Source organism: Lithobates pipiens, unplaced genomic scaffold (genome assembly GCF_037356315.1).
Source record: "Lithobates pipiens isolate NorthernLeopardFrog02 unplaced genomic scaffold, aLitPip1_a1.2 Scaffold_22, whole genome shotgun sequence".
Lineage (NCBI taxonomy): Eukaryota > Metazoa > Chordata > Amphibia > Anura > Ranidae > Lithobates > Lithobates pipiens.
The window spans coordinates 236,609,842-237,186,557 of NW_027507784.1; positions in this window are offsets into that span (position 1 = coordinate 236,609,842).

Genomic DNA, 576,716 nt, shown 5'->3' on the forward strand with positions numbered 1-576,716 from the left:
TCTTTTCTTGGTTTGGCAGAGCCTCGATCGTCAAGATGAATATTTTACCCAGATTACTTTACTTGCTACAAACGATCCCCATTAGGCTCCCCGTGGCCTTTTTTAACTCATACAAATCGATTTGCACTCATTTCCTGTGGAACGGAAAAAGGCCCAGATTAAGCCACGACAGACTAACAATACCTAAAGCAAAAGGTGGTATAGGCTTACCAGATATGAGAAAATATTATTGGGCTTGTCATCTATCCAGAATTGTAGATTGGAAAGTACATAGCACTACTAAAGCTTGGGTACATCTGGAGAATACACTTGCACCTATTCCGACGAGATATCTACCCTGGCTGGACCAGAAACACATCCCCACGATCTGCAAACAGCACCCGCTAGTTGCACCTACCTTACATGTGTTTCGCTTAGTGTGCCAAACACAGCGTATCTCGTCCCACCGCAGCCCCCTAACACCTATCAGACATAATCCAGACTTTCCGATTGGTCAGTCTGAGTCCTTTCTCCGTTACATATGGCCACACCCAGAGATACTAGCACAGCACTTTTTCACCAATGGGAATCTTTTACCGCGTGCATCTGTACTGTGTTTAGACTCCAGACGACCTATTCCTCAATGGGTATACTTCCAAATTAGACACTTCCTAATATCACACCAGCATCAACCAGACTTTGTTAGATCACTCACTCCTTTTGAATCTCTCTGCGACACGATAGAACCTCAAAGACACCTCATATCTAAAATCTACACCCTCTTCTTCACGGAATGTAATCCCAAATCTCTTAAATCCTCCAGCAGTTGGGAATCAGACCTGGACCTGCATTGGTCAGAAGAAGAGTGGGAAACCATATTCTCCCATATACACAAGGGATCTGTCAATGTGTCAGTTTAAGAAAATGGTTTCAAAATTGCTGCTAAATGGTATAAAACTCCTTCCCAGTTACACAAATTTTTCCCCCAAGTACCCTCTACATGCTGGAGATGCTCCCAGGAAGAGGGAACTCTTCTCCACATTTGGTGGTCATGTCCCCGTATCCAACCCTTCTGGACGGAGGTACACCGTCTCATCTGTAAGATCACTACCCTACCCGTTGATTTTACTCCTGCACAACTCCTTCTTCACCATTCCTCGATCTCGAGATCAAAATATCGAGGATCACTGGCGCAACACCTCATTAATGCCGCGAGAATGTGCATCCCAGTCCTATGGAAATCCAGTACCCCACCTTCCATCTCAGATTGGTTCCATCGCATTTCTAAGGTGGCTGAGATGGAAGAACTAATACACCAATCGAAAGATTCTCCACTAAGTTTCTGGAAAATTTGGGCTTGCTGGCAGCATTTCCGAAATTCATCGGAATATTCCTCATTACTCTCCTAGGGCCTTGCACTTATATATTACCTTATAACCTTCTTTAGGGCATATCCCTAATTCATTCTCCCCTGTCTAATAACTTGTCTATTGGTGTCCTTTTGTTAAGAAAATATTTGAGAATGTGAACACCTATTGTCATCATTATTGGGTTACACTGCTGTTCCACTCCTTGGGGTCTATATTTCTGTAGAACCTTTTAAGAATCTAAAGCTAGTCAAGTTGTTTTAATGTATTGTACCATTTTAGGGTATTTACCCTCCTCATAGATCTGTCACGTTTGAATGACTTATTGAGTACCTGCGGTACTTTATGTCGGCTCTTCATGCTGTAACTGTTCATACCTTTTGTCAATAAAACTTTTTTTTGAAAAAAAAAAAAAAAGAGCAATATAGCTAGCTATATAGGTGGATATAGCGGTGTATACTGCGGTCAGGGCACGCAGACAACAACCAGTACAAAAGAGCAAGAACGCAAAATCAGCCGATAACGAACGGTGCATACTGTGTTGAAGGTACACAGAACACCCACTAACTCCTACAGACACCAACACACTACACAAGGCCGCCGCGCTGGCGGGCTTATATAGTGTGGGGCGTGTACTACACAGCCTGAGCTATGATTAGCCACAGGCATCCTGCCTGTGGCCAATCATGGCTCTCCTCGCTGCCGGCACTCTGATTGGCCAAGCATGCGGGGTCACAGTGCATGCTTGGCCAATCATGAGCCAGGAATGCTCTGCGATGGCGCAGTGCATTGTGGGCCGTGAGCACTACACGAATTTGGCGCGAACGGCCCATAACGTTCGGTATTCGCCAAACAGGCGAACAGCCGATGTTCGAGACGAACGTTTGTTCGACTCGAACACGAAGCTCATCCCTACTGATCTCCCTATCTCAACTCCGATTCCTGCTGTTACCAACAGATTAACTGCTTTACAGGAGATCGAGGATAAATTGATCGAGACTTTGAGGGAAGCTCAGGAAAGTTACAAAAAGGCTCCCGTGCTACCTGTCCTCTCTACCAGGGGCTGCGAGTCGTATACGTAAGGGAGACCACCCTCTGCCAAGGGTGTAACGTCCTTACAGGATGTCTCCAATTTACAAGCCGACCTCAATACACTGTCTAATTGGGCGACTATGTGGCAGATGAGGTTTAATGTTGATAAATGTAAAGTTATGCACTTGGAGCCTAAGAATATGCATGCATCATACATGCTAGGGGGAGTACAACTGGGGGAATCCATAGTGGAGAAGGATCTGGGGGTTTTGGTAGACCAAAAGCTCGATAATAACATGCAATGCCAAGCTGCTGTTTCCAAAGCGAGCAAAGTCCTTTCTTGTATTAAGAGAGGTATGGACTCCAGAGAGAGAGATATAATTTTGCCCCTGTTCAAATCATTAGTAAGACCTCACCTGGAATATGCCGTTCAGTTTTGGGCACCAGTTCTCAAAAAGGATATTGGGGAACTGGAGAAAGTGCAGAAAAGGGCAACCAAACTGATAAGAGGCATGGAGGAACTCAGCTATGAGGAGAGATTAGAGGAACTAAATTTATTCACTCTTGAGAAGAGGAGATTAAGGGGGGATATGATCAACATGTTCAAATACATTAGGGGTCCATATAGTGAACTTGGTGTTGAGTTGTTCTCTGTACGGTCAACCCAGAGGACACGGGGGCACTCTTTACGTCTAGAGGAAAAGAGATTTCATCTTCAAGTACGGAAAGGTTTCTTCACAGTTAGAGCTGTGAAAATGTGGAATAGACTCTCGCCAGAGGTGGTTCTGGCCAGTTCAGTAGATTGCTTTAAGAAAGGCCTGGATACTTTCCTGATGGTACATAATATAACTAGGTACTAACATAGGTAAAGTTGATCCAGGGAAAATCCGATCGCCTCTTGGGGGGGATCAGGAAGGAATTTTTTTCCCCTGCTGTAGCAAATTGGAGTATGCTCTGCTGGGTTTTTTTTTCCGCCTTCCTCTGGATCAATTGTGGGCATAAAATTAGGTATCTGGATTGTACGATTATTTTTTATTTTATTTATTTGTTTTTAAGGTTGAACTGGATGGACTTGTGTCTTTTTTCAACCTGACTAACTATGTAACTATGACTCACCGGCCAGGTACATAGCAGTCTGATAGGAGCTGAGTCCTGTTTAAGCGATTTGATTACGTCCATTAACTCTTCTGTGGAGCTCTCTATGGTTTTCAATAAGGTTAGGGATGGGGTGGTCTCTGAGGAAGGCATCTATTTTAAAGGGTGAGGGTGGGGAGATATCTGTATATAGTTTTTGGCAGAAGTTTTGAAAGGTCTTCATGATGTGAACAGGGTTTTTGGATAGATCCCCTGCTACTGTTTGGATTTTGGGGATAGATATGGTCCGTGTTATAGGGCTCAATTTTGTCGCTAGTTTGGCCCCTATTTTGTTCGATTGGTAGTAGAATCTGGCACCCTTCCAACAGAGATGTTCTTCGGCAGATGTGGTCAGGGCTATGTTAAGTTGGACCCGGGATTCTTCTAGTTTAGAAAGGAACTCCTTTGTAGGGGTTGCATTTGTGTGATTTGCTTGAGGCAAGGAATTCTTCCGTGAGTTTTGGATATGGCCTTTTTCTCCCGCTTCAGTTTAGAGGCTAACTGAATCAGTCTCCCCCTCAACACCAACTTATGCGCTGCCCAAAGCATCGAGGGTGAGACCGCTCCAGTGTCATTGTCTTGAAAATATTCCTGGAGGGAATTCTCTAGTACAGTGCAGTGTACTGGGTTCCTTAATATTGATTCATTGAGACTCCATGTCTGGTCTACCCCCTATGGTCACTCCATTGTCAAGGACATTATAGAGTGATCTGAAAGATGTATCCCTAATTTGGGACTTCATAGCAAGTGGAACTGCAGTGGTTGGTAAGAAGATGTGATCTATCCTGGCATAGGTGGGGTGTGGGGCTAAATAGTGGGTGTAGCCTTTTGCCCGTGGATTGAGTTTTCTCTATATATCTACCATCCCTAGAGCGTTTAATTGTTGAGATATCTTGAGGCTCTGTTGTTGGGGGCATAGTATGAGAGAAAATTATAGGACCCCCCCCTCTATTGTGCCTGTGGTCATCAGGTATCGGCCCTCTGGATCCCTGACCATCTCAGACATTTAGTAGTTTACCCTTTTGGAGAAACCTATCGCTACCCCTCTAGTTTTGTTTTCGGCTTCAGCCAAGTAGAAGTGTGGAAAATTTTGGTGGAGAAAAGATGGGTTATATGAGGAGGGGAAATGTGTCTCTTTTATGAAGAGGACATCCGCCTTTAGACTGTTATATTGATGGAATAATTTCCTCAGTTTGATTGGGGAGTTTAGGCCCTGGGCATTATGAGAGAGAATCACTAACTTACATCGTACATTACTGTCCCCAGTCATGAATCATCGAGGTAAAAGCACTATAAGTAAAACAGAAGCTTACCCCAGGTGGATAGGCTGTGTGAACTGTCAGTGTGTTTTCAACTGTTTTCAATGTCTAGAGCCTGCAAGTCGTTGCCGGAGCCTCACCTGGATGGCCTTGGATCTGATGTGACCTGGATAATGGGAGAGAGATAGGTTGTGAAAGAAAGGGGGAGAAAGGATAGAGAAAAAAGAGTAGGTGTAAGTAAGTAAGTAAATCTTATACATTACATTTGATCATGTAGAACTTGGGTAGAAAGGGTTGTCGCCCTCATCCCCTAAGTCCAGGGAGGGGAGTTAATTCCTCCACTCTGGAAAATTGAGATTGTCTCTGAAAGGCTTGCAGCTTCCTCTTAAAAACAGCATGAAGCTCATGGCAGCTGTTCCGCCCGGAAAAGCTGCCATGGGAACTGGACAAAGTAGACATTGATCGGACCATTAAGGGGGTCATGAGTTCTTGGAACTCTTGGGTTGTAGTTTCTGCCAGACAGACATCAGTGAACTAGGCGGGGAAGGTCGCTTGATTGAAGAGGATCCTTTGCTTGTGGTCTGGGATGGCATCTCCTTAGAAATAAGGACCAGATGGATCAGCAGCCGCTCACCTTCAGCGATGGAGGAAAATCCATAGGGGTTATTGTGGTAGGGAAAGTTTAGGCAAAAGGGGAATGCCCATCTATATGTGATTTATTTTTGTGTTAGTATCAATAGTAGAGGTCTTAGTGAACGCCACTTCTGGACCGTGAAGGGGGAAATGTCAGCAAATATCTGGTCATGCTTTATTCTGGTTTTCTGCTCAATGTGTTCAATTTTCATGCCTAAGTGCTGGAGGTCAGACTGTATGGCAGTAGTAATTTGTGTTGCCAGCAAGGCCTCTGGCTAACATTGTGGAAAAAGCCTCCATCAATGCTGGCAGATCTGTAGGGGATTGGGGAGGTGCGTACCTCTCAGTGGCAGAGTTATCAGGGGTGCTCAGCATATCCTTCAAGGGGGTGAGGTGGAAGTCTCCCATGTATCTGCCTATCAGGGATGCCATAGAGCCCAGTGTTAGAGGGGGCAAGTAGGTAGCACTCTCTGTGTTCCTCCCCTGTACAGGGGTTGAATCTGGGCCCTCATCTTGGTCCGCTATGGACTCCTCTGTCTCCTGGTGCATTCCTTGTATGCTCAAGGCCGCCATCTTGGACCGGCCTGGCTGATGCTATGTCTCCTCCAATTGCCTTGTAAGGTCTCTCCTAGTGAGACACCCGGTCATCAGGGTATGCCCGGGGATGTCCCCGAGCGATCCACAGTGGAGATGGTCTGGTCGGGGGGCTCTGTCGGCTGCAGCGGGACTCAGGGGACCAGAATGGTGTAGAGCTCAATGGCTAAGCGCCCATCTTAGGAGGCTCTGTGCATGTGCATGCTGTTTTCTTTTCAAACGTTTTTATTGAGATTTTTAGCAGAGTTAGTTACAACAAGGGTTACAAAACAAAAAAAAATAATATATAGTAATAAAAGTAACATAACACAGTATAATGTAGTGACAGGGTTTTCTCAGCACAATATAGCATATAAACAAATAATCCACAATAAAGAATAAAGTAGTATTCCCAAGTATCTAATATTCATAGTCATAAAGGGACTCGAACAAGAGTAAGTCTCTTAGAATTTGTATAATAAAGTCCGTAATATAATTATTGTAAGATTTATAAATAGCGATATGGATAATGACCACTTCTGGACCCCAAGACCCCCCTCACAGGGATCTATCTGTGTCTTGGAGTACCTAGTCCAACATCCTAAAGGAAATTCAAACACAGTAGTTATCTTTTATGAAGGAAAATAAAGATCTATTCTTACTCCGCAGCTCAATTCAGATAAACAAACATGTGATATATTTGTCACTTTGTTATGAAATTATTTTTAAAGCCATCCAAAAAAAAAATATTAAAACGCACAGGAGTACTTTCTTCTATATGATTAAAGAATCAGCATTATCTAAATTGTGGAAGTATAATTTTTGTACCATGTACTCCAAGGTTCCCATAGTTGTTGTTCCTTAATATATAGGGATTTGTCATTAGGAAATAACAATTCGTAGGAGTGGTGGAGTTGGGTTAATTCTATAACTTCTGTCATAGTAGGAAGAGAGTCAGTTTTCCATTTTCTAGTTATGGATAGTCTCGCAGCTAAAAGTATATGTGTTACTACTTTACGATATTGTTTGGGAATCGTATGTAAATTCATATTCAGAATGACTAGTTCTGGTGAAAGTTGAAGGACAATACCTGTTACGGAAGTGAGTAAATGGGAGATTGCCTGCCAGTAGTTATGTAAGCTTGGGCAGTCCCACATAATATGAAATAGGGTCCCCAATTGGGTACAATTTCTCCAGCAATTAGGTGACGAGTTCCCCTTGAATTTTGCTAGGATATGTGGAGTCAGGTATTGTCTTTGAACAATTATTTGTGCCAGTTCCCATAGTGTAACACATGCAGTGGCCCTATATATGCTTCGTAGGGAGGCCATCCATTGTTTAATTGAAAAGTCTTGCCCCAAATCTTGTTCCCATTTAAGGAAGGAAGGTAGTTTGCTGGGTATGTTTTTTCCCCCTAGAATTGGGTATATTGTAGCTACTCCTTTCTGTGAGGTGGCATGGTTATTGAGGAAAGACCATATTTTAACCGGGATTGAAGCTCTGAGTTGTGGATTGTGTAGCAGACACTTTTCTATTTGAATATATGTAGATCGCTCAGAATTCGGAAGCTGTAATTTATTAACTGAGAAAAAGACTTTAATGAGCCCTGTTGGAAGACGGAACCAAGTTTGATATCCCGACCCAAATTCCAGTCGTGTATTTGTACGCCAGGAATTAATGTTGGTATAATTGTTAGAGGAGGGTTTAACACCGTTATTGGAGTTTTATCCCATTTGTATGTGATGATTCTCTGCCAAGAGTGTAGCGCCGCTTTCACCGTTGGTGGGTATTGAGCTGTAATTGTGGACTTAATTTTCCTACTAAGTAACCAGAATTGCATATTAGGCTGTCGTGTGATGTCTTTCTCAATTTGTCCCCATAAAGTTTTAGGAGTAGGCAAGAACCATTCTTGCAATTGGGTCAAAAGAGTTGCGTCATAATAATCCTGTAGATCAGGTACGGTCACACCACCTATATTTCTATGTTTAATTAGTATATGGTATGCGCAACGGGATTTTTTGCCATTCCATAGATATTTTCCCAAACTGCTTTGTAAGGATTTAAAGTAGTATTTAGGGATACATATTGGAAGGGACCTGAGTTGATATAATAATTTTGGTAAGGTCATCATTTTGAAAGCTGCCAGGCGACCAGCCCATGTAAATTCGAATTTACTAAGTGTTGTCAGATCTGTTTCAAAATGTTTCTTAAATGGTAAAAAGTTTGTTTTAAATAACTGTTTTGTTTTGTTAGTGAGAGTGATTCCTAAGTAAGAAATCCCCTCGTCTTTCCAGTGGTAGGGGTATTTATTAGACAATAACTGCCTGGTTGTGTTATCTAATCCTAGGTCTAAAATATTGGACTTAGTTTCATTGATTTTATAATATGATGCTGCTCCAAATGTCGTTAGTATATTTTGGAGATTCGGGAGAGATGAAATAGGATCAGACACTATAAGCACTATGTCATCTGTGAACAGACTTATTTTATTATCTATTTGCCCAATTTTTATACCAGATAGTTTTGTGTCAGATCGTATACGTTCTGCTAGAGGTTCGATGGCTAAATTAAATATTAAAGGAGATAAGGGGCAACCTTGTCGTGTTCCATTCGAGATGCCAAAGGGCCTAGACATCATATCATTTGTGTATACTCTCGCTGAGGGGCCCTTATTCAGTGCAAAAATTGCCGATAAAATATTTCCATGAAAGCCGAATTTTAAAAGCACTGACTGTAAATAGCCCCAATGGACCCTATCAAACGCCTTCTCTGCATCCAAAGAAAGGAGCAGAGAAGGCGTTTGATGTCTCTCAGTGAAGTGTATAATATCAATCAGACGTCTTGTTGCATCTGAAGATTGTCGACCTTTAGTAAAGCCAGATTGATCTTTGTGACTGAGGTCTGGTATGTAGTTCATCAGTCGATTCGCTATTGCTTTGGCGTATATTTTGATGTCAATGTTCAATAATGAAATCGGTCTGAAATTTTGGGGAGCATTGGAATCTTTGCCTGGTTTCGGCAGTGTTATGATCAAGGCCTGAAGCATCTCAGCCGGAAATTCTGATTTGGATGCCACTTCGTTAAAAAGTGAGCATAAGTGGGGAGCCAGTATATCTCGAAGTAATTTATAGTATTCCCCTATCATTCCGAGATTTATCGTTGGGCAGGGAGTCTATAGTTCTAGCAATTTCTTCCACTGAAAATGGGATGTTAAGATCAGAGATTTGATCAGTAGTTAATGATGGGAGACTAATAGTATCTAAGAAATCACTTATTATCTTTGGGGTAGGTGTGGGAGTTTGAGAATCATCTTTAAGATTGTAAAGGGAGCTATAATAACAGCTAAATGCATTCGCTATGTCTTGGGGGTCTTGCAATTTTTCTCTAGTAATAGGGTGGTATAGATATGGAATCTTTGATTTGGAATATCTGCCTTTGATCCGAAGTGCCATGTTTTTTCCTGCTTTATTGCTAGTATTGTAATATTTAGCTTTAAGTTTTCTAGTATGTTTTTCAAATGTATCCAATAAAGTCGTTCTGAGTTCCTGTCGTAATATTTGTAGTTTAGTTTTCAGTTGTTGTGATGGGTGAGATTGGTTTTGGGAATCTAATGTTTTAATGTCAGCAGTAAGTTTCTCAATGAGTTTCGTTTTATTTTTCCTGAATTGAGCATTCAGTTGCATTAGGATTCCCCTACTAAATGCTTTATGAGCACCCCATAGGGTGGCGGAGTCTGACACCGATCCCACATTATATTTAAAGAATTCAGTTATCTGGTTTTGTATAGCTGTAGCATAGGTAGGCATTTTGATAAGATATGCATTTGTTCTCCATAGAAAATGGGTCGTTTGAGAGTGTTTAGGTAGAATAGTCATACTAATTGGGGCATGATCAGTCCAAGTGATGGGTGCAATGTCAGACTCCCTCACCCGCTGCAATAACCACTTATCCGTAAAAATATAATCGATACGAGTATAGGTATTATGTACCAGGGAATGATATGTGTATTCACGATCTCCAGGATGATGGCATCTCCATACATCATAGAGATCGCTTTTATTCAAAACATTTTTAAGTGCACAGTTGGTTCTGGTTTTGGGATTAGAAGTGTCTAGTTCTTGTTCATGTATTGTGTTGAAGTCTCCACAAATTATTAAGGCACCTTTTCGGCATTTACCTATTTTTCTCATCAGGCCATTCAGAAAATGGGATTGCCTTTTATTAGGCGCATACACATTTACCAATGTAGTAAGTGTATTATCAATGGTACATATTAATATGAGGTATCGTCCATTGGTATCTACAATAGATTCATGCAATTGAAAATTAACTGAATGATGTATGGCAATAAGTACTCCTCTTTTTTTCTGTTGGCCTGATGCTGTAAATATGTGAGGAAAGTTGTGCATATTGTTTTCAATCCATGTACTCACCCTATGGTCCATGCCAACTGACCTTACTATGTACAGTAATGGAGAACTATATCAAATGCTTTTGCAAAATCCATATACACCACGTCTACGGGCCTTCCTTTATCTAGATGGTAGTTCATTTCCTCACAGAAGGTTAATAGATTGGTTTGGCAAGAATGATTCTTCATGAATCCAGGCTGATTACTACTAATGATACAGTTGTCATTGCTAAAATCTTTTATATAGTCCCTTATCATCCCCTCCAAGAGCTTGCATACAATTTATGTTAGGCTAACTGGTCTGTAATTCCCAGGGATGTATCTTGGTCCTTTTTTAAATATTGGTACTACATTGGCTTTTCTCCAATTAGCTGGTATCATTCCAGTCAGTAGACTGTTTGTAAAAATTAGGTACAATGGTCTGGCAATTGCTTGACTGAGTTCCTTAAAGGGGTTGTAAAGTAAAAAAAAATTTTTTTTTTAAATAACAAACATGTTATACTTACCTCCCCTGTGCAGCTCGTTTTGCTCGAACCTGCTCTTCTGGGGTCTCTCGGCGGCTGACTCGGCTTCCTACCACAGGTACTTCTCATGTTAATGCGAGCTCCCTCGCATGGTGAGAAGCACCTGCGGGCGCGTTCCCGTGATACAGCCGGCGGCTATAGCCACTCGCTGTATCACACGGCCCCACCCCCCGGCGCTCCACGTCAGTGGATGTGATTGACAGCAACGCGAGCCAATGGCTGCGCTGCTTTCCATCCATCCACTCCAGCCAATCAGCGGCCAGGCTGAATGGTGAAGAGGACGGCGGGGGCGAGCGTGGGATTTTCGAGGGGTGTGGTAAGTAAAACAGGGGGGCTGGGGGCGCAGGCAGTGTCAGATGTTTTTTCACCTTAATGCATAGAATGCATTAAGGTGAAAAAACATTTACCTTTACAACCCCTTTAACCACTTGCTTACTGGGCACTTAAACACCCTTCTTGCCCAGACCAATTTTCAGCTTTCGGTGCTCTCACACTTTGAATGACAATTACTCAGTCATGCAACACTGTACCCAAATGAATTGTTTGTCCTTTTTTTCCCACAAATAGAGCTTTCTTTTGGTGGTATTTGATCACCTCTGTGGTTTTTAGTTTTTGCGCTATAAATGAAAAAAGGCCGACATATTTCTTTGTTTCTGTGACAAAATTATGCAAATTACTAATTTTTCTTCATAAATTTTGGCCACAATTTATACTGCTACATATCTTTGGTAAAAATAACCCAAATTAGTGGATATTATTTGGTCTTTGAAGAAAGTTAGAGAGTCTACAAGCTGTGGTGCGAATCGCACAAAATTGATCACATCTGATGTACTGGTGGCTTATCTCGCTTCTTGTGACCCGAACAAGCCAGGAAAGTACAAATACCCCCCAAATGACCCCTTTTTGGAAAGTGGACATTCCAAGGTATTTAGTAAGAGGCATGGTGAGCTTTTTGATGTTGTCATTTTTTCCCACAATTCTTTGCAAAATTAAGATTTTTTTAAATTTTTTTCCACAAAATTGTCATTGTAATATGTTATTTCTCTCACATGGCATGTGTATACCACAAATGACACCCCCAAAAGAATTCTGCTACTCCTCCTGAGTATTACAATACCACATGTGTTGGACTTTTTCACAGCCTGGCCACATAGAGAGGCCCAACATGCAGGGGGCGCCATCAGGTGTTCTAGGAGCATAAATTACACATCTAATTTGTTGACTACCTATTACACTTTTGAAGGCCCTGGAGCACCAGGACAATGACACGTGACACTGATGACAGATGGCACTGATACGTGGCAATGATGACACTTATACGTGGCACTGATGACAGATGGCAATTATACGTGGCACTGATGACACGTGGCACTAATACATGGCACTGATGACAGATGGCACTAATACGTGCCACCGATGACAGATGGCACTAATACGTGGCACCGATGACGCGGGACACTGATGACAGATGGCATTGATGACATGTGACACTGACAACAGATGGCACGTGACACTGACAGGTGGCACTGATGACAAATGGCACTAATATGTGGCACTGATGACAGATGGCACTATGTGGCACTGATGACACGTGGCACTGACAGATGGCACTTATACGTGGCACTGATGACAGGTGGCACTGGGGACAAATGGCACTGACAACAGGTGGCACTGGGGACAGATAGCACTAACAGGTGGCACTGGGGACAGATAGCACTAACAGGTGGCACTGGGGCGGATGGCACTGGGGGAGGATGGCACTGGGGCGGATGGCACTTTTTTAAACTTTTTTTAACTTTTTTTTTTCCACTTACGGCCGCTGCAGCCGTTCATCTCTCCCCTCTCACACGCTGTCTGTGTGAGGAGGGAGAGTGGCGCTGAGAGATGATCTCATATGTTTACATATGAGATCATCTCACATTGGACACGCCGATCTCGCTGTAAACGGCCGCTGTGATTGGCCGTTTACAGCGATCTGTGTTTGCCTGTCTCCGGGGGACACGGCAAACACAAAACTTCCCCGATGCGCGCCCGCGGCGGCACGCATTGCGGAAGTAAACACCAGGACGTCCAGGGACGGCCTCCCGGACGAAAGCGCCTGCTCTATAGCTGTCATTCGGCTATAGGGTGGGCGGGAAGAGGTTAAGGACCCCCGGGGGCAACCCACCTGGTCCCTGTGACCTATTAATGTTACATTTTCAAGTCTATTTCTAATTCTGTCCTCTGTTTGCCATGAGGGTGCTTTCTGTGATACGTCATGAGGATAAACATTGCAGTTTTGGTTACTGAAGCCCCCAGATTCCCTCGTGAAGAAGAATAAATTTAATACCTTTCGCCATCTCTCCATCCTTAATAATCAGATTCCCTTCATCATTCTTTATGGGATCAATATGATCTGACCTCCTTTTCTTACTATTTATGTACTGTAATAATGAGAGTCCCTGGAAATGGAGCAAAAATGGACACAGAGTTTGCATATCAGCGGACTGCAGAGCTACAGAGTGTAGATTTGAAACAGAGAAAACTGCTCTGGCAGCTTTCTCTGGATCTTGCTATTTCCAGATGGGGCTTTGTAGTTTGGAGATCCCTCAGAGTCTTGGGTGGGACGGGACAGGATCTCTAACCTTGTGTCCTGGTGTTGTGGACAGCCAGCAGGTTGTATGCCCAGGTGCATATAACGAAGAGCTGGTGAGGGCAGTAAGTGAAGGAAGGTGGAGTGTGAGCAGCTTGCTACTACTGTTGCTGTGTGAAGACAGGCCTGTGTTTGGAAAGTGGTCTGCCCTGTGGGATTCTTTGCCCAAGGACTGGGAAAGGCTGGAGACTTGAGAGTTGGGAAGACTACAGAAGCCAGTGAGCCCAGGGGGCTGGAAAGAATCAAGTCTGTTGAGAGCAAGCAGAGGAACTGCTGACAAGGGAGCCACGTGGCTCGGTATATTTTTGTTATTCATGAGTACTTAATGAAGCTTGAACCCCTGCATGGGAATCCTGAATAGACTTTTGCGTTTCCACTTAATAAACTGGCTACTAGGCCCTCAACTATTTACACCTGTCTGATGTGAACTCATTGCACAAAAAGAGCATCTATCACTTGAGCTAAACACCCCCCAATGTCACAGTACTTTTTCTTACTCTTCTCCGCTATGTGCCTTTTGTGTTCTAGATAAGCCGCCCTGATTAAACCCTTACATTTCTTGTTGCATTCTTTGTAAAGTTGGAATGCTGATGATGATCCCTCAGGCCGCGTACACACGGGCGGACTGTTCGCCCAACTTTGTCCGCTGAACAGTGTTTCAGCGGACAGTCCGCTCGTGTGTGGGCTTTCAGCGGACAGTTTCAGCGGACAGTCTGACGAACAAAGTTTTTCGGAATTTCCGTAAAACTGTCCGCTGAAACTTGGTTTGAGCGGACAGTCCGCTCGTGTGTAGGCTTGTTCGTCAAACTAAGTTCCGCGCATACTCAGAAAGAATTAACAGGGCGGAAGCGCTCGGTCTTGTAAAACTAGTGTTCGTATTGAAGCTAGCATATTCGTCATGCTGCTAATTTTGTGTTTTTTTTTTTAATATAGCCCGTTCTTTTCTTCTTCGTAATGCAAGAAAAGTGAAGTAGCTTTGCTGCTTATATTCACACAGAGTTATACTACATGTTTTTATTCATCCTCATCCTATGATTAATCTTCCAATTATAGCAAAAATATATTCCCAATTTATATAAAAAAAAAAAAAAAAAAACCAACCCAAAAAAATAAAAAAAAATAAAAATAAATATATATATATATATTTATTTATTTATTTATTTCAGAAAAAAAAAAATCTATTACTATATATTTTTGGAACTACTATTGTTTTTTTTTTTTTTTTGTTTTTTTTTGGGTGGGGGGTTTGAAACAAGATGGACTTGCATTTTTTTGGGCCAAGCAGGACTATGCAAGTAGAGATAGATAGATAGATAGATAGATAGATAGATAGATAGATAGATAGATAGATAGATAGATAGATAGATAGATAGATAGATAGATAGATACCCAAACCATCATTTTAGCCTACACATGATTGCATGTTCAAAATCAGCAGAGCTTCCCCTCATTTCAAATGTTAAGCCTCAAATTTACAGCGAATGCACTTCCAAGTGCACTTGCAGTGCTTTAAAAATTGCACTTGAAGTTAGCATATTTACATGAACATGTGTTTTGTAAATAACCCCCAGAGTCTTTTGACATGTATCTGCCTACTCACAAATAAACTTTGTTTTTTTTAACCCAAAATTATACAAAAATATTGATAAAAAAAAAAAAAAAAAAAGAAACCATACAAGATTTTTTTGAAATCAAAAATTTTTATTTTTCCTCAGAACCAAAATAAATCAAGAGGGAGGCAACACTGGAGACAATTTTGACGTTTGTGAAGCCTTTTGTCCCCCAGGCACACATCAAGTGAGTGGACACCAAAATTCCGAACCTGCGTAGCATGTACACAGGGAGCACAACCAGGTCCTAGAATCCCAAAGACCAGGAACAGCAGCAGATGAGATCTATGTCCCCAGACTGTGGTACTACAACAGCCTGCGTCTTCTTTCAGAGCAGACTGAAGCCAGGCAGTCACTTGCGACTCTTCCGTCTAGCCTTCCCTCCACGCTTCGCTGGAGGCTGTGCCTCTGGCGGTGGAGTTGTGGTAGGAGGAGGAGGAGGAGGAGGAGGAGGAGGAGGAGCAGTAGGGTCTGTTTTGTAGAGCTTTGTGGTGGGTGTGAGCTCACCCTTCAGACCCCGTTGTATGGCATCAAAGAAGATTGCCTCACACATGTTTCTTTGGGGTTTGTCCATTTCTTGGAGCTTGCTAGCCAGATAAGTGGCATAGGCCTCCTGCGGATTGGGGGGTTTGGACAAAATCTGGGTGGCTCGCTGTATCAGCACCAAGGACTCCTCCTCTGTACGGCCCATCCTCCTGGGCCTTTTGCTGGCTAGGCGGAGGGGAGGGACCTGGCTCTCAGTCCTACTCCTGCTGGGCCCAGCTAGCTCCTGCGTGTGGCTGGTCCCGGCCTCCTCCTCCATACCATTGGTCCCGGCCTCCTCCTGGGTGAGCTCATCCTGTGTAAAAAAACAAAGCAATCAATAACTAAAATATGTCTATATTTAGAAATCATCAATCACTAACAATTTTACAGTTCTCACTTGCAAATACATTTGTCTTGAAATACAAAAGGCTATCATTTTGACACCATCATTTTTCCATCAGTTCATTAAGATTTGAGCCACATTTGTGTAAACTACTGTATCCTTCTATCTAATTTAATTTGTGATGAAATCCTAGATTTGGAAGCAATTCAAACATTGAACTTGACATCATTAATATTTGAGCAATCCAAACGTTAGAAACTAAAATATACCTGGCTCCAGCTGGGCGCATCAACTTCGTCCAGCAAGGAAGGGTCTGGGTCTTCCAGGGATGGCTCACCAGAGGCGGAGGGAAGGGTGGAGGGACGGGTAGACGGAAGAGTCGAAAGTGACGGCCTGGCTTCTGACGTGTCATCCAGAAAACGCAGCCTGTCATAATACCACAGCCTAGGTACATAGACCTGACCTGCTGCTGCTCCTGATGTTTGGGACTCTAGGATCTTTCTTTGCTCCCGCCTATACGCGCTACGCAGGTTCTGAATTTTGGCATTCACAAAGGCAGTGTCTGCCTGGGGGACTCGGGTTTTCACAAACGCCAAAACTGTCTCCAGTGTCTTCTTCCGGGCAGCACGGATTGGGTATTGGGGGTGTTTTGTATCCCACAGATTGCTGTGGGACTCCACTAGATCTATAAAGGTGGAGAGGAAGGCCTCCTCTTTAAAGGGGTCTGCAGTATACTTTTGCATTTTCTGAAAAGAAAAAAACAAAAAAACAAAAAAAAAACAAAAAAAACAACAAAAAAAAAAAAGTCAGACCAAATGCACACTATATTGTGACAATGTAGGCGAGACACACACTACTACACACGCTACCCCCCCCCCCCCACACACACACACACACTAGCCCCACCCCCTATACACCCACCCCCACACTACCACACAAAACACCAAGCCCACTCAACCACCAACCCACATAGAAATCAATTAAACATCAATAAGAATAAAATTCAATATGGATATCCCTAACGCAGGCTTTAAATTAACCGAAAATAAAATGATAACTATCTTACCGTCGCGTGTAGCACTCGCTGCTCCCGTTCGGACAAGCGTACGGCCTCGTGGTACCGCTTTATATACGGCGCATGCGCTCAGGCTCCGCCTGCGTCGCCGCCCCTGACGTTCCTTGCGACCGTGTTTCCCCGCCCCTTTTACCCTCCTTCCGCTGTGGGTGTATGAGAGTGGAAAATGGCGGATGCAAGTTCAATTAGCAGCGTGAGCAGCGCGGAGGAAAGCCATGGGCCCCAAGCAAGGAGGAGATATAAGGCCACCAATATGGCGTTCGAAGAGATGGTGGAGATGGTAGCTATCCTTAAAAGGGAGGATTATGATGGGGAACATGGCCTTACCCAAAACCAAATATAAGGAAAAGCGCCATCTTGGACGAGGTGGTCACAGCCTTGGAGTCAAAATTCGGGGTATGGAGAGGAAAGGACCAGCTGCGGAAAAGATGGTCGGACATCAAGTCCAGGGAGCCGGAGCAATATCATCGGATCATGAAGGCCCTGAAAAAAAGTGAGTAAACTGCGCTTTTTCCGTGACTGTCGGACATAATCGTTCGTGTACATACCGTATCTGAATCCGGCGGATTTGATCCTAATCATTCGTGTAGGTACCTTATGTGAATCCGGCGGGTTTTATCCTAATCGTTCGTGATCATACCATAGGTGAATCTGGCGGATTTGATCTCAATCGTTCGTGTAGGTACCGTTTGTGAAACTGGCGGATTTGATCCTAATCGTTCGTGTACATACCGTATGTGAATCTGGCGGATTTGATCCTAATCTTTCGTGTAGGTACCGTATGTGAATCCGGCGGATTTTATCGTTCGTGTAGTTAATAGTTCATGTAATGAGCTCATATGGTTGTTCGTATATGTGGGCGTAAATAGCATGAATTTGTATATGGTGTAAATGTATCTGGTGTTGGATTAGATTTTAATTAGTTATTATTTTTTTGGTATTGTTCATGATAAACTGAATTGTCACGCTCAGTTTATAGGAAATGAATTTTTACTAAAGTTTCCTAAATTTATTCAGTGCAATGTAGACTCAATCAAAAAAAAAAAAAAAAAGATAGATGATAGATAGATAGATAGATAGATAGATAGATAGATAGATATAATGCTGGTTCAACATCTGGACTGGGAAACATTTAAGTGTAGTTTGGGACATCATAGAACATTTTTTGACATAATCACACACAGGTACTCCAGGGGATGATTCGAGTGTGTCCGTCTGTGAAACTTGGACAAAAGATATAAAGTAGCACAGTTTGGTTAAAGGCTAGGTTCACATTGCTGCAATGTACGAGATCGAATGTGATTTGCACTGCACTGCAGTGCAAATCACATGTGATCTCTGTGTGATGCGATTTCAGCCATACATATAGTATGGCTGAATTTGCATCGCATCCGGCCCAAACTTGTACATGGCCCTTTTTTTAGTGCACAGCCGAATCGGATCACATGGGTGTTCACACCATGTGGTCCGATTCCTGTCCGAGCTTAAAGATTGCACTGTGAAATGAGAACTAATTTGGAGGTGTCAATAAAACTTTACACTGATACTCCCAGCAGGTCACATAGGGCAGTCGAACTGCACATGCGATGCGTGAAACCACAGTAGATTTGCTGCGTTCGCACATCGCACCAGTCTGAACACAGCCTAACTAAAAAAAAAGTCATTTTAAGGATGTATTAAACTAGGATCTTGTAATAACCAGCTAATAATTGTACACCACTTCAAACCAATGTTTCATACTCACATTTCGGAACTCAAATATCACTATGCTTAAAAGTATCTTTTATTTTTTTTTATTTTTTTTTTTTCATTCTCATAGGGAAACAAAGACTCAGACAAGAGGCGGAGCAGCCCATGACCCCCCGACCTCGCCAGCCTGATTGGGCAATTAGCCCCAGCCCCAGCCCCAACCCCAGTCCTGCGTCGGTATTGGAGCTGCCCAGTCCTGTGTCTGCGAGGGAGCAGCCAAGCTCGGTATCCTCCGCTGGACCAAGCTCCGTAGCTCCACTGGATGAGCCGAGCCCAGGGCTAGATGTGGAGGAGGAAGAGCAGGTGGAGTTACACACCCCACAAAGTGAGTGTCTGACAACCCAGCTTAAGGTAAACAATTAATGGCTGTATATTTTAACCAATTTTTTTTATCTACACATGTTTTTAGGTGATCTGGTTGTGGTAGAACAAGTCGCGGACCCATTTACCAGTGATAGTGCCCAGAGGATGATTGGTGACATCATGGCCTGGAATGGGCAGATTGACCGTATGGAGAACCAGATTCTCAACATACAACATACAAAGAGCGCTTCATCAGCCAGAAACACAAACGGTAGACCCTCCACATTCTCGGCATCTGGTGGCAAGTCCAGGCCACCAGTGATGAGACGGTGGCAGAACTTGGTCTGCCTAAAGACTCCTCCGTCAGACATCCGGCCGTTCTTCCCCACATCCACATAAAGAAAGTCACATTGTGCCGACACCACCGCCATTAGCACCACACTATGGAACCCCTTATAATTCCAATAGTAGGACCCCGAATGTGGTGGGGGTACAATCCTCACGTTTCCCGCCGATCGCCCCTCCGCAGTTGGGGAAGTCCCAACGGGCAGCGAATTGGGAAGCCACAGTCTGCCATTCCTGTGGCGTGGAAGGACACTGGGGAGTCAAACACAGGGGGGGGGGAAAAAAAAAAAATTGTCATTAAATAAAAACAATTCATAACAACTAAAACACCAAGCCCCAATATAGCACGAACTCGTTCCCGAGTACGTCCACTCTCCATGGCTTTGAAACGGTCGGCTGGACAGACAAGCTCAACTGAACGCACTGAAGAACAGCCAGACCTATGAAGAACGACCTGAAACACAGAAACGAGCGGACCAGAAGCGCCCAACAGGTACAACTGATCCACGCGTACCGAAAGGCAGATATACACCTCACAGGTAGACTGCGCCGCAGTGAACGGACAAATTAAGCTGAAGTCTAAAAATCGCGAATCGTCTCTAACCAAACTTCTACTAACGCAAAGTCAGCAGAAGGAGCCCAAAGGGTGCTTTGCTGTGTCTTGTGCTTCCTGTTTCTAGTCCCATCGTACGTGACGTACGTCATCGCGCACGGTTTCAGCGGACTGTTTGTTCGTCGTGTGTGGCCATGTCCGTCCATGCTAATTTTGAGCGGACTGTTTGCCGAAACTGTTTGATGGACAAAGTTGGGCGAACAGTCTCCGCGTGTGTACGCGGCCTCAGCCTCTTTTTTTTGAAGGCCTTCTCCTTTTGCTTTTATATGCATTTTTACATTGGAGTTAAGCCACCCAGGACTTTTATTAGCACTTTTAATTTTATTTCCCACTGGGATGCACTGGCTATTGCCCTCATTTAATATGCTCTGAAAGCATACCCATTTCTCCTCTTTGTTCCTAAGATTTTACCCCAATTTGTATCTTCTAGCAAGGCTCATAGTTTAGGGAAGTTGGCTCTTTTGAAATTCAGTGTCTTTGTATTTCCCTTATGTTTACTATTAGTGTGATTTATACTAAAAAAATTACCTGTGATTGCTGTTTCCCAAATTGACCTGTATTTCTACATTCGTGATCAAGTCTGTATTGTTGGCAATCAGTAGGTCTAGTAATGCTTTGTTTCTAGTTGGTGTGCTTACCATCTGACCCATGAAATTGTCATTCAAGACATTTGGAACTGGAGCCTTAGATGTATGTGCAGATCTTGTAGCATTATAAAGAAAAAGAGAATGTGCTGCATTAAAGAATTTTTAACATTGCAGCGTGACAAATGTGCTATATCGATTTATGAACAGTAGTTTTACCTGACCAAGTGCTTCCGTCTCAGAATTTATTCTGAGCATGCTTGGCACTTTGTCCGCCGGACTAGGCTACACACAATCGGAACTGATGGGCATCAGATCATGTTGTCAGAAAATTTTATATCCAGCTCTCAAACTTTGTTGGTCGGACATTCCGACGGAAAAAGTCTGATGGAGCCCACACACAGTCGGATTATCCCACAACACGGTCCGATCGGACATTTTCCGTCAGATTTTCCGACCGTGTGTACAAGAGCTAAGAATAGAGTACCCTACCATCAGAATATGTCTTTCCTTTCCCTTGGCTTTACTCCCACCCTCACTGGGGGAGTTATTCCCCTGGCAGCTAGGGGAGTCATTCAGCTAAAGCAGTGCTGGTCCCTGACTGGTTTCACCAATATCACTCAACGGGGAGTACTTATTTGGATGTTCCAGCCTAGGACCGGCGCTCCCTGGCACCTTCCACTCTACCCTTCCTGACTGTAACCGATCTACTCTGCCCTTCTTTATCTCCACCCGCCTCTGTGCTAGTACCTGCTGGGTACGATCCCAACTCTCCTTTAGTGTGGAGGTGTCAGAGCTGGCTTAGCCCTTCCTCTTCTGGGCTGGCCACTCAGCTGTCGGCTAATTGCCAGCTCTCTTCTCTTTCCACAGTTACCAGCTGTTCTTGATGATGCTCTTCTGACCTGCCTATTTAAAGCCTTCCAGCTCACTCTTTCATTTGCCTTTGCGTTGGTCACATCACTAGGAACCATCTCCTGCTGTTTTTTTCAAGACTGGCTTGCTGACATCCCTCCTGGCTTCTATCCTGCTTGCAGTTGCTCTCCTTGGATCCTTGACGTCTGGACTGGCTGATTACCCAATCTGGTTTATGAACTTTGGACTGGCTGACTACCCGATCTGGCTACTGGACTCTGGCTATCCTTGACTACGCTTTTTTCTATTTACCTTTTTATTTTTATTAATAAACAGGCGTGATTTGATTGTACTTCTGTCTCTGTCTGTTTCATGGTTCCTGACAGGAGGGTCTTCTTAATGTCTTCCCTAGATTCAGAACCTGGGCTTCCAGGGAAACAACGCTTAAAGTGAAAAAATAAAAGTGAAATATTCCTTTAAATATTGTACATGAGGGGTATCTATAGTATGCCTGTAAAGTGGTGCGTGTTTCCTGTGTTTAGAACAGTCCCTGCACAAAATGACATTTTTAAAGGAAAAAAGTAATTGAAAACTGCTTGAGGCTGTAATGTAATGTTGCCCCCCCCCCCCAGTCCATTAATGGGCCCTTTGGGTCTGGTATGGATATTAAGGTGAGCCCTGCACCCAAATAAAAAAAAAGGTGTGGGGCCCCCAGGCCCTATATAATCTGAACAGCAGCAGTATACAGGCGGTCCCCGGGTTACAAACAAGACTGTAGGTATGTTCTTAAGTTGAATCTGTTTGTTATTTGGAACAGGTACATTTTCTAAGTGTAGCTCCAGCCAAAAAACAATTTCAAAGCTTTGTGGATAACATAGGGAAGAGGAACGGGCCCTGGTGTGAAATATTAGATCAAAAGTTTTAATTACGTGCCCCTGTTAAACAGGGGCATAAAAATTGGGCCTTAGGCGGTGGTGGTGGCACAACACTGTAACCCCTCACAGATACTCTTTTTGGGCGCAGGAACGGGCAATGCTGTGAAATATTAGATCAAAAATTGTATTTGGGTCTTAGGCAGTGGTGGTGGTGGCACAACACTGTAACCCCTCACAGGTACTCTTGTTGGGCACAGGAATGGGCCCTGCTGTGAAATATTAGATCAAAAATTGGAATTGCACTCCCCTGTTAAACAGGGGTAGAAAAATTGTGCCTTAAGCATTGGTGGTGGTGCCACAACACTGCAACCCCTCACATATACTCTAGTTGAGTGCAAGAATGAGCCCTTCTGAAAATTTTTACCTTACCCTTGTAACGTGGATCAAGAAGAGTTGCCAGCCAGTAATGTTCCCTCTCCTTGATACCACAAATCTGAGGGTCCTTTTGCAGGCTCAGGGAGGCCAAACAGCGAAGGTTTGCTGAGGCATTCGATCCGGAGTCCTCTGAGTCACTAAGGATGACATGATTCACAGCCACCTACTCCTGGCCACATACAAGTCCATGGGTTTCTAGGGACTGAAAACGATCCCTTGGGTTTCTAGGGACTGAAAACAATCCCTTGAAGACTGCTGCTGATGCTGACACAATCATCATCCTCCTCCTCCTCCTGTGTGATCGGTGAGCCCACAGGAATACTGTCTGGATAAAGGGGGCCTTGAGAGGTAAGGAAGTCCTCCCCTTCTTCCGTCTGTTCTGCCTCAAGTGCCCTGTCCATTATTCCATGAAGTGTGTGCTCCAACAGGAAGACAAGAGGGACAGTATCACTGATGCAAGCACTGTCACTGCTCACCCTCCTCGTGGCCTCCTCAAATGGTGACAGGACAGTGCATGCATCCTTGATCAGTAGCCACTGGCGTGATGAAAAAAAAGTGAAGCTCCCCTGACCCTGTCCTGGTGCCATTCTCACACAGGTACTCATTGATGGCCTTCTTCTGCGTGTGCAGCCGTTGCAGCATTGCCAAGAGTTCCACTTGGTGGGCCTGTTACAAATGGGACGGTTCTTGGGCAGGTTGCATTACTTTTGAAGGTCAGCCAGCCGAGCACTGGCATTATATGACCAGCGGAAATGCCCACAGACTTTCCTGGCCTGCCTTAGGTGATCCTGTAAGCCCGGGTACCTGCATAAGAACTGCTGCACCACCAAATTAAGGATGTGAGCCAAACAGGGAACATGGGTTAAGTGTCCCTGTCAGAGGCCGGAGAGGAGGTTGGTGCCATTGTCGCAAACCACCATTCCTGCCTGAAGCTGGTGTGGCATCAACCACCTCTGAGTCTGCCCCTGCATAGCTGACAGAATCTCTGCCCCAGGGTGGCTCCTGTCCCCTAAGTAGACCAACTCAAGCACCGCATGGCACCTTTTTGCCTGAGTGCTTGTGTAGCCCCTTGAACACCTACGGAGCAGCGCTGGTTCAGAAGAGAAATCTGCAGAGGAAAAGGCCATAGAGGAAGAAGAAGAGGTGGGGTGGAGGAGAGAGATGTGACAGAATCACCACTACTAGCATTTTGGAGGCATGGTGGCAGAACAAGCTCCAACAATACTGCACCCTGTCCTGCATCCTTCTCAGCTGCCAGCAGACTTACCCAGTACGCCTTGAAAGAAAGGTAACATCCCTGTCCATGCTTGCTGGACCATGAGTCAGCGGTAATATGCACATTACAGCTGACCAACTGTCAGGGTCGTTACCTGGTTGGTCGCGGTGCTGCCCGTGTTGGTGCGCGCCGATGTCCTGCGGTGCGTGCTGGGGTGCGTGTTCCTGTGCGTGCGGTGTTGCGCGCTCCTGTGGGCGCTGGTGCGCGTCGGTGTGTGCCCTCACGTGCCCCTGCTGGTGCTGGTGCGTGTCAGCGCGCTGTGGTGGGCACTTCGGGTACAGCTGGTGTGTCTGCTGGCGTTCGGGGGCGCGCGCGCGTGCGGGTGCGCGGTGCTTGGCGCCAAACGGCCTATTTAGGTCTGCCACTGACATCTCCCAGGTGCTGCCTGATCAACAGCTTCTCGGTTCCTGTCCCGTTGTTCGTATCCTGTGTTCCTGTTCCTGACGACCCGGCTTTCCCTTGACACCGCTGACCTCTGCCTGCATCTGACTTTGGCCTGTTTGACCTCTCTTTTGCCTGCTCCTTCTGTGCCTCTGCTGCCCGCCTGTTGCCGTACCCTGCCTGCACCCAGACTTGCCTGCTCTGCTCCTGTTCTGTACCCAGTTTGCCTGTGTCCTATCTACACACCTGCTGCCGGAAGCTTCCTGCAAGTTCCTGCTCCTGGAGCCATATCACAGGCTCTCTTACCACTCCGCACTCTCAGCCACCTGTCTGCTCTATCAGGGGTTGTAAGTCGGACACGTACGGGAGACCACCCTCTGCCCAAGCGGACTCATCGGTTCGGTAAGTGCCAGCCTGACAGTATCAGGCAGCCATGACTGAGTCCGGGCAGGGGGCCTCCCCTATGGATGAGTTATGCAGACATTTGGCCGGTCTGACCCAAGCCGTGAAGAGTCTCCAGGATGGCTACTCAAGGTTGGAGGAGCAAGTCCAAGCCTTGTCCTCCTCATCTAACCCTCAAGGAACCTCCCCCACCAGTCTTTCATCTGCACCCTCCGTAGTGATGCTCCCTCCAGAGCCAAGGGTACCTACACCCGAGAGGTTTTCCGGCGATCGCACCACTTATCGTGCGTTTCGCAACTCCTGCGAACTGTACTTCGCACTGCAGCCCCGGACATTCTCTCTAGAGGCAACCAAGGTGGGCTTTGTGATATCCCTGTTGTCCGGCGAGCCTCAAACCTGGGCCCATCGTTTACTGGAGCAGAAATCTGGAACCCTGGATAGCCTTCACAACTTCTTCTTGGCCATGTCTCAGCTCTATGAGGACCCTCAGTTGACTGCGACCGCAGAAGCCGCACTACACTCTCTCCAACAAGGTCGCAGAGCGGCCGAGGACTATGCAGTGGAGTTTCGCCGTTGGAGCTCCAACACGGATTGGAATGACGCCGCCTTGCGTCACCAATTCCGGATGGGACTTTCTGACCCCCTTAAGGATGAGTTGGCACGGGTAGGAATACCACAAACCCTGGATGAGTTAGTCAACTTCTCCATTCAGATTGACCGCCGGTTAAGGGAACGCCGGTCGGAGAGGTCCTCCAGCCACTTCCGTCCCACCTGGGTGCTCCCCAAGGTTCCCAGTTCTGCTGGTCAGTTCTCGTCTACCTCTTCTGCTCCCGCTCTGGAAGCTCCGGAACCAATGCAGCTCGGGTTACTCCGGCCCTCCTTGACCCCTGAAGAAAAGCAGCGCAGACGTACCCTTAACTTATGTCTCTACTGTGGTGAACCTGGGCATTATGTCAGGGCCTGCCCCAACAAGACACGTAAGTGTGTTTCCTCTTCCTTCACGTGTGCCTCTGTTCTACGAAAACCCAGTTCTCACCTTGCCCTTCTCCTCACTTTGCAGCTTCCAGGAGGGAGTTTTCCAGTGTCAGCCATCATTGACTCCGGAGCATGCAGCTGCTTTATCGATCTGACCTTCGCTGCCAACCATCACATCTCGCTCATACCCAAGGCTCAGGGGCTTGCTGTACATCTAGCCGATGGCTCCGCCCTTAGTTCCGGTCCTGTCACTCAAGAGACTGTTCCTCTGCTGGCTACTATGGGCACCTGTCACCAGGAGCACCTGCGTCTGGATGCCATCTCCTCCCCCTTGTTTCCAATTATCCTGGGGATACCCTGGTTGCAGGCCCACAATCCAAGCATTAACTGGGCCACAGGAGAAATCAAGTTTCTTTCCGATTACTGTCAACAACACTGCTTGGCCCGACCGACATGCAACTCCTCTCAACTTCTCTGTTTGGATGTCGATCCGAAATTGCTTCAGACCGTTCCGGAACCCTACAAGGACTTTGTGGATGTTTTCAGCAAAAAAGGCGCAGATATTCTTCCCCCCCACAGGCCTTATGACTGCCCTATTGAACTGTTACCAGGTACCGAAGTCCCCTTTGGGAGAATTTTTCCATTAACGGAACAGGAGTTAGGCACGCTGAAGGAGTATATTGACGAAAACCTAAAGAAAGGGTTTATCCGTCCGTCTACTTCCCCTGCCGGTGCTGGCATTTTTTTCGTCGAAAAAAAGGACCATTCCTTACGTCCATGCATTGACTATCGGGAATTGAATAAGATAACTGTCAAAAACCGTTACCCTTTACCCCTAGTACCCGAGTTGTTCCAGAGGCTGGGGTCTGCAGTCATCTTTTCGAAATTGGATCTTCGCGGAGCTTACAATTTAATCCGTATCCGAGAAGGAGACGAGTGGAAGACAGCGTTTCGTACTCGTTTTGGGCACTACGAGTACCTTGTCATGCCCTTCAGGCTGTGTAATGCACCCGCAACCTTTCAACATTTTGTCAACGACATCTTTCGCGACTACCTGGATCTATACGTAATTGCATACCTGGATGATATCCTAATCTTTTCCTCATCCTTGGAAGACCATCGTAGACATGTCCGTAGTGTGCTAGCTCGTCTCAGGGTACACGGGCTCTACGCGAAACTCGAAAAATGCGAGTTTGAACGCCAGTCCATCCAATTCCTGGGCCTGGTTATATCTGTGGAGGGCATCAAGATGGACCCCCAAAAAGTATCTGCCATCCTGGACTGGCCTGCACCTGTGGACAGGAAGGGCGTACAACGTTTCGTCGGTTTTTCCAACTTTTACCGGAAATTTATCAGGGGTTTCTCTGCGATTATTGCTCCCATCACCGAACTGACCAGGCAGGGTACCCGATTCTCTTGGACCCCTGAGGCACAGCTGGCCTTCGAAAAACTTAAGATGCTGTTCACCTCTGCCTCTATTCTAAAACATCCGGACCCAGCCTTACCCTTCGTTCTGGAAGTGGATGCCTCGTAAATCGCTGTGGGGGCGGTGTTATCCCAACGGCAGGGTGCCAAGGCCCTTCTTTTCCCGGTGGCGTTCTTTTCTCGCAAACTGTCATCATCCGAAAGGAACTATGATGTTGGGGACCGAGAACTTCTGCCCATTAAGGCGGCTCTGGAGGAGTGGCGTTACTTATTGGAAGGTGCTGCGCATCCCATCCTGGTTTACACCGACCACAAAAACCTGGAATATTTGAGAACTGCCAAAAGACTTAGACCACGGCAAGCCAGATGGGCTCTTTTTTTTTCCCGGTTTCAATTTCATATCACCTATAGACCTGGTTCTAAGAATGTCAAGCCGGATGCCCTGTCACGTATGTTTTCTATCCCTGAAGAGACTCGGCCTCCTGATACTATTCTCCCTTCTGGGAACTTCTTGCTCCTCCAAGGGGACCTTATCTCCCGGATCAGACAGGCTTCTGTTGGAATGCCCCCGAGCCCCGAGGTCAGCTGTAGTGAGGGGTTGTTCTGGCATAAAGGCAAGATTGTGGTCCCTGAAGCCTTGAAGGTAAACGTGTTGGAACTCTGCCACGATCATAAGATGGCCGGACACTTTGGTACCCGGAAGACTGCCGAACTGATTCAGCGCACCTTTTGGTGGCCTCAACTTCTTAAGGACTGCAAGGACTATGTGGACTCGTGCAGCACTTGCTCCCGAAATAAAAACAGCCGGACGCGGGCTTGGGGCCTACTGAAACCTTTACCTGTCCCTGAGAGACCGTGGAAAATGATCTCGATGGACTTTATCGTGGAACTCCCCCTTTCCGAGGGGTTCTCCACTATCTTTGTTGTCGTAGATAGGCTGTCCAAGATGGCCCATTTCCTCCCCGATGAGGGGCACTCCCTCGGCTATGGAGACGGCCAAGATCTTTGTCAAAGAAGTTGTAAGGCTGCATGGGATCCCGGCAAGTATTGTTTCCGACCGAGGCGCCCAATTCACCTCGAGGTTTTGGAGAGCGCTCTGCGGGTCTCTTGAAATTGAACTGGCCTTTTCCTCCGCTTATCACCCCCAGACAAACGGACAAACGGAGAGAACCAATCAGTCCCTGGAGCAGTACATCCGCTGTTTTTCTTCCTTCTCGCAGGATGACTGGGTCTCGCTACTACCCATGGCGGGGTTTGCCTATAACAACTCCTTGCACTCCGCCATCAACCAGACACCGTTCTTTGCCAATTACGGCTTCCACCCAGCCTTCTTGCCCAGCTCAGTGCCAGAATGCCTTGTTCCGGCAGTTTCCGAGACATTGGACTTCTTTTCTAAAAACAACCAACTCCTAAAGGAAACCATGGCCCGGTCCCAGGAATGCTATAAACGGGCATTTGACAAAAGGAGACGGGGAGAACTCGTTCTGGCTCCCGGCAGCCAAGTATGGTTATCCACAGTCAACCTTAAGATGGCCTGTCCTTCCAAGAAGTTAGGCCCTAAATTCATGGGCCCCTTTTCTGTAAAAAGGAAGATAAACGAAGTGGCATATGAACTTAACCTGCCTGACTCTTTTAGAGTGCACCCGGTCTTTCACGTGACCTTACTGAAGCCCGTTACCCCAAATCCCTTTGCTGACGGCACCACCGACCCACCCGAACCTGTTATAGTGAACAATGAAGAGGAGTTTGAGGTTGAAGCAATCCTTGATTGCAGGAAGAGGGGTAATGTAACCCAGTACCTCATCAAGTGGAAGGGTTATGGACCTGAGGACAACTCCTGGGAACCCGAGGACAATCTACATGCTCAGGAACTTTTGCGGGCCTTCAAGAACCGTCAGGTTTCCAGATCGGCTCACCTGGGCAGCCGGAGTCTGCCCTTAGGGAGGGGGCACTGTCAGGGTCGTTACCTGGTTGGTCGCGGTGCTGCCCGTGTTGGTGCGCGCCGATGTCCTGCGGTGCGTGCTGGGGTGCGTATTCCTGTGCGTGCGGTGTTGCGCGCTCCTGTGGGCGCTGGTGCGCGTTGGTGTGTGCCCTCACGTGCCCCTGCTGGCGCTGGTGCGCGTCAGCGCGCTGTGGTGGGCACTTCGGGTACCGCTGGTGTGTCTGCCGGCGTTCGGGGGCGCGCGCGCGCGTGTGCGCGGTGCTTGGCGCCAAACGGCCTATTTAGGTCTGCCACTGACATCTCCCAGGTGCTGCCTGATCAACAGCTTCTCGGTTCCTGTCCCGTTGTTCGTATCCTGTGTTCCTGTTGCTTATCTCCTGACGACCCGGCTTTCCCTTGACACCGCTGACCTCTGCCTGCATCTGACCTCGGCCTGTTTGACCTCTCTTTTGCCTGCTCCTTCTGTGCCTCTGCTGCCCGCCTGTTGCCGTACCCTGCCTGCACCCGGACTTGCCTGCTCTGCTCCTGTTCTGTACCCAGTTTGCCTGTGTCCTATCTACACACCTGCTGCCGGAAGCTTCCTGCAAGTTCCTGCTCCTGGAGCCATATCACAGGCTCTCTTACCACTCCGCACTCTCAGCCACCTGTCTGCTCTATCAGGGGTTGTAAGTCGGACACGTACGGGAGACCACCCTCTGCCCAAGCGGACTCATCGGTTCGGTAAGTGCCAGCCTGACACCAACGAGGCCAAGACATTGCCTTCCACATGCTGGTAGAGAGCCGGAATGGCCTTTCCGTGAAAAGAAATGGTGTTTGGGAACCTGCCACTGAGGTACTGCACATTCAACAAATTCACGAAAGGGGGCAGAGTCTACCAGCTGAAAAGACAGCAGTTGGAGTGCTAGCAAACTATCCAAGCTAGCATTCAGCCGCTGAGCATGTGAATGGCTGGGACCAATTTTCTTTTGACGGTTTAGCAACTGGGGTAGGGAAATTTGCCTGCTACAACCAGATGTTGGTGTAGCGATAGCAGATTGCCCGCAAGTACTTGGCACACCTAATTCTATAATTCTACACTTTCATTCCTCTCAGTGCAGGTTTTTGAGAGGACTGAAGTACAGTGGGGTTGAAGATCCCAGCTAATGAGGAGCAAGGAGAAGTCCGGCTTGTTCTTTGGTGTGGGTCTTTTAAGTACTGTTGCCAATGGACTGCATGGGAGGTCGCCATATGTCTGGTCAAGCATGTGGTGCCCAAGTGGCTGCTGTTTTGGCCATGCTTGATACGCTTCAGACATATGTTGCAAACAGCAACGGTGTGATCTGCTGCACATGTATCAAAAAAGGTCCGCACCAAAGAACGTTTCAAAATACGCAGGGAGTCAGTAGCGCCCTGCACATGCGGAGCTCTGTGGTGTGATGCAGTTGGGTAGCTGCCCTTAAGCTTGCCCCTGGAGTGCATCCTGCCTTGTTGGATATGTGCCTCCTGCTCCCCCTCCTCTCTTCTATCAGGCACCCACGTAGAGTCAGTGACCTCATCATCCCCTCCCTCCTCGTCACTGGTTCAAACCAGGCAGTATGCTGCAGCTGGTGGAACATGACTGCCAGTTTCTTGTCCTTCTTGGGCACCCCCTCTCTCTGGGCTCACGTTACTGCCTTTCTCAACCTGGATACCATCAGTGGAGCCTTCAAAACGCTGCGCATGCTCCTGCAGCATGTACCCGAGACTATGGTCGAACGGTTTGGGGGAATCCTCCATGCATGATGGTGGGGCTAGGGAAAGAGTTACTGTGGAATAGGCCACTTTGGCAGCTGCATTGGCAGGCAAACTGCATTGAGCCTGGGTGACAGAGAATGAGGAGGATGAGTACGGCTTAGTTATCCACTCTAACACCTATTCTGCATGTTGTGAATCAACACGGCCAGCTGCCGAAAAAAGGACAAGCATGCCCCACGGCCATGTGCTGAGGATGCACTGTGTCCACGACCAGCACTGTTGGCTGTAGACACAGAGCCTGCTTGCCCTCTTTTAGTAGCCTGTGAATGTCTGCCTCTCCTTGGTGGCCTTCCAGACATGCTGTAAAATGTTATTAGCAAAACGCCGCCTGAAGTTTACTAGAAATAGTATACCAGGAACGGCCTGCAGTTAGACATGGGCTTGGCTAGATTAGAATGCACTGGATATATATATGTAGGAGAGCGTATATATATTTATGCACTGCAGATCTGCCTGCCTGAAAGTGTATTTTAAAACGTACGCCTGGAACTACCTGCAGTCAGATATAGGCTTTGCTAGACTAGAATGCAGTGGAGATATATATATGTAGGAGACTGGATATATATTTTATGCACTGCAGATCACTTAATCACCTGCATGCCTGCCTGAAGTATATTAGAAACAGTACACCAGGAATGGACCGCAGTGAGATCCAGCTAAACTGTATGCAGTATATATATATATATATATATATATATATATATATATATATATATGAAATTCCCTGCAGCTAACTGAATTATCTGCCTGCCAGAAGTATAGTAGAAACAGATAATAAAGAGAGGTATTCCTGCACCAACTCAAATGGTTACAGCTAGCGTACTGCTGCACACACTGAGGGAAATATCTGAGCCCGAATAAGAATATGAAATAAAAGAGTAGTGGTGTGCTGTACATAAAAAATGCTAAAAAAAAGATCACGCTGCATTGTAATATATACAGCAGATAGTGGCAAATGACTTACTAGCACTGTGCAGAAATGTCAAAAAGCCCAATGTGGGCTAGCGGTAAAATAAAATAGACCCAAGAATGCAATAAAATTACTGGTGTGCAATAAAGTGCTTATCTTCCAGATAAAGAACAAATATTAAAAGGAATATTGAAAAATACGTGTATATAAACAGGATATAAAAGTGTCCATAAATATTGTGTATAAGCCAGAACAATAAACCCAAGCGCAAAACAAGTGCTCCCAAGGTAAATCACAGAGTAAAAGAAGGCGTATCAAATCATACATGTAAAATATAGGTATTCATAAAACAGCATAAATTATAGTGTCCATAAATATTTATTTTAACATAATTATATAGTGCAGTGGAGGGAGAAGGCGGAGCCTAGCCGAGAGGTAATGCTGGCTTAGAGCTCCATTCTCAGCAGGACAACGGAGCCATATAACGGCGGAGGTAACTTGACCCTCCGCATATATATCATACCAAACGGTAGATAAATATCCCTACCTTACATTGGTGACATTCGGGGGGGTCAGAGGAGACTCATGAGGCAGAAAATTAACAAGAAAGCACCGCCTCACACACACAGCAGTATGGCACTGAAACCCTCCCCCTCTGAGGGGAGACACAGTGAGGAGAACAAACAGACAGCCCCTTCTGCTGATTTACATAAAGATGTTCTCTCATTAAAAGCACATAGTCTCTCTAACCAAATACCTGAGAAAAATATGTCAGTTCTGGAGAATTTAGAACTTTCCACACAAAAAGACTTATCCCCTCCTGTAACGCTGAAACAAATAGAAAATCTGCTTCAAAAATCACTAAAAACCACTGCAGATATCATCACCACAAGCCTTACCAAAGAAATTAGAATACATGGTCAGCGTATATCAGCACTGGAAATTAGAACAGACTATCTGGAAAATTATACATCTAACATTGCCTCAGAAATTGATTTTCTTAAAGAGGAAAATGACATATTACAATCCAAATTGGAGGATTTCGAAAATCGTGCAAGACGCTCCAATATACGTATTAGAGGAATACCCGAATCTGTGACTGATTTAAACTGTGCTATTACTGCACTTTTTCAAGAATTACAACCAGCTATCCCACTAGAGCGTCTTGAAATGGACCGGGTTCATAGAGCCCTAGCACCAAAGAAAATAGATGGTCCTCCCCGTGACATTATCGCAAAATTGCATTTCTACCGCACTAAGGAACTACTGCTAAATACGGCTAGAAATAAAGATCCCCTAATTTTCCAGGGTCATAAATATCAATTATTCACAGACCTCTCACAGATTACAGTCAACAAAAGAAGAACCCTGAAACCACTACTGCAAATATTACAGCAAAATGACATAATCTACCAATGGGGCTTTCCTTTCTCAGTGCGTTTTACTTTCCAAAGTCGCAAATATATGTGCCGAACAGCTAAGGACCTGCAAACTACTTTACAGAAACTAGGGATGATAAACACATCAAGAGATGCTGCGGACACTCGCCAAAAATCATCTTCATATGCTGATAATCCCTCCTCTGCTTCCAGAAGAGAAGAAGACTACAATCCACAGAAAAGAAGTCGTATACAATCTCCACCTCCAGATCTGGCTGACACTATGGACTGATAAACACCTGTACTGAGGCTACTATCTTGCCTTTTCAACAGAATGGCTACTGCCGAGTTTTTTCTCTGATTTCCAATCAATATTTTTATCATAATCTTATTTAAGAAATGTTCCTAATAATTTAGGCACCTTATTATAACTTTTCTCTCTCTTCTCTTCTTTGTCTCTGAGGTTGCCTTAATCTTACATTTTTATTTTTTGCTTGAAAAATGAAATTATATGATTGGCTCTTGGTGTCCTGCAGGGAAGTTCCTTGCACCCTCTCTTGCTACCCTCAGCAGCTCGGTGTACACCGGGCAGTTGACAGTGGCTCATGTACCCTTGGAGGGAGAGATTTTCTCCTCCCAACGGACACATTAAGAACATAGATATGTTAAGATATATTTCAATATTGTATATTACCGTATATACTCGAGTATAAGCCGAGATTTTCAGCCTCTTTTTTGAGGCTGAAAGTGCCCCCCTCGGCTTATACTCGAGTCATCGCTGTCTGCCCGCTCGATCAGCGTGTCGAGCAGACAGACAGCGGCCATTCTATGATTCAAAAGCTCCGCCTTCGCCTGTGATAGGCGGAACACTGAATTTCCCAGCAGCCTGTGTTCCGCCTATCACGGGCATCCGCTCATCCTCGTACTACGGACGAGGATGATACGACGTCCGTGATAGGCGGAACACAGGCTGCTGGGAAATTCAGTGTTCCGCCTATCACAGGCGAAGGAGGAGGCGCGGCTTTTGAATTTTACAATGGCCGCCGACGAAGAGGGCACGGGACGGAGGCAAGGCAAGGCACGGCACGGGACGGGACGGGACGGGACGAAGGCAAGGCACGACACGGGACGGAGGCTCGGGACAAAGGCTCGGGACACAGGTAGGCTGGACACACACACACACACACACACACACACACACACACACACACACACACACACACACACACACACACACACACGGATGGAGACACACACACACGGATGGATGGATGGATGGAGACACACACACACACAGGGATGGATGGATGGATGGAGACACACACACACAGGGATGGATGGATGGATGGATGGAGACACACACACACAGGGATGGATGGATGGATGGATGGAGACACACACACACAGGGATGGATGGATGGATGGACACACACACACACAGGGATGGATGGACGGACACACAGGGATGGACGGACACACAGGGATGGACGGACACACAGGGATGGACGGACACACACACAGGGATGGACAGGCATGTCTCAACCTCGGCTTATACACGAGTCAATAAGTTTGCCAGTTTTTTTGGGGGTAAATTGGGGGCCTCGGCTTATATTCGGGTCGGCCTATACTCGAGTATATACGGTAATTGTATTTTCTTTTTCAGTCATTATCTCCTTTCCCTCCACCCCTATACTCTGGAGACAAATAATTTCTTATATGACACACGTTCTAACATAAACACCAACACATATTTACTTTTCCTAACTCCATGGCCCCATTAAACATCATATCATTAAATACTCAGGGACTAAACGTTCCACACAAACGCACTAAAGCCTTCCGCACATTTTCATCCAAGAAAGCACATATAGTTTGCCTCCAAGAGACTCATTTTGCGTCACAATCCACTCCCGAATTTTTCAGTAAAGACTACCCCCAAATATACACAGCTTCGGCCTCCTCTAAAAAACGAGGCGTGCTTATAGCTTTCCATCGCAATACACCATTTTCACTAATGAAGGAAATCAAGGATCCAGAAGGTCGTTACTTGATTCTTAAAGGACACCTACTTGATACCGCTATCACCATTACATCATACTACGCTCCTAACAAAAATCCTATTTCTTTTCTTTCTCATTTATTTCAAACTATAGAACACCACAAAATAGGTACTACAATTCTTTGTGGAGATTCTAATCAGACCATATTCCCATTTTTGGATAAATCACCAATCCCACAGTCACATACAGCAGACAAACAACTCTTATCAAAATTAATTACAAAACATAACCTAGTAGATACTTGGAGAGAATTGAATCCAACCAAGAGACAATACACACATTACTCATTCCCTCATCGCTCATTCTCTAGGATAGACCATATATTTATGTCCATAGGGCTAATTCCAGAAATAATATCTACAAAAATTATTCCCATCCCATGGTCCGATCATAGTGCAGGCTACATTACTGTTGCCTCTATAATTCCAAAAAAAAAAAGATCCAACATGGATATTAAGAGATTTCCTACTCACAGTATGAAAGACTTATCTTAGAACAAAGCCCTCCAGTGGTGCACTGTCACCGCTGACAGGACTTCCATCTTTATCCGGTTTTCCTTTCTGTGTTCTGAGGATTCAACTGTTTGAATGGCTGAGCCACGGTACGGCACTCCCAATGGACGCCATGCCATCTACTGCGAGCGCAGTGTGAAGGCGCCAGCTGCTACTATTGTAAATATCTCCTAAAAGGTGCACATTTAGGAGATATTTACTGTATCTACAGGTTATGGCGTGTACACACGGCCAGATTTTTTAGACAGCAAAGGTCTGACGGAATGAATCCGTTGGACAATTCGACCGCGTGTGGGCTTTATTGGACCTTTGCTATTGAAAAATCAGACAGACTTTAGATTTAGAACATGTTTCAAATCTTTCCAACAGACTTGACTCTGGTCGAAAAATCAGTTCATCTGTATGCTAGTCCGACAGATAGAAACCGACGCTAGGGCAGCTATTGGCTACTATTCTAGTCTGGCCGTACGTCATCGCGGTCAAATCCGTCAGACTTTGTTGTGATTGTGTATAGACAAGTCAGTTTCAACGGAACTACTTTGAAAAGTCCTCTGATGTTCAGTCCGACGAAAAGTGTACATGGCATAAGCTTTATTATAGGCTTACCTGTAGGTACAAGTAAAGAAGATGGGCTCTACTACAAGTTTAAGATAAAACTTATATAAACATTCTATAAATAGTCCTGTGTGTCCTTTGACATGCAGAGAGCATGGCTCCACCCCTGCTCTCTTCTCACTAGCCAATAGAGCCTCTGCTCTGACACACATAGCTGGATCAAGATCGGCCACAGGTAACGGGGGGTGGGGGGGGGGGGCTAGAGGGTAGCTGCACCCCAAAGGTTTTTTGTTTGTTTTGTTTTTTACCTTAATGAAGAGAATGGGGTATAGTACAGTCTTATTAGTTAATTTACCTGTTTGAGTTCTTCGATTTTACCCGGCATATTGGGGCTGCCACTCTAACACAGTAGCCTCCATGCTTTTCCGCAAGACATTTTCCTTGGTGTCCTGAGATGCTTTGTCCTCTTAGGTGTAATACTTTTGGCAATATTATGTTTGATGTCTTCATTGGCCCCCCAAAATAATCCCTCTCTTGGTTTTCATATTTTCCTGTTCTTCCCACCGTGTTATTCTTTTGGTATCATGTTTCTCCCCTACACATCAGCAGTTCCCCTTCTTATAGAAAAGTTCCTAAATGCCTTTCTGATTCTGTAAGTATTTGTTATGGCTGTACTGATCCTTTTGTATAATGTCAAAGGTTTGACTTCTATAAAGAAAAGATGAAAAAGAAATTGTGCTTAGTGCTCTTCCTGCTTTAGGGCACCAGGGGAGCCTTGTGCAATGTATGTGCATATAAAAAGGAATTTAAAAGAAAATGTAAAGCAGCCTGTCAATGTATAAAGAAAAGATGGCTTGTTTTACAAGAGCCTAAATCCTCCAGGGTGGATGTAATTATGTATCCAAGAAACACATTTTCATTCTCAGGGCCCATTTAAATTTGCTCAGAAACATTTCCCTACCTCATACATTGCCTCTGACCCGTCCGAAAAAGCCAGAGTTGCTATACTGATGAGACTGCCTGAACCCTGAGGATACACTTCTCTTTTCTTGACCCTTCTGGTTGGCTTATTATTCTGGCTTGTCACTAAGGATAGTTCTGATGTTTGAGTCGAGCGTAAGTTTGACTCGAACATCAGGTGTACGTTTGTTCACAGAACAAACGAACATAGGGGGGGCACTTGTGGCAAATTCGAGCACCGCGGAGCGCCCCATAATGCACTGCAAGATCGCAATGCATTGACGGCTGCTGATTGGCCAAAGACATGCACCCAACCTGCATGCTATAGAATATAGAATATCTGACATGTCCCTGAACACTTCATCTGTGATAGGCAGCCGTTTGGTGCTGGACACCGGCCGACGCTTCTGAATGCCGCTCATGAGAGCCTGGACGGCGTGGTAAGTGAACAAGGAGGGTTTAGTAGGGTCCTGGAGGGACGTGAAATGTTGTACCCCGGCCAAGTACAACCGGATCGTATTAAAGGACAATGCTAACTCGGAATGGCAGTAAGAAATGAAGGCAAGGACTTGTTTGACCCGGGAGGACTCTGTGCTGTGAGACGACGCGAAGCGGCTAAAGGCCCTCCAGGCCGATTGATAGGCCTTGCGGGTATTGTTTGAGAGGGAGAGATCAATGAGTTGAGTTGCTGCTGAGAGGTGTGGGGCTAATCCAAGGTCAGTTGAGACCAGTCCGGGATAGCTGCTGATGTTGGTCCGGCTCCGGGCACCTGGTCAAAAAACGAAACAAAGTTAAAGCGAGAGAGGGCATCCGCCGCCTGATTAAATTTACCGGGAACAAAGGAACAATGAAGGTTGAACTGAAACAACAATGAGAGCTGGGTCAGTAGCCGCAGGAAGGACATAATCTGTAGAGACCTGGACCTGCCTTTATTAATGATCTCCGCAGTGGCCAGGTTATCTGTAGAAAAAACCACCGTCTGGCCCGACCAGCTGCGGCCCCACGTGTGTGCAGCGGCTACAATGGGATATAACTCGAACAGGGAGGACGTCTCAGTGAAGCCAGGAATAGCCAGTATCTGGGGAGGCCAGGGGGCTGCGAGCCAGAGGTTGCCAAAGATCGCCGCAAAGCCCGTGGAGGCCGCCGCGTCGGTTACCACCCGAGGTGAAAGGGAGGACACGGAGGGGACGAACAGGGACACTCCATTCCAGGAAGACAGGAATTCCTCCAACATGGCAAGGTCTGCTATAGCTGCGGAATCCAGGCTGAGTACTTGCTCCGGGTCCTGAGAGTGGGACAGTAAGGCTAACAGGCGTGACACGAACGAGCGCCCCTGGGGGATGATGCGCATGGCGAAATTAAGCATGCCAAGAAGGGATTGAAGCTGTCTCTTGGTACAAGTCCTGGCACGGGTGAAGTCCCTCAGGACCGACCTGATGCGGGTCAGTTTATCCGGGGGAAGGCTGGCCTGCATAGTGTTAGTGTCTAGGCTGACCCCGAGAAAGGTGATGGCCTGCGATGGACCCTCCACCTTATGCTCGGCAATGGGGACGTTAAGATTATTGAAGACTGCCCTCAATTTACCCAGATCTCGTGGAGGAGAGCCGGGTGACTCTATCAGCAGGAAGTCATCCAGATAATGAATGACTTCCTGACACTGGGCTACGTGCAGCAAGATCCATGCGAGAGCCTGCGCAAAAGTGTCGAAGAGCCAGGGACTACTCTTGGATCCGAACGTGAGTTTAGTGGCAAAGTAGTACAGCTGCCTCCACTTGATGCCATGCCAGCACCAGAGGGATGGATGGATGGGAAGAAGCTTGAAGGCGTTTGAGATGTCGGCCTTGGAAAGCCAGGTACCTGTGCCTGTTTTAAGAATGGCCTGGATGGCCATGTCCACAGATGCATATTTAAGGGAGAACTCCTCAGAGGGGATAAGGGAATTGAGGCTGGGGACCGTAGAGGAATGAGGCGATGACAAATCATAAACCAATCGGAGTTTATTAGAGAACTTGCCCTTGACAAGCCCAATAGGGCTGACTCGCCAGGTGTTAAATGGGGGCTGTATGAAAGGGCCGATGATAAAGTCCTGGTCTAGCTCAGATTGCAGCAGTAGGTTGATGGCTTGTTCATCCGTGGCTGCTGACCGTAGGTTCTGGCATTCGTGCGTGAGGTGAGGGAGAGAGACAAGTCCAGTATGAAAGCCTTGCGTGAAGCCCTGGACGAGGTAGGCGGATAGTGAGGGGGTAGGATGACTGGTGAGGTAGACACTAAGCCATGAAATGTTGAGCCGGCTTAGTCAGGACCTCTTGAGCTGCTTGAGCTCGCACATCAGCCGGGGGTGAGCTCTATGACACTGGGTGCACATATGGAGCAGCCTACACTGACTAAAATTGCACGACCCACTGTTGTAATTGTTGCAGATTTGTGCGCCGCCCATGGTTTTGACTGGACGCCCAAGCTTATCGGTCTGTGGCAGGCGTGCCGGTGCCTGTAGGCCCTGAGCGGCACCCGAGGTAGATGGACCTTCTAAGGCCGGGGCTGCCAGTGAGCTAGCGCACCAAGCCGCAGTATGAGTTGCTGACTGGCAGATCGCACACAGAGGGGACCGTAGCCCCGCGAAGTGGCGGCAGAACAGCTCGGTATCCATGGTGCTCCAGTCCGTAGGTGTCTGGAACTGGGAGAGCCTGGAGGCTGCTTTAGCAGAGAAGGAGCGGTGGTAATCATAGAATGAAAACCCGCCGTACTTGTAACCCAGGTCAACTACCACATGGAGGTACCGATCCAGCTCCTCCCTCCTGCCAGGGGAAGCTGAGCAAATGATGTCCCTCATAATGCCGAAAGCCAAGGTAAACTCGGTGATTGAGAGTTTCCTGTCCAGTCTGGAATCCTTGGCTTTGAGGACCACTGACACGTCCCCCCAAGTATACGCCTTGTTCTCTGCCAGCTCGTGAATAGAGATGAGGAGAGAAGCCAAATTGACGTCTTTGCCCTCTAAGATGTCCTTCCTGATGTTAGCTGACACCAGATGGGACAGGTACACTATTGGTGCACATCCGGAGATACCTGCGGGAGGAATAACAACTGGCTCGGATGCTGGTACTGGCAGAGGAACAGCGGGGTGGGTCTCGAGGAGGGCCACTCGACTCTGCAGTTCTGACATTGAGGTTGTGAGGGACGACACCATGGTGTGAAGCTGTGAGATTGAGGAGGCGATGGAGCCCAGGGAGGCCTGCTGGGCGCAAGCCTCAACCGCCGCAGGGGGAGGAAACAGGAGCCTGAAAAGCTCGGCCTTTCTGGCTGTTGCTGGAAAGGGCACGCCCCTGCGTCTTAGCTCGGCTGTGAGCCTGGGAATGGTCCACGCTCTGAAGGCCCTTTGGCTGCCATTTTCTGAGACAACAGATGGAGACAATGGAGCCGTGAGGTCCTCGCTGCCAGCCTGGGACATGGTGGCAGAATACGGGTCTGGCGAGGCTACTAGCCCTCTGATCCGGGTTTTCTCCTAATATGGACCTATAGGGGTGACATGGATTACAAACTGGTTGGAGACTCCTAAAGAAAAATACATTTTTCTTCTTTTTCTTTTTTTTTTTTTTTTTTTAAAGAAGGATGCTTGTGCTGAAGAGCGTTTCCTACCAGATGATAATGCTTACCTAAGGAGGCACCGTCCGACCAGGTGCAGGCTGGACCTACTGAAACTCGACTGACCTGAGGAGATGAAGGTGAAGTTTTGTTTGAGACTCCCACCTGACGAACGGCTAGCTAACAATGGAGGTGAGATTTAGACATGAGATGAAACGACACAATGAAAGAAACAAATGAAATCTCCTCTTCCCTTTTCTTTTCCCCCTTTCTCTCCCCTTTTTATTATATATATATTTTTTTTTTTGTCAACTCCATAGCGAATGAGGCTGACGAGCAAGGGCCCCCCGATAAAATCCAACATTGAAGAATCAACTGGACTAGAAGCGGGAAGCGATGAGTGACCGTGAAATGAGTGAATCTGCCATGACAGAGATCCGAATCGCCATGCCACGAACTTGCGACCGAGCACGAAACGGATTCTGGAGCATGTACTGAAATGAGGCCAATGCTGGGGCACGCCGGGACGAATTTGGTCCACGAATGTGACTATTCGTACCGAAACGTGATAGGTGAAATGAAATGAAACCCATGACAAAGACTGGAATCAGAAGACAAGCCCATGAACCTAACAGATGAATCCCGTCTTTGGAGCATGTACTGAAATGAGGCGTAGCAGCTGGGCACACCGGGACGAATCGGTGCATAAATAAATGCAACAGGATTCGAATCGGAGCGTAATAAGTGACAGAAATGATATCCCATGACAGAGACAAGATTCAACGACTGGACTGACGGTAACAACAAAGAATCCGACTCTGGAGCATGTACTGAAATGAGGCGTAGCAGCTGGGCACACCAGAACGAATCGGTGCATGAAAATGCGACAGGATTTGAACTGGAGTGTAATAAGTGACAGAAATGATATCCCATGACAGAAACAGGATTCAACGACTGGACTGTAGGTTACAAAGAATCCGTCTCTGGAGCATGTACCGAAATGAGGCGTAGCAGCTGGGCACACCAGGACGAATCGGTGCATAGAAGAATGCGACAGGATTCGAATTGGAGCGTAATAAGTGACAGAAATGGTATGCCATGACAAAGACAAGAATCAGGGACCGTGCGTGATCCTGCGAGTGACTCAGTTTCTGGAGCATGTACAGAAATGAGGCCGAACCCTGGGGCACTTCAAAGCGAATCGGTGCACCAGAGGTGCGACAAGATTCGCGCCGGAGCGCGGCTAGTGACAGAAATGACTTGAAACGGTAGAAATGAGTAGGACTGAAATGACTTGAACGAGACAAAAATGAGATACATAACACAACTGCATGAATGATGAGACATGTCGAACTGGAGCAGACCAACCAATGCGTGCGGACTGCTTGCTTTGTCGTAACAAGCAGTCGGCTGTGAGTCGAACGATTCGACCGATACTAATAGAATGCTCGGGGAGTCGAACGGTTTCGAATGTACCTGCGAACGAATCGCCTGACGTGGCGTGAACGACCGAAGGTGATAACGACTACATCGAAAGTAGAAACAGTGACATGAGTACGAGAGCCACAGTAAAACATTTGAGCGGTTCGTGAGTTCAGGGAATGTTTGCATTGTAATACATGAACTGAAAAAAGGGGGTGCCGAAGCCCTACCTGCGACAGCCGGCCCGACGTGTAACGACAAATTCGATGGTAAGACGACACTCCGACGGCGAAACCCACGGACGCTGATGAACGGGAAGATGGTCAAGACGGAGACGAACAACGCGGGAACTCACGAACGGGCTCACTGCGTCTGGTCTAGGATAGTCGGCCCTTGATATCTGACGTATCAGGTATCGCGCACCGGAACCGACGAGGAAGATGGGCGAACGGCGGGCTATATACACGACCGGGCTCCTCCCATAATTTCAGGCCACCATACTGGCCTTTCTATATATACATACATACATATATATATATATATATATATATATATATATACACATACATACATATATGGAAAGGCCAGTATGGTGGCCTGGAATTATGGGTGGAGCCCGGTGGAGTATATAACCAGCCCGTTCGCCTGGCTCCCTCGTCGGTTCCGGTGCGCGATATCTGATACGTCAGAAATCAAGGGCCGACTATCCACAAGACTTTACAGTGAGCCGGGTTCGTGAGTTCCACGTTTTCGTCCGCCTCGTGTCGACAAAGCCTTGTCGTTCGTCAGCGTCCGTCTGGTTGCCATCTGAGTCGCTATACTCTAAATCGAATTTTCCGTTGTCGTACAACACGTCTGGGCCGGCTGTCGCAGGTAGGGCTTCGGCACCCTTTTCGTTCATGTGTTATTAAGTCACGTAAACTAGATTCCGGAACTCACGAACCACTCACTCTAGATTACACGAACGTCTTAAACTTATATTCGATACCTCATGTCACTACCCCTTCTTCGAAGAAGTCGTTCTCACCTTTTCGGTACTTGTCGTTCGTGCCGACAGGCACTTCGTTTCGTAGCACGTCATTGCTAAACCGAACGACTCATTTCGTCGTGTTCGAATCGATCGAACCGTTTCGAAAGCACAGCTGTCTGCTTGTCACGCTAAATTGAGCAGTCCGGGCAATGTCAATCTCAGGTTGTTCAAAAAAAAAAAAAAAAAAAAAAATCATTTCATACCGTTTGTACTATGTCCGTCAGGTCATTTCTTTCCATGTCAATCATTGCAGTCATTTCAATCATGCCAGTCGGTTATGTCGAATCATTTCATTTCTGCCACTTCTAACCATGTTATCATTTCTGTTACTTACCACACTCCGATTCGAATCCCGTCGCATCTCTAACGCACCGATTCGCTTCGAAGTGCCCCAAGGTTCGGCCTCATTTCTGTACATGCTCCAGAGACTGAGTCACTCGCAGGTTCAAGCATGGTCCTTGATTCTAGTCTTTGTCATGGCATATCATTTCTGTCACTTATTACGCTCCAATTCGAATCCCATCGCATTCCTTATGCATCGATTCATTCTGGTGCGCCCAGCTGCTACACCTCATTTCAGTACCCCCCCCCCTTTTGCCTGAGCTCCACGTGGCAGGGTCCCCCCCCCCTGCCTGAGCTCCACGCGGCGGGGTCCCCTCCCCCCCCCCCCTGCCTGAGCTCCACGCGGCGGGGTTCACCCCCCGCCTGAGCTCCACGTGGCGGGGTTCCCCCCCCCCCTGCCTGAGCTCCACGTGACGGGGTCACCCCCCGCCTGAGCTCCACGTGGCAGACCCCCCCCCCCCTGCCTGAGCTCCACGTGGCGGGCTCCACCTCCGCCTGAGCTCCACGCGGCAGGCCCCCCCCCTCTGCCTGAGCTCCACGTGGCGGGCTCCACCTCCGCCTGAGCTCCACGCGGCAGGCCCCCCCCCCCCTGCCTGAGCTCCACGTGGCGGGGTTCACCCCCCTGCCTGAGCTCCACGTGGCAGGGTCCACCTTCGCTTGAGCCCCACGTTCTATGTGCAATTTGCGTTAGAAACAAAAAGAAAAAAAAAAAAAAAAAAATGGGGAAAGGGAAGGAAAAGGAAATTTTGCATCTGCGGCGCAACCAAGTCACGTCTCTGTCGCCATATGCACGTTATTCTAAATTCAGTTGTCTGCTCGTTTTATTTATGTAGCTCGTTTCAGTTATGTCTTTCATCACATTTCAAGTCTTACCTCCACTATTTAGCTAGACATCTCTCTGCAGGTATAGGAGTCTCATACAAACTCACCTTCATCTCCTCAGATCAGTCGAGTTTTCAGTAGGTCCAACCTGCACCGGGTCGGACGGTGCCTCCTTAGGTAAGAGAATCTTCTGGGAAGGGAACGCTCACAAGCGGTAGTATCCTTCTCTAAAAAAAAAAAAAAAAAAAAAAAAAAAAAAAATGTTTGCTCAGGAGTCTCCTACGAGTCTTGTAATCCATGTCACCCTCTTAGGTTCCGTATAGGAGAAAAACCCGGACCCAAGGATTAATAGGCTCACCAAGCCTGGATTTTGCCACCATGTCCCAGGCTGGCAGCGAGGACTACACGGCTCCGTTGTCCCCGTCTCTCGTCTCAGAGAGCGGCAGCCAAAGGTCCTTCAGGTCATGGACCATTCCCAGGCTGACAGCCGAGTTGAGGCGTAGGGGTGTACCCTTCCCAGCTACAGCCAGAAAGGCCGAGCTTTTCGGGCTCCTTTTTCCTCCCCCAGCCGCGGTTGAGGATAGTGTCCAGCAGGCCTCCCTGGGCTCTATCGCTGCTTCCATCACGCAGCTTCACACGCTGGTGTCATCCCTGACGACCTCAATGTCAGAGGTTCAGAGTCGGGTGGCCCTCCTCGAGACCCGCCCAGTTGTTTCTCCTCCTACACCAGCTTTACAAGCAGTGGAGAACACCAGCGCAGGTACCCCCGGGTATACACCAGTAGTGTACCCTTCTCATTTAATTTCAGCCAACGTCAGGAAGGACATCCTAGAGGGCAAGGACGTCAATCTGGCTTCACTCCTGATATCCATTCATGAGCTGGCAGAAAACAAAGCTTACACTTGGGGGGACGTGTCGGTGGTCCTCAAAGCCAAAGACCCCAGGCTGGACAGGAAGCTTTCTGTCACCGAGTTCACCTTGGCCTTCGGCATGCTGAGGGATGTCATCTGCTCGGCCTCCCCCGGCAGGAGGGAGGAACTGGATCGTTACCTCCACGCGGTAGTTGACCTGGGGTATAAATACGGCGGTTTTTCATTTTATGACTATCACCGCTCCTTCTCCGCTAAGGCGGCCGCCAGGCTTTCCCAATTTCAGATACCTACGGATTGGAGTGTCATGGACACCGAGTTATTCTGCCGACACTTCGCAGGGCTGCGGTCTCCCCTTTGTGCCATTTGCCAGTCGGCTACTCACACCGCAACTTGGTGTGCCAGCTCAGTGGCAACCCCGCCCGTAGACGGTCCATCGACCTCAGGTACCGCCCAGGCCCTACCGGCGCCGGTACGCCTGCCGCAGACGGATAAACTGGGGCGCCCGGTCAAGACCTTGGGAGGCGCAGCCATCTGTAACAACTTCAACAGCGGGTCGTGTAATTTCAGCCAGTGCAGGCTGCTTCATGTATGCTCACGATGTCATAGAGCTCATCCCAGGCTCATGTGCGAGGTCAAGCAGGCTAAAAGATCTTGACTAAGCCGGGTCAACGTGTCGTGGCTCAGTGTCTACCTCACCAATCATCCCACCCCCTCACTTGCCACCTACCTAGTTCAGGGCTTTACTCAGGGCTTTCATACAGGACTTATCTCTCTCCCTCACCTTACACACGAGTGCCAGAACCTGCGGTCAGCAGCCACGGACGTACAAGCCATCGACCAGCTATTACGGGCAGAGCTAGACCGGGATTTCATCATAGGCCCTTTCACAAAGCCCCCATTTAACACCTGGCGAGTCAGCCCTATTGGGCTTGTCAAGGGCAAGTTCTCCAATAAACTTAGGTTGGTCTACGATTTGTCAGCGCCTTATTCTTCCTCTGTCCCCAGTCTTAATTCTCTTATCCCCTCTGAGGAGTTCTCCCTTAAATACGCATCCGTAGACATGGCCATCCAGGCCATTCTCAAGTCAGGCACAGGAACATGGCTCTCCAAGGCCGACATCTCGGACGCCTTCAAGCTCCTTCCTATCCATCCATCTCTCTGGTGCTGGCATGGCATCAAATGGAGGGAGCTCTACTATTTTGCCACTAAGCTAACCTTCGGGTCCAAGAGTAGCCCCTGGCTCTTCGACTCGTTTGCGCAGGCTCTCGAATGGATCTTGCTGCACGTAGCCCAGTGCCAGGGAGTCATACACTATTTGGATGACTTCCTGCTGGTCGAGTCACCTGGCTCCCTTCCGGGGGATCTGGATAAACTAAGGGTGGTCTTCAATAACCTTGACGTCCCTATTGCTGAGCACAAGGTGGAGGGCCCTGCGCAGGCAATCACCTTCCTCGGGGTCAGCTTAAACACCAGCACTATGCAGGCCAGCCTCCCCCCGGATAAACTAAGCCGCATCAGGTCGGTCATGAGGGACTTCACCCGCACCAGAACTTGCACCAAGAGGCAGCTACAGTCCCTTCTCGGTATGCTTAATTTTGCTATGCGCATCATCCCTCAAGGTCGCGCTTTCGTATCACGCCTGTTAGTCCTACTGTCTCATTCACAAGACCCGGAGCATATCCTCAGCCTGGACCCCGCAGCTATAGCAGATCTTGCCATGTGGGAGGAATTCCTGACGTCCTGGAATGGTGTGTCCCTATTCATTCCCTCCGTGTCCTCCTCGTCACCGCAGGTCGTGACCGACGCAGCGGCCTCCACGGGTTTTGCGGCAATTTTTGGCCACCTCTGGCTCGCAGCCCCTTGGCCTCCTCAGATACTGGCAATTCCGGGCTTCACCGAGACGTCCTCCCTATTCGAGTTGTACCCCATCGTAGCCGCTGCCCACACGTGGGGCCGCAGTTGGTCCGGTCAAACAGTGACCTTTTCAACGGACAATCTCGCCACTGCGGAAATCATTAACAAAGGCAGGTCTAAGTCTCTGGAGATTATGTCCTTCCTGCGGCGACTGGTCCAGCTCTCGTTATTGTTTCAATTTAATGTTCATTGTGCCTTTATCCCCGGTAAATGTAATCGGGCAGCGGACGCCCTCTCCCGCTTTAACTTAGTTTCCTTTTTTGATCAGGTGCCCGGAGCCGGACCAACGTCAGCAGTTATCCCGGACTGGTCTCAACTGACCCTGGATTAACCCCTCACCTAGTAGCCGCGACTCAACTCATCAATCACTCCCTCGCAGACAATACCCGCAAGGCCTACCAAACAGCCTGGAGGGCCTTTAACCGTTTCTTAACATCTCACTCCACAGAGACCTCCCGGGTCAAGCAAGTCCTGGCCTTCATTGCCCATTGCCACTCGGACTTGGCGTTATCCTTTAACACGATCCGACTATACCTGGCCGGGGTACAACATTTTACGTCCCTCCAGGACCCTGCTGAACCCTCCTTGTTCACTTTTCACGCCATTCGGGCCGTCATGCGTGGCATCCAGAAACGCCAGCCTACGGCCTCCCTCAAACGCCTGCCTATCACAGGAGACCTTTTCAAAAACATGTCTGATATTCTGGCCACTGCACCTTTCGGACTCCACACTAGTATCGTTATACAAGCAGCCATACACCTGGCCTTCTACGGCTTCTTGCGGCCAGGCGAGTTTACCTCCAGTAGCCCCTCAGCTCGCACGCTATGCAAGCACCACCTGGTCAGGCACGGAGACCATTTCATCCTACATATAGCAGTATCCAAGACGCAGCAGCTTGGCCCAGGTACGGACATACATTTTTATAAAACTAACAACCGCTGGTGCCCGGTCGCCATGCTCACCCGCTTGTTGACCCTTCTGGCCGATCAACCAGGAACTGGCCCGCTTCTGCCATTCCACGGTAAGCCACTGAACGCAGCCCAGTTCATGGAGCATGTCAGGATACTCCTGGGCATCCTTCACCTCAATCCGGCTCACTACTCCGGACATTCATTTCGGATCGGAGCGGCTTCAACTGCCTCCCGCCAAGGGGTCCCGGTCCACGTTATCAAAAAGTTGGGTAGATGGAAGTCCACCTGTTTCGCCCGTTACATACCCAATCCGCAAGTAGAGATGGCCCAGGCCTTTGTCAAGCTCACCCAGTAACAAACTTGAATCAATAAAGGCATTCCCTACCTGTATGTTTTTGCCCCCTTATTTTGGTATACCCTACGTTAGGCCAGGGCACACTTTCAGGTCCGGTTCAAGTAAGCGAGTTTGTGTTAACCTTGTTTGTCATCCTTATCCGTATCGGTCAGAGGGCTCTGGGCCATAAATGGAAAGGCCAGTATGGTGGCCTGGAATTATGGGTGGAGCCCGGTGGAGTATATAACCAGCCCGTTCGCCTGGCTCCCTCGTCGGTTCCGGTGCGCGATACCCACCCACCCATCCCCTGTCAGGGCATTTCTCAAGCATTATACTCCTCGGGCGAGTACTCATTTCACTCCATTTCATTTTCATTTCATTTATTACTCATTTCTCTATCAAGGGTATGCCCCCTTATTTTGGTATACCCTACGTTAGGCCAGGGCACACTTTCAGGTCCGGTTCAAGTAAGCGAGTTTGTGTTAACCTTGTTTGTCATCCTTATCCGTATCGGTCAGAGGGCTCTGGGCCATAAATATATATATATATATATATATATATATATATACATATATATATATATATATATATATACATATATATATATATATATATATATATATATATATATATATATATATATATATATAAATATATAGAGAGAGAGAGAAAGAGAGAGTGCAGGCAGTGTACAGTATATAATACAGTGCAGACAGTGTACACAGTATATAATACATTGCAGTCAGTGTACAGTATATAATACAGTGCAGGTGGTGTGCAGTATATAATACAGACAAATAAAAAAGCTGCGCTAAACCATAATTATACCACAAGGTTAAAACCTGCCATGAATATACTCCACAAATAGTGTGACAATATCATATAAGCCTATTTTACCCTATCCTATGGGTAACATAGGAAATTCAAAATGAATCATAAACAGTTATCCAGCAAAAAACAGTGTAGTGAACACCCAGTGTATCAATTAAAAAACATATATAAAATATGGAAAAAATAAGAAAAAAAGTCCTTTCAAATTAGATTGAATGTGAATGAATGAAGAGATGAGATCTTCCACATGTGAATAGTGCTTGATCCACCACCATATACTGTATCTAGATTTACTTCTTACCACAAATTCATGACCCCCCACTACAGAGGGTCACATAAGGCGTGTAGGTATACAATTATCCCCCACTCCGAAAAGGATCCTTGCTGCTCTCCTCACACCACTGCTTTCGTAACCAGATTATTGGATGCACTTCCTCAAAACATCTCCCGTATGCTTAAAAAACTCGAGCATATACGCCAATCACATGATAAGAGAGATGAAGCTCCAATAGTGTAAACCCCTTTATTAATTGGATCCAAATGTAAAATAAAAATGCACTTACAATGTACAATAAAAACGTCAGCCTTATGTCCGCTGCGCTGTCCAGGCGCACACAGACAAACCCGTCCTTCCTGGATATACATTTCTTTACGCCTTTGGGCTGAGCGATGGGCTGACGTCACCTCGTGTGAAGAAGTGTATATCCAGGAAGGACGGGTTTGTCCGTGTGCGTCCAGCCGGCGCAGCGGACTTAAGGCTGATGTTTTTCTTGTACATTGTAAGTGCATTTTTTCGGAGTGGGGGATAAGTGGGGGAAAAGTATCCTTTTCGGAGAGGGGGATAATTGTATACCTACACGCCTTATGTGACCCTCTGTAGTGGGGGGTCATAAATTTGTGGTAAGAAGTAAATCTAGATATATGGTGGTGGATCAAGCACTATTCACATGTGGAAGATCTCATCTCTTCATCATTCACATTCAATCTAATTTGAAAGGACTTTTTTTCCTATTTTTTCCATATTTTATATATGTTTTTTAATTGTTCACTACACTGTTTTTTTTTTTTTGCTGGATCACTGTTTATGATTCATTTTGAATTTCCTATGTTACCCATTGGATAGGGTAAAATAGGCTTATATAATATTGTCACACTATTTGTGGAGTATATGCACGGCAGGTTTTAACCTTGTGGTATAATTATGGTTTAGCGCAGCTTTTTTATTTGTCTATTTTTGTTTTCTGTAGTTATGTGATACAGTTAAGCCGCAGCTGAACTGGGTCCTTTTATGACCGATTAGTATATCATTTGTTGCTCACCTTAGCGCAACTTCTTTTCCTGTTTATCTACCAGTAGTGATGGACGAACTTCCGACGGGACGTTTCGCGAACGCGAAATGCGAACGGACCCAAACGTTCGCGAAACCGAACGTTCGCCGCGGGCCCCATTGACTTCAATGGGAGGCGAACTTTGCAAACCTTCATGTCGAATTTGCGGCCACGTGGTAATTATTAGGGGGTAAAACGTAGTCCCACCATCTGGACAATGACATAATACATGTATGAGGTGAATTTGGGATCGATAACTACAAGCATTTTTATTTTATTTGGGAAATTGTTCTAACAATTCAGGACTATGGAGCTAATGAAGGCAATGGAGGAGAGGGAAGGTCAGGGACCAGGGTAGGCAAAGAAGAGGGTGCAGGAGATGATCACCAGCAGCGTGACATACCGGAATGACACATGCACCGTGATAGAGGCATCTGACAGCAGCACCGTAATACAGAGCACTGACAGCAGCACCGTGACATACAGCGCTGACAGCAGCACCGTGACATACAGCGCTGACAGCAGCACCGTGACATACAGCGCTGACAGCAGCACCGTGACATACAGCGCTGACAGCAGCACCGTGACATACAGCGCTGACAGCAGCACCGTGACATACAGCGCTGACAGCAGCACCGTGACATACAGCGCTGACAGCAGCACCGTGACATACAGCGCTGACAGCAGCACCGTGACATACAGCACTGACAGCAGCACCGTAAGCAGCCCCAGGAGGAAGTCAGCACAGCACAGGGATGGTGTGATCCCCTCATAATAAGAACCCCCAGGAGGAAGTCAGCACAGCACAGGGATAGTGTGATCCCTTCATAATAAGAACCCCCAGGAGGAAGTCAGCACAGCACAGGGATATCATAAGCAGCCCCAGTAGAAATATGACACCGCTCAACCTCTTCAAAGAGGAGGGTAGGGGCATATAGTACGGTGTGCTTTTTTGGGTCAAGGAAGTGAGCCAAATGAATTAAGAAGGTCTGTGTGCTTGATTAAAAAAATAGTTTATAGACATATACATGGTCTACTGGTCACATGTGTTGAATTCCTCCGAGATCCATGCCTCATTCATTTTTAGAAATGTGAGGTAGTTAACACTGTCGTGAGCTAGGCGAGTACGCTTATCGGTCACAATCCCCCCTGCTGCGCTGAACGTCCTTTCGGACAGGACACTGGATGAGGGGCAAGCCAACAGTTCGATTGCAAATTGGGCAAGCTCTGGCCAGAGGTCAAGCCTGCCCACCCAGTAGTCTAGGGGTTCATCACTCCTCAGAGCGTCCACATCGGCCGTTAACCCAATGTAGTCGGACACCTGACGGTCTAGGCGTTCCCTGATGCTGGATCCGGATGACACCTGTCGATGGGTCGGCTGAAAGAATGACCTCATATCCGAAGTCACCAACACATCTTCAAACCGGCCTCTTCTTGCAGGCGCTGTTGGATTGGTACCCGCAAATCCTTCTCTGGGAGTGGGAATTGCTCCTCTGCCAGCGCACGCAAAAGCAGAATGCAGCATTTCTCGAAGCAAGGCCTGGAAGTGCTGCATTCTGACAGCCCTCTGCGACGGCGGTAACATTTCCGCCATTTTGTGTTTGTACCGGGGGGTCTAAGTACGTTGCCACCCAGTACTGGTCCTTGACCCTCATGCTTTTTATACGGGGGTCCCTATTAAAACACTGGAGCATGAAGGCCCCCATTTGCACTAAAGTGGAAGCGGTGTGGTGGCCTGGCTCCTGCTCATCATCCAGGATAATGTCGTCCTCTTCATTCTCCTCTCCCCATCCTCGCACAACAGGGATCCCAGAAAGGTTTAAAGCATGCTCTTCTTGCTCCTGCTCATCCGCCCCGGCACCATCCTCCTCTGACTCCTCATCAGACTCCTGTTGTTGACTTGTCTCAGATAGAGTAGCCCCCCCTGGGAATTCATCCAGCATTGCGACTTCCTCATCTTCCCGCTCCTGCTCCTCCACAGCCTGATCAATGACACGACGCAATGCACGCTCCAGAAAGAAGGCATAAGGTACCATGTCACTGATGGCGCCATGGCTGCGACTGACCAGTTTGGTGATCTCCTCAAATGGCCGCAGAAGTCTGCATGTGTCGCGCATGAGCAGCCACTGGCGCGGTGAAAAAAAACCCAGCTCCCCAGAACCGTTTCTTTCGCAGAGTTCATACAGGTAGACGTTAACTGCACGTTTCTGCTGGAGCAGCCTATCAAGCATATAGAAGGTTGAGTTCCATCGCGTCGGGCAATCGCAAATAAGACGTCTGACCGGCAGATGGTGTCGCCGCTGAATGTCAGCAAGGCGAGCCATGGCCGTGTAAGATCTTCTGAAATGGGCCGAGATTTTCCTTGCCTGCCGCAAGATGTCCTGGACCCCAGGGTATTTGACAAGGAATCGCTGCACGACCAAGTTTAAGACGTGTGCCATGCACGGCACGTGCGTGATTTTGCCCTGTTTCAATGCGCTAAGCAGATTGGCACCGTTGTCACACACCACTTTACCAACTGTCAAATTGAGCGGTGTTAGCCACTCATCTGCCTGTGAACGCAAAGCTGAAAGGAGTGCCGGGCCAGTGTGGCTCTTTGCTTCCAGGCACAACAGACGCAGCACGGCATGGCAACGTCTCACCTGGCATGTGGAATAGGTTCTGGGGAGCTTGGGCGGTGCAGTGGAAGAGACGCTAGCAGCGGAAAAGGAGGAGGCAGCTGAGGAGGAGAGGGAGGAGGATGGAGTAGGAGGAGGAGAAGAAGAGTCAGGCCTGCATGCAATCCGTGGCGGTAAAACCAAATCTACACGGGTGCCACGGGTTACATGCTTGACGGCCGTCAGAAGGTTCACCCAGTGGGCAGTAAAACTGATATACCTTCCCTGCCCGTGTTTGCTAGACCACGTGTCTGTGGTCAGATGTATCTTGGCACCGACACTGTGTGCCAGAGATACATTCACTTGCCGCTGAACATGGCCATATAGCTCTGGGATGCCCTTCTCTGAGAAATACTTCCTTCCTGGGACCTTCCATTGTGGTGTTCCAATGGCCACAAATTTGCGAAAGGCCTCCGAGTCCACCAGTTTATATGGCAGTAGTTGGCGGGCTATGAGTTCTGACAAGCCAGCCGCCAACCGTTGGGCAAGAGGGTTATCCGGCGTCATCATTTTTTTACGCTCAAACATTAGGCCCACGGAAGCCTGCCTTTTTGCAGAAAAATGTGAGCTTGGCGTGATGGAAGGTGGAGTGGAGGACAATTGTGAGGAGAGAGGAGAAGGAGAAGTAGAAGACGAGGCTGGACGGTGAGAGCCTGCAGTGTGGCTTTGTGTGTTCCGTTGCTCCCACTGGGCTCGGTGATGGCTGCTCATGTGCCTTCTTAAGGCGGTCGTCCCTAGGTGAGTATTGGGCTTACCGCGACTAACGCGTTGACTGCAAAGATTGCAGATGGCAACGCTATTGTCAGCAGCGGACACGTTAAAAAAAGCCCACACTGCGGAGCCATGTGCCGGTGTCCTGGGAGCGCCAGATGTGACCGTACATGGTCGATGACTCGCTCCTGATACATTTGCAGTCTGCTTTGTCCCTGCTGTGCAATGTAAGTCATTGCTGCTTCTCCTCCCTATCTGCTGGTCCATATCTCCCTCTGAACTCCCCTCCTCTTCCTCTCTTGTGGGCACCCACGTGACATCACTAGACACGTCATCATCAACGTCACCTTCCCCACCGCTATAAGTAGAGATCTCGGAGTAGGCAGCAACACCGGGGACCAACCTCCTCCTTGGGCTGATCTGGGTACTGGCGTCAGACTGCTGAGTAGCGCTTGTTGCTACCTCCTCTTCCTGATCCAATACCAAGAGTGGCTGCGCATCAGAAATGTCCTCTTGATATGGATCGGAAAATAATTCCAGTGACTCAAGCGGAAGGTATGTGGTGGTGGTGGTGGTGGTCGTGTTGTTGGTGGTAGTGTCTTTGGGGGTGCACATAGCAGAGAGTGAAGAAGAGGGTGCAGATCGAGAGGATGAGGAGGGTGCAGAAGAGTAAGGCTGAGCGAGCCACTCAACCAAGTCTGGTGCATCCTTTAAAGTAATTGAACGCACCTTCTGCAACTTCCCACTTTGGCTCAAGCCTGTTGCTCCTGCCCTACCCCTACCACCCCTGCGGAAGGGCCTGCCTCTTCCTCTGCCTGTCATTTTTTAAATGACCCTGTGACAAAACTCTTAGTCCCTATACCGATGAAGGACTGCTGCAGTATAGGGCAGCGGTCAGCAGTGGTGCACGTCAACCCTATCTATTGTGGACCGATAGCGGTCCTTACAGAACAGCAGACTGTACCGCACTCAAGCCTATGTACCGTAGCACCCTATACCAAGTTACCAGTCCTTATAAGAACTTTTGTGGAACAAGCAGGTTGTGTGTTAGTGATTAGCAGACTGTACGTCAGTCCCTATACCGCTGAAGGACTGCTGCAGTATAGGTGAGCGGTCAGCAGTGGTGCACGTCAACCCTATCTATTGTGGACCTATAGCGGTCCTTACAGAACAGCAGACTGTACCGCACTCAAGCCTATGTACCGTAGCACCCTATACCAAGTTACCAGTCCTTATAAGAACTTTTGTGGACCAAGCAGGTTGTGTATTAGTGTTTAGCAGACTGTACGTCAGTCCCTATACCGCTGAAGGACTGCTGCAGTATAGGTGAGCGGTCAGCAGTGGTGCACGTCAACCCTATCTATTGTGGACCGATAGCGGTCCTTACAGAACAGCAGACTGTACCGCACTCAAGCCTATGTACCGTAGCACCCTATACCAAGTTACCAGTCCTTATAAGAACTTTTGTGGAACAAGCAGGTTGTGTGTTAGTGATTAGCAGACTGTACGTCAGTCCCTATACCGCTGAAGGACTGCTGCAGTATAGGTGAGCGGTCAGCAGTGGTGCACGTCAACCCTATCTATTGTGGACCTATAGCGGTCCTTACAGAACAGCAGACTGTACCGCACTCAAGCCTATGTACCGTAGCACCCTATACCAAGTTACCAGTCCTTATAAGAACTTTTGTGGACCAAGCAGGTTGTGTATTAGTGTTTAGCAGACTGTACGTCAGTCCCTATACCGCTGAAGGACTGCTGCAGTATAGGTGAGCGGTCAGCAGTGGTGCACGTCAACCCTATCTATTGTGGACCGATAGCGGTCCTTACAGAACAGCAGACTGTACCGCACTCAAGCCTATGTACCGTAGCACCCTATACCAAGTTACCAGTCCTTATAAGAACTTTTGTGGACCAAGCAGGTTGTGTATTAGTGTTTAGCAGACTGTACGTCAGTCCCTATACCGCTGAAGGACTGCTGCAGTATAGGGCAGCGGTCAGCAGTGGTGCACGTCAACCCTATCTATTGTGGACCGATAGCGGTCCTTACAGAACAGCAGACTGTACCGCACTCAAGCCTATGTACCGTAGCACCCTATACCAAGTTACCAGTCCTTATAAGAACTTTTGTGGAACAAGCAGGTTGTGTGTTAGTGATTAGCAGACTGTACGTCAGTCCCTATACCGCTGAAGGACTGCTGCAGTATAGGTGAGCGGTCAGCAGTGGTGCACGTCAACCCTATCTATTGTGGACCTATAGCGGTCCTTACAGAACAGCAGACTGTACCGCACTCAAGCCTATGTACCGTAGCACCCTATACCAAGTTACCAGTCCTTATAAGAACTTTTGTGGACCAAGCAGGTTGTGTATTAGTGTTTAGCAGACTGTACGTCAGTCCCTATACCGCTGAAGGACTGCTGCAGTATAGGGCAGCGGTCAGCAGTGGTGCACGTCAACCCTATCTATTGTGGACCGATAGCGGTCCTTACAGAACAGCAGACTGTACCGCACTCAAGCCTATGTACCGTAGCACCCTATACCAAGTTACCAGTCCTTATAAGAACTTTTGTGGAACAAGCAGGTTGTGTGTTAGTGATTAGCAGACTGTACGTCAGTCCCTATACCGCTGAAGGACTGCTGCAGTATAGGTGAGCGGTCAGCAGTGGTGCACGTCAACCCTATCTATTGTGGACCTATAGCGGTCCTTACAGAACAGCAGACTGTACCGCACTCAAGCCTATGTACCGTAGCACCCTATACCAAGTTACCAGTCCTTATAAGAACTTTTGTGGACCAAGCAGGTTGTGTATTAGTGTTTAGCAGACTGTACGTCAGTCCCTATACCGCTGAAGGACTGCTGCAGTATAGGGCAGCGGTCAGCAGTGGTGCACGTCAACCCTATCTATTGTGGACCTATAGCGGTCCTTACAGAACAGCAGACTGTACCGCACTCAAGCCTATGTACCGTAGCACCCTATACCAAGTTACCAGTCCTTATAAGAACTTTTGTGGACCAAGCAGGTTGTGTATTAGTGTTTAGCAGACTGTACGTCAGTCCCTATACCGCTGAAGGACTGCTGCAGTATAGGTGAGCGGTCAGCAGTGGTGCACGTCAACCCTATCTATTGTGGACCGATAGCGGTCCTTACAGAACAGCAGACTGTACCGCACTCAAGCCTATGTACCGTAGCACCCTATACCAAGTTACCAGTCCTTATAAGAACTTTTGTGGAACAAGCAGGTTGTGTGTTAGTGATTAGCAGACTGTACGTCAGTCCCTATACCGCTGAAGGACTGCTGCAGTATAGGTGAGCGGTCAGCAGTGGTGCACGTCAACCCTATCTATTGTGGACCTATAGCGGTCCTTACAGAACAGCAGACTGTACCGCACTCAAGCCTATGTACCGTAGCACCCTATACCAAGTTACCAGTCCTTATAAGAACTTTTGTGGACCAAGCAGGTTGTGTATTAGTGTTTAGCAGACTGTACGTCAGTCCCTATACCGCTGAAGGACTGCTGCAGTATAGGTGAGCGGTCAGCAGTGGTGCACGTCAACCCTATCTATTGTGGACCGATAGCGGTCCTTACAGAACAGCAGACTGTACCGCACTCAAGCCTATGTACCGTAGCACCCTATACCAAGTTACCAGTCCTTATAAGAACTTTTGTGGACCAAGCAGGTTGTGTATTAGTGTTTAGCAGACTGTACGTCAGTCCCTATACCGCTGAAGGACTGCTGCAGTATAGGGCAGCGGTCAGCAGTGGTGCACGTCAACCCTATCTATTGTGGACCGATAGCGGTCCTTACAGAACAGCAGACTGTACCGCACTCAAGCCTATGTACCGTAGCACCCTATACCAAGTTACCAGTCCTTATAAGAACTTTTGTGGAACAAGCAGGTTGTGTGTTAGTGATTAGCAGACTGTACGTCAGTCCCTATACCGCTGAAGGACTGCTGCAGTATAGGTGAGCGGTCAGCAGTGGTGCACGTCAACCCTATCTATTGTGGACCTATAGCGGTCCTTACAGAACAGCAGACTGTACCGCACTCAAGCCTATGTACCGTAGCACCCTATACCAAGTTACCAGTCCTTATAAGAACTTTTGTGGACCAAGCAGGTTGTGTATTAGTGTTTAGCAGACTGTACGTCAGTCCCTATACCGCTGAAGGACTGCTGCAGTATAGGGCAGCGGTCAGCAGTGGTGCACGTCAACCCTATCTATTGTGGACCGATAGCGGTCCTTACAGAACAGCAGACTGTACCGCACTCAAGCCTATGTACCGTAGCACCCTATACCAAGTTACCAGTCCTTATAAGAACTTTTGTGGAACAAGCAGGTTGTGTGTTAGTGATTAGCAGACTGTACGTCAGTCCCTATACCGCTGAAGGACTGCTGCAGTATAGGTGAGCGGTCAGCAGTGGTGCACGTCAACCCTATCTATTGTGGACCTATAGCGGTCCTTACAGAACAGCAGACTGTACCGCACTCAAGCCTATGTACCGTAGCACCCTATACCAAGTTACCAGTCCTTATAAGAACTTTTGTGGACCAAGCAGGTTGTGTATTAGTGTTTAGCAGACTGTACGTCAGTCCCTATACCGCTGAAGGACTGCTGCAGTATAGGGCAGCGGTCAGCAGTGGTGCACGTCAACCCTATCTATTGTGGACCGATAGCGGTCCTTACAGAACAGCAGACTGTACCGCACTCAAGCCTATGTACCGTAGCACCCTATACCAAGTTACCAGTCCTTATAAGAACTTTTGTGGAACAAGCAGGTTGTGTGTTAGTGATTAGCAGACTGTACGTCAGTCCCTATACCGCTGAAGGACTGCTGCAGTATAGGGCAGCGGTCAGCAGTGGTGCACGTCAACCCTATCTATTGTGGACCGATAGCGGTCCTTACAGAACAGCAGACTGTACCGCACTCAAGCCTATGTACCGTAGCACCCTATACCAAGTTACCAGTCCTTATAAGAACTTTTGTGGAACAAGTGAGTTGTGAATGTTTAGCAGACTGCAGCAGAAGGGCAGCAGTCAAGTATAATATCCTTTCTATATTTGGAAGAAAGAATATTATACATGTACAAGCCTATTACTGTACCACTGATACCAGTCCTGAAAAGAACCTTTGTGGAACTAATAATAACAGCAAGTCTTTAAAATTACCCTCACTGCCTGACAACACTGCTTCCTTCCTGTCCCTATACAAATTGGCAAAAAAAGAGAACGATTAGTGGTTACTGGAACAGCTCTTTTGTGGACCTTGATAGTAACAGCTAATGATGATGATGATGATGATGATGATGAAAGACTAATCTGGCTGTCCCTGTAGCATACACCGTCCTTTCCCTTTCTCTAAACTAACAAAAGACACTCAGGCTGCTGCAAGAATCAGCAGCACAGCAAACCTATCAACACCTAACACCTATACCAGTCCTGAAAAGAACTTTTGTGTACCAAATAGCTAGTGGTTTATCTCTCCCTACTCCACACAGGAACCTGTCCCTATCGTAACAGAAGAAAGAATGTAAAATGGCCACCGGATCGGGTGTATTTATAGGTTAGGGGGAATGTACAAGTGTCCATGTGCTGTCATGTCTCAATTGGCTGTCCTGTATCACATGATAAACGTGTCACCAAAGGTTAAAGTTCTTGTATACATTAAACACGTAAGTCCGCCGCGGCGAACGACGGAAAAAGGCGTTCGAACGTGCGGACCGCGAATGTCGGAAATTCGCCGCGAAACGACCGCCGGGCGAAACGTTCGTCCATCACTATCTACCAGTGTATAATACAGTGCAGGCAGTGTACACAGTATATAATACAGTGTTTACAGTATAAAATATGTAGCGACGGCTCCTGAAGAGCACACGCTATGCGTGTTTCAAAGTTAAAGCGGAGGTCCACCCTGAAAATGGACCTCCGCTCATCGGAATCCCCCCCCCTCCGGCGCCACAATCGGCACCTTTCAGGGGGGAGGGGGGTGCAGTTACCTGGATAATCCAGGTAACTGCACCCACTTCCGGGCTAGCTCTCTGCGGAACGGGGCGTACGTTACGCCCCCGTTCCGCAAGCGCCCGCCCCCTTCAGCAAGTGCCCCGCTGCCTGCTGGGAAACACACAGCTCCCAGAGGCAGCGGGGACCGTCCGGATTGCGCCGCGCGGCTCGCGCATGCGCAGTAGGGAACCGGGAAATGAAGCCGAAAGGCTCCATTTCCTGATTCCCATACCCAAGATGGCGGCGGGACCCGGCAGCCGAGCGAGCGATCGGCTTCGGGTGCCGACATCGCGGGCGCGCTGGACAGGTAAGTGTCACTATTTAAAAGTCAGCAGCTGCAGTATTTGTAGCTGCTGGCTTTTAAAAAAAAAAAAAAAAAACGCGGAGTCCCGGTGGACTCCCGCTTTAAAGTTACGCCTGAACTGCAATTTGGTTTGGGTACAATTGTCTAAATTTAGACTTCAGCATCAGTCTGACTGGACTGTGAGATGTTCAGCCTGGCCTCAGGGGGCACTGTCTCTTCTGCCCAGTGGGAGTGGCGCTCTCACTGTGCTTTCTGGGAGAGGCTATTTAAGATGCGGACGTCACGTCGTTCGGGGTTCCGGTCCAGAATGTTGTACTGACTTCATTGTCCTGGTCCTCCTGACCAGCCCCCAGGAAGGCTATGGCCTGGGGTGCAGATCCACCTGATCTTTATGTCTCGGGGCTGGCTAGCCCGAGGCAAGGAAACTAAAGGAAAGGAGTATTCCGAGGTGGTTGGGTACTGTCTCCGGTTTGTGAGAGACCCAGTAACTTCAAGCATTCCAGGGGAGGACTCTTCAGAAGAAGACCACGTACGGGTTGGTTTCTTAGTAAGAGCCTGAAAGGGCTGAAGTACCCAAGAGAATCTGGTCTTGTGAATATTGCCAAGCTGGCTGAAAGATCCAGGTATCCTACGAGTGTTCTTCAGGTTTAGTTTCCCTACGTGTTCTACAACATCTGTGGCAGAGACATTATCTTGTATGTTCTACAACAACGTCTGTGGCAGAGACTTGTTCCTGAGTTAAGCACCTTCTTGGCTGCTAGACCTTGTGAGAGAGGGACTGTCCAACTTGAGTGAACATCCAGTTGCGAATGGCTATTCTCTGGATGCAGTCAAAGTAAGCAAGTTCTTCAACATTTTGACTTTGACATTAAGGCCGCGTACACACGCGGGGACTGTTCGCTGAAACTGTCCGCTGAAACCAAGTTTCAGCGGACAGTCCGCTCGTGTGTGGGCTTTCAGCGGACAGTTTCAGCGAACAGTCCGCTGAACAAGGTTTTTCGGAAATTCCGAAAAACTGTCCGCTGAAACCTTGTTTCAGCGGACAGTCCCCGCGTGTGTAGGCTTGTTCATCAAACAAAGTTGCGCGCATGCTCAGAAAGGATTTTCACGCCGAAAGTTATAATGCAGTGTATAGGACGTCGTATTTTTCGTCCCGTCGTACGTGCCGTTCACGTCATCGCGCACGGTTTCAGCAAACTGTTCGTCCGTCGTGTGTGGCCATGTCCGTCCATGCTAATTTTGAGCGGACTGTTTGCCGAAATTGTTTGACGGACAAAGTTGGGCGAACAGTCCCCGCGTGTGTACGCGGCCTGAGAGTACCTGAACTTCCTTTCCAACCCTCTGATCCCAATTTAAGAGACTGTTCATTGTCTAAATTTTACAAATAAAATCCATTCAAGTGGTCTGTTGTCAGTCTCTCGAGCTACTGGGCCATCTACCACGGGACACCCCTAGACGTGAAGCGAGTGGAACAGAAGGTAACAGTAAGCCCAAATCTAAGCAGCAGCTCCTTTGGGGGTAATGCTACAAATACATTGCAATCAGTATACAGTATATAATACAGTGCATGTGGTGTGCAGTATATAATACAGTGCAGGCAGTGTACACAGTATATACACAATGTGTACAGTATATAGTACATGGTAGTACATTGTGAAAATAAAATCCCCATCATGTCCGGAAGGCCACTTAGGAGAGGCAGACACTCACAGGCCAGTAAAAGAGGGAAAGCAGTCTCTGTGTCTACAGTGAAAAGTGGTGGTCGTGGACATGGTGCATCCTCTGCAGGCGGGGCACGCGTGTTCTTTTTTTCTGCTGCTGGCTGTGTTATTGAACCACAACACGCATAAGAGTTGGTGGAGTGGATAACTAAGCTGTCCTCCTCCTTTGTCCCCCAGGCTCATACTAGTTTTCCTTTCAACACAGCTACCAAAGCAGACTATTCCCCCTGCTCCTTGTCCACAGTTACTCCTTCAGTAGTCCCACCATCATGCATAGAGGGGTCACCAGAATTATTCAACCATAGTGTTGGGTTAAGGGAGGGAGTAACATGAGCCTAGAGAGAGAGGTTGCCACAGAAGGACAAAAAACTAGCAGTCATGTTCCCTCAGCTGCAGCATACTGCCAAGTTTGCTCCAGTGATGAGGAGGGAGGGGATGATAAGGTCGCTGACTGTACTTGAAAGAAGGGAGGAGGATGCAACTCCAATGAGGCAGGATGTCCTCCAGGGGCCAGTTTAAGGGCAGCCACCCTATTGCATCGCACCACAGAGATCCACAGGTGCAGGGCGCTTCCAAAAGTTAATTGGTGCAGGCTTTTTTTCAACACATGAGCAGTAGTGATGGACGAACTTCCGTCGGGACATTTCGCAAACGCGGCCGATAGTTTGCGAACCGTAACGTTCGCGGCGGGCCCCATTGACTTCAATGGGAAGCGAACTTTACAAACCTACAGGTCAAATTTGCAGCCACAAAATAATTACTAGCTGTGCACACATAGTCCCACCACATGGCCAATGACATAACACATGTATGAGGTGAATCTGGGATCAACAACTACAAGCATTCTTTTATTATATGTGAAATTGTGACAATTCAGGACTGTGGAGCGCATGAAGGCAATGGAGGAGAGGGAAGATCAGGGTAGGCAAAGAAGAGGGTGCAGGAGATGATCACCAGCAGCGTGACATACAGCAATAACACCTGCACCGTGATAGAGTCATCTGACACCAGCACCGTGATAGAGAGCACTGACATCAGCAGCGTGACATACAGCAATGACACCTGCACCGTGATAGAGTGATCTGACACCAGCTCCGAGATAGAGAGCACTGACATCAGCAGCGTGACATAAAGCAATGACACCTGTACCGTGATAGAGTGATCTGATACCAGCACCGTGATAGAGAGCACTGACATCAGCAGCGTGACATACAGCAATGACACCTGCACCGTGATAGAGTGATCTGACACCAGCACCGTGATCGAGAGCACTGACATCAGCAGCGTGACATACAGCAATGACACCTGCACTGTGATAGAGTGATCTGACACCAGCACTGTGATAGAGAGCACTGACATCATCAGCATGACATACAGCAATGACACCTGCACCGTGATAGAGTGATCTGACACCAGCACTGTGATAGAGAGCACTGACATCAGCAGCGTGACATAAAGCACTGACACCAGCAGCATGATATACAGCACTGACACCAGCACCGTGATATACAGCACTGACACCTGCACCGTAAGCAGCCCCAGGAGTAAGTCAGCATAGCACAGGGATGGTGGGAGCCCTTCATAATGAGCATAGCACAGGGATGGTGGGAGCCCCTCATAATATGCACAGCAGAGGTACAGCCCCAGGAGTAAGTCAGCATAGCACAGGGATGGTGGGAGCCCCTCATAATAAGCAGCCCCAGGAGGAAGTCAGCACAGCACAGGGACGGTGGGAGCCCCTCATAATAAGCAGCCCCAGGAGGAAGTCAGCATAGCACAGGGATGGTGGGAGCCCCTCATAATAAGCAGATCCAGGAGGAAGTCAGCACAGCACAGGGACGGTGGGAGCCCCTCATAATAAGCAGCCCCAGGAGGAAGTCAGCATAGCACAGGGATGGTGGGAGCCCCTCATAATGTGCATAGCACAGGGATGGTGGGAGCCCCTCATAATGAGCATAGCAAAGGGATGGTGGGAGCCCCTCATAATGAGCACAGCACAGGGATGGTGGGAGCCCCTCATAATAAGTAGCCCCAGGAGGAAGTCAGCATAGCACAGGGATGGTGGGAACCCCTCATAATAAGCAGCCCAGGAGGAAGTCAGCATAGCACAGGGATGGTGGGAGCCCCTCATAATGAGCATAGCACAGGGATGGTGGGAGCCCCTCATAATGAGCATAGCACAAGGATGGTGGGAGCCCCTCATAATATGCACAGCAGAGGTACAGCCCCAGGAGGAACTCAGCACAGCACAGGGATGGTGGGAGCCCCTTATAATAAGCAGCCCCAGGAGGAAGTCAGCATAGCACAGGGATGGTGGGAGCCCCTCATAATATGCACAGCAGAGGTACAGCCCCAGGAGGAACTCAGCACAGCACAGGGATGGTGAACTTTACAAACCTACAGGTCATATTTGCAGCCACAAAATAATTGCTAGCCGTGCACACATAGTCCCACCACATGGCCAATGACATAACACATGTATGAGGTGAATCTGGGATCGACAACTACAAGCATTCTTTTTTTATATGTGAAATTCTGACAATTCAGGACTCTTGAGACAATGGAGGCGAGGGAAGGTCAGGGTAGGCAAAGAAGAGGGTGCAGGAGATGATCACCAGCACCAGCACCGTGATATAGAGCACTGACACCTGCACCGTGATAGAGTGATCTGACACCAGCACCGTGACATAACACATGTATGAGGTGAATCTGGGATCGACAACTACAAGCATTCTTTTTTTATATGTGAAATTCTGACAATTCAGGACTCTTGAGACAATGGAGGCGAGGGAAGGTCAGGGTAGGCAAAGAAGAGGGTGCAGGAGATGATCACCAGCACCAGCACCGTGATATAGAGCACTGACACCTGCACCGTGATAGAGTGATCTGACACCAGCACCCTGACATAACACATGTATGAGGTGAATCTGGGATTGACAACTACAAGCATTCTTTTTTTATATGTGAAATTCTGACAATTCAGGACTCTTGAGACAATGGAGGCGAGGGAAGGTCAGGGTAGGCAAAGAAGAGGGTGCAGGAGATGATCACCAGCACCAGCACCGTGATATACAGCACTGACACCTGCACCGTGATAGAGTGCACTGACACCAGCACTGAGATAGAGAGCACTAACAGCAGCACTGATACCAGCAACTTGCTGCTGGGCCCCAAAAATATGACACTGCTCAACCTCTTCAAACAGGAGGGTATGGGTATATAGTACTGTGTGCTTTTTTAGGACAAGGACGTGAGCCAAATGAAGAAAGAAGGTCTGTGTGCTCGATTAAAAAAATCGTTTATACATATACATGGTCTACTGGTCACATGTGTTGAATTCCTCCGAGATCCATGCCTCATTCATTTTTAGAAATGTGAGGTAGTTAACACTGTCGTGAGCTAGGCGAGTACGCTTATCGGTCACGATCCCCCCTGCTGCGCTGAACGTCCTTTCGTACAGGACACTGGACGAGGGGCAAGCCAACAGTTCGATTGCAAATTGAGCAAGCTCTGGCCAGAGGTCAAGCCTGCCCACCCAGTAGTCCAGGGGTTCATCACTCCTCAGAGCGTCCACATCGCCCGTTAACCCGATGTAGTTAGACACCTGACGGTCTAGGCGTTCCCTGATGCTGGATCCGGATGACACCTGTCGATGGGTCGGCTGAAAGAATGACCTCATATCAGAAGTCACCAACACATCTTCAAACTGGCTTCTTCTTGCAGGCGCTGTTGGATTGGTACCCGTAACTCCTTCTCTGGGAGTGGGAATTGCTCCTCTGCCAGTGCACGCAAAAGCAGAATGCAGCATTTCTCGAAGCAAGGCCTGGAAGTGCTCCATTCTGACAGCCCTCTGTGACGGCGGTAACATTTCCGCCATTTTGTGTTTGTACCGGGGGTCTAAGTACGTTGCCACCCAGTACTGGTCCTTGACCCTTATGCTTTTTATACGGGGGTCCCTATTAAAACACTGGAGCATGAAGGCCCCCATTTGCACTAAACTGGAAGCAGTGTGGTGGCCTGGCTCCTGCTCATCATCCAGGATAATGTCGTCCTCTTCATTCTCCTCTCCCCATCCACGCACAACAACAGGGATCCCAGAAAGGTTTAAAGCATGCTCTTCTTGCTCCTCCTCATCCGCCCCGGAACCATCCTCCTCTGACTCCTCTTCAGACTCCTGTTGTTGACTTGTCTCAAATAGAGTAGCCCCCCCTGGGAATTCATCCAGCATTGCGACTTCCTCATCTTCCCGCTCCTGCTCCTCCACAGCTTGATCAATGACACGACGCAATGCACGCTCCATAAAGAAGGCATAAGGTACCATGTCACTGATGGCGCCATGGCTGCGACTGACCAGTTTGGTGATCTCCTCAAATGGGCGCAGAAGTTTGCATGCGCCGCGCATGAGCAGCCACTGGCACGGTGAAAAAAAAACCAGCTCCCCAGAACCTGTTCTGCCGCAGAGTTCATACAGGTAGACGTTAACTGCACGTTTCTGCTGGAGCAGCCTATCAAGCATATAGAAGGTTGAGTTCCATCGCGTGGGGCAATTGCAAATAAGACGTCTGACTGGCAGACTGTGTCACCGCTGAATGTCAGCAAGGCGAGCCTTGGCCGTGTAAGATCTTCTGAAATGGGCTGAGATTTTCCTTGCCTGCCGCAAGATGTCCTGGACCCCAGGGTATTTGACAACGAATCGCTGCACGACCAAGTTTAAGACGTGTGCCATGCATGGCACGTGCGTGATTTTGCCCTGTTTCAATGCGCTAAGCAGATTGCCACCGTTGTCACACACCACTTTACCAACTGTCAAATTGAGCGGTGTTAGCCACTGATCTGCCTGTGAACGCAAAGCTGAAAGGAGTGGCGGGCCAGTGTGGCTCTTGGCTTCCAGGCACAACAGACGCAGCATGGCATGGCAACGTCTCACCTGGCATGTCAAATAGGTTCTGGGGAGCGTGGGCGGCGCAGCGGAAGAGACGCTAGTAGCGGAAAAGGAGGAGTCAGCCGAGGAGGAGAGGGAGGAGGATGGAGTAGGAGGAGGAGGAGAAGAAGAGCCAGGCCTGCATGCAATCCGTGGCGGTAAAACCAAATCTACACGGGTGCCATGGGTTACATGCTTGACGGCCGTCAGAAGGTTCACCCAGTGGGCAGTAAAAGTGATATACCTTCCCTGCCCATGTTTGCTAGGTCACGTGTCTGTGGTCAGATGTATCTTGGCACCGACACTGTGTGCCAGAGATACATTCACTTGCCGCTGAACATGGCCATATAGCTCTGGGGTGCCCTTCTCTGAGAAATACTTCCTTCCTGGGACCTTCCATTGTGGTGTTCCAATGGCCACAAATTTTCGAAAGGCCTCCGAGTCCACCAGTTTATATGGCAGTAGTTGGCGGGCTATCAGTTCTGACAAGCCAGCCGTCAACCGTTGGGCAAGAGGGTTATTCAGCGTCATCATTTTTTTACGCTCGAACATTAGGTCCACGGAAGCCTGCCTTTTTGCAGAAAAAGGTGAGCTTGGCGTGATGGAAGGTGGAGTGGAGGACAATTGTGAGGAGAGAGGAGAAGGAGAAGTAGAAGACGAGGCTGGACGGTGAGAGCCTGGAGTGTGGCTTTGTGTGTTCCATTGCTCCCACTGGGCTCGGTGATGGCAGCTCATGTGCCTTCTTAAGGCGGTCGTCCCTAGGTGAGTGTTGGGCTTACCGCGACTAATGCATTGACTGCAAAGATTGCAGAATGCAAGACTATTGTCAGCAGCGGACATGTTAAAAAAAGCCCACACTGCGGAGCCATGTGCCGGTGTCCTGGGAGCGCCAGATGTGACCGTACATGGTCGATGACTCGCTCCTGATACATTAGCAGTCTGCTTTGTCCCTCCTGTGCAATGTAAGTTATTCCTGCTTCTCCTCCCTATCTGCTGGTCCATATCTCCCTCTGAACTCCCCTCCTCTTCCTCTCTTGTGGGCACCCACGTGACATCACTAGACACGTCATCATCGACGTCACCTTCCACACCGCTATAAGTAGAGATCTTGGAATAGGCAGCAACACCGGTGACCAATCTCCTCCTTGGGTTGATCTGGGTACTGTCGTCAGACTGCTGAGTGGCGGTTCTTGCTACCTCCTCTTCCTGATCCAATGCCAAGAGTGGCTGCGCATCAGAAATGTCTTCATATGGATCGGAAAATAATTCCTGTGACTCAAGCGGAAGGTATGTGGTGGTGGTGGTGTTGTTGGTAATAGTGTCTTTGGGGGTGCACATAGCAGAGAGTGAAGAAGAGGGTGCAGATCGGGAGGATGAGGAGGGTGCAGAAGAGTAAGGCTGAGTGAGCCACTTAACCAATTCTGGTGCTTCCTTTGACGTAATCGCACGCACCTTCTACAATTTCCCACTTTGGCTCAAGCCTGTTGCTCCTTCCCTACCCCTACCACCCCTGTGGAAGGGCCTGCCTCTTCCTCTGCCTGTCATTTTTTAAATGACCCTGTGACAAAACTCTCAGTCCCTATACTGATAAAGGACTGCTGCAGAATAGGGCAGCAGTCAGCAGTAGTGCACCTCAACCCTATATATTGTGGACCTATACCAGTCCTTAGGATTAGCAGACTGTACCTCACTCAACCCTATATACTCTAGTACGCTATACCTTACCAGTCCTTAGAAGGACCTTTGTGCAAATAGTAGGTTGTGATTAGCAGACTGTACCTCACTCAACCCTATATACTGTAGTAGACTATACCTTACCAGTCCTTATAAGGACCTTTGTGGAACTAGTAGGTTGTGATTAGCAGACTGTACCTAAGTCCCTATATAGATAAAGGACTGCTGCAGAATTGGGCAGCAGTCAGCAGTAGTGCACCTCAACCCTATATATTGTGGACCTGTACCAGTCCTTAAGGATTAGCAGACTGTACCTCACTCAACCCTATATACTCTAGTACGCTATACCTTATCAGTCCTTAGAAGGACCTTTGTGGAACTAGTAGGTTGTGATTAGCAGACTGTACATCAGTCCCTATACTGATAAAGGACTGCTGCAGAATTGGGCAGCAGACAGCAGTAGTGCACCTCAACCCTATATATTGTGGACCTATACCAGTCCTTAGGGATTATCAGACTGTACCTCACTCAACCCTATATACTGTAGTACGCTATACTTTACCAGTCCTTATAAGGACCTTTTGTGGAACTAGTAGGTTGTGATTAGTAGACTGTACCTCAGTCCCTATCCTGTTAAAGGACTGCTGCAGAATTGGGCAGCAGTCAGCAGTAGTGCACCTTAACCCTATATATTGTGGACCTATACCAGTCCTTAGGATTAGCAGACTGTACCTCACTCAACCCTATATACTCTAGTACGCTATACCCTACCAGTCCTTAGAAGGACCTTTGTGCAAATAGTAGGTTGTGATTAGCAGACTGTACCTCACTCAACTATATATACTGTAGTAGACTATACCTTACCAGTCCTTATAAGGACCTTTGTGAAACTAGTAGGTTGTGATTAGCAGACTGTACCTAAGTCCCTATACTGATAAAGGACTGCTGCAGAATTGGGCAGCAGTCAGCAGTAGTGCACCTCAACCCTATATATTGTGGACCTATACCAGTCCTTAAGGATTAGCAGACTGTACCTCACATAACCCTATATACTGTAGTACACTATACCTTACCAGTCCTTATAAGGACCTTTGTGGAACTAGTAGGTTGTGATTAGCAGACTGTACCTCAGTCCCTATACTGATAAAGGACTGCTGCAGAATTGGACAGCAGTCAGCAGTAGTGCACCTCAACCCTATATATTGTGGACCTATACCAGTCCTTAAGGATTAGCAGACTTTAGCTCACTCAACCCTATATACTGTAGTACACTATACCTTACCAGTCCTTATAAGGACCTTTGTGGAACTAGTAGGTTGTGATTAGCAGACTGTACCTCAGTCCCTATACTGATAAAGGACTGCTGCAGAATTGGGCAGCAGTCAGCAGTAGTGCACCTCAACCCTATATATTGTGGACCTATACCAGTCCTTAAGGATTAGCAGACTGTACCTCACTCAACTCCATATACTGTAGTACACTATACCTTACCAGTCCTTAGAAGGACCTTTGTGGAACTAGTAGGTTGTGATTAGCAGACTGTACCTCAGTCCCTATACTGATAAATGACTGCTGCAGAATTGGGCAGCAGTCAGCAGTAGTGCACCTTAACCCTATATATTGTGGACCTATACCAGTCCTTAGGATTAGCAGACTGTACCTCACTCAGCCCTATATACTCTAGTACGCTATACCCTACCAGTCCTTAGAAGGACCTTTGTGCAAATAGTAGGTTGTGATTAGCAGACTGTACCTCACTCAACCCTATATACTGTAGTAGACTATACCTTACCAGTCCTTATAAGGACCTTTGTGAAACTAGTAGGTTGTGATTAGCAGACTGTACCTAAGTCCCTATACTGATAAAGGACTGCTGCAGAATTGGGCAGCAGTCAGCAGTAGTGCACCTCAACCCTATATATTGTGGACCTATACCAGTCCTTAAGGATTAGCAGACTGTACCTCACATAACCCTATATACTGTAGTACACTATACCTTACCAGTCCTTATAAGGACCTTTGTGGAACTAGTAGGTTGTGATTCGCAGACTGTACCTCAGTCCCTATACTGATAAAGGACTGCTGCAGAATTGGACAGCAGTCAGCAGTAGTGCACCTCAACCCTATATATTGTGGACCTATACCAGTCCTTAAGGATTAGCAGACTTTAGCTCACTCAACCCTATATACTGTAGTACACTATACCTTACCAGTCCTTATAAGGACCTTTGTGGAACTAGTAGGTTGTGATTAGCAGACTGTACCTCAGTCCCTATACTGATAAAGGACTGCTGCAGAATTGGGCAGCAGTCAGCAGTAGTGCACCTCAACCCTATATATTGTGGACCTATACCAGTCCTTAAGGATTAGCAGACTGTACCTCACTCAACTCCATATACTGTAGTACACTATACCTTACCAGTCCTTAGAAGGACCTTTGTGGAACTAGTAGGTTGTGATTAGCAGACTGTACCTCAGTCCCTATACTGATAAAGGACTGCTGCAGAATTGGGCAGCAGTCAGCAGTAGTGCACCTTAACCCTATATATTGTGGACCTATACCAGTCCTTAGGATTAGCAGACTGTACCTCACTCAACCCTATATACTCTATTACGCTATACCCTACCAGTCCTTAGAAGGACCTTTGTGCAAATAGTAGGTTGTGATTAGCAGACTGTACCTCACTCAACCCTATATACTGTAGTAGACTATACCTTACCAGTCCTTATAAGGACCTTTGTGAAACTAGTAGGTTGTGATTAGCAGACTGTACCTAAGTCCCTATACTGATAAAGGACTGCTGCAGAATTGGGCAGCAGACAGCAGTAGTGCACCTCAACCCTATATATTGTGGACCTATACCAGTCCTTAAGGATTAGCAGACTGTACCTCACATAACCCTATATACTGTAGTACACTATACCTTACCAGTCCTTATAAGGACCTTTGTGGAACTAGTAGGTTGTGATTAGCAGACTGTACCTCAGTCCCTATACGGATAAAGGACTGCTGCAGAATTGGGCAGCAGTCAGCAGTAGTGCACCTCAACCCTATATATTGTGGACCTATACCAGTCCTTAAGGATTAGCAGACTGTACCTCACTCAACTCCATATACTGTAGTACACTATACCTTACCAGTCCTTAGAAGGACCTTTGTGCAACTAGTAGGTTGTGATTAGCAGACTGTACCTCAGTCCCTATACTCATAAAGGACTGCTGCAGAATTGGGCAGCAGTCAGCAGTAGTGCACCTCAACCCTATATATTGTGGACCTATACCAGTACTTAAGGATTAGCAGACTGTACCTCACTCAACCCTATATACTCTAGTACGCTATACCTTACCAGTCCTTAGAAGGACCTTTGTGCAATTAATAGGTTGGGATTAGCAGACTGTACCTCAGTCCCTATACTCATAAAGGACTACTGCAGCAGAAGGGCAGCAGTCAAGTATAATACTCTTTCTATATTTGGAAGAAAGAATATTATACGTGTACAAGCCTATTACCATACCAGTCCTGAAAAGAACCTTTGTGGACCTAATAGTAACAGCTACTGATTAAACTGACTGTCCCTGCTGCACACAGCGTCCTGTTCCTCTCTCAGCACTGATAAAAGACAGGCTGCTGCAACAATGACTTGAATAGCAGTGCCTCAAACCTATATCCCGAACTACACCTATACCATACCAGTCCTTAAAATAACTTTTGTGGACCTAATAGCTAGCGATTTGGGTCACTGCAGTCTCTCCCTGCTCCACACAGCAACCTCTCCCTATAGTGACATACGAAAGAATGTAAAATGGCCGCCGGATCGGGTCTATTTATAAGTTAGGGGGAATGTCCAAGTGTCCATGTGCTGTAATGTCTCAATTGGCTGTCCTGTACCACATGATGGATGTGTCATCATAGGTCAAAGTTCTTTTACACAGTAAACACGTAAGTCCGCTGGGCGAACAGCGGCAATAGTCCGCCGATCGGGCAGACCACAAACAGCCAAAATTTGCCGCGAACCGACCGCCGGGCGAACAGTTCGGCCGTCCCTAATGAGCAGTATATCGCACCGTTGCTGTTTGCAATCTCTGTCTGAAACTATGGATCAAGCATGGCCAAAACACCACCCACTTGGGCACCACATGCTTGACGAGACATGATGCCATGCAGTCCATTAGTAACATCACCTGAAAGACCCTTTTTTTAATTTCAATGTTTTATATTGAATATTTCAGAAATAAACATGTGCATAACATAAAGGGTCATATTGATATACACATTTAGCTAATGTACATCTTGCAAAAAGGCTTATTTCGTATATTATTGCCAATAATCATTATAAACCAGTAATTTCAACTCAACTAAGAAACCTCTTGGATCATCCATATCCTCAAAGTCATCAAAATCTAAATCATCAAAATCATTTGGGCCATATAGACCAATATTTGTCAAATTTTGTACATTGTGAAGAATTTATCGCTATGAGACATTCAAAAGTGTAATTCCTGTGCATAGCTTTAGTGATATCTGACATGTTGATGGCTGTTAAGGATTTCCAGTTTCTTAGGATCAGTAAACGTGTCTCTAATGCCGCATACACACGATCAGACTATTCGGCATACTTAGTCCGGCGGACAACTCGCCGGACTTTGCAGCGGAGGTCCGCCGGACTTTCCGAACGAGCTGACCTGCTCACACACGACCGGACTTTTCCGGTGGACTTTTGAAATGAATGGACTTGCCCACACACGGAGTAAAGTCCATTCATTTTGAACATGACTCCAGGTAGACGGGACTAGCGAAGGAAGTGAATGTCGCCGCCTCCATCGGCCAGATTGACACCTCGCAAGCCCCGTCACCTGGTATGGATTTAAAAGGGAAGCCCTACGCATCCCGGAGGATGCTTGGATTGTAACATCATAAGGGGCGGGGTCACCATGTGACATCACCCGGTGACCCCACCCCTTATCCCTATATAAGTCGCTGCACAACACTTCCCTGCCATTACGGCCAGAGAGAGCATTGTGTCAACATCGGAAGAAGGAAGAAGAAGGAAGAAGAAGGAAGAAGAAGGAAGAAGAAGGAAGCAGAAGAAGCAGAAGGCGGCGGAGACAGCGACAAGACCGGGCCAATGCTGGTAAAAGAGCTGGAAGAAGAAAGCGGAGGCCCGGCAAAAAGAACCGACGAGTGGGACAAGACCCCCGAAGTCGGAAGAAGACCCCCGAAGTTGGAAGAAGACCCCAAAGTCAGAAGAAGACCCCTGGACCGCAGCGGCGACGAAGGAGAGCTATCAAAAGAGTAGAAGATAGTGGAGGAGTCCGGCAAGAAGACCTTTGAAGACGGAAAGAAGACCCCCAGAGCTGTTTAATAATGTACTTTAAAAACCTGTGTTGTGTTTTATTTTATGTACATTTTTTTCCCCCAGGTGAATGGGTAGGGGTACACCGTACCCCATACTCCTTCACATAGGGTGGAGGGGCTGGAATCTGGGGGCCCCCTTATTAAAGGGGGCTCCCGTATTCTAATAAGCCCCCTGCCTGCAGATCCCGACAAACAATGGCCAGTGTTGTTGGGAAGAGGCCCTTGTCCTCATCAACATGGGGACAAGGTGCTTTGGGGTGGGGGGGCCGCAGGTTCCAAATGCTTTTAACTGTGGGACAATACCAAAGAATATTTAATAGGTTTCCTATTCCTATTTATATGGGATGTAATGCCATCTGTTTGCCATTTTAATTGTTAATTCTCAGGCCGCGTACACACGGGCGGATTGTCTGCCCAACTTAGTCCGCTGAAACGTGTTTCAGCGGACAATCCGCTCGTGTGTGGGCTTCAGCGGACTTTTTCAGCGGACAGTCTGACAGACTAAGTCTTTCGTAATTCCCGTAATTTTGTCCGTCCAAACTTGGTTTCAGCGGACAGTCCGCTCGTGTGTAGGCAAGTTGGACGGACTAAGTATGGCGCATGCTCAGAAAGGATTTACACGCCGAAGGTTGCATTGCAGTGTATTGGACGTCGTATTTCTAGTCCCGTCGTACGTGCTGTACACGTCATCGCGCAAGCTTTCAGCGGACTGTCTGTTCATCGTGTGTGGTCAAGTCCGTTCATTCAAAAGTTGGACGGACTGTCTGTCGGATTGTCTGACGAACTTAGTTGGGCAGACAATCCGCCCGTGTGTACGCGGCCTCAGTGTTTGACACAGTGAGAAGCTTTATGTATTTCAATGAATGATTGTTGCCATTGTTCTTCTGAGAAGATAGTACCCAATTCTTCCTCCCATTTTTTCATTGCTATGGTTTTTTTTAAGTGTGATTTTATCACCTTAACACCTACGCCCAGTTTTCTGCACCTGTTTTACAGGTGCATGTCATTTCAATTTTTTAAATCATTTTAAACAGCAGGGCCCATTCCTGTACCCAACATGAATAACTGTGAGGGGTTACAGGGTTCAGGTACCAACAACACCCAATGCCCAATTTCTCTGCACCTGTTTGACAATTTTTCATTTAAATTTTTTCGCAAATTTTTAACAGCAGGGCCTGTTCCTGCACCTAACAGGAATAACTGTGTGGGGTTACAGTGTTCTTGGTGACCTTGGGCATATGCTCAGTTATGGACAGGACCCTCATACAAACCACAGGGGTGTCCTGGACAGGAGGAACAGGGAGAGGAACAACTGGTCACAGCCAGGGGGGCTGGTGAGTGAGATGCACAGACCTGTGAGAACTGGGGAGGCATGCCAGTTAGCCAGTAAGAGTTGTGCTGGAGGAAGAGAGGCCTGTATATAGCTGAGAGAATATAAGTTGTCCCAATTGATTGTTCTACAATTCACCAATTGATTGTTCTAAAATTCACTGGACATCCAATACTTCCTATAGCCTATCCGAGTTCAATCCCCTAATAAAAATAAAAACAAAGCCTTGGAGTGACTGAGAATTGAATTCTAGGCTGGGCAGGATAACCGGTGGGCTACAACACTCAGCAGCCCCTATGGGGGTATATCATTTATATACATTGTCTCACAAATTGTCTCACAAAAGTGAGTACACCCCTCACATTTTTGTGAAAATTATATCTTTTCATGTGACAACACTGAAGAAATAACACTTTGCTACAATGTAAAGTAGTGAGTGTACAGCTTGTATAAAAGTGTAAATTTGCCACCCCCTCAAAATAACTCAACCTGTGAAGCTCTGGTGAACTCTATGCTCAAGAGGGTTAAGGCAGTGCTGGAAAATAACGGTGGCCACACAAAATATTAACACTTTGGGCCCAATTTGCACATTTTCATTTAGGGGGTGTACTCACTTTTGTTGCCAGTGGTTTAGATATTAATGGCTATGTGCTGAGTCATTTTGAGGGGAAGCTGTACACTCACTACTTTACATTGTTGCAAAGTGCAATTTCTTCAGTGTTGTCACACTGTCGTCACAAGATAATAAAATATTTACAAAAATGTGAGGGGTGTCCTCTCAAAATAACTCAGAGCCATTAATGTCAAAACCTCTGTCAACAAAAGTGAGTACACCCCTAAGTGAAAATGTCCAAATTGGGCCCAAAGTATCAATATTTTGTGTGGCCACCATTGTTTTCCAGCACTGCATTAACCCTCTTGGGCATGGAGTTCACCAGAGCTTCACAGGTTGCCACTGGAGTCCTCTTTCACTCCTCCAAGATAACATCACGGAGCTGGTGGATGTTAGAGACCTTGCGCTTCTCCACTTTCCATTTGAGGATGCCCCACAGATGCTCCATAGAGTTTACAATGAACTGTAGCTCCCCAGTGCTGGCAGCACTAATGAAGCCCCAGACCAGTTCACTTCCTCCACCATGCTTGACTGTAGGGAGGACATACTTGTCCCCTGGTTGCCGCCACACATGCTTGACACCATCTGAACCAAAGTTTATCTTGGTCTCATCAGGCCACAGGATATGGTTCCAGTAATCCATGTCCTTAGTAGGGATGAGCCGAACACACCCATTGAAGTCTATGGGACTCGAACGTTCGAAATAAAAAGTGCTAATTTTAATGGCTAATATGCAAGATATTGTCCTAAAAAGGGTTTGGGGACCTGGCTCCTGCCCCAGGGGACATGGGTCAATGCCTAAAATGTTTTTAAAAATGTACGTTTTTTCGGGAGCACTGATTTTAATGACGATTAAAGTGAAAAAAAAAGTGAAATATTCATTTAAATATCGTGCCTGGTGGTGTCTATAGTATGCCTGTGAAGTGGCACGTGTTTCCTGTGTTTAGAACACTCCCTGCACAAAATGACATTTTAGGCCGCGTACACACGGGCGGACTGTTCGCCCAACCTTGTTCGGCAAACAGTTTCATCAAACAGTCCGCTCAAAATTTGCATGAGCGGACTTGCCCACACACGAGCGGACTGTTTGACGAACAAGGTTGGGCAAACAGTTCGCTCAACTTTTGAAATGAACGGACTCGCCCACGTAAGGCGGAGGCAAATCCGCCCATTTCGAGCGCGTGTACAGGTAGGCGGGGCCCGCGAAGGAGACGTCGCGGGCTCCGCCGCCTGGAATGGGCTTAAAGGGGAACCCCAACGCCGAAAAAAATCGGCGTGGGGGTTCCCCCCAAGTCCACACCAGACCCTTGTCCGAGCACGCTACCCGGCCGGCCAGGAAAGGGGGGCCGCGTGCCCTCAACATGGGGGGTGCCTTGGGGAAGGGGGGGCCGCGCGGCCCCCCCACCCCAAAGCACCTTGTCCCCATGTTGATGAGGACAAGGGCCTCTTCCCGACAACCCTGGCCGTTGGTTATCGGGGTCTGCGGGCGGGGGCTTATCGGAATCCGGGAGCCCCCTTTAAGAAGGGGGCCCCCGGATACCGGCCCCCCACCCTATGTGAATGAGTATGGGGTACAATGTACCCCTACCCATTCACCTGTGAACTAAAGTACAATAAAAAACACAACACAGAGAAAAAATATTTTATTGCACAGCTCCGGGGGTCTTCCGTCTTCGGGGGTCTTCTCGCCGGACTCCTCCGCTATGTGTGTGTAGCTCTTTTGCTAGCGGAGGAGTCCGGCTTTCTTCCTCCCCGCCGCCGGCCTCTTCTCCCAACTTCGGGGGTCTTGTCCCCCTCTTCGGTTCTTCTGCCGGGCCACCGCGCCTGGTCCGGTGGCCCGGTCTTCTGTCGCCGTCTTCCGTTCTTCTGTCGCCGCCTTCGGTTCTTCTGCCGGGCCACCGCGCCTTCTTGTAGCTCTTTTACAGGCGGTGGCCCGGTCTTCTGTCGCCGCCGCCGCCTTCCGTTCTTGTTCTTCTTCTTGTTCTTCTTCTTGTTCTTCTTCTTCTTCTCCTGTAGATGTTGACTCGACGATCTCTCCGGCCGGAATGCCAGAGCCGCGCTGTGCGGTCACTTATATAGTGACAATGGGGCGGTGTCACATGGTATATGTCACATGGGTTGGTCACATGGTGACCCCGCCCCCTTACGATGTCATAGTCCCCATGTGACATCAACCCATGTGACCAACCCATGTGACATATACCATGTGACACCGCCCCATTGTCACTATATAAGTGGCAGCGGAGCGTGTCCCTGGCATTCCGGCCGGAGAGCTCGTCGAGTCAACATCTACAGGAGAAGAAGAAGAAGAACAAGAAGAAGAACAAGAACGGAAGGCGGCGGCGGCGGCGACAGAAGACCGGGCCACCGCCTGTAAAAGAGCTACAAGAAGGCGCGGTGGCCCGGCAGAAGAACCGAAGGCGGCGACAGAAGAACGGAAGACGGCGACAGAAGACCGGGCCACCGGACCAGGCGCGGTGGCCCGGCAGAAGAACCGAAGAGGGGGACAAGACCCCCGAAGTCGGGAGAAGAGGCCGGCGGCGGGGAGGAAGAAAGCCGGACTCCTCCGCTAGCAAAAGAGCTACACACACATAGCGGAGGAGTCCGGCGAGAAGACCCCCGAAGACGGAAGACCCCCGGAGCTGTGCAATAAAATATTTTTTCTCTGTGTTGTGTTTTTTATTGTACTTTAGTTCACAGGTGAATGGGTAGGGGTACATTGTACCCCATACTCATTCACATAGGGTGGGGGGCCGGTATCCGGGGGCCCCCTTCTTAAAGGGGGCTCCCGGATTCCGATAAGCCCCCGCCCGCAGACCCCGACAACCAACGGCCAGGGTTGTCGGGAAGAGGCCCTTGTCCTCATCAACATGGGGACAAGGTGCTTTGGGGTGGGGGGGCCGCGCGGCCCCCCCTTCCCCAAGGCACCCCCCATGTTGAGGGCACGCGGCCTGGTACGGCTCAGGAGGGGGGGCGCGCTCGCTCGCCCCCCTTTCCTGGCCGGCCGGGTAGCGTGCTCGGACAAGGGTCTGGTGTGGACTTGGGGGGAACCCCCACGCCGATTTTTTTCGGCGTTGGGGTTCCCCTTTAAGCCCATTCCAGGCGGCGGAGCCCGCGACGTCTCCTTCGCGGGCCCCGCCTACCTGTACACGCGCTCGAAATGGGCGGACTTTCCGAGCGGGAACAGTCCGCTCATTTCGAAAGTACAGCGGACAAGCCCACACACGGGCGGACTGTTCGCTCAAACACAGTTTCAGCGGACAGTTTTTCGGAATTTCCGAAAGACTTTGTCCGTCCAACTGTCCGCTGAAACTGTCCGCTGAAAGCCCACACACGAGCGGACTGTCCGCCCAAACACTGTTCAGCGGACAAGGTTGGGCGAACAGTCCGCCCGTGTGTACGCGGCCTAACGGAAAAAAAGTCATTTAAAACTGCTTGCGGTTTTAGTGTAATATCTGTTTCCGGCAATATGGATGAAAATAATTGAGAAAAATGGCATAGGTAGCCCCCCTGCCCATTACCAGCCCCTTTGGGTCTTGTATGGATATTAAGGGGAACCCCATACCCATATTAAAAAAAGGAAAGGTGTGAAGCCCCCAGGCCCTATATATTCAGAACAGCAGTATACAGGCGGTGCAAACAAGACAGGGTATGTGTAGGTTTGTTGTGTTAAGTAGAATCTGTTTGTAATTGTGAACTGGTACATTTTGAAAGTGTAGCTTCAGTCAAAAAATCTATTTTTAAGCTTTTTGGAAAACATAGGGAAGGGTTACCACCCCTGTAAAATTAGTTTTGCTGTCCTTCTTTTTTCATCTCACTTCCTGTTGTCTCCGTTTGCAAGTAGGAGACGTTTGTAAGTTGGATGTTTGAAAGTAGGGGCCTGCCCTATATTCTCTGCAGAAATGGCGGAACAAGGTGTTGGTGTTGCCACAACACTGTAAGCCCTCAAAGTGACTCTTGGTGGGCACTGGAGGGCCCTGCTGCGAACGATTATATCAAGAATTGTAATTACACGCCATTGTTGAACAGTGGTAGAAAAATTGGGCCTTTGGTGGTTGTGGTGGTGGTGCTGGTGCCACAACACTATAAGTCCTCACAGTTATTCTCAGTGGGCACAGGAACGGGCCCTACTGTGAAATATTATGTCAAGAATTGTAATTACATGCCCCTGTTAAACAGGGGCTGAAAAATTGGGCCTTAGGCACTGCTTGCTGGTGCCACAACACTGCAACCTCTCCCAGATACTCTAGTTGGAGTGCAGGAATGAGCCCTGCTGCAAAGCATTGCACCAAAAATTGTATTACATGCCCCTGTTAAACAGGGGCTGAAAAATTGGGCTGGTGGAATCACCCAGAACCAAGAATGTTCTTCCAAGATATCAGCGGAGGAGGAAGAGGATAGACAGTCAACATAACAGGACAGTCACTCAGCATCAGCATAGGCAGTCTTGAAGGGATGTGATATTTCCAAAAATAATTATTCGGTTACATCAGCTTCAGGTGCTTGGTAGCTGGTGGTGAACCAAGACTGATCCATCTTTATGAAGGTCAGTCGATCAACCAAGTCGGTGGACAGGCGCACCCTGTGATCGGTTACAAAGCCACCAGCAGCACTGAAGGTGCGTTCTGAAAGAACGCTGGATGCAAGACAGGCCAGTAGCTCAATTGCATACTGTGCAAGCTCTGGCCAGTGATCCATCCTCAAGACCCAGTAAGCCAGAGGATTTTCAGTGGGAAAGGTGTAGAAGTCTGACTTTGCCCCTAGGTATTCCTGCACCATGTAAATCAGACACTGGCAATGGGTGCTGGAACCGATCATACCTTGGGGCTGCAGACTAAAAAATTGTCTGAACGCATCGGTCAGATGGCCACCTTCTCCACCGCTCCTTCTGACCAATGCCTCAGCAACACGTTGTCCAGGACCAAGAGTTTGTAACCTCCCAGTCTCTGGGAACACGTTGCACAGACCTTTCTGCAAGGCCTCCCGGAGATGTCTCATCCTCTGCTCCCTCTTCGATGGCAAGATAAGGTCAGCAACCTTACCCTTGTACTGTGGATCAAGGAGAGTGGCCAGTCAGTAATGGTCCCTCTCCTTGATCCGAAGAATATGAGGATCCTTCCGCAGGCTTTGCAGGATCAGGGAGGCCATGCAGGGTAGGTTAGCTGAGGAATTCGGTCTGAGTCCTCTGGGTCACTGAGTCCTCTGGGTCACAACATGATCCACAGCTACCTCCTCCCAGCCAGGTACAAGTCCACGGGTTTCTTGGGACTGAAAATCATCCCTACAAGACTGCTGCTGCTGAGTGCCAGGCTCCACCTCCATGCTGACACAATCCTCCTCCTCCTCCTCATCTTCCTGTGTGATGGGTGGGACAGCAGGAACACTGTCTGGATAAAGGGGGCCTTGAGAGGCAAGGAAGTCCTCCTCTTCCTGCCTATGTTCTGCCTCAAGTTCCCTGTCCATTATTCCATGCAGCGTATGCTCCAACAGGTGGACAAGAGGTACAGTGTCACTGATGCAAGAACTGTCACTGCTCACCATCCTTGTGGCCTCCTCAAATGGTGACAGGACAGTGCATGCATCCGTGATCATGCCCCACTGGCGTGGTGAGAAAAAACCGAGCTCCCCTGACCCTGTCCTGGTGCTGTAGTCACAAAGGTACTCATTGATGGCCCTCTGCTGCGTGTGCAGCTGCTGCAACATGGCCAACGTTGAGTTCCACCTGGTGGGCATGTCACATATAAGGTGTTTCTTGGGCAGGTTCAACTCCTTTTGGAGCTCAGCCAGCCAAGCACTGGCATTAAATGATTGGCGGAAATGCACACAGACTTTCCTGGCCTGCTTCAGGACATCCTGTAAGCCCGGGTACCTGCCCAAGAACCGCTGCACCACCAGATTAAGGATGTGAGCCCCACAGGGCACATGGGTCAGGGCGGAGAGGAGGTTGGTGCCATTGTCGCAAACCACCATTCCTGGCTTAAGCTGGCGTGGCGTCAACCACCTCTCGGCCTGCCCCTGCAGAGCTGACAAAATATCTGCCCCAGTGTGGCTCCTGTCCCCCAAACAAACCAGCGCAAGCATGGCAGGGCGTTGTTTAGCTTGCGTACTTGCATAGCCCCTTGAACGCCTACGAAGCACCGCTGGTTCCAAGGACAGAGCACTGGAAGAGGCCATGGAGGAAGAAGAAGAGGAGAGGGTGGAGGAGGGAGGTGTGTCACAACCAGTAGTAGCATTTTGGAGACGTAGTGGCGGAACGACCTCCAACACTACTGCACCTTGTCCTGCATCCTTCCCAGCTGCCAGAAGAGTGACTCAATGGGCTGTAAAAGACAGGTAACGTCCATGTGCGTGGGGGGCCGCCGAACTGAGACCAGCGCAAATTAATCACTTGGAAACCCTGAATAAGCAAAAATCATCCCAGCAGCTTAGGGAATTGCTCTTTGTAACCAGGCAGTATTAATGAGCGCATTTGGTTTAAACACAACACCCAGATACGTTCACTAAAGGCAATGTCTTATAGATGTGGTAATAGAGCGGGGAAATTCCTGGCTCATCAGGGGAAGGATAAGGTGTTAAAGCGAAGGATTCCCTATTTACTAAACCCTACGAATGATTCCAAAATAACAAACCCTAAGGACATAGCTGTGGAAAGGAACAGGAAGCCTTCTCTGCTCCTAGCGTTGGATGCAGAGAAGGCTTTTGACAGAGTACATTGGGGATGCCTGAGGGAAGTCCTGCAAAAGTTTGGATTAGTGGGCTTCATCAGAGATGCGATACTAGCACTTTATTCCTGCCCATTGGCATTTGTGTTTACAGAGGGCATGATTTCTAAAAGGTTCCAAATAACGAACGGTACGAGACAGGGGTGTCCCCTGTCTCCATTGATTTTTGCCCTAGCTATGGAGCCCTTGGCCGAAAAAATAACAACCGATCCTAACGTTAAGGATATCCAAGCTTATTCCACCTCACATACTATTTTGTTATTTGCAGACATGTTATTCTTTCGCTTTCTGATCCAATCGAATCCTTACCGGCCACCGACAAAATTCTGCAACAATTCAGTACTGTTTCTTACTATCGGGTCAACGCTACAAAATCACAGATGCTAGGATTGGGTGTTAAAACTAGTGAGGAAGCCTTCCTCAGACAAAAATTCCCATATCAATGGACTGTAGGAATACTTACCTACTTAGGGGTTCAACTCACTTCCCCGTTTGGCGAACCTTTATCAGGTTAATCCTCTTATCAACAAATTTCAGCAGGAACTTAATAGACTCCAGAAATTTTACTTGATGTGGTCTGGAAGGCTAGCAGTGTACAAGATGTTACTGTTACCGAAATTGCTCTATTATTTTAGAGCTTTGCCGATAGCGTTACCCATGAACTGCTTCAATAATATGCAAAGACACTTATCAAAATTTATCTGGGCAGGTAAAAAAGCATGATGTTTGCCCTACATACAAACTAAACTCAAACTGGCTGGGGGGATGGGAGTACCGGTCTTGAAAGATTACCACCTGGACCAACTTAGGTATTGGTTTGAAGAATCACAAGAAAGACCGTGGTGCCAATTGGAAAACACGCGACTGCGCGGGGGTTCCCCATTATCACTGCTTATGGCCAACATTCTACCCAAGGATAGTGATCTGGTAGATCACCCCACAATCCAAGCGGCGCACCGGGCTTGGTTGGAGTTAGACCCAAAGGGAACAATAGACTCTCCGATAGTTGAAGTACCAATCCCTCTAGGCACTTTGACATGGACGATTCCTAATTTAAAACTTCACAATTGGACCGCCACTAAGGTACTAAATTTAGGTGATGTGACATATGGGGACAAACTGAAGCCCTTTGAGGTGCTGCAGCGTGAATTTTAAATCCCAAACACTGAAATTTTTGTATATAACCAGATCGCCTCATACTTTCAAAAACTGAAGGCCACACATAGACAGATTCCTGAACAAATTTGGAAATGTATGCAGTCTAAAAATCCCAAATTAAAAGGTATAGCACTAATTTACAAAGTACTGAATGCCAAGGCCAAATTTACTAAAACGACCTCAGTGTTGAAATAGGAAAAGGAGCTGGGTAAGGAATTTTCTAATTTGCAATGGCTGAGAGCGATAAAAGCCCACCATCAGTATTCTAGGAGCGCAAACTATGAGGAACTTAATCAACAATTTTTGGTAAGATGGTACTATACTCCCTACATTGTTTCCAAATGCTCGGGAAGTAACTCAAATTTATGTTGAAGACAGTGTTTACAAATAGGTACCCTACTCCATATGGCATGGTCCTGTAATGTTCTTCGTAAATTTTGGTCAGATATATCCCAACTAATATCAAAGATAGTGGGTAAGCGAATACAATTAGACCCAGAACAAGCAATTTTGAGTATAGACATACACACCTACCCAAGATCAGTTAGGTCTATCACTATACACATATTACTAGCAGCAAGAGCAATCATGTATAGGTGGAAAAACATAGAAGCGCCTAATGTTGGAGAGGCAATCGCTAGAATAAATATAGTAGCTGAATACGAGAAAATAATGGCATATAAAGACAATAAGGTTCCCCAATACGAACTTAACTGGGCACCTTGGAGACACCAATTTCTAAGTTCATCTTCTTTTCATATTAGGCCTTAAATTTATAAAGGCCGTCCTTTTGTTTCTTTCTTTCTGTTTTCTCATTTTCTTAAGTTTTATGTTTACATTATGCTACACAGAGTGTTGGAAATGTTGCTTTCCTCTACTAGCACCCTTGAGCTGCAGGAGTTGTAAAGAGTTTAACTTGATATAGAGATGTAAGATTAATGATATATACAAGATGTGGGGGGGGGGGGGGGACTCTACCCTGCGATGCAGCGTGATCCCAAAGGGGTCGTGTGGGGGGATCCCTCTCCATAGTGACTGCGGGTCATTTAGCTGTGAATGCTTTGTGATACTGTTACCCTAATGCCGAAACTACTGTAATCACTCTTGTTATGTAAGATGCTAAATTGAATCTCTGAGTGTAAAGTGACATAATTATAATGTTTACCTGATGTATATTTTGACACTTTTATAATCAATAAAAATAATTGAAATAAAACTTAGAGAAGCAGATAAAGAGATGAAAGTTTCTGTATTATACAAGAAACAGTGAATCATAATGAGTTGCTTATAAATATGTAAGAGTATTGTATAATATGATGTGATCACTGTGAAATGAACTTTACACACGTAATGATAATATGGGTGATATGTCATTTAGTGCAGTAACATGAACATAGTGTTGAGACATGTAATAGATGTTATGTTTATGTACATTATATCTCCGCATAGGATTAACGGTAGATGCACTGTGTGTAGCAATGTAAGGTTGGCATGGGTGGCCGGCTGGACATGTAATTAGAGGGTGACTACATTTCCGCAATCTGGGTAATGGTATACCGGAACAAAGTGAAAACCAGAAGTACGTACATTGCGTACAGCCATCCACACAAACCAACAGAAGGGGAAGGGCGGAAGTAGTATGACGCCGCAGAATATTCAATACTGCCATCTCCGCCTCCCGGCTTAAGCATATAAATACACAGCGTGAATAGCGTGACCACGCCCTCTGAAGACGTAATCATGAAACGTGTCAGGGTGGTCACGCGAAGTGTATCAACAGCATCAGCATAATGAACCCCGGGATCCTACCAGCAGACACTCCAGAGGAAAGAGCGGTCGGTGGTGAGATGTTCGCGGTGCTGAGCTGACACAATTTTAATGGTGTTTTTTAATCTTTGTACATGTAAGCGCATAATGTGAAAAAGGGGGTAAGGGTAATTTTAAATAAAAGGTATAACACTATTCTAGCCCCCTTGTGTTTCTACATGTGCATGAGTAATGAGGAGGTCATAACAAAGAGTGGAGGAGTGAGGAGCAGTGAAGAACCAGTCACACTGAAAGATCCTGTATATATATGGGCTCACTTACAGAAACATTCTGGTAAGCGGCCATCTATGGGGGAAAGCACGTTGGTGGAAACGGTGACAGTGTAGGATATTCCAGCTGCTGTGTCTGATATGCACCTTCACGGATAAAGACTTTTTTACTCACATTTTCCTATGCCAGAAGGATTTTTTTTTTTTTTTATAAGATCTTTTTTATTGAGTTTTTCATAAACATACAGACTGCCCCATGCGGGCCAAACATTACCCACACAGGGGCACATTCCTGCTGCGGCAACAGGCCACAGCAAGGCACATCTTATAACAAACAACAATCTACCTCTGAGGCAGCAACATGCCTCAACATATCAGAGCAACACAACTTAACCATACCTATCTAAACCCCAATATGGGGAGAGGTTAGCTCAGGAGATTCTGTGCACAAAGGTAAAATTACAGGATAATATGACATAGGAGTAATTGGGTCAGTCCATCCGCATACTAACATCACATTGTTAACCTAGGAATTGTCTACTGCAGCAGTTGCCGTAGTGTCATCGTCTAACCAGCAGGACCACACCTTCTCAAATTTTTGTGGGCAACCCCTGCCTAAGTAGGTGGCTTTATATAGGGGCAAACTGGCGTTCACCGGGTTTTTCCAGAACTTGAGGGGGGGGGGTCGATTGTTTCCAGTGCATAGCGATGGCCTTACGCACATAATACAATAACAGGGACAGGAGTATTTTCCTAGCTCTAAGGATTGGCAGTTGGTCCACAAGCCCCAGCAGACAATATTTAGGATCATAAGGGATACTAGTCTTAGTAGTCTGAACTATCACCCGGAGCACCTCCTTCCAATAATGTACAATCGCCGGGCAGGCCCAGAAAATGTGAAAGAAGTCTCCTGGCTGATAGGAGCAGCGCTAGCATGCCGGGGAATGCGCCGGCGACATCTGGTGCAGTCTGTGGGGTGTGTAGTGAGCTCTGTGTATAATTTTGTATTGGACCAGTTTGTCTCTGGCTGAGATCAGAGGGGAGAATGGAAAATCCCAAATCTCCCTCCAGTCGTCCTCATCCAGCCCCGGTATGTCCTCCACCCATTTCCTGCGGAGGGAGGACAGCTCGGGGAGAGCAGCAACCAGCAGATACCTATATATCTGAGACATGGGTTTCTCCAAGCCTTTCACCCTAAGGGTAGATTCAAGCTCAGAATATTCCAGGACAACTGGTTGACCCAAAAACTGACACCTATAAGCATGCGCGATTTGGAGATATCTGAAATGGGCCTGTGCCGGTATATTAAATTTGATACGCATCACAGGAAAGGGAGTGAGTTCCCCATTGGTGACAACATGCTCAAGAGTCAGTACTCTGTATTTAGCCCAGGCCTGTGGATCCGGGATGGTACTGAACTGCGAAAGGTTAGGGTTCAGCCACAGGGGGGTGTGAGGAGACCAGGAGTTCGGTAGGGGTGCCCTCAGTGCCTCTCTCACCCTCCACGCTCTCATGGTGGTGCACATAGAGGGGGTGAGGCAGTGAGGTGTTTTTGGCCCCCTGAATATCAACCCCTTCAAGGCCTCCAGAGACCCCACTATAGCCGCCTCCAGCACTGTTGCAGAGTTGGTCAGATCGGGCTGCAACCACCAATGGACGGTTACAAGTTGGGTGGCCAAGAAATATTTGTAACAATCGGGGAGAGCCTAACCCCCACTGTCCACAGGCCTGGTGAGAGTGGTGTATTTGAATCTAGGGGTGCTTGACCCCCAGATAAAGGAGAGGAAGATTTGCCGAAGGGAGTCAAAAAAGGTTTTATTAAGCCATTGAGGGGAGTTCCTAAATATGTACGTAAGCTTGGGGAGGACCTTCATTTTTAGAAGGTTAATGCGCCCAATGAGGGAGAGGGGAAGATTGCCCCACACCCACAGTTTGGATTTGATCCCTATCAGGACAGGTTCAAGATTGAGCCAGACGAAGTCCCGGCTTTCTCTTGAGACAATAATACCTAAATAGGTAAATTTATCAACCCACTGAAGCGGGGTAGAGGAGGGTGAGGTCCTGGCCCCCTCGTCCACCGGAAAGAGCTGAGACTTATGCCAATTCACCCTCAACCCGGTGAAGGCGGAGAAGGCGTCCATGACCCCGAGCGCACCCCGCAGAGAATCACCAGGATCATTTAAAAAAAGCAATAGATCATCTGCATAGAGAGCCACTCTCTCCTCCAACCATGCCACCCGAAGACCCCGGACCTCGGCCGAGCTCCTAAGAGCCTCAGCAATAGGTTCCATGGCCAGGGCGAACAAAGCCAGGGAGAGAGGGCAACCCTGCCTGGTGCCCCTCTGCAGGGGGAACGACGGAGACAGGGAGCCATTCAGTTTAATGCATGCTAGGGGACCAGTGTATAGCGTACGCATCCAAGCAATAAACCTTAGTGGGAAACCCATTCTTCTAAGCACCTCCCACAGATACACCCATTCCACTGTATCAAATGCCTTTTCCATATCAAGAGTGGCAATGGTCCTAGTGCCTTGAATAGCATGGGGGGCATGAATGTTGGAGAACAGTCTGCGTATGTTGATGTCTGTGGACCTGCCAGGCATGAAGCCTGTTTGATCACAGTCTATCAGAGATTTGATTACTTTATTAAGTCTGGTGGCCAATAATTTGGTTAGTATTTTTAAGTCACAGTTCAGGAGCGCTATTGGCCTGTAGGAGGCGCACTGCTTGGGGTCCTTATTAGGTTTGGGAATGAGAACAACATGGGCCTCCCTCATAGAGGCCGACAGAGAGCCCTGTTGGAAACAGGCTCGATACATCTGGGCCAACCTGAGGGCAAGCCGCTCCACGTGGGCTCTATAATATTCTATGGGTAAGCCATCAGGCCCCGGGGTCTTCCCCGCCGGGAAAGACCCAATGGCCATCGCGACCTCCTCTGGCGTGATCTCTGAGACAAGGAGCTGTCGCTCTGCGTCCGAGAGCCACCCTAATGCCAGGGTGTCCAGCATAGAAGTAATGGGTGTGGGGTCAAACCCATCCGGGAGAGAGGAGACATATAGAGAGGCATAAAACCTGGTGAAAGCAGATAGAATATCCTCCGGGGAGGTAACCAGTGTTCCCTCAGGCGTGAGTATTTCTGGTATAACCGCTAGGGGCCTGTCCTGCTGTGCCAGCATCGCTAGTAATTTGCTGTTCTTGTCTCCATGTTCAAAATACCTCTGTCTGCTATCTTGTATACCAAGCCTGGCGGCATCTGAGACATGAAGATGCAACTCTCGCCTAAGTGAGGAAAGGTGCTCGAAGTTGGGGACCGTTGCCGAGGCCGAGTAATGATTCAGAGACCTTGTCCCCAAGTTCCGCCCTAACAGCCGCCACGGCAGAGATATATTGCCCCCTGCAGTGGGCCTTAGAAGCATCCCATGTTGTCTCCAAGGAGGTTGACCCTGCATTGTGCACCCAGTAGTCCCGCAAGGAGGGAGAAACTCGTTCATGAACTGGCACATTGTTGATCCAATGGGGCTGTAGCCTCCAAAGGGCTTTACTCCTTGTCTTGTTGGTCCTAATATTAAGTTTAAGGGGATGATGGTCTGATAGGCCAGAAGGAAGGTAACTGGCATCTTGGACATTTGCCAGAAGAGTATCGTTAGCAAAGGCCAAGTCGATTCGGGAGGAAGTTTTAAATGTGGACGAGAACCAGGAATACGTTCTCTCCTGGGGATGGAGCCACCTCCATATCTCTTGGAATTCTGTTGCCTGGGCCCACTCACCAAGATCAGGATTTAAGGTAGACTGCGAGGAGGGTCTATCAAGGTCACGGGACAATGTGGCATTAAAATCCCCCATGATCTTGACACCCGCCGGGCAATGCGAAGCCAGCCTCTCATATATTGTGTACAGAATGTGTACCTGGCTCGGAGGAGGCAGATAGACATTCACAATAACATATTTCTTGTTATATATACTCAACACCACCATGGCAAATTTCCCCTGGGGATCTAGATGAACCTCATGAATTGTACATGGCACCCGTTTGCTAATTAGTATAGATACCCCTCGAGAGTATGAAGAGTAGGTCGCATGAAGGGCCCTTTGCACCCAGGGTTTTTTCAGAGCCAGAACCTTACTACCAGTTAAGTGTGTCTCTTGTAACAGGACTATATGGGGCCTATGCATTTTTAAATATTGAAATAATAGCGAACGCTTGAATTTGGAGTTCCCTGACGTTCCACTATATAATAGTCAGCGACTCAGCCTCTGAGAGGGCCATCATGGAACACCAGGGGGGAAACAGAAGCAGGATGAGCCTAATCAACCAGTATATGCGAACAAACCCATATTTGGTACACATATTCATCAGCATCTGAGCAGCACAGTACTTAAGCATTACTTTAAGGCAGAAAAAACCCTCTCCCCAAAACACATAACACGCTACCCAGACATCATAAAAACAAAGCTCAATGGCCGAAAAAATAGGCCAGAGAGCCATACCAACCCGATGTAGGGTCTTTTCCCTTAACTAAAACAAAAATATACAATCCGTAGGTCCCTGGAACCCTTGGATCTGGGCCGTGAGGCCAGCGATAGACAGTCCTTCCCAAGAGAGTCCGCCACGGTTTTCGGGAGGAGAATCCAGATGTGTAGAGGGGGAAACAGGGAGGGAGGGGTAAACAGGGGGGCGCCTCCGAACAAAGGTGGGCTAAGTCCGTGGCATTCATTTGGAGCTCCTTAGGCAGGAGTGAGTAACAGTATAGCCCGCAGCGTAAGGCAGCGTAAGGCACAACACATGAAGCATGGGGAAAGTGGGGTGCAGCGGGGAGCGAAGGGCCGGGGACAAAGAGCTGTCAGTGCTGGGATTCTGCTAGAGACAAATCGTGTACAGAAGAAGAGGAATATTTAGCATCTTCCAGCTTGCTTCACTCAGCCGCTTTCCCTCCGACCACTCAACGTTAGTGGGCATCCAGCCACGCCGCTGCAGCCTCCGGAGTGTCAAAAAACTGAGTGTGGTCACCATCAGTGATTCGTAGCCTGCTGGGATACAAAAGGCCGAAACGAATTCCTCTCTCGTGGAGCCAGCGTCTCACATCGGTAAAGGATTTGCGTCTTTGCTGTACTTCCTGAGAGAAGTCCGGGAAAAAGAGCAGTCTGGTATTTTCATACTTGATTTCAGGCATGGTACGAGCCGCCGCCAGGATGCGGTCCCGATCGCAGTAGTTTAGCAGCCATAGCAGGAAAGGGCGTGGAGGTGCCCCAGGCCTCGGAGGGAGCGGTGGGACCCTGTGGGCTCTCTCCACCACAAAGGTGGGCGGCAGCTCCCCCAAATCAAACAGGGTGGACAAGAGCCGCTCAGTGAACTCCGCGGGTCTAGGACCCTCCGCCCGCTCAGGGAGCCCAAGTATGCGGATATTGTTTCGCCTGAGGCGATTTTCGGTATCTATTGCTCGCTCCTGGAGTGCTTTCACCTGGATCTGTAAGGCCTTCACTTCCCTGGAATCTGAGCGAACTGTGTCTTCCACCACGGAGACCCTATCCTCCACCTCGGCGACACGTGAGCGAAATTTGTCCATATCCTGGCGGATGAGGCCGACATCTACAGTCAGAAAATCGATCTTAGCTGTCAGGGTTTCTTTACAGGATGTTATGGCTGCCAGAATCTCCACTCCCGTGGGAGCCCCCACCTCCCCTGAGTCCGCCGCCACCCGCGAGCTGGACGCCATCCTAGCCGCGGAGCTCCTTGTAGATGAGGCAGCAGCCGGCGGGGGGGGGGCACGAGGGGATCTGGAGCCGGACTTGGAACAGCGGGTCTTAGGGTGGCCCATCCGAGGTGCACCCCAGGATATAAGAGGATCCTGGGGGGGTGGGCAGGCTGAGAACCTGCGTCCCAGCAACAAAGTGAGGGCTGTATGTACCGATGGTATTGGCCTGGGACAGGAGCAGAGTCTCTTCACTAAGGGGCCGCAGTCCAGCGCCCGGGTGCCGGTTACAGCACAGATTGTAGAGGGGCATTCCACTGTTTGCACAGGAACAGGCCCTTCACCAGAGCACAGCCTTCATGGGGGGGGGGGGGGACACAGGGAGGGGATTGAGTAGTTTCAGGGCACAGGGTGAAGCTCAGGAGGACACAGCAATATCACCGCCCTGAGCCTGAGGGTGGAAGATGAACCCAGGGGAGCAGGCCTCAAGATGGCGACTGTGTGCAGTCCTGATGGATCCCACCAGCTCCCCTATTCCCAGACCAACCACGTCCCAGGGGTCACCAACAAAACTCCAGGACTCCGATGCTTCACCGCCCACAGATTGCAGCTCCGGAGCTCAAGGATGGTGGAGGCAGAGTTGGCAGGCCCCTGATGTGTGGATCCAGCCGCGGCCCCTCAAAGAGCAATCGGTCCGCCGGGCTCCGCAATTTTGGGTGGGATGACTGTGGCTAATGTCCAGCAGCCCCTAGGCACAAGGGAAGGGAGGATGGCTCCGGACTATCAGGCCGAAAGATGGCGGTGGACCGCGAGCTCCCGGGAGCGGGGACCGCTCCTCCCTGGAAATCCCTCAGGCTCCTTCACCAACCTGTATCCCCCGGGGGGGCAGCCGACCCCGATGATCTCCGATGCTCGGCTCGCTCCGCTGATCGCGGCACCCGAGCCCGAAGATTCTGGAGGTGGAGTAGGCCGCAAGATGGCGGCAGATCCCCAGAGTGAGAAGCCCGTGGCGGCCCTGTAGAACTGCAATCGGCCAGCCGCGCTTCCCAATTTCTGTCGGGCTGGTGCAGGAGACTTGCTTGGCCCTATAGGGAGAGATTGGAGGCTCCCCAAGCGCTGAAAAGGCAGGATGGATGCGGATAAAGACAGGATTCGCGGAGCTCCTCCAAAACACGTCTGTTGCCGGCTACATCCGAACACGCCCCCCCCCCAGAAGGATTGTTTTTAATCACAATACGATAATTCTGGGTGTCATGTGATTTGTATTCATATTACAAGAGCGGCCATATGTAAATCTTTAGAAGAGGCTTTGTTCTGGGACAATAGCCATGCAGACCAATTTGATGCAGTGTGCAGCGTATGGTCTGAGCACTGACAAGCTGACCCCCACCATTTAACCTCTGCAGCAATGCTGACAACACTCATATGTCTATTTCCCAAAGACAATCTCTGGATATGACGCTGAGCACATTCACTCAACTTCTTTGGTCAACCATGGCAAAGCCTGTTCTGAGTGGAACCTGTCCTGTTAAACCACTGTATAGTCTTGGCCACCGTGCTGCAGTTCAGTTAAGAGTCTTGACCATCTTCTTATAGCCTAGGACATCTTTATGTAGAGCAATAATTATTTCTTTCAGATCCTCAGAAAGTTCTTTGCCATTAGGTGCCATGTTGAAGTTCCAGTGATCAGTATGAGAGAGCTCCCCATCACACCTGAGACCTTGTAACAGTAACGAGTCACATGACACAGAAGAGGGAAAATGGCTAATTGGGCCCAATTTGGACATTTTGATTTAGGGGTGTACTCACTTTTGTTGCTAGTGGTTTAGACATTAATGGTTGTGCGTTGAGTTGTTTTGAGGGGACAACATATATATATATATATATATATATATATATATTGCAGTTGAGTATATAGTGCCATGAGTGTAGTATATATAATACAGTGCACTGTATATAGTGCAGAGTATATACTACAGTGTATTGAAGTAGTTAAGGGGAACCCTATGACAGAATTAAGAAAAAAAATGATGTGGGGATCCTCCCAAATTCATACCAGGTCCTTTGGGCATTTGGGTCTGGTATAGATTTTAAAGGAAACTCCACGCCATATGAAAAAAAAACAGCGTGGGGTCCCCCCAAAATCCATACCAGACCCATATCTGAGCAAGCAGCCTGGCAGGCCAAGAAAGGGGAGGATGAGCAAGCGCCCCCCCCCCCCCTGAACCATGCCATGCCGCTTGCCCTCAACATGGGGTCAAGAGCCTCTTCCCGACAACCTTGGCCATGGGTTGTTGGTCTGCTTATCAGAATCTGGAAGCCCCTTTAACAAGGGGACCCCCAGATCCTGTGAATGGGTAGGGGTACCCCTACATATTCACCAAAAAATTTCAAAAAGTAAAAATCACTGACAGTTTTTTACATTTTTTTTTAACCACTTCAGCCCCAAAAGGATTAACCCCCTTCATGACCAGAGCACAAATATTTCATTTTTATTGTTTCACTTTAAGCATTATTAAAATCACTGCTCCTGAAAAAATGGCTGTTGTGCATTGATACATGTCACCTGGGGCAGGACCCGGTTTCACAAACACTTTTCATGGCAATAACTTGCATATAAGTCTTTACAATGAGCACTTTTGTTTGTTAATTTTCACTAGAATTTCTTGCCTGTTTGCGTGTTCTGATGTGAACCAAACCAGAGGGTGTTCAGGCCATCCCTACTTGACACTATATGATTATCCTTCTTACTTTAATTAATATATATGCGTATGCCTCGGAAGAAGTCCAATTGCGATAAAACTGGTCGGGCAGGATACACACACTTGTTACTTCCACTTTTTTATTGTTACTGATTGCTGCAATTTTTAATCACTTCAGCCCTGGAAGATTTGGCTGCTCATTGACTAGAACACTTTTTCAGTTTGGCACTGCGCTGCTTTAACTAGTAATTGCGTGGTCATGCAATGCTGTAACCAAACTAAATTTGTGTCTTTTTTTCACCACAAATAGAGCTTTATTTTGATGATTGCCTCTGCAATTTTTATTTTTTGCGATATAAACGGAAAAAAAAACAGAAATTTCGAAAAAAAATTATATTTTCTACTTTTTGTTATAAAAAAATTTAATAAACGAGATTTTAGTCATACTTTTAGGCCACGTGTCTTTGGTAAAAAAATATAAATAAGCGTATATTTATTGGTTTGAGCAAAAGTTATAGCATCTACAAACTAGGGTACATTTTCTGGGATTTACGCAGCTTTTATTTTATGACTACCTATCTAATTTCTTGAGGTGATAAAATGGCAGGGCAGTACAAGCCCCCCCCCCCCCAAATGACCCCATTTTGGAAAGTAGACACCCCAAGGCAATTGCTGAGAGGCATGTTGAGCCCATTGAATATTTTATTTTTTGTCACAAGTGATTGAAAAATTATGCAAAGTTGTCACTAAATTATATATTGCTCACACATGCCATGGTTATATGTGGAATTACACCCCAAAATACATTCTGCTGCTTCTCCTGAGTATGAGGATACCTCATGTGTGAGACTTTTTGGGAGCCTAGCTGCGTACAGGACCCCAAAAACCAATCACCTAAAACGTACATTTTAAACACAACACGTGTTAAAAAAAGTAAAAAAAAAATGTCTCTGGCAGTGAAATGGTTTATACAGAGCATGATGTAAAGAACCTTTTTTTTTTTTTTTTTTTATACCATCGCCAAACCAGTGAGAGTGCCTTGAACTGGCGTGCAGATACGCTCTTTTTGTTTGGTGGGTAGGGAGGTGGTTTCTGGGATCAAAGGATTATCTAAATGCATAGGAGTCAAACCAGTAAAATGAAAAGGTATATTAGTCTGAAACTGAAATCTGTGATTACAATACAAAATTTCAATAGTCTGGGAGTTTGGTTACATTTCAAATCTCAGTCATGTCCAGCAGCAATATTTTTCATGTTATGAATATTTACCTTGCAACCAACTAAAATATACAGTGCATTGGTGTTCTTTAATAAAGGGTCTGTACATGATTTATTCATGAAAGCACCAAGGGACTACTTATTACCACATGAGAAGGAACAGAAGTAAGCATTATACTTTATATCTCATTTCTACAATCCTGCATTGTCAGCACATAGGATAAATGAGCTCAGCTCCTACTAGTTATAATTACATTTCATCAGTCTGTCTCTCATCATTACATACTGTTAACTTGAAATTCTGTTCTTAGCAATATTACATAACAATTGAATGGGGATCTAAAATGTTTTTGCTGCCCTAAATAATGTGTAGATCAAAGCAGGCAGTGTTTGTCTCTAAGGACCGGTTCACACTGCTGCGAGTCGATAACGAATCCGATGCGTTAAAAAAAAAAAAAATTAATGTAATCCAAAAAACGCAATTGTTTTCAATGACGATCGTTCACATCTATGCATTGCGATTCCTCTATAAATGCAATAATAAAAAAGGTCTTGTGCAAGTTTATAGCCTTGCGTTGTGAATACAGTCTGCATAGACATCAATGTACATCGTTCAGGAATCGCATTGTTGGTTCAGATATGCTGTGAATTCTTCACCTCCTGCTTCTCCACCCAGTTCTGCCCCCTAACTTCCTGTTTCCTGTCTCGTGTCCATCTGCAAACAGATAAGATCATCATGGCCCCCAGACATCGGAACAGTATCGACAATGAGGAGCTCATGAGACTAGTCCATTCCAGGCCATACATATGAGATAGCCATATACCCGAATATAAAAATAATGCTCGGAAGAGCAGAGGCTGGGATGAGATTTGTAAAAGTTTGTATGCAGACTGGAAAGCCTTCACATCTCAAGTCCGCAAACATAAATGTAAGTATTTCTATTTATTCATCCCACTGACCACCAATGTAAGGTCATGCAACCCACAAGGACATTCTTCCCACTGACCACCAATGTAAGGGCATGTATCCCACTGACCACCAATGAAAGGAGCATTCTTCCCATTGACCACCAATGTAAGGGCATGCTTCCCACAAGGCGCATTCTTCCCACTGACCATCAATGCAAGGAGCATTCTTCTCATTGACTACCAATGTAAGGGCATGCATCCCACAAGGCGCATTCTTCCCACTGACCACCAATCCCACTGATCGCCACCAATGTAATGTTATGGAATGATAATGCATGCTCAATATGTCGACACAGAAAGTGCAAAAAATACATTGAAGCACTGTTGAACAATAACAAATTTCTCAAAACTGGCACATGCATTTCCAGTTGCTATGTTCCTGGAGGAAAAATATTAAATAAATAATTTATGGTTTATTTTATTACAGAAAAACTCATACGTAAGTAGCGCCGGTACTCCTGAAGAGTACACGCTATGTCTGTAAATTTAGTTTTTCCCAAGACTATAGTTGAGTCCTGGGGTTAATTGCTCTAAATTGTGGTTTTGGCATCAGTTTGGCTGGGCTGTACTAATGTCCTGCCTGGTCATTGGTGTAGGTAGCACCTTTGACAGGCATTGGAACGCAGTTTGGTTGGACGCATTGGGTACCAATCTCTCTCTCTGAGCGAGTCAGTGGGTGCGTTGTCTCTCTGTGTATTCTGGGTACTTAAGGTGCTGAAGTCATGTGGTTCTGGGTTCCAGTACAGAAGTATGTTCTGACTCCATGGTCCTGGTCCTCTTGACCAGCCCCCAGGGGCCCTCGTGGCATGGGGTGCGGATCCATTCGTTTCGGAGTCTCGGAACTGGCTAGTCCGAGGCACAGTAACTGGAAGGAGGATTCTAAAGTGGTCCGGAGTCGTCTCGGATTTTGGAGAGGCCCAGCAACTCGTCATGCAACCAGGGTAGGACTCTTCGGAAGAGGGCCACGCACGAGGCTGGCTACTCAGTAAGAGCCTGGATTCTGAGCTGTATGGACACTAATTGAATCCACATTTCTTACGGTATCGCTGGACTGGCTGCAAGATACTGGTACTGTAAAAAAGTTCCTATTTTCATCCTTCGGTTACAACTAAGTTCCTGTGAGAGACTTTCTGTGTTCATCTAAAGTTTGCAAGCAAGTCTGTGGCATAGACTTTGCTAAGTTTGAGTCATGTGTCGGCTGCTAAATCCATAAACCAGGATTTATCCGAGAGTGGAAATATCCAGTTGCGAGTTGCTATTCCCTAGAGAGAGACATTTATTAAGTGTCAGCAGTTTCCAAAGTGCCTGAGCTTCCATACCTATACCCTCTATTCCCAACTGAGAGACTGTGTTTCTGTTCAACGTTTTAAGCAAATAAAAATTCCTAAAGGAATTCAAGTGTTGGTCTCTGCAGTTGTTGGGCTATCAACCTCGGGAACCCCTAGACAAGAACGACGAGTTACAAGGCGGAGGAGGTAAACGGTAAGCCCAAGAAAACTAGCCGCTCCTTCGGGGGTCAGTGCTACACTTACAAGGTGATGGAGCATCAAGGACACACTTCAAATACACCAGAGACGCAAGAAGTGGGTCTGGTCCTCCCCCAAAGCATCCCTATGCCTTCACTGGATACTGGATCTACTGATTACCAACAATACAGACCTGATAATGGATGTGGAAATACGGGGCAATTTAGGGAACAGCGATCACAGGTCAATTGGCTTATGTATAAATCACACAAATAGGAATCATAAGGGGAATACAAAGACACTGAATTTCAAAAGAGCCAACTTCCCTAAACCACAAACCTTACTAGAAGGCATAAATTGGGATAAAATCTTAGGAACAAAGAATGCAGAGGAGAGATGGGATTGCTTTAATAGCATATAAAAGACTAAGTAAACTCTCCCACTCTGATGCTTCTTTTCATTTAGTCCATTATAATAAGTAATTATCAAACTATAGATACTGTAATCCAGCTAAAATCTCATATTACTCACTGTTTAAAGAAACTTTAAAAAACTTGTTTCCAGGGGTAAGGCAGCGCCATCTTATGTATTGTTTTCTGAGTCCACAGTGGAGTGTATTTCCGCCCTTTCATTGAGCACTTCCTGCACTGTTAACCAAGCCTCCTTCTCAATCCGTTTCTATGGCAACCCTGCTTCCCTGTTCATAGCTGACTTGTTTGATTTCATAGTATTTACTTGTGGCCATTACCTAGTGTTTGCCTCTGTCAGTCTTATCAGCTTCAGCTTCAGCTGATAAGACTGCAGTAATGCTGTCCCATGCCCTGCTTTACACTGCATGTGATGTCACTTGGTCACATGGGGTGTAGGAGGAAGCTCTGAATGATTCTGCAGTCCCCTGGGATTTCAGTGTTGTGTGCCATAATAGGAAGTCCTGATAATAGATAGACAAAGTACACAGAGTGTGCCGTAAATCAGGGGAGATCTGGGCATGCTCAATGATGTCACTCTAAAGAACAAAAAGGATTACAACAATACTAAGCAAGTAAGGAAATATCTACAAGCAGTGTTCATTAGGGTTTTTTTATGCTGATTTACATGGGACAAAGTTGTGGGGGAAAGTTTACAACCACTTCAAATAAGGGCATTAGCCAATGCATCCCATTGGGTAATAAATTTAAAAGAGCGAACAAAAGTCCTGGATAGGTTAACTCCAATGTAAAAGTGCATATAAAAGCAAAGGAGAAGGCCTTCAAAAAATACAAGGTTGAGGGATCATCATCAGCATTCAGACTTTATAAAGAATGCAACAAGAAATGTAAGGGGGCAGTAAGCACGGCTAAGATAGAACATGAAAGACACATAGAGGAGGAGAACAAAAAAAATCCCAAGAAATTCTTTAAGTATGTAAATAGTAAAAAAGGAGGACAGACCATATTGACCCCATAAAGAATGAGAAAGGACATTTGGTTACAAAGGATGGGGAAATGGCGAAGGTATTGGATTTATTCTTCTCCTCAGTCTTCACGAGGGAATCGGGGGGCTTCAGGAACCAAAACAACTGTGTTTATCCTCAAGACACATCACAGGAAGCACCTCCATGATTAATAGAGGACAGAATTAAAATTAGACTTGGGAAACTTAACATTAATAAATCACTGGGACCAGATGGTTTGTACCCAAGGGTACTTAGGGAACTCAGTCAAGTAATTGTCAGACCATTGTTCCTAATTTTTACTGACAGTCTACTGACTGGAATGGTACCATTTGATTGGAGAAAAGCCAATGTAGCACCAATATTTAAAAAAGGGCCCAAAATACGTTCCTGGGAATTACAAACCAGTTAGTCTAACATCAATAGTATGTAAACTCTTGGAGGGGATGATAAGGGATTATATACAAGATTTTAGTAATGAGAACGGTATCATTAGGAGTAATCAACATGGATTCATGAAGAATCGTTCTTGCCAAACCAATTTACCAACCTTCCATGAGGAGGTGAGTTCCCAGTTAGATTAAGGAAGGCCCGTAGACGTGGTGTATCTGGATTTTGCAAAAGCATTTGACACAGCTCCCCATAAACGTTTACTATACAAAATAAGGTCCGTTGGCATGGACCATAGGCTGAGTACATGGATTGAAAACTGGCTACAAGGGCGAGTTCAGAGGGTGGTGATAAATGGGGTGTACTGGGAATGGTCAGGGGTGGGTAGTGGGGTCCCCCAGGGTTCTGTGCTGAGACCAATCCTATTTAATTTGTTCATAAACGACCTGGAGGATGGGGTAAACAGTTCAATCTCTGTATTTGCGGACAATACTAAGCTAAGCAAGGCAATAACTTCTCTGCAGGATGTGGAAACCTTGCAGAAAGAGCTGAACAAATTAATGGGGTAGGCAACTACATGGCAAATGAGGTTCAATGTAGAAAAATTTAAAATAATGCATTTGGGTGGCAAAAATAGGAATGCAATCTAAACACTGGGAGAGAAACTCTGGGGAATGGAAAAGGATCTGGGTGTCCTAGTAGATGATAGGCTCAGTAATGCCCCGTACACACGAGCGGACTTTTCGACATCCAAACTCCGACGGACTGAGTCCGGCGGACTATCCGATCGTGTGTGGGCTGCAACGGACTTTAGCGAAGCTAAAGTCTGACGGACTTTAGAAATGAAGCATGCTTTAAATTTTCCCGACGGAACTCCGCCGGACCCGGTCCCCTTTGAAAAATCCGCTCGTGTGTGTGCTACTCCGACGGACTAAAACCGACGCTAGGGCAGCTATTGGCTACTGTCTAGGAACTTCCTACGTCGAATCCAGTCGTACGTCATCACGTTCGACTCCGTCGGAGTTTGGTGTGATGGTGTGTGGTCAAGTCCGTTCGGTCGAAAAGTCCGCCAGAACTCCGTCGGAACTCCGGCGGAACTCCTTTGGAGGTCTGTCAGACTTAATCCCTCTCGTGTGTACGGGGCATAATGGTATGCAGTGCCAAGCTTCTGCTAACAAACAGAATATTGGCATGCATTAAAAAGGGGATCAACTCCAGAGACAAAATTATAATTCTCCTGCTCTACAAGACTCTGGTCTGGCCTCACCCGGAGTATGCTGTGCAGTTCTGGGCATTAGTCCTCAGGAAGAATGTACTGGAAATGGAGCGAGTAAACAGAAGGGCAACACAGCTAATAAAGGGTCTGGAGGATATTATTTTTATTAGGAAAGGTTGCGAATAGGGATGGCCGAACTGTTCACTCGGCGGTCGGTTCGCAGTAAATTTTGCATGTTCGCGATTCGCCAATCACTAGCTACTAGGTCCACAAAGGTCCCTTTAAGGACTGGTATAGGTGTACAATATATAGGGTGCTGGTGCACTGCTGTTGACTGCTGCCTTATTCTGCAGCAGTCTTTTATCAGTGCAGGGACTGTCTGAAAATCACTAGCTACTAGGTCCACAAATATCCTTTTAAGGACTGGTATAGGTGTACAATATATAGGGTGCTGGTGCACTGCTGTGCTGCAGATTACTGCTTGTTTCTGCAGCTGTCTTTTATCAGTGTAGGGACTGAGGGACAGTCTGCAAATCGCGAGCTAATAGGTCCACAAAGGTCCTTTTAAGGACTAGTATAGGTGTACAGTATATAGGGTGCTGGTGCACTGCTGACCTATTCTCCAGCAGTCTTTTATCAGTGTAGGGGCTGAGGGACAGTCTGCAAATCACTAACTACTAGGTCACCAAAGGTCCTTTTAAGGACTGGTATAGGTGTACAATATATAGGGTGCTGGTGCACTGCTGTGCTGCAGATTACTGCTTGTTTCTGCAGCTGTCTTTTATCAGTGTAGGGACTGAGGGACAGTCTGCAAATCACTAGCTACTAGGTCAGCAAAGGTCCTTTTAAGGACTAGTATAGGTATACAATATATAGGGTGCTGGTGCACTGCTGCTGACTGCTGCCCTATTCTGCAGCTGTCTTTTATCAGTGTAGGGACTGAGGGACAGTCTGCAAATCACTAGCTACTAGGTCCACAAAGGTCCTTTTAAGGACTGGTATAGGTGTACAATATATAGGGTGCTGGTGCACTGCTGCTGGCTGCTGCCCTATTCTGCAGCAGTCTTTTATCAGTGTAGGGACTGTCTGCAAATCACTAGCTACTAGGTCCACAAAGGTCCTTTTAAGGACTTGTATAGGTGTACAATATATAGGGTGCTGGTGCACTGCTGCTGACTGCTGCCCTATCCTGCAGCAGTCTTTTATCAGTGTAGGGACTGAGGGACAGTCTGCAAATCACTAGCTACTAGGTCCACAAAGGTCCTTTTAAGGACTGGTATAGGTGTACAATATATAGGGTGCTGGTGCACTGCTGTGCTGCAGATTACTGCTTGTTTCTGCAGCTGTCTTTTATCAGTGTAGGGACTGAGGGACAGTCTGCAAATCACTAGCTACTAGGTCCACAAAGGTCATTTTAAGGACTGGTATAGGTGTACAATATATAGGGTGCTGGTGCACTGCTGCTGACTGCTGCCCTATTCTGCAGCAGTCTTTTATCAGTGTAGGGACTGAGGGACAGCCTGCAAATCACTAGCTACTAGGTCCACAAAGGTCCTTTTAAGGACTGGTATAGGTGTACTATTTGGTGTGCAGTATATAGGTGTGTAATACACGTATAAAATACTTGCACATATAGAAAGCATAGTATAGTGCATTTCCACTGTGCAGCATTGTGACTGCTGAGCGGCTTTGCAGGGATACTACAAAGAGTGACAAACGCAATAAAAAAAAGGATTATAACTGGTGTGATAGACCAGTGGCCCCCAAAAACGACAGATTGAAGCGGGGTATTATATACCTTCTTCCACATACATACTGCACTTCTCTAGAGACTTTTGTCACAGGGTCATTTAAAAATGACAGGCAGAGGAAGAGGTAGGTCCTTCCGCAGGGGTGGTAGGGGTAGGGCAGGAGCAACAGGCTTGAGGCAAAGTGGCAAATTGCAGAAGGTGCGTGCGATTACGTCAAAGGACGCACCAGACTTGGTTGAGTGGCTCACTCAGCCTTACTCTTCTGCACCCACCTCATCCTCTCGATCTGCACCCTCTTCTTCACTCTCTGCTATGTGCACCCCCAAAGACACTACCACCAACACCACCACCACCATATACCTTCCGCTTGAGTCACAGGAATTATTTTATGATCTATATCAAGACTAGGGATGAGCCGAACACCCCCCGGTTCGGTTCGCACCAGAACTTTCGAACGGATCCCAAATTCGAACGAACTTTAGAACCCCATTGAAGTCTATGGGACTCGAACGTTCGAAATTAAAAGTGCTAATTTTAACGGCTAATATGCAAGATACTGTCCTAAAAAGGGTTTGGGGACCTGGCTCCTGCCCCAGGGGACATGGGTCAATGTCTAAAATGTTTTTAAAAATGGCCGTTTTGGCGGGAGCACTGTTTTTGAAAAAAAAAGTGAAATATTCCTTTAAATATGGTGCCTGGGGGGTGTCTGTAGTATGCCTGTGAAGTGCCACGTGTTTCCCGTGTTTAGAACAGTCCCTGCACAAAATGACATTAAACGGAAATAACACCATTTAAAACTGCTTGCGGTTTTAATGTTATATCTGGTTCCTGCAATATGGTTGAAAATCATTGAGAAAAATGGCATGGGTAGCCCTCCCTGCCCATTACCAGCCCCTTTGGGTCTTGTACGCATATTAAGGGGAACCCCGTACCCATATTAAAAAAAGGAAATGCGCGTGGCCCCCAGGCCCTATATACTCAGAACAGCAGTATACAGGCGGTGCAAACAAGACAGGGACTGTGTAGGTTTGTTGTGTTAAGTTGAATCTGTTTGTAATTTTCAACTGGTACATTTTTAAAGTGTAGCTCCAGTCAAAAAAAACGATTTTTAAGCTTTTTGGAAAACATAGGGAAGGGTTATCACCCCTGTATAATTTGTTTTGTCGTCCATCTTTTTTCATCTCACTTGCTGTTGTCTCCTTCCGTTTGCAAGTAGGAGATGTTTGTAAGTTGGATGTTTGAAAGTAGGGGCCTGCCCTATATGCTCTGCAGAAATGGCGGAACAAGGTGTTGGTTTTGCCACAACATTGTAAGCCCTCAAAGTGACTCTTGGTGGGCGCTGGAGCGCCCTGCTGTGAACGATTATATCAAGAATTGTAATTACATGCCATTGTTGAACAGTGGTAGAAAAATTGACCTTTGGTGGTTGTGGTGCTGGTGCCACAACACTATAAGTCCTCACAGTTACTCTGGGTGGGCACAGGAACGGACCCTCCTGTGAAATATTATATCAAGAATTGTAATTACATGTCCCTGTTAAACAGGGGCAGAAAAATTGGGCCTTAGGCACTGGTGCTGGTGCCACGACACTGCAAACTCTCCCATATACTCTAGTTTTATTGCAGGAATTAGCCCTGCTGCAAAGCATTGCATCAAAAATTGTACTTAAACGCCCCTGTTAGGGGGGGTGTAACCGGATGTGAGCGGCGGCGGACGTTCTTCGTGAGAGCTCCGGGAATCCTGAACCGAATCCACCACCATCCTTCCCAGCCAGACCAGATAGGAGCCTACAAACACCGTGGCCTGTTCCCTGGGATGCCCTGAGGCGATCGGTGCCAGCATTTCTACTGCTCACCCCTCCAGTCGGCTGGGGACGATCGCCGCCGAGAGGCTCGCGGCCGCCATCTTGCCGCTCCGGAGGCCCGAAAATCTGGACGAAATCGGCCGCATCAGGAGGTAGGGGATCCCCATCCACCTCTGTTAGGCTTCCCCCCTGAGTGCTCCGGTGGTGTGTTTGACCCTTTGGGGCGAACGGGGGGGCCGCGGACCGCTCCGGCCTAGTGCGGCCTAGTGAGGCCTGTGGATCCCCGGTCTTTCCTACAGCGGCCGGCCGCGGAGGACCATCGCGGCCGCGCCGCTCCTCGCCTGGGGGTCTGAGCCCATCCTTACCTGCCTACCCATCGCATGCTGAGCTGGCCAGGGCTGCTAAAGCAGGGGCAGTGTCCACTTGAGGAGCCTCAGGCCTGGGGGACTTTCTGCCTGCCCTCACCTCTCCTGTATATCCAGCCCTGCTGTTGATGCTGTCTAGACTCAGCTGCCACATAGTGTGAACCCCGGCCTCCCCTGCTCCCTTCAGCCCTTTCTCTCCCATCCTGCTGCTGCAACTGCTGGACAGAGATTGCTGCTGCTAAGCGCTGCTTATCTGATCATCCGACTACCTCTGTCTACTTGGAACTTCGACCTGGGAGAGACTTGGTCTTACACTCCGGTACGTCAGCGACTGCTTTATTGCCCATCTCTCCTTCCTCCATGCCGGCGAAGCACAAAACCGCTACCCCGCATTCCAGCAAAAAGCAACAGTTGGCGCAAGCCGAGCGCCCTACTACCGCCTCGACTGACCGCCTCCACAGTTTGTTAGCTGATTTGAACATGGAGTCGGGGCAGGGGGGCCCTTCTGCCCCAGAGGTCCCAACCTCTGGCGACATGGCGGTGATCCTACTTGCCATTGAAAACAGTAGATCCTCGCTACTGACCCGTATTGACAAGCTCGCAGAGGAATGTAACTGCATACGGGCTGACCTTGATAAGTTTAGAGGCTGCCTCACGGAATCTGAATCACGCATATCAGCCGCGGAGGACCTGACCGCTAATCATGACCATCGCATCGAGGCGCTGGAGGGCACGGTTAAAATGCTGGTGGCTAAATCCGATGATGCCGAGAACCGCCTGAGGAGGAACAATGTGGAACTTGGATTGCCAGAAGGTTCCGAGGGAGATCGTCCTGCGGACTTTGCTGAAGCCTTCTTTAAAGGCATCCTGGACCTGACTCCTGTCTCGCCGACCTACATGGTGGAACGGGCACATAGAGTACCGACTGGCCGTTGCCCACCTGGGGCGCCACCTAGACCGTTCCTGGTACGGTTCCTTAACTATCGGGATCGAGACCGCATCCTAAGTGAAGCCAGGAAACATCCAAACCTCAAGTATGAAAACGCCGAAATACATCTATATCCCGACTTCTCGGCGGATCTACAGAAGAAGAGGAAAACCTTCCAGGACATCTGTCGGCGCCTCAGGGAGAAGGGCCTTCCTTACAGTATGCTATATCCGAGCCGGCTACGTGTGGTGCATGCGGACGCTACAAAGTTCTTTGATTCCCCGGAGGAGGCGGACTCCTGGTTCTCTACCCTGCGGTAGGGCGTCCTTGTCTGCGGCGGTTCCGGATGCCGAGCTGATGCATGTTTCTGTCCTACGACGGCCTTACTCCTCTACGGTATTACCTCCTATGCTCCTGTTTCATCCTTTTGGTGTTTTTTTCATCCTGCAATACACGGAGCAATAACGTTTGGAAGACGGTTATACTAGGGGACGCTGTCCCCTCCCCCTCTCCTTTTTTGTGTTTTTTATTGATATTAGATTGTCTTTTTTCTGTTCTCTTTTTCTTTTGTTCGAGTTTGTCTCCAACTCAAGTACTGTCATCGCATCACCTAAGAGTGGAGGACATAGAACTTCTTGGTTCTACTCGCCCAGCGATTAGTTTTTGGTAACAGACTGTTCCAGTTTTTTTGTTTGGGGATGAAGCTGACCTACCTCATTGGTTCTGGCGGGTTGGCAGGGGTTGTTTGCTTGCTGCTAAATTTTCATGTGTTAATGCTATATATATACTTGAGTACTTGCACTATTTACTATGTGTGGGTGTTGGTTGGCACATGCTGCTATGGGTGTGGCGGGTCGGAGGGTGGGGGGACAGAGCGATTTGCTCTCCCCCCTTCATCCGATGGACTGCTCTATTATCTATATATGTATGTACGGGATGGAGCTTAAATTGTTGTCCTGGAATGCGCGTGGCCTAAATAGCCGTTTCAAGAGAGCACTTATGTTTAAGTATTTACAAATGCACAAGCCACACATTCTTTTTCTACAAGAAACCCATCTGACGGGCAGTAGACATTTGGCCCTACGCAGGAGGTGGGTGAGGCAGTCCTTTCATGCCACATATTCTAATTATGCCAGAGGAGTGTGTATTCTCCTAAATAGATCACTAAATTGCCAGGTTGAACATGTTATCTCGGACCCGGGGGGTCGGTTTGTCATATTGCTGCTGTCTATTGAAGCCCAGTTGATTGCGATTGTGAACATCTATGTTCCACCCCCTTTTTCGACATCTGTGCTTCACGCGGTGTACAACAGGCTGGCTCCTCATATGGTAACGAGACTTCTCATAGCGGGAGATTTTAATGGTATTCTGGATAGGACTCTGGATACTTCCAATCCAACCAGACTTCCGGATACGGATTTGGAGCAATGGGCTACGGCCCTGCAGCTCACGGAGGTTTGGTGATGGAAGAATCCACAGGATAAGCGCTTCTCCCACCTGTCTGCGGTCCACCGCTCGGGCTCCAGAATAGACCTGGCCTTTTGCTCTCCGGCTATGCTTCCATTTATAGCCTCGGCAACATACTTGCCGGCGGGAATCTCAGATCATTCCCCTCTGGAGGTCATTCTGCAGCTTGGGGGGGGAGAAGGGCAGGGGTGGCTGGAGAATAGCGACTCGCTGGCTGCGGGATGAGCGGGTGGAGGAGAATATGCGAGGGAAGATTGCTCAATATTGGGACTGTAATGATAATGTGTCCACCCCACAGATCACCTGGGATGCCTTCAAGGCAACTATAAGAGGGGATTACATATCGGCCATAAAGGCTGCCAGGGTGGACTGTGCCTCAGAGACTAAGGACCTAGAGTCCAATGTGTGTATGGCAGAGGGGGAGTTTGCGTCGGATCCTTCTCCTGGGGCATATTCCTCCCTGGCACGGGCACGGAGAGAGCTGTCTCTACACCTATCTAATAAGACGACCTCCTCGGAGTGGTCACTCAGAGCCAGGATATTTGAGTCCGGGAACAAGAATGGGAGGCTTTTGGCCGGTCTGGTGGCTGACCCCAAATTTCAAACGGTTGTACTCATGATACATACTGCGACAGGGGGTGTGACTTCTAACCCAGCTGACATCCTTAATGAATTTCAAATGTATTTTTCCTCATTGTATGGATCCACCACTGAGCAGTTGTCCCCTGAGCACCTCTCATTTCTTCAGGGTATCTCACTGACGGGTTTGACGAGGGAGGACGTGGCCCTACTAGAAGCAGACATTTAAATCCCTGAAATAGAAGCAGCAATCCGCTCCCTACCTCCTAATAAGACGCCGGGCCCTGATGGGCTTCCGGGTGACTGGTACAAAATGTACATGGCTGATTTAGTCCCACGACTCCATAAGTTATATGCCCTTTGTTTGGAGACCGGATCTCTACCTGACTCGATGGCACAGGCCCACATAGTTCTGGTACATAAGCCGGGGAAGGATGCCTCCTATTGTTCGGCATACCGTCCTATATCCCTTCTCAATTATGATTTGAAGATACTAACAAAAGTGTTAGCCACCAGGCTGATGGGGATCCTCCCGTTTTTGGTAAACATAGATCAGACTGGTTTCATGCCAGGGAAGTCAACGGATGTCAATATCCGTAGAGTCTTCACTCATTTGCAAATCCCTTCTACGGACCAGGACACCAGGGTTCTCGTGGCCTTAGACCTTGAAAAGGCATTTGACTCAGTGTCCTGGGCCTACATGGAGGAGGTACTCAGATTATATGGCTTTGGCCCCATCTATAGGAAGTGGATTTGACTGTTATACCAGAAACCAAATGCACAAATTAAACTGGGAGGTGTGCTGTCCTCTCCGTTTCCGGTGGAGAGGGGCGCCCGACAGGGGTGTCCTCTATCCCCGGCCCTTTTTTCCTTGATGGTAGAACCCTTAGCGGTTGCGCTGCAATCCTCGGACGACGTTCGGGGGGTGCGGGTGGGATCCTTGGAGGAAAAGATTGCACTGTACGCTGATGATATTATTCTCTTCCTCCGGGATCCCGGCCCGTCCCTCCGGGCGGCGTTGGAGCTTTTGTCGCGCTTTGCGGATGTGTCGGGCCTGAGGGTAAACTGGGACAAGTCCCAGATCCTGCCAGTGGACCCAGATGCTGGGAGGCTGGCTGACCCCTCACTTCCGCTACAGTGGGCGGGACAAATTAAGTATCTTGGTGTCATCATTTCTCCCAGGGTACAGGATTTTTGTAAACTTAATCTTCTTCCCATCCTACAAACCACACAGAATAGGCTTAAAGTGTGGGCCAACCTCCCCCTTACGTTAATAGGTCGAATTAATTTAATTAAAATGAAATTGCTTCCCCCTCTCCTATACGTAATGCGCCATTCTCCAACGTGGATACCCAAAATTCTTTTTTGGCGACTAGACTCTCACATCTCCAGTTTCTTGTGGCGCGCCACGCCTCCCCGATTCCGCTTGTCCATACTACAGAGACCTTGGACGCAGGGGGGCCTGGCGTGCCCTAAATTTTTTCTCTACTTCATAGCGGCGATGCTCACACATGCCCACAGCTGGCTTACCTCGGATGCCACCAATGCAGCTGTTGCCTTGGAGGCCTCCATTGTGGGCTCATTCGAAGCACTGCGGAACGTTTTATTTAGGGGCCCTCGAGCTCCGCATCCTCTCACAGCCTCGATGAGGACGGTGCTGAGGGCGTGGTCTGGGGTGTGTGGCCACCGGCCGACTGGGCCCCGAGTGCTCTCTCCTAATACTCCATTGTGGCTCAATCCCTCCCTACCTGAATTCTACTCTATTCCGGATCCGATTGTGTGGGCGTCGAGGGGCGTTCGGTGTCTACACCACGTTTGTGAGAATGGTGCATTGCTGACATTTGACCAGCTTAAATCTAGGTTTAACTTGCCCAATGTGTACTTCTTCCGGTTCCTGCAGCTTCGTCATGCGTTTGGGACTCAGTTTGGTGGTTCGCCCCTGACCTTATACCAGTCTAGTATGGAGTCGCTTCTACGTCAGGAGTCGCTGCTTAAACCATTGTCCATGATATACAAGGCTTTGCAGCCCTCGGTTAATAGTGGATTGGAAAAACTTAGGGAATTTTGGGTGGCGGAGCTGCCGGGATTGGATGGGGAGGACTGGGAGGACATTTGGGACTCCCCCTTTAGACATTTGATTTCCTCAAGAGATCAACTAATTCAATTTAAAATACTACATAAATTTTATTACACCCCATGTAGACTTCATAGGATTTGCCCTGACTCTTCGTCACAGTGCTGGCGCTGTGGAGCGGATTTGGCGGGGTACATCTATATGATTTGGGCTTGCCCCGTGGTACAACGTTATTGGTCAAGAATACTCTCTTTTATTACTGAGCTGACAATGATCCCTGTACCTCAGACGGTGGAGATGTGTCTGCTTGGGTTGGTGGACACTTTGGTTCCCTCGCGGGCAGTCCGCACATTGCTGGGGCTGCTACTCTTCTATGCGAGGAAACTTGTTGTGCTCCGGTGGAGGGCCCCTACAGCGACCCTCACCCTGAGTGCATGGAAATCATTAGTTAACCTTGCAATACCACTGTACAAAGAAGCATATTTCATCCGGGGATGCCCTCAGAAGTTTCAGAAGGTTTGGAATATCTGGTTGGAGTCTGAGACAACGATTGGGGAGCGGGACAGCCCTGTTGGGTTATCAACCTAATCTATCCAGTAGACAACTCCTCTGGTAAGCTCTCTCTAGGGTAGCGTTTGAGATGCCTGAGTATCTGATTGACGCCCACTTGTAGATCTCTGTTGGTAGTCTGCCTATAGTGCATCACTAAGCTTAATGTTAATTACTGGGACTTACATTACTCCTGTCAATTTTAGCAGCAAGCTATGGGGTTTGGTTGTTGTATGTTCTTTGGGTTAGGCTGATAGTTTTTAGGTGTTTTGCCTTACCTGTTGTGTTGTATTGTTTGAGCTGGGGAATGCCCCAAGGCTATGTTCTGTACTTTTTTCTTTTAAAAAAAATAAAAAGAATTTATAAAAAAAAAAAAACGCCCCTGTTAAACAGGGGCAGAAAAATTGGGCCTTAGGCACTGGTGCTGGTGCCACCACACTGCAACCTCTCCCATATACTCTAGTTTTATTGCAGGAATTAGCCCTGCTGCAAAGCATTGCATCAAAAATTGTAATTAGGGGGGGCGTGGCCTGATGAATGGCAACGGATGTTAGACTGTAAGCTCCTGATACCTGCGGAGCTATCCGTCGCCATCCACACAATCCGGAGTCTAATCCCTGCTCAAGCCACCTCGGCCGGCTAGTTGGAGCCCGCAGCGGTGTCCCGGGCCTATATTGCAGCGCTCGGCGGCCCGTGGACTCCACGGATCCGCCGCATTGCCGTCCGCCGGCCGCCGCCATCTTGCTGCCCCGAGGCCTCCCGGAAAAGCCTTGGCCCTGCTGCCTGCAGAGGTGAGAGACCTCCATCGGTCCCCCCACGTTGACCACCCTCCTGCCAGGATCCCTCCGGTGGCGTTCCCTGGACTCTGGGGCGCTCGGGGAGGCCGCGGCCGGTTCCGGCCTAGTGAGGCCTACTAAGGCCTACTGATTCCCGGTGTTTCCGCGGCCGTTCCGGCCTACTACCACGGCCGAGGGTCCTGCAGTTCTACCGGACAGGTGGACTAGAGATGGCTGAGTAGGGGCACTTTTTTTTGGGGCGCCCGGTCGCCTCTAGACCACCCCGACCATTCCAGTGCCTTACAGAGCACTATGCACTCCGCTAAGAAGAAGGGAGCCAAGCGAAACAACAAACTGTTCAAATCGGCGCCTCAAACTCCGACCTCCGGAGAGCTTAGCCGGTTATTTCACCGCCAGCAATTTCTATCCCCGGAGGCCAAGATGGCGGCGACTCGCGCGGAGGAGGAGAGCGTGTCACCGGGTCCAGCACCACTCTCGCATACAAAGCATACACCGGGAGATGGCTATCGGGAATTTCTGTCGGACCTCCACCCCATGGACGACGAACTGAGGCGGGCTGCCATGCCGACAGGCGGAGTGGACGCTGAACTGCGTATGCTGCTCCAAGCGTTGCTGACGAAGGCGGACATAACCGCTCTGATAGGGACTGTGGAGGCGGCTCACCGCAAAGAGATGGCGGCAGTTAAGGCAGACGTATCGGCGCTTAATTCTAGGGTGGAGGCGGGGGAGACCTCTCTGGCTGCTTTTGAACAACGTGTAGCGGCGGTGGAGAGACTCCAAGAGGCACACGCAGAGACTCTGGTGGCACAACAACTCCACTTGGAGGAAATGGAGGACAGGAGTCGCAGGAACAACCTGCGACTCCGGGGCTTACCTGAGGCTACAGGCCCTGAAGACTTGCAGGATACCGCTCTTGCTATCTTCCGCGCTATAGAAGGCATCGAGCTCCCGGACCGGGTGGAGATCGACCGAATACACAGAGCGCTAGGCCCTAAACCTACGGACCCCCTGCGGCCCCGAGATGTTATCTGCAGGATCCACCACTATCCTCATAGGGAACAGATCCTACGCAAAGCCTGGAACGCCGGAGACCTGGAATTTGATGGGGCGACCATTAAAATCCTCCCAGACCTTTCCCGTCCCACCCTGCAAAGACGAGCCATGCTGCAGCCGCTGCTTGACCTTGCTCGCAGAAGAAATATAACTTACCGCTGGGGATATCCACTTTCAGTGACATTTAAGAAAGATCAGAGATCGTTCACTTTGCGGAAACCTGAATCCCTGCCTGCCCTCTTTACCTTTCTTGGAGCAGAGCCAGTGAGGATGCCTGACTGGCTGGCTTTCATCCCATGAACGCAAGGACAACCGAGTATGTCTGGACAAGGAGCTGCAGTGCCTCCCGGATTACAAAGAGGTCGTTGCCGACCTAGAGCGGTCTCTCAGGAGGATGTCCGTGAATCTTGATCTGGCTCCCGGGTGCAACCGCCCAACCTCGTGTGACTGTAATCGGATGATCCCACCCCAGGTTCAGAACTCACCTGCTCAGTTAAGTTTTTGTTTCCTATCTTTGCCCCTACATTTCCAGTTACCTTTGCACCTTGACTGCCACCTGGCTCCCTCATGGTCCCCTGGCACCACCCCCCCCCCATTTTTTTTTCTTCTCTTTTTGGTGGGCTGCCCGCCCGAGGTGTTGAATGATCCTACCTGCATTTTACCAGCCCCCCCCCTCCGGGGAACTGTGAGGAGCTACGCCCCCACCCCTCGGTTGACGTATTTGTCTTGCTGACTCTGCCCTGCCCGTCTGCCGTGGGACATCCCTTTTCAGTTATGACAGGAACATTCCACACTCCAGCGCCTAACCGGGGAGGACACCCTTTGCCACCGTTGGATGGGTGGGGAATCGAGTTACTAGGTCACCTGCTGTGAACTCCCCCTGAGAGTTGCAGTCATGGGAACCCCTCGGCTGGACATACGGACGGGTAGCCTGGACGGATGAGGAATGGGTTTGACATGTCTGCGCGCATGGAGCCCTGCTGCCATGGGGGTTCTGGGGGCATGGGCATCCACTGGATTACAGACGCATTACAGACGCATTGAAAGACTCTGTCGCAGGTGTGTGTTTAGTTGGGGGTTGGGGTCGGGCTACCAGGCCGTTGGGCATATTTGACTGGCTGCTTGTCCTGTATTAGGAGCCGATCTGGCTGACGATCGGCAGGCTCTTAGGGTATATATGGGGAGGGTTGACGGTCTCCTACATGGCCTGGTAGATATAGGATCAACAGCCCTCTTGCTGCGGCAATTCCTACGTTTGGGGCCAGGTGTCTACCGAAAAGCAGATACGAGGGGGACGTATACCGTGGGGAATGGGAGCACCTGTTTCGTTCACTTTTTTCAGTTTTTATGCATTTGTTGTCTCCTTTTTTCTGGGTTGGGGGTTATCCCTGTTGCAATATTTTTGGAGTGATACATGTTTTTTCATTTTTATGATGTGTCAGGGTGGGGAGGTGTGACTGGGCGCTCTCTTTTTGAGCCCTGTCCTACCTCTCCCCCAAATAGGTTGGTATATGTTGCTGGGTTCTGCCACACGGCTCCCAAGCGCCATATGCAAATATTATACTGTGTAAGGGACAAGGTATCAGACTTTGTCCCATTTTCCTGACTCTTTTTCTCTTTCTTCTTTTAACGTTTTTTCCTTTTCCTTTCTGGTATCTGTTTTAACCTTCTGTTTCCTTCCCCTCTCTTCCCTTGCCCTTTCCTTCCCGGTCCCTTCCGCCACCCCCCCCCCCCCCCAGGTCCCCTATGGTGTTCGACAGACTTACAGTGATGTCCCTGAACGTTAAGGGTCTTAACACGCCGGAGAAGAGGCGTATTTTGTTAGATGATTTAAAACGGTCCCAGGTGGACGTAGCTTTTCTCCGGGAGACCCACTTTAAAGATAAAAAGCTACCTTATTTACGAAATAAGCTTTTCCCGATTGCCTATCATTCCACCAACCCAACGGCTAAGTCCAAGGGAGTCTCCATACTGATATCCAGTAGGGTTCCCTGGAAATGCCAGAGCTACAATCTGGACCCCTCGGGCGGTTTGTCTTCCTTAAGGGTACGGTAGGCCTCACGCAGCTTACACTGGCAGCGATATATGCCCCTAATGACCACCAGGCCACCTTTCTGGAAGAGACTTTAGAACGTCTCCAAGACTTCAGAGAGGGCCAGTTGATTATAGGGGGAGACTTTAATGCCCCATTGACTCCCTCAGTGGACACTTCCTCCGGAAGGACCTCCATCCCCATAGGCCAACTCAAAGTATGTCTAAGACGTTCCATAAATCACAGCTGATAGACGTTTGGCGTCTGCAGCATTCGGGAGAGCGTGACTATACCTACTATTCCTCTGTACACCAGGTATACACTAGGATAGACTACTTCCTGATCCCCCATGCGCACCTACATGCCATTGAACATACGTCTATTGGACTTAGGACCTGGTCTGACCATGCACCTATATTTTTGACGTACCGTATATCTGATCACGCCTCTTCCAGACACCGATTCTGGCGTCTGAACGAGAGCCTCCTGCAGGCACCGGAGGTGCTGGCGGAGGTGTCTAGGGAGCTGCATTGTTACTTCCAGGAGAATGCCCGACCTGGTTGTACGCCTGGGATTTTGTGGGAGGCTCACAAACCAGTGATCAGGGGGATCCTTATTAAGCATGGGGCCCGCATTAAACGGGAGCGTGCCCAACAACTTACCCGACTCTTACAGAAACTTGCTGTTGCTGGGGGCAAACATAAGCATAATCCCACACTGTCCTCTGAATCTGACTTGACAACCTTACGGGAAACAGATCAACGATCTCCTCCACTACAGAGCTAAGGCACATTTACAGATCTGCCGTAGAACGACATATGAATCAGGGGACAAATGCGGGAAATTGTTGGCAAGAATGGTCAGAGACTTAAAACTTTCCACATACATCCCTCATATTAACAAGGCAGGGGGCGAAAGGGCAACCCTGCCCACACATATTACACGGGAGTTTCACTCTTTCTACTCCACCCTGTACAACCTGCCTCTGGTGACAGCGCCCCAATCAGACATGGACGAATACGTTGCGACCTCTCACATGCCCTCTCTCTCCCCTGACACGCAGAGGATCTTAGACTCTCCCATAACTTTACCAGAACTCCAAGCGGCCATGAAGTCCCTGAAGCCCGGGAAAGCGCCGGGTCCTGACGGCTATACCTTACAATACTAGAGAACCCTATTCCCAGTATTAGGCCCCCAACTACTTGCGGTCTTTAATGCCATGGGGTCGGGAGAAACATTCGCCTCCGCTACCCTGGGTGCCCATATCTCCGTGATCCCTAAGGAGGGGAAGGACCCGGCGTCCTGTGGCAGTTATAGACCTATATCGCTGCTGAATGTAGATCTCAAACTATTCACCAAAATACTGGCTACTCGGCTGGCATCGCATCTCCAGCAACTTATCCATCTGGATCAGGTGGGTTTTGTCCCGTCGAGGGAAGCTAGGGATAGTACCACCAAAGTGCTTAATTTGTTACATATTGTGAAATCAAAGAAGACCCCGTGTCTATTTTTAAACACTGATGCCGAAAAGGTGTTCGACCGGATTAACTGGTCGTTTATGTTTACAGTACTACGACATATCGGACTGGGGACTGCTGAGCCACATAGCTAGTATATATAGTAGTCCTACATCCCAGGTGAAGGCCAACGGTGTACTATCAGAACCTTTTAAGATCACCAATGGGACAAGACAGGGTTGCCCATTGTCCCCCCTCCTTTTCGCTCTGTCCTTGGAACCATTTTTAGCCAAGATCAGAATGAACCCCGATATACAAGGGGTGGCAATTGGCCGACTGCACTGTAAGCTGTCAGCCTATGCGGATGATATGCTCTTCTCCATCACTAACCCAATAATTTCCCTTCCGAACCTCCTTAGTTCATTTGAGACTTACGGGAAACTCTCTAACCTTCGAATTAACTTTATTAAATCTGAGGCAATGGGGATATCTATTCCGCACGTACTCTCTCGGTGTTACAATCCACCTTCCGATTTAGATGGACGTCCTCTGCCTTGACTTACCTGGGCACGAAAATCCCAACTGACCTGTCTCGCATCTATGACTATAACTTTCCCCCTTTGTTGATACAGATTAGTGCACTGCTGGACACATGGCATAAGGGACTACACTCATGGTTTGGGAGATGCAATCTACTAAAAATGAGTGTGCTGCCCAAATTGTTATACCTCTTTCAGGCTCTCCCGATCAGAATACCTCCCACATATTTTAAACAGGTGCAGACCCTGTTTGTCCAATTTGTCTGGGCATACAAGAAACCGCGCATACCACGTGCCCAACTTTCTGCGCCCAAACGATATGGGGGACTGGCACTCCCCGATATTAGGAGATACTACCAAGCAATACACTTAGGCAGAATCGGGGACTGGGGGAGACATCAAGAATTGAAATTATGGGTACAGATAGAACAACGGCAGGTAAACATTCCCCTGCGATCTGCGCTATAGTGTGGCGGCTCCCTCCCCCTGAGATAAAATCGCATCCCTTGATAGGGAACACTCTGACGCAATGTCTTCAGACGACACTCCAAAACTCCCTGACTACCAAAACCTCTCCCTTGACCCCGATTCTAGGTAACCACCGGTTCCCCCCCGGGAATTCACCTACACGCTTTCAGGCGCTGAGGGAGTCAGATTGTGTAACGGCTGCACGATTTGTGCGGCGAGATAGGTGGCCCTTGTTAACGGAGCTAACCGATCCCGCGGGCTCCTTCCAGCTCTCCTTCTGGGACGCAGTACAGCTACACCATTTTCTTCAAAGCATCCCAAATCCCCAGTCTTACACACGACCGCTGACCCCATACAAGGAATTCCTCACAGGCACGGAACCAGTTTCTTGAGTCCTCTCTAAGATGTACTCGACACTGAATACACCAGCCCACCCGCCGAGCCTAGCGTGCTTGGACAAGTGGGAGGCGGAGCTTCACTGCACCTTTACTGCAGTCCAGAAACAGAATATAATTGACCATTCTCTTAAAACATCACTGTGCACTAAAATACAAGAGACCAATTATAAAATCATGACCCGGTGGTATCTTACACCTAGTCGCCTACATGCCATTTTCCCAGACACGTCAGCAAGTTGCTGGCGATGTCATGAGGAGAGGGGGTCCATGTTACACAAGTTTTGGTCCTGCCCTAAGTTGACGCCTTTCTGGACTGCAGTGCGAACGGTGTCTCAAAAATTTACGGACCTGCTGATTCCCAACGACCCGGCGTTCTTTCTACTCCATGTGCCCCCCCGAAGATACAAGAGATCTATACTGCGACACTTGACTAACGCTGCCAAATCCTGTATCCTCCTACTGTGGAAACAAGACTGTTCTCCGACCGTAGCAATGTGGTTGAGGAGGGTAGAAGACATGAATAAAATGGAAGACTTGGTGTTGACAGCGCAACACAGACAGGACACCTACAGGAAAACCTGGTCTCTCTGGAATATGTTCATACCGTATATACTCGAGTATAAGCCGAGATTTTCAGCCTCTTTTTTGAGGCTGAAAGTGCCCCCCTCGGCTTATACTCGAGTCATCGCTGTCTGCCCGCTCGATCAGCGTGTCGAGCAGACAGACAGCGGCCATTCTATGATTCAAAAGCCGCGCCTCCGGCTCCGCCTTCGCCTGTGATAGGCGGAACACTGAATTTCCCAGCAGCCTGTGTTCCGCCTATCACGGGCATCGTCTCATCCTCGTACTACGGACGAGGATGATACGACGTCCGTGATAGGCGGAACACAGGCTGCTGGGAAATTCAGTGTTCCGCCTATCACAGGCGAAGGAGGAGGCGCGGCTTTTGAATTTTACAATGGCCGCCGACGAAGAGGGCACGGGACGGAGGCAAGGCAAGGCACGGCACGGGACGGGACGGGACGAAGGCAAGGCACGACACGGGACGGAGGCTCGGGACAAAGGCTCGGGACACAGGTAGGCTGGACACACACACACACACACACACACACACACACACACACACACACACACACACACACACACGGATGGAGACACACACACACGGATGGATGGATGGATGGAGACACACACACACACAGGGATGGATGGATGGATGGAGACACACACACACAGGGATGGATGGATGGATGGATGGAGACACACACACACAGGGATGGATGGATGGATGGATGGAGACACACACACACAGGGATGGATGGATGGATGGACACACACACACACAGGGATGGATGGACGGACACACAGGGATGGACGGACACACAGGGATGGACGGACACACACACAGGGATGGACAGGCATGTCTCACCCTCAGCTTATACACGAGTCAATAAGTTTGCCAGTTTTTTTGGGGGTAAATTGGGGGCCTCGGCTTATATTCGGGTCGGCCTATACTCGAGTATATACGGTACTTTCAGATGAAGGAAAGTCGCTGCTTGCGACTTGAGCTGTTGTGATTACATGGACACTAGGCAGTACACGGAGGTTCCAATCCCATGGACGGGTATCTCAGCCTCACGCCTCCCATTGTCCCTCCACGCCCCCCCCTTCCCTCCCGATCCTCCCCCCTCTCCCCTGTAACTTACCTTTCTTTCTTCTTTCATTCTTTTCTGGTAGCGATATGTCGACCTATATTGTTTAGATCTTGGCTATACCAACAAACTGGACCTCGGGGACATATGGACCCTGGTTATATTCTCTTTCTTGTGCTGTTGGAATATGCACTGTATTTTATATCTTGTCAAAATGAGTGACTTGGAGGCTGCGACCTCCATTTTTTTTTGCTACCGCTGTTTGTTAAACGGGCCCTTGTCCCATTGTTGAAAGCTAATAAAATATATATTTGGAAAAAAAAATTGTAATTAAACGCCCCTGTTAAACAGGGGCAGAAAAATTGGGCTTTAGACACTGGTGATGGTGCCACCACACTGCAACCTCTCCCATATACTCTAGTTTTATTGCAGGAATTAGCCCTGCTGCAAAGCATTGCATCAAAAATTGTACTTAAACGCCCCTGTTAAACAGGGGCAGAAAAATTGGGCCTTAGGCACTGGTGCTGGTGCCACCACACTGCAACCTCTCCCATATACTCTAGTTTTATTGCAGGAATTAGCCCTGCTGCAAAGCATTGCATCAAAAATTGTACTTAAACGCCCCTGTTAAACAGGGGCAGAAAAATTGGGCCTTAGGCACTGGTGCTGGTGCCACCACACTACAACCTCTCCCATATACTCTAGTTTTATTGCAGGAATTAGCCCTGCTGCAAAGCATTGCATCAGAAATTGTAATTAATTGCCCCTGTTAAACAGGGGCAGAAAAATTGGGCTGATGGCATCACCCAGAACCAGAAATGTTCTTCCAACATATCAGTGGAGGAGGAAGAGGATAGACAATCAACATAACAGGACAGTAACTCAGCATCAGCATAGGCACTCTTGAAGGGATGTGATATTTCAAAAAAAAATATTCGGTTACATCAGCTTCAGGTGCTTTGTAGCTGTGGGTGACCCAAGACTGATTCATCTTGATGAAGGTCAGTCGATCAACTGATTCGGTGGACAGGTGCACCCTGTGATCGGTAACAAAGCCACCAGCAGCACTGAAGGTGCGTTCCGAAAGAACGCTGGATGCAGGACAGGCCAGTAGCTCAATTGCATACTGTGCAAGCTCTGGCCAGTGATCCATCCTCAAGACCCAGTAAGCCAGAGGATTTTTGGTGGGAAAGGTGTCCAAGTCTGGCCTTGCCCCTAGGTATTCCTGCACCATGTAAATCAGACGCTGGCGATGGGTGCTGGAACCGATCATACCTTGGGGCTGCGGACTAAAAAATTGCACAGACCTTTCTGCAAGGCCTCCCGGAGATGTCTCATCCTCTGCTCCCTCTGCGATGGCAAGATAAGGTCGGCAACCTTACCCTTTTCCCGTGGATCAAGGAGAGTGGCCAGCCAGTAATGGTCACTCTCCTTGATCCGAAGAATACGAGGATCCTTCCGCAGGCTTTGCAGGATCAGGGAGGCATGCAGCGTAGGTTAGCTGAGGCATTCGGTCCGGAGTCCTCTGGGTCACTAAGGACAACATGATCCGCAGCTACCTCCTCCCAGCCACGTACAAGCCCACGTGTTTCTTGGGACTGTAAATCATCCCTACAAGACTGCTGCTGCTGATGCTGAGTGCCAGCCTCCACCTCCATGCTGACACAATCATCCTCCTCCTCCTCTTCCTCCTCCTCATCCTCTTCCTGTGTGATGGGTGGCACAGCAGGAACACTATCTGGATAAAGGGGGCCTTGAGAGGCAAGGAAGTCCTCCTCTTCCTGCCTCTGTTCTGTCTCAAGTGCCCTGTCCATTATTCCATGCTCCAAGAGGTGGACAAGAGGTACAGTGTCACTGATGCATGCACTGTCACTGCTCACCATCCTTGTGGCCTCCTCAAACGGTGACAGGACAGTGCATGCATCCCTGATCATGCCCCACTGGCGTGGTGAGAAAAAACCAAGCTCCCCTGATCCTGTCCTGGTGCCGTAGTCGCACAGGTACTCATTGATGGCCCTCTGCTGCGTGTGCAGCCGCTGCAGCATGGCCAACGTTGAGTTCCACCTGGTGGGCATGTCACATATAAGGCAGTTATTGGGCAGGTTCAACTCCTTTTGGAGCTCAGCCAGCCGAGCACAGGCATTAAATGATCGTCGGAAATGCACACAGACTTTCCTGGCCTGCTTCAGGACATCCTGTAAGCCGGGGTACCTGCCCAAGAACTGCTGCACCACCAGGTTAAGGACGTGAGTTACACAGGGCACATGGGTCAGTTGTCCCTGTCGGATGGGGGGAAAGGAGGTTGGTGCCATTGTCACAAACCACCATTCCTGGCTTAAGCTGGCGTGGCGTCAACCACCTCTCGGCCTGCCCCTGCAGAGCTGACAAAACATCTGCCCCAGTGTGGCTCCTGTCCCCCAAACAAACCAGCGCAAGCACGGCATGGCATCGTTTTGCCTGCGTACTTGCGTAGCCCCTGGAACGCCTACGGAGAACCGCTGGTTCTGAGGACAGAGCACTGGAAGAGGCCATGAAGGAAGAAGAAGAGGAGGGGGTGGAGGAGAGAGGTGTGTCACAACCAATAGTAGCATTTTGGAGGCGTGGTGGCGGAACAACCTCCAACACTACTGCACCTTGTCCTGCATCCTTCCCAGCTGCCAGAAGAGTGACCCAATGGGCCATGAAAGACAGGTAACGTCCCTGTCCATGCCTGCTGGACCATGAGTCAGCGGTAATATGCACCTTACCACTGACCGCCCTGTCCAGCGAGGCAAGGACATTGCCTTCCACATGCCGGTAGAGAGCCGGAATCGCCTTCCGTGAGAAAAAGTGGTGTTTGGGACCTGCCACTGAGGAACCGCACATTGTACAAACTCACGGAAGGGGGGCCGAGTCTACCAACTGAAAAGGCAGCAGTTGAAGTGCTAGCAATTTAGCCAAGCTAGCATTCAACCGCTGGGCATGTGGATGGCTGGGAGTAAACTTCTTCCGCCGGTCCAGCAGCTGGGGCAGGGACATTTTCCTGCTATAATCAGACGTGGGTGTACTGCTAGCAGAGTGCCCGGAAGCACTTGGCTGTGACACACCTAATTCTACACCTTCATTCCTCTCACAGCAGGTTTCAGAGAGGACTGAAGGTCTAGTGGGGTTGGAGATGCCAGCTGATGAGGAGCAAGGAGAGGTCCGCTTTGTTCTTTGGTGTGGGTCTTTGAGGTACGCTTGCCAACGAGCTGCATGGCAGGTCAACATATGTCTGGTCAAGCATGTGGTGCCCAAGCGGCTAATGTTTTGGCCACGCGAGATACGCTTGAGACATATGTTGCAAATAGCAGCGGTGCGATCTGATGCACTCGTCTCAAAAAAGGCCCACACCAAAGAACTTTTAGAATAACACGCAGAGGCAGCGCCCTGCACAGGCGGAGCTCTGCGGTGTGATTCAGTCGGTGTGCTGCCCCTAAGCTGGCCCCCGGAGGGCATCCTGCCTCGTTGGACATGTGCCTCCTCCTCCTCCTCCTCCTCTCTCCTACCAGGCACCCACGTGGAGTCAGTGCCCTCATCATCCCCTCCCTCTTCATCGCTGTAGCAAACCTGGCAGTATGCTGCAGCTTGTGGAACATGACTGCCAGATTGCTGTCCTTCTTGGGCATCCCCTCTCTCTGCGCTCACGCTACTGCCTTCCTCTAGCTGAGTGTCATCATCAGAGCCCACAAAACACTGGGCATCCTCCTGGAGCATGTACCCAACACTGTGCTCAAAGAGTTCAGGAGACTCCTCAGGAGGACGTAGTGGGTCTAAGGAAGGAGTCACTGATGATGACATTGAGAGGAGGGAAGACGATGCGTTGGCAGCTGCTTTGCTAGTACCCTGAGACTGGGTAAGAGAGGATGAGGAGGATGAAGAGGGCTTGGTCATCCACTCTACCAAGTCATTGGCATGTTGCGGTTCAACATGCCCAGCTGCCGAAAAGAAGGACAAGCGTGTCCCATGGCCACGTGCTGATGACAATGCACCACGTCCACGACCAGCACTGTTGTCTCTAGACACAGAGCCTGCTTGCCCTCTTTTATCGGCTCGCGCCTGTCTGCCTCTCCTTGCTGGCCTTCCAGACATGGTAATGGCCTGAAGGGAGTTGGGTAAAACAGCAGTGTAATGGAGTCACACAACACCCACTAAGCCCTGCAGATGGCTCTATTAGAGAACAGCAATAAATGGTAGATACAGGTGTATATTGTGCTGGAGTCACACAACACCCACTAACTCCTGCAGATGCCTTTATTATAGAACACCAGAGATAAAGGGGTATACTGTAATTGAGTCACACAACACCCACTAAGCCCTGCAGATGGCTCTATTAGAGAACAGCAATAAAGGGTAGATACAGGTGTATATTGTGCTGGAGGCACAAAAAACCCACTAAATCCTGCAGATGCCTTTATTATAGAACCCTCAGAGATAAAGGGGTATATACAGATGTATACTGTGCTGTGCTGGAGGCACACACAACTTCCAATAACTCCTGCAGATGGCAAGTGGGCTCAAATAGAGAAGAGCTATGTAGGTGGATATAGCGGTGTGTACTCGGTACAGAGCACGCAGACAGCACGCACAAGCTCCTAACACTACTGACTGCAAGCTCTATTATAAAAGATAGATCACTAGCTATATAGGTGAGGTGAATATAGCGGTGTATACTGCAGTCAGGGCAAGCAGACAACAACCACTACAGAAGAGCAAGATCGAAAATCGGCCGATAACGATCGGTGTGTACTGTGTTGAAGGTACACAGAACACCCACTAACTGCTTCAGACGCCAACACACTACACATGGCTCTCCTCGCTGCTGGCGCTGTGATTGGCCAAGCATGCGGGGTCACAGTGCATGTTTGGCCAATCATGAGCCAGCAATGCACTGCGATGACGCAGTGCATTGTGGGCCGTGAGCTCCACACGAATTTGGCGCGAACGGCCCATAACGTTCGGAATTCGCTGAACGGACAAACAGCCGGTGTTCGAGTCGAACGTATGTTCGACTCAAACACAAAGCTCATCCCTAATCAAGACATTTGGGATGCGCAGCCACTCTTGGCATTGGATCAGGAAGAGGAGGTAGCAACAACCGCCACTCAGCAGTCTGACAACAGTACCCAGATCAGCCCAAGGAGGAGGTTGGTCCCCACTGTTGCTGCCTACTCTGAGATCTCTAATTATAGCGGTGGGGAAGGTGACGTCGATGATGACGTGTCTAGTGATATCACGTGGGTGCCCACAAGAGAGAAAGAGGAGGGGAGTTCAGAGGGAGATATGGACCAGCAGATAGGGAGGAGAAGCAGGAAGAACTTACATTGCACAGGAGGGACAAAGCAGACTGCTAATGTATCAAAAGCGAGGCATCAACCATGTACGGTCACATCTGGCGCTCCCAGGACACTGGCACATGGCTCTGCAGTGTGGGCTTTTTTTAACGTGTCCGCTGCTGACAATAGTGTTGCCATCTGCAATCTTTACAATCAACACATAAGTCGCGGTAAGCCCAACACTCACCTAGGGATGACCGCCTTAAGAAGGCACATGAGCTGCCATCACCGAGCCCAGTGAGAGCAACGGAACCCACAAAGCCACACTCCAGGCTCTCACCGTACAGCCTCGTCTTCTACTTCTCCTTCTCCTCTCTCCTCACAATTGTCCTCCACTCTACCTTCCATCATGCCATCATCACGTTTTTCTGGAAAAAGGCAGGCTTCTGTGGGCCAAATGTTTGAGGGTAAAAAAAATTATGACGCCGGATGACCCTCTTGCCCAACGGTTGACGGCTGGCTTGTCAGAACTGATAGCCCGCCAACTACTGCCATATAAACTGGTGGACTCGGAGGCCTTTCGAAAATTTGTGGCCATTGGAACACCACAATGGAAGGTCCCAGGAAGGAAGTATTTCTCACAGAAGGGCATCCCAGAGCTATATGGCCATGTTCAGCGGCAAGTGAATTTATCTCTGGCACACAGTGTCGGTGCCAAGATACATCTGACCATAAACACGTGGTCTAGCAAACACGGGCAGGGAAGGTATATCACTTTTACTGCCCACTGGGTGAACCCTCTGACGGCCGTCAAGCATGTAACCCGTGGCACCCATGTAGATTTGGTTTTACCATCATGGATTGCATGCAGGCCTGGTTCTTCTTCTCCTCCTCCTACTCCATCCCCCTCCCTCTCCTCCTCGGCTGACTCCTCCTTTTCCGCTGTTAGCGTCTCTTCCACTGCGCCGCCCAAGCTCCCCAGAACCTATTCGACATGCCAGGTGAGACGTTGCCATGCTGTGCTGAGTCTGTTGTGCCTGGAAGCCAAGAGCCACACTGGCCCTGCACTCCTATCAGCTTTGCGTTTACAGGCAGATCAGTGGCTAACACCGCTCAATTTGACAGTTGGTAAAGTGGTGTGTGACAACGGTGCCAATCTGCTTAGCGCATTGAAACAGGGAAAAATTAAGCACGTGCCATGCATGGCACACGTCTTAAACTTGGCCGTGCAGCGATTCATTGTCAAATACGCTGGGGTCCAGGACATCTTGCGGCAGGCAAGAAAAATCTCGGCCCATTTCAGAAGATCTTACACGGCCATGGCTCACCTTGCTGACATTCAGCGGTGACACAATCTGCCGGTCAGACGTCTTATTTGCGATTGCCCGACGCAATGGAACTCAACCTTCTATATGCTTGATAGGCTGCTCCAGCAGAAACGTGCAGTTAACGTCTACCTGTACGAACTCTGCGGCAGAACAGGTTCTGGGGAGCTTGTTTTTTTTTCACCACGCCAGTGGCTGCTCATGTGCGACGCATGCAGACTTCTGTGGCCATTTGATGAGATCACCAAACTGGTCAGTTGCAGCCATTGCGCCATCAGTGACATGGTACCTTATGCCTTATTTATAGAGCGTGCATTGCGTTGTCTCATTGATCAAGCTGTGGAGGAGCAGGAGCAGGAAGATGCGGAAGTCGCAATGCTGGATGAATTCCCAGGGGGGGCTACTCTATCTGAAACAAGTCAACAACAGGAGTCTGAAGAGGAGTCAGAGGAGGGTGGTGCCGGGGTGGATGAGGAGGACCAAGAAGAGTATGCTTTAAATCTTTCTGGGATCCCTGTTGTTGTGTGTGGATGGGGAGAGGAGAACGAGGAGGACGACATTATCCTGGATTATGAGCAGGAGCAAGGCCACCACAACGCTTCCAGTTTAGTGCAAATGGGGGCCTTCATGCTCCAGTGTTTTAACAGGGACCCCCGTATAAAAAGCATAAGGGTCAAGGACCAGTACTGGGTGGCAATGTACTTAGACCCCCTGTGCAAAAACAAAATGGTGGAAATGTTACCACCGTCACCGAGGGCTGTCAGAATGGAGCACTTCCAGGCCTTGCTTGGAGAAATGCTGCATTCTGCTTTTGCGTGCGCTGGCAGAGGAGGAATTCCCACTCCCAGAGAAAGAGTTGCGGGTACCAATCCAACAGCGCCTGCAAGAAGAGGCCGGTTTGAAGATGTGTTGGTGACTTCTGATATGAGGTCATTCCGGATCCAGCATCAGGGAACGCCTAGACCGTCAGGTGTCCGACTACATCGGGTTAACGGCCGATGTGGACGCTCTGAGGAGTGATGAACCCTTAAGCCTTGTACACACGGTCGGAGAATCCGTCGGAATGTGTCCTATCGGACTGTGTCATCGGATAATCCGACTGTGTGTGGTATGCATCGGACTGATTCCGTCCGAATCTCCGTCGCACCCAATTTTCCAACATGTTGGACATATTTCCCGACCAACTGGCCCGGTCGGACCTAATCCGATCATGTGTAGAGTATTTTGATCGGACCAAGTGCCACGCATGCTTACATTCAAATTCCGACACAGAAGTGCTCGTTCAGGTAAAACTACTGCTCGTAAGCGATATAGCACATTCGTCACGCTGCAATGTTAAAAATTCTATCATCAAGCGCATTCTCTCGTTCTTTAACAATGCTGCATGAACGAACTTCTTTTGATGCTCATAGTCACACACACTTCTCCCGAACGAATTTCATTACTCTTTTTTAACCATTTCAGCAATACAATTTTAGTTTGCGTCACATCTACACAATTTTAGATTAGTTTTTTTTTTTGGATGTTTTTTTTTTTTGGGGGGGGGGGGGATTCCCTAAAAATCTCCTTTAAAGACACTTTGCTCATTTCTCCTTATTTATTTTTATTTTTTTTGTGTGTAAACTTACAACAACAACATTATTGTATTTTTTATATTTTCTTTTTCTTTTTTAATCTACAGGAGGTTGTTTATTGTTGTTACCCCTTGTTATTTATTTCACTTTGTATTTTTGAAATGTACCTGTCTGCTCACAAATAAACTGTACTTTTTGAAGGAAAACACATTACACAAGTATTTCATCAAAGAAAAAAAAATGTATTTTGTTCGCTAGAAACTAAAAATAGGAACGCAGCACTGGAGAAACTTCTTAACTTTGGCGCAGGCTTTGGCCCCCAGGGCAGACATGACTAAATGAGATATTAAAAAATTGGTGGCCTGAGGGGTAGATATCTCAGGGAGAGAAGTCTGGTCCCGAAGTCCTAGAGAGCAGGAAATTCAGATGCAATTTCTGTCCCCAGGATGTGGATCTTCAAGAGGCTGCATCTTCTGGCAGACCAGACTCAACCCAGGCCATCACTCTCTGGTCTTCCTTTGGGACTTCCCACCAGGCATCCTTCCTGGCTGTGGCTGGGCTCCTGTAGCTGGGGCAGGAGAAGGAGGGCGCTGGTCAACCTCCTGGCTGCCACTTGCCACAGCCTCCCCCCGACTGAGGTCATCCTGTTTATGAAAAGGGGACATAGTTTTAGTTTTTTGATCATCAATCACACCATTTTGTGCTCCTGTCTTTTGCTAATTGAATGTTACCAAATAGAACAGACTATCATTCTGACACCAGTTTTTTTCTTTCCCGTCCCAAACATTTTTGGTCACTACTGTCTATTGAGATGTAAACCACTTGGAGAAATCTCAACTTACTGATCAATAAGAACATCTAGTTAACATCATTAAATGTAACACAAGAAATATGCTCAACAATGCAATACCTGTCTCAAGCTGGGCCCCACCACATGGTGCTGCCTGGAAGGCCCAGGTTGGACATCAGAAGCATCAGCTGGGGGTGAAGGATGCCTTGGAGGAAGCCTGGAGAGTGGTGGCCTGAGTGGTGGCCTGGGTACCCCTTGGTCTACCAGAAAATGCAGCCTGTCAAAGTGCACCATCCTGGGGTAATAAACAGCATCTGTATCTCCTGCTCTCAAGGACTCCAGGTGCTTCTTTCTCTCCCTGAAATATGTAAGCTTCATGGCCACAATTTTGCGATTCAGATAGGTCATGTCTGCTGTGGGGACCATGATCTGCAACAAAGCAAGCAGTTTCTCCAGTGCTGCGTTCCTCTTTGATCTGTCATCATAAAACTTGTTGTGGAACTGCCACAGGCAGGGCATCTCCATGTACAGTTCTATGAATAGCCCCATAAAGTTGGCATTGGTGAATGGATCTATTTTGTCTGCAAGACACAACACAAGACAAACCCTCAAATACTAATAATGCAATTAAAATCCCTCCTAATTACACCACACCTCTTAAACGCTGCCAAAACCCTCATTCCTCAGTTTTGGAAGCTGAAGACGATCCCCACGCTCTGGCGTTGGTTACTCAACGTGGATACCACATATTACATGGAGGACATGACTCTCTCCCTCCGGGGTAAATCTGAGTTGGCAACGAAGATCTGGGCCTGTTGGGTTGCCTTTAAATATTCATCTAGTTATGCAGCCATAATGTCTCAACCAGTGTGATGTGATCATAACTCTTGTTCTTACTATCTCTACTGTAATTTTGCAATTGTTTATCTGAGGGTGGTCTGCCCTCCCCCCCCCCCTCCCCCCCCCCTGTCTCCCACATCCCCCCCCCCCTTCTTTCTCTTTTTCTCTCTCTTTCTGTTTATTTTTCCTTTCCTTTACTCTCCCTCTATTTCTGTCCACTATATTCCCTCTTTCATAATAGAAGAGGTGGGTGTATTTGACTGTTCCATTGTAACTAACGATATAATGTTGCTGCCCTTGATATTGGTTTATGTATTGATCGTTATGCTTTGTACACGCTTCTCTTCTTTAATAAACATTAATTATAAAAAAAAAAAATCCCTCCTAATCTTGTCCCAACATCGGCCTAGATACAAGCAGTCTAGTCTAGTGAAGCACCAAGTTAAAAATGTTACCTTCGTTTCCACGTTCGCCGCGTCCGTGCCTCACACTCTCCTCCCAGATCGTACGGACGATACAAACGTGTTGCGTTTTATATACAGTGCGCATGTGTGAAACTCCGCCCACTCCTGACGTTCTTTCCAGACTATTCCCCGCCCCTTCGCTTCCCGCGAAGTGGGGAGAGCACATGGCGGAGAGAACGCAGGTGCGCACTAATAGTTCCACTAACGAGGAGGAGGGTGAGGAAAGCCCGGAGCCTGAAATGTCCCGATCCAGGAAGACAAGATTTAAGGCCTCAAATATGTCTTTTGGACAGATGTTGGAGATGGTCGACATATTGAACAGGACCGACTATGATGGGAAGTATGGACCTTACCCAAACCCAAATATCAGAAAGGCCAAGATCATGAATAAAGTTGTGAAGAGTCTTCTGAAGAATTTTGGGGTACGCCGATCCAAGGATCAACTGAGAAAACGCTGGTCAGACCTGAAACTGAGGGAGCACAAGCAGTACCCAAGGATCAAGCGTGTGCTTAAAAAAAGGAAGTAGCTGTCGTGTGTTCATATGATTATTCTTGCTTACATACATGTTCCATGTGCTTTGATTTCATGTTGTGCATTTTAAAATGGCCACTTTCAAGGTCATGGTTTTGTTTGTTCGTATGAAACATTGTTCTGCAGGGAAGTATTCCAGCTTAACAAAGTGTCTCCAATAATGTTCTCACCTTGTAACTCGGCCCAAAAACACAATTGTACAACACTTCCAAGCAATGTTTCATATTCCTATTTCTGCCCTCTGTGTGCTAATTAATCTTTGTTTACATTCTCATAGGGGAGAGAAGACTCGGCAAGTATGAGGACACCAGGGACCACACCCCTCCCAAAGAAGGCCAACTTCCAAAAGCAGAAACAGAGGAGCAGGAGCAGGAGGAGGAGGAGGAAGAAGAGATTGTGGAGGTTGGACAAATTGTCACCACAACAGGTGAGTGTCGGAGAACACAGCTTCCGGTAAGCTCATCAATGTATATCACCATATTTGGATTACATGGTGTGTTTGTTTGCTTTGTTTTGTAGGTGATGTGGAAGAAGATTCCTGTTTTAACAGTGAAAGTGCCCAGATCTTGATCGGGGAGATAATGGGGTGCAATCGGGATTTGGAAATTGTACAACAAAACATCAATGATGTTAAAAATAAAATGAAGAACATCATTGATGTTTTGGGGAGAGTGTGAAAACTAAAAAACTAGATAGGGTTTTATTTTTGCTTTTTAACATAAAAATGTTGTATTTTGCAAAATTAAAAATTTGGAAGATGCACAGAGTGTGTAAACATGCGCTATCTCCCATCATGGGGGATCAATGTATGTGTTTTGTGGAAAGTGTCTGAGATGAAGGGGTTGCAGCCCCAAAGCATGTACATTGATCCCCCATGATGGGAGATAGCATATGTTGACACACTGTGTGCATCTTCCAAATTTGGATTTTTCAGGGGTCACACCCCATGTGATGAAGGCAATATCAGCCCAGCTTGTACATACTCTGTATTTTATGGTTTGATACATGCCTGTTTACACAAAAAAAAAACAAGTAAAAAAAAATATGATTAAACTCTGTTTTGGATACACAAAATCTCTTGGTTTGCTGTAAAAACCTTTAATAAAAGCACATATGAATGTGCTTGTATTAAAAAGTTGAATTCTCAACAATGTGTGGCTTCCTTTTTCATTGGGCATAAAATGTATTTGTAGTCAAATTTGAGTTTGTGCTGAGAAGGAGTGCGATTTACTAAAGGCAACTCCACTTTGCACTCCAAGTGCAGTTTCAGGTGTACTTTTGCAGTGCACTTGTAGTGCATAGTGGATGTGCCTTTAGTAAAAAGCACCCAGAGTGAGGTGTAAATTTGGACAATCATGCCATTTTCCTGCCATGGTGCTGAAAATGAGCTTGATTTTGATCAGTAATGCACTACATACATTCGTTAACAAAAAGAAGGTGTGTGTGTAGCAGACCCACAACATAATAACATTATCTGAAGAAGAGACTGTCCCCTCATCTCGCTCTGAACTTGGGTTTGCACTGTTGGTGAAAAAAGCACAACTAAAATAAAACTGGCAAAGCAGGAGGCCCCAGTCTGCCATTCCTGTGGCGTTGAAGGACACTGTGTAGTGACACAAGAACAAAAACTAGTAATTTGACAAATCAACATTGCATGCAGATTAGACACCCACATTTTTTGACAAAATTAGTATAACATTTTTAAAGCCTAAAGTATAAGGTCCCCTTATGAGAGTCATATCCCCCCCTATCTGATGGGCCCTTGCTAAAAAATGGGGGGGGGGGGATGTTTAGGACAGGTAACCCTCTCCACTTGATTGAGAGCTGAATGCCTAAATAACGTGTGATACTTTGGGAAGCCCCTCCTTAGTTACACTATTGGCAGCCCACGGGACAGGTAAGAAGTGTCATAATAACAAAATGGAAGCACATTTTTACATTCTGCTATTACATAGCAAGAAAATTAATGTATTAAAAAAATCAAAATAGCATTTGAAAGTATTGAGGCAGGCCCTTACACTACATGCTTTGGTGAATTCGTCCATAAATGTGATCATGAAAAAGGTAGGTATAGTGTGTATTGGGTTTGGTAAAGTCATCAGATAGAAGATTGCTATCAGCTGAGCTAGCAGTTGGGGAGAGGGGGGTTACTAATGAGTTTGGCACAACTCCAAAAATAAAAAAAAGGTCACTTTTTTTTGCATGAATTGAAGCACACACATCACATTTGTAGAGATTTTGGGGTGTTTAGGGGAAAGCAATACTATGGAGCTGCCAAAAGACATTGTTAAGTGACTAGACTATAGTTTTAGGGGCCAAGAAGAGCATGGTGGGGAAGTTAGTGAGGCAAATATGCATGAACACAAAGGGGCAGAGCATATGAATTAGAGCATATTGCAATGATGGTAATTAGGGAATGAGGAAAGAAATGCAAGACATTAGCAATCATGAAATACATAGAATGTGATGTTTAAGGATAAAACTTAGCTTCATATAGTCCTTCTGCAGGAGCTGAATGATGGCAGAACAGGTCTCTGGAATAATGATCCCCAGAGCCTGGGGGGAGATGCCTGTAGAGAACTTGAGGTCCTGAAGGCTTCTCCCTGTCGCCAAGTAGCGCAACGTGGCGATGAGCCTCTGCTCCGGAGTGATGGCTTTCCACATGCAGGTATCCTGCCTGGTGATATAAGGGGTCAGCAAAGCCAGCAGATGGTGAAAAATGGGGTCCGTCATCCTGAGAATAATCCAGAAATGATCAGGATTATTCTCGTGGATCTCACGGAGCAAAGGCATGTGGGAGAACTGGTGACACTGGCGCAACCAATTCTTGGTCCACAAACGCCTCCCCTCCCTGTTCATGGACCGGGCTTGTGTCAAAGTCAAAGTAAGAACCCCAACGCGAAGCCCCTGCACAGCACAAACTGTACGATGAGTACGTAGACGAAACATGTTTTAAAAATGGTCGGCTGGTCAGAACGGACACCAGAAAGCACCGATAAACAGCAAGGCCTGAAAGGACGACCTGAATAGCAGAAGCAAGCAGACAATAAAAAATGCCTTTCAAAGCGTACTATACCAAGATATAGTCCACAATGAGAAGCAAATACTTAATGACTGCACGCACTGATTATCAGATATGCAAAGACAAGCACAAACTGAAGAGCGGTAATTTGAAAAGCGCGAATCGTCTCTCACCAAACTTCTACTAAAACACGAGATCAGCAGAAGGAGCCCAAAGGGTGCCGGACGTGGTGCTGAACTTCCTTTTTCTTGTCCCGCCGTACACTGCTTACGTCACCGCGTTCTTGGCAACCGCTAAATCAGACAACTTGGCCCGACCGTGTGTATGCAACAGTTTCGGACACAATCCGTCGGACTAAATCCGACGGACAAAATCCGACGGATTTGGTTGGCAAAATCTCTGGCCGTGTGTACAGGGGCTAAGACTACTGGGTGGGGAGGCTTGACCTCTGGCCAGAGCTTGCCCAATTTGCAATGGAACTGTTGGCTTGCCCCTCGTCCAGTGTCCAGTCCGAAAGGACGTTCAGCGCAGTAGGGGGGATCATTAACTGATAAGCGCACTCGCCTAGCTCACGACAGTGTTGACTACCTCATATTCATAAAAATGAATGAGGCATGGATCTCGGAATTCAACACATGTGACCAGTAGACCATGTATATCTCTATAAACAATGTATTTAATCAAGCACACAGACCTTTTTTCTACATTTGGCTCACTTCCTTGTACATAAAAAGCACACCGTACTATATGTCCGTACCCTCCTGTTTGAAGAGGTTGAGCAGTGCCATATTTTTGGGGCCCAGCAGTGAGTTACTGGTATCAGTGCTGCTGTCAGTGCTCTCTATCTTGGTACTGGTGTGGTGTCAGTGCTCTCGATCTCGGTGCTGGTGTGGTCTCAGTGCTCTCTATCTCAGTGCTGGTGTCAGTGCTCTGTATCACGGTGCTGGTGTCAGTGCTCTATATCATGGTGCTGGTGTCAGTGCTCTATATCATGGTGCTGGTGTCAGTGCTCTATATCACAGTGCTGGTATCAGTGCTCTATATCTCGGTGCTGGTGTCAATGCTCTATATCACGGTGCTGGTGTCAGTGTTCTCTATGTCAGTGCTGGTGTCAGTGCTCTCTATCACGGTGCTGGTGTCAGTGCTCTATATCATGGTGCTGGTGTCAGTGCACTCTATCATGGTGCTGGTGTCAGTGCTCTATATCACGGTGCTGGTGTCAGTGCTCTATATCACGATGCTGGTGTCAGTGCTCTATATCATGGTGCTGGTGTCAGTGCACTCTATCACGCTGCTGGTGTCAGTGCTCTATATCACGGTGCTTGTGTCAGAGCTCTAAATCACGGTGCTGGTGTCAGTGCGTTATATCTCGATGCTGGTGTCAGTGCTCTCTATCACGGTGCTGGTGTCAGTGCTCTATATCACGGTGCTGGTGTCAGTGTACTCTATCACGGTGCTAATGCCAGTGCTCTATATCATGGTGCTGGTGTCAGTGCTCTATATCACGGTGCTGGTGTCAGTGCTCTATATCTCGGTGTTGGTGTCAGTGCTCTCTATCACGGTGCTGGTGTCAGTGCTCTATATCACGGTGCTGGTGTCAGTGCACTCTATCACAGTGCTGGTGTCAGTGCTCTATATATCACGGTGCTGGTGTCAGTGCTCTATATCACGGTGCTGGTGTCAGTGCTCTATACCATGTTGCTGGTGTCACTGCTCTCTATCTCAGTGCTGGTGTCAGTGCTCTCTACCATGCTGCTGGTGTCAGTGCTCTATATCACAGTGCTGGTGTCAGTGCTCTATATTACGGTGCTGGTGTCAGTGCTCTATATCACGGTGCTGGTGTCAGTGCTCTATATCATGGTGCTGGTGTCAGTGCACTCTATCACGGTGCTGGTGTCAGTGCTCTCTCTCTATCTCGGTGCTGGTGTCAGTGCTCTCTATCTCGGTGCTGGTGTCAGTGCTCTCTATCACGGTGCTGGTGTCAGTGCTCTCTATCACGGTGCTGGTGATCATCTCCTGCACCCTCTTCATAGCCTACCCTGACCTTTCCTCTCCTCCATTGCCTTCATGCGCTCCTGAGTCCTGAATTGTCAAAATTTCACAGATAAAAAAAGAATGCGTGTAGTTGTCGATCCCAGATTCACTTCATACATTTGTTATGTCAGTGGCCATGTAGTGCGACTATGTGTGCACAGCTAGTAAGTATTTTGTGGCTGAAAATATGACCTGTAGGTTTTTAAGGTTCGCCTACCATTGAAGTCAATGGGGCCCACCGCAAACTTTGTGGTTCGCGAACGTTTGGCCACGTTCGTGGTTCGCGTTCGTGAAACGTCCCGTCGGAAGTACGTCCATCTCTAGTTGCGAGTACTTGCGAGAGGGCATATGATTTCAATATACAAATACCATACTGGTGACCCCCCAATAGGGATAAAACTTCTTTGCAAAAGGGAGTTTAATAAGACTCGTGACCACTCATTAAAATGAGAAGAAAAGAGGTTTAACCTTAAACTACGTAGAGGGTTCTTTACTGTAAGAGCGTCAAAGATGTGGAATTCCCTTCCACAGGCGGTGGTTTCAGCGGGGGGTGGGGGCATTGATAGTTTCAAGAAACTATTAGATAAGCACCTGAACAACCGCAACATACAGGGATATACAATATAATACTGACATATAATCACACACATAGGTTGGACTTGATGGACTTTGATGGTCTTTTTTCAACTTCACCTACTATGTAACTATGTAACATGGATTTTCTCAAGACAGTTCTCGAATTAAGGAAGTAAGTTATCATACAAGAATAGTTTGCTCTACCATCTCTCCATCTCTCTAATTAACCTGTCCTCCCCCTAACCTTCACTTCTCACCCCATCATCTTCATACGTTGTATTTCATAATAGAGTTTAAAATTTCCCATTTTAGTATTTCAGCACAGAAGCAAGATGGGGGGAGGAGCATGCTGCTACTGTTGATGTTAACAAAGGAGTATCATTTGCTTGCACAAACCGAGAGAATTCAACAATGGAGGTAAAGGGTGAGGCGATTTAGGTACAGGCTTTGAATGAGTCATCTACTCAAGAGCAAGATAATGAGGTTTGACAAACCTAGCCGGGACAGAGGCTTTTGGAGGGGACTGAATGCCAGCCTACCGATTATGGGCCCTGACATTTGGGGGAATGGTGTCTCTATATGCCTGGAGACCCTTGAGGTGGCGTTACTTTAGATTCAGGTCCATGTCCCCCAAGACACACAGACTCTGGGGACCCTGGATATGCCATTGTGACGGGAGTCACTAATAGGGGCACAAGGTGAATAAGAACCCCACTATGATCTGTGCTAGTCAGACTCAATGCTGTATATATGTATATATAATGTGTGCTGTCTCATTATGTTGTGTATTATTTGCTCTGATGGTTGGGGTGTGACTGTATTCTATTGTCTATTGTGGCTGTCTGCCTCAACTATTGGGTTGTCTTAGTGTCTTGCTGAAAGAGGAAGGGGGGATTCCTCCAGCAGCCCCCCTGTTAAGGCTGTTTACTGATGAGAAATAAACACACCTGACCTGTGTGTCCATTGTCATTGGACAGTTTAACCCACCCTTCCAAGAGTGGGGGGGGGGGGGGTGTTTTGAAGTGGGATCTGTATAACATGTGTTTGATTAAAGTTATTCCTGCTTAAACCTCAAGACATAGCCTCGTCTCGTACATGGGGGAGAATTATTTTTATAAGTTCCTTGTTCAGCTGATTGTAGTGTTTGGTAGCTGCCTTTATGTTTGGGTATCCAATTTCCTAAATTACTTTAACCCTTTTCATACTCAGGGTGTCATTACATGAGGATACTGACATTTCTAGACCTTACAGCAGAAGGCAAAGTCAAACATCTACCTCACGCAGGAAGTGAAGCAGCAGGGCAGCAGATCAGGTTGAAGACTCAGACCAGACAAATAAATTACTCCACATAGTGTCAGGGATCACTGAACAAATCGATGCCCAGCGATGCCCTCATACTATGTTTGACATTAGTTTGGTGCCTCTTCTCAAAGAGGCCTTGCCAGACCTTTACTTTGACATGAGGATTGCAGTGTAACATTGCATACATTCCTTCAGTATGCCACACCATGTTTCAGTGCCAAGGCATGAGAGTACTAGTACTCAAATTATTACTCCCATTTCTTCTGACTCAAATCCTGCACCAAACCCTTATCCCTCTAGTTTTGCTGACCACTCTAGCATGTATGATACCCCCAGTTCATGAATCCCATATCCCATTCCTTCCCCAATTGCCAACTAGAGCCCCGTGTATCACAAGAACAATGGATATGAGACCGCTTGAATCAACTTCTTACCATTTCCCACAACAAAACTGACCACCACAGCTCTATGAGCAAATATCACCCATGTCAAAGCAATATCCACCTGCATCAAGACCTATGGAACAGCACAAACCCAGAAATCCAAGTCAATATCCATATAGAAATCGATCACTTGAAGTTACCTCAATCATGCCTCCAACCAATCCACAATATGGGTCCCAAAGTGGACCACCGGATACGGTGATATCCCCGCCTGTGCCATTGAGGCAATATCCCTCAATATCACAATCAAAGCCAAACAGTGTTCAACCACTTTTGTGAATTTATAGATGCCTACCTGTTAACGGCATTGCCAAGAACAGTTGCTTATTATATAATAATTTCAACCATGTTGTTTAACATTTACTTCAAGGAGAAATATATTACATTTAGATCTTCTCCAGGGCCTCCAGTAGGGGATCTGGAGTGAGGGGAGGTAGAAGAGGGGAGGAAAGGTGTAAAGAGAAGAGGGGGGGTAGGGGATGAGGAAGCTACAATCAGATTTTCATTATAGAGAGGGATAAAAGATCTGACTGAGGCTGGGACCAGTCGCAGAGGGCTCAATCTGATTCAGGTATGGGGCGAGGACAAAGGCTCTCTCCAGGGAGGAGAAAGTTATTATGGGAGAGATCGTACTTGTGTAATCATGAGCAGGGCCTGGCTCTGTAGTCAGATAGCCAGTATTGCCAATGACTATAACATTTTCCTAGAGTCGTGTGCTTTCACAAAAAGGAATTCCATTAATAAATGTTCATTCAGTATGTCAATGACATTTGTGAGGGAAGGTTCACATGGCTGCTTCCAGCGGCGGGCGATGGCTAGTCAGGCCACTATGAGTATGTGTGTAATAATGGGGTGAAATTTTGGGGGCTACACTGAGAGGTGAGTCGTCTAGGCCAAAGAGATCTGTCTGCGGGGTCACGACAGAGGATATGTTAGTAATCTCTTGGATAAGGGTGGAGGCGTCCATCCAGAAGGTACTCATGGACGGACATTCCCACCACACATGAAAGATATGACCATCCATGCCACAGTTCCTCCTTGCTAGAATGAGAAGGGAAGGTTCTTGCTAGTTTTACCAGGGTGTAATACTATTTGTATAGTTATATTTTCATTACAGTCTCCCAGTGGGAGATGTTTTTGGAAACAGTGGAAGGCAGGCGTATTGCTTGGTACCAGAGAGATGAGGGAATTTGGATTTTTAGTGTGGACTCCCAGTGAGATATCGCTGGGAGAGTTTTTTCTGGGGTCGGTTTTGTTAGGAGTCCATAGAAACAAGAAATGCCACGAAGTTTGGTGTTGGTTGTGCTGAGTAGCTGCATTATGTCCTTGGTCCAGGTATTTTGCGAACTTGGGATGGAGACCAGGATATGGCGTATTCTCAGGTAGATATAGAAGTCCTTGTTGGGGAGGTGGAATTGGTTTGAGAGTTGCTGGAAGGAGAGGAGTTGGTTATGTTGAAACATGTCTCTGAGGGTTTTTATGCCTTGTAAGGTCCATCTCTGTATTAGTAAGTCCAGGGATAAAAGTGAGATGGAAGCAAATGGAAGTTGGTATAGGTCTTGGGTGTGTATTCCACCTGAGGCTTGCAGAATCGACTTTCAAGTGTTTGTGAGTGCATTTACTGTTGGTAAATGAGACTGCCCAGGGTGTAATCCCATCCAAATGGCCACTAAGATGTGTGATGGGGTATGCGTTAAGCTTGCGGCTTCAATAATAGTCCATGGATGTAATGAGGTTAAGTCCCATAGTTTTCTGGTTTGATCCAGTATGATGGCTTTTTAGTATGATCTGAGGTTGGGGACTCCTAGACCAGCATACTTTGTAGGAGTGTTGAGCAAGGAGGCTCTAATGCGTGGTTTACGGGCTGCCCATATGAAATTGTTAATAATCCGTTGAAGTCCGGCTATGTCTGATTTCATCATTGGGATTGGTAGAGTCCTGAACAGGTAAAGAACGTGCGGTAAGAGGAACATCTCTTGGTCAGGGCTATTCTGCCAGCCCAAGAGGCTCTCACAGAGAGAAGCGATTTGGCAATATCTTGGAGTTTCTGGGTAAGCTGAACAATGTTAGTACGCAGGAGTGAAGATGCGGGGGAGGTCAGTTGAATGCCCAAGTAGGTAATTGAGGAGCTGGGTGCCCAGGAGAACAGAGACACTGATGAGATGCTAGTTTTGAGTTGTGGGGAGAGGGAGATCCCTAACATAGAAGATTTGGAGTGATTTAATTTATATAATGATACTTGGCTGAAGCGTTGCAGGAGGGCACACAGGGGTGGTAGGGAATTTAGGGGGTTTGTTAGCCAGATGACAATGTCGTCCACGTATAGGCCAATCTTATGGGTACTTTGGTCAACATCAAGACTGGTTATGTCCGTGTGGGTTCTAATTGCTTGCTCTAGAGGTTCGATCATCAATGCAAAAATTAATGGTGATGGGGACAGCCCTGGTGGGTCCCATTAGTGATGAGGAAGGGGGAGGATAACAAGCCCAATGTTAGGACTTTTTCGCTTGGGGTGGAATAGAGGCCTAATATGGCTTGTCGGAACGGACCAAGAATACCACATTTTTGTAGGACCAAGTCTAAGTATAGCCAATTTACTCTATCAAATGCGTTCTCTGCGTCTAAGGAGATCGGCAGAGAAGGCATTTGATGGTGCTCCGCCCAGTATATCATATCTTATCATATATCAGATATCACATCCGAGGCTTGTCTGGAGGGGATAAAGCCTACTTGGTCTGGGTGAACAAGATTGGGGATATATGTGCCTAAATGGATGGCTAAAAGTTTTGCGTATAGTTTAGTGTCAGTATTGAGTAATGATATAGGGCGATAACTGGCTGGGTCGTGGGACGGTTTCCCAGGTTTATGTATGATAGTGATCACCTCTAGGGACTCAGGTGGGATTTCTCCTGTATTTAAGAATCTATTGAAAGAGTTGCATAAGTGAGGTATGATTTGGTCCGTGTATATTTTATAGTATGCGGGGGAGTGAAGATGCGGGGGAGGTCAGTTGAATGCCCAAGTAGGTAATTGAGGAGCTGGGTGCCCAGGAGAACAGAGACACTGATGAGATGCTAGTTTTGAGTTGTGGGGAGAGGGAGATCCCTAACATAGAAGATTTGGAGTGATTTAATTTATATAATGATACTTGGCTGAAGCGTTGCAGGAGGGCACACAGGGGTGGTAGGGAATTTAGGGGGTTTGTTAGCCAGATGACAATGTCGTCCACGTATAGGCCAATCTTATGGGTACTTTGGTCAACATCAAGACTGGTTATGTCCGTGTGGGTTCTAATTGCTTGCTCTAGAGGTTCGATCATCAATGCAAAAATTAATGGTGATGGGGACAGCCCTGGTGGGTCCCATTAGTGATGAGGAAGGGGGAGGATAACAAGCCCAATGTTAGGACTTTTTCGCTTGGGGTGGAATAGAGGCCTAATATGGCTTGTCGGAATGGACCAAGAATACCACATTTTTGTAGGACCAAGTCTAAGTATAGCCAATTTACTCTATCAAATGCGTTCTCTGCGTCTAAGGAGATCGGCAGAGAAGGCATTTGATGGTGCTCCGCCCAGTATATCATATCTTATCATATATCAGATATCACATCCGAGGCTTGTCTGGAGGGGATAAAGCCTACTTGGTCTGGGTGAACAAGATTGGGGATATATGTGCCTAAATGGATGGCTAAAAGTTTTGCGTATAGTTTAGTGTCAGTATTGAGTAATGATATAGGGCGATAACTGGCTGGGTCGTGGGATGGTTTCCCAGGTTTATGTATGATAGTGATCACCTCTAGGGACTCAGGTGGGATTTCTCCTGTATTTAAGAATCTATTGAAAGAGTTGCATAAGTGAGGTATGATTTGGTCCGTGTATATTTTATAGTATTCATTTGTGTATCCGTCGGGTCCAGGTGCTTTGTGCAGGGGGAGTTCTTTTATGGCTTTAATAATCTCTTGTTGAATGAATGGCTGGGCTACCGAATTTAGTTGCGAGGGGGAAAGTGAGGGGAGCTGAAGGGGTGCAAGGAAGTCTTGTATAAGATCGGGGGGGATGTGATTCTGACATAGATAGGGAGAGGTTGTACAATTTAGAGTAAAAGTGGCTGTTAGGAATCTTCTCTTGTGATCAGTCAAAACTCCAGATGTATTGAGAAGCAGACAATTTATTTCTGATGTGGCTCACAAAACTTAGTTAAGACAAAACAATACAACAAGTTAATACAACAATGTGCTCAGAAGTCATTTTAAAAATCAGTCTCAGAGTTATTGTTTTTCTAATAGTCACACAATAAACATTTAAAACTTTTCTAACAGTGGCTAAATTCATCTGCTATATCTTTGGGGTTTGTTAGTTTGTGGCCCTTTTGGCTTAAGCCCTTGTACACAGGGTTGGAGATTCCGTCGGAATGTGTCCGATCGGACCGTTTTGTCGGATATTCCGACTGTGTGTGGTCTATACGTATAAAAGGGAGTTTGGGACTTTAAATGAAGCACTTGGATAGTGGAGGTCAATTTTAACCATATTTAAAAATGTATCGATTGTTCAGTAACAGATCATAAGAGATAAAGATCAAATTCATAGAGTATATAAGCGTCAATGCAGTAGAAACATGATATATAGTATTCACATATAGCAGCACATAATAATAATAAATAAATCAATTGGGTGGTGTGGCATGGTAGTGCCTATGACAGCAAACCAGACATCAGCAAGTACACCCACATGATAAATAAGCATCCACTAGATGTAAAACAAAAATACATTTTCAGTATATAATTAGAAAAAATCAATTCATAGTAAAATAAATATAGTTCCGTATAGAGTATAACTGGGACATCAATTCAAAAGCTCGACGCGTTTCGTGGGTGTATCTCCACTCATCAGGAGCTGATGCGACCAAAAAGTTCCTATGAAATAAAATAAAAAATATATAATATACTAGCCATATAGATAAAAATAAATTAATGGGGATTTAATACGTGTGAATGGTTAGCCAGGGCAGACTCACCAATCCGGACGAAAAGTGCAGTGTGCAGCAGTGGGCGTAGGGTGGGCCATGGGCAAGATCCCTCCCCGGGAACTGAGGCGGCATAGGAATGGATGCGATATCAGGCAAAGCAAAGAGATACAGCAGTGTTGAAGAGTGTCAGAAATGGAGTGTGTGGCAATTGTTGAAAACAACATATCTAGAAACAAAATGTTAATAGTATGTATGATTAATGAGAATGATGTTTTACAAAACTAATTAAAAATTGATGGTGACCCCCAAAGAATGCAGAGAGAGTGCTGGCAAGTGGCCGAGTCATGCAAAGTAGTGAGTGTATACAGATGAATGTCAACGTGAATAGTGTGCAGAATTAAAAATAATATGATAGTGTCAATGAAAGTATAAGTGTGTAGGTTAAAAAAAGTGAAGAAAATTAATGAAGTGGTGTACATAGACCATGATAGACAAGGAGAGTGACAGAATTACCAGTCAGCAAAAGATGAGAGTGTGAGTAAAAGGAGAGAGAGGATTCTTCACCTAGATAACGCTCATAGAACAACACCAGCAGACAAGACGGCTGGTGTGTGCAGACCCCATGCAGAGACCAGCCGTACACACAGCTATCTCCGAGTGGGGTTTAAATATGCCGCCAACGCCACGTGCGTGAAACACAGGGGGAGGGGCCACATCTAACCTGGATCAAAAACCAGCGACAGGCGTGCCAGATCCTCCTAATGGAGACACGGAGACGGAAAACACTAAACGTCGGCGCAATGACGTCAAAGATGACGTCACACGCATGACGTAGGACGCGTGGCGCCGATGCGCAAAGTAGAGTCCATCCGAACCTCCCGATCAGATATGAAAGGGGAGGAGGGGAGGACCCGCTGGTGCATCGCAGTTCCCGCAAGGATAGAAAGAGCCCAGCAACACCCAAATACCCGACTGCCCCACACATAACAACAACCACGATCGGCCAGTGAGCGTGCACTGGACCCTATCAATTAAATATCCAGGTGGGACGTTTATACGGTGTCGGTAATGCTGTCAATGTACAACATATACATGAATAAAATGGATGTATGTAGATACATGAAAATCAAAATCTAAAGACATCAGCAATATATAAATTGACCTCACGCCGGGAAGGTAGGGGAACACTACCAATCCCGTATATCCAGGTGCTTCCATCCCCATATATATGCAAGAGGGGGGAATTTTTGGGACTTTAAATGAAGCACAAGTAAGTGCCTCCATCCCGGTAATCGGTACGTATAAAAGGGAGTTTGGGACTTTAAATGAAACACTTGGATAGTGGAGGTAAATTTTAGCCCATATTTAAAAATGTATTGATTGTTCAGTAACAGATCATAAGAGATAAAGATCAAATTCATAGAGTATATAAGCGTCAATGCAGTAGAAATATGATATATAGTATTCACATATAGCAGCACATAATAATAATAAATAAATTAATTGGGTGGTGTGGCATGGTAGTGCCTATGACAGCAAACCCAACATCAGCAAGTACACCCACATGATAAATATGCATCCACTAGATGTAAAACAAAAATACATTTTTAGTATATAATTAGAAAAAATCAATTCATAGTAAAATAAATATAGTTCCGTATAGAGTATAACTGGGACATCAATTCAAAAGCTCAACGCGTTTCGTGGGTGTATCCCCACTCATCAGGAGCTGATGCGACCAAAAAGTTCCTATGAAATAAAATAAAAAATATATAATATACTAGCCATATAGATAAAAATAAATTAATGGGGATTTAATGCGTGTGAATGGTTAGCCAGGGCAGACTCACCAATCCAGATGGAAAGTGCAGTGTGCGGCAGTTGGCGTAGGGCGGGCCATGGGCAAGATCCCTCCCGGGAACTGAGGCGGCATAGGAATGGATGTGATATCAGGCAAAGCAAAGAGATACAGCAGTGTTGAAGAGTGTCAGAAATGGAGTGTGTGGCAATTGTTGAAAACAACATATCTAGAAACAAAATGTTAATAGTATGTATGATTAATGAGAATGATGTTTTACAAACGTAATAAAAAATTGATGGTGACCCCCAAAGAATGCAGAGAGAGTGCTGGCAAGTGGCCGAGTCATGCAATGTAGTGAGTGTATACAGATGAATGTCAACGTGAATAGTGTGCAGAATTAAAAATAATATGATAGTGTCAATGAAAGTATAAGTGTGCAGGTTAAAAAAAGTGAAGAAAATTAATGAAGTGGTGTACATAGACCATGATAGACAAGGAGAGTGACAGAATTACCAGTCAGCAAAAGATGAGAGTGTGAGTAAAAGGAGAGAGAGGATTCTTCACCTAGATAATGCTCCTAGAACAACACCAGCAGACAAGACGGCTGATGTGTGCAGACCCCATGCAGAGACCAGCCGTACACACAGCTATCTCCGAGTGAGGTTTAAATATGCCGCCAACGCCACGTGCGTGAAACACAGGGGGAGGGGCCACACCTAACCTGGATCAAAAACCAGCGACAGGTGTGCCAGATCCTCCTAATGGAGACACGGAGACGGAAAACACTAAACGTCGGCGCAATGACGTCGAAAATGACATCACACGCATGACGTAGGACGCGTGGCGCCGATGCGCAAAGTAGAGTCCATCCGAACCTCCCAATCAGATATGAAAGGGGAGGAGGGGAGGACCCGCTGGTGCATCGCAGTTCCCGCAAGGATAGAAAGAGCCCAGCAACACCCAAATACCCGACTGCCCCACACATAACAACAACCGCGTTTGGCCAGTGAGCGTGCACTGGACCCTATCAATTAAATATCCAGGTGGGACGTTTATACGGTGTCGGTAATGCTGTCAATGTACAACATATACATGAATAAAATGGATGTATGTAGATACATGAAAATCAAAATCTAAAGACATCAGCAATATATAAATGGACCTCACGCCGGGAAGGTAGGGGAAAACTACCAATCCCGTTTATCCAGGTGCTTCCATCCCGATATATATGCAAGAGGGGGGAATTTTTGGGACTTTAAATGAAGCACAAGTAAGTGCCTCCATTCCGGTGTGTGTGGTCTACATCGGTCTGTTTCCGACGGACCAATTTTTCCAACTTGTTGGTAACATTTTCAGACAAAATGCTCCGATCGGACATACTCCGATCATGTGTAGAGAATTCCGATCGGACAAAGTGCCACGCATGCTCAGATCAAATTCCTACACCAAAGCTATTGGCTACTAGCGTGAACGTAGTCCCGTCGTAACAAAATAACGTAATCACAACGGATTTTCTGACAACTTTGTCCGACCATGTGTATGCAACAGTTTTGGACAAAATCCAACGGACAAAATCCGACGGATTTGGTTGTCGGAATCTCCGACCGTGTGTACAAGGGCTAAGAGAAATGGGATTCTATTCTGTGCTGCTCTCTTTTTGTATTGTTGGGCAAGGTGTTTCCCAGCATTATTGCCTTGGGAGTACCAGGTGAGGCGAAGACGCCTGAGGTAAAAATCATGGTTTTTATGGAGGAAGAAGCTAAGGTCATTCCTTAAGTCGCTGAGTTCTTTTGCGTTTGCTAGGGTGGGGTTTTGCTTGTTTATGGATTCAACTGTGTGAATTTTTTGTAAAAGGGAGTTAATCGTGGAAGTTCTCTTTTTCTTCTCCTGGGAGTCCAGTTTAAGACAGATTCCCCGGATAACTGACTTGTAGGCGCTCCACAGCGTAGTTGGGTTAGAGAGCCAGTATTGGGGTCAAAAAAAGAGGAAATCTCGGATCGGATCTGTTCTCGGGTCTCCGGTACACTAAGAAGTGCAGCATTTAGGCGCCAGAGTGTATGTCTGATGAGGGGTGGGGACATGGTGATAGTTATGGATACTGGGGCATTATCCGACCATGTAATAAGGCCAATATTGGCTTTATTTATTTTATGGAGTAAAATTTTGGAGACTAAGAACAGATCAATCCGAGAGTATGATTTCTGGGTATGTGAATAAAAAGAGTAATCCCGCTCGGTACCATAGAGACATCTCCATGGATCATGGAGGTCTTCCAGTGAGGCTACTGAGGCTATCCTCTATAGCTGTAGACTGTCTTTGTTTGTATTGGACGTGTCTATCTGGTTATCTAGGACTTCGTTAAAGTCACCACAAATTACGATGTGGTCTTTGGGGTAGTGTTGGACCGTATGTAATATGGACTTATAGAAGGCTTTTTGACTGGAATTGGGGACATAGATATTCACTATGACAAGTGGTTGGTTATTGAAAGTGACTGAAAGGATCAGATACCTTCCTGCGGAGTCTTGTTCAGCGTGGGTAAGGAAAAAGGTTACGGACGAGCGCACTGAGATAATTACCCCCCTTGTTTTCTTGTCAGCTCATGCATGAAAGCAATGGGGGAATAGCCTGTGAGAACACTGTGGGGGGTTGGGTTCAGGGAAGTGTGTTTCACATAGTATGTCTGCTTTTTGTGTTATAGCTTCTCGCCATAGAAGTGATCTTTTAAAGGGGCTGTTGAGGCCCTTGGCATTCAAAGAAACAATTGTGAGTGACATCCCTTCTGGTGAGAGGGGTCAGATGGAATGTTTCGCTATGGTACCGAGAGGGATACACTCCAATTTTGAGGAAAAGGAGAGGTGGAGGACAAGGCTGTCAGAGCAGAGGTGTAGCAGGTGAATATATTGCATGCAGCGGGGAGTGTAAGCAAGTCAGGCCAGCACGGAAGAGCGGGCCTGACCTGATCACACAAAGTAATAAACAGTAAAGCGACAAAATTCAAATGAACAAATAAAAAATATTTTTAACTCAGCGATAAAACTTTTTTATGTGAACGTGATAATTCAAACTAGTGGATGTGCTTAGCACATCAAAGGTAGTGGAGCATGGAAGGGGTATCATATATACTTCCACTCCCCCACTGCATCATTGTGTGGGAAATACATAACAGAACTACATTAACCAGCATCAAATAGGTATTGTTTCTAGAAAGAGGATCCATATTGGATATTGTATATTACCTATTGTCGGAGAACGTCTTGTAGCTAAGTGAGAGCATGTGAGTCCCAGGGGTTTGCAATTTTGGATGATGGCCTCACATTAGAGGTGGGAGGTGGTGCTTGGGTGATTAAGCCCCAGTTGTGGAGTTGTTTGAGGCCTTCCTTCGGAGACATAATGGTGACCTGTTGGTTGCGATGGGTCACCCCAGGAGCTTTGTGGGATGGCCCCATTCATAGACAATTTTACGGTCACTTAGTATGGAAGTAACCGGAGCAAAAGCCCTGCGTGCCTGAGCGGTGGTCGCAGATATGTCGTTGAAGAGCAGCACTTTGTTGAAGGGGTCTGGTAGTGATCGCATGGATCTCGCTGTGCGCATGATTTCCTCCTTGACATGGAAAAAATGCACTCTTGCCAGTATGTCTCTGGGGACAGAGGCTGGAATGTGTTGAGGCTTATGAATTCTATGCGCGCGGTCTATAAGCATGTCCTGCGTTGTTAGTGATGGGACAAGTTTGCGGAACAATTGGTGGAGGTACAGTATTTTTTCTGTTGTTGCCAGGGATTCAGATTATTTTTATATTGTTCCTTCGCGATCTTCGAGATCTGCAATTTTTAGGCAAAGTTGACTGATCACGCGGCCTGCTTATCTTGTATGTCTACCATGGGGTTATGCGCTTTAGTGGCTTCAGAGAGGTGTTGCTCTATATGGTCAGTGCGTTGCTCTAAGGAGTTAACTTTCTTGAATTTGATTTACAGATATTTTAAGTTCTCTATGTAGCTCTGCTTGTAGGGACATTAGCATGGCTTTGTCTCAGTGCTCATAGGCTGGGTTATCTGTTGTTGGGTAAGCAGCAAGTGGCTGTGAGGCTGTTTGTGCTGTGGAGGGACTACAGGTCCCAGCGCCATGCTGTTTCTTGGTGGGAGGCTGTTTATCAGGTGAATGTGCAGGGAAGTCTGCTAGCCTCTTACCTCTGACTCCTGGGGATGCGACTTGGTCATTAGTCTGGTCCATGGGGTCCAGCTGTTCAGGGAGTACAGAGAGATCCTCTGTCTGTCTGCTCGACGGGCTCTCTGGGCTTCCCTGCTCGCGGCCGGTGGCATCTTGCAGCCCCTGCTGTGCTAGCTTCATGTAGAAGTCTAGGAGTCTGCGGGGTCCTTTTAACTTTGATTTCTTCCGGGACATAGTCCAGGGGGTGTCCCACAGTTGTGTCCTCCGTTTAGGAGGGTATGTGCTGGGCGGATGGCGGCTGGTTACGCTCGGCTGGGTTGTGAAGGAGCGGAGCGATCGGTTCAAGCGGCCATCATCTTCAGCGGCCAGGCCACGCCCGGCACTAACATTTTCATGTTGTTAATCTATATATTATTTTTTTACATTATGTTTTCTAAATTTGAATAGTATATTTTGATAATTGTTTGTATTTTTGATGGCTCGACTAGGGAAATAGAGAGGGAGAGAAAAAAGGTTAGGGTGAGAGGGGACAGGTTAGGGTGAGGGAGGGAGGATGAGAGAGTGGGAGATGAGAGGGAGGATGAGGTGGAGAAGTAAAGTTTCAGTTACTAATATTTTTGTTATTCAAACTTTTTTGGTTCATACCAACTTTTTATGTACATGTGGATTATGTTACAGTGGAATACATATAAAAAGGGGGAGGGAGAGAAAGAGAGAGAGCGAGAGTGTGCAAGAATGAGGTGGAGGTTTAGGTGTAGTTTTTTTGTAGACAAATTTTCACCATGTACATGTGTGTTAGAGACAGATAGAGAGTGAGCTAAAGAGAAGTTAGAAGGTCAGAGGAAGTTAGAGTGTCAGAGGAAGTTGGGGGGTCAGAGGAAGCTGGACGGTCAGAGGAGTAGAGGGCCAGAGGAGTAGAGGGTCAGAAGAAGTTAGAGGGTCAGATGAAGTTAGAGAGTCATACTAAGTTAGACTGAAAGAAGAGATGGAGTGGGAGGATGAGGGGAAGAAAGAGCATTAAGGGTGAGAGAAAGGGAAAAATAAAAGGAGACGGAGAGTGTTGTCTCCTCGTTATGTGGTTCATTTTATTTTTATGAAGTTTGATTGCAAAAAAATGAAAAAAACACTTTTTTGGAAGACAACTTGGGTGTGATATATGTTTGCATTGCTTGTATTGCTTACTATTGCTTACTATGGTGCAAATAATCCATCCCATGTACAGTACCATGACCATCTTCTCCTTCTCTTTATCCTAATCTCTTTTTCCTTCCTTTGTTAGGGTTAGGGTTAATGTGTTTAGGGTTATCTGTATTAGGGATATGGTATAGGAAGACATATATCAGGTGAAGGCTGTCAGAGCAGAGGTGTAGCAGGAGAAGATATTGCATGCAGCGGGGTGTGTAAGCAAGTCAGGCCTACACGGAAGAGCGGGCCTGACCTGATCGCACAAAGTAATAAACAGTACAGTGACAAAATTCAAATGTTCACACAAACACACACAACCTATAAAATAATGACAATATTACACTCACGTGAACAGTAGCAAATTTAATTCTTTATTTTAATCAATAGAAATTGACACAATGCTGTATGTTCAGCAGAGTTCAGTGTTTTGACCTTTTAAGCCTCAAATTAATCTAGATGCCATGATAGCTGCCCATTTGCTGACATAAAGTACTCTGTGAAATCCTTGCGAACATTTTCCCCACTGTAGTTGCAACGGGTTCTGATCCATGTTGGTTCTTCGAGGCCATGCATCAAAGAGTCCTCAAATATGTACCCATCTCGAGCACAAACAAAATTGTGTAATGCACATTGCTTCTTGCACTGCACCAAGGGCATGTGCCGTACTTAGGCAGATAGGTGAGTGCAGAAAACACCACTTACTGGCAAGCATGCCAAAAGCACACTCCACTACATGTCTTGCCCTTGATAGTCAGTAATTAAATACCCTCTTTTCAATGGTAAATCTTCTGTTTGCATATGGGCGTAGAAGGCGCTCCCAAATAGGGAATGCCTCATCCCAAACAAAGATATAAGGCTCCAGAGGCTGATTTGTTCCAGAAAGTGGGTGATTATCAGGAAGGTTCAGCGAGTTTTCACGAAGCATCTTGCGAAACGAAGAATGTGAGAAGTTGCTGGAGTCAGAGCTACTTCCATTTGATTCTATATCCACATAGGTAAATTAATGGCATCAGCCACTGCCATTAGAATGAATGAGTAATATTTTTTGTAGTTAAAGTATTTTGAGCCACTACCAATTGGGCAGATTATTCTTATGTGCTTTCCATCTACTGCACCCACACAATTTGGAAAATAGCCCCTCTCCCAAAAAACATTGGCAATTTAAATCCAGTCTTCCCTAGTCAGCTTCTTCATCACCTTATCTTTTAAAACTTGCCAGATAGCTGCACAGGTTTCATGCACAACTGAACTCACAGTCAATTTGCCCAGCTTGAATTCATATTGTAAACTGGCAAATCAATTGCCAGTAGCTAAATACCTGAAAGGAAAGAAAGGATAATATTTCTATAAGATACTTTGAAGTGGTTTCTGTTTGCATGGGGATGGGTACTAAATTTCAAATATAGCATGTTATTTAAAAAATATGTTACCTTAAGGTGACTAGTAATCACTCCACACTCTTGCGGAAGTTGGTGTTCTGATGCTCCAAATTGCTGTAGATAGGTCAAAGCAATTAATCAAAACTGAAGAGGTAAGATTACATAGATAGTGGAAGAGATATCAGATGAGGAAGTGGGGTGAAAGGGGGGAGAGTTAGGATAAGGGGGAGAAGTAAGTGGGGGGGGGGGGGGTTGGATGTGGAGAAGAGGGATGTACTGGGTGTTATGGAGGGCGAGGGATAGAGGGGTGAGGGATAGTTGGCGGGGGGGGGGGGGGGGTAGAGGGGTTAGGGATAGTGGGGAGAGGAATAGAAGGTGAAGGATGTAGGGTTGGATGGAGGAATGGGGAGAAAGTTGAACTTTTACATAATTACTCACCTGCCCACTGACATACGAGTATAGTTGAAAAACTTCACATCATGTGCACGTAGATCATTATAGATGATCCTGAACTGGCCTCTCTCCTCCCTATTTGCAATTACAGGGTGGACCCGGTATCTTCTACTTGGCAGCATCATCCCTCCTCCTCAACCTGGCTTTTTTATTTTTTATTATGACTGCAGCAGTAGCAGTTACTACTGCTGTCATAACCAAAGGCAATGAATGGTGACATGCTGAAACACACCATATTCCACGCTCCTCTCTACACACGCCACAAAAACCAGGAAGAAAACTGGATGTTTATACAGCTATTTTTACGTCAGCATAAACAATGGGTTCTATTGGTCAGACATAAAATCACTATCCCCTCGCACCAATTCACAATATTTGCAGTAGAACCGCAGTAGATTCGCAAGAAAACATAAAAGAATTTTCAATGAAAAACGCAAGAAACGCAATTGGATCAAATTCGCAACGCAGCAGTGTGAACCGGTCCTTAAAGTGTTACTAAACCTACAACAGTAAAATCCGTCTGTATATGCAGTAAAGCATTCTTGTTATACTCTCTGTGCAACCTAAGGGCCCTTTCGCACAGTTTTCTGATCAGGTCTGCCTGTCAGTTTTTCAGACGGATCTGATTGGATGCTTCATTCACCCCTATGGGGCAGCGAATGTCATCAGTGACATGTCCACTGATACTCGTGGCTATCCAATCTGATCCTGTCTGCCAAATCCAGATGTATGGTTACCCTATTTTCTATCTGTCTGGAGGATTGGTTGAAATTGGACAGGCAGTCTGTTTTCATCCGATCTCCCCATAGAGAAGAGCGGGACGCTCAGCAGGGATCAAGCCAATCGACCCCCACCACCGCTGAGAAAATGGAGTCCGTCAAGGCCATGTGAAAGGGGCCTAAGGGTTTAATCCTGTGCATTGTGTAAAAAAGGTTGTTTGATTCCGTCTTCTCTGTTCCTCTTATTCTTCCAATGTCCCTAATCCATCTCCTGATAAGAAAGAGCCTTTGGAGTCACTCTGAACATACTCAGTTTGGTGTGTGTTTCTAGAGTTTTTTTTTTCTTGGGAGGGTGCATGTGATCAGCACAGGACCAATCAGCACTTTGCAGACAGAGCCATGGGTTTTGCAGTCATATAGGACAGTCAGAGGAGAATGAAAACACCTCCTACAAGCTTTAACCAGACACTGATAGAAGTCACAGGACTGCTATATACTGATGATGAGAAAAGCTATTTAGACATTTTTATTTACTAAAATAAATGCATTTCCATGTTTTGTGTACAACCAGACATAGTGAATGCAGGGCCCTGGGTTTAGCAATAATATTGAAGAATATATTCGGAAGAAGATCATGTATACTTAAATTTACCGTGGCATGTATCATAATAATCTGCTGATCTCTGGCTGCTGCATGTATCCCACACCTGGGTGTGTTCCCAAGCAATGCATTGTGGTTCCCACTTACCACATCAGGAGCCGGGTCTGAACTTGCCATTTCTGTGATGCCTGGCTATGACTTTTCTTGCTGTGCCACCAGGGATGCTGGACAATTCCCTGCCTGATTCTTCAGACAACTTTACATGGTGTGTGGTCTCTCTTAAACCTTGAACGTCCTCATTTAAGCCATTGGGAGTGGCGCTCTTGCTGTGCTTTCTGGGAGAGGGTATTTAAGATAGGGACATCAGGTGGTACCGGTCCAGAATGATGTACTGACTTCATGGTCCTGGTCCTCTTGACTAGCCCCCAGGAAGGCTGTGGCCTAGGGTGCGGATCCACCCGATCTTGATGTCTGGCTAGCCCGAGGCAAGGAAGCTAAAGGAGAATTCTGAGGTAATTGGGTGGCATCTCCCGTTTTGGAGAGACCCAGTAACTTTAAGCATTCCAGAGGAGGACTCTTCAGAAGAAGACCATGTATGGGTTGGTTTCTTAGTAAGAGCCTGGAAGGGCTGAAGTACCCAAGAGAATCCGGTCTCGTGGATATTGCCAAGCTGGCTGAAAGATCCAGGTATCCCAAGAGTGTTCTTCAAGTTTAGTTTTCCTACGTGTTCTAGAACGTCTGTGGCAGAGTCATTATCTTGTATGTTCTACAATGACGTCTGTGGCAGAGACTTGTTCCTGAGTAAGCACCTTGTTGGCTGCTAGGCCTTGTGATAGAAGGACTGTCCAACTTGAGTGAACATCCAGTTGCAAATGGCTATTCTCTGGATGCAGTCAAAGTAAGCAAGTTCTTCAACATTTTGACTTTGACACTAAGAGTACTTGAACTTCCTTTCCAACCCTCTGATCCCAATTTAAGAGACTGTTCATTGTCTACGTTTTTGCAAATAAAATGCATTCAAGTGGATCTGTTGTCAGTCTCTCGAGTTACTGGGCCATCTACCACGGGACACCCCTAGACATGAAGCGAGTGGAACAGAAGGTAACGGTAAGCCCAATCTAACCAGCAGCTCCTTCGGGGGTTAGTGCTACATAACTAAGGTTGAATATATTTTTATTGATTTCAAAAGGAAAAAAAAAAAGCCAAGGGGGGTACAGAATGAAGAAAAAGAGGGGGGGGGGATGGAAGGAAGCGGTATACACAACATTTCAAACAATGTAAACAGTTATATAGGTGCTTGAAACAGTTATTAATAACACAATGCGATGCAATGTCTATATTACTTTGGTTACAGGTAATAATATATAACTCATGATCTAACAGACAAAGGGGGGTATATGAGAAGGAAAAGATGTAGGGGGGGGGGGGGTATTCCAGCAGTATATACATGGTGAATTCCTGACTTCAGGTATCCTGAGCCTTGGAGAGATAATATAGCCCTCAGGATTGGGAGTCCGAGTGCATTGGGTAGCCTTAGTGGAGGGTAAGCAATACTATATAGCATGTAATCATGGTGTCATTGATGATGTCTATCCATCAGCTGATGTGGGGGGGGTGACGTCTGTGTTATGACATGGTGGGCTACGGATAGAAAGAATCTGAGAAGACACTTCTTATGGGACTTAATTGGGCCTGGAAAGATGGATAGGAGGGCCACCTTGGGAGGGGGGATGAGAGAGACATTAACCAGTCCCCCTTTTGGGTGGACTCTTGGAAGTCATTAACATGTTTTTATATCAGACATTTATGGATTTTTACTGACTGGTTAATAAAGCCATTTGGCCTGTTGGAAGTCGTCTTGGAATGCCAGTACAGAAATTTTACCAGCAGGGTGTTTGTAACTAGGGATGGGCCAAACATACCCCGGTTTGGTTCGCACCAAAACATACCAAACAGGCAAACAAATTTGTCAGAACACGCAAACACCATTAAAGTCTATGGGACATGAACATGAATAATCAAAAGTGCTAATTTTAGAGGCTTATATGCAAGTTATTGTCATGAAAAGTGTTTGGGGACCCGGGTCCTGCCCCAGGGGACATGTATCAATGCAAAAAAAGTTTTAAAAACTGCATTTTTCTTGGAAGCAGTGATTTTAATAATGCTTAAAGTGAAACAAAAAAAGGGAAATATTCCTTAAAATTTTGTTCCTGGGGGTGTCTATAGTATGCCTGTAAAGTAGCGCATTTATCCTTGTGTTTAGATCAGTCCCTGCACAAAATTTAATTTCTAAAGGAACAAAAGTAATTTAAAAATACTTGCGGCTATAATGAATTGTCAGTCCCTGCACTACAGATAAAAGTAATTGAAAAAAAATTAAATAAAAACACCTATGAGTGATAAATTGATTGCAATAGTAGTGAAAAAGTTTATCTACCCCTCTAATAAATCAAACATACCATAACTTACACTAAAAGAGTTATAAATAACAAGTGTTAATAATGAAATTAGAAAAATCCCAGTGAAGTGATGAAAAAGTCCAATAAATGAAAAATAGTCCTAATACCTAAATTTCATAAGAATTCATGGAAAAATAAAAAAAATATTAGATTAATAGTAAAAAATGAAATTTTAAAAAATATATAGTAGTGATAATAATAAAAAATTGGTGATAATATGAGTGTAATAATAATGTATAAATAAAAAATAAAATAAAAAGTGTTCAAGCTTCTGTGCAACCAAAATACACCAAGGATCGTGACCACCACCACACAAAATATGCGCTTACCAAAAGGCAAGCGATTTCATGCCCATAGTCAATCTCCACAGCACCTCCTCAGACCATGATCACAGTAGGCTCCCTTATTGAATGAAACAGGCCAGGACCGTCAACAGCAGTACATGAAGCAGAAAGGCAGTACTTGGAATTCCAGGGAAATGGAAAGAAGACTCACCATAGCATAATTCCTTATAACAAAAATTTTATAAAAGTAAAGAAATACACTTACATAGAAAGCAGTAAAAACGCCCATAAAAAATGCTGGCCGGCATGCAATCACCCGTCCAACCTACACTGTATCGTGATGACGTCAGCACGTCTGCCACCTGGCGTACGTTTCATCGTAAAAATACTTATTTGTGGGGACCGGTATGGATATTATGGGAAACCCTGCGCCAATTTTTTTTTTTTTTAATTCTTCAGGTCTGATATGGATTTTAAGGGGAACCCCACGCCAAAATAAAAAGAAGCGTGGGGGTCCCACCAAAAATCCATACCAGACCCTTATCCGAGCTTGCAGCCCGGCAGGCCGCAAGAAAAGAGGGGGTCAAAGAGCACCCCCCCTCCTGAATCATACCAGGCCACATGCCCTCAACATGGAGAGGGTGGTTTGGGGTAGCCCCCCAAAGCACTTTGTCCCCATGTTGATGGAAACAAGGGCCTCATCGTCACAACCCTTGCCTTGTGGTTGTGGGGGTCTGCGGGCGGTGAGCTTATCAGAACCTGGAAGCCCCCTTTAACAAGGAGACCCCCAGATCACGGCCCCCTTGTTTGAAATGGTAATGGGTACATTGTACCCATACCATTTCACAAAGAAAGTGTCAAAATGTTAAAAAAAACACAAGACACATTTTGGGACAAGTCCTTTATTAAAAATTTTTAAAAAAGTGTCACGTCATTTTTTTTTTTACATTTTGGCGTGGGATTTCCCTTAAAATCCATACCAGACCCTTTGGTATGGATTTTGAGGGGGACACCTGTGCCATTTTTTAACAAAAAATCGGTGCAGGGTTCCCCTTAATATCCATACCAGACCCAAAGGTCCTGTTATGGAATTTGAGGGGACCCCCACGCAATTTTTTTTTTTTATTTTGGTTCTGGGTTCCCTTTAATATTCATACCAGACCCAAAGGACCTGGTAATAGACTGGGGAGGATCCCATGTCATTTTTTTCAATGACTTTTATCTGTATTGCCAGGTTCGACAATTCATTATAGCCGAGTACTTTTAAATTACTTTTTTTTCTTTAGAAATGTAATTTTGTGCAGGAAATGTTCTAAACACGGGAAACATTTGCCACTTTACAGGCATACTATAGACACCCCCAGGTATGAAATTTAAACAAATATTTCACTTTTATTTATTTTTTAACAATAAGTTTTATTAAGCAAATGTCACATTGTAGTTACAGAGTCAACGAATACATGTAAAGGGAGCCTGTGTCAGCAGGAGAACAGACAAACATAGAAGTTACAGGCCACAATATGCAGAGCACTTATCTGCAACAACAAATAATGCACATTAAAAGTGACACGAAAATTAAGTGACGAGCCCAAATAGAGCCCTACAAACCCTTCAATGTTTAAAACAGACATCACATCCTCATGTCAAGGGAAAGGAAAGGAAGCAAGCTGAAGTTAAAAAGTGTAAAATAAAATAAAATGAAAACAACCAAGGTAGTAAAAAAAAAAAAAAAAAAAAACCTATAGAAATAGAAAGAAAGACAGAGTGAGTTTGCAGAGCTTCAGAGATCCTGTAACACATCCCCGCCAGGCCGGCCCAAACCTAGACCCCATCATCCCAATCAGCTACGTGTCTGGGAGAGAGGGGAGTTCAGCCATTAGTCAAACTCTCGAAAGCCGCGGAGTATTTGAACTGAACCCAGGGGGACCATGTAATGTGGAATTTGTCAGCTGAGTCCTTAGCGTTAGCCAGCATTTCTTCCATGGCAAAGATATGATTGACTGATTGCACCCATTCTCGGATAGTGGGAGTAGTCGAAAGTTTCCAATATTTAGGAACCAAAGATTTAGCTGCAATCAGCAAGTATTTTGTTAGAGATCTGTTATATTTGCCCAGAGAAACGTTAGATATATGCAGGAGACAACAGCCCGGGGTAAGTTTTATTTTAGTTTCTGTTATGTGAGATATTAGGCTTTGGACCCGACTCCAGAAATCCACTATTCGGGGACAACTCCACCAAATATGCAGCATGTCTCCTTTCGCTTCCCCACACCTCCAGCACAAGTCAGACGAAGCCGGAAACCAGCGTTTCACCTTAACCGGTGTAGCGTACCACTGAGAAAGTAGTTTGTACGAGTTTTCTTGCAGCCTAGTGCTGACTGTACATTTGTGGGCTAAAATACATGCGTTCCGCCATTGTGTATCAGTGAAAGAGGTTTGAAGTAACCTCTCCCAGCTCTCCCTGAACCTGGAGGCCTCAGTGTGGTCAAGCTGCTGGAGACATGTGTACATGAATGAGGTCGTTTTCTCAACCGGATCACCCTGGAGGCAAACTGACTCAAAAGGTAGGAGCTCTCTCAGGACAGCCTGTCTTCTGTCGGACGCCAGCATGTAATGGCAAGCCTGACGGTAGTTCCAGAACGACAGTGTCCCTGAGGGCAAAACATCCCCCAGATCCTCATATGAGAGAACCCGCCCCTGCCGAGTCAAGTGTGTAGCCAGGAGAGGAGTGGTTGCGTCTAACATAAATCTATCTGAGTCCATCCCAGGAGGGAAATCCGGGTTATGTAAAAGGGGTGTAAGAGGGCCCGGAGAGGACGTAAACTTGTGTCCGGCGACAAGCTTATGCAAGACCCTCAGTGTGGCTCCAATAAGGGGGTGTTGGTTTAATTCCGCAGGGCATTTGTCCCGCGGTATCCAGGGGGAGAAGCGCAGGGGAGTCCTAGACACACTCTCTTCCACCTTTACCCAATCCTTGCGTGCTGCATGACAGTTCCAATCTATAATTCTAGCTAGGTGCGTAGCATAGTAATAAAGTTAAAAATTCGGGAATCCCACCCCACCCTCCGATTTGGGTTTCATCAGTAAACGAAGACTGATGCGTGGGCGTTTGTGGGCCCATAAAAATTTCCATAAGATGGATTGCAACTGTTTAAAAAAAGAAGCTGGAATTTAAATGGGCAAAGTATGGAAGAGGTATAGCACACGTGGTAACGTTATCATCTTGATTATGGCAGCCCTGCCAAACCAAGAGAAAAAGCCCTGGGTAGGGATGAGCTTCGAGTTCGAGTCGAACTCATGTTCTACTCGAACATTGCCTGTTCGCCTGTTCAGCGAACAGTGAACAATTTGGGCTGTTCGCAGCAAATTCGAAAAGCCGGAACACCCTATACAAGTCTATGGGAGAAATCTAAAGTGCTCATTTTAAAGGGTAATATGCAGGTTACTGTCCTAAAAAGTGTTTGGGGACTCGGGTCCTGCCCCAGGGGACATGGATCAATGCAAAAAAAAGTTTTAAAAACGGCCGTTTTTTCAGGAGCAGTGATTTTAATAATGATTAAAGTGAAACAATAAAAGTGTAATATTCCTTTAAATTTCGTAGCTGGGGGGTATCTATAGTATGCCTGTGAAGGGGCGCATGTTTCTGGTGCTTAGAACTGTCGCTGCACAAAGTGTCATTTGTGCAGGAAAAAAAGTCTTTTAAAATCACTTGCGGCTAAATTGTCGGGTCTCCGTAATACAGAGAACACTCAATGAGTGTTCTCTGTATTAGCCGACAATTCATTCATTCATTGATTAAAAAAAAAAATAAATAAATAAAGCGTGGGGGTTCCCCTAAATTCAATCAAAAGGCCCTTCAGGTCTGATATGGATATTAAGGGGAACCCCGCATCAAATTTTAAAAAAAAATTGACGTGGGGGTCCCCCTAAATATCCATACCAGACCCTTTATCCGAGCACGCAACCTGGCAGGCCGCAGGAAAAGAGGGGGGGACGAGAGAGCGCCCCCCCCTCCCTCCTGAACCGTACCAGGCCACATACCCTCAACATTGGGAGGATGCTTTGGGGGTCTGTGACCCCTCAAAGCACCTTGTCCCCATGTTGATAAGGACAAGGGCCTCATCCTCACAACCCTGGCCGTTGGTTGTGAGGGTCTGTGGGCGGGGGGCTTATCAGAATCTGGAAGCCCCCTTTAACAAGGGGACCCCCAGATCCCGCCCCCCCCCCCTGTTTGAAATGGTAAGGGGGTACAAAAGTACCCCTACCATTTCACAAAGAAAGTGTCAAAATGGTTAAATAAGACAAACACACTTTTGAAAAATTCCTTTATTAAAAATAAAAAAAATAAAAAAAAAATTCCAGCGGTGCTAATCCACTCTTGCTATCCAGCGACGGGTCTCCGGGGTCCAGCGATGGATTATCATATCCAGCGACGGGGGATCTCTCAGTCCAGCGCTGTCCATACATGCTTCTTCTGTCTCCGCTCCGGAGACACTGCAGAGAGCCGAGCGCTGACATTTCTTATATTGGGAGGGCGGGGCCACCCGTCACCTGGCCCCGCCCCTCTGACGCAGGAGAGGGAAGCCAGGGGTTCCCCAGTGACGTGTGGGTGACCCCGCCCCCTCTGATGTAACGGAAACCTGCGTTACATCAGAGGGGGCGGGGTCACCCACACGTCACTGGGGAACCCCTGGCTTCCCTCTCCTGCGTCAGAGGGGCGGGGTCAGGTGACGGGTGGCCCCGCCCTCCCAATATAAGAAATGTCAGCGCTCGGCTCTCTGCAGTGTCTCCGCAGTGGAGACAGAAGAAGGAGGTATGGACAGCGCTGGACTGAGAGATCCCCCGTCGCTGGATATGATCATCCATCGCTGGACCCCGGAGACCCGTCGCTGGATAGCAAGAGTGGATTAGCACCGCTGGAATTTTTTTTTTATTTTTTTTATTTTTAATAAAGGAATTTTTCAAAAGTGTGTTTGTCTTATTTAACCATTTTGACACTTTCTTTGTGAAATGGTAGGGGTACTTTTGTACCCCCTTACCATTTCAAACAGGGGGGGGGCCGGGATCTGGGGGTCCCCTTGTTAAAGGGGGCTTCCAGATTCTGATAAGCCCCCCGCCCGCAGACCCTCACAACCAACGGCCAGGGTTGTGAGGATGAGGCCCTTGTCCTTATCAACATGGGGACAAGGTGCTTTGAGGGGTCACAGACCCCCAAAGCATCCTCCCAATGTTGAGGGTATGTGGCCTGGTACGGTTCAGGAGGGAGGGGGGGCCGCTCTCTCGTCCCCCCCTCTTTTCCTGCGGCCTGCCAGGTTGCGTGCTCGGATAAAGGGTCTGGTATGGATATTTAGGGGGACCCCCACGTCAATTTTTTTTTAAAATTTGATGCGGGGTTCCCCTTAATATCCATATCAGACCTGAAGGGTCTGGTATGGATATTTGGGGGGACCCCCACGTCAATTTTTTTTTAAAATTTGACACGGGGTTCCCCTTAATATCCATGTCAGACCTGAAGGGCCTTTTGATTGAATTTAGGGGAACCCCCACGCTTTTTTTTTTTTTTTTTTTTTTTTAATCAATGAATGAATGAATTGTCGGCTAATACAGAGAACACTCATTGAGTGTTCTCTGTATTACGGAGACCCGACAATTTAGCCGCAAGTGATTTTAAAAGACTTTTTTTCCTGCACAAATGACACTTTGTGCAGCGACAGTTCTAAGCACCAGAAACATGCGCCCCTTCACAGGCATACTATAGATACCCCCCAGCTACGAAATTTAAAGGAATATTACACTTTTATTGTTTCACTTTAATCATTATTAAAATCACTGCTCCTGAAAAAACGGCCGTTTTTAAAACTTTTTTTTGCATTGATCCATGTCCCCTGGGGCAGGAACCAGGTCCCCAAACACTTTTTAGGACAGTAACTTTCATATTACCCTTTAAAATGAGCACTTTAGATTGTGAACGTTCGAGTCCCATAGACTTTAATAGGGTTCCAAAGTTCACACGAAGTTTAGGTCTGTTCGCAGGTTCTGGTGCGAACCGAACAGGGGGGTGTTCGGCTCATCCCTAGCCCTGGGACCATCTACTCAGGTCAATGTCTATCTGTCGCAGCATGGGCCTAAAGTTGTGTGCGTATATAAGGTGTAGCTGGGGGGTGAGTCTAATGCCCAGGTATTTTAAAGCGCCTGAAACCCACTGAAAATAATTATTCGTTTGCGCTTGCGCCAACGCCTCCGGCGTAAGCGTCAAGTTCATCGCCTCCGACTTGCTATAGTTAATCTTAAGATGGGAGATGTATCCATATATGGTGAAAGCCTGCAGTAGGTTGGGAATAGTAGTGTGCGGGCGAGTTAAAAAAAATAATAAATCGTCCGCGTATGCGGCAATTTTGAAGCTTTTGTGTCCAATGTGGAATCCGGTAATTGAGGGGGAATTGTTAACTGTGCAGATAAATGGTTCCAGGGTGAGAATAAACAATAAGGGGGATAATGGACATCCCAGTCTCGTCCCATTATGGATTACCACCGGTTCAGATAAGGTTCCATTGATTTTTAAGCGTGCTGTCGGGTTCTGATATAGGGAGGAAATCCAAGAGAGCATGCCCGGACGTAGACCTATATGCTGACAAGAGCAGGTAGTCCCAGGCCACCCTATCGAAGGCTTTCTCCGCATCCGTAGATAGGAGAAAGCCTTCCAGACTGACCCTATGGCAGTGGTGGATCATGTTCAGTGCTTTGGTCACGTTGTCTCTGGATTCCCTCCCCGGCATGAAGCCGGCCTGTTCGGGACCAATTAAATGGGGAAGAAAAAGACGTAACCGGTTTGCAATTATCTTTGACATGATTTTTAAGTCCAAATTCAACAACGAGATCGGGCGATAGCTAGAGCATTCGGTGGGGTCCTTACCTAATTTCGGAATGACAGTTATATGCGCGCTTAGGAACGAAACAGGGAGGTGATGCGGATTTCTAAGGAAATTAAACGTTTTCAGAAGCGGTTTTCCTAGCAAGGCCGAGAACACTTTATAGTAATGTGCAGTAAGCCCATCAGGTCCGGGGCTCTTCCCCGGTTTAAGATCTTTAATAGTGGCCAACAGCTCTGCAGACGTGATGGGACCCTCTAGGGATTCTGCATCCTCAGAGGACAACGTGGGCATACCGCTCTGCTCTAGGTAATCCCGTATAATTTGGCTCCGGTCGCCGCTCAGCATGCCAGGTTTGTGTTGTGGGGGCGTGTTGTAGAGCTTAGTGTAATATTGGCGGAAACTTTCGGCGATTTTATCCGTGCGATTTGACAGGGTACCATCTCCCATCCTAACTGCCAAAATGTTATTGATCAGAGAGGCCTCCTTCAGGGCCCTGGCCAAGAATTTCCCTCCCTTATCTCCATGCTCATAGTAAATTTTCTTTTTAAGAAAAAGGGTGCGTTTACTCCTGATCTCCAGGATGCTGCGCAGCTCTAGTCTAGCCTGAATTAACTCCTGGGCCTTCAAGGCGTCCAGGGACCGTTTGTGTTGGGTTTCTAGCTGCGCCACCCTGGAGGTCAGTGTTTGAATCTGTAGTTCCGCCGCTCTCTTCCGGGCCGCCCCAGCTCTAATGAACAACCCCCTCATCACACACTTGTGCGCTTCCCAAATGGTTAGGGGGGACAGTTCCTCTGTCTCATTCTCTAGAAAATAGTTGCGCAAGGCTTCCATCAAAGAAGGGAGTAAGTCGGCATCAGTCAACAAGGAGGGATTCAGTCTCCACATACAAGATTTAGGTCTCAGGTCAGGGCGTGTCATTGTGAGTGAAATAGGTGCGTGGTCTGAAATGGTCTGGAGGCCTATATGGGCTTCTTGTAGATCTAACAAATCCCTCTGTGTGATGAAGGTGTAATCAATGCGAGTGTATTTGTCATGGGGTGCCGAGTAGCACGTGTAGTCCCTGTCCGACGGGCGAAGCGTTTGCCACGCGTCGGTCAAGGTCAAGGAGTGTAAAAGGCGCTTGATCCGTTTCAATATGCGGTATGTCAGGCAAGATTTGCCATCGGATGTGTCCTGCAGAGGATTGAGCGGAACATTAAAATCCCCACCCAGGATAATGCATCCCGAGGCAAAACTTTTTAGCTCGTCAATAATTCGCTTGCAAAACGCAACATGCCCTCTATTGGGGAAATAAACATTCGCTAAAGTTAGAGGGGTATTACCCCAGGAGCCTCTCAAAAATAAAAACCTGCCCTCCGGGTCAGACAACTGTTGAGTAACTACAAAACCCGCATTCCTATGTAGGAGGATCAACGCTCCTTTTGTTTTGGCTATAGGGTTCGTGGAGTGATAGACCTGTGGGAAGTTTCTGTTGGACAATTTATGAATTTGGTCTCCCCGGAAATGTGTCTCCTGCAAATATACAAACATGGGCCTTACCCTGTTCAACTCTCTGAGTACGGCAGTGCGTTTTTCCGGCAGGTTGAGGCCGTGAACATTGTGGGAGATCAGGGTAGGGCTACGGCCCAGCGAGGAGTATGCCATGTCGAAGGTGTCAGAACGCTCTTCCGAAGGCCCACTCTGCAAAACAAAGAAGAGAAGGAAAGAGAAGGGGAAGGGGGGAAGAGGAGGAGAGAGACAGGAGAAAGAAGATAATAGACTAGAGGTAAGAAAGAAAACGTGAGTGAGAATACAAGAGGGTATGAGGGATGCACCGCTTAAAGGGTGTAACAAAATAACAGTATCTGCCTACAGTATCCTATACTGCAAGCTATTAGGAGAGCAAAAGGTGGCACTTGTGCCACCACCGTCAGCACAGCTCCGCCCTTTTTGTGGGGACCGTGGGAGGAACTTCGCCGAAGGGGGAAGGTGTGCAAAATACGATGAAAAAAGCAGGTATGAATATAAAAAGAAGTAAATAAACTCACACACCTACAAAAAAAAAAGGGGAGAGAAAATGAAAAACCAACGTATCAAAAACAAGAGTCGCCATAAGGGAGACCCGCAGACCTCAAAGGAACGTGAAGTCAAAGCACAAATATATTCCCTGGCCAGGAATGAATAACCGGGGTAAACCCAACTAATGTTAAGTGGGAGGGGAGAGGAGGCCGCGTACAGTCCCAATGTACCCCCGGGGTGTACACCCAGTAGCTGGGGCAGCGTACACATTAGAATCCAATAGAAGACCACCAACCCAGAGAGTCTCAGAACACACAAAAACTAAAACATAGCCCACAGTGTCTTGCTATGGGACTAAAAAGAGAGGAATAACAAAAAAAAAAAAAAAAAAAACAGTAGGAGAAAAAAAAAAAGCAAAGCCAAGGCGTCTGCTATCCAGGAGGAGCACCAACGGTCTTCAAGCGTTGTCGCGAAACCTGGATTGACGATCGGAATGCGATGGGTGGCCCCCCATGGCTGGGCCCTGTTTCCCGCTCCTGCTCTTCTTCTGCGGAGGTTTCGCTGGTGAGGAGTGAGGAGAGCAACTCGGACTGTCATCCACTGGAGGGGGATTGAACTCGGCATACCAGTCAGGTAGAGCCATGCAGGGGATGTTCAAGCTAGCACAGAAATCCGGGAGCTCTGCGGGTAGGCGTAGCATCAGTTGTTTCCCATGCAAGGTCGCCTGCAATGCGAAGGGGAAGCGCCACTTATAAACCACCCCTCTTTCACGTAGCACCTCCAGTAAAGGGCGCAGGGCCCTTCTATTTTGCAAAGTAATTGGGGATAAGTCCTGGTAAAGCGTGAGCTCACAGTCATTAAACATGATCCTGTCGTTCTTTCTAGCTTGATTTAGAATTTCTTCCTTTAAAGGGAAACTCTGAAGGCAACATATTATATCCCTGGGTGGTGCAGCGTCTGAGGGTTTTGCTCTCAGGGCCCTGTGTGCTCTAACAAAGTCAATAGGGGTGTCAGCCGGGTTTTCCAACAGATTGTTGAATATGGAGCGTAGGGCAGATGGGAGTTGATCGGGACCCACCGACTCAGGGACACCCCTCACCCTAATATTGCATCGTCTCCCCCTATTATCAAGATCCTCCAAATGACGGTTGATCGAAATCAAGTGAGCAGTATGTGCAGCTGCCGTAGCTTCCAGCCTATGCACTGCCTTATCTCTCTTATGTTCGGTTCTTTCCAGGGAGGACATCTTTTCAGTTAGGGACAGGAGGTCAGCTTTCAAGAACCGTGATCGCTGAGAAGAGGGTATTTTTAATGTCCAAGGCAATAGAAGTCATGTCCCCCAGCGTGAGAGGGTGGTCAGGGTTCCCCATCCCGCTTACCAAGTCCTCCGTCGCACACTGCGAGCCGTCGCTCAGGTCCTCCTCATCGCCTCGTGCCTGCGCCATCTTGCGCGGCGTGTCTCGTCCGGATCGGGCCTGAGACTGGAAAATGTCTTGTATGCTGCGGGGCTGAGACGAGGTAGACTGACGGCGAGAACGGGAGCCGGAGTGAAGGCGAGCCGGTCTATGCATCTTGCGGCGTGTGTATGGCCAGGGAAACAGCGAAAAGGCCGCGGGTCTCCAGGAGCTCCTCTATCAGGCAGCCATTCCTTCCGCGCACCAAGCCACGCCCCCCAATATTTCACTTTTTTTTTTTTTTTCCGGAAAGTGTCTTTTATTTATTCAAACAGTAAATACAAAAGCCAACAGAAGCGAAAAAGTGACACGAGTACATAAATCAAAAGTATTGTTCAGTCTTATATGAGTACAATTAATGAAACAATGCGCACACATAGCAATAAGCCCACCTCCTAGTACTGAATGGTGTGGACTCGAGAATCAGATTGTCTCTCATATAGTGGATAATCTTGGTATAGGGCCTCGAGTGTGCGTCCTGCAAAGCTAGTTAGGGAGATAAAGTGTTTTGTAGTCAGAGGAGATGGCTACGTGGAAGGCTCGTGTGACAAGCTCAACATGTGAAATGGAGCGTGAGTAAGTTGGCAAGGTGTATAGGGGGGGAGAGTAGTAAGAAGACAGATCAGTTGGGATGGAGGGGGGGAGGGGTGGAAAGAAGAGGAGGGGGAGGAGGAGAAATAGAAAACAAATGGACAAATAAATATAAAGGGGAAAGGGGGACCAGGGGGGAGGGTGGAGGGTGTTCGTCTCCGACTCCCTTGCAAATGTGCTTATCCGGCAGATTCTTATGTTCAGTAGTCGTAAGGGAGTACAAATCTGAACCAGATACCTGGCGTTCTATGAAAATGGGGTGGGTGCAGAGAGAAGGATATCAATATATTTTAAATGTAGCTGAAGAGGTCAAATAAACCAGTATTCGGTGGATTGTCTATTCTATCCTAAATGTTGTCTATTAGAGCTAGGTGGCGGGGTTACTGAGGGTGTTAAATGCAGTTGTTGCTTGGAAGGATATCCAATCCGCCCATTGTTTGCTAAATTTGGCAGGGGTATCGTGAGCAGTGTGAATAAGTTTTTCCATGTCTGCAATTTTCTGAATCCTGGCGAACCATTCTTTGATTGACGGTGTGGTCAAGGATTTCCAGTGCGGGGGTATACATTGCTTTGCCGCGTTAATTAAATGCATCGTTAGAGACTTATGATACTGTTTATGAGGGAGTGTCGAGAGGTGAAGGAGAAATTGTGCTGGTGTGAACGGGATGTCAAAACCGGTGACAGTGGAGATAGTTTGATGAACCGTTTTCCAAAACGTCTGAAGGGCTGGGCACTCCCACCATATGTGGAGCAGGGTGCCTTTGGACTGATGGCAACGCCAGCAAGCAGCTGAGACCGCCGGGTTAAATTTGTTAAGGATATTTCACTTTTATTGTTTCACTTTAAGCTTAATTAAAATCACTGCTCTTGAAAAAACAGACATTTTTAAAACTTTTTTTTTGCATTGATACATGTCCCCTGGGGTAGGACTCGGGTCCCCAAACACTTTTTATGATAATATCTTGCCTATAAGCCTTTAAAATTAACATTTTTGATTTTTCATGTTAATGTCCCATCGACTTTAACGGTGTTCTGGGGGCTTTCGAATTTGCCCTGAACACTACATATTGTTTGGTGTTCACAGAACATCTGAACAACCAAAGTTCGTCCCAAACTTATGCTTGGGCCGAACCGTTCGCCCATCCCTATTTGTAACAAGGAGTCATGAATAGGGATGAGCTTCGTGTTCGAGTCGAACATACGTTCGACTTGAACATTGGCTGTTCGTCCGTTCGGCGAAGTCCGAACATTTTGGTCCGTTCACGCCAAATTCGTGTGGCGCTCACGGCCCACAATGCACTGCGATGGCGCAGTGCATTGCTGGCTCATGATTGGCCAAGCATGCACTGTGACCCCGCATGCTTGGCCAATCGCAGCGCCAGCAGCGAGGAGAGCCATGATTGGCCACAGGCAGGATGCCTGTGGCCAATCATAGCTCAGGCTGTGTAGTGCACGCCCCACACTATATAAGGCCGCCAGCGCGGCGGCCTTGTGTAGTGTGTTGGCGTCTGACACAGTGGGTGTTCTGTGTACCTTCAACACAGTACACACCGATCGCTTTCGGCCGATTTTCGATCTTGCTGTTGTGTAGTGGTTATTGTCTGCGTGCCCTGATCGCAGTATACACCGCTATATTCACCTCACTTATATAGCTAGTGATCTATCTTTTATAATAGAGCTTGCAGTCAGTAGTGTTAGGAGATAGTGCGTGCTGTCTGCGTGCTCTGTACCCAGTACATACCACTATATCCACCTACATAGCTGTTCTCTATTTGAGCCCACTTGCCATCTGCAGGAGTTATTGGAAGTTGTGTGTGCCTCCAGCACAGCACAGTATACATCTGTATATACCCCTTTATCTCTGGTGTTCTATAAAAAAGGCATCTGCAGGAGTTAGTGCGTGTTCTGTGTACCTTCAACACAGTACACACCGATCGTTTTCGGACGATTTTCGATCTTGCTGTTGTGTAGTGGTTGTTGTCTGCGTGCCCTGACCGCAGTATACACCGCTATATTCACCTCACCTATATAGCTAGTGATCTATCTTTTATAATAGACCTTGCAGTCAGTAGTGTTAGGAGCTAGTGCGTGCTGTCTGCGTGCTCTGTACCCAGTACATAACGCTATATCCACCTACATAGCTCTTCTCTATTTGAGACCACTTGCCATCTGCAGGAGTTATTGGAAGTTGTGTGTGCCTCCAGCACAGCACAGTATACATCTGTATATACCCCTTTATCTCTGGTGTTCTATAATAAAGGCATCTGCAGGAGTTAGTGGGTGTTGTGTGCCTCTAGCACAATATACACTACCCAACTGCTTTTTTACCCAACTCCCTTCAGGCCATTACCATGTCTGGAAGGCCAGCAAGGAGAGGCAGACAGGCGCGAGCCGATAAAAGAGGGCAAGCAGGCTCTGTGTCTAGAGACAACAGTGCTGGTCGTGGACGCGGTGCATTGTCATCAGCACGTGGCCATGGGACACGCTTGTCCTTCTTTTTGGCAGCTGGACATGTTGAGCCGCAACATGCCAACGACTTGGTAGAGTGGATGACCAAGCCCTCTTCATCCTCCTCATCCTCTCTCACCCAGGCTCAGGGTACTAGCAAAGCAGCTGCCAACGCATCGTCTTCCCTCCTCTCAATGTCATCATCAGTGACTCCTTCCCTAGACCCACCACATCCTCCTGAGGAGTCTCCTGAACTCTTTGAGCACAGTGTTGGGTACATGCTCCAGGAGGATGCCCAGTGTTTTGTGGTCTCTGATGATGACACTCAGCTAGAGGAAGGCAGTAGCGTGAGCGCAGAGAGAGGGGATGCTCAAGAAGGACAGCAATCTGGCAGTCATGTTCCACAAGCTGCAGCATACTGCCAGGTTTGCTACAGCGATGAAGAGGGAGGGGATGATGAGGGCACTGACTCCACATGGGTGCCTGGAAGGAGAGAGGAGGAGGAGGCACATGTCCAACGAGGCAGGATGCCCTCCGGGGGCCAGCTTAGGGGCAGCACACCGACTGAATCAGAGCCTGTGCAGAGCGCTGCCTCTGCGCGTTATTCTAAAATTTCTTTGGTGTGGGCCTTTTTTGAGACGAGTGCACCAGATCGCACCGCTGCTATTTGCAACATATGTCTCAAGCGTATCTCACGTGGCCAAAACATCAGCCGCTTGGGCACCACATGCTTGACCAGACATATGTTGACCTGCCATGCAGCTCGTTGGCAAGCGTACCTCAAAGACCCACACCAAAGAACAAAGCGGACCTCTCCTTGCTCCTCATCAGCTGGCATCTCCAACCCCACTAGACCTTCAGTCCTCTCTGAAACCTGCTCTGAGAGGAATGAAGGTGTAGAATTAGGTGTGTCACAGCCAAGTGCTTCCGGGAACTCTGCTAGCGGTACACCCAAGTCTGATTATAGCAGGCAAATGTCCCTGCCCCAGCTGCTGGACCGGCGAAAGAAGTTCACTCCCAGCCATCCACATGCCCAGCGGTTGAATGCTAGCTTGGCTAAATTGCTAGCACTTCAACTGCTGCCTTCTCAGTTGGTAGACTCGGCCCCCTTCCGTGAGTTTGTACAATGTACGGTTCCTCAGTGGCAGGTCCCCAAATGCCACTTTTTCTCACGGAAGGCGATTCCGGCTCTCTACCGGCATGTGGAAGGCAATGTCTTTGCCTCGCTGGACAGGGCGTTCAGCGGTAAGGTGCATATTACCACTGACTCATGGTCCAGCAGGCATGGACAGGGACGTTACCTGTCTTTCACGGCCCATTGGGTCACTCTTCTGGCAGCTGGGAAGGATGCAGGACAAGGTGCAGTAGTGTTGGAGGTTGTTCCGCCACCACGCCTCCAAAATGCTACTATTGGTTGTGACACACCTCTCTCCTCCACCCCCTCCTCTTCTTCTTCCTCCATGGCCTCTTCCAGTGCTCTGTCCTCAGAACCAGCGGTGCTCCGTAGGCGTTCCAGGGGCTACGCAAGTACGCAGTCAAAACGATGCCATGCCGTGCTTGCACTGGTTTGTTTGGGGGACAGGAGCCACATTGGGGCGGATGTTTTGTCAGCTCTGCAGGGGCAGGCCGAGAGGTGGTTGACGCCACGCCAGCTTAAGCCAGGAATGGTGGTTTGCGACAATGGCACCAACCTCCTCTCCGCCCTCTGACAGGGACAACTGACCCATGTGCCCTGTGTAGCTCACGTCCTTAACCTGGTGGTGCAGCGGTTCTTGGGCAGGTACCCCGGCTTACAGGATGTCCTGAAGCAGGCCAGGAAAGTCTGTGTGCATTTCCGCCGATCATTTAATGCCTTTGCTCGGCTGGCTGAGCTCCAAAAGGAGTGGAACCTGCCCAAGAACCGCCTTATATGTGACATGCCCACCAGATGGAACTCAACATTGGCCATGCTGCAGTGGCTGCACACGCAGCAGAGGGCCATCAATGAGTACCTGTGCGACTACGGCACCAGGACAGGGTCAGGGGAGCTCGGTTTTTTCTCACCACGCCAGTGGGGCATGATCAGGGATGCATGCACTGTCCTGTCACCGTTTGAGGAGGCCACAAGGATGGTGAGCAGTGACAGTGCATGCATCAGTGACACTGTACCTCTTGTCCACCTCTTGGAGCATACGCTGCGTGGAATAATGGACAGGGCACTTGAGGCAGAACAGAGGCAGGAAGAGGAAGACTTCCTTGCCTCTCAAGGCCCCCTTTATCCAGACAGTGTTCCTGCTGTGCCACCCATCACACAGGAAGAGGATGAGGAGGAGGAAGAGGAGGAGAAGGATGATTGTGTCAGCATGGAGGTGGAGGCTGGCACTCAGCATCAGCATCAGCAGCAGCAGCAGCAGTTTTGTAGGGATGATTTACAGTCCCAAGAAACACGTGGACTTGTACGTGGCTGGGAGGAGGTAGCTGCGGATCATGTTGTCCTTAGTGACCAAGAGGACTCTGGACCGAATGCCTCAGCTAACCTAAGCTGCATGGCCTCCCTGATCCTGCAAAGCCTGCGGAAGGATCCTCGTATTCTTCGGATCAAGGAGAGGGACCATTACTGGCTGGCCACTCTCCTTGATCCACAGTACAAGGGTAAGGTTGCCGACCTTATCTTGCCATCGCAGAGGGAGCAGAGGATGAGACATCTCCGGGAGGCCTTGCAGAAAGGTCTGTGCAACGCGTTCCCAGAGACTGGGAGGTTACAAACTCCTGGTCCTGGACAACGTGTTGCTGAGGCATCAGTCAGAAGGAGCGGTGGAGAAGGTGGCCGTCTGACTGATGCTTTCAGACAATTTTTTAGTCCGCAGCCCCAAGGTATGATCGGTTCCAGCACCCATCGCCAGCGTCTGATTTACATGGTGCAGGAATACCTAGGGGCAAGGTCAGACTTGGACACCTTTCCCACCGAAAATCCTCTGGCTTACTGGGTCTTGAGGATGGATCACTGGCCAGAGCTTGCACAGTTAGCAATTGAGCTACTGGCCTGTCCTGCATCCAGCGTTCTTTCGGAACGCACCTTCAGTTCTGCTGGTGGCTTTGTTACCGATCACAGGGTGCACCTGTCCACTGAATCAGTTGATCGACTGACCTTCATCAAGATGAATCAGTCTTGGATCACCCACAGATACCAAGCACCTGAAGCTGATGTAACAGAATAATTTTTTTTTAAATATCACATCCCTTCAAGACTGCCTATGCTGATGCTGAGTGATTTTCCTGTTATGTTGATTGTCTATCCTCTTCCTCCTCCGCTGATATGTTGGAAGAACATTTCTGGTTCTGGTTGATGCCATCAGCCCAATTTTTCTGCCCCTGTTTAACAGGGGCGTTTAATTACAATTTTTGATGCAATGCTTTGCAGCAGGGCTAATTCCTGCAATAAAACTAGAGTATATGGCAGAGGTTGCAGTGTGGTGGCACCAGCACCAGTGCCTAAGGCCCAATTTGTCTGCCCCTGTTTAACAGGGGCGTTTAATTACAATTTTTGATGCAAGGCTTTGCAGCAGGGCTAATTCCTGCAATAAAACTAGAGTATATGGCAGAGGTTGCAGTGTGGTGGCACCAGCACCAGTGCCTAAGGCCCAATTTTTCTGCCCCTGTTTAACAGGGGCGTTTAAGTACAATTTTTGATGCAATGCTTTGCAGCAGGGCTAATTCCTGCAATAAAACTAGAGTATATGGCAGAGGTTGCAGTGTGGTGGCACCAGCAGCAGTGCCTAAGGCCAAATTTTTCTGCCCCTGTTTAACAGGGACATGTAATTACAATTCTTGATATAATATTTCACAGGAGGGCCCCTTCCTGTGCCCACCCAGAGTAACAGTGAGGACTTATAGTGTTGTGGCACCAGCACCACAACCACCAAAGGTCAATTTTTCTACCACTGTTCAACAATGGCATGTAATTACAATTCTTGATATAATCGTTCACAGCAGGGCGCTCCAGCGCCCACCAAGAGTCACTTTGAGGGCTTACAATGTTGTGGCAAAACCAACACCTTGTTCCGCCATTTCTGCAGAGCATATAGGGCAGGCCCCTACTTTCAAATATCCAATTTACAAACATCTCCTACTTGCAAACGGAAGGAGACAACAGCAAGTGAGATGAAAAAAGATGGACGACAAAACAAATTATACAGGGGTGATAACCCTTCCCTATGTTTTCCAAAAAGCTTAAAATAGTTTTTTTGACTGGAGCTACACTTTAAAAATGTACCAGTTGAAAATTACAAACAGATTCAACTTAACACAACAAACCTACACAGTCCCTGTCTTGTTTGCACCGCCTGTATACTGCTGTTCTGAGTATATAGGGCCTGGGGGCCACACGCATTTCCTTTTTTTAACCACTTGTGGACCGCCGTATTGCCAATGTACGTCAACACAATGGCACGGGCAGGCACAATCACGTAAATGTACGTGATTGCCTTCTAGCGGGTGGGGGGTCCGATCGGACCCCCTCCCGCTAGATACGGCGGTCCCTTTCGGTGCCGGAGCGATCGGCGATGAGGGGATGGCCGTTGGTTTCCGCCCATCCCCTCTCGATCGCTCCTGGCCAGTGACGAACTTCCTCCCCTGTGAAAATGTAAACACAGGAGGAGGAAGTGATGTCACACTCCTCGTGGCGGTCTTTTTGAACCGGACAGCGAGGAGTGTAGACGCAAGTAAGTGCACCAACAGTCCACTGACACATAGGTACACACAGGCACACATTTCACCCCAGTCACCCCCCGATCACCCCCCCGATCGGCCCCCCGCCCCCCCCCAGTCACAGTGTCACTAATGCAGTGTTCATTTATTTATTGATCACTACATTTAGTGTCAGTTGTGACTGTAAAAAGTGTCAGGGCAGCTAGCGTTAGGCCCCTTTAGGTCCAGGGTAGCCCCCTACCCCCCCCTAATAAAGGTTTAACCCCTTGATTGCCCTCCCAGTTAACCCTTTCACCCTCTTTTACCAGTGTCACTAAGCGATCGTTTTTCTGATCGCTGCAATAGTGTCACTGGTCCCGCTAGGAAGCTAGTTTTTTTTTTAGGTTCAACGCCAGGTTTTTATACCGTTAGGTACCCCGATATATAACATAATAAAGGTTTTAACCCTTTGATTGCCCCTAGAGTTAACCCTTTCACCAGCGATCGCTGCATAAGTGTCACTGGTGACGCTGGTTAGCCAGTTAGTTATTTAGTTATTTAGGTTCCCCGTCAGCTTTTTATAAAGCTTCAGGTACCCCCATATAAATACCCAATAAAGGTTTTAACCCCTGATCACCCGGCGGGTGATATAAATTTGGTTTTAGGGTCAGAAAGGGTCTGCGTCGCCCCAGGCAGTGCTAGGTTAGTGCCAGCACCGCTAACACACACGCGCAAAGCATACACCTCCCTTAGTGGTATAGTATCCGAACAGATCAATATCTGATCTGATCAGATCTATACTAGCGTGCCCAGCAATTTAGGGTTCTAAAAAAACGCATTGTTAGCGGGATCAGCCCAGATACCTGCTAGCACCTGCGTTTTGCCCCTCTGCCCAGCCCAGCCCAGCCCACCCAAGTGCAGTATCGATCGATCACTGTCACTTACAAAACACAACACACATAACTGCAGCGTTCGCAGAGTCAGGCCTGATCCCTGCGATCGCTAACAGTTTTTTTTGGTAGCGTTTTATACAGTCGCTGACAGGCTAGGTGCTTTTTTACCTGTGAGTCTCACTACTGTACCCCTAAATTTAGAGCCCAAAATGGCAAAGCGAAGGTACACTAGTGAAGAGGCCTACACGTTTCTGAGCATGACAGATAGTGAAGAGGAAGACACTGATCTGTCAGATTCAGGCTCAGAATACGAACCTGTAGAGGACAGCGCCTCCATGTCAGATAGCTCTGACGACAAAGAAGAGGTCCCTGCTATTGTCAGGCGTACCCGACCCCGATTTTCTGATGTTGTTGAGGTGCAGGAACCGCAAGTCCCTCGTATGGAGTATAGAGCCAGTACTAGCGCCGCTCATCCTTTTGGTGAACTGGCAAGCACCAGCGGCCTAGTACACCCTGGACGTACATCCAGCACTGCAGTATCACGTGGTGACGTGGCGAGTCCCATAAGTGCAGTTCAAGCTGGCGAGGTGGCAAGCACAAGTAGTGTCCCGCTGCCACCAAGAAGAAGACAAAGACAGGCCCGTCGTACCCATAGTGCCCTTCCTGCAGAATTCGCCAATCCTGATTGGGTGCCCACCACTTCTGCAGAACCCGTACTTCCCCCATTCACTGCCCAACCCGGTATTCAGGTGGATACAGATGATTTTACGCCACTCGATTTTTATTCTCTGTATCTCACGGAAGATCTCTATAGATCTATTGTGGACCAAACCAATTTATATGCTGGTCAACGCATCGCCGCTAATCCCCAGTTGCCGTCTCTTGCCAGAGATTGGAAACCAGTTACGGTTTCCGAATTTAAGACGTTTTTGGGCCTTTCCCTCAACATGGGCACACACAAATTTATGCGGATGCGGGCTTATTGGTCCACGCATCCGGCTGACCACATGCCCGTGTTCTCTAACTCCATGTCCAGGAAACGATACGAGCAGATCTTGCGGTTCTTGCACTTCAGTGACAATGAACTTTGTCGTCCACGTGGAGACCCTGAATACGATCGGCTCTACAAAATTCGGCCCCTCATAAACCACTTCAACCAACGTTTTGCAGACTTGTTTACTCCCCAAAAAGTTGTCTGCGTTGATGAGTCCCTGGTTAAGTTTACTGGTCGCTTGTCATTCAAACAGTACATTCCCAACAAGCGTACCAGATACGGGGTCAAGCTCTATAAGTGCTGTGACAGGGCCACAGGCTATGCATGGAGCTTTATGGTTTATGAGGGTAAAGATAGTTACGTAGAGCCGGAGAACTGCCCTGATTACATAGGAAGCGCTGGCAAGATAGTGTGGAAATTGGTGTCACCCTTATTCGGAAAGGGGTACCACTTGTACGTGGACAACTATTACACCAGCGTGCCACTGTTTAGTCATTTATTTGATAATCAGATTGGAGCATGTGGCACCGTGCGACCTAATCGCCGGGGCTTTCCCCAGCGGCTTGTAGAGTCCCGTCTTAGGCTGGGGGAGAGAGCCTGCTATCGGTGTAATAATTTGCTCGCTATGAAGTGGAGGGATAATAAGAATGTTTTCGTTCTTACCTCCCTTCATGCAGACACGACGGTCCAAATTTCTACGGTGACTGGTATTGTGGAGAAACCCCTCTGTGTCCACGAATATAACAAAAATATGGGAGGGGTGGACCTCAATGACCAGATGTTGGCGCCGTATCTAACTTCCCGTAAGACCAGACGCTGGTACAAAAAAGTGTCTGCTTACTTATTTCAATTGGCTTTGCTGAATGCTTTTGTGCTATACAAAACTTCAGGCGGAACATTAACCTTTCTTTTCTTCCAAAGAGAGGTTGTCACAGAGCTTCTGTTTCCAGACGGTTCTGTACCTCACCATTCCCAACCAAATGCAGTAAGCCGGCTGCATGAGAGGCATTTTTCTTATGTCCTCCCGAGTACCCCTACCCAACGAGCCCCCCAAAAAAGATGTCGTGTCTGTAGCAAGCGCAGATATAGGCGTGACACCCGTTCTTATTGTCCACGCTGTCCTGGCAATCCTGGTCTTTGTCAGGGTGAGTGTTTTGAACGCTACCACACACTAGTGAAGTATTAGCGTAGGGTACAGCATTTCACAGGCTAGGCACACTTACACAGGGTCTCCCAAGATGCCATCGCATTTTGAGAGACCCGAACCGTTACAGTTACAGTTTACAGTTCAAAAAAAAGTGTATAAAAAAAAAAAAAAAAAAAAAGTAAAATAAAAAAACCAAAAATAATATAAAATATAAAAAACAAAAATAGTTGTCGTTTTATTGTTCTCTCTCTCTCTCTCTCTCTCTCTCTCTCTCTCTCTTCTCTCAAATTTTTTATACTTTACTGTTTACTGTGTTATTGTTAACCATTTTTCATGTTTTCAGGTACGCCATTCAGCTGCAGCGTGGATTTATTTATCTTGACAGCAACAGCGTTTGCTCCCACGATACATAAAGCCGCGACTCCAGTGCTGTAGGAGGTGATTTCACCACCACAGTTAAAAAAGAGCATATATGCCGAAGCATGGGGGCATAAGGGGTGGAGGAGCGATTTTGCTCCTAATGCCGCGTACATACGGTCAAAATTCCGACGGAGGGCTTGCCCGTGGAAAAGTTTGAACGTATGTACGCAGCATAACTTTTTGCGGGAGGATGCCCCCATGCTTCGGCATATATATATTTTAGGCACAGGTTGTGTTAAAAAATGTTTTTTTTTTTACTGTTTTTTTTGGCAATTGCTTTGCAGGTATGGTATGGTAAGGTTTTACTGGGATGTTACTTTGTTTTAACGTTAACCATAATTTGCTTAGCAGGTACGCCATTCAGCTGCAGCGCGGATTTATTTATCTTGACAGCAACAGCGTTTGCTCCCACGATACATAAAGCCGTGACTCCAGTGCTGTAGGCGGTGATTTCACCACCACAGTTAAAAAAGAGCATATATGCCGAAGCATGGGGGCATAAGGGGTGGAGGAGTGATTTTGCTCCTAATGCCGCGTACATACGGTCAAAATTCCGACAGGGGGCTTGCCCATGGAAAAGTTTGAACGTATGTACGCGGCATAACTTTTTTGCGGGAGGATGCCCCCATGCTTCGGCATATATAAATGGTGCATGTATGTCCATCATTAGAAGTGGGTGGATGAAGGGAGGTATCTAATGGTGGGCATACCCACCGATCAATCTCTTTTTTTTCGTTCAGACAACATGACTCTCAGTAAATAGCTTGGGGTGTCTACTTTCCAAAATGGGGTAATTTGGGGGGGTTTTGTGCTATTTTGGCATTTTATGGCCTTTGCACCCTTAGAAATCCTGAAGGTGGTGATTGGTTTTCGGGGTGCCGTACGCGACTAGACTCCCAAAAAGTCCCACACATGTGGTATCCCCATACTCGGGAGAAGTAGCTGAATATATTTTGGGGTGCAATTCCACATATAACCATGGCATGTGTGAGCAATATATCATTTAGTGACAACTTTTTGTACATTTTTTTTTTTTTAGTCATTATTCAATCCCTTAGGACAAAAAAAATAAATATTCAATGGGCTCAACATACCCATCAGCAGTTTCCTTGGGGTGTCTACTTTCCAAAATGGGGTCATTTGGGGGGGTTTTGTGCCATCTTGGCATTTTATGGCCGTCAAAACTGTGATAGGTAGTGATAGGTAGTGAGGAGTAAAATAAAAAAATTATGCCCTTAGAAATCCTGATGGCGGTGCTTGGATTTTGGGGTCCCGTACGCGGCTAGGCTCCCAAAAAGTCCCACACATGTGGTATCCCTGTACTCAGGAGAAGCAGCAGAATGTATTTTGGGGTGTCATTTCACATATGCCCATAGCATGTGTGAGCAATATATCATTTAGTGACAACTTTGTGCAAAAAAAAAAAAGTTTGTAATATTCCCGCAACTTGTGGCAAAATATAAAATATTCCATGGACTCAACATGCCTCTCAGTAAATAGCTTGGGGTGTCTACTTTCCAAAATGGGGTCATTTTGGGGGGTTTTGTGCTATTTTGGCTTTTTATGGCCTTCGAAACTGTGATAGGTAGTGAGGGGTGAAATCAAAAATTTGCACCCTTAGAAATCCTGAAGGTGGTGATTGGTTTTCGGGATGCCGTGCGCGACTATACTCCCAAAAAGTCCCACACATGTGGTATCCCCGTACTCGGGAGAAGTAGCGGAATATATTTTGGGGTGCAATTCCACATATAACCATGGCATGTGTGAGCAATATATAATTTAGTGACAACTTTTTGTACATTTTTTTTTTTTTTTTGTCATTATTCAATCCCTTAGGACAAAAAAAATAAATATTCAATGGGCTCAACATACCCATCAGCAGTTTCCTTGGGGTGTCTACTTTCCAAAATGGGGTCATTTGGGGGAGTTTTGTGCCATCTTGGCATTTTATGGCCGTCAAAACTGTGATAGGTAGTGATAGGTAGTGAGGAGTAAAATAAAAAAATTATGCCCTTAGAAATCCTGAAGGCGGTGCTTGGATTTCGGGGTCCCGTACGCGGCTAGGCTCCCAAAAAGTCCCACACATGTGGTATCCCTGTACTCAGGAGAAGCAGCAGAATGTATTTTGGGGTGTCATTTCACATATGCCCATAGCATGTGTGAGCAATATATCATTTAGTGACAACTTTGTGCAAAAAAAAAAAAGTTTGTAATATTCCCGCAACTTGTGGCAAAATATAAAATATTCCATGGACTCAACATGCCTCTCAGTAAATAGCTTGGGGTGTCTACTTTCCAAAATGGGGTCATTTTGGGGGGTTTTGTGCTATTTTGGCTTTTTATGGCCTTCGAAACTGTGATAGGTAGTGAGGGGTGAAATCAAAAATTTGCACCCTTAGAAATCCTGAAGGTGGTGATTGGTTTTCGGGATGCCGTGCGCGACTATACTCCCAAAAAGTCCCACACATGTGGTATCCCCGTACTCGGGAGAAGTAGCGGAATATATTTTGGGGTGCAATTCCACATATAACCATGGCATGTGTGAGCAATATATCATTTAGTGACAACTTTTTGTACATTTTTTTTTTTTTTTTAGTCATTATTCAATCCCTTAGGACAAAAAAAATAAATATTCAATGGGCTCAACATACCCATCAGCAGTTTCCTTGGGGTGTCTACTTTCCAAAATGGGGTCATTTGGGGGGGTTTTGTGCCATCTTGGCATTTTATGGCCGTCAAAACTGTGATAGGTAGTGATAGGTAGTGAGGAGTAAAATAAAAAAATTATGCCCTTAGAAATCCTGAAGGCGGTGCTTGGATTTCGGGGTCCCGTATGCGGCTAGGCTCCCAAAAAGTCCCACACATGTGGTATCCCTGTACTCAGGAGAAGCAGCAGAATCTATTTTGGGGTGTCATTTCACATATGCCCATAGCATGTGTGAGCAATATATCATTTAGTGACAACTTTGTACAAAAAAAAAAAGTTTGTAATATTCCCGCAACTTGTGGCAAAATATAAAATATTCCATGGACTCAACATGCCTCTCAGTAAATAGCTTGGGGTGTCTACTTTCCAAAATGGGGTCATTTTGGGGGGTTTTGTGCTATTTTGGCTTTTTATGGCCTTCGAAACTGTGATAGGTAGTGAGGGGTGAAATCAAAAATTTGCACCCTTAGAAATCCTGAAGGTGGTGATTGGTTTTCGGGATGCCGTGCGCGACTAGACTCCCAAAAAGTCCCACACATGTGGTATCCCCGTACTCGGGAGAAGTAGCGGAATATATTTTGGGGTGCAATTCCACATATAACCATGGCATGTGTGAGCAATATATCATTTAGTGACAACTTTTTGTACTTTTTTTTTTTTTTTTGTCATTATTCAATCCCTTAGGACAAAAAAAATAAATATTCAATGGGCTCAACATACCCATCAGCAGTTTCCTTGGGGTGTCTACTTTCCAAAATGGGGTCATTTGGGGGGGGTTTGTACTGCCCTGCCATTTTAGCACCTCAAGAAATGAGATAGGCAGTCATAAATTAAAAGCTGTGTAAATTCCAGAAAATGTACTCTAGTTTGTAGACGCTATAACTTTTGCGCAAACCAAAAAATATACACTTATTGACATTTTTTTTACTAAAGACATGTGGCTGAATAAATTTTGCCCTCAATGTATGACTAAAATTTAGTTTATTCGATTTTTCTTATAACAAAAGGAAGAAAATATCATTTTTTTTCAAAATTTTCGCTCTTTTTCCATTTATATCGCAAAAAATAAAAATCGCAGAGGCAATCAAATACCATCAAAAGAAAGCTCTATTTGTGGGAAGAAAAGGACGCAAATTTCGTTTGGGTGCAATATTGCATGACCGCGCAATTACCAGTTAAAGCAGCGCAGTGCGAAATTGCAAAAACACCTCTGGTCCTTAAGGTATTTATTGGTCCGGAGCTGAAGTGGTTAATATGGGTACGGGGTTCCCCTTAATATGCGTACAAGACCCAAATAGGCTGGTAATGGGCAGGGAGGGCTACCCATGCCATGTTTCTCAATGATTTTCAACCATATTGCAACCATATCGCAAGCAGTTTTAAATGGTGTTATTTCCATTTAATGTCATTTTGTGCAGGGACTGTTCTAAACACGGGAAACACGTGGCACTTCACAGGCATACTACAGACACCCCCCAGGCACCATATTTAAAGGAATATTTCACTTTTTTTTCACTTTAATCATCATTAAAATCAGTGCTCCCGCCAAAACGGCCATTTTTAAAAACATTTTAGGCATTGACCCATGTCCCCTGGGGCAGGAGTCAGGTCCCCAAACCTTTTTTAGGACAGTATCTTGCATATTAGCAGTTAAAATTAGCACTTTTCATTTCGAACGTTCGAGTCCCATAGACTTCAATGGGGTTCTAAAGTTCGTTCGAATTTGGGGTCCGTTCGAAAGTTCTGGTGCGAACCGAACCGGGGGGTGTTCGGCTCATCCCTAGTCATGAATGGGAATTCATCTCCTGAAGGATTTTATTTGCATAGGCCTCCTGATGTCGGAGGGTGTAGAGGGGCATCAGCTAAGACTTTGTGCGAATTAAAATGATGGATTTCCTGCCTTATAGCAACATCAAATGCCAGCTGTTACTGGAGGTTGACCTAGGTCAAGGCAGGTGTTCATAGTTCTAATGCTGCCCCCTTTTGGAAAAGAACATACATCCTGAAAGATGTTCGGGGGAATAATTATTTCCTGGTGATTAGAAAGACTGGCCTCTGGGGGCGGAGCCGGCGTGCGAGGAGCATGGTCGCATAGGAAGAGAGCTCCCGGCGGACCGAAACATCCAGCAACAACCACAGCTACGGAGGGCAACTATAAACGCCGTAACCTGTGCCTGACCACCCGCACAACATCGGAGGATGTCGCGGCGGAGGAAATCGGGGAAACATCCCGGTAAGATGACGGATTTTTATCCGCACTCAGGCCACTCACTAATCCAAGATGGCGCCGGCGATGCCCGCAGCCACTCAGACATACAGACCGTCAGGGCAGCAGAGGAGAAGGGAAGTGACCGTAAGCAGAAGAGCCAGACTAGACCATTGACTGTTTCTTCCCGGCCTTCATCCAGTGCTAACAGCCCGGTGAAATCCAGGCCCAGACTATCCGCTGAGGTTACTGAAGGGGGACAGAAGGAGGCTCATGCAGCACTAGACGATACATTGGAATTTCAGGACACCATAGCGTCCTTTCCTACTAATAACCTCCCAGTCATAGATTCGACTCTGAAGGACATGTTGCTATCGTTGAGAAGTGCTATTCATACAGATATGCTACACTTAATGTCCCAGTGTAAATCGGCGGTGACGGAGGTCAGTGAGAGAGTAACCCACATAGAAAACAAAATGGGGGAATTCACGGATACTTTCAACAGTATGGTGGATGCTCATAACGACCACGATGATGATATCACCTGGCTCAAAGCTAAAGTAGCGGACCTGGAGGACCGTTCCAGGAGAAACAACGTAAAAATAAGAGGCATCCCTGAAACGGTCCAACCCCAGGAATTAATGGCATATTTTACTAATGTGTTGAAAGGAGCATTGCCAGACCTGCCTTTAGAAGATCTGATAATCGATCGGATCCATCGCCTCCCGAAACCGCAGCACATCCCTGCCAAACTACCTAGGGATGCAATAGCCAGGATACATTTTTATCGTGTTAAAGAACGCCTACTTCAATCCGTCAGACACATGGAGGAACCCCCGGACTGTTTACAAGGCCTATCCTTTTTTCCAGACCTTTCGGCTCATACGATGAGGAGGAGACGTAACCTGATGACTTTAACGAAGCCTTTAAGGAATCATAATATTCCCTACCGATGGAACCATCCAGCCACCCTGGTAATTCGTAGAGAGGATCGGGACTACCGAGTTAATACACTAGAGGAGGGATTACATCTACTGGAGAAGTGGCGGATCATTCTCCCGGAGGAAGCAAGTCCCAGAAGCTGCCAGGGATCCCCAGCAACGGCAGACCTAAGCTGAGGTTTTTTCACTGTTACAATGCCCTTTATATTCATCTGTACCTCAAGTTCTGGATGTTTCGCCCGGCATTCAATTGTTTACCTACCCCCAATTTTCAGCTGTTTATACAAGCTCAGATTCTGTAAGAATCGCACTTTCTTATTGTGTTAATTAAGCACTGAAATAGTGCCTAAGTTCGCTGTTTTAAATTAGCGACTCCATTTTTTTGAATTTTTGTGTTGTTTTTGTTTTGTTTTTCTTTACTTTTTACTGGTTTTTCAATATCTCCCCAGAATACTCTATAGTATATTTGTCACTACAAGACATTTTTGATTTTTGTCTCGAACAATCCCTACTTCTCTTATTTTATTTGGGATAACATTTGGCTGCATTGAACTAACGCTACTTTTGATCTTCGAAGCAGGGACTCAGTTCACGGAGTAGTACGGTCATTAATCTAGTGGTATAGGATTGGATTTTTTTTTTTAGACACAATGTCCTTTAAAATTTCGTCCTTAAATGTGAATGGTTTAAACACACCTAACAAAAGGCATATGTTGTGGAGAACGGCACATTCTCTGAAGTGTGACGTCCTGTGTTTGCAGGAGACTCATTTCAGAGAGAATACCCACCCCATGTTAACTCACAAGCAATACCCCCACATATATCTAGCCAATGCATCGAAGAAAAAGAGAGGTGTGGCGATCTTGCTTAAACACACGGTGGCATTTAAGTACATTTCTCACCACTGTGACAGTGCTGGCAGGTATCTAATTTTGATCGGTGAAATTAATAACGTGACCTATACATTGGTCAACACATATGTTCCTAATTCCAAACAAGTTAATTTCCTAAATAAATTATGGAAGAAAATCCAGAAGGTCAAGTCAGGCCACCTAATATTGTGTGGCGACTTGAATACTGTTATGGATTCTCATATGGATACAGCAAATGTATCCGGTACATCCTACCGTAGACCAACCTTAACAAAATTCTCCCATACTACGGGCTTATATGATGTCTGGAGATGCCAGCACTCCACAGAAAAAGATTTTTCTTATTTCTCACGAGCCCATCTATCATACTCCAGAATTGACATGTTCTTGGTAGACAAGTTTCTATTGCAACGTATTTCAAAGTCAGATATTGGGTGTATAGAATGGTCAGATCATGCTCCAATCTCGATCACAATAGGTGACAATGTTTGTTCGACACGTGCTAATAGATGGAAGAATGATACACAGCTGTATGGAGTCCCTGCTATTGCTAAAGGTATAGTTAAGTCAATAGAAGAATTTTTTAATGTTAATGATAATGGGGAAGTGGATCCATTTGTGGTTTGGAATGCCCACAAGGCATTTATGAGAGGTTTCCTAATAAAAGAGAGTGTGAAATAGAAAAGGTCGAGGAGGCAGCGTATGGACACCCTTTTGAAAGAAATAACAGAATTGGATAGTGCAAACAAGCAAAAACCCTCACTCTAAGGCCGCGTACACACGCGGGGACTGTTCGCCCAACTTTGTCCGTCAAACAGTTTCGGCAAACAGTCCGCTCAAAATTAGCATGGACGGACATGGCCACACACGACGAACGAACAGTTTGCTGAAACCGTGCGTGATGACGTGAACGGCACGTACGACGGGACGAAAAATACGACGTCCTATACACTGCATTATAACTTTCGACATGTAAATCCTTTCTGAGCATGCGCGGAACTTAGTTTGACGAACAAGCCTACACACGAGGGGACTGTTCGCTGAAACTTTGTTTCAGCGGACAGTTTTTCGGAATTTCCGAAAAACCTTGTTCAGCGGACTGTTCGCTGAAACTGTCCGCTGAAAGCCCACACACGAGCGGACTGTTTGCCGAAACACTGTTCAGCGGACAAAGTTGGGCGAACAGTCCCCGCGTGTGTACGCGGCCTTACTCAGTAATAAACTAGCAGATGCAAGAAATGAACTGCGAGCCATGCTACTAGCCCAATATTCACGGAACATTCATATTCTTAAAGCTAATCAATATACCCATGGGAATAAGGCGGGTAAGCTATTGGCCACACAACTTAAAGATAGAATAATTAAACAAAAACTCCCTTTTATATCACATCCCGTTTCCGGTGTTAAATTAACTAACCCTAAAGACATTGCTGATGCCTTCAGCTTCTATTATAACAGTCTATATAATCTGAAAGAGGATACTGACACTCCCCAACCTACCCCTGAACTTATTAAGAACTTTTTGGGGAAAATTAATCTCCCTACTGTTCCACAAGCTGACCTCGAGATGTTAAATGCCCCCTTCTCAATTTTAGAGATTCAAAAAACAATAACTAGCCTACCAATTAATAAAGCCCCAGGCCCAAACAGATTTTCATCAGAGTACTATAGATGCTTTGTTAAAACGTTGATCCCTAAAATGCAAGGGGTGTTCCATGCTGCTGCCTCATCGGCCTCATTCCCAGAGGAAATGTTACAAGCCACAGTAATCACACTTCCGAAACCAGGGAAGGAACCAGTCAAACCACAGAACTTTAGGCCCATATCTCTTTTGAATGTGGACTTGAAGGTATACGCCAAACTTTTGGCGAATAGGACTGCCAAGCTGCTTCCTTCCCTGATACAGCCAGACCAAGTGGGTTTTGTGGCGGGTAGGCAAGCAACAGACGCTACAAGGAGGGTTTTAAACTTGATCCACTCGGCGTCCGGGGGCGGGAGCGCAGCTGTGCTCCTGTCCCTGGACGCCGAGAAAGCTTTCGATCGTGTCCACTGGGGTTACCTCTCGGCGGTCCTTTCGAAATTTGGATTTAAGGGCCAGGTTCTCTCCGCCATCTCGGCTCTATATTTGAAACCGTCAGCCTATGTTTTTACTGAAGGTATGTTCTCGGAACAATTTTGTATTACAAATAGGACCCGGCAGGGGTGTCCGTTGTCCCCCTTAATTTTTGCACTACTGATGGAGCCGTTGGCGGAGAGAATAAGGACCCACCCTCTCGTCAGAGGTGTTCAGATTGGGAAATCTAGACACGTGATCACTTTATTCGCGGATGACGTTATTTTATCAGTGGAAGACCCTGCAAGGTCGTTACTTACAATTCATGACATTCTGACTGAGTTCAACCATATCTCCTATTATAAGATAAATGCCACAAAGTCCAATGTCTTGAATCTGGGAGTAGACATAAAGACCCAGCAACAAATTCAGGACGAGACTCCATACCCCTGGACGAAAGGAGCTTTACAATATTTAGGAATTCAGGTGTCCAACTCCATATCTCATCTATACACTCTTAATTTTGAACCCATGATAGGAGAACTGGAGAAAGAGATAAATAGGCTCAAAAAATGTTACCTAACCTGGTCAGGAAGATTAGCGGCCTTTAAAATGTTTTTACTCCCTAAGCTGTTATATTTGTTTAGGGCGCTCCCGATACAGATACCCTCTTCCTACTACCGTAAGATACAAGGTCAATTGTCCAACTTTATTTGGGCAGGGAAAAAGGCGAGGTGTAAATTTTACACTTTAACTAAGCATAAAAAGGCAGGAGGAATGGGCGTGCCAAATCTTAAAGATTATCATGTTGCGGCCATTATCGATCAGCTTCGATTTTGGTTCCACTCCCCTGAATTGAAGTATTGGTGTAGTTGTGAACAACATCAAGTACCCCAAGGATCCCTAAAGGAGCTTGTTTACGCTACGGCTATTGGTGACCTAAAAATGTATTCTCAACACCCTACGATAGCCGCAACGATTCAGGCATGGAACTATCTTATGCATAACAGAGATGTGGTGAATAAGCATAGAAGTATTCCTATCCCTTTGTCGACATTATCGCTTTTCACTACAGATTTAAACCTACAAATCTGGTTGGATCATGGCATATCATATGTACATGATTTAACGGAGGGCTCGCAGGTGAAGCCCTTTGGGGCCCTTCAATCCCAATTTTCCTTGCCCGCGACTGAATTCCTGACTTATGCCAGAATAGCAAGCATAATACCTAAAACAGGCAACTATCATCTTGAAGTTCCAGAAAGTGTATGGGAAATGTGGCAGCCGGAGTTTGGTCGCGGGAGAGGAATTACAAGACTATACAGTATCATTGGAAGTAAGTCTAGATTCAAAGTGTTACCCCCACTACTTAAATGGGAAAAGGATTTAAACATTCAGATCACACAAGCCCAATGGTTGTCTGCTATTAAATATAACTATACACTCACCAGATGTTCCAATTATAGAGAAGCAGCCCAGAAAATAATTTGGAGATGGTATAGAACCCCTTACATAATAGGAAAATACGGCACAGGGGAATCCAATCTATGTTGGAGGGAGTGTAATAAGGTGGGGACGCTAGCACATATGCTTTGGTATTGCGTGTCCGTACGTAGTTTTTGGGGCTCAGTTTCTAAGGTAATAGCACAGCTGACGGGTATTTTAAACCCACTCAAACCAGAGCAAGCTCTCCTGAGTATTAATATGGAAATTTATCCTCCCTTGTGTCGCACTCTAGTCATGCATATAATTCATGCAGCCAGATTGATTATTTTGAGAAGATGGAAATCCACTGTGATACCTAGTATAAGGGAAGTATTATGTTTAGTTGATGATTCTTACTCTTACGAAAAAACTATTGCTTTTCAAGAAAACAATATTAAGTCATTCTACAAGAGATGGAAATTGTGGGAACCATTATACAACAAACATTGTTAGTGCTAATAGGATCTTTAAGCACATTGTGGTGACATAAGTCTGTTTTATTCTTCAAGACATTGCTGGGGGAGTTGGAGTCTGCGTACTCCTAAGTTTTCTTTCTTTTTCTTTCAATGTAACACTCCTGTTGTTGCAACTTGTATTCATTATAAAATTCTAATAAAAATTATTTGTTAAAAAGAAAGACTGGCCTCTTATACAGTATTAGGGATGGCAGAACTGTTCGCCCAGCGATCGTTTCACAGCGAATTTTGCGTGTTTGCGATTCGCCCGATCGGCGGACTATTGCCGCTGTTCGCCCGGCAGACATATGTGTTTACAGTGTGAAAGAACTTTGACCCATGATGACACATCCATCATGGGGTACAGGACAGCCAATTGAGACATTTTAGCACATGGACAATTGGACATTCCCCCTACCTTATAAATAGACCTGATCTGGCGGCCATTTTACATTCAGTCTTATTTCAGTGTAGGGACAGGATGCTGTGTGGAGCAGGGAGAGACTGTAGTGACACAAATCGCTAGCTATTAGGTCCACAAAAGTCCCTTTAAGGACTGGTATGGTATAGGGGTAATACAGTATATAGGGTTGAGTGCACTGCTGTGCTGGTGATTGCAGCAGCCTGTCTTTTGTCAGTGCAGGGAGGGACAGAACGCTGTGTGCAGCAGGGACAGTCAGTTTAATCACTAGCTAGCTATTACTATTAGGTCCACAAAGGTCCTTTTAAGGACTGGTATAGGTGTACAGTATATAGGGTTGTACACGTATAATATACTTTCTTCCAAATATAGAAAGAATATTATACTTGACTGCTGCCCTATTCTGCAGCAGTCCTTTATCAGTGTAGGGACTGAGGTACAGTCTGCAAATAACTAGCTACTTGGTCCACAAAGGTCCTTGTAAGGACTGGTTTAGGTGTACAATATATAGGGTTGTGGTGCACTGCTGCAGATTGCTGCCCTATTCTGCAGCAGTCCTTTATCAGTGTAGGGACTGAGGTACAGTCTGCAAATCACTAGCTACTTGGTCCACAATGGTCCTTGTAAGGACTGGTATAGGTGTACTATTTGGAGGGTTGTGGTGCACTGCTGCAGATTGCTGCCCTATTCTGCAGCAGTCCTTTGTCAGTGTAGGGACCGAAGTACAGTCTGCAAATCACTAGCTACTTGGCCCACAAAGGTCCTTGTAAGGACTGGTATGGGTGTACTATCTGGAGGGTTGTGGTGCACTGCTGCAGATTGCTGCCCTATTCTGCAGCAGTGCATTATCAGTGTAGGGACTGAGGTACAGTCTGCAAATCACTAGCTACTTGGTCCACAAAGGTCCTTGTAAGGACCTATTTGGTGTGCAGTATATAGGTGTGTAATACACGTATAAAATACTTGCACATATAGAAAGCATAGTATAGTGAATTTCCACTGTGCAGCATTGTGACTGCTGAGCGGTTCTGCAGCGATACTACAGAGAGCGACAATCGCAATTAAAAAAAAGTATTATAACTGGTGTGATAGACCAGTGGCCCCAAAAACAACAGATTGAAGCGGGGTGTTATATACCTTCTTCCACATACATACTGCACTTCTCTAGAGACTTTTGTCACAGGGTCATTTAAAAAATGACAGGCAGAGGAAGAGGCAGGCTCTTCTGCAGGGGTGGTAGGGGTAGGGCAGGAACAACAGGCTTGAGCCAAAGTGGCAAATTGCAGAAGGTGCGTGTGATTACGTCAAAGGACGCACCAGACTTGGTTGAGTGGCTCACTCAGCCTTACTCTTCTGCACCCTCCTCATCCTCTCGATTTTCACCCTCTTCTTCACTCTCTGCTATGTGCACCCCCAAAGACACTACCATCAACACCATCCCCACCATATACCTTCCGCTTGAGTCACAGGAATTATTTTCTGATCCATATCAAGACATTTCCAATGCGCAGCCACTCTTGGCATTGGATCAGGAAGAGGAGGTAGCAACAACCGCCGCTCAGCAGTCTGACGACAGGACCCAGATCAGCCCAAGGAGGAGGTTTGTCCCTGCTGTTGCTGCCTACTCCAAGATCTCTAATTATAGCGGTGGGGAAGGTGACGTCGATGATGATATGTCTAGTGATGCCACGAGAGAGGAAGAGGAGGGGAGTTCAGAGGGAGATATGGACCAGCAGATAGGGAGGAGAAGCAGGAAGAACTTAGATTGCACAGGAGGGACAAAGCAGAATGTGAATGTATCAGGAGCAAAGCATCAACCATGTACGGTCACATCTGGTGCTCCCAGGATGCCGGCACATGGCTTCCGCAGTGTGGGCTTTTTTTAACGTGTCCGCTAATGACAATAGTGTTGCCATCTGCAATCTTTGCAGTGAACGCATAAGTCGCGGTAAGCCCAACACTCACCTAGGGACGACCGCCTTAAGAAGGCATATGAGCTGCCATCACCGAGCCCAGTGGGAGCAATGGAACGCACAAAGCCACACTCCAGGCTCTCACCGTCCAACCTCATCTTCTACTTCTCCTCTCTCCTCACAATTGTCCTCCACTTCACCTTCCATCACGGCAAGCTCACGTTTTTCTGGAAAAAGGCAGGCTTCCGTGGGCCAAATGTTCGAGCGAAAAAAAATTATGACGCCGGATAACCCTCTTGCCCAACGGTTGATGACTGGCTTGTCAGAACTGATAGCCCGCAAACTACTGCCATATAAACTGGTGGACTCGGAGGCCTTTCGAAAATTTGTGGCCATTGGAACACCACAATGGAAGGTCCCAGGAAAGAAGTATTTCTCACAGAAGGGCATCCCAGAGCTATATGGCCATGTTCAGCGGCAAGTGAATGTATCTCTGGCACACAGTGTCCTTGCCAAGATACATCTAAACTCAGACACGTGGTCTAGAAAACACGGGCAGGGAAGGTATATCAATTTTACTGCCCACTGGGTGAACCTTCTGACAGCCGTCAAGCATGTAACCCGTGGCACCCGTGTAGATTTGGTTTTACTGCCACGGATTGCATGCAGGCCTGGCTCTTCTTCTCCTCCTCCTCCATCCTCCTCCCTCTCCTCCTCGGCTGACTCCTCCTTTTCCGCTACTAGCGTCTCTTCTGCTGCGCCGCCCAAGCTCCCCAGAACCTATTCGACATGCCAGGTGAGACGTTGCCATGCCGTGCTTCGTCTGTTGTGCCTGGAAGCCAAGAGCCACACTGGCCCGGCACTTCTTTCAGCTTTGCGTTCACAGGCAGATAAGTTGCTAACACCGCTCAATTTGACAGTTGGTAAAGTGGTGTGTGACAACGGTGCCAATCTGCTTAGCACATTGAAACAGGGCAAAAACAGGGTTTTTTTTCACCGCGCCAGTGGCTACTCATGCGTGACGCATGCAGACTTCTGCGGCCATTTGAGGAGATCACCAAACTGGTCAGTCGCAACCATGGCACCATCGGTGACATGGTACCTTATGCCTTCTTTATGGAGTGTGCATTGCGTTGTGTCATTGATCAAGCCGTGGAGGAGCAGGAGCGGGAAGATGAGGAAGTCGCAATGCTGGATGAATTCCCGGGGGGGGGGCTACTCTATCTGAGACAAGTCAACAACAGGAGTCTGAAGAGGAGTCAGAGGAGGATGGTGCCGGGGCAGATGAGGAGGAGCAAGAAGAGCATGCTTTAAACCTTTCTGGGATCCCTGTTTTTGGATGGGGAGAGGAGAACGAGGAGGACGACATTATCATGGATGATGAGCAGGAGCCTGGCCACCACACTGCTTCCAGTTTAGTGCAAATGGGGGCCTTCATGCTCCAGTGTTTTAACAGGGACCCCCATATAAAAAGCATAAGGGTCAAGAACCAGTACTGGGCGGCAACATACTTAGACCCCGGTACAAATACAAAATGGCGGAAATGTTACCACCGTCACAGAGGGCTGTCAGAATGGAGCACTTCCAGGCCTTGCTTCGAGAAATGCTGCATTCTGCTTTTGTGTGCGCTGGCAGAGGAGCAATTCCCACTCCCAGAGAAGTCACTCAGAGCCACTGCTGTCTACGGCGCATGCGCCGTAGACAGCGGCGGGCAGGCGCACTGGGCAGGCCGCAGATCGCGGTGATATGCCGCTCATGTCGGCTCCCGTGCGCATGCGCGGGAGTGATGTCATCGCGGCTCCAGTGAATCACAGCGCCGGAGCAGCGAGACCCGGAAGTCATACATCCCGGAAGGATACATGGCATCGGCGAACATGGAGATGGAGGACCGCTTCGGGGGCTTCGTTCTCAGGTAAGTTATTCATAATGAGCTAGTATGCTATGCATACTAGCTCAGTATGCCTTTTGCCTTTGCAGGTTGTTTTTTTTTTTTTTTCAACTGCCTTTACTTCCTCTTTAAGGTCATCAGAGGACAAAGTGGAACACTTTATGTCTGGAAGAAAAGAGATTTAATCTCCAAATACAGTAAGAGCTGTGAAAATGTGGAATATATTCCCTAATGCCCCGTACACACGAGAAGACTTATGTCCGACAGACCTCCAAAGGAGTTCCGCCGGAGTTCCGCCGGAGTTCCGACGGAGTTCTGGCGGACTTTTCGACCGAACGGACTTGGACACACACCATCACACCAAACTCCGACGGAGTCGAACGTGATGACGTACGACTGGATTCGAATAAGGAAGTTCATAGCCAGTAGCCAATAGCTGCCCTAGCGTCGGTTTTAGTCCGTCGGAATAGCATACACACGAGCGGATTTTTCGAAGGGGACCGGGTCCGGCGGAGTTCCGTCGGGAAAATTTGAAGCATGCTTCATTTCTAAAGTCCGTCAGACTTTAGCGAAGCTAAAGTCCGTTGCAGCCCACACACGATCGGATAGTCTGACGGACTCAGTCCGTCGGACTTTGGATGTCGAAAAGTCCGCTCGTGTGTACGCGGCCTAAAAGAGCTGGTTCTAGCTAGCTCAGTCGATTGCATTAAAAGGCATTGATTATTTCCTTAATGCACAAATTATAACTAGATACTAATATTTATAGCTAAAGTTGATCCAGGGAATATCTGTTTTCTTCCTCGAAAAAAGAAAAGAAAAACATGTTATATGTAGAATGGGTTTAAAACTCACACTGCATTTTAAGGTGATAATAAAGAGAAGAGATTATTCAAAGTGACAAATGTTGCAAATGAGGTTACACTATTTTTATACAGTTATATAACTTTAAATGTAAGCACTGTATTAAAGTCATTCAAAAAGTTACAATAAAAAAGTAATAGTTTTCATCTTCAACAGCTAACCCTTAATGCATGATTTCTTTAAGTATATGACCTAGGTTTTTACAATTCCTATATTTTTCTAATTATATTTTATTATTTTAAAATTTTAAACCGTAAACAGGATTTCATTTTTATTGTTACATACAGTATATTTCAATATCTTAGAGCCTCATAAGCAAAAACAAGAGAAATTCTTTGTGGTTGAAAATAAATACTCTAGTTCTTGCCTCTTAAAACAATGACATACAACATAAAGCTTGCATGCCAGGATAATTGTCTGATATGAATTTTTATGGGGGGGGGGGGGGACATACCAAATATATATATATTTTTTTTGGTGTGTATGTGGAGTGCCTCCCCATTAATATTTACACCAGACCCTATTCTAGGATAAGGGTTTGGTATAGATAAATGGAATAGTCAGCCGCTTTGTTTACAAACAAAATAAAGCAGCCAAGCACTGCTCTTATGTTGGCAATTTACACATTGTTCATTGTAAATGTAAGTGCGGCTGAGGTAAGTTGTATACATTGCACAGATGCGTGACTATACATGCAGGGCTACCCTCACTAAACTCAATTCACAGAAAAGCTTTCAATAATCAAGTGAAATAAAAATAATAGCAAATAGCTGTAAATACTATTCACAAAACAGCACTATGCGAAAACTAAGGAAAAATCATAATACATCCAGAAAGTGTGGTAATGTGTTTTTTTCCTGTTAGCTAGTTTCCTGCAGTCTATTAGCATTTTTATTTTTTTTGCCATTGACGTTCATCATATACACATACACATACTTTGGGAATATGCCAATATCAGTCCTCATGATGTTCTAATGCAGCGTATACACGATTGGACATTCAGATAACAAATGTTCAATGGGAGCTTGTTGTTGGAAATTCCATCCTTGTGTAGGCTCCATTGGACATTTTTTGTCGTAATTTCCGACAACAAAAATTTGACAACTGGTTCTCAAATTTTCCGACAACACAATCCGTTGTCGCAAATTCCAAGCGCGTGTAGACAATTCCGACGCACAAAATTCCACGCATGCTCTGAATCAACCACGAGACGGAAGCGTTTGGTAAAAATAGTGTTCATAATGGAGATAGCACATTCATCACGCTGCAAATTTTCAAATCTTTCAATGCCGCGCATTCTCTTCTTCTTTATAATGCTAGAATTATGAAGTTTTGCTGCTGATATTCACAAACTGATTTCTTTATTATTTCTTGTGATCTCATGAATAATATTTTTCATTTTTTTTACCAGATCTCCAGACTGTTTATAATTTTTCTTTCCTGACAGACTCCATGACAGCCTACGTATGGGTTAATCCCCGCCTCTCATACCTCATAGGACCCCACTCCCATAAATCTTTGCTTCTAGCCAGAGACTGTGTTCCTTTTTTGTCCTCCTCCTAGGACCAAGGTGTTTTCTTACCTGTCGGAAGCTTTAATCCTATCCTGGTGGTTTGCACGTTGATGATGATGGCGGTTATTCTCGGAGTCCATATTTCCCAGCTATTAGCAGGGAGGACACAGGCACTGAAGAGCGATGCTGTGAAGATCTTAACCAGTTGCCGACCGCCGCACGCCGATGTACGTCGGTAGAATGGCACGGGCAGGCATAAGGACATACATGTACGTCCCTTGCCTCCCGCGGGTCGGGGGCCCGATCGGGCCCCCGCCCGGTGCCTGCGGCGGTCGGTTTTCGTCCGGGAGCGATCCGGGACGAGGGGGCGGCCATTCATTCATGGCCACCCCCTCGCGATCGCTCCCGACGAATAGAAATCCCCGGTGACATCACTTCCTCTCCTGTAATGTAAACACAGGAGAGGAAGTGATGTATTCTCTCCTCCGTGTCGGTATTTTTCGTTCCGACACGGAGGAGAGCGGATCGGTGAGTTGTACCAACACTCTACACACACAGTAGAACATGCCAGGCACACTCACACCCCCCCTTTACCCCCCGATCACCCCCCCAATTACCCCTGCCCCCCAGTCACAGTGACACCAATGTCATTTTTTTTTTGCATTGGTGTCATTTGTGACTGTAATAACTGTTAGGGCAGTTAGAGTTAGCCCCCTTTAGTTCTAATGTACCCCCCTAACCCCCCCAATAAAGGTTTAACCCCGTGATCACCCCCCGTCGCCAGTGTCACTAAGGCTGGGTTCACATTGCAGCGGTTTATGAGAACGAATGTGATTCGCACCGCACTGCAGTGCAAATCACATCCGATCTCTGTGCGATTCGAGTTCAGCCATTCGCCGCACCCGCCGCACCCGCCACACCCGCCGCACCCGCCGCAAATTCGCACGGCACCCTTTTTTTGGCCCGCAGCAGAATCGGATCGCATGGGTGTTCACACCATGCGATCCGAGTTTGCAGATCGCACTGCGATATGCGAACTGATCTGGGGGTGTCAGTAACATTTCACTGACACTCCCAGCAGTTCGCATAGGGCAGTGTGAACTGCCGCCGGGAGGCATGCGATGCGGGAACCCGCCGCGGATTCGCGGCATTTCCGCATCGCTCCAGTGTGAACCCAGCCTAATAAGCGATCATTTTTCTGATCGCCGTATTAGTGTCACAGGTGACGCTAGTTAGGCAGGTAGGTATTTAGGTTCGCCGCAGCTTTTTATAGCGCCAGGGACCCCCATATACTACCGCATAAAGCCCCCTGATTGCCCCCTAGTCAACCCTTTCACCAGTGATCACCATATAACTGTTACAGGTGACGCTGGTTGGTTAGTTATTTTTTTATAGTTTCAGGGCACCCGCCATTTATTACCTAATAAAGGTTTAACCCCCTGATCACCCGGCGGGTGTCATTTGTGACTAATAACTGTTAGGGCAGTTAGGGTTAGCCCCCTTTAGTTCTAAGGTACCCCCCTAACCCCCCCAATAAAGGTTTAACCCCGTGATCACCCCCCGTCGCCAGTGTCACTAAGGCTGGGTTCACATTGCAGCGGTTTATGAGAACGGATGTGATTCGCACCGCACTGCAGTGCAAATCACATCCGATCTCTGTGCGATTCGAGTTCAGCCATTCGCCGCACCCGCCGCAAATTCGCACGGGACCCTTTTTTTGGCCCGCAGCAGAATCGGATCGCATGGGTGTTCACACCATGCGATCCGAGTTTGCAGATCGCACTGCGATATGCGAACTGATCTGGGGGTGTCAGTAACATTTCACTGACACTCCCAGCAGTTCGCATAGGGCAGTGTGAACTGCCGCCAGGAGGCATGCGATGCGGGAACCCGCCGCGCATTCGTGGCGTTCCCGCATCGCTCCAGTGTGAACCCAGCCTAATAAGCGATCGTTTTTCTGATCGCTGTATTAGTGTCACAGGTGACGCTAGTTAGGCAGGTAGGTATTTAGGTTCGCTGCAGCTTTTTATAGCGCCAGGGACCCCCATATACTACCGCATAAAGCCCCCTAATTGCCCCCTAGTTAACCCTTTCACCAGTGATCACCATATAACTGTTACAGGTGACGCTGGTTGGTTAGTTATTTTTTTATAGTTTCAGGGCACCCGCCATTTATTACCTAGTCTCACTAGTGTACCCCTAAATTTAGGGGTGTCTACTTTCCAAAATGGGGTCATTTGGGGGGGGGTTTGTGCCATCTTGGCATTTTATGGCCTTCAAAACTGTAACGCCCTTAGAAAGCCTGAAGGCGGTGCTTGGTTTTCGGGGCCCCGTACGCGGCTAGGCTCCCAAAAAGTCCCACATATGTGGTATCCCCGTACTCAGGAGAAGCAGCAGAATTTATTTTGGGGTGTCATTTCACATATGCCCATGGCATGCGTGAGCAATATATCATTTAGTGACAACTTTGTGAAAAAAAAAAAAAAAAGTTTGTAATTTTCCCGCAACTTGTGGCAAAATATAAAATATTCCATGGACTCAACATGCCTCTCAGCAAATAGCTTGGGGTGTCTACTTTCTAAAATGGGGTCATTTGTGGGGGTTTTGTGCCATCTTGGCATTTTATGGCCTTCAAAACTGTAATAGGTAGTGAGAAGTGAACTCAAAAATTTACGCCCTTAGAAAGCCTGAAGGTGGTGCTTGGTTTTCAGGGCCCCGTACGCGGCTAGGCTCCCAAAAAGTCCCACATATGTGGTATCCCCGTACTCAGGAGAAGCAGCAGAATTTATTTTGGGGTGTCATTTCACATATGCCCATGGCATGCATGAGCAATATATCATTTAGTGACAACTTTGTTAAAAAAAAAAAAAAAAAAAAAAGTTTGTAATTTTCCCGCAACTTGTGGCAAAATATAAAATATTCCATGAACTCAACATGCCTCTCAGCAAATAGCTTGGGGAGTCTACTTTCTAAAATGGGGTCATTTGTGGGGGTTTTGTGCCATCTTGGCATTTTATGGCCTTCAAAACTGTAATAGGTAGTGAGAAGTGAACTCAAAAATTTACGCCCTTAGAAAGCCTGAAGGCGGTGCTTAGTTTTCGGGGCCCCGTACGCGGCTAGGCTCCCAAAAAGTCCCACATATGTGGTATCCCCATACTCAGGAGAAGCAGCAGAATTTATTTTGGGGTGTCATTTCACATACGCCCATAGCATGTGTGAGCAATATATCATTTAGTGACAACTTTGTGTAAAAAAAAAAAAAAAATTTTTTTTTTGTCATTATTCAATCGCTTGAGGCAAAAAAATAAAATATTCAATGGGCTCAACATGCCTCTTATCAATTTCCTTAGGGGGTCTACTTTCCAAAATGGGGTCATTTGGGGGGGTTTTGTACTGCCCTGCCATTTTAGCACCTCAAGAAATGAGATAGGCAGTCGTAAACTAAAAGCTGCGTAAATTCCAGAAAACGTACCTTAGTTTGTAGATGTGACAACTTTTGCGCAAACCAATAAATATACAATTATTGACTTTTTTTTTACCAAAGACATGTGGCTGAATACATTTTGGCCCAAATGTATGACTAAAATTGAGTTTATTGGATTTTTCTAATAACAAAAAGTAGAAAATATCATTTTTTTTCAAAATTTGCGGTCTTTTTACGTTTATATCGCAAAAAATAAAAATCGCAGAGGCAATCAAATACCATCAAAAGAAAGCTCTATTTGTGGGAAGAAAAGGACGCAAATTTTGTTTGGGTACAACATTGCATGACCGCGCAATTACCAGTTAAAGCAGCGCAGTGCCAAAGTGTAAAAAGACCTCTGGTCATTTACCAGCAAAATGGTCCGGTCTGAAAGTGGTTAAAGTCATCCATTGGTTGACAGATTGCATCATGGCCATTCATCCTAGCTATTAGCGGGAGGCCCTTTATTAATGTGCCGATCGTGCAGAGAGTGTATCGACCCTCCCAGTCCCAGGATGGATTGTGCTGGCTTCAGTGTGGTGATGTATAACATTTTCATGGCAGCCTGTTTTTGTGTGTTTGTTTGTCTTTACCTGCTCCGGTGTAGCCATAGCGGCTGGAATGCTTTGCGTTCCAGTCCACCGCTATTCGCTCTCTCTGCGCAGCTGCGTGGCTTCGACTGAGATCGAGGCTTGGTTAGCGCGTGCGCAGTTGGGACAAAATGGCGGCGGTCGCGCCTGCGCACGGACTCCGTAGGAGTGGCGGTAGTTACAGCGCAGGTGCGCTGCTAACGTAATGACATCATCATGGCGGCAGATTTAAATAGCTGTCAGAGACAGATATGCTTTAGAAGGTTTCCAAGCAAGGCAGCTACTTCCCGTGCTCATGGCTTTTCTGCTCAAGGTGGGGGGGGGGGGGGGGGTTATTGTGTGGTAGTGTGCATATCATTGCTCTCTCTATGTTCCTACCTTTTACATGCTTATTTGAATTGTGTTTGTTTTAGCCATTTAAATCTCTGCTGCGTTGGATGTGTCACCGCCCCCTAGTGGCCAACCCTTATGCCACAGGTAGGATGGATTTTTTTTCCCTCTGCCTGTTTTTATTTGGGTTTCTGGAGCAAGTTAACCATTTATACTCTTTTTCAGCCCCTCTAGGTCTGAATCTCAAGTCTTGACACACGGTGATAGCGACAAGTCTAGGTCACAACGCCATCATTCGTCTTCAAGCACTAGACATACCGAATCATCCTCCAGACATAGGAGGGAAGGCTCAAAGTCTGGTTCTGGACACCATTCTTACCACCATTCCAGCCGTCCCGTGGAAAGGACTTGCTGGGGATGTAAAACTCAGGTCCCAGAGGGTAAATCTCTCTGCGAGTTATGTTACTCTCGGGCTATGAAGGAAAGAGGATCTGAAGATCAGCATGTGGAGGCTCTAGTCAGGAAGGTGATCCAAGAATCCATGAATAAGTCGGATTCCAACCATACTTCCAATCCTCCTTCGCTCCCAGCCCTAGTTACTGAGGTGGTTGATCCTGAGGCTCCAGGTCCCTCTCATCACAGTCTTTCTATTAGTGGATCCTCCGATAGCGAGGTGGAGACGGATGAACCTGGCTCAGGTTTTGAATTTTCTCAGGTTCCGTTCCTGGTTAGAACAGTCAAAGATTCTTTAAAATGGGATGAACCAGTGGAAGCTCCCTCTAAGCAGAGGAAATACTTCAAGCATCTCAAGAAAGACCGCCCAAATTTTCCTTTTTTGGAAGAGTGGAACAAGGTTGAGAGGAAAAATTCCTTGATCTCCAAGGTAGCAAAAATGTATCCTTTCAAGAGCGATGAGGTCAAACATCTTGAGTCGGCCCCTCTTATTGATGCCGCTTTGATGAGGTTGGAGAGGCATGTTACTCTCCCTCTGGAAGATTCAGTTTCCTTTAAAGATGGTCTGGAAAGGAAGATAGATACGGACCTCAAGCGCATCTACATTACTGCAGGCATGGCTTGTAAACCAGCCCTAGCCCTTGCTGCATTATCTAAGGCCATGGAATCATGGACTGATGATATAGGTACGACCTTAGGAAGCATTTCTGAAGAGCTGGTCAAGAGCTCACCAGTGCATGAACTGAAGATGGCCTCGGCGTTCCTGGGGGAGGCATCCCTGGACATAATTCGTCTGGTAGCTCGCGTAATGCTCTCTTCGGTCACGGCAAAACGTGCCCTGTGGTTGCGCCCATGGGTTGCGGATCCTGCCTCTAAGCAGGCATGGTGTAAAATTCCTTTTGAGGGATCTTCCCTCTTTGGGAACAAGCTTGACTCAGCTATTACCCGTGCTACCGGGGGTTTTCTGCCCCAGGATTGCCACCTCATGGGTCAGAGAAGAGTTCTCCCCAGGCAAGAACTGGAACGTGCTAGGGACACATGTCGTTACAGACCTGGACGCGAGTTTAGGAAAAACTGGAAAAGAAGCCAGCCTTCAGGTCAAAAGTCCTCAAAAGCCTCTTCTTCTGGTGGTCGGGAGGCTTTGAAGTCCTTTTGATATGGGGTCTGTCCAGACGGAGCAAGTCGGGGCTCGTTTACTCCGTTTTCAGCACGTCTGGGCAGTCTCGATTCAGGACTACTGGACCATCAAAACGGTCTCCACAGGACATTCATGGGTCTTCAACAATCCACCCATTCACCAGTTTATCCCAACGGTTCTTCCTCATTCAGAAGAAAAAAGACAGATTCTTGTATCATACACAGAATCATTGATGGCTCAAGGAGCCGCCATCCTGGTTCCAGGCGAGGAAAGGTTTCAAGGAGTTTACTCCCCTCTTTTCATGGTCCTCAAAAAGAATGGCTCCTGGATACAGGTCATCGATCTGACACATCTAAACTCCTTCATAAAAAAGGAAAAATTCAAAATGGAGTCTTTACTGACTATACGGCAGGCTATTCAACCAGGCAATTGGCTTATCTCAATAGACCTCAAGGATGCCTATTTCCACGTACCGATTGCAGAAGATTACCAGAAGTACCTCAGGTTTGCAGTAGATCAGGTGCATCTTCAGTTTACATGTCTCCCGTTCGGGCTCTCCACTTCGCCTCGAGTATTTTCAAAACTCTTACTGGTGGTCGTGGCTTTAATCAGGATCAGACGCATCCGGTTACATCACTACCTGGACGATCTGCTCCTACTTTCTCAAGACAAAGGGCAACTGTTGTCTCATCGGGAACAGGTTATTTCTACCCTAACGGAGTTCGGCTGGCTCCTGAACAAGGAGAAGAGCCATCTAGAGCCAACACAGTCTCTAATCTTTCTCGGAGCCCAGTTCAATACGGTAATGAGCACCATCTCCTTACCCCTGGAGAAAATTCCAGTGATCCGAAACAGGATTCGGCTTGCAATGTCATCTTCTCTCCTCAGGGTCTCTCAATGTCAAAAGATAATCGGCACTATGGTAGCCACAACCCCTATGGTGAAGTGGGCACAATGGAAGATGCGTCCCTTTCAGAAAGGGTTCCTCCAACAGTGGGATCCAAGGGCTCGAGATCATCTCGTCCGGATAACCCCTTCCATGCGGGAGAGTCTCCATTGGTGGCTACAGCGGAAAAATCTTCTTCATTGTCATTCCATAGCACCTGTTTCCTGGGTCACAGTGACAACGGATGCCAGCAGCAGAGGTTGGGGTGCTCTCTGTCTCTCGGAAGTAGCCCAAGGCAGTTGGGATTTCCCTGCCCAAAGCGTGGTATCGAACGTGCTGGAACTACGAGCCACCTTCCAAGCACTGCAAGCCTTTCTTCACCTGACGTCAGGAGCTTCAGTTCTCCTTCGAATGGACAATACAACAGCTGTATCCTACGTCAAAAGACAGGGGGGTACTTGCAGTCTCTCTTTACTGAGGGAAGTAAGCCCGATTATGTCCTGGGCCCAGTCCAATCTGAGGGATCTGACGGCGGTTTATCTCCCAGGAGTTCAAAAAAAAACAGGCAGATTTTCTTTTAAGATTCTCCCTGGACAACAACGAATGGTCTCTCCACAGCGAGGTATTCGATTGGATTCTGTCTCTGGGGATCTTACCGGAAGTGGACCTGTTTGCCTCCCCGTGCAATTTCAAACTGGAGAAATATTACACGAGGTGTCGTTGCCCTCAGGCCTTCGGGTGGATGCCCTGACGGACCAGTGGAGATTCCACAAGGCTTATGCCTTTCCCCCGACTCCGATCATTCTCCGATTTCTGGTGAAGCTCAGGTGGGAAGAGGTCGAAGTAATAGCGGTTCTTCCGTATTGGCCCAACAGGCCGTGGTTCCCACTCTTGTGGCAGCTCAGTTTCCAGGACCCAGTTCCTCTGCCCTCCAGACCGGATCTCTTGTCACAGGGAACGACTCTTCACCCATGTCCATCCCTGCTCCATCTGATGGCATGGTTTTTGAGAGGGAAAGGCTGGAAGCGTTAGGTTGTCCCGACACGGCAATCACTACTTTACTGAATGCTAGAAGACCAGGTACCAACAGGGTCTATCAGAGAATTTGGTCAAAATTTGCAGACTATGTGTCCACAACCAACGGTTCGTGTAAAGACCCGAAGATAAGGGATGTTATTGGCTTTCTTCAGACAGGCCTGGACTTGTCCTTATCGGTGAGCTCCTTGCGGGTCCAAGTTTCTGCAATATCTGCCTTTTCAGGTGTCTCCTGGGCCAAGCACCCTCTCACAAAACAGTTCTTCAAGGGAGCAATGAGGCTCAGACCTCAGAGGAAACCAAGGTTTTCTAAGTGGGATCTCCCCTTTGTCCTGGATTACTTTTCAGAGAAAGATTTACATCATGTGGATCAAGTATCTATTAAAGAACTTTCTTGTAAAACTGCCTTCTTAGTAGCCATTACGTCAGCCAAGAGGGTTTTGGAGATCAGTTCTCTGGGCTGCAAGGAGCCGTTTCTCACTTTCTTCCCTGATCGAGCAGTTTTGATCCCTATGTTAGGTTCAAATCCGAAGGTGTCATCCGTTTTTCATGAAAATCAGGAGATTGTGCTTCCAATCTTTCAGGCCTCTAAAGATTCTGGTACTCATCCTTTGGACGTTGGGGACGCTTTGAAACAATATTTGAAAGCCACAGCTCCTTTCCGGAAATCTGATCATCTGTTCATCCTTTTCTACGGAAAGAATAAGGGTTTACGTGCTTCTTCCCGAACTATTGCAGCTTGGATCGTTCAGGCCATCCAAGGGGCTTATAAGGCTAGGGGCTTGGCTCCTCCAGAAGCGGTGACAGCTCATTCTACTAGGAGCGTTTCTACATCCTGGGCGGCTGCCCGTCACGTTTCTCCAGAAGTGATTTGTAAAGCGGCTTCATGGTCGTCAATCAATACATTTATGACGCACTATTATATAGAACCAGCGTCCTTGTCTTCGGTTAATTTTGGTTTGAATGTCTTATCTGTTGACGGTGCCAATTAAACCTTTTTTTCTTTATCCAGCAATTGCCCACCCAGGTGTGTATGGCTAGTTATTTCCCATACGTAGGCTGCCATGGAGTCTGTCAGGAAAATGGAAAATTTATATCAAATACTTACCGTAATTTTCCTTTCCTGATGGACTCCATGGCAGCAGGAGTTCCCTCCCGTTTGCTGGAGTAGGCTAAGTTACGGAACACAGTCTCTGGCTAGAAGCAAAGATTTATGGGAGTGGGGTCCTATGAGGTATGAGAGGCGGGGATTAACCCATACTTAGGCTGCCATGGAGTCCATCAGGAAAGGAAAATTACGGTAAGTATTTGATATAAATTTTCCATTTTATAGTGATCTCCTTTTTTTTTTTTCAAATCAAGATCTCCTGTTTATTTTATTTCTAGTGATTTTCATAATATTTTTTTCTCATTTTGTGTGTCAAGTTAACACAATACCATTATTATCTTGTATTTTTTAACCTCCAAAGAGATTGGTTGGTGTTGGTGTTCCTTGTTAAAACTGTCCTTTTTTGATTATAACACAATGATTTAAAAAATATATATATATATACATTTATTAGGGGTCATAACAAAATAAAACAGGCAATGCTGGATAAACTGGTGAAGCATTTGTACCCCAGGGCACACATCAACTATTTGACAGGTAAAATTGGGAGCCTGAGGAGTCCATTTAATAGGGAGCACAAACCGGTCCAGGACTCCGAGAGATCAGAAACAGCAGCAGGGGACATATATGTCCCCAGGCTGTGGGCTTACAACAGCCTGTGTCTTTTGCCTTACCAGACCGAACCCAGGCCATCACTCTCTTGTCTTCCTTCCACGCTTCCTTCCACGCTTGCTTCCAGGCTGTGGCTTTTGTGTTAGAGTTGTAGCAGGCGGCGGAGGAAGTGGGGGAGGAGGAGGATGGTCCAACTCACACAGGTGGGTTTTGCTTGTGAGTTCACACCTCAACCCCTTATTTAGGGCCATATATATCACTTCCTCACAAAAGAGGCATTGGCCCACCTCCATTTTCTGCATTTTTTTTGCAGCCATGCAAGCATAGTGATCTCTGGAAATCCTGGACCTTCTTGTGCTCCCTATTATATGTGCTTCTCGGGCCACCAATTTTACACTTCAAATAGTTGATGTCTGCCGTGGGGATCTGCGGCTTCAAAAATTCCAGCAATTTATCCAGTGCTGTCTTCCTCTTTAGCCGATTTGTATAAAAGGGTTGATTTGTCTGCCACAGACAGGGCAGCTCTGTGTACAAATCAATGAATTAGGGGAGGAAATCATGATCATTGAATCAATCCATTTTATCTGCAAGACACAACACAAGACAAACCCTAATGTCAGGCTAAACTCACATAATCTTGTCCCAATATAGGCCTCAATCTATAAGCAGTATAGGCCACTGATGTCCCAAGTTAAAATCGTACTTTCGTTAGAATGATTGGTGATTCTGCTACTCCGTCCTCCGTTCACAGATCGTACGTATGATGCACGCGTGTTATGCTTTATAAACACTGTGCATGCATGAACCTCCACCCACCACTGACCTTTTTTATAGTATATTCCCTGTAGTAATATGACTGAACAAAGATGACTTCATTTTGTGTGGCCATAGAGCCATATAATTTCATATATCTTAACTTGTTATCTAGTTAACCACATCCCGACTGCTTCACGCAGATATACTGCAGCAGAAGGGCATGTTCAGGCAGATTAACGTACCTGTACATGGCCCTTTCAGATGTGGCTTGCGGGTGCATGTGCCTGCCAGGAGCTCCATGACCATGATCACGGGTCCCATGCACTCGATGTCCGCAAGGATACCCTTGATCGTCTCATGGTGAGGAAGAACGGGGAGATGCTAATGTAAACAAGCATCTCCCTGTTCTGCCTGACACTGTCACTGTTCACAGCTCCCTGTAATCGGTAGTGGTGATCAGTGATGTGTCACACAAAGCCCCACCCCCCACAGTAAGAATTACTCCCTAGGACACACTTAACCCCTACAGAGCCACCTAGTAGTTAACCCCTTCACTGACAGTCACATTTACACAATAATCAATGCATTTTTAATTACACTGATCGCTGTATAAATGTGAATGGTCCCAAAATCGCACCCAAAGTGTCCGATCTGTCCGCCATAATGGTGCAGTCAGGATAAAAATCTATGATCGCCGTCCTTACTAGTAAAAAAAAAACAATAAAAATGCCATAAATCTATTCCTTATTTTGTAGACGCTGTAACCTTTGTGCAAACCAATCAATGACCGCTTATTGTGATATTTTTTTTTTTTTTTTACCAAAAATATGTAGAAGAATCGGCCTAAACTGAGGAAACAATGTTTTTTTTATATATCTTCTGGGGATATTTATTATAGTAAAAAGTAAAAAAAATTTTTTTTCTAAATTATCTCTATTTTTTTGTTTATAGCGCAAAAAATTAAAACCGCAGAAGTGATCAAATACCACCAAAAGAAAGCTCTATTTTTGGGGAAAAAAGGACGTCAATTTTGTTTGGGAGCCACGTTGCAAGACCGCAAAATTGTCAGTTAAAGCGACGCAGTGCCGAATCAAAAGTGCTCTGGTCTTTTGCCAGCCAAATGGTGCGGGGCTTAAGTGGTCAAAGTTGACTAGTTCTGTTTTTCAGCTTTATAAATGGTTTCCTATAAAGCATACATATAATAAAATATAGCTTGCGTAAGCAGTTTTATTCTGTACCGTCTAAATAAAGAATTGTGGCTCAATATGTCTGGGTCACCTTTCCTGTGTAATGAGACATGAAACAGGGAAGCAGGACTCATGACTATGAGTCATGAAAGCAGATGGCATAATTAATGATATGTAATGATGTGAAATGTACACCTCTGTATTAACTATGCCCATCTTCGATATAATGATTGGTTTATAACAACGTATATAAATTGTATACTCTCCCAGAATTAAATCAGATAGCTTTGAACATAGACTCTGCATCATCTCTCTTTTGTGTTCACCAAGAAGCTATCTCCTCAGTACTGAGAAAGTCTTGTGAGTGTGGTAATTGCTGTGATTATACCTAGCTGGTCTTGTGAGGTATACGGAAATACCTTTAAATTCCCTTCATTCCCTGCTCCTTCTCTTTCGGCGCAGAGGGAGAGCACATGGCGGAGAAAAAACAAGTGCATGAAGACAGCAGCAACAACGAAACCCCAGAGCCACAAACGTCCCGATCCCGGAGGAGATTTAAGGCCTCTAATATGTCCTTTGTAGAGATGGTGGAGATGATGGACATCTTGAAGAGGGCTGACTATGACGGGAAGTATGGACCTTACCCAAACCCAAATGTGAGGCCAAGATCATGACTAAAGTTGTGAAAAGTCTGCAGAAGAATTTTGGGGTACAGCAATCCAAGGATCAACTGAGGAAATGATGGTCAGACCTCAAATTGAGGGAGCATGATCAGTACAGAAGAATCAAGAGTGCTACAAAAAAGTAAGTATTTTCGTGTGTTCCTATTATTCTTATTACATTCGTGCTGCTCCATGTGCTTTTCTTTCCCGTTGTACAGTTTAAAATGGCAAGTTTCACGGTCGTGGGCACAGTAAATCATTTTTAGTATACATCGTTGGTTCGCCTACTAATACAATGTTTTTGGCAGATGCTGGTTAACTACATTGTTCATGCCTATTTGGAATAAAAGAAGTTTAGGACATGACTGTCTAGATGGGTTTGTAACTAGAATGAAATACAAACTTGATTTGGTGTAAGGAGAGGACACTCAGCAGCTATTTACACATCTGGACGCAGGAGCACTAGAGTGGGACACCAGAACAAACTTTTTAGGGTATCCCACACAGGTGCTCCAGTATTCCAGCTTTAATAAAGGGAAAAAATAATGTCTTCAGCTTTGAACTCTGCCAAAACAGATAATTGTACAACACTTCCAAGCAATGTTTCATATTCCTATTTCTGACCTCAAATACTGTATCTGTGTGCTAAGTATACCTTTTTTTTTTATTCACATTGGGAGAAAAGAATCAGGACATCAGAGGACACCAGGGACCCACAACCTCCTAAAGAAGGGGAAATCCCAAAACAACAACCAGAGGATGTGGAGGAAGGAGAGGTTTATGAAGTGGATGAAATAGTGACCTCAACAGGTGAATTTCCGAGACCACTGCTTATTTGTAATACATGGTGTGTTTCTTTAATTTTAGATGATGTGAATGTTGTGGAAGAAGAATCTCATTTCACAAGTGCAAGTGCACACGTCCTCATATGGGAGATCATGGTGGGCAATCGGAATTTACAGAAGATCAAGGAAGACCTCAATGATGTGGAAAAAAGACTCAAAAACATCATTGATGTTTTAGACAGAATCTAAAACACACCAACATTTTTTAATTCTTTTTTTTTATATTATAACTTTTCTAAAAAATGTTGAAAGCCAAATTTTGAAGATGCACACAGTGTGTCAACACGTGCTATCTGCCATCACGGCATATCAAGGTACGCGTTTTGTGGGTGCAACCCCTTCCTTGCAACTAAAGTAGATAAGAGAAAGGGGTTGCACCCCCCCCCCCCCCGAAACACGTCCATTGATGTCATATGATGGGAGCTAGCACATGTTGACCTTAGGCATGGAATCAGTACAGAAAACCCCATTTTCACTCCCAATTTGTGTGCATCTTCAAAATTTGCCTTTGACAGGGGTGAGATCACCCCATCTAATGAAGGCAAGATCAACACAGTTTGGACATACTAATGTCTGATATTGCCTTCAATTTATCAAAGTTGAACTTTGTAAGTTCCCGAGTTGTGTATTATTTTATGTTTTTAAAAACATAAAAAAATGTGCCTACCACAAAAACAGATATTTCTACTGTTCAAAAAAAATATATGCATTCCAAGAAATATGTTGGTTTGTTCAAAAACCCTTTTCAAAACGCACATGTGAATGTGTACAGAGTAATTTTTTTTCTACTCAACAATGTGTTGCTTCTTCTTTCAATGCTCATTAGCAATTTTTTGCTTAAGTTGATGTTTACAGTGACAATGGGGGTTATTTTCTAACGGCAAATCCACTTTGCACTATAAGTGCACTTTTGCAGTGCACGTGTAGTGCAAAGTGGATTTTCCTTTAGTAAATAACACCCACAGTGCTTTATAATTTGCATCAATCAGGCCATTTTCATCACTCCAAAATTCAGGGTGTTGAAAATTATGAATATTTTTTATCATTAATTATTTAATTAATGATAAATTGTTAATTATTATCATCATACATACATTAACAACAAAAACAAGGTGTGTGTGTGTGTAGCAGAACCACAACATAATAATTAACTGAAGAAGAGATTGTCACCTCATGTATCAAAGAAATTACGTCTGCACTATTGAAGAAAATGGCCAAAAAAAAAGCCCATTGGAGAACCTAGGAGACAGCTAAAAGAAGCACAAGAAGTAAATCAAAGGAAATATTTTTCAGTTTAAAATATATATATATTTTTTAAATCCATTTAGTTAAATACATATAATGTGATTTTAAAGGATAAAACTTACCCTAATATAGTCCTTCTGCAGGACATGAATGATGGCAGAACAGGTCTCTGGAATAATGATCCCCATAGCCCGGGGGGAGATGTCTGTGGAGAACTTGATGTCCTCGGGAGTGATGGCTTGCTGCATGCAGGTGTTCTGCTTCATAATATAAGTGGACAACAAAGCCAACAGACGATGAAAAATGGGATCTGGAGATAATTCCTGATTCTCACGGATCTCCCGCTACAAACACATGTCACACTGGAGCAAATAATTCTTTGTCCATGAACTCCTCTTCGCCCTGTTCATGCACTTGGCTTGGGTCAAAGTAAGAACACCAACACCAAGCCCCTGCACAGCACAAACTTTACGATGAGTACGTACCCGCAACATGGCTTAAAAACGGTTGGCTGGGGGGTTCATGTGCAGCGCGAAGCTGGACGGTCGCAACTGATCGGAGCTCCGAGCACAGTGGGAACTCCAGCACCTACCCTGGGGCCAATAACCTCCATAATTGACATACAAACCTCCGGTGGAAAGATCGGTGCATGCCGTCCTTTAAATCCCGCCAAGGGAAACAGGAGGAGATCACACCCCTCTCCAAGAGGCTAGAATTCAATAAAGTTGGGGATTCCCTTCCAAACTCCAAGTTTTCCATCAAGGAACGACATATACTATTGTCACCATTCAAGAAGGGAAGGAACTCCTGGTCAAGTTGGGGCTCATGGCGAAAGACGATCTTCCTAGGATGCCCTCCACCCCCCGCCCTTCAGCCATCTGGTCAACCCCCTCACCGCAGAGAGACCGTAGGAGACAGAGGCAAAACCTCAGAGACCGCCTGAACTAATCCTTTCACTGCACTCAACATTTCTCTGACACAGCATTTTTTCATATAAATCGATTCAAGGGACCTCAACAGATGGCCAAGGAGCGTGTCGGACAACTGCAGGGGTGGTGTTCATACACAAGTTCTTTACCTTTTTGCTTCAAACACATCACCCCCCTGCTCCTGTCTTTGGTTAGCTTCCCCACTGCATCTCGTATGCTCCTCCATGCACTATATGGCATTATACCTGCTTCCCGCTGTGTCAACATACAGCTGTGCCCATTTGGTTGACACCCCACTCTTGTGGAGCCCCACAGGAAAAGGAAGGAAGGATTGAAGACAGTCTCACTATTGTTTTGTTGTTAGTTTTTCCTAACACATTATTGTTTGACTTCCTTTTTTTCCCCTCAGGTTGGCAGGAGTGGTGGGCATTTCTGCCCATTTGTTTAGGAAATTGTATACCTGACAAGCAATTTGTTTACTCTATAGTCGGGTTGGTCTATCCCTGCCGATGGTTTATTTTGCTCGTTTTTGGTTTTATGTTTTTCTTCTTTTTGCTTACGGGACTTGGTTATATAAGTACTTGGCTGATGCAGACCTGAAAAGTATGGCACTCATGGCACGATTTAATCACTATATCTTTATGGACTCTAATGATTCACTGCAGATCCTGGGGTACCTCACCACAGCTGGGTGGGGGATCCCTGAAAATCTGCTCCTTGGGACCCTCCTCCATCTATATGACTACAGCTACTTAAAATGGGTATTAGAGTAATTTCTCATAACATTAGGGGTTTTAACTCCCCACAAAAAAGAAAAAAGGCCTTTAAAATGTACAAACGCCTAAAAGCTGACATTATTCTCCTACAGAAGACCCATTTCGCAGAGACCAATCACCCCACCTATTTTGATAGATCATACGGCTTAGGTCATTATACCACATTTGGGTCTAGGTCCCGAGGAGTGGCGATATTTGATAAAAAAATATATAATGTTCGATATTGAGAGTATATACAAAGATTCTGCAAATAAGTTTATCATTCTCAAGGGCTCATTGCATGGGAAGATGGTAACAGTTGCAAATGATTACGCCCCCGATGATTCCCAAGCAACTTTCTTTAAAGCATTTTTTCAGGTGCTAGATAAATATTCCTCTCCACACTTAGTGCTCGGAGTGGATTTTAACCTGGTTGCCCACTCTGCCCTAGACAGAAGCAGGCTAGGTGGGGCTGCCAATGCATTCCCCAAAACCCTGAAATCATTACTACACACAAAGTGAGCGACACTTGGAGAGCGCACAATGTGGGGCCAGGAGGTATACATTCTACTCCCAACCCCACGAGAGCTACTCTAGACTGGATTATCTTTTCTGCACCCCCATACTCTTAGCAAATTCTACGGACCCAGCTATACTTCCCTGGTCTGACCACCGGGTAGTTTAGCTCAACATCTCCCATGTAGGCCTTAAACCATCTGTAACAGGCTGGAGACTTAATGATTCCCTCCTCACGGACCCAATCTTGACCTCATTAACAATACAAACTAGACATGTGCAGACTGAAATATTTTGTTTCAGAATTTCGTTTTCATATGAAAAATAAATTTATTTAGTTACTCCCGAAATTCGTTTTTATTTATTTTGTTTTTCGTTAAAAAATTGCATTCGTCCAAAAATCCAAATGAATTCAGGTCGAATCTATCATTGAAGGCTTATGGTGTCTGTCGAATGTTTAAAAAAGATTCAACGTAGCAGCGAAACTCACTGTATGATGCTGCAATCATACATTCCCGGTCGAATATTTAGACTACGGCCGCGTACACACGGGCGGACTGTTCGTCCAACTCGTCCGCTCGTGTGTGGGCTTCAGCGGACAGTTTCAGCGGACAGTCTGACGAACAAAGTTTTTCGGAATTTCCGTAAGACTGTCCGCTGAAACTTGGTTTGAGCGGACAGTCCGCTCATGTGTAGGCTTGTTCGTCAAACTAAGTTCCGCGCATGCTCAGAAAGGATTTACACGTCGAAGGTTGCATTGCAGTGTATAGGACTTCGAATCTCTCGTCCCGTCGTACGTGCCGTTCACGTCATCGCGCAAGTTTTCAGCGGACTGTTCGTTCGTCGTGTGTGGTCAAGTCCGCTCATGCTAATTTTGAGCGGACTGTTTGTCAAACTGTTTGACGAACAAAGTTGGGCGAACAGTCCGCCCGTGTGTACGCGGCCTACAAGCTATAATAGGATTCTAATGTTGTACGTCTTCTATGGGTTTTTTTAAGGCTATTTGCATTGCACACAGGTCATTAGCATAGAAAAAAATGCGTGGGAGTCCCCCAAAATTCCATACCAGGCCCTTCGGGTCTGGTATGGATATTAAGGGGAACCCCGTGCCAACAAAAAAAAATGGCTTGGGGATCCCCCTCAAAATCCATACCAGGCCCTTCAGGTCTGGCATGGATTTTAAGGGGAACCTCGTGGCCAAAAAAATGGTGTGGGGGTCCCCCTCAAAATCCATACCAGACCCTAATCCAAGCACGCAACCTGGCAAGCCGCAGGAAAAGAGGGGAGACGAGAGAGCAGCCCTCCTCCTGAACTGTACCAGGCCACATGCCCTCAACATTGGGAGGATGCTTTGGGGTCCCCCCCAAAGCACCTTGTCCCCATGTTGATGAGGACAAGGGCCTCATCCCCATTTCCCTGGCCGGTGATTTTGGGGGTCTGCAGGCGGGGGGCTTATTGGAATCTGGAAGCCCCCTTTAACAAGGGGACCCCCAGATCCCGGCCTCCCCCCTGTGTGAAATGGTAAGGGGGTACAAAAGTACCCCTACCATTTCACCAAAAAAGTGACAAAAGTTTTAAAAATGACAGGAGACGGTCTTTGACAAGTCCTTTATTAACCACTTCGCATCCAGGGCAATTCTGACATTTCTCTCCTACATGAAAAATTCATAATTTTTTTGCTAGAAAATTACATAGAACCCCCAAACATTATATATGTTTTTTTAGCAAAGACCCTAGAGAATACAATGGCGGTCGTTGATTTTCCGAAATCACCGGCCAGGGAAATGGGGATGAGGCCCTTGTCCTCATCAACATGGGGACAAGGTGCTTTGGGGGGGACCCCAAAGCATCCTCCCAATGTTTAAGGCATGTGGCCTGGTACGGTTCAGGAGGGGGGGTGCTCTCTCATCCCTCATCTTTTTCTGCGGCCTGCCAGGTTGGGTGCTCGGATAAGGGTCTGGTATGGATTTTGAGGGGGACCCCCATGCCATATTTTTTTGGGGCGCGGGGTTCCCCTTAAAATCTATGCCAGACCTGAAGGGCCTGGTATGGATTTTGAGGGGCACCCCATGCCATTTTTTGGGGCGCAGGGTACCCCTTAAAATCCATACCAAACCTGAAGGGCCTGGTATGCTCTTGAAGGGGAACCCATGTCGTTTTTTCTTTACATTAAAGTTGTGTTGTAAGTCGCGCTGTGATTCACACTCAAGTCGTGTCCAAGTTGCCTTGCCCCCCAAAGTCATGCTGAAAGTCATGTTGGCTCTGAGTGAATGGACTGTTATGATACAAGTTCAATAGACACAGATTGTTATTGTCAGAGTCACGTCGAATCTCCTATCTGTATCGAACTGTGTCAAAACGAAAAGGAAAATAAAGCATTTATTTATGTTGGGTCTTTCGTTTTTCAGACTCTATGCTTTCATTATTGTTTGTCAAACGATAACGAAAATACCTGAAATTCAGACGAAAATGCATTTGGACAGAAACGAATGCACATGTCTAATACAAGCGAGATCTCTCCCACTATCTTATGGGCCGCCCATAAGGTGTTAATTCAAGGTCACCTGATCCAAATAGAGGCTAACAGAAGAAAAGAGAGACCAGCAGATATCACAAGACTTACCACTGACCTTGACAAGCTATACCACCTTCACTCAAAGTCACACCCCTTAGTTACTCCACCAAATAAATGGCAAGAGATTAGTACTGGATAAAATTCTCTCTGATCAAACAGAGAAATCTCTTAGATGGTCAAGAGCTAAGTTTCTGTTGCACAGAAATTCAGCCTTGTCCATGTTAGCAAGGAAGCTCAGTCAGTCCTTCCAACCCCCCCACACATACAAATTTAGAACTCCTAACGGCAACTTGGTCTCCCACCCTGCTGAAGTCCTGCAGACTTTTTCTAAATGTTATGCAGACCTACTCTCTCCACCCTCTTCACCTTCTGACCCTGCCCTCAAATCCTGGTTAGACTACCTACCCCTACCTGCTCTCAAGCAAGAACACTTTACGGAATTGAACACCCCATGCTCTGACTCTGAACTTATTAATATAATTAAATCCTTAAAGCCCTCAAAGACCCCAGGCCCCGATGGATACTCAGCCTCATATTTAAAAAAATTGCAAGCCATCCTAGTCTCATACCTCAAATCCCCTTTCAATTACATTCTTAAGGGCAACATTTTCCCAGATGATATGCTCCTCGCTAATATGTCCCTAATCCCTAAACCCAATAAGGATTACTCCCTACCTGAAAATTATAGACCAATCTCAGTTATCAATACAGACCTAAAGATTTTTGGATGATTATTAGCTGACAGACTTTCCAAAATTATCACCTCACTAATCTCCTCAGACCAAACCGTGTTTTATCCCGACTAGACAAATTACTGACAACATTAGACTGGCCTCCAATATTATCCAAGACGCAGACTTACACTCAAACAAAGTATTACTCATAAGTTTTGACATACATAAGGCCTTCGATAGCGTACTATGGCCTTATTTAGAACAGGTGCTTGTGAAGTTTGGCTTTGTAGGGGCCTTTGTTCACGGGTTCTGAGCACTTTATAATCACCCCCGAACACTGATTAGACTTCCGGGCTGTAACTCTGATTATTTCACACTGGGTAGAGGAACCAGACAGGGCTGCCCCCTATCTCCGCTTTTATTTGCCCTTGCCATCGAGCCCCTGGCCCGCTCTATTTGCATGGACCCCAACATTAGAGGTTATATAAAAAGCGACCAGGAGTTCAAATTAAGTCTATATGCGGATGATGTCATTTTATTCTTGACTGACCCAACTGTGTCCCTGTCCAATCTCATCTCCACTTTACACACTTTTAAAGAGATCTCAGGATTGGGGGTCAACCTCTCCAAATGCGCTGCCCTCCCTATAAACTTTCCACCAGATGCCATCACATCAATTCAATCTAACTTTGGGATTTTGATGGAGGGAAAAACCTTATCCTACTTAGGTATCAAATTAGCCCCATCACTTCACAAAATATACCAGGCTAATTGCCCTCCAGAGTGGGAGGTTTGCATACATGGAACCCATACCACATTACGTTCCTAGGTAGAATCCAAGTGGTGAAAATGTCTATACTCCCTAAACTTTTTTTTAGGGCCCTCCCCAATTATGTGTCCCACCAGACGATAGATTTAATTCAGAGGGAGGTAAACAGCTTCGTATGGCAAAACAAAAACCCCCGTCTGGGCAAGAAAATGATTTATAGGCCACAGGATAAAGGCGGACTAGGTTTGCCAAACCTATGGCTATACTACCTTGCTGCCAGATTGTTGCAGCTGGCACAATGGCACACCCCCACTCAAGGCATCCCATGGCTCAGCTTCGATCGAGCCTCAATAGCGCCATATTTTCTTCAGGGACTACTTTGGACCTCGTCGGTTTGCCCCAAAGAGGTTTCCACCCTGAATGGGGTAGTAGGTCAATCATTACATCTATGGGTATTGTATAAGAAAAGTTTTTCATTACTCCCATCCAACCCAGGCTAGCATCATTTATTAAATAGGTGAACAAAATGAGCTGCGCTAAAAACAATAAAACTAGAAAATAATCAAACACCAAAAAACCTAATCAACCTATACCAATAGACGTAAAAACAATATTAAATTGACAGAAAATGTGATTAGTGAATAGTATACATGAATACTAACGTATCGTCATAAAGTGAATAAAGTGTATACTAGACCTAAAATAACATTGATGTGAATATTACAAAAAAAAAAAAACCCACAATAATTAATGTAGATTGACACAAAAAAAGGGTTATAATGTGTGCTAGATCTAAACGAATAGTATTAACTAAAATAGTATTCAAAAAACCATAAAAAGTTCATATGTGATGAAGAAAAAAAATATTTTTTTATAGTCCCAAGATTAATATTGGTTCTTCAAACTTGACATTAAGGTGCAAAAATATCCACAAATGCGTGTATATAAAACAAAAAATTTTTTTCAAAACAATCCTCCACCAGTGAGAAGAGGGGCCGCTTACCAGAGCTTTAGATCCCAGTGTTAGTGAGATCAGTAAGGCAACAGCACAGAGGTTTCTGGGTGAACCGTCACAGGCATCCCACCATCTCCATCTCCAATATGAAGCCTCCAATCGAGAAACGAAGGTGTCGTAGATTGCTGACACCACGCTGTCTCTATCTCCAATACGAAGCCTCCAGTCCGGGAACGAAGGTATCGTGGATCATATATAAAAAATCAAAGACACTCGCATAGCGTAAAACCACTTGGTTTAATAAAGTAAAGTTTAAAAGATTTACACTCACATGCGTAAAGAAAAAACGATCATATAAAAACGAGCCGGCCGGACTCGTGTGCCGCCCGCACTTCCTGGTTGGGCGTAGAACGCGGAGACGTCAGAACGCCTATCTCCCTACGCGCGTTTCGTCACGAACGGACGTGTTCACGGGACGCATCCCGTGAACACGTCCGTTCGTGACGAAACGCGCGTAGGGAGATAGGCGTTCTGACGTCTCCGCGTTCTACGCCCAACCAGGAAGTGCGGGCGGCACACGAGTCCGGCCGGCTCGTTTTTATATGATCGTTTTTTCTTTACGCATGTGAGTGTAAATCTTTTAAACTTTACTTTATTAAACCAAGTGGTTTTACGCTATGCGAGTGTCTTTGATTTTTTATATATGATCCACGATACCTTCGTTCCCGGACTGGAGGCTTCGTATTGGAGATAGAGACAGCGTGGTTTCAGCAATCTACGACACCTTCGTTTCTCGATTGGAGGCTTCATATTGGAGATGGAGATGGTGGGATGCCTGTGACGGTTCACCCAGAAACCTCTGTGCTGTTGCCTTACTGATCTCACTAACACTGGGATCTAAAGCTCTGGTAAGCGGCCCCTCTTCTCACTGGTGGAGGATTGTTTTGAAAAAAAATTTTTGTTTTATATACACGCATTTGTGGATATTTTTGCACCTTAATGTCAAGTTTGAAGAACCAATATTAATCTTGGGACTATAAAAAAATATTTTTTTTCTTCATCACATATGAACTTTTTATGGTTTTTTGAATACTATTTTAGTTAATACTATTCGTTTAGATCTAGCACACATTATAACCCTTTTTTTGTGTCAATCTACATTAATTATTGTGGGGTTTTTTTTTTTTTTTTTTTTTTTTTTTTTTGTAATATTCACATCAATGTTATTTTAGGTCTAGTATACACTTTATTCACTTTATGACGATACGTTAGTATTCATGTATACTATTCACTAATCACATTTTCTGTCAATTTAATATTGTTTTTACGTCTATTGGTATAGGTTGATTAGGTTTTTTGGTGTTTGATTATTTTCTAGTTTTATTGTTTTTAGCGCAGCTCATTTTGTTCACCTATTTAGTTTGATATCGGAGTATTACGATTAGGGTTGCTGCTTATAGGTTGCTTTCTTTTGTTGTTTGAGTAGCGCGGTTTACCTTTTGTACCGTGTTAGCATCATTTATTGGAGACACCTTATTTAAATCTGTTTTCCTCTTCCCTAGGGCCTTTACCTTTTGGATCTCCAAGAATCTGATCACCCTAGATTCCCTACAAAAGAATGGGGTAATCTGCTCTTTCTCATCCTTACAAACCTCCCACTCTCTACCTGGGACTTAATTCTACAAATATTTACAAATTAGACATTTCTATAATACCCACTATCCCCGGAAGGAGACTGAAGACATCTCAATATTTGAAAACCTCTAGAGACAGGGGGAAAATTTTGCTACTTTATAACTACCTGGGTGGTCTCGGCCTACCTGAAAAGTCCATGTTCGATTGGGAGGCGGAGACCGGTCAGGTGCCCCCCCCCCGGAGGAGTGGGGTGACAGGATCACAAATATGCAGTAGTGAAATTACATACAAGATGGTACTACACACCTTCAAAACTTAACAATTTTTTCCCAGCGGTTTCAGAAAGCTGCTTCAGCGGGTGCCCCCGACAAGGGGATTCACTTACTCGTATATGGCAAAAGGTGACCTCCAAAGTGGCAGAGATCACAGTTGTATCAACAATCTTGACACACCAAATGTGCCTACTTTTTGAAGACATTCCTGGCTCTTCCTTCCCCGGAACAATCGCTTTGTTCTGGCGGAGGTACAATGGGAACATGTTATTGAACATATGGCAGCCATACAACTTATGGAGAAAATTTTCCATACCATCATGGACACCATGCCAAATTACGAATTGAAGTGAAAGTTGTGGTTCCCGTAGCACACCCTGGCTCCAGATACTAGTAACAGGCAATCCCCTAAATGAAGTAGCCTAAAGGGAATTGGAAACCAGGCTAGTTTCCCGTAACCTATATTTTATTTTCTTTGTTGAGTTTTAGTTAAAGTGATAGCCTTACAGTTCTTCACTATGTTCTATGTTTCGTTCTCAGCGGTAATGCTAGGCTGTAGTAATGACGCCGGCTAGGCCACTAGTTTGTCTCATCATTGTGGGCGGTCTTTCTAGACAGACCAAAGTATGTAACAGCCTAATTGACACTGATACTCAGTGGCTTTGCTAGGCCCTCTTACCTTTTGAACAAATGTTGAACTTTACTTAATGTACTGGTACCCACAACTTGTTACATTCATTACTCAATGTACTATGTAACTGATGCTTACTGTTACTGCTCTTAATTTTTCAATAAAATCATTTGTATTAAAAAACAAAAAACAAAAAAAAACTGTTGGCTGGTCAGAACGAACTAACAGAATGCACTGAAAATCAAAAACGCCTGAGAAGAGTGAGCTGAAATTCAGGAACGAACGGACAAGAACGCACTGAAAATCAAATATGTAATATAAAAATACGCACTGAAAACCAGATGCAAACTGACTACATGAAATATAAACCAGATACGAACCCACAAGCACAGACTGAAGAGCAGCATCGATCTGAAAAGCTGAAAATTTTAAATCATCTCTAACCAAACTTCTACTAACACGAGATTAGAAGAAGGAACCCAAAGGGCTATTGAACTTCCTCTTTATAGTGCCGTCGTACGTGTTATACATCAGTGCATTCTTGACGATCGGAATTTCCAACAACATTTGTGCAATTGTGTAAATGAAAGACAAGCTTGAGCCAACATCCATCGGAAATAAATCCCAGGATATCATTGTTGGAATTTCCGATCATGTGTACATGGCATAACACTTTGCTTTTACAATCATTTGTTCTTAACATCAACTTCATTGTGTGTATACATATATACATGTTTTCTATTATTTTGTGTATGTTGTAACTGTGCAATGATTTTGACTGAAGTGTTGAGTTTGCTCCGGGTTCAATTGATGTTTTAGATTTTCTCTGGCAGTGGATTTGGACCGAACGCTTGCATCAGATTTGTGTGTAAGTACTGTGTGGTCTAGCCGGGTTTTTTTGCAACCACTAACCACTTCCTGACCACCTCACATACATATACGGCAGCAGAATGGCACTGCTGTGCAAACTGCTGTATAGGTACATCGGCCCCTTTAAGAGCCATAGCAGGCTGCGCAAAGGGGGACTCTATGTGCGTAGCCGGAGTGCATGAGAGTAAGAGCCAGGATTTGCGTGTGTAAACACACAAATCCCTGTTCTGTCATGGGACAGAAGACAGATTGTGTGTTCCCACTAAGTAGATACAACAATGTCTCCTCCACCAGTCAGTCACATCCCCATACAGTTAGAATCACTCACGAGGGAACACATTTAACCCCTTGATCACCCCCTAGTGTTAACCCCTTCTCTGCCAGTGACATTTACACAGTAATCAGTGCATATTTAGCACTGATCGCTGTATAAATGTCAATGGTCCCAAAAATGTGTCAAAAGTGTCCGATCTGTCCTCCTCAATTTCACAGTACCACAAAAAATTGCAGATCACTGCCATTGCTAGTAAAAAAAAAATAATAATAAAAATGCCATAAATCTTTTCCATCGTTTGTAGAAGATATAACTTTTGCGTAAACCAATCAATATACACTTATTGCGATTTTTTTATTTTATTTTTACCAAAAATATGTAGAAGAGTATTTATGCCATATCACAAAAAATGACTTGGTCAGGAAGGGGGTAAATTCTTCTGAGGCTGAAGTGGTTAATTGGTTAGTTCACCTGTAACTTAATGACGACACATTAGAGCAGTATATAGGTGATTGTGGTGACTAGTTTCACTAGCACTTGTCATATGAAGCTTCAATAAAAGATTCTGAGTTGCTGCACTCCCAAAAATCCATTTCCTTTCTGGTAATGTTTAAAACACATTTCAAAGCTCATTAGAGTTGGGTGAACAGTTCAGCCCGAGCATGAGTTCGGGCTGTACATTAGCTGTTCACCAGTTCAAAGAATACCTTAGTTCAACCGTTTGTTCACCCTGCCGAATGATCACAATGCACTGCGCACTGTGAAGCCCTGATTGTATGAAGCAATGAAAGTTTTGCCCAATCAGGGCAGAGACCACTGTCAGAGCCATGATTGGAAAAAGTAAGGACTCCAAGACTATCCAATCATGGCTCTTTGCTCTTGGTTCGCCCCACACTTTCAAAATATCCTCCTCATAGGGGCCATCTGCAGTGTGATATTGGCATGGAGAGAGTTAGAACAGGGCTTTGTTCAGTGCTGCTAGCGAGATAGTGTGCTATTGTGCTTCTATTGTCAGTGCAGAATATCAGTTTAGGGTGAATCTAGTAATAGTTCAGTGTGAGTGTAGTGTGACCATTCAATTTTACTTTAGTGTCAGTTTATTTTGTCAGGGCAGGTTTCCTACAGTATATATAAATGCATTACTGCACGTTTAAGGCAGTATATATCAGTGCATTACTGTATGTTTAATGCAGTATATAACGGTGCGTTACTGTATGTTTAATACAGTGTATATCCGTGCGTTACTGCATATATATATATTTTTTTAACATATAAATGTTTATTAAGGTACAAGGCACATACATCGCAATGCAAGAAACAAGAAGACACTGGTACATAGTATAAACAACAGAAAAAAACAAGTCAGCCATGAGCAATGCAAAATAAAGATTCCACAATTGGCCTTCAGATCATATATCTTATTGCGGGGGTGCATAATTCTGAAATGCTACCGAATTAATACAAGGAGGGGGGGTAGGGGACCCCTAAGGTACAGGAGGAGGAAAGGAGGGGATGGGAAAAAGAGGGGAGTGGAAAGGCAAAAAGGACACACGAAAAGGAGGATGAAGAGGAAACATATGGATACCAATGTAGGATTCAAGAGGTAAGGACACAAACTCTTATTGGGGAACTAATGCACAATGCTGACATTAAAGACAGGATAGAATCTCAGACCATCCCATTACCCCAAGAGTCTATCCATGCAGACCAAAATTTGTCAAACTTCTTTGGGCACTTACGATTCAAATAAGTTAGCTTATACAAGGGCAATACCTTATTCACAGCTGACTGTCAAGAAGCGAACGAAGGAGCGTGAGAGAACTTGCAGCAAAGGAGTATATTTCTTCTTGCATAAAAAGAAGCATAACAAATGAACCATTTAACATATCTATTCATATGAGAGTCCTCAAAAACATTAAGTAAAATTTTTGTGTCCAATCGGAGAGTCAAATCACAAACCGAGTTAACGTCAGAAACTACCTGCTGCCAATATATCTGTAGGGATGCAAAAGACCACACCATATGGAAAAAAGAGGCTTCTGGGTTTTGGCATTTTGGGCATTCTGAGGAATGCCTGGCAACCATTTACTCATCTGCATGAGTAAATGGTCACCAGGCGGTGAGGGGTGTAATGCACCCTATGGAGAAATTTAATCTGGATAAATCTATCTCTAATGGAGATCATTGTGGTGATATATGAGCCCTAACAATCCTCCCATTCCTCCTCATGAGTACAACCTACCCATCTTAGCAGCATAGGCCATTGACAGGCGCAGGTAGAGGGAGGAAAGAGGTCTATTCAACACTCCAGAGATTAATAGACACTTAATGGGATAACACTCCAATGGAATCCTTGAGAGGAACTGTCTGCCAAAGGCATGCTTAAGCTGCAGGTATCTAAACATCCATTTGGGCAACTGAAAGGCTGCCTTAAGCTCAGGGAATGCCTGAAGACATCCCTCCACCACTACATGTTTGAGGTCCACCACAACTCGGAAGGCTCAAATACTATGGTCCGGAATTGTGCTCATGTGTGGGAGAGAAGGATTTCCCCACAAAGGGATATGAATCATGATATTTGGCCCTAACCCTATGCCATACCTGCACAGTAGTGCACATTAGAGATGTAATTTCAGGGTGATCTTTAGGGCCTCTAAAAAACAGGTTGCTAAGGATCGAATAGGATCCTACAATGGTGGCCTCCAGAGTCACAGCAGGGTTATCCTTAGGCTGAGAGAACCACCGTCAATACCAGTGGCCAATACTGCTGCCCAAAAATAGAACTGAAAGTTAGGAAGTGATAGTCCGCCCATATCAAGAGACAGTTGTAATGTGGAGAGGGCCAGTCTTGGAGTCCCTCCTGCACATATAAAACTAGTGAGTATAGCATTTATCCTATGAAAAAAGGAGCACAGTATTGGCAGAGGAGTATTATGAAAGAAATGCAGAAATAAACCATCTTAATTAAATTGACTCTGCCTACCGGGATAAGTGGGAGGGACTGCCATGAGGTACATTGTTGTGAGAATTGGCTTAATGGATGCTCCAAATTGAGGGTATATTACGAGTGTAGGCCCCCACCAACCCAAATACCTAAATATTTAAACTCCTCCACCCAACTAAGCAGGGTACCTGATGGTGGCTTAGGGTCCATGTAATAAATGTGGGACCCAACCCAAATTTTTAGAGAACAGCCCAGAGGTAGGTCCACTCCACGGACTCAAATGCCTTTTCTACATCCGAAGAGACCACCAACCATGGGCTGTGCTCATCCTTAGCCAGATGTGTAAATAATCTACGGATATTGATGTCTGTTCTACTGCTCGGCATGAACCCAGTCTTATTCAGATGCACCGATGCTGTGATAACTTTGTTGAGGCACAAGGCCAATACCTTAGCCAGAATCTTAACATCTACCTTAAGTAGTGAAATGGGCCTATAAAAGGAGCCCCAGGTCTTTGCCAGGCTTAGGAAGGATAACTATCTCCACCTCCCTCATTGATGGAGGCAAAGCCCCTGAGTCCTGTATTCAGGCCAACATCTTATGATAAAGGGGAAGGAGAGTCCTCATACGTTTTAAAGAATTCCTCTGGGAACCCATCAGGGCCTGGGAATTTTCCTGTTTGCATGGATTTAACCACATTTTGTATTTCTTCTAAAGTGATAGGGCTATCCAACTTATCCCTGTAGGAGGCAGTCAGGCAGGGAAGGTCTATATCCATCAAGTAGGCAGCCACCTCCTGCTCTGAGCACATCATCTTGGAGGTATAGAGGTCCCTGTAATAAGCGACATAGCATTCATTTATTTGGCCCGGGTCTGTCAGCACCCCTCCATCATAGTCAGCAATGCTTGGGATAGAGACGGGTGTGTTACTGCACGTTTAATGCAGTATATATCAGTGCATTGTTGCATATTTACTGCAGTATATGTGGGTGTGTTACTGTATGTTTAACGCAATATATTTAAGTGCATTAGTGCACGTTTACCACAGTATATTACAGTGCGTCAGTGCAGTTTTACTGCAGTATTTTGTAGTGTGTCCACAGAGTGTGTCATTGTAATGAGTTCTCAAGTTAAAGTGTACCAAACACCACTTTTTATTGATTAAAGTGCATCCACATATACATTTCCACCTCTTTATTACATTTTGTTAATAAGCGCCCCTCTCCCCATCATGTCTCGGAGGCCAACAAGGAGAGGCAGACGTGTCAGCAGTGTATGTGTCCACAGGCAAAGGTGGACATGGTCTGTCATCAGGCAGGGCATCATTTCCTCTGTTTAGTGATTTTGCCCATGCCAACCAACCACAGCATGCAGAGGAGATGGTGGACTGGCTTACTAAACCATCATCATCCTCCTCATCCTCCGTCACCCAAGCAGAGACTAGTGCGCAGTCCACTGCAGCTACCAGAGTGGCTTGTTCTGCCTCCTTGTCCACAGATAGTCCTGCCATAGCACCAACATCAGGCATGGAGTAGTCAGCTGAGTTATTTAAACACAGTGTCAGTCATGCCGCGTACACACGATCAAACAAGCGGGTGGAAAAGTCTGGCAAACTGAAGTCCGCCAGACATTCCCGCCCGTGTGTGGCTTCCGGCATACTTTTTTGACCCGAAAGTACGGCGGACTTAGAAAGTAGTTTTACACTCCAATCTTCCCACCGGACTCACATTTCGGCGGACAATCCGGCCGTGTGTGCGCCAGTCCGCCGTACTTTTGAAATGAACAGACTTTTCCCGCCTGGAGAAAAGTCCGCTCATTTCGAGCGGGTCTCCAGGTAGGCGGGGCCCGCGAAGGAGACGTCGCTGGCCCCGCCACCTGGTATGGACTTAAAGGGGAACCCCAACACCCAAAAAATCGGCGTGGGGTCCCCCCAAGTCCACAACAGACCCTTGTCCGAGCACGCTACCCGGCCGGCCAGGAAAGGAGGGGCGAGCGAGCGCCCCCCCTCCTGAGCCGCACTAGGCCGCGTGCCCTCAACATGGGGGGTGCCTTGGGGAAGGGGGGGCCGTGCGGCCCCCCCACCCCAAAGCACCTTGTCCCCATGTTGATGAGGACAAGGGCCTCTGGAGATGTTGACTCGACGTTCTCTCCGGCCACAATGCCAGGGACGCGCTGCAACTTATATAGGGACAAGGGGCGGTGTCACATGGGTTGATGTCACATGGGTTGGTGTCACATGGGTTGGTGTCACATGGCGACAGTCCCAGCATCCTCCGGGACTGTGACATCGTAAGGGGGTGGGGTCACCATGTGACACCAACCCATGTGACATCAACCCATGTGACACCGCCCCTTGTCCCTATATAAGTCGCAGCGCAGCGCGTCCCTGGCATTGCGTCTGGAGAGAACGTCGAGTCAACATCTCCAGGAGAAGAAGGAGAAGAAGAAGAAGAAGAAGAAGAACGGAAGGCGGCGGCGGCGGCGACAACAGAAGACCGGGCCACCGCCTGTAAAAGAGCTATAAGAAGGCGCGGTGGCCCGGCAGAAGAACCGAAGAGGGGGACAAGACTCCCGAAGTCGGAATAAGAGGCCGCGGCGACGAAGAAGAATGCCGGGCTCCTCCGCTAGTAAAAGAGCTACAAGAAGATAGTGGAGGAGTCCGGCGAGAAGACCCCCGAAGACGGAAGACCCCCGGAGCTGTGCAATAAATTATTTTATCTTGTGTGTTGTGTTTTTTTTTGTAATTTATTTTACAGGTGAATGGGTAGGGGTACATTGTACCCCATACTCATTCACATAGGGTGGGGGGCCGGTATCCGGGGGCCCCCTTATTAAAGGGGGCTCCCGGATTCCGATAAGCCCCCCGCCCGCAGACCCCGACAACCAACGGCCAGGGTTGTCGGGAAGAGGCCCTTGTCCTCATCAACATGGGGACAAGGTGCTTTGGGGTGGGGGGGCCGCGCGGCCCCCCTTCCCCAAGGCACCCCCCATGTTGAGGGCACGCGGCCTGGTACGGCTCAGGAGGGGGGGCGCTCGCTCGCCCCTCCTTTCCTGGCCGGCCGGGTAGCGTGCTCAGACAAGGGTCTGTTGTGGACTTGGGGGGACCCCCACGCCGATTTTTTTCGGCGTTGGGGTTCCCCTTTAAGTCCATACCAGGCGGCGGGCCCCGCCTACCTGGAGATGCGCTCGAAATGAGCGGACTTTCCTCCGCGTGTGTGGGCGAGTCCGTTCATTTCAAAAGTAGGGCGGATAGTACGGCGGATTTAGTACGCCGTATTAGTCCGCTGAAAAAGTGCCGTGTGTGGGCAAGTAGCCCGTTCGGAAAGTCCGACGGACAGTCTGGCGGGAAGTCCGCCAGACTAAGTACGTCGGACAGACGGCTATGTGTGTACGCGGCTTCACTTGCCCCTTCATGATGCTCAGCCATTAATTGATTCAGATCTTGGTTCTGAAATTGAGTTATCTGAGAACTCTCAGGTTTAAGCCATCTGGTCCTGGTGATTTATTTATTAAAGTGTAGCTCCACTTTTGTTGAGAAAAAAACATTCCCACCTGGGTGATCTATGTACATTACAAGGATTAAAACAACCTCTGTTGCAGATTCCTACCTTTTTGTTATTCTGAAGAAATCCATGTGTGTTTGTGCTTCTAGGCTGAGTGGTAGTGGTTTCATAATTTTCAGTCAGCTGTGGCAGCTACAAGGCACTTTTTTTCTATATTTGCCAATTTTTCCCCCCCACGAAAGTGGAGTTACCCTTTATTTGTATTAATTTATTAAGTCTTTCCTTCATTCTGGCCTCTGTGACATCATCAAAATCTACGGGGGGGGCGATTAACTCCTAAATAAACAGACACCCATGCTGGTAAGACGTTGCCATGGCAACAATACAACAGCCGCGTTGCGACGTGAGACGTATAATAGGACAGATAGCGTGATTGCAGAACGTAAGCCAAATGGAAAATATATGTAAAAAACAGCCAAAAAATATCTAACGAGGGCAGAGCAAAAGAAAAAAGAGATCCCCTGCGCAGAGAAGCGCCACAGTACAGTCTCCTCAAAAGTACCAAAAGCGAAGAGGGAGCTTCACCGACACAATACATGGACATGCCATGAATTTACCAAGGGGTCGTCAAAGCTCACAACACACATATGTGAGGGCATGCGGCCCCTGGGTGCGCTGGGTGGAAGTCACTGATGACTAGGGATGAGCCAAACACTCCCCCCGGTTCGGTTCGCACCAGAACTTTCGAACGGACCGAAAATTCGTGTGAACTTTAGAACTCCATTGAAGTCTATGGGACTCCAATGTTCGAAATAAAAAGTGCTAATTTTAATGGCTAATATGAAAGATATTGTCCTAAAAAGGGTTTGGGGACCTGGCTCCTGCCCCAGGGGACATGAGTCAATGCCTAAAATGTTTTTAAAAACGGACGTTTTTTCAGGAGCACTGATTTTAATGATGATTAAAGTGGAAAAAAAAGTGAAATATTCCTTTAAATATAGTGCCTGGGGGTGTCTATAGTATGCCTGTGAAATGCCACGAGTTTCCCGTGTTTAGAACAGTCCCTGCACACAAAATGACATTTAACGGAAAAATTTTTTTTTAAAACCGCTTGCGGTTTTAATGTAATATCTGGTTCCGGTAATACGGATGAAAATCATTGAGAAAAATGGCATAGGTAGCCCCCCCTGCCCATTACCAGCCCCTTTGGGTCTTGTACGGATATTAAGGGGAAGCCCGTACTCATATTAAAAAAAGGAAAGGTGTGGGCCCCCAGGCCCTATATACTCTGAACAGCAGTATACAGGCAGTGCAAACAAGACAGGGACTGCGTAGGTTTGTTGTGTTAAGTAGAATCTTTTTGTTATTTTGAACTAGTACATTTTTAAAGTGTAGCTCCAGTAAAAAAATCGATTTTTAAGCTTTTAGGAAAACATAGGGAAGGGTTATCACCCCTGCATAATTTGTTTTGCCGTCCGTCTTTTGTCATCTCACTTCCTGTTGTCTCCTTCCATTTGCAAGTAGGAGACGTTTGTAAGTTGGATGTTTAAAAGTAGGGGCCTGCCCTATATGCTCTGCAGAAACGGGGGCCTTAGATGTTGGTGTTGCCACAACAGTGTAAGCCCTCAAAGTGACTCTTGGTGGGTGCTGGAGCGCCCTGCTGTGAACGATTATATCAAGAATTGTAATTACATGCCATTGTTGAACAGTGGTAGAAAAATTGGGCCTTTGGTGGTTGTGGTGGTGGTGCTGGTGCCACAACACTGTAAGTCCTCACAGTTACTCTCGGTGGGCACAGGAACGGGCCCTGCTATGAAATATTATATCAAGAATTGTAATTGCATGCCCTTGTTAAACAGGGGCTGAAAAATTGGGCCTTAGGCACTGCTTGCTGGTGCCACAACACTGCAACCTCTCCCAGATACTCTAGTTGGAGTGCAGGAATGAGCCGTGCTGCAAATAATTGCATCAAAAATTGTATTACATGCCCCTGTTATACAGGGGCTGAAAAATTAGGCCTATACACTGCAACCTCTACCATTTACTCTAGTTGGATTGCAGGAATGAGCCCTGCTGCAAAGCATTGCATCAAAAATTGTAATTACACGCCCCTGTTAAACAGGGGCTGAAAAATTGGGCCTTAGGCACTGGTGCTGGTGCCACGACACTGCAACCTCTCCCATATACTCAATTTGGAGTGCAGGAATGAGCCCTGCTGCAAAGCATTGTATCAAAAATGTATTACATGCTGATACAAGCTAGAGGAAGTGGTGTAATCTGAAAATCCATTCAAAGATACAGCAAGACTGACAAGATTCTAAATATCATGTGAATGAGGGTTAAGGAAACGCACTGGGATGGACGTGTGAGGAGAGAGCTCCCGCTAGTCCGGGAGATGATCAGCAGCTGTGGCCAATAACCCGCCTCTAAGTCCCCCCCTGGGAGACAGAACACTATGATTGAGGAGGAAGCTGGGCGGATGACTGAAAATTATATGGCCAAGAAGAGGCTTACTAGGCAGTGATCGGCGGTGAGATCCCGAGGCTGCGGGAAGCTGATTTGGTCACCATCTGTGCACTGGGAAACGGGTCTGCGGAAGCGGATTCGGGCGGAAGAGAGATCCTCAAGGAGATGCCATTACCATGGTCACATAGAGAGAGGGGACGACGCTGGGCACCGAGGCTGCACGAGGGCACTCCGGAGACCCGCCGAGCTCTGACCAGAACTGCCGAGGATTAGACGAGCTCAGCCCAAAGGGCAAGGAAAAGAGCCGAATACATTACGAGATCAGCCGATCTCCGCTAAGCTCTGTGTATCTCTGAAAAGATACACAGGCGTGAGAAAGTGGGGTTGTCCAGGGAGATACGGGAGATCAAAGTAAAAAAAAAAAAAGGAGGATGTTTGAAGTGAACTGAAATATTACTGCTCCTGGGAAAAGTGTGAGTGGAGAGCAATTAGCTATATGAAAGAGGTGCACTGTAAAGTATTGAAGAGACATTAGAATTGTGTGGTAAATCTGAAATTGTATAAAGTGCACTGAGTATTGAATATCTTCAATGATTCCTGGATTGAGAGCTGCAACTTAAAGTGGTGATAAGAATAACGATGGAATAGGGGTTGATTTGAATGTGGCTGATTATAAGACATTACTAAATAGGGAAAGTTATAGAAGGTCACGGCAATTTAGCAGCTGTATATATCCAAACATCGGACAGTATACCGGGTTACAATATAGAGGAAAAGGGTATGTTTCCACCCCTCTCCTGCTTTCCCCCCGCCCCTCTTTTTTTTAAAAAAAACAATATGCCACCCAAAAGTGCCCATAGTCAAAAATCAAAGCCCTTGTACACACGGTTGGAGAATCCGTCGGAATGTGTCCTATCGGACCACGTTATCGGATAATCCGACTATGTGTAGTATGCATCGGACTGATTCCGTCGGAATATCCGTCAGACCCAATTTTCCAACTTGTTGGAAATATTTCCCAACCAACTGGTTCGATCGGACATACTCCGATCATGTGTAGAGAATTTTGATCAGACCAAGTGCCACGCATGCTCAGATCAAATTCCTACATCAAAGCTATTGGCTACTAGCCTGAACGTAGTCCCATCGTAATGAAATTACGTCATCACGTTCTGAATGATCGGATTTTTCGACAACTTAGTCCGACCGTGTGTATGCAACAGTTTCGGACAAGATCCGACGGACAAAATCCGTCGGACAAAATTTGGTTGGCAGAATGTCCGACCGTGTGTACAGGGGCAAAGAGGGGTTCAGCGGGCGGTGTAGTGAAAAATCCACTTAAACCTCAATCGGCACAAAAATCAGATATCAAGGGATTTTTCTTACTTTCAAAAGATTTTATTTTATGACAAAGGCACTTACAATAACATACCAGTAAAACAAACAATCTTCAGCGGGGTAGGCCCGCTGTCACAGTGCAAGTATGAATAAATGAAGACAGTTGTGGAAGACAGACAATAGCAAATAGGTACAAACATCCTGCCCCGCCACAGCGAGGGGCTAAACAATAGAACTAAGGGTCACCCCCCGTGAGGAGCCCATCTAAGATATCCGTGAGGGGTAACAACCAGGAGCCCCCACCCCAACACCCCTAAGAGGGATCTTGCTGTGTCAGGGAGGGGGCGTACCCTCCCGGGTCCCCCCTTTCTTAAAGGGAGAAAGTATGCGATGAGCTGTCCACAGTGGGCACCTCAGCAATCAATTTGTCTGTACGGTGAACCTGTCAATTATAGCTCTGTTGAGCAAACCATAAAAACAGGAAATCAAGAAGGACAGATGAGAGAAGAGGGGAAGAAAAGAGGAGGACAGAGTGGTAAAGGGGGGTAAGCTATTTCCGAAAAGGGTGGTGGGGTACAGTGGCAGAATGCTTAGCACTCAATAAAAGAGGGAGAGCTTTAAGGATGACATCTGGTCGCTAAGGTAGAGCCTGGGGGCATTCCCGGCAGCAGGGATATTCCCATGTAGCGGGCCCAAGGGTCCCACACCTTTCTAAATTTAGGCGTGGTATCCGACAGAATGCCTGACAGTTTTTCTTGGGACATTATCCAGGAAATCTTCCTCTTAACTGCGAGGAAGGAGGGTCTGGGTTGCTTCCAGACGGAGGCAATCACAATTTTGGCTCCTAAGAGGATAAAATGGGTTCGTTTCTGAGTGTAACCAGGCAACAAAGGAGCAGGGGCATTGAGCAACGCAACGTCAGGAGTTTTTGGAACCCGGCAGCCTGTGACCTTGTGAATCAAGTTAAATATTTTAGTCCAGAACGATCGAAGCCTAGGGCATTCCCACCAGATGTGGATCATGGAGCCACGAAGTTGGCACCCCCTAAAACATAAGGGGTTTGCCGTGGGATACATTTTGGCTAGCCTGGCTGGAGTGAGGTACCACCTGGTTATCAATTTGATGCTAGCCTCCATGAGTGAGGTGTTTTGGATCCCACGAAAGGATCTGGCTAGGGCCAGCTGCCAGGTTTCAAGACTGCCAGAGGTCTGAAGGTCAGATTCCCATGCTGTCATATAGGGGGATTTGCCAATTGGGGCAGTGAGAGCCGCATAGATTACTGAAATACCACCCCTCTGCTCCCCGATCTTACCACACCAGGCTTCGTAATCAGTAAAGGGGGGAGGAAGGGGCTTGTTCTTCCAAAGTGAGTGTAAGAAGTGAGATATTTGTTGGAAGCGGAACCTCTCTGAGTCTGGTAGCTCTAAGTGTTCGATACAATAAGCCAGGGAAATTGGACCCCTGGAAGTGAAATAATGACCTATCCTGTATAGTCCCTTGTCCAGCCACCACCTGAAGGCCTCAATATTCAGGCCAGGGGGAAAATCGTGATTACGGAAAATGTGAGCAAGGGGTCTTAAAGTGGAAACCAGGGAAGGCTCTCTGCAGAGACCGTCCCATAGGGCGCAGGAGTGAGAGAGGGATGGAGACAAGATGGGCGACCTGGCTTTGGGTGGACACCACAATAGATAATCTAGTGTAAAAGAGGGTACGGAGCAGCGTTCAATGGACAGCCAATCCGGTTTCTCGTATTTGGAGTAGAGCGTGGAGAGTTGGGCCAGGCGAGCTGCAAGGTAATATTTGTGAAGATTAGGCAGACCCAACCCACCCCTGCGTCTGTGCAGGAATAGCGTGTTTTGCGAGAGATATATTTTTGTTGCTTTGTTGCTCCAGATATATTTCAGTATTTTGCCTTGCAGGGAGCAGAGGTGGTCCTTCCGGACCGGTATGGGGAGGGCTCGGAAATAGTATAGGATTTTGGGAAGAAGGGTCATTTTTATGGAGTTAATCTGGCCAAGCCAGGATAGTTCGTGTTTAGACCATGAACGGAGATCAGTTTCCAACTGTCTGTATACCGTATATACTCGAGTATAGGCCGACCCGAATATAAGCCGAGGTCCCCAATTTACCCCCAAAAAACTGGAAAAAATTATTGACTCGTGTATAAGCCGAGGGTGAGACATGCCTGTCCATCCCTGTGTGTCGTCCATCCCTGTGTGTGTCCATGCATCCGTGTGTGTGTGTGTCCATGCATCCGTGTGTGTGTGTGTGTGTCCATGCATCCGTGTGTGTCCATGCATCCGTGTGTGTGTGTGTCCATCCATCCCTGTGTGTGTGCATGCATCCGTGTGTGTGTGTGTGTGTGTGTGTGTGTCCATGCATCCGTGTGTGTCCATCCATCCCTGTGTGTGCATGCATCCGTGTGTGTGTGTGTGTGTGTGTGTGTGTGTGTGTGTGTGTGTGTGTGTGTGTGTGTGTGTGTGTGTGTGTCCGTGCAGCCTACCTGTGTCCAGCCTGCCTGTGTCCGTCCCGGCCTGCGTCCCGTCCCGGCCTGCGTCCTGTCCCGGCCTGCGTCCCGTCCCGGCCTGCGTCCCGTCCCGGCCTGCGTCCCGGCCCGTCCCGCAGCTCTTCGTCGGTGGCCATTCTAGGATTCAAAAGCCGCGCCTCCGTCGGTGATAGGCGGAACACTCAATTTCCCACTGACTGCTGGGAAATTGAGTGTTCCGCCTATCGGATGTCCGTGATAGGCGGAACACTCAATTTCCCAGCAGTCAGTGGTCCGCCTATCATGGACGTCCGCTCATCCTCATACTACGGACGAGGATGAGAGGACGTCCGTGATAGGCGGAACACAGACTGCTGGGAAATTCAGTGTTCCGCCTATCACAGGCGAAGGCGGAGACGGAGGCGCGGCCTTTGAATCCTAGAATGGCCGCTGTCTGTCTGCTCGACACGCTGATCGGGCAGACAGACAGCGATGACTCGAGTATAAGCCGAGGGGGGCACTTTCAGCCTCAAAAAAGAGGCTGAAAATCTCGGCTTATACTCGAGTATATACGGTAGTTTGGGGTAATTGTGGGCATACAACATCTCCATCTTAGGTGTCAGGGAGACACCCAAATATTGGATGGCAGTGTCACTCCATTTGAACGGAAAGGATTGTTTGAGTGAGATAACTTGGTGGGTGGGAAGAGAAATATTCAGTGCCACAGACCACAGAAGCACAGTGGTGTAGTGGTTAGCACTCTCACCTAGCAGTAAGAAGGGTCGCTGGTTCAAATCCCAACCACGACACTACCTGCCTGGAGTTTGCATGTTCTCCCTGTGCCTGCGTGGGTTTCCTCCGGGTACTCCGGTTTCCTCCCACACTCCAAAGACATGCAGGTAGGTTAATTGGCTTCTGTCCAAAATTGGCCCTAGTATATGAACAGGGACCTTGGATTGTGGGCTCCTTGAGGGTAGGGACTGATGTGAGTGTGCAATGTACAGGGATAGGGACAATTGTAGACACTCACTCAGGTTGAACTGGATGGACTGGTGTCTTTATTCAACCTAACTAACTATGAAACTATGAGACTTAGAGTAATTGACTTGTAAGCTTGAGACCTTGGCAAAGTCGTCCAGTACTCGAGATAAATTGGGCAAGGTTGTGAGGGGGGAAGTAAGGAATAACAGTATGTCGTCTGCAAAGAGTCCGCATTTGTGCGTTTGGCTGCCACACTGGACACCTCCAATCTCAATATTGTGGCGGACTGCTATCGCTAGCGTTTCAATGGCTATTGCAAATATGAGAGGTGAAAGGGGGCACCCTTGTCTAGTCCCTCTAGTAATGGGAATGGGAGTGGACAGGTATCCCTGAAGTCGAATTTGGGCCCTCGGCTGGGAGTATAAGGCCCGTAGTAAGCCAAGGAAGCGAGCCCCAATTCCCCACCTGTCAAAGAGCTGGAAGATGTACTGCCAGGAGACCGAGTCGAAAGCCTTCTGGATATCTAAGGAAAGGAGAAAGCCCGATTGTTTGGGTCCCCCTTCCCAATTAGACTGCAGAATGGAGATAATGTCAACCGCCCTCCGAATTTGATCAGGTCCCTGCCTGCCAGGGATAAATCCAACTTGGTCCTTGTGGACATAGCGTCCGATAAAGGAGGCCAGCCTATTAGCCATAACTTTCGTAAGAATTTTGAGGTCATTATTAATGAGGAATATCGGCCTGTAGTTACTGACATCCTCCAAGTTCTTATCAGGTTTGGGTATGACCGTGATGTACGCCTTGTTAAGGTGGGGATCTAGGGGGCTTCCATTAGCTTTATGATTGCCGAGATTGGCCAGGTGGGGGGCAAGCGTGTTGGCAAAGGCTTTATAGTAAGGGATCGAAAGGCCGTCGGGGCCTGGGGCGGAGCTTTTTTTGAGTTCCTTTATGACTCCCAAAATCTCCTCCGTCTGAAAGGGGCATTCCATGACTTGTTTGTGAGCGTCCGATAAGACAGGGATGGGGAGTCCCTCCAGAAACTGTGGAAGAAGGTTTGCTTTGGGAGATGGAGGACTGCTGTAAAGAGAGGTGTAAAAATCCTGAAAGGCATTCAGAACTGTGACCGGGTTAGACGTGGGCGGGCGTCCCGCACTTCTGATCCGGGGGAGGGTGCTTAGCTTGGTTCTAGGGGAGAGTCTATTAGCCAGGAGTGTGCCTATTTTGTCTGCCTGTGAGTAAAACTTGTGGCCAGACCACCTAACCGATTTTTCTGCTTTCGTGGTAAGAGCGAGATTAAGTTCTAAACGAGTCTTGTCAAGCAAGGAGGTGGGGGTGCGGAGGGGGTCCTTTTTGTGAAGAGCCCTGAGTCTAGAGTATTCCTCTTCTAGCTTCAGGATGGTTGATTGCCTTTCCCGTTTTATTTGAGTTCCTAGTTGAATGAGTTTTCCCCTAATGAATGCTTTGTGCGCCGCCCACAGGGTTTCGGGGGAGACCTCAGGTGTCGCATTAATAGAAAAATATTCCTGCAGTGCTTTGTCAAGATCCATAATTCGTGATGGCTCTGACAGGAGAGATTCGTTCAACCTCCAATGTCTGGGGTGTCTCCCACTCGAACCCCCGAGGGCCGTCACAATTACCAGAGAGTGATCCGAGACCACCGTGTCAGTGATGGAGGCTTTGAGCACCCGGGGTAGGAGCGAAGAGGGCACAAGTATGTGGTCAATCCTTGCATAGGATTGGTGTGGTGCTGAGAAGTGGGTATAGTCTCTCTTTGTGGGGTTTAATTCCCGCCAAGCATCGGATAAACCATGAGCGTGGAGCAATTTGGCGATCCACAGGCTTGCCTTCGTGGGCCGGGTTAATCGGGCCTGAGAGGAGGAGGATTTATCGAGGCCTTGATCAAAGGCGACGTTAGAGTCTCCTCCGACTATAACCGTCCCCTCTAAGAGAGGCGCAAGGGTGCGCAACAAGGATTCAAAGAATTTGACCTGTCCTGTGTTCGGAGCATAGTAGGAGACCAGGGAATAAAGGTGATCTCCCACAGTACCCTTTACAAGTAAAAACCTGCCCTCCGGATCCGCCTTTTCAAAACTTTTATTGAATTTGCACGTTTTGGCTATCAGAATGGCCACCCCCTTGGTTTTGGAATCTGCGTTGGCTAGGTAGAACTGAGGGAAGTGGGCGTGAAGGAACTTGGGACTATACTGGATAGGAAGGTGCGTTTCTTGAAGTAGAATTATATCCAGATTCAGGGATTTATAGTAATCAAGAGCTTTTCTACGTTTGACGGGGGAATTAAGGCCCTGTATGTTGTGGGTAGCTATCTTGAGCCTAACAGCTTGTTGATCAGCCATGGAGCAGAGGGGGAGCCCAGCATCTGAAGACGACCTCACTTACCCAGTCAGTGGCGGGGTTCCCGGCAACAGCGTTGGGATAGACGGCCTGTGATTTTCTCGTGGAATACATTGCCGACCGGGTTAGCTCAGCCATACCTGAAAAAAACAACAGTGTCATGTAAACATTCAACAGGAGTAGCTTACCACCTAGTGGGGAGACAGAAAGAGATAGGGCAAGGAAAGAAAGTGTTCCTGAGATAGGAAAGGGGAGATCAGGGCAGGGGACACCCCCCGAAATCCCGAGAAAGAACAGTGTAAACAGCTGACCCATAAGGTCAGATGTCCCGACCCTCAGGCACCCGAGCGAGACCGAGGGAGGGGGAGTTGCGCAAGTGGTCCCTCGCGGAACTGGGGACCCCTAGTCGGGAAACAACCCGATCTGTTGATTCAACAGTATACAACAATAGCAGTTAAACAAAAATAAAGAACTTAAGGCACGGCCAAACATAGTGTTTAGGGGACACTGGGGCTGATCAGTAAAAGCCAGTCATTAACCAAAAAGTGGGGTTACATATCCGGGGTGAGTGCTGGGGACTGCAGCCCTCTATAGAGTCCTTTAAGCAGCCCGGAGGGCCTATTTCGAGGGGGGGCAGATAACGTGAGGGGTTGTGGGCAGTCCAGAAGGTGGAAGGAAGACTGCATAGCGTCCAGGGCTATCAAAGGCAAGGGGGAAAGGGGTAGCACAGGTCCTAGGAAGGGGGAGGGCAACAAAGGTGAAGGACCAAACTTCCAATGGTTGGGGAAAAGTCCTCTGGCCCTCTCTAGGACCTCGGACGGTCAGACACACAATGGAGAGTCAAAGTAGGGGCTGGAATATTACTCAGGTGGGTGCATTGTCCTTGACCTTCTTGGCTCTTCCGGAGGTCCACAACGGGGATTGTGGGCTGTTAGGCGTGGGCCGTTTGTGTGAGCCCTGGCCAGAGTTAGAAGTGTCCATGTCAGCTTCTTGAGAAATGATTTTTAACCTGGTGAGGAGCTTTTCCCCCTCGGGGAATGTGGAGAAAGCAAATGACTGCCCTTTGTCCGTGAACCTGACCGCAAATGGGAATGCCCACTTGTATTTTATGTCTCTTTGTGACAGTGCAAGCAAGAGGGGTTTCAGGACTCTCCGTCTCTGTATGGTGGAGGGGGAGAGGTCCGCAAAGATCTGAACCTGGTGGCCCTGGTATATGACGTGTTGCAGGGATCTAGCTCTCTTCATAACTTCTTCTCTCACCGAAAAATGGTGTGGCTTGGCCAGTACATCACGCGGAGTGCCATCCTTCCTAGGGGGGCCAAGGGTTCTGTGGACCCGGTCGAGTTCTAGTTTAGGAGCTGGGATGTCAGGGATTAGCTGAGTAATGAGGTCATGCACTGCCTTGGACACATCAGTTATCGATTCTGGAAGCCCTCGATATCTGATGTTGTATCTGCGTGACCTATTTTCAAGGTCATCAATAAGGGCCATGGCTAGGTCTAATTGCTCCTGCACTGAATAAATGTGCCTAGAGTTTTGGATGGTTCTGGCAATTGTATCCTCCATTTTATGTTCGATCGTTTCGATCCGGGAGCCCAGGTTAATAAAGTCAGCTTTTAATTCCCCCGTGATTTTCATGGCAGTTTGAGAGAGGCCCCTTTCCAACAGTTCAGAAAATTTGCCAAACAGGGCATCCATGTGGGAGACTGGGTCTGCATGAGCAGCCTCATGTGAGGCCATGGCAGCCTGGGCGGCCCTGTGTGTCTCCGCGGGGGATGGGGAGAATTCTTGGAGGGTATGTTCCAGCAGGGAGACAGTGGAGGCCGGGGATGGCGTGGCTTCCTTGGGTGGGCCCCTGAGGTTGCCTGGGGTGGCGTGGAGAGGAGGAAAGTCTGTATCTGACCTGAAATCCGCCATGCCTGTGGATCTGTGGTCCTGGGATAGGAGCTGTGCTGCGGTGGCCATCTTGGATTTCTCCCACACGTCCAGTGAAGCGAACAGCGGGCCCAGACTGCGTTTAGCCGGTCCCCCGGTCATTCGGGACCTGAAATCCGCCATGCCTGTGGATCTGTGGTCCTGGGATAGGAGCTGTGCTGCGGTGGCCATCTTGGATTTCTCCCACACGTCCAGTGAAGCAAACAGCGGGCCCAGACTGCGTTTAGCCGGTCCCCCGGTCATTCGGTTATGTGCCCCAACTCTCCGGGAGTCCGTCCCTACAGCTCGGTAAGCGGAAGGGTGGCCGTGTCGTGCGGTAGGGGTTCCGTCGTTCCGCGAGGCAGCGGAGTTTTAGATGATCGTGGCCATCTTGGAAGCCTCGCGCATGCGCACTCTCAAGGGATTTTTCAAGCACCCACAATCACCTCCCCAACAAGATGCGGGGAATTTGGGAGTATTTAACTTCGAGAGAGGAGAGGAAAAATAAGGGAAAAATCTCTTTCTTTTTTTTTTGAGGTAAAGATTTAATTTTCATAATATAATAAATGCACATATGGAGTAGCACAGTATATTTGAGGAAGATATGTAAGTAAAACAATAATTGCTAAATAACTAACTAACTAATAACTAACTAACTAACTAATACCAGGGTGTTCAAACGATATGACAAAAAAGATTTTTTGGGGGTTTTTTTTGAGACGTAAATTGATAGAAGTAAGGTATTCATCTTATAGACTAAAGGTGGTTTAAGTCTATAATGATCACGAGATAATGAGAGTATGAAAGGTAATGGATTATGATAGTCAGGTTATATTAGGGAGAAGCACTGATACATATGTGTTCAGGGTTTTTTTTTTTTAGAAGAGGTATAAGATATAGCACACAAAGACGCAAAATTGATAGTAGGCTGTAAACAATATCAGATGTGTGTCACTCACTTTACTGGTCAATGTTATAATGATTATTAGAAAATGAAGGTACTTTGGAATATAGTCTTAAATGCAATGGATTATGAAAGAAAATGTTACACTGAAAATGGAAATGTATTGTTACACAGGTGAGGATTTATTTATTTATTCCCCCTTTTTATCTCTGTTTTCTTCATGGATGAAGTAAGAATAAGGATGAAGGGGGAGGAAGGGGAAAGGAAATTCCCCTATTTTTTAAAGGGGGAAAGGAAAAAAAAAAGAGGGAGTGGTGTTTTTTTTTTCTCTTTCTCGCTTCCCCTCCTTATCCCCCTCCCCCGATGTTTGCTAATATTAAAGACTAGGGATGAGCCGAACACCCCCCGGTTCGGTTCGCACCAGAACTTGCGAACGACCCCCGCGTTCGGTACGAACGTTAGAACCCCATTGAAGTCTATGGGACTCGAACGTTCGAATTGGAAAGTGCAAATTTTAACGGCTAATATGCAAGATAGTGTCCTAAAAAGGGTTTGGGGACCTGCCTCCTGCCTCAGGGGACATGGGTCACTGCAAAAAAAAGTTTTAAAAACTGCCGTTTTGGCAGGAGCACTGATTTTAATGACGATTAAAGTGAAAAAAAAAAGTGAAATATTCCTTTAAATATGGTGCCTGGGGGGTGTCTGTAGCATGCCTGTGAAGTGCCACGTGTTTCCCGTGTTTAGAACAGTCCCTGCACAAAATGACATTAAACGGAAATAACACCATTTAAAACTGCTTGCGGTTTTAATGTTATATCTGGTTCCTGCAATATGGTTGAAAATCATTGAGAAACATGGCATGGGTAGCCCTCCCTGCCCATTACCAGCCTATTTGGGTCTTGTACGCATATTAAGGGGAACCCCGTACCCATATTAAAAAAAGGAAATGCGTGTGGCCCCCAGGCCCTATATACTCAGAACAGCAGTATACAGGCGGTGCAAACAAGACAGGGACTGTGTAGGTTTGTTGTGTTAAGTTGAATCTGTTTGTCATTTTCAACCGGTACATTTTTAAAGTGTAGCTCCAGTCAAAAAAACTATCTTTAAGCTTTTTGGAAAACATGGGGAAGGGTTATCACCGCTGTATAATTTGTTTTGTCGTCCATCTTTTTTCATCTCACTTGCTGCTGTCTCCTTGCGTTTGCAAGTAGGAGATGTTTGTAAGTTGGATGTTTGAAAGTAGGGGCCTGCCCTATATTATAGCGGTATGTACTGGGTACAGAGCACGCAGACAGCACGCACTATCTCCTAACACTACTGACTGCAAGCTCTATTATTAACCACTTGTTAGCCCAATGTTTGCATAAAGTGAAAGATGAAGTTATGCTGAGTAAATAGATATCAAACATGTCGCTCTTCAAAATTGCACATGCCCGTGGAATGGCGCCAAACGTCGCTACTTAAAAAATCCCCATAGGCGACGCTTTAATTTTTTTTTTACTGGTTACATGTTTTGAGTTGCAGAGGAGGTCTAGGACTAGAATTATTGCTCTCGCTCTAACATTCTCGGCGATACCTCACATGTGTGGCACATGCGAGCACATGGGGACATGGGCGCTTTAATTTTTATTTTATTTTTTTATTGTTCATTTTACTTTATTTATGTTAGTTTGACATTTTTTTCCCCAAAAATATATTTTTGATCACTTTTATTCCTATTACAAGAAATGTAAACATCCCTTGTAATAGGAATATGGGGTGACAGGTCCTCTTTACAGTGAAATCTGGGGGGTCAATATGACCCCACATCTCACCTCTAGGCTGGGAAGCCTGAAATAAAAAATAAAAAAAAAAGATTCTGGCTTTGATCGTACTGGCGAGTTGGTAGAAGCACTGGAGGGCGGTGAGGGGTGGGGGGGCATCTATGGCTGGGTATTTCAGGGTATCACCGAGTATGGCTGGGTATCTCTGAGTATGGCTGGGTATGGCAATTTATGGCAGGGTATTACAGAGTATTGGCGGGGTATTGGCGGGGTACTACAGAGTAATAGCAGGGTACTGCAGAGTATTGGGGGTACTACAGAGTAATGGCAGGGTACTGCAGAGTATTGGGGGTACTGCAGAGTAATGGCGGGTACTGCAGATTATTGGGGGGTACTGCAGAGTAATGGGGGTTACTGCAGAGTAATGGGGGGTACTGCAGAGTAATGGCAGGGTACTGCACTGCAGAGTAATGGCAGGGTACTGCAGAGTATTGGGGGTACTGCAGAGTAATGGCGGGTACTGCAGAGTAATGGAGGGTACTGCAGAGTATTGGGGGGTACTGCAGAGTAATGGGGGTTACTGCAGAGTAATGGGGGGTACTGCAGAGTAATGGCAGGGTACTGCACTGCAGAGTAATGGCAGGGTACTGCACTGCAGAGTAATGGCGGGGTACTGCAGAGTAATGGCAGGGTACTGCAGAGTATGCACTGGTATTGTAGAGTATTGGCAGGGAATTGAGGGGTTAAATTCGGTGAGCAGCGATGTGGGCACTGCAGATGCAGCCCACATTGCTGCTGACACCGATCTCTTTCCCCTCCGCTGTACCGATCGGTACAGAGAGGGGAGGGAGGAACAGGCGTCATAACATGACGCCGGTTTGTTTCCAAGTGATCACTCCGTCATTTGACGGAGCAATCACGTGGTAAACGGCCGCTATGAGCGGCCGTTTACCGTGATCCGTGATGCGACCCGGCGGTCACGGATGCTCTCGAGTGCGCACACCTCGGGGCACGCGAGAGCAGAATTCTGGGAGGCCGTTAATTAACGGCCTCTCAGAGTTAAACAACCCCCCTGAAGCCGTTAATCGGCAATGGGCAGTTGTTAAGTGGTTAAAGCTAGATCACTAGCTATATAGGTGAGGTGAATATAGTGGTGTATACTGCAGTCAGGGCACAGACAACAACCACTACACAGCAGCAAGATAGGAAATCAGCCAAAAACGATTGGTGTGTACTGTGTTGAAGGTACACAGAACACCCACTGCTTCAGATGCTAAGTAACACACTACACGAAGCCGCCTCAAAGGCGGCCTTATATAGTGTGGGGCGTGCACTACACAGCCTGAGCTATGATTGGCCACAGGCAGGATGCCTGTGGCCAATCATGGCTCTCCTCGCTGCCGGCGCTGCGATTGGCCAAGCATGCGGGGTCACAGTGCATGCTTGGCCAATCATGGGGCAGCAATGCACTGCGCCACCGCAGTGCATTGTGGTCCGCGCGCGCGTCACTCGAATTTTGACGCGAACGGCCCAAACGTTCGTAATTCGCCGAACGGCCGAACAGCCAATGTTCGAGTCGAACGTACGTTCGACTCGAACACGAAGCTCATCCCTATTAAAGACAAAAGGGATTAACATACCTGGACCGGACTGGTTGGAATGTGTGAATGAGAAAGCTGAGTGAAGGAAAGAAAGGATTGATGTGAATAGAGCTTAAGGATATTAACGTGTAAGGGGGTGTTCCCCCTGCTTGATTTTTTTTTCTCCTTTTTTTTTTCCCTTTCTCTCTTCCTCTCCTGTCCTTATTTATGGGTATGGTTAAGATCTGCTCCTTCAATGTTAAAGGGTTAAATAATGCAACAAAAAGATCACAAGTCCTACACTTTCTACATAAGCAAGGTGTGGGGATTGTCTTCCTCCAAGAGACGCATTTCCGTTCAGATCACATACCAAAAATTCAGAATAGTTTTTTTCCTACATGGTTTCATGATACACATACCTATTCAAAATCTAGAGGGCAATACAGCAATAGCACTAGCAATACATAAATAAATGCCTCATCAGGTTATAGAGAAATAGATAAATAAGGATGGCAGGGCAATAATGTTAAAACTGAACATATATGGTAAAAATTATACACTTATTAATATATATTTGCCTAATATAGACCAGATAAAGACGGGTATCCGTTTATTGAAGGAACTTATGGATAAGGCCGAGGGGGTGACCATAGTGGGGGGTGACTTTAATTTTGTTTTTGATCGTGATATGGATACAACTGCACTATTGGGATCTCATAGGAATACAGATAAAAAAAATTTTTTAGAAGTACTTTGGAAAATATCAATTAGTGGAGAATATTACATCCAGGAGAAAAGGACTATACGTTCCACTCACAAGTCCACAATACATACCATAGATTTGATTATTTTTTGATAAATTCACATGTGGTTGCTATGGTCTCCTCCTCAGAGATAGGCTATTTCCTTTAGTCGGATCATGCCCCTATCTTTCTTGAGATGGACAAAAACCATATATTCAGAGGTACATGGAAATTAAAAGATAATTTATTGTATGATGAACCATGTATCTCTGAGATACAAACAGCAATAAAGAATTTTCTACAAGATCATATAAATGACAATACTTAATCTCCCAATTAATGGGAAACATTAAAATGTATTGTGACCGGCTTATTTATAAAACATGGAGCCAGGTTAAAAAAAGAGAAAGGAAATCAAGTATGATTGCTTCAACAACAAATTGCAGAAAAGCAACATAAACAGATCCCAGAAATGGAGACTTTAACCACTTTCAGACCGGACCAATTTGCTGGTCAAAGACCAGACCCCTTTTTGCGATTCGGCACTGCGTCGCTTTAACTGACAATTGCGCGGTCGTGCGACGTGACTCCCAAACAAAATTGACGTCCTTTTTTTCCCACAAATAGAGCTTTCTTTTGGTGGTATTTGATCACCCCTGCGGTTTTTATTTTTTGCGCTATAACCAAAAATAGAGCGACAATTTTGAAAAAAACGCATTATTTTTTACTTTTTGTTATAATAAATATCCCCCAAAAATATATAAAAAAAACTTTTTTCCCTCAGTTTAGGCCGATACGTATTCTTCTACATATTTTTGGTAAAAAAAATCACAATAAGCGATTATTGATTGGTTTGCGCAAAAGTTATAGCGTTTAAAAAATAGGGATAGTTTTATAGCATTTTTATTAATAATTTTTTATTATTTTTTTTTACTAGTAATGGCGGCGATCAGCGATTTTTATTGTGACTGCGACATTGTGGGGGACCCATCGGACATTTTTGACACATTTTTGGGACCATTGTCATTTATACAGTAATCACTGCTATATAAATGCAGTGATTCCTGTGTAAATGACACTGGCAGTGAAAGGGTTAACCAGTGGGTGGCAGTGTAGGGGTTAAGTGTTCCTAGGGGTGTGTTACTAACTGTGAGGGGGTTGGGCTTTCATTTAGTGAACACTGATCTCTGCTCCAATCACATGGAGCAGAGATCAGCGTCACTAGTTGCTAGGCAGAATGGAGAAATGTTGTTTACACAGCATTTCCTCCATTCGGCCGCTCCGTGAGACGATCGCGGGGATGCCCGCGGCGATCGAGTCCGCGGGTCCCGCGACCGGACTCACGGGGGTCCCGACCAGCGCGGGAGCGCGCCGGCGGCGGCGCGCTCCCGATGGCAGGGCGGCATTGAATATTGGACGTACCTTTACGCCAATATGCCTGCCCGTGCCATTCTGTCGACGTACATCGTCATGCGCTGGTCGGGAAGTGGTTAATAATATTAACGGAAAAGCGATTGGAATTATGTACAATATTAAATGAACAAACACTAAAGATAAAGGACAAAAATCGTATATTGTACCATCAGTATGGTAACAAACCTGGTAAATTATTATCTAGAGCTCTACGTCAACAAAAAAATAATACAGCTATTGATAAAATTAAGACAGAAACAGGGGGCGGAGCTAGCTGGAGTCCAAGATGGACGTGCAGTAGAGGAGCTCCTGACACAGCGGGGACATCGTGGCTAATAGCACCCAGCCCAAACGCTTAGTCGAGCATCAAGTGCGGCGAACTGGTCCCTAAACAACCGGGTTCATTCCGCTGACATGCCGGGCAGGCCAGCGAGGCTGACGGAGTATTTCTCCTATGAAGGAAAGCAAGATAGCGCCGGCCGCACGTCCACGCCGACAACTGCTGCTTCCATCCGCGGAACGCAGCAGAGAAAACAAAAAAGGAGCAGACCATCGGGAGATCCGGGGTCTTCACCTGCCACACCATCCTCAGGGAGCCCAGAGAAGGCGCGATTCAAGCCGGATGCCGCGGATCACAATCATGAGGTGAGCTCCCTTCTAGACTCAGGGGATGACACTAGGGAGCTGCCAGACTCCATAGATGCTTTTCCCACTAACGGTCAACCAGTCATAGATACAATGCTGAAGGAGATGCTAGTATCCTTAAGGGGCTCACTTCACTCACATATGGTGGCATGCATGCATAAATTTGGAAAAGATCTACAGTCTTTATCTACTAAGGTGACCCACATAGAACACAGAATGGGGGAATACGCCACAACTGTTAATGAGTTGGACGCTAATGAAGCCAAAGATGATGAGATAGAAGAAATCAGAGCCAAAATGGCGGACATCGAAGATAGGTCTAGGAGAAACAACGTGAAAATCAGGGGGGTCCCTGAGTAAGTCCAACAGCAGGACTTGAGGGACTATGCAGTCCAGCTTTTCACTGCCATACTGCCTGACCTGAAGGAGTTAGGCTTCACGGTGGATAGAATCCACAGACTCCCGAAACCCAGCTACCTACCTGACAACATTCCAAGAGATGTCATTCTGCGTTTACATTTCTTCCAAACGAAGGAAAGACTCATGATAGCCACTAGATAGAAAGACAAGATTCCTCCTGAATACTCCCACCTGCAATTCTATGCAGATCTCTCACATTACACGCTGCAAAAACGCAGAAACATGGTTACCTTAACAACAGCACTCAGGAACCATAAGATCGGCTATAGATGGGGTTTCCCCACAAAATTGATAGTCACAAGGGAAGGCAAGGAATATGTAATGGACTCCATCCCCAAGGGCATGGCCCTTCTGAGCTCCTGGGGGATCATTCCAGAAACCTATATACCTTCTCGCCATGGCAGCCCCAGCAACAGTCAGGATACAGAATGGCGCACTGTCAACCACAAGAACGCCCGCAAGCATACTTAATTGGGATCAGGGAATCTTCAGTTCTCACCCGCTCAGGAGGCAATGTAACACTCCGTAAAGTTTGATACAACTTTCCCTCCAAGTTACCGCTTGAGTAAAGACATGTCACACTTTTTCACACTTTTCCAGTGTTTGACCTACCTATTGTTCCAGGTTTCTCGTTTCTATGGTTGGTGGCATTTGGCTACGCTGTTCAACGTTGATTTACACAACATTTCTTTTTATAGATTGTCAGTCGACTCTCCCTTCCCAGGTGAAACAAGAACTTCTTTGTTCTCCGAACCAGCACCATATGAACCACGGACAGAAAACCCCTCGGCGAACCCGCAATGGCTGAATACGGCAACTGTAAGTGAGCAATGACACACGACACCCATGGCAGTTAATTTTTTATCAATAAATGCCAAGGGCCTTAACCATCCGGTCAAACGTAGGTCCGTATGGAAAGAGGCCCTCCAGAAGAACTGTGACATCTTGTGTGTGCAAGAGACCCACTTTCAGAGTTCTGCATCCCCCAAATGCACCCATCCCAACTTTCCCCACACCTTCTTCGCCAATGCTGGCAAGAAAACGAGAGGGGTGATGATGGCGGTGAGGGACACTGTCGCATTTAAACTACATAAGATAGAGGTGGATCCTCAAGGTAGATTTATACTTCTGGTATGTGATATTAACTTTTCTCTTTCCACGCTGGCAAATATTTATACCCAATAGGGATGAGCCGAACACCCCCCGGTTCGGTTCGCACCAGAACTTGCGAACGACCCCCGCGTTCGGTACGAACGTTAGAACCCCATTGAAGTCTATGGGACTCGAACGTTCGAATTGGAAAGTGCTCATTTTAACAGCTAATATGCAAGATAGTGTCCTAAAAAGGGTTTGGCGACCTGCCTCCTGCCTCAGGGGACATGGGTCACTGCAAAAAAAAGTTTTAAAAACTACCGTTTTGGCGGGAGCACTGATTTTAATGACGATTAAAGTGAAAAAAAAAAAGTGAAATATTCCTTTAAATATGGTGCCTGCGGGGTGTCTGTAGTATGCCTGTGAAGTGCCACGTGTCTCCCGTGTTTAGAACAGTCCCTGCACAAAATGACATTAAACGGAAATAACACCATTTAAAACTGCTTGCGGTTTTAATGTTATATCTGGTTCCTGCAATATGGTTGAAAATCATTGAGAAACATGGCATGGGTAGCCCTCCCTGCCCATTACCAGCCTATTTGGGTCTTGTACGCATATTAAGGGGAACCCCGTACCCATATTAAAAAAAGGAAATGCGTGTGGCCCCCAGGCCCTATATACTCAGAACAGCAGTATACAGGCGGTGCAAACAAGACAGGGACTGTGTAGGTTTGTTGTGTTAAGTTGAATCTGTTTGTCATTTTCAACCGGTACATTTTTAAAGTGTAGCTCCAGTCAAAAAAACTATCTTTAAGCTTTTTGGAAAACATAGGGAAGGGTTATCACCCCTGTATAATTTGTTTTGTCGTCCATCTTTTTTCATCTCACTTGCTGCTGTCTCCTTGCGTTTGCAAGTAGGAGATGTTTGTAAGTTGGATGTTTGAAAGTAGGGGCCTGCCCTATATTATAGCGGTATGTACTGGGTACAGAGCACGCAGACAGCACGCACTATCTCCTAACACTACTGACTGCAAGCTCTATTATTAACCACTTGTTAGCCCAATGTTTGCATAAAGTGAAAGATGAAGTTATGCTGAGTAAATAGATATCAAACATGTCACTCTTCAAAATTGCACATGCCCGTTGAATGGCGCCAAACGTCGCTACTTAAAAAATCCCCATAGGCGACGCTTTAAATATTTTTTTACTGGTTACATGTTTTGAGTTGCAGAGGAGGTCTAGGACTAGAATTATTGCTCTCGCTCTAACATTCTCGGCGATACCTCACATGTGTGGCACATGCGAGCACATGGGGACATGGGCGCTTTAATTTTTATTTTATTTTTTTATTGTTCATTTTACTTTATTTATTTTAGTTTGACATTTTTTTTCCCAAAAATATATTTTTGATCACTTTTATTCCTATTACAAGAAATGTAAACATCCCTTGTAATAGGAATATGGGGTGACAGGTCCTCTTTACAGTGAAATCTGGGGGGTCAATATGACCCCACTTCTCACCTCTAGGCTGGGAAGCCTGAAATAAAAAATAAAAAAAAGATTCTGGCTTTGATCGTACTGGCGAGTTGGTAGAAGCACCGGAGGGCGGTGAGGGGTGGGGGGCGTCTATGGCTGGGTATTTCAGGGTATCACCGAGTATGGCTGGGTATCTCTGATTATGGCTGGTTATGGCAATTTATGGCAGGGTATTACAGAGTATTGGCGGGGTATTGGCGGGGTACTACAGAGTAATAGCAGGGTACTGCACTGCAGAGTAATGGCAGGGTACTGCACTGCAGAGTAATGGCGGGGTACTGCACTGCAGAGTAATGGCAGGGTACTGCACTGCAGAGTAATGGCGGGGTACTGCAGAGTAATGGCGGGGTACTGCACTGCAGAGTAATGGCAGGGTACTGCACTGCAGAGTAATGGCGGGGTACTGCACTGCAGAGTAATGGCGGGGTACTGCAGAGTAATGGCGGGGTACTGCACTGCAGAGTAATGGCAGGGTACTGCACTGCAGAGTAATGGCAGGGTACTGCACTGCAGAGTAATGGCAGGGTACTGCACTGCAGAGTAATGGCGGGGTACTGCAGAGTAATGGCGGGGTACTGCACTGCAGAGTAATGGCAGGGTACTGCACTGCAGAGTAATGGCAGGGTACTGCACTGCAGAGTAATGGCGGGGTACTGCAGAGTAATGGCAGGGTACTGCAGAGTAATGGCGGGGTACTGCACTGCAGAGTAATGGCAGGGTACTGCACTGCAGAGTAATGGCGGGGTACTGCACTGCAGAGTAATGGCAGGGTACTGCACTGCAGAGTAATGGCAGGGTACTGCACTGCAGAGTAATGGCGGGGTACTGCAGAGTAATGGCGGGGTACTGCACTGCAGAGTAATGGCAGGGTACTGCACTGCAGAGTAATGGCGGGGTACTGCAGAGTAATGGCGGGGTACTGCAGAGTAATGGCGGGGTACTGCACTGCAGAGTAATGGCAGGGTACTGCACTGCAGAGTAATGGCGGGGTACTGCACTGCAGAGTAATGGCAGGGTACTGCACTGCAGAGTAATGGCGGGGTACTGCACTGCAGAGTAATGGCGGGGTACTGCACTGCAGAGTAATGGTGGGGTACTACAGAGTAATGGCAGGGTACTGCACTGCAGAGTAATGGCAGGGTACTGCACTGCAGAGTAATGGCGGGGCACTGCACTGCAGAGTAATGGCGGGGTACTGCAGAGTAATGGCGGGGTACTGCAGAGTAATGGCAGGGTACTGCAGAGTATGCACTGGTATTGCAGAGTATTGGCAGGGAATTGAGGGGTTAAATTCGGTGAGCAGCGATGTGGGCACTGCAGATGCAGCCCACATCGCTGCTGACACCGATCTCTTTCCCCTCCGCTGTACCGATCGGTACAGAAAGGGGAGGGAGGAACAGGCGTCATAACATGACGCCGGTTTGTTTCCAAGTGATCACTCCGATGCATAGTAGTCCATTATGCTTTGCCTTTGCAGGGAATGAAAGAGGAAGTAAACTCATCAGGGTTTACTTCCTCTTTAAGAGCGACAAAAACCTAACGTTTTCACTTCCCTCCAAATTACACAGATTTTATACCGACAAGCAAAGTAAATTGAAGGGGATTTCAACAATATATATGGGACTTCAAGGGAAAGACCTTTGTGAAAAATCACAGAATATGGTGGCTTGGGAAAATGAATTAGGAAAAGTCTTCCTGATGGAACATTGGGATTAGGCTTTTAGGATAACACATACATCCACTAAAAGCACCAACCTGCGAGAAATGCAACAAAAAATTACCCTTAGATGGTACCTAACCCCAAGCCGCATCTCAAAATTATATCACAAAACGTCATCTGAGTGTTGGAGGTGATGTGGGGGATATGGATCTTTGAGCCATATTCTCTGGAGCTGCCCCAAGATTGGTCCACTTTGGAAGCAAATAGAGAACACAATCCATAGCATTACAGGCTTACAATGGGAATTGGACCCAGGGATGGCGATTCTTTCGTTGGACCTGGACCACTTCCCTATTTCACACATAACAGTAGTCTCACACATACTGTTGGCAACCAGATTAATAATTCTCAGACATTGATGAGACACTGAGACTCCATCTGTGATGGAGGTAATGACCACTATCCACACACATGGCATGTATGAGGTTCTGCACTCTTCATCACAGGGGAAATATGAGGAAACAAATGAGCTATGGGCACCATGGCATAAGTGGTACTCGATTAATGGTATTAAGGGGTGACCCGTCACAACTGGGAGCGAGAGAGGGATTATGTAACGTTCAATCGAGACACGACTGACCTTTGAGTTTTGAGTTGTTATTGAGTTTTACTGTTTTATTGCACAGTTAATTTTGTTGATGTCAAACAACAGTCAGATACTAATACATCAGCATTTCACAAGATACACATTTCCGCAGTAATATTTTTTTTCTTACATGGTAGAATGAATAAGCAAGAAGGGGGCACCCACTCGGTGGCTGCGACCACCTTGAGGGATCGCATAAGGCTACCGAGGGGGAAGGCCCTCTCTTTCATCCACGATCTCCACGTGTGCCTGGCTTGTACACGGGAGACGACTCTGTTATGATAATGAATCGAAATTTGTGGTTATGAGTATGTATCTTCATGTGCAACAACATGTCATGGTCTGTACTGACTGTATCTTGTATACTTTTATATAAATTTCAATAAAAATTATTTGAAGATAAATTAAGACAGAAACAGGGGATATGATTTACGAACCAGAAGCTATATTGAAAGAATTTCATAGATTTTATTCAAAACTGTATAATATATCCAATCAAATAACGGAACGCGATCCTGAAATATCCTGGAATAATATAAAGCAATATATAGAAGATACAGCTATACGAACTTTAACACAAACTGAAATAGAACAATTAGAAAACGAGTTTTCTGAAACAGAAATTCGGAAAATAATTGATACATTAAAAATAGGCAAAAGCCCAGGGCCAGATGGTTTCACTCCTCGTTTTTATAAAATTATCGGCCAATTTCGCTGACAAATATCAATCTTGGAATATACTCAAAGATTATCGCAAATAGATTGACAATGAAGTTACCGAGAGCAATACACCTCGATCAAGTGGAATTTATAGAAGGCCGAGAAGCACGCGATAATACTCTAAAGACCGTGACTTTGATAGAATATGCACAGAGAAACACCATTCCATCCTGTCTTCTCGCAATCGATGCTGAGAAGGCATTTGACATGGTGGGATGGCGATTCTTTGAGGAAGAGCTGAGACAATGGGGGGTGGGACCAGTATTCATGGAAAAGATAATGGTCCTATATAAGAACCCAACGGCTAAAATAAGAGCGAATGGGGAGACATCGGAAATTGTCACAATAACAAATGGAACCCGACAGGGCTGTCCCCTGTCTCCAATAGTGTGCGTTCTAGCCATGGAACACCTAATTATAGCGATTCGGAATAATAAAGACATACATGGAATAAAAGTAAATATTGAGGAATATAAAACATCAGCTTTTGCTGATGATTTGTTATTGTATATTACGAACCCAGCTGTTACAATACCAAATCTAATACGGGAGTTTAAGTGTTTTACTGAGCATAGCAATTTTAAAGTTAATTATAATAAAACGGAAGCTTTAAATATCACATTGTCTGAAAACATGGTTGCACATCTGAAGGAGAATTTCTCTTTCAGATGGCAGCCTAATGCAATTAAGTATCTCACTATATATACCCCTAGAGAACTGGAAAATCTTTACGACTATAAATATCTTCCAATTAAACATAAAATTGCTAAGATGCTCCAACAATATGAAATAGGATGGTTTTCATGGACGGGGCGCATAAATATTGTAAAAATGGACATACTCCCAAAAATACTTTATATCTTTCAGACAATCACGATTTTTCCTTCAAAAAATATTTAGAATTTTTTTATGCAAAACCATTGGGAACTTTATATGGGCAGGTAAAACCGCCAGGATAAAGAGGGAAACATTGATAAGGTTAAAAAGAGATGGGGGCTTGGCCTTCCCGGATTTAGCGCAGTATTTAAAATCGGCGTTGGTAGTCAGGATTGTGGATTGGTTTCATAATAAAGAAAGCAAACAATGGGTGAAACTCAAGGAGGAAATTGTGGGAACTGCCTTAACTGCTTCGTGCCCGCCCTATAGCCGAAATACGGCTACAGAGCGGACGCTAACTGCCGGGAGGCCGTTCCTGTTTACTTCCGCAATGCGCGCTCCCGTGAGTGCGCATCGGGGAAGTTCTGTGCTGGCTGTATACAGCCAGTCACAGATCTCTGTAAACGGCCAATCACAGCGGCCGTTTACAGCGCGATCGGCGTGTCCAATGAGAGATGATCTCATATGTAAACATATGAGATCATCTCTCAGCGCCGCTCTCCCTCCTCACACAGACAGCGTGTGAGAAGGGAGAGATCAACGGCTGCAGCGGCCATAAGTAAAAAAAAAATAAAAGGAAAAAAGAGTGCCATCCGCCCCAGTGCCATCCTCCCCCAGTGCCATCCGCCCCAGTGCCATCCTCCCCCAGTGCCACCCGCCCCAGTGCCATCCTCTCCCGTGCCATCTTTGCCCAGTGCCATCCTCACCCCAGTGCCATCCTCGCCCAGTGCCATCCTCGCCCAGTGCCATCCTCCCCAGAGCCACCTGCCCCCAGTGCCACCTGTTAGTGCTATCTGTTCCCAGTGCCACCTGTTAGTGCTATCTGTCCCCAGTGCCACCTGTTGTTAGTGCCACATATTAGTGCCATCTGTCATCAGTGCCACGTATCAGTGCCATTTGTCATCAGTGCCACCTGTCAGTGTCACGTGTCATTTGTTGTCAGTGTCACGTGTCATCAATGCCACTTATCAGTGCCATCTGTCATCAGTGTCACGCGTCATCGGTGCCACGTATTAGTGCCACCTGTCATCTGGGCAGGAAGGGTGTTTAAGTGCCCAGTAGGCAAGGGGTTAACATCACTTCCATGGATAAAAAAAGAGAATAGGCTCCCGAAAAGAAGAGATACCGCTTCTAGTGGGGATGACACTGAAAGTATGAGAAGGATTGTTAAGACAAGGAATTGGATCCACATATTTGGGCCCAATGACACCTTTGTTTGATAATCCGGAATTCCCGCCAGCCAGAGAGGTGAAGACCTTTCTAAAATGACAGAGGGGAATAAGGATTATACAGACAATGGAGGAAGGTAGGCTCCCCCGGTTTGAAACTTTAGGTAGTGAATATGGAAAAAATGGATGCAATATAGGCAACTAGACATGTGCATTCGTTTTCGTCCGAATGCATTTTCGTCCGAATTTCAGGTATTTTTGTTTTGACAAACGATAATGAAAGCACAGAATTCGAAAAACGAAATATCTGACATAAATAAATGCTTTATTTTCATTTTCGTTGTTAAAACAGTTCGATATAGAATAGGAGATTCGACGTGACTCTGACAATAACAATCTGTGTCTATAGAACCTGTGGTCGAATGTGCCTAACCTTACCTCTATTAGTCCAAGATTATATAGAGAAAATATTCGACAGAGAAAAAATATTTGACAGAGAGAAAAGATTCTGCAAGTTACTGTCCTAAAAAGTGTTTGGGGACCTGGGTTTTAAAAACGTCTGTTTTTTCGGGAGCAGTGATTTTAATAATGAATAAAGTGAAACAATAAAAGTGTAATTTTCCTTTAAATTTCAAACCTGGGGGTGTCTATAGTATGCCTGTGAAGGGGCGCATGTTTCTGGTGCTTAGAACTGTCCCTGCACAAAGTGTCATTTATGCAGGAAAAAAGTCCTTTAAAATCACTTGCAGCTATTATGAATTGTCGGCTCCATAATACAGAGAACATTCATTGAAAGTCATTGATAAAATAAATAAATAAATAAATAAAAAAGTGTGGGTAGCCTTTAAAAGTAGCACTTTAGATTTTGAACCTTGGAGTCCCATAGACTTTAATAGGGTTCTAAAGTTCACACGAGGTATGCTATATACTAGCTCCGTTGAATCTTCTTTATACATTCGACAGACACCATAAGCCTTCAAAGACAGATTCGACCGTAATTCATGTGGATTTTCAGACGAATGCAATTTTTGAACGAAAAACAAAATAAATAAAAACGAATTTCGGGAGTAACTAAATTAATTAATTTTTCGGACGAAAACGAAAATTCCAAAATGAAATATTTTACTTTGCACATGTCTATAGGCAACTACAGGAATATTGCTGCCCTGGGAAAAAGGGGGACACTAAATAGAGAGCCGACAGCGCTGGAATTATTATTTTTGCAAGAACAGAAACCAATACATAACTTATCTAATATTTACAAATATTTAATATCCAATAATAAAGAAGATGAGCCGAGTTATATCAAAAAATGGGAAAAAGAATTAGGGATAGTAATCCCCAAAGAAAAATGGGACAAGGCAATAACACTAACACATAAGATGTCGGTCTCTAGTAGGGATGAGCTTCGTGTTCGAGTCGAACGTACGTTCGACTCGAACATTGGCTGTTCGTCCGTTCGGCGAAATCCGAACATTTTGGTCCGTTCGTGTCAAATTCGCGTGGTGCTCACGCCCCATAATGCACTGCGATGGCGCAGTGCATTGCTGGCTCATGATTGGCCAAGCATGCACTGTGACCCCGCATGCTTGGCCAATCGCAGCGCCAGCAGCGAGGAGAGCCATGATTGGCCACAGGCAGGATGCCTGTGGCCAATCATAGCTCAGGCTGTGTAGTGCACGCCCCACACTATATAAGGCCGCCATTGCGGCGGCCTCGTGTAGTGTGTTGGCGTCTGAAGCAGTGGGTGTTCTGTGTACCTTTAACACAGTACACACCGATCGTTTTCGGCTGATTTCCTATCTTGCTGTTGTGTAGTGGCTATTGTCTGCGTGCCCTGACCGCAGTATACACCACTATATTCACCTCACCTATATAGCTAGTGATCTATCTTTAATAATAGAGCTTGCAGTCAGTAGTGTTAGGAGATAGTGCGTGCTGTCTGCGTGCTCTGTACCCAGTACATACCGCTATATCCACCTACATAGCTGTTCTCTATTTGAGCCCAATTGCCATCTGCAGGAGTTATTGGAAGTTGTGTGTGCCTCCAGCACAGCACAGTATACATCTGTATATACCCCTTTATCTCTGCTGTTTTCTGGTTGTTGTCTGCGTGCCCTGACCGCAGTATACACCGCGATATTCACCTCACCTATATAGCTAGTGATCTATCTTTAATAATAGAGCTTGCAGTCAGTAGTGTTAGGAGATAGTGCGTGCTGTCTGCATGCTCTGTACCCAGTACATACCGCTATATCCACCTACATAGCTGTTCTCTATTTGAGCCCACTTGCCATCTGCAGGAGTTATTGGAAGTTGTGTGTGCCTCCAGCACAGCACAGTATACATCTGTATATACCCCTTTATCTCTGGTGTTCTATAAAAAAGGCATCTGCAGGAGTTAGTGGGTGTTGTGTGCCTCCAGCACAATATAAACTAACCAATTGCTGTTTTACCCAACTCCCTTCAGGCCATTACCATGTCTGGAAGGCCAGCAAGGAGAGGCAGACAGGCGCAAGCCGATAAAAGAGGGCAAGCAGGCTCTGTGTCTAGAGACAACAGTGCTGGTCGTGGACGCGGTGCATTGTCATCAGCACGTGGCCATGGGACATGCTTGTCCTTCTTTTCGGCAGCTGGACATGTTGAACCGCAACATGCCAACGACTTGGTAGAGTGGATGACCAAGCCCTCTTCATCCTCCTCATCCTCTCTCACCCAGTCTCAGGGTACTAGCAAAGCAGCTGCCAACGCATCGTCTTCCCTCCTCTCAAAGTCATCATCAGTGACTCCTTCCCTAGACCCACCACGTCCTCCTGAGGAGTCTCCTGAACTCTTTGAGCACAGTGTTCAGTACATGCTCCAGGAGGATGCCCAGTGTTTTGTGGGCTCTAATGATGACACTCAGCTAGAGGAAGGCAGTAGCGTGAGCGCAGAGAGAGGGGATGCTCAAGAAGGACAGCAATCTGGCAGTCATGTTCCACAAGCTGCAGCATACTGCCAGGTTTGCTACAGCGATGAAGAGGGAGGGGATGATGAGGGCACTGACTCCACGTGGGTGCCTGGAAGGAGGGAGGAGGAGGAGGAGGAGGAGGCACATGTCCAACGAGGCAGGATGCCCTCCGGGGGCCAGCTTAGGGGCAGCACACCGACTGAATCACACCGCAGAGCTCCGCCTGTGCAGAGCGCTGCCTCTGCGCGTTATTCTAAAAGTTCTTTGGTGTGGGCCTTTTTTGAGACGAGTGCATCAGATCGCACCGCTGCTATTTGCAACATATGTCTCAAGCGTATCTCACGTGGCCAAAACATCAGCCGCTTGGGCACCACATGCTTGACCAGACATATGTTGACCTGTCATGCAGCTCGTTGGCAAGCGTACCTCAAAGACCCACACCAAAGAACAAAGCGGACCTCTCCTTGCTCCTCATCAGCTGGCATCTCCAACCCCACTAGACCTTCAGTCCTCTCTGAAACCTGCTCTGAGAGGAATGAAGGTGTAGAATTAGGTGTGTAACAGCCAAGTGCTTCCGTGAACTCTGCTAGCGGTACACCCACGTCCGATTATAGCAGGCAAATGTCCCTGCCCCAGCTGCTGGACCGGCGGAAGAAGTTTACTCCCAGCCATACACATGCCCAGCGGTTGAATGCTAGCTTGGCTAAATTGCTAGCACTTCAACTGCTGCCTTTTCAGTTGGTAGACTCGGCCCCCTTCCGTGAGTTTGTACAATGTGCGGTTCCTCAGTGGCAGGTCCCCAAATGCCACTTTTTCTCATGGAAGGCGATTCCGGCTCTCTACCGGCATGTGGAAGGCAATGTCCTTGCCTCGCTGGACAGGGCGATCAGCGGTAAGGTGCATATTACTGCTGACTCATGGTCCAGCAGGCATGGACAGGGACGTTACCTGTCTTTCACGGCCCATTGGGTCACTCTTCTGGCTGCTGGGAAGGATGCAGGACAAGCTGCAGTAGTGTTGGAGGTTGTTTTCCGCCACCACGCCTCCAAAATGCTACTATTGGTTGTGACACACCTCTCTCCTCCACCCCCTCCTCTTCTTCTTCCTCCATGGAATCTTCCAGTGCTCTGTCCTCAGAACCAGCGGTGCTCCGTAGGCGTTCCAGGGGCTACGCAAGTACGCAGGCAAAACGATGCCATGCCGTGCTTGAGCTGGTTTGTTTGGGGGACAGGAGCCACACTGGGGTGGATGTTTTGTCAGCTCTGCAGGGGCAGGCCGAGAGGTGGTTGACGCCACGCCAGCTTAAGCCAGGAATGGTGGTTTGCGACAATGGCACCAACCTCCTCTCCGCCCTCCGACAGGGACAACTGACCCATGTGCCCTGTGTAGCTCACGTCCTTAACCTGGTGGTGCAGCGGTTCTTGGGCAGGTACCCCGGCTTACAGGATGTCCTGAAGCAGGCCAGGAAAGTCTGTGTGCATTTCCGCCGATCATTTAATGCCTGTGCTCGGCTGGCTGAGCTCCAAAAGGAGTTGAACCTGCCCAAGAACCGCCTTATATGTGACATGCCCACCAGATAGAACTCAACATTGGCCATGCTGCAGCGGCTGCACACGCAGCAGAGGGCCATCAATGAGTACCTGTGCGACTACGGCACCAGGTCAGGGTCAGGGGAGCTTGGTTTTTTCTCACCACGCCAGTGGGGCATGATCAGGGATGCATGCACTGTCCTGTCACCGTTTGAGGAGGCCACAAGGATGGTGAGCAGTGACAGTGCATGCATCAGTGCATGCATCAGTGACACTGTACCTCTTGTCCACCTCTTGGAGCATACACTGCGTGGAATAATGGACAGGGCACTTGAGGCAGAACAGAGGCAGGAAGAGGAGGACTTCCTTGCCTCTCAAGGCCCCCTTTATCCAGACAGTGTTCCTGCTGTGCCACCCATCACACAGGAAGAGGATGAGGAGGAGGAAGAGGAGGAGGAGGATGATTGTGTCAGCATGGAGGTGGAGGCTGGCACTCAGCATCAGCAGCAGCAGCAGCAGCAGTCTTATAGGGATGATTTACAGTCCCAAGAAACACGTGGACTTGTACGTGGCTGGGAGGAGGTAGCTGCGGATCATGTTGTCCTTAGTGACCCAGAGGACTCCGGACCGAATGCCTCAGCTAACCTACGCTGCATGGCCTCCCTGATCCTGCAAAGCCTGCGGAAAGATCCTCGTATTCTTCGGATCAAGGAGAGGGACCATTACTGGCTGGCCACTCTCCTTGATCCACGGTACAAGGGTAAGGTTGCCGACCTTATCTTGCCATCGCAGAGGGAGCAGAGGATGAGACATCTCCGGGAGGCCTTGCAGAAAGGTCTGTGCAACGCGTTCCCAGAGACTGGGAGGTTACAAACTCCTGGTCCTGGACAACATGTTGCTGAGGCATCGGACAGAAGGAGCGGTGGAGAAGGTGGCCGTCTGACTGATGCTTTCAGACAATTTTTTAGTCCGCAGCCCCAAGGTATGATCGGTTCCAGCACCCATCGCCAGCGTCTGATTTACATGGTGCAGGAATACCTAGGGGCAAGGTCAGACTTGGACACCTTTCCCACCGAAAATCCTCTGGCTTACTGGGTCTTGAGGATGGATCACTGGCCAGAGCTTGCACAGTATGCAATTGAGCTACTGGCCTGTCCTGCATCCAGCGTTCTTTTGGAACGCACCTTCAGTGCTGCTGGTGGCTTTGTTACCGATCACAGGGTGCGCCTGTCCACCGAATCAGTTGATCGACTGACCTTCATCAAGATGAATCAGTCTTGGATCACCCACAGCTACCAAGCACCTGAAGCTGATGTAACCGAATAATTTTTTTGAAATACCACATCCCTTCAAGACTGCCTATGCTGATGCTGAGTGACTGTCCTGTTATGTTGATTGTCTATCCTCTTCCTCCTCCGCTGATATGTTGGAAGAACATTTTTGGTTCTGGGTGATGCCAGCAGCCCAATTTTTCTGCCCCTGTTTAACAGGGGCGTTTAATTACAATTTTTGATGCAATGCTTTGCAGCAGGGGTAATTCCTGCAATAAAACTAGAGTATATGGCAGAGGTTGCAGTGTGGTGGCACCAGCACCAGTGCCTAAGGCCCAATTTTTCTGCCCCTGTTTAACAGGGGCGTTTAAGTACAATTTTTGATGCAATGCTTTGCAGCAGGGCTAATTCCTGCAATAAAACTAGAGTATATGGCAGAGGTTGCAGTGTGGTGGCACCAGCACCAGTGCCTAAGGCCTAATTTTTCTGCCCCTGTTTAACAGGGGCGTTTAAGTACAATTTTTGATGCAATGCTTTGCAGCAGGGCTAATTCCTGCAATAAAACTAGAGTATATGGCAGAGGTTGCAGTGTGGTGGCACCAGCACCAGTGCCTAAGGCCCAATTTTTCTGCTCCTGTTTAACAGGGACATGTAATTACAATTCTTGATATACTATTTCACAGGAGGGCCCCTTCCTGTGCCCACCCAGAGTAACGGTGAGGACTTATAGTGTTGTGGCACCAGCACCACAACCACCAAAGGTCAATTTTTCTACCACTGTTCAACAATGGCATGTAATTACAATTCTTGATATAATCGTTCACAGCAGGGCGCTCCAGCGCCCACCAAGAGTCACTTTGAGGGCTTACAATGTTGTGGCAAAACCAACACCTTGTTCCGCCATTTCTGCAGAGCATATAGGGCAGGCCCCTACTTTCAAACATCCAATTTACAAACATCTCCTACTTGCAAACGGAAGGAGACAACAGCAAGTGAGATGAAAAAAGATTGACGACAAAACAAATTATACAGGACTGGAGCTACACTTTAAAAATGTACCAGTTGAAAATTACAAACAGATTCAACTTAACACAACAAACCTACACAGTCCCTGTCTTGTTTGCACCGCCTGTATACTGCTGTTCTGAGTATATAGGGCCTGGGGGCCACACGCATTTCCTTTTTTTAATATGGGTACGGGGTTCCCCTTAATATGCGTACAAGACCCAAATAGGCTGGTAATGGGCAGGGAGGGCTACCCATGCCATTTTTCTCAATGATTTTCAACCATATTGCAGGAACCAGATATAACATTAAAACCGCAAGCAGTTTTAAATGGTGTTATTTCCGTTAAATGTCATTTTGTGCAGGGACTGTTCTAAACACGGGAAACACGTGGCACTTCACAGGCATACTACAGACACCCCACAGGCACCATATTTAAAAGGAATATTTCACTTTTTTTTTTCACTTTAATCGTCATTAAAATCAGTGCTCCCGCCAAAACGGCCGTTTTTAAAACTTTTTTTTGCATTGACCCATGTCCCCTGGGGCAGGAGCCAGGTCCCCAAACCCTTTTTAGGACAGTATCTTGCATATTAGCCATTAAAATTAGCACTTTTCATTTCGAACGTTCGAGTCCCATAGACTTCAATGGGGTTCTAACGTACGTTCGAATTTGGGGTCCGTTCGAATGTTCTGGTGCGAACCGAACCGGGGGGTGTTCGGCTCATCCCTAGTCTCTAGTAGACATCAGGAAAGGAATTATAAGCTAATGGGGAGATGGTATAGATGTCCAAAAGATCTACATAGTATCAATCCAGAAAACAATGATACCTGTTGGAGATACCAAACTGAGATAGGTACAATGTCACACATTTGGTATTCTTGCCCCAATATCCAGAGGTTCTGGAAGGAGATTTATAAAATATACCAGCACATGACAGGGATCAACATACAACCAGATTTAATGATATCTATATTGTCCAGGATCAGTAAAGAGTATAAAGAAAGGGATATTTAAATATTTTATAACAGCAGCAAGAACAGTTATTGCAAGAAAGTGGAAAAAGGAGATAGCCCCTTCAATAGATGATTGGATCACAGAAATGGATGGGATGCGTTTCCTGGAGGAAAGAATGTTAATTGAAACAGGTTTGAAGGAGCAGGTCATTTCAACATGGTGAAAATGGGACGAATATAAAAAAAAATCACTGTTATTATCAGTAATCTAGAAAACAACTTGGAGGAAGAAGGGGGAGGAGAGCAGGGGGAAGAGAGGTGGATGGGAGAGGGAGGGAGGGGATAAAGGGAAGGGAAACCCCCCTTTTTTTCTTTTATGTGTGTAGGGTATGAATGGGGATAGAAAGGTAGAAGGAAAAGGGGTATAGATATGGTAATAGATTATTCTTAATCAAAAAAATCATTTGATAATATTTGAGATTCTGTGATATGGAGTTGTAATTGATGGCTGGATAAAAATGTAAAAAATGTTTTGTTAAATAAAGATTAAAAAAAAAAGAAATTGTATTACATGCTCCTGTTAAACAGGGGCTGAAAAATTGGGCCTATACACTGCAACCTCTACCATATACTCTAGTTGGATTGCAGGAATGAGCCCTGCTGCAAAGCATTGCATCAAAAATTGTAATTACACGCCCCTGTTAGACAGGGGCTGAAAAATTGGGCCTTAGGCACTGGTGCTGGTGTCACGACACTGCAACCTCTCCCATATACTCTATTTGGAGTGCAGGAATTAGCCCTGCTGCAAAGCATTGCATCAAAAATTGTAATTAAACGCCCCTGTTAAACAGGGGCTGAAAAATTGGGCTGGTGGCATCACCCAGAACCAAAAATGTTCTTCCAAGATATCAACGGAGCAGGAAAAGGATAGACAGTCAACATAACAGGACAGTCACTCACGAACAGCATAGGCAGTCTTGAAGGGATGTAATATTTAAAAAAAAATTATTCGGTTACATCAGCTTCAGGTGCTTGGTAGCTGGTGGTGATCCAAGACTGATTCTTTTTTATGAAGGTCAGTCGATCAATCGAGTCGGTGGACAGGCGCAGCCTGTGATCGGTTACAAAGCCACCAGCAGCACTGAAGGTGCGTTCCAAAAGAACGCTGGATGCAGGACAGGCCAGTAGCTCAATTGCATACTGTGCAAGCTCTGTCCAGTGATCCATCCTCAAACCAGAGGATTTTCGGTGGGAAAGGTGTCCAAGTCTGACCTTGCCACTAGGTATTCCTGCACCATGTAAATCAGACGCTGGCGATGGTTGCTGGAACCGATCATACCTTGGGGCTGCAGACTAAAAAATTGACTGAACGCATCGGTCAGACGGCCACCTTCTCCACCGCTCCTTCTGACCAAAGCCTCAGCAACACGTTGTCCAGGACCAGGCGTTTGTAACCTCCCAGTCTCTGGGAACGCATTGCACAGAACTTTCTGCAAGGCCTCCCGGAGATGCCTCATCCTCTGCTCCCTCTGCGACAGCAAGATAAGGTCCGCAACCTTACCCTTGTACCGTGGATCAAGGAGAGTGGCCAGCCAGTAATGGTCCCTTTCCTTGACCCGAAGAATACAAGGATCCTTCTGCAGTCTTTGCAGGGTCAGGGAGGCCATGCAGCGTAGATTAGCGGAGGCATTCGGTCCGGAGTCCTCTGGGTCACTAAGGACAACATGATCCGCAGCCACCTCCTCCCAGCCACGTACAAGTCCACGTGTTTTTTTGGGACTGTAAATCATCCCTAAAAGACTGCTACTGCTGATGCTGAGTGCCAGGCTCCACCTCCATGCTGACACAATCATCCTCCTCCTTCTCCTCCTCCTCGTCATCTTCCTGTGTGATGGGTGGGACAGCAGGAACACTGTCTGGATAAAGGGGGCCTTGAGAGGCAAGGAAGTCCTCCTTTTTCTGCCTCTGTTCTGCCTCAAGTGCCCTGTCCATTTATCCACGCAGCGTATGCTCCAACAGGTGGACAAGAGGTACAGTGTCACTGATGTATGCACTTTCACTGCTCACCATCCTTGTGGCCTCATCTAATGGAAACAGGACAGTGCATGCATCCCTGATCATGCCCCACTGGCGTGGTGAGAAAAAACCGAGCTCCCCTGACCCTGTCCTGGTGCCATAGTCACACAGGTACTCATTGAGGGCCCTCTGCTGCATGTGCAGCCGCTGCAGCATGACCAACGTTGAGATCCACCTGGTGGGCATGTCACATATAAGGCGGTTCTTGGGCAGGCTCAACTCCTTTTGGAGCTCAGCAGGCCGAGCACTGGCATTAAATGATCTCTGGAAATGCACACAGACTTTCCTGGCCTGCTTCAGGACATCCTGTAAGCCTGGGTATCTGCCCAAGAACCGCTGCACCACCAGTTTAAGGACATGAGCCACACAGGGTACATGGGTCAGTTGTCCCTGCGAGGGGCAGAGAGGAGGTTGGTGCCATTGTTGCAAACCACTATTCCTGGCTTAAGCTGGCATGGCATCAACCCCCTCTCAGCCTGCCCCTGCAGAGCTGACAAAATATTTGCCCCAGTGTGGCTCCTGTCTCCCAAACAAACCAGCGCAAGCACGGCATGGCATCGTTTTGCCTGCATAATTGAGTAGCCCCTTGAATGCCTATGGAGCACCACCAGGAGGGGGTGGAGGACAGAGGTGTGTCACTACCAGTATGTAGCATTTTGGAGGTGTGGGGGGGGGAACAACCTCCAACACTACTGCACCTTGTCCTGCATCCTTCCCAGCTGCCAGAAGAGTGACCCAATGGGCCGTGAAAGACAGCTAACGTCCCTGTCCATGCCTGCTGGACTATGAGTCAGTGGTAATATGCACCTTACCGCTGACCGCTCTGTCCAGCAAGGCAAGGACATTGCCTTCTACATGCAAGTAGAGAGCCGGAAAGTGGCGTTTGCGGACCTGCCACTGAGGAACCGCACATTGCACAAACTCACGGAAGGGGGCAAAGTCTAACAACTGGAAAGGCAGCAGTTGAAGTGCTAGAAATTTAGCCAAGCTAGCATTCAACCACTGGGCATGTGGATGGCTGGGAGTGAACTTCTTTCTATGGTCCAGCAGCTGGGGCAGGGAAATTTGTCTGCTACAATCGGACGTGGGTATACTGCTAGCAGAGTGCCTGCAAGCACTTGGCTGTGACACACCTAATTCTACACCTTCATTCCTCTCAGTGCATGTATATGTATATTCTTGGTAGAGCACTCCGTCTAGCCTGTCTTGGCTGGCATCCATGTGCAGTTCATAGGGTTTGGCGAGGTCTGCATAGGCCAAGACAGGAGCAATGGTAAGGCTCCACTTCAGCTGTCTGAAAGCTTCTTCACATTGTGGAGTGCATTGGTCCTGAATGGACTCTTTCTTCTTTCTGGGTCCCCCTCTCTGCTTTACAGGCTTGTCTGTGTCTGTACCAGCTTCTTCCTGGTTCTTCAAAAGCTCAGTGAGTGGGTGAGCTATCTTGGCAAACCCTTCTACGAACCTCCTGTAGTATGAGCAGAAACCTAGGAATGATCTAAGTTCAGTCACATTTGTAGGTCTGGGCCAAGAAGTGACAGCTTCCATCTTCTTGGGATCTGTTGCCACTCCTTCTTCAGACACAATGTACCTGTCATGAACCAGATGTGACCAGAACTGTGTGACTGCGACAAAGTGAACCAGACACAAATAAGTGAAGGTAAATTTATTAAGCAAACGCATATAAATGTGAACACACCACCAATACGAACCAAGTGAACAAACCAAACAACCAAACAGTAAATAAACCAGTATATGTAACAAAAGGGAGTACCGGAATCGTAGTCAAGCCAGGCCGGGGTCATAAATAGGAGGTCAGCAGATGGGGGGACAAGGAGAAAGGAACAGGTAACAGGGATCAGGTAACAGGGATCAGGTAACAGGGATCAGGTATCAAACAGGCTGCAGATCAGGGCTCAAGGACAATACCAAGGCGAAGTGTATATGAACTTGCCGGGTATTTATAATGGCTGCTGTCAGTCATGTGACGCCTGACTGCAGAGGGCAATACCTGCTCCATACTGCCAGGATCCCTCTGCTGGTGGACACCAGTACTGCGGACCAAAGATGACATAATTCCAGCAGGAGACACCTGCTGGTGGATCGCAGTACTGCATGCCAAATGATTGATATTACCAGCGGAGGGAACCTTTCCTGACAGTACCCCCCCTCAAAGGAGCGACCTCCGGACGCTCCAACTAGCAGTTGCTGGGGAAAGTCCACTGCGTCAAGCTGGGCTATGGGCAAAGTCACATTAGGTTGGGTAATGGACACTTCAAGCAGGGCAGCAGACAGAACCACATCGGACCGGGAAGCTGGCACATCGGGCTGGAAGGCGGGCAGCGGCACGTCAGGCTGGAAGGCGGGCAGCGGCACATCAGGCTGGAAGGCGGGCAGCGGCACGTCAGGCTGGAAGGCGGGCAGCGGCACGTCAGGCTGGACAGCAGGCACATCAGACTGGAAGGAATCAGACTGCGAGGCCGGGACATCAGACTGGAAGGAATCAGACTGCGAGGCCGGGACATCAGACTGGAAGGAATCAGACTGCGAGGCCGGGACATCAGACTGGAAGGAATCAGACTGCGAGGCCGGGACATCAGACTGCGAGGCCGGGACATCAGACTGCGAGGCATCGGACTGCAAGGCTGGGACATCAGACTGGAAGGCATCAGACTGCAAGGCCGGAACATCAGACTGGAAGGCATCAGACTGCAAGGCCGGAACATCAGACTGGAAGGCATCAGACTGCAAGGCCGGAACATCAGACTGGAAGGCATCAGACTGCAAGGCCGGAACATCAGACTGGAAGGCATCAGACTGCAAGGCCGGAACATCAGACTGGAAGGCATCAGACTGCAAGGCCGGAACATCAGACTGGAAGGCATCAGACTGCAAGGCCGGGACATCAGACTGGAAGGCATCAGACTGCAAGGCCGGGACATCAGACTGGAAAGTATCAGACTGCAAGGCCGGGACATCAGACTGGAAGGCATCAGACTGGAAGGCCGGGACATCAGACTGGAAGGCATCAGACTGGAAGGCCGGGACATCAGACTGGAAGGCATCAGACTGGAAGGCTGGGACATCAGACTGGAAGGCCGGGGCATCGGACTGGAAGGCATCAGACTGGAAGGCCGGGGCATCGGACTGGAAGGCATCAGACTGGAAGGCCGGGGCATCGGACTGGAAGGCATCAGACTGGAAGGCCGGGGCATCGGACTGGAAGGCATCAGACTGGAAGGCCGGGGCATCGGACTGGAAGGCATCAGACTGGAAGGCCGGGGCATCGGACTGGAAGGCATCAGACTGGAAGGCCGGGGCATCGGACTGGAAGGCATCAGACTGGAAGGCCGGGGCATCAGACTGGAAGGCATCAGACTGGAAGGCCGGGGCATCAGACTGGAAGGCATCAGACTGGAAGGCCGGGGCATCAGACTGGAAGGCATCAGACTGGAAGGCCGGGGCATCAGACTGGAAGGCATCAGACTGGAAGGCCGGGGCATCAGACTGGAATGCATCAGACTGGAAGGCCGGGGCATCAGACTGGAAGGCATCAGACTGGAAGGCCGGGGGGCATCAGACTGGAAGGCATCAGACTGGAAGGCATCAGACTGGAAGGCCGGGGCATCAGACTGGAAGGCATCAGACTGGAAGGCCGGGGCATCAGACTGGAAGGCATCAGACTGGGAGGCCGGGGCATCAGACTGGAAGGCATCAGACTGGGAGGCCGGGGCATCAGACTGGAAGGCATCAGACTGGGAGGCCGGGGCATCAGACTGGAAGGCATCAGACTGGGAGGCCGGGGCATCAGACTGGAAGGCATCAGACTGGAAGGCCGGGGCATCAGACTGGAAGGCATCAGACTGGGAGGCCGGGGCATCAGACTGGAAGGCATCAGACTGGGAGGCCGGGGCATCAGACTGGAAGGCATCAGACTGGGAGGCCGGGGCATCAGACTGGAAGGCATCAGACTGGGAGGCCGGGGCATCAGACTGGAAGGCATCAGACTGGGAGGCCGGGGCATCAGACTGGAAGGCCGGGGCATCAGACTGGAAGGCATCAGACTGAAAGGCCGGGACATCAGACTGGAAGGCCGAGACATCAGGCTGGAGGGCGTCTGGCTGGAAGGCCGGGATATCAGGCTGGAAGGCGTCTGGCTGGAAGGCCGGGACATCAGGCTGGAAGGCGTCAGACTGCAAGGTCGGGACATCAGACTGCAAGACGTCAGACTGAAAGGCCGGGACATCAGACTGCAAGGCGTCTGGCTGGAAGGCCGGGACATCAGGCTGGAAGGCGTCTGGCTGGAAGGCCGGGACATCAGGCTGGAAGGCGTCTGGCTGGAAGGCCGGGACATCAGGCTGGAAGGCGTCTGGCTGGAAGGCCGGGACATCAGGCTGGAAGGCGTCTGGCTGGAAGGCCGGGACATCAGGCTGGAAGGCGTCTGGCTGGAAGGCCGGGACATCAGGCTGGAAGGCGTCTGGCTGGAAGGCCGGGACATCAGGCTGGAAGGCGTCTGGCTGGAAGGCCGGGACATCAGGCTGGAAGGCGTCTGGCTGGAAGACCGGGACATCAGGCTGGAAGGCGTCTGGCTGGAAGGCCGGGACATCAGGCTGGAAGGCGTCTGGCTGGAAGGCCGGGACATCAGGCTGGAAGGCGTCTGGCTGGAAGGCCGGGACATCAGGCTGGAAGGCGTCTGGCTGGAAGGCCGGGACATCAGGCTGGAAGGCGTCTGGCTGGAAGGCCGGGACATCAGGCTGGAAGGCGTCTGGCTGGAAGGCCGGGACATCAGGCTGGAAGGCGTCTGGCTGGAAGGCTGGGACATCAGGCTGGAAGGCGTCTGGCTGGAAGGCCGGGACATCAGGCTGGAAGGCGTCTGGCTGGAAGGCCGGGACATCAGGCTGGAAGGTGTCTGGCTGGAAGGCCGGGACATCAGGCTGGAAGGCGTCTGGCTGGAAGGCCGGGACATCAGGCTGGAGGGCGTCTGGCTGGAAGGCCGGGACATCAGGCTGGAAGGCGTCTGGCTGGAAGGCCGGGACATCAGGCTGGAAGGCGTCTGGCTGGAAGGCCGGGACATCAGGCTGGAAGGCGTCTGGCTGGAAGGCCGGGACATCAGGCTGGAAGGCGTCTGGCTGGAAGGCCGGGACATCAGGCTGGAAGGCGTCTGGCTGGAAGGCCGGGACATCAGGCTGGAAGGCGTCTGGCTGGAAGGCCGGGACATCAGGCTGGAAGGCGTCTGGCTGGAAGGCCGGGACATCAGGCTGGAAGGCGTCTGGCTGGAAGGCCGGGACATCAGGCTGGAAGGCGTCTGGCTGGAAGGCCGGGACATCAGGCTGGAAGGCGTCTGGCTGGAAGGCCGGGACATCAGGCTGGAAGGCGTCTGGCTGGAAGGCCGGGACATCAGGCTGGAGGGCGTCTGGCTGGAAGGCCGGGACATCAGGCTGGAAGGCGTCTGGCTGGAACTCCGGCTCTGGCGCTCCGGGCTGGGACAGATTGGTAGGTGTGGAGGCAGGTTGGGTTAATGGTAAGATCATTTTGGTTGGGAAAAACTTTCGCTTTTTCTTTGGCTTAGCTACTGAAGCTCTGTAGGTGACTGCAGGACTGTAAATAAGGGGTGCAGCAGACTGGAAAGGAGGATTGTGATATGGCAGAGAAGAGGTACCAGTAGCTGGGGAAAGAACTTGTGGGTTAGTAGACAGCGGAGAGGAGGCAGGTGAGTTGAATGCAGGATAAGTACAGGGAGCAGAGACTGGATAGGAGTATTTGGTTGGGAGCAGCGTGTACTGGGCTGCAACTGAGGTTGACATGGCTGATGGGGAAACATACTTTTGGGTAGGCTCATATCTGATGGCAGAGGTGGATTGTTTGGCTGGGGCTGATTGCACCATGTCAGACCATGCTGAAAGTAAGGGTTGTACAAACTGAAGTTTTAAGCCTCCCTGTCTAACAAAAGACTGAGCAGATACAATGCACTCAGCAATCACCTGTGGGGAACAGGCTGAGTAGTGTTCACAAAAATCAGAAGGATCATCTTCAAAAAGCCATACTAAAGATACAACCTGATTCATATCAAAAGGAGGAGTGAAATCATCACGGCCATCTGGGATACAGGGCAGGGCTAGCTCAGTACAGATCTTTATCAAAGGCTGCACCTCCTCAAACAATATATAACCCTGATCAACCAGGGAGTGAGCCAAACACATAGCTGCAAACAACTGGTCACTAGACCATCCTTTCAAAGCCTGGCGGCAATAATCACCACTCTCAGATGCCAGCAGAGAAAGATAAATGATCTCATCAGCATTCATGTTTGCAACCAAACTGAAGCAAATGGTTCCCCTGTGCAGCCACTTCTGGTCAGGAATGGCATTGGTATTCTGTCATGAACCAGATGTGACCAGAACTGTGTGACTGCGACAAAGTGAACCAGACACAAATAAGTGAAGGTAAATTTATTAAGCAAACGCATATAAATGTGAACACACCACCAATACGAACCAAGTGAACAAACCAAACAACCAAACAGTAAATAAACCAGTATATGTAACAAAAGGGAGTACCGGAATCGTAGTCAAGCCAGGCCGGGGTCATAAATAGGAGGTCAGCAGATGGGGGGACAAGGAGAAGGGAACAGGTACAGGAGGCAGGATGCAGGGATCAGGTAACAGAGATCAGGTAACAGAGATCAGGTAACAGGGATCAGGTAACAGGGATCAGGTAACAGGGATCAGGTAACAGGGATCAGGTAACAGGTAACAGGTAACAGGTAACAGGTAACAGGTAACAGGTAACAGGTAACGCCTGACTGCAGTGGGCAATACCTGCTCCATACTGCCAGGATCCCTCCGCTGGTGGACACCAGTACTGCGGACCAAAGATGACATAATTCCAGCAGGAGACACCTGCTGGTGGATCGCAGTACTGCATGCCAAATGATTGATATTACCAGCGGAGGGAACCTTTCCTGACAGTACCCCAAGTAGTTCACTGAGGGTTGGTAGAGTTGGCATTTTTCCATTGAGATTTTCAGGCCTTCATCATGAAGTCTCTTCAGGACCTTCTCCAGGCACTCTTTGTGTTCTTTTAGTGTTCATCCAAACACTATGTCATCATCCAGGTACACCAGCACTTCAATCAGGTTCATGTCACCCATTGTCTTCTCCATCAATCTCTGAAAGGTTGCTAGGCTCCAGACAGACCTTGCGGCATCCGATTGAACTCAAAGAAGCCCACAGGGGTGATAAAAGCGGTCTTCTCTCTTTCTTCAGGACACATGGGGATCTGATAGTACCCACTCTTTAGGTCCAGCACATTGAACCACTTTGCCGCCGACAGGCTCTGTAAGGCATCCTCTATCCTAGGTGTGGTGTACTGGTCAGGAATGGTCCTCCAGTTCAGGGTCCTATGGTCGATGCATAGTCGTAGGGACAAAAACAAAATAAAAAAGGAAGGCGCACTGACCTAGTGCATTACCATAAATAGAGCTTTATTGAAACAGGACAAATAGCAAAATGGCTACTCACAAACGAGTATTGATAAAAGGCATAATCAATACAATTGGATCCATCGCACTGAACATCGATACATCCAGATCTGATGTCAGATAAATTGATTGATGAATACCCCAACGTAAACGGTTGACGCGTTTCAGGGGAGAACCCCTTTCCTCAGAGCCAAACCTAAGGAGGGCTGCAAGACCTTTTTGACACTACCATCTTAAACTGTCGGTATCACACTTTGAAGACCGAGACACCAGAGTGCAGGAGAATTTGTCTTTTTCTAGTCGTAGGGACCCCTTTTTATTTTGCTTACCACCACTATTGGAGAGGAGTAAGGACTCCGGGACTCTCTGATAATGCCCGCCCTTTTGAGCTCAGCCAGCTGCTCTCTCAAGTCTTCAAGATCTCCCCAGTGGAATCCGTCTGACTCTCTCCTGAAAGGGTTTGTCTTCTTCCAACTGAATTTTATGTTCGGCACTCTTTGCAAGCCCCACATCAAACTCACTTTTTGAGAAAGCTGTCCTCCATCGCTTTAGCTCTCTCCATCCATGCAGGAGTAAGAGGTGTGTTTTTCGGGCAGAATTCTTCCTGAGGAATCTCTCCTGCTTGTTCTCCCGTTAAATCACATGCAGAGACTGGGGTGGCTGGGCTGACCTGTCCTAACAGTGTCCTGGCTGGTACCCTCACTGGCACAGCTGCTGTGTTGCGGACACGGACTGAAATCTTGCCTCTGCTCCACTTCAATGCTCTAGTTGGCAATACTTTAGGGTTAAGTTCTAGTCCTCTGTGTTCTTCTTGACTTGAAGTCTCGAGGACAATGAATGGGCCTGGTTTTTCCCAGCTTAACTTGATGGAGGCTCTCAGGCAGAGTACTTCACCTGGCTGGACCAGTCTCTCCTTCTTATAAAGAAGCCAGATTTTTCCCACTCCCTCTTTTGGGTCCTTCTCTTCTGGTTTGAGATCCACTTGGGCAAGCATAGGGTGTATTTTTGTGGGGGAGTTCTTCCCTGCAGTACAAGCGGTTTAAGTAGTCTCTTTGCCAAGTCAGTGTTTGTCCCAATGATGAGAGAGCTTTTGTCAGCTCCTGGGGGGCAAGGGCACACCACTGATAAGGTATCAAAGTTTTCAGCCTACCCTGCCATGCCCTAGTCAAAGGTGAGTTTAATGGGTAAGTAGCCATCATAGGGGAAGTTCTGGGTCCCTAGGCCCCATATCTCCAGTTCCTCCAGCTTCTATAGTGGCAGGTGTTTGAGATATTGTTCGTAGAAGTCCCTGTACAACAAGGTCACTTGGGCTCCAGTGTCCAACAGGGCTCTTGTGTATATCCCTGGATAGGAACAATCGGTGAAGGCCCCACTCGCTTGGGAGGAGGTCCATGGGAGATGGTACTTTTTTCCTGTTTGGTGGCTTGCACCTTCACACTTGGCTTCCGTGGACTCTTTTTCTTTTGCTTTGGCTCAGCTGAGATCAGAGGGGTCTGGCATGTACGGTTGGGTTTGGAGTTGACTGTTGTGACAGGGTGCCCAGTTGACTCCTTCACTGAGGCCCTCTGAAGTTTTCCACCGGCTTCTTGGCAGATTGTTTCTTCAAGACTTTGGCAACTTCCACTGCTATATCTGTTAAATTTCCCTTATTTGGGCACTGTGCGACACTGCGATAGATATATAAAATGTCCTATTTCTCCACATTGATAGCACTTCGGAGCTGGGGGGAGGGTCATGTCCCTTCTTCCAACCATAAAGGTGGGTACAGCGTGTTTTGCTTCCGAGAGTGACTTCTGTATATCAGCTTGGGTTTTCATCAACTTGTCAATTTCTTGCTGAAACCCACAGAAGGTTTTTTTGTAACACAGCCTGTGATTGTGCCAATTGAACTATGGCTTGTTCCAAGGTAACCCTTGGGATGGACTGCGCAATAGGACTCTTGGGGTGTTCCTTCCACTCATATTCCTCATCACTTTCTTCCACCTGTACTAATTGTGTAGCAACCTTCTCTTTCTTAGTAATGACTCCTGTGGTGAGCCAAGCCTCTTTATTCTTCTCATCCAGGATAGCCTCTTCTTCTCTCACCACCTGGATCAATTCTGGGTAAGAAGGGGCCTCTTCGGTGCCTTTCAGGAGTAATCAAAGAGCAATGGGGTGATTTGGCCTAGCTCCTTGCAGAGCCCGGTCCAACCTGGTTTTGTCCACCTCCCTGGGATCAATGCCTTTCTTCAAAATGATCTGGTGCAGGATCTGGTCTATGCAGACAATGTAGGCCTTCTCTCCTCTCATCTGATGGGCATGCTCAAACTGATACATCAGATCAGACAGTTTTTCCACTTTTCCATAAACAGCATAAAGGGCTTCGATGTAATCCTTGGCTTCACAATCTGGTTTCCTCTTCTAAAATTTCTGATGACATCGGCTGCTGGGCTCAACAGGCTCTCACTAATTCGTCATCTTCCCATTGGCCCTGGCACATTCCAGTCTTCTAGAGCTTGCATGGCCTGATTCCTCCAACTCTTGAATCCTTCCTCCCTTTCAGGTCTTGGTATCTGACCTGAGAAGGTCGGAAGCTTCCTATATCTCTCATTGGTGGACGTCTGGTGGCTAGACTATTCACTAGACGACTCATGTACAGGTAGAATGATGCCGGTGGCATCCCAGTCACAGGGCTTTCTCCGGTGGCCTGACACATGGGGTTTAGACTTTCCCCTATCAAGCTTCTTGCCAGAGGACTCTCTGGTGGTGTACCCAGTGATTTCTCTTCTTCCTCCACTGACTCCTGTACTGGAATCACCTGACCATCGAGAGCCTCTGTTAGGCTCACCACTCCCTTTCTGAACTCTACTGGAGTGTACTCTTTCCATTCTAGGAGGACGTAAGTGAAATCCTCCTGCACATCTTGTTTCAGGTCTAAAAGGTAAGACCTCTGGTCTGGCACCGCTCTCCTTATCAACTGCCGCACCTCTTTCTCAAACCACTGATCTCCTGGCAACCTCAGAACTGTGGTCCTCTCCAATTTATTCCCATATTCTTGGCTCCATTGGGTAGCCGTTACTGAATCCATTCTGGTACTATAGGGATGTCCTCAAGAGGGTCGGTGACTGCAGAGTGACAGTTATCCCGGACGAGCCCCCACATGTAGCACGGACCCCCGAAGGAGCTGCTAAATTTTGATTTGGGCCTGTACTCTGCTAATAAACCCCCCTGAATTGGCTCAATCCCCTTGACACAGCTGTGGTGCAATACAGTACTGTATTGTAACCTCAGGATCCATTGGCTCCACCTGCTGGAAGAAAACAACACTCCACACAACTGGATACTTAACCAAATATATTTTACTGTGAATATATTTCAAAAAGGGGATTACAGTAATTGTGCTGTCATCCCAACATAGGACGACAGTACAATGGATTTCAACATAAACAATTGCAAACAATATATATATATATACTTTTGAAGCTACATGTGAGATCTCACTTAAAGTTCTTAGTCTTTGATCTTCTTGTCTTCGCTAGCTAAAGTAACTCCTTGTGATTTGTAATCCACAGGCTAGAGTAAGTTAAGTTGAGGTAAAGGTGCTCCTGGTGTAACTTCAGTAAATATTACAAGGCTTAAGACGTCAGAGTGGATAGGCCTCAAACCTGCTCAGTGTCAGTTGCTCTGCTCCTCCTCCGTGGAACTATAAATCGCAGTGAGGCCTGTGTATGAGTCTAACTGTATGTGAAAGTTAACAAACTGTGGGCCATGACCCACTCACCAACTGGAGCGGGGCTCCATGTAGTAGCTTTGGTCCAGTGACTGCAGCTTGCTTCTCCGTCAGCTGGGCCCGTCGTTCGTTCCGCTCCACTGGGTGAATCCGGTCCTCCGATGCCCAAATAACTGTCTCTGGATCTCTCCAATCCAGTCACTGTGTCTCTGGCACCATCAAGTCATTCACACAAACTGCTGGATTCGCACTCTGCAATAGCTGTAGGCTGCTTTCTCCGGGAGGACCTCCTCACAGATCCTCACAGACTGGCCATGCGATCCCAAGAGACCTAAAATGGAAACTAGGGGTCCTTTTATGTCCTATCCAGCATGCAATGCAAGAGAGGGTGTCCATGGGTAGGTCACCAAGCATCCTGGGTAAAAAGATCAACCTTCAAATGTAAATAATCGGTCACTTCCTGTATTGTATTCAATGCTTGAAAAACCAAAGTTATCCCAGTCCACTTCCTGTATTTGCCCGCTAGATGGCGCCAAATACTAAGCTATAGAATTGTCCATAGGCTTACATTGTAAAACATTAACATCACATTAATAGGCAAAAATATGTCAGTGCTACACATATGTTTCCTCTGGCTTTGTTTTTGAATTGTCCACACATTCACCCCGGAATTAGATGTTACGGGTGTAATGGGACTCTCCACTTTCACTTCGTCATTGGTACCAATGTGTACCATGACTGCTGGGTACAATCCGCAAAGCTTTAGCAACCACGGTCTTTCTGACAAATTGTCCTCTCTTTCCTCCTAATAAATGAATTCTCCACTATCAGCCCTTGTCTAACCCTTCCTGTATCTCTGCCCCCCTCCGTACTGGAGCCATCGCCCCCCCTGGCAGCTAGGGGAGGGCACCTGTTCCAGCAAACCATCACTGAGCTGATATTCCCAACATCATGCAACTTGCCATATTTGTTGGAGTGTACCAACTCAGGACTGGCCTCCCTAGTGCTCTTCCCTCTAACCCTCCTCCTAACTGTCACCCAACTACTTACCTCTGGCCCCTGTTCCTCCATGTCTCCAACCTGGAGACATGGAGGCCAGTAATGGATAATGTCCAAGCTCCTTTCCAGGTTGCAGATGCTTCTCAGTCTTGCCAACTAATACTCTAGAACCAGGATCTGGACTACCAGAGAAACAACTCACTCACATCTCACACAGCAGCATTCTTCCTTGATTGGTTCATCAAGAAATGCATACATGGAACAGGATGTGCACTGAGTGGCCTTAGCAGTCCTGTTGGACAGTTTACCTGCTATTCTAGTGGGGATAATAATGAAGACTTGCTATTTGTACGCTACGATACTCTCAGCACTCTGACTCTCTCAGCACTCCGCAACACTCTCAGCACTATCAGCTGCTAAAGGTACTCCCAGGTAATAAGGTTACTCCCAGCACTAAGGGTACTACCAGGTACTAAGGTTACTCCCTGGTACTAGAGGGACTCCCAGGCACAAAGGCAGCCCCAGCTACTCCCCAGGTACTAAAGTTACTAACAGGTAATTAAGTTACTCACAGATAATAAAGGTACTTCCATCCATTAAAGTTACTCCAAGGTACTAAAGGTACTCAGGCATTCACAACTCTATTATTAGCCCTAAGCCCGAGCAGGGAGCGATCTGACTCTGAGCAAGGCCGAGTGACATAGCAGGTCCTGCTTTCTGGAGCCTGCAGCGCCTATGATGGACGTCCCACTGGTCCAATGCCGGGACCATGGAACGTGTTACGTCCATAATAGTTGTTTCAGGCTCCAGAAGGTGGGAATATGGCCGTGTAACTATGAGAAGATACCCATTTGGTGCTCAGGCGAGCGGCTCTCCTTTTGGCTCTGGCTGCCTGCTGTCTACTGTGATGGGTGTGCCATACACTACAGCTGTGCTGCAGGAGGAGGTCACCTGACGTCTGGTCAGGTAGATCGGTATGGGTCGGATAGGTCAGTGTAATGATCAGCGTGGGCCAGGTAGGTCAGTGTATCAGGGTGTGTGCGTCAGTGTGTGTCAGGTAGGTCAGTACAATGGTCAGTGTTGTGTCAGGTAGGTCAGTGTAATGTATAAACAGAAAAGTCAGTGCTACTACCCATACACCACATAAATACCAGAGCTCCCAGGTGCTCGATCCACAGTCGCTAGCTGAGTAGAGTAATGTAAAAAAAAAATCTCTGGTTGTTGCTCTTAAAATTTCTTAATTTATTGACTAGCCACAGTGAACCAACGCAGATTAAGTCAGTTGACGCATTTCAGCCTATAGGCCTTAGTCATAACCACATTATAGACATAAAACTTTGAAATAAATAGTAGCTCTAAAAATCACATTGATTCTCTTAATTGACCACAGGCAATTATCCAAAAAAGAGAATCAGCTGCAATACATATAGGGTGATCCATGTGTATGCCACTAATTTTCACAAACCTTGTAATGACAAAATGCACATGTATGTACACACACGCATGTACACACATGAATACACGTATACATGTATAGACATATGCATAAAGAAACACACCATAAAATTAAAAAACATTAAATAAAAAATAAAATAAAAATTAATAATCCGGTATGTTAAAAAAAAAAAAAAAACAGAAAAGAGAAAGGGGGGGGGGGGGGGGGGGGTGTTTGGGGTCGGGGGAAAGGCATTCTTAATGTAAGTGGAAGTACAGATCCCGCCTCAGGTTTAACCCCTAGGGCAATCTAGTTTTTAATCTACCATACTTCTCTCCTCAGTAGCCTTCTCTCCCTATCACCTCCTCTGGGCGAGTGAGTCAACCGTTCTATTCCTCTGAAGCGAAATTAGGAAATATCGCCCTGATGACATTCTCTAAAGTGACATGTTGCATTCAAAATATTTCTAGCATTTTGGGTTTGTGCCACAGTTGATGTATTGAATAAATAAATAAATAATCTACACTACCTATATTGATGAATAGAAGTCTCCTATGTAAAATGGATATAAAGTATCTATTGTTGAAAATCCTGTGCAAAATACGCAAATAGACCTGTGCAAAATAAGCAAAACCAATATGTAAAAAATTAGCAAAATTATGTCATACAGTTGCTGATTTAAAGTGCTAAAATATGTAAACACTATTAATCACCTCAGCCCCGGAAGAATTTAGCCCCTTCCTGACCAGAGCACTTTTTGCGATTCGGCACTGTGTTGCTTTAACTGACAATTGCATGGTCGTGCGACGTGACTCCCAAATAAAATTGACTTTACTTTTTTTCCCACAAATATAGCTTTCTTTTGGTGGTATTTGGTCACCCCTGCGGTTTTTATTTTTTGCGCTATAAACAAAAAAAGAGAGACAGTTTTGAAAAAAAAAAAACATTATTTTTTACATTTTTCTATAATAAATATCCCTCAAAAATATATAAAAACTTTTTTTTCCCTCAGTTAAAGCTGATACGTATTTTTCTACATATTTTTGGTAAAAAAAAAAAATCACAATGAGTGTTTATTGACTGGTTTGTGCAAAAGTTATAGCGTTTACAATATAGGAGATAGTTTTATGGCATTTTTATTCATTTTATTAATTATCATTTTTTTTACTAGTAATGGCAGCGATCAGTGATTTTTATCATGACTGTGACATTATGGCGGGCACTAGGGATGAGCTGAGTGTTCGAGTCAAACCCATGTTCGTCTCAAACACTGGCAAAATTGTCGAAAACAGAATATTATGGGCCGTTCGCGCCAAATTCGAGGGGCGCTCACGGCCCATAATGCACTGCGGTATCGTAATGCATTGCTGGCTGATGATTGGCCAAGCATGCACTATGACCCGCATTCTTCGCAAATCACAGCACCGTCAGTGAAGAAAGCCATAATTGGCCACAGGCAGGATGCCCCACACTATATAAGGCTGCCCGCGCAGCAGCCTTGCGTAGTGTGTTGTGGCTCATAGAGAGAGATAGAGGGAGAGACAGTGTCTTAATTTCCTTTGAAGCTATTGCAATTACAGTCAGTGTATTGTGCCCCTTGCACAGTGTACACCTGAAGCTACTCCAATTGCTGGTGTTGTTCTGGTCCTATACCACAGGTAGCTGCAGCAGTTACAGTTGGTGTATTGTGTCCCCTGCACAGTGTACACCTGAAGCTACCCCAATATCTGATGTTGTTCTGGTCCTATAGCACAGGCAGCCGCAGCAGTTACAGTCAGTGTATTGTGCCCCTCTGAAATTGTAATATGAAGGAGAAGGGATCTCACCGCTCCAGGAGCACACATGCAGGCTGTAAACTGTTCTCTTAATAAACTTTTTGTGCTGTGATTGTTTGCTATTATTAAGCACTACAGTTAGTGCGAAACGTCAGCAATTTTTCCTTGTTCGCTGTGTTTGTTGAGCTGTGATGTGATTTTCCAATAAAAGAAAGTGGTTTTCTGAAGAGTGCGGCAGTCCAGAGCTTGTTTTTCGTCTGTTGCTAGTGGTAATAGCCAGCACCTGTGGGAAGCCATAAACACTGGTAGTGACCACCATCAGCACGCCGATTGGCTATTTAGCTGGTGTTCATTGTTCAAATAAAGACAGAGGGTCAAACACTATAGTCCTCACGGTTATGCTCTAACATTGATGGCAGTCTATTTCTACCATTTTCCACGCTGGAATCCTAATAATCAAACAAAAGGACTCAATTGCAACCAACTAAACTGAATACTGTTCCCATATGGAGAGGAATGAGAGTATCTATAGTTATAATCAGCTAAAATAACCCCTTCCCGTCGAGCGTACGCAGATCTGCGTACTCGGCTTCCGGGGGTTATACCGGGATGATGCCCGCACCTGTACCGTTTCTTCCAGCGGGCGATTGGCTATCCAGCCATAACATAAGCCATAAGTGGCTAAAAGCCGCTCGGCTGTTATGCCGGAGGAGCGGGAGGGGATGTCCCCCCTCCCGCCGCTGTTACCGGTGCTCCCGCTCGATCGGGAGCACTGATTCAGGATCCGTCGCCTCCGGCTGCTGTGGAGGAACTGGAACGAAGCCGTAATCGGCTTCGTTCCAGTATCCTAATAGTAAACACGGAAGCGACGTCATGACCCGTTTACTCGGCTGCCAATGGTGCCGGTTTTAAAAAAATATACGGTATTCAGAATCGCCGTTTTCAGCGATCTGAATACATTGAAGTGTAAAGGAGGGATGGGGGGTCTAAAAGACCCCCCATCCCTCCATAAAGAGTACCTGTCACCACCTATTACTGTCACAAGGGATGTTTGCATTCCTTGTGACAGCAATAAAAGTGATCAAATTTTTATTTTTTTTAAAACAATTTAGTAATTTTAATATAAATAAAAGCAAAAAAATATTTTTATAAAGCGCCCGCCGTCCCTGCGAGCTCGCAAAGCAAAGAAAACGCATACGGAAGTCGCGCCCGCATATGTAAATGGTGTTCAAATCACACATGTGAGGTATCGCCGCGATCGTCAGAGCGAGAGCAATAATTCTAGCACTAGATAGTGAGTGAAGCCTTCGCGCTACTAATACAAGGTAAAAAAATCTATATGAAGAAAAAGGGGGGGGGGGGGTGATATTCCTCTTATAAACCAGTGCATAAATACATATATATAAAATATATATAAAAAAAAGAAAAGGGTAATAATACTCTTATAACACGGTTCATAAATCTGTGAATAAGCAAAAAATGCACTTAACCAATATATTTATAATTCTAGCACTAGACCTCCTCTGTAGCGCTAATCTGGTAAACGTAAAAAATTTTTAAAGCGTCGCCTATTGAGATTTTTAGGTACTATACTTTGTCGTCAATCCACGAGTGCGTGCAATTATAAAGTGTGACATTATCTTTCACATTATGCAAAAAATTGGGCTAATTTTACTGTTTCGTTTTTTTTTTAATTCATGAAAGTGTCCCTTTTCCCAAAAAGTTGCGTTTAAAACACCGCTGCGCAAATACCGTGTGACATAAAATATTGCGACAATCGCCATTTTATTCTCTGCTAAAAAATATATATATAATGTTTGGGGGTTCCAAGTAATTTTCTAGCAAAAAATATGGATTTTAACTTGTAAACACCAAATGCCAAAAATAGGCTTAGCCATTAAAGGGTTAATGTAATAAAGTCCCTCAGGGCAATGTGTTACCCCCTCACATGTTTATATAACTTAAGAAGTGGAACAATAATCATGGGACCAACCTACAGTCCAGTGTGATAATAGAGACCAACCAGAGCAATCATACACCCTCATACAATTTCAGGATCCTAATTATCGGCATACCAAACCAAAGTATTTGTGTAAAATGTTCAGTCCCCTGTGACAGCTCTGAGCCAACTGATAAAAATTAGATCTAAGCTTAAACAATATTTTGCTCTGTGTATTGGTTGGATCAACAGGGGCAGGGGTAGACTCTTGTGCTAACTCTATGAGGTCCTGTAACGCACAAACCTCAGAAAACAAACAAGGGGAGGAGAGGGGGGACTCACCAGTCGTAGAGCTGTCCACAGATGACCGATCTTCAACACGTGAAGACTCAAGATAGTATTTATAAAAGTAAGACCATGAGAAAATGTATTAATGTCCAATAAAGTCCCAAAAAGACCAAAATGTCTACTGGGACAAAAATTAAGCCCCTTTGAAAGAAGATCAAGTTCCTCATCCTTAAAGAGGAAGTAAACCCTTATGAGTTTACTTCCTCTTTTTTTCCCTGCAAAGGTAAAGCATAATGGACTACTATGCATCGCATAGTAGCCCATTATGTGTCACTTACCTGACACAGGAGCCAGCGAAGTCGCCGCTGTCCCCTGTAGTCTGCCGCATCCATCTTGCTGGTGGTGTCTCGCAGCTCCGCCGCTGTCATTCGGTGAAGCCGCGATGACGTCACTGCCGCGCATGCGCACGGGAGTCGACAAATGCGGCAGCTCCATTCTTGGAACTGCCGCGCTCAGTGCGCCTGCGCGCCGCTGTCTACGGCGCATGCGCCGTAGACAGCGGTGCCCGTTTTCGGGCAAATATCTCCTAAACCATATAGGTTTAGGAGATATTGCTTGGACCTACAGGAAAGCCTTAATCTAGGCTTACCTGTAGGTCAAAGTGGTTTGTAAGGGTTTACAACCACTTTAAGGCTTCTACTTGAAATATTAATGACATTAGAAATCAACGTTTCGTTTTGCCCCAAAGTGTATAATGGGTGTTTCCTGAGCCTTTTGTTTATCCTGCCTGCCCTCCTTGTCCTTTTATGTTCGATTTCTTTTTTGGTGTTTGGCTGGAGCCGTGAGGGTATCCTGACTTGCGATTATCACCTTAATGGATTGTCCCCATAGGCATGACAGACCGTTCAGGCGATGAATCTAATGTTGAATTAACCAGTGTGTCATTGGCTGCATTACTTTCCTGATCAGAGAAACTCACATGTTTACCTCTGTTTTTACGGGATCTGCCTGAATAGAAAGCTGGTTTTCTCCATACATAGACTTTATCATTTTAATAGTCTATTCTGTCTCGGGTCATCTTGCCCTGTTTGCTATCGATCACTAATTTCTCCATTTTATCCAATCTTTTATTTAACCGACCATCCAGTTCAGAAAAATTGGCATGGGTTTGTAGAGGGGTTAATTCCTTTTGTATAATAGCCATTTCTGCCTGCAGTGTCTCCACTTCCTTCTTTTTAGATGATATTAAAATGTCCATCAATTTAAAGGGAACATGTGTTCAGAGTATCCGTCCACTCCTTTTTTAAAGCTATATCAAACACCTCTGAGGAGGGAAACTTTTTTATCCTTAATCCTTGTGGAATTTGTGAAAGAGAAATGTATTCAGTGACAGACCTAGCCGGGACAGAGGCTGTTGGAGGGACAGAATGCGAGCCCCTTGCCTTACGATTATGGGCCTTGGCATTTGGGGTAACGGTGCTCTTTGGGAGCTGTATGCCTGGGGACCCCTGAGGTGGTGTTACTTGGATTCAGATCCATGCCCCCCCCCCAAGACACACAGACTCTGTATATGTTTTTGCCATATTAGCAATAGACTGAATCACACTGTTGGGACATAAACTGTTAGATGCTAATGTCATCAACTCCAGCCATCTGTCTGTTGTGTAAATGAGTTTAGTCTGGCTTGTAAGAGTAATTGCTAATTAACCCTGTGTTTATGTTTATGTTTATGGTAATGTGTATTGAATAGTCAATCAGTGAGCTAGGAGAAAAAGTCTTACCCTGAAAAGTCCTATCTCTCAGACAACTAGTCTGGGTCAATGATTAGATAATTAACTCATGCTAGTTAGGTTAGGTTTTAGTCTTCTACTGTATTATAAATACTTGGCATTTTGGTTCTAATAAATCAGTCCATGTTGAGCAGCTAAGCAAGTGTCTTGTTTTGTGCTTGTGAGCAGGTGGGACATCTGATATCTATATTCAGACTTAGGAAGCTGTATACTGACGGAAGCACTCAATCGGAATGTGGGATTGGATCCATCACAAGTAAGAAAACTGATGTCCCAATATGACCTGATCTCCTTGGCCATAAGGTTTTCCATTTTTCGAAACAAACGTATTAATGAAACCCCGTTATCGTCCGTAGATTGTAGTGTGTGTGTCTGTGCTTTCAATCTCAAGGGGTTGTTAGAAGATGCAGCAAGGGCTCTGCTGTATCCAATATCCACTGCAGATGAGCCTGATGTATTTTGATCTTTAAACGGGCTGGCTTCCATGTTTAAAGGTATGCCGAGGGAGCCAGAAGACAGGATGAATTAATCACTGAATGTGAAAGTTCCGAGCAGGTAAGTATAACAGGAAAGTCCAGAAATTGTAATATGAAGGAGAAGGGATTCTCACCGCTCCAGGAGAACGCATGCAGGCTGTAAACTGTTCTCTTCAGCTGGGAAGCCACAGGTGCTGGCTATTATCACTAGCAACAGACGGAAAACAAGCTCTGGACTGCCGCACTCTTCAGAAAGCCACTTTCTTTTATTGGAAAATCATATCACAGCTCAACAAACACAACAAACAAGGAAAAATTGCTGACGTTTCGCACTAACTGTAGTGCTTAATCATAACAAACAATCACAGCACAAAAAGTTTAAGTACCATCTCTAATTGAAATTATTAATTAAGTGATTAAAATAATAAAATATTTGAAATAATTAAAACCCCCATGATAACAAAATGAAAATTAAGTAAATGAATAAACACCACATGCTTGACCAGACATATGTTGACCTGCCATGCATTTAGTTGGCAAGCGTACCTTAAAGACCCACACCAAAGAACAAAGCGGACCTCTCCTTGCTACTCATCAGCTGGGATCTCCAACCCCACTATACCTTCAGTCCTCTCTGAAACCTGCACTGAGAGGAATGAAGGTGTAGAATTAGGTGTGTCACAGCCAAGTACTTGCGGGCAATCTTCTAGCTGTACACCGATGTCTGATTGTCCCAGGTAAATTTCCCTGCCCCAGCTGCTGGACCATCGAAAGAAGTTCACTCTCAGCCATCCACATGCCCAGCGGTTGAATGCTAGCTTGGCTAAATTGCTAGCACTTCAACTCCTGCCTTTTCAGTTGGTAGACTCGACCCCCTTCCGTGAGTTTTTGCAATGTGCTGTTCCTCAATGGCAGGTTCCCAAACGCCACTTTTTCTCACGAAGGCGATTCCGGCTCTCTACCGGCATGTGGAAGGCAATGTCCATGCCTCGCTGGACAGGGCGGTCAGCGGTAAGGTGCATATTACTGCTGACTCATGGTCCAGCAGGCATGGACAGGGACATTACCTATCTTTCATGGCTCATTGGGTAACTCTTCTGGCAGCTGGGAAGGATGCAGGATGAGGTGCAGTAGTGTTGGAAGTTGTTCAACCATCCCGCCTCCAAAATGCTACTACTGGTTGTGACACACCTCTCTCCTCCACCAACTCCTCTTCTTCTTCCTCCATGGCCTCTTCCTGTGCTTTGTCCTCGGAACCAGCAGTGCACCATAGGCATTCAAGGGGCTACACAAGTATGCAGGAAAAAAGATGCCATGCAGTGCTTGCGCTGGTGTGCATGGGGAACAGGTGCCACACTGGGGCAGATATTCTGTCAGCTCTGCAGGGGCAGGCTGAGAGGTGGTTGATACCTCACCAGCTGAAGCCAGGAATGGTGGTTTGTGACAATGGAACCAACCTTCTCTCCGCCCTCTGACAGGGACAACTGACCCATGTGCCTTGTGTGGCTTACATCCTTAACTTGGTGGTGCAGCGGTCCTTGGGCAGGTAGTCTAGAGGACTCCGGAACGAATGCCTCAGATAACCTACGCTGCATGGCCTCCCTGATCCTGCAAATCCTGCAGAAGGATTCTCGTATTCAGCGGATCAAGGAGAGGGATCATTACTGGCTGGCAACTCTCCTTGATCCATGGTACAGGGTTCAGGACCTTATCTTTCTGTCGCAGAGGCAGCAGAGGATGAGACATCTTCGGGAGGCCTTGCAGAAAGGTCTGTGCAACATTGGAATAATTTTGATGGTTCAACCTCAAGCAACACCTAACAAAGATGGCACCTCATCCCTGAAAGTTTGAAACATGAATCAAAGGACAGGAAGGGAAATTAGGGATTTTTGCGGTGCTAATTAGCAAAGTACAATTAATTAAAGTACAAAATTAGTAGTACAAAAATTTATTAAGTTTGAGCTTAAAATCAGTAGCAATATATGCTTAAAAGATTCAGAATAATGCAATACAGTGGTTGTTCTCGTCAAGCACACATAGTCCCGACATGTTTCACATTAGATTGCTTCTTCAGGGGATGTGTGAAAGTTTGAACAAGATCTAGACCGAAAATACAAAATACAAAATAATAATACAGTATATCACAAAATTCATAAGTGCAGAAATAGAGAAAAAAAAAAAAAAGGGGGGGGGAAACCACAAACAAACACACATCAAACCCACCTTCAACCACTACGTTGGTGGTAAAGTAGTGGGATTGTCCACCTCGGGGGTTAGCCGCAGCAGTGCTGAATCGCAGGGGGCTAAAAAGCCAACCCAAGAAAACTGATAGAAAAAGGAATATATAGTAAAAAACCAAATTTAAAATTTTGGGATGATTTAAAGTTCTTTGAATACCTAACTTAATTTTAAGGTTGCTAAAATAAGACAACCTTTTGGGGGTGAAGAACCCTCTAAAGTATAAAATTTGAGAAAAAATAGGACAAAGATATATTTTAGTTTCAAATGTATTACTTACGTAGGTTGGATGATTGTAAGCAATGGGGACGCTCGTATTTTGAAAAAAATCTTTTTGAGCACTCAGGGAGACACACCTGCATAGAAATACCAGCTGGGTGGCCAATCAAAGAGAAAACAAAACGAAGATTAGAAGAGTTAAAGTAGATAAAAAAGTGTATCTCAAAAGGGTGGTGTGTACATCATAAACTGAGTGTTATAAAGACACAAACCCTCAGGCATATAGATATACCCAAAGAGTTAAACATTCGCATCCCAAGGCATAGAATTCAAAGCCAGGGAGTTAATGCAGACATATAGAAAGAGACATGGACAGTAGCCTAGGTCCAAAGGGTTGAAACACCGGCAGAGAGATAGGTGAACGTTTTTTTTTTTTTTTTTTTTTTTTTTTTTTGCAAACGTTCACCTATCTCTCTGCCGGTGTTTCAACCCTTTGGACCTAGGCTACTGTCCATGTCTCTTTCTATATGTCTGCATTAACTCCCTGGCTTTGAATTCTATGCCTTGGGATGCGAATGTTTAACTCTTTGGGTATATCTATATGCCTGAGGGTTTGTGTCTTTATAACACTCAGTTTATGATGTACACACCACCCTTTTGAGATACACTTTTTTATCTACTTTAACTCTTCTAATCTTCGTTTTGTTTTCTCTTTGATTGGCCACCCAGCTGGTATTTCTATGCAGGTGTGTCTCCCTGAGTGCTCAAAAAGATTTTTTTCAAAATACGAGCGTCCCCATTGCTTACAATCATCCAACCTACGTAAGTAATACATTTGAAACTAAAATATATCCTTGTCCTATTTTTTCTCAAATTTTATACTTTAGAGGGTTCTTCACCCCCAAAAGGTTGTCTTATTTTAGCAACCTTAAAATTAAGTTAGGTATTCAAAGAACTTTAAATCATCCCAAAATTTTAAATTTGGTTTTTTACTATATATTCCTTTTTCTATCAGTTTTCTTGGGTTGGCTTTTTAGCCCCCTGCGATTCAGCACTGCTGCGGCTAACCCCCGAGGTGGACAATCCCACTACTTTACCACCAACGTAGTGGTTGAAGGTGGGTTTGATGTGTGTTTGTTTGTGGTTTCCCCCCCCCCTTTTTTTTTTTTCTCTATTTCTGCACTTATGAATTTTGTGATATACTGTATTATTATTTTGTATTTTGTATTTTCGGTCTAGATCTTGTTCAAACTTTCACACATCCCCTGAAGAAGCAATCTAATGCGAAACATGTCGGGACTATGTGTGCTTGACGAGAACAACCACTGTATTGCATTATTCTGAATCTTTTAAGCATATATTGCTACTGATTTTAAGCTCAAACTTAATAAATTTTTGTACTACTAATTTTGTACTTTAATTAATTGTACTTTGCTAATTAGCACCGCAAAAATCCCTAATTTCCCTTCCTGTCCTTTGATTCATGTCTGTGCAACATGTTGCCAGAGACTGGGAGGTTACAAATTCCTTATCCTGAACAACGTGTTGCTGAGGCTTCTGTCAGTCACAGAAGAAGCGGTGGAGAAGGTGGCCATCTGACCGATGCATTCAGACATTTTTTTAGTCTGCAGCCCCAAGGTATGATCGGTTCCAGCAACCATCGCCAGTGTCTGATTTACATGGTGCAGCAATACCTAGGGGCAAGGTCAGACTTGGACACCTTTCCCACACACGGAAATTTTTTTTGCTACGGCTGACGTTGTGTTGCTATGCACTATTGATCAACACCATCAGCCCTGCAGTGCCACAAAATGGTTATTAACCACTTGCCTACTGGGCACTTAAACACCCCTGCTGCCCAGACCAATTTTCAGCTTTCGGTGCTCTCACACTTTGAATGACAATTACTCAGTCATGCAACACTGTACCATGACTGAGTTTTGGTTCTTTTTTTTCCCACAAATAGAGCTTTCTTTTGGTGGTATTTGATTACCTCTGGGTTTTTTATTTTTTGCGCTATAAATGAAAAAAGACCGAAAATTTTGAAAAAAAACACATTTTCTTTGTTTCTGTGATAAAATTATGCAAATTATTAATTTTTCTTCCTAAATTTTGGCCATAATTTATACTTCTATATATCTTTGGTAAAAATAACCCAAATTAGTGGATATTATTTGGTCTTTGTGAAAGTTAGAGAGTCTACAAGCTGTGGTGAGAATCATACAAAATTTATCACATCTGATGTTCTGGCGGTCTATCTCATTTCTTGCGACCCGAACAAGCCAGGAAAGTACAAATACCCTCCAAATTACCCCTTTTTGGAAAGTAGACATTCCAAGGTATTTAGTAAGAGGCATAGTGAGGTTTTTGGGGTTGTCATTTTTCCCCACAATTCTTTGCAAAATGAAGATTTTTTTGTTTTTTTATTTTTCTCCCCACAAAATTGTCATTGTAATAGGTTATTTCTCTCACATGGCATGTGTATACCACAAATGACACCCCAAATTAAATTCTGCTACTCCTCCTGAGTATTACGATACCAAATGTGTGGGACTTTTTCACAGCCTGGCCACTTAGAGAGACCCAATATGCAGGGAGCGCCATCACGTGTTCTAGGAGCATAAATTACACATCTAACTTGTTGACTAATACACTTTTGAAGGCCCTGGAACACCAGGACAATGACACGTGACACTGACGTGGCACTGATGGCAGATGGCACTGGTACATGGCACTGATGGCACGTGACACTGATGTGACACTGACGACAGATGGCACTAATACGTGGCACTGATGACACTTGATACCGATGACAGATGGAACTAATCTGTGGCACTGCTGACACGTGACACTGATGTGGCACTGATGACAGATGGCACTAATACGTGGCACTGGTGACAGATGGCACTAATACATGGCACTGATGACAGATGGCATTAATACGTGGCACTGATGACACCTGAAACTGATGCCAGATGGCACTAATACATGGCACTGATGACACGTGACACTGACAGGTGGCACTGATACGTGGCACTGATGACATGTGACACTGACAGGTGGCTCTGGGAATATACGTGGAACTAGTGACAAGTGGCACTGGGGACACGTGGCACTAGGGACGGGCAGCACTGGGGACACGTGGCACTGGGGAAAGGTGGCACATGGCACTGGGGACAGGTGGCACGGATAGGTGGCACTGGGGACAGGTGGTACTGGGAACAGATGACACTGTTAGGTGGCACTGGGCACAGGTGGCATTGATAGGTGGCACTGGGGACACATGACACTGACAGGTGGCACTGGGGGCAGATGGCACTGATAGGTGGCACTGGGGACAGGTCGCACTGATAGGTGGCACAGGGGACAGATAGCACTGATAGGTGGCACTGGGGACAGGTGGGCATGTGTGTGTTTCACTGTGTGTGTGTTTTACTGTGTGTGTGTGTGTGTGTGTGTGTGTGTGTGTGTGTGTACTCACAGATGCTGCAGCTGCAGCACGGAAGCTCTCCCTCCTCACACGCTGTCTCTGTGTGAGGAGGGGAGCCGGCGATGAGAGACGATCTCAAATGTTTACATATGAGATCACCTCTCATTGGATAGCCCGATTGAGTGCTAAATGGCCACTGTGATTGGCCATTTAGCATGATCTGGGATTGGCTGTGTCCGAGGTACACGGCCAACACAGAACTTCCCCGATGTGCACCCGTGGCGGCGCGCATTAGGGAAGTAAACAGGAGGACGTCCAGGGACGCCCTTCCGGCAGTTAGCGTCCGCTCTGTAGCCGTCTTTTGGCTAAAGAGCGGGCGCAAAGTGGTTAAGAGAATACACCATCCTTATTTGTAAACAAAGAAAGTTTTTAGTGATGTGTATTGAATTTTGTTGAAAGTATAATTATTTTTGGCACTATCAATCTTTTTATAAACAAATTACAGGCATAGAGATGGGTGCCAAATTTGCCCCTAGCATAGCTAATGCGTTTATGGCACAATGGGAGGAGAGGGCCATATATGTTAATCCTCCAGCCGAATTGACATTTTATAAAAGATTTATAGATCATCTAATTATTGTATGGAATGGAAGTAAAGACACTCTGGAAAACTTTTTGAGCCAATTGAATGACAACAATAAGAAAATTAAATTGGTTTGAAATATAACTGAGAAGCAGGTAAACTTTCTGACATCACTCTGGTTGGAGACCAAATTATTACTAAAACACATTTTAAAAATATAGATACTAGTAGTTACTTATCCATGAATAGTTGCCATTTCAAACCTTGGTTATACAACATTCCCAAAGGGCAACTAGTAAGAATTAGCCCTTCCTTCTCTGGGCTGGCTGCTCAGCTGTCGGCTAATTGCCAGCTCTCATCTCTCTCCACAGTTACCCAGCTGTTCCTGATCCTGCTCGTCTGACCTGCCTACTTAAAGCTGTCCAGCTCACTTCATCTCTGCCTTTGCTTTGGTCACATCACAAGAAACCATCTCCTGCATTCCTGTTTAAAGACTGGCTTGCTCACATCTCTTCTGGCTCCTTATCCTGCTTGCTGTTCCTCTATTTGGATCCCTGACTTCTGGCCTGGCTGATTACCCGATCTGGTTATTGAACTCTGGCCTGGCTAACTACTCGATCTGGTTACTGGACTCTGGCTATGCTTTGACTACGCTTACCCTATTTACCTTTTTATTTTTTATTAATAAACAAGTGTGATTTAATTGACATGCCTGATGAAGGGGTCCTGCGCTGCTCCGAAACTTTATATGTATGCTGATTTAATTGTACTTCTGTCTCGGTCTGGTTCATGGTTTCTGACACTTTCTTAGGAAAGAGATTCAGGAAGAAGGGATATCCTGAAGAATTAATTAATAAACAAATTGATGTGGTAAAGTCAATGGATAGATCTAAGATGTTACAAGGAAAAAATCCATGTCAACTATAATGATGAATGCCCCTTCCATAGTGTTAGATTACAACATTCAACATAAAGAAGTAGAGAGATTAATTAAGAAACACTGGCATATATTGAAAAGCGACAGACACTTGAAGCATATTTTACCAGATGTACCCAATGTTGTATATAAGAGAGCACCTACATTGAGGGATATTATTGTAAAAAATGTAATAGAACCACCACCTCCCAGTGGGCATTTTTTCACAAGAAAGGGATTTTATCCCTGCAAGTAGGGATGAGCCGAAAACCCTCCCCCCGGTTCGGTTTGCACCAGAACTTTAGAACGGACCGAAAATTTGTGCAAACTTTAGAACCCCATCGAAGTCAATGCGACTCGAATGTTCGGAAAAAAAGTGCTAATTTTAATGGCTAATATGCAAAATATTGTCCTAAAAAGGGTTTGGGGACCTGGCTCCTGCCCCAGGGGACATGGGTCAATGCCAAATATGTTTTTAAAAATTGCATTTGGAGCACAGATTTTAATGACGATTAAAGTGAAAAAAAAAGTGAAATATTCCTTTAAATATCGTGCCTGGGGGTGTCTATAGTATGCCTGTGAAGTGGCACGTGTTTCCCATGTTTAGAACTGTCCCCGCACAAAATGACATTTAACGGAAAAAAAGTCATTTAACTGCTTGCGGTTTTAATGTAATATCTGGTTCTGGCAATATGGATGAAAATCATTGAGAAAAATGGCATGGGTAGCCCCCCTGCCCATTACCAGCCCCTTTGGGTCTTATACGGATATTAAGGGAAACCCCGTACCCCCCCAAAAAAAAGGAAAGGCGTGGGGCCCCCAGGCCCTATATACTCAGAACAGCAGTATACGGTGGTGCAAACAAGACAGGGACTGCGTAGGTTTGTTGTGTTAAGTAGAATCTGTTTGTAATTTTGAACTGGTACATTTTGAAAGTGTAGCTCTAGTCAAAAAATCTATTTTTAAGCTTTTTGGAAAACATGGGAGGGGTTATCACCCCTGTATAATTTCTTTTTGCCGTACGTCTTTTTTCATCTCCTTTCTTGTTGTCTCCTTCCGTTTGCAAGTAGGAGACATTTGTAAGTTGGATGTTTGAAAGTAGGGGCCTGCCCTATATGCTCTGCAGAAATGGCGGAACAAGGTGTTGGTGTTGCCACAACACTGTAAGCCCTCAAAGTGACTCTTGGTGGGCGCTGGAGTGCCCTGCTGTGAACGATTATATCAAGAATTGTAATTACATGCCATTGTTGAACAGTGGTAGAAAAATTGGGCCTTTGGTGGTTGTGGTGGTGGTGCCACAACACTATAAGTCCTCACAGTTACTCTCGGTGGGCACAGGAATGGGTCCTATTGTGAAATATAATATCAAGAATTGTAATTACATGCCCCTGTTAAACAGGGGCTGAAAAAATGGGCCTTAGGCACTGCTTGCTGGTGCCATAACACTGCAACCTCTCCCAGATACTTTAGTTGTAGTGCAGGAATGAGCCCTGCTGCAAAGAATTGCATCCAAAATTGTATTACATGCCCCTGTTAAGCTGAAAAAATGGGCCTATACACTGCAACCTCTACCATATACTCTAGTTGGAGTGAAGTAATGAGCCCTGCTGCAAAGCATTGCATCCAAAATTGTAATTACATGCCCTTGTTAAACAGGAGCTGAAAAATTGGGCTGGTGGCATAACCCAGAACCAAAAATGTTCTTCCAAGATATCAGCGGGATCATTGAGGAAGAAGAGGATAGACAGTCAACATAACAGGACAGTCACTCAGCATCAGCATAGGCAGTTTTGAAGGGATGTGACATTTCCCAAAAAAATATTCGGTTACATCAGCTTCAGGTGCTTGGTAGCTGGTGGTGATCCAAGACTGATTCATCTTTATGAAGGTCAGTCGATCAACTGAGTCGGTGGACAGGCGCACGTTGTGATCGGTTACAAAGCCACAGCAGCACTGAAGGTGCGTTCCGAAAGAACACTGGATGCAGGACAGGCCAGTAGCTCAATTGCAGACTGTGCAAGCTCTGGCCAGTGATCCCTCCTCAAGACCCAGTAAGCCAGAGGATTTTCGGTGGGAAAGGTGTCCAAGTCTGACCTTGCCCCTAGGTATTCCTGCACCATGTAAATCAGACGCTGGCGATGGTTGCTGGAACCGATCATACCTTGGGGCTGCGGACTAAAATAGCGACCTTCTCCACCGCTCCTTCTGACCAAAGTCTCAGCAACACGTTGTCCAGGACCAGGAGTTTGTAACCTCCCAGTCTCTGGGAACTTATTGCATAGACCTTTCTGCAAGGCCTCCCAGAGATGTCTCACCCTCTGCGACGGCAAGATAAGGTCCGCAACCTTATTCTTGTACCATGGATCAAAGAGACTGGCCAACCAGTAATGGTGCCTCTCCTTGATCCGAAGAATGCGAGGATCCTTCCACAGGCTTTGCAAGATCAGGGAGGTCATGCCGCATAGGTTAGCTGAGGCATTCATCCAGAGTCCTCTGGGTCACTAAGGACAACATGATCCGTAGCCACCTCCTCCCAGCCACGTAGAAGTCCACAGGTTTCTTGGGACTGTAAATCATCCCTACAAGACTGCTGCTGCTGATGCTAAGTGCCAGGCTCCCCCTCCATGCTGATACAATCCTCCTCCTCGTCCTCTTCCTCTGTGATGGGTGGGACAGCAGGAACACTGTCTGGATAAAGGGGGCCTTGAGAGGCAAGGAAGTTCTCCTCTTCCTGCCTCTGTTCTGCCTCAAGTGCCCTGTCCATTATTCCATGCAGCGTATGCTCCAACAGGTGGACAAGAGGTACAGTGTCACTGATACATGCACTGTCACTGCTCACCATCCTTGTGGCCTCCTCAAACGGTGACAGGACAGTGCATGCATTCCTGATCATACGCCACTGGCATGGTGAGAAAAAAACGAGCTCCCCTGACCCTATTCTGGTGCCATAGTCGCACAGGTACTCATTGATGACTCTCTGCTGCGTGTGCAGCCACTGCAGCATGGCCAACGTTGAGTTCCACCTGGTGGGCATGTCACATATAAGGCGGTTCTTGGGCAGGTTCAACTCATTTTGGAGGTCAGTCAGCCAAGCACTGGCATTAAATGATCGCCGGAAATGCACACAGACTTTCCTGGCCTGCCCAAGAACAGCTGCACCCCCTTGTTAAGGATGTGAGCCACACAGGGCACATGGGTCAGTTGTCCCTGTCGAAGGGCGGAGAGGTTGGTGCCATTGTCGCAAACCACCATTCCTGTCTTAAGCTGGCATGGTGTCAACCAACTCTCGGCCTGCCCCTGCAGAGCTGACAAAATATCTGGGCCAGTGTGGCTCTTGTCTCCCAAACAAACCAGCGCAAGCACGGCATAACATCTTTTTGCCTGCGTACGTGCGTAGCCCCTTGAACACCTACAGAGCACCGCTGGTTCTGAGGACAGAGCACTGGAAGAGGCCATGGAGGAAGAAGAAGAGGAGGGGGTGGAGGAGAGAGGTGTGTCACAACCAGTAGTAGCATTTTGGAGGTATGGTGGTGGAACAACTTCTAACACTACTGCACCTTGTCCTGCATCCTTCCCAGCTGCCAGAAGAGTGACCCAATGGGCCGTGAAAGACAGGTAACATCCTTGTCCATGCCTGCTGGACCATGAGTCAGTGGTAATATGCACCTTACCGCTGACCGTCCTGTCACTTGGCTGTGACACACCTAATTGTACACCTTCATTCCTCTCAGTGCAGGTTTCAGAGAGGACTGAAGGTCTAGTGGGGTTGGAGATCCCAGCTGATGAGGAGCAAAGAGAGGTCCGCTTTGTTCTTTGGTGTGGGTCTTTAAGTTACGATTGCCAACAAGCTGCATGGCAGGTCAACATATGTCTGGTCAAGCATGTGGTGCCCAAGCGGCTAATGTTTTGGCCACATGAGATACGCTTGAGACATATGTTGCAAATAGCAGTGGTGCAATCTGATGCACTCATCTCAAAAAAGGCCCACACCAAAGAACTTTTGGAATAACACGCAGAGGCAGGGCCCTGCACAGGCGGAGCTCTGCGGTGTGATTCAGTCGGTGTGCTGCCCCTAAGCTGGCCCCTGGAGGGCATCCTGCCTCCTTGGAGATGTGCCTCCTGCTCTCTCCTATCAGGCACCCACATGGAGTCAGTGACCTCATCATCCCCCCCTTCTTCATCACTGGAGCAAACCTGGCAGTATGCTGCAGCTGGTGGAACATGACTGCCAGATTGCTGTTCTTCTAGAGCATCCCCTCTCTCTGCGCTCACACTACTGCCTTCCTCTAGCTGAGTATCATCATCATCAGAGCCTTCAAAACACTGTGCATCCTCCTGGAGCTTGTACCCAACACTGTGCTCAGACAGTTTGGGGGACTCTTCAGGAGGACATGGTGGGTCTAGGGAAGGAGTGACTGATGATGACATTGAGACGAGGGAAGAGGATGCATTGGCAGCTGCTTTGCTAGTACCCTGAGCCTGGGTGAGAGAGGATGAGGAGGATGAAGAGGGCTTGGTCATCCACTCTACCAAGTCTTCGGCATGATGCGGCTCAACATGTCCAGCTGCTGAAAATAAGGACAAGCGTGTCCCATGGCCACGTGCTGATGATGATGCACCGCGTCCACGACCAGCACTGTTGTCTCTAGACACAGAACCTGCTTTCCTTCTTGTATTGGCTCGTAACTGTCTGCCTCTCCTTGTTGGCCTTCCAGACATAGTAATGGCCTGTAGGGAGATGGGAAAAGCAGCAATTGGGTAGTGTATATTGTGCTGGAGGCACACAACACCCACTAACTCCTGCAGATAGCTGTATTAGAGAACACCTGCAATAAACGGTAGATACAGGTGTATGCTGTGCTGGAGGCACACAACACCCACTAACTCCTGCAGATGCCTTTATTATAGAACACCAGCAATAAAGGGTAGAAACAGGTGTGTACTGTGCTGTGCTGGAGGCACACAACACCCACTAACTCCTGCAGATGCCTTTATAATAGAACACCAGCAATAAAGGGTAGATACTAGGGATGGCCAAACGGTTCGCCCGGGGGTCCTTTCACGGCAAATTTCGGGTGTTCGCTGTCCGCCCGATTGGCAGACTATTGCTGCCGTTCGCCCGGCGGACTTCCGTGTTTACTGTGTAAAAGAACTTTGACCTATGATGACACATCCATCATGGGGTACAGGACAGCCAATTGAGACATTACAGCACATGGACACTTGGACATTCCCCCTAACTTATAAATAAACCCGATCCGGCGGCCATTTTACATTCTTTCTTCTGTCCCTATAGGGAGAGGTTGCTGTGTGGAGCAGGGAGAGACTGCAGTGACCCAAATCGCTAGCTATTTGGTCCACAAAAGTTCTTTTCAGGACTGGTATAGGTGTTAGGTGTAGTTCAGGATATAGGTTTGAGGCACTGCTGTGCTACTGATTTTTGCAGCAGCCTGTCTTTTGTCAGTGTAGAGAGATGGGACAGGACGCTGTGTGCTGCAGGGACAGTCAGTTTAATCATTAGCTGTTACTATTAGGTCCACAAAAGTGCTATTCAAGTTATTGTTCCAGCAGCCTCTGTTTTGTCAGTTTAAGCTGTGAGGCAGGAAGCTGTGTGTGAGGCAGTGAGGGACAGTCAGTTTAATCAGTAGCTGTTACTATTAGGTCCACAAAGGTTCTTTTCAGGACTGGTATGGTAATAGGCTTGTACATGTATAATATTCTTTCTTCCAAATATAGAAAGAATATTATACTTGACTGCTGCCCTTCTGCTGCAGTAGTCCTTTATCAGTATAGGGACTGAGGTACAGTTTGCTAATCATTCACAACCTACTTGTTCCACAAAGGTCCTTATAAGGACTGGTAAAGTATAGGGTACTACAGTACATAGGGTTGAGTGAGGTACAGTCTGCTATTCCTTAAGGACTGGTATAGGTCCACAATACACAGGGTTGAGGTGCACTACTGCTAACTGCTGCCCTTCTGCTGCAGTAGTCCTTTATCAGTATAGGGACTGAGGTACAGTCTGCTAATCATTCACAACCTACTTGTTCCACAAAGGTCCTTATAAGGACTGGTAAGGTATAGGGTACTACAGTACATAGGATTGAGTGAGGTACAGTCTGCTATTCACAGGGTCATTTAAAAAAATGACAGGCAGAGGAAGAGGCAGGCCCTTCCGCAGGGGTGGTAGGGGTAGGGCAGGAGCAACAGGCTTGAGACAAAGTGGGAAGTTGCAGAAGGTGCGTTCAATTCATTTAAAGGACGCACCAGACTTGATTGAGTGGCTCACTCAGCCTTACTCTTCTGCACCCTCCTCATCCTCTCGATCTGCACCCTCTTCTTCACTCTCTGCTATGTGCACCCCCAAAGACACTACCACCAACAACACCACCACCACCACATACCTTCCGCTTGAGTCACAGGAATTATTTTCTGATCCATATCAAGACATTTCTGATGCGCAGCCACTCTTGGTATTGGATCAGGAAGAGGAGGTAGCAACAACCGCCACTCAACAGTCTGACGACAGTACCCAGATCAGCCCAAGGAGGAGGTTGGTCCCCGGTGTTGCTGCCTACTCCGAGATCTCTACTTATAGCGGTGGGGAAGGTGACGTCGATGATGACGTATCTAGTGATGTCACGTGGGTGCCCACAAGAGAGGAAGAGGAGGGGAGTTCAGAGGGAGATATGGACCAGCAGATAGGGAGGAGAAGCAGGAATAACTTACATTGCACAGGAGGGACAAAGCAGACTGCTAATGTATCAGGAGCGAGTCATCAACCATGTACGGTCACATCTGGCGCTCCCAGGACACCGGCACATGGCTCCGCAGTGTGGCCTTTTTTTTAACGTGTTCGCTGCTGACAATAGCGTTGCCATCTGCAATCTTTGCAGTCAACGCAATTAGTCGCGGTAAGCCCAACACTCACCTAGGGACGAACGCCTTAAGAAGGCACATCAGCAGCCATCACCGAGCCCAGTGGGAGCAATGGAACACACAAAGCCACACTCCAGGCTCTCACCGTCCAGCCTCGTCTTCTACTTCTCCTTTTCCTCTCTCCTCACAATTGTCCTCCACTCCACCTTCCAAACCGCCAAGCTCACGTTTTTCTGCAAAAAGGCAGGCTTCCGTGGGCCTAATGTCCGAGCGTAAAAAAAATGATGACGCAGGATAACCCTCTTGCCCAACGGTTGATGGCTGGCTTGTCAGAACTCATAGCCCGCCAACTACTGCCATATAAACTGGTGGACTCGGAGGCCTTTCGCAAATTTGTGGCCATTGGAACACCACAATGGAAGGTCCCAGGAAGGAAGTATTTCTCACAGAAGACACGTGGTCTAGCAAACACAGGCAGGGAAGGTATATCACTTTTACTGCCCACTGGGTGAACCTTCTGACGGCTGTCAAGCATGTAACCCATGGCACCCGTGTAGATTTGGTTTTACCACGGATTGCATGCAGGCCTGGCTCTTCTTCTCCTCCTCCTCCTACTCCATCCTCCTCCCTCTCCTCCTCGGCTGACTCCTCCTTTTCCGCTGCTAGCGTCTCTTTCGCTGCGCCGCCCAAGCTCCCCAGAACCTATTCGACATGCCAGGTGAGACGTTGCCATGCCGTGCTGCGTCTGTTGTGCCTGGAAGTCAAGAGCCACACTGGCCCGGCACTCCTTTCAGCTTTGCGTTCACAGGCAGATCAGTGGCTAACACCGCTCAATTTGACAGTTGGTAAAGTGGTGTGTGACAATGGTGCCAATCTGCTTAGCGCATTGAAACAGGGCAAAATGACGCACGTGCCATGCATGGCACACGTCTTAAACTTGGCCGTGCAGCGATTCGTTGTCAAATACCCTGGGGTCCAGGACATCTTGCGGCAGGCAAGGAAAATCTCGGTCCATTTCAGAAGATCTTACACGGCCATGGCTCGCCTTGCTGACATTCAGCGGCGACACAATCTGCCGGTCAGACGTCTTATTTGCGATTGCCCGACGCGATGGAACTCAACCTTCTATATGCTTGATAGGCTGCTCCAGCAGAAACGTGCAGTTAACATCTACCTGTATGAACTCTGCGGCAGAACAGGTTCTGGGGAGCTGGGGGGTTTTTCACAGCGCCAGTGGCTGCTCATGCGCGACACATGCAGACTTCTGCGGCCATTTGAGGAGATCACCAAACTGGTCAGTCGCAACCATGGCGCCATCAGTGACATGGTACCTTATGCCTTCTTTATGGAGCGTGCATTGTGTTGTGTCGTTGATCAAGCTGTGGAGGAGCAGGAGCGGGAAGATGAGGAAGTCGCAATGCTGGATGAATTCCCAGGGGGGGCTACTCTATATGAGACAAGTCAACAACAGGAGTCTGAAGAGGAGTCAGAGGAGGATGGTTCCGGGGCGGATGAGGAGGAGCAAGAAGAGCATGCTTTAAACCTTTCTGGGATCCCTGTTGTTGTGTGTGGATGGGGAGAGGAGAATGAAGAGGACGACATTATCCTGGATGATGAGCAGGAGCCAGGCCACCACACCGCTTCCAGTTTAGTGCAAATGGGGGCCTTCATGCTCCAGTGTTTTAACAGGGACCCCCGTATAAAAAGCATAAGGGTCAAGGACCAGTACTGGGTGGCAAAGTACTTAGACCCCCGGTACAAACACAAAATGGCGGAAATGTTACCGCCGTCACAGATGGCTGTCAGAATGGAGCACTTCCAGGCCTTGCTTCGCAAAATGCTGCATTCTGCTTTTGCGTGCGCTGGCAGAGGAGCAATTCCCACTCCCAGAGAAGGAGTTGCGGGTACCAATCCAACAGCGCCTGCAAGAAGAGGCCGGTTTGAAGATGTGTTGGTGACTTCTGATATGAGGTCATTCTTTCAGCCGACCCATCGACAGGTGTCATTCCGGATCCAGCATCAGGGAACGCCTAGACCGTCAGGTGTCCGACTACATCGGGTTAACGACCGATGTGGACGCTCTGAGGAGTGATGAACCCCTGGACTACTGGGTGGGCAGGCTTGACCTCTGGCCAGAGCTTGCCCAATTTGCAATCGAACTGTTGGCTGTCAGCGCAGCAGGGGGGATCGTGACCGATAAGCGTACTCGCCTAGCTCACGACAGTGTTAACTACCTCACATTTCTAAAAAAGGAATGAGGCATGGATCTCGGAGGAATTCAACACATGTGACCAGTAGACCATATATATGTCTATAAACAATTTTTTTAATCGAGCACACAGACCTTCTTTCTCCATTTGGCTCACTTCCTTGTCCAAAAAAAGCACACCGTACTATATGCCCGTACCCTCCTGTTTGAAGAGGTTGAGCGGTGTCATATTTCTACTGGGGCTGCTTATTATGAGGGGCTCCCACCATCCCTGTGCTGTGCTGACTTCCTCCTGGGGCTGTACCTCTGCTGTGCATATTATGAGGGGCTCCCACCATCCCTGTGCTATGCTCATTATGAGGGGCTCCCACTATCCCTGTGCTGTGCTGACTTCCTCCTGGGGCTGTACCTCTGCTGTGCATATTATGAGGGGCTCCCACCATCCCTGTGCTGACTTTCTCCTGGGGCTGTAGTTCTGCTGTGCATATTATGAGGGGCTCCCACCATCCCTGTGCTATGCTCAATATGAGGGGCTCCCACCATCTCTGTGCTATGCTGACATCCTCCTGCGGCTGCTTATTATGAGGGGCTCCCACCATCCCTGTGCTGTGCTGACTTCCTCCTGGGGCTGCTTATTATGAGGGGCTCCCACCATCCCTGTGCTGTGCTGACTTCCTCCTGGGGCTGTACCTCTGCTGTGCATATTATGAGGGGCTCCCACCATCCCTGTGCTATGCTCATTATGAGGTGCTCCCACCATCCTTGTGCTATGCTGACTTCCTCCTGGGGCTGCTTACGGTGCAGGTGTCAGTGCTGTATATCACGGTGCTGGTGTGAGTGCTTTATGTCACGCTGCTGATGTCAGTGCTCTCTATCACGGTGCTGGTGTCAGTGCTGTATATCACGGTGCTGGTGTGAGTGCTTTATGTCACGCTGCTGATGTCAGTGCTCTCTATCACGGTGCTGGTGTCAGTGCTGTATATCATGGTGCTGGTGTCAGTGCTTTATGTCACGCTGCTGATGTCAGTGCTCTCTATCACGGTGATGGTGTCAGATCACTCTATCACGGTGCAGGTGTCATTGCTGTATGTCACGCTGCTGATGTCAGTGCTCTCTATCAAGGTGCTGGTGTCAGATGACTCTATCACGGTTCAGGTGTCATTGCTGTATGTCACGCTGCTGGTGATAATCTCCTGCACCCTCTTCTTTGCCTACCCTGACCTTCCCTCTCCTCCATTGCCTTCATGCACTCCACAGTCCTGAATTGTCACAACAATTTCACATACAAAAAAAGAATGCTTGTAGTTGTCGATCCCAGATTCACCTCATACATGTGTTATGTCATTGGTCATGTGGTGGGACTATGTTTGCACAGCTAGTAATTATTTTGTGGCTGCAAATTTGACCTGTAGGTTTGCAAAGTTCGCCTCCCATTGAAGTCAATGGGGCCCGCCGCGAACGTTACGGTTTGCGAACTATCGGCCGCGTTCGTGAAACGTCCCATCGGAAGTTTGTCCATCACTAGTAGATACAGGTGTATACTGTGCTGTGCTGGAGACACACAACACCCACTAACTCCTGCAGATGCCTTTATTAGAGAACACCAGAAATAAAGGGTAGATACAGGTTTATACTGTGCTGTGCTGGAGGCACATAACACCTACTAACTCCTACAGATGCCTTTATTAGAGAACACCAGAAATAAAGGGTAGATACAGGTTTATACTGTGCTGTGCTGGAGGCACATAACACCTACTAACTCCTACAGATGCCTTTATTATAGAACACCAGCAATAAAGGGTAGATACAGGTGTATACTGTGCTGTGCTGGAGGCACACAACACCCATTAACTCCTGCAGATGCCTTTATTATAGAACACCAGCAATAAAGGGTGGATAAAGGGTTATGCTGTGCTGGAGGCACACAACACCCACTAACCTCGTGCAGATGGCTGTATTAGAGAACACCAGCAATAAAGTGTAGATACAGGTGTACACTGTGCTGTGCTGGAGGCACACAACACCCACTAACTCCTGTAGATGGCTGTATTTGAGAACACCAGCAATAAAGGGTAGATACAGGTGTATACTGTGCTGTGTTTGAGGCACACAACACCCACTAACTCCTGCAGATGCCTTTATTATAGAACACCAGCAATAAAGGGTAGATAAAGGTGTATACTGTGCTGGAGGCACACAACACCCACTAACTCATGCAGATGGCTGTATTAGAGAACACCAGCAATAAAGGGTAGATACAGGTGTAAACTATGCTGTCCTGGAGGCGCACAACACTCACTAACTCCTGCAGATGGCTGTATTAGAGAACACCAGCAATAAAGGGTAGATACAGGTGTATACTATGCTGTGCTGGAGGCACACAACACCCACTAACTCCTGCAGATGCCTTTATTATAGAACACCAGCAATAAAGGGTAGATACAGGTGTATACTGTGCTGGAGGCACACAAAACCCACTAACTCCTGCAGATGCATTTATTATAGAACACCAGCAATAAAGGGTAGATACAGGTGTATACTGTGCTGTGCTGGAGGCACACAACACTCACTAACTCCTGCAGATGCCTTTATTATAGAACACCAGCAATAAAGGGTAGATACAGGTGTATACTGTGCTGTGCTGGAGGCACACAACACCCACTAATTCCTGCAGATCCGTTTATTATAGCACAACAGCAATAAAGGGTAGATACAGGTGTATAATGAGTAAGAAGGGTAGTGGTGCGCTGTACACAAGGAGGATATATCTATTGATAAAAGCAGTATATAAAATTCTCAATGGGGGTCTATCCAGTAAACAATACAGGTCTGGGTATGTCTGTGTGACTAGTTTAAACAGCAACACTCATTTCTACTAATAGTCCACAACATAAATACATAAAATAGTGAAAATTCATATAAAATCCAAAGTGCAACGTGTTGCGATCCTGTAGTCGCAAAAAAGTGCAAATATTCCAATGTGCCACTGTGGCTGATAAAACTATAATGTTCGTTGCTATTAGTGTAAAATCTACAACATAAAACCGTAAAATAATAAAAACAAGAAAAAAGAAGAAAAAACACAATATAACATTCAAAAGTGCAGCATGTTGCGATCCTAAAATCGCATAAAGTGCAGGTGTTCTGCTGTGGTGCACATAGGCAAACCTTCAAACATAAATAATAATTAAGTGACAAAAAATATAAGTGTATCAGACAAAAAGTCAGTTTTCAGTACAAAGTGCTGCGATTATTCTCAAAATCGCATAGGATGTGACTTCTTCAACAAGATATATGATGTGGAGCTGTTGCAATGGGAAGGGCAGTGGTGCTGGTGGAAGGGGATGTGGCCTTGGTGGTCCCGTATATACCAGTAATGGATGTCCCCTTACCTTACCGCTGTAAGGTAACAGCGTATATATATAGAGAGCTTTTTGGGATCCTTTAGCGGAATTTTCCCTTCAATGTGGGGTGCCCAGGTCCTGACCAATGATATAGTCCCTTTAAGGGGGTTTCCTCTGTGGTATTGCAGTCAGGGTTCCTCAGTGGTATGGCATATACATGGGTTTAAGCAGAGATGGAGGAAGAATACTCCATAGTGTAAGATGCTTCAACAGGTTTATTGTTATTAAAACAGTTTAAAAATACTCACAAACAGTCTGTACAAGCAGTGTATAAACGAGCTGCGGGCTCGGTCTACGTCACTTCCTGGTTTCTGTGTCCCGACGCGTGTTCGTCACGGGTCACATGACTTCATCAGGTGTATACTGTGCTGTGCTGGAGGCACACAACACCCACTAACTCCTGCAGATGCCTTTAATATAGAACACCAGCAATAAAGGGTAGATACAGGTGTATACTGTGCTGGAAGCACACAATACCCACTAACTCCTCCAGATGGCTGTATTAGAGAACAACAGCAATAAAGGGTAGATATAGGTTTATACTGTGCTGGACGCACACAACAGCCACTAACTCCTGCAGGCGGCTGTATTAGAGAACTCCAGCAATAAAGGGTAGATACAGGTGTATACTGTGCTGTGCTGGAGGCACACAACACCCACTAACTCCTGCAGATGGCTCTATTAGAGAACAGAAGTAAAGGGTAGATAAAAGGGGGAAAATGCGCTGGAGGCACACAACACCCACTAACTCCTGCAGATGGCTCTATTAGAGAACAGCAATAAAGGGTAGATACAGGTGTATACTGTGCTGGAGACACACAACACTCACTAACTCCTGCAGATGGCTCTATTAGAGAACAGCAATAAAGGGTAGATACAGGTGTATACTGCGCTGGAGGCACACAACACCCACTAACTCCTGCAGATGGCTCTATTAGAGAACAGCAATAAAGGGTAGATACTTTGAAGGGCTTTCCAAAACATAATATAAGTAGGCATTTTCTACAGGTACATAACCAAGAACCCTCACAATTGCAATTGTGGGGCATTGAGAAGTATAAGAAACCATGGAGGACTTCTGCTTCTCAGGGGGAGTGGTCTAGTATGGCGGAGTGAGAGCGTTGGAGCGATTCACAGTGCATCCTCCAGCAGACCGTCTATTACCCTAGACCGTTGAATATAAGTCCATCGAATATCTCACAAACCCCGCACAGCCCATGTCGAGGCGGGGAAAGACTACAGGAGGGTCGAACAATATCGCTCTGAGCCACGCATACAGAACTCATTACCTCGCGGTAAGAAGGGAGATGACACAGCCTCTAGACGCCAGTTCCAGTTCCAGCATGATCTCAGTAAGAGAGCCGCTGACGGAAGTGTCACTATAGGCGCCGAACGTATCCATGCTGCAAATGCCCAGGTCCAGGACACTGGGTGGAATAAGGTGTGTGCAATCTTTAAAGCTGGCACAGGTAACCATCAGCGGAGAGGAACAGGTATGCCTGCACAATGTATGTGAGACACAGATACCGGAGCTGGGAAGTGAACTGGGGACTGAACCAGATATCAGACAGCTCATTCAGGCACTCCCAACTAGAGATCGTATACAAAAAATGTTGAATAACACCACAGGTGTACCGAGAGAGGAGAATGAGGAGATATGAGCTAATGCAGTAACTGTAGAGCATAGAATGCTGCAAGTGGAAAAGCAGCAACAGATGTTTGATTCATGGCATGAGAGTATCGAGGAAAATTACACAAACAGCATCAGAGGATAGCTATGCTACAGTTACAATTAGAGGAATCCAAGAACAGGAGTAGGAGGAATAACATTCAGATTAAAGAGAAGATATAGAGGGGCCCGCGCTAAGAGAAACAGTAGTGTCTATTTTAAATCAGATACTGAAGAACCTTCTTAATACCCTAATTGAGTTGGACTGTGTCCACAGAATCCCCACTACTCGCAATTTAGCACAGAAGGACCCTTGAGATATACTGTGCAGAGTGCATTTTTTCAGGGCAAAGAAAGACATATTAATGGCTGCATGGCACGAGGGTCTGGTGGTGTATGAGGGGAGTGAAATACAAATCTATCCTGACCTATGTAGACAAACTAAATATAGGCGACGTATGTTAAAGCCTTTACTGGACTATCTGCTTTCTAAAGGAGCCACATACAGATGGGGATATCCATTGGCAGTCATTGTCAAAAAGAGGGGGTGCAACTTCAATCTATGGGACCCTGCTCAACTTTCGGATCTCTTTAGCTTTCTGGGGGTGGCGGCTATTGAGGTCCCTAATTGGACAGAGTTATCAGCATTCATGGAATATTCCCCCCATCAACAACATAGGCAACAAGAGCAAAGGAGACAAGTCTCAGGAAAAGGGACAGAATAGACACACGCGCAACCCACATATAACATACTGCAAGAATTATGACAGTATTTAACTCAAGGATTTCAGTATGAAGAAAGGGGAAACAAAAAAATGGAAACTTTTTATCCTACTTCATTTTTTTTTTTTTTGGCCCGGAGGCCATCCTCTCTTTTTTTTTCTGGTCTTTTTTTTTTCTGGTGGACTTGCTACTGGTGTCCTGTATTGTGTACTATTTTATTTATTTTTTGGTTACACCCTTGTAGGGGCAAATAGGAGGTGACCTTAATCAGCTTGAGAGGGGATGCTCAATGATTAGGAGATCAGGGGGGGAGGCTCGGATACTGCAGGTCACGACGCACACTAGAAGGGGTTTATAAGGGGGGAGGGGTGAGCAGGTTATATATATACATATAAGAGGATACACCTAGCAAATACACTAGATTTGTTTGTTTCTTTTTTTTTCGGGTATGATATAGGTGCACTCACAATAATGGTTAACTGTCACTATCACATTAATTATAATTACAATTTAGAATTTCTAAATGTGTGGGTTTTTTTTGTTAACTTTTTGAGTGCGGTATTGATGATTTGTTTTTTTCTTAAGGGGAAATGAGAAGGAAAAAGAAAGAAGGAGAAAAAGGGGGGAAAAGGGGGAAAATCAATATTATAGTACAATTTCTCACATTATAGGGACCAAGGGGCAACGGAGAGGTGATTACACTGCTGATTGTGGGGAGTAAAATGGGAAGGGATCTGGGTAAATAGACCGGGTATTTCATATATAATGGTCATTAAGCATCTCCTCCACGGAGGAGCACCCCTAGATATTTCAGTAAAAGAGGGAAACTGATATATAGGGGAACTGGACAGGAGGGGTCTGGGAGATAGGGGGTAGCCCAGACCCCTCTATCTATATATCAATTAGAAGAAAGGAAAGGAAACTCCTATGTTTTAGTCTTAATTATGTTTTATTATTTAATCTTTGTTTTTTTTTTGTTTTTTTTATATAGTATTAATATCACAAGAGTATATGCAAGAATAGGATATGAACTGATGGAACGATTTATAACAAATAATTATTAAGGAATAAGAAAAGAACAAGAAACATATAAGAATTGCATAATGTGGGTTATGGGTATGCTGAAATCTATATAAAGGAGTAAAATAGGGGGTGATGGATATGTGTTTCTAATCTGTGACTTTAATGGGAATCTCTTAGGGACAGCAATTTTAAGAAATGTGAAACATGTGATATGTGAATATAATATAATGTTGATAGTATGATGACGATATAAAGATGGAGGATAGGATGCACGTGAATAGATGCTGCGGTGCAGCTCTCCTGCCTTGATTAACCACTTTCCCCATTTTCAACGCCTCCACTCCAGGTGGAGGGAAGTCGGAGGCATTTTTTTCGGGTAGAATCGCTATTTTGTATAGTACCTGCCATTGCAACATTGATAATTCTTGGGGTATTGGACAATCTAGCTAAACCCTAAGGGAATTTATTTTTTTTTTGGTGTACGGCTGTCTGCCTACTTGACCCTCCCCTATTGCCAGGTACCCCCACGTTGGTGGAAACTCAAAGAGCGTCAAGATGACTAAGATAACTTTGACTTCTTGCAACGTGAAGGGGCTAAATAGCCCATAGAAACATACAAGATTATTAGCAGATTTAGGGAGATTTAAATCTCAGATTATTTTCCTACAAGAGACACATTTTAAAAAGGATAGATTACCAAAATTGGGAAACTGGAAATTTCCCACAGTGTACCATAGTGCCTCTCCGACCACAAAAGCAAATGGAGTATCAATCATCCTTGCAAAACAGATCCAGTGGAAAGAATCAAAGATAATTATGGATGATGCAGGCGTCTTCTTATTGTGAAGGAATCTCTGGGTGAACAAAAGGTCACCTTATGCCGCGTACACACGATCAAACAATCCGGTGGAAAAGTCCGGCAAACTCAAGTCCGCCAAACAATCCCCCCGTGTGTAGCCTCCGGCATACTTTTTTGACCCGACAGTACGCCGGACTTAGAATTTCGGTTTGCACAACAATCTGCCCACCGTACTCGCATTTCGGCGGACAATCCGGCCGTGTGTATGCCAGTCCGCCGTACTTTTGAAATGAGCGGACTTTTCCCGCCCGGAGAAAAGTACGTTCATTTCGAGCGGGTCTCCAGGTAGGCGGGGCCCGCGAAGGAGACGTCGCTGGCTCCGCCGCCTGGTATGGACTTAAAGGGGAACCCCAACGCCGAAAAAAATTGGCGTGGGGGTCCCCCCCAAGTCCACAACAGACCCTTGTCCGAGCACGCTACCCGGCTGGCCAGGAAAGGGGGGCGAGCAAGGGCCCCCCCTCCTTAGCCGTACCAGGCCGCGTGCCCTCAACATGGGGGGTGCCTTGGGGAAGGGGGGGCCGCGCGCCCCCCCCACCCCAAAGCACCTTGTCCCCATGTTGATGAGGACAAGGGCCTCTTCCCGACAACCCTGGCCGTTGGTTGTCGGTGTCTGCGGGCGGGGGGCTTATCGGAATCCGGGAGCCCCCTTTAATAAGGGGGCCCCCGGATACCGGCCCCCCACCCTATGTGAATGAGTATGGGGTACAATGTACCCCTACCCATTCACCTGTAAAATAAAAGTATAAAAAAAAACACAACACACGAGATAAAATACTTTATTGCACAGCTCCGGGGGTCTTACGTCTTCGGGGGTCTTCTCGCCGGACTCCTCCGCTATCTTCTTGTAGCTCTTTTGCTAGCGGAAGAGTCCGGCTTTCTTCCTCGCCGCCGGCCTCTTCTCCCGACTTCGGGGGTCTTGTCCCCCTCTTCGGTTCTTCTGCCGGGCCACCGCGCCTTCTTATAGCTCTTTTACAGGCGGTGGCCCGGTCTTCTGTCGCCGCTGCCACCTTCCGTTCTTCTTCTTCTTCTTCTCCTTCTTCTCCTGGAGATGTTGACTCGACGCTCTCTCCGGCCACAATGCCAGGGACGCGCTGCGCGGCCACTTATATAGGGACAAGGGGCGGTGTCACATGGCTTTATCTCAACATCTCCAGGAGAAGAAGGAGAAGAAGAAGAAGAAGAAGAAGAACGGAAGGCGGCAGCAGCGACAGAAGACCGGGCCACCGCCTGTAAAAGAGCTATAAGAAGGCGAGGAGCCAGACTAAGTACGTCGGACAGACGGCTACATGTGTACGCGGCTTTAGTGAACATATATTTACCAAACGAGGATCATGTAGGAGCCCTGGAGACATATTTAAATATAGTACATCAAAATAAAGAAGGGGTTCTGATGGTGGGAGGGGATCTGAATATGGCATTAGATCCTACTCTAGATGTTTCAAAGGGGGACTCACATATATCCTATACAAACTGTGCAGAGCGAAGAGATTGTTACAAGACCTACAATTAGTAGACATGTGCATTCATTTTCGTCTGAATGCATTTTCGTCCGAATTTCAGGTATTTTCGTTATCGTTTTAACAAATGATAACGAAAGTGCAGAATCCAAAAAACAAAAGATCCGACATAAACAAATGCTTTATTTTAGTTTTCATTGTGACAACAGTTTGATATAGATAGGAGATTCGACATGACGCTGACAATAACAATCTGTGTCTATTGAACCTGTGGTCGAATGTGCCTAACCTTAACTCTATTAGTCTAGGATTATTCTACATAGAGAGAAAAGATTTGACATAGAGAAGAAAGATTTGACATAGAGAGAAAATATCATTGCTGGAATTGGGTGGGGGAAGTAAAATAAAAATAATGATGATGATGAATGTTATTGGCTGATTGTAACCAAAGAGGATGAGCAGTAAAATAGCTAGGTAACTAAGTACTCACGTACAGCCAACTTACTTTCACTTACGATTGCTAGCAGAGAGAGACACACACACTGAATAATTTCAGAAGACAGTCGATCTTAGCTGGTCCATTTGTCTGGGAACCTAAATTATTTAGCAATTAAGCATAAGCACAGCAGCAGAACAATAGTGAAGCAAGCTACAGTTCAACTTACATTTTTTCATAATAATCTGCTACCATTGTGTTAGTGTTGTGAACTTGATAGTGATACTAGTGTTGTTAGTGTTGTGATAGCCTCAGAGTCTGCCCGTGTTGTGGGGGGGGGGGGGGATTTATTATTATAGATTCTATATTATAGATTGAGATTCTATATAGATTCTATATACCCTATCTTTTTACCTGTCTGATCAGTGATCACTATCACCAGTCCATTTTCTGTTTGAACTATATACATTCAACATGAACAACAAAGAATCGACAAAGCAGCGAAAAACATACAAATGTCAAATCTTTGGCTTATGGTATGTGTCGAAAGTTCTAAGAAGATTAGACTAAGCAGCTAAACTATACGGAGTCATACAGTTTAGCTGCTCTGACTAATCTTCTTTGAACATTCGACAGACACCATAAGCCTTCAATGACAGATTGGACCTTAATTAATTTGGATTTTCGGACGAATGCAATTTTTAACAAAAAACAAAATAAATAAAAATGAATTTCAGGAGTAACTAAATAAATGTATTTTTCAGACGAAAACGAAATTCCAAAACAAAATATTTCAGTGTGCACATGTCTAGCAATTAGTGGATAGCTGGAGAACTCTCAATGTGCATGACAGCAATTATACATTCTTTTCAACAACACATAAGACATATACCAGAATTAATTATGTATTTATATCGCAGAACGCCCTGTCGTGTATATTCGAGGCCTCCATAGGCTCATTTACATTATTAGATCATGCACTGATACAGTGTGTGGGGAGACAGAGGTCTGTGGGAATGGTATTGGAAAATTAACAAAACACTCCTAAAGGAACCAGAATACGAGAAACAAATAGTTCAGGAGTTAGAATTCTATTTTTTGAATACAAAATCTGAGGAAAAAACCCCATTATATATATGGGAAGTGCATAAATGTTATATTAGAGGAGTTCTAATATCTTTAGGAGCATATAGAAAAAGCTCTTTGGGCGCAAAGCTTGACTCCCTGCTTGGAGAACTCCATGTACTTGAAAAGGCACATATGAAAACTCTGGCGCTGCAAACTGAGGAGAAATTAATACGCCTTTGCAATGAATTAAATCTGTTGCAAATGGATAAAGCAAAAGCTAAATTAGCTCGGTGTAGGCTAGCATTTTACGAATATGGAAATAAGCCAAGCAGGATGATGGAAAATGCGCTTAGATAGACGAGAGCACGGATCCATATTGACCGTAGTAAAATGCCTGGGGGCGTATTGGTTAGTTCCTCACAGGTAATTGCAAAGAATTCAGAGACTATTATACTAGTCTATATCAAATTGAGAGCCAAGTATTGGATGGGACGATAATTAAAAGAGGGGAGGTGGCAAAGGAATATATACAAGCGTCAGGAATGCCTAAGATATCTGAAGAGGGAGCAAGTGAAATAGATGGACCAATTGCAACAGAGGAATTTATAGAAGCCCTTAAATCATTAAAAACAGGAAAAGCACCAGGACCTGATGGGTATACATTGCTCTATTATAAGACTTTTGCTGAGAAATTGGCACTGGAATTTTTAGTGGCATTTAATTCAATTTGGGAGGGACAAAAGATGCCTGTAGAGACATTAATGGCTCATATTACAGTACTCCCTAAGGAGGGAAAAGATCCATCACAATGCGCTAGTTATTGTCCAATCTCATTGCTAAACGTGGACCTTAATATTTTAACGAAAATACTTACCACTAGATTACTGACATATATTCCGACCCTAATACATCCTGATCAAGTAGGGTTTACTCCGGGGTAGGGAAGGCAGAGAGAACACACAAAGGGTTCTGAGTGCAATATACTTTGCTCAGTGTCATCAGAAACCTTTAGTACTTATCTCTGCAGATGCAGAAAAAGCATTTGACAGAGTAGACTGAACATTTCTGAAAGCCACATTGCAACATATAGGACTGGACAGCGGAATACTGAGTTGGATTGAAAATGTATACTCTTGCCCAAGAGCAAGGGTTAAAATAAACAATATGATGTTGGAACCCTTTCCTATATACAATGGAATGTGGCAGGGATGCCCATTCTCGCCTATTATCTTTATCCTCACACTAGAACCCCTCCTGAGAACCATACGGGCTAACCCAGATATCAGGGGCATTTCAACTAAGGGAGAAGAACATAAGCTTGTGGCTTACGCAGATGATTTGCTATTTTTTTTTTTAACAGGTATGTTTTTATTTATCACCATTGAGGAAAAAAAAATCATTGGTACAATACAACAGTGCATCGTACAATACAACATAACATAGTGTTCAGTGTACAATCGGTCTATCAGACATTACATATCAACCGGTGTAGGTCAAAAAGCAGAGGAGAGGAAATTGAGTAAAAGGAAAAAAGGAGGATGAGAGAGAGAGGGGGGGGGGGGGGGGAGGGGAGAGGGGGGGGAGAGAACAGAAGCCAGGCTCCCGGAAGCAGCTCATAGGAAAAGGTAGACCACAGCAAAACAACATTCGTCCCCCAGTAACCATACTTGATCAGGTAAATGCAAGAGAATATCGCAGACCCCATAACCAACCACCCTCAGAGTGTACCATCTATACTCCCACCCAGCATCCCCAGATCTTGTCGAATTTGGACGGGCATTTGAATGAATGAATGAATGAAATACTTATACAGCGCACAATGCGAACTGAATCGCCTCCAGGCGCTGTGGCGAGCTTTGATCATCTGCTAAAAGAGGAAGGTCTTGAGTTTTTTCCTAAAAGCCAGGTGATTTTCTTCCAGGCGGATGTTGATTGGTAGAGCATTCCATAGCCGAGGCCCTTGGACAGCGAATCTCCGATCCCCCTTGGATTTATACCGGGCTTTGGGCACGAGGAGGAGGTTTTTGTTGGCTGATCGAAGACTGCGGTTTGGTGTGTAATGATTTATTTTCTCCATTAGGTATTGCGGAGCTTCTCTATGCACGCATTTGTGGGTGAGGCAAAGGGTCTTGAACGTGATCCGATTTTTCACGGTTAGCCAATGTAAGCTCCTCAGTGAAGGAGAAATGGATTCCCAGGGTTTTTTTCCTGTTATCAGCCTTGCCGCCGTGTTTTGGATCAGTTGTAATCGCGCAAGTTGATATTGTGGTAATCCTATGTAAAGCGAGTTTGCGTAGTCCAGTCGTGAATTAATGATTGTTCCAACTACCACTGCTTTGTCATTCTTTGGGATAAAAGGGATGAGTCTGCGAAGCATGCGCAGCAGATGGTGAGATCGACTGACTACTGCTCCTATTTGCGCATCCATTGACATTTGTGCGTCTAAAATAACCCCAAGACTCTTGGCTTTGGTCTTTGGGGAGATAGTCTGCCCAAAGACGGTTGGTGGAGACCAGGAGGTTTTGGTTGCGGGCTTATGATTTGGGTGTAAGATAAGAAGCTCTGTCTTTGATTGGTTCAGCTGGAGGGAGTTGGTGGTCATCCAGTCCTCTATTGATTTGAGGCAGTTTTCAAGTTGTTGTTGGTGATCTTTTTTTCCATTGATCCGGAAATAAAGTTGCGTGTCGTCAGCGTAAGAGTGGAAGCAGAGATCTGAGCATCTGATGATTTGAAGGAGTGGGCGAATGTAAATGTTGAAGAGAACGGGTGACAACGGAGAGCCTTGAGGGACTCCGCAGGTGACTGCCCGAGTTTCGGAGAGGAATTTTCCTAGTTTCACTGTCTGTGACCGATTTCCTAGGAAGGATGCGAACCAATGGAGATCTATGTCTTGGACTCCGGCTACTTCTGTGAGGCGGACGAGTAGAGTATTGTGATCTACTGTATCAAACGCTGCACTTAGGTCTAGCAGTACGAGGAGACGCGGCTCTCCGTCATCTGCCGCTTCGAGGGCGTCATCCCAAATCTTGAGGAGAGCTGTTTCTGTTCCATGACCCGGGCGGAAGCCTGATTGCAGCGGGTCCAGGAGTTTGTGAGTATCCAGGTGAAGTTGTAGCTGATGTACTACAGCTTTCTCCATGATCTTAGAAATGGTGTTGAGGCTTGTAATTGGCCTACGGTTGTTTGGATCCTGAGGGTCCAGGTTTGGTTTCTTGAGTAGAGGTTTGACGATGCCTTGTTTGAGGATGCTGGGAACAATCCCTTCGTGGAATGATCGGTTTATGAGGTGGGTTATGGTTGGAGCCACGATGTCGGAGCATTCTTTCAGTAGTTTTGTGGGGATGATGTCAATAGGTGAGGTACTGTCACGCAGTTTATTAATGATGTTTTTTGCGGTGTCTACGGTAATTGGGGATAGTGAAAATTTTGGCGGTTGCGGTATGTTGGTGCGGACATCCTCTTTATGTATTTGCTGGCTGAGGTCGGATGTTTTCTTCTGACAAATTGTTTCCCTGATGGTTTTGACTTTATCGATGAAAAAATCTGACAGTTTGTCACAGTAATCCTGGGATTCGCTTTCTGGGGGTTCTAGGCACACCGGATTCATTGATTGATTAACCAGTTTAAACAGTTCCCGTGGTTGGTTTGCGGCCGTTGAGATTGTATATGAGAAGTGGTCCTTTTTGGCTTTGAAGATTGCTTTCCGATAATTCTCTGTCAGACCTTTGTAGTTAAATAGGTTTTCCTCGGTGGGATTTCTTCTCCATGTTCTTTCCGCTCTTCTGCGTTCTTGCTTTAGTACGGAGAGGGAGCTATTAAACCATCCAGCATTTTTCTTCCTGATGAGAGCCCTGCGTTTTGGTGCTACCGAGTCTGCTGATTGCAGTAATGCCTTGTTCAGGGAGTTGAGTGTTTCCTCCGTAGAGTGGTTTAAGGTTATTGTAGATATTTTTTTGGACAGAGTGGTTTTGAAGGCTTCGGAGTACAGTTTTTTATGCGATCTGGCCCAGTGCGTTGTTACAGGTTTCCGTTTTGCGTTGGTGATGTTGGTAGTGATTTTGAATTTGATGGCGTGGTGATCCGTCCATGGCAGAGTTATGTTGTCGCATATGTTGACGTCGATGTTCTGTTTGAAAATGAGGTCCAGGGTGTGTCCTGACCCATGCGTGGGAGTCTTTATCAGTTGCTGTAGACCCAGTTCTTCTAGTTGATTGATGCAGGCAGTCGCGATGGGGTCTTTAGGCTCGTTTGCCCAAAGGTTGAAATCTCCGAGTGCCAGGAAATTTTTGAATTTTAGGGTGTGCATTGCAAAGGATTCCGTGAGGGGTGAAAGAAGATTGGACTTTGGTCCCGGTGGTCTGTAGCACAGTAGAATATGAGTGGTGTCATGGGGTGTTGGTTGAAAATGTAGCGTCAGGGTTTCCATAAAAGACACTGGGTTCTGAGATGATGGTTTAGTGAGATCCAGGTGACCTTTAAGGATCACTGCTAGGCCTCCTCCTTTTTTCCCTATCCGGTGTTCGGTTAGGATCCTGTAGTTTTCCGGCACCAATTCGGTGAGGATGGTGTTGCAGTCAGAGGTTAACCAGCTTTCGGTGATGAAGAGACAATCTACATTGTTCTCGATGATGAAGTCGTGTACTTCCAGTCTATGTTTGACTGCAGACCTGGCGTTAATCAAGGCGCAATCTAATTGTAGTGGTCGAGTAGATGTCTTCCTGTGGTTGGGAGCTGCTTGTCGTCTGGTTTTTAATAGTTGTTCTCTTTGAAGTATTTTTTGTATGGAAGATGGCAATGTGGTGTTGATGTTCCTTAGTCTGTGCAGAACTTCAGCTGAGTATTTGAAGTAGCACATGGTTTGTGGATGCTGTTGATGGTACTATGGGCCTAAGATGATGATCCTGATCAGGGTATTGATCCTGAGGTGGGGCTAGGTATCAGACTTGCCGCCGTGCTTGAGGCTATTAGCGCGCCAGTTGATCAGGGGATGCCTATATGGATGCGGAAGGAGTTGTTGTATTCGGTTGCTGGCTGTTCCAGCTGCCTTTACTTAAGGTGGAGGTCTCCGCTTAGAAAAGAAGTCTGGCTGTGATCTGGAAAAGTCGTCCTAGGATAGCGTAAAAAATGGAAAGGAGGCCGGAGGTAGGGGTATGCTAACCTATGGTTGTTCCAGAGGAAGGCAAAAAACCCCCTGACAGTAGCAGCCAAATGCACCAGTGGGGCAAAAATTCCTTCCTGATCCCCGTAGGCGGTCGGACAGAGTCCCTGGAACAATCACTGGGGGGGGGGGGGGGGAGTGGAGGTGCGAGCTTACCTGGCTGCGGTTGTCCCCTTAAAACACTCTGATCCGGTGAATCTGGCTTGCTGTCAGCCTGACATTTCTGGAAAGCTGTCTGGTTGCCCCTTGCAGTGGGATCTTTAAAATGGAGGGGAGGATGGATGTAGGATAGAGGTTAGAGACTCCTGTCTTAACTCCTGTTTTCAACTCCTGGTTATTAACTCTCCACTTATGTTCAGAAAATCCACATGCAAGCCACAATCATATACGTCAGTTTGTATAGTGGAAGAGCGGAGTCAATCAACCCTTTCCACTGAGAGATCTCAGGGGGGTCAGCCTTCTTCCAATTAAGGAGAATGGTCTTCCTGGCATAAAATGCCGCATAAAATACAAACAGTTGTTTATGTGTACCCACCGCCACTCCGTCACACACCCCCAAAAGCAGGACCACAGGGTCCATCCACACCGAGAGACCCCCTACCGAGTTCAGAACCCCCACCACCTCCCTCCAGAAGGTCTGAATAGCTGGGCATTCCCACACTACATGCATAAATGTCCCAACCGCTGTGTCACATTTCGGACATCTATCGGAGCACAATGGGTATATTCTCGAGAGTCTCTGTGGAGTGTAGTAGGCCCTATGAAGAAACTTCAGTTGAATGAACCTATCTCGTGCAGAGATCATCAGGGGGATATAAGTCTGGATCCCCTCCTGCCAGTCCTCCCCTCTCAGAGACGGGAGATCAGGCCTCCACTTGCAAAAAAGCGCAGACTCCTCCACGGGTTCCGAAGTGGAGAGCCTGAGGTACAGGGAGGAGAGGATACGATCCGCGTATTTGGAAATTAGAAACTTCTCAATCTGGTGTGAGCAGATAGAGATTGGGGTAGGGAATTGGGCCCGTGTCACATGGCGCAGCTGCAGGTACCGAAAAAACATTTTATTCGGTAGCCCGAAATCCGCCTTGAGGGTTTCAAAATTGAGGAGGACCCCCCTAGGCATAACATGTTGTACGGTCGTAATGCCATATTTGGCCCACAGTGCAGGATCTGGGATAGAGTTGAAGTGTTGCAACTACGGATTGCCCCACAACGGCGTATGGGGTGAGACCTCAAGAGGGCCGTTAAGTTTCCTCGACACCTGCATCCACACACGCACCGTCGTTGCCATGGTTGACGTGACTGTTGGGTGGGCTTTAGGGCCCCTGAATACCAGATTACTAAGTGCAGCATAGGACCCCAGAATGGCCACCTCTAGGTTAACCGACGGATTGGACCGCGATTGCACAAACCACCACTGCACCGTCACCAGCACCGCCGCCCAGTAGTACTGTTTCAGGCACGGCAAGGCCAGCCCCCCAGCAGAAAGGGGCAGCTGAAGGGCAGTCCTCGCCACCCTGGGTACCGTTCCGGCCCAAATAAACGAAGTGATCACCCGATCAGCCCTCAGGAAGAAGGAGTTTGGGATCGGGGTAGGGGTGTTCCGAAAGACATACAAGAACTTTGGCAAAAAGGTCATTTTTAAGAGGTTGATTCTACCCACCGGTGATAAGGGCAAAGACTTCCACATTTGGCATTTGGCAATCAGGTCATCTAAGATTGGGTATACATTGTCATCTAGATATTGTTTGGGATCCCCTCGCACCACTATCCCTAGGTATCGGAATTTGTGAACAAATTTCAGGGGCGTCGGCGTGGTCACGTCTCGAGGGTTCTGGGAGAGTGAGAACAGCAAGGATTTATCCCAATTGATCCTAATCCCCGAGAAGGAAGCAAACTCCTCCATGATACACAGAGCCTGTTGTAGGGAGACGGATGCGTCAGGGAGGTATAGGAGTGCGTCATCCGCATATAGCGAAATTTTTTCTCTAAGGGGGCCCACCCGCAGCCCTTCAAATTCCTCCGATGCCCTTAAAAGTATGGCCAGGGGTTCTACTGCCAGCGCGAAGAGGCCAGGGGACAGAGGGCACCCCTGTCTCGTGCCCCTGCCCAGCGTAAACTCCGCAGACACCGTACCATTGGTGCGAATTCTGGCAACGTGGGGTTGTTATAAAGCAGCCGAATCCAGGATATAAATTTAGGGCCAAAGTGAAAGCGTTCTAAAACTCCCCAGAGGAATTGCCATTCAACAGAGTCAAACGCTTTTTCCGCGTCGAGCGACGCAACGACTCCCTGCCCCTGCCCAGTCCTAGCCCTGGAGATGTGGGTATATAGGCGTCTTATGTTAATGTCAGTGCCTTTGCCCGGCATAAAGCCCGTTTGATCACCGTGGACTAGGGTCAAGATTACGGAATTAAGCCGATTTGCCAAAATCTTTGTCACAATTTTTGCGTCAACATTAAGCAGCGAAATCGGGCGGTAGGAGGAGCAACATTCAGGGTCCTTATTCGGTTTGGGGATAACGACAATCACCGCCTCGGACATAGTGGGCGGTAGATTCCCTTCTACTAACATAGTGCGAAGTAGGCCGTGGAACCGCGGTGCAAGTATTTCAGCGTGTGTTTTATAAAACTCTGCAGGTAGGCCATCCGGGCCCGGAGTTTTTGACACCTTGAGGGAGGCAATAGCCGCCTGGACCTCCTCAAGAGAGATCGGAGCCTCCAGGCGGCTACGGTCAGCATCAGAGAGCAGCGGGAAGTCTACTCGGTCCAGAAAGTGGGCAAGTGCTTCCGGAGTAAACACCTCCCTGGGGGCATATAGGGCCTTGTAATATTGTACAAAGCGAGCGTTAATTTGAAAGGGGTCCGATATCACCTCACCTCGTTCCCCTCTAATCCTGGCTATATGCGCCACTGAAGCCCTCTCTTTGGCCAACCAGGCCAGGAGTCTGCCCGTTTTCTCCCCCTGTTCGAAAATGCGCTGTGATTGGGCCAACAATATCTTCCTACTACCCTCTGTCCTGAGCAAGGCGATCTCCCTGTGCACCGATTGTAAGGCAGCGTAGGTTGCTCCGTCACCCCCCAGCGTGTAAGCTCTCTCCAGCTCCTGCACCTTCCTCTCCGCATCCTCCAGTGCCAGCCTAGAATGCTTCCTGGCCCTGGAAATGGAAATCTGGTATTGACCTCTGGCGTAAGCCTTGAAGGCATCCCAGAGCACCGTGGGCGTCGCGGTGCCTCCATTCAACCCCCAGTAAGCCCCCAACTCCACCTCCACCCCCGGGGCAACCCGCTCATCCACCACCCAGTATCCAGAAAGCCGCCACAAGGTGGGCCCCAGGTTGGGGCCCACCTCGAGCCGCAGCAGCATAGGAGCGTGATCGGATATGCCCCTGGGCAGGATCTCCACACCGACTGTGCGGGGCAGTAGCAAGGCATCTGCCAACAGCAGGTCAATCCTCGAAAAGGAAGCATAAGTGGCAGAGTGGCACGTGTATTGTCTATCAGTAGGATGTTTCCACCGCCAGATATCAGTGAGCCCATAGAGTTCCATCCAGGCCATGAGTGAGGAGCTCTGGCCCACACCCATCTGGAACCTGTCCAGAGAGGGGTTCGGGGTCATATTGAAGTCACCTGCCAGCAATATTTCAGCACCAGGGTAGAGTGCCATTATAGGGGTCAACTTGTTCAAGAGCTCCATGGTAGCTGGCGGGGGCACATAAATACCGATCAATAACATCTCTAGTCCATTACACACGGCATGGAGTACTACATATCTGCCACCCGGGTCTAAATGGAGATCCAGCAGGCTGAACTGGAGAGATCTATGTACCAGGACACTGACCCCCCTGGCATACACCGAGTAGGTAGAGTGGTAATATGCCCCAACCCAGGGCTTCTTAAGGGCTAGCGTCTTCCCACCTGTCAGATGAGTCTCCTGCAGTATGCAAATCTGTGGAGAGTACTGCTTGAGATACGTGAACACCAGGGAACGCTTGAGCTTCGAATTTAGGCCCCGATGATTTGCTATTTTTTATTATAAATATGGAGAGATGTCCAACTTTAAGATAAATTATAGTAAATTGGAAGCAATGGGAGTGGAAGTAAACACTGGCTTAAAAAAACCGCTAACCGCTCATTTCACTTTTAGATGGACAGGCTCGCATATATGTTACTTAGGGACTAAAATACCAAACAAGTTAGACAGAGTGCTTGAACTAAATTTCGCACCGCTGGTACGACAGATAAACTCTGATTTACAGCAGTGGGATAAGGAAGTCTTTACATGGTTTGGTAGAATTAACATCATAAAAATTAATGTCATGCCCAGATTGCTATACCTCTTCTAGACCCTACCGATTAAGATCTCTCCAGGATTTCTGAGAGATCTGAGAGCAAGGTTTGCAAGGTTTATATGAAAACCAGCGAGAGTGTGTAGGGATATTTTAACTCTACCAACAGAAAGAGGAGGGGTTGGATTTCCTGACCCGGTTGGCTATTATGAAGCATCACACTTTGCTCGCATAATGGATTGGTGCACATCGAAAAAGGGTAAACCATGGATCAGTATGGAAAAGGAGGGGATAGCATGGCTCATGGATACTGAGATACCTCAGTTTGTGAAGAGACACCCTACTGTAGGTGCGGCTCTTCGATCAGTTAAAAAGATATTTAAGAAAACGAAGATCTCAAGGTATCCAAGTCCCATGATCCCAATCCTGGGCACACCGAGCATTGAACCAGGTTTGATAGATCATGGGTTCAGGAATTTAAGGCGACGAGGAGTGAGTAGGCTTCGAGATTTTGTAAGAGATAACCATGCAATGACGGGTGAGGAGATTGAACGAGAGTTTTCAGGGGAGATAGACCCATTTAGGCGAATACAGTTGAAGGCCTTTCGCTGATCAATAACATCACGATTGTCTGCAGTACGCACACACTCTAAATTCGAGCAGATATGCATGAAGGAGGAACCATTGAAACATCCACTCTCAGCTATGTACTCCTTGTTGGTGGAGTTGAAAGCACCACAAGAGTTAGCATTTCTACAAGCATGGGAAATAAACCTGGGTGTAACTTTCTCTGAGCCACAGAAAACCACGATTTTCAGTCTCACGCACAAGACATCTATGGCAACTAAATATCAAGAAGGAGGATATCAAATCCTGACTAGATGGTACAGAACACCATCGGTGTTGAATCGGATATCTCCACAAATATCTAACCTCTGCTGGCGATGCCAGAGTGCAGAGGGCACTTTGGTACACATACAGTAGGTGCCGCCGATATTGTGTTTCCAGCCCGGCGACAGGCTTCTCTAACCAAGGCGATCCCGTCGCGCTGGTTCTTGCGCTGGATGCAATAGGAAAATGTAATTTTCCTATAGTAGCGAATGTCGCCTCACTAATGAAGCCTACATGCCTTCTCGGGGGCATACCAGGCCCTTAGGTCCGATAGGGATTTTAAGGGGAATCTCCTACACCGAAAAACACGGCGTGGGGTCCCCCCAAAATCCATACCAGACCCCTATCCGAGCACGCAGCCCGGCCGGTCAGGAAAGGGGGTGGGTGCTTTGGGGGAAGGGGGCACTGCCGCCGCCCGGGGGTCTTCTTCCGTCTTCGGGGGTCTTGTCCCCCTCTTCGGTTCTTCTTGCCGGGCCTCCGCTTTCTTCCTTTAGCTCTTTTACTAGCGGAGGCCCGGTCTTCTGTCACCGCTGCCCCTTCTTCCAACTTCAGGGGTCTTGTCCCCCTCTTCGGTTCTTCTTGCCTGGGCCACCGCTTCTTCTTCCAGCTCTTTTACTAGCGGTGGCCCGGTCTTCTGACGCAGCCACTGCCGCTCCTGCCACCACCTTCCGTTCTTCTTCTTCTTCTTCTGGAGATGTTGACTCGACTCGCTCTCTCCGGCTGCAATGCCAGGGACACAGTGTGCAGCGACTTATATAGGGACAAGGGGCGGGGTCACCGGTTGATGTCACATGGTGAACCCGCCGCTTATGATGTCACAGTCCCAGCATCTTCCAGGACTGTGACAGTCGGAAGGGGGTGGCGGCAGAGGCAGCGACAGAAGACCGGGCCACCGCTAGTAAAAGAGCTGGAAGAAGAAGCAGTGGCCCGGCAAGAAAAACTGAAGAGGGGGACAAGACCCCCGAAGTCAGAAGAAGGGGCAGCGGCGACAGAAGACCGGGCCTCCGCTAGTAAAAGAGCTAAAGGAAGAAAGCGGAGGCCCGGAAAGAAGAACCAAAGAGGGGGACAAGACCCCCGAAGTCGGAAGAAGACCCCCATGCGGCGGCGGCGAAGAAAAAAGCCGGGCTCCTCTGCTAGTAAAAGAGCTAGTAAAAGAGCAGAAGATAGCAGAGGAGTCCAACCAGAAGACCCCCCAAGACGGAAGACCCCCGGAGCAGTGCAATAAATTATTTTCAAACCTTGTGTGTTGTGTTTTTTTTTTACATGTTTTTTTCACGAGGTGAATGGGTAGGGGTACATTATACCCCATACTCATTCACATAGGGTGGGGGGCCGGTATCCGGGGACCCCCTTATTAAAGGGGGCTCCCGGATTCCGATAAGCCCCCTGCCCGCAGACCCCGACAACCAACGGCCAGGGTTGTCAGGAAGAGCCCCTTGTCCTCATCAACATGGGGACAAGGGGGTTTGGGGTGGGGGGGGCCTCAGAGTGCCCCCCTTCCCCCAAAGCACCCACCCCCCCCATGTTGAGGGCACGCACCTTGGTACGGCTCAGGAGGGGGGGTGCTCGCTCTTCCCCATCGCCTTTCCTGACCGGCCGGGCTGCGTGCTCGGATAGGGGTCTGGTATGGATTCTGGAGGGGACCCCACACCGTTTTTTTCGGCGTAGGGGATTCCCCTTAAAATCCCTACCAGACCTAAGGGCCTAGTATGCCCCTGAAGGGGGAACCCATGCTGTTTTTTTTTTATTTGGCGTGGAGTTCTCCCTTAGGATTCATATCAAATACAGTGCCTGGTATTGGCGGGAATCCAATTCGGTTCCCAGTGTGAACCCGGCCAGCGATGCTTGACGCTTATCGGGAAAGGAAAATTAATATTTTTCCTTTCCCGATGCGAGCCAGCTCGACGCTGGCTCCCGCGATGGGGCTCACAGGGTGTTGATCTCGCCGGTAGGAGCGGCGAGATTGACACAATATCGCGGTCATCTACTGTATTCTGGGAATACCCTGGAGTGAAAGAATTCTGGAAGATGGCCTCTGAAACAATCAAGGAAATTACTTAAGTGTCTTGGGGAAAATCCAGCAGCTTATCTGCTGCATGATATTCCGATATCTACTGAAAAATATAAAAACTCACTTCTGAGGCATTTGCTGAATGCAGCAAAAGCTTGTATACTGATTCTCTGGAAAAGTACTACACCCCCAACTAGATCACAATGGTTTGGGAGAATAACAGAAATTCAGCAAATGGAAAATCTCACCATGATATTGAGAGAGCAAGAAGATAAGTATCGGTAGTTCTGGTCTCCCTATATTATATATAGGGAACAAAATTTTTAAAAGCATTAAATCCCCTACTAAAAAATGTGTATGCTTTTTGTTTTTCTCTTTTTGTGGGTTTTAATTTTTGGGGGTTGAGGGAAACCTCCTAGGGAGAATTATTGGGAGTGTTCCTGGTTAAGGGATACAAAAATAACAAGGGTAGAAAAAAATGTTTTTTCATTTCTCTTTTTTTGTAGTATATCTGAAGAAATGATAAGCCAATGGCAGAAAATAGAACTTGTTTTTTTTTTTCAATGTCTATGTTAAAGAAGGTAGATGCTAAATAGAGGATAAGATGTATGGATATCCAGATGTATTGCTGTAAAACTATCTTTGTGAAAAGAAAATAAAGAATTTATAAAAAAAAAAAAAAAAAGAAACCATGGAGAGGGGATAAACAAAATTAGTTCTATTAGCCGGAAGGAATCCAGATGGATACATTCCTTACACACTTTAGTACCTGATGGACTCAAAGAGGAATTTGACCTGAACTGTTTTTTAACCACTTGCTTACTGGGCATTTAAACCCCCCTCAGTCCCAGACCAATTTTCAGCTTTCAGCGCTGATGCACTTTGAGTGACAATTACGCGGTCATACAACACTGTACCCAAATGAATTTTTTATCATTTTTTTCCCACAAATAGAGCTTTCTTTTGGTGGTATTTAGTTACAGCTCGGAGTTTTATTTTTTGCTAAACAAACAAAAAAAGATGCAAAAAAAAAAAAAAAAAAATCATGTTTTAATAGTTTGTTATAAAATTTTGCAAACGGGTCATTTTTCTCCTTCATTGAAGTGCGCTGATTAGGCGGCACTGATAGGCTGCATTGGTGGGCACTGATGGGCTGCATTGGTGGGCACTGATGGGCTGCATTGGTGGGCACTGATAGGCTGCACTGGTGGGCACTGATAGGCATAGTTAAGGCGGCACTAATAGGCACAGATAAGGCGGCACCGATGGGCACAGATAAGGTGGCACTGATGGGCAAAGATGGGCACAGATAAGATGGCACGGATGGGTGGCACGGATAAGTGGCACGGATGGGTGGCACGGATGGGCACTGATAGGTACCACAGATAGATGGGACTGATGGGCACTGATAGGTGGCACTGATAGGTGGCTCTGATAGGTGGCACTGCTGGGCACTGATGGGCGGCACTGCTGGGCACTGATGGGCGGCACTGCTGGGCACTGATGGGCGGCACTGGGGTGCAGCACCTTTGAGGCAGATTTTGGGTGGCACTGTGGGTGGCACTGCTGGGTGGCACTGTGGGTGGCACTGTGGGCACTGCTGGGTGGCACTGTGGGCACTGCTGGGTGGCACTGTGGGCACTATGGGCACTGCTGGGTGGCACTGACAGGGGGGCACTTACTTTATTTCAGGATGGCACTGCGGGTGGCAGGTGGGCACTGGCAGGGGGCAGGTGTCCGTTTAAATTGCTGGCCGTGATCGGGACTGATGTCCCGAACACGGCCGCCGGCGATCGGCTTTTTTTTTTTCTCCTCGCGCTGTCAGCGCGAGGAGGAATACTAGCCGATTACCGGCTCCGTTTTATCACATGATCAGCTGTCATTGGCTGACAGCTGATCACGTGATAAGGGGTCGGGATCGACCCCTTACACGGATCGGTGATCAGGCGAGTCTCACGGACTCGCCGATCACAGAGCGCGCCGCGCGCGCCCCTCAGGGGGCGCGCAGGCCGCTCGTAACCGGGACTACGTCAATAGACGTAGTCCCGAAAATGTGGGTCTGCGCTATTGCCGTCATTTTGCAATAGCGCGGATCCCAAGTGGTTAAGTAATTTTTAATACTTTCTTAATATTTATGCTATTAGATCTCCTCTGTATGTCATTTCAGGTTTTTAATATGTATATATATTTATATATGCATTTTTATCCATATAATTTATAACTATTCACTTTATATTTTATATGTATTTTTTAATTTTATTTTTATATTGGATTATTTAGCTAATCTCTTTTATTATGCAGAGTATTACAACCATGTCTGCACTATGTTATATAACACGTTTGTGCTCAGCATCCATGTACATTGTTTATGGGTTAATTGTTGCCTCTACGCCTTTTAAAACCTTCATTATATTTATTTGTATATGGTAAGATGGTGACACTACCATTAATATTTGAATTAGGATTAGCTGTACAGCAGGATTGGTTTGTTCACCCACCAAAAACATATCCACCATTATAGCATTTTTCTGTTTTTAGACCATCCAAATATGGCAGCCTCCATGTTTGCGACGTAACTGCAACAAAATGGCCGCCAACGGACTTCCTGTGCGTTGGCACATAAATTGAAGTATCTTTCATACCAATCCAGTTTCCCTGATGAAGTCATGTGTCGTGACGTAATGCATAGGGAGTGTCCAGAGATAATATGAACAGGAAGTGACGTAAGAGGTGCCTGCAACGCCGTGTGTTTATATTTCTGCTGTTTTAAACTGTTTCTTTGTAAGTGCCCACTTGGCCATTAAATAAATTAGTTCATTTATACATCTTTGCACTATGGGAGCTTCTTCTTTTTTATTCCTTGTACATGCCTGTTGTTTGTGAATGAGCACAGTGAGACCCTGGAAGCCATCACTTACAGTTGGAGCATATCATATGAAAATAACCAAAAAATAGCCACCATCAGCCACCACTAGATCTAAAGACTAGGAGATTCGTGGATGTCCCCCCAGTTATCTGCATTGCTAAGGCTGTATATACTTCTTACTAGGGATGAGCCGAACACCCCCCGGTTCGGTTCGCACCAGAACTTTCGAACGGACCCCAAATTCGAACGAACTTTAGAACCCCATTGAAGTCTATGGGACTCGAACGTTCGAAATGAAAAGTGCTAATTTTAACGGCTAATATGCAAGATACTGTCCTAAAAAGGGTTTGGGGACCTGGCTCCTGCCCCAGGGGACATGGGTCAATGCCTAAAATGTTTTTAAAAATGGCCGTTTTGGCGGGCGCACTGATTTTAATGACGATTAAAGTGAAAAAAAAAAGTGAAATATTCCTTTAAATATGGTGCCTGGGGGGTGTCTGTAGTATGCCTGTGAAGTGCCACGTGTTTCCCGTGTTTAGAACAGTCCCTGCACAAAATGACATTAAACGGAAATAACACCATTTAAAACTGCTTGCGGTTTTAATGTTATATCTGGTTCCTGCAATATGGTTGAAAATCATTGAGAAAAATGGCATGGGTAGCCCTCCCTGCCCATTACCAGCCTATTTGGGTCTTGTACGCATATTAAGGGGAACCCCGTACCCATATTAAAAAAAGGAAATGCGTGTGGCCCCCAGGCCCTATATACTCAGAACAGCAGTATACAGGCGGTGCAAACAAGACAGGGACTGTGTAGGTTTGTTGTGTTAAGTTGAATCTGTTTGTAATTTTCAACTGGTACGTTTTTAAAGTGTAGCTCCAGTCAAAAAAACTATTTTTAAGCTTTTTGGAAAACATAGGGAAGGGTTATCACCCCTGTATCATTTGTTTTGTCGTCCATCTTTTTTCATCTCACTTGCTGTTGTCTCCTTCCGTTTGCAAGTAGGAGATGTTTGTAAATTGGATGTTTGAAAGTAGGGGCCTGCACTATATGCTCTGCAGAAATGGCGGAACAAGGTGTTGGTTTTGCCACAACATTGTAAGCCCTCAAAGTGACTCTTGGTGGGCGCTGGAGCGCCCTGCTGTGAACGATTATATCAAGAATTGTAATTACATGCCATTGTTGAACAGTGGTAGAAAAATTGACCTTTGGTGGTTGTGGTGCTGGTGCCACAACACTATAAGTCCTCACCGTTACTCTGGGTGGGCACAGGAAGGGGCCCTCCTGTGAAATATTATATCAAGAATTGTAATTACATGTCCCTGTTAAACAGGGGCAGAAAAATTTGGCCCTAGGCACTGCTGCTGGTGCCACCACACTGCAACCTCTTCCATATACTCTAGTTTTATTGCAGGAATTAGCCCTGCTGCAAAGCATTGCATCAAAAATTGTACTTAAACGCCCCTGTTAAACAGGGGCAGAAAAATTGGGCCTTAGGCACTGGTGCTGGTGCCACCACACTGCAACCTCTGCCATATACTCTAGTTTTATTGCAGGAATTAGCCCTGCTGCAAAGCATTGCATCAAAAATTGTACTTAAACGCCCCTGTTAAACAGGGGCAGAAAAATTGGGCCTTAGGCACTGGTGCTGGTGCCACCACACTGCAACCTCTGCCATATACTCTAGTTTTATTGCAGGAATTAGCCCTGCTGCAAAGCATTGCATCAAAAATTGTAATTAAACGCCCCTGTTAAACAGGGGCAGAAAAATTGGGCCTTAGGCACTGGTGCTGGTGCCACCACACTGCAACCTCTGCCATTTACTCTAGTTTTATTGCAGGAATTAGCCCTGCTGCAAAGCATTGCATCAAAAATTGTAATTAAACGCCCCTGTTAAACAGGGGCAGAAAAATTTGGCCTTAGGCACTGCTGCTGGTGCCACCACACTGCAACCTCTTCCATATACTCTAGTTTTATTGCAGGAATTAGCCCTGCTGCAAAGCATTGCATCAAAAATTGTACTTAAACGCCCCTGTTAAACAGGGGCAGAAAAATTGGGCCTTAGGCACTGGTGCTGGTGCCACCACACTGCAACCTCTGCCATATACTCTAGTTTTAATGCAGGAATTAGCCCTACTGCAAAGCATTGCATCAAAAATTGTAATTAAACGCCCCTGTTAAACAGGGGCAGAAAAATTGGGCTGATGGCATCAACCAGAACCAGAAATGTTCTTCCAACATATCAGCGGAGGAGGAAGAGGATAGACAACATAACAGGACAGTCACTCAGCATCAGCATAGGCAGTCTTGAAGGGATGTGATATTTCAAAACAAATTATTCGGTTACATCAGCTTCAGGTGCTTGGTAGCTGTGGGTGATCCAAGACTGATTCATCTTGATGAAGGTCAGTCGATCAACTGATTCGGTGGACAGGCGCACCCTGTGATCGGTAACAAAGCCACCAGCAGCACTGAAGGTGCGTTCCGAAAGATCGCTGGATGCAGGACAGGCCAGTAGCTCAATTGCATACTGTGCAAGCTCTGGCCAGTGATCCATCCTCAAGACCCAGTAAGCCAGAGGATTTTCGGTGGGAAAGGTGTCCAAGTCTGACCTTGCCCCTAGGTATTCCTGCACCATGTAAATCAGACGCTGGCGATGGGTGCTGGAACCGATCATACCTTGGGGCTGCGGACTAAAACATTTTCTGAAAGCATCAGTCAGACGGCCCCCTTCTCCACCGCTCCTTCTGACCGATGCCTCAGCAACACGTTGTCCAGGACCAGGAGTTTGTAACCTCCCGGTCTCTGGGAACGCATTGCACAGACCTTTCTGCAAGGCCTCCCGGAGATGTCTCATCCTCTGCTCCCTCTGCGATGGCAAGATAAGGTCAGCAACCTTACCCTTGTACCGTGGATCAAGGAGAGTGGCCAGCCAGTAATGGTCCCTCTCCTTGATCCGAAGAATACGAGGATCCTTCCGCAGGCTTTGCAGGATCAGGGAGGCCATGCAGCGTAGGTTAGCTGAGGCATTCGGTCCGGAGTCCTCTGGGTCACTAAGGACAACATGATCCGCAGCTACCTCCTTCCAGCCACGTACAAGTCCACGGGTTTCTTGGGACTGTAAATCATCCCTACAAGACTGCTGCTGCTGCTGCTGATGCTGATGCTGAGTGACAGCCTCCACCTCCATGCTGACACAATCATCCTCCTCCTCCTCTTCCTCCTCCTCATCCTCTTCCTGTGTGATGGGTTGCACAGCAGGAACACTGTCTGGATAAAGGGGGCCTTGAGAGGCAAGGAAGTCCTCCTCTTCCTGCCTCTGTTCTGCCTCAAGTGCCCTGTCCATTATTCCATGCAGCGTATGCTCCAAGAGGTGGACAAGAGGTACAGTGTCACTGATGCATGCACTGTCACTGCTCACCATCCTTGTGGCCTCCTCAAACGGTGACAGGACAGTGCATGCATCCCTGATCATGCCCCACTGGCGTGGTGAGAAAAAACCGAGCTCCCCTGATCCTGTCCTGGTGCCATAGTCGCACAGGTACTCATTGATGGCCCTCTGCTGCGTGTGCAGCCGCTGCAGCATGGCCAATGTTGAGTTCCATCTGGTGGGCATGTCACATATAAGGCGGTTCTTGGGCAGGTTCAACTCCTTTTGGAGCTCAGCCAGCCGAGCACAGGCATTAAATGATCGGCGGAAATGCACACAGACTTTCCTGGCCTGCTTCAGGACATCCTGTAAGCCGGGGTACCTGCCCAAGAACCGCTGCACCACCAGGTTAAGGACGTGAGCTACACAGGGCACATGGGTCAGTTGTCCCTGTCGGAGGGCGGAGAGGAGGTTGGTGCCATTGTCGCAAACCACCATTCCTGGCTTAAGCTGGCGTGGCGTCAACCACCTCTCGGCCTGCCCCTGCAGAGCTGACAAAATATCTGCCCCAGTGTGGCTCCTGTCCCCCAAACAAACCAGCGCAAGCACGGTATGGCATAGTTTTGCCTGCGTACTTGCGTATCCCCTGGAACGCCTACGGAGCACCGCTGGTTCTGAGGACAGAGCACTGGAAGAGGCCGTGGAGGAAGAAGAAGAGGAGGGGGTGGAGGAGAGAGGTGTGTCACAACCAATAGTAGCATTTTGGAGGCGTGGTGGCGGAACAACCTCCAACACTACTGCACCTTGTCCTGCATCCTTCCCAGCTGCCAGAAGAGTGACCCAATGGGCCGTGAAAGACAGGTAACGTCCCTGTCCATGCCTGCTGGACCATGAGTCAGCGGTAATATGCACCTTACCGCTGACCGCCCTGTCCAGCGAGGCAAGGACATTGCCTTCCACATGCCGGTAGAGAGCCGGAATTGCCTTCCGTGAGAAAAAGTGGCGTTTGGGGACCTGCCACTGAGGAACCGCACATTGTACAAACTCACGGAAGGGGGCCGAGTCTACCAACTGAAAAGGCAGCAGTTGAAGTGCTAGCAATTTAGCCAAGCTAGCATTCAACCGCTGGGCATGTGGATGGCTGGGAGTGAACTTCTTTCGCCGGTCCAGCAGCTGGGGCAGGGACATTTGCCTGCTATAATCGGACGTGGGTGTACCGCTAGCAGAGTTCCCGGAAGCACTTGGCTGTGACACACCTAATTCTACACCTTCATTCCTCTCAGAGCAGGTTTCAGAGAGGACTGAAGGTCTAGTGGGGTTGGAGATGCCAGCTGATGAGGAGCAAGGAGAGGTCCGCTTTGTTCTTTGGTGTGGGTCTTTGAGGTACGCTTACCAACGAGCTGCATGGCAGGTCAACATATGTCTGGTCAAGCATGTGGTGCCCAAGCGGCTGATGTTTTGGCCACGTGAGATACGCTTGAGACATATGTTGCAAATAGCAGCGGTGCGATCTGATGCACTCGTCTCAAAAAAGGCCCACACCAAAGAACTTTTAGAATAACGCGCAGAGGCAGCGCTCTGCACAGGCGGAGCTCTGTGGTGTGATTCAGTCGGTGTGCTGCCCCTAAGGTGGCCCCCGGAGGGCATCCTGCCTCGTTGGACATGTGCCTCCTCCTCCTCCTCCTCCTCTCTCCTTCCAGGCACCCACGTGGAGTCAGTGCCCTCATCATCCCCTCCCTCTTCATCGCTGTAGCAAACCTGGCAGTATGCTGCAGCTTGTGGAACATGACTGCCAGATTGCTGTCCTTCTTGAGCATCCCCTCTCTCTGCGCTCACGCTATTGCCTTCCTCTAGCTGAGTGTCATCATCAGAGCCCACAAAACACTGGGCATTCTCCTGGAGCATGTACCCAACACTGTGCTCAAAGAGTTCAGGAGACTCCTCAGGAGGACGTGGTGGGTCTAGGGAAGGAGTCACTGATGATGACATTGAGAGGAGGGAAGACGATGCGTTGGCAGCTGCTTTGCTAGTACCCTGAGACTGGGTGAGAGAGGATGAGGAAGATGAAGAGGGCTTGGTCATCCACTCTACCAAGTCGTTGGCATGTTGCGGTTCAACATGTCCAGCTGCCGAAAAGAAGGACAAGCGTGTCCCATGGCCACGTGCTGATGACAATGCACCGCGTCCACGACCAGCACTGTTGTCTCTAGACACAGAGCCTGCTTGTCCTCTTTTATCGGCTCGCGCCTGTCTGCCTCTCCTTGCTGGCCTTCCAGACATGGTAATGGCCTGAAGGGAGTTGTGTAAAAAAGCAGTTGGGTAGTGTATATTGTGCTAGAGGCACACAACACCCACTAACTCCTGCAGATGCCTTTATTATAGAACACCAGAGATAAAGGGGTATATACAGATGTATACTGTGCTGTGCTGGAGGCACACAAAACTTCCAATAACTCCTGCAGATGGCAAGTGGTCTCAAATAGAGAAGAGCTATGTAGGTGGATATAGCGGTATGTACTGGGTACAGAGCACGCAGACAGCACGCACTATCTCCTAACACTACTGACTGCAAGCTCTATTATAAAAGATAGATCACTAGCTATATAGGTGAGGTGAATATAGCGGTGTATACTGCGGTCAGGGCACGCAGACAACAACCACTACACAACAGCAAGATCAAAAATCGTCCGAAAATGATCGGTGTGTACTGTGTTGAAGGTACACAGAACACCCACTAACTCCTGCAGATGCCTTTATTATAGAACACCAGAGATAAAGGGGTATATACAGATGTATACTGTGCTGTGCTGGAAGCACACACAACTTCCAATAACTCCTGCAGATGGCAAGTGGGCTCAAATAGATAACAGCTATGTAGGTGGATATAGCGGTATGTACTGGGTACAGAGCACGCAGACAGCATGCACTATCTCCTAACACTACTGACTGCAAGCTCTATTATAAAAGATAGATCACTAGCTATATAGGTGAGGTGAATATAGCGGTGTATACTGCGGTCAGGGCACGCAGACAATAACCACTACACAACAGCAAGATCAAAAATCATCCGAAAACGATCGGTGTGTACTGTGTTGAAGGTACACAGAACACCCACTGCTTCAGACGCCAACACACTACACAAGGCCGCCGCGCTGGCGGCCTTATATAGTGTGGGGCGTGCACTACACAGCCTGAGCTATGATTGGCCACAGGCATCCTGCCTGTGGCCAATCATGGCTCTCCTCGCTGCTGGCGCTGCGATTGGCCAAGCATGCGGGGTCACAGTGCATGCTTGGCCAATCATGAGCCAGTAATGCACTGCGCCATCGCAGTGCATTGTGGGCCGTGAGCGCCACACGAATTTGACGCGAACGGACCAAAATGTTCGGACTTCGCCGAACGGACGAACAGCCAATGTTCGAGTCGAACGTATGTTCGACTCGAACACGAAGCTCATCCCTACTTCTTACTGAGAGAAGAATCCAGTGAGCACTGAGTGGCTTTCACGAATATGTCGTATTGAACATTCTGTTTACGATCATCATTCATTTATCTACTACAAATATAGCAGACTATTTTAAAAAAATATTTTTTCAAAATATATATATTTTTTTTGCATCTTCATACTGCATCATTAACATTGCTCTGTAATCCTAGAGTTTGTAATTATCTGGGACTTTTCACTTTGCCTGCAATATTAATAGTGTTTACATATTTTTGCACTTTAAATCAGCAACTGTTTGATATAATTTTAAAAAGGTTTTGCACAGGTTTTACATATTTTGCACAGGTGTATTTGCGTATTTTGCACAGGATTTTGCACACTAGATTCTTTATATCCATTTTACATAGGGGACACCTAGTCAGCAATTTAGGTATTGTAGATTATTTATTTATTTATTCATTTATCCTATATTGAGAAAGTTGTGCTGATCACTTTTTCATATTTTTCACCAATTTGTGCACTGTCTACACTTTAGGTCCATCTACAATTTTCATTTCCTTATTTATTAGATTCGATTTATTCATTGATTCACAGTTGATGTTTTGCTGTATAATGAACTCTCCATCTGTAGCTGTGGCAACAAATGTTTTACCCAAAAGACACAAATTACAGTACCGACAGGTTTTTGTATTACAAGGGTAACTTCCAGGATAGGAGAGCCAGATGGGTTGGCATTGTTTAAATGAGAAAAGGCAACCTGTTTGCTACAGATGGAGAGTTCATTATACATCAACTGTGGCACAAACTATGTAATTTACCTGATCACCTGTATTTTATGCAGTCTTCAATACATAGATTGCACCACACATTCTTTGAGAGCCCGTATAGGGGAACATTACTGTGACACAAACAACCCAAATTCTGGAAATATTTTGAATGCAACACGTCACTTTAGAGAATGTCATCAGGGCGAACTTTCCTCATTTCGCTTCAGAGGAATAGAACAGTTGTCTCACTCGCCCAGAGGAGGTGATAGGGAGAGGCTACTGGGGAGAGAAGCATGGTTAAACCTGAGGTGGGATCTGGACTTGCACTTACATTAAGAATGCCTCTCCCCAGAGCCCCCCACCCCCCCCCCCCCCCCCCTTCTCTTTTCTGTTTTTTTGTTCACATACATGGATTAGAAATTTTTATTTTATTTAAAGTTTTTTGAATTTTATGGTGTGTTTCTTTATGTATATGTCTATACATGTATAAATGTATGCACGTCTGTACGTGGGTGTGTGTACATACATGTGCATATTGTCACTACAAGGTGTAAAAATTAGTGGCATATACATGGATCAGCAGCTGATTCTCTTTTTTGAATAATTGCCTGCAGTCAATTAAGACAATCAATGGGTGGAGCCTGTAATTTTTAGAGCTACTAATTATTTCAAAGTTTTATGTCTGTAATGTGGTTATGACTAAGGTTTTATAGGCTGAAACGCATCAACTAACTTAATCTGCGTTTGTTCACTGTGGCTATTCAATAAATGAAGAGATTTTAAGCTCAATAACCGGAGTGCGGGTCGTTTTTCTACACAGGTCAGTGTAATGGTCAGTCTGTGTCAGGTAGGTCACTGTGTTTCAGGTAGGTGAGTTTAGTGGTCAGCATTGATGGGCACTAGTAAGCCAGGCAGCAACCAGCAAGTTTACGCCCGCCACACAACACCCCCCTCCACACAACCCCACTCCCCCCAGTGCTGGGCTTGGACTTCAGGCTGAAGCCCCTGTTCTTTTTGCCACCTAGCAACGTCCCTGCCCCGCATACTCCCAGATACCAGAGGGTGCTCCCAGGCACTAAAGGCTCTTCCAGTTACTCCCAGATACTAAAATGACTCCCATGTACTATGGTATTCCCAAGTACTATGGTACTCCCAGCACTAAAGGTACTGCCATGCACTAAGGTTACTCCCAGCACCAAAGGTATTGCCAGGTGCCTCTCTGCCCCATCTGCTGCTGTGGAAAAAAATACAGTCACTGCCAACCACATGCCCAGTGTCTAAATTCAAGCTTGTCAAAGCTACTGGCTTTACAACACCTGCCTTGACATCTGGTGGATTCTACCCTCTTTTGTGAATTTGCAGAATGTGCTGTACCACAACGGTAGGTTTCAGTGGCGGCCACTCCATAAGGGGTGCAGGGGCGCAACCTCCCTAATCCATGTGACCGGCCCCTAATCTATATGCAGGGCGCCAGATGCATGGATTTCAATGCTGTTTTTTTTTTTAAGCACATGATTACTCTAATTGGCTTAAAAAAAGGTGGGTTCGGGGTGTAGAGAACTGTGCCCTGATCCCACCCAGTTGTGTAACATTAGCAAGTTAATATTCACTAATGTCTTCCTGTTTCTCCTCCTTGCCAATCAAGAATTGGGTCCTGAGACCCGATTGGCTGGGAGTTTAAAGACCCCATGAGTCAGAAAAAACAGATTGGCCAGAAGTAGAAGCAGCGACCACCAGGACACAGAGGAGATGGAGGGGGAAGCAGCAGCCACAACCTGGCCAACGGCTGGGGGTTTCGATGTGGGGTGGTAGGCTGGAGCAATGGGTCGGTAGATGCCTCAGGTTTGTTTGCCATGCCCCTGACCAATGGAGCATCAGCTGCCACTGGCAGGTTCCCAGTCGCTATTTCTTTTCACGTAAGGCTATTCCAGCTCTCTACCATCACGTGAAAGGCAATGTTGTGGCATCGTTGGGCAACGCAGTCAGCTGCAAAGTACATGTTACTGCTGACATGTGGTCCAGCAAGCATGGCAAGGAAGGATATATTTTGTTTGCAGCATACTGGGTAACTCTGCTTGCAACTCGGAAGGATGCAGGACAGGGCCCAGTGCTGCAGCTTGTTGTGCCGTCATGTCTCCATACAGCTACTGGTGATGATGCAGGATTTGTCAGCTCCACCCCCTCATCCTCCTTCATGCCCTCCTCTGCTGAATTATCCTATGAACTACAAGTACCCATTAAGCGTTAAAGGGGCTATTTAATGAGTCAGGCTGAAAGGTGCCATGCAGTGCTTCAGCTAGTTTGTCTAGGGCACAAGAGCCACACCAGAGCAGAGTTTCTGGCAGGCCCAGAGGTGGTTCAAGTAATGCCAGCTGGAGCCAGCAATGGTGGTGTCCGATAATGGCACAAACCTCCTGTCCGCCCTTTTACAGGGAAAGTTGACACATGTGCCATGCGTGGCACATGTCCTCAAATTGGGGTGCAGCATTTTTTAAATAGGTACCCAGGGTTGGATGATCTGCTGAAGCAGGCCAGAAGAGTCTGTAGCCATTTCAGGTGGTCATACACAGTCAGTGCTCGGTTGACTGAAATTCAGAGGGCATTTCAACTACCCGTAAATATGACCATTAGGTGGAACTCGGCAATGGCAATGCTGCAGTGCCTGCACATGCAGCAGAGGGCTGTCAACGAGTACCTGTGTGAGTATGGCACAACGACAGGCTCAAGCTGGCTCAGTTTTTTTCCCATGCCAATGGCTGCTGATAAAGGATGCATGCACTTTTGCATGCACAGTTATCCAATGGCAGCACAGGAGACGGGACTTCCTTTTACATAGGACGCCGTGTAAACAGGAAATACTCCTGTATCCTGTACACCACTTGTCCTGTCCCCTCCAATGCATTTATATCTTTTGTGGCCCCCGGCAATTCATTGGGGGCCACAAAAGATATATCATGTCAAAATTACCAGACGGCCATCCGAAACCGGAACGCGGGCCATGATTGGCCGTGGGCCGGACTTTGGACATGCCTGCTCTATAGGGTTATGGTGTGAAGGCACCACCACACCCAAAGCCCAATTTTTCCACACTAAATTGTGGCCTCATCATACATATTGGGCCCCCAATACGTTGTTTAAAAGATAAAGCTTAAATGGGCCTTATAAATGTCATTATTGCTGCAGCAGGCTATATGCATGGTTCGGATGTGCCACATTACAGGCAGACTATGCACTATATTTAAAGGAATTTTTCATTTTTATTGTTTCTCATTTTGATGGTTTCACTTTAAGTATCAATAAACCACTTTTTTCATTGATACATGGCCCCAGGCCAGTATCTGGACCCCCATAACCATTGTATGCCCAATTACATGCATATAATCCTTCAAAATAGTCACTTTTCATTTTTCCATTTTGGGCCCCATAGGTTTTTTGGGACCATTGGCATTAATGCAACGATTAGTGAGATTAAAATTGCATTGATTACTGTAAAAATGTCACTGTCAGTGAAGGGGTTATCACTAGGGGCAGGGGAGGTGTTAATATGTATCCTATTTTGTGTTCTAACTGAAGGGGGGATGGGACTGTGCAGGGAAACTAATAGATCACTGTCCATACTCTTTATGGACAGACGATCTGTCAGTTCCCTGCTCAGAAGTCCGGAAACTGTGCTTACACACACAGCTGCCGGTTCCCAGCGTGCCCTGAGCGATCGCAGGAGCCTGTCGGCGATCGAGACCTCCAGGCACTCGCATCGGCTCAGGGAGCAAGTGGGGGCGCGCACGCACGCCTTCGGTGGTGCGCACGCACGCCTTCGGTGGTGCGCACATGCCCCCTAGTGGCCATTTATGCTACCGACATAGTATAACGGCGATTTGCACAGCCGAACCATGTTGCCGCAGTACAACTGCGGTGGCTGGTCGGCATGCAGTTAATGTTTAATTTTTAGATTAGATTAAAGCACATCAAAGAAGTATCAGCAGTGTATTGTTCCACATCTTCTGCACTCACCCCTCCCCTTTCTCTTTCATGATGTGGGGAGAAGAGTCTGTCTAGCACATGACACGGCGATGTCATGACGCATGCAGAGGGGCGTGACACGCAATCTGAAGCAGAGTGACGCACATAGACACACATTTAGAGCCTGGATGTTCCACGTGGTGAGGGGAAACTGGTCAGGCCAACACAGCCCATCTCTGGACTACATGTGTGTTTGACCTGTCTATGGTATTACATACTTTACAAGGCTGTCGTTTTTAAAGCTAAGGGAGGACTTTGGATCTGGATCTGTGGACTTGATCACAAGCTGATAAGTATATCTCAAATTTTTTGGAAAGCACTATCACCTTTTGGAAATATTTACCTCTTCATATGGCTGTCTCATTTGGGGTTTGAGAGCGAGTCTCAAAGGGACTCTGATTGGTACAGTGAGAGGGAGGTTAAAGTGGAGGGCCACCCTAAAAAAAAAACAGCATTAATATTCTTAAAAAATAAAAAAAATAAACATATTGTTTTTTACCTTACCAGAAACCCCTGTTGCTAGGCAGTCTTCCTAATCTGCCTCTTCCTACTCCGCGGTGATCTTCGGTCTTCTCTCCTGCTTGCTTTGTCTTCTGGGTAATGGGGCACTCTGTGTTCTGGGAACTTTGTGTTTCCTAACACAGCACGTCCCATTCACAAAGCGCCTCTTCTTGACCATTGTTACCCAGCAAGGCTCCCCCCTTTCATCACAATCATTTTCTACTTCAACATACAATCATCCACAGTTTCCCAATGCAGATCGGGAGAACTATATATTGATAATCCTTCATAGTTCCAACCCTGTGGTTTGACTTAATTCATCCTCCCCCTTTGATTACTAGTTCAACCTTGATTCAGGGTCACTCTTCATAGGTAATCAGACCTGGGGATTTAATCCCAGTTGTATTACAGCATTAACAACCTTTTAAATCTGGGTGGAACCACCTATCCCGAGTAGGGATGAGCCGAACACCCTCCAGTTCAGTTTTGCAGCAGAAAATGCGAACAAGCAAAACATTTGTTAGAACACACGAACACCGTTAGTCTATGGGACACAAATATGAATAATTAAAAGTGATAATTTTAAAGGCTTATATGCAAGTTATTGTCAGAAAAAGTGTTTGGGGACCTGGGTCGGCTACAGAGCGGATGCTAACTGCCGGGAGGCCGTCCCTGGACGTCCTCCTATTTACTTCCCCTCTGCGCACCGCCGCAGGCATGCATCAGGGAAGTTCTGTGCTGGCCGGGTCCCTCGGATACAGCCAGTCACAGATTGCTGTAAACGGCCAATCACAGCGGCCGTTTACAGTGCAATCGGTGTGTCCAATGAGAGATGATAAACATGGTAAACATATGAGATCATCTCTCAGCGCTGCTCTCCCTCCTCACACAGACAGTGTGTGAGGCGGGAGAGATGAACGGCTGCAGCGGCCGTAAGTTTAAAAAAAAAAGTTTAAAAAGTGCCATTCGCCCTCCCCCAGTGCCATCCTCCCCCAGTGCCATCCTCCCCCAGTGCCATCTGCCCCAGTGCCATCCGCCCCAGTGCCATCCTCCCCAGTGCCACCTGTTAGTGCTATCTGTCCCCAGTGCCACCTTTTGTCAGTGCCATTTGTCCCCAGTGTCATCTGTCATCAGTGCCACGTATAAGTTCCATCTGTCATCAGTGCCACGTGTCATCAGTGCCACATAGTGACATCTGTCATCAGTGCCACATATTAGTGCCATCTGTCATCAGTGGCACGTTTCAGTGCCATTTGTCTTCCGTGCCACCTGTCAGTGACACGTGCCATCTGTCATCAGTGTCACGCGTCATCGGTGTCACATATTAGTGCCATCTGTCATCGGTGGCATGTATTAGTGCCACATATTAGTGCCATTTGTCATCAGTGCCACGTATTAGTGTCATCTGTCATCAGTGCCACGTATTAGTGCCACGTGTCATCAGTGCCACATATAAGTGGCATCTGTTATCAGTGCCACATATTAGTGCCATCTGTCATCAGTGCCACGTGTCTAAATACCTTGGAATGTCTACTTTACAAAAAGGGGTCATTTGGGGGGTATTTGTACTTTCCTGGCTTGTTCGGGTCGCAGGAAGTGAGATAGGCCACCAGTACATCAGATGTGATCAATTTTGTATGATTCGCACCACAGCTTGTAGACTCTAACTTTCACAAAGACCAAATAATATCCACTAATTTGGGTTATTTTTACCAAAGACATGTAGTAGTATAAATTGTAGCCAAAATTTATGAAGAAAAATTAATAATTTGCATAATTTTGTCACAGAAACAAAGAAATATGCGTTTTTTTTCAAAATTTTCGGTCTTTTTTCATTTATAGTGCAAAAAATAAAAACCCCAGAGGTGATCAAATACCACCAAAAGAAAGCTCTATTTGTGGGAAAAAAAGGACAAAAAATTAATTTGGGTATAGTGTTGCATGACTGAGTAATTGTCATTCAAAGTGTGACAGCATCGAAAGCTGAAAATTGGTCTGGGCTGGAGGGGTGTTTAAGTGCCCAGTAATAGTAAGTGGTTAAATATCGTACCTGGAGGGGGTGTCTCTAGTATACCAGCAGGCAAAGGGTTGTGGGGATGAGGCCCTTGTCTCCATCAACATGGGCACAAGGTGCTTTGGGGTCCGACATCAAAGAACCCTCCCCATATTGAGGGCATGTGGCCTGGTATGGTTAAGGAGGGGGGGTGATCTCTTGTCCCCCCCTCTATTCCTGCAGCCTGCCAGGTTGCATGCTCAGATATGGGTCTGGTATGGATTTTGGAGGGCCCCCTACGCCATTTTTTTGTACATTTTGGCACAGGGTTCCCTTTAAAATTCATACCAGACCTGAAGGGTCTGGTATGGATTTTGGGGGGACCCCTATGCCATTTTTTTTTATTTGGTGCAGGGATCCCCTCAATTTTCATATCAGACCTGAAGGGCCTGGCATGGATTTTAGGGGGACCCCCATGCCATTTTTTTAAAAATTTTGGTTTGGGATTCCCCTTAGCCGCTTAAGCCCTGGACCATTTGGCTGGCCAAAGACCAGACCACTTTTTGCGATTCGGCACTGCATTGCTTTAACTGACAATTGCGAGGTCATGCGACGTGGCTCCCAAACAAAATTGACTTCCTATTTTTCCCACAAATAGAGCTTTCTTTTGGTTGTATTTTATCACATCTGCAGATTTTTATTTTTTGCGCTATAAACAAAAAAAGAGTGCCAGTTTTGAAAAAATGCATTATTTTTTACTTTTTGCTATAATAAATGTCCAAAATTAGCATTTTTGTTTTTTCATGCTAGTGTCCCATAGACTTTAACGGTTTTCTGATAGCTTTTGAATTTGCCCCAAACACTGTATATTGTTCGCTGTTCGGCGAACACCCAATGTTCCAGCCGAACATGCGTTACTTGCATTACTTACTCGAACATCGGGCTCATCCCTATTCCCGAGATTGTCCATTTGTTATAATTTTTATAGCTCCAATGCAATGTTTGCATGTTGTTTTTAATGTTCTTTTCCTAACTTTGACATCAATACATTTGTTTTGCTAATCATGCTTGTATGGTGAGTGAAGTTCCATAGGTATGTAATACCTTAGGGGGGTTGGTTGAGCTATTACTAAGGAAGAGCCGAACACCCCCCTGTTCGGTTCGCACCAGAACCTGCGAACAGACCTAAACTTAGTGTGAACTTTAGAATTAACCACTTAATAACCGCCCTATAGCCGACTGACGGCTACAGGGCGGTTTCTTAACTCTGGGAGGCCGTCATATGACGTCCTCCTAGAATTCCGCTCTCGCGCGCCCCCTGGGGCGCGCACTCGAGAGCATCCGTGACCGCCGGGTCCATAGGACCCGGCGCATCACGGATCATGGTAAACGGCCGCTCATAGTGGCCGTTTACCATGTGATCGCTCCGATCGGAACAGCGGAGGGGGAACAGCGGAGGGGGAAGAGATCGGTGTCAACAGCGATGTGGGCTGCATCTGCAGTGCCCACATCGCTGCTCACCGAAAATTAACCCCTCAATTTCCTGCAAATACTCTGCAATACCCTGCCATTACTCTGCATTACTGTGCAATACCCTGCCATTACTCTGCATTACTCTGCATTACTCTGCAATACCCTGCAATACCCTGCAATACTCTGCAATACCCTGCATTACTCTGCAATACCCTGCAATACTCTGCATTACTCTGCAATACTCTGCAATACCCTGCATTACTCTGCAATACCCTGCAATACTCTGCAATACCCTGCAATACTCTGCAATACCCTGCATTACTCTGCAAAACCCTGCAATACCCTGCATTACTCTGCAATACTCTGCAATACTCTGCAATACTCTGCATTACTCTGCAATACTCTGCAATACTCTGCATTACTCTGCAATACTCTGCAATACACTGCAATACACTGCAATACTCTGCATTACACTGCAATACTCTGCATTACTCTGCAATACCCTGCAATACCCTGCAATACCCTGCAATACTCTGCAACACTCTGCAATACCCTGCAATACTCTGCAACACTCTGCAATACCCTGCAACGCTCTGCAACACCCGCCAATACCCTGCAACACTCTGCAATGCTCTGCAACACTCTGCAATGCTCTGCAACACCCGCCAATACTGTGCAACACTCTGCAATGCTCTGCAACACCCTCCAATATCCTGCAATGCTCTGCAACGCAATACTCTGCAACGCCATACTCTGAGATACCCAGCCATACTCTGATATACCCAGCCATACCCAGCCATAGTCGGTGATACCCTGCAATACCCAGCCATAGACACCCCCCCCCCTCCCGCCACCCTCCGGTGCTTCTACCGACTCGCCAATACGATCAAATCCAGAATCTTTTTTTTTTTTTTTCAGGCTTCCCAGCTTAGAGGTGAGATGCGGGGTCTTATTGACCCCATATCTCACTGTAAAGAGGACCTATCATGCCATATTCCTATTACAAGGGATGTTTACATTCCTTGTAATAGGAATAAAAGTGATCAAAAAATTTATTTTTGTGGAAAAAAATGTCAAACTAAAATAAATAAAGTAAAATGAACAATACATTTTTTTATTTTTTTTTAAAGCGTCCCTGTCCCCATGTGCTCGCATGCAGAAGCGAATGCATACGTAAGTCCCGCCCACATATGAAAACGGTGTTCAAACCACACATGTGAGGTATCGCTGCGAACGTTAGAGCGAGAGCAATAATTCTAGCCCTAGACCTCCTCTGTAACTCAAAACATATAACCAGTAAAAAAAAAATTATATCGTCGCCTATGGGGATTTTTAAGTAGCGACGTTTGGCGCCATTCCACGAGCCTGTGCAATTTTGAAGAGTGACATGCTTGGTATCGATTTACTCGGTGTAACTTCATCTTTCACATTGTGTAAAAATTGGGCTAACTTTACTGTGTTTTTTTTTTTTTAAGCACAAAACAGTTTTTTTTCCCCAAAAAAGCATTCGAAAAATTGCTGCGCAAATACCGTGCGAGATAAAAAGTTGCAAAGACCACCATTGTATTCTCCAGGGTGTTTGCTAAAAAAACATATATAATGTTTTGGGATTTGATGTAATTTTCTAGCAAATAAATGATGATTTTTACATGTAGGAGAGAAATGTCAGAATTGTCCTGGGTGCTCCAGAACGCCTGATGGCGCTCCATGCATGTTGGGCCTCTGTATATGGCCACACTGTGTAAAAGTCTCACACCTGTGGTATCACCGTACTCGGGAGTAATAGCAGAATGTGTTTTGGGGTGTAATTTGTGGTATGCATATGCTGTGTGAGAAATAAACTGATAATATGACAATTTTGTGAAAAAAAAAAAAAAAGTAAAAAAAATCTTGATTTTGCAAAGAATTGTGGGAAAAAATGACAACTTCAAAAAACTCATCATGCCTCTTACTAAATACATTGGAATGTCTTCTTTCCAAAAAGGGGTCATTTGGGGGATATTTGTACTTTTCTGGCTAGTTAGGGTCTCAAGAACTGAAATAGGCCGTCAGTACTTCAGGTGTGATCAATTTTCAGATATTGGCACCATAGCTTGTGGACTCTATAACTTTCACAAAAACCAAATAATATCCACCAATTTGTACTTATTTTTACCAAAGATATGTAGTGGTATAAATTTTGGCCAAAATTTATGAAGAAAAAATTACTAATCTGCTAAATTTTATAACAGAAATGAAAAAAAAATCATTTTTTTACAGAATTTTCTGTATTTTTTCTTTTATAGCACAAAAAATAAAAAACCCAGCGGTGATTAAATACCACCAAAAGAAAGCTCAATTTGTGTGAAAAAAAGGACAAAAATTTCATATAGGTCCAGTGTTGCATGACTGAGTAATTGTCATTCAAAATGTGAGAGCACCGAAAGCTGAAAATTGGTCTGGTTATTAAGGGTGTTTAAGTGCCCAGTGGTCAAGTGGTTAAAGTCTATGGGACTCGAACTTTCAAAATATAAAGTGCTAATTTTAAAGGCTAATATGCAAGTTACTGTCCTAAAAAGTGTTTGGGGACCTGGGTCCTGCCCCAGGGGACATGGATCAATGCAAAAAAAGTTTTAAAAATGGCCGTTTTTTACATGAGCAGTGATTTTAATAATGATTAAAGTGAAACAATAAAAGTGTAATATTCCTGGGGGGGTGTCTATAGTATGCCTGTGAAGGGGCGCATGCTTCCCGTGCTTAGAACTGTCCCTGCACAGATTGTCATTTCTGCAGAAAAAAAAATAATTTATAATCACTCGCAGCTATAATGAATTGTCGGCTCCGTAATACAAAGAACACTCAATGAGTGTTCTCTGTATTACGGGAGCCGACAATTCATTCATTGATTAAAAAAAAGCGTGGGGTTCCCCCAAATTCAATTACCAGGCCCTTCAGGTCTGGTATGGATATTAAGGGAAACCAAGCGTCAACTTAAAAAAAAATCCATACCAGTCCCTTTATCCGAGCGCTGGATCAGATCAGCCATCACTGGACCCCGGAGAGATGATCATCCGTCGCTGGATAGCAACAGTGGATTACCACTGCTGGAATCTTTTTTTTATTTTTTTATTTTTAATTTTTAATAAATTACGTTTTTAAAAGTGTGTTTGTCTTATTTAACCATTTTTTACACTTTCTTTGTGAAATGGTAGGGGTACTTTTGTACCCCCTTACCATTTCAAACAGGGGGGGCCGGGATCTGGGGGTCCTCTTGTTAAACGGGGCTTCCAGATTCTGATAAGCCCCCCGCCCACAGACCCCCACAACCACCAGGCAGGGTTGTGGGGGTGAGGCCCATGTCCCCATCAACATGGGGACATGGTGCTTTGAGGGGTCACAGACCCCCAAAGCATCTTCCCAATGTTGAGGGCATGTGGTCTGGTATGGTTCAGGAGGGGGCGCTCTCTCGTCCCCCCTCTTTTCCTACGGCCTGCCAGGTTGCGTGCTCGGATAAAGGGTCTGGTATGGATTTTTAGGGGGACCCCACATCAAAAAAAATTTTTATTTGATGTGGGGTTCCCCTTAATATCCATGCCAGACCTGAAGGGCCTGGTAATTGAATTTGGGGGAACCCCACGCTTTTTTTTTTTATCAATGAATGAATTGTCAGCTCCCGTAATACAGAGAACACTCATTGAGTGTTCTCTGTATTACGGAGCCGACAATTCGTTATAGCCGCGAGTGATTTTAAATGATTTTTTTTTTTGCAGAATTTACACTTTGAGCAGGGACAGTTCTAAGCACGGGAAACATGCGCCCCTTCACAGGCATACTATAGACACTCCCCAGGTACGAAATTTTAAGGAATATTAAAATCCTTTAAGTAATTGTATTGTAACTGGGAAATGAGTGCTAGCAGGGTTGAAGGTTTTGCTCAGTGCACAGTGTGCCACATGTATGCAAAACTGGTGCAACAGCTCCAGGATGCATACCGCTGTGACAGATGTGAGCAGGTTGCCCTTCTGGAAGCTCACATTAGAGATCTAGAGGAGCAAGTTGCAACACTGGGCAGAAAGGACAACCTTGAAAGGGGTCCTCTGCTAGCTGAGCAGGTGGTCAGTTGGGTTGATGTGGAGGGTGGAGGGGCAAGTCAGGATTATCACATTGGAAGATGGGTTAATGTAGTTAGAGGGAGTGGAAGGGGCTTGCAGAAAATGAAGGCCAGTCCTGTGTTTGTGCATCAAAACAAATTTGCCGAGTTGGGTGAAAATGTGGAGGTGGCAAACACAGAGGTGGCAGCCCTAAATGTCACTGTTCCCCCTAACAGCCGGGAGAGCAGCCCATCTAGTAGAGGAGGTGAGGGGAGTGCAGATAGGCCTAGACAGTTGGTGGTTATAGGGGATTCTATAATCAGAAGGACTGATGGAATAATTTGTCGCCAGGATCGCCTCAACCGAATAGTTTGCTGTCTCCCTGGTGCTAGGGTTCGGCATGTGGTGGACCGGGTGGATAAATTACTGGGAGGGGCTGGGTATGACCCAGAGGTCTTGGTCCACGTTGGAACCAATGACCGTATACATGGAAGGTGGAGGCTCCTTAAGAATCAATTTAGAGAACTAGGCTGCAAGTTGAAGGGAAGGACCTCCAAGGTGATATTCTCTGAAATATTGCCTGTGCCATGCGCAACATAGGAAAGTCAGGGGGTGATTAAAGAACTGAATGCATGGCTAAAGACCTGGTGTAGGGAGGAGGGATTTGGGTTTCTAGAGCACTGGGCTGACTTTTCATTGGGGTGCAACCTATATGCTAACGATGGTTTGCACTTGAATGGAAGGGGGTCTGCTGTGCTGGGGGAGAGATTTATGGGAAGGCTGGAGGAGTATTTAAACTGGGTTTGAGGGGGGAGGGTGAACTAGAATTACATTGGGCAGACAGGTCAGTTATGGGTCAGACATTAATTGAGGGTGGAATGGGGATAGATGGGGGGTGGGATATGGCAGGTGACAAGAAATGTCCCATGTTGCTGGGTGTAGTTCAAAGTTAATCGTTGGAGTTTGTTATAGACCACCCAATGTTAATGAGGAGGTGGAGACTCAGCTCCTTGCACAGATGGAAAGGGCTGCAAGGGCTGGGACAGTGATAATAATGGGGGATTTTAACTACCCAGAAATTGACTGGAGTAATGGCACTGCTAGGACAGTTAAAGGGCAAAAAATGATAAACCTATTACAGGACAATTTTATGGTCCAGTTTATTGAGGCCCCAACTAGGAATGAAGCTCTGTTGGATCTGGTAATCTCAAACCATGCAGAGATTATTACTAATGTCCAGATAAAGGAACACCTGGGTAGCAGTGATCATAACATGATTTCTTTTGATGTTAGCGCTAAACAAGAAATACATATGGGTAAGATAAAAACACTTAACTTCAAGAGAGCAAATTTTCCAAGGATGAGGGCTGCTCTCCAGGACTTAGACTGGGAGAGAATATTCGCTTTAATGGGCACAGAACAGAAATTGGAATTCTTCAAAAAGACTGTTTGGGACCTCACTGCAAAGTATATTCCCATGGGCAATAAGTTTAAAAGGCTAAAAACAAAACCTATGTGGCTCACGGCCAAAGTTAAAAAAGCTATAAACTATAAGAGAAGAGCTTTTAAAAAATATAAAAATGAAGGATTTATTCATTTAAATGTTACAAAGAATTTAACAGAATATGTAAAAAGGAAATCAAGGATGCAAAAATTCAAAACGAACGACAGATTGCAAAAGATAGTAGGACAAACCCCAAAAAATTCTTCAAATATATTAATAGTAAAAAGGTCAAGCCTGAGCATGTAGGCCCTTTACAAAATAATCTAGAGTGGGTGACTGGGGACAAAGAGAAGCCTAATTTATTAAATACTTTCTTCAGCTCTGTTACACAAAAGAGCATGGGGGAGCTCATGTCCATAATGGGGGTGGTAGTGACACAGCCCCAAATGATCCACAATGGCTCAAAAGTGATATGGTCCAGAAATATTTCGACGGAATAAAGGTGGATAAAGCACCTGGCCCTGATGGCATCCACCCACAGATCCTAAAAGAATTGAGCTCTGTAATTTCAGAGCCATTGTATCTAATTTTTAGGGACTCGTTAATGACGGGAATAGTCCCACTGGATTGGTGCAGGGCCAACGTGGTGCCTATATTTAAAAAGGGATCAAAGTCTTTACCAAGTAACTATAGATCTGTTAGCTTAACTTCTATAGCTGGGAAGATACTGGAGTATTTAATAAAAGACCACATCGACGAGTTCTTGCTGAACAAAAACACTTTAAGCAACAGACAGCATGGATTCATGAAAGACAGAAGTTGTCAGACAAATCTGATTTCTTTTTATGAGGAGGTAAACAAAACCTTGGACAGAGGGGTGGCGGTGGACGTGGTATACTTGGATTTTGCAAAAGCGTTCGATACAGTTCCGCACACACGGCTCATGTGTAAGGTAAAATCTACAGGTTTTGAAATATCAGTTTGTAAATGGATAGAAAATTGGCTAAAAGACAGAATTCAGAGAGTAGTGATGAATGATTCTTACTCTGAATGGTCTAAGGTTATCAGTGGTGTACCCCAAGGTTCAGTGCTGGGACCCTTACTTTTTAACATCTTTATAAATAATATTGGGTCTGGGATCAAAAGTAACATTTCTGTCTTTGCAGATGACACCAAGATATGCAGTGGAATAACGTCCTTACAGGATGTCTCCAATTTACAAGCCGACCTCAATGCTCTGTCTAACTGGGCGACTATGTGGCAGATGAGGTTTAATGCTGATAAATGTAAAGTTATGCACTTGGCGGCTAAGAATATGCATGCATCATACATGCTAGGGGGAGTACAACTGGGGGAATCCATAGTGGAGAAGGATCTGGGGGTTTTGGTAGATAATAGGCTCAATAACACCATGCAATGCCAAGCTGCTGTTTCTAAAGCGAGCAATGTCCTTTCTTGTATTAAGAGAGGTATGGACTCCAGAGAGAGAGAGATATAATGTTGCCCCTGTACAAATCATTAGTAAGACCTCACCTGGAATATGCAATTCAGTTTTGGGCACCAGTTCTCAAAAAAGATATCGGGGAACTGGAGAAAGTGCAGAGAAGGGCAACCAAACTGATAAGAGGCATGGAGGAGCTCAGCTATGAGGAGAGATTAGAGGAACTAAATTTATTCACTCTTGAGAAGAGGAGAATAAGGGGGATATGATCAACATGTTCAAATATATTAGGGGTCCATATAGTGAACTTGGTGTTGAGTTATTCTCTGTACGGTCAACCCAGAGGACACGGGGGCACTCTTTACGTCTAGAGGAAAATAGATTTCATCTTCAAGTACGGAAAGGTTTCTTCACAGTTAGAGCTGTGAAAATGTGGAATAGACTCCCGCCAGAGGTGGTTCTGGCCAGCTCAGTAGATTGCTTTAAGAAAGGCCTGGATACTTTCCTGAATGTACATAATATAACTGGGTACTAACATAGGTAAAGTTGATCCAGGGAAAATCTGATTTCCTCTTGGGGGATCAGGAAGGATTTTTTCCCCTGCTGTAGCAAATTGGAGCATGCTCTGCTGGGGTTTATTTTGCCTTCCTATGGATCAATTGTGGGCATAAAATTGGGTATATTGGATTGTACGATTATTTTTTATTTTATTTATTTGTTTTTAAGGTTGAACTGGATGGACTTATGTCTTTTTTCAACCTAACTATGTGACTATGTGATTTTAAATGAATTTATTTTTCTGCAGGAATTACACTTTGTGCAGGGACAGTTCTAAGCACGGGAAACATGCACCCCTATACAGGCATACTATAGACACCCCCCAGGTACGAAATTTTAAGGAATATTACACTTTTATTGTTTCACTTTAATCATTATTAAAATCACTGCTCCTGAAAAAACGCCCGTTTTTAAAACTTTTTTTTGCATTGATCCATGTCCCCTGGGGCAGGACCCAGGTCCCCAAACACTTTTTAGGACAGTAACTTGCATATTAGCCTTTAAAATTAACACTTTAGATTTCTCCCATAGACTTTTACAGGGTGTTCCGGCTTTTAGAATTTGCCGCAAACAGCCCAAAAGCCTTGGACACACGGTCGGAGAATCAGTCCGAATGTGTCCTATCGGACCGTGTCGTCAGATAATCCGACTGTGTGTGGTATGCATCGGACTGATTCCGTCCGAATCTCCGTCGGACCCAATTTTCCAATATGTTGGAAATATTTCCCGACCAACTGGGCCGGTCGGACCTAATCCGATCATATGTAGAGCATTTTGATCGGACCAAGTGCCACGCATGCTCACATTCAAATTCCAACACGGAAGTGCTCGTTCAGGTAAAACTACTGCTCGTAAGCGATATAGCACATTCGTCACGCTGCAATGTTAAAAATTCTTTCATCAAGCGCATTCTCTTGTTCTTTACAATGCTGCAAGAACCAACTTCTTTTGATGCTCATAGTCACACACACTTCTCCCGAACGGATTTCATGACTCTTTTTTAACCATTTAGGCAATACAATTTTAGTTTGCGTCACATCTACACAATTTTAGATTTGTTTTTTTATTTTTTAGATGTTTTGGGGGGGGGGGGTCCCTAAAAATTTCTTTTAAAGACACTTTGCTCATTTCTCCTTATTTTTTTTATTTTTTTTTTGTGTGTAAACTTACAACAACAACATTATTCTATTTTTTAGATTTTGTTTTTCTTTTTTAATCTTCAGGAGGTTGTTTAGTGTTGGCACCCCTTGTTATTTATTTCTGTTTTTTGGAAATGTACCTCCCTGCTCACAAATAAACTGTACTTTTGGAAGGAAAACACATACACAAGTATTTCATCCAAACAAAAAATACCTTTATTTCGGTGTCAGTAACAGATAAAGAGGGAGGCAGCAATGTCGAAACTGGGGAGATTTGTGAAGCCTCGGGCCCCCAGGGCACACATCAGCTATTTCAACGCAAAAATTGGTGGCCTGAGAAATACATATCTGAGGGAGAGAAGTCTGGTCCTGAAGTCCATGAAACCCAGAACAGCAGCAGATGACATCTATGTTCCCAGGCTGTGGTACTACAACAGGCTGCATCTTCTGTCAGACCAGACTGAACCCAGGTCATCACTCTCTGGTCTTCCTTCCACGCTTCCTTCCAGGCTGTGGCTGTGGTGCTGGAGGTGTGGCAGAAGGAGGAGGAGGAGGAGCAGGGGCATGGGCCAAACGACACAAGTGTGTTTCTGGTGTCATTTGGCCCAACAGACCCGTGTTTAGGGTTTGGAGAATAACCTGCTCACACACGATCTGTTGCCCCTGCTCCATTTTCTCAAGCTTGCATGCAACCAAGGCAGCAAAGGCCTCTTGGTAGGTGGGTTTGGCTTGGAGTGCCGCAGAAGCCTCACCAATCAGCCTCAGGGCCGACTCCTCAACATTCCCCCCCTTTCTCGCCCTTCTGCGTGGAAGGCGGAGGGGAAGGACCTGGCATTCGGTGAGGCTCCTTTGGCTGCCCACCGCCTGGCTGCCGCTTACACCCGCCTCCTCCTGGCTGACACTTTCCACAGCCACCTCCTGGCTGCTGCATTCCACACCCTCCTGGTCCTGGCTGAGTTCTTCCTGTGTATGAAAAAGGGACATAGTTTGAGTTTTTGGTTCATCAAACACACACAATTTTCACATCAACACTGTTGCAAATTGTTAACCAATAGAAAAGACTATCATTCTGAGCCCAGCATTTTTCTTTCTTGTCCCAAAGGTTTTGGTCACTACTGTCTATTGATATGTGAAACACTTTCCAAACTCACCAATTAGGGAGCAGAAATCAAGTTAACATCATTCATTTTGACTCCACAAATATGTACAACAATACTATACCTGGCTCAAGCTGGGCTCCTCCAGTTCTTCAGAGTGGAAGGCCCAGGTTGGGCGTCGGAAGACTCATCAGGTGTGGAATGTAGCATAGAAGGATGCGTGGAAGGAAGAGTAGAGAGAGATTCTCTGGCCTCAGCCTGGTCTGCCAGAAAATGCATCCTGTCATAATACCACAGGGTGGGGACATAAACCTCATCTGCTGAAGCTCCAGATTTCATGGACTTCAGCACCTTATTCCTCTCCTTCATATATGTACTTCTGAGGTTCCCAATTTTCTTTTTGATATATTTGTCATCTGCCCTGGGGACCACCGGCTTCACAAACTCAACCAGTTCCAACAGTGCTGCCTTCCTCTTTGGTCTGTTACTATACAGAGGGTGCGTTGTTTGCCACAGGATTGGCATGTCTCGGTATTTATCGATGAACAGAGGGAGGAAGCTTTAGTCATTAAACCCGTCCATAATGTCTGCAAGACACAACACAAGACAAACCCTAATGTCAGGCTAAACTCCACTAATGCAGGCCTCAATCTAGAAGCAGTGTAGCCTAGTGATGTGCCAAGTTCAAAATTTTACCTTCGTTTGCGCGTTCGTCGCCTCAGCTTCTCCCTCAGTTCACAGATCGTATGGACGACACACACGTGTTACGTTTTATATACAGTGCGCATGCGTGCAACTCTGCCTGCCCCTGACGTTCTTTCCAGACTATTCCCCGCCCCTTCGCTTCCGGCGCAGTGGGGAGAGCACATGGCGGAGAGAACACAGGTGCGCACTAATAATTACACTAACGAGGAGGAGGGGGAGGGAAGACCGGAGCCTGAAACGTCCCGATCCGGGAAGACAAGATTTAAGGCCTCAAATATGTCTTTTGGAGAGATGTTGGAGATGGTCGACATATTGAACAGGACCGACTATGATGGAAAGTATGGACCTTACCCAAACCCAAATATCAGAAAGGCCAAGATCATGAATAAAGTTTTGAAGATTCTTCTGCATAATTTTGGGGATCCATGGATCAACTGAGAAAACGCTGGTCAGACCTGAAACTGAGGGAGCACGAGCAGTACATAAGGATCAAGCGTGTTCTTGACAAAAGTAAGTAGTTGTCGTGTGTTCATATCATTATTATTGCTTGCATACTGCTCCATGTGCTTTGAGTTCATGTTGTGCATTTTAAAATGGCCACTTTCAAGGTCATGGTTTAATTCGTTCGTAGGAAACATCGTTCTTCCGGTAAGTATTCTAGCTGAACACAGTGTCCCCAATAATGTTATGACCTTGAAGCTCGGCCAAAATAAACAATTGAACAACACTTCCAAACAATGTTTCATATTGTTAATTCTTCCCTCTGTGTGCTAATTCTTTATTTTTTCAAAATCTCATAGGGGAGAGAAGACTCGGCAAGTATGAGAACACCAGGGACCCCACCCCTCACAAAGAAGGACAACTTCCAAAAGCAGAAACAGAGGAGCAGGAGGAGGAGGAGGAGGAAGGAGAGATCGTGCAGGTTGGGCATATTGTCACCACAACAGGTGAGTGTCGGAGAACACAGCTTCCGGTAAGCTCATCAATGTATGTCACCATATTTATATGACATGTTTTTTTTTTGCTTTGTTTTGTAGGTGATGTGGAAGAAGATTCCCGTTTTACCAGTGAAAGTGCCCAGATCGGGGAGATAATGGGGTGCAATCGGGATTGGGAACATATCCTGCAAAACATCAATGATGTTAATTGAAAATTGAAGAACATCACTGATGTTTTGGGGAGAGTGTGAAACACCCCAAACTAGATAGGGTCTTATTTTTAGAATTTTACTAACAAAATGTTGTATTTCTCAAAATTCTAAATTTGGAAGAGTGTGTAAACATGCATTATCTCCCTTCATGGGGGATCAATGTACGTGTTTTGTATAAAGTGTCTGAGATGAAGGGGTTGCAGCCCCAAAGCATGTACATTGATCCCCCATGACGGAAGATAGCACATGTTGACACACTGTGTGCATCTTCCAAATTTGGATTTTTCAGGGGTGACACCCCATGTGATGAAGGCAATATCAGACCAGTTTGTACATAATCATGTCTGATATTGTCTTCACTTTTCAAAGTTGAACTTTGTAAGTTCCTGTGTTCTGTATTTTACAGTTAGATACATGCCTGTTTAACCAAAAACACCAAGTAAACAAAATGTTTATTAAACTCTGTTTTGGAAACATACAATTTCTTGGTTTGTTGTAAAAACCTTTTCAAAATGCACATGTGAATGTGGTTGGATTAAACAGTTAAATTAGCAACAATGTGTGGCTTCCTTTTTCATGGGAACAAAAATGTATTTGGAGTACAATTTAAGTTTGTGCTGAGAAGGAGTGTGATTTACTAAAGGCAACTCCACTTTGCACTCCAAGTGCAGTTTCAGGTGTACTTTTGCAGTGCACTTGTAGTGCATAGTGGATGTGCCTTTAATAAAAAAACACCCACAGTGATGTGTAAATTTTGACAATCATGCCATTTTCCTGCCATGGTGCTGAAAATGAGCACGATTTTGGTCAGTAATGCACTACATACATTAGTTACCAAAAAAGAAGGTGTGTGTGTAGCAGACCCACAACATAATAACATTATCTGAAGAAGAGACTGTCCCCTCATCTCGCTCTGAACTTGGGTTTGCACTGTTGGTGAAAAAGGCACAACTTGATAAAACCTAATTATACCTAGGAGACACCTAAAACCAAGCCAAGCAGTAAATGAAGGAGTTTCAGATCAAAATTTATTTTTAAAATGCTGCTCAGACATTGTCTGGCATATCAATGGCCCCCCTACCCACAAAGTAGTCCATGTATTGGGTTCTAACATCACGGGCGCTTTGGGGGGGGCAAGCCAGGATGAGCATGTTGAAGTCACGTGAGGTTATCTGCATTGTCCATCAAGTCTGCTTCTTGTTGGCCAACTGAGACCACATAGTTCACAGAAACTTTTTTCAAATAATTGTGAAGAACACAGCACGCCAGCACTATGTGATTCAGTTTGTATTCCGCCATGTGAATCGGCGTAAGAAAAAGGCGGAACCGGCTGGCCAGTATACCAAAAGTGTTCTCCACCACTCTTTGGGCTCTGGACAGGCGGAAATAAAAAATGCTCTGGTCTGGGGTGAGGGTCCTCGTGGGGAAAGGCCGCATCAGATGGTTCGCCAGGGCAAACGCCTCATCCACGACGAAGACGAACGGGAGTCCTTCCTGATTCTCCTCTGGGGGTGGCAAGCCCAGACTGCCACTCTGGAGATGCCAGTAGAACTCCGTCCGTGTGAAGACTCCACCATCCGACATCCGTCCATTTTGCCCCACGTCCACATACAAAAACTCATATGTCGCAGACACCACCGCCAACATCACGATACTATGAAACCCCTTATAATTATAATAGTATGACCCCAAGTTGGGTGGTGGGACGATGCGGACGTGCTTCCCATCTATTGCTCCTCCACCATTGGGAAAGTCCCAACGACTGGCAAAGTGGGAGGCCACAGTCTGCCATTCCTGTGGTGTTGAAGGACACTATGGAGTGAAACAAGAACAAAAATTATTAATTTGACCAATCAACATTCCAAGCAGATTACACACAAACATTTTGTGACTAAATTAGTCAAACATTTTGGGAACTGAGTATTTAAAGCCTAAAGTCTAATGTCCCCTTATGAGAGTCATCACCTCCCCCATCCCCCCCATCTGATGGGCCCTTGCTAAAAAAATGAGGGGGGGGATGTTTAGGATAGGTAACCCTCTCCACTTTATTGAGAGCTGAATGGCTAAATAATGTGTGATACTTTGGGAAGCCCCTCCTTAGTTACACTATTGGCAGCCCACGGGACAGGTAAGAAGTGTCATAATAACAAAAATTAACCGAAATGTAAGCACTTTTTGACATTCTGATATTACATATCCAGATAATTAATAGGTTAAAACCAAAAAAAAAAAAAAACATTTGAAAGTATTGAGGCAGGCCCTTGCACTACTTGCTTGGGTAAATTCATCCATAAATGTGAGCATCAAAAAGGTAGGTATAGTGTGTATTGAGTTTGGTAAAGTCAGCAGATAGAGGATTGCTATCAGCTGAGCTAGCAGTTGGGGGGAGGGGGGTTCCTAATGAGTTTGGCACAACCCCCCCTCCCCCCAAAAAACAAACAAACACTCTGCATGAATTGAAGCACACACATCAGTTTAGGGGGTGTTTAGGGGAAAGCAATACTATGGAGCTGACAAAAGACATTTTTAAGTGACTAGACTATAGTTTTATGGGCCAAGAAGAGCATGGTGGGGAAGTTAGTGAGCAAATATGCCTGAGGACAAAGGGGCAGAGCATATAAATTAGAGCATATTGCAATGATGGAAATTAGGGAATGAGGAAAGAAATGCAAGATATTAGCAATCATGAAATACATAGAATGTGATGTTAAAGGATAAAACTTACCTTCATATAGTCCTTCTGCAGGACCTGAATGATGGCAGAACAGGTCTCTGGAATAATGAGCCCCAGAGCCTGGAGGGAGATGCCTGTAGAGAACTTGAGGTCCTGAAGGCTTCTCCCAGTCGCCAAGTAGCGCAACGTGGCGATGAGCCTCTGCTCCGGAGTGATGGCTTGCCGCATGCAGGTATCCTGCCTGGTGATATAAGGGGTCAGCAAAGCCAGCAGACGGTGAAAAACGGGGTCCGTCATCCGGAAATAATTCCTGAAATCATCAGGATTATTCTCCTGGATCTCACGGAGCAAAGGCATGTGCGAGAACTGGTCACGCTGGCGCAACCAATTCTTGGTCCACAAATGCCTCCCCTCCCTGTTCATGGACCGGGCTTGTGTCAAAGTAACAACCCCAACACGAAGCCCCTGCACAGCAGAAACTCTATGACGAGTACATAGAGGAAACATGGTTTGAAAACGGTCGGCTGGTCAGAACGGACACCAGAAAGCACAGATAAACAGCAAGGCCTGAAAAAACGACCTGAATAGCAGAAGCAAGCAGACAATAAGAAATGCCTTTCAAAGCGTACTATACCAAGATATAGTCCACAATGATCAACAAATACTTACTGACTGCACGCACTGATTATCAGATACGCAAAGACAAGCACAAACTGAAGAGCTGTAGCGATCTGAATCACAAATCTGAAAAGCACGAATCGTCTTTCACCAAACTTCTACTAACACGCGATAGACACGAGATCAGCAGAAGGAGCCCAAAGGGTGCCGGACGTGGTGCTGAACTTCCTTTTTCTAGTCCCGCCGTACACGGCTTACATCAGCGCGTTCTTGGCAACCGCTAAATCAGACAACTTGGCCCGACCGTGTGTGTGCAACAGTTTCGGACACAATCCGTCGGACAAAATCCGACGGACAAAATCCGACGGATTTGGTTGGCAAAATCTCCGGCCGTGTGTACAGGGGCAAATTGTTCACTGATCAGGCGAACAGGCAATGTTCTAGTCGAACATGAGTTCGACTCGAACTCGGGGCTCATCCCTAGCTATTACAGGTTTTTATTTCTAAGTTCGTTATTTAATCATCAGCATACTGTCAGCTCCCATCCCCTCCTTCCCCCCCTATTTTCATGTTGATTCTAAAATTTTGAGGTTATCCAATCCCCATATGTCACTTTTTCTCACTCATTAATAAGGGAGGCAGTACCTTGAGGTTTACAGCATATAATATATTTTTAGTGCACTACAAATATATATGCACAACCAAATAATAAAGTCCCAATCCAGTTGTGTCCACAAGGGGTGTGTGTGTACTCCTTTAACCAGTAGCATACCCACTGCTGAACAAAGGTTACCGCATATACCTGGATAACTTCTACACCAGCCAGCCCCTTTTCAAACAATTACACCTCGCAGGGTCTCTGCCTGGTCTGCGGAACCTCCAGAAAGAATAGGAAGGGCTTTCCACAATCTATGAATAAAATTAAGTGAATAAAAAACTGTGAAAGCGAAAGAGCAACTTTGAGACACAATAAAGTGCTGGTTTGAGGTGGAAGGATAACAGGAATGTATACATGATGTCCACCATCCATGATGACATCCATACCATTGAAAAGCCAACATGTGTCCAAGATTACAATCTCTACATGGGGGGAGTGAATTTCAATGACCAAATGGTCAGCCCTATTTGTCAATAAGAAGGCCCCGTTTCTGGTAGCAATCTATTTAATTAATTTGGCCATTTATATTGCATATATAATTTAGACCAAATCCACAGAAAGCCCTGCCCACTTCCTAAAATGAATCGAAGAAGCTGTCACGTCCCTCATCTACCAACAAAGACCCCCCCAGAAAACTCTAATGGTGTTAGCCGACTTCATGAGCTCCACTTCCTAGACAACATTCCACCATCTGAAGCAGGTCGAAGATGCCAAAAAAGATGTTGAGTATACAGCAAAAGAGAATTTTGAAGCGATACCAGCTACCATTGTCACCAGTGTCCCTCCGCACCCGGCCTTTGCATTGGGGAATACTTCTGACTGTATCATACATCCCTAAAATTTTAGCCCATATGTTTAACCATTTCCCCATTTTATTTATCTGTGCTGACCATTTCCAATGCTTCCTCAAATAACCATGCCACTGCCTTCCACGTGAACTGACCCTGGCCTGATTTTTGACTATACCTCTGCCTACTGTTTGGACTGCTTCTACGTGAACTGACCCTGACCTGTTTTATGGACTATGCTTTTGCCTACCGTTTGGACTGATCTGTTGCCCTGCTTCTGTAGTACACAGGGGTCTCACATATGAGGGGCTCCAGAAATGTTTTTCCAGATGGAGAAAACAAATTTGTTTGTTTTCCCAGAGTTTCATAATTTCTGGATTGAGGTCTGGAGTCCAGAGAGTTCATAGAGATTTATGTGGGCGAAGCCTCTACCCCTTTGTCCCTGTGCACCTGTGCAGAGGTCTTCCCTGATTGCGGCCCTCAGCATGCTGCTGACTTACTTCCATCGTGACTCTGCTTGCTGCATGAACTGACCATACCTCTGCCTGCTACATGGACTATGGAAATAAATTTCTGTAGCAAGAGGCAGTATGTTTATGAAGGGCTGGAGAGCAGTTCAATAATGAGTGTCTGCGGGTAACAGTGTGCCAGGACCAATATTATGTCTGTGTTGGCTGTCTCTGCCTGGACAATTTCTATGGACAAATGCTTTGGCTGTGCTTATGATATCCTTGTGCTGATTATAGACAATATTCCTGCCTGCTGCCTGGCTAATTACTATTGTTGCTAAGTACATTGCTGCCTGCTGCCTGGACCAATTCTCTCCTCTGTGGAACTACTAAAACCACAGGTAATACTTTTTTTTTTACCCTTTCCTTAATAGAATTTATTTTTGAGTGCAATTCTTGGTATGTACATGCTATGTGTTAGAAATATAAAGGGATTTCAGAAATGAAAGGTTGTCAGGAAATTAGATGTGTAATTTATTCTCCTAGAATGCCTGAAGGTGCTATTTGAATGTTGGGTTTCTGTATGTGGTAAGGCTTTGTAAAAGTCTCACACATGAGGTAACGCCATACTCAGACAGAGAAGGCGAATTCTATTTTTGGGTGCAATTTTTGCTATTTACATGCTTTGTGTTAGAAAAATCTTATAAATGGACATCTTTGTGTTAAAAAAAAAGTGTTTTTCCACATTTTCCAAAAACTTCTGGAAAAAATTGAACCGTTCAAAAGAATCATTATGCCTCATAGATTATACGTTGGGGTGTTTGCTTTCCAAAATGGGGTAATTTTGTTGGCGTTGCCATTGTCCTGGTTAGGGATGAGCTTAGACTCAAACATCGGCTGTTCGCCCGTTCGGCGAATTCCGAACGTTATGGGCCGATCGCGCCAAATTCGTGTGGCGCTCACGGCCCACAATGCACTGCGATGGCGCAGTGCATTGCTGGCTCATGATTGGTTAAGCATGCACTGTGACCCTGCATGCTTGGCCAATCACAGCGCCGGCAGCGAGGAGAGCCATGATTGGCCACAGGCAGGATGCCTGTGGCCAATCATAGCTCAGGCTGTGTAGTACACGCCCCACACTATATAAGGCCGCCAGCGCGGCGGCCTTGTGTAGTGTGTTGGCGTCTGAAGCAGTTAGTGGGTGTTCTGTGTACCTTCAACACAGTATACACCGATCGTTATCGGCCGATTTTTCGATCTTGCTCTTCTGTAGTGGTTGTTGTCTGCATGCCCTGACCGCAGTATACACCGCTATATTCACCTCACCTATATAGCTAGCGATATATCTATCTTTTATAATAGAGCTTGCAGTCAGTGTTAGGAGCTTGTGCGTGCTGTCTGCGTGCTCTGTACCCAGTACACACCGCTATATCCACCTACATAGCTCTTCTCTATTTGAGCCATCTGCCATCTGCAGGAGTTATTGGAAGTTGTGTGTGCCTCCAGCACAGCACAGTATACACCTGTATTTACCCTTTATTGCTGGTGTTCTATAATAAAGGCATCTGCAGGAGTTAGTGGGTGTTGTGTGCCTCCAGCACAATATACACCTGTATCTACCCTTTATTGCTGTTCTCTAATAGAGCCATCTGCAGGGCTTAGTGGGTGTTGTGTGCCTCCAGTACAGTATACCCCTTTATCTACCCTTTATTGCTGGTGTTCTATAATAAAGGCATCTGCAGGAGTTAGTGGGTGTTGTGTGCCTCCAGCACAATATACACCTGTATCTACCCTTTATTGTTGTTCTCTAATAGGGATGAGCCGAACACCCCCCTGTTCGGTTCGCACCTGAACCTGCGAACAGACCTAAACTTCGTGTGAACTTTAGAACCCTATTAAAGTCTATGGGACTCGAACGTTCACAATCTAAAGTGCTCATTTTAAAGGTTAATATGCAAGTTACTGTCCTAAAAAGTGTTTGGGGACATGGGTCCTGCCCCAGGCGACATGGATCAATGCAAAAAAAAGTTTTAAAAACGGGCGTTTTTTTCAGGAGCAGTGATTTTAATAATGATTAAAGTGAAACAATAAAAGTGTAATATTCCTTTAAATTTCGTAGCTGGGGGGTATCTATAGTATGCCTGTGAAGGGGCGCATGTTTCTGGTGCTTAGAACTGTCCCTGCACAAAGTGTAATTTGTGCAGGAAAAAAAGTCTTTTAAAATCACTTGCAGCTAAATTGTCGGCTCCCCGTAATACAGAGAACACTCAATGAGTGTTCTCTGTATTAGCCGACAATTCATTCATTCATTGATAAAAAAAAAAGTGTGGGGGTTCCCCTAAATTCAATTACCAGGCCCTTCAGGTCTGACATGGATATTAAGGGGAACCCCGTGTCAAATTAAAAAAAAATTGACGTGGGGGTCCCCCTAAATATCCATACCAGACCCTTCAGGTCTGATATGGATATTAAGGGGAACCCCGCATCAAATTGAAAAAAAAATTGACGTGGGGGTCCCCCTAAAAATCCATACCAGACCTTTTATCGGAGCATGCAACCTGGCAGGCCGCAGGAAAAGAGGGGGGACGAGAGAGCGCCCCCCTCCCTCCTGAACCGTACCAGGCCACATACCCTCAACATTGGGAGGATGCTTTGGGGGTCTGTGACCCCCTCAAAGCACCTTGTCCCCATGTTGATGAGGACAAGGGCCTCATCCTCACAACCCTGGCCGGTGGTTGTGAGGGTCTGCGGGTGGGGGGCTTATCAGAATCTGGAAGCCCCCTTTAACAAGGGGACCCCCAGATCCCAGCCCCCCTGTTTGAAATGGTAAGGGCCTACCATTTCACAAAGAAAGTGTAAAAATGGTTAAATAAGACAAACACACTTTTGAAAAATAATAATGGTAGGGGTACTTTTGTACCCCCTTACCATTTCAAACAGGGGGGGCGGGATCTGGGGGTCCCCTTGTTAAAGGGGGCTTCCAGATTCTGATAAGCCCCCCGCCCGCAGACCCTCTCACAACCACCGGCCAGGGTTGTGAGGATGAGGCCCTTGTCCTCATCAACATGGGGACAAGGTGCTTTGAGGGGTCACAGACCCCCAAAGCATCCTCCCAATGTTGAGGGTATGTGGCCTGGTACAGTTCAGGAGGGAGGGGGGCGCTCTCTCGTCCCCCCTCTTTTCCTGCGGCCTGCCAGGTTGCATGCTCGGATAAAAGGTCTGGTATGGATTTTTAGGGGGACCCCCACGTCAATTTTTTTTTCAATTTGATGCAGGGTTCCCCTTAATATCCATATCAGACCTGAAGGGTCTGGTATGGATATTTAGGGGGACCCCCACGTCACAGAACCCCAAAGCATCCTCCCAATGCATCCTCCCCATCCTCCCATCCTCCCAAGACCTCCCAAAGCATCCTCCCAATGTTGAGGGTAGGTGGCCTGGTACGGTTCAGGAGGGAGGGGGCCGCTCTCTCGTCCCCCCTCTTTTCCTGCGGCCTGCCAGGTTGCGTGCTCGGATAAAAGGTCTGGGATGGATATTTAGGGGGACCCCCACGTCAATTTTTTTTTTTTTTGACACGGGGTTCCCCTTAATATCCATGTCAGACCTGAAGGGCCTGGTAATTGAATTTAGGGGAACCCCCACGCTTTTTTTTTTTTTTTTTTTTATCAATGAATGAATGAATTGTCGGCTAATACAGAGAACACTCATTGAGTGTTCTCTGTATTACGGGGAGCCGACAATTTAGCCGCAAGTGATTTTAAAAGACTTTTTTTCCTGCACAAATGACACTTTGTGCAGGGACAGTTCTAAGCACCAGAAACATGCACCCCTTCACAGGCATACTATAGATACCCCCCAGCTACGAAATTTAAAGGAATATTACACTTTTATTGTTTCACTTTAATCATTATTAAAATCACTGCTCCTGAAAAAACGTCAGTTTTTACAACTTTTTTTTGCATTGATCCATGTCCCCTGGGGCAGGACCCAGGTCCCCAAACACTTTTTAGGACAGTAACTTGCATATTACCCTTTAAAGTGAGCACTTTAGATTTCTCCCATAGACTTCTATACGGTGTTCTGGCTTTTCGAATTTCCTGCGAACAGCCCAAATTGTTCACTGTTCGCTGAACAGGCGAACAGACAATGTTCGAGTAGAACATGAGTTCGACTCGAACTCAAAGCTTATCCCTATTCTCTAATAGAGCCATCTGCAGGGCTTAGTGGGTGTTGTGTGCCTCCAGTACAGTATACCCCTTTATCTACCCTTTATTGCTGGTGTTCTATAATAAAGGCATCTGCAGGAGTTAGTGGGTGTTGTGTGCCTCCAGCACAATATACACTACCCAATTGCTGTTTTACCCAACTCCCTTTAGGCCATTACCATGTCTGGAAGGCCAGCAAGGAGAGGCAGACAGGCGTGAGCAGATAAAAGAGGGCAAGCAGGCTCTGTGTCTAGAGACAACAGTGCTGGTCGTGGACGCGGTGCATTGTCATCATCAGCACGTGGCCATGGGACACGCTTGTCCTTCTTTTCGGCAGCTGGACATGTTGAGCCGCAACATGCCAATGACTTGGTAGAGTGGATGACCAAGCCCTCTTCATCCTCCTCATCCTCTCTCACCCAGGCTCAGGGTACTGGCAAAGCAGCTGCCAACGCATTGTCTTCCCTCCTCTCAATTTCATCATCAGTGACTCTTTCCTTGACCCACCACGTCCTCCTGAGGAGTCCCCTGAACTCTTTGGGCACAGTGTTGGGTACATGCTCCAGGAGGATGCCCAGTGTTTTGTAGGCTCTGATGATGATACTCAGCTAGAGGAAGGCAGTAGCGTGAGCGCAGAGAGAGGGGATGCTCAAGAAGGACAGCAATCTGGCAGTCAAGTTCCACAAGCTGCAGCATACTGCCAGGTTTGCTACAGCGATGAAGAGGGAGGGGATGATGAGGTCACTGACTCCACGTGGGTGCTTGGTAGGAGAGAGGAGGAGGAGGAGGAGGCACATGTCCAACGAGGCAGGATGCCCTCCGGGGGCCAGCTTAGGGGCAGCACACCGACTGAATCACACCGCAGAGCTCCGCCTGTGCAGGGCGCTGCCTCTGCGCGTTATTCTAAAAGTTCTTTGGTGTGGGCCTTTTTTGAGACGAGTGCATCAGATCGCACCACTGCTATTTGCAACATATGTCTCAAGCGTATCTCGCGTGGCCAAAACATCAGCCGCTTCGGCACCACATGCTTGACCAGACATATGTTGACCTGCCATGCAGCTCGTTGGCAAGCGTACCTCAAAGACCCACACCAAAGAACAAAGCAGACCTCTCCTTGCTCCTCATCAGCTGGCATCTACAACCCCACTAGACCTTCAGTCCTCTCTGAAACCTGCTCTGAGAGGAATGAAGGTGTAGAATTAGGTGTGTCACAGCCAAGTGCTTCCGGGAACTCTGCTAGCGGTACACCCACGTCCGATTATAGCAGGCAAATGTCCCTGCCCCAGCTGCTGGACCGGCGAAAGAAGTTCACTCCCAGCCATCCACATGCCCAGCGGTTGAATGCTAGCTTGGCTAAATTGCTAGCACTTCAACTGCTGCCTTTTCAGTTGGTAGACTCGGCCCCCTTCCGTGAGTTTTTACAATGTGCGGTTCCTCAGTGGCAGGTCCCCAAACGCCACTTTTTCTCACGGAAGGCGATTCCGGCTCTCTACCGGCATGTGGAAGGCAATGTCCTTGCCTCGCTGGACAGGGCGGTCAGCGGTAAGGTGCATATTACTGCTGACTCATGGTCCAGCAGACATGGACAGGGACGTTACCTGTCTTTCAAGGCCCATTGAGTCACTCTTCTGGCAGCTGGGAAGGATGCAGGACAAGGTGCAGTAGTGTTGGAGGTTGTTCCGCCACCACGCCTCCAAAATGCTACTATTGGTTGTCACACACCTCTCTCCTCCACCCCCTGCTCTTCTTCTTCCTCCATGGCCTCTTCCAGTGCTCTGTCCTCAGAACCAGCGGTGCTCCGTAGGCGTTCCAGGGGCTACGCAAGTACGCAGGGAAAACGATGCCATGCAGTGCTTGCGCTGGTTTGTTTGGGGGACATGAGCCACACTGGGGTGGATGTTTTGTCAGCTCTGCAGGGGCAGGCCGAGAGGTGGTTGACACCACGCCAGCTTAAGCCAGGAATGGTGGTTTGCGACAATGGCACCAACCTCCTCTCCACCCTCCGACAGGGACAACTGACCCATGTGCCCTGTGTAGCTCACGTCCTTAACCTGGTGGTGCAGCGGTTCTTGGGCAGGTACCCGGGCTTACAGGATGTCCTGAAGCAGGCCAGGAAAGTCTGTGTGCATTTCCGCCGATCATTTAATGCCTGTGCTCGGCTGGCTGAGCTCCAAAAGGAGTTGAACCTGCCCAAGAACCGCCTTATATGTGACATGCCCACAAGGTGGAACTCAACGTTGGCCATGCTGCAGCGGCTGCACACACAGCAGAGGGCCATCAATGAGTACCTGTGCGACTACGGCACCAGGACAGGGTCAGGGGAGCTCGGTTTTTTCTCACCACGCCAGTGGGGCATGATCAGGGATGCATGCACTGTCCTGTCACCGTTTGAGGAGGCCACAAGGATGGTGAGCAGTGACAGTGCATGCATCAGTGACACTGTACCTCTTGTCCACCTCTTGGAGCATACGCTGCGTGGAATAATGGACAGGGCACTAGAGGCAGGAAGAGGAGGACTTCCTTGCCTCTCAAGGCCCCCTTTATCCAGACAGTGTTCCTGCTGTGCCACCCATCACACAGGAAGAGGATGAGGAGGAGGAAGAGGAGGAGGAGGATGATTGTGTCAGCATGGAGGTGGAAGCTGGCACTCAGCATCAGCAGCAACAGCAGTCTTATAGGGATGATTTACAGTCCCAAGAAACCCGTGGACTTGTACGTGGCTGGGAGGAGGTAGCTGCGGATCATGTTGTCCTTAGTGACCCAGAGGACTCCGGACCGAATGCCTCAGCTAACCTACGCTGCATGGCCTCCCTGATCCTGCAAAGCCTGCGGAAAGGATCCTCGTATTCTTCGGATCAAGGAGAGGGACCATTACTGGCTGGCCACTCTCCTTGATCCATGGTACAAGGGTAAGGTTGCCGACCTTATCTTGCCATCGCAGAGGGAGCAGAGAATGAGACATCTCTGGGAGGCCTTGCAGAAAGGTCTGTGCAACGCGTTCCCAGAGACTGGGAGGTTACAAACTCCTGGTCCTGGACAACGTGTTGCTGAGGCATCGGTCAGAAGGAGCGGTGGAGAAGGTGGCCGTCTGACTGATGCTTTCAGACAATTTTTTAGTCCGCAGCCCCAAGGTATGATCGATTCCAGCAACCATCGCCAGCGTCTGATTTACATGGTGCAGGAATACCTAGGGGCAAGGTCAGACTTGGACACCTTTCCCACCGAAAATCCTCTGGCTTACTGGGTCTTGAGGATGGATCACTGGACAGAGCTTGCACAGTATGCAATTGAGCTACTGGCCTGTCCTGCATCCAGCGTTCTTTCGGAACGCACCTTCAGTGCTGCTGGTGGCTTTGTTACCGGTCACAGGGTGCGCCTGTCCACCGAATCAGTTGATCGACTGACCTTCATCAAGATGAATCAGTCTTGGATAACCCACAGCTACCAAGCACCTGAAGCTGATGTAACCAAATAATTTTTTTTGAAATATCACATCCCTTCAAGACTGCCTATGCTGATGCTGAGTGACTGTCCTGTTATGTTGATTGTCTATCCTCTTCCTCCTCCGCTGATATGTTGGAAGAACATTTCTGGTTCTGGGTGATGCCATCAGCCCAATTTTTCTGCCCCTGTTTAACAGGGGCGTTTAATTACAGTTTTTGATGCAATGCTTTGCAGCAGCGCTAATACCTGCAATAAAACTAGAGTATATGGGAGAGGTTGCAGTGTCGTGGCACCAGCACCAGTGCCTAAGGCCGCGTACACACGGGCGGACTGTTCGCTCAACTTTGTCCGCTGAACAGTGTTTCAGCGGACAGTCCGCTCGTGTGTGGGGCTTCAGCGGACAGTTTCAGCGGACAGTTTGACGAACAAAGTTTTTCGGAAATTTCCGAAAAACTGTCCGCTGAAACTTGGTTTGAGCGGACAGTCCGCCCGTGTGTAGGCCACTTTCGAAATGAGCAAACTGTTCCCGCTCGGAGGAAAGTCTGCTCATTTCGAGCGCGTCTCCAGGTAGGCGGGGCCCGCGAGGGAGACGTCGCGGGCCCCGCCGCCTGGTATGGACTTAAAGGGGAACCCCAACGCCGAAAAAAATCGGCGTGGGGGTCCCCCCAAAGTCCACAACAGACCCTTGTCCGAGCACGCTACCCGGCTGGCCAGGAAAGGGGGGCGAGCGAGCGCGCCCCCCCTCCCGAGCCGTACCAGGCCGCGTGCCCTCAACATGGGGGGTGCCTTGGGGAAGGGGGGGCCGCGCGGCCCCCCCACCCCAAAGCACCTTGCCCCCATGTTGATGAGGACAAGGGCCTCTTCCCGACAACCCTGGCCGTTGGTTGTCGGGGTCTGCGGGCGGGGGGCTTATCGGAATCCGGGAGCCCCCTTTAATAAGGGGGCCCCCGGATACCGGCCCCCCACCCTATGTGAATGAGTATGGGGTACAATGTACCCCTACCCATTCACCTGTAAACTAAAAGTACCCAAAAAAAAAACACAACACACGAGATAAAATATTTTATTGCACAGCTCCGGGGGTCTTCCGTCTTCGGGGGTCTTCTCGCCGGACTCCTCCGCTATCTTCTTGTAGCTCTTTTGCTAGCGGAGGAGTCCGGCTTTCTTCCTCCCCGCCGCCAGCCTCTTCTCCCGACTTCGGGGGTCTTGTCCCCCTCTTCGGTTCTTCTGCCGGGCCACCGCACCTTCTTATAGCTCTTTTACAGGCGGTGGCCCGGTCTTCTGTCGCCGCCGCCTTCCGTTCTTCTGCCGGGCCACCGCGCCTTCTTATAGCTCTTTTAGAGGCGGTGGCCCGGTCTTCTGTCGCCGCTGTCGCCTTCCGGTCGCCTTCCGTTCTTCTTCTTGTTCTTCTTCTTCTTCTCCAGGAGATGTTGACACGTCGCTCTCTCCGGCCGGAATGCCAGAGCCGCGCTGTGCGGCCACTTATATAGTGACAATGGGGCGGTGTCACATGGTATATGTCACATGGGTTGGTCACATGGGTTGATGTCACATGGGGACTATGACATCGTATGGGGGCGGGGTCACCATGTGACCAACCCATGTGACATATACCATGTGACACCGCCCCATTGTCACTATATAAGTGGCCGCACAGCGCGGCTCTGGCATTCCGGCCGGAGAGAGCGACGTGTCAACATCTCCTGGAGAAGAAGAAGAACAAGAAGAACGGAAGGCGACCGGAAGGCGACAGAGGGGGACAAGACCCCCGAAGTCGGGAGAAGAGGCCGGCGGCGGGGACGAAGAAAGCCGGACTCCTCCGCTAGCAAAAGAGCTACAAGAAGATAGCGGAGGAGTCCGGCGAGAAGACCCCCGAAGACGGAAGACCCCCCGGAGCTGTGCAATAAAATATTTTATCTCGTGTGTTGTGTTTTTTTTTTGGGTACTTTTATTTTACAGGTGAATGGGTAGGGGTACATTGTACCCCATACTCATTCACATAGGGTGGGGGGCCGGTATCCGGGGGCCCCCTTATTAAAGGGGGCTCCCGGATTCCGATAAGCCCCCCGCCCGCAGACCCCGACAACCAACGGCCAGGGTTGTCGGGAAGAGGCCCTTGTCCTCATCAACATGTGGGGCAGGCGGCCTGGTACGGCTCGGGAGGGGGGGCGCGCTCGCTCGCCCCCCTTTCCTGGCCGGCCGGGTAGCGTGCTCGGACAAGGGTCTGTTGTGGACTTTGGGGGGACCCCCACGCCGATTTTTTTCGGCGTTGGGGTTCCCCTTTAAGTACATTCCAGGCGGCGGAGCCCGCAACGTCTCCGTCACGGGCCCCGCCTACCTGCACACGCGCTCGAAATGAGCGGACTGTTGCCTCGTGTGTGGGCGAGTCCGTTCATTTCAAAAGTTGCGCGGACTTAGTACGACGAACAAAGTTTGCCGTATTTGTCCGCTCAAAAAGTGCCGTGTGTGGGCGTGTTCGTTCATTCAAAAGTTTGAGCGGACTGTTTGACGAACTTAGTTTCGGCAGACAGTCCCCGCGTGTGTACGCGGCCTAAGGCCCAATTTTTCTGCCCCTGTTTAACAGGGGCATTTAATTACAGTTTTTGATGCAATGCTTTGCAGCAGGGCTAATTCCTGCAATAAAACTAGAGTATATGGGAGAGGTTGCAGTGTGGTGGCACCAGCACCAGCGCCTAAGGCTCAATTTTTCTGCACCTGTTTAACAGGGGCGTTTAATTACAATTTTTGATGCAATGCTTTGCGGCAGGGCTAATTCCTGCAATAAAACTAGAGTATATGGGAGAGGTTGCAGGTCGTGGCACCTGCACCAGTGCCTAAGGCCCAATTTTTCTGCCCCTGTTTAACAGGGACATGTAATTACAATTCTTGATATAATATTTCACAGGAGGGCCCGTTCCTGTGCCCACCCAGAGTAACTGTGAGGACTTATAGTGTTGTGGCACCAGCAACACAACCACCAAAGGTCAATTTTTCTACCACTGTTCAACAATGCCATGTAATTACAATTCTTGATATAATCGTTCACAGCAGGGCGCTCCAGCGCCCACCAAGAGTCACTTTGAGGGCTTACAATGTTGTGGCAAAACCAACACCTTGTTCCACCATTTCTGCAGAGCATATAGGGCAGGCCCCTATTTTCAAACATCCAACTTACAAACATCTCCTACTTGCAAACGGAAGGAGACAACAGCAAGTGAGATGAAAAAAGATGGACGACAAAACAAATTATACAGGGGTGATAACCCTTCCCTATGTTTTCCAAAAAGCTTAAAAATAGTTTTGGAGCTACACTTTAAAAATGTACCAGTTGAAAATTACAATCAGATTCAACTTAACACAACAAACCTACACAGTCCCTGTCTTGTTTGCACCGCCTGTATACTGCTGTTCTGAGTATATAGGGCCTGGGGGCCACACGCATTTCCTTTTTTTAATATGGGTACAGGGTTCCCCTTAATATGCGTACAAGACCCAAAGGGGCTGGTAATAGGCAGGGAGGGCTACCCATGCCATTTTTCTCAATAATTTTCAACCATATTGCAGGAACCAGGTATAACATTAAAAACACAAGCAGTTTTAAATGACGTTATTTCCGTTAAATGTCATTTTGTGCAGGGACTGTTCTAAACACGGGAAACACGTGGCACTTCACAGGCATACTACAGACACCCCCCAAGCACGATATTTAAAGGAATATTTCCCTTTTTTTTTCACTTTAATCGTCATTAAAATCAGTGCTCCTGCCAAAACGGCCATTTTTAAAAACATTTTAGGCATTGACCCATGTCCCCTGGGGCAGGAGCCAGGTCCCCAACCCCTTTTTAGGACAGCATCTTGCATATTAGCCGTTAAAATTAGCACTTTTAATTTCGAACGTTCGAGTCCCATAGACTTCAATGGGGTTCTAAAGTTCATACGAATTTGGGGTCCGTTCAAAAGTTCTGGTGCAAACCGAACCGGGGCGTGTTCGGCTCATCCCTAGTCCTGGTGCTCCAGAGCCTTGAAAATTGTGATAGGCCATCATAAAATTATATTTGTAATTTATGTCCTTAGAACACCTGATGGTGCTCCCTGCATGTTAAGTCTCTGTAAGTGGCCAGGCTGTGAAAAAGTCACACATGTGGTATCGCCATACTCAGGAGTAGCAGAATGTGTTTTGGGGTGTAGTTGCAAGTGTGCATATGTTGTGTAAGAGAAATAACCTGTTTTAATATGCCAGTTTTGTAAAAAATGCCCAAAAAAATTAAAAAAACTCACCATGTGAATTAGTGGCGGTTCACACTGAAAGTCTGCACAAATTTGCAAAGCATCTTCAAAGGCATTCCTGGGTAATCTTCCTGTAATGTCAGATCCAAATCACATTAGCTTAGAGGCAACTTCCATTGAAATCTATGGGTACAAGTAGGCTAGAAGTCACCTTGAAGTAAGACAGGAACCTTTTCTGAAGTCGGATCGACTTCAGTAATGTACATTAGTAGCTCTCATTCACTTCAATGGGATTTCTCATGTCCAGTGACTCGGGGCAATTTGAGGTCTGACAAGTCGGACCCCAACACACTGTAGTGTGAACCGACACTTACTAAATACCTTGCGATGTCTACTTTCCAAGTCATTTGGGGGTTATTTGTACTTTCCTGGCTTGTTAGTGTCTCAAGAAATTAGTTAGGCCTTCAGTACAGCAGATGTGATCAATTTGACCAAATATACACATTATTAGGATTATTTTTACCGATGATATGTAGTAATATAAATTTTGGACAAAATTTATGAAGAAAAATTACAAATTTGTTAAATCTTATGACAGAAATAAAAGGCATTTTTTCACCAAATTTTGTGTCTTTTTTTATTTATAGCACAAAAAAAAACTCACTGGTTATTAAATACCACCAAAAGAAAGCTCTGTTTGTGTGGAAAAAAAAGGATGCAAATGTAATTTGGGCACAGTGTTGCATGACTGTAATTGCACTGAAAGCTGAAAATTGGTCTGGACAGGAGGGGGGTGAAATTTGATGTAGGCAAGTGGTTAAATTACACACTGTGGTGCAACCCAATAACCAGCATCACTCCAACCTGCTCACCTTCATAATATGACCTCTACAAGGAGGGAAATTAGGTCCAACACACTTGTATACCCACAGGGATGAAATACTGCTCAGTCATCCAAATCAAGAAATGTTTTTAGATCTTCTAGAACAATGATTCCTCTGTATATTACTGATTACAACATATGCATATAAATCTTAATATCCAGGCAACAATAACCAGTTATATTCATCCAGCTCACTTTTAAAACAATCTACTTAGCTGTGCAGAACTAAATCTTGATGGAGTACATACCACATTTTTACAGCTCTTCTCTAAAGAAACGTTTCTGTATGTGGAGATAAATCTCTTTAATTACCTGAAAGATGACCTGAAAGATGAATAAAAGATGAATAACTCTATACATAGTCAGGGCTGTTTTTAACACAGGGCAAAAGTGGCAGCTGCCCCAGGCCCAGCCATTGTTGTAGGGCCCAAGGCAGCTTCTCCTTGAACCTGCACTGCCCAAAATAGTTGATAAGTGGATTTAGGAGGGCTCAATAAAATGTTTACCCAGGGTCCAATCAATAATAAAGACAGCCCTGTACATGGTGATGAAATCCCCACTTATATTTGTAAAGCCTAAAGTTTTTTTTTTTTACCTTAATACATGCTTACATTCTCTGCATTAGGGTTAAAAAAAAACCTTCTCTATGCAGCCCCCCCCCCCCCCCATACTCAAGTGAGCCGATCTTGATCTAATGATGTACACAATAGCAGTGACTCTGTCGGCTCTCTCCCTCCATATTGGCTCTGACACAGCAGCGGGAGCCATTGGCTTCTGCTGCAGAAAACACAACCAGTAAAGAGGGGGGCTGGGACAAACTGCGCCATTTGTGTCTATGGACTCACAGGGCTGGTTCGGGAGTGAGCACGCATGAGTGCCCCCATAGCAAGCGGATTGCTATGATGGGCATTTTGTGGAGGGGAGTAACAAGGAGCACTGGCGGGATTGCAGAAGAGGAGGATCATGGCTGTTCTGTTAAAAACCATTGCACAGAGCAGGTAAGTATGCTTGTTATTTTTAAAAACTATTTGCTAACTATTTGCATTTACAATTACTTCCATTGCCTCTTCTTGAGAGAATAAACTTAGTTCAGCGAATCTTTGCATAGCTGAGTTCCCCCATGCCTCTTTTCAGTTTGGTTGTGTTCCTCTGAACTCTCTAGTTCTCTAATATCTAATAACTGCATAGCCCAGATGAAGTCTTACTAATAATTTGTACAGGGGGAAAATGATATATCACTTGCTGAAATCTATACCTCTTGTAATACAATAAAACATTTGGTTAGCTTTAGAAACTATTCTGTGTGAATGGGGCAAAAAAAACTACTGTTATTAGACTATTGCCTGTGCTGTAATTAGACTAATTATAGACAATTGCCTACAGTAAGTGGCATTCAGACCAATTTTTCCACCACGACACACAAAAAGTTGGTAAGTATTACCGGTACATATGCAGTTTTTTTTCCAAGTGCACAGATGTTTACAAATAAAAAAATAATGTATATACACAAACAGAATAAATCAATCCTTGGAAGTGTGACCCAATTCCTAAATAAATCCTTACTAACACTAACTACAAATGAAAATGCTGCTGTCTTGAAGTACGGTAGAGGGATACCTATGCAAAACCAAAAAGAGTATAGGCAGTAGGGGTAGGCCGAACACCCCCCTGTTCGGTTCACACCAAAACAACTCTAAGCCCCTGTACACACAGTCAGAGATTCCGACGGAATGTGTCCTATCGGACCATTTTGTCGGATATTCCAACTGTGTGTGGTCTGCATCGGACTGCTTCCGTCAGAATATCCGACGGACCAACTCTTCCAACTTGCCGGTAAAATTTTCCGACAAAATGCTCCGATCGGACATACTCCAATCATGTGTAGCCTACTCCGACGGACAAAGTGCCAGGCATGCTCTGATCAAATTCCTAGACCAAAGCTATTAGCTACTAGCCTGAATGTAGTCCCGTCGTAAGGAAATAACGTCATCACATTATGTACAATCGGATTTTCCGACAACGTTGTCCGACCGTGTGTATGCAACAGTTTCGGACAAAATCCGTCAGACAAAATCCAACGGATTTGGTTGTCAGAATGTCTGACCGTGTGTACAAGGGCTTACAGGGAAAAAGTTCTAGCTAACATGCAAACTCCATTAAAGCCTATGGGACATGAACATGAAAAATCAAAAGTCCTCATTTTAAAGACATGCAGTGCCTTGAAAAAGTATTCATACCCCTTGATATTTTTTACATTTTGTCATATTACAACCAAAAATGTAAGTGTACTTTATTGGGATTTTATGTAATAGACCAACACAAAGTGGCACATAATTGTAAAGTTGAAGAAAAAATATAAATGGTTTTCAAAATCTCCTACAAATAAATATCTGTAAAGTGTCACATGCATTTCTATTCAGCCCCCCTGAGTCAATACTTTGTAGAACCACCTTTCGCTGCAATTACAGCTGCAAGTCTTTTTTGGGTATGTCTCTATCAGCTTTGCACATCTAGAGAATTTACTTTTTTTTTCATTCTTCTTTGCAAAATAGCTCAAGCTCTGTCAGATTGAGTGCATCTGTGAACAGCAACTTTCAAGTCTTGCAACAGATTCTCAATAGGATTTAGGTCTAGACTTTTTAACTGGGCCATTCTAATACCTTAATATGCTTTGATCTAAACCATCCCATTGTAGCTCTGGCTGTATGTTTAGGGTTGTTGTTCTGCTAGAAGGTGAACCCCCACCCAGCCTCAAGTCTTTTGCAGACTCTAATGCCGCGTACACAAGAGCGGAATGTCCGACAGAAAAAGTCAGACGGAACTTTTTTTTTTAATGAAAATTCTGACGGAACATGTTTTAAATCTTTCCGACTGAACCAATTCCTATCGGGAAAACCGTTTGTCTGTGTGTTTTTCCTGACCAAAAATGAGGCATGTTCTGAAGCAAGTATGAGACAGAAGTGTTTGGTGTGGTAAAATTACCATTCGTATTGGAGCTAGCACATTCCTCATGCTGCCAATTCTGTGATCTTTTAATGCAGCACATTCTTTTCGTCTTTAGAATGCTGGAAGAATGAAGTTGTTTTGCTGCTCATATTCACACAGAGTTCTCACAAACTTTCTTCATTATTTATTATCATCATCTCATGACTAATATTCTATTTTTTAAAAGCCCGATCTCCATAATAATGTTTACAATTATTTTTTATACTCATCTTTTATTTTATGTTTTATTTTTATTTCATCATGATTTATTTTACGATTACTTAAAAAATATTTTCTGGTGATCTCCATATAATTAGATTTTTGGAGTGTTTTTTTATTAACTTCAAGGAGGTTGGTGTCCATTGTTAATTTGACATTGTCTTTTTGAAATGTACCTGCCTAGTCACAAACTGTCCTATTTGAAGAAAAACACATAGGAAAGTAGTAATGTGCAAAGAAAATATCCATTTATTCTGGGTAACAAAATAAAGAGGAAGTAGACGCTGGACAAACTTTTGGAATTTGCAAAGCCTTTTGACCCCCATGGCACACATCATCAAGTCTGTGGAAAAAAAAATTGGTAGCTTGAGGAGTCCATATAATAGGGCGCACAATCTGGTCCAGGAATCCCAGAGATCAGGACCAGCAGCAGATGACATATCTGTCCTTAGTATGTGGTACTACAACAGCCTGCGTCTTCTGTCAAACCAGACTGAACCCAGGCCATTACTTTCTTCTCTTCCCTGCAGACTTTCCTTCAGACTTCCCTGCAGCCTTCCTTGGAGGCTGAAGCTCTGGTGGTCGACTTGTGGCAGGAGGAGGATGGGCAAGCTCACATATGTCAAAACTGCAGGTATTCCAAAATTTCCACCCTTTACCTAAATATCCACCTCTGCACCTAGACAAAGCCTGCTCCCTCAACTAAAGCTGCCACTTGAAAAAATGTAAAGTGCAAATCGTATTTTACCTTTTAAAACGAAAATCATAAAAAAGGAAAAATAGTCACGCAACTATAAATTATATCTAACTCCAAAAACGTGACAATAATGAAATGGTATGAACAACATGTGTGAGAACAACAATTGTAACACCCTGTGAAAAGTGAACCAAATAAATGTGTCACAGAACAAACAAAATTAAAATAAAGTTCATTAGAGTGTCCAAAAATATCCTTTGACGTAATGTCTCTTCTTATTCTATCCACCACACAAAAGTGATAAGTGATTCCACTCCCTTAGGAAATGCACTCACCGACTCTCAGTGAGTGTTATCAGCAAACAGCATACAGCAAGTAGTGAACCGTTGCTCCAATCATCCATTGTGCAAATTCAAATATTCCACATGTAAAATAATAAAAGTGCTCCAACAGTGTAAAACCGTATGAATCAATTTATTAAAACACAAAAACACTCACATTGCACAGTTCAAAAGCCAGCAAATAGATATCAAAGTCACAGCAAACCTCATTCCTGAACAGCACAAACTTTAGACTGTGGCCACGGTGGACCCGAGGTGTGCGAGCTTGTAAGCGTTGTTCTCACCCTCTCCTCGGTGCCCAGACACAGATGCGAATCACCACTTCCCTGTTCAGCTCCCAACACTGCACATTACTGGTGATGATTGCCACACAGCCACGCCCCCGACGTTTCATCATACACTGACTTCCTCATGGGGTTGGCTGTACGGCAGGACAATCAAATCATTTATACCCGCCCATCCATCCCATTCACAAGATCCACCACAGCGCTTGCGCACATCTTGCGTCCCCACTGGTATAATCTACTGATGATCTATGTTCATAGTGAGCATTACACCCTAGCTCAAGGACAATGTAGTATCTGGTATGCGTTTAACATAATACATGTACCCTGCTATATATCCTTCAAACATTATTCCACATGCTTAGTTTAAAGTAGGATGCTTTACAAACATATACATATTTTTCTTAACATAGTACGCTCCCATCCTATCTTCTCATATGGATAATGATCACATTGTTTTCAATATACCCATCCGATGTACTAACATGGGGTCACCGAGCAAATGCATCTCAAAACCACATCCCGTGACCCCATAATTAGTTATCAACCAGAAAAAGCAGAAACCCAAATCTGACCTTGTGTAAGGTTAAATAAATATCCATAACATACACTTAAAAATAACCAACAACAATTAATGTATATATATCCCATATTACCATTTAAAATTAGACTATAAAATAAACGGTGTATTAAAACCTAAAAGACTGGATGAATAAAGCTGGAAAGTAAGCTGCAGTGCCAATTTCATAACCCGTCACATGTAGCTGCTAAGAGAATATATATCTTTTTTAAATTTATATATATTTATTAATCCTTATCAGGCAATCCCTATGTACTAATTTTCACCCTAATTGCACATCTAGTCCTGGGGCTGAACTCTATTAGCCTCTGCCCCCTAGTGGTGGCTACATATAATTACAATAATTCACTCCCCTTTTCTTTTGAACTAGGTGTGCCATCTCCTAATATAAATCTATTGGGTGCAACTTTCTACCTCCATTAAACCTCTGTAGTTATATTCTCATTACAGCCACATACATAAAAGTGTACAATTCATATGATACTACCAGTCTCCAACAGATTAAATTTTAGTCACACAATAATCTTCAAGGAAAGGGATTATATTGATAAAGCAATTGAGATCTAATTCAATATTTAACCCCATGGGGGCCAGACATTTTAAAAGAAAAATCCACAGAGTTTCCCTTTGTGACAAATCCCTCACCCGGTTTGAGCCTCTCCATGAAGGATGAACAATATCAATTCCAATGAATTGTAATAAAGAGGGATCCTGATGGTGCTTCTCTTTAAAATGTAGAGATATGCTATTAAATGTGAACCGATTTTTTATATTTGTCAGATGTTCAGCTATGCGCACTCTTAAAAGCCTTCTTGTTCTCCCTACATAGAATAATCCGCAAGGACACCACATTAAATATACCACAAAAGAGGAGTTGCAAGTGATGAATTCCTTCATGTCAAATGTTTCACCGACTCTATTAGTCACAGTCGCAACTCCTCTATTACTTACTTTCACTGTTCTGCAACAGATACATTTTCTGCAGCAGAAAAAAACCTTTAAAATCTATTTTTATGGTGCATTAGGGACATAAACATTTTTTCACTACTTGGTCCCCAAAACTTGGGGCTCTCTTATAAATGAATTTAAGCTGTTGGGGCAGTATTTCTGCTAAGTGCCTATCTTTATCAGTGTAGAATATGGCAATGTTTCTTGTATATATTCTCAATTTCCCTATACTGACAATGGAAGCTTGAAATTGAACCCACTTGATGTAGACCATTAGATGCCTGAGTGTTTTTTTTTTTTTCTTAAAACATTAGAGTCTCGGAATATTAGCCACTTCATGAATTATTTCATTTAAAGTCTCACTTTCATATCCCTTTTGTACAAATTTAAGTACTTTGGCTTGTGAGAAGAAATCCTTCAACTTGGTACAGTTACGTCGGACCCGCAATATTTGGCTTTTAGGGATGTTCCTAATCCATGCAGGATGATGACCAGTTCTGATGGAAAGGTAACTATTGCGGTCCATTGGTTTAAAGTATATTTTGGTGCTCAATACATTAAAATCCTTATTTATTGTAACATCAAGGAAATTGACCAACTCCTCACTGATCTAGTACTCTAATCTGATGTTGTTATCATTACGATTCAAATCTCCAAGAAATTCCACAGCAGATTCCTCCGACCCCTCCCAAATAAACAGGAGGTCATCTATAAATCTGCGGTAGAATTTCAACTGTGGTAATTGTCTACTGAAGACGTGCCTGTCCTCCCACTCTTCCATAAACAGGTTGGCTAGGCTGGGAGCATATTTAGCTCCCATCGCCACGCCAACCTGTTGGGAAAAAAACTGTCCATTAAACGAGAAATAATAATGCGACATGCAAAACTCAAGAACCTGTTCTAAAAAAAATTTCTGTGCATGTGGGATATCTTCACGTCTACTTAACGCCCAATTTAAAGTCAATGATGCATCCTTATGTTGAATAATGGTATAGAGTGAAGATACATAAGCCGTTACAAGGTAAGATGTAACAGATCTATCTAATTCAACACCTTGAAGTAATTGTAACAATTCTGAAGTATCTTTCAAATAGGTTCTGGTTGCCCTAACGCTAGGCTTTATCTAAATATTCTCCCAGCCTTGCTGTTACAGAACCAGTCCCATTAACACTGGGTCACCCAGGTGGAACATTTATATCCTTGTGTATTTTAGGAAGCGTGCATATAACTGGTATCCTACACGCACTAGGAACAAGGTATCTCTTTTCTTTCAAATTGAGAGCATTAGTTATGTGTCCCCAATCCACCAGAGCTGTCAATTGGAACATTTAAGGCTCTGTTGGATCAGGGTGTAACTTCCTATACGTTGACACATCTCCCACAAGTTCCATCAACTGATTTTGGTAAAATATTTTATCCATCACTACTACTCCCCCTCCCTTATCCGCAGGATGAATTATAATATTCTTCCTGTCCTCCAAAGATTTAATCCCCTCCCTAATGTATTCAGGGTTAACTCTTTTTTTTTTAGGTTAAATCCTCAATATCTTTCAGTACCAAGGTTCTAAACACCTCTATAAAATGGTTGCCCAGATTTTGGGGGTTGAAGATATATTTATTCTTTAAACCACTGTCTATCCTACTTGACACCACACTCGTTCTAGGTGTAGGATCATTAGGATGGCTCAAAAAATATTTTTTTTCATGTTCATAGTCCTGATGAACTTGTGTGTGTCAATGTAGACTTTAAACTTAATCATTGCCTTCTTTTGTGCACATTTTAAACCTAAATTGAGTATGTTGAGCTCTTTATGATTGAGTTTCACTTCACTCAGATTATAGATGCCGCTATTTATGCATCCCTCATCCATTTTTTTTGAGGATTTGCATCTCCCCGCCCTGCATCCCCTTCTTCTCTTCGAAAAATTTGTATTCTCTTTGTTTGGGATATACGGGGGTCCATCCCCCCTCCCCCCGATTCTTTCCATGAGGGTCCCTTCTTGGTGTCCCTCCTCCCCTCCCCATTGCCCTAAAAAAAGAGGCATGTTGTGACTGATTAAAATACTCTTCATCAGCTAGTGGGGCATACCTATTATACATAGGAATTTCATTCCTTGGATCCGGGAAGTAATTAGGAGGGGGGTAACATTGTTGTTGCCACTGTTGATGATTTTGTTGAGGTTGATAACCATATGGTGCACTTGGTTGAAAATTATACCCATATGGATTATTAGCCCTATACATGCGTGGTGACTGATAATTGTAATTTCCCTGTGAGTATCCACTCCTCTCCCGGGTAGGTTTTGGCGAAAAATAATTTGCATTATATGGGTTAACTCCGCTATTTTGGGGTCCCCACTTTCGTATCTTAATTGTGTTTGTTCTGTGACACATTCATTTGGTTCACTTTTCACAGGGTGTTACAATTGTTGTTCCCACACACGTTGTTCATACCATTTAATTGTTGTCACGTTTTTGGAGTTAGATATAATTTTAGTTAAGCGCCACTATTTTTCCTTTTCTCTGATTTTAGTTTTAAAAGGTAAAATATGATTTGCAAGCTCACATATGTGGCTGTTCTCAGTCAGCTGGCCCTTCAACCCTTCCTTAAGGGCATAAGAAATGGATGCCTCTCAGAGGAGACATTGTCCCTTCTCCAATTCCAGCAACCTGGTGGCTAGATAGCAGCCATAGGCCTCTTCAGCAATGGGGGGGTTCCAGAGGAAATGGCTGTCTTCCTTAATGAGGCCCAGTGTCGCGTCCTCCATCATTGTCCCCTTCCTGGACCTTTTGGTGGTAAGGCAGAGGGGAGGCACCTGGGCTTGGATGAGGCTCTTACTGGGCCCAGCCACCTCTTGGCTGACACTGGGCCCAGCCACCTCCTGGCTGACACTGGACACGGCCTCCTCCTGGCTGACGCTTGGCACAGCCTCCTCCTGGCTGACACTTTCCAGACCCTCCTCCTGGCTGAGCTCATCCTGTGTATAAAAAGGGACATAGTTGTAGTTTTTGCTTCATCAATCACACACAATTTTCAGCTCATGACTTGCAAATTTAATGTTAACCTCCCTGGCGGTATGATTCAGTCTGGATTTAGGTGCTGAAAGCGGTACAATTATTTTGCATGGAAATTTGGCATTTTATATTGTAGTCCTGTAATTCTTAGGAATAACTCTCTTAAATCTGTTCAAACCAGAGTCTAGCAGACATCCTGGGTATGATAAAGTTTATAATATAATAAAGAATAATACAAATTATTCAATAATGTAATCAAATCCTAAAACACTGAAAAATTGACACTTTTTGGTTGCTATGGACAATCTCCAAATTTCAGGCAGAAAAAAACAGTATTTATAATATAAAAGTGCATGCAGGGCATTGCACAGACCACTAGAGACAAAGGGGGTGTGTATTTTTTTTATACAGTACTGTAATCTGTAAGATTACAGTACTGTGTGTGTTTTGTATGTTTTTACTTTTTTGAATTTGCAGCCGTTCTCCGCTCCCATGCGCCGTAACGCCGCAGGGAACGGAGCTTGGCTGCATTCGGCACTGTGAATTGAGCAGAGGACAGCTCGATCACACAGCGCTGAGGACATCGCTGGATCCAGGGGACAAGGTAAGTAACTCTCAGCCCACGTACACACGGTCGGAGATTTTGGCAACCAAATCTGTCGGATTTTGCCCATCAGATTTAGTCCGACGGATTGTGTCCGAAACTGTTGCATACACACGGTCGGGCCAAGTTTTCTGATTTCGCAGTTGCTAAGAATGCGGTGACGTAAGCCATGTACGGGTGGACTAGAAAAAGGAAGTTCAGCACCACGTCCAGCACCCTTTGGGCTCCTTCTGCTGATCTCGTGTTTTAGTAGAAGTTTGGTGAAAGACGATTCGCGCTTTTCAGATTAGTGATTCAGATCGCTACTGCTCTTCAGTTTGTGCTTGTCTTTGCGTATCTGATAATCAGTGCGTGCAGTCATTAAGTATTTGCTTCTCATTGTGGACTCTATCTTGGTATAGTACGCTTTGAAAGGCATTTTTTATTGTCTGCTTGCTTCTGCTATTCAGGTCGTCCTTTCAGGTCTTGCTGTTTAGCGTTGCTTTCTGGTGTCCGTTCTGACCAGCCGACCGTTTTCCAAACATGTTTAGTCTACGTACTCATCGTACAGTTTGTGCTGTGCAGGGGTTCTTACTTTGACTTTGACACAAGCCTCTCCACAACTGCTACCTCAGCTGATAACAATCTTCTATCTCATGACTTGACCCAACCCAATACACACTCTAAATACCTTTTTCATGATAACATTTATGGACAAATTCACCAAAGCATGTAGTGTAAGGGCCTGCCTCAATACTTTCAAATGCTATTTTGATTTTTTTAAGACATTAATTTTCTTGCTATGTAATAGCAGAATGTCAAAATGTGCTTCCATTTTGTTATTCTGACACTTCTTACCTGTCCGGTGGGCTGCCAATAGTGTAACTAAGGAGGGGCTTCCCAAAGTATCACACATTATTTAGGCATTCAGCTCTCAATCAAGTGGAGAGGGTTACCTGTCCTAAACATCCCCCCTCATTTTTTAGCAAGGGCCCATCAGATGGGGGGGAGGGGGGGGGGGGTTAGGACTTTCATAAGGGGACCTTATACTTTAGGCTTTAAATACATTAAAAAAATGTTATACTAATTTTGTCCAAAAATGTGGGTGTATAATCTGCATGCAATGTTGATTTGTGAAATTACTAGTTTTTTTTCTTGTGTCACTACACAGTGTCCTTCAACGCCACAGGAATGGCAGACTGTGGCCTCCCACTTTGCCATTTTTCGTCAAGTTGTGCCTTTTTCACCAACAGTGCAAACCCAAGTTCAGAGTGAGATGAGGGGACAGTCTCTTTTTCAGATAATGTTATTATGTTGTGGGTCTGCTACACACACACCTTCTTTTTGTTAACTAATGTGTAGTGCATTGCTGATCTAAATCATGCTTATTTTCAGCACCATGGCAGGAAAATGGCATGATTGTCCAAATTTACACATCACTGTGGGTGCTTTTTACTAAAGGCACATCCACTATGCACTACAAGTGCACTGCAAAAGTACACCTGAAACTGCACTTGGAGTGCAAAGTGGAGTTGCCTTTAGTAAATTGCACTCCTTCTCAGCACAAACTCAAATTTCACTACAAATACATTTTAAGCCCAATGAAAAAGGAAGCCACACATTGTTGAGAATTCAACTTTTTAATACAAGCACATTCATATGTGCGTTTAGTAAAGGTTTTTACAACAAACCAAGAGATTTTGGGGATCCAAAACCGAGTTTAATCATATTTATTTTTTACTTGTTTTTTTCTGTAAACAAGCATGTATCAAAGCGTAAAATACAGAACACAGGAACTTACAAAGTTCAACTTGGAAAAGTGAAGACAATATCAGACATGAGTATGTACAAACTGGGCTGATATTGCCTTCATCACATGGGGTGTGACCCCTGAAAAATACAAATTTGGAAGATGCACACAGTGTGTCAACATGTGCTAACTCCCATCATGGGGGATCAATGTACATGCTTTGGGGCTGCAACCCCTTCATCTCAGACACTTTACACAAAACATGTACATTGATCCCCCATGATGGGAGATAGCGCATGTTTACACACTCTGTGCATCTTCCAAATTTGGAATTATGCAAAATACAATTTTTTTTTTATAAAAAGCAAAAATAAAACCCTATCTAGTTTTTTCATTTTCACACTCTCCCCAAAACATCAATGATGTTCTTCAGCTTATTTTTTACATCATTGATGTTTTGTTGGATAATTTCCAAATCACGATTGCACCCCATTATCTCCCCGATCAATATCTGGGCACTTTCACTGGTAAAACGGGAATCTTCTTCCACATCACCTACAAAACAAAGCCAAAAAACACACCATGTAATAAAAATATGGTGATATACATTGCTGAGCTTACCGGAAGCTGTGTTCTCCGACACTCACCTGTTGTGGTGACAATTTGTCCAACCTCCACAATCTCTCCTTCCTCCTCCTCCTCCTCCTCCTGCTCCTCTGTTTTTGCTTTTGGATGTTGCCCTTCTTTGGGAGGGGTGTGGTCCCTGGTGTCCTCATACTTGCCGAGTCTTCTCTCCCCTATGAGAATGTAAACAAAGATTAATTAGCACACAGAGGGCAGAAATAGGAATCTGAAACAAGCATGTATCAAAGCGTAAAATACAGAACACAGGAACTTACAAAGTTCAACTTGGAAAAGTGAAGACAATATCAGACATGAGTATGTACAAACTGGGCTGATATTGCCTTCATCACATGGGGTGTGACCCCTGAAAAATACAAATTTGGAAGATGCACACAGTGTGTCAACATGTGCTAACCCATCATGGGGGATCAATGTACATGCTTTGGGGCTGCAACCCCTTCATCTCAAACACTTTACACAAAACATGTACATTGATCCCCCATGATGGGAGATAGCGCATGTTTACACACTCTGTGCATCTTCCAAATTTGGAATTATGCAAAATACAATTTTTTTTTTATAAAAAGCAAAAATAAAACCCTATCTAGTTTTTTCATTTTCACACTCTCCCCAAAACATCAATGATGTTCTTCAGCTTATTTTTTACATCATTGATGTTTTGTTGGATAATTTCCAAATCACGATTGCACCCCATTATCTCCCCGATCAAGATCTGGGCACTTTCACTGGTAAAACGGGAATCTTCTTCCACATCACCTACAAAACAAAGCCAAAAAACACACCATGTAATAAAAATATGGTGATATACATTGCTGAGCTTACCGGAAGCTGTGTTCTCCGACACTCACCTGTTGTGGTGACAATTTGTCCAACCTCCACAATCTCTCCTTCCTCCTCCTCCTCCTCCTCCTGCTCCTCTGTTTTTGCTTTTGGATGTTGCCCTTCTTTGGGAGGGGTGTGGTCCCTGGTGTCCTCATACTTGCCGAGTCTTCTCTCCCCTATGAGAATGTAAACAAAGATTAATTAGCACACAGAGGGCAGAAATAGGAATCTGAAACATTGCTTGGAAGTGTTGTACAATTGTGGTTTTGGGCCGAGTTACAAGGTGAGAACATTATTGGGGCCACTTTGTTAAGCTGGAATACTTCCCTGCAGAACAATGTTTCATACGAACGAACGAAACCAAGACCTTGAAAGTGGCCATTTTAAAATGCACAACATGAAATCAAAGCACATGGAGCATGTATGCAAGCAAGAATAATCATACACAACACACGAGAACTACTTACTTTTTTTAAGAACACACTTGATCCTTAGGTACTGCTCGTGCTCCCTCAGTTCCAGGTCTGACCAGCGTTTTCTCAGTTGATCCTTGGATCGGTGTACCCCAAAATTCTTCAGAAGACTCTTCACAACTTTATTCATGATCTTGGCCTTTCTGATATTTGGGTTTGGGTAAGGTCCATACTTCCCATCATAGTCGGTCCTGTTCAATATGTCGACCATCTCCAACATCTCTCCAAAAGACATATTTGAGGCCTTAAATCTTGTCTTCCTGGATCGGGACGTTTCAGGCTCCGGGCTTTCCTCACCCTCCTCCTCATTAGTGGAACTATTATTGCGCACCTGCGTTCTCTCCGCCATGTGCTCTCCCCACTGCGTGGGAAGCGAAGGGGCGGGGAATAGTCTGGAAAGAACATCAGGGGCGGGCGGAGTTTCACGCATGCACACTGTATATAAAACGCCACACATGTGTATCGTCCGTACGATCTGGGAGGAGAGTGTGAGTCACGGACACGGCGAACGTGGAAACGAAGGTAAACTTTGTGCTTCACTAGACTAGACTGCTTGTATCTAGGCCGCTGTTGGGACAAGATTAGGAGGGATTTTAATTGCATTATTAGTATTTGAGGGTTTGTCTTGTGTTGTGTCTTGCAGAAAAAATGGACCCATTCAACAATGCCAACTTTATGGGGCTATTCCTCGAGCTCTACATGGAGATGCCCTGCCTGCGGCAGTTCCACAACAAATTTTATAATGACAGATCAAAGAGGAACGCAGCACTGGAGAAACTGCTTGCTTTGGTGCAGATCAGGGTCCCCACGGCAGACATGACATATCTGAATCGCAAAATTGTGGCCATGAGGCTTACATATTTCAGGGAGAGAAAGAAGCACCTGGAGTCCTTGAGAGCAGGAGATCCAGATGCTGTTTATTACCCCAGGATGGTGCACTTTGACAGGCTGCATTTTCTGTTAGACCAGGGGGTACCCAGGCCACCACTCAGGCCACCGCTCTCCAGGCTTCCTCCAAGGCATCCTTCACCCCCAGCTGAGGCTTCTGATGTACAACCTGGGCCTTCCAGGCAGCACCATGTGGTGGGGCCCAGCTTGAGACAGGTATGGCATTGTTGAACATATTTCTTGTGTTACATTTAATGATGTTAACTAGATGTTCTTATTGATCAGTAAGTTGAGATTTTTCCAAGTGGTTTACATCTCAATAGACAGTAGTGACCAAAAATGATTGGGACGGGAAAGAAAAATGCTGGTGTCAGAATGATAGTCTGTTCTATTTGGTAACAGTCAAATAGCAAAAGCCAGGAGCACAAAATGTTGTGATTGATGATCAAAAAACTAAAACTATGTCCCCTTTTCATACACAGGAAGACCTCAGTCGGGGGGAGGCTGTGGCAAGTGGCAGCCAGGAGGTCCACCAACGCCCTCCTTCTCCTCCTGCCCCAGCTACAGGAGCCCAGCCACAGCCTGGAAGGATGCCTGGTGGGAAGTCACAAAGGAAGACCAGAGAGTGATGGCCTGGGTTGAGTCTGGTGTGTCAGAAGATGCAGCCTCTTGAAGATCACCATCCTGGGGACAGAAATGGCATCTGAATTTCCTGCTCTCTAGGACTTCAGGAGCAGACTTCTCTCCCTGAGATATCTACTCCTCAGGCCACCAATTTTTTTATATCTCATTTAGTCATGTCTGCCCTGGGGGCCAAAGGCTGCACCAAAGTTAAGAAGTTTCTCCAGTGCTGCGTTCCTATTTTTATTTTCGAGCAAACAAAATTAATTTTATTTTTGTTTGATGAAATACTTGTGTAATGTGTTTTCCTTCAAAAAGTAGAGTTTATTTGTGAGCAGGCAGGTACATTTCCAAAATACAAAGTGAACTAAAGAACAAGGGGTACCAACACTAAACAACCTCCTGTAGATTAAAAAAGAAAAAGAAAATCTAAAAAATACAATAATGTTGTTGTTGTAAGTTTACACCCAAAAATAAAAAGGGTAAATGACCAGTGTCATTAAAGGAGATTTTTAGGGAATCCCCCCCCCCAAAAAAACCATCCAAAAAAAACAAACAAAAAAAAAATATTGTGTAGATGTGACTTAAACTAAAATTGTATTGCTGAAAAGCTTAAAAAAGAGTAATGAAATCCGTTCGGGAGAAGTGTGTGTGACTATGAGCATCAAAAGAAGTTGGTTCTTGCAGCATTGTAAAGAACAAGAGAATGCACTTGATGAATGATTTTTTAACATTGCAGTGTGACGATTGTGCTATATCGCTTACGAGCAGTAGTTTTACATGAACGAGCGCTTCCGTGTCGGAATTTGAATGTGAGCATGCGTGGCACTTGGTCCGATGAAAATGCTCTACACATGATCGGATTAGGTCCGTCCGGCCCAGTTGGTCGGGAAATATTTCCAACATGTTGGAAAATTGGGTCGGACGGAGATTCGGAATCATACCACACACAGTCGGATTATCTGACGACGCGGTCCGATAAGACGCATTCCGACAGATTATCCGACCGTGTGTACAAGGGCTCACTGTGTCCTCCCCTGCATCCAGCGATGCAATCCTGAGTCTGGCTCGGGGTTACCGCTCCTGTCAGTAAAATCCCAACCCGAGCCAGACTTGGGATTACCGCTAGGGGGGTTAATAAATAGAAAAAACTATCATTCTGACCCCAGCATTTTTCAAGCTGGTCACCAACATTTTTGTCCACTACTGTCTAGTGATATGTATATACATTTTTGGTATAAAATCATTGATTTGTAAGCAATTATAACATCTAGTTAACATCATTAATATTAGGACAATAAATATGTCTAAGCCCTTGTATACGGTCAGATATTCCGATGGAAAATGTCCTATCGGACCGCGTTGTCGGATAATCCGACAGTGTGTGGGCTCCATCAGACTGTTTCCGTCGGAATATCCGACGGACCAAGTTTGAGAGCTTGGCTATAAAATTTCCCGACAACATGATCCGATCGTGTCAGTTCCGATCGTGTGTAGCCTAGTCCGATGGACAAGGTGCCACGCATGCTCACAATAAAATTCTGAGACGGAAGCGCTCGGTCAGGTAAAACTACCGCTCGTAATCGATATAGCACATTCATCACGCTGCAATGTTAAAAATTCTTTAATGCAGCGCATTCTCTTTTTCTTTACAATGCTACAGGAATGAAGTTGTTTTGCTGCTCATATTCACACACATTTCTTCCAAACTTATTTCTTTATTCTTTTTACTAATTTCATGAATACAACATTTTAATTCGTCACATCTCCCCAATAATTTTTTTTTTATTATTTTAAATTTGGTGGTTGTTTTTTTTAATCAACATCTCCTTTTTTGATTGCTCATCTTCGCAGTTTTTTTGTTGTGTTTTGTGTGTCAACTTACCACAACACCATTATTATCTTTTTATTTTATTGTTTTCTTTTTTAATCTAGAGGAGGTTGTTTGGTGTTGGTGCCCCTTGTTATTAATTTGACTTTGTATTTTTGAAATGTACCTGCCTACTCACAAATAAACTGTCCTTTTTGAAGTAAAACACATACGCAAGTATTTCTTGAACCAAAAAAAAAACTTTATTTAGGTGTCAAACAAATAAAGAGGGAGGCAGTGCTGGATAAACTGGTCAATTTGGCAAAGCCTTTGGCCCCCAGGGCAGACATGAACTAACTTGAAAATGCAAAATTGGTGGCCCGAGGAGTACATATCTCAGGGAGAGCAGTCTGGTCCAGAAGTCCAAGAGATCAGGAAGAGCAGATGCCATCTATGTCCCCAGGTTGTGGTCCTACAAGAGGCTGCATCTTCTGTCAGACTAGACTGAACCCAGGCCATCACTCTCTGGTCTTCCTTGGGAACTTCCCTCCAGACTTCCTTCCAGGCTGTGGTTCGGCTCCTGTAGTTGTGGCAGGAGGAGGAGGAGGGCGATGGTCGACCTCCCAGCTGCCACTTGCCACAGTCTCCTCCCGGCTGAGGTCTTCCTGTGTATGAAGATGGGACATAGTTTTAGTTTTTTGGTTATCAATCACACAATTTTGTGCTCATGTCTGTTGCAAATTGAATGTTACCAAATAGAACAGACTATCGTTCTGAGCCCAGCATTTTTCATTCTTGTGCCAATCATTTTTGGTCACTACTGTCTATTGATATGTAAACCACTTTGTTAAATCACAACTTACTAATCAATAATAACATCTAGTTAACATCATTAAGCACAGGGCGGCACAGCGGTGTGGGCGGCACAGTGGTGTAGTGGTTAGCACTCTCACCTAGCAGTAAGAAGTGTCACTGGCTCAAATCCCAACCACGACACTACCTGCCTGGAGTTTGCATGTTCTCCCTGTGCCTGCGTGGGTTTCCTCCGGGTACTCCCACAATCCAAAGACATGCAGTTAGGTTAATTGGCTTCTGTCCAAAATTGGCCCTAGTATATGAATGGGGACCTTGGAATGGGGACCTTGGATTGTGGGCTCTTTGAGGGTAGGGACTGATGTGAGTGTGCAATGTACAGAGACAATTGTCGACACTCACTCAGGTTGAACTGGAGGGACTGGTGTCTTTATTCAACCTTACTAACTATGAAACTATTAAATGTACAACAAGAAATATGTTCAACAATGCTATACCTGTCTCAAGCTGGGCTCCTCCACATGTTGCTGCCTGGAAGGCCCAGGTTGGACGTTGGAACCCTCAGCTGGAGGTGAAGGATGCCTTGAAGGAAGACTGTAGAGTGGTTGCCTGGTTTCCCCCTGGTCTGCCAAAAAATGCAGCCTCTCGTAGTACACCATCCTGGGAACATAAATGGCATCTGGATCTCCTGATCTCAGGGAATCCTGGTACTTCTTGCACTCCCTGAGATATGTACTCCTCAGGGCACCAACTTTGGCCTTCATGTCTGCCGTGGGGACCATGGTCTTTACAAAACCAAGCAGTTTCTCCAGCGCTGCCTTCCTCTTTCTTAGGTCCCTATAAAAAGGGTTGTTCATCTGCCACAGGCAGCTCCCTGAGCAAATTAATGAATAGCCCCATAAAATTTGATTTCTGGAAGGGATCCATCTTGTCTGCAAGACACAACACAAGACAAACCCTAATAATAATGCCATGCTAAACTCTTCTAATCTTGTCCCAACATAGGCCTATATAGAAGCAGTATAGGCTAGTTATGTACCAAGTTAAAAATTGTACCTTCGTTTGCACGATCGGCACGACAGCTCCTCACTCTGCTCACAGATCGTACGCACGACACACGCGTGTTGCGTTTTATATACAGTGCACATGCGTGAAACTCCACCCGCCCCTGATGTTCTTTCTAGACTATTCCCCGCCCCTTCTCTTTCAGCGCAGTGGGAAGAGCACATGGCGGAGACACAGCAGCTGTGCAATAATAATTCCACTAATGAGGAGGAGGATGAGGAAAGCCCGGAGCCTGAAACATTGTGATCCCAGAGGAGAAGGTTTAAGGCCTCAAATATGTCTTTTGTTGAGATGTTGGAGATGGTAGACATATTGAACAGGAATGACTATGATGGGAAGTATGGACCTTACCCAAACCCAAATATCAGAAAGGCCAAGATCATGACTAAAGTTGTGAAGAGTCTTCAGAAGAATTTTGGGGTAAGACGTTCCAAGAAAACACTGGTCAGATCTGAAACTAAGGGAGCACGATCAGTACAGAAGGATCAAGCGAGTTCTTCAAAAAAGTAAGTAGTTGTCGTGTGTTCATATTATTATTATTGCTTGCATACTGTTCCATGTGCTTTAATTTAATGTTGTACAGTTTAAAATGGCCACTTTCATGTTCATGGGTTCAATCGTTCGTAATAAACATTGTTTGTTAGCCCACTCCAAAAATGACGTTTTGCCAACTTGCAGTTGACTACATTTGTTCACACTACAGGTAAGTATTCCAGCTTTAGAAAGTGTCAAAAATAATGTTTTCACCTTTAAACTTCCAAGCAATGTTTCATATTCCTATTTCTTCCCTCTGTATGCTAAGTATTCCTTTTTTACATTCTCATAGGGGAGAGAAGACTCGGGATGTCTGAGGACACCAAATTGTTGAAATTGGCACCACAACAGGTGAGTGTCGGAGCTAATCAATGTATGTCTGCATATTTATAATATATGGTGTGTTGTTTTTTTTTTGTTTTTTAGGTGATGTGGAAGAAGAAATTTTACCAGTGAAAGTGCCCAGATCCTCATTGGGGAGATAATGGGGTGCAATCGCGATTTAGAGAATATACAGAAAAACATCAATGATGTTCAACAAAAGATGAAGAACATCATTGATGTTTTGGGGAGAGTCTGAAACACCCCAAACTAGCTAGCATCATTTTACATTTTTCAAAAACACTTTTATATTTTTAGAAAAGCCACATTTAGAAGATGCACACAGTGTGTCAACATGTGCTATCTCCCATCATGGGGGAACAATGTACGTGTTTTGTGGGTGCAACCTCTTCCTTGTTACTAAAGTGGCTGAGATGAAGGGGTTGCACCCCCAAAACATGTACATTGATACCCCATGATGGGAGATAGCACATGTTGACATTAGGCATGGGATCAGGAGGAACCTGGCCACTATACGATTCTCAATTTGTGTGCATCTTCCAAATTTGGCTTTTCCAGGGGTGAAATCCCATCCGATGAAGACAATATCAGTACAGTTTGTACATACTCATGTCTGATATTGTCTTCACTTTTCACTGTGTTCTGTATGTTATGCTTTGATACATGCCTGTTTACACAAAAACACCAAGTTATAAAAATGTTACCCCAAATAATGTTATATATTTGTTTTAAAACCCTTTTCTAAACACACATGGGAATGTGCTTTGAGTAAAAAGTAAAATTATCAACAATGTGTGGCTTCCTTTTTCAATGTGCAAAAGCAGTATTTGGAGTAAAGTTGTTGTTTTCTGTGGCAATGGGTGTTATTTACTAAAGGCAAATCCACTTTGCACTCCAAGTGCAGTTTCAGGTGTACTTTTGCAGTGCACTTGTAGTGCATAATGGATTTCCCTTTAGTAAATAACACCCACAGTGATTAATTTAGTGTTTAAATTTCCCCAATCACGCCATTTTCATGACCCCACATATTTCTGCCATGGTGGTGAAAATGAGCAATATTTTTGTCAGTAATGCAAGGTGTGTGTGTAGCAGACCCAAAACATAATAAGATTATCTGAAGAAAAGACTGTCACCTCATCTTGCTCAGAACTTGGGTTTGCATTGTTGTAGAAAAAGGGCCAAAAAAAGCAAAAAACCTAGGAGACACCTAAAACAACGCCAACGCCAAGCAGTAAATGAAAACAAAGATTATTGCAGTTTCAAAGAATTTTTTTTTTAAATAATGCCTCTCAGACATTGTCTGGCATATCAATGCCCCCCCCTACCCATAAAGTACTACATGTATTGGTTTCTGACCTTGCGGGCGGTTTGGGGGGGGCAAGCCATTACGAACAGCTTCAAGGGCCGTGAGGTTGACATTTTCCGGCAAGTCTGCATCAGGGCCAACTGAGGCCACATAGTTTGCTGAATGTTTTTTCAAAAAATTGTGCAAAATGCAGCAGGCAAGCACAATGTGATTTAGTTTATATTCCAATATAAAAAATATGCTAAAAATTGTTATAAAAACCAGCCCTAATAGCACACTGCTCTGCGCTTTTGGATGTGAATATGCAAAAATCATATATAACATATGGGCGGTACACCATTTATATATAAAAACACTTCAAAACTGCTGCTTTTATAACCCACGATATACAAATATATACATAAAAAATGCAACTTAAATTAAGAGTCCACTTTTCATATGTAGCAGCACATAAACACTTTCAACCAAAGTGAATCAACATTAATCCTATTCAGTGTCCGGAAAGAATGGTGCTCGATCTACCAGTTCTTATTGTGATTTAGGGACAGCTTCCACCACGTAATATACCACTTGTGGATCAAAAACGATCCCTCTTTGGGGATGCACTCACCGAACACCTGAAATCAAGAGCCTTCACAATACCATTGCACATTTCTTCTTTGGCCACTAGGTGTCTCCCTTATTGGAATTCCGTTTGTCATATAAAGGAACAAAAATGTCCAAACAGTGTAATACTGCTTTCCACTATTTATTATATAAAAAAACAATACAAATATGCATACCAGATAAAGAAATGTTACAGAGTTAAAAAAGTACTATGCCTTGTTTCCTGGTCCTGTTATGCCTGAGGAGAAACAATCGTTTTGCTGTATAGAACAGCAGTTCACTTCCTGCTTCCTCGGCTCACTGGAACACAGGGTCTGAGGCGCACACGTCACTTCCAGTATGATTATGACCTGACGCGTTTCGTCACTTCCGACTTCGTCTGAGGGCGTAATCATTGATACCGGAAGTGTTCTTTTATCATTGTTGTGGATCAATCTGCACCGACCGCCGCGTGATGGACGGAGCATCGCCCTAATCACGAGCGATGCCTCCGAACAGTTATATTCTATAACTCACAGTGGCTGTAACCAGTGCGGATCGTCCCACAACACAATGAGCTATACAGGATGCAACGTATTACATAAAATCAATACAAGTGTATACTATATTTATGTCTTTATAATACGAGTCATTTTCCTCCCTCATTCCACTTCTAGTAATAATCAAACTAATTAACGGTAATGAGAACTTTGTTCCCCATAACAGAGAATAATAAATAATAAATAAAAACATATCTTTTATGATGCTTTAAAAAAACCATACATGTTTCTATTTATATGTCTCCTGTCTATGACCGATTGTTGAAAAATATCTTTCCTTAATTTATCATATTTCTATTCTTAATAATGAGAATAAATTAATAACAATCAAAATAATGAGAGTTGTAGATCATTTCAAGAATTTAAAGCTATTCAAGTTGTGTTAATGTATTGTACCATTTTAGGGTATTTACCCTCCTCACAGATGTGATATGTTTGAATGACTTATTGAGTACCTGCGGTACTTTATGTCGACTTTTCATGCTGTACATGTTCATACCTTTTATCAATAAAACTTTTGTTGGAAAAAAACAAAAAACAAAAAAAAATAAAAAAAAACAAAAAAAAAAATAAAAAAAAATAATGAGAGTCAATCATGATCGGCCGATATGATCGTTAATCTATAGATGAACAAGAGAATCATTATAAAAAAATATAAAAAACTGTGAAATTTAAAAACCTATATTGCATACATTGATTAAAATCTAGGATGATAGAGTTATTTAATATTCAGGGAGTTAAATTAAATGAAATTAAATTAAATTAAAAAATAATACATTGTAATTCATGGAACGATCGGATGCTTTTTTTTAAAATAAATTACTAATTATCTATTTAATGTTTATGAGAACCAGAATAATATCTTAAAAATTAATAAAAATATTGTAAAACTATTTTAAAATTAATACATATATGGATATCAGATATATGCCCATGTATTATTTTATTGCACAAGTAGATGTATGCGGGGCACCTTTGTTTCAAAATATTTAGAAAAAAGCCTAAAATATTCAGTTCTCAAAATATTTAAAGATCACCCCATAATTTCCTAGAAATGTTCGCATGCAAACACATGCTACATGGACGCCAAATTGGTACCAAACCCGGTTCATAAAATTAAGTATCGCTTATAAAACAATTTATGTCCAACTCTATGTTTAGACCTTTAGGGCTTAAAACATCTGCAGAATATATCCACTGAGTTTCGCGTTTTGACAGCTCGCGTACTAAATTGATGTCTCTCCAATGGGGTTTAATTTGTTCTAATCCCCAAAATTGGAGACTCGTGGCATCTCTATTGTGTTTAAGTTTGAAATGCAATGACACGTTATGATCCTTGTATCCAATTTTTATGTTGTGTATATGCTCCGCTATTCTTACTCTCAATTTCCTTTTCGTTCTTCCAATATACATTAGGCCACAAGGGCATGTTAAAGCATATACCACATGTGTACTATTGCTGTTTGATGGTGAAATTCCGATTATTTGATGGTGAAGAAAAAATCTCCAAAGATCGAATGGGTCTCATTACTTCGCGGCAAGCTTTGCATTTGCGACAAGCAAAAAAAACGTTTCTATCCCAAAAGGTGGGAGGAGGTCTTGGGGGGGGTCGATGACTTTTTTTATGATTTTGTCGCCAAAGCTTGATGCTTTTCTGTAAATAAACTGTGGTTGAGATGGTAATTCAGAGTTTAGCTTTTTATCAAGTAACAGGATGGGCCAATGATGTTTGAAGATCTCTTCTACGTCTTTATATTGCGAATGGAAGTCGGAAATAAATTCCCATTCTTTGTCACGTTTGGTCTCCACAGGTTCTTCTGGGTCTGTGCCTATTTTTTTATGTTTTTTATCCTTTGAACATAGTGATCTAGGGATATTGCCCACATCTTCAATCACTTTTTGCAACTCTTGATAATTATATCCTTTTGCAGAGAACCTCTCTGCTAAAATGTTAGCCTGCGTGATGTAATTATCAAATTCTGAGCAGTTTCTTCGTACTCGTGTCATTTGACCTTTCGGAATGTTTCATAACCAGTGGGGATGATGCCCACTTGATGTGGGTAGATAACTATTGTGATCAGTTTTAAAAAAAAATACCTTTGTTTCTAATTTGTCCCCTTTTCTGTAAACCATTACGTCTAGGAAATGTATTTCCTCATTATTCCATTCCGAGGACAAACTGATATTACGATCATTGTTATTCCAATTTTTGATGAACAGTTCTAATTATTCTACGTTTCCATGCCAAATAAAAAACAGATCATAAATGAATCGTTTGTAAAAAAAACAATTCAGGGGGAGAATTACTAAAAATCACCTTGTCCTCCCATTCAGCCATAAATAGGTTGGCTATTCTGGGTGCAAATTTTGCACCCATTGCTACGCCTCTTTTCTGCAGGTAAAATGCCCCATCATACCAAAAATAATTGTGGCCGAGACAAAAATCCAATACATCTCTCAAGAATACTTTTTGGCTATGGGGGAGATCCTCTCTTTGGCTGAGTGCCCAATTTAATGCTAAAAGGGCATCATCATGTTGGATAATCGAATAGAGCGATGCCACATCCGATGTGACCAAAAAAAACTCACTTTTTTCTTTTAAATCTACTTCTTGTAGAAAGTTTAAAAAGCTTTTTGTATCCCTCAAATACGATCTCGTGTATAATACACTCCTTTGCAAAAAAGTGTCTAAGTATTGGCCCAATCTTGATGATACTGAACCAATACTATTTACAATGGGTCTGGCTGGTGGATTTTTAGGATCTTTATGTATTTTGGGTAAGGTATACAGTGTAGGTACACGATTGCTCAAGGGAAGAAGATACCTTTCCTCCTTTTTTGTAAGCACCCACTTCCTTACCCCAGACAAAACCAATTTCTCCAATTGATTTTGATATATTCGAGTGGGATCTGCTTCCAATATTGCATACGTTTGAGTATCTGATAACATTTCCATAATTTGGTTATGGTAAAATTATTTTGTAAGAATGACCACTCCTCCTCCTTTATCCGCTGGACGTATTATGATGTCTTTCCGTTTCTCCAGCATTTCAATCCCATCATTTATATGTCTATGTTGTGGTAATTTTCTAGGTTGTAATGTTTCAATATCTTTTAAAACTAGACCTTTAAAAACTTCTATTTGGTGATTGGGAAGGTTAGGTGGATTAAAAAGAGATTTATTTTTTAGACCACTATTGATTGGCTTATTTATGTATGTTACAGGTGGTCCCATACGAGGATTACTCCCCAAAAAATGTTTTTTTATATTTACCGTATATACTCGAGTATAAGCCGAGATTTTCAGCCTCTTTTTTGAGGCTGAAAGTGCCCCCTCGGCTTATACTCGAGTCACCGCTGTCTGACTGCTCGATCAGCGTATCGAGCAGACAGACGGCGGACATTAAAATTCAAAAGCCGCGCCTCCTTCTCCGCCTCCGCCTGTGATAGGCGGAACACTGAATTTCCCAGCAGTCAGTGTTCCGCCTATCACGGACATCCGTTCATTCTCATACTACGGACGAGTATGAGAGGATGTCCGTGATAGGCGGAACACAGGCTGCTGGGAAATTGAGTGTTCCGCCTATCACAGGCGGAGGACGGAGGCGCAGCTTTTGAATTGTAGAATGGCCGCCGAGAAGAGCGGCGATCCATCGGCACGACACGGGACGGAGGAGACACGGGACAGAGGAGGCACGGGACAGAGGAGGCACGGGACAGAGGAGGCTCGGGACGACGGCGGCTCGGGACGGAGGCTTGGGACACAGGTAGGCTGGACACACACACAAGGCTGCACGGACACACACACACACACACACACACACACACACACACACACACACACACACACACACACACACACACACACACACAGGGATGGATGGATGGATGGATGGATACACACACACACACACACACAGGGATGGATGGATGGATGAATACACACACACACACACACACACACACACACACACACACAGGGATGGATGGATACACACACAGGGATGGATGGACGGACACACACACAGGGATGGACAGACACACAGGGATGGACAGCCATGTCTCACCCTCGGCTTATACACGAGTCAATAAGTTTTCCAGTTTTTTGGGGGTAAATTGGGGGCCTCGGCTTATATTCGGGTCGGCCTATACTCGAGTATATACGGTAGTTTACGTATGTATTTATGAACATCAATAAATACATTAAATTTGTTCACTGGTTTTTTAATTCCACACTTAAGGCCTAAATTTAAAATGTTTTGTTCTTTGTGAGTTAAATCTACTTGTGCTAAATTTAAAATTCCTTCTATTCCAATTCTCTCCTTCTTTTGTTGGATCCTCCGACCGGCCCTACAGCCCCTGGGTTTATTTCTTTCCACGTGGGTAGTGGTCTGTTGTTTGATGATGGGCCCTCTTTCTGGGAATGGTTTGCGAGGTGCATTAGATTTTCTGTGCCATTGTTTCGATTGTACATATGTTGTTGGTATGGTGGTTTCCCCCTGTGGTATGGTGATTTCCCCTCCCTCTCCCTAAAAAAGGACACTGTGGGGGATAGTTCCCATAACTGTTTAGTAATTGGAGAGGTTAAAATCTATTGGATACAGGGACATTATAAGGCATCGATTGAGTATTTCCATAATGTCATTGATTAGATGAAGGGACATTGTGGGGAGCTGCCCGAGGAGTATTTTCAAAATAACGCTGATTGTTTCTTCCTCTTTTCCCTTTAATCTTCCCCTTTCCTTTTTTAAAAGGCGTGGAAGAATGTGCAGGAGAGTCCAGATAGGAACTATTTGGGGTTTCTACATTAATCACATGGGCCTGTGAATTAACCGGTCCAAGCTTAGATCCCTGGTCAGCTATCTGTAGGGGTGGAGGTGGCAAGCCTACCCTCCATATTCCCTGTTGGGGTTGTCAGTCTGTTGTTACCAAGAATATATTATGTTAGTCCTAAAATCATTCAAATCCCTGTAATATTTCTTTAATTTCTTTTTTTGTGTATCAATTTTTTCTAATTTCTTTTGTACTCTATCATTAAAACCTTTAATTTCCTGAGAATCTTTAATAGAGTCTAATTGTTCCTGTAGATTTTTAATTTTATTCTCAATATTTGCCATTTTACGCCTCTTTCACTGTAAAACCAATTGTTGTAATTTAAAACATGCGTTTGCATGCAAACATTTCTAGGGAATTATGGGGTGATCTTTAAATATTTTGAGAACTGAATATTTTAGGCTTTTTTCTAAATATTTCAAAACAAAGGTGCCCCGAATACATCTACTTGTGCAATAAAATAATACATGGGCATATACTGTATCTGATATCCATATATGTATTAATTTTAAAATAATTTTAAAATATTTTTATTCATTTTTAATCATCATTAATCAATCATTTCATATCATTCTGGTTCTCATAAACATTAAATAGATAATTAGTAATTTATTTTAAAAAAAAGCATCCGACCGTTCCATGAACTACAATGTTTTATTTTTTAATTTAATTTAATTTAATTTAACTCCCTGAATATTAAATAACTCTATCATCCTAGATTTTAATCAATGTATGCAATATAGGTTTTTAAATTTCACAATTTTTTATAATTTTTTATAATGATTCTCTTGTTCATCTATAGATGAACGATCATATCGACCGATCATGATTAACTCTTATTATTTTGGAAAGATATTTTTCAACAATCGGTCATAGACAGGAGACATATAAATAGAAACATGTATGTTTTTTTTAAAGCATCATAAAAGATATGTTTTTATTTATTATTTAGTATTCTCTGTTATGGGGAACAAAGTTCTCATTACCGTTAATTAGTTTGATTATTACTAGAAGTGGAATGAGGGAGGAAAATGACTTATATAGTTACATAGTTAGTCAGGTTGAAAAAAGACACAAGTCCATCCAGTTCAACCTTAAAAACAAATAAATAAAATAAAAAATAATCGTACAATCCAGATACCCAATTTTATGCCCACAATTGATCCAGAGGAAGGCGAAAAAAAACCCAGCAGAGCATGCTCCAATTTGCTACAGCAGGGGAGAAAAATTCCTTCCTGATCCCCCAAGAGGCGATCGGATTTTCCCTGGATCAACTTTACCTATGTTAGTACCCAGTTATATTATGTACCATCAGGAAAGTATCCAGGCCTTTCTTAAAGCAATCTACTGAACTGGCCAGAACCACCTCTGGCGGGAGTCTATTCCACATTTTCACAGCTCTAACTGTGAAGAAACCTTTCCGTACTTGAAGATGAAATCTCTTTTCCTCTAGACGTAAAGAGTGCCCCCGTGTCCTCTGGGTTGACCGTACAGAGAACAACTCAACACCAAGTTCACTATATGGACCCCTAATGTATTTGAACATGTTGATCATATCCCCCCTTAATCTCCTTTTCTCAAGAGTGAATAAATTTAGTTCCTCTAATCTCTCCTCATAGCTGAGTTCCTCCATGCCTCTTCTCAGTTTGGTTGCCCTTCTCTGCACTTTTTCCAGTTCCTTGATATCCTTTTTGAGAACTGGTGCCCAAAACTGAACGGCATATTCCAGGTGAGGTCTTACTAATGATTTGAACAGGGGCAAAATTATATCTCTCTCTCTGGTGTCCATACCTCTCTTAATACAAGAAAGGATTTTGCTCGCTTTGGAAACAGCAGCTTGGCATTGCATGTTGTTATTGAGCTTATGGTCTACCAAAACCCCCAGATCCTTCTCCACTATGGATTCCCCCATGTGTACTCCCCCTAGCATGTATGATGCATACATATTCTTAGGCCCCAAGTGCATAACTTTACATTTATCAACATTAAACCTCATCTGCCACATAGTCGCCCAATTAGACAGTGTATTGAGGTCGGCTTGTAAATTGGAGACATCCTGTAAGGACGTTATTCCACTGCATATCTTGGTGTCATCTGCAAAGACAGAAATATTACTTTTGATCCCAGACCCAATATCATTTATAAAGATGTTAAAAAGTAAGGGTCCCAGCACTGAACCTTGGGGTACACCACTGATAACCTTAGACCATTCAGAGTAAGAGTCATTAACCACTACTCTCTGAATTCTGTCTTTTAGCCAATTTTCTATCCATTTACAAACTGATATTTCCAAACCTGTAGACTTTACCTTACACATGAGCCGTGTGTGGGGAACTGTATCGAATGATTTTGCAAAATCCAAGTATACTCGTATTATAAAGACATAAATATAGTATACACTTGTATTGATTTTATGTAATACGTTGCATCCTGTATAGCTCATTGTGTTGTGGGACAATCCGTGCTGGTTACAGCCGCTGTGAGTTATAGAATATAACCGCTCGGAGGCATCGCTCGTGATTAGGGCGATGCTCCGTCCATCACACGGCGGTCAGTGCTGATTGGTCCATAACAATGATAAAAGAACACTTCCGGTATCAATGATTATGCCCTCAGACGAAGTCGGAAGTGACGAAACGCGTCAGGTCATAATCATACTGGAAGTGACGTGTGCGCCTCAGACCCTGTGTTCCAGTGAGCCGAGGAAGCAGGAAGTGAACTGCTGTTCTATACAGCAAAACGATTGTTTCTCCTCAGGCATAACAGGACCAGGAAACAAGGCATGATACTTTTTTTAACTCTGTAACATTTCTTTATCTGGTACGCATATTTGTATTGGGTTTTTTATATAATAAATAGTGGAAAGCAGTATTACGCTATGTTTGGACATTTTTGTTCCTTTATATGACAAACGGAATTCCAATAAGGGAGACACCTAGTGGCCAAAGAAGAAATGTGCAATGGTATTGTGAAGGCTCTTGATTTCAGGTGTTCGGTGAGTGCATCCCCAAAGGGGAATCGTTTTTGATCCACAAGTGGTGTATTACATGGTGGAAGCTGTCCCTAAATCACAATAAGAACTGGTAGATCGAGCACCATTCTTTCCGGACACTGAATAGGACTTATGTTGATTCACTTTGGTTGAAAGTGTTTATGCGCTGCTATATATGAAAAGTGGACTCTTAATTTTAGTTTATATTCCGCCATGTGGATTGGCGTCAAAAATAAGCGGAACCGGCTGGCCATTATCCCGAAAGTGTTCTCCACGACTCTTCTGGCTCTGGCCAGCCCCGCATTAAAGATCCTCTGATCCGGGGTGAGGGTCCTCATCGTAAAAGGCTGCATCAGGTGGTTTACCAGAGCAAACGCCTTATCCGCGAAGAAAATGAAAGGGAGTTCTTCTACATTCTTCTCTGGAGGTGGCAAGCCCAGACTGCCACTCTGGAGACGCCAGTAGAAATCCGTCCGTGCGAACACTCCACCATCCGACATCCGGCCATTTTTCCCCACGTCCACATACAGGAAATCATAGGTGGCTGACACCACCGCCAACATCACAATACTATTATACCCCTTCTAATTATAATAGTAGGACCCCGAGTTGGGGGGTGGGAGGATGCTGACGTGTTTCCCATCAATTGCACCTCCACAATTGGGAAAGTCCCAACGGCTGGCAAAGTGGGAGGCCACAGTCTGTCATTCCTGTGGCGTTGAAGGAAACTGTGGAGTGAAACAAGAAAAAAAAATGTAATTTTGCACATCAACATTGCAAGCAGATTAGACACAAACATTTTTGGACAATATCAGTATAAAATTTTGGGAAATTAGTATTTAAAGCCTAAAGTATAAGGTCCCCTTATCAAATTCATCACCCCCCATCCCCCCATCTGATGGGCCATTGGAAAAAATGAGGGGGGGCGTTTTGGACAGGTAACCCTCTCCACTTCATTGAGAGCTGAATGCATATATAATGTGCGATACTTTGGCCAGCCCCTCCTTACTTACACTATTGGCAGCCCACCAGACAGGTAAGAAGCGTCAAAAACATTTTGACATTCTGCTATTACCTATCAAGATAATAATAGGAGAAAAAAAAACTTTAAACTGTGGCATTTGAAAGTATTGAGGCAGGCCCTTGCACTACATGCTTTGGTGAATTCATCGATAAATCTGACCAGAAAAAAGGTAGATATAGTGTGTATTGGGTTTGGCAAAGTCAGCATATAGAGCATTACTATCAGCTGACCTAGCAGTTGGGGGGAGGGGGGTTCCTAATGAGTTTGGCCCAACCAAAAAAAAAAAAAAAACTCTGGCACTCTGCATGAATTTAAGCACACACATAACAAGTGTACACATTTTAGGGGGTGTTTAGGGGAAAGCAATACTATGAAGCTGACAAAATACATTGATAAGTGACTAGGTTTATGGCCCCAGAAGAGCACGCTGGGGAAGTTAGTGAAGGCAAATATGCATGAAGGACAAAAAAGGAACTTGAAAAGCTTCCAGCATGCATGAGGACAAAGGGGCACGGCATATCAATTAGAGCATATTGCAACCATGGCAATTAGGGAATGAGGAAAGAAATACAACACATTAGCAAACATTAAAGCAGGAGTCCGCCGTTTTTTTTTTTTTAAAGCCAGCAGCTACAAATACTGCAGCTGCTGACTTTTAAAATAATGACACTTACCTGCCCAGCGCGCCCGTGATGTCGGCACCCGAAGCCGATCTCTCAGTCGTCTCTCGAGTGCTGCCGCCGCCATCTTGGGAATGGGAATCAGGAAGTGGAGCCTTGCGGCTTCTTTTTCCGGTTCCCTACTGCGCATGCGCGAGTCGCGCTGCGCAATAAGGATAGTCCCCGCTGTCTCTGGGATCCATGTGTTTCCCAGCAGGCAGCGGGGGACCTTTGGAAAGGGGCATAGATTCTGCGGAAAGGGGCTTAGCTTGTGCAGAATCTACGCCGGAAGTGGGTGCATATACCTGTACTGTACAGGTACCTGCACCCCCCTCCCCCCTGAAAGGTGCAAATTGTGGCCCCAGAGGGGGGGGTTCCAATGAGCGGAAGCTCCACTTTAGGGTGGACCTCTGCTTTAAATACATAGAATGTGATGTTAAATGAGAAAACTTACCTTCATATAGTCCTTCTGCAGGACCTGAATGATGGCAGAACAGGTCTCTGGAATAATGATTCCCAGAGCCTGGGGGGAGATGCCTGTCGAGAACTTCAGGTCCTGAAGACTTCTCCCAGTCGCTAAGTAGCGCAACGTGGCGATAAGCCTCTACTCCGGAGTGATGGCTTGCCACATGCAGGTATCCTGCCTGCTGATATAAGGGGGCAGCAAAGCCAGCAGACGGTGAAAAATGAGGTCGGTTATCCAGAGATAATTCCTGAAATCATCAGGATTATTCTCCCGGATCTCACAAAGAAAAGGCATGTGCGAGAACTGGTCATGCTGGCGCAAACTCCTCCTCGCCCTTTTCATGGACCGGGTTTGTGTCAAAGCTAAAAGCCCAACACCAAGCCCCTGCACAGCACAAACTCTACGATGAGTATGTACATGAAACATGGCTTGAAAGCGTTCGGCTGGTCAGAACGGACAACAGAAAGCACCGATAAACAGCAAGGCCTGAAAGAACGAACTGAAAACCAGAAACGAGCAGACAATAAGCAATGAAAATCAAAGCGTACTATATACCAAGATATAGTCCACAATGACCAACAAATGCTAACTGACTACACGCACTGATAAGCAGCTACGCACCGACAAGCACAAACTGAAGAGCAGTAACGATCTGAAGCACAAATCTGAAAAGCGCGAATCGTCTCTAATCAAACTTCTACTAACACGCGATAAACACGAGATCAGCAGAAGGAGCCCAAAGGGTGTCGGACGTGGTGCTGAACTTCCCTTTTCTAGTCCCGTCGTACGTCACCGCGTTCTTGGCAATCTCACTAACCACCAATGTAAGGGCATGCATTCCAAATTCCGACAACTTAGTCTGAACGTGTGTATGCAACACCACTTCCGGACCACTTCCTGACTAAATCCGTCGGAATTTATCCGATGGATTTGGTTGTCGGAATGTCCGACCATGTGTACAAGGGCTTAAACCTAATATACCTGGCTCCAGCTGGGTGCATCCACTTCTTCCAGGATGTAAGGGCAAGCATCCCACTGACCACCAATCCCACTGACCACCAATTAAGGGCATGCATCTAACTGAACACGAATCCCACTGACCACCAATGTAAGGGCATGCGTCCAACTGACCACTGATCCCACTGACCACCTATCTCACTAACCACCAATGTAAGGGCATGCATTCCACTGACCACCAATCCCACTGACCACCAATTAAGAACATGCATCCCCGGGGAATGGCTAGTCACGTCCGAAACCTCCACTCCCCATACAGCAGATTCCTTGAATCACTGCTGACCTATTCCGGAAACCCTCCTTCAAAGCAGGTAGAGTAGCTGGACTACCTCTCCCACCGGTACAAACCCCCCCCCTTCACCCCCCGCCACACATCCCATACGCCGCAACTTACACCATCTCAAATCCCAGACACCCACCAAAATACCACATTCTCCCACTCCTATTCCTACCCATCCCACCCCGCACTTACTAATCCCTCATCCCCCCCCTTCTTTGTAGAGTTCACACGAGCCTTACTTTTACATATCTTACCACATCAAGTAGCATACATACTCACAAACCGCACTATACTATGCCTCTAGAACCTCCAAACCCCATCAAAGTCAAAGTTCTCTCTCTCAACACTAAAGGCCTAAATATCCCTGAAAAACGCTCACAAGTACTCTCCATGATGAAAAACCACAGAGCAGACATCATCTATTTACAAGAAACACACTTCAGATCAGATTGTATACCGAAATTAGACAACTTACACTTCCCTAAGGCGTTTCACGCCACAAACCCATTAGCCAAATCAAAAGGTGTCTCCATCTTAATGGCGAAAAATTGTCCCATTGAGATAATGGACTCTTTGGCAGATCCAGAAGGCCGCTACCTCTTTATCAAGGGAAATCTACACAACAGGCCGATCACCCTAGCCAATATCTACGCACCCAATGTAAAACAAGTCCCTTTCTTTCGCAAAGTAGCCTCACTCCTTGCTTCATTCCAATCGGGATTGGTTATCCTGGGAGGAGATTTTAACATCCTGCTAAATCCCATTTTGGACTCATCGACAGGAGCCTCATCCATTCCATATAGAGCAATACGTCAAATCCACTCCCAACTACACAACCTACTCCTACACGATTCATGGCGCACTCTTCATCCAAAAGAAAAAGATTACTCCTTCTTTTCTGCCCCCCACAATAGGTATTCCAGAATCGACTATCTATTTGTATCCCAACAGGACCTACAATTTCTAACCAAGGCCTCGATCGAACCCATGTTTCTGTCCGACCACCACCCCATTTCTATCCTACTCACCTTCCCGGAAACCATTGTCAGAAACAAACTTTGGCGTCTGGACGCTTCAATACTAACGGATCAGTCCAACTTAGACCATATACAGTCCTGTTTAGAATCCTTCTTCCTTCTAAACAACACCCCAGACACACACCCCATCACCCAATGGGAAGCCCACAAATGTACGATTAGAGGGGAACTCATAACTCTTTCAGCTAAGCGCAAACGACAAAGACAAGCACGCATTTAGGAGCTCCTAACCCAAATCAAAAACCTAGAAGCAACACACAAGAAGACACAAGCTGTACTAACCCTACAACAACTCACACAGGTACGAACACTCCTATTGGACGAACTATCACAAAACACAAGACGGAAATTTGCCCTCTCACGCAAATTATTTTACGAACATAGTAACAAATGTGGAGCTTTGCTGGCCAGGGCTTTACAGGAAAAAAAAGCAAGGCACACGATCAGACAAATCAAGAAAGCTGATGGCTCCATTTCTACGAGTAATATAGACATAGCCTCCAGCTTTGAGCAATACTATTACAAATTATACAACATTTCTCACCCTAACTCACCCCAAAACACTCCAGAACGTAGGACCGCTGCTCAGAGACTTCCTGAACCAGTACGCCCCTAAACCAATATCTCAAGACATAGCTCTTACTCTTGACAACCCCATTTCAGGGGAAGAAATTACACAAGCAATCAAACAAATTAAAACAGGAAAGAGCCCAGGCCCAGACGGCTTCACTGCGGTATATTACAAAACATTCCAAAACACCCTCAATAACCCTCTCTTAACCGCCCTCAACTCCATTATCTCATCAAGAACCCCGCCACACCGCCTCTTAGAAGCACATATAACTGTTCTACCAAAAGAAGGAAAAGACCACACCTCAGTAGCTAACTATCACCCAATCTCCCTCCTTAATTTAGATACCAAAATCCTGGCCAAAATCATATCTAACCGACTCCTTCCACACATCCCACAACTCATCTCAAAGGACCAAGTTGGTTTCATCCCTGGCCGAGAAGCCAGGGATAACACCATTAAGGCTATTAACATACATTCTTATTTAAACTCATCACAGCAGAAGGGCTTCTTCCTTTCCCTAGATGCGGAGAAGGCATTCGACAGAGTGGCCTGGGACTACATGACTGAGACCTTACGGTCGATAGGCCTCGGAGACAATATGATTAAATTAATCATAACGCTCTACACAAATCCCACAACGCAAGTAAAAGTCAATGGCCACCTGTCGAATGCCTTCCCCATCAGAAATGGAACTCGCCAGGGATGCCCCCTATCCCCGCTCCTCTACGTACTCACTCTGGAACCTTTTCTCAATCGCCTCCGAAACAACCCCAACATCAAAGGAATATCAACCCCAAAACATGAATTCAAAGTCACAGCTTTCGCTGATGACATACTGCTCTCCCTCTCAGAACCACATATCACACTTCCAAATCTTCTGAAAGACTTCAGAGACTTCCAGTCCATCTCCAACCTCAAAATAAATTTTGATAAATCTTACGCTTTAAATGTCACTTTACCCACAGAAACAGTAGCTCTGTGCCAAAGCAACTTCCCCTTTGCCTGGAAAAATAAGGCAATAACTTATCTTGGAATCCAACTTCCAACACATATTACAGACCTATACACCTTAAATTTTTCCCCAATCTTACACACCATCAAACAAGACTTGCAGAAATGGAATAAGCCAACATTTTCATGGTTCGGAAGAGCTGCAATCTTAAAAATGAACATCCTACCAAGACTTCTATATGTCATGCAGGCCATACCAATCCACTTACCCCCAACGTTCTTTGCTACATTCAAAACCCTATGTTTAAAATTCTTGTGGCGTGACAAACGTCCACGTATAAAATTTGAACTCTTGACTGCACCCAAATCCAAAGGGGGCATAGGACTCCCCGATTTACATCACTACTACAAAGCCTGTCTACTTACAAGAATAGTGGACTGGAATATCCACGCATCCACAAAACAGTGGGTAGAATTAGAAGAATATATAGCGGACACCCCCTTAGCCACGGCACCCTGGCTATACCCCAAACACATCCCAAATACAGCCTACGCACACGTTCTTATAGGCCCCACTTTACGCTGCTTCCACAACACCTGTATCAAATCGCAGTTCTCAACAACACTGGGCCCCATGACCCCTATCGTAGCCAATCCCGACTTCCCCCCCGGAATGTCCAAGCTCTTTCTTCCCACCACCTGGCCACATACATATACACGAGCTAAACATTTCTTCCAAGGAAATACTCTTCTAACCCTTGAAAAGCTGACCTCACAATTGAAGGATCAGAAATTCTCTTTATGGAAGTACTTACAAATACGACATTTTTTATCGAACCCAAAACACAGGTCACTCTGGACCAGACCCCTCACTCCTTTAGAAACAATATGTTCAGAAACCACTCCACAAAGACACTTAATTTCCTCCATTTACTCACTACTTTTTACCAATTACCCTAAGAAACACAAAAACTGCCACTACTGGGAGAGGGAACTCTCAATTACCTTCACAGATGATCAGTGGGATCAGATTTACGAGAACACCCTCAAGGGCTCGATAAATTTATCAACCCAAGAAAATGGATACAAGATCCTTAACCATTGGTATAGGGTCCCAACCCTCGTCAACAAGTACATGCCCTCAACATCAAACTTATGCTGCAGATGCAGTTCAGAACCGGGTTCACACCTCCACATCTGGTGGTCATGCCCCATCATCCAAAAATTCTGGAAGGAAGTTCACATCATCACATCAAGGATAACCACACTTACCCTAGACTTCTCCCCTGCGCAGCTATTATTACACCATACCACGCTACCTAGACGAACTTACTTTAAATCTCTGGCCATGCACATGCTGAACGCAGCCAAACTGTGCATACCGGTCCTATGGGGCAAACCCAGGGCTCCCTCAATTAAAGATTGGCTTCTGAGAGTCAACAAAATTGCAGAAATGGAAGAGCTCATAGCCATTGCACATGATAATATCACCAAACATAATGCACGTTGGGCATGCTGGTCCCACTTTAAGACTACACCAGAATTCAAACACGCAGTCCAAGCACATATTATTTAAAACGATTTCCATACACATTCTCTTAACAAACTCTTAGCATCCTAAACGACATTGAATGTATAGGACTGAGGAGGGCGGGGCCGAGATCCAGGGCCAGTTTGGAGGCTCCTCCCCTGACTCGATCTAACTCATCCCCTTACTCTCCAGCCAACCCCACACCATAACCAACTCTACAATCCTTTCCACTCCTTTCCCACTAAACTCTGAACAAACCTAACCCCAACCCTTACACCTACCTGTTTCCGAGAACCCCTCCCCACCCCCCACTTTATCCTTCCACTCACAACCAATGGACTTCACCAAGACAACCAGCGGGACTGGTTGTCTTAAATCATATACAAACTACAAGATACCCTCTCAACTGACCTACATAAGATCAGATACATATAAACCTTACAACCTCACAAAATCATTAGAATTCTACTCATCATGGCTTATCAAACGACCGGGAAAACAGAGATAACAGCACTCAACGAGAACACACCCTCTCAAAAACCTATCAAACCACCCTCCAGAAAAATTACACCACCACCCGGCATACAATAAAATATACGATTCGACATTCCCATACACAAGCTAATGTATGATGCTGTATTATCGTTATTGACACACTTGTTTGCCTGAGGAAAATGTGAAGCCTGTGTATCTCTTTACACCATTGGTTACTTGTAATTACTGTTTGCTTGGACAATTTTGTTCATTGTTAACTTTCCCTTGTTTTTACTCAATAAAACTTTATGGAAAACAAGAACATGCATCTCACTGACCACCAATCCCACTTTCTATCTCTTTTCTACTTTTACTAGAACTCTTGCCTCTTACCACTCAGTATGATTTTGTGTATGGGCTTTAGCCTGTCGCTTACATTGGTTTTGTGGTTTTATTTCTTAGTTTCAATGAATTACTTCAGCTGCTTGAAGTATCAGAACACCACCTTAGGGAATAGTGTGGAGGCAGCGGAAAGGTTGCTTGTTACATTAAGGTAAATTTCATGGATATACTTTGTGAAATTTTATGCTATGCACCATAGTAAGCTATAGTAAGGAATGCAACGAATGCAGACAGATAGCACAACAAAATTATCTTCCAAAAAAGTAATTTTTTTTTTTTTAAACTTGTGTAGCACCCTGCTCCTAATGAGCAGACACTATTGTTTTTTTCTCAAATTTAAGTTGTCTGAGCTGCAGTTTGGCTCAAGCTAATTATTCCAAAAGTTCTGGTTTCTGTACCAGCTCAGCTGGGTTGCACTAATTTCCACTTGGCCGTAGGTGTCGCTTTCACCACCGGTAAGTATAGAAATGCAACAGGCTGGATGCATTGGATGCCACCTTGCTCGGAAATAGCCCAGTGGAAGTTGTTTTCACCCACTGTGCATGCTGGGTGGGGGTATTTAAGATACCGATGCCATTATAAGGGGTCTCTTTTCCCGGGGTTCGCTATCCCGACCTCATGGCCCTCCTGGCCTGAGGTGTGTGCCGCATGATCCTGCGCATCGGGGCCAGATGTAACTGAGAGAGTAGGCCCAAAAGTCTTGGGGCCTACTGATCCAGAGGTGGTCCTGTGCTGTCTTGCCTGGGGGGAGAAGCCAAGCGACTGGAGGATCCAGGGGAGGACTTTTCCAGGAGAGGCCTGAGCACAAGGCTGGTATCTCTGGAGGAGCCTGGAAACCCAGTTGGAGGACGCAACCCGGGGCAACAACCATACAGTATTGTCGGGTCAGCTGAAAGGAAATTGGTACTGTGTGGCAGTTCTTTCATTTCTCAAGAAGTTTCATTTTCAATTGACAAGTCTGTGGCACAGACTTTGTTTGAGCATCCCACCGGCTGCTAGGTCAGTGAGAGTGGCCTATCCAGTGATTGCTGGATCCAGTCTCTGGAAGCTGTTTGTCTTCTGGATCAGGAAAATACCTCTAACCAGCAATTACCAGGCACCTGAACTCCCCTTAACCCTCTAACCCTCTACTGAAAGACTTTGTGTTTATCCCAAATATATCTTGAAATAAGGACTGTGTCGGGGCTAACATTCTTTGGGTTACTTTCCAACGGGACCCCTGAGACGGAGAGGCGAGCTGGTGAGGTAACGGTAAGCCCAATAAAAACCAGCAGCTCCTTCGGGGGTCAGTGCTACACTTGTAATTAGTTTGTGATTACATACCTTGCATGAAATATTGTAGAAACAATCTAACTCCCTCTGACTATCTAACTTCCTCTGACTCTCCAACTTCCTCTCTGTCTAACTCCCTCTGACTCTCTAACTTCCTCTGACTCTCTAACTTCCTATGACTCTCTAACTTCCTATGACTCTCCAACTTCCTATGACTCTCCAACTTCATCTGTCTAACTTCCTCTGATCATCTAACTTCCTCTGACTCTCTATATAACTTCCTATGACTCTCCAACTTCCTCTGACTGTCTAGCTTTAACTTAACTGAACATTAATTCTACCTTACAAAATTCTAGTAACTGAAACTCTACCTCTCCACCTCATTCTCCTATCCTATCATCTCCCACTCTCTCACCCTCCCTCCCTCGCATCTTCATCTCCACTTTCCCCCTAATCTTTTTTCTATCCATCTCTATTTCCCTGAGCCATTCAAAATATGATAGCATTTTGCAATAAAATGCTATTCAAAATTATAAAAAAATAATTTAACAAAAATATAACGCAAACAAAGAAAGTATGGATTTTAAACATGAAGTTGGTAGCAACATAAACTCATAAACAGACATAAAAAAAACTTGGTGAACTAACTCCCTGGAACATCTGAACCCTCTCTCCCTTTAATATTTGTCGGTGATAAGGCTTTCGCTCTTTCAAAAAATGAAAAAATAAGAAAGAAAAAATGCTCAGGCCATATGTTAACCGATCTCTGTCTGTGGAGAAAAGGGTCTTTAATTATGGGCTAAAAAGAGCATGAAGAGTTGTGGAGTGTACTTTCGGAATCCTGGCAAACAAATGTCGATTTCTTCACACCCCAATAACTCTAAGCATGGAAAACACCATAATTGCCGTAAAAGCTGCCTGTGCACTCCATAATTTTTTCCAGGAAAGAGTCAGGTATCATGGCAGCTTGAATAGAATGCGCATGTGTCAAACTCCGCCCACATCGCCCACCCCTGCCTTTCTTTTTCACTAATATTCCCATCCCCTTCTCTCTTCAGTGCACAGTATTAGTAGTAGGATAAACATGGCGGAGACACATTTTTCCACTAGCGAGGCAGAAAGCCCGGAGCCCCGAACATCCGGATCCAGGAGGAGGATATTGAAGGCCACCAACATGGCCTTTGATAAAATGGTCAAGATGGTTGAGATTTTTCGCAGGGGGGATTATGATAGGAAACAAGGTCCGTACACCCATCCCAATCTGCGAAAGTAGGAGATCTTGATGACTACTGTTAACACCCTGGAGCACAAGTTTGAGGTACGACGGCCCAAAGACCAATTAAGGAAGCGATGGTCCGACATAAAACTGAGGGAGCCAGGGGGCGTGGCCTTGTGCGCGGAGAGCATGGACGCCTGAATGAAGAGCTCTGTGAGACCCGCAGCTTTTGAGCCTTCTGTCGGCGGACAAATCGATCCACGATGAGCGGATCCAGCAAGCGCAATGCCGGGAGCACTTCCCGCCGCTCGATGGCGGTGTCCCAAGCCCGTAGCATCCCGGAGATCTTCCGTAACGGCCCCCGTTCCAGCCGCGGGACACCGCACAAGATGGCGCTGCCTCGTGGGGAGGAGGATGATCTCAGTGAGGGATCCCAGTCTGTAACCGAGGACACGGTAAGCGGAGCTGAGCTGACTAATCACCCACTCACTCTGGGAGACATAACCGCTATAGTGAACGACATTAAGACCACTTTGTTTTCCGCCATCACGGACCTGAAAGCTGACCTCCTCTCCTTAAATGAGAAAATGGCAGTGCTTGAAAGGGCTGAGGACAAGAGGGACAGGGCCGTCCGCAGATTAGAAGCCACCACTGCTGCGCACTCTGAACACCTAATCGAGATCAATCGTCATCTGGAAGATCTCGATAATAGGGGCAGAAGACAGAATATCAGGGAACGGGGGATCCCATAAAGTGTTAACCCAGACCAATTAACCTATGCCCTGCAGTAAATTTTCAATAACCTTCTAGAGAGGCCCTCAGACACTCCTATTGAATTTGTGCGGGCGCACAGGGCATTGCGGCTGAAACCACCAGACGAGGCGCCCCCTAGAGATATAGTTTGCTGCTTGCAGAGCTTCCCCTTAAAGGAGGACATTCTGTTGCACTCCCGAAAAAATGACCAGACCTTATTCAATGACTGTGCTCTAGCCCTGTTCCAGGACTTATCATCGATCACGTTGCAGAATAGAAGGGCGCTGCGCCCACTGCTGGAAGTGCTGAGGGAGAGAGGGATCATGTATAAGTGGCGCTTCCCGTTCGCACTGCAGGTTTCAACTGGAGGTAAACAATTTATTCTGGGGATGCCGAATTATCTTCCAGACTTTTGCACCAACCTGAATATCCCATTGGTTTATCTTCCAGAGTGGTATGCAGATTTAAGGCATCTCTCCATGGAGAGCAGCCCACTCAATTCGCCTAATACCACTCCTACTAAACCACCTTTCAAGAAGGGCAAGTTTAATAAGCAAAGGTCGTCCAGCGTAGGCCGTGCTCCATTCACACCAAGACAGTCCAAGCAACGGAACCCAACCTGATATTTTTGATGATGCTAATGTCTACTTCTTTATACAGCTATGCTATTAATCCCTAAGGCCGCGTACACACGGGCGGACTGTTCGCCCAACTTTGTCCGCTGAACAGTGTTTGGGCGGACAGTCCGCTCGTGTGTGGGCTTTCAGCGGACAGTTTCAGCGGACAGTTGGACGGACAAGGTTTTTCGGAATTTCCGAAAAACTGTCCGCTGAAACCTTGTTTCAGCGAACAGTCCGCTCATGTGTAGGCTTGTTCGTCAAACAAAGTTGCGCGCATGCTCAGAAAGGATTTTCACGCCGAAAGCTATAATGCAGTGTATAGGACGTCGTATTTTTCGTCCCGTCGTACGTGCCGTTCACGTCATCGCGCACGGTTTCAGCAAACTGTTCGTTCGTCGTGTGTGGCCATGTCCGTCCATGCTAATTTTGAGCGGACTGTTTGCCGAAACTGTTGGACGGACAAAGTTGGGCGAACAGTCCGCCCGTGTGTACGCGGCCTAACAGCAGTGATGACCAAAAAAATTATTTTTTGATTTTTATTTTATTTAAATTTTTTTTCTTCATAACTGTTGTTGCGTCCTTGCTGGGGTTCGAGTCTCAGACCGTTGGACTGCGCTCAGGTGCACAGGACTTTTGGAAAGTGGATTAATAGTGGGTCTGAACTTTTAGTTTTTTGCTGTGAAATGTTCTCCGACATATTGATATTATGCTGCAATTAGGTCTGCGAGTCCCCAGCCATTTAATGGGTTGTTTATTCTAATAGGTGTTGTTGTTTAATTGCTCGTACAGTTTGCAGGTTGATAAAAAACAAGGGAGTCGCACCTCCCACGCCACCCCACAAGTAGGCACTGTACTGCTGACTTGTGCACAGTCAGTTCCTACGAGGCAATTGTGAGTCTACAGTTGTACGACTGTAGACGGTTGTTTTTTTTTGTAATTTGACGGTTGCCCTACTTTATTTGGGGCTTTCTCTGCTTTTTTCCTTTACTATTCTAGTTCTTCTCTCTTCTTTTTCCTCATTCTTCTCCCCCTCCCTCCCCTTTTTATTTGTGTTTTTTTCTCTCTCTCTCTCTTCCCACTCCCTCTCCCCACTCGTTCAGGTAACCCAACACGTCCAGACCTAGGGAGCAGCAAGATGGCGTACTCATCTTTGGGCCGTTCTCCGACTTTGATCTCCCATAATGTCCAAGGTCTGAATTCACCGGAGAAGAGGTCGTCTCTTCTTAGAGAGCTTAATAAGGTAAAACCTCTTTTCGTGTTTTTGCAGGAGACACACTTTCAGACATCAAAAATACCTAATTTAGTACACAAAAATTTCCCTAAGGTTTACCATGCTACCAACTCAGAGGGTAAGACTAAGGGAGTCTCTATATTGGTACACAAGTTGGCAGGCTTTGAGGTGACCCAGCAATTGTCCGACCCGGGGGGACGGTTCTCGTTTCTGAAAGGGACTTGGGGCACCTCACCATTGACCCTGGCCAATGTATATTTCCCCAATAGGGCTCACGTTCCCTTTTGCAGACAGGTAGTGGAGGAGTTGATGGGGTTCGCCACAGGGAGGGTTCTACTGGGGGGGGACTTTAACGTGCCCCTTCACCCACTGCTGGGCACGTCCTCAGGGAAATCCAATATCTCTTACCGTGCACTTAAACAAGTTAAGCTTTCCTTACATTCCCTTACCCTGATCTACACATGAAGGGCTACGCACCCTAATGACAAAGACTTCACATTTTACTCAGAGCCCCATAAGAAGCACTCGCCGATAGATTATGTGTTCTTGTCACAAAGAGATCTGGCGGATGTAATGGAAGCGCGCATAGGTATTAAGTCACTCTCGGATCACGCTCCAGTTGCCCTGACTAGGGATGAGCCGAACACCCCCCGGTTCGGTTCGCACCAGAACTTGCGAACGACCCCCGCGTTCGGTACGAACGTTAGAACCCCATTGAAGTCTATGGGACTCGAACGTTCGAAATGGAAAGTGCTAATTTTAACGGCTAATATGCAAGATAGTGTCCTAAAAAGGGTTTGGGGACCTGCCTCCTGCCTCAGGGGACATGGGTCACTGCAAAAAAAAGTTTTAAAAACTGCCGTTTTGGCGGGAGCACTGATTTTAATGACGATTAAAGTGAAAAAAAAAAGTGAAATATTCCTTTAAATATGGTGCCTGGGGGGTGTCTGTAGTATGCCTGTGAAGTGCCATGTGTTTCCCGTGTTTAGAACAGTCCCTGCACAAAATGACATTAAACGGAAATAACACCATTTAAAACTGCTTGCGGTTTTAATGTTATATCTGGTTCCTGCAATATGGTTGAAAATCATTGAGAAACATGGCATGGGTAGCCCTCCCTGCCCATTACCAGCCTATTTGGGTCTTGTACGCATATTAAGGGGAACCCCGTACCCATATTAAAAAAAGGAAATGCGTGTGGCCCCCAGGCCCTATATACTCAGAACAGCAGTATACAGGCGGTGCAAACAAGACAGGGACTGTGTAGGTTTGTTGTGTTAAGTTGAATCTGTTTGTCATTTTCAACCGGTACATTTTTAAAGTGTAGCTCCAGTCAAAAAAACGATTTTTAAGCTTTTTGGAAAACATAGGGAAGGGTTATCACCCCTGTATAATTTGTTTTGTCGTCCATCTTTTTTCATCTCACTTGCTGCTGTCTCCTTGCGTTTGCAAGTAGGAGATGTTTGTAAGTTGGATGTTTGAAAGTAGGGGCCTGCCTTATATTATAGCGGTATGTACTGGGTACAGAGCACGCAGATAGCACGCACTATCTCCTAACACTACTGACTGCAAGCTCTATTATTAACCACTTGACCACTGGGCACTTAAACACCCTTAATAACCAGACCAATTTTCAGCTTTCGGTGCCCTCACATTTTGAATGACAATTACTCAGTCATGCAACACTGGACCTATAGGAAATGTTTGTCCTTTTTTCACACAAATAGAGCTTTCTTTTGGTGGTATTTAATCACTGCTGGGTTTTTTATTTTTTGTGCTATAAAAGAAAAAAAGACCGAAAATTCTGCGAAAAAATGAATTTTTCTTCGTTTCTGTTATAACATTTAGCAGATTAGTCATTTTTTCTTCATAAATTTTGGCCAAAATTCATACTACTACATATCTTTGGTAAAAATAAGTACAAATTGGTGGATATTATTTGGTCTTTGTGAAAGTTATAGAGTCCACAAGCTATGGTGCCAATATCTGAAAATTGATCACACCTGAAGTACTGACGGCCTATTTCCTTTTTTTTTTTCCCACAAAATTGTCATATTATCAGGTTATTTCACACACACAGCATATGCATACCACAAATTACACCCCAAAACACATTCTGCTATTACTCCCGAGTACGGCGATACCACATGTGTGAGACTTTTACACAGCGTGGCCACATACAGAGGCCCGACATGCAGGGAGCGCCATCAGGGGTTCTGGAGCACCCAGGCCAATTCTGACATTTCTCTCCTACATGTAAAAATCATCATTTATTTGCTAGAAAATTACAGAGAACCCCAAAACATTATATATATATATATATATATATATATATATATTTTTTTTTTAGCAAAGACCCTGGAGAATACAATGGTGGTCGTTGCAAATTTTTATCTCACACGGTATTTGCACAGCAATTTTTCAAACGCGTTTTTTTGGGGGAAAAAAATGTTTTGTGCTTAAAAAACAAACAAAAAAAACAGTAAAGTTAGCCCAATGTTTGCATAAAGTGAAAGATGAAGTTATGCTGAGTAAATAGATATCAAACATGTCACTCTTCAAAATTGCACATGCCCGTGGAATGGCGCCAAACGTCGCTACTTAAAAAATCCCCATAGGCGACGCTTTAAATTTTTTTTTACTGGTTACATGTTTTGAGTCTCAGAGGAGGTCTAGGACTAGAGTTATTGCTCTCGCTCTAACATTCTCGGCGATACCTCACATGTGTGGCACATGCGAGCACATGGGGACATGGGCGCTTTAATTTTTATTTTATTTTTTTATTGTTCATTTTACTTTATTTATTTTAGTTTGACATTTTTTTCCCCAAAAATATATTTTTGATCACTTTTATTCCTATTACAAGAAATGTAAACATCCCTTGTAATAGGAATATGGGGTGACAGGTCCTCTTTACAGTGAAATCTGGGGGGTCAATATGACCCCACATCTCACCTCTAGGTTAGGAAGCCTGAAATAAAAAATAAAAAAAAGATTCTGGCTTTGATCGTACTGGCGAGTTGGTAGAAGCACCGGAGGGCGGTGAGGGGTGGGGGGCGTCTATGGCTGGGTATTTCAGGGTATCACCGAGTATGGCTGGGTATCTCTGAGTATGGCTGGGTATGGCAATTTATGGCAGGGTATTACAGAGTATTGGTGGGGTATTGGCGGGGTACTACAGAGTAATAGCAGAGTACTGCAGAGTATTGGGGGGTACTACAGAGTAATGGCGGGTACTGCAGAGTATTGGGGGGTACTGCAGAGTAATGGGGGTTACTGCAAAGTAATGGGGGTTACTGCAGAGTAATGAGGGGTACTGCAGAGTAATGGCAGGGTACTGCAGAGTAATGGGGGGTACTGCACTGCAGAGTAATGGCAGGGTACTGCAGAGTAATGGCGGGGTACTGCACTGCAGAGTAATGGCGGGGTACTGCAGAGTAATGGTGGGGTACTGCAGAGTAATGGCAGGGTACTGCAGAGTATGCACTGGTATTGCAGAGTATTGGCAGGGAATTGAGGGGTTAAATTCGGTGAGCAGCGATGTGGGCACTGCAGATGCAGCCCACATCGCTGCTGACACCGATCTCTTTCCCCTCCGCTGTACCGATCGGTACAGAGAGGGGAGGGAGGAACCGGCGTCATAACATGACGCCGGTTTGTTTCCAAGTGATCACTCCGTCATTTGACGGAGCAATCACGTGGTAAACGGCCGCTATGAGCGGCCGTTTACCGTGATCCGTGATGCGCCGGGTCCTGTGGACCCGGCGGTCACGGATGCTCTCGAGTGCGCGCACCTCGGGGCACGCGAGAGCAGAATTCTGGGAGGCCGTTAATTAACGGCCTCTCAGAGTTAAACAACCGCCCTGAAGCCGTTAATCGGCAATGGGCAGTTGTTAAGTGGTTAAAGCTAGATCACTAGCTATATAGGTGAGGTGAATATAGTGGTGTATACTGCAGTTAGGGCACAGACAACAACCACTACACAGCAGCAAGATAGGAAATCAGCCAAAAACGATCGGTGTGTACTGTGTTGAAGGTACACAGAACACCCACTGCTTCAGATGCTAAGTAACACACTACACGAGGCCGCCTCAAAGGCGGCCTTATATAGTGTGGGGCGTGCACTACACAGCCTGAGCTATGATTGGCCACAGGCAGGATGCCTGTGGCCAATCATGGCTCTCCTCGCTGCCGGCGCTGCGATTGGCCAAGCATGCGGGGTCACAGTGCATGCTTGGCCAATCATGGGGCAGCAATGCACTGCGCCACCGCAGTGCATTGTGGTCCGCGCGCGCGTCACTCGAATTTTGACGCGAACGGCCCAAACGTTCGGAATTCGCCGAACAGCCAATGTTCGAGTCGAACGTACGTTCGACTCGAACATGAAGCTCATCCCTAGCCCTGACTATAAAACAGTCAAATCCCTGTTCTAGACCGAGTACTTGGAGACTGAACCCTGCCCTTATCACTGACATAGGCATGAAATCCAAGCTGACGGAAGTTATAAGTAATTATTTTTCAGAAAATAGTTCGGAAGATCTCACCCCCCTGACTGTTTGGGAGGCACACAAGTGTGTCGTCAGGGGGGAACTGATCTCCTTGGGAGCATCCCGCAAAAGGGCTGCTGACCAGGAGGTCAAGCACCTGGTCAGTAGGATCAACAGCCTAGAGTGCCAACATAAACAATCCGCAAGTGAAGAGGTGGCGGAGAAATTTCTTGTCCTTAGGCAGGAATTACAGACTATCTTTGACTCACAGAGTAGGAGGGCCCTTTTTGTAAGGAAGAAAGTATACTATGAATATGGGGACAAGGGGGGTAGGCTGCTTGCGAGGGCACTGAAGGAGGCCTCCCTGACAAACAATATTTTGTCGATCAAAAATGCACAGGGCAAATTGACTAACCGTACGCATGAAATTGCTGCACACTTCCAACTATTTTACTCTAAATTGTATAATATTCCCCAATCTCACAGACCCCTGGAGTTACAGGGAGATAGGGGCCATATAATTGCAAATTATTTGTCCCAGAGTGGAATGCCCACTCTTTCTGTAGAGGAAGCTGAGTCCATGGAGGGACCTATTTTACCAGTGGAATTGACAGCGGTTTTTAAACAGCTTAAGCCGGGTAAGAGTCCTGGGCCGGATGGCTTTTCGGCCATCTATTACAAAACCTTTGAGGACATTTTGAATAAGCCTTTATTAGACACGCTGAATTTTCTCAGAGAAAGAGAACCGACAAAATTACCAGAGACCTTCTTGGTGATTCCCAAGCCAGGCAGGGACCCCACTAACTGTGCTAATTAAAGGCCAATTTCTTTGCTGAACCTCGATTTAAAGATTTTGGCCAAAGTAGTGGCAAATCGTCTGAGTGTTTTTCTCCCAAAATTGATTGGGTTGGAGCAGGTGGGGTTTGTGCCTGGCAGGGAAGCTAGGGATAACGCGACTAAGGCGCTGGACTTTATATTTCATTGCAGGGGGATGGATGTCGAGGGCCTTCTCCTGTCTACGGATGCGGAGAAGGCCTTTGACAGGGTCTCGTGGGATTTCCTTCTGGCCACTTGCTCACACATTGGGTTGAAAACCGCATATGCTTTCCTGGGTCTCTTCTATGTACCAAAACCCAACAATGAAACTTAAGATTAATGGTTCTCTGTCGGGTAGGGTCCAAGTAAGAAATGGCACTAGGCAAGGTTGCCCGTTATCACCCCTTCTATTTATTCTTTCTCTGGAACCTTTCATACATACGGTTAATAACGCGCCCTCCATCTCGGGTTTTAAAGTCGGCCAAAAAACTTACAAAATAGCCGCATATGCGGACGATTTATTGTTTTTCTTAACCCAGCCCCATACATCCATCCCTAATCTGCTTCAGGCTTTTACGGAGTATGGCTATGTGTCCCAATTGAAGATTAATTACGATGAATCTGAGGCCATGAACCTTACACTGCCACCCTCTGTAATGGCCCTTGCACAGCAGAATTACTCCTTTAAGTGGGTCCCAGAGGCACTCAAGTACTTAGGCGTTAACTTGACTCCTTCTCTTGACTCCATTTTTTCCAAGAACTTTACACCCATCTTGCGCCAAATAGGAGCTGACCTCAATAGATGGGCCCCGAGGCCCTTTTCATGGTTTGGAAGGGCGGCAGCGATCAAAATGGTTGTCCTTTCGAGACTGCTCTATTTGTTTCACACATTGCCGGTTCTTATATCGACAAGTTTTTTCAAACTTCTGCAGTCCATGGTTGGGAAATTTGTGTGGGCACAAAAGAAACCACGCATAAACTCCCGCATCTTGAGGTTACCCAAAGATAGAGGGGGCCTGGGGTTACCAGATTTTAAACTTTACCACTACACTTCACACTTGGCTAGAATAGTTGACTGGCATTGCCATGCATCTCAGAAAGACTGGGTGACTCTAGAGAAAACTTGTTTGGATCTTCCACTGCAATATACCCCTTGGATAACTCAATCAAAGTGCCCTTCAGTGGTTTTACATCACCCGGTCATCGGTGCTTCTATTAAGGTTTTCCATAGAGTAGTCGCCCAACACAAAATAGCTTCCATTCCCGGACCGCTCACGCCATTAGCGGACAATCCAGATTTTCTCCCAGGAATGTATTCCCAGACCTTTAGATTAAATGACGGTACTCCGTACATCGTGGCTCATTTTACGGACAGAGGGCAATTTGTTACTTACCCTAAGTTGTTGGAAAAACTCTCGCCTAATGTGCTCCCATTCTGGAATTACAGACAGACACATCACTACCTAACCTTCCCAAACAAACACACAGAGGTGCTTAGAGAACCTACGGTGTTCAAGGTCATTTGCCTAAAGGGTGAACCTTTTGGGAAAACTACCTCATTCCTGTATGCACACCTCCAGCATGGGTCCATGATGGAACCGGTCAGATTTAAGAAGCATTGGGAACTGGCCTTGCAGACCCAATTCACAGATTTACAATGGCAGAATGCCTGTATTTTGTCGCATAAGAGCTCCATCAGTACGAGAATTCAGGAGAACTCGTACAAGCTTCTTACAAGCTGGTATGCCACTCCAGCCAAACTGAAAAAGTGGTTTCCAGATGCGTCAGACACTTGCTGGAGGTGTGGTGAAGCCACAGGGGATATGTTGCATATTTGGTGGAGTTGTCCCCAAATAGTTAACTACTGGGATAAGGTTAAGGTTACAATCCGACAAATCACAGATACTGATATAAAGCTAACGCCTGAGTGTTGTCTCCTGCAAATTTCAGACCTAGCTCTGGCTAAGTTCCATAAATCCCTAACCAAACATCTTCTTTTGCCCGCTAAAATGCTAATCCCCAAACATTGGAAATGTACCTTGCCCCCTTTGATCGGAGAGTAGCTATGTACAGTGAACCAAATTTTTTAAATTGAGGAGACTCTGGCCATAGCAAAGGAGTCAGCTGATGGGTTTCATAGTACTTGGGCACCCTGTATTCAGTTTAAATTTTCTGGTGTGTATGCCGAATTGACAATTGGTTGAGGTTTGCTCTGTTGTGTCGGGGGGGCTGGTTGTAACAGCCCATTAGCCGATTTTTGTTTGGTTACATGCCTTGGACCTTGGACCATGGTTCAAAACTGTCCCACCCATCCTTTCCCTCCACCCCCCCTTTTTTCTTTTTTTTTTTCTCTCTTCTTCTCCTTCTTTTTTCCTCTATTTTTCTATCTTTATCTTCTTCTCCTCCGTATCTAAGTACCTTGCCCCGGGGCTAGCTCTGGGATTTAATGTCTGGGTATATTCCCCTGGATCTAAATCTACAATGCCGTATTAAATATTTTACTGTGATTATTGTGGTTAATACCTTGGTTTATTACGTGAGGTAGTGATCTACAGTCGGTCCAATGATTTGGGCTCACGCACAATCCTGCTCTCTTACAGTAGCTTTTGACACCTCTCTTAAGCGAAAAGTACAGCTAGATATATGCTACAAAAGTAATTAAAACCTCTATCCACGGAGCATTTTTATTGTTCTATAACTCCATGGCCATGGTACAGTGTGATCCCAGTCGGGGTGCCGGGCCAGTGGAGTCTTTCATTGTACCTTTACAGTGTACCCCTAATAAACAGTTTTTTTTTCTTTCAGGGGAATATAGAGGTTTTTCTTTTTGCTACTGGTGGGGGATATGGATTGCCATTCTCTTTAACTGAGCATGACATTGTACTTGTCCTTTTCTTTTGTTTTTCTATTATACTTTGTTACTGTTCTAATTTCTTAATAAACATATATTGAAAAAAAAAACTGATGGAGCCGGATCAGTATCGCAAAATAAAGAAGATGCTTCAAAAAAGTAAGTACTTGTGTGTTCCTATTATGATAATTAACTTGCATGCTGCTCCATGTGCTTTTCTTTACTGTTGTACAGTTTGAAATGGCTACTTTCATGTTCGTGGGCACAGTAATTGTTCGTAGGAAACATTGTTCATAGGAAAAATCGATCATAGGAAACATTGTTCGTTTGTCAATAAATACAATGTATTTAGCTGGTACAGGGTTATACCTACATTTTGGTCATGCTAATTTGTCTTATTAAAAGAAGTTTAGGACATTGTTGTCTAGATGTGTTTGAAATTAGAATGAATTCCAAACTTTATTCAGTGGAATGTAAGGAGAGGACACTCAGCAGCTGTTTACATATCTGGACTCAGGAGCACTAGTGTGGGACACCAGAGCACATTTTTTAGGCTAACCCCCACAGGTGCTCCAGTGGATACTTGGGGTATCTCCATCTGTGAAACTTGGCCAAAAAAGGTAAGTATTTCAGCTTGGTAAAAAGGGAATTTTAATCATGTCTTCAACTTGTATCTCTTCCCAAACAACAGACAATTGTACACCACTTCAAAGCAATGTTTCATATTCCTATTTCTGGACTCAAATATCTGTGTGCTAAGTATACCTTTTGTTTCATTATCATAGGGGAGAAAAGACTCAGACAACAGTCAGAGGATCCCAGGGACCCGCAACCTCACCAGTCTGATTGGGAAGTTAGCCTGAGCCCCCCCGAGGATCTGGAGGAAGGAGAGGTGGAGGAAGTGGATGAGATGGGCACCCCACCAGGTGAGTGTCTGACACCCCAGCTTCAGGTAATCTATGTATGCCTGCATATTTCTAAATACATGTTTTTTCAACAATTTTAGGTAATGTTCTGGTTGTGGAAGAGGAAGTCGTGGAACGTTTCAGTAGGGCCAGTGCCCAAACCCTCATTCAACAAATTATGGAGTGGAATGGGGAGATAGATGCAATGTAAAATCGCCTTGGTATCATGCAGCGGGAAATTAAGTGTATTTATGCATTCCCTGTTTTATGTGTTTTTCTTAATATTTTTTCAATAAAAAAACTTTTTTGTATCTCAAAAAAATCTATTGTACGTGCCTAAAAAGTCCACCACTTGGGGTGTTCCAATTTTTGGTCTATAATTCTGGATGTGGCACACAGAATTGTAAAATTATTGCCTCCCACTCACATTTCTTTAAATTCCAGGAAGATATCATCAGAGGCCTTCTGTATCCAGACAGTGCTCCAACTCACCTTCCCCATCCAAATTCAGTAAGCTGGCTGCATGAGAGGCATTATCCTTATGTCCTCCCGCGTACCCCTACCCAACGAGCCCCCCAAAGAAAATGTTGTGTCTGCAGAAAGCGCGGATATAGACGTGACACCCGTTATTATTATCCCTGCTGTCCTGACAATCCTGGTCTTTGCATTGGTGATGGTGAATGTTTTGAACGCTAACATTCACTAGTTGAGGTTTAGATTAGGGTACAACATTGCACAGACTAGGCACACATTCACAGGGTCTCCCAAGATGCCATCGCATTTTGAGAGACCCAAACCACTGGAACCGTTACAACAGTTAGAACTGTTAGCCCTTGTACACGCGGTCGGAAAATCCAGTGGAAAATGTCCGATCGGACCGTGTTGTCGAATAATCCGACATCGTGTGGGCTCCATCAGACTGTTTCCGTCAGAATATCCGACCAACAAAGTTTGAGGGCTGGCTATAAAATTTTCCAACAACATGATCCGATGCACGTCAGTTCCGATCATGTGTAGCCTAGTCCGACGGACAAGGTGCCACGCATGCTCAGAATAAATTCTGAGACCGAAGCGCTTGGTCAGGTAAAACTACCGCTCGTAATCAATATAGCACATTCGTCACGCTGCAATGTTAAAAATTCTTTAATGCAGCACATTCTCTTTTTCTTTACAATGCTACAAGAATGAAGTTGTTTTGCTGCTCATATTCACACACGCTTCTCCAAAACGCATTTCTTTATTCTTTTTCCTCATTTCATGAATACAATATTTTAATTCATCACATCTCCCCAATCATTTTTTTTTGTTTGTTTTAAATTTTGTGGTTGTTTTTTTAATCAAGATCTCCTTTGACATTTTGCTCATTTTCGGAATATTTTTGGTGTGTTTTGTGTGTCAACTTACCACAACACTATTATTATCTTTTTATGTTATTGTTTTCTTTTTTAATCTCTAAGAGGTCGTTTGGTGTTGGTGCCCCTTATTATTAATTTGACTTTGTATTTTTGAAATGTACCTGCCTACTCACAAATAAACTGTGCTTTTTGAAGTAAAACACATAGGTAAGTATTTCTTGAACCAAAAAAACCTTTATTTAGGTGTCAAACAAATAAACAGAAAGGCAACAATGGAGAAACTGTTCAATTTGGCGAAGCCTTTGGCCCCCAGGGCAGACATGAACTATTTTGAAAATGCTAAATTGGTGGCCTGAAGAGTACATATCTGAGGGAGAACAGTCTGGTACAGAAGTCCAAGAGATCAGGAAGGGCAGATGCCATCTATGTCCCCAGGCTGTGGTCATACAAGAGGCTGCATCTTCTGTCAGACCAGACTGTACCCAGGCCATCACTCTCTGGTCTTCCTTGGGCCCTTCCCTCCAGGCTTTCTTCCAGGCTGTGGCTCTGCTCTTGTAGTTGTGGCAGGAGGAGTATGGCGATGGTCAACTTCCCGGCTGCCACTTGCCACAGCCTCCTCCGGGCTGAGGTCTTCCTGTGTATGAAAATGGGACATAGTTTTAATTTTTTGGTCATCAATCACTCAATTTTGTGCTCATGACTGTTGCAAATTGAATGTTACCAAATAGAACAGACTATCATTCTGAGCCCAGCATTTTTCATTCTTGTCCCAATCATTTTTGGTCACTACTGTCTATTGATATGTAAACCACTTTGTTAAATCACAACTTACTGATCAACAATAACATCTAGTTAACATCATTAAATGTACGATAAGAAATATGTTCAACAATGCTATACCTGTCTCAAGCTGGGCCCCTCCACATGTTGCTGCCTGGAAGGCCCAGGTTGGACAATGGAAGCCTCAGCTAGGGGGTAAAGGAAGCCTTGAAGGAAGACTGTAGAGTGGTGGCCTGGGTTCCCTCTGGTCTGCCAGAAAATGCAGCCTCTCCTAGTGCAACATCCTGGGGACATAAATGGCATCTGGATCTCCTGATCTCAAGGAATCCTGGAACTTCTTGTGCTCCCTCAGATATGTACTCCTCAGGGCACTAATTTTGGCCTTCACATAGGTCATTTCTGCTGTGGGGACCATGATCTTCACCAAACCAAGCAGTTTCTACAGCGCTGCCTTCCTCTTTCTTAGGTCCCTATAAAAGGGGTTGTTCATCTGCCACAGGCAGGGCAGCTCCCTGAGCATATCAATAATTAGCTCCATAAAATGTGTTTCCTTGAGGGGATCCATCTTGTCTGCAAGACACAACACAAGACAAACCCTAAAAATGTCACACTAAACTCTCCTAATCTTGTCCCAGCATAGGCCTATATAGAAGCAGTATAGGCTAGTGATGTACCAAGTTAAAATTGTACCTTTGTTTGAATGATCGGCGCGTCAGCTCCTCACTCTGCTCACAGATCGTACATACGACACATGCGCGTTGCATTTTATATGCGCATGCGTGAAACTCCACCCGCCAATGACGTTCTTTCTAGACTATTCCCTGCCCCTTCTCTTTCGGCGCAGTGGGGAGAGCACATGGCGGAGACACAGCAGGTGTGCACTAATAACTCCACTAACGAAGAGGAGGACGAGGAAAGCCCGGAGCCAGAAACGCCCCGATCCCGGAGGAGAAGATTTAAGGCTTCAAATATGTCTTTTGGAGAGATGTTGGAGATGGTGGACATATTGAAGAGGAACGACTATGATGGGAAATATGGACCTTACCCAAACCCAAATATCAGAAAGGGCAAGATCATGACTAAAGTTGTGAAGAGTCTTCAGAAGAATTTGGGGGTATGACGATTCAAGGATCAACTAAGAAAACGCTGGTCAGACCTGAAACTGAGGGAGCACGATCAATACAGAAGGATCAAGTGAGTTCTTCAAAAAAGTAAGTAGTTGTCATGTGTTCATATTATTATTATTGCTTGCATACTGCTCCATGTGCTTTGATTTAATGTTGTACAGTTTAAAATGGCCACTTTCATGTTCATGGGTTCAATCATTCGTAATAAAAATCGCTTGTTAGCCCACTCCAAAAACAATGTTTTGCCAACTTACACTTGACTACATCTGTTCACACAACAGGTAAGTATTCCAGCTTTAGAAAGTGTCAAAAATAATGTTTTCACCTTTGAACTCTGCCAAAAAACACAATTGTACGACACTTCCAAGCATAGTTTCATATTCCTATTTCTGCCCTCAAATATCTGTGTGCTAAGTATTCCTTTTTTACATTCTCATAGGGGAGAGAAGACTTGGGACATCTGAGGACACCAGGGACCCCACACCTCCCAAAAAGGGGAAATACCAACACCAGAAGCAGTGGAGGAGAAGGAAGGAGAGATTGTAGAGATTGGCGAAATTGTCACCACAACAGGTGAGTGTCGAAGACCACAGCTTCAGGTAAGCTAATCAATGTATGCCTGCATATTTATAATACATGGTGTGTTTTTTTTTTTTTTTTGGTTTCTTTTTAGGTGATATGGATGTTGTGGAAGAAGAATCACATTTTACCAGTGAAAGTGCCCAGATCCTCATTGGGGAGATAATGGGGTGCAATCAAGATTTAGAGAATATACAGAAAAACATCAATGATGTTCAACAAAAAATGAAGAACATCATTGATGTTTTAGGGAGAGTCTGAAACACCCAAAACTAGCTAGCATCCATTTTAAATTTTCAAAAACACTTTTATATTTTTAGAAAAGCCAAATTTGGAAGATGCACACAGTGTGTCAACATGTACTATCTCCCATCAGGGTGGATCAATGTACGTGTTTTGTGGGTGCAACCCATTCATTGCTACTAAAGTGGCTGAGATGAAGGGGTTGCACCCCCAAAACATGTACATTGATACCCCGTGATGGGAGATAGCACATGTTGACATTAGGCACATTAGGAACAGGAGGAAACTGGCCACTTTTTGATTCTCAATTTGTGTGCATCTTCCAAATTTGGCTTTTCCAGGGGTGTCACCCCATCTGATGAAAGCAATATCAGCACAGTTTGTACATACTCATGTCTAATATTGTCTTCACTTTTCAAAGTTGTAAGTTCCTGTGTTCTGTATGTTATGCTTTGATACGTGCCTGTTTACACAAAAACGGCACGTTAGAAAAATATTACCCCAAATGATGTTTTTTTTTTTTCCAAGAAAAGTTTTATTGTAAAAGTTGCATAAAACTTACAGTTCAGCACATCAGAGCAGTATATCACAGTGATGTCACATTCGATTAATAACCAAGGAACATTGAAGGAAACAAAACACATGTCTACAAGTTAAGGCAAATACCTTTAGAGGAGACAAGGGTCATGAACAAACTGCCCCGTATACCTAAAAGCTCCTCTAGATCAAGAACCGACACAAGGAAAATTTGAACAATGCGTGTTGATAGAACAAAACAAAACAGGAAAAGTACGTGCTAAGGCATGCGTAACAAACTTAACAATGGATCATCATATGTCAAGCATAAAGGTGACTGGAAACTTTAATGCCCAGGAGCTTGGGGATTTAATTGGTAGCAATTATGCCGTATTACTATGCCGGGAGAAGTGTGGGGGTGCGGTCACGGACCCCTAGCGACCCCCCTGTGATTGCTACCCGAGAATACACATATAGCTAAACAGCAGAAAAACCAAAACAAAGACGAAAGAGAAAAAAAAGAAAAAACAACCAACAACAAAACAGGGGAGATGGAGGGGAGCGGGAAGAGAAGGGACATGGAGAGATCCAAGAGTGATGCATACAGAGGGGGTACCCAGACTAGAAAGTAAATGCCCTGCTTACACACATACACGTCAGATATGGTTTCACTTCTAAGGGATGACAGCTGCCCTCAGAGCCAGCCTGAGGGTGGTAGGGGGGGCTATACCGCATTTATCCTAAGCTTTCGAAAGCTGGGGATGCATTCTCTCATTGTGAAAGTAGAAGTTTATATTCATCAGATAACTTAAAGTGGTTCCAGCAGGACCATATCTTCGTGAATTTAGACGCTGTGTCTTTAGCTTGGTGTATGAGATCTTCCATTTCCGCAATTCTAGAAATGCGCTTGAACCAATCCGCAATTGTTGGTACTTTCGTGGAGTTCCAAAATGTGGGAATACACATCTTGGCCAAATGATGTTTTATATACACCAAATATGTTGGTTTGTTGTAAAACCCTTTTCTAACACACATGTGAATGTGCTTTGAGTAAAAAGTTAAATTATCAACAATGTGTGGCTTCCTTTTTAAATGCGCAAAAGCAGTATTTGTAGTAAAGTTGTTGTTTTCTGTGACAATGGGTGTTATTTACTAAAGGCAAATCCACTGTGCACTCCAAGTGCAATTTCAGGTAAACTTTTGCAGTGCACTTGTAGTGCATAGTGGATTTGCCTTTAGTAAATAACACCCGCAGTGATGTTTAAATTTCCACAATTACGCCATTTTCATGACCCCACATATTTCTGCCACTGTGCTGAAAATTATCAATATTTTTGTCAGTAATGCACTACATGCATTATCAACAAAAACAAGGTGTGTGTGTGTGTAGCAGACCCACAACATAATAAGATTATCTGAAGAAGAGACTGTCACCTCATCTCGCTCTGAAATTGGGTTTGCACTTTTGTAGGAAAAGGCCCAAAAAAAACCCAAATAAAACCTAGGAGACACCTAAAACAAAGCCAAGCAGTAAATGAAAACAAAGATTATTGGAGTTTGAAATAAAAATGTATTACAAAAATGCCTCTCAGACATTGTCTGGCACATCAATGGTCCCCCTACCCACAAAGTACTCCACATATCTGGATTTGACCTCGCGGGCGCTTTGGGGGGGCAAGCCAGGATGAGCAGCTTCAAGGGCAGTGAGGTTGACATTTTCTGGCAAGTCTGCATCAGGCCCAACTGAGGCCACATAGTTTGCTAAATGTTTTTCCAAAAAATTGTGCAGAACGCAGCACGAAAGCACAATATGATTTCGTTTATATTCCGCCATGTGGATTGGAGTAAAAAATAAGCAGAACCGGCTGGCCATTACCCCAAAAGTGTTCTCCACTACTCCTCTGGCTCTGGCCAGCTGCACATTAAAGATCCCCTGATCCGGGGTGAGGGTCTTCATCAGGAAAGGCTGCATCAGATGATTTGCCAGAGCAAATGCCTTATCCGCGACGAAAACAAAAGGGGAGTCCTTTGACATTCTCCTCTGGAGGTGGCAAGCCCAGACTGCCACTCTGGAGATGCCAGTAGAACTCCGTCCATGCGAACACTCCACCATCCGACATACGGCCATTTTCCCCCACGTCCACATACAGGAAGTCATACGTCGCTGACAACACCGCCAACATCACGATACTATTATACCCCTTGTAATTATAATAGTAGGACCCCGAGTTGGGGGGTGGGACAATGCGGACCTGTTTCCCATCAATTGCACCTCCACAATTGGGAAAGTCCCAACAGCTGGCAAAGTGGGAGGCCACAGTCTGCCATTCCTGTGGCGTTGAAGGAAACTGTGGAGTGAAACAAGAAAAAAAATTAGTAATTTTGCACATCAACATTGCAAGTAGATTAGATACAAACATTTTTGGCCAAGATCAGTATAACATTTTTGGAAATGAGTATTTAAAGCCTAAAGTATAAGGTCCCCTTATCAGATTCCTCACCCCCCCCCCCATCTGATGGCCCATTGCAAAAAATTAGGGGGGGGGGGATGTTTTGGACAGGTAACCCTCTCCACTTCATTGAGAGCTGAATGCAGAAATAATGTGTGATACTATTGGCAGCCCACCGGACAGGTAAGAAGTGTCATAATACAAAAAAAAGGAACAAATGGAAGCACATTTTGACATTCTGCTATTACCTATCAAGATAATAATAGAAGAAAAAAAACTTTAAACACTAGCATTTGAAAGTATTAAGGGAGGCCCTTGCACTACATGCTTTGGTGAATTCATCCATAAATTGGACCAGAAAAAAGGTAGGTATAGTGTGTATTGGGTTTGACAAAGTCAGCAGATAGAGGATTGCTATCTGCTGACCTAGCAGTTGGGGGGGAGGGGGTTCCTAATGAGTTTGACCCAACAAAAAAAAAAAACTCTGGCACTCTGCATGAATTTAAGCACACACATAACATTTGAACGCATTTTAGAGGGTGTTTAGGGGAAAGCAATACTATGGAGCTGACAAAATACATTGATAAGTGACTAGGCTATAGGTTGATGGGCCCAGAAGAGCATGCGGGGGAAGTTAGTGAAAGCAAATATGCATGAAGGACAAAAAAGGAACTTGAAAAGCTTCCAGCATGCAGGAGGACAAAGGGGCACAGCATATCAATTACAGCATATTGCAATCATGGTAATTAGGGAATGAGGAAAGAAATCCAATACATTAGCAAACATTAAATACATAGAATGTGATGTTAAAGGAGAAAACTTACCTTAATATAGTCATTCTGCAGGGCCTGTATGATGGCAGAACAGGTCTCTGGAATAATGATTCCCAGAGCCTGGGGGGAGATGCCTGTCGAGAACTTCAGGTCCTGAAGACTTCTCCCTGTCGCCAAGTAGCGCAACATGACGACTAGCCTCTGCTCCGGAGTGATGGCTTGCCGCATGCAGGTATCCTGCCTGCTGATATAAGGGGACAACAAAGCCAGCAGACGGTGAAAACCGGGGTCCGTCATCCGGAGATAATTCCTAAGATCATCAGGAATATTCTCCCGGATCTCACAAAGCAAAGGCATGTGCGAGAACTGGTCATGCTGGAGCAACCAATTCTTGGTCCACAAACTCCTCCTCGCCCTGTTCATGGACTGGGCTTGTGTCAAAGCTAAAAGCCCAACACCAAGCCCCTGCACAGCAGGAACTCTACGATGAGTACGTACACGAAACATGGCTTAAAACGGTCGGCTGGTCAGAACGGACAACAGAAGGTACCGACAAACAGCAAGGCCTGAAAGAACGAACTGAAAACCAGAAACGAGCAGACAATAAGCACTGTAAATCAAAGCGTACTATATACCAAGATACAGTCCGCAATGACCAACAAATGCGAACTGACTACACACACTGATAATCAGATACGCACCGACAAGCACAAACTGAAGAGCAGTAACGATCTGAAGCACAAATCTGAAAAGCACGAATCGTCTTTTACCAAACTTCTACTAACACGCGATAAACACAAGATCAGCAGAAGGAGCCCAAAGGGTGCCGGACGTAGTGCTGAACTTCCCTTTTCTAGTCCCGCCGTACGCGATTTACGTCACCGCGTTCTTGACGACCGGAAATTCCGACAACTTTGTCCGACCGTGTGTATGCAACACCACTTCCAGACTAAATCCGTCGGAATTTATCCAACGGATTTTGTTGTCGGAATGTCCGACCATGTGTACAAGGGCTTACAGTTACATAAAAAAATATATATATATATATATATATATATATATATATATATATATGTATGTATATATATATATATATATATATATATATATATATATATATATATATATATATATATATATATATATATATATAAAATAGAAAAACAAAAGTAGTTGTCGTTTTATTGTTCTCTCTCTATTCTCTCTCTATTGTTCTGCTCCTTTTTACTGTATTCTATTCAGCAATGTTTTATTGTTAACCATTTTTTGTTTTGAGGTACACCATTCAGCTGCAGCACGGATTTATTTATCTTGACAGCAACAGCGTTTGCTCCCACGATTAAAGCCATGACTCCAACGCTGTTGGAGGTGATTTCACCACCACACTTAAAAAAAAGAGCTTATATGTTGAAGCATGGGGGCAGCAGGGGTGGAGGAGCGATTTGCTCCTACCTTTTGTGGGAGGATGCCCCCATGCTTCGGCATATATATATTTTAGGCACAGGTTGCGTTAAAAAATGTTTTATTTTTTACAATTTTTTTTTGTATTTGATTTGCAGGTATGGTATGTCTTAGCCCACGTACACACGGTCGGAGATTTCCACAACCAAATCCGTCGGATATTGACCGTCGGATTTAGTCAGATGGATTGTGTCCGAAACTGTTGCATACACACGGTCGGGCCAAGTTGTCTGATTTCGCAGGTGGCCAAGAACATGGTGACGTAAGCCGTGTACGGCGGGACTAGAAAAAGGAAGTTCAGCTCCACGTCCAGCACCCTTTGGGCTCCTTCTGCTGATCTCGTGTTTTAGTAGAAGTTTGGTGAAAGACGATTCGCGCTTTTCAGATTAGTGATTCAGATCGCTACTGCTCTTCAGTTTCTGCTTGTCTTTGCGTATCTGATAATCAGTGCGTGCAGTCATTAAGTATTTGCTTCTCATTGTGGACTCTATCTTGGTATAGTACACTTTGAAAGGCATTTTTTATTGTCTTCTTGCTTCTGCTATTCAGGTCGTCCTTTCAGGCCTTGCTGTTTAGTGTTGCTTTCTGGTGTCCGTTCTGACTAGCCGACCGTTTTCAAAACATGTTTTCGTCTATGTACTCATCGTACAGTTTGTGCTGTGCAGTGGTTCTTACTTTGACTTTGACATAAGCCAAAGGGCTTGTGTCAAGTCAAAGTGAGAACCCCTGCACAGCACAAACTGTACGATGAGTACGTAGATGAAACATGTTTGGACGACCAAGAATTGGTTGCGCCAGCGTCACCAGTTCTCCCACATGCCTTTGCTCCGTGAGATACACGAGAATAATCCTGATCATTTCTGGATTATTCTCAGGATGACGGACCCCATTTTTCACTGTCTGCTGGCTTTGCTGTCACCTTATATCACAAGGCAGGATACCTGCATGCAGCAAGCCATCACTCCGGAGCAGAGGCTCATCGCCACGTTGCGCTACTTGGCGACAGGGAGAAGCCTTCAGGACCTCAAGTTCTCTACAGGCATCTCCCCCCAGGCTCTGGGGATCATTATTCCAGAGACCTGTTCTGCCATCATTCAGCTCCTGCTGAAGGACTATATTATGCTAAGTTTTAACCTTAAACATCACATTCTATGTATTTCATGATTGCTAATGTCTTGCATTTCTTTCCTCATTCCCTAATTACCATCATTGCAATATGCTCTAATTCATATGCTCTGCCCCTTTGTCCTCATGCAGATTTGCCTCACTAACTTCCCCACCATGCTCTTCTTGGCCCCTAAAACTAGAGTCTAGTCACTTGACAATGTCTTTTGTCAGCTCCATCGTATTGCTTTCCCCTAAACACCCCTTAAAATCTCCTTGAATGTGATGTGTGTGCTTCAATTTGACCTTTTTATTGTTTTTTTGGAGTTGTGCCAAACTCATTAGTAACCCCCCTCTCCCCAACTGTTACCTCAGCTGATAGCAATCTTCTATCTCATGACTTGACCCAACCCAATACACACTCTAAATACCTTTTTCATGATAACATTTATGGAACAATTCACCAAAGCATGTAGTGTAAAGGCCTCAATACTTTCAAATGCTATTTTGATTTTTTTAACACATGAATTTTCTTGCTATGTAATAGCAGAATGTCAACATGTGCTTCCATTTTGTTATTATGACACTTCTTACCTGTCCGGTGGGCTGCCAATAGTGTAACTAAGGAGGGGCTTCACAAATTATCACACATTATTTAGGCATTCAGCTCTCAATCAAGTGGAGAGGGTTACCTGTCCTAAACATCCCCCCTCATTTTTTAGCAAGGGCCCATCAGATGGGGGGTTAGGACTCTCATAAGGGGACCTTATACTTTAGGCTTTAAATACTAATTTTAACAAATGTTAGACTAATTTTGGCCAAAAATGTGGGTGTCTAATCTGCATGCAATGTTGATTTGTCAAATTACTATTTTTTTTCCTGTGTCACTACACAGTGTCCTTCAACGCCACAGGAATGGCAGACTGTGGCCTCCCACTTTGCCATTTTTTTTCAAGTTGTGCCTTTTTCACCAACAGTGCAAACCCAAGTTCAGAGCGAGATGAGGGGACAGTCTCTTCTTCAGATAATCTTATTATGTTGTGGGTCTGCTACACACACACACCTTCTTTTTGTTAACTAATGTGTAGTGCATTACTGATCTAAATCATGCTCATTTTCAGCACCCTGGCAGGAAAATGGCATGATTGTCCAAATGTACACATCACTGTGGGTGCTTTTTACTAAAGGTACATCCACTGTGCACTACAAGTGCACTGCAAAAGTACACCTGAAACTGCACTTGGAGTGCAAAGTGGAGTTGCCTTTAGTAAATTGCACTCCTTCTCAGCACAAACTCAAATTTCACTACAAATACATTTTCAGCCCAATGAAAAAGGAAGCCACACATTGTTGAGAATTCAACTTTTTAATACAAGCACATTCACATGTGCGTTAAGTAAAGGTTTTTACAACAAACCAAGATATTTTGGGGATCCAAAACCCAGTTTAATAATATTTATTTTTTAGTTGTTTTTTTGTGTAAACAGGCATGTCAAAGCGTAAAATACAGAACACAGGAACTTACAAAGTTCAACTTGGAAAAGTGAAGACAATATCAGACATGAGTATGTACAAACTGGGCTGATATTCCCTTCATCACATGGGGTGTGACCCCTGAAAAATACAAATTTGGAAGATGCACACAGTGTGTCAACATGTGCTATCTCCCATCATGGGGGATCAATATACATGCTTTGGGGCTGCAACCCCTTCATCTCAGACACTTTCCACAAAACATGTACATTGATCCCCCATGATGTGAGATAGCGCATGTTTACACACTCTGTGCATCTTCCAAATTTGGAATTATGCAAAATCCAAAATTTTTTGTTAAAAAAATCCAAAATAAAACCCTATCTAGTTTTTTTGTTTTCACACTCTCCCCAAAACATCAATGATGTTCTTCATTTTATTTTTAACATCATTGATGTTTTGTTGTACAATTTCCAAATCCCTATTGCACCCCATTATCTCCCCGATCAAGATCTGGGCGCTTTCACTGGTAAAACGGGAATCTTCCTCCACATCACCTAGAAAAAAAAAAAACAAACACACCATGTAATCCAAATATGGTGATATACATTGATGAGCTTACCGGAAGCTGTGTTCTCCGACACTCACCTTTTGTGGTGACAATTTGGCCAACCTCCACAATCTCTCCTTCTTCCTCCTCCTCCTCCTGCTCCTGCTCCTCTGTTTCTTCTTTTGGAAGTTGCCCTTCTTTGGGAGGGGTATGGTCCCTGGTGTCCTCATGGTCCCTGGTGTCCTTATACTTGCAGAGTCTTCTCTCCCCTATGAGAATGTAAACAAAGATTAATTAGCACACAGAGGGCATAAATAGGAATATGAAACATTGCTTGGAAGTGTTGTACAATGTGTTTTTGGGCCGAGTTCCAAGGTGAGAACATTATTGGGGCCACTTTGTTAAGCTGGAATACTTCCCTGCAGAACGATGTTTTCTACGACCGAACGAAACCATGACCTTGAAAGTGGCCATTTTAAAATGCACCACATGAAATCAAAGCACATGGAGCATGTATGCAAGCAAGAATAATCATATGAACACACAACAACTACTTACTTTTTTTAAGAACACGCTTGATCCTTAGGTACTGCTCGTGCTCCCTCAGTTCCAGGTCTGACCAGCGTTTTCTCAGTTGATCCTTGGATCGGTGTACCCCAAAATTCTTCAGAAGACTCTTCACAACTTTATTCATGATCTTGGCCTTTCTGATATTTGGGTTTGGGTAAGGTCCATACTTCCCATCATAGTCGGTCCTGTTCAATATGTCAACCATCTCCAACATCTCTCCAAAAGACATATTTGAGGCCTTAAATCTTGTCTTCCTGGATCAGGACGTTTCAGGCTCCGGGCTTTCCTCACCCTCCTCCTCGTTAGTGGAACTATTATTGCGCACCTGCGTTCTTTCCGCCATGTGCTCTCCCCACTGCGCGGGAAGCGAAGGGGCGGGGAATAGTCTGGAAAGAACATCAGGAGCGGGCGCAATTTCACGCATGCGCACTGTATATAAAACGCCACACATGTGTATCGTCTGTACGATCTGGGAGGAGAGTGTGAGTCACGGACGCGAATGTGGAAACGAAGGTAACATTTTTAACTTTGTGCTTCACTAGACTAGACTGCTTGTATCTAGGCCGCTGTTGGGACAAGATTAGGAGGGATTTAAATTGCATTATTAGTATTTGAGGGTTTGTCTTGTGTTGTGTCTTGCAGAAAAAATTGACCCATTCACCAATCCCAACTTTATGGGGCTCTTCCTCAAGCTATACATGGAGATGCCCTGCCTGTGGCAGTTCCACAACAAATTTTATAATGACAGATCCAAGAGGAACGCAGCACTGGAGAAACTGCTTGCTTTGGTGCAGATCAGGGTCCCCACGGCAGACATGACATATCTGAATCGCAAAATTGTGACCATGAAGCTTACATATTTCAGGAAGAGAAAGAAGCACCTGGAGTCCTTGAGAGCAGGAGATCCAGATGCTGTTTACTACCCCAGGATGGTGCACTTTGACAGGCTGCATTTTCTGTTAGACCAGGGGGTACCCAGGCCACCACTCAGGCCACCACTCTCCATGCTTCCACCAAGGCATCCTTCACCCCCAGCTGAGGCTTCTGATGACCAACCTGGGCCTTCCAGGCAGCACCATGTGGTGGGGCCAAGCTTGAGACAGGTATTGCATTGTTGAACATATTTCTTGTGTTACATTTAATGATGTTAACTAGATGTTCTTATTGATCAGTAAGTTGAGATTTATCCAAGTGGTTTACATCTCAATAGACAGTAGTGACCAAAAATGATTGGGACGGGAAAGAAAAATGCTGGTGTCAGAATGATAGTCTGTTCTATTTGGTAACAGTCAAATAGCAAAAGCCAGGAGCACAAAATGTTGTGATTGATGATCAAAAAACTAAAACTATGTCCCCTTTTCATACACAGGAAGACCTCAGTCGGGGGGAGGCTGTGGCAAGTGGCAGCCAGGAGGTCCACCAATGCCCTCCTCCTCCTCCTGCCCCAGCTACAGGAGCCCAGCCACAGCCTGGAAGGATGCCTGGTGGGAAGTCCCAAAGGAAGACCAGAGAGTGATGGCCTGGGATGAGTCTGGTGTGCCAGAAGATGCAGCCTCTTCAAGATCACCATCCTGGGGACAGAAATGTCATCTGAATTTCCTGCTCTCTAGGACTTCAGGAGCAGACTTCTCTCCCTGAGATATGTACTCCTCAGGCCACCAATTTTTTTTTTAAATCATTTATTCATGTCTGCCCTGGGGCTAAAGGCTGCACCAAAGTTAATAAGTTTCTCCAGTGCTGCGTTCCTAGTTTTATTTTCAAGCAAAAAAAATAAATTTTATTTTTGTTTGATGAAATACTTGTGTAATGTGTTTTCCTTCAAAAAGTAGAGTTTATTTGTGAGCAGGCAGGTACATTTCCAAAATACAAAGTGAAATAAATAACAAGGGGTACCAACACTAAACAACCTCCTGTAGATTAAAAAATAAAATCTAAAAAATACAATAATGTTGTTGTTGTAAGTTTACACCCAAAAATAAAAAGTTCAAAAAAGGAGAAATGAGCAGTGTCTTTAAAGGAGATTTTTAGGGAATCCCCCCCCAAAAAAACATCCACAAAAAATAAATAAAACAAACATTGTGTATGTGATGTGATGTGATGTGACTTAACCACTTGAGACCCGCGCTATAGCCGAATGACGGCTACAGCGCGGATCTCCTTTGCCGGGACTACGTCTATTGACGTCGTCCCGTGCACGAGCGGCCTGCGCGCCCCCTGAGGGGCGCGCGCGGCGCGCTCTGTGATCGGCGAGTCTGTGAGACTCGCCTGATCACCGATCCGAGCAAGGGGTCGATCCCGACCCCTTATCACGTGATCAGCTGTCAGCCAATGACAGCTGATCATGTGATACAACGGAGCCGGTAATCAGCTATTATTCCTCCTCGCGCTGACAGTGCGAGGAGAAAAAAAAAGAGCCGATCACCGACGGCCGTGATCGGGACATCAGTCCCGATCACGGCCAGCCCTGCCAGTGCCCACCTGCCCCCTGCCAGTGCCCACCTGCCCCCTGCTTTGCCACATCAATAAAAAATGTGTCCCCCCCTGTCAGTGCCACCCAGCAGTGCCCATAGTGCCACCCAGCAGTGCCCACAGTGCCACCCAGCAGTGCCCACAGTGCCACCCAGCAGTGCCACCCAGCAGTGCCCACAATCTGCCTCAACTAAGGTGCTGCACCCCAGTGCCACATATCTGTGCCCATCAGTGTCATCTACCAGTGCCCATCAGTGCCCAGCAGTGCCGCCCATCAGTGCCCAGCAGTGCCACCTATCAGAGCCACCTATTAGTGCCACCTATCAGTGCCCATCAGTCCCATCTATCAGTGGTACCTATCAGTGCCCCTTAGTGCCACCCATCCGTGCCACCCATCTGTGCCACCCATCCATGCCATCTTATCTGTGCCCATCTTTGCCCATCAGTGCCGCCTTATCTGTGCCCATCGGTGCCGCCTTATCTGTGCCTATTAGTGCCGCCTTAACTATGCCTATCAGTGCCCACCAGTGCAGCCTATCAGTGCCCACCAATGCAGCCTATCAGTGCCCACCAATGCAGCCTATCAGTGCCCACCAGTGCAGCCTATCAGTGCCGCCTCATCAGCGCACTTCAATGAAGGAGAAAAATGACCTGTTTGCAAAATTTTATAACAAACTATTAAATATGATTTTATTTTTTATTTTTTTGCATCTTTTTTTGTTTGTTTAGCAAAAAATAAAACTCCCAGCTGTAATTAAATACCACCAAAAGAAAGCTCTATTTGTGGGAAAAAAATGATAAAAATTTCATTTGGGTACAGTGTTGTATGCCCGCGTAATTGTCATTCAAAGTGCATCAGCGAAGAAAGCAGAAAATTGGTCTGGGCATGAGGGGGGTTTAAGTGCCCAGTAAGCAAGTGGTTAAACTAAAATTGTATTGCTGAAATGGTTAAAAAAGAGTAATGAAATCCGTTCGGGAGAAGTGTGTGTGACTATGAGCATCAAAAGAAGTTAGTTCTTGCAGCATTGTAAAGAACAAGAGAATGCGCTTGATGACTGATTTTTTAACATTTCAGCGTGACGAATGTGCTATATCGCTTACGAGCAGTAGTTTTACACGAACGAGCACTTCCGTGTCGGAATTTGAATGTGAGCATGTGTGGCACTTGGTCCGATGAAAATGCTGTACACATGATCGGATTAGGTCCGTCCGGCCCAGTTGGTCGGGAAATCTTTCCAACATGTTGGAAAATTGGGTCGGACGGAGATTCGGACGATGCATACCACACACAGTCGGATTATCCGACGACACGGTCCGATAAGACTCATTCCGACAGATTCTCCGACCGTGTGTACAAGGGCTTACTGTTATACTGTAATGTTACTTTGTTTTATTGTTAACCATCATTTGCTTAGCAGGTATGTCATTCGGCTGCAGCACAAATTTATTTATCTTGACAGCAACAGGGTTTGCTCCCATGATACATAAAGCCATGACTCCAGCGCTGTCGGAGGTGATTTCACCACCACAGTTAAAAAAAGAGCATATATGCCGAAGCAAGGGTGGAGGAGCGATTTGCTCCTACCTTTCGGGGCGGATGCCCCCATGCTTCGGCATATATAAATGGTGCATGTATGCCCACCATTAGAAGTGGGTGGATGAAGGGAGGTATTCTAATGGTGGGCATACCCACCGATTAATATCTTTTTTTCGTTCAGCCCACAGGCTGCATGAAAAAAAAAAGATTACAATGTATGTATGCCCAACAAGGACCAGCAACGTACTGGTATGTGTGGTTATACCAGAATGATGCCTGCAGGTTTAGGTATCATCTTGGTATCATTCTTTTTAGCCAGCGGTTGGCTTTCATGTAAAAGCAATCCTAGTGGCTAATTAGCCTCTAGACTGCTTTTACAAGCAGTGGGAGGGAATGTCCCCCCCACCGCCTTCCATGGTTTTCTCAGGCTCTCCCGTCCCAACAGGGAACCTGAGAATCCAGCCGGTGGTTGCACCAGCTGACCATAGAGCTGATTAGAGACCAGAATGGCTTCAATCATCTCTATGGCCTAAGAAACCGGAAGCTGACTTAGATTTCTCTGGATGTAAACAGCGCCATTGGGAAATTGGGAAAGCATTTTATCACACCGATCTTGGTGAGGTCAGATGCTTTGATCGCAGAGGAGAGCTTTAGAGTCTAATAGACCCTAATTTTTTTTAAAAAGAGTACGTCAGTACCTATTGCAATCATAGGGGATATTTACATTCCCTGAGATAACAATAAAAATGATAAAAAATATATATAAATGAAAGGAACAGTTTAAAAAAAAAAAAAAAAAGCAAAATAAATAATAAAAAAAAAAAGCACCCCTGTCCCCTCCGGCTCTCTCGCAGTCGAACGCAAGCGTCGATCTGGCGTAAACAGCAATTGCACCATGCATGTGAGGTATCACCGCAAAGGTCAGATCGAGGGCACTAATTTTAGCAGTAGACCTCCTCCGTAAATCTAAAGTGGTAGCCTGTAAAGGCGTTTAAAGGCTTTTAAAAATGTATGTAGTTTGTTGCCGCTGCACGTTTCTGCGCAATTTTAAAGCATGTTGTGTTTGGTATCCATGTACTCGGCCTAAGATCATATTTTTTATTTCATCAAATATTTGGGAAATATAGTGTTTTTTAGTGCATTAAAATGAAAAAAGTGTGTTTTTAAAAAAAAAATGCGTTTGAAAAATCTCTGCGCAAATACCGTGTGAAAAAAAAATGAAACACCCACCATTTTATCTGTAATGCCTTTGCTATAAAAAAAACGTAATGTTTGGGGGTTTTTCTTGCAAAAAAAATATTTTTTCATGTAAACAGTGTCAGAAAGGGCTTTAGAAGAGTGAGTGATGTGTGACATATGCTTCTTAATGTTGTGCAGAAAAGGCCAGGACAGTTCAAACCCCCCCCCCCCCCCTCCCAATAATAATAATAATGTCTTATTTCCGCAACTTGTGTCAAAATATAAAATATTCCATGAATTCAACATGCCTCTCAGCAAATAGCTTGGGGTGTCTACTTTCCAAAATAGGGTCATTTGGGCGGGTTATGCCATCTTGGCATTTTATAACCTTCAAAACTCTGATAGGTAGTAAGGCGTGAAATCAAAAATGTACGCCCTTAGAAATCCTGAAGGTGGTGCTTGGTTTTTGGGGCTCTGTACACGGCTAAACTCCCAAAAAGTCCCACACATGTGGTATCCCGTACTCAGGAGAAGCAGCAGAATGTATTTTGGGGTATAATTCCACATATGCCCATGGCATGTTTGAGCAATATATCATTTAGTGACAACTTTGTGAAAAAAAAAAGTTTGTCATTTGTCCCGCAACTTGTGGCAAAATATAAAATGTTCCTTGGATTCAACCTGCCTCTCAGCAAATAGCTTGGGGTGTCTACTTTCCAAAATGGGGTCATTGGGGGGGGGGGGGGGGTTTGTACCATCTTGGCATTTTATGGCCTTCAAAACTGTGATAGGTGGTGAGGAGTGAAATCAAAAATCTATGCCCTTAGAAATCCTGAAGGCTAGGCTCCCAAAAAGTTTCACACATGTGGTATCCCCATACTCAGGAGAAGCAGCAAAATGTATTTTGGGGTGCTGGCAGGCACCCTCTTTGGCTTGTCAACACCTAAATAAACTTCCTTGGCCTTACCTGGCTTTGGAATGAAATAGCTCCTGTGTGCATGCACCGGAGCAATGCCATCCTAGGCCAGTCAATCAAGATGGCTGATGAGGACAAACTCTGAAAAACAGGTGAAGATGATAGCACCAATAATGGAGCTCACAGATGATGCCTTGCTGGAGGGGAAGCAAGTCTTATGGACTTGGAAGTGGGAGTAAACCCTCCTATCGTTTTCAGCCATGGAAGCTGCCATTTTTGACCTTGTTTAATCTTCATGGTGCTGCACATGTGATCAGTTATGACATCAGCCATTGGATGGTTTGACAGTTTGACTGAGAGCACAACCAATGTGCAGTTAGCATTCCCGGCATGCCGGGAATGTAACAGTTTTATGAAACTGTTAAATTGATGGGTTTACTTCCACTTTAAGTTGCACTTAACCACTTAAGGACCGCCGTATTGCCTTTGTACGTCATCACAATGGCACAGGCAGGCACAAGCACGTACATGTACGTGCCTGCCTTCCAGCGGGTGGGGGGTCCGATCGGACCCCCTCCCGCTGGATACGGCGGTCCGTTTCCCTCCGGAAGCAATCCGTGATGAGGGGATGGCCGTTGGTTTCTGGCCACCCCCTCTCGATCGCTCCTGGCCAATGACGAACTTCCTCCCACTGTGTATTGTTTACACAGGAAGGAGGAAGTGATGTCATTCTCCTCGGGGCGGTCTTTTTGACCGGACTACGAGGAGAAGACTAAAAGTAAGTGCACCAAAACACTACACTGACACATAGGTACACATAGGTACACAAACCCCCCCCGATCCCCCCCCGATCGCCCCCCGATCCCCCCCGCCCCCCCCCCCCAGTCACAGTGTCACTGATTGCATTGATCATTTCTTTACTGATCAATGCATTCAGTGTCAGTTGTAAAAGTAAAAACTGTCAGGGCAGTTAGTGTTAGGTCCAGGGTAGCCCCCTATCACCCCCCCAATAAAGATTTAACCCCCTGATTGCCCCTAGAGTTAACCCTTTCACCCCCTTTTGCCAGTGTCACTAAGCAATAATTTTTCTGATCGCTGCATCAGTGTCGCTAGTGTCGCTAGGTAGCTAGTTATTTTTTTAGGTTCACCGCCAGGTTTTTATATCGCTAGGTACCCCGATATACTACCCAATAATGGTTTTAACATCCTGATTGCCCCTAGTTAACCCTTTCACCCCCTTTTGCCACTGTCACTAAGCGATCATTTTTCTGATCGCTGCATTAGTGTCGCTACTGTCGCTAGGTAGCTAGTTATGTTTTTAGGTTCACCGTCAGGTTTTTATATCGCTAGGTACCCCGATATACTACCCAATAATGGTTTTAACATCCTGATTGCCCCTAGTTAACCCTTTCACCCCCTTTTGCCAGTGTCACTAAGCGATCATTTTTCTGATCGCTGCATCAGTGTCGCTACTGTCGCTAGGTAGCTAGTTATTTTTTTAGGTTCACCGCCAGGTTTTTATAGCGCTAGGTACCCCGATATACTACCCAATAATGGTTTTAACATCCTGATTGCCCCTAGTTAACCCTTCCACCCCCTTTTGCCAGTGTCACTAAGCGATCATTTTTCTGATCGGTGCATCAGTGTCGCTACTGTCGCTAGATAGCTAGTTATTTTTTTAGGTTCACCGCCAGGTTTTTATAGCGCTAGGTACCCCGATATACTACCCAATAATGGTTTTAACATCCTGATTGCCCCTAGTTAACCCTTTCACCCCCTTTTGCCAGTGTCACTAAGCGATCATTTTTCTGATCGCTGCATCAGTGTCGCTACTGTCGCTAGGTAGCTAGTTATTTTTTTAGGTTCACCGCCAGGTTTTTATAGCGCTAGGTACCCCGATATACTACCCAATAATGGTTTTAACATCCTGATTGCCCCTAGTTAACCCTTCCACCCCCTTTTGCCAGTGTCACTAAGCGATCATTTTTCTGATCGCTGCATCAGTGTCGCTACTGTCGCTAGATAGCTAGTTATTTTTTTAGGTTCACCGCCAGGTTTTTATAGCGCTAGGTACCCCGATATACTACCCAATAATGGTTTTAACCCCCTGATTGCCCCTAGTTAACCCTTTCACCCCCTTTTGCCACTGTCACTAAGCGATCATTTTTCTGATCGCTGCATTAGTGTCGCTACTGTCGCTAGGTAGCTAGTTATTTTTTTAGGTTCACCGCCAGGTTTTTATATCGCTAGGTACCCCGATACACTACCCAATAATGGTTTTAACATCCTGATTGCCCCTAGTTAACCCTTTCACCCCCTTTTGCCAGTGTCACTAAGCGATAATTTTTCTGATCGCTGCATTAGTGTCGCTACTGTCGCTAGGTAGCTAGTTATTTTTTTAGGTCCACCGCCAGGTTTTTAAAGGGCTAGGTACCCCGATATACTACCCAATAATGGTTTTAACCCCCTGATTGCCCCTAATTAACCCTTTCACCAGCGATCACAGTATAAGTGTCACTGGTGACGCTGGTTAGCCAATTAGTTATTTAGGTTCCCCGTCAGGTTTTTATATAGCGCCAGGGACCCCCATATACTACCTAATAAAAATTTGAACCCCCTGATTGCCCCTAGTTAACCCTTTCACCACTGATCACCGTATAAGTGTTACGGGTGACTCTGGTTAGTTTGCTTTTTATAGCATCAGGGCACCCACCATTTATTACCCAATAAAGGTTTAACCCCCTGATCACCCGGCGGGTGATATCAATTAGGTTTTAGGGTCAGGGTCTGCGTCGCCCCAGGCAGCGCTAGGTTAGTGCCAGTACCGCTAACACCCACGCGCAAAGCATACACCTCCCGTAGTGGTATAGAATCTGAACAGATCAATATCTGATCTGATCAGATCTATACTAGCGTCCCCAGCAGTTCAGGGTTCCAAAAAAACGCATTGTTAGCGGGATCAGCCCAGATACCTGCTAGCACCTGCGTTTTGCCCCTCTGCCCAGCCCACCCAAGTGCAGTATCGATCGATCACTGTCACTTACAAAACACTAAACACATAACTGCAGCGATCGCAGAGTCAGGCCTGATCCCTGCGATCGCTAACAGTTTTTTTGGTAGCATTTTATATTTAAATCCGGAAGGCAGTGCTTGGTTTTCGGGGTCCCGTACATGGCTAGGCTCCCAAAAAGTCCCCCACATGTGGTATCCCCGTACTCGGGAGAAGCAGCAGAATTTATTTTGGGGTGTAATTTGACTTATGCCCATAGCATGTGTGAGCAATATATCATTTAGTGACAACTTTGTGCAAAAAAAAAAAGTTTGTAATATTCCCGCAACTTTTGGCAAAATATAAAATATTCCATGGACTCAACATGCCTCTCAGTAAATAGCTTGGGGTGTCTACTTTCCAAAATGGGGTAATTTTGGGGGGTTTTGTGCTATTTTGGCATTTTATGGCCTTCGAAACTGTGATAGGTAGTGAGGAGTTAAATCAAAAATTTGCACCCTTAGAAATCCTGAAGGTGGTGATTGGTTTTCGGGGTGCCGTGCGCGACTAGACTCCCAAAAAGTCCCACACATGTGGTATCCCCATACTCGGGAGAAGTAGCGGAATATATTTTGGGGTGCAATTCCACATATAACCATGGCATGTGTGAGCAATATATCATTTAGTGACAACTTCTTGTAAATTTTTTATTTTTTTTTGTCATTATTCAATCCCTTAGGACAAAAAAAAAAAAATATTCAATGGGCTCAACATACCCATCAGCAATTTCCTTGGGGTGTCTACTTTCCAAAATGGGGTCATTTGGGGGGGGGGGTTTGTACTGCCCTGCCATTTTAGCACCTCATGAGATAGGCAGTCATAAATTAAAAGCTGTGTAAATTCCAGAAAATGTACTCTAGTTTGTAGACGCTATAACTTTTGCGCAAACCAAAAAATATACGCTTATTGACATTTTTTTTACTAAAGACATGTGGCTGAATAAATTTTGCCCTCAATGTATGACTAAAATTTAGTTTATTCGATTTTTCTTATAACAAAAAGAAGAAAATATCTTTTTTTTTCAAAATTTTCGCTCTTTTTCCATTTATATCGCAAAAAAAGAAAATCGCAGAGGCAATCAAATACCATCAAAAGAAAGCTCTATTTGTGGGAAGAAAAGGACGCAAATTTCGTTTGGGTGCAATATTGCATGACCGAGCAATTACCAGTTAAAGCAGCACAGTGCGAAATTGGAAAAAGACCTCTGGTCCTTAAGGTGTATTGGTCCGGGGCTGAAGTGGTTAAAGTGTAAATGTTTATGTACTGAATATGGAAACATACAAAATAAAAAAGTGGTTATCAAGAAAGCAATGTAATACTTTTTTGAATAAATGAAATCTTATATAAAATACAAATGTTGTAGCAATGTAATATAAGTATATGAATAAAAATATGAATTTAGTTAACATATTTAAATTTACAAAAATGTATAAACAGTTGTAAAAAATACAGTTACTCTGCAGTTAAGTTTAAATAATGGAATCAAAATATGGAAAGGAAAGTGGTATGACCACATGTATATTCACTCCTGTTTCAACTGAGCTGCCAGAGGCAGATAAACACAATTTTTATGCTCTAATAGTTGAAGAAAATTAAAACTGTTTTGTGCCCTTCTGTCACAACTACCTTTCGAGACCAAATGTGACATGCAATGTACATAGTTGGTATATTGCCTAGAGAACATTGCACAGAAACATTTTCTGCTGTGTTGGTATGGTAATACTAATGGTTCACAGCCTAGGACACCATTTTACTTTTCTTTATGAAAATGATGAAAGTAAACATACTGTATTACTAGTCAAACACTGTACATGAAAATGTTTATTCAGAAAAAATAATCTAGTCCTTTAAGCATTTGTTTTTAGCAAGTGAGAAATGTTGAAGAGGCTACAAAAATGCAGTACAAACCGCTATAGATAGTATTATCAAGTGTGTGTGTGTGTGTGTGTTTATATATATCTATATATCTATATATATATATATATATATATATATATATATATATATATATATATATATATATATATATATATACATATATATATACAGTATCTATCTCACAAAAGTAAGTACACCCCTCACATTTTTGTAAATATTTTTTTATTCTATCTGTTCATGTGACAACACTGAAGGCATTACACTTTGCTACAATGTAAAGTAGTGAGTGTACAGCTTGTGTAACAGTGTAAATGTGCTGTCCCCTCAAAATAACTCAACACGCAGCCATTAATGTCAAACCGCTGGCAGCAAAAGTGAGTACACCGCTGAATGAAAATGACTTGTTAGTGTTACAAGGTCTCAGGTGTGAATGGGGAGCAGATGTGTTAAATTTGGTGTTCTCGCTCTCACTCTCTCATGTTGGTCACTGGAAGTTCCACATGGCACCTCATGGCAAAGAACTCTCTGGGGATCTGAAAAAAAGAATTGTTATTCTACATAAAGATGGCATAAGCTATAAGAAGATTGCCAAGACCTTGAAACTGAGCTGCAGCATGGTGGCCAAGGCCATACAGGACAGGTTCCACTCAGAACAGGCCTCACAATGGTTACCCAAAGAAGTTGACTGCACATGCTCATATCATATCCAGAGGTTGTCTTTGGAAAATAGACATATGAGTGCTGCCAGCATTGCTGCAGAGTTTGAAGGGGTGGGGGGGTCAGCATGTCAGTGCTCAGACCATACGCCGCACACTGCATCAAATTGGTCTGCATGGCTGTCATCCCAGAAGGAAAGATAATGCACAAGAAAGCCCACAAACAGTTTGCTGAAGACAAACAGACAAAGGACATGGATTACTGGAACCATGCCTTGTGGTCTGATGAGACCAAAATAAAGTTATTTGGTTCAGATGGTGTCAAGTGTGTGTGGCGGCAACCAGGTGAGGAGTACAAAAGACAAGTGTGTCTTGCCTATAGTCAAGCATGGTGGTGGGAGTTTCATGGTCTGGGGCTGCATGAGTGCTGCCGGCACTGGGGAGCTATTGTTCATTGAGGGAACCATGAATGCCAACATGTATTGTGACATACTGAAGCAGAGCATGATCCCCTCCCTTCGGAGACTGGGCCACAGGGCAGTATTCCAACATAATGACTCAAAACACACCTCCAAGAAGACCACTGCATTGCTAAAGAAGCTGAGGGTAAATGTGATTAACTAGCTAAGCATGTCTCCAGACCTAAACTCTATTGAGCATCTGTGGGGCATCCTCAAATGGAAGGTGGAGGAGCGCAAGGTCTCTAACATCCACCAGCTCTGTGATGTTGTCATGGAGGAGTGGAAGAGGACTCTAGTGGCATCCCATGAAGCTATAGTGAACTCCATGCCCAAGAGGTTTAAGACAGTGTTGGAAAACATTGGTGGCTACACAAAATATTGACACTTTGGGCCCAATTTGGACATTTTCACTTAGGGGTGTACTCACTTTTGTTGCCTGCAGTTTAGACATTATTGGCTGTGTGTTAAGTTATTTTGAAGGGACAGCAAATTTACACTGCTATACAAGCTGTACACTCACTACTTTACATTGTAGCAAAGTGTCATTTCTTTGTCACATGAAAAGATATAATAAAATATTGACAAAAAAAATAGGACTGCTGTACTCACTTTTGTGAGATACTGTATATCATTTGGTATATTATGGGCAATTAGCTTCAAGTAGAGAGTTCTCAAAGGGGTAATCCAGCCATGTGCAAGGTTAAGGGCTTCCTGCCCATGTTTATTTGGTCAGCAAATACAGCAAATACAGCAACAGAAAAGGCTTCCCACGCAGGGTTAGAAAACACAGACCCAAAATATCAAACAAAATGCAAGCCTTTTAGACAATATATAGACCTTGCTGAGTCTGCTTCAGTCCTGAAGGCATGTTATTTCACAGCCTGCTTCTTTCTCTCTCAGCACCATCACTTATATTCATGTATGTGTAATTATACCCCAGGTAAGAGAGCAAGGTATGACCTGTGCTTAACCCCTTGCTGCATACAAACCTTTCACTGTCACTCTCATTTATCTTAGAAACCTCAAGATCCTGTGTGGCAGATACACCCCATCTATCACGAACAGCGGCTGTCTGTCACATATCTCCCCCCTCTGCTTCCACATCGGGATTCCACCTAATCGCTACCGAGGAGCTTTTGCCTATGGTGAGGTCAGTTAAGGGTGCTGCCATTGTGGCAAAGTTTGGGATGAATGCCTAGGAAGATTCACACTTGTTTCTTGGTGACCTGAGCAGGCCAGTCTTTAATGGCTTCTACCTTGCCAATATGAGGTTTGATTAGGCCCTGCCCTATGGTGTATCCCAGATACTGGGCCTCTTCTAACCCTATGGCACACTTCTAATGGAATTTATGACAGCCTGAACTTTGGATAGGTGACTTTCCAAATCTTTGTTCCAGATAACCACATCATCTAGATAGACTGCAGAATAGCATTCCCTGTGTTGTCAGAGGGGGGCGTTGTCACCTGTTTACGTAAATTACATCACAGGGAAAGCCATATTGAAGTCCCCATGCGTCAGACGAAGGTGGGGCCACCGGGTGGCCCCGCACTCCGTTATTTAAGAACTGTCAGAAGAAGCGGATCATCATACTGCTGAAGACTCCCACAGAGGCAGATCATGCAGACGGCACTGAGAAGAAGCCGGAGCAAGATGCGGGACAAGAAGAGCGGAGGAAGAAGAAGATGAGGAAAAAGATGAAGAAGAAGATGGAGAAGAAGATGGAGAAGAAGAACACCGAAGGAAGACCAGAAGAAAGAATATGAAAGAAGAAGTGCAAAGAAGAAGAATTTAATAAAGTACTTGTCAAAAACTATCTTTTGTCTTTTTTAACCTTTTTGTCACATTTTTTATGAAATGGTAGGGGTACATTAGTACCCCATTACCAAGTCTCACGGGGGCGGGATATGGGGATCCCCTTGTTAAAGGGGCTTCCAGATTCCGATAATCCCCCGCCCGCAGACCCCCACAATCACCAGACATGGGTTGTGGGGATGAGGCCCTTCTCCCCATCAACATGGGGACAAGGCGCTTTGAGCGGCTACCTCAAAGCACCCTCTCAATGTTGAGGGCATGTGGCCTGGTACAGTTCAGGAGGGGGGGCGCTCTCTCATCCCCCCTCTTTTCCTGTGGCCTGCCAGGTTACGTGCTCAGATAAGGATATGGTATGGATTTTTGGGGAACCCACGCCATTTTTTTTACATTTTGTTACGGGGTTCCCCTTAATATCCATACCAGGCCTGAAGGGACCAGATGTTAATGTCACTGGTAGTGAAGAGGTAACACTAGGAGGCAATCAAGGAGTTAAATGTGTGTTCTAACTGTATGGGAATAGGACTGACTGGGTGAGAAGACCTATCGTTGTTCCTGTTTAGGAACAAATGATAGGTTTCCTCTCCCCCGATAGAACAGGGATTTGTGTGTTCACACACACAAATCCCCATGCTGGCTCTCATGTATGGCTTGTGCCTACTGGCCCACGCACATCAGGTCTCCCGCCATGCAGCGGGCGCAAGCTCCCTCTGGCGGCTTTAAAAGGGAAGGATGTACCCATGCAGGGTTTCGCCCAGGAGAGCCATTGTACTGCAGAATATCTGCGTGAGCCAGTCGGGAACCGGTTAAACTTGCCTCAGCTAGGGGGTGCTAGTCCTGATGAAACTGAGGCTTCCCAGAGAAATGCGTTGCCGTCACTTCCTTCAAAGTTAGAAGTCACCTCAAGCATCACCCGGCATCACCTGTTAGCCGCTCCACTGCGTTGTCTCGGAAGACATGGGAGCTGTTACTCTTAATATATCAGCCACCCAGTCTTCTCCATAGTCGTTCTCCTCTCCTTACATTCTGTGAGTGGCCATCTTTGGAGCCAGTCTTCGTCTTTTTAGCTATGAAGAGAGCCCATGGAAGTTTATGGAAGCTCTATTTAACAGTCTACAGCTGCACTGCACAGTGCTGCCTTCACAAGCTCTACATAGGCAGTGAGTAATTGATCCATCTGTATCATCAAGCTTTGCTATCTGAACCATTTTAATTTTCTCACTTTGAACTGTATTATTGTCCAGGAACGGATCGTCATTTATTATTGTGTTCTAGTGAAATTTTTGCCAAATCATAACAGCTTTTATTTTTTTATTTTTTTTAAATTGTTTATGAGTTTTTCCAAATCATACAGAAGAAAATACATGTGAAACATTAACATTTTGAAACAATACAGGTATTGTCAAGAAGGGAATGCCAGCACCCAAGATGGCTGCCAAAGAAGACGACCTGTTACCTCTTCCTGTCAGGAAGGGCATGCCAGCACCCAAGATGGCTGCAGAAGAAGATGACCTATTACCTCTGCCCCTGTCAGGATGCCATTGGTGTGTACGCACCATGTGACAGCTTTGTCCGCCCAAACAGGCTATTTAAACTCAGCCAGTTTCCAGGCTCAGTGCTGTCTGCTCTACAGCGTTCCCTGTGTAACCTGCAATTAGCTATCTGACTTCTGTTCCTGTTGTGACCCGGCTTGCTTCCTGACGTTCCTGTTTCCTGCCTGTATCCGACCCCGGCTTGTCCCCCACTCTGCACCTGCCTGCTCCTTCTACTACTCCGCTGCCAGCCTGTTGACGACCCGGCCTGTAATCTGATTCTGCTTCTGCTTCAGCCCCTGTTCCTGACGTGCCCATTGTTTATGACCCGGCCTGCCTGTACTTGCCTTCTCTTCAGCCTTGAGGGTGCCACCATCCCTTCTGCTGCATCTGCACTCCTGCCTGTGGGGATCAGTTGTCTACTTGTTCCAGCTACCTGCCTATCACTACTCTGGGAGTTCTACAGACACCTCTACAGCCCGGCCGAGTGCTCCGATCCAGCTCCAGGTTCAGCGATCCCACCAGGCACTCGTGCGACTCTGCATCTCGGTGCTTCCTGTCAGCTCTATCAGGGGCTCTAAGTCAGAGTTGTAAGAGAGGCCATCCTCTGCATATCAGGCCTCATCACCAGGTACATGACAGGTATATACTGACTTAGAGAGCTACAAGACACACATAATCTGAACTTATAGAGGTATAGCGATGTGATTATAGTGTTAAATTGAGTGGGAGAGAGATAGTCGGACCCCTAAAAAATAAAAATTGAAACAACCCTCTACCTCATCTGTAAAGGGCTTATAGAGGAAATTTAAATATACCATTTAACCTCACAGAAAGATTTGCACAGGAAGAAAAATTGTTTTGAATACCATCTCACATGGCTATGTATGTATTGAAATTTAACTAACTAGGATCATTTCCTTCAGAGCCATATACAGACTTATCCCATGTTGACCATGTTTTAGAAAATGTCTGCTCCTTACCCTGCACTATGGCTGTCAAGTGCTCCAATCTATGTATGTCAGCCACAGTGGGAGTGTTGGTGGTGAGGTGGACAACCATAACCTGGGAATGACCCTTTTAGCAGCCAATAACATAAAAGACAACAGTCTACGCAAAGCCTTAGAAATACCAGGAAAAGGGAGGCCTAACAAATAGTGCATGGGCGTCAGAGGGACCAGGTTACCAACCAGTGTTTCTAACAGATTTTGGACTAGGAGCCAAAATTGGTGAACTAGAGGACATTCCCAAAAAAATATGTGAAAGCCAACATCATTATTACATCTCCAGCATTGTTTTGAGATTGATCTATTAGGGGCTGTAGGATATCTGGGGTCCTGTTCCAGTGCATTAGGACTTTGTATGCAGTTTCCTTATAGGTCACACATCGAGAGATTCTGGAAGTGTGCTCCCATATGCTCCCCCAATCTACTAGGGAGATGTCATGCTGCAAAATCTGAGACCATTTTCTCATGTAGTGGTGGTTGTTCACCGTCATAGGAACAGCTTCATGCAATATTTTGTATATTGTAGAGATCATTTGGGGCTCATAAGGACCTTTAGCACATGGGGTCTCAAAGTCTGTTGGTTCATCCAGAGTCAAAGAAGGGGATCTGGTGGAAAGAAAATGTCTAATCTGTAAGTAGGATTGTAAAAGCTTTTGGGGAATCTGATGTTGACTTTGCAACTTAGGAAAAGTCAGTAAATGTCGTGTCACTGGATTAACAAAGTGTCGTAGTTGGAAAAGTCCTGCTTGAGTCCATGGTAGCATACAGTCATATGAAAGGCTATCTGGGATGTCTGGGTTGAATAGGATATTCAATTGCAGAAGACACGGTGAGGATAAGGAAAAGCAATCAGAACATCTTTTCCAAATAGTCAACGTGAACAGCATGGGAGTCAGACAGATTCTCTGCAATTGGGGCATATGAAGGGCAGTAGAAGGCCAGAGCATATAGCAAGGATGGACCAGGGTTGTAACACTCATTTATATTTCTGACCAGCTGTTTGGGGCCTTCCAGGAGGTCCAGGAGGTAAGAATTCTCAGTTGTGAGGCATAATAGTATTTGATGAAGTCTGGGCCTCCTAGTCCCCCCTATTCCTCCGGTCCAGGACCACTGTCCCTGCCATCCTGTGGGATGCGTTATTCCAGATAAAACGGAGGCTTCTTCTTTGAAGGGATTTCAGCTGTGTCAGTGGGACTGCCACCGGCAAAGTTTCAAACAAATATAATAATTTAGGAAGGATGGACATTTTGAGGACATTAATTTGCCCTAACAGGGATAGGGGAAGGGAGACCCAGTGTGTCAGCATACGGTTAATTTCTGAAAACAGGGGAGGGAAATTGGCCCGATATAAAGTATCATAGGAGGCAGTGAGTTGAACCCCCAGATATTTAAACAATTTAGAACACCAATCGTAATTATATTTGCTTTGGAGGGAAGATAGGAGAGCTGGGGGGAAATTAATAGGTAATGCTTACATTTTAGTATCATTAATTTTGAAACCTGAGAGGCCACGAAAAGTGGATAATATGTTATGTAGATGAGGTAGGGAAGTGTGTGGGTGGGTGAGAGTTAGGAGAACATCATCCACGAATAGGGATAGTTTATATTCTGCGTGTCGGAGATGTACTCCCTTAATATCCAGACATTCCCGTATAACCGCAGCTAGGGGTTCCAAACTAAGAATAAAGAGCAATGGTGATAAAGGGCACCCCTGTCTCGTACCATTGCTAAGGGAAAAAGGACATGATAGATGGGAGGAGAGTTGTACCTGTGATGTGGGTTTCGAATATAGGGCCTGGAGAGCATGAATAAAGGGGCCCAAGAATCCATAACGATTCAGTATTGCAAACATAAATGGCCAGCTAAGGCAATCAAATGCCTTTTGGGCGTCTAAACTGAGTATCAAAGCGGGGTTTTTGGTTTTTGTAAGCGGGTCTATAAGGTCAATTGTGCAACGTGTATTGTCACCCGCATGCCACCTGATCTCTATGAATTAATGCTGGTAGTAGTAGAGAGAGTCTGTTCGCTAAGATCTTGGTAAAAATGTTGTAATCGGAAATCAATAGGGCGATGGGACGGTAATTGTCAGGGAGGGACGAATCCTTGCCTGGTTTAGGCATAATGGTTACAAATGCGTGTATTGTACCCTGGAGTAGTGAGGAGAACAAATTTAACATCTGCGGGGATAGGGTCTATAAAAACGTCTTGTAATAGGAGTATGGAAGGCCATCTGGTCCTGGGGCTTTATGTTAGGGAAGATTGGTTTAAGTAGGAGTGTTGGTCTGGTGACAATTTTGGGAGGTGTACAGATGACAAGAAGGAGTCTAATCTGTCTTGCGAGAAATGAGCCCGTGGATTCGTACTCAAGCAGTTGTAAAGTTTGTTATAATAATCTCCAAACATGTGTAGGTGTGCCACCTGATTGTATTATATGATCAGGAATGGGAAAAAAGGGGCTTAAATATGTGGACAGGCATCCTATGTGGTTTGTCTGCATACTCATAGAACTTTTGCTTGGACCATAACATTGACTTCGAAATTTTATTTGTATCTATATTCCCAATACGATTGCGAATAGCAATCACTGCACGTAGGCGATCCACCGTAGGGGAGCGAAGTAACTGCGCCTCCGCCTCCCTCAGCTGGGTCACTAGCTCTGACCTCAGCCTGACAGAATCCCGTTTCAAGAGTGAGCGGGCCAAAATGCACTCCCCTCTAAAACCTGCCTTATGGGCTTCCCACATAGTAGATGTATCGGAAACGGAACGTACACTTAAATGAGAAAATTCCTACAATTTCTTGAGAAGCCTGTCCTTAGTTTCGGCATATCGCAATAGAGACTTTTGGGTGATGCGATTTGGAGCACCACTCTCAGAGTAATGGGGGCATGATCAGACCACGTGATAGGATCTATTACTGAGGAGACTATGTTGGGCAGTAAGGGAGCAGATATTAGAAAGTGGTCCTATCGAGAATATAGTTTATGAGGAGGTGAGAAAAGGGTATATTGGCGATGGGTGGGAGCGAATTTGTTTGCGAAAGGAGGTGGACAGTTTAAGAATTTGGAGGGATGGAGTTTGTTAAAATAGAGCTAATCTATCTCTACTAGGGGACATACATATATTGAAATCCCCACCTATGATCGTGAAAGGCTGAGAAAAGGAACGCAGCCGATCAAGAACTCCAGTGAGAAAACCAATTTGTCCCATATTAGGTGCATAGATATTAGCTAAGGTGAAGGAGGTATTCAAGTGAGTACAGTTCAGGAGGACATACTGACCCGGGGGTCTAGAGTCAAAGCTAAGATCCCTATAGGGCATGAAAATGTAATCAATATGGCCACTCCAGCCTTCCCAGATGGATCCGAGGCCATAAAAACTGTAGTAAATAGTTTGGAAACAAATTTAAATGAACCCCCTGGGCGGAAATATGTCTCCTGAACCATTATCACATCAGCTCCAGTGGATTTGAATTCCTTCAAGGCTAGCCAGCATTTAGTAAGGATTCAGGTGTCCGTTTATGTAACAGAGATGAGCTGTGATCCTGGGGATCGCAGCTCATCTCTGACCATTAGCGTTTTATCAAAGGGAGAAGATCAAAGGAGAACATGTTCTCCGTTGAGCTTCACAGCATGCAGAGAAGCTCTCATTAATATGCACACAAACGGCCAGTTTATGAAGTGCTGATGTCAGTACTTCACTGGCGATCTGTGCTCAAATTCACACTCCCCAATTCACCAGCCCAGAGCTGGTGAACTGGGGAGATAGGAGAGAATTCACCCGAGAAATTAGGCGGAAATAGGACGTTTATTGACTTCCTCTGTCCATCTTGCCGCCAAGAGAGATATGAATTACATCTCCCCCCCGTTTCACCAGCTCCCACATAAGCTGTACACCAGGTTAGACACAGTATATATAAATTATATTTGTGTGTGTGCATAGCTCTAATATATATATATATATATATATATATATATATATATATATATATATATATATATATATATATATATATATATATATATATATACACACATATACATACACACACATACACACACACACACACACACACATATATGTGTGTATATATATGTGTGTGTATATATATATATATATATGTGTGTATATAGATATATATACAGTGGCAGCCTGTCCATATGGGGTGCAAGAGCGCCACCCCCCTAATCCATGTGCCCGGCCCGTAATCTACATGTAGTGCACCGTACGCGTGGATTCCAAAGAGTTTTTTTTTTTTGAAGCACATCAATAGAGCCAATTGATTTAATAGTCTTTAAAAAAGTGCTGGCTCGGGACACAGATCACTGATCACTGCGCCCCGTGCCCACCCACTTATGTGACAATAGCAAACTAATATTCACTATTGTCTTCCTGATTCTCATCTCAGCCAATCAGGAAGTGGGTCCTGAGACCCGACACCCAATTGGCCGAGGGAAGAAGAAATCCTATTGGCCGCCGAGGAGGAAGGAGAAGACCCAAGGGAAGTTGAGAAGGACTAGATGCAGGGTGATTCTGCCCCCGGAGGAAGCGAGGCCCACAACCTAGATGGGGTAATTTCAGGGCTGGTGACTAACTGACCGGAGGAGGGCTGCATGTGACCTGACCGACCAAGTGGAGTGAATATGCCACTATTTTAATATAGACTGCCAGCACCCAGCTCACTATGTTAATATAGACTGTCGGCATCCAGCTCCATTCACCTAATGAAATCACTGGTTCACACTACACAGGCCACAGCACCCTTGAGAATGAGCCCCAAGACCTCTTCACACTTATAGGCCTTACAGGACCCCTTGATTTTGAACTGAATCAGCTGAGAGCAGTCCGGTGTTGCCTTGCATCTGTTCAGTGTCTATAAGGATTCTGACACAAATGTCAGGATCTACCCACATCAGCATCTGGCTCAGTCTTTCATGGCACTACTAAGAGCCAGAGTAGGCAGCTCACTCCCACTCTATATCCCGTTGCTCCAGTGAGCGTTAAAGGGGACAGAGCAGAGTGAAGTGATTGGCAGTAACAGCTGAACTGAGCATTCAACTTTCACATGATCACTCACTATCATGCATTAGAGCCATTGAGGGATAGATGCAACACCAGATCGATGCTTCAGCAGTAAAGTAGTAATTTATATAGATTAATAAGAATGCGGCGCTACCTAAAAGTGCTAAAACTAATAAATGAATAATAATCCCAAAATCAATATAAATCAAATAATATCGACTAAATGAAACATGAATATAATAAGAAATGAATCAATATGAATAATCCAAATTAAGATACGCGTGCACGTAATAAATGTGCAACAATTAGTGAATAAAAGTCCGTGAGAAATTATCAATCCAGTGATTAAATAGAAATAATTTGCATAGAAAATCCAAATGTAAACAAGCGTATAAAAAATATATATATATATATAAAAATATATAAAAATATATAAAGTGAAAATCCGTGAAAAAAACAAATGTAGTGACTATTTAAATAATCAATTTTATCAGTCATCAGTGCACTTTATTTATGGACAATCACGTGTGTATATTGATTATTTAAATAGTCACTACATTTGTTTTTTTCACGGATTTTCACTTTATATATTTTTATATATTTTTATATATATATATATTTTTTTTATACGCTTGTTTACATTTGGATTTTCTATGCAAATTATTTCTATTTAATCACTGGATTGATAATTTCTCACGGACTTTTATTCACTAATTGTTGCACATTTATTACGTGCACGCGTATCTTAATTTGGATTATTCATATTGATTCATTTCTTATTATATTCATGTTTCATTTAGTCGATATTATTTGATTTATATTGATTTTGGGATTATTATTCATTTATTAGTTTTAGCACTTTTAGGTAGCGCCGCATTCTTATTAATCTATATACCTATTTTTTAGTGCAGAGATCACTGTTTTTATGCTGGCTGCTTCCTATGCGCATCAATTTTGTATTTTTTTATGACATATTAGGTGGAGCGCACTAGTTTACTCTTTACACAAAGTAGTAATTTATTTTCTTTTTTTTTTTTTAAACGAAAGCACCTTTCCTTTTTTTTTATTTTATGTTTATGTTATTAGATTGATTTAACAGTACAAGATGTACTGCCATATAAGTATAAAAATATATGCACACACATAAAAAAAAAAAATATATATATGTATATATGTATATATGTATGTGTGTGTATGTATGTGTATATATATAATATATATACTATATGCATGATAGTTAGCAAAATCATCCTACATTTTGAAATCTTATATATATTATTATTGTTTATTTCAGACAGCAGTAATGGATATTGAGGAGACCATCCTACTATTAAGCATAACAACTGTCACAGCAGCAGCTGTTCACATCGCACAGGATAGGATCAGAAATGTTAGGCTCAGACAGCCTTGTGTGTTCCGGAAACGCGCAGTCTTAGATGAGCTGTCTGACAATGATGTAGAGGACATGTTTCGGCTTAACCGTCAGGGGGTCATGGAGGTTTACCACCTCATATCAGATGAAATTGAACCCCTGACAAGGAGAACCCATGCAATCCCTGCCATTGTCAGGCTATTGGCTGTCCTAAATTATTTAGCTACGGGTAACTTTCAGCCGTCATGTGCTCGGATCATTGGAATTAGTCGTCCCAGTCTTTCTAGATTCCTGAAACTGGTTCTGAAAGCTATCAAGAGACATATGGATAGGTACATCCATTTCCCTAGAACCAATGAAGAGTGGCAAGAGGTGAAGGTTGGATTTTTCCGACGAGGAGGGATGCCAAATTGCCTGGGAGCCATAGACTGTAATCATATTCCGCTGATACCACCACATAATAGGGAGGAGCAATTCCGTAACAGGAAAAGCTACCACTCGTTAAATGTGCAAGTGGTGGTAGACTCCCACCAGCGCATTATGAGTATCAGATCTGGGTTTCCCAGAAGTTGCCACGACAGCCATATCCTGCGGCAGTCAGCTCTCTTTGAACGACTCGAAAGAAGACAAATGCCAGAGGGCTGGCTGGTGGGTAAGCAAATTTAAATTTCTTTATTATTTAAGTTAATTACCGTAATTGTTAAATATTACTTATGATATTTTCGTTTGTTATTATAGGAGACGCAGGATATGGATGTCGATCTTGGTTGCTGACGCCTCTGACGAATCCCCAGACTGTGCCCAAGGTTAGATATAATAGTGCACATATCCGTACCCATGCAGTTATCGAGAGGACATTTGGAATGTGGAAATCCAAAACTGGGGGTTTTTACAGCACTCTCCGGAACTGGTGTCAGATATCATTATTCTATGTGCAATTCTACACAATATTGCTCTTGCAAACAATGTAGACTTGCACATCAATGATGATCTGCCACCAGAAATACTGGCACTCCCGGCTGCCTCTGGAGATTCCTCAGACATAGGGAATCGTGTCCGTCAGTGACTTATTCAAAACCATTTCATGGTAATTATGTAATAATTTACATCTAAATGTATATGTTGTAATGTGCTCTGTTTTTTTAAGTATAATTTAATGTTATGTCTTCTAGGATCTACAAAGGACGACTAATTAGTTTAATGTTTGTGATCCTATCCTGTTCCAGTGGACACCTGGCATTATATATGTAAGTCTAATATTTACAATGATTTCTTTATTTCATTTTTTACTTGAGGATGTAGAAGGGGCAGGGCTTAGCCATTCTCTGTGTGTCAATGGACACACAGAGGTGGCTTGGGAGCAAGCACACATGGGTGACCCCATAGCAATTGATTTGCTATAGGTGCACTTAGTGGGGGGAGGGCCCAGAAGTGCAAGTGGGGTACCCCACAAGAGGAGTATCATGGCTGTTATGTGCAAAATCACACATAGCAGGTTAGTATTACATTTTAGTAGTGAACTTTAGTCTGCACTCCTATGACCCGCATTCACCTCTCAACAGGCCATAGTCTGCTGTCAATGAACGTCACTGGGCCGTTCCATACTTTGGCATTATCCCGACTTCTTTGTCAGAATCCACCAAGATTCAGTAGCAACAGCTGGCTTATTCTCAGTAAGAGAGTGAACCAGCTTCTCATGGCCCATCCACTGCTTGGTGCTCAAGAGAGAGCTCGAGGGGCAGAACAAAGAGCTGGTAACTGACAGTCACCACTCTCTGCACACCCAAGAGTAAGAACTGTAAGATCAACAGTCTTTGCTCACTCAGTTCTCATTCTTTTAAGTGTCAGGGGACAGATGCCTCATTGGACCGATGCTGCATCCACCAATGTGATTCTGATTATCTTTTTTTTTTTTTAATTGTAAACTTTTGTTTTAATAGGCCCCCTTGTAATTTTGAGATATATATATATATATATATATATATATATATATATATATATATATATATATATATTAATATATATATATATATATATATATATATATATATATAGTATATCTTTTTAGGCCCCCATGGCCACAAAATATATATACTGTATTTATCCTCACTGCCTTGGAGGGGACAGGGAGAGGGTAGGACGAGTGCCCCCAGATTACCTACAGGATAATGAACCGTCTGTATTAGGAAGTCTCGTCTCCTGGGCTGCCATAATTGACTGTCCTGTCTATAATAGAAGGCGGGACTTTGTATTAAAGAAAATTCCTAGTAACCAGGGGATTCTCCTGTATGTAATTTGTCAGTGCTTGTCCCGCCCCCTCCCTGTCCCCTCCGAGGCCACAGATGTGCATCGATCAGGCTGCACTGATGCCAATGGTAAGCCTACATTCATGGGAATGTTGAGGCTGCATTTATGGCAATGGTGAGGCTGCAGATGAGCACTGATTAGACTGCATTGATAGGCACTAACCCTTATTTTGCCGAACACTTCTTTCTTTAAAATTTAAAGCGGGAGTCCGCCGGGAGTCCGCGTTTTTTTTTTTTTTTTTTTTTTTTTTTTTTAAAGCCAGCAGCTACAAATACTGCAGCTGCTGACTTTTAAAATAGTGACACTTACCTGTCCAGCGCGCCCGCGAGGTCAGCACCCGAAGCCGATCTCTCGATCGTCTCTCGGGTGCTGCCGCCGCCATCTTGGGTATGGCAATCAGGAAGTGGAGCCTTTCGGCTTCATTTCCCGGTTCTCTACTGCGCATGCGCGAGTCGCGCTGCGCAATAAGGATGGACCCGCTGCCTCTGGGATCTGTGTGTTTCCCAGCAGGCAGCGGGGGCCTTTCAGAAAGGGGCGTAATCTACGCCCCTTTCCGCAGAGAGCTATCCCGGAAGTGGGTGCAGATACCTGTACTGTACAGGTACCTGCACCCCCCTCCCCCCTGAAAGGTGCCAATTGTGGCGCCGGAGGGGGGGAGGATTCCAATGAGCGGAAGATCCACTTTAGGGTGGACCTCCGCTTTAAGTTTTCATTTCTGAAACTTCCCTCTTAAAGTGAAGGTGCGTGTTTTAACACGCTGATAAATACAGTATATCCAGATAACATGCCCAAGCTCATCCTTGGTCCTGAGTGTTGCTTGTGGATTCGGGGGAAGCCTTAAAAGATATATATCCAAAAAACACGCCCAAGTTCATCTCTTCACCACACACAGCCACACAAGGAAAGAGAATTCTTGTTGGGCAGTGTATTAGTGCTTGTACGAACACACTTAGAACGAAATGGTTCAAAGAATTTCAGGCAAAATGGTTGGCCCTCACACATGTTCACTTTATTATATCTGGCCCTATTTTAAAACAATTTTGGACACCCTTGCTCTATAGCCTCTGTATGGATCCCAAAAGTATTTATTTTGCGTCCATCCAGAGGCTAGATCGCCAGCTGGATTAGCCTCTTCAGTTGACAATTAATAAGCAATGAATTGTGATGTCAATATTCATTTCTTGACCATGGAGCTTGTGGGGAACAGATGATATATCTAAAGGAGGTTTCAATAGGCAGAAGAGTACATATGTCATTTTTATAATAAAATATTTTCCTTTAATGTTAATATGGACTATATTATGATGTTTCATTTACAGATGCAGAGCAGTTGAGGAAGATGGCAACCTCAGAACCCAGGCACATCAGCCACAGCAAGAAGGAGGACCCTTTACTGCCTGCACCTACAGGGCTTTCCTGCCTGATGCCCATTGCTCCCCTCACTACGCTGCGGAGCAGGCACATCGATTTTCACCTAAGCCCGGAGTTGCTTTTACAATGTACACGTTGTACTGTTTTTGAACCCTAATTGTTAGCACTAGCTGTTTACAAGTATGTTTCTGCACCCCCTGGCACAACTTACCCGGTACCTCAGAATAAATATGATGCACTCATTCCGGTCGAGGAAATATTACTGTTGTTAAAGACTCTTCAGCCTGGCAAGATGGTTAACTACTGCGCATGCACAAAGCACAGTGTGCTTTCTAATTGGCCCGGCAGCGGGGGAATAAGATACCTGCCCTTTACAGCATCTGACCAAGCACATATTGCTTGGTTTGAGGTTTCCCTGTTTGAACCATGCAGGAAAAGGAGGATGGGAAACCATAAGTGACAAGATTCTGTATCTTCAGGAAACAGGGAAGATTGAGGCATGTTAGGCCTTGGTCTCCCAGCACTATCCATCCTAGGTTTAAAATCATGAGGGTTCAGCTAAACTTACACGATTTAAAACCTGCATTGCAGTCTGACTTTGAGGGCAATTTGAGAGAGATCTGTGCGGGTTGCTGCACTGATGTCTATTCAAATCTCCAACGAAATCACCAAAAGTAGTGCAGGAACTACTTTTGGGAATCGGTGCGGTGCTGCAAAGTCAGCATCGCAACAATTAGGACAGTGCCATTGCCAGCAATAGGCTGTAATCTGTCATGCGATTTTACATGTCAAATCGGCCTGATGTGAAAAGGGGCAAAGTGAGCAGTTGTGGTCCTGTGTTCACTTTCTATTTATAGCTGGGTATTTGCTGAACAAAACCAGCATAGGGTGATTACTGCTACTGCTCAAAGCGGTCCTGTACTGGCACCCAAAATCTGCTGTGTCCAGTGGTCATGGGAGGGGCGTGCTGCACACCATAATGGGTGCACAATGTGCTATTAAACAGGAGCAGGCTGGATGACGTGCCTATACGTGATTCAGCCTGCTCTTGCCGCCCGCCCACAGTAAATGACCTGTGGGTGGGAGACAAGCGGTTAAAAAAAATTAATGAAAAAAACGACTTGCCATCATCATCAAAGAGGAGCAAGGTCTCATTGCCCTGATTGAAATCTTTGGCCACATTTTCATTGGTAGCAGATGGTTCTCCTAACACTGTGAAAAAAAAATGTTTCAATTACTTAATTAAAAAACAAAGAAACAAAAATTATCTTGAATTTAATTTAAAAACAAAATTACTTACTATGAACATCAGAATCATGTTCTCCCAGTACACCACTGACAACGTGGGGCCCGAGGCACCCCTTTAATTCTTCTTCGTAGCAGGAGAAGGTAATATTTGCTGGAGGTCCTCCACCAGTGCCACGTTGATGCTTTGCAATATAGGCACGTTTTTTTTTTTTTACCTGTTGTCTAATGTCATTTATTCTACGCCTAAATGTATCAATGTTGCGGGCAATGTCCCCTGCGGCATTGACCTCCTGGACAATCGATTGCCATATGTATGCTTTCCTGGAATATGATAGTTTTTTAGACTGGGAACCATATAATTGGTCCCAGTTGCTTACCACCCTGGACACCAAAACGCAATTCTGCCCATGGCTGAACTGTGCAGTTCTTTTTTTTTTTTTTTTCTTTAAAGACTCCATACTCCTTACTCTCCAATCACTAACCCCTCAAATGATTAAAATATTATTTTTGACTTAACTTTTACTAGAGTGTACCATGTTTCTATTATTGGGTGGTTTTGATTGATAGTAGATATATATTTATTGAATCAATATGTTATAATTTATGTTATATATATATAATCTCTATCATTTAAAATCAAAAACATTTTTGGATCATATTTTATATATATTATTTATTTATTTATATATATATTTGGCACCCAAAGAGATGGTTTGAACCCATGGACAGGTCAATTCTATTATAGAGGGGAATCTCATTTCACTTTTTTAATTTATTCTTTCATTTTTTTGCCATTATTTGTATTTACATATTTTATTTTTATTATTAATTTATCTTACAATCGAATTTAAAATGTCATCAACAGTGTACAGATGGTTGACAGATACAGGATCAACCATTTAATATATACACTGTTCATGGGAATAAAAGCACATGTGTAATTATTATGTAAAATGTTAATATTAGTTACGTTTTATAATAAAGGGGGGGGTGTATATTTGTGAGTGGTGGACTTTAAAGTTTATTTTTTTTATTTTATGAATGAGTGTTGTGCTTGATGCTTTACTTTCACTTTGTTCTACTTTAACCGTAGTCTCGGGATTTCTCCCGAGACTTCAGCCTCGCATTCACAGCGAGCGTTCTGAACGTTTGTAGATCGCTTCTCTTCACATGAAGAGAAGCGAGCTATACAGGGTAATAAACTGGCACACTCATGTGCACCATTTTCACAGAGAATGCCGGCGATCTCTGCAGTGATGATTCATCACTGTTACATAAACGGACACCTCTAGCCCTTAACATTACATGAAAACATCTTTAATGCCTTAATACAATCGTGAAGTATTTAGCAAATGATGTTTTAACATATCACAGGGCGATGAGATGTTCTAATCAAAGGAGGTCTGGAGGAAACATGTACACATCAGCATTTCCTGGCAACAAAACATTGTGTGGTGAGTTTACAACCTGCAGCAAAATTAAAGAACCAGAACAGGTTAAAAAAGGACCTGATAAAAAATTGAAAAAGTTGAAAAAGTTGAAAAAGTTAACCAGAGTAAAGCACAGAAAAATAAAATAAAAAACAAAGAAAATAAAACAAATATCTTGAAAGCCTGAAGGATGAGAGACCTTCAGGGAACCAAGGCGGGACACCTTGGACATGTAAAGGAACATGACGGACAGCTAGAGTGGTAAACTATGGACAGCTCCTGTTGGAAATAACTGGATCTACAATTATAGCTGAGAAGAGACCTGGAGCAACAGGGCTCACTGAACTCATCAGAAAAGGGAAGAGTTGTAGGGGAGAAGAATGTTCCCTGCAGTTCACCTGAAGAGATCCAAGCTCTTGGGTATCTGGAAACCAAGAGCAGGGAGATTTAATTCAGAGAAGTTTTGGAACTTCGGGGGGGGGGATTAGAGCGTTACGGTGTAGAAAAAACCCTCTGTTGTCTCCGACGAACTGGGGTTCAGATTGCTGTAGGGGCCTGGAGAGGTTTGGGGGCCAGAGCAGGGGGGGTGAGCTGGAGATCTTCTTCTGGAACAGGTGGTAGGCCTAAATTGCGAGTGAAGGCCTCGCATTCATGCAAGTCTCAAATGGAATATTGTGTGCCATCTTTGAATGCTGATAGCCAAAATGGGAAACCCCATCTGTAGGGGACTTTATGAAGTTGGAGGTGAGCTGTGATTGGGCAAAGGCTGCGCCTTTTAACCACTTAAGCCCCGGACCAATTTGCAGCCAAAGGACAAGGCCCCTTTTTGCGATTCGGCATTGCGACGCTTTAACTGACAATTGCACGGTCGTGCAACATGGCTCCCAAACAAAATTGGCGTCCTTTATTTCCCACAAATAGAGCTTTCTTTTGGTGGTACAGTATTTGATCACCTCTGCGGTTTTAATTTTTTTGCGCTGTAAACAAAAATAGAGCGACAATTTTGAAAAAAATGCTTTTTTTTATTTTATATTTTGTTATAATAAATATCCCCAAAAAATATATAAAAACATTTTTTTTCCTCAGTTTAGGCCGATACGTATGCTTCTACATATTTTTGGTAAATTAGCGATTATTGATTGGTTTGTGCAAATGTTATAGCGTTTACAAAAAAGGGGATTGTTTTAAAGCATTTTTATAAAAAAAAAAAATTTTACTAGTAATGGCGGCGATCAGCGATTTTTATTATGACTACGACATTATGGCAGACACATCGGACATTTTTTATAAATTTTTTGGGACCATTGTCATTTATACAGCAATCAGTGCTATTTAAATGCACTGATTCCTGTGTAAATGACACTGGCAGTGAAGGAGTTAACCACTAGGGGGCAAGGAGGGGTTAAGTGTGACGTTGTGTGTTTTTTTTTTATTGTGGGGGGGCATGACTTGTCATGTGACATCACTGATCGTCTTTCCCTATAACAGGGAACAGACGATCAGTGACAGCCACAGTAGGAAGCACGGGGAGACCTCTCCTCGTTCTTCAGCTCTGTGACCCAGTTGCGGGACACCAGTGGCGATCGGGTCAGCGGGTCCCGTGGCCACGGTCACTGAGCTCAGGACCGGGTTGCAAACGTGTCGCCGGTAGCGCGCTCGCAACCCATGGCTGGGCACTTAAAGAGCAACGTACCTATACGTGCTTGTGCCCAGCCGTGCCATTCTGCCAATGTAAATGTGCAGGAGGCGGTCCTTAAGCGGTTAACCAGGGTTATGGGGGAGAGGTCGCTAAAATTCTGGATCTTAGAGCCCTTAAAGTCAATGTGATTTTTGTTGCGTGTGGCTGCTGTTAGAGCTTCTTTACTGTCATAATAGTGGAAGTGGACTACTATGTCCCTTGGGTTGGATCCAGGAGGAGGTTTGGGGGCCAAAGTTCTATGGGCCCTATCTAGGCGCCACTCAATATCAGGTATGTGTGGAGCTAGAGTGACAAACAGATCAAGTAGATAGGGAGGCACAGTCGTGTAGTGGTGACCACACTCACCTACCAGTAAGAAGGGTTGCTGGTTCAAACCCCAACCACGACACTACCTGCCTGGAGATTGCATGTTCTCCCTGTGCCTGCGTGGGTTTCCTCCGGGTACTCCGGTTTCCTCCCACACACCAAAGACATGCAGGTAGGTTAATTGGATTCTGTCCAAAATTGGCCCTAGTATATGGATGGGGACCTTGGATTGTGGGCTCCTTGAGGGTAGGGACTGATGTGAGTGTGCAATGTACAGGGATAGGGACAATTGTAGACACTCACTCAGGATGGACTGGTGTCTTTATTTAACCTTACTAACTATGTAACTATGTAGATATACCCAAAGCTCTTTATCACTGACTGTTTCAGGGACTCCAGGGATCCTCACATTTGAACGACACTCTCTATTCTCCAAATCTTCTTGGAGTTGTATTTGGGAGACTGTGTGTTTAAGAAATGCATTTTCTTCCTCCAGTGCATGCATGTATTGTACAGTCTCGTCAAATTTAGTTTCCAAAGTGGCAGTATGCTCTCCAAGCTGATCAATCTCTCCCCTGAGCTTCTGAGCAAGCTTCCAACCTCTTTAGCTATATTGCGTGTCAAATCCTGTAGGAGTGTCTGTAGTTTCAGGTCCAAGACCGTTACCGTGATTGCTTTGGCAGGATTTGTCTGCTGGGATGCACTTTCCAGATAATTGGTGTGGAGGCCAGGGGGTCTGCGGCATCTGACAATTCTGCAGGCATGTGCAAGGCCGGAGAATGTGGTTTGTGTAGGAATCACTCCATGTCATGTGCAAATCGGGAAGTCGATGGCGGGATAAAACCTTGATATATGTTTTTCTGAAATCCTACTTTGCCCACATAGTGCCCGGAGGAGTCCGGAGGCAGCTAATAATGACCCTGTGTGTGAAAGCTTTTGAAGTGGTGCAGGATCCCTTTGGAAAGGAGCGGTATTTTAAGCGAGACTAGGACATGGTTATCATCTTTGCTAGCCGCACATGGATCCCCCTATTTTGCGATCACAGCTGGATTTATTAAAGTCTCTGGGGGGGGGGGGGGGGGTTATGTCCCTTTAAGAACTTGCTGGAGATGCTGTATAGGGAAAGCTGTGAGACTAACTGGAGAGTAACTGAGGCTAGTATATTAATAATAAGTTTCCACCCTGGGGGTCAGGTATTTTCACTTATACTGGGGGGTGCCTAGTAGGCCGCAGAATGGAGGAGGGGCCTTGGGTTGTTAAGTCAGCCACTGGTCTGTCGGGATAGCAATCAGCCGACCAGGGGCCAGATCCTAGGATGGAGCCGGATCAGGGAAACGGCCGTGTGTCGTGAGTTGGCGGGGGAGGCTCCGTAGGCCTCAAGATGGCGGCGGGCCTGATTTGTATGGAGTGGGCCAGGGGAAGCCCCAATCGGCCGGCTGGGCCGTTCAACACAGGGTGGGATGAGGTCAAGGAATGTCCAAGGGCCTTCAGGGCAAAAAAAGGTAGCCAGCTGCGGTGATTGCTGCCTGGATGGTAATTGAAAGCAGATGTGCCTGTGGAGCTACGACCTCTCCGGTTGTCCTGGGTCTCTGCTGACACCCTTCACAGGCAGTCTCCAGGCACTGTGTAAGTCTTGGATGGATGTTGTAGCAGCTGTAGGTCGTAGTGTCCGTGCACTGGATTACGGGCCGGCACGTAGGAAAGTGCGGTGGGCGGCAGGCTGCACTAGGCCACACTAGGTCGCAGCGATCCTGGCAGTTCCACAGACCACCAGACACAGCCGGGCACTCAGGAGGGTAGGCTGGATGGCGAGGGAGGTCTCTTACCTCGCCCTCAGGTCTGCAAATAGCCCCTTCTAGACGGATGGGTACCAGGAAGATGGCGGTGGCCGTGGGCGAACAGGGCCGGCATCTCTCCCATTGATCCCGGGCGGATCCTGCTCAATATGCACAGAGGCTGCAGGAGGGTACACAGGGGGACACGGAGGCAGGCAGATTAGTCAGATTTTGCGCTTAGGAGCCAGGATGACTGTGGATTTAGATCAGGGTTTCTGGAGTTCTTCTCCAACACGTCCGCCCTGGTTCACTTCCGGACACGCCCACTCCAACAGCTTTTTGATTACTCAACAATGAATTATAACATATTGCATCATATTAAATCTGTGGACATGCAGCTCTGATTATTTTCCATAGTCCAGTGGATTTTGCATGATCTGTACCTGCAGATGACTCTTTTGTCCTTGCCTCCCCTTTTCTCCAATCCCTGATTCTGTCACCCAGCACCTCAACTTAGCCACGGACTGGTATATACCCTTTTATTTATTTATTTATTTATATATATATATATATATATATATATATATATATATATATCTAATATATATGAGCCCTCCGCCCTCCGCCCTCTGCCCTCCACTCTAAGCCCCTGTACACATGGTCGGAGATTTCCACAACCAAATCCGTCGGATTTTGTCCGTCGGATCTTGTCCGAAACTGTTGCATACACACGGTCGGACAAAGTTGGCGAAAAATCCAATCTTTCAGAACGTGATGACGTAATTTCGTTACGATGGGACTACATTCAGGCTAGTAGCCAAAAGCTTTGATGTAGGAATTTGATCTGAGCATGCGTGGCACTTGGTCCGATCAAAATTCTCGACACATGATCGGAGTATGTCCGATCGGCCCAGTTGGTCGGGAAATATTTTCAACATGTTGGAAAATTGGGTCCGACGGATATTCTGACGGAATCAGTCCGATGCATACCACACACAGTCGGATTATCCGACGACACGGTCCGATAGGACACATTCTGACGGATTAGGGCTTAGAGATATGAAAGAACACATAAACATGTCACAAGACTAACAACATAAAACAGACCTGAAGTTTGCCCTGGCCTGCTTTAAGGTAAGCCCTGGTGAACTGGGTGGTGAGCCCTGGTCTGCTGGGCGATATGCCAAGAGAAGGGTGCATACCTTAAGAAAGTAAATGGATGTTTCTGTAGAGAAGCGTGTTTTAAGAGAAGTACTCAAAGAAGGGAAATGGGTGGGTGGGCACCGCGCACTGGAACCGTCACAGACCGTTGTGGGTGGTCTGGTTAAATACCCTCCAGGCTCCTCCCATAATTAAATGCCACCATACTGGCCTTATTATTTATGGTCAGAGCCCTCCGCTCTAAGCCCTTGTACACATGGTCGGACATTCCGATGGACAATGTCCGATAGGACCGTTTTGTCAGATAATCCGACAGTGTGTGGGCTCCATCGGACTGTTTCCGTCTGAGTATCCGACGGACCAAGTTTTCCAGCTGGGCTATAACATTTTCCGACAACATGATCCGATCGGACTTTGTCCGATCATGTGTAGAGAATTTCGATCGGACAAAGTGCCACACATGCTCAGATCAAATTCCTAGACCAAAGCTATTGGCTACTAGCCTGAACGTAGTCCCGTCCTAACGAAATAACATCATCACATTAAGTACGATCGGATTTTCTGACAACTTTGTCCGACTGTGTGTATGCAACAGTTTCGGACAAAATCCATCAGACAAAATCCGTCGGACAAAATCCAATGGATTTGGTTGTTGGAATGTCCGACCGTGTGTATAAGGGCTAAGAGATATGAAAGAACACATAAACACGTCACAAGACTAACAACATAAAACAGACCTGAAGTGTGCCCTGGCCTGCTGTAAGGTAAGCCCTGGTGAACTAGGCGGTGAGCCCTGGTCTGCTGGGCGATATGCCAAGAGAAGGGCGCAAAAGACTTGGTTAGGGAGGTAATTATTAATTAATTAATGTACAATAAGAAACTACAGGGCAAGGTTGCTGAAGGCTCGTGACATCTCCACTTGTGGATTGGGGATGTATCGAGCGAAGCAGGTGGATTTCCACTTGCCCACCTCTTTGATCACGTGGTCCGGGACCCCGTTTCATGAGGCTGCTGATGCTGCTCCAATGCTAAAGATTGTCCAGGAAAATGGCCGGGTCAAGGCCTAAGTTGCTCAAAAGGATCCTGACGTGACTAATGAACTGGTTGCTGCTTAGGGGGCTAATCAGGAACGGTAGTAATGGGCTGTCCTGCGAGGGATTAGACAGATGAGCTAATAACTGATTTGTAACGGACGCGGGGCACCGGGCATTGAGAGTTCGGAAAGTTTGATATCAACTCCGGACCGGACTGTGGTGTTTTGGTCACCCTGAGGTGCAAGATGAAGTAAGTCTGATGGCGTGTGAGGTGGTGACTACGTAACAGCTTACAACTGGGACGGTTCACTGGGGCATAAGAAGCCGTAGAAAGCCAGGTAGATGGCTGCTTGAATGACCAGGCTGAAATTAACTGAAAGGGGAATGTAACAGAATGAAAGATATGTCTCGGAATATGGCACTGGTGACAGGTAGCCGTTTACTACTGATTTGGGGTTGTGCCTGTGAACACCATGTCGGATGGTCTTGACCGTATGGGCGGCAAACAAGATGTTTTGTTAGGATCTCGTTAGGGGAAAAAATACTTGATGTCAGCTAAGTAAAGTCTAATCTTATTGTGTGACAATGGCAACTGTGTGTGGTGGCATGACATGAAGGCCAAGATGTGATAGAGATCTCCTGATATTGCCCTGGGGTTTGAGGCTAGTAACCTGTCATAGACCTCCGAGGCTGTACTGTAGGCCATCAGTGTGTTGTGAGATAATGATAGATTAATAAAGTAGGTAGCATCGTGAAGGTGTTGTTTGAATCCGAGGTTAGCTACGACCAATGTGAGATAAGAGACATGGTCGGGTCGGTTCCAGGTTCCTGCGAAAAGAACGACGCAACGTTAAAACAGGCAGTGCATCGGCCAGAGTATTGCATTGCCTGGGATGTAGCCGCGGAGGACATTAGATTGGTGCTGTGGGGATAGTTGCACCAGTCTGCGCCGGAAGGCCACGATGGCCAGTGACTTTGTAATATTGGATGTGGCTTGGTTGTCTGTGGCAACGTCATTGTTTGTCCTGCCCAGTTGCTGCACCAGACTTAAGCTGCTGTGACAATGGGGTAGAGTTCGAACAAAGAGGAGGACTAACTGAACCCGGGGAATCAAGAGGATTTCTGACGGCCATGGCCCTGTAAACCAAAGATGGCTAAAAATTGAGGCAAGGACCTGTGGAGGCTGTGGCGTCCATGAATACCGGAGGTGAAAGAGGGAGATGCTGATGGAAAGAACATTGGCATGCCATTCTAATACAGTCATAGAATGAGCACCCTGCATACTTGTAACCTAGATCCACTGCTGCATGCAGATACGGGTCCAATTCTACCCTCCTGTTGGGGTTGCCCTGCATAGCAGATCTCTGACTGTCCACAAGGCTATCACAAACTCTGTGACAGTGAGCTTGTGATTAAGACAAGGTTCTCTGGCCTTCAGGATGACGGAGACGTCTCCCCACGAATATGACTTGCTCTCGGGCAAGTTGTGTACTGCTATGAGGAGGGATGCTAAGTTAACGTCATTGTCGTCCAATATGTCTATCTTGATGCCCTGCTGGGACAAGGTGCGCAGGGAAGACAGTGGTGCAGATGTTGGGCGTACCTGTAAGTGAAGGTGCAGGAATGACGGTGGTGACTGGGGTTGGTAGGGGCATGGCTGGGCGTACTTCCAGGGCTCTCACTCTGCTTGGACTTTGGTGACTTCTGTTGACAGTGTAGTCATCCAGGAGTGCAGCTGAGTAGTCGCAAAAAAGATAGACCGAAGTGGTGCCTGGTAGGGCTGCCACTGGCAGTGGAAACAGCAGCTTAAAAGCTCAGTTTCCTATCTGCAGCAGGGTAGGAATTACTCCTGCAACGCAGTTCTGCTATGAGCTTGTTTTTTTTTTTTTTTTTATTTATTTACTTATTTTTTTTATATATATTGTAATATTTGGGGGTTATTTTAGCTTAAAGGTAGAGCTTACCAGTGAGCTGAGTCCACGCCAGATATGCCGTTTTAAGGGCTTGTAGGCCCACTTTTATTAAAGAAAGAAAAGTCAGATAACAAAATAGTTGCCCACAGGGTTTCAGCTTTCCACAGCAATAATGTAAGTAGAACCAAAAATACCAAGCCACCTGGCTCTCTTTAGCAGCACTGCTTCTCAGACTAATGCTGCAGCCCTCTCGGCTCTGTAACCGAGTTCCTGTACACCCAGTACCTCAGCACTCTTTAACAGCTTCTCTTTCAGCCCACAAGCTTGGACCCTCTGTCTACTCTGACAGACCGACCTGTGCAGACATGCACACTTCTTCTCCCTTACTCGCCTGGACTCCTCGGGAGGGTGGAGCCCAGAACCATGGTGTTGGCTTTGTTTTAAGCCCAAGACCCACCTGTGCAATCATCCAGCCAGACTGCTGGCTGGTCCCAAAACCCGGTCCCAGGATTGGAGATTCCGTACTACCACATATCCCCCCCCTTTGTTTCGACCCAGAGGGCGGAACACCCAAGTTACTTTTGGCACCTCTGTGCCAGATACCATTTACAGAAGTACCCTCCTGTCCAACCTCGCTTCTCCTAACGGGGAACTCCACCCAATGCCTCCTTTGGTGTCTCCCTCTAAGCCTTACTGTCACTCTATGAGCTTTGATGCAACCTTCCCAACTTTTCTTCCGAGTGCATTTCCATAAGCACTTCCTCTCCTGAAATCTTAATGGGTTCCCGTTGGTCTTTCTACCATCCCTTCTGCCTCCACTCTTCAGGTTCCCAGGTTTCCCCAAAACTTTCTCAGCAGTACTGTTCTGAGACTGTAGGGGGCCTATTTCTATAGTGTTTAGAATGGAAACCCACCTCTTATTTCTGGTACCTGACTCAGCAGTCACTAATTGATTACCAGGTTTACCTGTACCTTTGGGCACCACATCATCATGTACCATTAACACATTATTTGGTTCATCATTGACAGACATATTCAAACCAACATTAGACCTCTCAATGTTGCACATGTCACCAATGCCTTTTTTTTCAAAATTTGCTAGGGCAGAGTCTGCAGAGGGCACACATACCAGAGGGCCGCCATCACCCACAGGAACCTCACAGGATGCCACCTTCCCTGGGTTCACCCACTCTGCAGGCAGCTGTCCTACCACTTGACCCGTTCTGATGCCATCTGTATTTTTATCCACCGGAACAGGCCAGCTCTCGTCTGATCCACATACAATTTTTACCACGCTCCTTGCCCATTCCCCTGTCCCGGGGACCTTATTAGGTTTGTCACCTAAACCAAGCACTGGACTGGGGACCCCAGTCTCTTTAACCACCTTTGTTTGAGCCCTGGTCAGGATCTCTGCTGCTTTCAGGTCCACACATGGCCCTTCCACCTCATGTGGTTTTTCTACTGGTGCAGTATACACGCCCTTCACCAACTGACCAGCACCACACTGGACCATAACAGCAGAAATGCTTCCCATCTGGCTGTTAGGAGGTGTAACCACAGGCAATTTAGGCTTATTTTCAACTTCTCTAACGTCTGTCTCAAATATTTCTTCTGGATCTAATCTAGCAGCATACGTAGCGGCAACTTTTAACAAAAGTAGCAAATTTAGGAATAAACCATTCCTGTCCTGTTTTGCTTTGCTCTGTACAGCCTGCCATACAGTGCTCCACCTAGTGGTACTGCGCAGTACCAGCCCATCAGACTGTGGAGGAGACACACTAGTATAGATTGGCTGTACATCCCAAAGTTCAAGCATCTCTTTTAATGCTTTGGTTAATAACCAGGCCCTTGACTCCAGACCTAAGTCCTTCCTGGGGATTTTCATGACACTGGGGATGCAGAGAGACTCACTTGCTGAGACTTGAAAAGTTGCAATGGTTAACGGAACCTCCTCCCGGTTGGAGGTAAACACAGCCTGGTGCTCCACCAGAGCGCTGCCATGTGCTGGACTAATACCCAACTTCTCAGGCTCAGCATCAGTGAACTGCTCCAGAACATTACCAGTGACGTCACGTTGACACTCCATGTCAACCTCAGTTTTGTGGGTCACGGACAATGCCTCTGCTGTGCCCTTATTTGGGTTATCCTGCTCACCAGGGTTAACCCCTGCAGCAGCCACCGCGCCCTCAGGTACAGGCTGTTCTGCAGCCCCTCCTGCTGGTCCAGCAGAAACCGTGTCCACCTTATCTTTGTGCATAAAAGCCTTATCTATCAGGGAGATAAGATTTTTGCTCCAACTATCCCAATCTGTTGTATGTGCGCTCCCTTCTGCGGTACTCCTCAGCACCAATCCATCTGCCCAAGGAGACACATAAGAACAGACTGGCTTAGTTGCAGACTCATTACACCAGTCATTGTAAATCATGTCAGACTGTGGTAGCACAGGTTGCAATACACCATATTCACCACCTTTCTCAGCTTGCATTTCATAAGCCTCACACACCTTTGCATTTTTCACAGGTTGTGTTAATCCACCATTTACCCGCACATTTTTAGTACTAGCAGCTTGCACTAACACATTACCATTACACGGTACAGTTCCATTCTGTCCCACCAGAGTGACATCGCAGTTGTCCAGGGCAACCTCTGACTCCAACACATGAAGTTCCCTGGAGATTCCTGTGGACAACTGTGCTGTCTTACCACCAGTTGCTACAGGCAACGGCCCATTTTTGATAACCCCAGGTTCTTTCAGAGCAAAAGTTTTCCCAACAGCATTAACCACTTGCTTACTGGGCACTTAAACCCCCCTCAGTCCCAGACCAATTTTCAGCTTTCAGCGCTGATGCACTTTGAATGACAATTGCGCGGGCATACAACACTGTACCCAAATGAAATTTTTATCATTTTTTTCCCACAAATAGAGCTTTCTTTTGGTGGTATTTAGTTACAGCTCTGAGTTTTATTTTTTGCTAAACAAACAAAAAAAGATGCAAAAAAAAATAAATAAAAATCATGTTTTAATAGTTTGTTATAAAATTTTGCAAACGGGTCATTTTTCTCCTTCATTGAAGTGCGCTGATAAGGCAGCACTGATAGGCTGCATTGGTGGGCACTGATGGGCTGCATTGGTGGGCACTGATAGGCTGCATTGGTGGGCACTGATAGGCTGCACTGGTGGGCACTGATAGGCATAGTTAAGGCGGCACTAATAGGCACAGATAAGGCGGCACCGATGGGCACAGATAAGGCGGCACTGATGGGCAAAGATGGGCACAGATAAGATGGCACGGATGGGTGGCACGGATAAGTGGCACGGATGGGTGGCACGGATGGGCACTGATAGGTACCACAGATAGATGGGACTGATGGGCACTGATAGGTGGCACTGATAGGTGGCTCTGATAGGTGGCACTGCTGGGCACTGATGGGCGGCACTGCTGGGCACTGATGGGCGGCACTGCTGGGCACTGATGGGCGGCACTGGGGTGCAGCACCTTTGAGGCAGATTGGGTGGCACTGTGGGTGGCACTGTGGGTGGCACTGTGGGTGGCACTGTGGGTGGCACTGTGGGGTGGCACTGTGGGTGGCACTGTGGGTGGCACTGTGGGCATTATGGGCACAGACGGGGGGCACTTACTTTTACTTTGTTAAACTTCAGGATGGCACTGCGGGAGGCAGGTGGGCACTGGCAGGTGGCATGTGGTGACTTTCATTGCTGGCCGTGATCGGGACTGATGTCCCGATCACGGCCGCCGGTGATCGGCTTTTTTTTCTTCTCCTCGCGCTGTCAGCGCGAGGAGGAATAATAGCCGATTACCGGCTCCGTGCTATCACATGATCAGCTGTCATTGGCTGACAGCTGATCACGTGATAAGGGGTCGGGATCGACCCCTTACACGGATCGGTGATCAGGCGAGTCTCACGGACTCGCCGATCACAGAGCGCGGCGCGCGCGCCCCTCAGGGGGCGCGCAGGCCGCTCGTAACCGGGACGACGTCAATAGACGTAGTCCCAGAAATCTAGGTCCGCGCTAATGCCGTCATTCGGCAATAGCGCGGTACCCAAGTGGTTAAACTTTTCATTAACAGTAACACTTATAGCATTTTTCGCATTTGTAGGCTGTCCTAGCCCATGGTCAACTTGAGCCTGATAGTCATTAGACACAACACTTTTAGTCATCAACACAGGTTCTATTTGGATTTTAACCCTTGCATTCCCACTATATAGGGAAAAGTAATTCTCAAGTGCACATTCAGTGGCCCCACTAACTGGGGTCACTCTCACATCGTAATGGACAGTCTCGTAACCAGTCCTTTTATACATGAAATCAGCAGTTCCAGCCATCATTTCATTAAAGACAGTCTTACCCACCGCAGTAGTTGGGGTCACCATCTTCATTTGAGTACGTCGTCTTATGCACCAGTCCTCTGCTGCACTTTTACTGGCCAACTCCTCCTGGGGGCCATGGGATGAAACTACAGCAGGCATCTCCCACCGTTTAGCACCCCCTGCAGGCACAACAGGAAACTTCTTGTTGCTAGGGGTGACTGCAAACATATTTTCACCGGAATCTGGGCCTACAGACAAAACTTTCTCAGCAACATTATCTCCAGCCATATTCCACAACCTAGGGCAAGAAAACATGCCATGCCCCAGCTGGCCACATTCCAGGCATGGTACTGGACGATTTTTTCCCAAAGCGATTCTCTCCTGGTGATTCCCAGCTGGCCGGAATGCACAGGCCTCTTTGTGGGGACGCTGAACCAAACCTCTACTGCAGCTCCTTTCAGGCATAAATTTCACTCCGGTTGCCATGGGAGACCGCACTCTCCCAGCAGAACTTTGCTGGCTCTCTCCAACATGATAAATTGGCTCCTCCTTAAGCCACTTTCCACGATCCTTATTGGACATAGCCCATGGTACAGAGACAGCCCGACTGGCTTCCTTTGCGTTGCTATGGGCAATCACTCTCATCCTCAGCCTTTGATCAGCCTCTCTCCTTGCATATAGCATGGGCTTCTCTCTGCTGGATCCCGTCTCATGCTGTGACACATTCACATCTTTCACAATAGCGGTTTTAACTGCATCAGCTTTGCCAGGGGCAACAACAGCCTTCTTCCAGTTATGGACATCCAGCGGCTTTCCCCTTGCACTGAGGGTTGGCTTCCTTTCCTCTGTAGCTTGGTTCAGTGCTGCTAAATGCCGTTTGCACCAATCCACTGCAGATTCAAATGCTGGTGGACTCTCCATAACAGCAGTCACCTGTGCACTCATTGCACCAGTGTTGCTAGGGACAACCCCCAGCCCTTTTTCTCCTTGATACACTCTGATCAGGTATGTATGGGGCTCGTTCGGGCGGTAACAACCCCTCCAACCACAGAGCTCTGTCTCTTTTAAAGCAAGTTGCTTTTCTCTTCGTGCAAGCTTTCCTCACTTGCACATTGCACACACTGATTGTGCTGTCTCATGCACACAAACACAGTTCATAGCAAGAGAAAAAAAAAAAAAGACTTTTCATTCACAGGTACACCACCTGCAACATGCAATGCCTTTTGCCTGGCTGCACTTCCACACACAGCCAATAGTTCCTGACTTGAACTTACTGTAGCAAGGACCCGGATTCCACCGTCTTGTGCCCGCATTCTCCACCACTTGTAATATTTGGGGGTTATTTTAGCTTAAAGGTAGAGCTTACCAGTGAGCTGAGTCCACGCCAGATATGCCGTTTTAAGGGCTTGTAGGCCCACTTTTATTAAAGAAAGAAAAGTCTGATAACAAAATAGTTGCCCACACAGGGGTTTCAGCTTTCCACAGCAATAATGTAAGTAGAACCAAAAATACCAAGCCACCTGGCTCTCTTTAGCAGCACTGCTTCTCAGACTAATGCTGCAGCCCTCTCGGCTCTGTAACCGAGTTCCTGTACACCCAGTACCTCAGCACTCTTTAACAGCTTCTCTTTCAGCCCACAAGCTTGGACCCTCTGTCTAGTCTGACAGACCGACCTGTGCAGACATGCACACTTCTCCCTTACTCGCCTGGACTCCTCGGGAGGGTGGAGCCCAGAACCATGGTGTTGGCTTTGTTTTAAGCCCAAGACCCACCTGTGCAATCATCCAGCCAGACTGCTGGCTGGTCCCAAAACCCGGTCCCAGGATTGGAGATTCCGTACTACCACAATATATATATATATATTTTTTTTTTTAACGGTCCAAGCTCTTGTGAGACTGTAAACCGCCGCTTGCTGAGCCCGCAAACGGTGATGGCAGGGCTGAGACGAAGTCCACACTGTCTGCCTACGACATGACTTCAGCTAAAAGCAGGGGTGGGTGGATGCGTATATGTGAGGTAAGTTGCGAAGGTAGGAGGGGATAGATGCTTTTGAGTAGATAAGATGAAAGGCAGAAGGAAAACAAGAAGAATAGGACAAGGAACGACAGCCATAGTGACAGTTGGTTTGCGCTGTTGAGTGTGACTTTAGAAAACTCAAAAGAATGCGTGACAACTGAAGTGAGCAAGGAGGTGACTGGCTAGGTAATCGATAGCTCGGGTGTCGGTCTGTGCTCGGCACAGACTAATGAACCAGAGCCCCTCAGGGCAGACTGGGGCGGGTAGCTGAAGTCTGGTATACTAAGTAGGAATGTTGCGATCTGTAGTTTATTGACGTGTATTCGGTCTACTAATGCTTGCACTACCAGCAAGTATGGAGATTAGGCGACCTTGTCTGCGTATTGAAGGCTTGTGCTTCGAAAACAGTGCCCTGGCCTGCTGTAAGGTAAGCCCTGGTGAACTGGGCGGTGAGTGAAGTGCACAGAAGTATGTGACAGTTGCTAACGCCTCACGAGCAGGTCATATTCTGTATGTGAAGTAAAAATATGTAGTGAAAGAGTGTTTAAGAGAAAGGGGGAATCCTATTGAACTACACACCTGACTTTATGCCCTAGTTGTGAAGTCGACTGGTTGGGGGTCAAGAACTGAGTTGACTGGGAGCCTGTAGTAAGGTGACATGAGAATTTCGTTTTGACAAGGGGGATTGCAAAGAGCTGTTTGGGGCAAAGCTGGCCCCCTGGTGAAGATGCAAGCCCTCGACAATTTTTTTTGGGAGATACTGTCCAATCCTGGTGCAGGGCGGACTAACTGGTGGTCTAACTGGCCTAAAAAGGGAAAAAGCGGCAGAGAAAATGATGAGTAGCCGTGTTGCTACTGGAGATGATGAGTGGTAGTTTGAGCCACTTGCTGAAATGCTTGCAGCGATTGCAAGGAAGCACCCTTATTTGAATTATAAATTGAATTATAAGTGTGTAGGAATGAGGTGAGCAGCCGTGTTGCTACTGGAGGTGAGTGGCCGTATTTAGCCATTGCAGAGATGCTTGCAACGATTGCAAGGAAGCAGCTTTATTTGAATTATAAATTGAATTATAAGTGTGTAGGAATGGGGTGAGCACCGGTGTTGCTACTGGAGTCGATTGGCAGTTTTGAGCCAAATGCAGAAAGACTTGCAGCGATTGCAAGAACGCAGCCTTGTTGAAAGGCGAAAAAAAAAGGTTATAGAGGAAATGTGATTACGTAGGAATGACCGTGCGCAACACTGAGCAAATTGGTGGAGGGAATTGTGTATGATCATGCATGGATAGACTGAGAAAGTGAAACGTAAGTACTGCTGAATTCGTACTGTCGATGTGACTAGTTTGAACCGGGCTGGGTGCAAGCACCGGTGGAATAGTCTGTGAAAGATTTGACTCATTTGAGTCGGTGATGCAACAGGATTTGGCTCGGTTGTTAGAGTTTGTGTTTGGTATGGACTCGAATCGTTGCGCCGATGCTGCAATTAGACTCGAATCATTCGTAGATGCGACTGAGAGGCTCGTATGTCGGATCCAACCTTATCGCCGATGATATGGCTGGGTTCGGATTGATTGAATTGTGATGGTGGTTGAAGGGGCTTGTGATTGCAGAGGATCCGAAACATAGAAGCGAAGTTGCGACTAGATTCGAATCGCCAGTAGATGCGAGGTGACTAAGGGGCTCGAATGTCGGATCTGGCTGTAACGACCGTGAAGTGAATGTTTCATAGGGGTTGCAACTGGCTTGAGTAAACCCGCGTTGGGTACAAAGTTTGAAATATATGAAAGATGACATAGAAAGACTTACAGAGTCGTAAGTGCGACTTTTGCAAAACAAACATGATAATGTAACGATTCGAGTTTAGAAGGAGCGGTAACAACAAAGTCCTACCTGCGACAGCGAGTGTGTAGCGGTCCTAGCGTGGGACAATCAATGAAAATATACGACCAATCTCCAAAGTACAACTACGCGGACACGCAGTGAGTTGGCAGAGTCAGCCTCTGCAATGTATCTGATACGAATCAGTTTGAAAAATGAATCCGATATAAATTGGTAGTAAGGAGTATCTGATACGAATTGGTTGTAGAGTGTATGCCATTCCTTACTGTGAAACCGAACACCTATCAACCACCCATCCCCCCAGGCTAGTCAAGTGCAGGAAAGGCACCAGGTGGGTTTAATTACACCTCAATCAGCCACAGAAACCCATACAAACAATACATGTTTATCTAAAAAATGGATGAGATGGCAACCCCATGGACAATGAATTTTATAACCAGTGAAGCCTATGGTGAGTGATATCAGAGAATGACCGACAGCGGCTCGGAGGCTTGGATCTATGAATCAATAGTATGTTTGGTAGAAGGAACTTACAAATGTACTACCTGTGCTGAATGATGTCGAGCGTTAACAATTCAGAGGCAGGTTTTTGTGAAAGGGGTGCAGGATAGTAAGCATAATAAACCACAAGTTTGCACATGATACGAAAAGGTTCGGATACTACCTGCGACCGTGAGTGGGAACCTGCGACCGTGAATCGGAACCACCGACGAAGAGCACAAACGAAGAAGCTGGAGTGCACTTATGATTGAATGCCGGACTGACGAACACGAGCTGAGCTGAGCTGAGCTGAGAAGAGTTGGCCCCCTGACATGCAATACAGCGCACTGGAACCGACACAGACCGCTGTGGGTGGTCTGGTTAAATACCCTCCAGGCTCCTCCCATAATTACAGGCCACCATACTGTCCCTCTTATATATATATATATATATATATATATATATATATATATATATATATATAAATAACTTTTTTTTTCTTAATATTGCAACGGCCGTTGCTTTTCCATCAATTTGACCCAGGTTTGGTGGTGATGCAATTTACCGCAATTTGTATTCACAGTATTATATTGATGATAATATTTTTTTGGGCGGCGTCTATCTAGACCTTTATGTTTATTCCTAGTGTTAGATGTGGAACTTCTATATTTTTAACAATTGGTCTTTTTGCAATAAATTGTATAATACTACATTAGTCTGGTAATTATTTCCTAGGGCTCATCTATGTGGCACTTAATACTGGGTCATCTTTCTGACACAATGCAACATTTTTCATATGCTTTTTTGGTCACTGAGTTCCACCCATTTTGAGTGTGTGGATAAATATTGGTTGGTACTGTTATGTACCTTATTCCATTGGTTTCCCTCCCTCTTCTGTGTTATATACCTTATAGTTTTTTTTTTTTTTTTTTTTTTTTTTTTTACATTTTCATATAACCTTTATTGTTTATTTCTTTATTTGACATATTACAAGTTATAACAGACCAAGTTACAATATCAGTTTTATATTTTACAGTTTTGCTTCCTTATACCGCTAATACATCATATTCTCGTTTTCCTATTTATTTCAATTGATCCGTGCAAAACAACTTTTTATATTTTTCTCTTATTCTTACTTGCCACTATCATATATACTACCTAACCATCCTTTAGACACAAGTATTTACAAACATACACACAGACATAAACACAAAAAAAACAAAAAAAAATAAAAATAAATAAATAAATAAAAAAATATAAAAAACACACGCACTCTCCGGGCGAAAAATCCATAGCGTAGTTTCCATAGTGAGTTATATATCACAAGCTGACAAAGGAGGAGAATGTTTATACCCACATCTTCCTTTGAATACTGCTTTTACTGTCCCACTCAAACAGAAAAAGAAAAACTATACTAACCACTCAATACAGACTCCCCCATTACCAATGAGGGTGGAGCTACCCGTGGATCCGATATCCATCGTTTCCATATTTTAATCCAGTTATTGGATTCTCCCCTATTGCAACCAATTTGTTGTTCTTTCAAGATGTTTTCATTTACCTGAAGACGCCAGTCCTCAAGTAAAGGTGCATTCGAAGATATCCACCTTAGAGCAATTAACTTACGTGCAATAAACAATAGTCTGGTAACTAATATCATCACCTCCCTGGGAAAGAAACCTTCCTCGTCCAAATATCCCAGTAGACATGTCATAGGGGTCCTGTCGATATGCGTATTACATGTAGCATTGATTGTATTTACCACCTCTTGCCAATATCTAGCCACTTTTGGACAATTCCACATCATGTGTATTAAATCCGCTGGAGACTTTTGACATCTAGGACACTCTGGAGAATCGCGTCTGCCCCACTTAAATAATTTAACTGGTGTTCTATATACCCTATATATTATAAATAGTTGCGTCAGGCAATGAGCCGGTGATAATGATACTAGGGGTACCCTTCTCAAAATAATTTGCCAGTTTTCATCTGAGATGTCCCCTATGTCTCTCTCCCAGCCTGTTCTACCCGGGCTGACAACTTTATCCTGATATAGTCTCATCAATTGACCATATAAAGACGAGATCAAGCCCTTTTTTTCCTCCCCCCTTGCTAATGATGTTATAAGTGGGGTAGGTTTTATCACTATCTTTTCCCTTCTAAACTGAGTTTGAATCGCATGCCGTAATTGTAAATATTTATAGAAGTGACTAGAAGGCAGTTGAAAGGATTCTTGCAGGTCCTGAAAGGAGCGCAGAACGTTATGTGTAAACATCTGTTCTATATATTGAAGCCCCTTAGAGTGCCAGCTTTCGAATCCCTCCAATTTATATAGTTCTTTGTATTGCTTATTCCCCCAAAGCGGGGAGTATTTTGAGACTCCTTCAAATTTCATTATACTCCTCATTTCCTTCCAGACTCTATTCATAAGTGTCGTTGTTAGACCCCTACCGGTGTTACCCAGGGCTCCGGATTCCAACTGAGCCACAAGATTATATCGAAAACTGTTATTTAACAGTAAAACCTGTATGGGGTCTTCCCAATTACTTTCCCCCCAGCCTGCAAAATGCTGAAGCTGGGAGGCTATGAAGTAGAGTCTTGGCTGTGGTACCGCTAATCCACCCCAATCCCTTGCCCTCTGGAGAATTGATAACTTAATTCTCGGGGTTTTTCCTTTCCACAATAGCCTACGAAATATTGATTCTGTTTTTTTGAACCATTTTAAAGTTATCCATATCGGTGAATTATGGAGTATATATAACAATTGAGGGGTCCAGATCATTTTTATGAGATTTGCACGGCCTACCACCGATAATGGCAATTTGGTCCACGCCATGCTCTTAAGTTGAAATTTGTTAAGAATAGGTGACAAGTTATCCATTAAATAGTTTTCTATTCTAGAGTTTATAATTATTCCCAAGTATTTAAATGATGACACTATTTTAACTTGAGGGGCCTCTTTTAACCTGGACAGACTAGGATTGTCTAAGGGAAGTAGTACGGATTTATCCCAATTAATAATGTAACCAGAAAACGATCCAAATTGTTTTATTAGTGACATTAAAGAGCTTAAAGAACCTTCTGTATCCCCAAGAAACAGTAATGCATCATCAGCATACAAGGAGATTTTTTCAATCCTCGTTCCTCTAATAAATCCGCAAATAGATTCTGCCTGTCGAACGGCCTCGGCCAGTGGTTCAAGGGCCAGTGCGAATAGTAAAGGAGACAGGGGACACCCCTGTCTTGTTCCTCTGTATAATGGGAAAAATTCTGAAACCGTGCCATTTATTTGCATACATGCCCTCGGAGTGGCATACAGCATCCTGATCCACCTTATAAACTTGTCCCCCAGGCCAAACAAACCCAACACCTCCCACAGATATGTCCACTCGACACTGTCGAAAGCTTTCGCAGCGTCGAGTGACAAAATCGCTCTTGTCCCAATATTATCAGTTGGTATTTGCATATTCAAATAAAGCCTCCTTATATTAATAGCTGTAGACCTTGTTGGGATAAAGCCACATTGGTCACGATGAATCAATCCCTGCATATGTCTACTTAGTCTTTTAGCCAGGACCCTGGCTAAAATCTTAGCGTCCGAGTTCAACAATGATATCGGGCGGTAGGATTCCGGAGCCAAAGGGTCCTTTCCCGGCTTTGCTAATACAATAATACAAGCATCCCTCATAGATTCAGGAAGCCTGAATGATTCCAAAGCCTGGTTAAGGACCTTCAATAATTCTGGAAGCAAAACCTCACCATATTGTTTATATACTTCTGAGGGTAACCCATCAATACCCGGGGCTTTATCATTTGGACTTTCTTCCACTGCCTTAATCAATACCTCCAATGTCAGAGGAGCACCCAGTTCTTGTTTATCATTTTCAGAAAGAGAGGGGAGTTTTAAAGGTTCTAAAAACTCTCTAAGTCTTGTCTCGGAACAATTAACTTTATTTTGATATAAATTACTATAAAAATGAACAAAGGATCGCATTATTTCCTTCTGGTCATAAGTAATATCTCCCTCCACTGTACGAATAGCAGAAATAATTTTACTATCTTCTTGGGATTTAGCTATTACTGATAGCATTCTGCCTGATTTTTCCCCTTCTTCAAATCTGCGACATCTAGACAAAAAGTCAGACCGCGCAGCCTTTTTCATAGAAGTTTGTTTATATAATAATTGTGCATCCTTCCACACCCTACGATTAGAGGTAGTAGGACTCTGAATATACTGAACTTCTTTCTGCTGCGCCTCTGCATACAATAATGTATGTAATCCCAGCATGGACAGATATCCAGCAGGCCCTAATGTGAATACTACATTCTACAATTATATTCAGGAGCTTGGACTGTATGACATATGGCGGCTTAGGAATCCATCTTTTAAAGAATATTCTTGTTGCTCTGGTACTTTTCAGACCCTATCAAGGTTAGATATGTTCTTGGGAACAGACTCAGCTATTGTTTGGGTTTCTGATGTTTATTATTTAACGAGAGATTTATCAGATCATTCACCGTTAGTAGTAACAGTAGATAAAATAAAGCCTAAAATTAGGTCTAACTGGAGAGTTCCTGCTTTCTGGTTTAAAGTTCCCCATCAGGGGGATGAAATGAGGTTGGCCTTAGTTGAATTTTTTCAAATTAATAATAACTCAACATCACCTCAGGTAGTATGGGACACCATGAAGGCATTTTTGAGAGGATTATTGGTTAAGGCCATAAGCGTCTACAAAAAAGCATGTAGAGATACCTTATAGTTTACCTCCCCAACCTTTTGCAGTACTTCATAGGGTCCTTGTCACTTAGCTGGGAACTTACTTTCCACTGTGGGGACCAAAACAAGTGCACGATTTCCCAGATGGAAAGTTTGAACCTACGCCAACCTATTGTACACTCGACTCCATGCTTCCTGGGCTTGCTGCATGTATTCTCAAACAAGGGGCATTACTGAAGCAATTCTATCCTGCATGGCTGAAACTTGCTCTATAACACTCCGACAGGGGGTAGTTTAAGTCCCAGGTATCTTTAGCAACATCCAGCAACTCTCAGGGATGCCTTTAGTACAAAAGTTCAAAGGGCTAAAACCCTGTGGAAGACTGGGGGACCTCTCTAATAGCAAACAACAGACATGGCAGTAGACCATCCTAGTCCCTTCCATCTTTAGCCACCACCTTCTTTAAAACACTCTTGAGGGCTTTGTTAAACCGTTCTACTAAACCATCTGTATGAGGGTGGTAAACAGTATGCAAATACTTAATATTGAACAATTTGCACAATTCTTTCATTACCTTTGACATGAAGGGAATCCCTTGGTCGGTTAGAACCTCCTTTGGAAAATCCCAGTACAGGTAAATATGTGAAACAATGCTTGGGCGATAGTCTTGGAGGAAGTGTTTCTAAAGGGAACAGCCTCTGGATACCGGGTGGCATAGTCCATGACCATCAGGATGTACCTATCAGATCCATGGCAATTTAGTAAAAAGGAATCTGAATCACGGGCAAAGGCACCAATGGGCTACGGTAATGGTTCATAGGGGCTGTCTTTTGACACTCAGGGCAGGACTTACAATAGTTTTTCACGTCTGCATGTATGCCAGGGGCCAGGCACCACGAGTTGTTTCATAACCTCAAAGTGAATTTTGTCAACCCGATACAACATGTCATGGTTAACGGCAATTTGAGGAAACACATTCTCCAGCCCCAGGGCTACCGGGGTCCCATTGTTTAACTTAACATTTTTCCAGGCTTGTAGAAGAGTAGGATCTTGTAACTGGGCAGTCCTGTAGTTGTCCCAAGAAACCTCCTAGCTCCATCACACCGAGCAACTCTTAGGGTCTTAGGTGTCACCTCCGGTTCACCCATACAGACTGCTATGGGAAAAGACACATTTTAATCAGGGGTCACCCCTACAGCATTTTTATCAACTTTTGGTTCAAAGGGGTTGGGGTTCACCCGGCAGTCCCACTAGGAAGTCCAGGCTCAAGACTCTTCTCCTTCCTACTGCAAAGTTTCTGGAACAGTGGAAAGTCTTTCCCCATTATTACACTGTGCAATGGAATAGGGGACACAGCCACTTCATGGCAAACATATCCTGAACTGGTTTCAAAGATCACCAGCGCTGCGGAGCACAAAAGTCTCACATACGTGGTATCTTCATACTCAGGAGGAATAGCAGAATGTGTTTTGGTTGTAATTCTAAGCCCCCGTACACACGGTCGGACATTCTGCCAACCAAATCCGTTGGATTTTGTCCGACGGATTTTGTCCGGCGGATTGTGTCCGAAACTGTTGCATACACACGATCGGACCCAGTTGTCGAATTTTGCGGTTGCCAAGAACGCGGTGACATAAGCCGTGTATGGCGGGACTAGAAAAGGGAAGTTCAGCACCACGTCGGGCACCCTTTGGGCTCCTTCTGCTGATCTCTTGTTAGTAGAAGTTTTGGGAGAGACGATTCACGCTTTTCACATTAGTGATTCAGATCGCTACTGCTCTTCGGTTTCTGCTTGTCTTTGTGTATCTGATAATCAGTGTGTGCAGTCATTAATAGACATGTGCAGAGTAAAATATTTCGTTTCGGAATTTCGTTTTCGTCTGAAAACTTAATTTATTTAGTTACTCCCGAAATTCGTTTTTATTTATTTCGTTTTTCGTTCAAAAATTGCATTCGTCCGAAAATCCACATGAATTACGCTCGAATCTGTCTTTGAAGGCTTATGGTGTCTGTCGAATGTATAAAGAAGATTCGACGGAGCTAGTATATAGCATACTTTAGAACCCTATTAAAGTCTATGGGACTCCAACGTTCAAAATCTAAAGTGCTCATTTTAAAGGCTAATTTGCAAGTTACTGTCCTAAAAAGTGTTTGGGGACCTGGGTCCTGCCCCAGGGGACATGGATCAATGCAAAAAAAAGTTTTAAAAACGGCCGTTTTTTCGGGAGCAGTGATTTTAATAATGATTAAAGTGAAACAATAAAAGTGTAATATTCCTTTAAATTTCGTAGGGGGGGGGTTGTCTATAGTATGCCTGTGAAGGGGCGCATGTTTCCCGTGCTTAGAATTGTCCCTGCACAAAGTGTCATTTATGCAGGAAAAAAAGTCCTTTAAAATCACTCGCAGCTATTATGAATTGTCGGCTCCCGTAATACAGAGAACACTCATTGAAAGTCATTGATAAAAAAATAAATAAATAAATAAATAAAAAAGCGTGGGGGTCCCCCAAATTCAATTACCAGGCCCTTCAGGTCTGGTATGGATATTAAGGGGAACCCTGCCTCAAATTTAAGAAAAAATTTGACGTGGGGTTCCCCCTAAATATCCATAACCAGACCCTTTATCCGAGCACACAACCTGGCAGGCCGCAGGAAAAGAGGGGGGACGAGAGAGCGGCCCCCCCTCCCCCCTGAACCGTACCAGGCCACATGCCCTCAACATTGGGAGGATGCTTTGGGGGTCTGTGACCCCTCAAAGCACCTTGTCCCCATGTTGATGAGGACAAGGGCCTCATCCCCACAACCCTGGCCGGTGGTTGTGGAGGTCTGCGGGCGGGGGGCTTATCAGAATCTGGAAGCCCCCTTTAACAAGGGGACCCCAGATCCCGGCCCCCCCCCTGTTTGAAATGGTAAGGGGGTACAAAAGTACCCCTACCATTTCACAAAGAAAGTGTAAAAAATGTTTAAATAAAACAAACACACTTTTGAAAAATTCCTTTATTAAAAATAAAAAGATAAAAAAAAGATTCCAGCGGCGGTAATCCACTCTTGCTATCCAGCGACGGACGGTCATATCTCCAGCGATGTCTCATGTCATCCAGCGCAGCGCAGCATCCTTCTTCTGTCTCCGTGTAGGAGACACTGCAGGCATTCCGGCGGCTGACGTTTGTTATATACGGAGGGCGGGGCCACCCGTCCCCTGACCCCGCCCCCCTCTGACGCAAGGGGAAACCCGGGGTTCCCCGTGACGTATAGGTGACCCCGCCCCCCTCTGATGTAACGGAAACCTGCCTGTGTTACATCAGAGGGGTGCGGGTCACCCCTACGTCACAGGGAACCCCGGGTTTCCCCTTGCGTCAGAGGGGGGCGGGGTCAGGTGACGGGTGGCCCCGCCCTCCGTATATAACAAACGTCAGCCGCCGGAATCCTTGAAATGTCTCCTACACGGAGACAGAAGAAGGATGCTGCGCTGCGCTGGATGACATGAGACATCGCTGGAGATATGACCGTCCGTCGCTGGATAGCAAGAGTGGATTACCGCCGCTGGAATCTTTTTTTTATTTTTTTATTTTTAATAAAGGAATTTTTCAAAAGTGTGTTTGTTTTATTTAAACATTTTTTACACTTTCTTTGTGAAATGGTAGGGGTACTTTTGTACCCCCTTACCATTTCAAACAGGGGGGGGGCGGGATCTGGGGGTCCCCTTGTTAAAGGGGGCTTCCAGATTCTGATAAGCCCCCCGCCCGCAGACCTCCACAACCACCGGCCAGGGTTGTGGGGATGAGGCCCTTGTCTTCATCAACATGGGGACAAGGTGCTTTGAGGGGTCACAGACCCCCAAAGCATCCTCCCAATGTTGAGGGCATGTGGCCTGGTACGGTTCAGGAGGGAGGGGGGGCCGCTCTCTCGTCCCCCCCTCTTTTCCTGCGGCCTGCCAGGTTGCGTGCTCGGATAAAGGGTCTGGTATGGATTTTTAGGGGGAACCCCACGTCAATTTTTTTTTAAATTTGACGCGGGGTTCCCCTTAATATCCATACCAGACCTGAAGGGTCTGGTTATGGATATTTAGGGGGAACCCCACGTCAAATTTTTTCTTAAATTTGAGGCAGGGTTCCCCTTAATATCCATACCAGACCTGAAGGGCCTGGTAATTGAATTTGGGGGACCCCCACGCTTTTTTTTTTTTATTTATTTATTTATTTTTTTATCAATGACTTTCAATGAGTGTTCTCTGTATTACGGAGCCGACAATTCATTATAGCTGCGAGTGATTTTAAAGGACTTTTTTTCCTGCATAAATGACACTTTGTGCAGGGACAATTCTAAGCACGGGAAACATGCACCCCTTCACAGGCATACTATAGACAACCCCCCCCCCCCCTACGAAATTTAAAGGAATATTACACTTTTATTGTTTCACTTTAATCATTATTAAAATCACTGCTCCCGAAAAAACGGCCGTTTTTAAAACTTTTTTTTGCATTGATACATGTCCCCTGGGGCAGGACCCGGGTCCCCAAACACTTTTTAGGACAGTATCTTGCAGAATCTTTTCTCTCTGTCAAATCTTTTTTCTCTGTCGAATATTTTCTCTATATAATCTTGGACTAATAGAGGTAAGGTTAGGCACATTCGAACACAGGTTCTATAGACACAGATTGTTGTCAGAGTCATGTCGAATCTCCTATTCTATATCGAACTGTTGTAACAATGAAAACGAAAATAAAGCATTTATTTATGTCGGATCTTTCGTTTTTCGGATTTTGTGCTTTCGTTATCGTTTGTCAAAACGAAAACGAAAATAGCTGAAATTCGGACGAAAATGCATTCGGACGAAAACGAATGCACATGTCTAGTCATTAAGTATTTGTTTCTCATTGTGGACTATATCTTGGTATAGTACGCTTTGAAAGGCATTTTTTATTGTCTGCTTGCTTCTGCTATTCAGGTCGTTCTTTCAGGCCTTGCTGTTTATCGGTGCTTTCTGGTGTCCGTTCTGATGAGCCGACCGTTTTCAAACCATGTTTCGTCTACGTACTCGTCGTACAATTTGTGCTGTGCAGGGGCTTCGTGTTGGGGTTCTTACTTTGACACAAGCCCGGTCCATGAACAGGGAGGGGAGGCGTTTGTGGACCAAGAATTGGCTGCGCCAGCGTGACCAGTTCTCGCACATGCCTTTGCTCCGTGAGATCCGCAAGAATAATCCTGATCATTTCAGGAATTATCTCCGGAAGACTGACCCCGTTTTTCACCGTCTGCTGGCTTTGCTGACCCCTTATATCACCAGGCAGGATACCTGCATGCGGCAAGCCATCACTCCGGAGCAGAGGCTCATCACCACGTTGTGCTACTTGTTGACTGGGAGAAGCCTTCAGGACCTCAAGTTCTCTACAGGCATCTCCCCCCAGGCTCTGGGGATCATTATTCCAGAAACTTGTTCTGCCATCATTCAGGTCCTGCAGAAGGACTATATGAAGGTAAGTTTTATCCTTTAACCACTTGCTTACTGGGCACTTAAACCCCCCTCAGTCCCAGACCAATTTTCAGCTTTCAGTGCTCTCACATTTTGAATGACAATTACTCAGTCATGCAACACTGTAACCAAATGATTTTTTTGTCCTTTTCTTCATACCAATAGAGCTTTCTTTTGGTGGTATTTGATCACCTCTCGGTTTTTTATTTTCTGCGCTATAAATGAAAAAAGACCGAAAATTTTGAAAAAAAATGAATTTTTCTTCGTTTCTGTGACAAAATTTAGCAAATTAGCAATTTTTCTTCATAAATTTTGGCCACAATTTATACTACTACACATCTTTGGTAAAAATAACCCAAATTTTTGCATATTATATGATCTGTGTGAAATGTATAGAGTCTACAAGCTATGGTGCAAATCATAAAGATTTGCAAAAAAAGATCACATCTGATGTACTAAGGCCTATCTCCATTCTTGAGACCCTAACAAGCCAGGAAAGTACAAATGCCCCCCAAATGACCCCTTTTTGGAAAGTAGACATTCCAATGTATTTAGTAAGAGGCATGGTTAGTTATTTTAAGTTGTCATTTTTTCCCATAATTCTTTGCAAAATGACGATTTTTTTTTTTTTTTTTTTTTTTTTTTCACAAAATTTTCATTGTAATAGCTTATTTCTCCCACACGGAATGTGCATACCACAAATAACACCCCAAAATACATTCTTCTACTCCTCCTGAGTATAACGATACCACATGTGTGAGACTTTTACACAGCCTGACCACATACAGAGGCCTAATTTTGAAGTAGCACCTTCAGGCATTCTAGGAGCATAAATTACACATTTCATTTCTCAACCACCTATTACAGTTTTGAAGGCCCTGGAACACCAGGGCAATGGAAACGTCCAGAAAATGACCCCATTTTGGAAAGCTAACACCCCAACGTATAATCTATGAGGCATAATGAGTCTTTTCAATGGTTCATTTTTTTCCAGAAGTTTTCGGAAAATGTGGAAAAAAATGAAAACGCATTTTTTTTTACACAAAGTTGTCCGTTTATAAGATATTTCCAACGCATAGCATTTACATAGCAAAAATAACACCCCAAAATACGTTCTACTACTCCTCCTGAGTATAACGATACCAAATGTGTGAGACTTTTACACAGCCTGACCACATACAGAGGCCTAATTTTGAAGTAGCACCTTCAGGCATTCTAAGAGCATAAATTACACATTTCATTTCTCAATCACCTATTACAGTTTTGAAGGCCCTGGAACACCAGGGCAATGGAAACGTCCAGAAAATGACCCCATTTTGGAAAGCTAACACCCCAACGTATAATCTATGAGGCATAATGAGTCTTTTCAATGGTTCATTTTTTTCCAGAAGTTTTCGGAAAATGTGGAAAAAAATGAAAACGCATTTTTTTTTACACAAAGTTGTCCGTTTATAAGATATTTCCAACGCATAGCATTTACATAGCAAAAATAACACCCCAAAATACGTTCTACTACTCCTCCTGAGTATAACGATACCACATGTGTGAGACTTTTACACAGCCTGACCACATACAGAGGCCTAATTTTGAAGTAGCACCTTCAGGCATTCTAAGAGCATAAATTACACATTTCATTTCTCAATCACCTATTACAGTTTTGAAGGCCCTGGAACACCAGGGCAATGGAAACGTCCAGAAAATGACCCCATTTTGGAAAGCTAACACCCCAACGTATAATCTATGAGGCATAATGAGTCTTTTCAATGGTTCATTTTTTTCCAGAAGTTTTCGGAAAATGTGGAAAAAAATGAAAACGCATTTTTTTTTACACTAAGTTGTCCGTTTATAAGATATTTCCAACGCATAGCATTTACATAGCAAAAATAACACCCCAAAATACGTTCTACTACTCCTCCTGAGTATAACGATACCAAATGTGTGAGACTTTTACACAGCCTGACCACATACAGAGGCCTAATTTTGAAGTAGCACCTTCAGGCATTCTAGGAGCATAAATTACACATTTCATTTCTCAACCACCTATTACAGTTTTGAAGGCCCTGGAACACCAGGGCAATGGAAACGTCCAGAAAATGACCCCATTTTGGAAAGCTAACACCCCAACGTATAATCTATGAGGCATAATGAGTCTTTTCAATGGTTCATTTTTTTCCAGAAGTTTTCGGAAAATGTGGAAAAAAATGAAAACGCATTTTTTTTTACACAAAGTTGTCCGTTTATAAGATATTTCCAACGCATAGCATTTACATAGCAAAAATAACACCCCAAAATACGTTCTACTACTCCTCCTGAGTATAACGATACCACATGTGTGAGACTTTTACACAGCCTGACCAAATACAGAGGCGCAACATGCAAGAAACACCGTCGGCGTTCCAGGGACACATAGCCTGCACATACCAAGAATTACACCCCCAAATACATTATGCTGAGCAAAGGGTAAAGAAAAGATTACCTGTGGTTTTAGAAGCGCAGTTGTCCACAGGAGGATATCACTGGTCCAGGCAGCAGGCAGGGACTTGGTCAGCAACAGCGAACACAGTTTTTCAGGCAGCAGGCAGGGATACTGTCCATATTACAGTCCAGGGTTAGTGCAGAGATGTCAGCAGTGCCAAAAATATTGGTCCTGGTAGTAGGCAGGTCCTTGTGGTGTGGTCAGTGCGGCATGATGGCAGTAAGTCCTACAGGCAGCAGACAAAAGTAGAGCCTCGTTCAGGACAGAATGGGGATAGGGGTAGAGGCTTCTCCCTCCCAAATCTCTTTGAAGCCTCCGAGTCTCCAGACCCTAATCTAGGAATAAGAAAACAAAGAAAATTGTTTTCTTCTTCCAGAAAAACTATACTGGAGCCCCTCACATATGTGAGACCCCGTGTTGAATCCCACTAGTCCAGTTGCAGAATACAAGATCAGTCCAAGAGGCAGGCAAATATCGTGGTCAAACAGTCCAAGGTCAGTTCCAGATCAGGCAGAGATATATACAGAATCGTTAGACAGAAGCATGGTCGAATAACAGTCCAGGGTCAGTTCCAGATGAGGCAGAGGTATGTACAGAATCGTTAGGCAGAAGCGTGGTCGAATAACAGTCCAGGGTCAGTTCCAGATCAGGCAGCGGTATGTACAGAATCGGCAGGCATAAGAGTGGTCAAATAACAAGCCAGGGTCCGTTACAGAGCAGGCAGTGGCATAAGGGGTGTGAAGGTGTATGAAGGCAGGAACTGAGGATTATGTTTACCATACTTCACTAAAAATTTATTGAAGTATGGTAACGCCGAAAACAGTCGCCTATACAGAGGCCTGGTTGGGAAGGACATTGTGCACAATAATAAGATGTGTCTTTTCTGACTCCTGCTTTGGTACACACCTTACATCTTTTTTGGCGTCTTTTGCCTGCTGGTGTGGGGGGAATTTTATCCGGAAAGTGGCGCTCGGAGAGTCGACTTACAACGTCTGATCGGATATTTTCTGGTGGGCCGTTTGGGAATAAAAGGGCTGTGAAAACTTCCTCCTGGTAGCCAAAGAAACGTTTGGGGTTTTGGGTGGCGTTGCTGTAAATTACATATGAATTGTAAATGGCCAATTGAAAAAAATAAATTACTACTTTTTTGTACCAATGATATGTCCGTCTTGAGACCAGATATGGTTCCATCATTTGGTCGTTGAAGTCGACTCCTCCCATGAACAAATTATACTCTGAAATACATTTGGGTTTCTTTACGGGGCCATTCCTTCTGGGGATTTCTACGAAGGTATCGTTGTGGATAGAAGATAACATGTACACATCTCTTCTGTCCCTCCACTTCACTGCCAGAACCTCCTTGTTTCTTAGACTTGCGGTTTCTCCTTTCCGCAGCTTCTTGTTCACCAGACTTTGAGGAAAGCCCTTCCGGTTCTTTTTTACAGTGCCACATGCTGGCGTCTTCTTCCGGTGAAGGTTGTGGAACAGGGGCAGAGATGTGTAGAAGTTGTCTACATAGAGGTGGTAGCCTTTATCCAGTAGGGGGTATATGAGGTCCCAAACAATTTTTCCGCTGGATCCCAAATAATCCGGACAATTAGGGGGCTGTAGCTGGGTGTCCTTCCCTTCGTACACCTTGAAGGAATATGTGTACCCTGTGGCTCGGTCACATAATTTGTAGACCTTCACCCCATAGCGGGCCCTTTTGCTGGGCATAAATTGCTTCATCCTAAGCCTGCCACTAAATTTAATAAGGGACTCATCCACACATATGTGTTGGTCCGGGGTAAACAATTTGGGGAATATTTCTGAAAAATAATTTAGTATTGGTCGAATTTTGTAAAGGCGGTCAAAATTTGGATCATTTCGTGGAAGGCATTGGGAATTGTCACTGAAATGTAAGAACCTCAGGATCATCTGATATCTGTGTCTGGGCATTACCGCGGAGAAGAGCGGTGAGTGGTGGAGGGGGTGGGTTGACCAGTAGGTACGTAATTGTTTTTTTTTGTTGAGTCCCATATTAAATGTGAGGCCTAAAAAAAGCTTGAACTCCTCCACCGTTAGGTCTCTCCATTCGTAGGGACGGGCATAATAGGAGGTTGGATTTTGAAAAATACATTGTTGTGCATACAGGTTGCACTGGGCCACAATTGACGCCAACATGTCCTCCGTAAAAATTAAATTAAAAAAATCGATGGGGCTAAAATTCTCCGTGTCCACCTGGACTCCTGGCTGGGCGGTGAAAGGGGGAACATTGGCCTCTCCTGAATTAGGAGGAAGTCACAAGGGGTTCTGAAGGGCATAGGGAAGGCCAGCATGGCTCCTAACCCTTTGGGGCTGAGATGACACCCCACTGGTACTTGGCCTTTCTTGCTGGGGCACTGCGGTGCTGGTGGACGGCATTGCGGTGCTGGTGGACGGCACTGCGGTGCTGGTGGACGGCACTGCCTCACTAGAACGCCTTCGCTTGATGGGCCGGATATCTTCCTCCTCGGATTCATCAGTCAGTGTTTCACTGCTGAGGACTGGCTCATAAGTTACGTCGGCTTCAGAATCCGAATCCGAAAAGGAATCGGAAGAGGAGAGCTCCCCGTTGCTCTCGTCGGCCGCGGAAATAATTTGGTACGCCTCCTCAGCGGAAAAGACGCGTTTAGCCATTGTAGCACTGATGGGCACTGATGAGGTGGCACAGATGGGCGTTATTGAGGTGGCACAGATGGGCGCTTTTGAGGTGGCACAAATGGACACTGATGGGTCGGCACAGATGTGCACTGATTTATTGCACAGATGTGCAGATTTGTTGCACGGATGTGCACTGATGAGGCGGCAGATGGGCACTGCTGAGGCGGCAGATGGGCACTGCTGAGGCGGCACAGATGGGCACTGCTGAGGCGGCACAGATGGGCACTGCTGAGGCGGCACAGATGGGCACTGCTGAGGCGGCAGATGGGCACTGATGGGTCGGCACAGATGTGCACTGATTTATTGCACGGATGTGCACTGATTTATTGCACGGATGTGCACTGCTGAGGTGGCAGATGGGCACTGCTGAGGTGGCAGATGGGCACTGCTGAGGCGGCAGATGGGCACTGCTGAGGCGGCAGAGATGGGCACTGCTGAGTCGGCACAGATGGGCACTGCTGAGTCGGCAGATGGGCACTGATAGGTCGGCACAGATGTGCACTGATTTATTGCACGGATGTGCACTGATAAGGCAGCAGATGGGCACAGATGGGCACTGCTTAGGCGGCACAGATGGGCACTGCTTAGGCGGCACAGATGGGCACTGCTGAGGCGGCACAGATGGGCACTGCTTAGGCGGCACAGATGGGCACTGCTGAGGCACAGATGGGCACCGATTGGTACAGATGGGCACCGATTGGCACTGGCTGGCACTGGCTGGCACTGGTGGGCACTGGCGGGCACTGGCGGGCACTGGCGGGCACTGGCGGGGCACTGGCGAGCACTGGCGGTGCACAGATGGAGCACTGGCGGTGCACAGGTGGGCACAGGTGGGCACAGGTGGGCACAGGCAGGCACAGGCGGGCACAGGCGGGCACAGGTGGGCACAGGTGGGCACAGGTGGGCACAGGTGGGCACTGGCAGGGTAGATCTGGGCACTGGCAGGGCACTGGCAGGGTAGATCTGGGCACTGGCAGGGCACTGGCAGGGTAGATCTGGGCACAGGTGGGGTTTTTATCTGTTTACTGACAATTTTACACTCACAAGGCACATTCGGTCTCCTCACACGCTATCGCTGTGTGAGGAGACACGTTTGGCAATGGGTGATGATCTCATTTGTTTACATTTGAGATCATCACCCATTGGAGGAGGCGATCGCGCTGTAAACGGCCGCTGTGATTGGCCGTTTACAGCGATCTGTGATTGGCTGTGTCCAGCGGACACGGCCAACACAGATTTTCCCCGATGCGCGCTCCCGGGAGCGCGCGGGGAACTCTTAAAGGGGACGACGTCAATAGACGTAGTCCTGAAAATTGAGATCCGCGCTATACACGTCATTTTACTATAGCGCGGATCTCAAGTGGTTAACATCACATTCTATGTATTTCATGATTGCTAATGTCTTGCATTTCCTTCCTCATTCCCTAATTACCATCATTGCAATATGCTCTAATTCATATACTCTGTCCCTTTGTCCTCATGCATATTTGCCTCACTAACTTCCCCACCATGCTCTTCTTGGCCCATCAAACTATAGTCTAGTCACTTAACAATGTTTTTTGTCAGCTCCATAGTATTGCTTTCCCCTAAACACCCCCTAAAATGTCTACAAATGTGATGTGTGTGCTTCAATTCATGCAAAGTGACCTTTTTTTATTTTTTGGGGTTGTGCCAAACTCATTAAGAACTCCCCTCCCCCCAACTGCTAGCTCAGCTGATAGCAATCCTCTACTGATGACTTGACCAAACCCAATACACACTATACCTACCTTTTTGATGGTCATATTTATGGACGAATTCACCAAAGAATGTAGTGCAAGGGCCTGCCTCAATACTTTCAAATGCAATTTTTTTGTTTTAAACACATAAATTTTCTTGCTATGTAATAGCAGAATGTCAAAATGTGCTTCCATTTTGTTTTCTTTTTGTTATTATGACACTTCTTACCTGTCCCGTGGGCTGCCAATAGTGTAAGTAAGGAGGGGCTTCCCAAAGTATTACACATTATTTAGGCATTCAGCTCTCAATCAAGTGGAGAGGGTTACCTGTCCTAAACATCCCCCCTCATTTTTTTAGCAAGGGCCCATCATATGGGGGGGATGGGGGGGTGATGACTCTCATCCCCATGAAGAAGTCACGTGGTCTGACGTAACGCGTAGGGAGTGGCCGTAGGACGCACCGGAAGTAGAGTAGGACTGGCGGAAGACACCACACCACCATTTTTATCTCTCTTGCTGTGTTTTCTCTTTTAAAATGTAAGAGTCCGATTTTACATTAATAAATTGATTATATTACTTTTTAAATACTACACTATTGGAGCCTCCTTTCTCTCTCTCCCCCCCCCTCTTGTTTTGAGCCATACACTACGGAAAATATCCTCTGGATTAACATTAACCTGTGCTACTAATGGCCCTCTAGTGGCCGAATATAGAAATCTGCATCTCCAATCTGGATCCTTCTGATGGCTGAATATGAGGAATGAAGTGGGACACCCCCTGTGTTTGTGATGAGCCTGTTTTCTCTGTCTTAAGGTGAGAGTTCTGGGAGCCCTTACCTTTTTGGTTTTTGTACCACCGTTTGTTCATCATATTTTCATTGCTGGTGCTTATCATTATATGGACTTTTTATTTATACTTATATTGATTTATTTACACGTTGGTTTGCACTTAGCAGTTTTAGGACTATATATATATATATATATATATATATATATATATATATATATATATATATATATATATATATATATATATATATAAGTTTTTGGCATATTTTGCGCAGGACTTTTTCTCTTTTATCATCTCATAAGGGGACATTAGACTTTAGGCTTTAAATACTCATTTCCCAAAATGTTTGACTACTTTAGTCACAAAATGTTTGTGTGTAATCTGCTTGGAATGTTGATTGGTCAAATTAATAATTTTTGTTCTTGTTTCACTCCACAGTGTCCTTCAACGCCACAGGAATAGCAGACTGTGGCCTCTCACTTTGCCAGTCGTTGGGACTTTCCCAATTGTGGAGGAGCAATAGATGGGAAGCACGTCCGCATCGTCCCACCACCCAACTTGGGGTCGTTACTCAGTTCCCAAAATGTTATACTAATTGAGACCAAAAATGTGGGTGTCTAATCTGCTTGCAATGTTGATTTGTGAAATTACTAATTTTTTTCTTATGTCACTACACAGTGTCCTTCAACGCCACAGGAATGGCAGACTGTGGCCTCCCACTTTGCCATTTTTTTTAAGTTGTGCCTTTTTCACCAACAGTGCAAACCCAAGTTCAGTGTGAGATGAGGGTACAGTCTCTTCTTCAGATAATGTTATTATGTTGTGGGTCTGCTACACACACACCTTCTTTTTGTAACTAATGTATGTAGTGAATTACTGACCAAAATCGTGCTCATTTTCAGCACCATGGCAGGAAAATGGCATGATTGTCCAAATTTACACCTCACTGTGGGTGTTTTTTACTAAAGGCACATCCACTATGCACTACAAGTGCACTGCAAAAGTACACCTGAAATTGCACTTGAAGTGCAAAGTGGAGTTGCCTTTAGTAAATCACACTCCTCAGCACAAACTAAAATTTGACTACAAATACATTTTATGCGCAATGAAAAAGGAAGCCACACATTGTTGATAATTAAACTTTTTAATACAAGCACATTCACATGTGCATTTCGAAAAGGTTTTTACAACAAACCAAGAAATTGTGTGTATCCAAAACAGAGTTTAATCAGAATTGTGTCTCCTTGTTGTTTTTGTGTAAACAGGCATGTATTAAACCGTAAAATACTGAACACATGAACTTACAAAGTTCAACTTTGAAAAGTGAAGACAATATCAGACCTGAGTATGTACAAACTGGGCTGATATTGTCTTCATCACATGGGGTGTCACCCCTGGAAAATCCAAATTTGTAAGATGCACACAGTATGTCAACATGTGCTATCTCCCATCATGGTGGATTAACCACTTCCCGACCAGCGCACGACGATGTACGTCGACAGCATGGCACGGGCAGGCATATTGGCGTACATGTACGTCCAATATTCGTTGCCGCCGTGCCATCGGGAGCGCGCCGCCGGCGGCGCGCTCCCGCGCTGGTCGGGACCCCCGTGAGTCCGGTCGTGGGACCCGCGGACTCGATCGCCGCGGGCATCCCCGCGATCGTCTCACGGAGCGGCCGAATGGAGGAAATGCTGTATAAACAACATTTTCCCATTCTGCCTAGCAACTAGTGACGCTGATCTCTGCTCCATGTGATTGGAGCAGAGATCAGTGTACACTAAATGAAAGCCCAACCCCCCCTCAGTTAGTAACACACCCCTAGGAACACTTAACCCCTACACTGCCACCCACAGGTTAACCCTTTCACTGCCAGTGTCATTTACACAGGAATCACTGCATTTATATAGCAGTGATTACTGTATAAATGACAATGGTCCCAAAAATGTGTCAAAAATGTCCGATGGGTCCCCGACAATGTCGCAGTCACAATAAAAATCGCAGATCGCCGCCATTACTAGTAAAAAAAAAAATAATAAAAAATTATTAATAAAAATGCTATAAAACTATCCCTATTTTGGAAACGCTATAACTTTTGCGCAAACCAATCAATAATCGCTTATTGCGATTTTTTTTACCAAAAATATGTAGAAGAATACGTATCGGCCTAAATTGAGGGAAAAAAATGTTTTTTTATATATTTTTGGGGGATATTTATTATAACAAAAAGTAAAAAATAATGCGTTTTTTTCAAAATTGTCGCTCTATTTTTGTTTATAGCGCAAAAAATAAAAACCGCAGGGGTGATCAAATACCACCAAAAGAAAGCTCTATTTGTGGGAAAAAAAGGACGTCAAGTTTGTTTGGGAGCCACGTCGCACGACCGCGCAATTGTCAGTTAAAGCGACGCAGTGCCGAATCGCAAAAAGTGGTCTGGTCTTTGACCAGCAAATTGGTCCGGTCTGAAAGTGGTTAATGTACATGCTTTGGGGCTGCAACCCCTTCATCTCAGACACTTTCCACAAAACATGTACATTGATCCCCCATGATGGGAGATAGCGCATTTTTACACACTCTGTGCATCTTCCAAATTTGGAATTTCGATAAATACAACATTTTGTTTTTAAAATAGCAAAAATAAAACCCTATCTAGTTTTTTTTGTTTCACACTCTCCCCAAAACATCAATGATGTTCTTCAGCTTATTTTTTACATCATTGATGTTTTGTTGGATAATTTCCAAATCACGATTGCACCCCATTATCTCCCCGATCAAGATCTGGGCACTTTCACTGGTAAAACGGGAATCTTCTTCCACATCACCTACAAAACAAAGCCAAAAAACACACCATGTAATAAAAATATGGTGATATACATTGCTGAGCTTACCAGAAGCTGTGTTCTCCGACACTCACCTGTTGTGGTGACAATGTGTCCAACCTCCACAATCTCTCCTTCCTCCTCCTCCTCCTCCTCCTGCTCCTCTGTTTTTGCTTTTGGATGTTGCCCTTCTTTGGGAGGGGTGTGGTCCCTGGTGTACTCATACTTGCCGAGTCTTCTCTCCCCTATGAGAATGTAAACAAAGAATAATTAGCACACAGAGGGCAGAAATAGGAATCTGAAACATTGCTTGGAAGTGTTGTACAATTGTGTTTTTGGGCAGAGTTACAAGGTGAGAACATTATTGGGTACACTTTGTTAAGCTGGAATACTTCCCTGCAGAACGATGTTTCTTACAAACGAACGAAACCATGAACTTGAAAGTGGCCATTTTAAAATGCACAACATGAAATCAAAGCACATGGAGCAGTATGCAAGCAAGAATAATCATATGAACACACGACAACTACTTACTTTTTTTAAGAACACGCTTGATCCTTAGGTACTGCTCGTGCTCCCTCAGTTTTAGGTCTGACCAGCATTTTCTCAGTTGATCCTTGGATCGGTGTACCCCAAAATTCTTATGAAGACTCTTCACAACTTTATTCATAATCTTGGCCTTTCTGATATTTGGGTTTGGGTAAGGTCCATACTTCCCATCATAGTCGGTCCTGTTCAATATGTCCACCATCTCCAACATCTCTCCAAAAGACATATTTGAGGCCTTAAATCTTGTCTTCCTGGATCGGGACGTTTCAGGCTCCGGGCTTTCCTCACCCTCCTCCTCGTTAGTGGAACTATTATTAGTGCGCACATGCGTTCTCTCTGCCATGTGCTCTCCCCACTACGCCAGAAGCGAAGGGGCGGGGAATAGTCTAGAAAGAACGTCAGGGGCGGGCGGAGTTTCACGCATGCGCACTGTATATAAAACGCAACACGCGTGTATTGTCCGTACGATCTGGGAAGAGATTGATGCGCGGACGTAACGAACATGCAAACGAAGGTAACATTTTTAACTTGGTGCTTCACTAGACTAGACTGCTTCTATCTAGGCCGATGTTGGGACAAGATTAGGAGGGTTTTAATGGCATTATTAGTATTTGAGGGTTTGTCTTGTGTTGTGTCTTGCAGACAATATGGATCCATTCCAAAATGAAAATTTTATGGGGCTATTCCTAGAACTCTACAAGGAGATGCTCTGCCTGTGGCAGTTCCACAACAAGTTTAATGCCGACAAAACAAAGAGGAACGCAGCACTGGAGAAACTGCTTTCTTTGGTGCGGATCATGGTCCCCACGGCAGACATGGCCTATCTAAATAGGAAAATTGGGGCCATGAGGATTACATATTTCAGGGAGAGAAAGAAGCACCTAGAGTCCTTGAGAGCAGGAGATACAGATGCCGTTTATTACCCCAGGATGGTTCACTTTGACAGGCTGCGTTTTCTGGTAGACCTAGGGGTACCCAGGCCACCACTCAGGCAACCACTCTCCAGTCTTCCTTCAAGGCATCGTTCATCCCCAGCTGAGGCTTCTGATGTCCAACCTGGGCCTTCCAGGCAGCAACATGTGGTGGGGCCCAGCTTGAGACAGGTATTGCATTGTTGAACATATTTCTTGTGTTACATTTATTGATGTTAACTAGATGTTCTTATTGATCAGTAAGTTGTGATTTCTCAAAGTGGTTTACATCTCAATAGACAGTAGTGACCAAAAATGATTGGGACGGGAAAGAAAAATGCTGGTCTCAGAATGATAGTCTGTTCTATTTGGTAACATTCAATTCTCAAAAGCCAGGAGCACAAAATGGTGTGATTGATGATCAAAAAACTAAAACTATGTCCCCTTTTTATACACAGGAAGACCTCAGTTGGGGGGAGGCTGTGGCAAGTGGCAGCCAGGAGGTCGACCAATGCCCTCCTTCTCCTCCTGCCCCAACTACAGAAGCCCAGCCACAGCCTCGAAGGATGCCTGGTGGGAAGTGCCTAAGGAAGGCGAGAGAGTGATGGCCTGGGTTCAGTCTGGTCTGCCAGAAAATGCAGCCTCTTGAAGATCCACATCCTGGGGACAGAAATGGCATCTGAATTTCCTGTTCTCTAGGACTTCGGGACCAGACTTCGATCCCTGAGATATCCACTCCTCAGGCCAACAATTTTTTAAATTCGAATTTGTTCATGTCTGCCCTGGGGGCCAAAGGCTGCACCAAAGTTAAGAAGTTTCTCCAGTGCTGCGTTCCTATTTTTATTTTATAGCGAACAAAATAAAGGTTTTTTTTGTTTGATGAAATACTTGTGTAATGTATTTTCCTTCCAAAGGGCCAGTTTATTTGTGAGCAGGCAGGTACATTTCAAAAATACAAAGTGAAATGAATAACAAGGGGTACCAACACTAAACAACCTCCTGTAGATTAAAAAAGAAAAACCAAAGATAAAAAATAAAATAATGTTGTTGTGGTAAGTTTACACACAAAAAACACCCCCAAAAAAGGAGAAATTAGCAAACTGTCTTTAAAGGAGATTTTTAGGAATTAAAACAAAATAAACATCCAAAAAAGAAAAAAACAAATCTAAAATTGTGTAGATGTGACGCAAACTAAAATTGTATTGCTGAAATGGTTAAAAAAGAGTAATGAAATACGTTCAGGATAAGTGTGTGTGACTATGAGCATCAAAAGAAGTTCATTCTTGCAGCATTGTAAAGAACAAGAGAATGCGCTTGATGAAAGAATTTTTAACATTGCAGCGTGACGAATGTGCTATATCGCTTTACCTGAATGAGCGCTTCCGTGACGGAATTTCAATGTGAGCATGTGTGGCACCTTGTCCGTCGGAGTAGGCTACACATGATTGGAGTATGTCCGATCGGACCAGTTGGTCGGAAAATATTTCCAACATGTTGGAAAACTTGGTCCGACAGATATTCCGACGGAATCAGTCCGATGCATACCACACACAGTCGAATTATCCGACAACACGGTCCGATAGGACACATTCCGACGGATTCTCCGACCGTGTGTACAAGGGCTTAGAATTAAAATGGTTTGTGTGAGAAACATATTATTGTTGTTGTGTGCAAAAAATAAATAAAATCTAAATTTTTCAAATACTTGTGCAAACAAGTGTGTAATCTTTAAAATACTCACCATGATTCTAATTAAATAGGGTGGAAGGTAGGGGTGTGGCCAGCTGCAGAGGGCGATGGATGTGTGAGAGCTGAGCTCCTCTCCTCAAGGACAAACAGCGGCTAATAGCAACTTTCCAGAGGGGGTTTTCACCCCAAAACTGAGCGATCTGCACACCACAACATCAATGACCATGGCCAGGAAAATAAAAGACCTCTGTAATAGTGATGGACGAACTTCCGACGGGACGTTTCGCGAACGCGGCCGATAGTTCGCGAACCGTAACGTTTGCGGCGGGCCCCATTGACTTCAATGGGAGGCGAACTTTGCAAACCTACAGGTGAAATTTGCAGCCACAAAATAATTACTAGCTGTGCAAACATAGTCCCACCACATGGCCAATGACATAACACATGTATGAGGTGAATCTGGGATCGACAACTACAAGCATTCTTTTTTTATAAGTGAAATTGTGACAATTCAGGACTGTGGAGTGCATGAAGACAATGGAGGAGAGGGAAGGTCAGGGTAGGCAAAGAAGAGTGTGCAGGAGATGATCACCAGCAGCGTGACATACAGCAATGACACCTGCACCGTGATAGAGTGATCTGACACCAGCACCGTGATAGAGTGATCTGACACCAGCACCATGATAGAGTGAGCTGACACCAGCACCGTGATAGAGAGCACTAACATCAGCAGCGTGACATACAGCAATGACACCAGCACCAAGATATACAGCACTGACACCAGCACCGTGATATACAGCACTGACACCTGCACCATAAACAGCCCCAGGAGTAAGTCAGCATAGCACAGGGATGGTGGGAGCCCCTCATAATGAGCATAGCACAGGGATGGTGGGAGACCCTCATAATGAGCATAGCACAGGGATGGTGGGAGCCCCTCATAATATGCACAGCAGAGGTACAGCCCCAGGAGTAAGTCAGCATAGCACAGGGATGGTGGGAGCCCCTCATAATAAGCAGCCCCAGGAGGAAGTCAGCATAGCACAGGGATGGTGGGAGCCCCTCATAATGAGCATAGCACAGGGATGGTGGGAGCCCCTAATAATATGCACAGCAGAGGTACAGCCCCAGGAGTAAGTCAGCATAGCGCAGGGATGGTGGGAACCCCTCATAATAAGCAGCCCCAGGAGGAAGTCAGCACAGCACAGGGATGGTGGGAGCCCCTCATAATAAGCAGCCCCAGGAGGAAGTCAGCATAGCATAGGGATGGTGGGAGCCCCTCATAATAAGCAGCCCCAGGAGGAAGTCAGCATAGCACAGGGATGGTGGGAGCCCCTCATAATGAGCATAGCACAGGAATGGTGGGAGCCCCTCATAATATGCACAGCAGAGGTACAGCCCCAAAAGGAAGTTAGCACAGCACAGGGATGGTGGGAGCCCCTCATGATAAGCAGCCCCAGGAGGTAGTCAGCATAGCACAGGGATGGTGGGAGCCCCTCATAATGAGCATAGCACAGGGATGGTGGGAGCCCCTCATAATATGCACAGCAGAGGTACAGTCTCAGGAGGAATTCAGCACAGTACAGGGATGGTGGGAGCCCCTCATAATAAGCAGCCCCAGGAGAAATATGACACCGCTCAACCTCTTCAAACAGGAGGGTACGGGCATATAGTACGGTGTGCTTTTTTTGTATAAGGAAGTGAGCCAAATTAAGAAAGAAGGTCTGTGTGCTCGATTTAAAAAATCGTTTATAGACATATACATGGTCTACTAGTCACATATGTTGAATTCTTCAGAGATCCATGCCTCATTCATTTTTAGAAATGTGAGGTAGTTAACACTGTTGTGAGCTAGGCGAGTACGCTTATCGGTCACGATCCCCCCTGCTGCACTGAACGTCCTTTCGGACAGGACACTGGACGAGGGGCAAGCCAACAGTTCGATTGCAAATTGGGCAAGCTCTGGCCAGAGGTCAAGCCTGCCCACCCAGTAGTCCAGGGGTTCATCACTTCTAACAGCGTCCACATCGGCCGCTAACCCGATGTAGTCGGACACCTGACAGTCTAGGCGTTCCCTGATGCTGGATCCGGATGACACCTGTCGATGGGTCGGCTGAAAGAATGACCTCATATCAGAAGTCACCAACACATCTTCAAACCAGCCTCTTCTTGCAGGCGCTGTTGGATTGGTACCCGCAACTCCTTCTCTGGGAGTGGGAATTGCTCCTCTGCCAGCGCATGCAAAAGCAGAATGCAGCATTTCTCGAAGCAAGGCCTGGAAGTGCTCCATTCTGACAGCCCTCTGTGACGGCGGTAACATTTCCGTCATTTTGTGTTTGTACCGGGGGTCTAAGTACGTTGCCACCCAGTACTGGTCCTTGACCCTTATGCTTTTTATACAGGGGTCCCTATTAAAACACTGGAGTATGAAGGCCCCCATTTGCACTAAACTGGAAGCGGTGTGGTGGCCTGGCTCCTGCTCATCATCCAGGATAATGTCGTCCTCTTCATTCTCCTCTTCCAATCCACACACAACAACAGGGATCCCAGAAAGGTTTAAAGCATGCTCTTCTTGCACCTCCTCATCCGCCCCGGCACCATCCTCCTCTGACTCCTCTTCGGAGTCCTGTTGTTCACTTGTCTCAGATAGAGTAGCCCCCCCTGGGAATTCATCCAGCATTGCGACTTCCTCATCTTCCCGCTCCTGCTCCTCCACAGGTTGATCAATGACACGACGCAATGCACGCTCCATAAAGAAGGTATAAGGTACCATGTCACTGATGGCGCCATGGCTGTGACTGACCAGTTTGGTGATCTCCTCAAATGGCCGCAGAAGTCTGCATGCATCGCGCATGAGCAGCCACTGGCGCGATGAAAAAAACCCAGCTCCCCAGAACCTGTTCTGCCGCAGAGTTCCTACAGGTAGACGTTAACTGCACGTTTCTGCTGGAGCAGCCTATCAAGCATATAGAAGGTTGAGTTCCATCGATTCGGGCAATCGCAAATAAGACGTCTGACCGGCAGATTGTGTCGCCGCTGAATGTCAGCAAGGCAAGCCATGGCCGTGTAAGATCTTCTGAAATGGGCCGAGATTTTCCTTGTCTGCCGCAAGATGTCCTGGACCCCAGGGTATTTGACAACGAATCGCTGCACGACCAAGAAAAAAAAAGAAAAGGGAACTCTGAACACGCCTCCACTGAGTCCCTTCGGAATCAATTGGGCACTCCGCTCTCTCGTCGGGCACCACCGTTTTCATCTAAACCAACACCTGCTGGCACACTTGCGATGTTTCACCCCTCTCACTCCCTTTCTTTAGGCTCTCGTGGCACACAATCAATGATAAATCAATGCACAGCCCCTTCGGCTCAGGCAACCTCCTCTATAACTTCTTTGCAATCTGCGAATCCATCGGTAAGCACTACCAATGTCATTATCTCGCCTCTAGGTACTCCTTTACCTGCAGATTTGAAACTGGCACCTATTTTTTTAGGCAAGGACCCGATTCCACCTATGATTTGAACGATACTTATGTACAAGGTAATCTCGATTCATCTACAAATGAGTTGTCAATAATAAATTTATCATCACAGAGATTATCCGAACCTGAATTGGAAGTTCTGAAATTAGGACTAACCTTTTGTCCTGATTCCAACACAACCAAATTTCAACTTATTAAGGATTTACATCTTCTTGCCCGTAGATTGTTGTATCGAGTTATTTTTGATAAGCCTGCTACTGCAGGTTTTAATAGTAATGACGATGTCCGGTTTTATGAAAATATGACCGAACATTATGCTATCAAAAATTTGATGGAATTATGGGAGGAGGGCAACACTGATGACGACGACTCGGAAGTAATTTCTACTCCGAGTCTGTCGGTCCCAGGTGTTTCCTCCCCCCCCCTCCATCCTTTAAATGCAAATCCAGAGCATTTCCTCTACTCAATGCAAACCCAAACATTTGGGCGTTTATACAGCAAAGAACTATAGAGATCGAGAAATTGTCTTTTCACTCACCCTTATCTACCAATCTTTAGTTACAACACAGAGCAGCTATTAAATCTCTACAAAAAAACACAAATTTAATTATTAAGCCCGCAGACAAGGGCGGAAATTTGGTGATCATGGAAGTTGCACAATACACTTCCATGTGCCGAAATATACTGTCCAACAGAAATTGGTATCGTCCTATTTCTAAAACTGTTATTCTAAATTATCGAAATATCTATTTGAATCTCATTTTTAAGGCATATCAACAAGGGGTCATTGACCTTAACACATGGAAATTCCTAAACACCAAGGATCCAAAGATTCCAACTTTTTACGCACTACCGAAAATTCATAAGTCTCAAACAAATCCTCCAGGACGTCCTATCATTTCAGGATGTTCCTGTTTAACTGAAAATGCGAGCGCATTAGTTGATATCTATCTAAGTCCACATGTCATCTCTTTATCTTCATATGTAAAAGATACCATCGATTTGATAAGAATGATTGAGGGATTGTCTCTCCCTCCCAACTCATGGTTGGTTGCCCTGGATATCGAAAGCCTCTACAACACAATTCCCCATGACAAGGGAGTTGAAGTTGTACGTAGGTTTCTTTCTGAAAGAGGCTCCTCTTTCTTACAATACAGCTCTTTTGTTGTGGACCTTCTTGAATATATTCTTAAGCTTAATGTCTTTGTTTTTGACTCCACCCACTACCTCCAGGTACAGGGGGTTGCGATGGGGACTAAATGTGCCCCATCGTATGCAAACCTGTACCTGGGGGGGGTGGGAAAAGGAAACTTTCTCTAGAGAAGATTTGTCACCGTTTTTGGATAAAATTGTTTCATGGTTTCGTTATATCGACGATGTTCTTTTTTTCTGGTCAGGCACGGAAACAGAATTAAAAACTTTTTTTCAATTGATTTCTATTAATAATTTTAATTTGAAATTTACCATGCAACATAGTCAGTCAATAGTTAACTTTTTAGACATAACCATCTCTTTGGACAGTGAAGGTAGACTCAACTCTTTCTTATTTAGGAAACCATCTGCTGGTAACACGGTTTTACACGCTACTAGCTTTCACCCAATTTCTTTGATTAATAGTATTCCCTATAGCCAATATTTGCGTTTAAAGCGAAATTGTAGCAAAAACTCAGATTTTCATATAGCAGCTGATGACCTTTACCAAAGATTGAGAAAAAGAGGATACAGCCATAAATGCTTGAAACGAGCCTATAACCGTGTAAAACCTAAAACTAGAACTTCACTTATTTTCTCTACCCGACGCTTCAGTACAAAAGATTCAGTTAGAATTATTACTCGCTATTCCAATCAGCATCGTAAGTTTAAGGAAATTCTACACAAGTTTTGGCCACTCCTTCTAGCTGACCCTACTACCAAGAAATATATTAAAAATTTTCCCGAAGTTACCTTTAAAAGAGTTCCCTCTCTCAAAGATAAACTAGTGCATAGTCACTTTGAACAACCAAAGTTGGATACTAGAAAAGTAATTAATGGCACTTTTCCATGTGGCCATTGTGACGTTTGTTGTTATGTTAACTCACATACCAAACTTAAACTGCCAAATGGCAAATGGCACTCCATTAAACATCGAGTCACATGCCAAACACAGGGCGTTATATATCTTGCCCGTTGCCTTTGTGGCGGATTTTATGTAGGTAAAACAAAGCGACAATTTTGTATTCGAATCAAGGACCACATCAAACCCATTATTAAAAAGAAAATGGAGACGGCCATCAGTCGGCACGTTGGCCTCTTCCATGCTTTCAATCCCAAATTTATCACCTTTTCCGCACTTGAACACACCCCCCTTGATGTGAGAGGGGGCAGTGTGGATAATATCTTACTTCAACATGAAGCTGAATGGATTTTTAATTTAAGGGCTACAATTTCACCTGGCTTTAATGAAAACTTAAGCTTTAAACCCTTTTTGTGATATAAAAACTTTTTCTGGCCCTTCAGTCCTGCTGACCGCCCCTCTGAGAGGGAACCTGGTTGGGTTCCCATTTCCCCCTCTCTCTTCCCCCCCCCCTTTTTTTTTTTTTTTTTTTTCTTCCATTGTTTTATTTGAAATTTGTCTGTTTTGAGTATAAGAATACATCATGTATATGTTTATATGTTTATGATATTATTATGTTTATGATATTATTATGTGCAGCTTTTAGAGAAATAATTCTTTGCCCTCCCCCTCTATGATTTCCCACCGAATGGTCCACCTCCTCGGTTTCCCCATCAGTGCTGTTCGCACGGACGCCCGGGGGCATAGGCGCCTTGTGTGCCACTGCCCCTCTTTAGCGCTGCGACGCTCCCCTTACATCGGTCGGAAGGATTGGCCATTTTTTTTGCCATCCTTTTCCGACCCTCTTTTTCCATCGTTTTTACCTCTACGCCTGACTGGGCGGTCGGATTGGTGGCCACGTTCGTCTATGCCGTCGCCCTTTACGAAGGCATCGATCGTTCCCCTCTTTCTTCCGCCCACATGCTTGAGGCATTATGGGACTTGTAGGCTTACTCAGTCTCGTCCCATTGGTGAGCATGCGCAATAGCGCTCTTTTGTCCACATCAGGCCGACTACGTCAGACGCCGGCTTGATGGCGGGGCATATAAAAAGCCTTCGTAATACCGTCATTCCTTTGCGGGTCGCAGCCAAGGGTGACGCTTGATCCTCCAGACTTTGTACTTCTTGGTAAGCTTACTGTTATATCTTTTTATATTTACTTTAATCGATCGTTTTTTTCATTTGCAAACGTTCACTTTTTTTTCTGCCTGTTTTTAAACCCTTTAGACCTGGGCTATTGTCCATGTTTCTTTTTGTATGTCTGCATTGACTCCCTGGCTTGGAATTCTATGCTTTGGGATGCTAATGTGTAATTCCTAGTGTATATCTATATGCTTGAGTGTTTGTGTTTTTATAACACTCAGTTTGTGATGTACACACCACCCTTTTGAGATATACTTTCTTATCTATTCTAACCTTTTTAATCTTCGTTTTGTTTTTTCTTTGATTGGCCACCCAGCTGGTACTTCTGTGCAGGTGTGTCTCCCTGAGTGCTCAAAAAGATTTTTTTCAAAATACGAGCGTCCCCATTTCTTACAACTATCCAACCTATGTAAGTAATACATTTGAAATTAAAATACATCTGTGTACTACCTTTCTCAATTTCTATACTTTAGAGGGTTTTTCACCCCTAAAAGGCTGTTTTATTTTAGCAACCTTAAAATTAAGTCATGTATTAAAGAACTTTAAATTATCCCAAAATTTCAAATTTCGTTTTTTTACTACATACCTTTTTGTTATCAGTTTCCTTGGGTTGGCTTTTTAGCCCCCTGCGATTCAGCACTGCTGCAGTTAACCCCCGAGGTGGACAATTCCCCTACTTTACCATCAACGTAGTGGTTGAAGGTGGGTTTGATGTGTGTCTGTGGTTTTTTTTTTTTTTTTTCCCTTTTTCTGCACTTATGAATTTTGTGATATATTCTATTATTATTTTTGTATTTTTGGTCTAGATCTTGTTCAAACATTCACACATCCCCTGAAGAAGCAATCCAATGCGAAACATGTCGGGACTATGTGTGCTTGACGAGAACAACCACTGTATTGCATTACTCGGAATCTTTTAAGCATATATTGCTACTGATTTTAACTTCAAACGTAATAAATTTTTGTACTACTAATTTTGTACTTTAATTAATTGTACTTTGTTAATCAGCACCGCGAAAATCCCTAATTTCCCTTCCTGTCCTTTGACTCATGTTATAAGGTACCATGTCACTGATGGCGCCATGGCTGTGACTGACCAGTTTGGTGATCTCCTCAAATGGCCGCAGAAGTCTGCATGCGTCGCGCATGAGCAGCCACTGGCGCGATGAAAAAAACCCAGCTCCCCAGAACCTGTTCTGCCGCAGAGTTCCTACAGGTAGACGTTAACTGCACATTTCTGCTGGAGCAGCCTATCAAGCATATAGAAGGTTGAGTTCCATCGATTCGGGCAATCGCAAATAAGACGTCTGACCGGCAGATTGTGTCGCTGCTGAATGTCAGCAAGGCGAGCCATGGCCGTGTAAGATCTTCTGAAATGGGCCGAGATTTTCCTTGTCTGCCGCAAGATGTCCTGGACCCCAGGGTATTTGACAACGAATCGCTGCACGACCAAGTTTAAGACGTGTGCCATGCATGGCACGTGCATAATTTTGCCCTGTTTCAATGCACTAAGCAGATTGGCACCGTTGTCACACACCACTTTACCAACTGTCAAATTGAGCGGTGTTAGCCACTGATCTGCCTGTGAACGCAAAGCTGAAAGGAGTGCCGGGCCAGTGTGGCTCTTTGCTTCCAGGCACAACAGACGCAGCACGGCATGGCAACGTCTCACCTGGCATGTCGAATAGGTTCTGGGGAGCTTGGGCGGCACAGCGGAAGAGACGCTAGCAGTGGAAAAGGAGGAGTCAGCCGAGGAGGAGAGGGAGGAGAATGGAGTAGGAGGAGGAGAAGAAGAGCCAGGCTTGCATGCAATCCGTGGCGGTAAAACCAAATCTACACGGGTGCCAAGGGTTACATGCTTGACGGCCGTCAGAAGATTCACCCAGTGGGCAGTAAAAGTGATATACCTTCCCTGCCCGTGTTTGCTAGACCACGTGTCTGTGTTCAGATGTAGCTTGGCACCAACACTGTGTGCCAGAGATACATTCACTTGCCGCTGAACATGGCCATATAGCTCTGGGATGCCCTTCTCTGAGAAATACTTCCTTCCTGGGATCTTCCATTGTGGTGTTCCAATGGCCACAAATTTTTGAAAGGCCTCCGAGTCCACCAGTTTATATGGCAGTAGTTGGTGGGCTATGAGTTCTGACAAGCCAGCCGTCAACCGTTGGGCAAGAGGGTTATCTGGCGTCATAATTTTTTACGCTCGAAAGGTTAGACCCATGGAAGCCTGCCTTTTTGCAGAAAAACGTGAGCTTGGCGTGATGGAAGGTGGAGTGGAGGACAATTGTGAGGAGAGAGGAGAACAAGTAAAAGACGAGGCTGGACGGTGAGAGCCTGGAGTGTGGCTTTGTGTGTTCCATTGCTCCCACTGGGCTCGGTGATGGCAGCTCATGTGCCTTCTTAAGGCGGTCGTCCCTAGGTGAGTGTTGGGCTTACGGCGACTAATGCGTTGACTGCAAAGATTGCAGATGGCAACACTATTGTCAGCAGCAGACACGTTAAAAAAAGCCCACACTGCGGAGCCATGTGCCGGCGTCCTGGGAACGCCAGATGTGACCGTACATGGTCGATGACTCGATCCTGATACATTAGCAGTCTGCTTTGTCCCTCCTGTGCAATGTAAGTTATTCCTGCTTCTCCTCCCTATCTGCTGGTCCATATCTTCCTCTGAACTCCCCTCCTCTTCCTCTCTTGTGGGCACCCACGTGACATCACTAGACACGTCATCATCGACGTCACCTTCCCCACCGCTATAAGTAGAGATCTCGGAGTAGGCAGCAACCCCGGGGACCAACCTCCTCCTTGGGCTGATCTGGGTACTGTCGTCAGACTGCTGAGTGGCGGTTGTTGCTACCTCCTCTTCCTGATCCAATGCCAAGAGTGGCTGCGCATCAGAAATGTCTTGATATGGATCGGAAAATAATTACTGTGACTCAAGCAGAAGGTATGTGGTGGTGGTGTTGTTGGTGGTAGTGTCTTTGGGGGGTGCACATAGCAGAGAGTGAAGAAGAGAGTGCAGATCGAGAGGATGAGGAGGGAGCAGAAGAGTAAGGCTGAGTGAGCCAGTCAACCAATTCTGGTGCTTCCTTTGACGTAATCGCACGCACCTTCTGCAATTTCCCACTTTGGCTCAAGCCTGTTGCTCCTGCCCTACCCCTACCACTGCTGCGGAAGGGCCTGCCTCTTCCTCTGCGTGTCATTTTTTAAATGACCCTGTGACTAAACTATCAGTCCCTATATTGATAAAGGACTGTTGCAGAATAGGGCAGCTGTCAGCAGTAGTGCACCTCAACCCTATATATTGTGGACCTATACCAGTCCTTAAAGAGGAAGTAAACCCTGATGGGTTTACTTCCTCTTTCATTCCCTACAAAGGCAAAGCATAATGGACTACTATGCATCGCATAGTAGCCCATTATGTGTCACTTACCTGACACAGGAGCCAGCGATGTCACCGCTGTTCCCTGTAGTCCGGTGCATCCATCTTTTCGGTGGGGTCTCGCAGCTCCGCCGCTGTCTTTCGGCGGAGCCGCGATGACGTCACTCCCGCGCATGCGCACAGGAGCCAACACACGCGGCAGCTCCGTTGTTGGAAATGCCGCGCTCAGTGCGCCTGCGCGCCGCTGTCTACGGCGCATGCGCCGCAGACAGCGGTGCCTGTCTTTGGGCAAATATCTCCTAAACCGTATAGGTTTAGGAGATATTTCTTGGACCTACAGGTAAGCCTTTATCTAGGCTTGCCTGTAGGTCAAAGTGGTTTGCAAGGGTTTACAACCATTTTAAGGATTAGCAGACTGTACCTTACTCAACCCTATGTACTGTAGTACACTATACCTTACCAATCCTTATAAGGACCTTTGTGGAACTAGTAGGTTGTGATTAGCAGACTGTACCTCAGTCCCTATACTGATAAAGGACTGCTGCAGAATAGGGCAGCAGTCAGCAGTAGTGCACCTCAACCCTATATATTGTGGACCTATACCAGTCCTTAAGGATTAGCAGACTGTACCTCACTCAACCCTATGTACTGTAGTACACTATACCTTACCAGTCCTTAGAAGGACCTTTTGCAACTAGTAGGTTGTGATTAGCAGACTGTACCTCAGTCCCTATACTGATAAAGGACTGCTGCAGAATAGGGCAGCAGTCAGCAGTAGTGCACCTCAACCCGCATATATTGTGGACCTATACCAGTCCTTAAGGATTAGCAGACTGTACCTCACTCAACCCTATGTGCTGTAGTACACTATACCTTACCAGTCCTTATAATGACCTTTGTGGAACTAGTAGGTTGTGATTAGCAGACTGTACCTCAGTCCCTATACTGATAAAGGACTGCTGCAGAATAGGGCAGCAGTCAGCAGTAGTGCACCTCAACCCTATATATTGTGGACCTATACCAGTCCTTAAAGAGGAAGTAAACCCTGATTGGTTTACTTCCTCTTTCATTGCCTGCAAAGGAAAAGCATAATGGACTACTATGCATCGCATAGTAGCCCATTATGTGTCACTTACCTGACACAGGAGCCAGCGATGTCACCACTGTCCCCTGTAGTCCGGCGCATCCATCTTTTCGGTGGGGTCTCGCAGCTCCGCCGCTGTCATTCAGCGGAGCCGCGATGACGTCACTCCCGCGCATGTGCACGGGAGCCGACATGCGCGGCAGCTCCATTGTTGGAAATGCCGCGCTCAGTGTGACTGTGCGCCGCTGTCTACGGCGCATGCACCGTAGACAGCGGTGCCTGTCTTCGGGCAAATATCTCCTAAACCGTATAGGTTTAGGAGATATTTCTTGGACCTACAGGTAAGCCTTAATCTAGGCTTACCTGTAGATCAAAGTGGTTTGTAAGGGTTTACAACCACTTTAAGGATTAGCAGACTGTACCTCACTCAACCCTATGTACTGTAGTACACTATACCTTACCAGTCCTTATAAAGACCTTTGTGGAACTAGTAGGTTGTGATTAGCAGATTGTACCTCAGTCCCTATACTAATAAAGGACTGCTGCAGAATTGGGCAACAGTCAGCAGTAGTGCTCCTCAACCCTATATATTGTGGACCTATACCAGTCCTTAAGGATTAGCAGACTGTACCTCATTCAACCCTATGTACTGTAGTACACTATACCTTACCAGTCCTTATAAGGACCTTTGAGGAACTAGTAGGTTGTGATCAGCAGACTGTACCTCAGTCCCTATACTGATAAAGGACTGCTGCAGAATTTGGATGCAGTCAGCAGTAGTGCACCTCAACCCTATATATTGTGGACCTATACCAGTCCTTAAGGATTAGCAGACTGTACCTCACTCAACCCTATGTACTGTAGTACACTATACCTTACCAGTCCTTATAAGGACCTTTGTGGAACTAGTAGGTTGTAATTAGCAGACTGTACCTCAGTCCCTATACTGGTAAAGGACTGCTGCAGAATATGGCAGCAGTCCTTATACCTAACTCAACCCTATGTACTGTAGTACACTATACATTACCAGTCCTTATAAGGACCTTTGTGGAACTAGTAGGTTGTGATTATCAGACTGTACCTCAGTCCCTATACTGATAAAGGACTGCTGCGGAATTTGGATGCAGTCAGCAGTAGTGCACCTCAACCCTATATATTGTGGACCTATACCAGTCCTTAAAGATTAGCAGACTGTACCTCACTCAACCCTATGTACTGTAGTACACTATACCTTACCATTCCTTATAAGGACCTTTGTGGAACTAGTAGGTTGTGATTAGCATACTGTACCTCAGTCCCTATACTGATAAAGGACTGCTGCAGAATAGGGCAGCAATCAGCAGTAGTGCTCCTCAACCCTATATATTGTGGACCTATACCAGTCCTTAAGGATTAGCAGACTGTACCTCACTCAACCCTATGTACTGTAGTACACTATACCTTACCAGTCCTTATAAGTACCTTTGTGGAATTAGTAGGTTGTGATTAGCAGACTGTACCTCAGTCCCTATACTGATAAAGGACTGCTGCAGAATAGGGCAGCAGTCAGCAGTAGTGCACCTCAACCCTATATATTGTGGACCTATACCAGTCCTTAAGGATTAGCAGACTGTACCTCACTCAACCCTATGTACTGTAGTACACTATACCTTACCAGTCCTTATAAGGACCTTTGTGGAACTAGTAGGTTTTGATTAGCAGACTGTACCTCAGTCCCTATACTAGTAAAGGACTGCTGCAGAATAGGGCAGCAGTCCTTATACCTAACTCAACCCTAGGTACTGTAGTACACTATACCTTACCAGTCCTTATAAGGACCTTTGTGGAACTAGTAGGTTGTGATTAGCAGACTGTACCTCAGTCCCTATACTGATAAAGGACTGCTGCAGAATAGGGCAGCAGTCAGCAGTAGTGCACCTCAACCCTATATATTGTGGACCTATACCAGTCCTTAAGGATTAGCAGACTGTACCTCACTCAACCCTATGTACTGTAGTACACTATACCTTACCAGTCCTTATAAGGACCTTTGTGGAACTAGTAGGTTGTGATTAGCATACTGTACCTCAGTCCCTATACCGATAAAGGACTGCTGCAGAATAGGGCAGCAATCAGCAGTAGTGCTCCTCAACCCTATATATTGTGGACCTATACCAGTCCTTAAGGATTAGCAGACTGAACCTCACTCAACCCTATGTACTGTAGTACACTATACCTTACCAGTCCTTATAAGGACCTTTGTGGAACTAGTAGGTTTTGATTAGCAGACTGTACCTCAGTCCCTATACTGGTAAAGGACTGCTGCAGAATAGGGCAGCAGTCCTTATACCTAACTCAACCCTATATACTCTAGTACGCTATACCTTACCAGTCCTTAGAAGTACCTTTGTGGAACTAGTAGGTTGTGATTAGCAGACTGTACCTCAGTCCCTATACTGATAAAGGACTGCTGCAGAATAGGGCAGCAGTCAGCAGTAGTGCTCCTCAACCCTATATATTGTGGACCTATACCAGTCCTTAAGGATTAGCAGACTGTACCTCACTAAACCCTATGTACTGTAGTACACTATACCTTACCAGTCCTTATAAGGACCTTTGTGGAACTAGTAGGTTGTGATTAGCAGACTGTACCTCAGTCCCTATACTGCTAAAGGACTGCTGCAGAATAGGGCAGCAGTCAGCAGTAGTGCTCCTCAACCCTATATATTGTGGACCTATACCAGTCCTTAAGGATTAGCAGACTGTACCTCACTCAACCCTATGTACTGTAGTACACTATACCTTACCAGTCATTATAAGGACCTTTGTGGAACTAGTAGGTTGTGATTAGCAGACTGTACCTCAGTCCCTATACTGATAAAGGACTGCTGCAGAATAGGGCAGCAATCAGCAGTAGTGCTCCTCAACCCTATATATTGTGGACCTATACCAGTCCTTAAGGATTAGCAGACTGTACCTCACTCAACCCTATGTACTGTAGTACACTATACCTTACCAGTCCTTATAAGGACCTTTGTGGAACTAGTAGGTTGTGATTATCAGTATAGGGACTGAGGTACAGTCTGCTAAAGGACTGCTGCAGAATAGGGCAGCAGTCAGCAGTAGTGCACCTCAACCCTATATATTGTGGACCTATATCAGTCCTTAAGGATTAGCAGACTGTACCTCACTCAACCCTATATACTCTAGTACGCTATACCTTACCAGTCCTTAGAAGGACCTTTGTGGAACTAGTAGGTTGTGATTAGCAGACTGTACCTCAGTCCCTATACTGATAAAGGACTGCTGCAGAATAGGGCAGCAGTCAGCAGTAGTGCACCTCAACCCTATATATTGTGGACCTATACCAGTCCTTAAGGATTAGCAGACTGTACCTCACTCAACCCTATATACTGTAGTACACTATACCTTACCAGTCCTTAGAAGGACCTTTGTGGAACTAGTAGGTTGTGATTAGCAGACTGTACCTCAGTCCCTATACTGATAAAGGACTGCTGCAGAATTGGGCAGCAGTCAGCAGTAGTTAACCTCAAGCCTATATATTGTGGACCTATACCAGTCCTTAAGGATTAGCAGACTGTACCTCACTCAACCCTATATACTCTAGTACGTTATACCTTACCAGTCCTTCGAAGGACCTTTGTGCAACTAGTAGGTTGTGATTAGCAGACTGTCCCTCAGTCCCTATACTCATAAAGGACTACTGCAGCAGAAGGGCAGCAGTCAAGTATAATATTCTTTCTATATTTGGAAGAAAGAATATTATACGTGTACAAGCATATTACCATACCAGTCCTGAAAAGAACCTTTGTGGACCTAATAGTAACAGCTACTGATTAAACTGACTGTCCCTCACTGCCACACACAGCTTTCTGTCTGTCCCTGTTTAAACTGACAAAACACAGGCTGCTGCAACAATAACTTGAATAGCACTCAAAACTATATCCTGTAATACTTTACCATACCAGTCCTGAAAAGGACTTTTGTGGACCTAATAGTAACAGCTAATGATTAAACTGACTGTCCCTGTTGCACACAGAGTCCTGTCCCTCTCTCAGCACTGACAAAAGACAGGCTGCTGCAACAATGACTTCAATGGCAGTGCCTCAAACCTATATCCTAAACTACACCTATACCATACCAGTCCTTAAAACAACTTTTTTGGACCTAATAGCTAGCGATTTTGGTCACTGCAGTCTCTCCCTGCTCCACACAGCAACCTCTCCCTATAGTGACATACGAAAGAATGGAAAATGGCCGCCGGATCGGGTCTATTTATAAGTTAGGGGGAATGTCCAAGTGTCCATGTGCTGTAATGTCTCAATTGGCTGTCCTGTACCACATGATGGATGTGTCATCATAGGTCAAAGTTCTTTTACACAGTAAACACGTAAGTCCGCTGGGCGAACAGCGGCAATAGTCTGCCGATCGGGCGGACCTCGAACAGCCGAAATTCACCACGAACTGACCGCCGGGCGAACCGTTCAGCCATCCCTACTCTGTAAGTCCCAGAAACTGACAGATTTTGTTTCATGACAGACACATGGAAGTAGGCAAGATGGCACCGGTCGTTCATTCACCCCGGCCCACAACACACATACCCACAACACAACACACTTGCTAACTCTGCATCTGTCAGCAAAATTAGTGGGTCCCCAGACAACCAGCAATCCTACCCTAATACCCCTTAGTCTGCAAGCCTGAGTCTGCAAGCCCAGCTAAAACCAAATTCTGGATTGATGGCTCTGGATGCAGCCCCACAGCTAGTCCCAGCACTGACTCTGGGGAGGACACTAGAGATCTGCCTGACAGCATAGAGGTGTTACCAACAAATAATCAGCCAGTTATGGACACAGTGCTAAAGGACCGGTTACTGTCCCTAAGGAACTCAATCCAAACTGACATGATGTTGTGCATGCAAAAGTTCAATGAGGAGATACAGGCTGTAGAATCCAGAGTGGGGCACATTGAAAACAAGATGAGGGAGTTTGTAGATACTGTGAATGATTTGGTAGATGCCCTTGATGAAAAAGAGGAGGTAATAGAAGGGCTCAAATCTAAAATGGCTGATATGGAGAACAGAAGTAGAAGTGACAATCTAAAAATCAGAGGGACCCCAGAGTCTGTACAGCAAGGAGTATGCCACTACTCTGTTTAAAGAAATCCTTCCTGACCTCACGGATCTAGATAGACAGGATCCATCACCTTCCTAAACCTTCATACCTCCCCGATTACCATGCAAAAGAAAAATGAATGTCTGCAATGCACACTAAGGATAATATCCAACCACAGCATCAAAATCTGCATTTTTTTGCATATCTATCTCAATACACTCTGCAAAAAAGAAGAAGCCTCACCACAATTACCAAAGCCCTCAGGAATCATAGGATCAACTACAGATGGAGCTTCCCCACAAAAATCTTGATTACCAAAGAGGGTCATACCTTCACCATATACTTCCTGGAAAAAGGTCTGTCCCTGCTCAAAGAATGGCAGATACTTCCAGAGCCTGTCAGCAGGACTGACTCCCCTAGGAGCATTCCCCATGCAGATCCTGGATGGCAAAAGGTAACGGCTAAAAATGCTAAAAGGCACTGACTACCTGGAAAGCTAATAAGTATTATCTTCTGTTCTGTTGGGAGAATAGCCTTTCTCTGATCACAAACTCACCCCCTGATACTACTTGAGCAGCAAAATGCTGCATACGGGTATGCAATACCCATACTTGGATCACAATGTTCACTTGACAAATTTAAACATGTTATTAAAAGTTCAAGTTTTAATGTTTATAGTCAGTTTTATTTTTCTTCTTGTTATATTTTTATAACACAGTCAGAACTTACAGATTACTTGACATGTGAAGGACCTAACCCACAGTCACTTCCTCCACCCGTTAACCATAATATCTAACCCTCTCCAAATCCCCTCACAAATGACATGACAAGATTTTGGATTAAATGGCCTTGATGGCCTTTTATTAACAATTACTTTGAGATTAAATAAACAACATTTAAAATAACTCATAACCAACTTTTTTGTACTTTTTGGGGTCTTTGAGGGGAACCCCACCCCACTGGTCACTGCGACAAACTTCTTTTTACTTTAGGCCTCCAGTCGCAAACCCCCGGACCCGGAGACGGTACTCAACTTTCGCAGTGACCCACCTTTTACCCCTTCCAGGTTAACCCCTTGTTAACCAGAAGGTACCTGATAACCCCATCCACAGATGGGTACCAACCATGTTATCCCCATACCACAGATGGGTACCAACCATGTTAACCCCATACCACAGATGGGTACCAACATGTTAAACCCCATACCACATATGGGTACCAACCATGTTAACCCCATACCACAGATGGGTACCAACCATGTTAACCCCATACCATAGATGGGTACCAAGCATGTTAACCCCATACCACAGATGGGTACCAACCATGCTAACCCCATCCCACAGATGGGTACCAACCATGTTAACCCCCATACCACGGATGGGTACCAACCATGTTATATATGCATATAACATCCATATTCTCCTCCTTCCAAGATCCAACCACTGCCATGGGCTGTCTGTACAGCCCCTATTATAATCAACGATACTCGGGAGGGTGGGTGGGCATCTTTTCCTCCATCGCTCAGTACTGACGTCACTCCACTTCCTGCCTAATAATTTTCTAACCCGAGCGCCTCCCCTGCTCCGGCCACTCCCCTTTTCTTAAAGGAGACAAATTAATTATTTTCCTTACAAGCATGACTGTGCTGTCCACACCTGTCATGCCGTCCCTACGCTTATTCTTTTCTCTCCTTCTGCTCCGGGACTCTCTTGACATGTGAAGGACCTAACCCACAGTCACTTCCTCCACCCGTTAACCATAATATCTAACCCTCTCCAAATCCCCTCACAAATGACATGACAAGATTTTGGATTAAATGGCCTTGATGGCCTTTTATTAACAATTACTTTGAGATTAAATAAACAACATTTAAAATAACTCATAACCAACTTTTTTGTACTTTTTGGGGTCTTTGAGGGGAACCCCACCCCACTGGTCACTGCGACAAACTTCTTTTTACTTTAGGCCTCCAGTCGCAAACCCCCGGACCCGGAGACGGTACTCAACTTTCGCAGTGACCCACCTTTTACCCCTTCCAGGTTAACCCCTTGTTAACCAGAAGGTACCTGATAACCCCATCCACAGATGGGTACCAACCATGTTATCCCCATACCACAGATGGGTACCAACCATGTTAACCCCATACCACAGATGGGTACCAACATGTTAAACCCCATACCACATATGGGTACCAACCATGTTAACCCCATACCACAGATGGGTACCAACCATGTTAACCCCATACCATAGATGGGTACCAAGCATGTTAACCCCATACCACAGATGGGTACCAACCATGCTAACCCCATCCCACAGATGGGTACCAACCATGTTAACCCCCATACCACGGATGGGTACCAACCATGTTATATATGCATATAACATCCATATTCTCCTCCTTCCAAGATCCAACCACTGCCACAGCACGAAAGGGGTAAAACCTTACCCTTGCGTGCACCTCCACACCCTCCTCGCTCGCTGTATGCCTTCCAAAAATCTAGAGCCCAAAGACTGGTTCCCACTTCATTGAAGCGCACCCCCATCGTTCCCAAGATACCTCCAAGTATCCACCTCCAGCTCACCATGACGTACAGCCATACCCCCGTTCCTGCTCACAAGCCTACTCACTGCCATGTTTTCACCCCCCTAGAGTCCTATAAACCTTTCCCGCAGGCCAAGTTGACTGCCCACCATATCCGACCAAGCCATGACCATGCTGGCTGAGCTGCCTCACTGCGCACCTATTAGCCAAACATTTGATCCCCTGGCCCACCCCAGTAAACCTATGAGTGACCCAGGATCAACACTGGCCAACTTCCCCCATGCAAACACGAAAATGACAACCCAAAACACAGTAAGTTCCCCCTTCCGTAATGTTAAGATAAAGGCACGAAAGCTGCATCCTTAGACCCAAATCCGCCACGAATATGGGCGAATATAAGACAAAAACTCAAATCCATCGGAGTCCCACCTGTCAATGCACTTATTTGTAACATAACTCGGGGCTGAGCCTGTCAGCCCCCGTGACCACCCCAATTCAGAACGACTGGGAGGCATAACTTGGTGGCTCATAGCCACCGCTGTCAACCAGTTTCGAAAACCAGCTATGAAAAATGTTCCGTAAACAATGTGCTCCTCTTACCGGCCACCTATACGTGACTCCTGAATCCGGAACCCCTCCAGACGCCTGTCCGTAGCGGTCCGATCAGTTCGACCGCCTTACTCACCTTCTGACGGAATCCTGAAAATAACCTAACAAACCCACACCATCCGCCCCACGTTGTGACCGTTAAGAAGGGCTGTCTATCTCGCGTATCCGTACTGTCCCCCCACGAGAGCTGGCGAGAAGGCTGTGCGGAACAGGGCACGATCATGCTCTGAGTTACACCTATCGCTCAGCCACTAAAATGTGCTGTGTAGCATGTCGGCGGAAAAACCGGGCGCCTTGTAGCTTGACAGAAACTCCAAGTCCGCCAATACCGATCGATGGTGGCAGCCTAAATACCTCCCTCCAATCCCCCGATAATAAAATAGCGACCTGCGTGGGTTACCTCTCGACCCTCGGAGGCGGTACCAACCCTGTACCGAAATGCTGCACATACCTACCGCACCTTAAAGCCGCCCCCCACAAATTGTCCTATCAACGGATAATTGAATTCTCCCACGCCGTGATACACAAGGCAATGTCCCACCCAATTCATGACCGGTGTGGTACCGCATCTGGTGCCAACTCCCGGCAACTGACCCGGTGAAAACGAGACCACGCATCCACCACGGCGATACCCAACCTTGGTACATATACTGCATACAGACAGCATTCCCTTGGAAACAGCCCAACACCCAACGGCTCACCCCGCCGGGCCCCGGCGTAGACTTTGCCGACAAGCGGATGCCACCCGGACCCCCCCCCCCCCAGGATGTCACAACAGAGACACACCTTTGGTACGGAAGGATTCCCACCACATTTACCTCGCTACCACAGTCTAAAACCGTTCCAGATGAACCAAGTTCCTCAAGAACCGAGCCTCCCCCCTTGCTGGGGGACAAGGGCAGCGCTGCCTTTTCCGAAAAACAGGCCCCCGTAGCCCACGGGGCCCACAGCCTACGTGACAATCCCCCTAAAAGATACAGATGGGCCCAGACCTCCTTAGAGTATGCCCATAAAACGACTCCAGGATGTACTGCCACCTCCGCAAGTCCCCCCTGGGCTCACTGTTGAGACCTCTGAAATCCTTGGGGACCTCGACTAACTCAGATTCCGCCGCCAGCCGGCGGCAAAAACCTGCCCATGGAAATTCAAGCACGCAAATTCTCATGGATATGTTTGTGTATTTATGTTTCTAACCCACAACGTTTGTAGCTGAAGAACAATAACACTCGCCTAGCAATGGTCCACGACGTCAGCCCTGAACTTTCCCCGCTTGTCCCTCGATAATCGCATTCCCTTCCCATCTAATCCACTTCCATGCCCTAAAAAAAAAACCGTGGCAGACGTGAGGCCCTCCATCTTACCCATCGTTAGCGGGACCCCGAGCTGTTCCGCTATATGTCGCACGGTCCCCAACGGGACGGCGCAAATGGTGTAACCCGGTTGGCAAATGCCTCTGAAGTCCACCAGAGATTGAATGACCTAGGTGATCGCAGTGACATCCCGCACCACCCATTCCCAAAAACGGAGCTGAACGTTGTGAAGAAAAACGCATGAGAAGGAGCATGGCATGGGAGACAATGATCTACAAAGCATACCACCTCCCACGTACAGTCTGGCAGATGGAAACTGTCTGGATGAACTGGCAAAAGCCAGAAAGCTGATTCACTATCAGCTTCCGACCACCGTGACCCCCACCCATCGCCGACCCATGATGCCGCTGCACCCCAACAAGTACCTGAAAACCGCATGCTCCTCCTGAGCCGTCAAAGCCTTAATCAACCCACACTCCGGATGGGAAAGGTGGTGAATCCCTCCCAACATGGCGGGCTCTTACCCGGGACCCCCGCCCAATGGATAAACTAACCGGTCAGTAACCGGAACCGTCCTCAAGAAGGGAGAGGGGGGGGGCGCGTGGTATCGTGACATCTCGCGAAACCCGATTCCAACACCGGAGCCGATTACCGGTCAGGTGCTGCTGGGAAAACGGAAGCGTCCAAACCATCCACCGTCGTCGTCCCTCCTCACCCAGACCACCTTCCAGCGCCCGGGAACCCCCCGCAGCCAGCACGCGTGTCCAAAGCAACAGCTCGCCCCGAATTTACTTTTCGTGGTCGGTTGTCCCGAGGCTGCGGGACCTCAGTCCCAGCCTGAAACTGATTAAGAGCCTGCTCCGCTGCCATAAGCTGCATACACTGGCAACTATCCGAGTGATCCCATCGCAGTGCCTGTCAGACATCCAATCATTGTCAAAAATTCATTGACCCGCAGCCCAGCCCTACCGCCATACGTCCTACGCTACAGGCTGCCAGGTATCAGAACGGCAGCGAGCCGTGTTAGGGGGCCTCCTTCCCGCCCCCCCCCCCACTTGCCAAGATGGTGAACGCCTGCAAACCAGTGTGAAGAAGGGGGTGGGTAGAAGAAAACAGCAGATCTCTGTGATCGTCTCACCCAGGTTGAATCTCCCTATCGGCAAAAATTTGAGGATCTCCACCCATTCCCCTTTCCACATTTCTTGTTACCTCGGTCTTTAGATGGTCATCCCCTCTGGTATCCCCCCCGAAGCCAGCTGTGTAGCCGCCGTGGCACGCTCCTTATGTATGCGGTGCCTGGGATGTTCCGCGTGGGGCCTATCACCGCCTGCCCCCTAACAAACTACCCACCACCGGGGGGCCCTGCTGTCCCCCCGATCTACCACTAGTTATAAGAAAGATAAAACAGAAAAGGAAGAATTGCACTCACCGGGCTGTCCAGGACTTGGCCCGCCAGCCGCCACTTTGGAATCCACCGCTGCTGAACGTCCCCGGTCCTCGTCCCTCTCTGACCCGGATAGGTCTCCCTCCGATCAGTTGCTGTCCTCCTCCGTCCGAACGGCCACTGGCTGCACCCCCCAGAGGGTCCTGCTCTGGTTGCTGGGGTTCGGTGATGTCGCTCCCATCCTGCTCGCCGTCCTGTCGCACCGACACGCTTGGTGCCTGCATAGCTGGGCTCCCGGTCTCAGCAACAGCAGTCCGAACTCAGACCATGCTCTCCACCAATGCCGCGCTCCTCCTGCACGCCCTAGGTCGCGTGGGACAGCGGGCCTACCCTGCCGCCTGACCCACCACCCGTGACGCTGCTCCGACCCGCTCCGCCAAAACTGGCCACGTGCTCCTGGCCTCTGCGACGAGTAATGGGGACGGGGGGGGGACGGAACGGAGCCATGAGTCGTGTTGGGCTCCCCCCCCGCACTCTTGTAACTGCGTGCGTCTCTCACCCTCCCTGAAACCCCGGGGCTTCTGTGGGCTGTGGGGGAGGGGGGGTAGAGGTGTGATGCTCTCTCACTCTCTTTTCCATCTAGCTGCACTCACTGGCACCGATCCCTGGTGAGGCGGCAGGCTGAAGTGCTCCGGCTGAACTGACCGCCGAGCACGTGGAGTCCCTGCTGGCCACTGAGCCCTGTCGAGGAGTCTAGCCGAGGTACTTCTGCCGCAGGGCCCGCCGAGCACGTGGAGTCACAGGTCCCCCCCGTCTGCCATTCGTCCTATACTCTGTATACCGGCCCCCGCCCGTGCTTGCAGCCGCTACATACCCCTGTGCCAACGCTGCAGCCGCTTGTATCTGTGCAGGAGGACTCTTCCGCAGCCATCACAGCCATCCATGGATCGGGGAGGAAGAGCGGTGAGGGTGTGTGGCATCTTTTCCTCCATCGCTCAGTGCATCTTTTCCTCCATCGCTCAGTACTGACGTCACTCCACTTCCTGCCTAATAATTTTCTAACCCGAGCGCCTCCCCTGCTCCGGCCACTCCCCTTTTCTTAAAGGAGACAAATTAATTATTTTCCTTACAAGCATGACTGTGCTGTCCACACCTGTCATGCCGTCCCTACGCTTATTCTTTTCTCTCCTTCTGCTCCGGGACTCTCTTTACAGTTCTCAGATGAAGCCACTACTGTTTCTCCCAGGTCAACACCTCCAAAGAGACTTCACCACCACAGCCAGTTTGGAAAGTTGCCTGCACTTCCAAATGTGAGTACAACAAATCTCTGGTCTGCACTAACACTTAACAATACAATCTATACCAGCTCTGACCACTTGAAGGAACTCTCCACTCACAAAAGAACTTACATGAGCAAAGAATGTCAAACATCTAAACCTACTTTGTCCACATGGGGGTGACATTTATTTCTATAAATACCAAAGGACTTAATCACCCTGTCAAGCGTAATGCCGCATACACACGAGCGGACTTTTCAACATCCAAAGTCCGACGGACTGATTCCGTCAGACTATTCAATCGTGTGTGGGCTGCAACAGACAATTGATTCGCCAAAGTCTGACGGACTTTAGAATATGGAACATGCTTCAAATTTTTCCGACGGAACTCCACCGGACTCGGTCCCTTCGAAAAATTTGCTCGTGTGTATGCTATTCCGACGGACTAAAACCGACGCTAGGGCAGCTATTGGCTACTGGCTATGAACTTCCTTATTCGAGTCCAGTCGTACGTCATCACGTTCGAATCCGTCGGAGTTTGGTGTGATTGTGTGTGGCCAAGTCCGCTCAGTCGAAAAGTCCGTCAGAACTCTGTCGGAACTCCGGCAGAACTCCGGCAGAACTCCTTCGGAAGTCTGTCGGACATAAGTCCTCTCGTGTGTACGGGGCTTAAGTCATTATGGAAGGAAGCTCAACAATTCAAAAGCGATGTCCTATGTGCTCAGGAAACACATTTTAATAGTTCGCCCCCCCCCCCCCCCAAATGCACAAATAAACAGTTCCCCCATATCTTTACTGAAAACGCAGATAAAAAAAAAAAAAAAGAGGAGTTCTTATTGCAATAAGGGACACTGTCTCATTTCAACTCCATGAAGTGATTGCAGACCCACAAGGATGGTTCATAATATTAATTTGTGATATCAACTCCTCAACGTACACTATTGTGAACTTTACGCCCCGAATTCCAACCAAATACGCTTTATTAACAAAACTTTTCGGTAGATACAGGCCCACCAAAAAGGAGCCCTGGTGATATGTGGGGACTTCAACCTTATCCCAGACTCACACCTTGATTCCACTTCTACCCCCATTAGAAAAACCCAAACGCTTCAAAACACCATACATCAGCAAAACGTATTCGACGCCTGGAGATGTCTTCACGCAGGGGAAAAAGACTTCACTTTTTTTTCTTCACCACACAGGTCACACTCACGAATGTATCTATTCCTAGTAGATCAATGGGCCTTGTCCAGAACTGTAGCAGTATCCATAAATGATATTACGTAGTCAGATCATGCGTCTGTAGTGCTGACAATTAGTGACTCATTTTCCTCGAACCCTGTTCCCATCTGGAGAGCTAACCCGTTTCTTTTACAGGAAAAACCTACTAAAATTATATTGGAACAACATTTAATGCAATATTTTAGCGATAATGAGAATTATGTGGATGATAAGTTTATATTGTGGAATGCCCATAAGGCATTCATGAGGGGTATCTTTATTAAACTGGGGGCAAGAAGGAAGAGGCAGCACCAACAGCATATACAGGATCTCACAAACTAAATTCACAACTTAGAAATCAGCAATACATGAAAACCCACATCCTCAATTTCTAAACAATTATGCCAACACCGTTATGATCTTCGATTGCTTCTATTTGGAAATTTTGAAAAGTCTACTAGATGTCTAAATATGAACTATTATGTAAATGGTAACAGTGTGGGGAAACTCCTAGCACAATGCTTACAGGGCTGCAGGTACAAAACCAAGATACCATATATCCAACACCCAATCACTAAAGATAAACATCAACACCCATAAAAAAATTGCCGACACATTTAGCCATATTATGGATCTCTGTACAACTTGACAGAGGATCCAAATACCATTCAACCAACCTCCGAGGCTATACAGGGCTTTCTGAAGAAAGTGTCTCTTCCCCAATTAACCCCAACACAACTACAGCACCTTAACTCTCCCTTCACAAACCAGGAAGTGTCTCATGCTATGGATACGCTATCACTAAACAAGTCCCCAGGTCCTGATGGATACATAGGAGAATACTACAAAACATTCAAGTACATCCTCACACCCCACCTAACCAATATTTTCAATGCTGCAGCTGCCTCTTCCTCCTTCCCATCATCAATGTTGAAAGCACTTGTAATAACCCTGCCCAAACCAGGGAACATTACTTAATAACGACCTGAAACAATATGTCAAACTGATTGCACTAAGGCTGATAAAAATACTTCCACAACAAATACATATGAATCAATCCAGATTTACAAAAGGACGTCAAACCACTGACGTCACTTGGTGCCTAATTAATATAATCCACCTAGCTTTGGATGCAGAGAAGGCGTTTGATTGGAAACATTGGGGATATCTTGCCAGGGTGTTGAAGAAGTTTGGATTCCAAGGCACCATATTTTCTGCAATTATGGCATTATACTCCTAGCCTCTGACCAGGTTTTCACCCCTAGGGGGCACTTTCCACTCCATTTAATATTACAAATGGAACTCACCAGGGGTGTCCACTTTCACCGTTCATTTCAACCTTCTCATGGAACCTCTGGCGAGTTACATACGCAACCACCCTCAAATTACAGGACATAGGTTTAACAACTCAGTACACACCATCAGTCTATTTGCTGACAATGTTATACTCATGATCACAGGCATAGAGACCTCATTAGCCTCAATACATCAAACACTCACAATGTTCAATGGTATATCCTACTACAAAGTAAACAACACTAATGCCACGTACACACGATCAATCGGGTGGAAAACTCCGGCAAACTCAAGTCCGCCGGACAATCCCCTCGTGTGTAGCCTCTGGCGGACTTTTTTTCTTTTAACCACTTAACAACCGCCCATTGCCGATTAACGGCATCAGGGCGGTTGTTTAACTCTAAGAGGCCGTTAATTAACGGCCTCCTAGAATTCTGCTCTCGCGCGCCCCCTGGGGCGCGCACACGAGAGCATCCGTGACCGCTGGGTCCAGTGGACCCGGCGCATCACGAATCACGGTAAATGGCCGCTCATCGCGGCCGTTTACCACGTGATCGCTCCGTCAAATGACTCTCTGTACCGATCGGTACAGCGGAGGGGGAAGAGATCGGTGTCAGCAGCGATGTGGGCTGCATCTGCAGTGCCCACATCGCTGCTCACCGAAAATTAACCCCTCAATTCCCTGCCAATACTCTGCAATACCAGTGCATACTCTGCATTACTCTGCATTACTCTGCAATACTCTGCAATACCCTGCATTACTCTGCATTACTCTGCAATTCCCTGCAAATACTCTGCATTACTCTGCAATTCCCTGCAAATACTCTGCATTACTCTGCAATTCCCTGCAAATACTCTGCATTACTCTGCAATTCCCTGCAAATACTCTGCAATTCCCTGCAAATACTCTGCAATGCCCTGCAACACTCTGCATTGCCCTGCAACACTCTGCAATGCCCTGCAACACTCCGCAATGCCCTGCAACACTCCGCAATGCCCTGCAACACTCCGCAATGCCCTGCAACACTCCGCAATGCCCTGCAACACTCCCCAATGCCCTGCAACACTCCGCAATGCCCTGCAACACTCCGCAATGCCCTGCAACACTCCGCAATGCCCTGCAACACTCCGCAACGCTCTGCAATACCCTGCAACACTCTGCAACACCCGCCAATACCCTGCAACACTCTGCAATGCTCTGCAACCCCCGCCGATACCCTGCAACACTCTGCAATGCTCTGCAACCCCCGCCGATACCCTGCAACACTCTGCAATGCTCTGCAACCCCCGCCGATACCCTGCAACACTCTGCAATGCTCTGCAACACCCGCCAATACCCTGCAACACTCTGCAATGCTCTGCAACACCCGCCAATACCCTGCAATGCTCTGCAACGCAGTACTCTGCAACACCATGCTCTGAGATACCCAGCCATAGTCGGTGATACCCTGCAATACCCAGCCATAGACATCTCCCGCCGCCCTCCGCCCTCCGGTGCTTCTACCGAATCGCTAATACGATCAAAGCCAGAATCTTTTTTTTTTTCAGGCTTCCCAGCTTAGAGGTGAGATATGGGTCTTATTGACCCCACATCTCACTGTAAAGAGGACCTGTCATGCCATATTCCTATTACAAGGGATGTTTACATTCCTTGTAATAGGAATAAAAGTGATCAAAAAAATTATTTTTGGGGAAAAAAATGTCAAACTAAAATAAATAAAGTAAAATGAACAATAAAAAAAAAATGTTTTTTTTAAAGCGCCCCTGTCCCCATGTGCTCGCATGCAGAAGCGAACGCATGCGTAAGTCCCGCCCACATATGAAAACGGTGTTCAAACCACACATGTGAGGTATCGCTGCGAACGTTAGAGCGAGAGAAATAATTCTAGCCCTAGACCTCCTCTGTAACTCAAAACATATAACCAGTAAAAAAAATGTAAATCGTCGCCTATGGGGATTTTTAAGTAGCGACGTTTGCCGCCATTCCACGAGCGTGTGCAATTTTGAAGAGTGACATATTAGGTATCTATTTACTCAGCGTAACTTCATCTTTCACATTATGCAAAAATTGGGCTAACTTTACTGTGTTTTTTTTTTTTTTAAGCACAAAACAGTTTTTTTTCCAAAAAAAAGCATTCGAAAAATTACTGCGCAAATACCGTGCGAGATAAAAAGTTGCAAAGACCACCATTGTATTCTCCAGGGTGTTTGCTAAAAAAACATATATAATGTTTTGGAGTTCTATGTAATTTTCTAGCAAATAAATGATGATTTTTACATGTAGGAGAGAAATGTCAGAATTGTCCTGGGTGCTCCAGAACGCCTGATGGCGCTCCCTGCATGTTGGGCCTCTGTATGTGGCCACGCTGTGTAAAAGTCTCACACATGTGGTATCACCATACTCGGGAGTAATAGCAGAATGTGTTTTGGGGTGTAATTTGTGGTATGCATATGCTGTGTGTGAGAAATAACCTGATAATATGACAATTTTGTGAAAAAAAAAAAAAAAGTAAAAAGAATCTTGATTTTGCAAAGAATTGTGGGAAAAAATGACAACTTCAAAAAACTCATCATGCCTCTTACTAAATACCTTGGAATGTCTTCTTTCCAAAAAGGGGTCATTTGGGGGGTATTTGTACTTTTCTGGCATGTTAGGGTCTCAAGAATTGAAATAGGCCGTCAGTCCTTCAGGTGTGATCAATTTTCAGATATTGGCACCATAGCTTGTGGACTCTATAACTTTCACAAAGACCAAATAATATCCACCAATTTGTACTTATTTTTACCAAAGATATGTAGTAGTATAAATTTTGGCCAAAATTTATGAAGAAAAAATTTCTAATCTGCTAAATTTTCTAACAGAAACAAAGAAAAATTCGTTTTTTTACAGAATTTTCGGTATTTTTTCTTTTATAGCACAAAAAAAAAAAAACCCAGCGGTGATTAAATACCACCAAAAGAAAGCTCTATTTGTGTGAAAAAAAGGACAAAAATTTCATATAGGTCCAGTGTTGCATGACTGAGTAATTGTCATTCAAAATGCGAGAGCACCGAAAGCTGAAAATTGGTCTGGTTATTAAGGGTGTTTAAGTGCCCAGTGGTCAAGTGGTTAACATATTTTATTAACATGCAATATAGCAGTTACACAGTAAAAAACACATGTTGGATTGCATAATTACAAACCGTTTAGTGACAAAGTAACAATTGCTATACAATCGTAGCGGGCGTCAAAACCCGAACAGTAAAACAGAGTGATCACAGAAGGATGCATTATAAAGAAGATGCACAACAAATGTATAGTAAGGAAGGTTATGGGTAAAAAGGCACTTAGGAACGGGGAGCGGAGCCTTCCCAAATTGGAGGGTTGATCCCGAGTAGGGATCATGGTACTGCGTAGCGGGTTATTTTTAGTTAGGGGGGGTATAGAAAGGAAAGGGAGAGAAAAGAAGGAAGCAGGAAAGATGGATTGGGGGTAGTAGAGAGGGGGGAGAAGAGTGGAAAGGAGGGGGGGAGGTCGGCCGGCCCGCCCGGGTCCGAGGGCTTAGAATGAACAACGTTTCATACAATGTCGATCAGACTATTTCAACAATCCAATGTGTCTAAGTCAACATCAAGAGGTAAAAAGTGGTCTACCCATGGTTGCCAAATTTTATTATGCTTGGGGAGGCGGTCAAGGATTTTGGCCTCGATCCTGCAGTGGATCATGGCCTGTGTTACCCTATTCCTAAATGCGGACAAGGGTAGAATTGCAGTCTTCCAAGGCTGTGCTATAGTTTGTTTCGCTGCTGTGGTGAGTTGGAGGAATAATCTTAGCTGATTACGGGTGCAGCATTCGGGTGATTTGTTAAGTATAGCGAAGATAGGATCTGGTTGTAGTGTGAACTTAAATAGAGTAGATGCCATTTGGAACACTGCCTCCCAAAACTGCCGGACTATCGGACACGTCCACCAGATGTGCAAATGAGTGCCAATGTCCATGCAGCCCCTAAAGCACATCGCTGAGTATCCTGGAACGTACTTGGCAATTCTAGCTGGGACTAGATACCAACGCATTAGCACTTTAAAATTAGCCTCAGCACGAGTGCGCATGCGCGAGGCTTCCAAGATGGCCGCGATCATCTAAAGCTCCGCTGCCTCGCGGAACAACGGAACCCCTACCGCACGGCACGGCTACCCTTCCGCTTCCCGAGCTATAGGGGCGGAATCCCGAAGTGTTGGGGCACATTTCTGAATGACCGGTGGACTGGCTAAACGCAATCTCGGCCCGCTGTTCGCTTCATTGGACGTGAGGGAGAAATCCAAGATGGCCACCGCAGCACAGCTCCTGTCTCAGGATCACAGATCCGCAGGCTCAGTGGATTTCAGGTCAGATACAGACTTTCCTCCTCTCCACGCCACCCCAGGCAACCCCAGGGGTCTCCCCAAGGAAGCCACACCGTCCCCGGCCTCCACGGTCTCTCTGCTGGAACGCACCATCCAGGAGTTCTCTCCCTCCCCAGCGGGGACCTACAGAGCTACCCAGACCGCCATGGCCCCCCACGAGGCTGCTCATACAGACCCAGTCTCCCACATGGATGCCCTGTTTGGCAAATTCTCTGAATTATTAGAGAGGGGCCTCTCCCAAACTGCCTTGCAAATCACGGGGGAATTGAAAGCTGATTTTATTAACCTAGGCTCCCGGATCGAAACGATCGAACATAAAATGGAGGATACCATAGCCAGATCCATCCAAAACTCCAGACACATCTACTCAGTACAGGAGCAATTGGACATAGCCATGGCCCGTATAGATGACCTCGAAAATAGGTCACGCAGATATAACGTCAGAATTCGCGGGCTTCCAGAATCAATAACTGATGTGTCCAGGGCGGTGCAAGACCTCATTCACCAGCTAATCCCTGACATCCCAGCTACTAAGCTTGAACTTGACCGGGTCCATAGAACCCTCGGCCCCCCTAGGAAGGATGGCACCCCGCGAGATGTTCTGGCCAAGCCACATCACTTCTCGGTGAAAGAAGAATTCATGAAGAGAGCCAGATCCCTGCAACACGTCAATTACCAGGGTCACCAGGTTCAGATCTTTGCGGACCTCTCCCCCTCCACGATACAGAGACGAAGAGCTCTAAAACCCCTCTTGCTTGCAATGTCCCACAAAGACATAAAATACAAATGGGCATTCCCTTTTGCGGTCAGGTTCACGGACAAAGGGAAGTCTTTTGCCTTCTCCACTTTTCCCGAGGGGGAAAAGCTCCTCACCAAGCTGAAAATCATCTCTCAAGAAGCTGACATGGACACTTCTAACCCTAGCCAGGGATCTAACAAACGACCCACTCCTAACAGCCCACAATCCCCGTTGTGGACCTCCGGAAGAGCCAAGAAGGTCAAGGATAATGCACCCACCTGAGCAACTTCCAATCCCATTATCAGTCTCTCCATTTTGTGACTGACCGTCCGAGGTCCTGGAGAGGGCCGGAGGACTGCTCCCCAAACTTGGAAAGTTTGGCCCTCCAACCCTTTTTGCCCTCCCCTTGCCTAGGACTTGTGCTACCCTTGTTCTACCCTTATCCCCATTGCCTCCAATAATCCGGGACGCTATGCAGTACTTTGTCCATCTACTGGACTGCCCGTAACCCCGCATATATTTTTTTTTGTTTACATACCCTCGAAATGGGCCCTAAGGTTGCTTTGAGGATTTCCCAGGGGGCTGCATTCCTCAGCACCCCCCCTGGATGTACCATCCTTCCTTATGCCTTAAGAACAGTGTTCATTTCTTAGCCCCAGTGTCTTCTAGGCATTATGTTTAGCCGTGCCTCAAAAGAAAAGTTCCTTTTATGTATATTGCAGCTTTTATGTTATTGCTATTTAAAGTTGATTTCACAGTTCGGGTAGTTACCCGACTAGGGGTCCCCAGTTCCGCGAGGGACCACATGTGTATCTCTCCCTCCCTCGGCCTTTCCCAGGCGTCTGAGGGTCGGGACTCCTGACCTTATGGGTCGGTTGTCTTCATTGTGTTTGCTTGGGATTTCGGGGGGTGTCTCCTGCCCTGATCTCCTCTTTCTCTTCTCAGGAACCCTTTCTTTCCTTGCCCTTTCTCCCCTTCTCTTCCCCCTTGATGGTAAGCTTCCCCCGTTGAATGTTTGCATGACACTATTTTTTTTCTCCTCAGGTTGGGCTGAGCCAACCCAGTCGACATGGTATCCTGGGAGACATCCTCGGGCCACCGATCTCAATACCCTTACCAAGAACCCAGCTATAGATTGGGTAAGTGAGGTCGTTTTCAGATGCTGGGCTCCCCCTCTGCTCCATGGCTGATCCACAGGCTGCTAGGCTTAAGATAGCCTCCCACAACATTCAGGGTCTTAATTCCCACATCAAACGGAGAAAAGCCCTCGATTACTACAAATCCCTGAAACTAGATATAATTCTGCTTCAGGAAACCCACTTTCCTATCCGGTATAGTCCCAAGTACCTACATGCCCACTTCCCTCAGTTCTTCTTAGCCAACGCGGAATCCAAGACCAAGGGGGTGGCCATTTTGATGGCCAAAACATGCAAATTCAATAAGAGTTTTGAAAAAGCGGATCCGGAGGACAGATTTTTACTTGTAAAGGGCACTGTGGGGGACCATCTTTACTCCTTGGTCTCCTACTATGCCCCGAACACGGGTCAGGCCAAATTTTTCGAATCCATGCTACGTACCTTAGCACCTCTTTTAGAGGGGACGGTTATTGTCGGAGGAGACTCTAACGTCGCCTTTGATCAAGGACTTGATAAATCCTCCCCCTCACGTCCCCGCTTAACCAGGCCCACAAAGGCAAGCTTACGGATTGCCAAATTGCTACACGCTTATGGGCTATCCGATGTCTGGCGGGAATTAAACCCCACAAAGAGAGACTACACACACTTCTCAGCGCCTCACCAATCATATGCACGCATAGACCACATACTTGTCCCCTCCTCGCTCCTTCCCAGGATGCTCAAAGCCTCCATCACTGACACAGTGATCTCAGATCACTCTCTTGTAATTGTGACGGCCCTGGGGGGCTCGAGTGGGAGACATCCTAGGCATTGGAGGTTAAATGAATCCCTCCTTTCGGAGCCATCACGAGTTATAGATCTCGACAAAGCATTGAAGGAATATTTTTCTATTAATGCGACTCCTGATGTCTCCCCCGAGACCCTGTGGGCGGCGCACAAAGCTTACATTAGGGGAAAATTCATGCAATTGGGTTCTCAAATAAAACGGGAAAGGCAATCAACCATCCTGAAGCTAGAAGAGGAATACTCTAAACTCAGAGCTCTTCACAAAAAGGACCCCCTCCGTACCCCCACGGCCATACTAGACAGGACTCGCTTAGAACTAAATCTCGCCCTCACCACGAAAGCTGAAAAATCAGTTAGGTGGGCTGGCCACAAATTTTACTCACAGGCGGATAAAATAGGCACTCTCCTGGCCAATAGACTCTCCCCTAGAACCAAGCTGAGCACCCTCCCTCGGATCAGAAGCGCGGGACTCCCGCCCACGTCTAATCCGGTCACAGTTCTGAATGCCTTTCAGAAATTCTACACCTCTCTCTACAGTAGCTCCCCACCCCCCAAAGATAACCTCCTCCCAAAGTTTTTGGAGGGTCTGCCCATCCCGGCCTTATCGGACGTTCACAAACAAGTTATGGAAGCCCCCTTCCAGACAGAGGAGATACTGGAAGTCATTAAGACTCTTAAAAAAAGCTCCGCCCCTGGTCCCGACGGCCTTTCGATCCCTTACTATAAAGCCTTTGCCAACACACTAGCTCCCCACCTGGCCAATCTCGGTAACCATAAAGCTAATGGAGACCCCCTGGATCCCCACCTTAACACGGCGTATATCACGGTCATCCCCAAACCTGGCAAGAACTTGGAAGATGTCAGCAACTACAGACCGATTTCCCTTATTAATAATGATCTCAAAATTCTTACGAAAGTTATGGCCAATAGGTTAGCCTCCTTTATTGGACGCTATGTCCACAAGGATCAAGTTGGTTTTATTCCCGGCAGACAGGGACCTGATCAAATTCGGAGGGCGATCAACATTATCTCCATTTTGCAGTCTAATTGGGAAGGGGGATCCGGACAATCTGGCTTCCTCCTTTCCTTAGATATTCAAAAGGCTTTCGACTCGGTCTCATGGCAGTACATCTTCCAGCTCTTTGACAAGTGGGGATTTGGGGCTCGCTTCCTTGGCTTATTACAGGCCTTATACTCCCAGCCGAGGGCCCAAATACGAATGCAGGGATACCTTTCTGAGCCAATTCCCATCACCAGGGGGACCAGACAGGGGTGCCCCCTATCCCCCCTCATATTTGCAATAGCCATTGAAACACTGGCGATCGCAGTCCGCCACAATATGGACATTAGAGGTGTCCAATGCGGTAGTCAAACGCACAAATGTGGACTCTTCGCGGACGACATACTGTTGTTCCTCACTTCCCCCCTCACAACCCTACCCAACTTATCCCGGGTATTGGACGACTTTGCCAAGGTCTCAGGCTTGAGGGTTAATTACTCCAAGTCTGTGGCGTTGAATGTTTCTCTCCCCACTCACCAAGTCCTCTCACTCAAACAATCCTTTCCGTTCCAATGGAGTGACACTGCCATCCAATACTTGGGTATCTCCCTCACACCTAAAATAGAGATGCTATATGCCCACAATTACCCCAAATTATACAGACAGCTGGAAACCGACCTCTCCTCATGGTCTAAACATGAATTATCCTGGCTTGGCCGGATTAACTCCATAAAAATGACCCTTCTCCCCAAAATCCTGTACTACTTTCGAGCCCTGCCAATACCAGTTCGGAAGGACCACCTTTGCTCTCTGCAAAGCAAAATACTGAAATATATTTGGGGTAATAAGGGATACCGTCTACCGCAAAACACACTCTTCCTGCATAGACGCAGAGGGGGGCTGGGTCTGCCTAACCTCCACAAATACTACCTTGCAGCTCGCCTAGCCCAACTCTCCTCGATCTACTCCAAATATGAGAAACCGGACTGGCAGTCCATAGAACGCTGTGCGGTACCCTCCTATACACTAGATTTTTTATTATGGTGCCCGCCCAAAGCCAGGCCGCCCATCATGTCCCCATCCCTTTCTCACTCCTGTGCCCTATGGGACGGCCTCCGCAAAGAGCCTTCCCTAGTCTCCACTATAAGACCCCTTGCTCACATGTTCCGTAATCATGACTTCCCCCCCGGTCTGAACATTGAGGCCTTCAGATGGTGGTTGGACAAGGGACTATACCGGATAGGTCACTTTTTTAATTCCAGGGGTCCGATTTCCCTAGCTTATTGTATCGAACACTTAGAGCTTCCAAACACAGAGAGGTTCCGCTTCCACCAAATATCTCACTACCTGAACTCACTTTGGAAAAACAAACCCCTTCCTCCTCCCTTTACTGAATATGAAGCCTGGTGTGGTGGAGTCGGGGAGCAGAGGGGGGGTATTTCAGTGATCTACACGGCTCTCACTTCCCCAACGGGTAAATCCCCCTATATGACGGCTTGGGAATCTGATCTCCAGACCTCTGGGAGTCTCGAATCCTGGCAGCTGGCCTTAGCCAGATCCTTTCGTGGGATCCAGAACACCTCACTAATGGAGGCTAGCATCAAATTGATAACCAGGTGGTACCTCACTCCAGTAAGGCTAGCCAGAATATATCCCACGGCTAATCCCTTATGTTTCAGGGGGTGCCAACTTCGTGGCTCCATGATCCACATCTGGTGGGAATGCCCTAGACTCCGTTCGTTCTGGACTAAAATATTCAACTTGATTTACTTAGTCACAGGCTGCCGGGTTTCGAGAACTCCAGAGGTTGCGTTACTCAATACCCCGATTCCTTTGATGTCTGGTAACATTCAGAAACTAACTTATTTTATTCTATTAGGAGCCAAAATTGCGATTGCCTCCGCATGGAAGCAACCCAAACCCTCCTTCCTCGCAGTTAAGAGGAAGATATCGTGGATAATGTCCCAAGAAAAACTATCAGGTATTCTGTCAGACACCACACCTAAATTCCGAAAGGTGTGGGACCCTTGGGCCCGTTACATGGGAATCTCTCTGCTGCCGGGGGTACCCCCAGGCCCTCCCCTAGGAACCAGACCTCACCCCTAAAGCACCCATTCTTACATTGATTGTGAAACATTCCCTCGCTATATCCTTCCACCCTTTCAGGACATAGCTTACCTCCCCCGACCCCTCTGTTCTCCTCTTCTCCTCCTTTCTTCTCTTCTCTGTCCTTCTAGTCGTTCTAAGATTTTGGTTTGCTCAACAGAGCTGTAATTGACAGGTTCACCATACAGTCCAATTTAATGTTGCGGTACCCACGGCAGACGATCCCCCGACTGTTTTTCCCCTCTGCGAGGGAGGGGCCTGGGAGGACACTCCCTCATCCTGGCACAGCAAGTTCCCTATTAGGGGTGTCGGGATGGGGGCTCCTGGGAGTTACCCTAATAGTTCTACCTGGTGGGCTCTCCCGGGGGGGACACCCTCCGTTTACCTCTTATTGATGTAGCCCCTCGATAAGGAAGGGCTTGCCGACTGTACACTCTTGATATTGTCTGTTTTTCACTAATGTCTCATGTTTTTTTTTACTTACATTGTGACAGCAGGCCCTCCCTGCTACTGCTAGTTTGTGTACTGTTTTACGTATGTAAGTGCCTTTAATATAAAATAAAATATTTTGAAAGTAAAATTAGCCTCAGAGGCAACAACATTTTGGGATGCGCTTTTGGTATTGGTCCAAATCTCGCTCCAGGTCTCAGCGTCTAGATCTCTAGAAAAATCAGTCGACCATCTCGTCGCATAAGCTGGAAGGGAAGGGGGGGGAGTGTGAAATGGGCATATAGTTATGATATAATGCCTGGGGCGTGTGGATCAGAGTCACATATTTTTTCATAAGATGATATATGGTACTGAGTAGGACTGGGCTTAGGCAGTGATTGTAAAAAATGTAGGATTTGGAGATAACGGAAGTATTCCGTTTGAGGGAGGTGATATTGATCGTGGAGGTCCTGAAAAGATTTTGGTAAACCACCTTTCAGGAGGTCTGAGACTTTATCCACGCCTGCTCTGGACCAGGCCGCAAAAAGACCTGGTTCCAAGAAAGCCGGGGGAAAGAGCGGGTTACCAAAAATAGATAGTAACGGGGAGTGCGTAGATATGAGTGGGGAAGATTTGCGGGTTACGTCCCAAATTTTCAAGGAGTGTGCTGTAACAGGGTTTGTAAGAGAACCTCTCTTGGAAGGGGGTAACCAGAGTAGATTAGAAATGGCAATAGGGTGAATGTCTACAGCCTATAGGCTAACCCACAAAGGGACTTCTGATTTAGCATGGTAAAGAGCTAATTGGGCTGTCTGGGCTGCACGATAGTAATGTGAGAAATTGGACACCCCAAGGCCGCCCTGTGTCCTGTGACGGAAGAGTATGGATTTAGCAATTCTAGGTCTAGTAGGTTCCCAAATATACTTAAGAGTTTTATTTTGTATAATACGATGAAAATATGGGGGAACCGCGATAGGAAGGACCCTATAGAGATAGAGTAATTTAGGTAGTAGAGACCTTTTTATCGCTGTAATTCTACCCAGCCACGAGACACAGAGCGGTTGCCAAGAAGCTAAGATGTTTGCAAATTTTCTGAGTAGAGGGAGGTAGTTCGATCGATAGAGAGAGGACGGGTCACTTGTCAATTGGATGCTCAGGTAAGGGATAGAGGACGAGGACCATAAAAAGGGGAAGTTATTTTGTAGCCGTGTAAACTCGTCCGTTGGCAGGGACACATTGAGGGCTCTGGATTTGGCTTGATTGACTTCTAAGCCTGATATTTTAGCAAAACTATCTAAAAGTTTACAAAGATTAGGTAAAGTAGTATGGTGGGCAGTAATGAAAAGCAGGGCATCATCGGCAAATAAGCATAGCTTATGGGAGGTCGAGGCTAGTTCGAGGCCGCGTATATCAGGGTGAGCCCTAATCAGGGCAGCCAGGGGTTCTATCGCCAATGCGAATAGAATGGGGGAGAGGGGGCATCCCTGCCTTGTCCCCCTTTGTATGGGGAAAGATACTGAGCGCGAACCCGCATATCTGACATAGGCTTGGGGTTGAGCATACAAAGCGTCTATCCAACGAAGGAAATGGGGGCCAAAACCCCAGCGTTGTAAAATATAGTGAAGGTATTGCCAAGATATCGTATCAAATGCTTTACGTATATTGAGAGAGAGCAGATGCATAGGGATGTTTCTAGATTTTGCTATATGTTGGAGAAGAATCACACGACGGATATTATCGCTGGCCTGCCTCTGGGGGATGAACCCCACTTGGTCCTTATGAATCAGCCTACCTATAAGCGGGTTCAAGCGTAGCGCCAAGACCTTAGCAAGGATCTTGACGTCTACGTTGAGCAAGGAAATGGGTCTGAAATTGGACCAGATTGTATGGTCGGAATTGGGTTTGGGGATCATAGTAATAATGGCTGTCAAGGTGTCCCTGCCAAGGGAGTGGTCTTGTAGGAGGGAATTAAAAGAGTTAGTTAGAAGCGGGGCTAATGTGTCAGAGAATTTTTTGTAATAGGGTGCCGGTAGACCGTCAGGTCCGGGGCATTTATGTGGTTTGAGGGTTTTGATGGCCGCAAGAACTTCAGTCAGTGTGATAGGAGCTTCAATTAAGTCGTGATTTACAGAAGATAGCTGGGGAAGTTGCAAAGAATGGAGCAAAGCGTCAGCTTGGGAAGTAGAAAAAGGGGTTTTGGCTTCATATAACTTGGATAATTGAGTGCTGAACTCAGTGAGAATCTTGGCGGGATTACTAGTAGGTCCCTTTTGTGCTATTCGGAGTCTAATGGGTTTGTAAGACTTCTCGGGATTTCTTAAGCGCATAGCCAGAAAAGTGTCGGGCTTGTTGGCTTTGATATAGGCAGTGTGGGAAGATTTACGGATTTGCTTGTCAGCCTCTTCAGTCAGAAGTAGGTCCAACTCTAATTTAGTCCTTTCGAGTGTCAACCTGTTTGAATCAGTAGGGTTGGATTGGAATCGAAGATAGTGTTGGTGGAGGGTAGTCTCTAACTGGCAGGATCTCTCCTGTCTGATCTTCTTGAGATGTGAGGCGACAGAAATACAGGTGCCTCTGATGACCGGCTTATGGGCCTCCCAAAGGAGGGTGGGGGAGATGCCTGGGACAGCGTTATGAGTGAGATATTCCGTAAGTGCTACCTGGATATCTAAGCAATACGACTGATTGGAAAGGAGGGTTTCATTAATGCTCCACCCTCTACCTGCGGAGAGAGGGATAATGGAGGAGACAGTCGTGATTGTAGCGCAGTGGTCTGACCATGTGATAGGATGTATACGTGAGTGAAGGAGGGTGGAAGCAGATGTTATGGGTATAAAGATATGATCTATTCTGGAGAAAGACTTATGAGGGTTGGAATAAAAAGTAAAGTTTTTCTTGAGGGGGATTACATTCTCTCCAGGTATCTACTAGTGCTGCCTGTTGAAGTTGTTTACAAAGTTTTATGGAGGGGGCAAGATGTTCCGGGGAGTAGGGTGACTTATCCAAATGTGGGTAGAGAACTAGGTTAGAGTCGCCGCACATAAAAAGGGTACCTACCCGGTGTACTCGAATGGTCTGGAGGAGGTGGGAGAAAAATGGATTAGGGTTCGTATTAGGGGCGTAGTAGGAGACGACGGTGACTTCCGTGTCTTGGAGTAGGCCTGTGACTATAAGGTACCGGCCCTCTGGGTCTCTGATTTCAGTTCTGGGGGTGAAGAGGAGGGTATGATGGAAAGCGAGGAGAACTCCTCTGTGTTTCGTGTCTGCGGAGGCTGTAAAAACTTGAGGATATTTGGAATGGAAAAATTTGGGGGTGGAATGCGAGGAGAAATGAGTTTCCTGGAGAGCCACTATACCGGCTTTCAGCAAAAGAAAAGTACAGAAAGCCTTGACCCGTTTCTGGGGTGAGTTGAGTCCTTTAACATTCAAGGACAAGATATTTAGGGGGGCCATAGCGTGAGAGGAGAGGTGAGTTTAACAGACCACTGAGGACCCGGGCGGGCCAACCAACCAAGGGGAGGAGGAAGGGCAGGATGGGAAAAGCATGGGGATAGAGAAAGTGAGAAGAAAGGAGGTTTGTATGGGGAAAGGAAGAGAAGTGTGAGGCGGTGCGGGTAAGGCCGCACCGCCCGACAAGTAGGTGTTGCAGTCCGCCTGACCGAAGGCCAGACAGGCGGAGTGTGCATCAACAAGAGGGGGGAGCAGTGACAGCTCACCGCCGCGTACCCGTACAACTATCAATGAACAGTGCAAAAAAGATTTAAACCTTAACATCAACAAACTCTACCGGATAAAAGCGACATTTTCAGCTTAAATAGAGGGGGTCAAAGGATATTGGTCACATTAAAGAAAATTGCTGTGAAGAAACATTATGGAAAATAAAAATAAACCAAAAGATATAAAGGAGGGAGGATACAGAAGGGAGCCTCTTCTGTGAGAAAAAAAAAAAAAAAGGGGGGGGGGGGGGATTTTGGGGGGGGGGGAAAGGGTCCCAAAAAATTTGTGGTTTAGCTCTTGTAAAACAGACAAAAAGTCATAGGATGGGTAGAGATGTCCATGTTAAAACAAAACAAAGTCCTGAAGGAAGACCAGGACATGTTAAGTCCCAAAATCTGGCGGTTCGTAGGTGAAAGGACGCCAGAGCAAAAAAAAGAACACAAAAACTGTAGATAATGTGCGTCAGCGAGGGACAAATACCTTCGGACTAGGGAAGCCAAAACTGGTAGAGCGTTTAGGTGTACCTCGCCTGATGGAAGAGGAGCTCGGTGTAGCTTGATGGTTCCTCTTCGGTGTGGCTGTATAGGAGTAAGGAGCTGGACGAGCTGGTGTGTGAGGAAGAGCTGTTTCTTGAGGTTCAGGCACGGCAAGGTGGAGAGTCTCCAATAGGTTTTGCATGGTTTCGGATGAGGAACAGGTATGCTGCTGACCTTGGTAGGAGAAATGGAGCGCAAAAGGAAAGCGCCAAGCATATTTTATCTGGTGTTGCATTAATATTTGGAGCTGAGGTTTCATGGCACGCCTCTTCGCAATCGTCAAAGGTGTTAGATCGGTGAAAAGCTGGTATGTGTGGCCCTGGAACTGTAGGTCTTGCTTATTTCGTGCCGCAGAGATCAATTGTTCTTTCGTGCGGAAATAGTGGAGTTTCACGATTATATCGCGTGGAGGACCCTCGGGTTGACGTCGCGTTAGTGCCCTATGGATCCGATCGAATTCGAGTCGTTTGATCGGTATCGCTGGGGATAGTTCTTGGAAGAGTGCTGTGGTAAAGGACTGAAGGTCGTCCACTGTCTCGGGGATGCCCCGGAGGCGAAGATTCGACCTCCGCGAGCGATTTTCCGCATCCTCTAAACGAGACAAGAGGACCGCATTGTCATCACGAAGGCTTGCTTGTTCACGGGCCAGTTCTTGTAGGGTGAGCTCAGTGTTATCAGCCCTTGTCTCGAGGTCAGCCGTGCGCTGGCCTAGGTCACGAATCTCACGGGTGAGTCTATCTGTGATTTGGTCAGATGTGGCTTTAAGGGCCTTGTGCAGCATGGTCTCCATGTGCTTTAGGAAATCAGTCTGAGACATACCTGTCGGAGGGGGAGATTGTGCCGTATCTATACATTCTGCCGGGATGTCCTCCTCCTCGCTACTCTCATGATGGTGCGGGTTGGTGGAGTGCTGGGCGGCCGCTGAGGCTTTCGCCGCCATCTTGGAGGAAGCACGCGCCAGTGCTTCTTTTATCGGTTTTGGCTTGTTTTTGCCCCGATGGCCGGTCAGAACCATACCGGGAGGAGCGCGGGGGGATCCGCTACGGGGGTCCACAACAGCAGGGGTGATGGCCACCTGGGACTGCAAGATTATAGCTCGGGATCGCGGCGGTGAGTGCGGAGCTCTAACGGGATGCGTCCGTCATGGTGAGCTTTGCGCATGCGCCCCCCTGGCGGACTTTTTTTACCCGAAAGTACGGAGGACTTAGAAAGTAGTTTTGCACTCCAATCTTCCAACCAGACTTGCATTTCAGCAGACAATCCGGCCGTGCGTATGCCAGTCCGCCGTACTTTTGAAATGAACGGACTTTTCCCACCCGGAGAAAAGTCCGCTCATTTTGAGCACGTCTCCAAGAACCGAAGAGGGGGATAAGACCCCCGAAGAGGCGGACAAGACCCCCGAAGTCGGAAGAAGAGGGCGGCGGCGAGGAAGAAAGCTGGCGAGAAGACCCCCGAAGACGGAAGACCCCCGGAGCTGTGCAATAAACTATTTTAACCCTTGTGTGTTGTGTTTTTTTTTACTTTTTTTTTTTACAGGTGAATGGGTAGGGGTACATTGTACCCCATACTCATTCACATAGGGTGGGGGGCCGGTATCCGGGGGCCCCCTTATTAAAGGGGGCTCCCAGATTCAGATAAGCCCCCCGCCCGCAGACCCTGACAACCAACGGCCAGGGTTGTTGGGAAGAGGCCCTTGTCCTCATCAACATGGGGACAAGGCACCCCCCCATGTTGAGGGCACGCGGCCTGGTATGGCTCAGGAGGGGGGGCACACGCTCGTCCCCCCCTTTCCTGACCGGCCGGGTAGCGTGCTCGGACAAGGGTCTGATGTGGACCTGGGGGGGACCCCCACACTGATTTTTTTTGGCGTTGGGGTTGCACTTTAAGTCCATACCAGGTGGCGGGGCCAGCGACGTCTCCTTCGCGGGCCCCGCCTACCTGGAGACGCGCTCAAAATGAGCGGACCGTCCTCCACGTGTGTGGATGTGGGCGAGTCCGTTCATTTCAAAAGTAGGGCGGATAGTCTGGCGGACTAAGTATGCCGTATTAGTCCGCTGAAAAAGTGCCGTGTGTGGGCAAGTAGCCCGTTCGGAAGTCCGCCGGACTAAGTCCGCCGGATAGTCGGCTACGTGTGTACGCGGCATAAGTCATACATCCTTAGCATCAATATACCTCCTAAAACTAGGCGCAAAATAGAACAATTATACCCATACACGTGGAACACCCCCGGTATAAATTACTTAGGCATCACCTTAACACCTAAGACAGAGGAATTGTTCAAAGCAAATTACTCCATATTCATATGCCGCGTACACACGACCGGACTTTTAGACAGAAAAGGTCCGACGGAATGAATCCGCCAGACAATTCGATCATGTGTGGGCTTCATCAGACCTTTGCTGTCTAAAAATCAGACAGACTTTAGATTTAAAACTTGTTTCAAATCTTCGAGTCCAGTCGAAGAATCCGTTTATCTGTATGCTAGTCCGATGGACGAAAACAGATGCTAGGGCAGCTATTGGCTACTGGCTATGAACTTCCTTATTGTAGTCTGGTCATACGTCATCAAGTTTGAATCCATCGGACTTTGTTGTACTTGTGTGTGGCTAAGTCCGTTCATTCGGAAAGTCCGTCGGAACTACGCCGAAAGTCCATCAGGAAGACTGTTGGACCTAGTCTGCTGGAAAGTTTGGTCGTGTGTAAACGGCATTAGATAAACTACACCCAAACTCCAAGATCTAGCAAAAACAGAATTATCCTGGTCCGGGAGACTGGCAGCCTTTAAAATGGTACTGCTACCACAATTTCTATACCTATTTAGGACCATCCCTATCGCAGTGCCTAACATCTTCTTTATTAAAGCCCAATCTATGATCAACAGATATCTTTGGCATGGAAAGAGGGCGAGGTGTTCATTCTCCAAACTAATCAATACTAGGAAGGCAGGAGGAGTGGGCTTAGCAATACTTAAAGACTACTACATTGCCTCAATATTGGTGCAAATTAAAACATGGTTCCCCCAAAGCCCCATTACTAGATGGAAAGAATTGGAAAATATACAACTTAAAGGTGGCAATCTTTATCACTTTCTGTCAGAAACCATGAATCAGACTGAGACAGAAGTACAATTAAATCACACTTGTTTATTAATAAAAATAAAAAGGTAAATAGAAAAAGCATAGTCAAGCATAGCCAGAGTCCAGTAACCAGATCGGGTAGTCAGCCAGGCTAGAAGTCAGGGATCCAAGTAGAGCAACAGCAGGATAAGGAGCCAGAAGGGATGTCAGCAAGGCAGTCTTTAAACAAACTGCAGGTGATGGTTTCTAGTGATGTGACCAAGGCAAAGGCAGAGGTGAAGTGAGCTGGAAGGCTTTAAGTAGGCAGGTCAGACGAGCATCATTAGGAACAGCTGGTAACTGTGGAGAGAGAAGAGCGCTGGCAATTAGCTGACAGCTGAGTGGCCAGCCCAGAGAAGGAAGGGCTAATCCAGCCCTGACAGTACCCCCTCCTCAATGACCCCTCTCCCTCAGAGGGCCACCGGGCTTGAGGGGAAACCATGTATGGAACTTGCGGAGGAGGACAGGGGCATGTACGTCAGAGGATGAAACCCAGGAGCGTTCCTCCGGACCGTACTCCTTCCAATGCACCAGGTACTGTATGCGCCCACGGAACCTACGGGAGTCAACAATGGATTGTACCTCATACTCCTCATGGTTCTCAACCTGAAAAGGGTGAGGACGTGGCACCTAGGTGGTAAATCAGTTACAGACCAACGGTTTCAATAAGGAGACATGAAACACATTAGAGATGAGCATACTAGGAGGAAGGTCCAATGCGTAAGCCACTGGGTTAATCCTGCGAAGGATACGGAAAGGCCCAATTGACCGAGGTGCAAACTTCAGTGAGGGAACACGAAGCCAGAGGTTTGCGAGATGACAGCCAGACCCTGTCCCCAATCTGGTAGTAAGGTGCAGGCAGGCGTCTGCGGTTAGCATTACGCAAAGCCTCCTGGACTTGTACCCAAGTGGAACGAAGACCATGGAGATGCTCCTCTAATACAGGAATACTCTCAGGAACAAACGAGTCAGGCAACATGGAAGGTTGGAAACCATAATTCGCCATAAATGGAGACAATCGGGAGGCAAAATTCAAGCCACTGTTGTGAGCAAACTCTACCCAAGGTAATAGGTCAGACCAGTTGTTATGATGGTCAGAAATATAGCAACGTAGGAATTGCTCCAAGGACTGATTGGCTCGTTCCGCGGCCCCATTAGACTGCGGGTGATACGCAGAGGAGAACAACAGCTGGATTCCCAACTGTGCAGAAAAGGCTTGCCAGAACCGGGAGACAAACTGACTGCCCCTTTCCAAGACAATCACCTTGGGTAGCCCATGTAACCAAAAGATCTCCCGAGCAAAAATGGAAGCCAGTTCCTTAGAGATGGGCAACTTCTTAAGTGGAATACAATGACACATCTTTGAGAACCAGTCAACCACCATAAGGATAACAGTGTTGCCTTGGTAGTTGGGCAACTCCACAATGAAATCCATAGACCGGTGAGTCCAGGGCCTCTCTCCATTGGGTATGGGTTGTAGGAGGCTCACTGGAAGGTGTCGTGGAGTCTTACTCTGAGCACACATGGGGCAGGCAGCTACGAAGGCAGCAACATCAGCCCATAGACTAGGCCACTAGAATTGTTGGGAAATGGCCCAAATGAGTTGATTCTTCCCAGGATGGCCAGCTGCCTTGGGAGAATGGTAAGTCTTGAGCACAGCAGTACGGAGACTCTCTGGGACAAAGCAGCGGTCACAAGGTTTATCAGGAGGAGCATGGACCTGAGCAGCAAGAATTTTGTCACCCAAAGGAGAAGTAAGACTGGTGCAAACCGTAGCCAAGATACGATCAGGAGGAATCATAGGAATCGGAACCGACTCCGACTTGAAAGTGGAGGAACATTGTTGTGACAAGACATCAGCCTTTACATTCTTAGTAGCGGGTAAGAATGAGACAATGTAATTGAAGCTCGACAAGAAAAGAGCCCATCACGCCCTTCTGGGGGCTTGACCAGAGACGAGAAGTTATGAATAAACTTCCAATAGTAGTTGGCAAAGCTCAGGAAACGCTGCAGAGGACGTAAACCCACAGGTTCGAGGCCACTGTAGGACTGCCGACAGTTCCTCTGGGTCCATCGAAAAACCACCAGTGGAAATGACATAGCCCAGGAATGTAATCTGTTCACGATGGAACTCGCACGTCTCCAGTCTCCAGACTTCAGGAAACATGTCTCACTGCATTGTGGTGAACAGGAGAGAACCTCAGCATGGAGCCAATCAAAAGAGGGGTTGTGCCTCTGTAACCAAGGATAACCAATAACCAGTGGAAACCTGGGTGAGGAAATAACTTGGAACTGGATTATCTCATGGTGAAGAGCCCCTACGGCCATGGACAATGTAACCGTCTCATGAGTCGTGGCACATGGGCAGGCTGTAAAGGTCTCCCGTCAGGAGCCTCAATGGCAAGTGGAGTGTCACGCAGCTGCAGCGGAATCGAGTGCTACGAAACAAATGCAGCATCAATGAACAGGCCTGCAGCCCCAGAGTCGATTAGAGCCTGTATCTTGAAGGACGACTCAGCCCAAGAAAGGGTGACCAAAACCAGGGGCTTATCCTTCTGGATAACTGGGGACGAAACAACGCCACCTAAGGTCTGTCCATGACAGGACCTCAAGGTTCGGGCATTCCCTGGACAGGTAGGACAAGACTTCAAAAAGTGACCTGGCCACAATAAAGGCACAATCTCTCCCTCCTCCTAAAGGCTCTCTCATCTGCAGAGAGACACATGAAGCCCAGGTTCATGGGTTCATCTTCACCGACCAGCTCGGTACCAGGAGGCATGGGAGGGGCTACAAAGCTTGTAGGCAAATGTACAGGAGGCTTGCGCAAGCACTCCTTAAGAGAAAGTCTTGCTCTGAGTCTGGAGTCAATGAGGATGGCAAATGAGATCAAGCTCTCCAGCTCAGTGGGTATATCTCGGGCTGCTATTTCATCCTTGATGGAATCCGAGAGACCATGAGAAAAAGCAGCCACGAGGGCCTCATTGTTCCAAGCAACCTCTCCTGCCAGAGTATGGAATGCAATGGCATAGTCAGCAACAGTTCTCGTACTCTGTTTGATGGACATGAGGCACTTGGCAGCAGAAGCGGAGAGTGCGGGAACGTCAAATACCCTTTTAAAGGAGGCCACAAACTGAGGGTAACTCAAGACAACAGGTTTTTGCGTCTCCCATAGAGGGTTAGCCCAGGCCAAGGCTCTCTCAGAAAGCAAAGATATCATGAAACCTACTACACCTGGGGGCAGCATCTCGAAGTATATCTCCACCTGATTGAGAAACCCTCTGCATTGAACTGGATTGCCCCCAAATCGCTGGGGAAGTAGAGCAGAACCAGACATACTTCTTATAGAGGTAAAACTCGAGGCGGGTGCCTGCACAGAGACTGGCACAGGAGCAGGGGTGGCCTGTGACTCAGGTTGTACGGGAGCAGCCACCGTGGGGGATTTCTGGTGAGCCGTGCGATTCAGAAGTGTTTGTAACGCCATGGCAAACTGATCCATGTGGTGATCTTGCTCATCCAATTTGGAAAAAGTATTACCAACAAGTGGATTGACTGTATCTTCTGAATTCATGGCCTTTGCCTACTGTCAGAAACCATGAATCAGACTGAGACAGAAGTACAATTAAATCACACTTGTTTATTAATAAAAATAAAAAGGTAAATAGAAAAAGCGTAGTCAAGCATAGCCAGAGTCCAGTAACCAGATCGGTTAGTCAGCCAGGCCAGAAGTCCGGCATTCAAGTAGAGCAACAGCAAGCATGATAAGGAGCCAGAAGGGATGTCAGCAAGCCAGTCTTTAACCACTTGCAGACCGGACCAATTTGCTGGTCAAAGACCAGACCCCTTTTTGCGATTCTGCACTGCGTCGCTTTAACTGACAATTGCGCGGTCGTGCGACATGGCTCCCAAACAAAATTGACGTCCTTTTTTTCCCACAAATAGAGCTTTCTTTCTTTTGGTGGTATTTGATCACCCCTGCGGTTTTTATTTTTTGCGCTATAACCAAAAATAGAGCGACAATTTTGAAAAAAACACATTATTTTTTACTTTTTGTTATAATAAATATCCCCCAAAAATATATAAAAAAACATTTTTTTCCCTCAGTTTAGGTCGATACGTATTCTTCTACATATTTTTGGTAAAAAAAATCGCAATAAGCGATTATTGATTGGTTTGCGCAAAAGTTATAGCGTTTACAAAATAGGGATAGTTTTATAGCATTTTTATTAATAATTTTTTATTATTTTTTTTTTTACTAGTAATGGCGGCGATCAGCGATTTTTATTGTGACTGCGACATTGTGGGGGACCCATCGGACATTTTTGACACATTTTTGGGACCATTGTCATTTATACAGTAATCACTGCTATATAAATGCAGTGATTCCTGTGTAAATGACACTGGCAGTGAAAGGGTTAACCAGTGGGTGGCAGTGTAGGGGTTAAGTGTTCCTAGGGGTGTGTTACTAACTGTGGGGGGGTTGGGCTTTCATTTAGTGAACACTGATCTCTGCTCCAATCACATGGAGCAGAGATCAGCGTCACTAGTTGCTAGGCAGAATGGAGAAATGTTGTTTACACAGCATTTCCTCCATTCGGCCGCTCCGTGAGACGATCGCGGGGATGCCCGCGGCGATCGAGTCCGTGGATCCCGCGACCGGACTCACTGGGGTCCCGACCAGCGCGGGAGCGCGCCGCCGGCGGCGCGCTCCCGATGGCAGGGCGGCATTGAATATTGGACGTACCTGTACGCCAATATGCTTGCCCGTGCCATTCTGTCGACGTACATCGTCGTGCGCTGGTCGGTAAGTGGTTAAGCACTTGACCACTGGGCACTTAAACACCCTTAATAACTAGATCAATTTTCAGCTTTCGGTGCTCTCACATTTTGAATGACAATTACTCAGTCATGCAACACTGTACCCATATGAAATTTTTGTTCTTTTTTTCACACAAATAGAGGTTTCTTTTGGTGGTATTTAATTGCCGCTGTTTTTTTTTTTGTGCCATAAAAGAAAAAAGGCAGAAAATTCTGTAAAAAAATGAATTTTTCTTCGTTTATGTTATAAAATTTAGCAGATTAGTAATTTTTCTTCATACATTTTGGCCAAAATTTATACTACTACATATCTTTGGTAAAAATAAGTACAAATTGGTGGATATTATTTGGTCTTTGTGAAAGTTATAGAGTCCACAAGCTATGGTGCCAATATCTGAAAATTGATCACACCTGAAGGACTGACGGCCATTTCTTGAGACCCTAACATGCCAGAAAAGTACAAATACCCCCCAAATGACCCCTTTTTGGAAAGAAGACATTCCAAGGTATTTAGTAAGAGGCATGATGAGTTTTTTGAAGTTGTAATTTTTTTCCTACAATTCTTTGCAAAATCAAGTTTATTTTTCCTTTTTTTTTTTTTCACAAAATTGTCATATTATCAGGTTATTTCTCACACACAGCATATGCATACCACAAATTACACCCCAAAACACATTCTGATATTACTCCCGAGTATTGCAATACCACATGTGTGAGACTTTTATACAGCGTGGCCACATACAGAGGCCCAACATGCAGGGAGCACCATCAGACGTTCTGGAGCACCCAGGCCAATTCTGACATTTCTCTCCTACATGTAAAAATCATCATTTATTTGCTAGAAAATTACATAGAACCCCAAAACATTATAATTTTTTTTAATCAAAGACCCTAGAGAATACAATGGTGGCAGTCACCGCCTCATTTAAAGTCCCAACGTTTTATTTTTTCTTCAAAAAAATTAGGGATGGAAGCGCGCTCGTTTACATCATTTTAGGTCTGATTAATACCCAATTATATCATGTAATAATAAAATTACCCAATATAGGAATTCTTCCCCCGGGCTAATCCCCATGAGATGGGGTCTTTTTACCCCCCCCCCCCACCCCCACATTAAATAGTCTAATATCCCTGGCATCTGCATGTGTCTCATGTTATAGATAGGAGCAGTTGTGTTATCACCTTGGGAGCTGCGAGGCTTAATTCGGGTCTTCCTCCTCCCCTCCCTTTAGGGTGGGTGGACCGCCCTGTACTACGCATCGACATTGCACCTTATGCCATGGAACCGCTGTGCCACGACTTTGGCGCTGACGCTTTCCATCGTCTTTACACCTAGCAGCTAGGCGGAGGAACATTTTGGCACTGTTTTGTCTGGGGGTGGTTCTGCCCTGCTGTAGTTGCCTACACTCCATAGTGCACGCCTACGTGATGTTGGTGGGTGTGGCAGCCCTTATAAGCCATTCTGGGGTGATTTGATTCACATGGTGGTTCCAGCTTTTTACCTGCACACCTTGTGGATCACTCAGAATTGAAGTGTTTAGGTAAATTTGACCTCATTTTTTCACCAACGATTTATGCTGCACTTTCATTCTATCTTACCTAATCTCTTTAGTTAATATGGTTTCTAATGATCTTAATTTTCTATGTACTTTACCTCTTCATCATCTTTACCTTCTACTCTCACTAACCTAACCTTACCTATACACTCATTAGCATCTCATTACCCTATCCTTTACCAAGTTTAAGACATATGACCCATTGTACCACATAATATGAGTTTCCAATCTATTTTAAAATCTCAATTTGTTCCCAGCACTCATGGTCATTTTTGACCATTATCTTTTGGAATTGCCTTCCTTGGAAACCCTCTTTGTTGAGTCCTGGTCTGTCATTACCACCTCAGCTCCCACCAGTGATACCCCTAGGGGTTTTCTGATTCATGTTGGCACATTGCTACTGCATAGACACAGACAATGTAAGTGTCAGGGCTGTCTTAGCCCTTCCTCCTCTGGGCTGGCTGCTCAGCTATCGGCTAATTGCCAGCTCTCTTCTCTTTCCACAGTTACCAGCTGTTCCCGATGATGCTCATCTGACCTGCCTGTTTAAAGCCTTCCTGCTCACTTTTTTATTTGCCTTCACGTTGGTCACATCACAGGGAACCATCTCCTGCTGTTTGTTTCAAGACTGACTTGCTGACATCCCACCTGGCTTTTTATCCTGCTTGCGGTTGCTCTATTTGGATTCCTGACTTCTGGCCTGGCTGATTACCCGTTCTGGTTAATGAACTTTGGACTGGCTGACTACCCGATCTGGATACAGAACTCTGGCTATGCTTGACTACTCTTTTTTCTATTTACATTTTATTTTTATTAATAAACAAGTGTGATTTGATTGTACTTCTGTCTCAGTCTATTTCATTGTTTCTGACACAAGGCCATGAATTCCGAAGATACAGTCAATCCACTTGTTGGTAATATTTTTTCCAGATTGGATGAGCAAGATCAGCGCATGGATCAGTTTGCCTTGGCGTTATAAATGCTCCTGAATCCCACGGCTTACCTGGAATTCCCCACGGTGGCTGCTCCGGTACAACCTGAGTCGCAGGCCGTCCCTGCTGCTGCGCCAGTCTCTGTGCAGGCAACCGCCTCGCATATTACTTCTGTAAGAGGTATGTCTGGTTCTGCTCTGCTTCCCCAGCGATTTGGGGGCGATCCAGTTCAATGCAGAGGGTTTCTCAATCAGGTTGAGATATACTTTGAAATGCTGCCCCAGGCATTTCCCACAGACAGAAGCAAAGTAGGTTTTGTGATATCTTTGCTTTCTGAGAGAGCCTTGGCCTGGGCTAATCCTCTTTGGGAGATGCAAAAACCTGTTGTCTTGAGTTACCCTCAGTTTGTGGCCTCCTTTAAAAGGGTTTTTGACGTTCCCACACGCTCCGCTTCTGCTGCCAAGTGCCTTATGTCCATCAAACAGAGTACGAGAACTGTTGCCGACTACGCCATTGAATTCCGTACTCTGGCAGCAGAGGTTGCTTGGAACAATGAGGTCCTCTCAATGCTCACCATTAATAAATGTTTTATTTAATTCAGAAATCCCACACAACCTTTCCTATGATTCCATGCTACCATGGACTCAAGCAGGCATATTTCAACTAAGACACTTAGTGCATCCAGTGACACGCAAACGACTTCCCTTTTCCAATCTACAATCTAAATACAAGATTCCAAAGACGCTCTTTTATTCTAACCTAAAGATCAAACATTTTTTCACTACCAGATCTCCACAAACAACTAGACATACCTACCAAATTTGAAATGTTATGTTCCACTGGCCCTCACGAACCCCACCAAATCTCCACCATATATAAAATTCTTCATAGAAAGGTTCCTACTGAACACAGTCACTCATAAATGAGGAGGTGGTTCCAGGTCCTTCATAGACCTATCTCCCTGGTGTAGTGGGGGAAGATCTGGGACTCCACTTCCAAGGATCCTAGGTGTGTAGTCCAGAAGGAAATGGCCTATAAAATAATAATGTTTTGGTATAGGACCCCCAAATTCTTAGCAGCTCTCAAACTCTCACCCCCTAGTCATTGCTGGAGATGTGGTTCCTCCCTGGGCACCCACTACCACATATTCTGAGACTGTCCCACTATCATCCCCTTCTGGTCACAAGTACATGTCCTTTTGGAAAAAGTGTTGGGAATCCCCACCCCCTTTCAATCTATACATCTCTTGCTGGGTCTACACCTCAAGAAAATCACTAAGTCACTTAATAAATTGATGGCATATATATTACTGGCAGCTAAACGCGTCATACCACAATGCTGGTGGACTACTGCTCCTCCTACCTTTGCACAATTTATTTCGGCCATTGCAGATATCCGTAGGATGGAAGACCTTACAGCAGCCATAGAGGATTCCCTGCCAAAATTTGATATTATTTGGGAGAAGTGGAACTCCTCTGAATATAATACGAAGGTACAACTTCCCATAGCGTGCTAAATATAAGTCACTGATATTCCAGCAGATATATGTGAATAGACTACTAAACTGATCTGATGTTAAATTCTGATATACATTCAGTTTTCATATATTATCAACATGTGATACCAAAACCCTTCTTTCTCTATTATATATACTGTAATTTAGATAACTTGAACACTATGATTATCCTAAATATTCTGTTCTTACTAATGATTGTAACTTCATCCTATACTATGTTTGGAATGTTACATTTGCTTGTAATCCTTGGAAAAATGTATAAATAAACAATAAAAAAAAAAAAATGTAAATCACCAATTACCTTTGAGGAATTACAAATGGCAGTGAACTCATCAAAGTTAGGTAAAGCACCTGGCTCAGATGGCTTCACTTTGTATTACTATAAAAAATGAATGCCTACTTTGGGGCCTTACCTTGTAAAAATGTTTAATGGATTAGGCAATTCAACCTCTTCTTTTCATACAGAATCTTTGAAAGCCCATATTACAGTAATACTGAAAGAAGGTAAGGACCCTGACACAATGTGGGAGTTATAGGCCAATCTCTCTTTTAAATACAGACTTGAAGCTTTTTACCAAGATTATTGCGACATGCATGCAACAACAACTGCACTCCTTGATCCATTTGGATCAGGTGGGGTTTGTCCTGGGGAGGGATGCACAGGACAACACTAAAAAGGCCTTGAATTTAATCCATCTGGCTAATATATCTAATGAAAGAAATAAAGTGCAGCGCTTGGCCACTAAATATGAATGTGGCCTAATAAATGTAAAACAAAAAAAACTGTGAAATCAAATATACAAATATTGTGAAAAAACATTAATATAAGAACTGTGAAGTCAAATATACAAATATTGTGAAAAAACATTAATATAAGATGCTTCTGAAACTCAAGTGTCCAATAGATTAAAAAACGAACTGTGAATCCAAATGATCATAGATAAATTGATGCAGCAAAATAATTTAAATAATGTCTCATGTGAATATGAAGCAGAGGTGACTAATCTTGTTTGTTCAAGAAAAACAACAATACTTGACCATGGGGACCCTTCACCTCTATAAATCACTAATAAATGGAGGCTTACCAGATCCCCAGTGACCCCCTGTTTAAGGGAGGTCAAACTGCGCAGATTCGATCACAAATCACATAGACGTCTTGATACAGGATGCCAGAAGACGACCCAATCGTTCGGATGTCACGTGATCTCCAAATCCGCTCGGATCCTCTCAGCAGGCCTCAAAGCAAAGTGTCACCATAAAAAAACAAAATGCGCCAAATCGTGTAATATAGTTTGAACAGGATTTATTTCAACCGAATGCTTAAAATGACTCCACCGAGTCACACAAGGATACAGATAATGTTTAAAAACGAACAGATTGCTAGCAAAAGATTGCTAACAAAAAATAAAAAGACTCATCAACATGAGTAAAAATGCGAATGCAGATGCACAATGGGTGTGAGCGTGGCTACCCGACGATCGTTTCGTCAAAGGTCTGACGTCATCAGGGGTACCCCTGATGACGTCAGGTGAATCTGGTGAATGTGTGGACTGATGACCAAGTTGCAGCCTTACAGATCTGAGCCAGGGAGGCCTGGTGATGCACTGCCCAAGAAGCACTTTACACTATAGGCCTGAGAAATAACCTGTCTAATGCACCTTGAGAGAGTGGATTTTGACGCCGCCTGGCCCTTCCTAGGGCCTTTCTGCAAAATAAACAAGCAATCAGTTTTCCTTATCTGAGCAGTTGCTTGAAGATATATACTGATTGCTCTAACCACATCCAAAGTGTGCAAAGATTCTTCTTCTGCGGACTGTGGGTCCGGAAAAAAGGATGGTAGGATTACGTCTTGATTCAAATGGAATCCCGAAACCACCTTAGGTAGAACGGACCTGTTAGGATGCATGACCACCTGGTCCTTATGAATAATTCGATACGTCTCCTTGCTGGAAAGAGCTGCTAGCTCTGATACTCTTCTAGCCATAGATATGGCTACCAAGAAGACCAATTTTTTAGTCAGGAGAACTAATGAAGCCAGATGCAAAGGTTCAAATGGTTGCCCCTGCAAAGCCGAGAGAACCAAATTCAGATCCCATGGGCATACCGGAGGATTGACTTAGCGGTCTTATCCGCATGGCCCCCTGGATGAAAGCCCGCATCAGGGAATGCGATGCAAGTGGCTTCTGAAAAAACACTGACAGGGTCGAAATCTGCACCTTGATAGTGCTTATGGCCAAATTCATTTATAGGCCTGACTGGAGAAAGGCCAAGATCCTGCTAATGGCATACTTTCTAGGATGCCATTTCCTGAGTTCACACCAGGAAACATATGCCCTCCAGATTTTGTAATAAATAAGCCTGGAGGCCGGCTTTCTGGCATTGACCAGAGTAGAAAGGACTGGCCCCGAAAAGCCACAGTCTCTCAGAACGTGGGTCTCAGCAGCCAAACCGTCAAATTCAGACTGCGTAAAGCAGGATGGTAAATCGGACCCTGTGAGAGAAGATCTGGCCAGAGAGGGAGAATCTATGGCCTGCCTACTGTCAACTTCATAATCTCTGCGTACCACGGTCGCCTGGGCCAAGCCGGGGCCACCAAAAGGACCGATTTTGCCTTCCTCTTGACTCTTCCCAGGTACCGCAACAGAAGCGGGCTCGGGGGGAAGGCATAGATCAGGTTGTACTGATCCCAGGGAACTGTCAGAGCATCTGACCCCTGAGCAAGTGTATCTCTTGTTCTTGACACAAAATTGTCCAGTTTCCTGTTGAACCTGGACGCAAACAGATCTACGTCTGGAGTACCCCACCTGTGACATATGTTCCGAAACACGTCGGGGTGCAGAGCCAATTCTCCTGGGCACAACTGCTGGCGGCTCAGGAAATCCGCCTGCCAATTTTCCACTCCTGGAATGAAGACTGCAGAAAGACACGGAACATGCTTTTTTGCCCAGACAAGTATGCGATTCACCTCTTTTTGGGCCACCAGACTCCTGGTACCGCCCTGGTGATTGATATAAGCCACTGCTGTGGCATTGTCGGACTGAACCCGAACAGGGAGACCTCGTAGTCTGTAAGACCACTTTATGAGAGCCATATAAACTGCCCAGATCTCCAAGACATTTATGGGCAATAGCTTCTCGATCACAGACCATTTCCCCTGCGAGCACGTCTAATCCAACACTGCTCCCCAGCCTGTCAGGCTGGCATCTGTCGTAATAATCTTCCATGGAAGAGGAAGAAAAGTTTTGTCCTTCAGAAAATTCTTGGTTTGTAACCACCAGATGAGACTCCTACGTGTCCCTGGGGATAGACGCATAGGAAGATCCAAGGATTGGGGCTTCCTGTTCCAAGCCGCAAGGATGCATCTTTGCAGAGGCCTTGAGTGGAACTGGGTGAATGGGACGGCCTCGAAGGAGGCGACCATTTTCCCTAACAGTCTCATGCACAATCGAATGAGGGAAGATCTCCTGCCCAGAATTAGGCGCACCGGATCCCCAATGGCCAAGGCCTTTGGCCTTGGAAGAAACACCTTGCCCTGAGTGTTGAGATGATCATACCCAGGTATTCCAACCTGGTGGCAGGCTGTAGGGACGACTTTTCTAGGTTTATGATCCAACCTAGGTGTTCCAGGTGTTCTAGCGTTCTGGTGACGCTGTGGTTCAGGAACGCTACTGTTTTCTCCATGAGAAGCAAATCGTCTAGATAAGCCATGACAGCTATACCCTGAGCTCTTAGGTTTGCCAAGAGAGGGTCCAGAATCTTTGTGAAGACTTGAGGGGCCATAGCAAGCCCGAACAGCAAGGCCACAAATTGAAAATGGCGCCGCTCTACCGCGAACCTTAGAAATTTTTGGTGTGCGGGAAAAATTGGCACATGGAGATACGCATCCTTGATGTCTATTGATGCCATAAACTCTCCCCCTTGCAGGGAGGAGACCACAGTGCGGATTGACTGCATTCGGAAGGACCGGATTCGTAAAAACCGGTTCAGATCCTTCAGAACTAGTATAGGTCTGACACTTCCATTTGGCTTCGGAACGGTGAAGAGATTTGAGTAAAACCCTGAACCCTGTTCTTTTGGGTCCACTTCTACTATCACCCCCTGGGATAGTAAGTGATCTAAGGCCAGAAATAGCGGTCCCTGGGGATCCTTGACCTTAGAAAGCGAGAAGGTGGAATCTCCTCAAACTCTAGCCTGTAGCCCAGAGATATCAAAGAGATCACCCACTTGTCCCGGATCTCTTCCCGCCAGGCTCCTGCAAACTGCAGGAGCCTTCCCTCCACTCGGCCAAGCGGGGGCGCCCCTTCACAACGAAGCTTTTGGGCTCTGCTTGGCAGGCTTTTGCCCCCAAGTCTTTTTCTGCCCTTGGGCTCGGCCCTGAGCCTTTCCTGTAGAGGAGGGTTGAGAAGGCCATCGCCACTGCTTAGAGCTTGATGCTCCGGGAGAGAGAGCACGCCTGCATAAAGGACGCTTGCTCCTTTTGACTGGAAGGAGAGTAGATTTACCCCCTGAAATTTTTTGGACGAATTTGTCTAATTCTTCTCCAGACAAACGTTCCCCTTTAAACGGGAACCCAATCAAATGCTTCTTGCATGACAGCTCAGCTGCCCAATTCTTTAGCCATAGGGCCCTTTGCATGTGTACCAACATGAGGGACAAACGTAACGCTTGTTGGACAGAATCCAAAATCACATCAATCATGAAACACAGAATATGAGGCGTTTCTGCATACTTCTCTACTTCCTCGCTGGGAAGGAGCCCAAGCATCTGCTTAACCTGTTCCTTGAGGAACTGGCACAACCCCACGGCTGCGACTGTAGGTTGCACTACAGCGCTAGTCATGGAAAAGGAGGCTTTTAATAAGGTTTCCAGCTTCTTATCAGTTGGATCTTTAAATACCTGCGCATTATCCAAGGGACAAGTCAGGTTTTTATTCACGCAAGAAACAGCTGCATCAACAGATGGGACCCCCCACTTCTTGGTGAAACTCTCCTCCAGAGGATAATGCATAGAAAACCTTTTAGGAGGAGCAAACAGTTTATCGGGATGTCCCCAATCCTCATACAACAATTCATCCATTAAGGGATGAATTGGAAAGGAATAGGCAGTCTGTGGGGCTTTCCTGACTCCCAGGGAAGAAACAGAGGATGTAGCGACTTCAGCAGCAGGCATTCTGAATGTGGTACGCACCAATTCAGTATAATACTGCACCTGTTTTCTGAGTGCCTGGGAGGAGGGGACTCTCTCCTCTTCCTCTGATTCATCTGACTGCTCATGATCCCTGTCCCAAGACAGGGATCTCTCCTCATTTTCAGAAGAATCATCTGAGAGAGGAATTTCAGCAGAGGGAGGGGATCTATCCCTTTTCCTGCTATCTTTCAGGGAAGCAGAAATAGAATTCATTATTCTCCCTTCAAAACCCTCCAATGTAGCCCTAAGGGAGTCCTCAGTGACATAAACCGGGGCTGGGACATTAGGAGAGGCTGTAAAACCTGACAGGGGCACTGACTCGTCTTGAGAGGCTGGCTCCAGTCTTGCAGGGGGGGATGGTAACTTACAGGCACTTTTAGAACCCCTGGACCTAGGCGGTGATTTACCAGTGCCTTTGCTACCTCCCCCTGAGACCCTCTTATGAGGAGACATAGTCCTAAGCTACAAAGCAGAGGTACTAGTACAAGTGCAATCACTGTTGTGCTTAAAGTCTCAAAATAAATATATATGCTTAAACTGCACAACCTGATGCTGAGTAGGTGTCTAAGGTTTGCCTGGATCCAATCCCCACAGATGTTTACTGCCCACAGCTCCTGTGTCTCCACTTACAGCCCCCTGACGCTCTGGGCTTTTTAAAATCTGCCGCCTGGCACCTGTGCAGTACAGCGCCGTGCACACTGACGTGCACGGCTCACAACCACACTCCCCCCTCCTCCATTAGGCCGGGAACGCATCCGGCGCGCGTGCACGCAGACCGCGGGATCCAGGGGGGGAAAGGAGAACTCCACTGGAGGTGCGTGGGACCCCCAGACTACGTGGGACCTCTGTGTTACCTTGTTGTGGCAGGGACTGCAGTGGAGACGTGAGACAGCTGGAGAACCAGGCTTCACTGAGCGTATGTACTGAAAGGCATGTAAGTATGCATCAGGCTGCTCTTACTCCCTCTAGTGGTGGAAACCAGGTAAAACATACAACTACTCAAAATGAAGAAATCCATCATATAATTTATATATAGGATTAACTTCCCTTACCTGTCCTCGCCGCAGGAATTGCTGAAACAGACTAATTCCAGCCTTCACCCATCACGGCGGGCAGTGTTAGCCAACCTTCAGGTTTATCTGGGGCTCTTTCTCGGAAGAGCCTCCTACCTGGACCATGTAAAAGACTCTGCCAGAAACTTTCGTGCACTCTGTATAAACAGTACACCAAGTCTGGTTTTCCCAGAGCCCAGTCTTCCAATAGGAGAGGACTTACAGGCCAAACCTCGTTTCTTCGGCTGACGAGGCACGGGTACCATACCATCTTGGGAGTCAAATATCGGCCCAAGGTATGGATCCGGTTTGTTGTAGCCCTTAGGCCCCCGCAGGGACCTGCACAGAGCTAAAGTTTTACGTGACCAACCACCATAGACACTGGCAAAAAAACTGAGGTGCCTCCCATATGGGAGGGGTTATATAGGGGAGGAATTCTCCTTAATTGGGGTTAACCAGTGTCCAGTCACCAGAGGTGCCTATATAACCCACTATGTAATGAAGCTCCTGTGTCCCGTGAGGTATGATCAAGAAAACAGTATTTCTAATATAAAAGTGCATGCAGGGCACTGGACAGACCACTGGGGACAAAGGGGATCTGTCATTTTTTTATACAATACTGTAATCTGTAAGATTACAGTGTACTGTATATGTACTGTGTTTTTACTTTTTTGAATTTGGCACTGTTCTCCGTTACCGTGCATCACAACATTCACAGGGAACAGAGCCCAGCGGAACTCGGCTCTATGTGAATCGAGTGAGGAGACAGCTCGCACACACAGCGAGGAAATATCGCAGGATCCAAGGGACAAGATAAGTAACTTTCCCTGTGTAGCGCTAGCTCCTGACGAGCAGGCGCTATTGTTTTTGTAAAGTTAAGTTGCCTGAAGCTACAGTTGGGCTTCGGGATTATTTCTCTAAATTTCTGGTTTCTGTACCAGTCCAGCTGAGTTGCACTGGGTCTCCTTGACCACAGGTGTCGCTATCACTGCCGGCAAGAGTAGAAATGCAGTCTAGCTGGATACATTGAATGCCACTTATCTCGGGTGTCTTCAGCACTGGAGCTTTGGGAGACATATATACTCCGACAAAGTTGTCATTTGCTGGCCGGGAAAAGACAGCGTAATATACTTTATTACCACCGTGGATGTCAAGGGGAAAACTTTAACTTTGCCGGACCCTCGGTTTTATTAGTAAAGTAATTACCGAGACTGTTGTTTTTTTTTTCTCTGCTTGAAAAAAGTTTTTGCAAAAAGTACAAGGACTGTGGGGCTAGTTAGATAGTGTCAGGTTTATCAGAGGAAATCTATATGTCAAGGTCATCTACCGGCCACAGCACTTGTATGAAGAACTTGCATTTCATTGCTCTTGCCACTAGATGGTGGGAGTTTGCACAAAAAGTTGGACAATTGCACGTAGACACATAGGTCAAATACACTGGAGAGAGAGTCTAATTTTCTGCTGGAAATGGGATTTTGCCTCCTATAACTGTACACTTAGTATTTTTTTTGTTGTTTTTGTGTGTTTCGTTTCAGGAACCACCGAGATCGCCTATCAAGCTGCTGGAGAGTGGGTGGTGTAGATAATCAGGTATTGGGGTTTGTGTGTGATGTGACTTGTTTTATGCCAACATATATTATTCAAATTTTTTCCCTTTCCTTTCCATCCCTCATCCCAATTTCGAGTTCAGGTACCCAACTTTCAGGAAAGTCTCTATTTTTTTCTTCTCAGACGATGAGGACATCATCTAAATGGGAGGGGGGAGTATGTAGCGCTAGCTCCTGACGAGCAGACGCTATTGTTTTTGTAAAGTTAAGTTGCCTGAAGTCACAGTTGAGCTTCGGGATTATTTCTCAAAATTTCTGGTTTCAGTACTAGTCTAGCTGGGTTGTACTGGGTTCTCCTTGACCACGGGTGTCACTGTCACCTCTGGCAAGAGTAGAAACGCAGTCTAGCTGGATGCATTGAATGCCACTTATCTCTGGGAACCAGCCCAGTGGGAGAATTTTCCTGCTGTGCATTCTGGGGGGTGGTATTTAAGGTTTTTTGGTTTTTGATTTAAGATACAGGCACCATGCTGGTGGGGGATTATCTTCTGTCTGTTTGGTTCTGGTGGTCCTCCTGACCCAGCCCCATGGCCCTCCTGGCCTGGGGTGTGGAACTATGCATCCTGTGTTTTGGGGCTGGCTGGCCTGAGGCAATGCAACTGAAGGGATAGGCGCAAACAAATTTCGGGGGCCTACTCATCCAGGGATGGTCCAGTGTGTCTCATCAGAAGGGAGAGGCCCCGCAACTGAAGTACCCCAGGGGAGGACTCATTCAGGAGAAGACGTGCGCAAGGCTGGTTTCTCTGAAGGAGCCTGGAAACTTAGTTGAAGGATGCAACCTGGATCAACACTCATACGGTATCGCCAGATCGGCTGAGAGAAACTGGTACCGTATGTCAGTTCTTTAAATTTATCCACATCCCTCAGTAACGCTCAAGTGTATCTCACAAGTTTGTGGCAGAGACTTTACCGAGCATCCCAACGGCTGCTAGGCCTAGTGAGAGAGGTCTATCCGGGGGACTGTTTCCGTCGGAATATCTGACGGACCAAGTTTTCCAACTTGTCTATAAGATTTACCGACAACATGCTCCGATCGGACATACTCCAATCATGTGTAGCCTACTCCGACGGACAAAGTGCCACGCATGCTCAGATCAAATTCCTAGACCAAAGCTATTGGCTACTATCCTGAACGTAGTCCAGTCGTAACGAAATAACGTCATCACGTTATGTACAATCGGATTTTCCGACAACTTTGTCCAACCATGTGTATGCAACAGTTTCGGACAAAATCCGTCGGACAAAATCCAACGGATTTGGTTGTCAGAATGTACGACCGTGTGTACAAGGGCTTAAAATAAACCTAGCTAAATCCGAGATCTTAAATATAAATTTAAACAAGCTGGAAGAACGGAGGCTGCAAAATTAAATCAAATTCCCCTGGAGGAAAGAACTAAAGTATCTAGGAATAAAATTAGCGAATTCAATGAAGAAAATATATAAAATAAACTACATACCCCAATTAGATGAAATTAAAACTGAAAGTAAAAAACTAATAAGTAGGCCAATATCATGGATAGGATGTATCAACACCTTAAAGATGGTTCTCCTCCTTAAGATTACGTATAAGTTCCAGATGTTGCCTGTGGCACTACCACAACCATACCTTAGAAAATTTAAATCTATAATAATGAATTTTATTTTCTACTATTAAAACAGGAAAAAAAATGAGTAGGGCTGGCAGTCCCTGATATATAAAAATACTATAAAGCAGTAGTATTGTCGATAGTTGCTGAATGGGTTAGGGAAAAAAAATGAAAAAAAATGGGTCAATATAGAAAACACACTTTGTAAGGCACGATTGAGCAACATAATATGGAATCCCCCTTACCATAGAGCACTTGATGAGAATACTCATGCACTGACACGGAATGCACTAAAAATCTGTGATGCGATGTACAAACAATTAAACAGGGAATACAATTCACCTTTAATAGCACTTAATGAAAATGACTATTTTGCACTGGGGAAAAAATTCAATAGGAGGAAACTGGATAAAAAAAAGATAGGGCACAACTAAGAGACATAATAAAAAAAAGGGAAAATTTTACCACTCCAAGAATTAAAGCACAATAAGGATTTAATGTGGATTTAATGGGGATTGATGAGTGGCGGTACCTCCATTTGAGCCACTTTGTTAAGAATTTACTTCAACCAATAAGGTTTGGAGAGGATCTGACTCTGTTGGAATGGCTATGTACAGCAGATAACACAAAAAATGTAATATCAAGGATATATAAATTATTACTGACGGTGGAGGAACTGAAGATCCCGCCATACATTAAAAAACAGGAAAGGGAATTGGGAACACAGAGGGATAAAACCACTATAGGAAAAATACTGAAATAAACCCACAGTTCGGCAGTAGATGTTAAAACTGCCAAAATTAATTATAAACGTCTAACTGGATGGTACGCAACCCCAGATAAAATTAGTAAATACCAACCTGGAAAATTGGCGTAATGTTGGAGAGGCTGCAAAGAGGTAGGAACAATGGTCCACTTATTGTGGCATTGCCCTAAAATCAAAAAATATTGGAAAAAGATTCTATATCTTATAAAAGAAGTTACTAAAAAAGAAATAGCAGAAGATCCGTAGGTAGTTTTGTTGCACGGAATAGAAGGAGTGGTAGAACAATACAACGATTCACTGATACCACACCTATTAAATGCAGCAAAAAGACTTATCCCTAAGAAGTGGCAAGAGGTAGAAAGCCCACTAATCTGGGAGTGGATTGACTCAGTTGAAGAAACATATAACATGGAATGCCTGCGGTATAGTATAGATGAAAAAAGTGCAGGGGTAAAAGAAAAATGGGAACGCTGGAAAGAGTTTAAAAAAACATAGAGCTATGCGGAGGAACTAAGGGTCTAGATCAACAATGGGGAAAGGAAAAAGATTAAGAATAGAAATAAAATATCAAGTAAAGAACAAGTGTTTAAGCGCTGAGGGGGTGGAGGATGGTGAGAACACTAGGTTCAAGATATTGTATAAATGCTGTTTGTAACTATTTGGATAAAACAAGTGGAACATTAAAAAAATAAATAAAAAAAAAAGAGCAGACAAAAAATTTAATATAATCTTATAAGAGCAACCGATAATTGCTACTGTGATGTGAAAATGAGAAAGTACGAGAATGAACTGTAAAGTTGAATTAAGTCTCCCAAAAGAGTTTGCTGAAGTGGGAAAAAAATAAATAAAAAAACATCATAAAAACATTAAAAGAGTACTCTAATTGGGTGATGATACAAGCCATTCAATCAAACTACAGTAGTGGATCTTTGCTATATCCTTCAAGAGGCTGATGCGTTTCACATCTAACCACTTCCTCAGGACGTCATTGTCTTGATAGCAAAGAATATTGGCCTATCCAAAAGAGAAAAAAGCACAATGATCAATATTTAACACATAACAGGGAATCTTCATTTATGCAAACATACTGTGCCCGCCAGATCAACTCACATATCACTCAGAGTACAAATGCAAAGAGAGTGCCCAGGAAAGTGTGGCTAAAAAAACACACAACCATAACCCTATGCAAAAACAGCAAGTATGGCTAAATGGATGTTCCCTAAATAAACATACCAGTATATATTCTGAGGGTTCCACTAAAAATCTCACACTTACTTAATTGTAGATCACATCAGGATTCGCTATGCATGGCAGAGGGAGATAAGATCTCATATTGAATAACCCAGGGATATGCAATTAGTGGACCTCCAGCTGTTGCAGAACTACAAGTCCCATGATGCATAGCAAGACTCTGACAGCCACAAGCATGACACCCAGAGGCAGAGGCATGATGGGATTTGTAGTTTTGCAACAGCTGGAGGTCCGCTAATTGCATATCCCTGGAATAACCTATCCTCCAGTGAGACAGGACAACCTGTAATTTCATAAGGAGTTAAAGACCAGCTGATATGTTTGTGATAGCAATATGGAGATGTAGCACAGCATAAATAGGCCATTACCTGATTACATATATTGTTACACTAAAGCAACAAAGGAACCCTCAGAATGTATACTGGTATCTTTATCCAAAAGAGAAAGTGCACAATGATCAATATTTAACACACAGAAGCTGTATTTGAGACTGGCAGTTGGGCAACAGTAGGGGTCAATGGTTAAGAATGGAGGAGATCATTAATCCAGTGGTTCAAATTTTTCATGAACGTTGAAACTCGTAGATGTGCCTTGGCAAAGAAGATCTTCATTAGGAAATGATTGTTGAGAGTTCGTATGGCTTTTTCTGTAGAAGAAGGGATTTCTGGTTCCAGTTGCGTGCAAGAATCACTCTAGGTGCTATGAGAATGTGAGAGATAAGAGTTCTGAGATGGGGAGGGAGGTCTGTAATTTCCACACAGAGTATGGCAATTTGTGGTTGAAGCGGCTCTAAAGATCACAGATGTCACAAAGTCTGAAATTGATAACCAGCATTAGGAGATATGTGGGCAGTCCCACCAGACGTGGTGTAAAGTGCCAGATAGAGGCAAGTCTGGTTAGGGTATATTACCATTTATGGCAATTTTTATTCAGGGATTCTCAGTGTGAAATACTTTTGGAAATCTTTAAAGGTAATTGTAGAGAGGTGTGCCATTGACGGAGAGGGATGGAAAAATTAAGTAGCTGTTCCAAATATAGCATACATGGAGATTTGCATTGTACCAACTGATTTGTGAGTACTAGGTGATAAAGATACAAGATTCCCTTCCTGACGGAAGATGGAGAGACATAAAATAAGACATCCGAGAGAAGGTTATTGTCTTTTTGTTTGATGGCTTGGAGGATTGATCTGATATGCAAATATTTATAAAAATCATTGCTATCAATGTTACATTTTTGTGTTTCAGTCCTTGGAAAGAATGGAGGAGAGATCCGTTATAAAGGTCTCCGATTTGCCAGATACCACTGTGAGTCCAAGTTGTGACTTTAAGGTCTGGAGATAGCAATTCCATTGTTTCAATGTGGAGAGATTGCAGGATATGAGTGGATATGCCTGTAGTGGATTGTGCTACTGAGGACTAGTTGCAAATATATGGTTTCGATAGTACTTAGGTTGTAATGATAGGGTTTGCAGTTAAGTACCATTATCGAGAGAATATTTCTAGGTGACGAGTGAAGAGCAAATCGCCCAATCTGTATCCAGGCTGTTGGGTCATGAGCCACCATTACTTGGTCTGTTCAGAGAGTACTGCTTTGCAGTACACTGCAATATTAGTTCCCCCAAGGCCTGCCAGGGCGGTGGGACTGCAGAGAAGGGATGATTTTATAAGGGGGTATTTTTGTTCCAAATAAAGGAGTTTAGGGTAGATTGTAGTTTTCTTAGATGCTACGGTAAAAGCAAAAGGGGTAAGGCCCTGAAAAAATTAAGTATGTGGGGTAGCAGAAATATCTTTGCTAGGGCTATTCATATCTTAAGATTTTTTAAAGTGGTTGTTAAGCCACTCTAACTTGTATACACCATTAGCACTGCCTACTATTGTAGTATCCCCCTCTGTGTGCGATTTATAAAAATAAATGCTGCAAATACCTAATTTCACCGCTGAGATTGCAATCACATGATTGGCCAGCTTTCTCTTTTCCTCCTCTGAGTGATGCAGCAGGTGTGGGTGAGATTCCTCTGCTGATTTCAGTCTGGAGGGGAGAAGGAGAGGAGGAAAGCGCTGGCTTGTCATGTGATCACAATCTCAGCTTTTAAATTAGGTATTTGCAGCATTTATATTTATAAATCATTCACAGAGGGGGGCACTGCAATAGGAGGCAGTTCTGAAGGTGTATACAGGTTAGTGTTATGAGAGCAGCAGGAGATAGAATGTCAGACAGAGAGGGGAGGGGGAGGAGGACACAGGAGCAGAGAGGAGAGCAGATAGCAGGCTGCTGGTGACAGAGGCACATAAACTGACGGTATCTGGTCTCCGCAGCCATGATACACCGTGGTCAGTTTACAGAGGGGTGGGGAGAAACTGTCAGGATCAGCCAGGTTTGTTAGGTGTTACAGGGGGCCAAATGGCACAGGACAAGCTCTGTGTCATTTAACGTGCTTTAAAGGAGTAGGATCCTTTTTTTTGGGGGGTTAACAAACGCTTTACGTACTTTTTCGACAAAATGACTATAGTTAGTGACAAAGATATTGCTGAAAGGCTCAGTCAGCTATACTCCTAGGTATGATAGAGAGTTATTTGGTGCCCAGGGGAAAGGGGGTAGGCTAGAAATTTAAGTTTTAAGGGCAGGGTCTAAATTAATATTTATCATACTAGACTTGGAGTAATTTGTTTTATATAAAGAAATGGAGCCAAAGGTCTCCAGGGTTTTCCATATAGCAGGGAGAGACAAGGATAGGAGGACGTCATCTGCATAGAGTTCTATTTTAAGCTCCTCCGAACTAACCAAAATACCTGAGATGCTAGGATTGGATACAACTGACACTGCCAGGGGTTCCATGATGAGGGCAAATATAATGGGAGAGAGTGGGCAGGTGCCGTTGGTAATGACGAAGGCGTTAAACAGGAGACCAGAGGTCCAGACTCTGGCAGTAGGAAGGCAGTAGAGACCCAGGATCGATGAGAGAATGGTATCCTGAAATCCAGATTTCATTAGCACCTCATTTAAATATGTTCAATGCACCCTATGAAAGGCCTTCTCTATTTCAGGGGCTATAAGCAGGGAAGGCCCTCGAGTGCATTCTGCCCACTTAAAACATTAAGTGTAACAATGTTAAGTGCTATGGGCCTTAATACACTGAGCTAAATTATAAATGTAAAACTTTGTTTGCCCCTATTTATCATGAGCTGAACTTAAAGATCTACGACTTTTTCTGTGCACACAAAAAGCCTATTTCTCTCAAATATTGTTCACAAATCTGTCTAAATCTGTGTTAGTGAGCACTTCTCCATTGCCAAGATAATCCATCCACCTCACAGGTGTGGCATATCAAAATGCTGATTAGACAGCATGGTTATTGCACAGGTGTGCCTTAGGCTGGCCACAATAAATGGCCACTCTAAAATGTGCAGTTTTATCACACAGCTTAATGCCACAAATGTTACAAGTTTTGGGTGTGCAATTGGCATGCTGGCTGCAGGTATGTCGACCAGAGTTGTTGCCCTTAAATTGAATGTTCATTTCTCTACCATAAGCTGTCTCCAAAGGCGTTTCAGAGAATTTGGCAGTACATCCAACTGAGGGGTGGGGAGCAGAGATTGTAACCATACCAGCCCAGGACCTCCACATCCAGCATCTTCAGATCCAAGATAGTCTGGAACCAGCCACCCGGACAGCTGCTTCAACATTCGGTTTGCATAACCAAAGAATTTCTACATGAACTGTCAGAAACCATCTCAGGGAAACTTATCTGCATGCTTGTCGTCCTCTTCGGGGTCTCGTCCTGACTGCAGTTCATTATCGCAATTGACTTGAGTGGACAAATGCTCACATTCAATGGAGTCTGGCACTTTGGAGAGGTTTTCTCTTCACAGATGAATCCCGGTTTTCACTGTACAGGGCAGATGGCAGACAACGTTGTGTGGGTGAGATGTTTGCTGATGTCAACATTGTGGATTGAGTGGCAAATGGTGATAGTGAGGTTATGGTATGAGCAGGCGTATACTATGGACAACAAACACAGGTGCATTTTATTGATGGCATTCTGAATGCACAGAGATACCGTGATGAGATCCTGAGGCCTATTGTTGTGCCATTCATCCACGGCCATCACCTCATGTTGCAGCATGATAATGCACGGCCACATGTTGCAAGGATCTGTACACAATTCCTGGAATCTGAAAACATCCCGGTTCTTGCATGGCCAGCATGAGCATGTCACCCATTGAGCATGTTTGGGATGCTCTGGATTGGAGTATACGACAGCATGTTCCAGCTCCTGCCAATATCCAGCAACTTCGCACAGCCATTGAAGAGGAATGGACCAACATTCCACAAGCCACAATCAACAACCTGATCAACTCTATGAGAAGGAGATGTACTGCACTGTGATAGGCAAATGGTGGTCACACCAGATACTGGTTTTTGGACCCCCCGAACCCCCCAATACAGAAAAAATGTATTGTCCTTTTATTGTGGCCAGCCTAAGGCACCCCTGTGCAATAATCATGTTGTCTAATTAGCATCTTGATATGCCACACCTCTGAGGTGGATGGATTATCTTGGCAAAGGAGAAGTGTTCACTAACACAGATTTAGACAGATTTGTGAACAATATTTGAGAGAAATAGGCCTTTTGTGTACATAGAAAAAGCCATAGGGGGCGTGGTTTGCCGTGAGGAGAAATGTCCGCTCGACTCCAGGGCTCCGTCAGACCTTGCCCGATTTTTGAGCTTCCATCGGGGGAAAACAACCTTTTATCTGCTTCCCGTCATGGGCACCTCATCCCGCGGGCACTCGACATCCAGATCCAGCTCTCCGAGGGAAATTAACAACTGAAACGCCCAGAATATCCCGGAGATATTCAGGTCTCAGAGATCTAACATGGTGGCCCCCCCTCCCGCGACACAGCCTCCTCACAGCCACAGCGGGATTGCGCTGACACCAACAGATAATCACCCTCCCTCCGGGGGAGATAATCAGCCATCACCCCAGGCACCAACCCTGCCGACATCAAGGACACTCTCTCTGCAGCCATAACGGATCTTCGTCATGAGATGCAAGCTATTGCAGGCAGAGTGCAGAGAATTGAGCTTACAACCAAGCAGCACCAGACGGCGATCAGACAGATACACCATACTGTGGATGATCACACTCTGCAACTCCGTGACATGCAAAGACACGTCAAGGAGTTAGACAATCGGGGACGCTGTCATAACCTGAGGGTGAGAGGTCTCCCCGAATCCATTGAACAGGATCAACTTCTCCCGATGATCACAGCTCTGTTTAACTCCAACCTTGATCAACCCCGCCAAACTTCTATTGCCATGGAGCGTATTCATAGGGCCCTCCGGCCTAGGAGTAGAGACACGGACACCCCCCCCGAGGGACATCATCTGTCACGTGGATGAATTTGCAACTAAAGAAGACATCCTCCACAAAGCCAGGGACAAGCAGCGATTGGAACATGAGGGACATACCCTCCATATCTACCAAGATCTGTCCACGATTCCAGCCTGTGAATTCACCCTCCGCGCCCCTGTCTCACAGGGCCCGCCATGATCATTAAGATGACACCAGCAGACGACGCCAGGGACCAGTGGATAGGTATGTCCACTCATCCTCTCTTCCCCCCTGACCATTCCTCATGGCTGCTGGCATGAGCTGCGACCAGGACCGCTAACCCTACCTTTACGGTTCCATACAACGTGCTCTGACTTTACTCCCCACAAAAAAACCCTGCAGCAACCCACAGTCGGACACTTACCCGGATGTATGCGCACCTAGCTACACCTTACCGGCATAAAATGACTGCATAAAGACCCGTTATACACAGATTTCCCCCTATCAACGCGACTAGTTATCCATGGCCAGACACATCTCATCTGCGTCCCACAAACGATGCAAGTGACATCCTCCACTATCCCCAGTAAACAGGTGGACTCACAGCAACTCTGTAGTTGGGAGACAAAAACAATAATAAGCTGCTAGACATCTGCCTACTACCACAGGCTGAATTTGACTGAATATGGCCAATACCACCCACCTATGCAACGAGACATCTGCCCCCTCCTCTGCTCTGGGTTTGTATCTTCACACGAGATCTGTTCTGTGGATATTTCTATTTTTATGTTCTTATCTTATATATGCTGACACTCGTTCATATCAGACCGCAGGGTAACCAAACGACGGGGAAACCCAACCCACATAACTTGGAAATATATTACCCTGCTCGCCCATACAGAAAAACTGATAGGACACCACCCAGGCCCAACATCCGACAACCACCACATAGCTGAGGAGGTAACCAAGGGTATAGGACAATGATAAAGATAGCCGACACCTACTATGAAATATACACGCTGACAGATTCCCGCTGACCCATCATAAATTCAAACAGGGCTCACCCCACCAATTGCAAGGCCTGGACCGACGCACAGACATAAAGGCCTATGGAGTAGCTACTTGCCCCTGGGGTCCCGACAGGGTCTTTAGATGCCCTGTGACTATCACAATACACATTGTGACCCTTTCTCACACCCGATACGACGATCCGGATGACCCGGATGACTTGAACTCCCTCTAAGACCCATGCGCACTGTCTCCAAACTGTCTTGGACACTGGTTAGTAATTGTATATGTAACTTTATGCTGTTTACTTTTATTATAATGTTGACAAAGTTTGATTATATACATTAATGTACAGCCTCACTACCTTGAAGCGGAGACAAAACCACACTGTGATGTGTAAAATGTAGCTACCTATACAGTTCATACATTGCTCCCTCACGTGGCAGCCCCTAGCAAGCCTAACTAGAGCCACCCAACACATCCACTCTACCCACATCACTCGATACCAGGAGACACCCCTCTCATACTCCAATTTCACACGTCTACTTTCGAGACCCCACCCTAACTTATCTACCCAATACCTGTAGATACCCTACGCACTCTTCACACACCCCACAGGTGTTATCCCCGCCTACACACTCTTATCCCCGCATTCACTCCATAAGTCACTTATGGCCAATAGTCTGATGGACCAGACTTCTCGTTCAGTCTTCCTCAACACTCCACCCCCACACAGTGGCACATCACCACTGAACCCCTCCGGTATACCCGTCGCGGTCCTATCCTATCTTTGAGACAGGGGATACACTTTTCACCTGCCACCGGAATACCTCTCCTCCCCCCCACCAACCTCGTGTACCCCCGTGCATGCTTTTACACGCAACTTACGGTATACACTCCCACCCCTCCTCTATCCTCTCCACTACCCGCACCACCCCACTCCTCCACTATACCCACTCCCACAAATCCGTCTCCGCTGGCTGCAGTCATGTGGAACTCCTCCATCTACAACGGGAGAAAAATCTCCTGACACGAAACCGATGATGGCTGCTTCATCTTCTAACCCAACCTCACAAACACTCAAAATAATCTCACTCAACGCTAAGGGACTCAACATATCGGAAAAAGATCCCAACTCCTTTTAGCCATGCATCGCCATGCATCGCGAGAAAGCAGACTTTATATTCATGCAGGAAATGCATTTTCGCACAGATTCAACCCCCAAACTACAGAACTATCACTTTCCTACGGCCTTTCACGCAACAAATCCCCTTTCCAAATCAAAAGGGGTGTCAATCATTATAGCAAAACACTGCCCGTTTCAATCCATTGACACGGTTGTAGATGACTGACAGATACCTCTTTTTAAAAGGATCGTACCTAGGTAGAAAACTCACTTTGGCCAACATTTACACCCCTAACATGGGCCAAGTACCCTTCCTTCGCACTATCTGTTAAGTTCTGACCACATTCCAGGAAGGTACCTTAATACTAGAAAAAAAAGAAAAAGGTCTCCCCTGTGGTGGGGTTTTACATTTGGACAACGATATGTCTATGATAGGATAAAAAACATATATATGCGAGTAGGGTTACTACGAACACAGAAAATCAGGCAAGCATATTATTTAAAAATATTTGTTGAATAAAAAAGAGGATATAAATGACTAACATGATAGTTAAGGTTTGAACTCCACTTGGCAATAAAAACATATATTATGGATGCACATATATAGACAACATGAATTATGTCACATAAACACCGTACATCTATATATACAATGTAACAATGACCCTGACGCGTTTCAACCCTCACAGGGGTCTTCTTCAGAGAATTTGTCTATTGTGGAAGAAAAAAGACAACTATAAATAGATATAAGACAAAATTGTTCATCATACCATGTTAAGAACAATTCGCTTGTAAGCAATATATACATCTA